General features: G+C 45.5%; 5 protein-coding genes and 2 pseudogenes across 17 annotated transcripts; 2 read left to right on the top strand and 5 right to left on the bottom strand.

Moving 5' to 3' along the window:
* Window positions 1-12,846: 12,846 nt before the first annotated feature.
* Window positions 12,847-14,108, bottom strand: LOC123803538 (calcium uniporter regulatory subunit MCUb, mitochondrial pseudogene; annotated as a pseudogene).
* A 17,100-nt stretch (window positions 14,109-31,208) lies between these two features.
* Window positions 31,209-74,406, bottom strand: IMPA2 (inositol monophosphatase 2). Of its 2 annotated transcripts, XM_045815107.2 has the most exons (8): window positions 74,087-74,404; window positions 57,836-57,969; window positions 51,084-51,188; window positions 48,791-48,836; window positions 46,698-46,806; window positions 33,763-33,871; window positions 32,891-33,042; window positions 31,209-31,758 (listed from the first exon to the last, which is right to left on the bottom strand). In XM_045815107.2, the coding sequence occupies exons 1-8, from the start codon at window positions 74,180-74,182 to the stop codon at window positions 31,643-31,645; spliced, it is 867 nt and encodes a 288-aa protein (XP_045671063.1). In that variant the 5' UTR covers window positions 74,183-74,404; the 3' UTR covers window positions 31,209-31,642. The 2 variants fall into 2 exon arrangements, with proteins under 2 accessions (XP_045671063.1, XP_045671064.1); XM_045815108.2 differs by lacking the exon at window positions 51,084-51,188 and having other exon boundaries at window positions 74,087-74,406.
* Window positions 74,407-131,136: 56,730 nt separating this feature from the next.
* MPPE1 (metallophosphoesterase 1) lies at window positions 131,137-154,950 on the top strand. Of its 11 annotated transcripts, none has more exons than XM_045815121.2 (13): window positions 131,142-131,271; window positions 132,360-132,441; window positions 138,327-138,424; window positions 138,553-138,626; window positions 142,323-142,706; window positions 145,591-145,699; window positions 149,419-149,522; window positions 150,191-150,265; window positions 151,880-151,988; window positions 152,101-152,208; window positions 152,296-152,418; window positions 153,227-153,367; window positions 154,301-154,950. In XM_045815121.2, exons 5-13 carry the CDS (start codon window positions 142,438-142,440, stop codon window positions 154,481-154,483), a joined length of 1,221 nt encoding a protein of 406 aa, XP_045671077.2. In that variant the 5' UTR covers window positions 131,142-131,271; window positions 132,360-132,441; window positions 138,327-138,424; window positions 138,553-138,626; window positions 142,323-142,437; the 3' UTR covers window positions 154,484-154,950. The 11 variants fall into 11 exon arrangements, with proteins under 11 accessions (XP_045671078.2, XP_087713613.1, XP_045671077.2 ...); XM_087857483.1 differs by lacking the exon at window positions 131,142-131,271 and adding an exon at window positions 131,537-131,641; XM_087857482.1 differs by lacking the exon at window positions 131,142-131,271 and adding an exon at window positions 131,555-131,679.
* Window positions 153,359-296,509, bottom strand: GNAL (G protein subunit alpha L). Of its 2 annotated transcripts, none has more exons than XM_087857481.1 (12): window positions 295,938-296,509; window positions 254,470-254,542; window positions 253,708-253,762; window positions 253,435-253,554; window positions 198,722-198,819; window positions 167,552-167,606; window positions 166,184-166,257; window positions 165,607-165,665; window positions 165,176-165,296; window positions 163,298-163,428; window positions 160,990-161,057; window positions 153,359-157,265 (listed from the first exon to the last, which is right to left on the bottom strand). In XM_087857481.1, the coding sequence occupies exons 1-12, from the start codon at window positions 296,308-296,310 to the stop codon at window positions 157,119-157,121; spliced, it is 1,374 nt and encodes a 457-aa protein (XP_087713607.1). In that variant the 5' UTR covers window positions 296,311-296,509; the 3' UTR covers window positions 153,359-157,118. The 2 variants fall into 2 exon arrangements, with proteins under 2 accessions (XP_087713607.1, XP_045671084.1); XM_045815128.2 differs by lacking the exon at window positions 295,938-296,509 and adding an exon at window positions 254,805-255,159.
* CHMP1B (charged multivesicular body protein 1B) lies at window positions 173,379-176,080 on the bottom strand. Its single transcript, XM_045815129.2, has one exon. It carries the CDS (start codon window positions 175,946-175,948, stop codon window positions 175,349-175,351), a length of 600 nt encoding a protein of 199 aa, XP_045671085.1. The 5' UTR covers window positions 175,949-176,080; the 3' UTR covers window positions 173,379-175,348.
* A 1,174-nt stretch (window positions 296,510-297,683) lies between the features above and the next one.
* Window positions 297,684-382,630, bottom strand: LOC148107471 (large ribosomal subunit protein eL8-like; annotated as a pseudogene).
* Window positions 382,631-395,088: 12,458 nt separating this feature from the next.
* Window positions 395,089-477,553, top strand: LOC148107470 (small G protein signaling modulator 1-like). Its single transcript, XM_087857174.1, is given in 16 exon segments — window positions 395,089-395,435; window positions 422,534-422,743; window positions 449,390-449,457; window positions 450,532-450,695; window positions 451,086-451,215; window positions 455,000-455,138; window positions 457,505-457,569; window positions 459,490-459,635; window positions 463,190-463,318; window positions 467,202-467,384; window positions 468,869-468,937; window positions 470,286-470,295; window positions 470,298-470,872; window positions 472,818-472,942; window positions 474,866-474,948; window positions 477,531-477,553. Coding segments are annotated over 16 exon segments (2,466 nt in total).
* The last annotated feature ends 62,014 nt before the right edge of the window (window positions 477,554-539,567 follow it).

Genomic DNA, 539,567 nt, shown 5'->3' with positions numbered 1-539,567 from the left:
CCTGCTCAGACAGAGATTTGAGAAGAACACTCTGGGGGTGGCTCAGAAGCCGGACTGGGCCGGGGGCCTGTAGGTGACCCATGTGACGGATGTCAAGGGCACTGACAGTGTGCGGGGAGGAGAACATTTCACAGGACCTAATGATGGACAAAAAGGAGAGCAGCTGGAGAGACTCTGATATTTTCGGGTCGGATAGCTGGAGAGGCAGCGATGTGCCTACTGAGAGGAGAGACACAGGAGGGGAAGCAAGGTTGTAGCTGAGATTGACATTAAGCCGAAACCCACTGGCCCGTGGGCTATACCCGGCAGAGATGCGGGGTGGGACCCTCGGCCCGTGGCCCACACTCAGATGGCCCTCAGGGTGAGGTCCCGGCTGGAAGCCAAGGCTGCCCAGCTATCCATCTGCTTCTAAGTAGGAACCTGTGCCTTACGAGCGGGGGGGGGGGGGGAGCGGGAGGGGGTCGTCCCAGGGGGCTGTGTGGAGAGGGAGAGGAGGGCAGGGGTGCGTGTTGCTCCTAGGCGTGTGGTGGCCAAGCCCAGGAGACAGTGGAGAAGAAAGTGGGTGAGAGACCACCCATGCCATCTGGGAGGAAAGTGCCTTTCTAGCACATTTCCAGCCTCAGGCTCTCATACAGATAAGCTCCTTTCTCAGGCAACATAATTTAATACATCTTAATTCAGCAACTACTATATTCCAGTGCAACTGAGAGATCAGAAATCCAATGTGCTGTGTGGACTTCAGCCACTGTTTGTCGACGGAGTCCCTACAGTCTGTGTGCAGCACCTTCTTGCCATCGTGCCTCAGGGCGGACTTCCAGAGCCTGACCTCCCTGGCTCCCTGCAGCTCCCTCTCGGGGTCTGTGCAGCCTGGTCTCCTTCTCCCACGTGGGCCTTCCCCCTTCCTCTCCAAGTCCTGGCTGAGCACCTGCTCTGGAGCCTGGCCTGACTTCGTTCCAGTGTGACCGTGGGTGCATCAGACCAGGGGAGAGTCAAGTCCCGTGAGGGAAGGGCTGCCCAGGCGCAGTGCCTGCCAGAGTGCTCCGTCAGTGCGGGTGACCAAGGCCACCGCAATGCAGGCGACAGCCAGCTGGACTTCCACTCCTGGCCAAGGGTCAGTACCGGATACAGAAGCTGCTTCTCACTTACCGGGACTACGTTATGGAGAACACGACGCTTAAAGCTCAGAGACACTTGAGCAAGCATCTAACCCGATTTCATGTGTTTTATAACACATGTTATCAAGTTGCCTTGCAACTTCCAGATTCTGTGCTTGTGGCAAGTTTTCGTTACATTGCTTTTCTTAGGGGCTCCACTTTCTTTATTTCTAGTAATCCCTGACCGTCTTTATTCCTTACCAACTCTCAAGGGGTTGCAGTGAGGGTTACATGAGGTAAGCTTTTGAAACACACTGTCAGCTGTCAAGCACGAGAAAAAGTTAGGTCTTATTATGGCACTGATAAAAAAAAAATTGAGTTTCGGAAAGGGGCTAACTCGAATTCTGTTGACCACATAACCAGGGCATCTTCTGCAGAACTGTCAGTAAGGTGAAGAATTTCTTTCAGTTTGCATCACTATTTCCCAGAGCCAAAGTGCCCGGTATTCCCTAGCTCCATATTGCTTTCCAGTAAAGCTTACCGTTAAAAAAAAAATCCCACGTATTTATTTATACTAAGGTATAATGATTGCTATCTCACTCAGCAAGCATTTCCTGAGTGTCGCACCAGTTATTCCGCACCCCACCCCCAATCCATTCTCTGCTCTCCTCTGCCCGGCCCTGGGCTCCAGGAGGCTGACCCACGGGGTTGCACTAGGGGTGCCTTGCCCTTTGGCTTCCAATGGGTTTCCTTAACAGGAGGCACTGGTGGCCTTTCTCTAAGAGTAAAAACAATTGTATTGCGGGGCGCCTGGGTGGCTCAGTCGTTTAGCGTCTGCCTTTGGCTCAGGACGTGATCCCGGCGTTCTGGGATCGAGCCCCGCATCAGGCTTCTCTGCTGGGAGCCTGCTTTTCCCTCTCCCACTCCCCCTGCTTGTGTTCCCTCTCTCGCTGGCTGTCTCTCTCTGTCAAATAAATAAATAAAATCTTAAAAAAAAAACACAATTGTATTGCAAACTAGCATGCATACGATAACGTGCACAGTTCTTTATTGTACGACTCATACAATTTGTATGTTTATGAGACAGTCAGATCGAGATAAAGAATATTTGCCACAGCCCAGTAGGCTTCCTCTTGCTCCTTCTTGGCAGTAGCCCCCCTGCCCCCTGCCCACAGTGGTCACGCTATTTTGGCTTCCATCTCTATCACCACAGGTGAGCTTTGCATGCTCTTCAACTTCAGATAAACTGAATCCTGCAGGACCTTCTCTTTTCTCTTGGCTTTATTTGCTCCACATTTGTCTGTGAAATTCATCCACATTGCAGCATAAATTAGTAGTTTGCTCGTTTTTAGTACAACCCAGTAGAATTCCATTGTGTTTTCCAGTGTCTCTCACGCGAACTGGGCTTGAGAGATGAGTCCGAGGCAGCCCTCCCTGTAGGAGCTCACCCCAAGTGAGGGTGCAGACATGTCCCCAGATACTTACAGCGCAGGGTGCCGCAGGAGGAAGGGGAACAGCATCCATTTTTCCCCTCTGGAAAAGCAGGGAAGGTTTCAGGGAGGAACTGAGTGTTGACAGGATGAAGGAGTTGTCTAGAAAAATGTGAACAGCCATCCAGGGGCAGAAGCAGTGTTTGTAAAGACCCAGAGGCATGAAGTGCCCGGCTCGCTCGACGTAGCCGGATGGAGGGCAGAGTAGTCAGAGGGACAGAGCGACGTGGGGAGGGGACACATTTGAAGAGAGGGAAGATTTTGCAAACCTCAGGAATATAGTTCTTTTTTTTTTTTATTTGTCAGAGAGAGAGAGAGGACAAGCAGGGGAAGTGGCAGGGGCAGAGGGAGAAGCAGGCTCCCTGCTGAGCAAGGAGCCCAGTGTGGGGCTTGATCCCAGAACCCTGGGATCATGACCTGAGCTGAATGCAGCTGTTTGACCGACTGAGCCACCCAGGTGCCCCTCAGGAATATAGTTCTGACGGAAAAACATGTCTCAGGAACAGGCTTGTCTAGGAGGTCCGGCCTGGCCATTTGCATTTCCACCGGAACAGGTGTGGGTCCCAGGGCCTCCGAAACCTAGTCACCTACACAGAGAACGATGCCTTGGCCATGAGCCAGGTAACAAAAATTCGAGGTGAATTTTCACAAAATTGGGGAGCATTGCTTGTGTTGGACTACGCTGTGTTTTTTCTCACGCTTTAACTGAGGAGACCAGGGATCACAATTAGGAAAGAGGAACTGGGGCATCAGAGTGTGTTTATAGGCAGGAGGGCAGGGCTATGGATGGGGCATCAGCCAATTCACACTTTAAAGTCCCCGGGGGCTGCCGAGGCCGTGGTCTGGCAGAGGTCTCCAGAGAGCCAGAGTACACCGTCTTCAGTATTCCAGAAGCTTCTGTTCCACATCCGGAGGAGCCGTAACCTGGGCAGAGTGTCAGGCCCACTGGGGGGTGTGTTCCAGCTCTGTCACGTGCTGGGAGTGAGAGCCTGGACGAGTCACCCCGCCGCCTGCGGCTTGGCCGTGGTAGCTCAGAACTGGCTGAGCGGAGGGTCAGCTCCCCGGGCTAGGCCGGAGGCAGATCCACAGGTCCGAGCAGGGTAAGCAAGCAACCCCGTGAGAGGCGGGGCAGGCAGGAAATTTCTGTGGCGTGAGCAGCCCTCCGTCTGGACAACTGTTTCTCCAACTAGATTAAAAGCAAAAGTGCCATTAGATTCTGGAATGGGCATTAAGGTTTTCACTATTTCTTGTGTAGCCTGCACAGAAGCCTCAGTGTTGAGTTACTGCCTGCCTATGTCACCGTGTCACCCCACCGCAGTGACTCTCAACCTTTTGGGGTTCCAGATCCCTTAAATCGCTGAGGAAGGCTCTAGACCTTTTCTCCAGAGAGTCTCCTGTGATCGACCCGCTTCGTGGGGTTCCATGTGCCACAGGCTGCGAGGCCGGCTCGGCTGGGAGGAAGGGCCCGTCCCTGTGGCCCCAGGCTGGCCCTTGGTGAGCAGGCTGGGCCTGGCTGGCAACGACCCGGGATCATGGGCCCCCGTCCCTGCCTGACACTCATGTAGGCTGTTCTCATTACTGGGGCTGGAGGTTTCTTTTCCTACCAAATATAGGAAAAAAAGGTGATGTTCTTTTCTGCTGACTTCAATTTGAATTTTTCTCTCCAAAGCAAGTGCCCACAGAAGCCTGTGGTTTGGGGCTAATTGCAGGGTGAACGGGCCTCACTTTTCCCAGCTGGGCAGAAGGGCAAAGCAGAGCTCCGCTTTTCACCACGAGTTGTGCCAACATCAGCAACAGCGTGTCTGTGGAAAGTAGCACCGGACTCCTCGCACAAATACCTTGTCACTATGAGCCATTTTTCATGAAAACATTACAGATGGGGCAACATCTCAGACCACCAGTGCTGGCCCGCTTCCTGCCCAGGTCCTCTGTCCCGTGGGAATCCTCCCAGGCCTTTTTCTAGGTGGTCATATACATACGAGGATTACTTTGTGTATTTCTTTACGTAACTGGTGTATTATACGTAACGCTGTGCAACGTGCTCTTTCATTCACCGATATGTAGTCCTGCAGTCTCAGTCCGCACTGCCCTCTTCAGCGCTTTGAGCCGCTGCATCTGTTCACCGCATGGAGATAATGTCTTCACAACATTTCCCCCCTTGCTCAGTTTTGAGCTGTTTCCAATTGCTCATGAGTAGACACAGTGCTGTACTAATCGTTCTCATCAATGCATCCTGTGTGGATGCCGTTTCTCTGGGTATAACACCAAGAGACGGAGTTGTTGGCTCTTAGGCTGTGCACATTTTTTTTTAAAGTGGGCTCCTTGCCCAAGCGCGGAGCCCGACATGGGGCTTGAACTCGCGAGCCTGAGATCCAGACCTGAGCTGAGATCAAGAGTCGGACACGTAATCGACTGGGCCACCCAGGTGCCCCATTTTTTTTTTAAGTAAGTTCCATGCCCAGTGTGGGCTTGAACTCATGATCCTGAGATCAAGAGTCCCACGTTCCACCAACTGAGCCAGCCGGGGGCCCCGGGGTATGCAAGTTTTAAAATGTGAGTAGAGGGGCGCCGGGATGGCTCAGTCGTTAAGCGTCTGCCTTCAGCTCAGGGCGTCATCCCAGCGTTATGGGATCAAGCCCCACGTCAGGCTCCTCCGCTGGGAGCCTGCTTCTTCCTCTCCCACTCCCCCTTCTGTGCTCCCTCTCTCGCTGGCTGTCTCTCTCTCTCTGTCAAATAAATAAATAAAATCTTTAAAAAAAATAATTTAATACCTGTCACTTACGCTTTCCTTCAAAACTTACTCAAAAACTTAGCTTTTTAAAGCATGTCAAAATGGTTTTCAAAAATGGAAAAAGAGTGACTTATGAGGAATATGCTTAAGAAAATGTCCAAACTCACTAATGATCAAAGGAATATGAATTTAAAAAATAACCAGAGGCCACCTTCTGCCTCCTGTCTTTTAGTAAAGATTTTTTAAAAACCAACACTGGTGAGAAAGCAGTAAGATAAGAATTTATACTCTGCTGGTCGGTGTATAAACTGTTCCACTTCTTTGGAAAGTAATTCAAGAGCATGGATCATGAATATGAAAAATGACCATTACCTTTGATCTGTTCATTCTTCTTCAGGGAATCCGTTCTGGCAAACCCTGGCAGCATTTAAGCGTGTTTCATCTTCCCCATCCGCCGCTGAGCTCCCTGCCTCTCCCACAGACTGGGTACCCCAGGGGGGATCCCGTCAAGGCTCAGAACACGTACACACCCCTCAGTTGCCCCGTTCCTCCCCCGCGGTGGGCCTGAGCCTCAGCCCCTGGTCTGGGCCCTCGGCAGCCGCCAGCTTCCACTCCACTCTGCAGGAAGGATCTCTCTGACTTTGCTGGCTGAGGAAACCAGCCTCTTGCCTGCACGGTTCAGTGTCCTGGGGCGGGGGGAGGGATGGAGCCAGACCTCGGAGCCTGGGAGGAGGCAGCTCCCACCTCCGTGCATGCGTGTCCAAGCCCCCAGGACTTGGGGTGCCCCCGCCAGCAAGAGTGCGCCCCGGCTGTGAGGGAGGCTTCAGCACGGCGATGGGATTAGTCATGTTCTCGGGACAGACTCTTCCTTTTTAGGGGAGGTGGGCCGAGTCCTGACTGCAACCCCAGGGCCAGAACCGCACGGCCCTGTGCGAAAACGGTGCGGTTTTGACACTTATAGCAGAGCGATAAATAAAGCATGTGTTTCAGGCTCTTTCACTTGACGAGTTCATCACCACGTTCATTAAATGAGGTGTCTGGATTCAATGGCCACGCACTCAGAAAGGGGGGAGCTTTCGTACGAAAGAAATGGTGATGGACAAAGTACTAACAGCTCTTAGATATAGAGAGCAAACTGGTGTTTGCCGAGGGCAGGTGGCTGGGTGGGGGTGGGGGGCTGAAGCAGGTGAAGGGGACTAAGATGCACTCACTTCCAATTAGAAAACCAATCATGGAGCTGAAAAGTACAGCCTGGGTGTTGAGTCAATAACACCGTAGTAACGGGATGCGGTGCCGGATGGTGACGGCACTTGGCGTGGTGGACGCTGCTCACAGAGCTGCCAGGTCGCTATGTTTTATATGACTAACATGACCTCGTACGGCAGCTACACTTCAACAACAACAACAACAACAACAACAACAACAACAACAATAATAAAGGAATTGTGCTAAAGCAGAATCTTCTGCATCTTCCCCACTCCATGAAAGCACAACACCTAGGATTGGCCTAGAGACAGGCAGTTCCTACCTTTCCACTTTGTAATGGAGCCAGTTTGTGATGGTGGACTCCCAGGGATCATGGCAATAGATGGTAACTGCTTAAGGGAGAGAAAAAACCCCTGGAATCCCCTAATAAAAGTCGTCTACAGACCGCATTCACAACTGATATACAACATACTTCTTCTTGTTGTTTTTTAATAGCTATACCCTAATTATTATTGTCTTCCTGAGCCCTTCCACTTCCATTTCTATTAAATTTGCAATTTCTGACAGTCATTCAGTATATGGATCTGTTGAGGTGGTCAATAAACATTGCCAAAAACAGAAAGGAAAGAAAAGAAGAGAAGAGAAAAAAGCTTGCCACCTTTCCCTCTCTGTGAATTTAAAACTCAATCATATCACGTTTCTCTCTATCTACCTACGCAAGTGGTAAGAAGATAAATAAGGCCTGTAAAAAGTTCTTAGGTGCTGCTGAGGTCTTAGGTGAATCCCTTAGAATGAGCTAGGAACGATTTGTAATTCCCAAACCATACCCGCACCAGTGACACACACACACTCACACACACTCACAGGCCTCGGTCAGAATCGTGGGGTTGAATTACGTGAAGCCTGTCTTTCCAAGTTGCTCAGAAAACTACTAATAGCATTTGCCTTAGTGAATGGCACTGGGGAGAAGAGAGACAGAGATGGAGAGGAAATTTAATTTTTATTCTATAATCTTCCATACTTTTTGAATTTTGTACCTTTCAACTTAGAACACATACATGTATTACCAATTTAAAATAGGAATCAATTAGTGTTATTTTTCTTATTGAGAGAGTGTGTGACAGTGGGGGAGGGGCGGGGGAGAGAGAGAATCTTAAGCAGGCTCCACGTCCAGGGCAAGGTCCGATGCAGGGCTCCATCTCACCACCCCAAGATCATGACCCGAGCCGAAATCAAGAGTTGGATGCTTAAACGTCTGAGCCACCCACTGGCAGTGTTATTTTTTTAAATTTAGCTCCACACGCTCTTTAGTTGTTTCTGAGTAAATATAAATACATAATTACGGAGAAATCCTAAAAAGAAAATAAGACCGACTGAATGGCAAGTCAATCCAATGGGCAAAAGGAAAATCTTTTTTTCAACCAATAGGGCCAGAACAGCTAGATATTTATATAGAAAAAATAAGGCTTGGCCCATATTTCACTCCATCTACAAATATTAATTCAAGATGGATCACAGGTCTCAATATAAGAGCCAGAACCATAAAGCTTCTAGAAGAAAACAATAGGAAACAATCTTTGTGACTTTAGGGTAGACAAAGATTTCTTGGACATGACAAAAAGCACTAATTACAAAACAAAAATGTGATAAATTGTATTTCATTAAATTTTAACATGTTCTGCTTATCAAACAATAATCTTCAGAAATTGAGTAATCAAGCTACAAACTGGGGGAAATATTTGGAAAAATATATCTGATTTTAGCCAGCATGTTTAGAGAACTACCAGGAAAGTGGAAAGACAGCCCACAGAATAGGAGAAAATATTTGTAAATCATATATCTGATAAGGGTCTAATATCCAGAATATATAAAGAATTTTAACAACTCAACAATAAAAATAACTCAATTAAAAAAAAACAGTCAAAGAATGTAAATATATCCCAGGACTCTGGGATCACGCCCTGAGCCGAAGGCAGACGCTTAACCGCTGTGCCACCCAGGCGCCCCAGAATACTACTCTTTGATAAAAAGAAACCAGGTATTGGTCTACACAGCAATGAGTGACTCTTGAAGACATGCTGAGTGAAAGGAGCCAGACGGGAAAGCGCGTCTTGCAGGATGCCAGCTGTGTGAAGCCAGAGCTCAGACGCAGTGATCTGAGCGGAGAGGAAGGAGAACACTGGCTGTCTTGGGTAGGGTTGGCCGCAGACTAGAAAGGGGCAGTGGCAACGCTGTAGAGTAACGGAGAAATCTGCATCTTGATGAGGGTGCTGGTTACATGGGTATAGACGTTTGTCGAAGCACGAACAGTGCACCTAAACGCTGTGCGTTTTATAGTATGTGATTCTAAGCTCCATTAAAAAATATGTATCGAGGGGCGCCTGGGTGGCACAGCGGTTAAGCGTCTGCCTCTGGCTCAGGGCGTGATCCCGGCGTTGTGGGATCGAGCCCCACATCAAGCTCCTCCGCTGGGAGCCTGCTTCTTCCTCTCCCACTCCCCCTGCTTGTGTTCCCTCTCTCGCTGGCTGTCTCTATCTCTGTCAAATAAATAAAATCTTAAAAAAAAAATACATATCGAGTGACAGAAGTCAGTGAGTGGTTGCCTGGGGGCGGGGGTGGGTGCTGACAGGAAGGAGGCACAAGTAACTTTCCGGGTGATGGAAATGTTTATATCTTGTTTGGAATAATCAAAACTCACCAAACTGAACTTATAAGAACAGTATAATTTACTGTATGTAAATGATACCTCAATACAAAATAATGTAAAAATATAAAATAAATAATTCTGCAAAAAAGAGAGAACAGTAGTAAGACCAATAGGCATCATATTTAAAAAAATAAATTCAATTAATTAACATATAGTGTATTATTAGCTTCAGAGGTAGAGGTCAGTGATTCATCAGTCTTATGTAACACCCAGGGCTCATTCCATCACGTGCCCTCTTTAATGCCCAGCACCCAGTTACCCCATCCCCCACCCCCGCCCCTCCAGCAACCCTTAGTTTGTTTCCTATGACTAAGAATCTCTTGTACCCCTGAAACAAATACATTATATGTTAATTTAAAAAAAGAATCTCTTATGGTTTGTCTCCCTCTCTGATTTTGTCTTGTTTTATAAAATATTTTTAATTGTGATAAAAAAACACGTAAGATTTACCATCATAACCGTTTTCTAAGAGCGCAGGTCGGTAAAGTATATCCACGCTGTTGTGCAACAGATCTCTAGAACATTTTCCTCTCGTAGTACTGAATCTCCACATCCATTCAATAGTAACCCCCCATGAGCGCCTCCCCAGCCCCTGGCAGCCACCATTCTACTTTCTGTCTCTTTAAATTTGACTACTCGAAGGCTCAGGTAAGTGAAAGCATACAGTGTTTGTCTTTTTCTATTTACTTTTAGCATAATATCCTCAAGTTTTATTCATGCTGCATATTGCAGAGTTTCCTTCCTTTTTAAGGCTGGATAATATTTCATTGTGTGAATATATCACATTTTGTACTTCTATTCATCTGCCAGGGGACATGGGTTATTTCCACCTCTTGGCGATTGTGAATAATGCTGCTGGGAACATGGGTGTAAAAATGTGGCATCAAGTTTTTTTTTTTAATTTTTTTTTTTTAAAGATTTTATTTATTTATTCGACAGAGATACAGAGATAGAGACAGCCAGCGAGAGCGGGAACACAAGCAGGGGGAGTGGGAGAGGAAGAAGCAGGCTCATAGTGGAGGAGCCTGATGTGGGGCTCGATCCCATAACTCCGGGATCACACCCTGAGCCGAAGGCAGACGCTTAACCGCTGTGCCACCCAGGCGCCCCTCAAGTTTTTTTTAAATGTAAAACCAGGGTAGCACAGACTATCTTATTTTTTTTTTTTTTTTTTTTTTTGGAGAGAGAGTGAGCATGAGCGTGGGGGCAGGGAGAGGCAGACTCCCCACTGAGCAGGGAGCCCAACTCAGGACTCAATCCCATAACCCTGGGGTCATGACTTGAGCTGAAGACAGATGCTTAACTGACTGAGCCACCCAGGCGCCTAGACTATCTTATTGTCACCTTTTACTTCCTTTTCATCATTGACCTTGCTGTTGATCAGAAATTCATCAGAGGCCTGTGCAGTAACAGAGTATGACACCCATACCAAGCGCTGGAATCCCGACATGACAGATCCTAAAACGTCTTTGGAGGCAACGTAGAAATACAGTTGGAGGTTATTCCAAGCCAAAAGACAGCAAAGGTCATCTGTTGTATGTGCCCAGGGACAAGATCCTCTGGACTGTAGGAGCAGTGGCTCTAACTTTCTTACACAACTCCTGGCCCCATTTGGCTCCTGGCTTGGCCCTCTACCCCAACTGGAGTTGCCCTGGAAAGCCTGCGGGGAACGACGAGGTGTGTATCTACTGCCAGCCACCAGGTGGCAGTAGACACACCACTCTCCCAGGCACTGCGGGACCTAGAGAGGCCATTGCCAGCATGACTGGCTTTTCCACCCACCTGCTGTCTTCTCTCTTGCCCCACACCAGTCCTCCTTCTCACACACTAGGCTTTGTATAAAGTTTCTCTAGCGAGAGCTGTCACTAGGCAAATTGGCGATAGCCCTGGGGAAGCCCGGAGGTTTATACACACATCTGTTGGTTTGCAAGCTTACATATTTTATCATGCTCTGGACAAGACAAGATTATGGTCAATGTTTCCAATCGCTTAGGGCTTCTCAGAATTTGGGGTAGCAATTATGTCATTTTTGCATGCCCTGCACACAGGCCCAACTCCTTCTTGTGTCCCTGAACACGACCTTACAAGTCCGCTGGAGAGCACAAAACCGGCTTCCGGTACACTTATAGGCCGGGAAGCTAGGGATTTGGCTCCCACTGGAAACACCATTTCCCCATATCCTTACCACCGGAATGGGACCTGCACGTCCCCTCCAGCCATGGCCCCCGATTGGCTGCATTCCGTCACAGAGCAGGGGTTAATCTCCTTCCTGCTGTCTCGGGAATAAGATACTACGCTCGGATAAATCTATACTTGTTATGTTCAAGCTTTGTAGAGCGGTGACCTTTGATAGAAACTGCTTCCCTACTTGGCTTTATAGTTTTCCCCGATTCTAAAACAAGCCATGTGTCTTGAATGTTGCACCTACTCATTCCTTCTAGGTATCAAGTGTATTTGAACTACACCATTACTAAAATGTATTTTGTAGCTTTCATTTCTGTAGGGGACTTGCTGCCATTTTATACGCCACTGCCACCCAGTTTAATTTAATCTGACGGGTGTTGACCAACAGCCTACTATGGGCTCCATCCTTCCACAAATAGGAACCTGCTCAGATAGCTTTGATGGTGTCCTGTTGTCTGTAAGACAAATTCACAGTCTTGAGCATGGCTCATCGGGCCCCGTGATCTTCTTCCAGTCCACGGTGCCTGGCATTGGGTAAGTAAGCCTTCACCGGACGCTCGCTACTGATTCTGATCGTTTCCCTGGCCTCCCCGCCTGCTGCCTCCTCTCCTGTCTCCTGCCCTCTGGTCACACTGGCCACTGGCTGAGGCTGAACTTACTACACACTGTCATGATGACTCAGCATCGTTGTTCACGTGATTTCTTCTGCTCAGACTGCTTCTCTTCATCCATCTAAATCCTAACTCATCCTTCAAGATTTAGCTCCGATGTAACCCCTCCCATAAAACCTTCAGGTGTCCTTCCCCTCTGACATAATACATTTCTCCTTTCCATCGTCCCCCAGCACCTTGTTCTTACATTTTTGACAGCATTGATCCTTTATAATCTTATATGTCTGTTTGCATACATCTTTACTTCCAATGGTAAACTTCTTGAGGACAGGAATCATGTTTCATTATGAGTAACTCCAGCACTTAGCTCAGAACTTCACTGTGGTAGATATAAAAATAATAACATTTTCTGTGAGTCCTCTGTCTGGCCAGGAATGGTGCTGAGAGCACTACAGATCTCATTTACTCCTCACCCTATAAGTAGGTGACATTATTACCCATTTTACAGATGATGAAACCGAGGCGCAGAAAGTACAAGAAGCCTAATAAGTAGCCTTGTTGGGATATGTTCAATAAATGACTATTAGTATGTTGAATGGAGTTGAATCAAGATTTTTCCTATTCTGGGAAGATGTCAAAAAAATAAAAGTCATGGTCCCTGTCTTCGAAACACTTAATATGCAACACTTTTTTTCCCCAAATATTTATTTATTTATTTGAGAGAGACAGACAAAGCACAAGCCGGGGGAGAGGCAGAGGGAGAGGGAGAAGCAGAAGCAGAGGGAGAAGCAGAAGCAGAGGGAGAAATAGCCTCCCTCCTGAGCCAGGAGCCCGTCATGGGGCTCAATGCCAGGACCCTGGGATCATGACCTGAGCCGAAGGCAGATGCTTAACCGACTGAGCCCCCCAGGCGCTCCTCAAGCATTTTTTTTTAATTATCAAAAGAAACACTCAAATTCAAAGGCACCGTGGGACTCAAAAACTCCAGTTTCTAAGTTGCTGAATCAGCAATACTGGAAAATGCAATGACACTTGAAAATAGAAGATTAACTCTTTTCATTGAGTTCCTTTCCTTGCATTCACAAACGGAGAGCGTGGCGCACCCGTTTGAGGGGTTCTGTAGCCCGAGCAGGATCTTTTAACTTGTACTGCACCGCATCGAAACGTCGTTGCTGTGACTTCTTGTGGAAACTGTCTACTCTTAACAGCTGGTACGCATGATCCTGCCGAGTGACCACGACGTTTGCAAACAAGACCATGGAACTTGCAAATGTGATGAGGTTTGTCACTGGTTCCAGCACATCCCAGGAGTATACCCAGCGGGTGAGCCAGGCCACTGCGCCCCCGAAGGGACAGCAGTGCTAACTCAGCCCGCGGAGTCGGCTGCTGGTTTGGGCTTCCGAGCGACCTTCAATCCCAGCTGTGATCTGTTGGAGAGGCTGTGGCTGTCCCTTCAGGTTTTCGCCAGTAAATGGTGCTCTCTCTTTTTCTGAAGCTTTTCTACTTGCAAAGCTGTAAACAATTCGTGAACCAAAGATTTCCCATTTTCCACCTCAGTAGCATGCTTTTCTACTTGCAAAGCTGTAAACCATTCGTGAACCAAAGATTTCCCATTTTCCACCTCAGTAGCATGCTCCCTATTCAGTTTTCTCTTTCTTGGGGCACCGTACCCCCTCAGCATTTTGTTAACGACAAGGTTGAAATCATTCATTAGCAACAGTTCCATTAGGGTCGAAGCTGGAATGTCACTGCCACCTGCAGTGAAGATGGCTGCAGTTCTGACACCTGTATCTTCGTTTCGTAGGTCCCGGAGGAAGGAACCGACCGTTGGTAACACTGATTTGACCACAAATTGACAGGTGGCTTTTCTGGATGGCAGAGTAAGTGTTAGCAAGGGAAGGCCGCGTCTCTAGTGAACGATCACTTCATCAGGGGGCGCCGCCGTACTCTAAAGACGAGATTCCCAGCTTCACACACAAAACCTGGGGCGTCCGCGATCGCAGCCGCGCAGGAGCTTGGCCGGCCCTGGGGTCCGGGGGTCGGCAGCAGCCGCGGGCGCCACGGCCAGGGGCCCCTCCGGAGCATCACGGGGCCGCAGCGCGGGCTCCCGCAGGCGTCAGCCGGCCCTGGTCAGCGCGGGGCGGCGGGTCCCGCACTCTCGGTGCGCGCTGCCCTCGCCGCGCCTCCTGCTGGCCCCCGCCCCACAACACCCTGTAGCTCACAGAACTCCGCACGTCCGTGTCCAAAAGCAGGGCTCCAATTCCATCCTAAACTTCACTTGAAGTCATTAAATGCCCTTTCCAAAGTTATTATCGTAGCCATGAAAAACAAAAACAACCTCCTGTCACCCACAAACTCTGGATGAACCCGTTCAATTCCCTCTTGTTCTCTTATTGGACTCAAATCGTAGCTTTACTTTGGCCACGACCAATGTTGACGTTTTTTGGTCAATGTTGACGTTTTTTGGTTATCCACACACTGCAGCATATTACATGGAATACCGGCATTTACTCTGTCACGATTCCTAAATCCGTGTGCACACAGTCACGAGTACGGAAGAGCACAGCAGCTAAGTTCTCCCTGCCGTCCGGGGACAGACATCTCAAATCACACCCTAAGGCTCTGGATCAACTCCGAGCCTAAATGGTTTTTGCTGGGCGCCAACGTCTGAGAGCACCTGCGGCCTCGGGCGCCGCGCAGTTCGCCACCGCCGACAGCAGGGGGCGGCCTCCGCCCAGCGCAGCGCGGCCCAGCGCCTCAGCCCCGGGCCCAGCGGCGCCGGGAATAACCCCTGGGGCCGGGGCCGCGGCCGGGGCGGGGGTGGGGGGTGCTGGGCCAGTTTCCCCAGAAGCTAAGCCCTTCTCTGGGGACTTTGGTCCAGAAGGTTCGGTCCGCAGAAGCCACCGCCCAGTGGCTTGTTCTGGCGAGGCTGCGCCTCCCAGGACCCTCGCAGCCCGGGCTCCGCGCAGAGAAGCGGAGCGCAGGTGGCAGGTGGGGCTTCCAGGGGATAGGTGTAGTCCGCCGTCCAAAAGCTTTGGTGCGACATGGTTTGCAGTGAGACCATAACGCGGGGACACCCCTTGGGCGTTGGAAGCTGTTGCGACATTCTTCCCAGCCTCAGGGGGCTACCTGCAGCTGGTTCTTAAGGACGACACACGCTGTCCAAATACCTCTTTCTCTAGCAGATCTGGGGAGTGGAAGGCTGGCCCTGAGCTAGGGGGGTGGGGGGTGGGGAGGTTAGGCGATGTGACACGAGGGAGTGGGAAAGCTCACCTGCCTCCCTCACCGGGGTGCCTTAGTGCCGGCAGCATTTCAATAAAACGAGGAGAGAATCAGAATCCCAAAAGATCTAAAGGCCATGCTGAGTAGATGGAATCCTCCAGGCGCAAAATAAAAAGCTCTCTCTATAAGTCTAAAAGCTACCCCTGCAGGGACGTGACCAGGGAGGCCTATCTTCATAGCAATGCATGTAATTAAGGATTTTGACTTAATTTTGGTTGCTGAAAACTGAAAAAGAAAACTGCGTACCTACTGTGTGTGTGATCTTAAGTCATTAATAACTTTTTTTTAAAAGATTTATTTATTTAGAGAGAGAGAGCGGGGGGGGGGGGAGGGGGCAGAGGAAGAGAGAATCCTGAGCAGACTTCCTGCTGAGCTCCGAGCCTGAGGTGGGGGGGCTCGATCTTAGGACCCTGAGATCACGACCTGAGCTGCAATCAAGAATTGGGTGCTCAACCAACTGAGCCACCCAGGTGCCCCTTAAGTCATTAATATCTTAGTGAGACTCACTCTTCTCCAAACCGGGGAGGCTGCAGAGCTGGCCCTCTGTGCCACGTGGGTCCCGCAGCATGAGAAGGGTGGGGAGCTGTCTCCCTGTCTAGGGCAGAGGCCTTGGGGGCCCCCTGCTGACCTTCCACTTGAGACTAGGAGAACCAAAGAAATCACAACATGGAAACATTTCTGGTAAGCAGCAGTTGGGAGACTGCAACCCAAAACAAGGATGAAAGGGCTTTTCATCATCCTGAGCCTTACTGAGATGGTTTTAATGAATCTGGTCCAGGTGCCAGATGTGCACAGAGCTTGGCCAACTTGGGGGGGGGGGTGAGAAGCAAGGCCGTCCCAGGGGATGGGGAGGGGACCGAGGGCATGCCTGTGCCGAGTCAGGCCATCTGGACCCAGGCAGGGGATAAGAGATCGCACAGCATTTCAGCATATCAGAATGGTCCTGAGCCATTCATGGCCCTGCACGGCTTCATCCTCCCCCAAGGCTGACGGGGGAACTAAATGACTGATACCGTTGCTTTCTCGAGGTGAACCTGTCAGGCATACCTGCAGCCTACTCTAAGGCTAGTGACTGGTGGGATCCGTAGAATGGAGGCCAGGTCACCCAGCCGTGCAGGAGGCCGGACCAGGTGATTCCTATGCTTCCCTGACCCCGCCTGCGAGACTCCCTTGTCAGGTTGAAGAAGCCTCTAGGAGACATTGTCCAAGTCCCCAAATACGTTATGCATGGATGTGTCAGACCATCCTACCGAACAGAGGAAACCCTGTTGCATGACTGATCAACAGTGAACTGCCTCATGGAATCACAGCTCACCTACCAACCGTCGGAGAGGGCTAGAGACAAAAGTACTGAGTGTTTTCAGCATGAAGTGCTGACTGCTTTGCTTAGTGCCCAAGGCCCTCTGAGGTGGCCGCAGTCTCTTTAGCATCACCTCCCTGTCCTCTCCTGGAGGACACCATGCCCCTCCCCAGCCATGCAGCACTCGGACCTTTCCTTCCATGACATCCTCGTGGTCAGCGCTCCCACTCCACGGGGAATGCCCTGCTCCTGGTCCTTGACCTAACCCGTGCTCAGCTCCTCAAACTCAGAGGTGTCATCACTTCCTCCAGGAAGCCTGGGCCGATGCTCACAGGTGCTCCTGGCGCCCCGTGCAAGCCCCTCCTGTCACCCTCTCCAGCGGGACTCCTCAGTGCCAGGCAGGGGCTCCAGGGTTACACAGGCATATGTTTGTTTTTTTTCCCCAATCAATACACAACTTGTATTGTATCTTTGAAAAACCACAAGTAAGTCTGAGGACTCCCCTGACATCTTGCTGTTTCTGCAGCTGGACAATTTCAATCTTATTCATCAGCCATCTCTTGAACTGTTTCTTTTTCAGAAACATAGAGACCATCCCAAAACTTTCTGGTACCCTTGTTTTGAACTGTTGTGGCTTGCTGAATCGAAACAGCTGAATTTGATACAAGTTCAGTGTCGTCTCAAGAATTAACTCATCTCTCTGGGCCTGAGATACTGAGCAGACAATGCCGGGTCTCAACCACACCCTGCAGATGTATTTTTCGCCCGAGAAATGGCAGATTTCAACATTATTCTCCTGAATAATGACGTTGATGGGAAAGTGAATAGACACAGACCTTATATTTTGCTGGAGGCCCGTGTAACGCTCTTGCCCCCCTTCTGCACTGGAGCACAGATGTGCGAACAGTAGCCAGCTCCTGTTTCCCCACCATTTGTCAACCACCAAGGAGATAGAGTTCTACACCGATGTGATCCAAGTCTCTCTGCAGGTTCCTCTGAGGCCCTTCATGACAACAGTGAGTCCCTGCAGAGTCATGTCGACATTTTTCTGCAAGGTCGGCTGTCTAATTGCTGAGAAGGGTCTTCATTCTTACAGTGGACGGAGCAGGGCCGTGTTGCAAATGGCAATATTTCTTTTTTTGATGGCCAAGTAATATTCCACTGTGTGTGTGTGTATACACCCACATCTTTTTTTTTTTTTAAGATTTTTTATTTATTTATTTGACAGAGATAGACAGCCAGCGAGAGAGGGAACACAAGCAGGGGGAGTGGGAGAGGAAGAAGCAGGCTCCCAGCAGAGGAGCCCGATGTGGGACTCAATCCCGGAACGCCGGGATCACGCCCTGAGCCAAAGGCAGACACCTAACGACTGCGCTACCCAGGCGCCCCACACCCACATCTTTATCCATTCATCTGTCAATGGACATCTGGGCTCTTTCTGTAGTCTATTGTGGATATCGCTCCTAGGGTATTATGCTAAGTGAAATAAATCAATCAGAGAAGGACAACTGTCATATGATCTTACTCATATGTGGGATTTAAGAAACAGCACAGAGGAACATAGAGGAAAGGAAGGAAAAATAAAACAAGATGAAATCAGAGAGGGAGAAAAACCATAAGAGACTCTTAATCATAGGAAACAAACTGAGAGTTGCTGGAGGGGAGGGAGGTGGGAGGATGGGATAATTGGATGATGGACATTGAGGAGGGCACGTGATGTAATGAGCCCTGGGTGTTATATAAGACTGATGAATCACTGACCTCTACCTCTGAAACCAATAAGACATTATATGTTGATTAATTGAATTTAATTTTTAAAAAATGAAAAAAAAAATTAGAAAAACAAATACCTGTTCTAAGGGTGCCTGGGTGGCTCAGTCAGTTAAGCCTCTGACTCTTGATTTCGGCTCAGGTCATGATCTTGGGCTCGTGGGATCGAGCCCCCCCTCCCCCATTGGGCTCAGCACTGCTGAGCATGGAGCCTGCTTGGGATTCTCTCTCTCCCCCTCTCCCTCTGCCCCTCCCTTGCTCGCTCTCCCTCTCAAAAAAAAAAAAAATCCGTTCTATTTATAGTTTGCCTCCATGGAAAAAAGCATGATGATTAAAGTGTGTTGCATATTTTAATGTGGTTACTACTGAGAAAACTAAGGGGAGGTATTTTCTGAGATTGCCCAAAGTCCTGAGTGCAGAATAATTATAGAACTGATTGTGAATGGCTTAACGAGTCAGGCAAAGCCTGTATAAGCTATGGTGTAATCTGACTAAATATTTCTAGCTTTCTCTGATACCTGAACCATTCCGAATATTTAATTGTAAAAAAAAATGTCACCTAGCATTTCACAGCTCTGGATACCTTCACATACTTACTGTCCAGGGAGATCTTCTCAAGAGCCCTGGGGGAGAGGTTGCAAAGCTTGCACGGTTCGCCAAAGACCAACAGAGGTCAAGGGACTTCAAGGTTACACAGCTACTTGAGTGTGAACTTGGGGCTAGAATCCATGTTTCCTGACTCCTGGTTTGGATAGTGACATTTAGCGATATGCTAAGACAAATGTTTCCCTTTTATTTCGGGCTCGATCATCAAAGAGTGGGTGAACGTTATTTTGCAAGGAAGTCAATGATATGGCAAGCAGTTTAGTTGACCCTTAAGATCATAAAAGTGGGCAGCCTGTTGGAGCTCGTTTGGCTTCTGGAAGGCTCATCTGGGTAGTGGCAGCCAGGTATCAGGCTCCACGGCTGGCTCTGCAGGGTATTAGGCACCTCCCTGTTCTCCAGGGGGTCTCTCTGCTTCCCCGGAAGAGGCAATGACAATGCTCATGCCAAAAGCTTCCCAAAGCCAGCTCCAGACTCCGTGCAGAACGCAGAACGCAGAAGCAAACACAGGTGGAGACACCCCGGGCACCTGCTGCCATTTACTTGGGCTGCCTGTGGGGTGCTCTCTCAAAGCCTTTTCTTGTGGGGAGTTATTTCCCTGAAGAAACCTCCCAGTAGACGCTTGGGAACTAAAAGGCATCATGTGAGTAATGATTGTTACACCTCGAAATGCATGTTGAAGAAGGTAAGGAATTTGTGTGTCTGCATTTGAACTCAGAACTGTTTGAGTATATCCTGAGCAAATAAAATCTTGCAAATCTAAGTCTAAGGAGATTAGCAACAATTTGGTGAAAGGTGAGCATATATTTTAAACTTTCATGCCTGGGGCGCCTGGGTGGCTCTGTCGGTTGGGCGTTTGCCTTCAGCTCAGGTCGTGATCCTGGGGTCTTGTGATGGAGCCCTGAGTCGGGCTCCCGGCTCAGGGAGGAGTCTGCTTCTCCCTCTCCCTCTGCGTCTCTCCCCTGCTAATGCTTTCTCTCTGTCGCTCCTGTCTCAAATGAATTAATAAAAAATCTTTTTTTTTTAAAGATTTTATTTATTTATTCAACAGAGATAGAGACAGCCAGCGAGAGAGGGAACACAAGCAGGGGGAGTGGGAGAGGAAGAAGCAGGCTCACAGCGGAGGAGCCTGATGTGGGGCTCGATCCTACAACGCCGGGATCATGCCCTGAGCCGAAGGCAGACGCTTAACCACTGTGCCACCCAGGCGCCCCAATAAAAAATCTTTTAAAAAATAAACTTTCATTCAAAAAAGCTATCCCGTTTATAAGAAAGTCCCATTCAACAAAGTAGTAAAATGGCAAATCACACTGTTTCAGAGATGAAAGAAAACCCAGCCTCCTCAAAGATGACTGTCACTGTGCTTCAGGGACTAGTCAGTAGCTTGGCGAGACCAGGGCACCCGGGCCCACGAGCACAGAGCACTCAGAGCAGTTCGGGGTTTTCTTGAGGGTGGTCAGACAGGGATTGGGCTCTGTATCCTCAAAGACACAACTATTACAAGATGTAATTAAGATACAGCGCTCACAAGAAGGTGAGCCTATGGAAATATACAAAACACCCAGAGTTACTTAAACACAAAATGTATTTGCTGTCCCAGCTGGATAATACTCACCTCTTCTCCATTCCTGCTGGGAACTTTGGTGGGGCGTGGTATTTACTTGTTCATTAGCTGAGGGAAGAGAATCTGGAAAAAGCCCTGGAGAACCGTAATGCACAAATATTAGGTATCAAGTGGGGCTCGGTTTCCTTCAGTGGTTTGCCCAGGGTCACATGGCTGATTGGTATAGAGCCAGGACTTGAACACAGAACCAGTTCTGATCCTTGTCCAGTGTGCTACCCACACTTCTTATGCTTTCCCCTTGAATTTTAAGCATTAGAAATTTATGCTCAATAACCCACGACAGTATTTTCGAAGTCACAAATGTAAGCCTAAAAGATACTAATTTATTTTTGGAATGACATTAACCTTACCATAATATTTTGGTATTGCTTTTAAGTTTCTCTTTTTTCCTTCCAGTACATGTGGGTTTTGAGGAAGCCTCCCCTTGACGTTCATTCTACTAGTATCTTCATGTCCTAAGTAGATTCCCTCGAGGCAGTATAAAAACGGCTAAAGGGGCGCCTGGGTGGCTCAGTCGTTAAGCAGCTGCCTTTGACCCAGGGCGTGATCCCAGGGTCCTGGGATCGAGCCCCGCATCAGGCTCCCTGCTCCGCTGGGAGCCTGTTCCTTCCTCTCCCACTTCCCCTGCTTGTGTTCCTTCTCTCACTGGCTGTGTCTCTCTCTGTCAAATAAATAAATAAAATTAAAAAAAAAATAAAAACGGCTAAAGGTTGTCCGTGTGTACATGTAAATTACCTACAGATTAGACAGCTGATACTTAGGAAATTTTTTTTTTTAATGAGCGCCGTCAGGGTACCAGATAATCTCTTCCAACACCGCATATACTGAGCCCAGGGGACTGAACGGCAGTGTGAACACCGGCAGCTGCTCTCGGCGCACCGCGGTTTCCAGGAAGCTTGGAGAACCCAGAGGGCAGCTGTGTTGTGCTTGCTCTTATTAACCACTGCCTCCACGTGTATTTAGTATGGACACGGTCACTGCAAGGATGGTGGGACAGCTGTACTTGGAGCATGCCCCTAACGTAATAATATCGCTTATTTTTACCCCTGGCATTTTCGTATAAAGCAATGATCTCACATCCACATCTGAAGCCTACTGAGCTGTTTGCCTTTCTCCAGGTTCCTCGTTAAGGCAATGGAAACACACCCAACTCTGACAGCCCCAAAGCTTTTGTCTTTGGTCCTTCACATCCGCATCATAAAGTGTCTGCTTAACGCTGCAGGAGAGAAGCCTGTTGCCATGACGACAGCAGGGGCCTGGTCACCGTAAGAGGTACATTTTAGGGAGGGGACTCACTAAAGCAATTTTAAAAAGTGACCCTAATCTTCTCCTATGGAAATTTTGGTAAGTTAGCTACACGACTTAGAAAATTAAATTTACAAAGGGTCTCATTTGCTTACATAACTGTTTTTAGTTAAGAATGTGAAGGCTCCCTTCTGGGCAGTTATCCTATCAGTCTGAGCTCTGAAGTCCCCCGGAGCCCTGCTCCCCTTAGCTGGAGTAGCTTGCTTCCACTGAGGTCACTAATCGCTTTGTTTTAAAATTTATTTGAGAGAGAGAGAGAGAGACTGTGCACCGAGGGAGAGGGAGAGAAGCAGCGTCCCTGCTGAGCACGGAGCCTGACACAGGGCTCCATCCCATGACCCTGAGATCATGACCTGAGCAGAAATCAAGAGTTGGTTCCTTAACCGACCGAGCCACCCAGGGGCCCCTATGTCGCTAATCTTTAAAACACGTTACAACTAATCTCATTCAGAAAACCTTGGTTGAGGGCTTACATATTTCAGTTGCTCCAAATTAACTTGAACACAGAGCATTTTAATGATATGAAAGATCTTGGCGTGGGGGGTGCCCTCTGGAGGAACGGCATGCCTCTCCTGGGGGTCAGCAAGAGGCTGGATGCTGGTCAGCAGGGCGTGTGGGACACTTGAGACTTCCAGGGGTGGCGGAAGCTTCAAGGAGCTAAGGCCCTTGACCCTGAAGTTGTATGGCTCTGCATGCCATGTGCCAACTTCCGGCACATTAGACTCCTTAGTCCCAAAGGAGACCCCAGTCCTCACCCATCTGAGCTCTTTAACTGTGTACATTTTGGGGGTCCACCTGGTCACCCCATTCAGATCAGAAAAGGAAACTCCTTTTTGAGAGCAAATTTACCAATTAATAACCCAAGGAGAAGTGGTGGTGAGGCATCTGGGTAACTGACTCCCAAAGGGACTAATCCTCTGGGGAAGTTCGCCGGGGGCTCTACTCTGCATTGAGTGGGGGGCCTGCATGCAGCTTACCTGTGAGAGGAGAGGCAGGTAGTGTGAGGGGGTTAGCAGTGAAGGGTCCACCAGTGTCCGGAGAGGAGACACCTAGGGGGTCAGCCTGGGGCTTGTGGAGGACTCCCCACGCGTACGGTCTAGTGAAATTGACAGGGGTCATTGTACAGGCCAACCTCTGAATTTTAGGAGCCAGAGACAGCAAATGCCACGGAGGCTCCTAAATACTCTTTGTTGGCATTTTTGGTGAATTCGGAACATGAGGGAAAAAGTTAAGGGCAGGTTGCAGTTTTCTCCATCTTAAGACTGACTGACTTCCTTAGTTCTTTTTTTTCCCCCAAGTAGGCTCCAGGCCCAGCATGGAGCCCAACCAGGAGTTTGAACTCAGGAGCCTGAGATCAAGACCTGAGTTGAGATCAAGAGTCCAGGCCCAGCATGGAGCCCAACCATGAGCTTGAACTCAGGAGCCTGAGATCAAGACCTGAGTTGAGATCAAGAGTCCAGGCCCAGCATGGAGCCCAACCATGAGCTTGAACTCAGGAGCCTGAGATCAAGACCTGAGTTGAGATCAAGAGTCCAGGCCCAGCATGGAGCCCAACCACGAGCTTGAACTCAGGAGCCTCAGATCAAGACCTGAGTTGAGATCAAGAGTCCAGGCCCAGCATGGAGCCCAACCATGAGCTTGAACTCAGGAGCCTCAGATCAAGACCTGAGTTGAGATCAAGAGTTGGACACTTAACTAACTGAACCAGCCAGTCACCCCTGACCTCCCCAATTCTTAAACTTCAGAAAGGATCCTTGGCTAGTCAGGGAACATCCTTTATGTAATTCCACCTCCTAGAGAGGGAAAAAATAAGGCCAGGAAAATACAATTTCTCTACATCGAATGGATCACAAGGTGAACCACCCCCCATGGCCCCAGGGCAAGGAGCAACCAGGCGCAGGCAGGGGCTGAGCCCAGTGAGCTCACGGCTTTCTCCTACGTCTGGAGGCTGCTGGTAAGATCTGAACTCTGCAGTTTTCACGTTTAAAAGAGCTCTCTGAATTTACTTGAGCATTTCTTTTTCCAGACTGGGTCTGGGATCAGTCAGAAGAAACCACACCAGGTCCAGGGCCAGACTGGGTCCAACTTAAGCCGGACTGGGCCAAATGAGGCCTCAGGGAATGGGGGGGGGGAATGGATTCCTCTGAGTCAAAAAATCTGGGACTCCTCCATCTGGGACCCTGGCTAACTATACATACCCAGCATCCTCTTGCACTATGGTGGTCATTATGGTGGATCCTCTTGCATGAAGTTGGGAACTTTTAACCTAGATGAGCTTATCCATTTATGAAGTGCTCGAGAGAGAAGAAAGTTCTGAATTTCTCCCAAAACAACTGACATACAGAAGCTTCTAAGAAACTGAGTGAATCAAAAAATGTTTCTTTAAAAGATTCTGTACAAAAGACAAATGAAAGCTTAAGCAACAATGGTGGTGAATCTAAAAAGAAACGTACACTGACCAGCTTGTCTGGGTGCTCCTTCCTGGTACCCTCCTCTCCCCAAATATTCTGAATCTAGGAGTCCCTTCACTCCATTGCCTTTTCATCTGAAGATGAGCTAGAGGTTAAACCAACGCCTTTTGAAGGGAGGTCCCCGCAGAGCCTGGAATACCAGATGTAACCACCTTTCTCCATGGTCAAAGGCTGAATGAAGATTCAAAGATTCTCCAAATACTAAAGGGAGTCCTCCAAAATTTTAAGAGGAATTTAGAATTTTTAAAAAAAGATTTTAAGTAATCTCTACACCCAAAATGGGGCTTGAACGCACTGCCCCGAGATTAAGAGTTGTATGCTCTACCATCTGAGCCAGCCAGGTACCCTGAGGAATCTGGGATTCTAACGGAGCTTATGATCTGGGGCTCTTCATTCTCAACTGCTTTATTCATCCAACATGAGGTCATGGGTGGCTGAAGCCCGATGGGAAGATCCCAGGAGAAATACTAAAGACCCATTTATTGGGGCGCCTGGGTGGCTCAGTCGTTAAGCGTCCGCCTTCGGCTCAGGGTGTGATCCCGGCGTTCTGGGATCCAGCCGCGCGTCGGGCTCCTCTGCTGTGAGCCTGCTTCTTCCTCTCCCACTCCCCCTGCTGTGTTCCCTCTCTCGCTGGCTGTCTCTCTGTCACATAAATAAATAAAATCTTTAAAAAAAAAAAAAAAAAAAAAAAAAAAAAAAAAGGATGAACCAGTCTCAGACCATGGACAAGATCGGAGACCTTGTGTGTGTGTGTGTGTGTGTGTGTGTGAAACGTCCTATGCTTTCTTCATTAAATGCAGGCACAGAAAATGCCCTGACTTCCTTATTTACTAGGGGGCTCCAGCCTAAAGTAGCCTAATAAAGAGACACAAAATGGGCTGGGGAGCAGCCCCTTTTACTGAAATAACAGCCCTAGCTGAGCATTTTGAAAAAAACCTTAGAGACAAGATAAAATTCAAAAAGCTAATAAACTTGTGGCCCTATATTTACAACAGCTCCAAGGGCTGGGGATCTCTACGTTTGTATTTCAAGCCAGAACTGAGGGGTCCTCCACTCAGGAATAGTGTCCCCAAATGTTGGCCTTCATTGTACACCACCAGGGCATTGGAAAAGGAAGGCCTGCTGTCGAACCCATCGTTTTGTGGACCTTTACCTATTAATTACACTATTTTTCCATCAGGGGAGGGCTCAAAAATTTAATTATCAAAATAATAATAAGCACTGATGGAATTCTAAGGGATTCTCCAGGAACTGCTCCCCACGATAGCTCTCAAAGAGCAAGGGGAAACGAAGATAAAAATCAGTGGAGAAGCCTATACAGTATTGGGGGGTCTGCACAAGCTTTATCAACAGTAAATCCCACTGTTATAAAATAGCAAATCGCTCAGAGTAAAGAAAATACTTCTGTAGTAAGGGTTTCTCACCAGATTCAGAGGGTACCTGGATTTAACGCAATCCAGATGGTATGAGGGCCATTTCCAGGAGGCCATACTTTCCTTTCGTGTGGCACTGCCCCAGTAAACCTGTTAGGAGAAGACTGGCTTTCTGCATTGAGGAGTCATATAAAAGCTAGGAGGAGAAATGACCTGAGCTGCTCTGCTTTCTCCAAGCAGGACTTGATGAAATTGAGACTGGGAAGTGTGAAAGGCCTGATCTCTCAGAAATGCCTGAATGCCTACGGGCTTCTTCCTCAACCGACAAAGGCAAAATTAAGAGTGCTGAACCCAGGGGCGCCTGGGTGGCACAGCGGTTGAGCGTCTGCCTTCGGCTCAGGGCGTGATCCTGGCGTTGTGGGATCGAGCCCCACATCAGGCTCCTCTGCTATGAGCCTGCTTCTTCCTCTCCCACTCCCCCTGCTTGTGTTCCCTCTCTCGCTGGCTGTCTCTATCTCTGTCAGGTAAATAAATAAAATCTTTAAAAAAAAAAAAAAAAAAAGAGTGCTGAACCCATGGGGTGCCTGGGTGGCACAGCGGTTAAGCGTCTGCCTTCGGCTCAGGGCGTGATCCCAGCGTTATGGGATCGAGCCCCACATCAGGCTTCCACTGGGAGCCTGCATCTTCCTCTCCCACTCCCTCTGCCTGTGTTCCCTCTCTCGCTGGCTGTCTCTATCTCTGTTGAATAAATAAATAAAATCTTAAAAAAAAAAAAAGAGTGCTGAACCCATAAAAATCCAAATAGATCATTCCAAACCCCTGCCTAAATTGTCTCAATATTCAATAAGACCAGAATCTACTATCTTACCAACTACTCAGAATCCCAAGCACTAGACCCTGTATGGCTCTAACATTACCCATTAAAAGACCCAATGGACAAGGTTGGAGGCGTGTCCAGGATCTGCGTGCAATCAAAATTGTGATACTAAGGTTCCCTGTCGTTCCAAATCTCAGCACCTTGTCATCTAACGTAAAGTGGATCACAGTGGTGGACCTTTGCTCTGCTTTCTTTGGTATCCCAGTTGGCAGCGAGAATCAATACTGATTCGTCTTCACTTGGAAAAATCAACAGTATACCTGGACTATAATGCCACGAGGGTTCACTGAAGCCCCATCCTGCTTTTCCTGGGTTTTACATCAAGACCTTACAGTTCCCTAAGAATGCTACACTCATCGGTATGTAGGTGTCTTATTGCACTGTTCCCTCCATGGCAAGACTCAGAAACAGATTCAGTCTAACTAGTACAGCAACGAGCTTGTAAAGGCCATAAGGCTTCCAAGGAAAAGCCCAATTCTCAAAAGAGAAGGTCTGTACCTAGGATGTGATTTGAACGCAGAAGGCATTTCTCTTTCCCCTGAAAGAACAAAGACCACCCACAACCTCCCCAGAACGACGACTAATAACAATGCCTGGACTTGCAGGCTATTGTAGGTCTTGGGTTCCACCCCTTCCTCTGATTGCATCTCCTCTGTTTGAGCTTACAAGGAACTCAATTCCAGAGCCCTTGTCCTGGGAAGCTAATCACGAACAAGCCTTTAGCCAACTACAATTAGCCCTGCAACAAACTCCGGCCCCGAGGCTCCCAAATTATACTAAACCTTTCGCCTTATTTGTCCGTGAGAGCAATAACCAGGCTCTAGGAACTCCAACCTCAGAGCTTGGAGGAAAACAGAGATCTGCTGCTGACCTCAGCCTAGACCCAGGAGCCAGAGCACATCCAAGCTGTGAGAAAGCAGCAGCCACAGCTCAACTGGGGGGAACCTCAGCGGAACTGGGATTAGGACATAACCTAACACTCCAAGTACCTCACGCTGGTCAGAGTCCATTACGCTGCGATCAGATTCAACATTTTCAGCAAGTAGATGAACTTCCTGTGAGAGCCTTCTCCTTTCACCTTCTAACCTCCGTCTTTCATGCTGCAACTCCCTCAGCCCTGCTGCCCTGGCCTGATGATGGAACGGATCCACGTAAATGGGTAGATGTGGTGTCACGGTTCTTGACCCTTCACACGACTTACAGGACAAATCATCAGAAAACCCAGATTTGATGCTCTTCTTCTGTGCTAAGAATGCAGAAGGGAAGTATCAAGCAGGAATGCTATAATAACCCGGTTTGAACTACCAGGAAGGGGAGTCTTCCTGTTTTAAGCCTGCAGCCAGTGGGTTACACGCCCTCACTTGTCAGCTATCCAAGATACCACTAGCACATATGCCTGCGGGGCGGTCTTTGACTTTGCTCCATTATGGAAACAGAGAGAGTTCCTCACTTCTGGAAAACTGGACTCGGAGGAAACGAACTGCTCTCTGCCATTCTATTGCCTGACTGAACTGGAATGATTAAAAACGAAGTTCATACTAGAAAACAGAACCCGAGTATCAGGGAAATGTTCTAGCAGACTTCCATGCTAAATCGGCCCACACTGAAACTGTTCTAACATACAACTTGAATGACCTCCTAAGATTGATTCTAACCAAATTATTTATGATAATCTATATAAAAGACAAAATCAGGCACCTGACCGAGAACAACAAATGTCGAGACCCGGCGTGCAAATGTGATATTAGATGAACATACACTGTGGGCGCGGATGGCCTCCTGGTTCTTCCCGAGTCCTTAAAATTGCCATTACTAGAAGTGCTACATTCTGCAACTCACGGCGTAGAAAAAAACGATCTAAATTAGGAAAAAGTATCGGTGGGCGACTGCTCCAAGGTCACAAAATTGGTTTATGACCAATGTCTGATTGATCAAACCCCTAACCCTGGGAAGACCATTAAGATATCCCATTAGATGGCACATTCCTACCACCTACGGGGCCATTTGAACACTTACAGATGGATTTCATTCAATTGCTCCCACAATGGATTATTAATATGTCCCTGTCATTGTTTGCATTTTCTCAGGACAGACTGACACCTTGCAGAAGGGCTGATGCCACAACCACGGCTAAGAAACTCTTAAAAACGTAATTTTCTTTATGGGGTATCCCCAGAGAGACCTCCACTGATGGGGAACTCATTTCACTGGGTAAATAATTAAACAAAGAGGGTGCTGCTGACGCGATGGCGTCACTACTGTCCTTACCATCCTCAGTCACCCAGTAAAGTCGAATGGACACATGGTAACTTAAAACTAAAGCTAGCTAAATGAACAGAATCAACCGACTGCCCTGGCCAAAAGTTCTACCATTGGCTTTGATGGCAACGAGATCAACACTTATGGGAAAGCATAAATTAACATCTCATGAAATAGTAATAGCAAGACCTATGCCTTTGATGATAGAACCACACGGATCTCCCGTACTCGTAAATTCTGGTATGACTCAGTATTGTAAAGCTTTAATGTATTATGCCAAAGTGTATTTCTACCAGGTAAAGGAAGCTTTTCAAGACCCTCCTGCAGATGGATGAACCTTCTGCAACTTAGAACCTGGACAGTGGGTCTTTTGGAAACGACACCTAAGAAAAAACACTGCCCTTGAACCTCATTAGAAGGGATCATACCAGGTTCCCCTCACTACCCAGATGGCAGCCAAACTTCAGGAACTTGAACCCTGGGTCCATAGCTCATAGTTGAAAGGGCTCCTCCAGACTCTCGGAACTATATACCAGCCAGAGATGTGAGGTTAAGGCTGACCACAGGGGTTCTTCCTCAGAAGCATACGACGCTTGGGGTGGACAGCTCTCCCAAGACTACGGATCCAGATCTTCACCTCCAGTATGAACCCTTCATCCCTTTCACCTATGTGCTATCTGCCTTTTCTATTCATGCATGGGAAGACAATCCTATAATTAGGATTTCACAAAAAATAGCTTCTGTAGGAAACTATGCTAACTGCTGGATTCGTCATGCTAAACCAAAATCAGGACTCGAAGGGAACCCTGAAGGCCACGGTGTGCCTAGATTCTTCTGCAGGTCCCTTTTATAAAGTTTTAACATACTCAATCTACATAGCCCTGTTTCTCGTCTCAATGTAACCCAATCCTGGAGTGGGAAACAAGATTCACTGCATGCATAGAGGAAAGGTGCCGCCGAGCAGCCAGCGTCGATCGGACCGTTTGCAGGCTTGCTGTTAGGCCCACACATTTGGGCGGTCTTTCAATATGTGATAACACACTATGTGAGTCTTGGATGAAGGATGCCGGCACCTCTATACCCAGCAATGGGTCTATGAATGCTAATACTCGAGGGAGCCCTCTATGTACCTTCTGGCTACACCTTTACATGCGGAGGTTGGGGCCATGGCCTCTCTGCTTGGGCAACTTGTTCTGACAGCTGGAGGGTGAAAGGACAGTGTGCCCTTGCTGTATTTACTGTTCCACTGTCCCTTCATAATACCTTGGAAACGCACCAGCATTCCCGTGAACTTACCAGAAAAGAAGTTTACTAGCAGATGTAAATGCGTGTCATTTGGAAGGTCCCTTGCTCCCTGGTTTGCGGTTATTACAAACAAACTGATTAGAAACTTACCCTGAACTCTGGCAACCACTGCTGCGTGTAAAAGCCAGGGCCCCGCCACAAAAGGCCCCAGGCTCTGTCGCCGTGGTGGTTTTGTGGTTCACGGGGGTGGGGCAGCAGGGCTAGGGGTATACTTCAGGGTCTTGGTATCAGCCTCCCAGATCATGGCCAGTCTGGCGTGCTGCATTCTCTCAAAGGTCTGGCACGCTTGCAGCCATCAGCACATTAGATGGTCGCACTGCGCTCGGAGAAACAGACACGAGCTGAACAATGGGAAAAACAGCGACAGCAATCCGTCCGTGGATCCGACCCCATAACCCAGGAGTTTCACAATGAGGCAAGAGCAACTTAACTCTCACGGTGGCTGACAGTGGTGCTAACGGCAAAGTTTTGGGCAATCTCTCACGTACAAGAGGATGACCTAAGGGGCGGATTGTTAGATTAATTAAAAAGGAGGCCATCAGACGGAGGTGGCTCTAATGTCACAGCACCTACGTAAGCAAACCTCTACGTAAGCCTACATGTAAATTCTCAAGGTCACAAGAATGACCTAAGGACAACCAATCCAGAGGGCCAAAGAGGCTTTAAACTAGAGCCAACCGGTAAGCTCCTTCCTTTGCTTTCTCCTTTTCCCCATAAAAGTTTTTCCCCAGCTCCCGTGGCCAGAGTGCTTCCGGCCCCTTCTGCTTTGGTGCTGCTGATTGGCGTTGATTTTTGCTCAAATGAATTCCTAAAGCTTTCATATGCCTCACTTCTATCTATTCACACACACATGATAATCACTGAAGGTAGCTTTCACAGTGCTTATCAAAGGCAGCAGACAGACAGCAAACGCTGCCAACTTTGGGCTTTAATATGCGAACTTTCCCAAAGAGCCTGGATCTCCAGCCGTGGGTTGTTCGGGGAAACAGGCGACACACTAACGAGGGACACAGATAAGCAGAGCGCCCTTATTTTGATTTATTGCGTTCTGAAGTACCATGGGGGAGGGCCTGAGAACAAGTCTGCTTCATCAGCAGTTCTAAAGCCTTATTACCTGAGATTTACATTCTGGAGGAAAAAAATTGAGACTGAATTTTTAATACGTACATCATCCGAGACTGGGGTTTGGGCCCTGACAGAACTTGTACTAGCCTGATAAAGGCTATGCCGGAGTAAAGAGACACCAGCTAAACAACGAATCCCGGTCGACGACGTGGATTTAACCAGAAAGCCACATACTTTAGCATAACACCTGCCTTTGGGGCTTGTCAGAGACACTGGCTGCGTGCAGGCCGCTCGAGCAGCGTCTTCCCTGGGGCTCGCCGCCAGCCCCAGCATTGCCGGGAAGGCCCAGTCCTCGGGTGGCATTTCTCCGCCCCTGTGCTCCCTTTCACTTCTCATCGTCCCGCCCGTAGTTAATTGTCTGTAAGGCCTGAGCTATGAGCGTCGCCATTTCTCGGGTGCCCGCAGCCACCACTCTGCAAGACATGAGGTCGAGAGGTCCACCTGAGGACAGAGAGAGAAGAGAGGGCGCCTGAGTCACTGGAGAAGGCAGAACAGTCCCGAATGAGGACTCGGCGCCAGGCTCGAGGCGGGACCAAATAGTGAGGTCGAGACATGAGCCTGGCCCGAGTGAGGGCGCAGCCCCTCAGCACCCACTCTGCTGTCCCAGCAAGAGAGCAGTCGAGGCTGCGCTGCGGGAGTGCAGGCTCAGGTCCAGCAACGGGACTGGGGTTCGCAGGATCAGTCAGACCAGGACAGGGGACAGTAGTTCTCAAACGTCTGCGGCATGGCTGGCACCAGGGACCCCAGGTGATGGAAGTCCCAGCCCGCAGGTCTGAAGTCTGAGCAGTGACCCGATGCAGGCTGGCAAACAAGTCGTGACTAAAAAGCTAGAGAACGGGATCTCAAGAGATCCACCCAGTCTTAGACCCCTTGTTCCTAAATGTCAGAGGAGGGGTCTGCCTGAAGCTTGGCATAGTTACGGGGGCAGAGATGCTACGGGATTTGCCCCCAAGGGGTCAGTCACTTGGACACAACGACCTTGAAGTTGAAGGACAGGTCACCTTTTGGGGTCCGTTCCCCTAAAACCTCACAGGGCGCTCACGCTGTACACCACGCTGACCCCGTGCTGAGTTACAGGGCGCGGGAGTGCTAGCCTCCTCTTCCTGGAATGGGGAGCGTGACGCTTTTTTGGCCCATCTCATCGGATTGCGTGGAGTCAGAACGTGTACGTTAGAAAACCGTCAAACGTACGCCAGTGTGCAGTAATGGTGCTGCTACTATGTGGCCATAGCCCGATCCTGGCGTCTCTTTTCCTGCCTCGAGGCACAGAGTAGGAAGTCAGGAAAGCTGAGAAGGCACGGGCCCCCTGTTCTTCCAATGTCCTCCCATGGTCTCTCACCAACAGACTCTGAGGAACTTGGGGGAGGGCAGCACTTGGTCTGGTAGTGGTACTTAGTCTAATCTGAGGGATGCTGGGTCTGGTGGCCTCACTTGGTTTAGTCTGGGGGACATCAGGTCTGCTGTATTACCAGGTCTAGACTGGGGGATGTTGGGTCTGGTGGCGTTACTGGGTCTAGTCTCTGCTGTCATTTCCCTGGGGATGGACAGCGGGCCGAGGGTCAGAGGGGCTCACCCGAAGTGTCCATCACAATGCCACCTGCTTCTCTAATGATGACTGTGGCAGCGGCCAGGTCCCAGCAGTGCAGGCCAAACTGGTAATAGGCGTCCGCAGCCCCCGAGGCCAGGTGGCAGAGCGCCAAGGTGGAGCTCCCAATCACTCGGACCCTGGAGGAGAGGGGAGAGGGCAAAGGCTCCTGTGAGCAGCACTGGGCGCAAGCCGGATTTCTCTTAAACTGCTGACGTCATCCAAAGTCACCCCTCTGCCGGGCATTCCCAGTCATTAAAAATGAGCCATGGGGCTTCTCTGATAAACTCCAGATTCAAGATCTGGGGTGCAGAGCAGCGCCATCCAAGAGAACTTTCTGTGAGGATAGAAACGATCTGCACTGTGGCCGATACTAGCCACCGGTGGCTGCTGGGCACTTGAAATGTGGCTAGTGCCACTGACGAACTCAAGTCTTAACGCTACTGAACTTGAAACTGAAATTGCCTCATGGCGCTAGCATAGACCGAGAGAGGGTGGAAACGGGAGCAGCTTCACACGACTTGGATTTATTTTTCCTAAATGTTTGCTGGAGTGGTGTGATTTATGAAGGGCTCTAAGCCCACACAGGATTCGCTGGTTGGGGGCCTTAAGATCTGTCACTTGGCTTCTGGAAGTGCTACTCGGGAAGGAACAAAGGTGCCCCAACAGCTGGCCGCACGAGGTAGCACCCCAGTCAATGTAGCATCATGTGGCTCTCCCGGCATCCGCATGGGGCGCGGGGGGGCCGCCTCCCCTCACCGGGGATCTCTTCCTCTTTACCTGGCGAGCTATGAGCAAGACTGTGCGTTTGGCACTTTCCTCTTTGGCCCCGGGGTGCTCCGGGAACTGCAAAGTCTTACCCGTGAGCTTTGGCGTGGAGTAACCTCTCCATGTTGCTCAGGAACAATTTCAGAGTGGCAGGGTCACGTTTGGGGCCGATTTCCGTTAGAACCAAGGCCTTGGAGATATCTGCAGCAGAAAGAATGCCTTGTGATCAGGAAAATCAAGTCTCGGTTCCAGCTGAATAGTCAGGGCTCCCTCTGAAGCAAACCTCAAGTATCTGCCTCTCCTTCCCGCTCAGAACAAGCACCATCTGTTGAGAGGTTGACGTTATGAAGTTTTCCGATAGCTGTGCTGAACCGTGAGGACACGGTGAAGAGAGGGCAACAGACCCCGCACCTGCCTACTCCATCCTCATTCCTTTAAGGCTGCTTTCTGTTTCAGATTTCAGAGGCAGCAGAGCCTCGGTTCTCTCTCTTTTCAGGGATAGTTAGCATAGAAGAACCTGGAAGAGTCAGGTGGCTAATGAAAATTACCATCACTCGGTCATAAATAAAAACTAAATGACCCCAAACTGGGACCACCCGATGTCTGAAAGACAAAAAAGAAAAAAGCCTCCTCAAATACATCTGTCTTTAAAAACCGTTCTGTAGGGGCGCCTGGCTGGCGCAGTCGGTTAAGCTTCCTACTCTTGGTTCCGACTCGGGTCTGATCTCGGTGTTGTGAGATTGAGCCCATGTCAGGCTCCATGCGCGTGCGGAGTCTGCTTGGGTTTCTCTCTCCCTCTCCCCCTCTCGCTCTCTCTCTAATAAATACATAAACCTTTAAAAAAACAAAAAAAGCTTTCTCTAACTGCTATGATCACAAAGACAGAAATAGCATCTCTGCGGAGAAAGCAACTTTTAAATAATGACTTGGCGGGGTGCCTGGGTGGCACAGCGGTTAAGCGTCTGCCTTCGGCTCAGGGCGTGATCCTGGCGTTCTGGGATCGAGCCCCGCATCAGGCTCCCCCGCTGGGAGCCTGCTTCTTCCTCTCCCACTCCCCCTGCTTGTGTTCCCTCTCTCGCTGGCTGTCTCTCTGTCAAATGAAGAAATAAAATCTTTAAAAAATAATAATAAATGAATGAATAAATAAATAAATAACGACTCGGGAAAGGGAGTTTCAGCAGGAACCCCACCGGGCATAAAGAAGGCCGACACCATGGCCGTCTCAGCGCAGAGCGGCGGTGAGCTCGGGCCCAGCACTCGGTCCCGAGACGGGAGCAGGAAGCTGGCCCGAGGGTGCCAGGGACGTGCCTGGGCTCCCTCCCTATGCCTGACTCATGGGCAGGCGATCACAGGCAGTTTGTCTTTGCTTTGCTAGATGCCCAAACACAACCACGTTTAGTCTGTCGGGCCTGGTCAGGCCTTCTGGCTGGGCACCATCGGCGGCCCCAGCGTATTCAGACAGCAGCGCAAGGCCACTCCACGACCTGAAGGAAAAACACACTCCACGAGTTACGCCCCTCAATGGGTCCAATCCTACATCGAGACCACACAAAGTCTCTCACTGAGGGACCGGATGACGGTGAGGGGGCCACCTCCTCTCAGACAGAATCTATATCCATTTTCCCCTTTTCTTAAATTGGAGGCTCTCCTTGTCTACTCTAAACCACTTTCTGAAAATCGCTTGGCCCCACACCAGTTACCCGCCTAGGAGACGAGGTCTGAGTCACTCTGTGCCGGGCACACCAGCACCCCAGGGGAGCTTCTGACGCCCCTCCCACGTGTCCGGTGTGCACGCGATGGGCTCTGCCCACGAGGGGCCGTGATCCCCGGGGACGGGTCACTGCCCGAGCTCCTGATTCTTTCTCGGGGCGGCAAACTGAGAAGGTATTTCCCCCAGGGGAGGGAAAGAAGACCTCCTTTGAAGAAAACGACATTGACAGAACCAGGGGCAGTAAATGCTTAATAACTAGTCACCGATGCGGGACGCCTGGGTGGCTCAGTCGGTTAAGCGTCTGCCTTTGGCTCAGGTTGTGATCCCAGGGTCCTGGGATCAAGCCCCGCATCGGGCTCCCTGCTCAGCAGGGGAGTCTGTTTCTACCTCTTCCTCTGCCTGCAGCTCCCCCTGCTTGTGTTCTCACTCTCTCTCTCTGTCAAATAAATAAATAAAACATTAAAAAAAATAAGTAGTCACTGATGCAATGAGCACTTTCCTTCAATCACCAGCATTAAAGAAACACTGGTAAGAGTCCTCTTAGTTGGGTTGATTTGCTAAATTAGTAGCATTTTTAAATTTATGAGCGGAATGTTGGAGTTGAGTAGAGTTTGGCTGGCTAGTGTAAGAATCTAATCACTAGGGATAATACTATTTTGATGGGGGGGTGAATTCTGGATGATAAATATTTTCATCAAAAACACTCTTGAAAGATAACATACTGAAATCTGGGGAGTGACTGTTAAATTAAGAAGGATGTGCTGTCCTAGAGGAGGCCGAGGAGGGAAAGAGAAGTGCGGGAGCAGGGCATGTTGCCTGATACAGCTTCTAATTTCCTTATCTAACTTCGAATCTTCCACACACACCCACATCAAAACACTGTATTTTTAAAAACAGTGCATTCTATTACTTGCTCCTTTGCTAACACAATGTATGAAGCACATCCTTCTCCACCATTCCGTACTTGAAAGGACTGCATGCTGTTCCACTCAGTGGAAGGACTGCCATTGGCGGAACCAAGCTCCACAGATAAACATTCTCAATTCCTGTGATCATAAACCATGCGACCTCGATCTCTTCTTCTCTATAGGTTTGTGCACCTGTGTTGATTGTGTTTTCAGGATAGAACGATAGAAGTGGGATTTCTGAGAGCATGCATATTTTAGATTTTGATAATTTTTCCCAAATTGCCCCCCCCCCAGCTTTATCAGTAGTACCACTGTCCCCTCCCCACTAAGGTATGATTCTGTACTATTTTCAAGACCCTAATAGTATCCCTCGCTCTGCGGTATATGCTTCAAGAGTGATTTTCCCAGGAAGCTAAGATCAAAAGAATAAGCCCTACATATAAGGGATTTCCTGGCTCCAGGATCGCAGTCACCCTGGGAGGATGTTAAGGAAGACACTGACGATTTCCTTCCAGGAACTAGAAAGCCGAACAATGAGTCAGGGCGCTGTACACCCGAAACTACAGAATGCTAAATGGCAATTATACCTCATCAAAAAAATGTGACTACTCGTTCAGGCCAAGGCCTAGCCCAATCTGCCCTTATCAGAGGGCTGGGCTAGCTGCAGGGTGAGTGGAGAGGAAAGTCCCTGGAAGGCCAGCCCAGACACGCAGATACCCCTACAGGCAGGGCTGGTGCAGGAAGAGCAGAGGGTTTCAGACTAAGTGCCACAAGGCTATTTCACAAAGGGAAACCAAGCAAAGTGTGGAAACAGTGGCTCACGTTTACCAAGCTCTTGGTCTCTCCAGACAGGCCAGTGCTAAGCACTTTCTACTTATGTCTCCATTTCCTCTATTCCATCTACGGTACACTTATGATCCCATTCCCCTTACATTTATGATACATTTACGATCCCATTCCTCTATTACATTTATGATATACTGATGGTTCCATTTCTCTTTTGCCTTCGCTATCGCACTGCCCTTGTTTCACAGACGGGGAAACCAAGCCTAGAGAAGTGACCTGCGTGAGGCCATGTGGTCCTTACGTGGTGAGGCCCAGACTTGAACTCAAGCTTGTCCAGTGACTATGGGAAAGAAAGCGTTTCTTCCCATAGTTTTTATTTTCTATTTTATTTTTAATATTTTATTTATTTATTCGACAGAGAGAGAGAGACAGCCAGCGAGGAAGGGAACACAAGCACGGGGAGTGGGAGAGGAAGAAGCAGGCTCATAGCGGAGGAGCCTGATGTGGGGCTCGATCCCATAACGCCGGGATCACACCCTGAGCCGAAGGCAGACGCTTAACCGCTGTGCCACCCAGGCGCCCCTCCCATAGTTTTTAAATTTGTGAAGAAATATCTCTGTATCCAGTCCTTTCCTCTTCTTCTAGCTGCAATGTATCCATTCTTTCTCACTCTGGCGAATTTTTTTTCCCAAATGAAATCAAGAACAAGGAAAAAGGAAGCCTGAGTGCTGCCACCTACAGGCAAAATGCTTTTTATGGTTTTATTTTACCGTAGATAAAACAATCTCTAACATCATCTTATGATTATTTCTAGCTACCCATAATCACTGATTTTTGCATTTTGTTATCCCTTATACTACATTTACCATAATATTTTAGCTCAATCAAATGTAAACATATATATGTATTTTTTAAAGATGTATTTATTGATTTGAGAGAGAGAGAGTGAGTGAGCAGAGGGAGGGACAGAGGGAGAGGGAAAGAATCCCAAGCAGAACCCCCCCGCCCCACCGCTGAGCGCGGATCTGAGGCTAGGCAACCCCAGGACCCTGAGACCACGACCCGAGCCGAAATCAAGAGTCAGACGCTCCACCCACTGACACACCCAGGTGCCCCCACAATGTATATATTTTCTAATTTAAAATATTCTGTGACTTCATGGGTGTGGGGGGGGATGGGGAGTTATTGCTTAATGGGTACAGACTTTCACTTGGGGAGATACAAATTTTGGAAACATGGTGGTGATGGTTGGAAAACACTGTAAATGTAATTAATGCCACTAAATTACATATTTTAAATGACATTTTGTGCTGTACATATTTCGCCACAATAAAAAAATCCAATAGATTTTGAAGTAGGGCATCTCTGTATACTTTCACAACAAACAGATTTTAGGAAGAAAAAAAAAATCATCCATTAATAGGACTTCTAACAATTTGAAAACCCTTGCTCTGGTTGAGCAAGGTTAAAATACCCCAAGTATCAAAGAGCAATGTCGTCTTAAGAGAAATGCACAACTTAAAGGTAAGAGAAGAAGTCATTTGTAGACACTGAAATATGTACTCAGGGAAAAGGAGCCGATCATGCTTTAACGTCTAGGAAACACCCCTCTGAACACAAACTGCTTTTGCTGAACACAGAGCCCCTGTGACAGCACTTACACCAGTGTGTATTTTTACACACCTGTCCTAATTCTTCCAGACTTCTTATAGACCATTAAGAGCTACCCACAGGAAAATAAAATTTAATTCTATTTAACTTAGAAACATAAGTACTAGGGAAAAAAACATAAGCATTAGATGGAAGGTTGGTGGTTTGGTGGGGGGCTGGGGAGAGACAGTGTGGGGAAAAGGGCTCAGTGGGCACAGGGTGAGAACCTGGAGCCAAGTGCATGTGCAGCATTGTGAATGCACTAATTACCACTGAACACCTCACTCTAAAACGCTTAATTTTGGGGGTGCCTGGGTGGCTCAGTCGGTTAAGCGTCTGACTCTTGATTTTGGCTCATGTCGTGATCTCCAGGTTGTGAGACTGGGCCCTGTGTCGGGCTCTGTGCTGGGAGTGGAGCCTGCTTTTAAGATTCTCTCTTTCCCTCTGTCCTCCCCTCCCCCCATGCACTCTTTCTCTCTAAAAATAAAATAAAATAAAATGGTTAATTTTACAGTATTTGACTTTCAGTTCAATATATTATTTTAAAATATTTAAAAACTTGTTCTTAATAAACAAGTAATTTGAGGGAAAAAAAGTATTGTCTAAAATTCAGGGAAAGAATTGGAAACCTCTGTAAGGGCCACATAGTTTTTAACTTATCCAAACCCCGTCTGATAAAAACAGAACTAGGAGGGGCGCCTGGGTGGCTCAGTCCTTAAGCGTCTGCCCTTGGCTCAGGTCATGATCCTGGGGTTCTGGGATCAAGCCCCGTGTCGCATCGGGCTCCCTGCTCAGCGGGAAGCCTGCTTCTCCCTCTCCCACTCCCCCTGCTTGTGCTCTCTCTCTCTCTCTGTCAAATAAATAAATAAAATCTTTAAAGAAACAAAACAAAACAAAAAAACCCGGAACAACTAGGAGAGCTACAAGACAAACTATATCCACAAGGTATATCCAAACCCCAAAATACAAGGGGATGGGGGAAACCTCCAACAGCTACAAGACCACATGGCATCAGGAGGAAGAGAGAAGCACCAGAAGAGGTGCAACAGCCACTCCCTGGAGACCGGCACGGGCCAATATGAGAAGCTCACCCAGAGAGGGGCCAAGCATGTAACAGTTCATGACTGTGGTACTGGGCGCATGGTCAAGGCTGAAAGGAAGGAGCCACCAGCCCTACCATCTCCTATAACTGACTTATAAGCACCTCTTAGGGGAAGGATCCAGCACTGAATAGAAACACATGGGAGTAAACTCCAAATTCACTAAACAAGAATAAAAGAGGCAAAGAAAAGAGATGATCCAGGTAACAGTTAAGAAGGGGAACAGATGGGGCGCCTGGGTGGCTCAGTCGTTAAGCGTCTGCCTTCGGCTCAGGGCGTGATCCCGGCATTCTGGGATCGAGCCCCACATCAGGCTCCTCCGCTATGAGCCTGCTGCTTCCTCTCCCACTCCCCCTGCTTGTGTTCCCTCTCTCGCTGGCTGTCTCTCTCTCTCCGTCAAATAAATAAATAAAATCTTAAAAAAAAAAAAAAGAAGGGGAACAGAGCCAAATATATATATATATATATAAAGCTAAGGCCAAGTTTGGGAACATTTAAGAAAAACAACAGACAAGGGCACTCTAGAACTAGAAAAAACTACAAAAAATGTCCTAAACTCGCCCCCCACCCCCACTATCCACAAGCCCCTCCCAATTTTACGAATACAGATTTCAAGTAGAAAGAAGAAATTAAAAAGAATGATGGGTGAGTCTCACACACACTTACATGTGGAAAAAAAAAAAAAAAAAGAACGAGAAGAACAACTCTCCAGTCAATCAAGGATTGAAAGAAAGATTTGTCCACAAAACAGAAGTAGTTTTATGTAAAAATAAATAAATGAAGAATACATTAAAAAAAAACAGCCTAACTAGAAAGTGGAGGGGCCAGAACTTAGGAAGAATTGGAAAAGAAACTATTTCAGAAAAGATTAAACGGAAGCAACAAAGAATAAACAGAATAGACCGTGCTTTGTAAGAAATGGAGGGGAAGGGGCACCTGGGTGGCTCAGTCAGTTAAGCATCTGCCTTCGGCTCAGGTCATGATCCCTGAGTCCTGGGATCGAGCCCCGTGTCAGGCTCCTTGCTCAGCAGGGACCCTGCTTCTCCCTCTGCCTCTGCCTGCTGCTCCCCCTGCTTTTGCTCGCTCTCTCGCTAGCTCTCTGTGTCAAACAAATAAATAAAATATTTTTTAAAAAAAGAAAAGAGAAATGGAGGGCAAAAAAAAAAAAAAAAAAAAAACCAAACTGGTGGAACTGGTGAAAAGGATTAAAGCAAAACTAGAATTGTGGAATTGTGGAATAGAAAAGACGAACAGAAAAGAGAAGCAGAGAAGCTCCAACATACTTACAACAGAACACCCAGAAGACAAAAACAACGCAAAAGAATCTGGAAATGAACAAATACTAAAAACTGTAATTCAAGAAAACTCTTCTGAAAGTAAAAAAAAAAAAAAAAAGAAAAAGAAAAAAGGGTCTTGAAATTGAATATTGAAACGGTGTACCATGGCATCTTAAAAAAAAAAAAAAGGTGAGCTATGATGTGCCTAGGAAACTAACTGAAAACAAATAACACTGAGATATACTCTATTAAAATTACTGTACTCTAAAGAAAAAAAAATCCTTTGGGCATTCAAGCAAAAAACTGGAGTCCCTTATACGGGCAAGAAAATGAAACTGTCTTCAGACTTTTCAACGACAATGTTATGCCAGAAGATGACGGAGACAATTTAAGACAGTCAACACAAGAAAATGTGAGCCATGTGTTTTATTACCAGAAGAATGGACTTCCAAGTATAAAGGCCACTGACAAACTGTTATGGACACAGGGAAAGATTGTGATTATTATTCCCAGGAGGTCTTCCTGAGAGACCAACTGAAGTTCCCGAGTGTGGCCCCTGAGCCTCTTTCAGGAATCTGTAAAGTTAAACTAAGCTATTATTTGCCTTTTTCACTGTATTAACATTTGCAGAGTAGATAAAGCAAGGCGGGGCACCACCTGTTCTGGTGGTCAATGCAGTCTTCTCTGCTACACTTACATTCTGCAGGAAAATGTCAGTTTCACTCCAGAATGATAAAATTCAAGCTTTCACGTGGAAATTAGAATTTGGGAAGACTTGTATCTACCGCCAAAAGCTTGACACCTTCCCAACACTTAAAGATTTCTCATAAGAGTGGTGATACTAATGAGTATGACTTTCTTAGTATTTTAAGATGCAATAGGTCAACATTTAAAAGAGCTTAAAAATGTCAGTGAACCCATATTTTCCAAATGACCAATACATGATGTTACAAAGTCATCCGTGAGCAAAAGATCCATTCAAAGTAGGAAACTGCCCAATAAATTTCACAGTCACAGAATACAAAATATTCATTGATATGTCATTAGGTTTCACACTGCAACTAACCTTTAAGAAACCAACAAAAGTCTATTAAAATATTCCTCACTTGTCCCTTATCCAACTACTTATCTGTGTAAGACCCGATCTTCTTCATATATCAAGATAATACATTACAACAGACTGAATATAGAAGCAGATATGAGAATCCAGTTGTCAATGTTCTATTAAGTCAGACATTATAAAGAGATTTGGAAAAATTTGGAGGTCTGCCTTCCACTCAGGTCGTGATCCGGGGTCCTGGGATCGAGTCTCGCACTGGGCTCCCTGCTCAGTGGGGAGCCTGCTTCTCCCTCCGCCTGCTCTACCCGTCATTCCCCCTGCTTGTGCCCCCCCAACAAATAAATAAATAAAATCTTTAAAGAAGTCTGAAATGCGTAAATACCTATAGATAACTTACATAAATGAAAGCTCTTTTGGGGTCTTCAATAATTTTTTCATTAGTAGAAAAGGGTTGGTTCTAAGATCCAAAAGCTTGAGAAATGCTGTACTAGTGAACAAGCTTGAGCCTCACACAACCAACATGACCGGAGATACATTAACATAAAGGGCTGGTGGGGGGTATTAAATCTAATTTATTTGTGGAACCAAGACTACACACTAACTGATAGTTCTAGGGTGAGAGCATCACACACGTGGCTGGTTGCCCTGCCAACCAACACACATGCAGCACAACCACCCAAAGGTGGGGAGGTAACGAGGAGAGGGTGTGACTCGTAGGATAAGCTAGCCAACTGCCTTGTCGTAACTGAGAGGAAACGGTTATTGCGCTTTAATCATATCCTGGAGTATATGAGGAGGGGAAGAAGAGGTTACAAGCTAATTTAAATGTTACTGATAATAGGGAACCACGAGACAATGACCCAAAAAAGAGAAGACTAGGGATTCAAGTATAGAAAAATTTTATATAAAGGAAATCATTGGAACAACAACTATATATATATATATATAAAGATTTTATGTATTTAGTTGACAGAGAGACAGCCAGTGAGACAGGGAACACAGCAGGGGGAGTGGGAGAGGAAGAAGCAGACTTCCAGCGGAGGAGCCTGATGTGGGGCTCGATCCCGGAACGCTGGGATCACGCCCTGAGCCGAAGGCAGATGCTTAACGACTGAGCCACCCAGGCGCCCCGGAACAAAAACATAAACCTTTCTAAATACTAAAATTACACCAAAACAGAAAATAAAAGCAAACAACAACAACAACAAAACCCAAAAAACCACGCAGCTGCTTATTTAAAAAAAACAAAGAAACATACACACACCTAAAATGAACAATGCAACAGTAACGACTTCTTAGATGGTATTCCCTGGGGAAGGAAGAGACTAGGGTAAAGCCCAAGGACAGAAGTTAAACCTCTTCCAATATACTGTTTTATAGATTTGACTTTGGAACAACGTACCTTTTTATATAATTACAAAATCAAATCAAATTTTAAAAACGAGTCCTCCTAAATTAAAAACAAAGTGAAACAACTGCATTTATGTGATTATCCTCAGTTGGTGGCAAAGGGAACAAAGAACGGCTTCAGAGATTCTCACAGCAATCTGACTGCAGACCCTGGTAGGACATTCGCTACGGATGAAAGAACCACAAAAGACAAGACAACACAAAACCTCCTTCCGACTGCTTTGGGCAATGGTTTGTTGTTAGTAGGCTAGAATCATTCAGTCATTCAATCATAACTGGTGTATGTTGTGAGATAAAGAGGAAAAGTTGACTGTGTGACATTACTGAATTTATCACTCCTGCTGTCACCGTGCACGTGGGTTCCAGCGCGGGGAGAGGAGACATAGGCAAATAGTTAGGGAGAGAGTCTCGTTGTCACAAATATGGATTGAAAACACCAGTATGACTTTTATATTTAAAGACAACTTCCCAGCTCTGTCCACTGAGAAGACCTAGCAACAAAGACTGACCCAAGAGCCACAAGGAGCCCTGAGAATTCAGGGTGGGGCCTTGAAGGGCTGTTTCCCACAGGACGAGACAACTGGAAATTTGAACACTGGTTATTTAATGACTTTCGGAGTAACTGATAATTTTTAGAGGGGTGGGTCATTGGTATTGTGACTATGCATTTCAAAGAATCATTTATATAGAGATACATACTGAAAAACTGACTAGAAAGTGATACTACGTGTGGGATTTGTATCAGGGACTTGCTGGGGACTGTGGGAACTGGGCGGCACTATGGATGAACCAGGGTTGGCCATGAGTGGACAAATGGGACACAGGGTGAGTCATGTGTGTTTACTGAACTTTGTCTACCTGATACGTATTTGAAATTCTGCATGGTGGGATGTGAAGAAAAAGGTTCTAATGCAATTCTGGCCTCAATCTAATCCTTCACCCCATCCAGTGTAGTTCTGCTTGCTTCTTACTTTGTGAATGGAAGCCTTCTGGCAAGATATAATAGGAGTAAGGAAAAGAGAGAGAAAGATCAGTGGTGGGTGTCCTGTTTTCTCCAGAAATGCATCCTAATCTTAACAATGGGCGTTAATGATCTTATGCAAAGACTGAAGTTTCTTCTTGGATAACGACTCTCACCTGTGGGACCTCACTGAGCACTTCCCCTTGCAGAACTGCATTCATTCCTCAGTTGCCGTCAGTCACGTCCCCCACCTACCACATGAGGACGAAGGTTCAGGAGGCTAAGTGACAGCTCACAGCACTGCGAGGAGGCAGAATCGGGACCGAAACCGGGTCTGCACGACACCTCACAACGGTGCTGCACGGTCTGCTCCGTTGTCTCCGCAGACACCTTGTCACCCCCCAAGGACTAAACAACCAGCCCTGAAAACAGCACATTAGACTCTTTGTAGTGAGAATTTTTGTAAAAATGAGCTCCAGAACATGGGTGGTTTTGAGAGAAGTGGGAACCCCGGCTGTGTCGCAGAAGGGGTTTATGACCAGAGGGCCTACGACGGGCCAGATGTAGAGGTCACCCAAAGGCCCTGCCCACGTGGGTCTGAGAGCCCTGCTGAGGACGTGAAGTTGTCACGCACGACTGAGCAACACAGGCAGCCGACCAGGAAGCCGAGTGTGTGTGAATGGAGCCGAGCGTCCTAATCAAATGTAATATAGAGCAAAGTTCACGTAAGCGTGTTTAATGACATGCTTCCTCCCTACTGATTTACACAATCTGGCCTGAGTGGTTACGTCTTGGCATGTGCACCCACAATTAACGTTACTTTGTGTACAGCCAAACGAAACATTTCTGGGAGAGGGAGGCATGGGGCAAGGCTGGAGGCTGTTCTGGAATCTCTCTGGGACTCAGCAGCATTAACCGGTTAGTGTGTCCTGCTGGTCCCACCTCTGTCTGAAGCCTCATGTGCTCTTCCCCTTCCCCTGGCCATGCTCGCGACTCTTAGGGGCCCCTGGAGGAGCCTCGTGGTTTCCCCACTGGGCCGGCTGGCTGGCTCCAGGCACACGGGGCTCCTGTCCCCCCACCCACCCAGGGCTCCTTGATCGGCCATGCTCTCACCACACTGCAGATCACGGCTGGAGAACTCGTTCTCCTCACGCACTGAGGGGCCGCTGGAGGGCAGTGACACACTTTACTCCTCTCATTGCCTCTGAGGCCATCTAGGCACACGGGTGTCATCCAGGGAGGAAGAACAAAGAAAGGGGGAGCACTGGGGCCCCCAGACTGAAGCCATGATGGGGGAGGATACCTCAAGATGTCCTGCTGCGGAAATGCGCAAGGGAGAAGTTCGCAGGAACGGGGCTTTCTACCTTTTCAGACCCAAACACGGACCTGAGGGAGCTCTCCAGGTCTCTCCTGATCTGGCTGCTTCAAAGCTGGGGCTCTTCTTTTACTTCTGCCCCCTACAGGACAGTACCTGTCCCACCGTGCGGAAAAATATCACTGACCTCATCAGCGTGAAAGAAAGGCCCAAAAGACCCTGAGAAACCTAAGCTGGTGTATTGTGAACGGTATGTAGTTATATGCAGCTTAACACAACCATTGTCCCTTTATAGAAGCTACCGGATGTCCCCGAGGCTCTGCTTCAGGAATAACGTGGACAGGGATACAGCTGTGGTGTGTGGACACGTCGCTTGTCTACACAACTCATTCCCGTGGCCACTCGTCCTCTCACGGAAACTGAAGCCGACAGCAGCCCGTCCACACCCAGGGGGCCACGGACGGCACCTGGGTGATGTCGCCCCGGTGACGTCGGGATGACTGATGTCTCCCTGGACGCTCTGAGGGCCAGAGCATGCTTCTGACTCTGCCCTTGTCCTGGGATTGCTAGAGACCAAACCATACTGATGACTGGTTCCTTTGAGCACGAAAGCTGAAAGATGTGAGTGTAAAGCAGAATGAGACTATTTAAAGCTCCTGGCCACATCCACAAAACCATGAGGACGCAGAACTGGCTCGCTTTCCGGGTCCTCAGGGACGCAATGTCCCTAAAGGAATTGAACCCTCGGCCGGAGACCTCCAGCACCGTCTCCCAGAAGGGTGATTTTGGCATTTTCCATTCACGCTTCTCACTCTGAAAAGAGCTGAGGCGAGCCGCGTGAAGCCCCACCTGTCTCCCCGGAGACCTGGAGTCTCTGGCCGTTGCAGAAGGCGCCCCGGCCCCTCCGGCCCGTGTACAGCCGCTCCTCCGTGCAGTGGTAAATCACTCCAAACTCAAGCTGCGGGGTGCAGGGGCAGGACAGAAAACAAACGTGCTTCACTCATTTGACACAGAAAATAACGTAGTAATTCGAAGGGGGAAGGGTTCTAGGTGTTAGGACCAATACGATGGAAACTACCTTTCGAAAGGGAATTGAAAAAAATTAGTGTCTCAGTTCAAAACTGGACATGAAAGCACACTGTCTTTTTGAAAATAACATACTTAAAAATGTATTAAAACGAATACAGCTTTATTAAAAATTAACCTCATAATCAAGCATTAGTAACTGAAAGTTATTGAAAAAGCTTAATTCTTCAGAAAGGCCTCTGTTTCGGGGGGTGGGGGCTGGGGGAGGCTACTTGTGACTAATGCACCCCCACAAGAAACCCTCAAAGTTGCTGACATGTGAAAAATTAAGAATACATCTGTAAAGCCGACGGAATCAGACTCAAGGACGGCCAAGGAGGAGAGGTGATTCACCAAGGAGGGGCGCAGCGCTGAGTGGGCAGGGCGCCAAACCGCAGCCACGCTGCATAAAGCAGGTGACAAACGCCTCAGACAGCAGCCTCCCAGTCGGAAACAGTCGAAAGAAGAGGCGAGCATGGAAAAAAACACTGCCTTACGCTCATGTGCTTTTTGTTTCTTTCCTGTACTGACTCGCCACTATTCAGGGTTAATAGGAGCAAGTGTGTGTGGTCTGGGGATTGGCCGTGTGTTTGTCTCCCTGGAAAATGAAGAGAGACCCAGGCCAAGTCTCTCGGGAGAGTCCCGCCTGGCCTGGGGTGAGCAGTGGAATGGACTCCCCGGCAATGCAGGAAAAGGGTTTATTTCTGGAGAGGACCATTCAGTCAGCTTTCCAGCAACATCTTACCCCCTTCCCACCACCCTAGCTTTAAGGGGGTTCCCAAATCAGGGTAGTCCTAGAAGCATGAAGGCCTCTAGACCCTGTGCCCCCGGGGTGGTCGGGGGGCCTGGAGGCCTTTGCTCGCGGGAGGGAAGGGTGAGGATGACTGGGAATCTCTCCTTGAGCACAGCCCTCCACTACACGCCCGACCCACCTGCACACCGTCACCCACACCAGGCCCATCGAAGCTGCAGGCCTCGCCACCGGAGACCTTGCCTGCACACAGCATTTTTGTCCTCCCCACCCAGCTACCGACATGTGGTCATGAGCGTCACCCTCTGAGCTTATTGCTCAGCCACCTACTTGGTCTCAGTGACACTGAACAGGGAAACACGTGAGCATGTAACTCCTTAACCAGATTTCGATATTAAAATTCTTATGTATCTTCACTTTAAGTACTTTTACGCAGGTATCAACTTCCCTCCGTCTCCATGCTAGGGAATCACTGCCAGTGTTGAGGACAAAGATGAGAAAACAGTGCCTAGTGGAGGGCTGCTTTTGGAAAATACTGAACCCCCAGTCCTACTTCAATGTAACTGTGGTGACCACACAGAAGTGAAGGCTTTCCTAGGCATTACTGCTTAAATTGATTAATGCCCTCGATGCAGGTCTCATGGTGTTGCTTAGCTCCAGGGGTGATGGGAACTCTGAAGCAGCCGTGTTCTCATGCTAACAGCCAGGGAAAGATGGAGAAGAACTAATGAAAGACAGGGATTAAAAATGTCCTCCAAAAATAGGAGTCTCTTCTGTGTGGGACTAGATCACACGCCCCAGGGGTCAGAGGGAGACTAACGTGGAGCATTTGCTCAGAACTTTCCCTTCCATGCTTCTCCAGCAGCATCACAGAAAGACTATGGTGGAAACAAGGGCCCGTCACCATGGGGGTGGGCTGCCCATGAGGCCCCAAACCCACACACCCAAAACCAGTTTTCCTTTACTTTCTCAGATCTGAAAAACACATGCTTGGATTTACTAGTCATGACTAAGACACATGACAAAGAAAAACAAGAGTACAGGGGTCAAATCCAAAAAGGACAATGAGAAGCCAGGCCCAAGGGGTTCAGGACCACGGGCCCAGGGGAACCCATCCACCACGTACCTCTTGGTCTACAGCAAATCCAATGCTCACCGCCACAGTGGGAAATCTGCAAAGGAAGACAGAATGGTTTATACTCTAAAACATAAATGGTCTCATGCAAACTCCTCGGAGCCTCTCTGTGGCTCTGCTATGCAGCATTGTCACTGGAGGCACAGAAGGACCTTTCTACAGTGTGGGTGGGTTTGTTTTTTTTAAAAAGTTATTTCCCACAATGTCACTAACTGCTTCCAAGACAAATAGGCTTAGCAGACAGACTACCTTGAGAGAAAGCAGTATTCCGAAAGTCATGTACGAGGGCTGTAATTCAGCAATGACCATCAACTACCCAGTGGAGAGGGATTTTAATCATCAGCTTTCTGGTTTTCAGAGACGTAAAGGGACAGCAGACACCTCCAAAAAGCTCACACCCATGTCCCCAGTGAGGTGAGGAGAGGCCCCCAGGAGGCAGCATCACAGCCTCCCCGCCGAGGCTGGGTCTGGGAGACAACAACCCTCACCCTCTGTCCTGAGTGAGCTCGCAAACGGCCAGCTGCAGGCCTGGGCCGGAGCGTCGCAGGCCGGCTGTGCCACTGCAGACTGCCTGTGGTTTTACTGTGTGATTTCGCTGTTACTGCTGTACCTCTTCAGAATGACCTCTCTCTACGTGAAGGTCAGCAGAGCTCACCAGCAAGCAGAAAGGAGCTGCGTACTACTAACCTACAGAAAACTATGAAGCCAGTCCCCCGTGGAGGTGAGCCTGGCCCGCGGCTGAGGCAGCCGCACGCTTATTGGGTGGTTGGCTCGCTGAGCAAACACACCACACGCCAGGTTCCACTCCAGGTACCTGGGAGAGCTCTCTCCCACCTGCTTCAGCCCTGACACTGCTGGACCCGAGAATGAACAGAACTTCCGAGCTGCAGTGGCCAAAGTCTTCTGATGTCTATAGGCCACAAAGAGCGCTACGCTGCGGCTCTTGAAGATGTCCTGGAACCTGAGGGCCACTGGGGCCCACAAGGCCCTCTGGTGGATGTGTGGGTCTCACCACGTGACGGGACTCAGCACCCCTCCACCGTCCCCCTTACCAGCACGCAGTAGTAACAAGCAAGACAGAAGAACGGGAGCTTTGCTGAGCTTTGCTCAGCGAAACACACCTACGAGGGGAGGCCTGAGGCTCCTCCTGAATTCCTGCCCAGGGTCGGGGTTGTCACGCCGTAGTTCAAATTAGTCTCTTGACGCTGCTGCGGTCACCAGATGGCACTATTCCATTGCCTCGAAAGGCACTGTGTGGGCATGACCAGCTAAATTCTCAAGGTAACTCATGTTAAGAAAAGGGTGATGACCAACATGACAGGCCAGGATTACTTTACACGCTGACACACAAACACGCTGCTTGAGGCAGAACACAGAAGAGAGCAAGCACCAGGAACGAAGCCCCCTAGTCTGCCTGTGCTCAGACTTTTTCACTTTATGTAAGGAAACAACGTTTCCTAGCCATCTGGGGAAGGGGCTCTCACCGTGGGGTCTGCACTGCTGGCGTTGCCTGAGTGCTGGTGAGAAATGCACATCCATGGGATGCCCGACCAGGAAGGGACCAGGGAAGGGACAGGAGCCTGTGCCAACCAGCTCTGCAGGAGGCCCCATGCGTGTTCATGTCAGAGAACCAGCCGTCTGTGGAAACCACACCACACGAGGTGCTCTCGTGTCCCTGGGCAGCTCCGACGCCCACCCCACCGGTCAGAGGACCCAGAGTAGAGGCCACGTCCCCATCACCCCCCTGAGCTGCAGCTCGCCTCCCTTCTCCCTCCCCAAGGGCCTCTCGGATCTCCCTAGAACCTCCTGGCTTTTGGCTGTTACTTGCTCAGTCCGATTTGCCAGCAGGTGCTCGTCCCGCCTCCCCCGGCGTGAGCTCTGCTCTCACCTCCACAGCAGCTCTGCGACACCAGCCCTCGGGTGCTGCGGCTCACTGTTGGGCTCTGCGGCCGCCAGGCCACTCGCGCTGCTCTCGTAACCCTGCTTGCTTCCCCAGGGGCCTCCATAAGCGGTCCTTCTTAATTCAACCCAACGTTTTAAAGATGACAAACACCACAGGTTTGAACAAATGAGTATTTCCTACATGCTGAGAGTAGCTCCCAAATGGAAAACCTCATTTAAAAAAAAAGATCGACACGTGACCACCTTTTCAATGAGACTGTCCACCTACTGGAGGTTTGTTCATAGACTCTTGCCTCGAAAAAGGCTGTTTTGGAAAAGACAAAGTCTGAGAGAAGAGGACGGGTTAAGGACGAGAACAGGGGTGGCCCAACCTGATGCTCACCTGTGCACAAAGTTGCAGGTGCCGTCAATGGGGTCGACGATCCACGTGGGGCTGGGGGTGAGCACGCACTTGGCCCCGGCGGCGGCTGACTCTTCCGCAATAAACCTGTGGTGGGCAGGAGCTCAGCCTGAGAAAACTCGCCAAGAACTCGAGACAAAGCGCTTCAGACTGCTTCTGGTCCCATCAAGGACAAAGCAGACACAGCAGAGATCTCATCATGGCTTCTCTGGGTCAAAGGGAGGCAGTGTCTGTAAAAGACCATCTGCTTTTCGATCTGGCTGCTAGCCTACTTACTCAGCGGGATTAGAAAACGTGAAGTCGACACCTCAACGTAGGGGGAAAGCATCGGGGCGTGTGAGCGGGCCAGGGGCACAGAGACGAGAATGAAGAACACTGGGAGACAGGCCTTTTAACGCAAAGCTCAACTCTGCTCTGACCTTAGTCTGGAGGACAGAAGGCTGAAGACAAATGACGGAGAAGAGCGTGGGGAACGCTGGCCGGGGAGCAGGGCGCAGGCCTCGGGCTTTAGCTCTCCCACCAATAGTGCTGTGGCTGGGGCGGACTGAAGGCTGGACCCAAGGAACCGAATGTCACCCACAGCTGACCCCTGCCAGGTCTGTCCCCAGCCTGGCCTCCTCTGAACTGAAGACGAGGTGACAGCTGTATCCGCCCACCATTTGGGCTCAACAGGAGCTGCCGTATCTCCTCAGAGGCCCTTTCCATCCTGGCATGTGGTCTAGGAGCCCCTCGGTGGGCCACACCGTCTTTTTCATGCTCTGGTGCCCCCCGGCCTGTAGGGACACGGCCAGCCCAGGACGCAGGCTGTGCACTGCCCTGCACCAGCGGGAGGGGCCCGTTCCTGCCCCCCGCTTCATAACTAGTCCTCTGTAGACAAGCCCTCTGGGAGCCATCCTCACTGGAGTGGGCTGTCTACTTCCCGTTAGGAAGCCAAACGAGAAACACACATCCTGATCTAAAGCGTTCACCACAGGGCCTGGCACACTGAGTGCTTGGTCCACGTCTCCAACTGTCACGTAACAAACCCGGGTCCAGCAAGAGTGGGGCCTCTGCCCCGTGTACCGCCTTGTCACCAGGGCCTGGCCCACAGCAGCTGCTGAGCAAACACGTGTTCTATGCGTGAATACAAGGCCTGGTGGAGAGCCTTCTAGCAGCTTCTCATGCTATGTCTGTGTCTATACTGGAGAAAAGGAGACCTGAAGACAATATGTTTTTACTAAGAAGGATAAATGAATGAAAAACAAGAAAAGTTTCCTGTCCTCCTGCTGGCATGTGGTGTGTTGTCTGCTGTGGTCATCAGGCAGCTGCTTAGCCCCTGAAGAGGCCAGGGCGGGCCCTTTCTGCTCAGCCTCGAAGCGCTCCCGGAAACCACTTTCTCCAGAGGAACTGTGTGTCCTAAGATGCGGCAACAGTGAACTTGCAGATGAGATGGATAAAAGGACTGAGCTGGAAACCTCCAACTGCTCTGCCCAACATGGTACCAACGAGCTATGTGTGGCTGTTTAAATTTAAATAATTTAAATTAAATGCAATTTCAAAAATCTAAGCAGTTCTTGACTCTCAGTCGCCGCATCTCAAGTGTCGTCCTCATCTGCAGCACTGAGAAAGAACCAGTGCCATGCATTCTGACGTCACTGTTCGTCACCCCAGCGCCGTCACATGCCCCACAACTCACCTGGGACCACCCCTTTCCACTTCACAGATTGTGAAAGTCACGCCCTCCATGCACACACACAGTCATCTAGCCCCACTGTCTGATAACGGATCTGCAGTCGGTCTGTGTGTGTGAGGAGCGAACATGTATCATTTCCCCTCCAGCTGTTGCCCCCCGGAGAAAGCCCCGCCTCTGAGCAGAGGCAGGGCGCTGGGGCTGGGCGACACTGAGTAAGGCGCCTGAGCACTCCATCCCCCAAAAACGGCTGCTGTGCAGAGAAAGCTTGGGTGAGCAGCCCGCGCCCAGCAGCTTGCTCTCCTGGGATGCATGGGACGCCGGTTCCTCGCTTTTGTTTGTTCCTGGTGCCCTCCTCCTGCTGGGGACTGCCTCCCTACCCTCGCTCCCCTCTGCGGGGTTTTGGGTCATTTGGGTCATGTGATCCAGGCAGGCAGGTGGAGATGGCAGACGTGGCGTGGTGAAAGACAGGAAGTTGGAGGAGCCAAGCCGGGCGGGGCCTGGCCAGGCAGTGACTCTGACCACAGCAGGGAGACAGATGATGGGCGCGCAGAATCACTGATGATTATGCGTGGCACAAGCTCGGCCAAGTTCTCTTAGCCAAAGACTTAAGGAATTACATCTCTTTTCAATGTCGTCTTCTATAGCTACGTGATTTTCCTCCCAGGCAATGGCTTGTGATTATGTTTCTAAAGAAAAGGGTCCTCACCCTAAAAACACACATATATAGCAATCGACTGCCAAATCTTAAATTGGGCACGAGGTCGAGAAATCAGTGAGAAGACTTATTAGTAGGTCAAGATAGAAATGGAAGTGACTCACAACCAAAGAGAAATTCTCAGGCACTGAGGACGCATGTGGAATTTTCTTCCTTTTTAAACCTCATTTAAGTGGGAAGCTGGTACCTACTAGAGTTGTGGGGTCTCCCGGGAAGGAAGAGGGGAGAGCATCTCTGCAGGGCTGGCAGCGAACACACGTGTCAGGGAGCACGGCCCGCGGTGCACCGATGGGGCTACCCAGGACACGCAGGGCCAGGAGGGCTGCTGGCTCACTAGCAGAGCAGATGGTACGGACATGGCCTACAGGGTCACCAAGCAGCATGTTTAAAGCAGCACCCACAATGCTCCTGTGGACACGGCTTTTGTTCTGCACAGCATTTCTGATAGGAAGCACTCAAAGGAACCACACCGAGCCCTGGACCTTCCCAGCAGTGGGAAGAGTTCTCATCTCTACTCTGCTGCCCAAGTCAACGAAGGGGGAAGGAGTGTCTGTCACCTTGCTATTTGCTTCGCACCTGTGGGGGACACTTTGAGGCCTTGGACTGTGTCCATCCTCTCTCCCTGGTATGTGAGGAGGGATGTAGTTTATTCACTGAAACCTGATGGTCTTCACATGGGAAGCGGAGAGAACATTCTTCAGCTCTTTGCAGAGGGAGTGGGGAAAATAACTTGGACAGATGGAGGTGCAAAACAACAGAGACCTTAATAAAAGCATTTGGACAGCTACATAAAATCCATAACATAAGTAGAAAAAACCAATCCGTGTGCCTAAATTTAGGGAGCTCAAGGGCCTTTTCATAAGCCTCTCTACCGTACAAGAGGAAAGCAGCAATTGGGGTAAGGTTCAAAGCTTGGTAACAAGTTAGAATGATATCCTGTTGCGTAATTTAACCATTTTTTTTCCTTATAGTCCTAACAAACCCTTATAATTTTGACGGCCAAGTGCATCTAGGCCTTTTTTCCCTGGCTAGTTTGTTTACCCTGTGACAAGGTCAGGGTCACCCTTCAGTTCACTAGGGAGCCAGTTAATGCTCCTAGGCCTGGCCAGCATCGCGGCAGGCTCTGCTGCCTGATGACATGAGTGCCCAGCGCAAAACACAGTGGGAAAGCGGTGGAAAGCAAGCGTTTAGCTGGTGGTGGCTAGGAACATATTTCTTCCAAGTCCAGGGCACACAGGGTACGCCGCAGGGCCTGGGAGTCACCACGATGGATGAGGCCACGTCCTGCCGAGGGGAGCCCAGACATGGACAGAGGAGGCAGCTGGGTGTCCTGAGCAGCCCCAGCTGCTCTCCTCCCCTTGCCTGCACTAACCCGGACAAAAGGGACACGGACAGGGTGTATATAAATATGGGTCAGTGATGCTACTGAGTATTTCCGAAGTTGCAGAACTTGGATCTGACTCAAAATCATCAACTAAAAACAGGTTTAGGTGCCCCAGAAAGGCAGGCGTGGATGGAGACTGAGCTAATGTGGTCAATGCCAAGACTGTGCTTTAACTGTCAACCTCCACCTGCTAGTTTGCTTTCTGTCATTACCACCATACGATGACCTTGGCTGGGTGCCTCGGTCCTAGATGAGGAGGCTGAGACACCGAGAACGCATGATTTTCCAAAGCCGCGGGCAGCAGCAAGTTTAAATCTTACAGTTCTTTGGTTCAGCATACTCCTGTCTTCCAGATCGGGGACCCAGACTTTGGATTTCACAAATGAATACAATAAAATAGTAAAACAGGGAGCCTATACCAGGTTGCTTCTTATTTTATTAAAAACAAAACAGTTGCAATCTTCAACAGTTTCAAACAGCTAAAAATGGGGACCAGCGTAAGTTCAGAATAACAGGGAGTCCTTCCTAAAAAAGGATGATAGGACAGTTTTGCTAATTTATTGTTTAAGGGATATATTTCAATACTCTGAATGAAGAAAAATTACAATACACTATTTTATTATGTGTATGCAATACTTTCTAATTGCAAATGTATCAATTTGTTTATGATCTAAAATACAATTAAATGCTCCCAAGTTCTTTTGAATCCTAGTCATTGGCAAAAACCAAAAAAACCCACTCCACACTTGGCACAGATATGCTGAGAAATGGTTTTATCTACCTGAGTTTTCTAGGCAAACCGAGCAGAATAGAAGCAGGACTTCCAGGCTTCCCCAAATCCTGGTGTTGCCCTCAGAACTGAGAAGCAAGTGGCAAAGAGCCAGGGGCGACCATAGGGCAGCCACATCTCATCCCTCCCAGCCTGGCCAGCACGAGCTGGAGGCGGCTTGAGAAGAGCTCGGATTCCTGGGTAGGTGTGTGCCTCGGCCTCTCCCAGGGCATCTTCAGGGACGGAGGCCTAGCATTAGCAGGCTGGAGAAGCCCAGGTGGGCCTGGCACACACCCTAGGTAGGGTCCACTGCTCTGGGTCAACGGTCTTCCAAAGGGGCTTCGGAGTTTGGCAATCCCCTGGAGACCCCGGGCTGCAGGGTGGAGTGGGGGTAGCGGGTGGCTGGTGGGGGGCGGGGGGGTGGGTACGATCACTCATATAACACACTGACTTTTATCCTAGAGTAGGCAGCAATGAATATTTAAATACACCTTGTAGGGGTGACTGGGTTAAGCATCTGACTTTGGCTCAGGTCACGATCCCAGGGTCGTGGGATCAAGTCCCATATCGGGGCTCCCTGCTCAGTGGGGAGTCTGCTTCTCCGTCTCCCTCTGCCTTTCCCCGCAGCTTGTGCTTTCTCTCTCTCAAATAAATAAATAAAATCTTTAAAAAAAAAATACACCTTGTACAAATGGAATCCATGGCCCATACTGACACAAGAGGCGACCCAAACCACTTAGCAACAGCTGCCAACACATGCAACACGTATGTCATTTCAGAACTGGGGTTCTCAGGAGTAATCTAACTGAAACGTGCAGAAGCCCGATAAATACGTCTGGTCTTGCAGTGACCTTCACTCTGCCACAGCCACCTGGGCCAATACCACGGAAACCTCAAGTACCAAAATAGTTCCTCAACCAGAAACAGCACGTTGGTTCCTGTGGCCTTTTTCCTCTCAAAGAGTAAAAGCAATCTATAGATTTCTTCAACATTACCATTTAACTTGAGTTTCAAGAAGTTAAAAAATCATAAACGTTTTTGAGCTTGTAAATATTGTAACAGATGTCAGGGATCCTGACTTCACACTGAACAAGGAAGAGGGAAATAACAGACGCTCACACACAAAGGTTGTCAACAAAACAAAACAAACACAACCCATTGGTGGAGAAAATTTCGAAGGGAGAGTTGGTGACCTTGAGATGACCCAACCAATTAGGAGGAAACAACAGGGGGAAAAGGAGGTATGTTTGAACGCTGGCTTGTCCCTTCTTTCATTTAATCATTCACAGGGGAAAACTCCATTGCGCCCACCCTGCACCAGACGGATGCTGAGGGAGGCCACCCTCCATGTCTCTGTTGTACAAGCCCATCAAACATGGAACCTTACCGCAATCATGATCCATACCCAGAAATCCAAGAGCACCTCTATTCCAGCCTCCTCTGTGAGGAGAGAGAACCCTCCTATCTGAGGCAGTGGTTTTCCAACTCTCTTCTGGAGAGCTCCAGGCATGAGGGAGGGCCAGAGGAGCCCACCACCTTGCCCAGAGCTCAAGGGGTGTCTTCCTCTGAGGTCTAGAGTTCCCTTGGAACTAGATGCAAAATGCTGCGTACACATTTGAATTTTCCTGAGGAAAAGTTTAATGGTTTGCATTGACTTCTCCACATAGTGACCCCAAAAGGGTTAAGAACTTCCGCTCTAGGGAAGAAGGTGGAGTCCTCATAAGCACCTTCTAGGGCAGAGAGCAGCCTTCCCTGTCGCATGTGCTGGCCTGACAGGGGAGAAAGCGCCCCTGAGTACCAGCAGGGGTGCACCAACAGGCGTGGACCTGGGGCCACATCCCTTCTGGAAAGTCTGCATGGGGCCACCACACAGACACAGGCAGGGAACATTACTTGCCCCCAAATCCCTCCAGAAATATGTCAAATGGCTTAGCAGAGGGGAGCAGAGCACTTCCCCTGAGCATGTTAGAGAAGTGGAGCCTTGTCAGTATTTGTAAGGTAACAGACTGCCATGAGCACTGTCAAGATGACAGTAAGAGGAATGAAAACATTATGTTTCCCATGCAATCAAAATACGGGAAGCAGACTGTGAGGCTCCCTGTTTCACATCTGCCCCCAGTGACCAGCGGCGTGGTGCCCCGAGTCAGACGCTGGCAGCACGTTACTGGGGTCCCTTCCGGAGGAACACACCTACCTGTGTGAAGGAAACCTTTTCTGCAGCTCAGAAATAATTAAACCTTCCACGAGGTGATCTGTTTCTGTCACGAGGTCAGCAGCTGATGTTTTTGTGGAGACGCGTTTTTCCTCAGAAAGGGCTTTTCTGATGATCTGAAATAAAAGTACAAAAAAGTACAGGACGTAGTTAAATGGATGAGCGCCCGGGTCCCCCCGGCAAATGCGCTCCCCCCCTCCCGCGTGCCAACTCCGAGGGCCACTGGCTGCTTCCATCACGGGCAGGCCGTGGGGGCTGAACCTCAGACCCACCTAGTGAGCCTGACTACCCACTGTTCTTTCACCAGAAAGATGGGCTCCCTTGTTGAAGCGCTCCTGTCCTACCCGTGGAACAATTCTGCTTTGAGGGAAAAGAAAAACAGTGGTTCCAAAGGGCATGGGGCTTCGCCCAACGTAAGATGATGTTAACTAACACACCGTTGCCCCCAGAGAGTCCCAAGAACTTGATTTCGTTGTAAAAATGTATTTTCCCTAATTCACGTTATGCAGCACATGGAGTGGATCCCATGCTCCTGAACCCAGATTATAGACGTTCCAACAGGGAGACCTGAGAGGTTAAGAGGTACTTCACCAACAGGAAGGCACGCTCTCCCTGCCACTCTGCTCAGGGCAACGCCACCGGCATGTGCCCACGGGCTGGCTTCGGTGCCAGGACCTCGCTGACCCGCAGCTCTGGGCTCACAGGCAGACTACCCGGTCCAAACCCGCTGCGGCCAAATACAGAGGTGAGGCATGGAGGGGGCCTCCCGGTGCCTCTTGCCCGGCCCAGTCTGGCTCCAGGACCCCCTGCAAGGCCCAAACAGGAAAGCATGTGGACTGGTTCAACAGTCACAGGACACTTTGGGAAGGACCAGGTCTACTCTGTGAAATAAAAAGCACTCCTTCTGGGGCGCCTGGGTGGCACAGCGGTTAAGCGTCTGCCTTCGGCTCAGGGCGTGATCCCGGCGTTCCGGGATCGAGCCCCACGTCAGGCTCCTCAGCTATGAGCCTGCTTCTTCCTCTCCCACTCCCCCTGCTTGTGTTCCCTCTCTCACTGGCTGTCTCTATGTCTGTCGAATAAATAAATAAAATCTTTAAAAAAAAAAAAAAAAAAAGCACTCCTTCTCCAGCCCGGGCCTTTCTTTTCCATTTCCGTCTGTTGTAAACTCGGTGTCTCCCTCAGCATGATGACCAAGTCGGGACACCTAAAAACGACTTCAGAACTTTCCTCCGAAACTGGCTACCACCCCAAGATCCTGCATTTCTCTCCGAAGCACCGTCAGTCACTCAGCTACCCAGACCCCACATCCTTTGCCCACCAGGAGACTTCTGCCTCCGCCTTCGGTTGTGTTTCCTGAGGACCTGCTTCGGGTCCGGCCTGCGCTGCGCCCCCGCGGCGAGGAGGACGGCAGGAGGTGACCCCCAAGTGTGCAGCGAGGAGGAGGACTGCCGGTGGAGTTTTAAAGAATAAGCAGGAGACCCCCAGACACTGAGCGATCCCCACTTTTTATGCTCCTCACATTACCACCCCCTCCTACTGCCAGCCCCAACCGTGCTGAGCCTGGCCAGGTTCCCTTCCGTTTTTCATCTCGGTCGCAAACCGATACGTATTACAGAAAAGTGTAATTCTGTAAATAACGCGAAAGACAAAGCATATAGCACTCGTGCATAAGCCATGAACATTTCTGTGCCAGGCCCCTGACTGTCTGCCACTTGGGGCCTTCCCGGCCCTTCTATTTGCAACGTCCTGCTCAGCAACGTCAGGTTGCAAAGTAAGCTCCCACCAAACAAATCTCCACAGGTTCCTTGTTATAAACTTGAAGCTCCCCAAGTGGAACTCATGTAGCCCCCTTGTCCTCCAGGGATCCCTGCATTTGGGCTTAGTCCAGCCCTCCTATTTATAGGTCGTTTGGCTGTGTGCTTGCGTCTCGTATGGCAATTCGGTGTCGTGCGTGGGGGGGGGGTGTGGTGGTGTATGTTTACACGCACACGTATGTGATGTCTGTGTGGCCTATGCCTGTGCACGTGATGTGTGTGTGGTCCCTGTGTGGGGTTTGAGGTGTGACATTTGCATTTCTGACAAGTTCTGTGGTGACACCGATGCTGGGGGCCGCGCTGGAGTAGGGGGCTGGCGTGTTCTGCCCCGGCGCCACACACGAGTCCCGGGGCCACCACCCTGAGGGGGCACGGGCTTCGTGTTGGATTTGCCCCTCTCCGTGTGTCGTGAGCATTCACACAGTTCAACGCTGGGCCTGCGACCATGCGCCCTGCAGTGTCTACGGTGAGACCAGAGCGATGTTACCACATACATCAGCTCCTCTCACGTTAATGCTTGGAACTGCCCGATGACTGCCATGGCTTGTAGGAAAAAGCCCCAGACCTACAAATCTCACCTCCCGCAGCCACCCCCATGCTCGCCATCCTTCCGCCACTCTGGTTTTCCAGCTGATCCTCACCAAATTTCTTTCTGTCCCAGGGACTTTATATTTTCTTGTCTATCCAGAACTTCGTGCCATCTGAAATTATCCAGTTTGTCCCTCTGTGGATGGTATGTCTCCCCAGGAAGACAGGAGCTGCTCACCTGGGTACCCTGCCACGCCCCTTGCCTCTAGACTCGTACCTGGCATAGAGAAGGTGCACAAAATTCTTTGAATCATGAAAAAAAAAAATCAGGCTGCTTGAAGAGATTCTGCACATTTTCTCCAACCGGACCATTACTGTTTGTATGAACAATGACGACCTTGGTCTCTGTGTTTTGTTTCACTATGGGTTTTGGTGACTCTGAGAGAAAGTTAAAATGTGCTTGGAGTCTCCTCTTCCAGCCTCCATCCACTGGCCCCAGCTCCTGGAGCCAGCCCAAATCTGCTTTATGACACCCGTGTCCACTTACCCCACAAGAGCCAGAAGGGCTTGCTAAACCCCTGATCTTAATCATGGGTCTCCCCAGCATAATGCACTTCGTGGCTCCTTAGCACTGGGAGGGTACAAAACCCCCGCAGGTGGCATAACCACAGCTTCTTGAGAGCTGATCTCTAGCACAGACCATGTGATCCCAAACAGCCAGTATTCTCTTCTTTCTTTCACGAACCAAAGCCCCAGGTTTAGCAAGGCTCAACAGTCCACATTGTGCTCCCTGCTTCTTGTGCAGGAGGCGTGGCCCTCTGTTCCGCCCAAGAGGAGGTGAATGGAAGGGATGTGCAACTTCTGAGTCACACCCTCAAAAGGCCGCTGTTTGCACACTACTCCCTCCTGTCCTTTTCCCCTTTGCCACCAGCCAGCGATGTGGCTGTGGTGAGAGGTCAGCTTTGGTCATGTGGGAAGACAGCACCTCCTTAAAGCAACAAGAGATAAGGAATGTGGGTCCCTGAGCGACTTGGAGAAGCAGAGGGGCGTCGGCCCTCTAAGCCTGCTGCTAGGGCACTTGTGCAAACCACACAGCCGGCCTCTCGGGATTCCACATCGGTCCAAGCCGGTGAGGGAGCCCCGTCTGCCCTGTCTCTGTATCCACCACCCATGGGCAGATTTTGTGCCCTGCTACACGGTCAGGTCTTGGGGGACATCTGAATGAAGATCTCCTGGCTGCCACGCGCTGAGCTCCTAGGTAACTTGAGCGGGAAGACTTTTCCAAGTGTTCTTGTGAAGCTGTCTCTGACGGCCCTGGTATCTATGCATTTGGTCTTCCAGATCCCAAATCCACCCGACTCTGGTGTGCTGAGGCCCTGCATGCTCAGGGACCTGTGTGGGCAGTTTGGGGAAGGGCTGATGTCATCGGGGCACACTTTCTGGAGGACCCAGGCCCCTCACTACAAATCACGCAAAGGAGAGAGATTTATGGATTCAAGAGGAGAGTATCAAATCATGTGCTTTTTCAAAATATTTCTTGTCTGTGTCTATTAGTGTTTATTACTCTTGTGCCATGGTCACTTCGATGTGGGCATGTGTCACAAGGAAAGCCACCGAGCTTGCATGCGCCCGTGTCCCAGCGCCAGGGCAGGCCACACCACCATCTGTGTTCACGGGCGACTTGCAGAGGGGTGCTGTGGCTGGCCCTCTCTCTCTCTCACCCGCTGCTGCTGCTTCAGGCCCTGGGTCCCATCCAGTGGCACACCTTAGCTCCTCCCTCTCATCCAGTGACACACCCAGATATGTAGGCCCCATTTCTGAATGATTTCCAAAACCAAACTGCTAACCTTTCTTCCATTGCCCGCCATCTCCTGCCTGTGCCGCTCGCTCAGCCTCCAAACCTCCTTCTGCCTGGCTCCTTCGAGGCGCTGTCCACGAGCACAGCAGCCTCCCCGGAAAGCAGGTCTATCTCCTGGCAACCCCTGTGGCTTGTTGGGCCTCCCAAGAGGATGGCAGGCTCATGTCCTGTGGGTTAGGACCTCTGTGGCCAGCCTGGGGGGCACTTGTCCCGCTTGCTATGCTCAGTCACTCTCTGCTGTTCTCCCTTCCACAACCTTGTCTTTGGACACGATGTTCCTTCCTCCTGCAATGCCGACCCCATTTGTCCTTGAGGACCCTGCTCTGGGCCCGGCTCCTCCAGGAAGCCGCCTGCGAAGCCCTCCGCCCACTCACCGTGGGTGAGGCCCTTCCTCTTGGCTTGTGGTTTCTGTAGCACCAGGCACATCTCGGTGGCCACGCACACACACACACATCACTGGAAGGCACTGCCCAGTCTCATGCACTAGATGCTTCTGGAGGGCTCTGCCGTCCTTGGTGGCAGCTCCAGGACCCAGCCCCCCTCACTAAGCAGGCCCTACCCTGCCCCCAGGCTCCAGGTCGCAGGCCCAGCAAGGCAACAGGCAGTGTAATGGGACTTTACAAACTCAGGCGGGATTTTCAAGTGCGTGGGGAAGCTGTATGGGAACTAGCCTCCTCTCAGTTGCCCAGCACTCGGAAACTCTAGTCCTTCTAGTTCTTTGGGGAGGAAACGCACATGAAAAATTCCCATGTGGAATGCAAGTCCTGCTTGGACCCATTTCACAGGATCGGTAGGGAGCACAGATGATCCCTCCCTCCCCAGTATGGAATCAACAGATCTGAATTCCACCTGGGAGACTGCGGGGGGCTGTGTGTGGGGGGGCGTGGAATCACCGAGCTTCCAGAGCCCTGGTTCCCTCATCTGTAGTAACAGTCGCACCTCAGGCATTGGGTGGTTGTAGGAATGAAACGAGGAATCCTCTGTAAAGGTCTTGGGACACAGAACGATAGACACAGAGACCTGTGCCACTCTGCTGTTTCTGAAAGCAAATACCTGACAGAACTTCATGATTTACGACAAAAAAACCAAAACCCATACACAATGTACAGATCTCAGACGGGATGACAAAATACTAGGTTAAGAAAAGTTGGATTCATATATGTTCTACACTGCAAGGGAGAGCGGTGAGAGAGTGCTGTATTTTTTCGAACAGCCTGGCCTCTCGATACAGGCCCATCCCCAGGGGGATGGCCCCCAGGGCTGCCAGGACAGTGCCCCGCCACAGCCCTTTACCACAGCTATTTTCGCTCTTAGAAATTGTAAACATTCTCATTCTGCCAGCAGTAAGTCAGTGTATGCTGGTTTTTAATTAATGTTTTTCAGCTACTCACTAATGAGGCACACACTCCACAGACCTCCTGGCCGGAGTCTTTCCCTCCGGATAGCATTCCGTTAACGTGTAACACAGAAAACACGGGCTTCTAGCCACGGACGCCTGAATTTCAAATCTAAAAGAAGGAATGCCATCTGCTTCAGTGTCAATGGCATCATTCAGGGTCCTGCCCCGAAGCCTCCTTCCTGTCTGTACACCATCTTGATTTCCTGTCCCCAAGCCTTCTGTACAGTTAGTCTCCAAGACCCCAGAGCAACCTGTGTGTGCCCCAGAGCCTGGGGAACAGCACATCTAGAGAGTTCTGCCAGAAGTGGGGCTTCCGAGAGGCAACAGGTCTTTCCTCTGTTGGGCTGAGAAAACATGGCTACTGGGGATGTGGTCCTGACGACACTGTCTGCACATCTCAGGTTCTAGACAGATTCGAGCACAAGTGAGTGTGATGTGATGGCTCGTTTTATGTGTCAACTTGACGGCCACGGTAGTCTGGGTTTTTGTTTTCAAGGGTGTTTTTGGATGAGATTAACACTTTAACCAGGAAAGCAGACTGCCCTCTGTAATGTAGGTGGGCCTCATTCAATTAGTGGAAGGCCTGAATAGAGGGAAAAGCTTGATGCTTCTGAGAGAGAACTCTCCAGCAGACTACCGTTCACTTCATCCGCAACATCGGCTCTTCCTGCCTATGGCTTTTGAGCAGGTCACTGGCTCCTCCTGGGTCTGTCTCCAGCCTGCCAGCCCACCAGAACTTGCTGGCCTCTGGTTGGCTCTGTTCCTCTGGAGACCCTAATACATGGCACAATCAGTAAAACCTACAGAGTGAATTCCACTTGGCTATCATGTAGCATAGGGGTCAGTAGTTAACATCTGCTAATACCTCACAAGTGAACCTTAATCACGGGAAAGAGAAGGTGCTGGTTAAAGCAGAAGTGGAGTGTGGACACCAGATTCTCCTGGGCTCACAGGCCAGCGAGTCTCAAAGCTCTCCAGGATAACTGCCTCCCTCTTTGGCTTCATGGCTAAGTTTCCTCCAACTTGCCATCTCTACTTTCTAAACTCCTGTCAGCCCCCCGCCAATTGTCTTCCTTGCACCCCAGCAAGCCTCCGAGCCAGCCCCGCCGGGCACCTGGCCGCCTCGCGTGCCACATCCTGGAGACACCCTCACCCATACCTCGTTGTGTCACCTGACCCTCTCCACCCCAGACCACTCCTTACAAGAGTCCAAGATCTCAGGCTGGGCCCTGCCAGCAGGGGCTGCTCCCAGGACCCCCCCTACTGCATCCCGGTGGCCAGGTCATCACCGTGCTGGCACTCACCCCTGCTGAGGGCTCACTCTGTCCCGGCGCCATTCCAAGCAATTCATGCAGACCGACCAGGAGACCCTCGCACTAACTCTGACACAGTAACAATTATCTTCTCATGTTCAAGATGAGGAAACTGAGGGGCGCCTGGGTGGCGCAGTCATTAAGCGTCTGCCTTCGGCTCAGGGCGTGATCCCAGCGTTCTGGGATCGAGCCCCACATCGGGCTCCTCTGCTAGGAGCCTGCTTCTTCCTCTCCCACTCCCCCTGCTTGTGTTCCCTCTCTCGCTGGCTGTCTCTCTCTGTCAAATAGATAAATAAATAAAATCTTTAAAAAAAAAAAAGATGAGGAAACTGAGGCACAAAGAAATGAGGAAAGTTGCCCATGGTCGCAGCTGTAAGTGCAGGAAGAGGGATTCCACAGCAGGCGTTCCCAATCTTCCATCGCTGACTAGAGCCAACCCCCCCAGGGATTCCCTAGTCCCTGTTCGGTGTGGAGTTCTCAAGGAATGGAATCGACCCAGCTGCTTGAGCCAGAAACCCACAGGCTCTCCACAACGAGGTCTCCATCACCTTACAATTCATGGCCAAGGCCACCGACCACACCATCATGGAGACTCACCTTGGTCAGTCTGAGCATGACACCCTTCTGCAACCCCACCCTCCACTGAGGGCCTTCTTTTGCCCCCCCCCCCACACCTTGCCTACCCACTGGCCTGACTCTCCTCTTCCATTTCAAGCTTTAGCCAAGGGGCCCTCCTTGCCATTCCTGAGTGTCGCCCTTGGCTTTCTCCCCTCGGGGTGTCCATCTTCTCTCTCTGCCCTGACCCCCTTACCTCCCCCTACCCTCTCCAAGCCTGACACCCAACTTCTCTAGTGAATCCTGCTTTTCCTTCTAAAGTCACAGTGCAGGTATGACTCCTTTCAGGAAGTTGTTCCATCTTCCAGGGCCTGGGAAGACCGCCACCACAGCCATCCTGCGTGCTACTGTGATCATCAGCTTAGGCCTCTGTCCCAGGAGGCCTACGGGTGGGGGTGGGGGCTGCAATGCCCACTTCATGCGGGGTGGACCACCCAGGTAGCCCAGGCACTGCCCTGGGCCCCTGGGGTTGGGAGCTGGACAGTGGACACAGAGACCCTGAAACTGGCGACACCGCCCCTCAGCTGAATTCTTCCCTCATCTCCCCTGGGAGAAAAATGTGAGCCCGCCAGCCTTCAGTTCCAGCCTAATGAGGCCGAGAAACAGGGAGGAGTCCTGATGGTTATACTTTAGAGAACTATGGTGTAATACCAAATTTAAAAACTGACATTGGTAAAATGGGTGCTGTAGCTGGACACCCTTTGACCGCGTGTGTTGATTCATGGAACCACACCCAATCGAGACACAGAGCCATTGCCTCAACACAAACATCTCCCTCCTGCTACCTGTTATAGTCATACTCCTCACCCTGCCCCCTTCCTCATGTGATCCCTACTCACTGGCAACCACTAATTTCTTTTCCATCTTTGTAATTTTGCTGTTTGGGGAATGTTACGTGAATGGAATCGTACATTAACGGACCTTTTGAAACTTGAGTTTTTTCACTCGGAGATCCATCCAAGTTGTTGGGTGCATCAATAGTTCATCCTTTTTTGTTCCTATGCAATATTCTATGACGTGGAAATATAACCACCAGGAGAAACTGAATGAAATCAGAAACTAGACCTCTCTGTGCTGTTTCTGCAATTACCTGTGAATTCATAATTATTTTACTCTTAAAAGTTTTCTTTAGAAGTTCCTTGGGGGGAAAAATAGTCCCTTTCTCCTCTCTTACCTCAGATTCTCAGGGCTGAGCTCCTCCCACAGGCCCCCCATGCCTAGGGCTGGGGCAGGGGGGTGAGCAGGGCTGGAACTCACCAGCATGGTTTCCATGCTCTGGCTAAGGGGTAAGATCTCAGCCTACTCTCCCTTCCCAAAGACTGTCATCTCCACTAACGAGTGCTCCATTTGGGTTAGCAAGTAAGATCTCAGGGCCACAGCGGCTGATCCACCTCTGCATGGGAGTGACACCAGCCTTTGCTTCCACCCCTTTAGGAAGATGGGGGATTTCAGGGGCTCCCCCCGCCAGCAGAGGCAAATGTCTCTGACACAAAGCAAAGGGCTCCTTCTCATCCCCCACCCCCGCTCCTGGTGGCAAAGTGGGCATAAGAAACAAGCCTCGGGGCGCCTGGGTGGCACAGCGGTTAAGCATCTGCCTGCGGCTCAGGGTGTGATCCCGGTGTTCTGGGATCGAGCCCCACATCAGGCTCCTCAGCTATGAGCCTGCTTCTTCCTCTCCCACTCCCCCTGCTTGTGTTCCCTCTCTAGCTGGCTGTCTCTATCTCTGTCAAATAAATAAATAAAATCTTTAAAAAAAAAAAAAAAAGAAAGAAACAAGCCTCTTTCCCTACACCAGCAGACAGGGAAAATGGCCAGCTGGCCTCAAACACAGGGTCAGGGAGGGTGGGCCCTGGACGCTTGGACCGCATGTGTCCCCAAAAACGGCAGCTGCTACTCTGCACCTGACAGTTGTGCCTTGGGAGTTCTGTCTTGGCTGATGTTTCCAACGTTGGTGGAAGTTTTACAATTCTAAGTGCAGGCTGACCCCACCCTGTGGAGCTAAGCAGAACCCAGAGGCCTGGACCTGGGGCACAAAATGCCTCCTGGGGCCAGGGGAGGTGAGGGATGGAAGGTGGGCAGTGGGGAAATCTCCACCCACTACCTCCCTTCCTCCAGTGGCCGGCACACTGAGCCCTGGCCAGAGAGAGGCAGAGAGTTTCTTCTGAAAAAAAAAAAAAAAAAATTAGTGACCCAAGACCTCCACATAGTGACATCTGGGAATCTTCCAGAAAGGATCCAGGAGCTTGACTTAGGATCACCCGAAGGTAGAGTCCGTGGGTGGTGGACAAACCTGCTCTCTCCTGGTCTAGGGATCTGGCCTCGAATCCCATCCCAGGCCAAGGGCTCCCCAACTGGTGTCTCCACCCTCAACCTCTCCCCTGAACCCCGGATGCAAACTCAACACCTCCACTTAGAAACCCACTGGCAATTCAAGCCTGACGTGCTCGAAACACACTTGACTTCCACCTCCAAACCTGTTCCTCTTGCCGTTTCCCCACCTTGGCAGACGGCAAATCCATTCAACCAGTTTTGCAGGCCTGAACCCTTGAAGGCATCCCTGCCCACCCCCCCCCCCCACTGCCTCCTCTCCAACAGCAAGCCTGGCAGCCTCAGCCTTGGAAATGCAGCTGTTCTATCGCCTTCTTTGCTACAGCCCAGACAATCCACCCTCATTTCTCATGTGCACTGTGTGAACAGCTTCCTATGAGATATCGCATTCTGGTCCCCCATGGAGCTGCAGGGCCCCACACGGCAGCCGGGGCGGACGCCCTACCGCCCTGCAGGGCCCCAGACAGGACTGCCCAGACTTCGTTATCACACTCAGAGTAAAGGTACGGTCCTTCCCAGAGTTACTCAATAAGTATTTGCTCAGTGGGTGAATACAATTCTAATCAGCATTTTAGTACCACTGTAAAAACAGGAGATAGCCAAGCCAAGCAACACATGAAAAGGCACTTAGGTTCATTAGTCACATGGGACATGCAAATTAAAACAATGAAATACCACCTCAAACCCATCAGAACGGCGACAATGGAAAAGACAGACAATACCACGTGCTATCCAAGATGTGGAGTGAAAGGAGCCCTAACCCGTGCTGGGAGGAGTGGGAATTAGTACAGCCACCATCTCATACCTGATGACACAGCAATAATTTCACTTATTATTGTTATTAATTTATTATTTATTTTAATCATTTATTATTACTATTATTATTAAATTATTATTAGTAGTATATTAAATATTAAAGTATTAAAATATCCCCAGCAGAAATGCACAGATAACCAAAAGACATGTGCAGGAATGTTCATAGCAACATTATCCATCATAACTCCAAGCTGGACATTATCCAAAGTTTCCTCAAGAGCTGAATAAACAGTCATTTATGCGCATAACAAAATACAGCGGTGGTTCTCAACGGGCCGTCTGCGGACCAGAAGCATCAGGATCAGCTGGGAATTTGGTAGAAATGCTAATTCTCCATCAGGCTCCTCACCTAGTGGATCAGAAACTCTGGAGATAGAACTGAGGCTACCTCAACAAGCCTTCCAGGTGCTTCTGATGCATGTGAACATGCGAGCACCGCTTCTGCACAGCCATGCACCTGATGAGTGTGACCACACTGAGATCTTTAAAAATTCTCTTGGGAAGTTGGAAGATGACTGCTGAAAGGTACTCAGAAAGCTAAGCAAATGAAAACAAAACAAAACTTTTTTTTTTTTTAAGGGAAATACAAGTTGCATAAGAAAGAAAATCTGTAATACAACTATCTACCCGGCTCGCCCAGGCATTACAGTTGTGGGTCATCAGAATGTGAGCCTGGGTAACGATGGAACCAATCAGGTAACGCAGCCACACACCGGAACAGACACGGTGTCTGAAACAGAGGACCCGAGGACGAGCGGTGGAAGCCTGTGACTTAGGAGACAGCTGTAACTCTCAGAAAACGGCAAACAGTGATGTCTGGGGAGCAGCACAAGGAGATGAGGGACAGGGCACTGCCGCTCCCATCACATTCCTCTCCTGAGTGTTCCACTGATCAAGTTCCCTGTACGAATACCTGATAAAAATTAAAATCCCAAATCAAAAACAACACTGCGTGGGCAAAGCCAGCCAGCCAAGGGAGTTATACTGCGTCAGGGCCCACCGATGGGTGCTCTCTTCCCTGGGGAGGCAGAGGTGGCCAGAGAGCATGCACACTCAGCAGTGTGGGGAAGCACACCAACCCTCCAGGCACAGAGCTGGGACGCGGCACAGGAAAGAGGAGGGAGGTCACATGGGAAGGTCCGTGAAGGAAAGGGCTGGGGAACCGAACCCTGGAGGGAAGGTACAGTTTTCAAGGAGCCTAAGAAAGGCAGAAAAAGGCAATGTGTGTTTTGAAAACGCCAAGTAGTTCAATCTGGCCAAAGGGCTGGTCCGTGCAGGGGCTACGGGGACAGCAGCCGACTTCCCAAGACTGGGCTTTGGGAAGCTGCACCCGCAGGGTACGTAAGACCAACTGGAGAGCCTAGAGGTCTGGAGTCCTGAGCCAGGGTGGATCTGGGCTTCTGCTTTCCTGTCTTGTCCTGAGATCTTGTTACCAGTAAACAGAGATGAATTTACTGTGAAGCTAATGCAGCTTGGGCTCCAAGGCTCTGGCCCTCCCTGAGGCTCTGCGAGGGTCCCTGGAACAGTGTTCACGTGGTCACACGTGATACGTGTGATACGCCTTTTTCAAGTGTGCAAAAGTCAGCTATTCTTTTTTTTTTTTTTTAAGATTTTATTTATTTATTCGACAGAGATGGAGACAGCCAGCGAGAGAGGGAACACAAGCAGGGGGAGTGGGAGAGGAAGAAGCAGGCTCGTAGCGGAGGAGCCTGATGTGGGGCTCGATCCCACAACGCCAGGATCACGCCCCGAGCCGAAGGCAGACGCTTAACCGCTGTGCCACCCAGGCGCCCCAAAAGTCAGCTATTCTAACTGCAGATGTAACCACTGTCTCTTTCCACTATGACCTCCATTATATTTTGTGTCAGGTGGCACCGCAGTGGGTCCTGGCATTTTTGGCTATAGGCAAGCTGAGTGGAAACGAAATTTACTTTGGGCTTGATGGGAGATGTCTGTGGGGTTTGCCGTCACACCTGTCTGTAAGTTATTATTAGCCATCCTATGTAGGAATAGCTTCCAGAAATGCTTCTACTGTCCACCACGCCGAGTGACTTGGCCTGGGGACATAAAGGGCGGGGCCAGAGGAGCATGTGTGCATGAGCTGTGGCAACTGGCACACGGGATCACGAAAGAAATAAGCAACCACATGGAACCAGAAGCCAGTCTGCAGAAAATTCTTCCATCTCTTACAACTAACATAGAAAAGAAAATTGACAGGATTCTCAAATTTGATGGCAATCCTAAAAATCTACATAACCCTATCCAATAGTAAGTGTGAAGCCTAAATACACTTTTCTAAACTATCAGTAGTCAATTTCAACTAGTCACGCTACAGGAAAGCCTGAACTTATGGTTCTATGGGCTCCATAGAAAACACCACAAAAATCCTTGTCATTCGAAGGCACAAAGAGCATGAAGCCAAAAATGTGAAAAAAAGGAGTACAGAAGATTGAGAAGCAGCTAAAGGATCACTTTTACGCATTTTATTTGTTAGCATCTTAAAATGTATACTGCTGCGATTTTTCTTATCCTAAATAATGTTTATACCTAATTTTGAATTTGTAATCTTGTATTTCTTTTTCTTGAAGAGGGCTCCGAAATTGTCTAAGCTTCTCGTGTTCAACAAAACCAGGATCTTACTCCTACCGGACAATGAAAAAAAGCAGTTTTCTAAGATACTTCTGTTCACACATCAAAGATGATAAACACCCATTTCAATGAACATTACTATTTGTATTTGTGGTGGTGATAGCGGTGGGGTTAAAGTCACTCCTTCCCCCAAAGCCCCACAGCTGGGGAGGGGCTGGTGCAGCGGCCCCAGCAGGGGTGGTGGTGGAGAGGCAAGGAAGAAGGGAGGAGGAGCCAGGGAGGCCACTGTGGAGAGGGCAGCACTTTGGGGCAGGTTGCTTCTGTCTGAGAGGAGACCTCTCAGGATGGGGTGACGGGGCGGTGGCAGCAAAGTGTATAGGGCTGCCCTGACCCAAACCTGTGTCTGAAAGATGAAGGGCATCGATAGTCCTCCCCGCCCCCGTCCCCCCAACTCTACCTTCAGCATATAGGACCCTCAGGACTCAGGAATTCAGCACACAGAACTGTCTCAGGAGCAGCTGAGAGGAACAAACTTAATAAAGTAGCAGAACTTTGGGTACTGGGGAGGGGGTGGGCATGTTGGGCCACAAGGCCACCGTATGCCAAATACTCCTTTAGCTAAAGAGGATTCAGAAAAGGATCACCACTAACTACCTTTTCATCCCTCTTTGGGCTATCCTCTGGGCTAAAAGTCAGATTTTCTCCAATCAGCACCTCATTCCTGCGAGAACATTATTAAGACAATCTGTCCCACTTTACACAGGTTGCAATGACCTTGGGTGGCTTCTGTTTGTTCCAGCCATAGACCATTCCAGCCACTCTCCCCTCCACTGCCCGGCAGGCAGGAAGCATCGCATAATGCCCAGGACTCTGGGCTCCCTGACCGGACTCCTAATAGCAGAATCTTTATTTTACCCCTCCCCCACTCTCAAAAAAAAGGGGTTTTTTTTGTTGTTGGCAAGTTGTGAAAACTTAAGATATTTCTTAATAAGACCCTTAGGATTGTGCCTGCCACACTGCAGTTCTATATAAGCATCTGCTCAAGGTAAATGTTTTTATTTATTTTTTTATAAAGATTTTATTTATTTATTCAACAGAGAGACAGACAGCCAGGGAGAGAGGGAACACAAGCAGGGGGAGTGGGAGAGGAAGAAGCAGGCTCCTAGCGGAGGAGCCTGATGTGGGGCTCGATCCCAGAGCACCAGGATCACGCCCTGAGCCGACCGCTGTGCCACCCAGGCGCCCCAAGATAAATGTTTTTAAAGACACTTCTGTATCTTTAAGGATTTAAATTTGAAAAACCATAGAAACCCGTAACAACTCACCAGGGTTTACAGTGTAGTGTCAGAATCCTAAGCTGTCTTCTCTTTAAAGCCTCAAGGAAGAAGAGTTTTATGGTGGAACCTAAAAGTTACTACATATCCTCACGATGCTCACTCTGGGAAGGAAGTGAGGGGCCTGAGAGGGAAGGAGGGGGAGAGCAAGTGCTCCCTGCACACACTGGATCTGCTTTCCAGGAAGAATGTTTGTCCTGCAGCTACAAACTTCAGCATTCTAGCACTTAAGTTTTGGGGTCCTCCTTTTCCTATAGGAAGGAAAGGCGACAGAGCCACAGGATGAAGTTTCACACCCCACCTTTCAAACCCTGCCTTCCTTATAGGCTGAATCTTGCATCCTTCAAACCACAGAGGAAGGGCCCTCCGACACATTGTCTACTCAAGTGTTGAAATTAACTTTTAAAGAATTAGAAGATTCACACCAAGATAAAGCACTGTCCACCGAGACCAGGACAAATTCAGGGTTGGTAACAGCCTGACTTTAACACCTAGGAAAAACCAGCAGAGCATTTTCACGTTGCTGGACCTGAAAAAGAAAATGCTGTTTGGATATAAAAAGTCAATCTGCTCACACTGCTACTTCTGTCCGTCTTCACCCCCAAATCACCAGAATGCAATCATGTACCTTAACAAGGCAGGAGTAAGCCATCTCCCCTCTCTAACCTGACCCTGACCGCCTTGGGATAACCACCACCACTCATTCACTGCACAAGGACTTCAAACCTACAATGTGTCAGGCATTGCTTGGGGGTACAGAGGAAAAGGTGGGGAACAAAACGAAAAAATCAAAGTGAGAAAAGAGGAGCTGCACTCCCTTTTCAAACTCGTCGCAGGTTCTCTTTACCTATGCTGCTTGATTTTCATCCTTCTTCTGGTCAGTGTAACAAGTTCCTCCAAACACTGAGCGGAACCACTTTCCAGCTGTGGGCCGGAGTACGTACAGATTCAGGATGCTTGAGGAAAGACCATCAAATGGCATGCCCGCCAGATCTCCTGCGGCAGGGGTTTAAACCTGGGGGCAACCACACCCACGTCCTGGCACAGGATCCATTCAAAGATCCTTAAAACCAAACAGCTGGCATTCAAGCCTGGGAGGGCTTTTTAAATCCCAGGAAGGATTTGCATAGCCAATATATTCTAACCTACTCTCTGCGACGCAAAGGTCAAGTCACCTACAGTTAGACATTCAACTGCCAAAGGAGAGCGGCCCGGTCGGGCATGCTTCATGGGTGGCTGCCACCGGAGAAAGAGGTGCTTACCTCTCCCGGCTCCTGGGATGGAGAAGGTAAAGGGACGGTCCGTGCAATAAACCAACACAAAGACTCCTTTCACCATATCACGCCCTAGCACCCTCGGTCCGCGGATACCAGACGCCCACCGCACGCGGTCTGGCCTCGCGGGACCCACTCCGCACCCGGGGGCCGCTCCCCCGGGTCAGCCAGGCCCACGGCCGCAAGCTGTGCCGGCCCGGCTGCCCCGAGCCCCGGAGGGTCCCCTTCCGTCCCACAGGACTTCTGCTCGGACTTTACGAAGTTTCGAGTGGGCACCCTGCGGCCAGAGCGCCGCCCGGCCCGGCCCGCTGGGGCTGTGCTCGCCAGGACCCTGCCGGGCGGGGGAAGAGGGCCGCGCTTCTCACCTGTCCCGCCCGCAGCGCCAACTGCACGGCCGCCTCGAAGCACTCTTCCCAGGGGCCCCCGGCGGGCGCCGCCTCGTCCTCGCCGCTCGGCTTCATCGTGGCCTCGCCGGGCCCCGCCACCTCTAGCCCTCCTCGCCGGGCCCCCACCGGCTCCCGCCGCCCCGAAGCCAGGCTCCGCACTGCTCCCTTCGCGTCCCCGCCACTCCACGCCTCGGCCTCCGCCCGCCCCACAGCTGTGCCCGCGGGAAGGGCAGGGAGCGGGCCGCGGCCGGGGGAGCCGCGCCGCGCGTCCCGCGTCCCGCCCCGGCCCTGCCCCGAGGTCCGCCCCGGCCCTGCCCCGAGCCCCGCCCCTCTTCCCCTCCCGGCCGCCCCTCCCAGCGTCGAGCCCCGCCCCCTTCCACCGCCCATCTGTTCCCCGCCACTCCCCGTGCCTACCCCAGCCCTTCCAGCTCTGAGCCCCACCCCTCCCAGCGAGCTTTCGGGCCCCACGGGGAGCTTAGCTCCTCCTCGCCTCGGGTCCCCCTCGCTCCTCCAGGCCCCGCCCTGAGACTGTCCCCTCCCCGCCAAACCCCTCCCCCCCAGCCCTCGGCCCCGCCCCGAACCCCACCCGCCAGCTCCTCGCGGAACCACCCCGGCCACCCACCCCCGCTCCCCCGCCCGCCGCGCTCTCCGTACCGCGAGAAGGGGTGGGTGCTGGGGACTGGGGGCCTGGCCCAGAAGCCCGGAACAGGACCGGAGCAAGGTCTCGGGGAGGGGGCCGCGCGCGCCTGTGGCCACGACTCTAGCCAGCCACCGGCTATGCAGTGGGCTCCCACGGGTCTGCGCCAGTTGGGGGCGCCTCTGACCCTCTTGCCGCGTCCAGGCGGTCCGCGCGCACGTGGCCCGAGGGGCGGTCAGGCCGAAGGAGCTTCCTTTAGCTGCTAACGGGTTGCTCTTCCTCAGCCGAAAGCCACAGGACGCCGGGGTTGTCAGCCTGCTCGGTCACCCGCGGGCGCCCGCCCTCACAAAGCGCCTGTGTTCCCGAATGTTTGGATGCAAACGAGAAGCCTTCACCCCAGCTAAAAACCACACACTACGATGACAGTGAGTTTTACAAACTGGCTGAACTCAGAACTCCGATGTGGAGCCCAAACTGTGACCAGCCTTTATTTGTAATGAGGAGTGACCTTTTCGACCTTGGATTCTTAAACGCTGCTGAACACCGGCACCACCTAAACATAAACGCAAGGCATTTCCCCGAGAAGGTGTCTCTAGCTTCCAAAAGTTTAATTTCTTAAGCTGCGCTGCCTACCCTTTTATAAAATATGCTGACCCATATAAGTTATTCTGGAGTCTCATTTCTCAGTCTGGGAGAACAAAGGGAATTTGTACAAGAACCTTGATGGGACATTTTTTACACACCCTAACGATGGGATTAAATGTTTTTAGATTTTGTGAGCACTTTATGTTTGAAACATCTTGTAGAGAAAATTTAGGTTTACGGTATTAGGGATGAAAATTACAAACAATGAGGAGGAATTAGGAAGCCAGAGCTGAGCAGGGCTTTAGTTTGCACTCTAGCCTTGCCCAAGAGCTCAGAAAACTAGGCCAAGAACGGCCCCAGCTCCCACAAAGGCCATCTGGGGGCAGCTAAAGTCATGCTCTGCTCCATCTTCTTTGTTCCCATTTTTCTTGGTTTTCAAGATATGGAACTAGAGTTCTGAAAAATACTTAAGACTGTGTTCTGAATGCTTCACTTTAAAACTAAATGCATTCAGTTGTTGATCTTCATGGCAGGTTTTCATTAGAGGTCCCTTCCAACACCAAGCAAAATTTGAAGTTAACAGAATTTCTCTTTGGTGCCTTTTAGTTCCCCTTTCTGAACACATCTCCCCACTACTCCCTGTCCTGGACCAATCTGGGAGCTCAATTTTATCTTTAGATAAGCTCTTATGGTTAGCCTACCTAAACATCTAGAGAACAAGACTTCATAACTTCAGTGCTTAACCCCCAGATATCTTAAGGTAGAATCGTGTGGTTTGGAGTATGAAGTTTGGAACCAGCCAGATTTTCCTAAGTTAAAATATTGGCTTCATTTCCTCCTTGCTGTGTGGATTTGAGCAAATTACAAACAGCCTTCCTTGCTTCAGTTTTAATTGTTCCTCGAAAAATGATTTGTTTGGTATTACATGGGCTAGCATCCATGTGTTAGGCACTTGTGTGTTTGCCGCTATTATTAAAGACTGTCTCACCGGTGATCAGCATACTGCTTGGCACATAATAGGAGTTTAGTAATTATCTGTTAATCATTGAATACTGGAATCAGTTTTGTCGAATAGACTATCCAAGTTTCTCATGCTTTACTGACCATTCTCTGTGGAAACAACGTAGTTCTTCACCATCATGACCTGTATGCTCGTCTGCTCGTTACCTCTTTCAGAGGCCTTGGGAAATCACATTTACTTTGTTAAGCCCCTAGAGTACAGCGTTCTGCCTTGAAAAACTACTTCTTAATTGTCCCTTCTACCCCCACCCTGAGGGGGCAGCGTCAGTGGACACTCTAGTCACAGGTGGAATGTAAGGTGACTGTGCAGGGACCAAAGAAGAGAGGGGAGGGAGGGAGACAGTGAGAGGGGAGAAGAGCAGATAGGACAGTCTGCCTCCTTTTTGCCTTGCCTTTAATATCCTTATTAATCTGGGAGTTCCCTCCTCTTGGGTCCTTTCTGGAACAAAACAAAGTCTACATAAAATGTCAACAAAGTTCTATTCTATCCACTTCTCTAGATTCCCAGAGTACTTTGAAATCTGATCTTATTCTCCAGGGCCAAGACTCACGATTGGGACATTGGATGAGCTTTTTTGTTTCATCTCCTCCGAATCCCTAGAAGTAGGCCCAGGATAACATTTGACCATTCTTAGCCTCGGGTGTGGAAAGTTGTGTTATGGGCTGAACTTTGTTGCCCCCAAAATTCATATGTTGAAGGCCTAACCCCCAGCACCTCAGAATGTGACTGTACTTGGAGACAGGGTGTTTAAATAGGTAATTATGTTAAAATGAGGTTGTTGGGGTGAGCCCTAATCCAATATGACTGGTATCTTTATAAGAAAAGGGAATTTGGGGGATGCCTGGGTGGCTCAGTTGGTTGAGCATGTGACTCTTGGTTTTGGCTCAGATCATGATCTTAGGGTCATGAGACGGGGGCCTGCGTTGGGCTCAGTGCTCAGCGGGGAGTCTACTTGAGATTCTCTACTTAGCCCCCACCACTCTTGTGCTCTCTCTCTAAAATAAATAATCTTGAAAGAAAGAAAGAAAGAAAGAAAGAAAGAAAGAAAGAAAGAAAGAAAGAAAGAAAGAAAGAAAAAGGAATTTGGGCACAGACACATAAAGAGGAGAAGGTCAGCTATAAGCCGAGAAGAGAAGCCTCATGGGAAACCAAACCTGTGGACACCTTGACCTTTGATTTCTTGCCTCCAGAACTGTGAAAAAATACATTTGTGTTTTTAAGCCACCAAGTCTGAGGCACTTTGTCATAGCAGCTTTAGCAAACTGATACCGCTGGGAGTCAAAGAGGCCGCCTGTGCCTCACCACGCTTAGGGTTATAAGCAGCTTTTCTCAGCCCAGAGGCCTTGTAGAGGGCCGTAGGGAACCTGGCTCTCCAGGATGGAACAACAGAGCCAACTCTTCTGCCCACGACCCAGCTCCCTGCCAAGCTGTGTGTGTGTGGGGGGGGGGGGGTCACTTATGCAATAATCGGAGTCAGCCAACACCCCAATTTCTCACTAAATTAAATCAGACAGGTGATTACCAGCAAATGCTCTGTATTTAAATATCGCCCAACATTCTGCGCATGGATTCGCAACAAAGAACAATTCTAGGAGTCCTTGCAAAGCTCTGTTCCAGAGGAACTGTCTATAAGGAACATTCTCCAAAGGTTATTTGTCCTCATTTACTTCCATGGTAAAACTGGAGATGCTTTTTCCTACTCTGGATAAACCTCCCAAGTCATTATTCCCATTGAGGAAGGGGTTAATGTGGTGGTCACTACCCCTCCCCTCCCACCGAGTGTGACCTTGCACCAGATAATCCCTGAGAATTCACCAGGTGTGCCGGCTTTCAGAATTTTGCCAAGCTTTTCCGGGACTCCTATTTCTCCTTTGCTATTTTCTCAACTCACTGCTGGCTTGGATTCTATGTCTATGGAACCCACCATCGTAGATCCTGGAGGCAGTGGAATTATACTTCAATAACTGATGCCACTTTCATTCTGTTAACCTAACCTGCAAGACCCCAGTCCTGTAAAATAAATTTTCAATATTTCCAATTCCATGCATCTGAAATTCTTCATGACGAGGTTCGTGAAATTAATGATACTAGCAGAGCAGATGGTATTTCACAATCCATAGACTTGGAAATACTATATGCAACTCTATTTCCCCGTAACTCTGAATTCTTTCTAGCTCTCCCCACCCCCCCCCCCCCCCGCAACGGCAGAAAACTTATTTCTAGGAAAACTCAGATGTGTCAGTGAGTTTTCAGACTTTTCAAGTTCAAAATTCGATTACTTCAGGTTTGGGCTGTCCACCTTTTCCCTAGGTGGGTCCATGCAAAGGGGTCTCAGCCTTGGGAGAAGACACTTGCCCCTTGAACCTTGCTCTGTCTTAGGCTCGTGGAATGCTGAGATGCGACCTGCCCCATCCAGGCCATTATGGTCACTCCTTCCTTTGACAGCCTTTTCCATCCTGATCTGTGGTACTGACAGATGGTACTAGTTTTTCTCTCAACCCCCAGGCCCTTGCCGGTCTCGGGCACCCCCTCTCTGGGGCACTGCGAATATGGAATCCTCCCCAGGGGAGGTTCCCAACCTGGGCTTTCCCGCTTGGACATTTTCTCCCTTGCTGGCTCACCCTCCCCCAAGCTGGTGTCCTGGGGAAGGAAATCAGGTCGTGCGTGCTTCCCAGGTCCTGCCAGGAAGGGGCCCAGGCTTCCTAAAGTTTTCCAGGAGAAGACCTCCTCTCCCGCTACGCCCAGCTCCGCCCTTCTGCAAGAGGGGGAAGAGGGGCTGGCCTTAAGCTTTCATTCTTCCCTCCCCCGCGCTTCTTCTCCGCCCCTCCCCCATCCCGATCTACTGGGGGGGGGGGCACAGCCTCTGCCTCATCATATCTTTTTAAAAATTTTTATTTGTTTTGTCAGCACTGACCAAATGGGCAAGCTTTGTTCTGAGTTCTCATGATAGTACCCCTCCTGCCCCCTTAGGGTAATTCACCCTCAGATCGCACTGCTTGAAGGGGGGAGGTTCTTGGGGTTGCGAATGAATGGAGCTGAGACCTTACTAACAAACTCCTCCATCTGCCTGTATTTTAAAACTGGATTGTTTTCAGGGAAATGTTTCTCTGCCTTTTTATTGAAAGCTTATGTTCCATTTGCAAAGCTTTTTTTTTTTAAACCTAAAAAGGCATTGTCACATTATCGTGGAGAAAGTTTGTTTGTTGGTACATACAAAATGGTACAGTTATTCATAACATCTGAGAGGAAGACACAGTGAGATACTGCTGCATTTAATCCAATTATCGAAGCACTTGACATTTTGAAGTGGATGGAACAATGACCAGCCCTGAGTCAAGGAAATTCATCTCAAAGCTTTATGTCTTCATGACACAGACGCTGGCTTTTGAAAGTGTTGATACTTGCACTTTCTTTTTCAGGTTGTTTTGATAACTGCAGAAAGGGGGAAGTACGTGCCGGTGCTCAATCCTGCCAGACCTTTCTTCACCTGACAGTTCTTCACTTTCCACAGATCCTTCTGCGCTTAAAATCCTCCCTTTTTAGTAATAATAGTCTGCATCAGCTCCCATTCTTAGAGTTAAACAAACAAACAGGCTTCCTGACCTAGCTTTGTTGCAGAAAGCCCTTTTCAAAGTTCACATGCCTTTGGAAGGCAGATTAATTTAATTTATTAAAATGGAGCTTCTGGCAATTATCAAAATCAGTCATGTTTTCATTAAGTCAATGAAATTATTTATTTAACTTTTAAAATCTGTTTTTATTTAACTTTTTTTAATTTAACTTTAAAAAATCTGTTCTGAACTTAAAGATAGCCAGTACTGTCTAGTATAGGTAAATATGTGTGTGTGCTTATGTGTTTGTGGGTACACACATGAAGACAGAGAGAGAGGGAGAGAGAGCTCACCACCATATATACCTTTGGGAAATATATAGGTGACAGAACAAAGCTAGCAAATATAGGATCTCACTAAGAACTTCCATTTCTGGGGCGCCTGGGTGGCGCAGTCCTTAAGCGTCTGCTTTCAGCTCAGGGCGTGATCCCGGCGTTCCGGGATCGAGCCCCGCATCAGGCTCTTCCGCTGGGAGCCTGCTTCTTCCTCTCCCACTCCCCCTGCTTGTGTTCCCTTTCTCGCTGGCTGTCTCTCTCTGTCAAATAAATAAAATAAAATCTTTAAAAAAAAAGAGAGAGAGAGAGAGAATTTCCATTTCTAAGGCAGCCACTGCTATTAAGCTAGCGTATTTTTCACCTTGAAGGAGGACTATGGGATCTAGATAAGACACATGCATTCTACTCGTCTGTCACTGCAAGGAAATATTTTGATCAGCATTAACACTTGAATCTCTTCTGCCAAAGAGGCAACCAATTTAAGGGGGAAACAAACCAAAGGTAAATTTCATATTTTTGTGTGGATTTATCCTCAAATATATATTACCTGTTTATTCATTCGTAATTCATTCATTCATTCAGCAGTCATTTCTTCATTGCATTTGGCCCTTGATGGTGAGGGAAACAAGAAGAGAGGGGGACGTAGGGCTCTATGTTATCAGTTATTCAAGTTGGTGGCCTTGTGCATGGAAGGCAGCCACCCCCGAGGGTCCTGAATTGAGTTGGAAATGTCTCTGCACAGGGGAAGATACCATGTAGGTTTCAAGAGACACGGGACGGCAGAACGGGTAGATGAGTGTAGCAGCAGAGCCTCCTCAGGTCATCTTTGGAAACTGGTTTGCAGAGTCAGACAAAATCCAGGGGGCCGATGCAGAAATCAATCAGCTGGCATTGTCATATCAGTGAGAGCTGTGGTCCCAGCAATAGGAAGAATGTGAAAATGATACAGAATTCTGTCAAGTTCAAAAGCAGACATCGTCTTCCTGTAATTGGGTTGAGGATTGTTCTTTCCGTGGATAAGCATCTGTTAGCTGTAGCAGGACATGGAATTAAGTGAAGAAATACTAAAGAGAAGCAAACTCATAATACCAGTATCTCCATAGTAAGGGATCGTCTGTGAATACATAGGTATTAAATGTATAATGTAATCTAATATGACTAAATGCACTTAATAAAACAATCATGTTATAATAAAAATCACTAAATTTGCTAATCAGAAAATGAATTAAGTTGAACTTGAAACTTAGTAATAAATATTAATTTTAGGACCAAAGCCGCAAATACCATCTTTGAGGCCACTAAACAACTGGCTGACTCATATGACTCTCCCTTCCAAGAATATTTCTCTTGGAGGTAATGGTGGTTGTGGGGGGACCATCACTGAGACCGGAGACAGAAAACGAAGTAAAACAAAGATATTCCTTTTATTCCCATATAAGAGAGATCTCTAGAAGTTGTTAAATTAACTTCTACAAAGTCAATCCTACTTTTCATGACTTAGGGAGAAAAAAATGTTCGTATTTATATCATGAGAATTGTTCTCATGTCAGCTGCATTCCAGAACTTAATTTGCCTTTTGTTTGCTATTTGCAACGCTTTCTAACATTTGTAACAAAGGTCACGCTTCAGCGTGACCAACGCTCAAGTTGCTAGGGTCCTAGGTCTCTTATTTCACATCAGTGGACTGTTGTATTGACTTGGTGTCCTATAAAACAGTTTTACTTAAGATGAAAGCATATTTCCCCAGGATTCCAAATAGTTTTGTGATTAAAGGTGAAGTGTTCTGGAAACAGTGCAGAAAGAGAAAGGGCGGGGAGGTGTCCCATCCACTTCTCCCTAAGTCTCAGAATCAAAAACAAGGAGACACATTCTGAGGCCATATTGTTAAAGTTAAGCCAGAGTCTGACTACCTAGGTATTGCATGATCCCACCCACAGTAAGGGCATCATTAGAGCAAACCTGGGGCCTCCTGTCTCAGGCCTAGCGCAGAGCACAGACGCCGGGGAATTTCTCAGGCCCCCAACATGGCCTTTCCCAAGCTACCCTCAGGAAGAATGTACTTGTTTGTGGTAGGCTCCAGATTCAAGCCGGGCCAAAGAGAGCACATTCCTTATTTTGCAATGTGAGCACACCGAAAATAAGTAACCTGAAAGGACTTTGAAATTTGCCCAGCACAGGATGAACAGAAATCTTAGGCATAAAGTCCAGCTGGGTCAAGGAGTTTCTATCTCTTTATGCTTGGCTTTACTGGACCGGCAACTCAAGCCGGCACCACTTGTCTGTGTCACAATGGCTTGAACATTTCTTTTCTTTCTTTTTTTTTTTTTTGAAGATTTTATTTATTTATTCAACAGAGAGAGAGAGACAGCCAGCGAGAGAGGGAACACAAGCAAGGGAAGTGTAAGAGGGAGAAGCAGGCTCCCAGCAGAGGAGCCCGATGCGGGGCTTGATCCCAGGACTCCGGGATCACGCCCTGAGCCAAAGGCACAGGCTCAACGACTACGACTGAGCCACCCAGGCGCCCCTGGCTTGAACATTTCTAAATATAATACCCACTCTCCCCACAGTGCAAAAAAAAAAAAAAAAAGCAAACATGAACAGATGATTGGCAACATTCATTTTCAACTGATTTACAAAATTAAAAGATTTGTGAAGATAGTACCAAAAACATAGATTCTAATTTGCTTAAAATGAATAAAAAAGATTTCAAATAAGAAATTTTAAAAATAATGCAGCATTATTCACAGTAGTAGGTGAACAACCTCAGTGCTCTTGACAGATGAATGGATAAAGAAAATGTGTATATATACGTACATATATATATGTATATATACGCATATGCACACACAATGGAATATTGTTCGGGTTTTAAAATGAAGGAAATCCCGTCATTTCTGATAACATGGATGAACCTGGAGGGTATTCTGCTAAGTGAAATAAGCCAGACAGAGAAAGCATGGTATCACTTCCATATGGAATCTAAAAAAGAAGTTGAACTCATAGAAACAGAGAATGAAAAACTGGTGCCAGGGACTGGGGGTTGGGGAAAATAGGGAGGGGTTGGGAAAAGGTTACAAACTTTCAGCCATAAGGTGAATAAGATCAGAGGATCTAATATATAACTTGGTGAATATAGCTGATGAGACCGTGTTGTAGAAATCAAGTTTGCTAAGGGGGCGCCTGGGTGGTTCAGTCAGTTAAGCATCTGACTCTTGATCTCAGCTCAGGTCTTGATTGCAGGGTCATGAGTTCAAGCCCTGCATGGGGCTCCGTGCTGGGCACGGAGCCTACTTAAGAAAGCAAACACAAACTGAAATGAAGTTCGTTAAGAGAATAGAACTTAAATGTTCTCACACACAAAAAAAGGGATATGTAAGAGGTGATGTATGTGTTAATTAACTCAACGGGGGGAACTGTTTCACACAAAATAACTCAGTGTATCAAATCATCACATTATATACACTATAAATATCCTATGATTTTGTCAATTGTACCTCAGTACAGCTGAAAAAAAAATAGTGGATGATACATTGTCCAGCAGTGATTTTTTTGCATGTGTAAAATAAATTATTGCTTTGGATTAACTAGTTTTTTTTTTTAAGATTTTATTTATTTATTTGACAGAGAGAGAGACAGCCAGCGAGAGAGGGAACACAAGCAGGGGGAGTGGGAGAGGAAGAAGCAGGCTTCCAGTGGAGGAGCCTGATGTGGGGCTCGATCCCAGAACGCCGGGATCACGCCCTGAGCCAACGGCAGACGCTTAACGACTGAGCCACCCAGGCGCCCCTGGATTAACTTAACCAAATCACTTTGGATCAAATGGTCTGCCACAGGAAATGCAGATGAAGGACGTATATAAGGCAAAAATAGAGTACAGGATTAGACTTTTCCAAAAGTATAATCTCAACCTTGTCCTAAGGCTAACAGGACATCTAGTGGGTTTGCTAGCTTCCAGGAGAGGAGGGGAAGAAAGGGAGGTGAATGGGGGGACAGCAGTGTCAACTCAGACTTGCTTATCCTTCCAGGTCCTCAAATCATGATCTGTGGGCTCTTTATGGCACCAGAGACCCTTTGAGTGATTCCTAACTCCTCCCAGTACAGGGAGCGTGTCCTCCTTGTCAGTTGTTCCAGGGTCTCTATGGAAAAGGCTGAGGCGGGGAGAGAAACATTTGCTCAGTACTCAGAACACAGCAGCAGCAAAAATGGTTCATAGCTTCCCCGCCTTCTAAGATCACTAAGAATGAAATGTCTTTAGAAGAAATGTGCTGTGGGGCGCCTGGGTGGTCCAGTCCGTTGAGCATCTGCCTTGGGCTCAGGTCATGATCCCAGGGTCCTGCCACCAAGCCCCATATTGGGCTCTCTGCTCAGCGGGGAGCCTGCTTCTCCCTCTGCCTGCCATACCCCCTGCATGTGTGCTCTCTCTTTCTCTTTCTCTCTGTGCTATATAAATAGATAAAATCTTTTAAAAAGATAAGAAAAGAAAAGAAATACTCTGGGGCGCCTGGGTGGCACAGCTGTTAAGCGTCTGCCTTCGGCTCAGGGCGTGATCCCGGCGTTATGGGATCGAGCCCCACATCGGGCTCCTCTGCGGAGCTTGCTTCTTCCTCTCCCACTCCCCCTGCTTGTGTTCCCTCTCTCACTGGCTGTCTCTATCTCTGTCAAATAAATAAATAAAATCTTAAAAAAGAAAAAAAAAGAAAAGAAATACCCTGTGACGCTTGGGAAGGGGAAGAGAGCGTAAGGACTCTTTCTAGAGATGTGATTTATCCGGCAAACAGCATTGTCCTCTCAGAGTGATTCAGGACGTTGAAGGAGAATTGCACAGGAATGTGAGAAATTATCCTGAAACTTCAAAGTATTTGGATGGGGCTTGGGTAACTTCTCTTTAGTACGTCTGTTCTGAGGTAGAGCAATTAGTGGTCTAAATGACGCATGTCCATGTGAAAGGTAGAGAAGAGGTGTGGACCAGGGCAGTCTGTGTCTGAGCTCTTTGCAGTCAGTCCTGTCCAAAGCTTAGGTCAACCCGGACAGCAAGCATGGTAGAAGGCTATTCTCTTTCTGGGCTTTGGGCCCATCCTCATTTCTCATGCACTCTCCTCCCATTGCTGATACCGTGCCACGCTTGATCACTGAGCCCCCCGATTCCCCTTTCCCTGTTAGACCCCTGCCCCCAACACACACCCATACTCAACATCTTCGCAGAAAGCTCTTCTTTCTTCTGGTCCTAAATGAAACCTGGCTGTCTCCAGCAATAAAACACCCCATCTGAAGCTCTTCCGCATCCCTAGGGCCTGGGGCATGTGAGGATGGAAGGGTGGGAGTGGGAAGGAGGTTAGCATTCCCCACCGCCTTCTCCAGCTCCCCAGTCTCCTGCCCATGCCATCTTTGCCTGGCTCTTAGTCACCTCTGCAGTCCATTCTCATATTCCACCCCCTGTCTGAACTGTCCATACTTCTTTCTTTCCTGCACCTATTCCCACTACCTTAACTGTCCCAATATCTCCAGGAGTGGAGCACTGGAAAGGATGTGACTTTGGACCAACCTGGGTTCAAATTCCAGGTATGCGACCGGCTAGGACATCCAGGCTTTACCTGATGGCCAGTCTTCGCTTGATCATCTATAAAGTGGGTGTCATACCAACTTCACAGGGCAGTCTTGAGAAGTAAATGAAGTAACGTCTAAAAGATCTGGCACATAGTAGGTGCTCCTTAAATGTGGGTTTCTTCTTTCCATTTCCTCAACTTCCGTGCTGCTCAGCAATGCTTTTCCTCTCCCCTTCGCTGACATTTCCAAACCTTCTCTGCTTGCCGTGCAAATGCCCTATTGCCTATTTCACTAGGAGGTAATTCACCCTGGTAACCCACAGCACACTTCCCCTGTACCTATTTTCTCCCGACTCAAAGGAAGAGGCGCTTCTTCTGTATTTCCTCCCCATTGTGCTCTGGACTGGCTCCCTCCACTCTCCCTCCGGACCTCACTTCACCAATTACCTCCTCTCTCTGATATGTTTACTCCCTACATTCATTTCCACTGACTGTTTCTTCCTTCTTGCCCAGCCCATAGACATCTGTCTGCCTCTCCTTAAATGTCTTCTGTTGAGCCCCGCATCCCTTCTAGTTGCCACTTTCCCATTGTGTCTGGATCTTCTTGGAAGAGTCTTCCCTCTCAGTGCCCAGCCAGCCGGTCCTCAGCCTGCCGCAGCGTGGCTCCAGCGACACCCTGCCTCATTCGCTCTCAGATGTCACCTGTGCCCTTCTGAGTCCTGCATGTAAGACACTTTTTCAGCTTTTCTCCTACTTCAGTTCTCAACAGCATTTCACTCTGGGGGCTACTTCTCCTTGGAACGCTCTTCTCTTTGCTTCCAGGACTTCAATATCTGCGGATACGTCTTTTGCACGACTCTGGCTACTCCTTTTACAGTCTCCTGTGGAAACTCTTGGTTCCTCTTGTCTAAGTCCACTGTCTCCACATTTACTGGGTGCCTACCAAGTGCCGGACGTGGTGGATGGATATGTTGCAGAGAGACTAAGACAATAATAAAAGAAGTGTTTGTTTAATTCAGAAGAGGTGCAAAGACCAGACCCACCATCAGGAGGGCCAGAGCGTGGCCACAGGAGGCTTCACAGAGAGGTGAGAGGAAGCCTAGGTGTCCAGAAATAGGAAGGAAAGGAAGGTTATTTCGGGTGGAGGAAACATTCCCAGGGCAATGCCAAAAGGTAGGCAGAAGTAGATTTACACAAGTAAAATTCTGAGCAACTCAAGTCTCAGAGGTATTATGTTTCTCTTTTTCAGTGTTCTCAACCAGTGTGATTTTGCCCTTCAGGGCACATTGGCGATGTCTAGAAACAAGCTTAGCTGTCACGATGTGGGGAGTGCTACCAGCATCTAGTGGCTAGAGGCCAAGGGTACTGCCCACAATGCACAGGATAGCCCACCTCCCCAACGAAGAATTTTCCAGCCCAAAATGTTAATAATGCTGAGGTTGAAACATCATGTTTTATTTTAAATATAGTCAAAAAGTCTGGCTCCTGGCCAAAGTTCTAAGTGTGATTTTTCAGACCAGACCATAGGCAATTACAAAGTTTTACCTGGCTGGTCTCACGAGGGGTGGGCTCTGCCCTACCCATGCTAGACTTGGTGCTCAGCCAGGGCACTGCAGTTTTCTGGAGAGCATGGAAAGATTCAGAGGTCGGCCCCACTGTGCCCTCCCACCCCCAGCTGTGCTCTGAGGCATATCTGCAAGCCTGGCCCAAGCACCTCCATTCCCAAGCCTCTTTTTGTGGGGGAGGTGCCTCAGATGAGGCCTTTCTCAGGACCTCTGCCAAGACCACCTGGTCTGGGGGGCCTTGAAGACACTTCTCTCCACTCTGACTCAGCGTTCAGTACTTTTCCACTCTTAGCCCTCCCCCCTTTACCTCCCCAGGCCCCCAGGTCCTGGCAGCTTAACTCTCTCCGGAGCACAGCTATAGACCTAGTCACGTTATGCAATTATTTGACTTGCTTTGTCTTTGAATCTAGTAGGCACTTCATGATTTTAGAACCGAATGAACGAAAGCATGTGTCAGTTTTCCAGATGGCAAACCCAAGAGAGATAATTCACAGCAGATGATAGAAAAAGGCCTCAAGGAATTCTGTGGACAGCTTGGCAAAGGAAAACTTAACTGGGGTCCATAGAAACTCCTTTACTTAGGTCTCAAAGAGTAACTGTGCAAGTGTGGAGTGAGTGCCTAGGGTTACTAGCCGTTGTAAGGATCGGCACATGGAAATGTTAGGATTTCCTGATATTTAGAGCCATGGAGGTTAGAATCCGATTGTACTCTGGCTGGGTAGGTCATCCCAGAGAATCTTGTTCCGTTTTGGGCATGTTCTAAAAGTTATTTGCTTACATTGGTGATTCAGGGCATTTCAATGTGCAGCCATGCGTGCACAGGACACAGAAACGTCACGAGGGCACGTACTGACAGCTCTCCTTTCCTCACAGGCACCTGTCTCCCATTTTCCTTCTCCAGTGGCCATTACTGTTTACACACTGTTCTTTTAGGAGGGTCAATGACAAACCCGAATATGTCCGAGGAAACAACTGGGTGAATTAAGGATGCTTATCCTGGAGGAGGAAAAACTTCTCAACATGATGGAGGATAAGGTGACATGAAGAATTCTCACGAAAAGAGATTGGAACAGAAGTGGATTTACTATGACTCTCATGGAACAGAAGATTCTGGGCCCCCCACTTGCACTGGCTTCTTTGAAGCCTTCAACGTAATACCGTGTTCATAATTGTTATTCTTTTTTTCTGAAAGAGAGCTCCCTCCAAACCCCGAATTGAATAAGATTAGCTCCACTAATTCTGGCTCCAGCCCTGAGCTAGAATTTGTCTCCATAATTCCTTGGGACAAAACTAGGATTAATAGTAGAAAGTTACAGTGAAGTAAACATTGCTCAAGATCTGGAAATTCTCCCAGTGAGAGCTATTAAAAATTGGGATGGGCTGCAGAAAACCAGAGAGTGCGTCATTGGGTGCTTTGGGTAGAGGCGCGTGAGGCAGGGGTGTTGTAAGCGGGGCTGACGATCTCTTCCAATTCTAGGAATCAAAGTCTCTGAGATAAGCTACAGAGCACTGGGAAAGCATTTGTTTGGCTATGTATTAATAGCAGTTACCCCAAGTCCAGACACGTTTGCTAGCTTCAAGTCACTGTATTATAATAAAGTAATAAAAATATTCAAAAGCATTCAGTATTTTAGGATAGACTTTCTCAAACATATTTATTTATTTATTTATTTATTTATTTATTTATTTATTTATTTATTTATTTATTTAGATTTTTAATTTATTTATGTGACAGAGAGACAGCCAGGGAGAGAGGGAACACAGCAAGGGAGTGGGAGAGGAAGAAGCAGGCTCCCAGCGGAGGAGCCCAACGTGGGGCTCGATCCCAGAATGCTGGGATCACGCCCTGAGCCGAAGGCAGACGCTTAATGACTGAGCTACCCAGGCGCCCCTCTCAAACATATTTAAACCAGCAGGAAGTTACTGAATTTAGTTTGCAGTAGACTCCTAATCTATTGCTCCTAGTCTCGTTCTCCTCTAGCCATGCTCTCAGATGCTGAGTACACATGGTCGTATTCTTTCTGAAAGCTCTCGGGTGCCGGAGAGCTTTCAGAAAGAATTAGCAAGCACCCCACTATCCCAGTAATGTTTGTTGCTGCTGGACATTCCAGTGAAGTGGCCACTGGTCCTTCAAGACACACCAGTAGACACTTCCTTACAATGAACCCCTGGTCATAATTTCACTAATAGTGACACCATTGTATGCTTTGGGTTACTAGTGCGTCCCGTTTTCATCAGGAAGAAGCTCGGCACTGCATTCAAGGCCAAACACATCTGGATCGATCCCATATTCCGGCCTTTAAAAGTCTGTTTTCTTGGACCACTCACACCCAGTATGATACTGATCGTGGTTCTCAGGACAACAGAAACAACTGTAGGCATTTCAATAGGGAGAACTGAATGTAAGAAATTGGCTAAGCAGGTAAGAAGGCAAAAACAGAAAATTGTTTAGTCAGCAGGGATAGTCGGGGCAGGAAGGAGCTCCCAACCTTAGGGCTGGCTGGGGAAACAAGGCAGAGGCTGGGATCGCCAGAGCCTGCCAGCTGGGAGGGGTGCCCTGGGGCTGGGAGCTGAGCCTCCTCAGAAGGTTGCTATGCAGGCAGGACAGAGGTTTGGAAGGGGGGCCTTGAGGCAAGGCTGCTGTTTGGTGGTGCTGTCACCTCTACCAGACACGGGCAGGCTGGTGTGGGAGTCTGGAAAAGAGCTGGGAGTTTGCCAGTGTGATGGTGACAAGAGCAGCAGGCAAGCAGGTGCCCATTCCCAGCTCAAGCCTCCCAGTCTCCTCTCAGCACTCCCACTGGTAGATCCTAACGGGAAGCCAGCTGGCAAAGGGAGACGTATTTGCAGAGCCTCAGGCTTGGCATCTAACCGCAGAGCAGAGAAGGGTGGTGCAGAGCCGGAAGGCAACGGCTTAATAACCAGCACAGTCTCCCCTTCCTGCAGGAGACACCCAGACCCCTCATGATCTGGCCTGCTGATCAGATTTGCCTTCTCTGTGTCTCCTTCCCACCTCGCCATTTCTTAGGGAGAACTGATGATGCCCACCTCCCTTATGCCCCACTGTACCTGCCCAGGTCATTAAGAAAGCACTGGGAACACTTCCCATGTATTGGTCAATATGTCCGTTTCTCCCTATTAAAATTCTTAAGCCCCTTGGTGGAAAAGGATGAGTTTTCATTATTGTGTCCAAAGCCAAGGCACATGGTAGGTAATTTAAAAACATTTGTTGAGTGGATGAATATGTCTTAGATGTTTGCCCAATCGTGGCACTGATATTCCAATGGAAGAGGTCATATAAAACATTGATATACAAATTAAAGTATTTATTTTATTATTATTATTTTAAAAGATATCATTTATTTATTCCAGACAGAGAGAGAGCACATGAGAAAGCATGAGAGAGAGAGAGCGAGCATGAGCTGGGGGTGGGGGGAGTGGGGCAGCGGGAGAAGCAGACTCCCCACTGAGCAGGGAGCCCAACGCTGGGCTCTATCCCAGGACTCTCGGATCTTAACTTGAGCCAAAGGCAGACACTAACTGACTGAGCCACTCAGGCGCCCCACATATTGAAAGTCTTTAAAGGAAAGTGAAGCATACTGGATTTTAAAAATTATTTTTTAGTTTTTCCTAGTTTGTAGAAAACTCTAACATAACTTCCGTTTTAATTAATATAAGTAATTAAATGTATTAGGTAGCTTTTCAAGAGTCTCTAAAACTCTAATATAACTTCCCTTTAGTAATCAAATGTGTTAGGAGCTTTTTAGGAAGTTTAAAATCCCCCATCTCTGTGTGAGATGGATAACACATGGAAAATACTTGTGGTCGGAGAGCAGAGATGTTTTCATATATGGAAGAGTTTTTTTTCTTTTCCCATTTTCTTTGCGAAAGATGGTTACAGAAACAGCTAAACAATACGGAATTTCCTCCCAGGAAAGCACACAGGCCCCGCAGAGGCCGCTTCCCAGTTCTGAAGAGGGCGTTCCCTCTGGCAGCTGTGCCCTGGAGAAGGGATCGGGTCAAATGATGTCTTTGGGCTCATGATGGGCCCAGTGACAACTTTGGAGGCTAAAATAATGCGGACAATAATAACTCGAAAGGCGCATTAATCAAGGGGTACAGACACTTTAAAGAGTATGAGGCTGGTATTTGTGCCCAGTAAGAGGAAAGGAGGGCCTGGCAGCTCAGGGCTCTGATGGAGCTCAGGGCGCAGAGTGGGGCCTTGCGCATGTGTGAGGAGGCCTGGGTGGGGGCGGTGCCCGGCGCACTCAGCCTATTCTTTGGGGCTGTAATTTCCAGGTGGGCCCTGGCCTGCCCCCAGTGACATTTACAACCACCCAAGAGTGATAGGGACAACCCCGTGAGATTTCCATTCAGCTAAGTGTATTTCATGTGACAAAATTGTCCTTGGCCGAAGTTCTGTCCTTTCTGCATTTTGGTGTTAAAATGTCATATCTGTAATAAAATGATTGTGATGTGAAATGGCAGGGTTTTGTTTTTGCTTTTCCTTCTCATTTGGCCACATAAATGATTGACAAATCTATGTAGGTCACCAAAAGAAAAAAAATTTTTTTGGAGACGTTGCTGGTGTGTGGAATCTAGAAGTCTGGGAACCATGATAAAAGGCATGTCCCGTGGGGCAACCCCCCTCCCCCATGAGTCCTTCCTTAACTAAGAGGGGAAGAACTGGGGAGAGGGGGTGTCAACAGAGAGTGGCTCTTCATCCTTGCTAATAAAGAACAGAAAAACAAGTCATTGGTGAGAATCCCTAGAACTTTTCAGGCTCAATGAGCTTCTCCAAGTACTAAACAGGGATCTCTCTCTCTCTCTTTCTCTCCCCCTCTCCCTCTCTTCCTTCTTCTCTGTCTCTGTCTTTCTCTGTCTTTCGAAAAATGCCCTTCCAGGAGGAAAAAAAAAAAAAAAGAAGAAGAAGCCCACTAGAAAACACAGTTGTTATATAAATATTCCAAAAATTGTATTAATCTGAAAAAAAAATCATCTGGTTTTTAGGAGAAAAAGAGTCTTGGCCTTTTCTGTGGCACGGGTAACTGCCTCTCTTTTACTTTCTTTTTTTTTTTGAAAGATTTTATTTATTCGACAGAGATAGAGACAGCCAGCGAGAGAGGGAACACAAGCAGGGGGAGTGGGAGAGGAAGAAGCAGGCTCATAGCGGAGGAGCCTGATGTGGGGCTCGATCCCAGAACGCTGGGTTCACGACCTGAACCAAAGGCAGATGCTTAACGACTGCGCTACCCAGGAACCCCTCTCTTTTACTTTCTAAACTGTGGTAGAGAGCTGTCAATTAAGTTGTTTGATGAGGTAACATTATTCTCCAAAAAGAAAAGAAGATTGTGGGCTTTTTAAATCAATACTTAATGAACTACAATTATAAAATTAAAAATGTTCCTCACCCTTTACCCTCGTTGATAAATCTTGCTCAACTATTCAACCACCTAATAATGTTAGAAAGTCAAAAGACAACTTTTCCTTGTCCTTCAACCAATGCTCAATTTGTGTATAAATTTGACAGAGAAATTCCCCTAAACAACAGTATTTCCAAACTTGACTAAATTATCTTAGATAGCTCAAGCTGTAATTATGAATATCATATCTAATTCTTTCAAATGTTTCAACTGGGAGTTTTTAGAATTCTCAGGGGCAAAATCGCCCTGCACACTTAAGTGTGCTTGTCCATCTAATAATCAGAACCCAACAAATCAGGCTCCCCAACCCTATCGAACATCCTAACAGCAGCCAAAGCAGATATAAGATAGTGTCATGATTCCAAAACTTACTACCCCAGCTATATAAACACAACGTACACAAGTCCCATATAATACGGGCTTGATTTCCTTCTTCATCCCAGAGTTAAAAATGTGTTCATTAGCCAAGGGATCAGATCCCACATCCCAGGCAAGAGAGCAGGTGTGGGGTCCCAGGACCTCGGCAGAGCCCCAGCGAGTCAGCGAGTGGTACCCTCACTCCCAAGGACCTCCTTGCCACCTGGTAGCTCACTGCTTTGCCTTTATGGATATTTTACTCTGATGTTTTTTCCCCTGATTACAGCTAACCCCTACGTGGTCCCCACCTCCTTCTCTCTGGTCCCCCATCCACCTCAGAGGAGCCCAGAGTCAGTCCTGCACCTGCAGATCAACTCTCCATGCCTGATTCACACTGCCTGACGTTAGTTGTCAAACAAAATACAACCCTGGTATATAATTGGGGTTTAGCAATACATATCGTTTTCCGAAACTTATTAGAAATTTACGTATAGTTTTCCTGAAGTACACCTCATACGTTTGCCTCTTTTGAGGTCATAATGGACTCATGGTTTTTTACAGAATGATGATTTTCTTTATAATGCTCAAATTGTCACAATGTAGCCCATGGGAGCCCCTTATGTAAACTGGCACCTTGGTAGTCTTGACGTACCGTGTATCTTTGACAGCGAGCAAGTTGTGTCAGGCTGGGTTTTATGTCCCCTCTCTCACAGCTCAGACTCTGCTGCTCTGAGTGAAAGCAGCTAAGGGGCCCTGGGGAAATGACATTGATTTAGGCCACTTTAGTAAATGTCATGAGTTCACATTTTGTATCTAATTTTACCTCCATCTTTACTGAGTTCACTTTTTATTTAAAGCAACCTGATGTAAAATAAGATTTTCAACGTTTTCTTCCATCAGCCACCCACTTCTCTCATCTGACATATCCGTATCCTCTTGTCAACTTTTTTTTTTTTTTTTTTTTTTAAGCAAGCTCCATGCTCAGTGTGGAGCCCAAAACAGGGCTTGAACTCATGACCCTGAGATCAAGACCCTGAGATCAAGACTCGAGCTGAGATCAAGGATCAAGAGTCTGATACTTAACCGACTAAGCCACCCAGGCACCCCTCCTCTTGCCAACTTTAACGCATCATACTATATGCTATTTTCCCCAACCATTTGATTAAATCACACCATCTAACCTTTCTGTTGCACAAGTGTGTCCCTATTTAGATCTTGGAACCCTCGCTTGGACTGCCTGCTCTTTTAAAATCCTTGTGCATCTCATTGGCCATTGTTCTGGATTCATTTGACAACTACCTTACTCCATCAGGAGCCAGAGCCTAGGGGGTTAGAGATAGAAAACTGAAATGTAAATATGCTTTCATATCTCTCATAATATCAAAATCAATAAGATGTTTGGGACTATCAGGCATTCATGTTAAACTGTTTAGAAATGAACTGCAAATATTTACATACCAAACCACTCTTCGATTTTTGACTGCATTTTTGTTACCTTACTGTCTGTGCCTGGGGATGGCAGAAACAGAGAAAAGAGAGGGGACAGGCCCTTTCAGTCACTTTTGGCTCAGTTCACTTACAAATATTAATTCCATAAGCATGTGAGTTCCTACTATGTGTCATGCCCTGTTCCAGGCCCTGGGATCCTTGCCCTTGTGGAGATTACATTCGAATGCCAGTAAATACTCTCTATTGAGCAAAGCATGTTTGCTTTCAAAACCTGGTTGAAGCATGCTATAATTCTCAAGGAGACTGGAGGAGCAGAAAAAGGCCTCCTTACTTCTGACATACATCTCTCTAACTGAAGTGCTATAGCCTGGAACACTTTTAACAGAGAACAATGCCTTCCAACTAAAAGGCAGGAATCTGGGACACAGTTACATTTGAGTCACTGAATTGCTATGAATGATTTTCCACTGAAATATAAATGTTAACATTCCAGCCTTTGCTGGCTTCCTAGAGAGATTAGGAAGTAGGAATGTACTGAGAATGTGCACCCAGGAAGACTCCAAGATTGAGAGAAGGAAGGCAACAGAGAGGAGGGGCTGAGGATGCCTGGAGCTGGTCTGTGTCCAAGCCCATCTAGATGGCTTCCCAAGCACACACAGCCCTGCAGGACGATGGTGGCTGTGCTCCGCTCTTTGCCTACAGGTTTTAATTTTTAAAAACTTTTTATTGAGTTACATATATATTCAGAAAAGTACATAGAACTTAACTGAATGTTTTCTTAAAAAGTTTTTCTCATTTTTTTTTAAAGATTTTTATTTATTTGACAGAGAGGCAGAGCAAGAGAGGGAACACAAGCAGGGGGAGTGAGAGAGGGAGAAGCAGGCTTCTGCTGAGCAGGGAGCCCAATGCTGGCTCCATCCCAGGACCTTGGAAAAATGACCTGAACGAAGGCAGCCGCTTAATGACTGAGCCACCCAGGCTCCCCAGTTTTTCTTGTTCTTAAACATAGAACTCACTGAATTTTCACCAACTGAACATACCTATGCAACTAGCCACAGTTAAAAAGCAAGGGTTTATTTTAATAGTATGAACAATGTTGCTTATGAATGAAATCCAAAGGTCAAAAAGGGTAGGCATGAAATGAGTCTCCCTCCTACCCCATTTTCCAGTCACCCAGTTTTCCTTCCTAGAGAAAAAACATTGTTAGTAGTTTAACCAATGTGTTTCATTTATCTTTAAAACATTTTAATTGTACACAGCAGAGTCTGAGCTGTGAGAGAGAGAACATAAAACCCAGCCTGACACAACTTGCTTGCTGTCAAAGATACAGGGTATGTAATTTAATGTATAGTTAACATACAGTATTATGGTAGTTGCAGGTGTACAATATAGCGATTCAACAATTCTGTGCATTACTCAGTGCTCATCATAAGTGTGCTCTTAATCCCCTCTACCGATTTCACCCATCCCCCCAACCACCTCCCCTCTGGCAATCATCAGTTTGTCCTCTAGTCTGTTTTTTAACTAACGAGTTTCTTTTTTAAAAAATATTTTATTTATTTATTTGAGAGAGAGGGAGTGAGCACGTGCGCATGAGTGGGGAGGGGCGGCATAGGGAGAGGGAGAAGCAGGCTCTGGGCTGAGCAAGGAGCCCCACTTGCCAGGACCCTGAGATCATGACGTGAGCCCAAGGCAGACGCTTAACAGATTGGGCCACCCAGGCGCCCTAACCAAGGAGTTTTAAATCAGACTTTCTGACATCTGTATGATGGCTGGGTGGGGGAGGGAGGGTAAAGTCCTGGAAAGTTCTTTATGTTAGCTAAATAAGGCCCCCCCGAAACCTCTGTCCCAGCCTCCGCTGGCTGGCCCAGGATGGCTCGGAACAGTAGCGAAGGAGAAGGGTCCAGGCCCCAGGTTCAAGCCAGCAGCCACCCCAAGGGCTCCCCCCAGTCCCGGCCCCCTCTTCCCCTGCGTGACAGGTTGGGGGGAAGGGGGGGCACAGAGGCCAGAGGGTGGGGTGGGGAATCTGAGAGAAGTCTTATGGGCCCTTGGCCAGCAACGAGGAAGCCTCCGGGCGGATTCGGCACAACGGTGGGCAGAGGGCCATTGTCTGTCCTGGGAAAGGGGACTGCAAGGAGGCCGATAGGACTGCCTCTCCCCGAGAGAACTTGGGAGGAAGGCAGAGCCCGCCACGCCCAGGAGGAAGAGAGCAGGGCCGGGTGGAGACCGCCCCTCCGGGGCTTTCTGGGGGGCGGATCCCCGGGGCCTGGGGACTGTCCTCCCTCGGGGTCTGGTGGCGGTCCTCTCGCTGGCCAGGCTGCAGTGCGGAGGCTGGCAGGACCCGGCTGCGGTGGCCGGCCCCACGGTACTTTGAGTTTGGGGATCTCCCGCAGGGATTTTAAAAATAGCCTGGCTGACGTGTGAAGAGCGACTTTCAATGGCAAGTGATGAGTGCCTGTTCAAGTGCAAGCTTGAGGACTGAGTGAAGAGGACAAACAGGGGCCGTGGCCGCCCGCAGGGATAAGCGTCAGTGCGGCAGCCTCAAGTGGGGCAAAGGTCGCGCGGGGGACCCACCGCCTGCCGCACTGGGCGCTGTGGTTCTTGGGAGCTCAGCCAAGGCATGTGCATGTTAATAGAGAAAACAGAGTTTTTCACAAAAGGATGTTTTCCCCTTGAGGAGGGTCCACTTTTACCTGGGTCATCTTTTGGCTTGCCTTTTTTAAAAAAAAAAAAAAGATTTTATTTATTTATTCAACATAGATAGAGACAGCCAGCGAGAGAGGGAACACAAGCAGGGGGAGTGGGAGAGGAAGAAGCAGGCTCATAGCAGAGGAGCCTGATGTGGGGCCCGATCCCAAAACGTCCAGGATCACGCCCTGAGCCGAAGGCAGGCGCTTAACCGCTGTGCCACCCAGGCGCCCCTGGCTTGCCCTTTCTTAATAAAGAAGCTGAAAACGACGATTTCTTTCATGTATTCATCTTAACCTGGTGCCAAATGAGGAGCTATTTTAACTCATCAGCACTTCAGTTATGTTTGAAGCTAGTTATTAATGCGATATCGGGTATGTATGGACGCGTGAGTTCAGTCCCGAGTTATGCCCTGTCGGGGTGTGAAGGAGCAACACTGGGTTTCAGTTCTCAGGTTTGTCATCTCGCTGGGAGGAGGAAACTAGCACCTTGGACGTAATACATGACACAGTAAGCCTGTGCAATTTGCATTAAATTGTGAAATCAGACAACGATTTTTCTAAGACTTTGGAGTAGAAGAGATCAATGAGGAGAAAGTAATCAGGGAAACATTCCAAGAAGGGGCCTATCTTCAAGTTTAGATGAGATTTCAGTAAGCACTCATTGGGTTACACTGAATTAAACCTCCTTGAATCTTTGTTGCCTTTTATAACCGGAAGGCGGGGTGTTCACGGAAGGCTCTGCCCACACTTCGATATATCCGTCGCCCAGGTGAACCGATAAGGTATCCCTAGCACCTCGGAAGCTCCCCTTGTGCCTAGTCCCCCCCCCTCCCCCTTCCCGGAGGTAACCACTGTCTCAGTATTATTAACACCACGTATCCATTTTGTTTGCTTTTGAACGTTAATACGTGCCTCTGCGCCAGCTCTCGAGCTGCCGCCTCTTGGTTCCAAACCCACCCTCCAAGTCGGCGGGAGAGACTCCCTCCACCCCGACCCCTAGGCTCCTTGAGCGACTAGACTGCGCGCGAGGCGGGAGGGAGAGAACCCGCGGGCCGCTGGGCCTAGAGGGGAGGGACTTGCTTCTTCCTGCTGGCTTCCTGTTGGCTCCCTTTCCTGCCAACGTTACCCTAGCAACCTGCTCCCGCCCCCGCACCCCCCGCCCCGGCCGGCAGCGGTAGCCGCTTCCTGCTGCAGTAATTTCGTCTGGTTTGTAAGTTTCGCAATACGTACAGAACCAGCCTGAGCGCACCCCCAGACGCCAGTCCCAGCACCAGAGGGCTGGGCCGGGGCCCTGCCTCCAAGTTACTGAATTTCAGGAATTCCAACTTTTTTTCTTTTTATTCCGCAGCCCGAGGGGGTTAGTAGCGACCTCCCTGAGACTCTTTTTGACTGTTAGTCGTCTAGTTAGTAGCTTTATGCCTAGTTAACAGTTCTTTGTAATACATTCTCTCTATTGGGATAAGCGGTGTGGTTTGTCTCTCCTTACTGGATGCTGGCTATCGAATCCATTCAGGGTTAATTCTTTTGTGTCTGGCTTCTTTCCCGCATCCTGTGAGGCTCCGCTGTCTTAGTCCACGCAGCTCTAGGCCATGAATTGTCGGGGCTGTTGAGCCCTCCGTCGTGCGGAGACGCCGCCATTTATTTACCCAAGTACGGTTGATGGATTTTCAGCTGGGCCATTGTGAATATTCTTGCACGTGAGTGTTGATGTCTAACGTGCGTGCCTTCCTGTACGTGCGTCCTAGAAGTGGACTTGCGTGATAGGTGTGTATCTGTTCATTCACACGGTTTTCCAGAATGGTTGTACCAGTTACACAGCCGCCAGCAGCGGCGCCATGAGAATTCCCTTTCTGCACATTGTAACAAGTTCTGGATATGTCAAACTTTAAAATTTTAGCTATTCTGGTGTATGCGTGGTGATATCCTCTTGGATACATCACCTACATAACAAAGTACCCCCAAATTTGGTGGCTTAAAAACTTCATTACCCCACGTGTCTGTGGGTCACTATTTCTTGAAGATCAATTTAGCAGGGCATTTCTGCTCAGGGTCTTTTCCTCAGAGTTTGGCTCCAGGCACCTGTTCCTCACCGTTTGGGTCTCCCTAGGGCTCTTCGAGCAGCCAGCAGCCTGACAAGGCAGCCAGTTGCCCACTCTGAGTGATTCATGAGAGGGGGAAGCCTCACACTTCCATCTGCTTTATTCTGTTGGAAACCAGTGTTTACTCCTAGAGTGCCCTCAAAGGAACTAGTCCCCATGTCTTGAAGGGAGAAGTAGCAAAGACTGTGTGGACTTACTTTATTTTATTTTAAAGATTTTATTTATTTATTTGAGAGAGAGCATAAGCAGGGGGAGTGGCAGGCAGAGGGAGAAGCAGGCTCCCCACTGAGCTAGGAGCCTGATGCAGGACTCTATCCCAGGACTCTATCCCAGGACCCTGAGCCCAAGACAATGCTTAACCCACTGAGGCATCACTGGACTTATTTTAAAACCCTCACACACACCATGGTTTTCATTTACAGCTGGTTACTAACACAACTGAGACTGTCCACTTGAGTATCCTCCTTGGTGAAGTGTCTATTCACATCTGTTGCTCATTTTTCTCTTTATTTTTTTTAATTGATTTGTAGGAGTTCTTTGTATATTCTGGACGCAAGCCCTTGTTAGAAGTCTGTGTTGCCGATATCCACTCAGTCATGGGAAATGTCTCTTTCGTGCCGTTCTGTGTTTTCGAGTTTCTTACGGTTCACATACATCACTTTTATATTTTAAAATATCTTTAAAAAGTAAAGTTCTAGTGGCAGATGGACAGGGAAGCAGACGGGCAGGGGGGTAGTTAAAACATCAGTGGGTATGAGGGAAGAAAGGCAGTAGGTGCTGGCAGGACAGCTATTCACTGGAAATTAGTCACTGACCTGAACATTCCAAACTCTTGTTTGACAGCAAATGTTTAAGAAGCTTTAAATAATAAAGTTCTGTTTTCTGTCCCAGATTTTGAAGATGATTCCAAGGATAACGTACTATGTTCCCTGCCTTCCCAAAGAGGGTTACCTTGTCCCCAGGGACGCAAGTGTTTTCAGTTCTATTGTTTGCTTGCTCACAAAAAAATGTGTTAGCCCCGAGCTCAAAGTGTGAGCAAGAACACTGTATTTATTTGTAAGAAACTAGCGAAGCAGCAGAAACATTGGCTGATCTCAACAATCTCTAATCAACGTCCTCTTTCCCAAGGTTTTCTTAGGAATTGATTTATCTTTAGTTTGTTATGGGAAAGCCTCCTCCATTATAAGCCCTTCACCAATTAATACAAATATTTTCAGATACTATAATTCTTGGTATTTTTTTGTCCTTTGGCTCTTAATGTAAAACTGTCTTGAAGGAATTCTTAACTTTTCGGAGCCCACACTGATATGAATGGAACAATATTATGTGTGAGATCATTGCGTGCTTTTAAGCAGTTCAACATGAGAAATAACGTTAAAAGCCTCCAGATTTTGTCTTCCCTACTTAATGTCTCCTGGAACCCTGCTGACTGATTTCTCTCCTAACCCAACTCCCCACCTGGTTAGGATCTACTGTTTGAATCATGTGGAGAAGAAACCTGTTTTGATACTAAATGGATCGCTCTGCGAGAAGTCTCAGCAGAGCAGAGGGCAGCTTGCGCCATCTGCTGGGCACATCAATAGTTCTTGTATTCTCAGCTGAGTCTAGTTAGTTTACAGCCTGACCACTTTTAGTATTTCTTTTTTTTTTTTTTAAAGATTTTATTTATTTATTCAACAGAGATAGAGATAGCCAGTGAGAGAGGGAACACAAGCAGGGGGAGTGGGAGAGGAAGAAGCAGGCTCCTAGCGGAGGAGCCTGACGTGGGGCTCGATCCCATAACGCTGGGATCACGCCCTGAGCCGAAGGCAGACGCTTAACCGCTGTGCCACCCAGGCGCCCCCACTTTTAGTATTTCTGACAATTATTTGCCTTGAGACCCTCTGTCTTTAAGATTATGTTTCAGAGAAAAGCAAAATATAACTTACCCTAAAGATAAAAAGAAATTTAAACCAAAATACGTAGAGTTATCCCAGCCATTATCTGCTCTTACCCCAAAGGACGTTTTTAAAGAGGGGCTAAGGTAATAGGTATAGCCAGAAAATAGCTAATTTCTTTAGGGAGATCACAGTGGTGTGTGTGTGTGTGTGTGTGTGTGCACGCACGCGTGTGCATTCCCACCAAACCGATGTCCCTCTATCTCTTTCTTCTTTCCTTCCTTTCCTTTTCATCTTTCTGCCTTTCTTTTATTTCTTTTCCTCTTTCCTTCCTTTGACCCTTCCACCCTTATTCATCTTCCTCTTCCCCCTCCTCCTCCTTTCTCTCCCTTTCCCTCACTCTCTCTCTTTCTCTCTCTCTCTCTAATGGACAGAAACAGTTTATTGAGAATCTGGTACGTACCCAGAACAAAAACTGCAAGTGAACTTGCTCCATGTATATTCTTCTGTTGGCAAACTTCCCAAGCTTCGAACTCCTGCAGAATTCTGTGATGTGCATCGAGGAAATGCACATGGAAATGAGCGGCCAAATACTCAGTGCTTGTGTGGTTGTCAGGTGCCACACTCGGAATGCCCTGTCACTAGCCACGCTGTTGGGGCCTCTGCTCCCTCAAGAGACAGAAGAAGTGCAATCAAAGACTTGGGGTTGGAGGTTCAAAATTTGGCCCTCATAACTTGTCAGCATCAGTTGCTTCTTTGATTACTGTCTACCCTGCCGAAATGCTGAGTCCCCGAACTCTCTACGGTCTGCTGGATTCCTAACCCCTCATCCCTGCCCTTTGCCCCACACCTGCACTCCTCTCTGACTCCCATCCCTGTCCTGGGAGCACCCCTACTCTGTGATGGTCTGGACTGCTGGCCTTCTTAGTCTGGTCTTCCCTGCTCCCACTCTTGGGCCCCAGCCAGACCCCTCCCAGCGATAGACTTCATTAGCTCTGTGCTTCTCAAGGAAGGACTTAACAATGAATTGATTCCCTGTGAATACCTGGTCCACTGCTTTCTTTGCTTGGTTACAACTGGTTGCTATTTCACGATCCGTCCGGTTGATCCAACTGTGAGTACCTTACATCCTTCTTTTCCTCTGGCTGTGATGGCTGTGTTTCCACATTGATGACACTAGTAGGCTTACTTGCAGAGATTTAAGAAAATTGCTTTGCTTTGTCTAGGGGCGCCTGGGTGGCGCAGTCGTTAAGCGCCTGCCTTCGGCTCAGGGCGTGATCCCGGTGTTCCGGGATCGAGTCCCACATCGGGCTCCTCCGCTGGGAGCCTGCTTCTTCCTCTCCCACTCCCCCTGCTGTGTACCCTCTCTCTCTGGCTGTCTCTCTGTCACATAAATAAAAATAAAATCTTTAAAAAAAAAAAAAGAAAATTGCTTTGTCTAATATGAATTAGAAACCCAGTGAATTAATTCCATAAGCTCTGGGTCTGCTACTTTATCAGATGGGTTAGAATGAGTCATTGGAAATGATGAGTCTTAGGGTCACAAGGACTTGTGACTTAGGACTTACTTGTACTTACTTTGTGCTTACAGAGCAGTCTAAAAGTTATATCACTTTTTCTTTTTATTGTTACTGAGTATAGGGGGAGTGCGATCATGTCTACTCTTCGACAGGTGTTGAGATAATTAATATTTGAACATCTCTATGTTAGAATAAAAAGCAGTCTCTTTGTCTTACGTTTCTTTTGTAAAGTTATGAAAATAATTTTAAATACCATCTTCTGAGACTATTATGTCTTCAGAGGAAATTGTTCAGATTTTCTCGAAGGTCTACACTTTATTCTTCCGTCCTATCTTTCAGAATGATACCTACCATTGTGTGAGCCAAGGGTTCTGGCAGGCAGTTCTGCTCATTTCTTTAGTGCAGGTATAGACAGCACCGGAGCCAACAACCATCACACTCAGTTTTAAACATTATAACTAATTACCATAACAAATTCCATAAGCTAAAGATTAAGAGTGTCACAATACAATGGAGTACTCTCTTATGGACCGGCGATGTCAATAGCCAAGAAAACAAAGAATCTTGGAGATTTCCAAATTATTTGAATTGATAATGAGATTTCATTGTTGACATATTCAATAATGTATATTGAAGCAAAGGCTGGGTAGCATTTTAGTGAAAAGATCAGAAGTCTCCGCCCTGCCCCCGACTAACTGGCAACCTTGGATAGGTGACTTAACCTTTCCGAGCTTTAGTTTCCACACCTGTAAAAAAAAAAAAAAAAAGACATGATAATAATAGGGTTCATCCCATGGGATTGTTGTTCTCATTTAATTCTTTCTTTTTTAAAAATTTTATTCACTTCTTTGAGAGAGAGATAGCAAGATAGCGAGAGAGAGCATGAGCAGGGGCAGGGACAGCGAGAGGCAAGCTCCTCGCCCAGCAGGAAGCCTGATGCAGGGCTCGATCCCGGGACCCTGGGATCATGACCCGAGCCAAAGGCAGACGCTGAACTGACTGAGCCACCCAGGTGCCCCTCATTTAATTCTTTTAAATGAATTACTAGTGTGTAGTATGGGGCAAGGTATGTAATAGGTGCTCAATAAATGTTAGCTAAAGAAGCGAATTAGTTCCAGGTTCCTTTTGGTAATACATACTGTGGTAACCAGCCTCCTGATTCATGCCCTTGTAGAATCTTCACACGCGTTGTACCAGAGGTCATCCGTGGACCGAGAGAACACAGCAGAAGTCAGTGCATGTCACTTCTGTGATCGGGCTATAAAAGGCTGGGGCTTCCTTCCACCATCTTGGGCTCTCCTCGCTCCAGGGGAGACATTCAGGTTGCTGACAGTTTGGCCACTTTGCAAGGACCTGGGGTATTTGGCCAACAGCGGCAGGAACTGGAAGTCCTGACAAACGTGTGTGAGCCTGGACGGGGATTCTCTAGCCCCAGATGGCGGCAGCCCCAGCAGGTAGCTTAACTGCAACCTCACGACAGACCCTGCACAAGATCTCCAGAGCCTAAAATAGGGGTGCCTCTCACAGTTGATGATGTCTTAGATTTCAAGAAATACTCTCGTCTCTCTACATCATATCATAGTTACATGATCAACCCCCCCCCCAGGAACCATACTTCTTAAACTGCCATGATCTTTATTTTTGGAATAAATGATGCTATCTGAAACAGAGGTGCACATTTGCCATCTAAGGATTCTAGCAATTACTGACCAACTGTGAAACGAACTTATCAATATGCAAATCTTACATTGAAGGCGCTGCTAGGGATGTTGGTGATGGTTAAGAGGAGCTGATGACTTAAGAGCTGTAAAGGTATGCTTGGCAGGCACCGAGAGGAAGGGTGTTGATTGTGAATCACTGGGTATATGGGGACTTTATTCTGTGGCTTATCAGTCTCGCCCACAAGTCACTGGTAGGTTGGTCATTGATATCATGGGATAGGGTGAAGCTAGGGAGAATGTCTCTCTCTCTGTGCTCCCTCCCCACATCCCACATCCACATTAGCCAGTGTTGGAAGTAGTATGAGGTGAGGGAGGGAGGGAGGAGGCGAGGAATATGAATGAGATGCTTCAGAATTTCTCCATGGTAACAAGAAGGTAGTTTGTCAGCAGAGGAAATTTGGGTCCCTAGAATTAGACTCTTACGTGTTTATTTAAAAGCACTGTAGATGAAGGGGCGCCTGGGTGGCACAGCGGTTAAGCGCCTGCCTTCGGCTCAGGGCGTGATCCCGGCGTTATGGGATCGAGCCCCACATCAGGCTCCTCCGCTGGGAGCCTGCTTCTTCCTCTCCCACTCCCCCTGCTTGTGTTCCCTCTCTCGTGGGCTGTCTCTATCCTGTCGAATAAATAAACAAAATCTTTAATAAAAAAAATAAATAAAAGCACTGTAGATGGTTAACATTCTCAGAATGCATTTACTAGGTCATCAGAGAACCGATGTATTCATTGCGGGACATGATCTAACAGAACTTTCGAGACCTCCCTATTTGTTACGTAATTATTATTTCTGCTTTGTCAATGCCCTGCAGACTCCTCCCCTTCTATTTTCTCTCCTTCACCCTAATACAGTCCTTGGGCTGTAGTCTTTTGGCTAACGCTCTGTCCATGCACCATAATGCTGGTGCATCGAGTTTCCTAAAGCACAGCAGTGCTCACAAACTGCTAGATGCTGTGGTCAGTGGAATAACAACCCCTCCCCCCCAAAGACGTTCACACTGTCATCCCTAGAACCTGTGAATATGTTACCTTCCGTGGCAACACAGAAATAAATTTGCTGCGCTAAGATCAGAAAGATATTTGGTCTTTGTGCCCAGTTCCTGAAACAGAGCTTCTAAAACTCTTAGAGTTTCTGGAATGATGAGGTGTTCCAATGAGCTGGCTCTTGCTATCCTAGATAACATCAGGGTAGGAGCCAGTTGCCAGAAATGTCAAGAGTTGATCAGAATCTTGGAATTTTCAGCTTCATTCCTTGTCTCCCCCCCCCCCCCAACCTCTGGGGAGGGAGGAAGAGCTGGAGATTGAATTCATCGCCAATGGCCGCAATCATGCTTACACCATGATACTTCCACAAAAACACCCGAATGATGGGATTTGGGGAGATTCTGAGTTGGAAAATACATCCATGTGCCGGGAGGGTGGCATATCTCAACTCCACAGGGACCAAGGCTCTTGCACGTGGGGCACTTCTGGTCCTTGTCCTGTGTACCTTTTCATCTGGCTATATTTGTATCCTTTCAAATAAATGCTAATCTCAAGAACAGCACTTTCCTGAGTTCTTTGAATCATTGTAGTAATTGCTGAATGTTGGTGGGGGTTGTGTGGGAACCTGTGACTTTGTAGCCAAGTAGAAGAGAAATGAAGCTATCCTGAGGACCCAATGCTTTCAACGGTATCTAAAATGGGGGTGGTCTTGTGGGACCAACCTTAAAACCTATGGCTTCTGACACTAACTATGGGTAGTTAGTGTCAGAATTGAATTGAGTTATAAGACACCCAGTTGGTATTGGAAAGTTGGAGAAGTGCTGTTGGGAAAGACACTACATGTTTGGTGTCAGGAGGAAGGAACCTTCTCAGTTGTTCATTAGTTGATCTCGAAAAAGGGCGATTATCCTCGATTATCCACATGGGCCCAATCTGATCACATACAATCCTTAAAAGTAGATGAGGGAGGTGGAAGCGGAAGTCAGAGTAGTGTCGTGGGAAAAGGACGTGATCCACCAAGCCTGTGATGTGCTTTCTGGAGAAAGTGCCTGTGTTCTACAAGCTTCCTTCAGGACCTGAGTTACCATGCTGTAGGCTGTGACTTCAAGGATAACGAATCACCAGTATGTATTAAAGAAGGCGTCTTTAAACAGAAACACACATCAACAAGTTTCTATATTGGTTTACCAGACACTGTGACCAGTGGCCTGCGGGAACCCGACTTAGCATTTCCCCGAGGAACAATGGCTCGTATTCACTAACTCAGTGAATTGTATTCAAAGAAAGAGAAATGATTGTATTTATTCATACGAGCTAATACATTTTTTAAAAAAGTAATCTGTACCCCCAATGCGGGGCTCAAACTCACAACCCTGAGATCCACGGTCATATGATTCTCTACCGACTGAGCCAGCCGGGTGCCCCAAGCTAACACATTATTGACTGATTGTGGGGGGAGGGGAACAGAGCAGATAATTTTTTTTTTGTAGTGAAGTTATGTGATGTATTTTGTAGTTTGCGGGGCACGTAGTGATTTTTACTTGTTATATGTAAATGTCTTCCAATGTCTGGCTCAACTAAGACTGGGAATGAAGTGTTCCCAAATATGTCACGGTTCCCTAAAAACTGTATAGTTTATATAAGCCGCGTTTGTGTGGGTAAAACTAGGACATGCCCATATTAGAAGATCAAGGGCTCACTCTTCTCATTGTGGGTGGGGAGAATTGTTCCTCTCATCTAGTTCAGTAACTGTCAGCTTTTTGATGATATAACTCTAAAGGAATTTTGAAAAACTGTGTACCCCCTCCCCCGCATTAAGTTGTTTCCAAACATTTTCTTCACAAGTTTAAATAGTTGCAAAGGATTTAATTGCTAGTCTAATGCGAATATCCACACATTTAAATGAAACTGTTACATCTGTCCTTTAAATGTATCCAAGGAAATATAAATGCCATAGTGATTTATATTCACCTCTATACATTTCAGAAAAATGAACAGGCGCTTTTTTAAGTCAGAAATCTTACATTTTCCTCTCATTTTGAGATCATAGTTCCATTACATACACTTACGCTTGAACGTCTGTGATTGATCTCCGCATGAAGATATGTATATACATGAAAATTAAATTTTTAGAAAGTCTCTTGTAACCACAAAGCTTTAGGTGTTTAATCATTCCCTTCCAGATTAATCCAGAGTGAGGTCGATGAGAAATATTTTTGCCCTTAAGGAGAATGCGTTCTTCTTGGGAAGGCAAGACTCACATGCAGGAAACACTAAGATGACTATAGAGCTGTGTTTACAGAGTTGGTGCATAGATTTTTTTTTAAAAGATTTTATTTATTTATTCGACAGAGATAGAGACAGCCAGCAAGAGAGGGAACACAAGCAGGGGGAGTGGGAGAGGAAGAAGCAGGCTCATAGCAGAGGAGCCTGACGTGGGGCTCGATCCCATAACGCCGGGATCACGCCCTGAGCCGAAGGAAGACGCTTAACCGCTGTGCCACCCAGGCGCCCCGGTGCATAGATTTTTAGAAAAAGGGTGGCCTCCAAGAGCTGGAGTATCTGGACCACCAAGCTGGAGTTGCACAGGTAGAGACAGGGCGTCTTCAAATCTGTATCAGGATAAGTTGCTAATGATTTTTGGGTTTTTTGTTTTGTTTTGTTTTTTTGTTTTTTTTGCATGAAAATATCCAAGTTCAGTTACCTGTGGCCCAGTTAAGTTCTGTTTAAGGCATTGTGCTAAGTGCTGGGATACAGCAGTGACTGAAGGATTTAACATACTACTATGGACCGTTCTTTTTCCTGGTGGTGATATTGGGGACCAGAATATATCCAGAAAGAGATCATCATAAAAGGCAGAGAAAAATGACAGGAGTAGCAAACAGAATAAGAAGCTAAAATTAAAAAATGAAAAGGTAGGGGCGCCTGGGTGGCACAGCGGTTAAGCGCCTGCCTTCGGCTCAGGGCGTGATCCCGGCGTTCTGGGATCGAGCCCCACATCAGGCTCCTCTGCTATGAGCCTGCTTCTTCCTCTTCCACTCCCCCTGCTTGTGTTCCCTCTCTCGCTGGCTGTCTCTCTCTCTGTCAAATAAATAAATACAATCTTTAAAAAAATAAAAATAAAAAAAAATAAAAAATAAATAAAAAATAAAAAATGAAAAGGTAATTACAATACTGGAATTAGTAATAACTTTTTCTTCTGATATATTTACTGTAGTTGAAATGCATTTTTTTTTCTTCTCAAAATGGCGGGGTCTACATCTGAACAGTAACTGGACTATGACGTGGCCTATAAATTAATTAAATCATTTTAATTACTCTGGATTGCCACAGGGATTGGCAATGATTAACAGTTTCAAAGACTAGTTTATGTGTCATATTGAAATTTTAGGTCTCTTTTTTTTAATAAGATTTTATTTATTTGAGAGAGAGACAGAGTGAGAGAGAGAGAGAGAGAGTGAACACGAGTAGGGGGAGGGGCAGAGGGAGAAGCAGACTCCTTGCTGAGCAGAGAGCCTGATCCGGGGCTTGAACCTGGGGCTCCAGGATCATGACCTGAGCTGAAGGCAGATGCTTAAAACCGGCTGAGCCACCCAGGCACCTCTTGAGATCTCTTTCATTTAAAAAACAGGATTTAAATGGAAAAGCCCAGGGGAGAAATTGTATGTAAAGACATCTACAAACCAGAGGAACTAAGAGCAAATACTTGAAAAGGGGATTATCAAGGAGCTACAAAGGGCTTAGTGGGTCACATGGTACATCCTCTTATTTATTTTATTTTCCTCCCTTATTTTGTTTTATTATTTTATTCTATTTTTCAAAGATTTTATTTCTTTATTTTAGAGAGATCGGGAGAGTGCAAGCAGGGGGAGGAGCAGAGGGAGAAGGAGAGAATCTCAAGCAGACGTCCGGTGGAGTGAGGAGCCCGAAGCCAGGCTTGATCTCGTGACCCTGAGATCATGACCCGGGCAAAACCAAGAGTCTCGCACTTAACCAACTGAGCCACTCAGGCGCCCCATGCGCCCTCCCCCACCCCCATTTTAAAGAAGAAGAAACTGAGGCTCTGAGTGAGGTGAGTGAATTGGGACTCCCCCTCAGGGTTTCTACTCCTTAGAGCACTCTGTAAGTCTCATACCGCGGATCTAGTATGGGTCAGTTTTGACTCTTTTATTTTTACAAGTTTAGTTTTTTTTTTTTTTTAAGATTTTATTTATTTATCTGACAGATAGAGACAGCCAGCGAGAGAGGGAACACAAGCAGGGGGAGTGGGAGAGGAAGAAGCAGGCTCATAGCGGAGGAGCCTGATGTGGAGCTCGATCCCACAACGCCGGGATCACGCCCTGAGCCGAAGGCAGACGCTTAACCGCTGTGCCACCCAGGCGCCCCTACAAGTTTAGTTTTGACGAGGAAGTAATTTTTTAGACTCTGTACTGACAAATTTAGACCAACTTGTCAGGGGTGATCTTCATGGGGTTTTCATTTTAGGGCGAACATTGAAGAGAAGAGGAAGAACGTGAATTCCAAGAGGAAAAGGAGAACATCTCTGCATAACACTTGTCAAGCTGGTGGGTCCCAGAGCACAAGAGGTTCTTATTAACGAAGGCCACTGGTTTAGTCTAAGCCTTTGAAATCCTTCCAATGAGGTGGATATATGGGAGTGATTAAGACAACAGTGATTCTTGGACCCAGGATACCGAGCGAATATAACTTTGGGTTTCACGATTTCATAGACATTTTCCTAGAGCCCTCGGAGAAGTCCTGACCGCAGGTCTATGGCTGGGATATTGATGCAGGTATAGAAAATCCTAGTTTAAAAAAAGAAATTTAAGGAGCATCTGGCTGGTTCAGTTGGTAGAACATGAGACTCTCGATCTCAAGGTCATGAGTTTAAGCCCCACACTGGGCACGGAGCCCATTTTAAAAATAAATAAATAAATGGAGGTGTGACATCATTACTGTAAGTGGCAATCCTTTACCAATTGCCGTAAAAAGATAACGTATTTAATAAATACAGAAATCTTCTTCAAAAAAAGAAAAGAAAAGAAATAAAAGAAATTTAAGTCATGTCAGAGCTCCTGGCAGAAAAAAGTATGTATTTGTAATGTATTCAAATTCACAGGATTACTAAGACGGCAATCAAAAATAGTCATAAAATGTTCAAACGTAAGTGAAAACAAACAAAGTAAGGATCATGTTTCTACATTGTGGGGTTGGGCAAAATGTGTGGGACTTTATTCTCTTGTGAGGATGTTAAGCACTTGTATCTCTAATACACATATTGCGCTCTATTTTGCTTAAATTCCCAACCTCAGAACGGAATGTTGGGATGTGTTAGAGTATAGAGTAAGGGCTGATGGCTGTTTTGAAGGATATGCCCATTGGTGTGTGTGTGTGTGCATGTGTGTGTCTGTTGAACGTGGGCATTGGAGAGATGCTTGTGCTTAGGATTTGCTAGAAGCTGAGTGGGGTGATGGGTGTGGAGAAGCCAGGGCCACAGTCATGGTCACCTACAGTTTGCCTGCTCCACACCCGCCTCGACCCCTCACCCCACCGCAGAATTCTGCTCTCCGGCTCTGGATAGTAGAGGCACACACAGACGAGATAGGCCCCCATGCCACTGTTTGCACAGTGTGGGACACCCACCCCCGTTCATGCTCATCTGAGCACTTACTATGTACTATTCTATATATATATATATATATATATATATATATATATATATATTTATATATTTTAAAGATTTTATTTATTCATTTGACAGAGAGAAAGACAGCCAGCAAGAGAGGGAACACAAGCAGGGGGAGTGGGAGAGGAAGAAGCAGTCTCCTAGTGGAGGAGCCTGATGCGGGGCTCGATCCCAGAACGCCAGGATCACGCCCTGAGCCGAAGGCAGATGCTTAATGACTGAGCCACCCAGGCACCCCTACTCTGTACTATTCTAACATTCCATATCTAGTAAAGTGCATAATCCTCACAGCAATATTGTGAAATACTTATTATCATTCCCACTTTACAGATGCAGAGCGAGGGATTAAGGAACTTGTCCAAGACCACACAGTTAATGAGTGGTAGACTTGCAGTTTAGACCCAGGAAGTTAGTCCCACAGCTGGAATGCCGAACTACCACGCCAAACAGAAAGCTACCCGGAGTCGTCGCCATACACCCACTTATATCCAGTTCCAGGTTGTCACATGGCACCTGTTCCAGGCCATTTCAAGAACTTTGTAAGCTCCAGGTTCGTTCCGATTTAAAAGTCCCATTGCACATTATATTAAACATTAAAATGCACCCACATCCATATTAAAAACTATATATGTATTTGTATTTTTGCTGCGAAGCATTTGAAAGGATTTCAAAAAGTCATTTTGGTCTTGAAATTATTGAATTTTGCACAATATTCAGTTTATGTTTGACTGATTTCTTGACAATCATCGGGCAAACTCAGGAGTTTGATCAAAGTGCAAAAAAATGTTTTCAAATGTAATAACATTTTTATGAGTACTCACTTTTACAATGAAGAAATTTGATACATTTTATAGTGCTAATGAAACATATTAACTTCAATTTCACGGTTTTCCTCTCTGTGTTTTGGAATTTTGGAAAAATTATTGTGAAATAAAACACGGGCACAGAAAACCACACAGACCAAATGTATGGATTAAGGAATTATTATAAGGCCAACACTCCTGAAACCACCACTCACGTCAAGAAGCACAACTTTGCCAGGCACCCCAGAGCACCCCTACCTGTGTGCCTATCCCAATCACATCACCCCCCAAGTAACCATTATCCTGCCTTTCATAATAACCACTTCCCTACGTTTCTTTGTAGTTGTTTTTACCCAACTAGACGATATAGTTTGGTCTTGTCCATTTTTTATATGTCTTTTGAATTTCTTTTAATTTATTTATTTTTCGTTTTTATTTAAATTCCAATTAGTTAACATGCACGGTTAATATTAGTTTCAGGTGTGCAGCATGGTCATTCAACACTTCTGCACAACCCCCGGTGCTCATCACAGTTTCCTTTAATTTAAAAGCTCCACTTTCCATCCTCTTTTTGCGGTACAAGCTGTCTGCTGGAGGCCTGTAGAGTTTGTCCTGCAGAATTTCCCGCAGTCTGGTTTTGCTGACAGCATACACCACAGTTTAACGCGGTCCACTCTCCTCCGTACGTCATGCAAAGTTTCACCTTGATCGGAAACTTGGCTTCTTCCCTTTGGCAAGACTGTAGGAGATGGTCTGTTCTTTCCACAGGCAGAAGGGACCTCAGGCCTGGTGTGGAATGCTAGGGGTCACTGCTGCTCGGTGCCTAGGCCATTAATACAACAGGAGTTACAAAACAGAGGCAGTCAAATTGTATCTTTTTCATCTACTGACTCTGAATGCTTCCCTAAAGCATTTCATCATCAACTCTTTACTAACCCAGTATACGGTTCATATAGGCGCCGGATACATTTTAATTCTTTTTTTTTTCCTTTTTTTTCTTTGTTAACTATTCATGGTACAGTTCAAAAGTCAATGTTTTTAAAAAGTATTAATGTGAACACACGCACAGGCACATGTGTGCACACGTGACAAACACCTCACGACCTACTAGAGATATTCCGATTGAGTGTTCCGGGGCTTTTAATCTAACCCCTTTAATGTTACATATATATCCAGCGGTGTGTTGGCAAATCCTTGATGGCTTAATATCCAAGGCCCTGATGTGTAGTTCTTGCGAATTTAGAAGAGGAAGAAAACTTTACTGGGGCACGTGAATTAAAGTCACAAAAGATGGATTAACAAGAGAAAAGGTTTATTTTGCATGTGTACAGAGACTTCTCAGAAAAGAAATGAAACCTTAGAGAAGCAGTTGGCCTGAGGGCTTATATGCCATTTTAAAAAGGATGATAAATTGTGGAGAAGAAACAGGCAGAGGAGAAGGGGGATTTAGCAGATTGTGGGAAGGTGAGTAGGAAATGTACGGTACACAGGGCTTGTTTAGGGGTTGGTTGTTACGCAGTCTCAAGTCATCCCACGTGATGAGATTGTCTCTGTATTCTCTTCTTCTGGGTACAGGAGAGGGGGACACCTTTGCAGGTGGAAATTTCCTTTACAAAGGGAAGGCCACCTAAGTAAGGCTTGCATAGAGTGTGAGCAATCAGGCATTTAATGATGGCCATTTCTAAGGAAACAACATAAAACCAAAAGGTAATGGTTCGAGTAGACCGTATACCAGTTCAGAGGGCTGTCAGTGAAGAAGGTTTCTTTCTTTTTTTTTTTTTTTAAAGACTTTTAATGTATTTATTTGACAGAGAGAGAGACAGCCAGTGAGAGAGGGAACACAAGCAGGGGGAGTGGGAGAGGAAGAAGCAGGCTCCCAGCAGAGAAGCCTGATGTGGGGCTTGATCCCAGGACCCTGGGATCAGGCCCTGAGCCGAAGACAGACGCTTAATGACCCAGGCACCCCATGGAGGTTTCTAAATGTTGGGCTTGAAGCATCTTTTGCTGGTGGAGTGAGGACTGCAGTGGCAGTCGGATGACTTTCCTGCCCCTTGGCATAAGGATGTCTTGATCTGAAGTCAAAAAGAAATAATACACACAGGAGGAGCTTTCTACCCCCACCCATTTACCTAAAATAGCGGCATATTTCGGGGTGACATACGCTGATCCCCTTCCGAAGCTTCACAGGAAGTTTCACACATTAAAGCTGAGTTGATAGTTGTGGAGAGTGGTTTAGGTCATCGAGGCAAAGATCTGCACAAGCAGAATATACAGTGAAACAAGAGTCAGGAGAAAAGAACAAATCTAAGCATATTGCCCACGTCTCAATAAGTCAGTCTGTCAGTCCAGTTAAACAGCTGTGTCTCGTTTCAGGAGGTGGTGGTGTGGGTGGGAGTGGGGCTAAGTTAGGCTTGTAGAGAGTGTGAGCAATCAGGTATTTAACGATGGTTATTTCAGTGGAAACAAAAGAAAAACAAGAGGGGCGCTTGCGTGGCTCAGCTCATGATCCTAGGGTCCCTGGGATCGAATCTCACATCAGGCTCCCTGCTCAGGGGAGAGTCTGCTTCTCCCTCTGCTCCTTCCTCCCCTGCTCGTGCTCTCTCTCTCTTGAAAAAGTAAAGAAATAAAATCTTTAGGGATGCCTGGGTGGCTCAGTCGTTAAGCGTCTGCCTTCGGCTCAGGGCGTGATCCTGGCGTTATGGGATCGAGCCCCACATCAGGCTTCTCCACTAGGAGCCTGCTTCTTCCTCTCCCACTGCCCTGCTTGTGTTCCCTCTCTCGCTGGCTGTCTCTCTCTGTCAAATAAATAAAACCTTTAAAAAAAAAGAAATAAAATCTTTAAAGAAAAAAAGAAAAACAAGAAGTAATGATTAAAGCAGATACACACACACACACTTCCTGAGTTCAGAGGGCTCTCAGTGGAGAAGGTCTCCAGATGTGGGGCTTGAATCACCTTTCACTGGGGGAGGAAGGCCGGCAGGGGAGGCTGACTTTCCTGGTTTGCAGTTTGAATGTCTGTGGTGATGGTGCAGACGTCAGCGTCAGAGCACCTCTCTGCCACGGAGCGTGGATGCATTCAGCGTCGCCGGCAGGGCTTCTCTAGATGGTCCCAGGTAGGATCTGGGTAGTCAGGTGTGACTTCTCGCAGGCACCAAGTCAGGAGGATGAGAGGAAACATGGAAATGCTAACTACTGAGAGAATGAGTAAAATGGCCACATCCAGTTCACAAAGGAATGAAAATAGCTTACAGACAATGAACACTCACAAGGGTAGGTTCTAGTTTTCCATTGAAACATAAGCTTTCTCAGGACAATCACCCCCATTTCTAGTAAAGATAATCAAAGCAATGGGACGCCTGGGTGGCGCAGTCGTTAAGCGTCTGCCTTCGGCTCAGGGCGTGATCCCGGCGTTATGGGATCGAGCCCCACATCGGGCTTCTCCACTAGGAGCCTGCTTCCTCCTCTCCCACTCCCCCTGCTTGTGTTCCCTCTCTCGCTGGCTGTCTCTCTCTGTCAAATAAATAAATAAAATCTTTTAAAAAAGTAAAGATAATCAAAGCAAGACTACTTTGGTTGCAAGATAAGTCTAGTCTCATTAAATGTAGCTTGATTATTCGTAGAAGTGCAGCAAGGGAAACAAAAGCAAAAATGAACTTTTGGGACTTCAGATAAAATCTTCTGCACTGCAAAGGAAACCGTCAACAAAACAAAGAGGCAACCCATGGAATGGGAGAAGATATTTGTAAATGACACTACAGATAAAAGGCTGGTATCCAAGATCTATAAAGAACTTCTCAAACTCAATACCCAAGAAACAAATAATCAAAAAATGGGCAGAAGATATGAACAGACACTCTCCAATGCAGGCATACAAATGGCTAACAGACACATGAAAAAATGTTCACCATCATTAGCCATCAGGGAAATTCAAATCAAAACCACATTTAGATACTCCCTTATGCCAGTTAGAATGGCAAAAATTGACAAAACAGGAAACAACAAATGTTGGAGAGGATGTGGAGAAAGGGGATCCCTCTTACACTGTTGGTGGGAATGCAGGTTGGTACAGCCACTTTGGAAAACAACGTGGAGGTTCCTCAAAAAGTTAAAAATAGAGCTACTCTATGATCCAGCAGTTACACTACTGGAGACAGACGTAGTGAAGAGAAGAGCCATATGCACCCCAATGTTCATAGCTGCATTGTCCACAATAGTTAAACTGTGGAAGGAGCCGAGGTGCCCTTCAACAGACGAATGGATAGAGAAGATGTGGTCCATATATACGATGGAATATTACTTAGCCATCAGAAAGAACGATTACCCAACATTTGCAGCAACATGGACAGGACTGGAGGAGATTATGCTAAGTGAAATAAGTCAAGCAGAGAAAGACAATTATCATATGGTTTCACTCATTTATGGAACATAAGGAAGAGCAAGGAGATCATTAGGAGAAAGAAGGGAAGAATGAAGGGGGGGGGAGATAAACAGAAGGGGGAATGAACCACAAGAGACTATGGACTCCAGGAAACAAACTGAGGGTTTTAGAGGGGAGGGGGTGGGGGGATGGGCCAGCCCAGTGAAGGGTATTAAGGAGGGCACTATTGCATGGAACAAACAATGAATCATGGAACACTACATCAAAAACTAATGATGTACTATATGGTGACTAACATAACATAATAAAAAAAAAAAAAAGAAGTGCAGCAAGAATAGTAATTGACTTCAGATCTTTTGAAGTTTGTTTGGCTGGGACTTTTTTTTTTAAAGATTTTATCTATCTATCTATCTACCTACCTATCTATCTATTTAGAGAGCCACATCCAGCTGGGGGAGGGGTAGAGGGAGAGGAAGAGAGAGAGAGAGAATCTCAAGCTGACTCCATGCTCAGCGTGGTTTGATCTCGTGACCCTGAGATCATGACCTGAGCTGGAATCACGAGTTGAATGATCCAACCAACTGAGTCACCCAAGTGTCCCTGTGGGAACTTTATTATTTTTTTTTAAGATTTATTTATTTATTTATTTATTTATTTATTTATTTGATGCAGAGAGAGAGAGCACAAGCAGGGGGAGCAGCAGGGAGAGGGAGAAGCAGGCTCCTTGCTGAGCAAGGAGCCCGATGCGGGACTTGATCCCAGTACCCTGAGATTATGACCTGAGCTGAAGGTAGACGCTTAACTGAGCCACCCAGGTGCCCATTGCTGGAACTTTTATAAGGAATCTCAGATTAGACTTTTAAAAGGACCTGGAGGCCAAGAGGCCAAGTCAAGAACTCTCAAACAGACTTTCCTGGCAATATCTATAGATTTGGGTGAATCCCTTTTCTTGAGGTCCCCCCAAATCCTGAGTTTCCCGGGTCTGCCAGGAAGTGACCTTCCTTACTCACCCATAAGACTAGGAACTCTATAAACCAGGTTGTAGGCCGGTTTTTCCAAGGATCTTTATAAACATTGGTTCCATAAAGTCAACCTTTGGTCCTTAAGACTGTCTGGAATATCTGATTCTATGCACACCATTCTCAAATATGACATTCCAGTCAAAGCCTTTGTAATATAACCAGTCTTTCCAGTTGTGTCCTGTTTGGAGACAGATTTAATGAACTTCTGCGAATAACTATATTGCCATAAAATCATAAAATTCCATAAGACTTTCTGAATTCTGGAGGTGTCAGGTATGGAGAAAAATAAATGTTTTGTTTCTGTTTAAAAAAGCGTAATCTACCAAATTGCTATAAGTTATATAGATAGCTTAAGAGAAGAAGTTTCCTTGAATCTGGAAAATAAAACATTAAAGAACCAGTAACATCCTGAGCAAAGCCATGAAAGAAATCGTAATATTTTTTTTAAGTTCATTCAGTTCCATGTAATTAATTCTTATTTTGCTGCATCTTGGGTTAATAATTTCATGAGCTTATCAGCTTCTCTGCTAAAGTTTTGGAAATCCTTTTTCATTTTTTAAGATGAAGTGCCCCAACCTGAGTAAAGGAAGAATCCCAGTTTCTCCTTCCCTCCCTCCCTCTCTCTCTCCCGCACTCCAACCCTGCTGTGTGGCCCCAGGCATACTGTGTACTTTCCATGACTTATGAGTAATAAACCTTGTTTTCTCAAAGTTCTCTAACGGTTGTTGCTAAGGGGAGTCTTGGACTCATGGTAACGAGCACAAGAACTGGTCCAGCCACAACACTGGCTCTGAAAGGGGCTAGGTCTGTGGGGGCTGCCACAAGCGGGAGTGCGGTGGGGTGGGGCCCAGGTGAGTGCGCACAAGAGTGGGTGCTCAACTGACTGCACCATCCAGGTGCCCCACCATTTCATAATTTTTAGAGGCATATGTTTCTTTATAGTGCAAATTTCAGTGAGGCAAAAGAACACGTTTATTAACAGACCCAAATATTTTTAGTTTCTCTGTAAGAATAAGAAGCCAAAAGTGGATAAAATTAACCTTGTGTCTAGTAATTAATATTTCAATATTTTATCTTATTTAGAAATGATTACAAATATCTATCATTTAACTTAACCTAGTATAACTTTAAGGTTTTAAGTTACCAAAAAGAGTTTGGAAGTTATTATTATTATTTTTAAATATTTTATTTATTTGAGAGAGAGAGTGAGCACAAGCGCACATGCAAGTGCACGTGGGGGGGGGGCAGAGGGAGAGGGAGAAGCAGACTCCCCGCCTGTGAACAGCGATCCCAACAGGGCTCCATCCCAGGACCCTGGGATCACGACCTGAGCGGAAGGCAGATGCTTAACCAACTAAGCCACCCACGCACCTCATGGAAGTTATTTTTAAGCAGGTGTTTTATAAAGCAGAATTTTGTTGAAAAGTTCATTCAGAAACTTTAATACCGCTTACGTTTATTTAATTCATATGTTCCTCACAATTATGTTTAGATGGCTCATGAAAATTTTATGAGACATTGGGAAGCTAGTCATCATCTTAAGTTATTTTGTTGTTGTTGACAAATTTTGTCACATATGCATGTTAGGCAAGTAGAAAAAAATCACAGAAGTAAAGAACCTAAAACGTAAACATGGGGCTCTTTGTTTTTTTTTAATTGCTGTGTTTAACATATATCAGACAATTAATTTTGTTAGACTTTTTGTTCTCAGAATAAATTAGAATTTTATAATCTTGTTAAAAGACAAAGTGAAGCATATTAAAAATTTTGAGAGTTCATTTCATATGGAAGCAGCCTGTGTCCATCAATAGGTGAATGGACAAAGTAGATGAGGTATCTATTTATGGCGGAATATTATTCAGCCATGAAAAGGAATGAGCTCTTGCCATTTGTAACAACATGGATAGACCCAGAAGATACTATGCTAAGTGAAATAAGTCAGAAAGAGAAAGACAAATACTATATGATTTCACCCGTATGTGGGATCTAAAAAAACAAAACAGGGGCGCCTGGGTGGCACAGCGGTTAAGTGTCTGCCTTCGGCTCAGGGCGTGATCCCAGCGTTGTGGGATCGAGCCCCACATCAGGTTCCTCCGCTATGAGCCTGCGTCTTTCTCTCCCACTCCCCCTGCTTATGTTCCCTCTCTCGCTGGCTGTCTCTCTCTCTGTCGAATAAATAAAATATTTGAAAAAAAAATAGTTCATCCCTTTAAAAAAAAAAATAAAAAAAACAAAACAAAAAAGGCAGAAACAGACCCATTAATACAAAGAACAAACTGATGGTTGCCAGAGGGAAGGGGGTGATGGATGGGCAGCGGGGGCGGAGGGGAGTGGGAGGTACTGTCTTCTAATTATGGAATAAGTCACAGGAATAAAAGGTACAGCATGGGGAATATAGCCAATGGTATTGTCATAGTGTTGTAGGGTGACAGATGGTGAGGGTAGCACAATGTACACGGTTGTCGAATCACTATGTCACACACCTGAAACTAATGCAATGTGTGCGAACCATATATACTTCAATAAAAAAAGAAAAGAGTTTGAGCGAAAGTCTACTCAGATTGGGCAGCGCCAAACCGGAAGTGGCTGGAAGCCCTCCACGGCCGGGAGCCTGGGGAAAGACTCAGAGAAGCTGTGGAAGCCAAGTGAGAAAATTACTGTCCACAGCTTAGAGGCCAGTTGGCTGTTCGTGTTTGGTTGTCCTTAGGTTTCAATTTCACAACCTTGAGGTATTTATAGGCTTTGGTTTTGTTTTGCTTGGTACGCTGCCAATGGCGTTAGAGCCACTTCAGTGTGATGGCCTCCCTGGTTAATTTCAACAATCTCGGGGCGCCTGGGTGGCACGGCGGTTAAGCGTCTGCCTTCGGCTCAGGGCGTGATCCTGGCGTTATGGGATCGAGCCCCACGTCAGGCTCCTCCGCTAGGAGCCTGCTTCTTCCTCTCCCACTCCCCCTGCTTGTGTTCCCTCTCTCGCTGGCTGTCTCTATCTCTGTCGAACAAATAAATAAAATCTTAAAAAAAAAATTTCAACAATCTTAAATATCTTATAGAAGTAACATAAGCTTTTTTGAGTAGTAAACCCGGGTAGAATAAAAATGGCATGTCTGCATTATCCTAGATGCTGACAACTTTGAAGCTATGTCTGTTTTTATTAAATCATCAATATTAAACTAGCCTTATTTACCAAAGATTATTCCAGCTCATGTGAACTTGAAAGCTACTTGGATTAGTTCCTATTTTTCTGAAAGTTTTAGGAATATCTATCTTATATTTGTGCTTATGTTTTTTTAGGCGATTAAAATAGATCTCTTTTTTTTAAAGGGGCAAAGTTCATTGTATTTTATTTTTAAAAAAGATTTTATTTATTTATTTGACAGAGAGAGAGACAGCGAGAGAGGGAACACAAGCAGGGGGAGTGGGAGAGGGAGAAGCAGGCTCCCCACTGAGCAGGGAGCCTGATGATGCCGCTGGATCCCAGGACCCTGGGATCATGACCTGAGCCGAAGGCAGATGCTTAATGACTGAACCATTCAGGAGCCCCATGGGGCAGATTTTAAAGATTTTATTTTATTTTAGAGCTAGAGATAGAGGCGGGGGTGGAGTGGGGAGGAGCAGAGGAAGAGGGACAAGTAGACTCCGTGCTGAGAGCCCTGCCCGACCTGGGGCTGGATCCTACGATCCTGAGATCATGACCTCAGCCAAAATCGAGAGTCCGATGCTTAACCAATGGAACCACCCAGGCGCTCCAAAATAGATCTTTTATATGGAACTTTATGGATGAATTCTGGCAATACCATCTGGAGGAATGAAACACCACATACATGTATCCTACAAACACAGACATAACATGCGGGCAGGCGCAAAGAAGAATCTTAAAAGTTTCACCCTAGAATTTTAGCCACGAGCCAGGCAAACCCCACAAGTTTATATAAAATAGTTGGATTCAAACTGTGTTCCCGGCAGATGGAACAAGTTTAGGTAACCTGCTCAATTTTACCAATATTTGTGCAGAAGACTTTTAACGTTTGCCCTGACATGTAATGTTATAGGGGTGTGGATTGAATTTTGGGCCAGAGACCTTTTGGAAACACCAGCAGGTGTTTGGAGCGTTTTGCATTTCAAAGAGAGGCCTCTCAGATTCTCCAAGGCACAGTTTCTATTATTATTTAAAATTTCTTTTTTTCCCCCTTAAGTGCGGAACAGTCCCAATTTCCAAGCTCCTGACCTTTTACAGTGTCTTGCAAGTCTTGTCAGGAGAACAAGGGGGATGTGGGAACTCCTAAGAAGGATGGGTGGGCTTTGAGTTACTTTCAGGGCCTCGGTGTCTGTCTTTGTAAAGATTCAGTTGTTTTTACTTTTAACCCCAAAGAATTCGGTCACCTCCGTGATAATATCAAGGGGCTGACGTGCCCGTCCAACTACATTGTCTTGAATTTGTTTATTTCAGGAAGATTAACAACTAAGATGAAAATCTAAGGATTCCTAAATTCTGGATTTAGGAATGTGCCTTTGGGATGTTTTTATAAGTCATTCCACAAAGGCTTGAGTTTGCTTTCTTTCCCTCTGAGTACATAGTTCCATTTTTGCCCTGTTATTTACAGGTGAGGGACCTTCAAAATAGCTCCTCTCAGGCCCTAAATACTGGCTTCCAACTGGCCAACTCATGACCATAGAGCTCTTTTTAAAAAATCCTCTCAAGGGGCACCTGGGTGGCTCAGTCAGTTAAGCGTCTGCCTTCTGCTCAGGTCATGATCCCAGGGTCCTGGGATGGAGCCCGGGGTCCAGCTCCCTGCTCGGTGGGGAGTCTGCTTTTCCCTCTGCTTCTGCCCCTCCACCCCATGCGCACGCTCCCTCTCTCTCTGTCTGAAATATATAAATAAAATCTTAAAAAAAAATCCTTTTGAATGTATTATTATCAGGTTTGGCAAAGACAAACAGTGAATTTTCCTGGCAGCGTGGAACCTCCCACTTTTCATTACAAAGGTGACTCAAAACCAAAATCAATAAGTCTTTTTATAGCTTCACCAGGAATGCAAGAGGCATTGCCAAACAGGGTGCAGAAGATGCGGCCAACGTCCTCCAGAGCCACTCCCGAGGACAGAGAAAGAAAGACTTAAGTGAACTTCCCGAGGGCCGGCAGTAGTCAATAGGATGTCAGCATCAGGGGGGTCAGCCATAATTTCTCGGGGCTCCCCAACCTGAAAGTTGGCTGCCTGCACATGCAGATCTGACATCCTCATAAAACGGGACAAAGGGAAAGCAATAAATAAATAAAATCTTAAAAAAAAAAAAAAGACTTGTCTCCTTAGTTCTCTTCCCAGTACAGGAGAGAAGGACATCTTTAAACAAATGGAAATTTCTGTTACAAATGGAAGTGAAAGGTATTTTCTGCTTTTAGTCAGATGAGGGGTGGTGGTGCTGAGAGCTCTTGCCGTGTTTGTTGTTTCTCAGTGCCTTCAAATCAAAATAATCATTATGTCAAAGTGGCATATTCTGGTCCCCTTTGCAAGTTTCCACCGTGAAGAGGTTTGGGACAGGTCCCCCCAAAACGTACCCCTTTGGCAAGTAGACTATCTTTTATTTATTTATTTATTTATTTATTTATTTATTTATTTATTTATTTATTTATTTATTCGATAGAGATAGAGACAGCCAGCGAGAGAGGGAACACAAGCAGGGGGAGTGGGAGAGGAAGAAGCAGGCTCCCAGCAGAGCAGGGAGCCCGATGCGGGGCTCGATCCCAGGACCTGGCATCACGCACTGAGCCAAAGGCAGACGCTTAACGACTGAGCCTCGCAGGCGCCCCGCAAGTAGCCTATCTTGAGCTAAAGGGAATGGGGACCCTGTAGGCCCAAGAGAAACTTTTGCCCCTCCCTTAACTACATAGAAGAATCTCAGTTGGGGGTCTTTCCGAGAATAAGAATTATTGCCAGAAGTAGATTTTATCTGAGTGACCCACCCGGATGGCGGGGCGAACATCGAATTACTGCACATTTGCTCTTCTTATTGCCCTGGGAGTTGCATTCCTTCTCTCTGAAGTCCCAGACCCCATGACCACCTTCTTAGCTTGGTGATATGATAAATAGACCTCCTTTTGCCTGACTGTCTTTGGAAGTTCCGGGTCTGGGTGGATTCCCCTGTGTACGATTCCCTTGATTTTGATTCCCTTCTGTTGACCTGTCACATGTCAATTTGATTCTTAGTCCAGCTAGAGAGACCTTGAAGGGGGTAGGATGTTCTTGCTCCCTGACAATAGTGTATACACCCCCAGCACGGCTGATTTCAAGCGATGTGTCCAGTGTGACGTCACTGCTTGTGGATTTGGGAAGAGGTGCACCCAACCGGCTTCAGCACACCACTGTCTGTGTCTCCTTTCTTCCACACCAAGAGTCCTGCTGTCAGGGGCACAGGGACTGAGCGATTAGAATACCCTATAGTTATTAAGTTGCTTTAGCCCCTGTTATACCCGCAGAAGTGTTAGAATAACCCTACAAATTATGTTGCTACCGATATGCTTACTGAAAACAGCAATTTGTTTTTGCATTGTGCTCTCCATCTTCCCCCGTTAAAAGCAAGAAAAGTTGTACTCTGTTTTGTCAGGACATACCACACTCTCTCTTTTAATGGGAATTTGGTCTGAGTTCAAAAGAAACTGTATCTCCCATGTTCACCACTGGTCTTTACATCAATGTCTCTTCGTAGCCATTTTGACTGTCTGAAGCTTGTTTTCTGGAAGAAAACGTGGGAACTCAATTCGCTGAATTCCTGCATGTTGATAACAGTTGTCTATGACCCATACACTTGAAATTCACTTTTGCTGCATATAGAATCCTTCGGTCACATTTTCTTTCCTCATGAAATCTTAACGTATGTATACTCTGCTTTCTTCGGGCATAAAGCATACTGTCAAAGTCTGATGATAATCTCGCTAGGGAGCAAGAATTCCTGTCCCCTTCAAGGTCTTCCAGCTGAACTAAGAACCAAATTGACATGAGACAGATTAACAGGATGGGTTTTAGAACTGTTCTTATTACTTTTCATCTCCAGGGACTCCTATTAGCTGTACAATATTCTTGCCTATCTTCCATTTTGTCATATACTTTTTTTTTTTAAGATTATTTATTTATTTATTTCAGACAGAGAGAGAGAGAGAGAGAGAGAGCTCACACATGAGCAGGGGTGGGGGGGGCAGAGGGAGAAACAGGCTCCCCACTGAGCAGGGACCCCGATGTGGGGCTCGATCCCAGGACTCTGGGATCATGACCTGAGCTGAAGGCAGATGCTTAACCAACTGAACCACCCAGGTGCCCCCATATTTGTCACATACTTTTAAACTCATTTTCTCTTTCTTCAGGTCTCATTGATTTTAAGGTGCTGTTAGTTGTTTGTTTCTTTTCATAGTCATTTCAATTTGTTTCTATTTCTTAAATTTTCTTCTCTTATTTCTAATTTTTTCTTGAGTTGTCACTTCATTTCTGAGTTTCCCTAATTCTGATTTTATCTTCCTTCATTCTCTTCATGTCTTTGCTTGTTTTGAAATAATGGGCTCCTGCTTGGGTCTGCTTGGTGGGCGTGACTTTGTGGCATAATATTCCTACATGCTTTCATTGCCTGTAGGAATGTTACTCTACTTTTTCTATTTTTTTCCGACAATAACTTTGATAGTTTTCAAACACAAGGCAGACGCTCCACCGCTGTGGAGCGCCCCAACTCAGTTAATTTTTGTCATTTAACAGTATGAAATTTTTTTTTTTCTAAGTAGGCTCTGTGCCCAATGCAGGGCCTGAACTCATGACCCTGAGATCAAGAGTTGCATGCTCCACAGACTGAGCCAGCCAGATACCCTGAAATTTGTTTGCTCTTACCTATTAATCTGTTTTTATCAATCTAATTAGACCTATTAAAGAACCTACAATAGAGGAAGGGAAAATGTCTCCATCTCCTCAATAGAGGGGACGTTTACCTTAAGAAAAAAAATTGCAGGGGCACCTGGGTGCCTCAGCCGTTAAGCGTCTGCCTTCAGCTCAGGTCATGATCCCAGGGTCCTGGGATCCAGCCTGGCATCCAGCTCCCTGGTCAGTGGGGAGTCTGCTTCTCCCTCTCCCTCTGCCTCTACCCCTGCTCATGCTCTCTCTCTCTCTCTGTGTATCTGTCTCAAATGAATAAATAAAATCTTAAAAAAAAAAAAGAATAAATTGCAATGGTCAAAGAACAAAATCTAAGTTGCAAACGCAAAACTGAGGTAGGAAATGGCTCTTTTATGTTCTTTTACCATCTTAAGAAAGAACTCAATGTGTCAAATCAAAATTTATAAACCAGATAAATTGAGAATAGCAATTTACATTCAAACAAAGCTCTCATTTATAAAATTGTTAGTGAGCTCTCGTTCTGCTGTTGTATTTGATTTTTTTTTTCTGTTTGCATAATTATATCCCCCATTCTCCCCTCACCCCCAGCTTAGTCTTGTTGGATTTTCTGGTGATCGTCTATAGAGTTCAGTACCATGTACAGCTGAGTCAGGAGTCGGCTCTATCAGAGACCCTGGGACCCTCTGGACTTTGGCTTTTCTCCTGAAATGAGGGTGGAATGCTACGTGCGGTAGATGGAACACTGTGTTGGTCCCTAACATGTCTCCCAGTGTATACACCCTGTTGAATGCTCCCTTTGAGTGAAGGTGGGACCTATGAATATGATGGGCTATGAGTCTGGTGAGTGGGGGATGGTATATGCAAAAGCGAAGGGATATTGTAAAGGCATTGGAGGTCTCGAACAAGTTGACTTTAAGTTAATCAAAAGAGAGATTATTTTAGGTGGGCCTGATTTATCACAGGAATCCTTTAAGGTCTAGAGAAGAAACAGAAGAAGTCAGGTAGAGTTGAACCAACAGTGGCAAATGTTCTCCTGTTGGCCTTGAAGAGTCAACTGCCACGTGGAGAGGGCCACATGGCAGGGCACAAGCCGGAGGCCGTGGGAGCTGAGGACTTAGTCCTACAACCACACGGAGCTGAATTCTGCCAACAACCATGAGCTGGAAGAGGACTCGGAGTAGAATGTTGTAAATTACGAAGTTTGTGGCAATTTGTTACCCAGTAAAGAAAGCTAATACACTGTCTTCACGAAAGTCCTTCTCTTGAATGTTAGGATTCCTACTCTTTCTTTCCCCAGCTTCGCCTCCATCTCACAGCGCAATCCCTAGAATGATCTTTGAAAACTTAGTACCTAGGGCCAAAGTCTCAGTGCGTATCTGTTGCATGAATGAATGAAGTAAAAAACGCAAACATCCGGGATCTCTGGAGTACTCTGCTTCGCGTGTTCCACTTTTCTTGGTGTGTTCATGAACAGAATGCAGGGAAATATTTTTCTATAGGGCAATTATGGTTAAAATGCAAATGATTGCCCAACTTTGTCTCTGAGGCCATCTGGTCCTGGACTTTTGTCTGTTGAGAGTTTTTGATTACTGATTCAATTTAATTGTTGGTAATTATCTGTTCAAAATTTCTATTTCTTCCTGATTCAGTTTTGGGAGGTTATATGTTTCTGGGAATTTATCCATTTCTTCTACGTTGTCCAGTTTGTTGGCCTATAGATTATCATAATATTCTCTTATAATCGGGGCACCTGGCTGGCTCAGTGGGTTAAACATCCCCTCCGTGGGCTCCCTGCTCAGTGGGGAGCCTGCTTCTCCCTCTGCCCCTCCCCCTGCTTGTGTACTTGCATGCTCTCTCTCTCTCTCTCTCTCTCATGCTTTCTCTCAGTCTCAAATAAATAAATAAAATCTTTAAAAATTTCTCTTATAATCCTTTGTATTTCTGGAGTGTTGGTTGCTATTTCTCCTCTTTCATTCCTAATTCTGTTTATTTGAGTCTTTTTTTTTTTTTTTTGGATGAATCTGGCTAAAGGTTTATCAGTTTTGTTAATGTTTTCAAAGAACCAGCTCCTGGTTTCATCGATCTGTTCTATTGTTTTTTTTTTTAGTTTCTATTCATTTATTTCTGCTCTAACTTTTATTATTTCCTTCCTTCTACTGGTTTTGTTTTTGTTTTCCTTCTTTTTCTAGCCCTGCCAGGTGTAGGGTTAGGCTGTTTCTTTGAGATTTTTCTTGCTTCTGGAGGTAGGTCTGTATTGCTATAAATTTCCCTCTTAACAGTTTTTGCTGTACCCCAAAGATTTTGGACTGTTGTATTTTCATTATCATTGGTTTCCATATTTTGTTTGATTTCTTCTTTGATTTCCTGGTCGACCCACTCATTGTTTAGGAGCATGTTATTTAACCTCCATGTATTTGTGGGCTTTCCACACTTTTTTTTTGTGGTTGATTTCCAGTTTCATAGCATTGTGTTTGGGAAAGATGCAAGGTGTGACTTTAATCTTTTTGAATTTGTTAAGGCTTGTTTTGCGGCTTAATATATGATCTGTTCTGGAGAATATTTCATGTGCACTTGAAAAGAATGTGTATTCTGCTGTTTTTCTTTTCTTTTCTTTTTTGAAGATTTTATTTATTTATTTGAGAGAGAGTGAGCATGAGTGGGGGGAGAGGGAGAGGGAGAAGCAGACTCCCCACTGAGCAGGGACCCCCCCCAATGCGGGGCTTGATTCCAGGACTTCGGGACCATGACCCGACCTGAAGGCAGGCGCTTGACCAACTGAGCCACCCAGGTGCCCCTATCCTGCTGTTTTAGGATGGGCTATTCTGAATATATCTGTTAGAGCCATACGGTTTCCTTCTTGATTTTGTGTTTGGATAATCTATCCACTGATGTACATGGGGTGTTAAAGTCCCCTACTATTATCGTATTACTATCAATTACTTCCTTTATGTTTGTTTCTAGCTGCTTTAAGTATTGGGTGCAGAAATATGCACAGTTGGGGCACCTGGGTGGCACAGCAGTTAAGCGTCTGCCTTTGGCTCAGGGCGTGATCCCGGCGTTATGGGATCGAGCCCCACATCAGGCTCCTCCTCTATGAGCCTGCTTCTTCCTCTCCCACTCCCCCTGCTTGTGTTCCCTCTCTCGCTAGCTGTCTCCCTCTGTCGAATAAATAAATAAAATCTTAAAAAAAAGAAGAAATATGCACAGTTATTATATCTTCTTGTTGGATTGTTCCCTTTATACAGTGTCTTTGTCTCTTAGTACAGTCTTTGTTTTAAAGTCTATTTTGTCCCATATAAGTATTGCTACCCCGGCTTTCTTATCACTTCCATTTGTATGATAAATGTTTTCCCATCCCTTCACTTATTAATTAAACTCTTAATGATACTTTTTAAAAGGACATTATATCATATAGTTCTTTTTCCAATTAAAACGCATCATAATAATTTTGTTAGGTCAGATTCTGTTATGCTTCAGGTATAAATGAAGTACTTCTAAAATGTATTTCTTGGGTCTGTGTTTTGTGGACTTAACAAACATTACAAAAACTTTGAGAGAAATACAATGGAGAGAAATACAATGAATGCTTATATTGGTTTTCTATTGCTTTTGCGACAAATCGCCATCGATTGAGTGACTTAAGACAACACAAATATGCTATTTTTCTGTAGGTCAGTAGTCCAACTTAAGTCTCACTGGGCTAAAATCAAGGTGGTTCTATGAAAGAATCCATTTCCTTGTCTTCTAGGGGCCACCTGCCCCCATTCCTTGGGTTGTGCCCCCTTCCTCCATCTTCAACATCATTAACAGCGGGTGGCGTCCTTGTCACGCTGCATCTCTCTGACCCTCTGCTCTGGACTGAATGTCCGTGTCCCTTCAAAATTCATATGTTGAAATTCTAATGACTGATGTGATGGTATTTGGAGGTGAGGCTTTTAGGAGGTATCGGGTCATGAGGGTGGAGCCCTCATGAATGGGATCGATGTTCTTATGAAAGAGACTTCTTGGGGCTCCCTCACCCCTTCAACTGTGTGAGGACACCGTGAGAAGATGCTGGTCTTGAACTGGGAAGGTGGCTCTCACGCGCTCTCAGCAACCATGTGGTACCTTGATCTTCTACTTCCGGACTCTGCAAGTTTGAGGAATACATTTGTGCTGTTTATAAGCCACCCAGCGGGTTGTGTTTTGTTACAGCGGCCTGGCTGGACTGACCCACTCCTTCTGTGTTATCTCTGCCTCACTCTTATGCAGTGGGGAGAGGTTCTCCACATGGAAGGACCCAGTTATTAGATTGGATTTAATGAGATAACCCAGGAGAAACTCCTCTACTTCAAAGTCCTTCACCTTAATCACACCTGCAAAGTCCCATTTGCCAGGTAAGGTAACATATTCACAGGTCCAGAGGTTGGGATGCAGACGTCTTGTGCGGGAGGGCATTGTTTCTTCCACCCACTATGCCACGCACCTATCTCCTTGCTTCAGCGTTATCAACATTTTGCCAATATCGTTTTTTCTCCTACTTCCCTGTTTTTTAATTTCCTGGAATATTAAAGCAAATTCCAAAAACCATATAATTTGGCTGTAAATTAGTTTCTCTAATCTTAAAAAATTAACCACAATAGCATTATCATAGCAAAATCACCAATAATTGTTTAATGGCATCTGACATTCACTCCATGTCCAAGTTTCCCAATCTTTAAACATATTTTTTTAAAAGCTAGTGTGTCCTAATTATTGCAAATAATTGTGCAAACAAGGCCCACAAACTTGGATTTGGCTAATGTGTCTCTCAGCCTGTTTTATAACAAATATCCCTCTCCTCTTCTTCTTCTTCTTCTTCTTTTTTTTTTTTGATCCCATTTATTTGTTAAATTAAGAAGTTAGGTCATTTGGTCTGTAGAACTTCCATATTCTGGATCCAGCTGGTTGCTTCCTGGTGATGTAATTTAACCTGTTCATTGATTCCTATATTTCCTTAAGCTTGGAGTTAGTCACAGGCTTTACAGGATTCATATTTTTTCTTTTGCTTCTCCAGTCAGCGAGAATACTTCAGACAATGCTGCGTACTTCCTATTGCATCGTACAGGTGTGCACAGGTTATCCCTGTTTTCGTGATGGTGAAATTGTTCATCTGGACATATTTGAAAATATTACAATATTCTTAGTTAATAGTAATGCTACCATTTACTGCTTGCTTACTAGATACCAGGCATTATGCTAGTTGCTTTCTATATGATTTCTATTATGCCTCTGTATATTAACTATACTCACAGATTTGCAAAAATATGCTAGAATTGGTTGGTTGGAAGACCCCGTGTGTTATTGCTTCGATTTTCAGTTTACTTCTTGTAACATGGGGTAGTGGTTCTTGCTCTTGATTTACAGGCTTATTTTGAGGATTGTTTGGAAATAATGGACATGAAAGCTCTTTGAAAGGTAGAACATGCCATGCTGTACTGTTATAAGTAACATGAGTTAAAAAAAAAAAAGGAAAAGAAAAAGAAAGCCCTCAATAAATAGTGGCTCTGATGGTCTCATTTATTCATCACACACTCCTTGAAGGCACGTGGTCACGCCCTGAAGACCAGGGGGAGGGAGACCCAACGTGGGACCCGGGGCGCGGTCCGGCGAGGGAGGAAGCGAGCAACCACAGCGCCACCCCTCGGCGCCGCGCGGAGGTCCCGCCACTCGGCTTCCCGCCACCTTCGGCTCCCCGCCGCCCCGCCCCCAGGGCCTGGGACGCGGAGCCCGGGAGCACCGAGGCCCGCGGAGCCCGCTTCGACTCGCGGCCGCGCAGACGGCAAGCGAGCTCCGGGCCGCCCTGACCACGCGGGGCGCCTGGGTCGCCGCCCCGATCCGCACCGGCGGGCGCGCCCTCCTCCCCTGCCAGCACTCCGGGCGCCAACGGCTTCGCGGCTGCTGCGCGCCCCTCGCCTTCTCGGACGTTGCTCTGGGCGTTCCAGGGAGCCGCGGCACTAAGGACTCGAGCGGAGAATCAAGTCTAGAAGACATTAAGGATGGCACGAAGGACCGATTCGTTGAGGAAGATGCGGCCAAATGTAGGGTTTTGCTTCTTTGCACCCACCGTTTGCGGTAGCCGGCGGAGCCCATTGGGGTTCCGGGCCTGGGCCCGGTGGGGGCGGGCCCGGGGGGCGGGCCCGGGGGGCGGGCCCGGGGCGGGGCGGGCCTCTTCGCGGCGACTCAGTGTTCCCTGCCCGCTGGAGGCCGCGGCGCGCGGTGCCGGGGGGGGGGGGGGGGGGGGGTGACGGGGACCCGCTGGGCCACGTGCGCGGAAGCAGGAAGTTGCGGGGCTGCTCGGCGGGTCGGAGGACAGGTGAAGTGATGGGGGCCCGGCTCGCTCGAGAGGCTTTGCTTTCCGATCTGTCTCGCCGCGTGCTTGGCCGCCCAGGGCAAGCAGGATTCTCCCAAGTATTCTTATAACCATGCTGTAATATTGAGGCTTCCAGGTTAATTGCTACTTCTTGTTACTGCGAACTGGAACCTCCTTGCCTTTTTAGGATTGAGAGCTGATGGAAAAACATAACATTTATTTGCTGGAGAATCACGATTACCTAAACCCCGGGGTATTAAATCCTAGGCGCCTCTCACTTTCTAGTTTGCTGATGTAGATTGACCAAAAAAATCTTATTTAAGGTGGAACGTTTAACATTCGAATAGCCATTGATGACACTGTGGTAATTTATTTAAGATAATGGACAAGTAAGAGAAAAAACTCTATGTTAGTGCGTAGTAAACATTTTTTAGTGCTGTTTTTGGGTGGAGGGTATTTAGATATTTAATGATGGCTCTGAAGTTAAAACTCAGTCAATGGATAAAATATTTTGTTCCCGGTTATGGATTGCAGCGGCTATTTTTATGTGTTAGGCAATACAGAACAATGTGGCATGCATATATTATATGTTAACATTTTATGCCGTAACTTAAAAGAGCTATTTTTGAACAATAACATGTCATTTTTCTTTAGCTGGTTCTTTGTTTTTGTTTTTTTTTTTTTCTTTAAACGCTGATGAGGTTCCTTCTCTGTGTGCCGCAGGTAGCAGGGACTAATGCATTATCCACTTTAATAAATAGTTAACCGAAGGAAAGATGCTTCAGCAAAAACACACACATTTTGCTTTATTTCAAGGAAAGGCGCTCTGATTTGGGGGAACACAAGCCAACTTCGAGCCTTCCTACCAGTCTCCCCTACCAGTTGTATTGTTTAAAAGGTGAGAAAGTGACTCAGGGATATTCCCCTAAACCCAGGTTCCCAAGACTTCTTTTTATATGTAAAAGTAGTATGTTTAGATCCCGAAGGAAGCCCTTGCTATAGGACATGGTGAGCCTGCAGAGGACTGTGTGTTTGTGCGCTTCTTCCTTTTTTAAAGAAAATTGTGGCAAAACGTGCGTAACGTAAAAATTTAACATTTTAGCCATTTTAAGGTTATAATTCGGCGACATTAAGTACCTTCACATTATTCTTCAACCATCACCACTATCCATTTACAGAACTTTTTCTTTTTCCGCAATTGAAACCCCATATCTGTTACATAATGACTGCCCATCCCCCCCACCCCGGCCCCTGGCAACCACCGTTTTACTTTCTGTCACCATGAATGTGACCACTCTTGATCCCGCATGTAAGTGGTAGCATACAGTATGTGTCTTTCTGTGTCTGGCTTATTTCACTTAGCACAATGTCCTCAAGGTTCATCTATGCTCCATCATGTATCATGATAGCATTACTTTAAATTAAAAAATATTTAATTGTGGTAAAATATACAAAAATTTACCATCTTGCTAATTATTACTATTTTTTAGAGCAGTTTTATTTTATTTTAGTTTATTTTTTTAAAGATTTTATTTATTTATTTGACACAGAGAGAGAGACAGCCAGCGAGAGAGGGAACACAAGCAGGGGGAGTAGGAGAGGAAGAAGCAGGCTCCCAGCAGAGGAGCCTGATGTGGGGCTCGATCCCAGAACCCCAGGATCATGCCCTGAGCCGAAGGCAGACGCTTAACGACTGAGCCACCCAGGCGCCCCTTTAGAGCAGTTTTAGGTTCACAGCAAAATTGAGTAGAAAGTAGAGGGTTCATATGATCCCTGCCCCCACATAGCACCCCGTCCCCATTATCAGCATCCCCCACCAGAGCCACACATTTGTTAAAATTGATGAACCTACAATGACCACGTCAGAATCACCCAAAGACCATAGTTCACATTCGGTTGGCTCCCGGTGGTGTACATTCTATGGGTTTTAACAACGTATGACATACATTCACCATGATAGTATCATACCGAGTACTTCCACTGCCCTAAGTGGTTCCTGTGCTCCACCTGCTCATCCCTCCCCCTCCCCCTTACCCACCCCCAACCACTGATCTTTTACTCTGTCCACAGTTTGGTCTTTTCCAGAATGTCATATAGGAATCCTATAGTATGTGGCCTTTTCAGACTGGCTTCTTTCACTTAGTGATACCCATTTAAGGTTGCTCCATGTCTTTCCACAGCTTGAGCTCCTTTCTTTTTGGCACGGAACCATATTCCCTTGTCTGAACGTACCATGGTTTATTTATCCATTCCCCTGTTGAAGGACATCTGGGTTGCGTCCAGGTTTTGGCAGTTAGGAAACAAGCCGCTGTAAATGTTTGTGTCAGGTTTTTGTGCGGACGTAAGTTTTAAACTCACCGGGGCAGAACACCCAGCAGCGCAACTGCTGGATCATAGGATAAGAGGATGTTGAGTTTGGAAGCAACCTCCGAACTGTCTCCCTGGTGCCTGCAGCAGTTTGCATTCCCACCAGTCATGAAAGCGAGTTCCTGTGGTTCCGCATCGTCACCAGCATCTGGTGTTGCCAGGGTTCTGGAGTTTGGTGATGCTGATAGGTGTCTGTCTTGGCTGTCTTTGGTGTGTCTAGTAGGTGCGTATCTTGTTCTTGTTTTAATTTGCATTTCTGCGATGACCTACAATGTGGAGCTTTTCATGTACCTAGTTGCCAACATACTTTTTTGGTGAGGTGTCTTTTAGGGTTCTTTGGCCCATTTTTAATTTATTTTTAATCATTATTAATTTTCCCCCCTGCTATATTGAGCTACAATTGACAGGTAAAATTATACATATTTAAAACGTACAATGTGATTTGATGTACGTGTCCACTGTGAAGTGGTTATCACAATCCACACAACAGTTGATTAACACATCTGTCAACTCACGTGGTGACTTTTGTTCAGTGTGTATGTGGTGAAAATGCTTAGGTGTCTGACTTTTGCCCACTTTTTAATTGGGTTGTTTGTTTTCTTATTGAGTGTTAGGAGTTCTTTGTAGATGTGTGATAACAATCTTTTATTTGAAGTGTCTTTTGCAGATATTTTCTTCCAGTCTGAGGCTTGTCTTCTTATTCTTTCGAATCTCTCTATACACTATTTTTGGGTGTATAGCTCAGTCTGGTTAAGTAGGTTCACATCGTGGTCCCGCCAGTCTTGAGTGCTTTTCCATCTGGCAAAATTGGAACTATACCCATGAAACAACATCTCCCCGTTTTCCCTTTTCCCAGCCCCTGGCAACCGCCATCTACTTTCTGTCTTTATGAATTTGACTATTTTAGGGACCTCCTAAAAATGGTATCATACAGTATTTGTCTTTTGACTGGCTCATTTCCCTTACTGTCTCATGTCCTCAAGATTTATCCATGTTGTAGCCTGTGTCAACATTGCTTTCCTTTTTAAGGGCTGAGTAATATTCCATTTATCTACATATAAGTATAGCACATATTGCTTGTCTGTTCGTTTATCCACAGGCATTGGAGTCGATCCCACCTTTTGACTCTTGTGAATAATCCTGCTGTGAACGTGGGTGTACACAGATCTGAGTCCCTGCTTTCAGTTCTTTTGAGTATATACCTAGAAATGAAGTGGGTGGATCCTATAGTAGTTCTTTTTTTTTTTTTTTTTAAAGATTTTATTTATTTATTTGACAGAGATAGAGACAGCCAGCGAGAGAGGGAACACAAGCAGGGGGAGTGGGAGAGGAAGAAGCAGGCTCCTAGCCGAGGAGCCTGATGTGGGGCTCGATCCCATAACGCCAGGATCACGCCCTGAGCCGAAGGCAGGCGCTTAACCACTGTGCCACCCAGGCACCCCCCTATAGTAGTTTTATTTGTAATTTTTTGAGGAACCACCACCCCGTTTTCTGCAGGGGCGGCACCGTTTTCTGTTCCTACTAACAGTACACAAGGGTTCCGATTTATCCACGTCCTCGTCAATGCTTGCTCTTTTATTTATTTATTTATTTTTGAACACACTTCTTTTTTTTTTTTTTTTTAAGATTTTATTTATTTATTTGACAGAGAGACAGCCAGCGAGAGAGGGAACACAAGCAGGGGGAATGAGAGAGGAAGAAGCAGGCTCCCAGTGGAGGAGCCTGATGCGGGGCTTGATCCTAGAACGCCGGGATCACGCCCTGAGCCAAAGGCAGTCGCTTAACGACTGCGCCACCCAGGCGCCCTGCTATTTTATTTTTTGTCTTGTTTTTTGTAATAACCGTCCTCTCTCTCCCTCCCCCTTTTCTGTTTCTCTGAGTGACTTGCCTGAGATCACGTCCTAGGAAAGAACAGAACTGGGGTATAGACTTCCCCAGCTGCCCGGATCGTGCCAGCCCCTGGGGTTTCGGAGAGAACCCAGGAGCTACCAAGCATTTTCATGTACCTCCCTTTTAGAAAGAAAGCTGTTTTCTCCAAAAAGGCTCAGGGAAGATTGTCATTACTTCCCTCTCATCAGAGAGCCATGCAAGGTTTTCCTTTGTAAGAGTTCCACACTGGGGCTGGTGAGAAAATGGGTTCTGTGCATCTCTTTGCCCGTCTTTAAATTCCTGCCTGGCCCTCTGACCAAGGGGAACAGGACTTCTTCTCGATCTGTTCCTCCTGTTCCTATGGCTGGAGACTGTGAAGCATTTAAAGACCAAAAGAGTGATAATGTATGTTTGTATTTCTAAAATGTTTGGGACAGTAAGATACAATGTAGGCCATTCACTCCACAGATGCGTATTGAGCACCTACTGTTTACAGGCCCCATCCTGGGCTCCAGCGGAGGGGGGATGTGAGGATGGACCAGGCAAGGTCCCTGACTTAGGGAGCTTACAGACTAGTGCCTAAAAAATACATTTTATATCGTGACCAGGACACACACATCCATGTACAGAAACGTGGAGACAAGAGTTTCCTGAAATCACCTTTATGATGCCTTGCCTTTACTATGTACACTACCGGCTGATGTTTTCGATTCTGTTTTATTCTATCTTATTTTTTAAACCCATTTCATAAACCAGGGATGGGTTTCTTTTAGCTTTTTGAAAAATTCCGGGGTAGCAAATGTGACTGATGTCATCATGTGTGGTGTCAGGGGTAAGTTGTGTGTGGGTGGTAGAAATCAAAATCGTGCAGATTTAGTTCTCACCAGGGCCTCCTGGGACCTTTAATATCAAACCTGGCTCTGTTATAGACCAGTCAGGAAGGGTCCTGAGAGGTGTCGTGTGTCTGCCTTTTTTTTGTTTTTAAAGATTTTATTTATTTATTTGACAGAGAGAGAGAGACAGCCAGTGAGAGAGGGAACACAAGCAGGGGGAGTGGGAGAGGAAGAAGCAGGCTCACAGCAGAAGAGCCTGATGTGGGGCTCGATCCCATAACGCCGGGATCACGCCCTGAGCCGAAGGCAGACGCTTAACCGCTGTGCCACCCAGGTGCCCCGTGTGTCTGCCTCTCGATCCCAACCAGACTGAACAGTGTTGGGAGGCCCGGATAGTTTTCCTGCTGGGATATCCTTTGATGAGCTTAATAAAGTCGGCAGGTTCTCCTTGGGCGGGGTGGTGAAAACAATAACTTTTAGTAATTTTTAGTAATTTTGCTTTTTGAACCCAAATCTGCTAATGCAAAGGGAAGTGTCTAATATGGACACAGTTGTTCATCACTTAACCACAAGAAGGCAACACACAGAGAATAGTGCCCTTATTGAAACCACTCAGGGCCTAGTTTTACATCTAGTGACATAAGATGGATAAGCACATTTTTTCCCCATGTATTTATCGGGTAGGCAGGAAGAGCTGGCTGCATTTGGGCCTGGGTATAGCCCGCCACAGTGCTTTGATGAAGGACTCGACCCTCCTTTGATCTTAGGAAGAACGCAGTTTCTCTTCTTGAGCCTGTAAGAGCCTAGACGTGGAAGATAAGAGTAGCACTTAGTTATTCAGACTGAGCGGCTGTGGAGATTTTAAGTCATTGACTTACTTACTATGGTGGAGATAAAAGTTTAGGTTTATGGGGGCGCCTGGGTGGCGCAGTCGTTAAGCGTCTGCCTTCAGCTCAGGGCGTGATCCCGGCATTCTGGGATCGAGTCCCACATCGGGCTCCTCCGCTAGGAGCCTGCTTCTTCCTCTCCCACTCCCCTGCTGTGTTCCCTCTCTCGCTGGCTGTCTCTATCTCTGTCGAATAAATAAATAAAATCTTAAAAAAAAAAAGTTTAGGTTTATGTTTAGTGAGGAAAGGGCATAGGGACTTTGGATGTCAAGTATTAGAAAGTCCAACTCAGTAAATGAGTAGAGAACGATGGCCACAGCTTCTAGACTCTCCAGCTTCTGGCCTTTCTTCTCTGTTGGGCTTCATTCTCCTTACTCTGATTATGGCTGTTTGAATTGAGTTCCATTGCTTCGGAATTCACCAGATTGGAAGGCCTGCTCTCTTATCTAAGCCTGACGCACCTGCCTCATGGGAAGATTTACTGTTTAAGAAATTTGTGAACATCCTTCCTGTCAATCTGCTGACATCAGTGGAGGCAGTACTGTGCGCCCCATTATGAGGCTCAGAAAGGGTAGGAGGCCAGCCCAAGGTCACAAAGCAGAGCTGTAGGCTGGGCTTTTTGCAGTTCAGGGGATCTGTTTTCTGCTGGTGGGGATTTGTAACCTAGGATAAAATACTGGAAGAGGAACAAGTGGCTGGTTCCCTATAGAGCCCTTAGGTTTTCCTCTTTCCTGCCAAGAAAGGTAGCTTCCATTGTGGCCTGTGTGCCCTTGTGCTGGAAACGTCCGTCGCTCCCATTCCCAGTGGTCAGCATGTTCTTTTCACAGGTCAGCTGCATCAGAAAATGAGGGAGCTGTGCGGTCCCTGAGGTTGGCTAGAGCACAAGGACAGGGTCACTTTAAACCCATCTGGAAGCAGCCGTCAGGTAGGAGTGGAGTTTCATTACCTAACGTGTGCCTGGCACGGTGGCCTTGCTGTGCCATTTCCAGGGGAGACAGTGGATCCCGTGCCCCACCCCCCTCAGCCCTAAAAATTACTCTGGCTTCATTTCAGGAGGTGAAAGGGGATGTACTTTGGCTGTCACATTGAAGACACCATGGGGGAGCACTAATTTGAGGAGTAGTGCGGTGAGTTTGGTTAGAGAAAGAAAAGTAGATTTCCAAGATTCGAGCAAATGGAATTTTGTTTAAGGGTCTGGTGTCAGAAGTTGCCGGATAATGGTTTTCACTCTGATGAGGAGCTCTGTTTCTTAAAAAGGGTCACCTTATACTGGAGGGCTAACAGCATGGTGGTAGGGTTTTCACAAGAAAATATATAACAGTACCAGCTAGTTTGCTCGCTCTCTTTCCCTTTCCTTTCTTCTCTCTCTGTCCCTCCTTCCATCCTTCCCTCCCTCCCCCTTCCCTCCCTCCCTCCCTGCTCTCCCCCTCCTTTCATCCTACCTTCCTTCTTCCTTCGCTTCCTTTCTTCTAAGTCCTCTGGCTGAAGGGCTCTGTGTAGGGTATTTTTTATGTCTTTATGGAAAAAAGGGCACAGATGCTTGAGGGAAGGGCAGGGACGCCCCCAGCCTTTTGTCTGCCTCCTGGCGCTCCTTACCTAAGATGTCAGCCCGGAGGCAGAGGCCAGGTGGGCCTGCACAGGGTCAGGCGTCTGTGGGAGCTGGGCCGGCTGGGTCAGCCAGAGCTCGGGCCCTCTATGAGTGCAAACCCCTGGCTTGTCTCTGTGTGCTGTCCTGCTCCCACGGGTCCACGGAAGCTGAGGGACTGCAGCTCTGCGTCCCCTCAACCCCTGACCCCCACTGTGTGCTACGTTTGGACGGCAGCCTTGTTCCAGGCCGCTCATCCCCCCCCCCCCCCCCCGTCGTGTTCCAGATCTTCGGATACCGAAACCAGCTTCTTGGATTAAAGGAAGTGGGTGTTGAGGAGCAATTATGAGGAGTTTGGAGCCTCAAAAGAGCAAAGGTCTGCATGTTAGGAGAACTGTAGGGCCAGCCCCAGAAGGCTGGGCTCTTTCCTCTGGGCTCACCCTTTCACGTCTGAGGAAACATGGTTTTTGGGAAGTTTCAGCAGCTGTGGTTAGGATTTCAGAAGACTGTGGGGCCCTTTGAAAGAAAGTGAGATAGTAACACCAAATGGTTGTTTCTGATGCATTTGACTGAATCACACCAAAGGAAATGAGATGGTGTTAAGAAATCTGTTCATGACTCCTTCGAGGCTCTCTCTTTCTCTCCTTCACGAGCATCACCCAAGCAGAGGATCCATGTCCTTCGTCTCCCCGGTGGATGGCTGCTAGGGGCCTTTGTACCGCCTTCCGGAGTTTGATTGCTGCTAGAGGGACGGCAGCAAGAGATGCGTTACTTTCTCCCCGTGGGCATCAGATTAAGCGCTGGCCTCACGGGGTGCCGTCATGTCCCAGGGACTCTGGTCGCTGAGTGGCCTGCGGCCGCCCTGGTTTGCACCAGCGCCCCGTTTTCATGATCCCTAATTCCACTTTCCCCTCTCAAAGATGTTTCGGTGGGAAGATGAAGTATCCGGTGATTCTAGTTATGTGGCACGCGTGGTTCTTCCTTCAAGAAACCGAGGTGGCCAGGAGGCTCGAAGGACGAGGACAGGGTGTGGCGCGTGGTCCCTGGTGGTGGAAGCGCGTGATAAAGATAGTGTGGATGTTCCGAGTAGAATTCCAGGAAGAGCACTTGATCCCGGGTTACACCCGCGGCTGCCTTTGACCTCCCTGGCTGAAAGGACACGTTCACAGTCTGGCATTCGTGTGCGTTCCCTCTTCCATCAAGTACTTACTGTAAATATCGCCACTGAGAGCAGGCGGAGGAAGGCTGAACCCTTGGGCCCACAGCCGTTCCTGCCCCTCCGATCCTATGATCCTATCCTTTCTCCTTTTCCGAAAAGCCTCAGGCGGGGGTGAGCCCTGGGTCCTCCAGCCAGCGGCTGTCGGTGCTGCATTTGGAGAGTGGGAAGGCCATCTGTCCTTTATCGCTTTCAGTTCTGAGGTTCTGTTTTAAACTTTTTTTTTTTAAAGATTTTATTTATTTATTCGACAGAGATAGAGACAGCCAGTGAGAGAGGGAACACAAGCAGGGGGAGTGGGAGAGGAAGAAGCAGGCTTGTAGGGGAAGAGCCTGATGTGGGGCTCGATCCCAGAACGCCGGGATCACGCCCTGAGCCAAAGGCAGACACTTAACCGCCCCCTGTTTTAAACTTTTGATAATGGCTCAAAATACACATTTGCTCCCGTTTGTTTTTCTTTAAGTAAGATTTAAAAAATTTATCTTAAGGGTTGGTGGTTATATGGAAGGAACACCACTGTGCCGGAAGCTAGGGACTCTTGTAGGGACCCAGGCTTGTGTGCAGATGTGGACAGCTCTGGAAACTGAGTTTTGCAGAGATTATTTTAGACCCTACGGGAGTGAGAGTGTTCCTGACTCCTTGCCTGTCAACCATATGAGGGTTCCTGGATTTATCTTAGAGAAGCACCCCCCCACCCCCCCAGAAAGGGATTGTCTATATTTACTGGCTCAGTGAGGATCTGTGGTCACTGGCCCTCCAAGCCTCTCCTGCGAGACTTTGGGAGCTTCTCCCATGTGAGTTCTCTGCAGCCATCAGGTCACTTTAAAATCCTAGTCTGGAGCCTGAGGTGAAGAACTCATGTCACTTCTTTTTTTTTTTTAGATTTTATTTATTTATTTGAGAGAGAGCACACAAGCGGGGGGAAGGGACAGAGGGAGAGAGAGAAGCAGGCTCCCCACTGAACAGGGAGCCCAATGTGGGGCTCGATCCCAGGACCCTGGGATCATGACCTGAGCTGAAGGCAGATGCTTCACTGACTGAGCCCTGCATGTCACTTTTTAACGCCCACTTCAGGTCACCCGCGTACCATCCTTTCCCTTCAGATGCGTCAAAAGTGGATGCTTTCTTTGTTTTTAAATAGGATACAGACTTCATTTATGATTCAGAAGAATCCATAAACATTGTCCCATAGAGAAACCACTGCACACAGATGTCTTCTCACAGAAGGCCATCCAGAATTGTAGGGCTCATTTGCAGGTGAAAACCCATGTTCGGGAAAACGTATCACCTAGATGCCATGCTGACAGATGGGTGGCTCTGGGAGACCCTGGCCTCTGAGCCCAGAGTGGGATGTATTGCTCGCATCCCTGAAGCACATTGTCCGTGAATATTCGCTTCTTTTGTGGAGAAGTAATGTGGAAAAGGGATGGATTCAGAAGCAACATGGTACAGGGGGCTTCTGGCCTGTTGATTTGTAAGGTGCGGGACGGGTGGGAGTCAAGTTTCGGGAGTCATGTTACACTTAGTGATATTTGTTGACTGTTCCATTATGTCTCCTACTTTGACATCCTCTGGATAGATTCGTATTTAATGCCTTCCAAAGGGGTAGTAAAACTTTATCGTGTTAGTGGGAAGATCATTTTTATAACATAATCCAACATACTATCCTTGTACAAGTCCTGGATACTTCATTTATTTGGGAATATAGGTGGGATTCTATAACTCATTAGTTCTTAATAGAAGGAGTGTTCATGGCATGATTAAGAAACGTAATCCGGGGGCGCCTGGGTAGCGCGGTGGTTAAGCATCTGCCTTCGGCTCAGGGCGTGATCCCGGCGTTCCGGGTTCGAGCCCCACGTCAGGCTCCTCCTCTGTGAGCCTGCTTCTTCCTCTCCCACTCCCCCTGCTTGTGTTCCCTCTCTCGCTGGCTGTCTCTCTCTGTCAAATAAATAAATAAAATCTTAAAAAGAAAAAAAAAAAAAAAAAAGAAATGTAATCCGATCCTTTCTCTTTTCCCTGTAGGTACATGGCTAAGCCCTGGACCCCTGCTGCACCTTACCCAGGATTCCACAGTTCTCTTGTGGTCAATTCTTGATGGATTTCACTCCTGGATGCTGGCGATTCCGGGGCAGAAGACATGGCTCTGATCAGGCTGGGGTTTGGAAGGCAGCATCTTTGTCTGTTAAAGAGAAGGAGTTTCCTGATATTGAAACTCACAGCTGTTGTCTTTGCCGCGCTCCTGTTTTGTGAATTTTTCATCTATTACTTAGTGATCTTTCGGTGTGATTGGCCTGAGGTGAAAACTCCAGCCGACCGCAGTGGACAAAAGACTCTGAAAGCCATGTTTTTGGCTGATACCCACTTGCTTGGGGAAGTACGAGGCCATTGGCTAGACAAATTACGAAGGTATTAGCTACAATCAGGAATCTTTCTGAAATTCTACAGGCAAAAAGGTGGATCCCTCTCCCTATAGGTCAGGGTAGTCATTAGTTATTTTCCTCTCAAAGAGAGACATATGGGGTATTTGACTTTTCCTTGAACATACTGTTTGCCGAGCATCTGTTATAAATTTATAAAGACCCAGGATTTGGGAGGCAGGTCTGGGTTTGAGTCTTGTGACTTTGGACAAGTTCCTAGGGCGCCTCCCAGCCTGTGTCTGCCTCCCTGTTTGTAACTGGTTCATACCAGAGACTTCACAGGCTGTGTGAGGAAAATGCCCACAGCAAGGGCTGGCACATGGGTGTCGCTGGCCAAGGTAGATTGCCCTTCTCCCCTGGGCAGCAGAGGAAACAGACCTGGGTTGGTGGTCCCCTCTCGCAGTCGCTGGTGTGTCGTTTTGAGCCGACTTGGCTTTTGCCTGCTCTGGGCAGCCGGAGCAGAGCAGATTTGTGGCTGTCACCCTGGGGAGCGGATCAGGTCCTGTCTCTCCAACGTAGACCGGCCCAGCACAGTCTACCTGCTTTCCCATCAGAAGGCTTATTTATTTATTTATTTATTTATAAAGATTTTACTTATTTATTTGACAGAGAGAGACAGCCAGCGAGAGAGGGAACACAGGCAGGGGGAGTGGGAGAGGAAGAAGCAGGCTCATAGCGGAAGAGCCTGATGTGGGGCTCGATCCCATAATGTCAGGATCACGCCCTGAGCCGAAGGCAGACGCTTAACTACTGAACTACCCAGGCGCCTCCAGAAGGGTTTTTTAAAAAATTAATTGTGGGAAAGTATACATAACATAAAAGTTACCATCGTAAACAGTTCTAAGTGTATATTTCAGTGGCATCACGTGCATTCACACTGTTGGGCAGCCGTAGCCACGAGCCATCTCTAGAACGTTTTCTTCTTCCCAAACTTGGTCCTCATTAAATACCGACTCCACATTCCCCGTTCTCCCAGCCCCTGCACCCACCGTGCTACTTTCCTTCTCTCTGGACTTGGCTTCCGTCAGTCCCTCGTATAAACGGAGTCATACAGTATTTGTCCTTTCGAGTCTGGCTTCTTTCACTGAGCAGTATGTCCTCCAGGTCCCTCCGTGTGGGGGCAAGTGTCAGGATTTCCTTCCTTTTTTAGGCGGAGTGATATCGCGTTGTATATTTAGACCACGTTTTGTTTCTCCGTTCATCTTTTGATAGATACGTCCACCTTTTGGCTGTTGTGAATAATGGCCACCAGAGGGTGACTGATGGGGCTTTCAGCCCCTGGTGACCCCCCCACCCTGACCCCTTTTCCTCACCATGGCTGCCTTTGTGCCTCCCTAAACGGGTCTTTATCCTTGTGAGCAGGAGTATTCCTGGAGTACTCTGGGTACAGATGAACCTTATCTTGAGTGGGAGGGTGAGAGGTGTAATGTCCCCAGGGGTGAGGGAAGAAGGCAAGACAGAAGAAGCAAAGATGGAGGGGCTGCCGTCCTTCTGTACTCGGAGTTTTAAACCAAATGAGGCATGAGATAGAGAAGGGCCCGGGTGAGACTTCCTTTGGCCTCATTTGGGCCTTACCGGTTGAGCTTTCTTCCCTGCCCTCTTGCTGCTGCTGTTTCTAGATGCTTTCTTCTCCAGAGTGAATAACATTCAATCAAGAAAAACAGAACTTAATTCTGGAAGGTATCTGGAGTCAAGTGGGAGCCGTGCAGCAGTTTACGTGCGGCCCGGACAGTCTTCTCTGACCTCAAATTACCTTCTCCGATTTATATGCCCTGGGATGCCACAGTTTCCTTTGGTAGGGGAGCAACAGCCAGGGACGGGGGAAGAATTGGGATCCTTAGGAAAATGACACACGTCAGAGTTGGTCAGGGAGAGGGGAGGGTGGTTCAAGAACGCACTGATGTTTGAACACCTACTGTGTGTCAGTGCTGTGCTAGACACGTTACAAGTCCTATCATTTAATCCCCTAACTGCCCTCTGAGAGTAGTTTCATTACTCCCATTTACCAACGAAGAATAGGAATCAGAGAGAGTAGGCGACGTTCTCAAGGCCGGACAAGGGGTTATGGGTGGAGCTGGGGTTTTAAGCAGTTGCCTGTCAGGTTCTAGATTCCAGGCGCTTTTTTTTTTTTTTTTTTTAAGATTTTATGTATCTATTTGAGAGAGAGAGAGAGAGTGATCATGAACTGGGGGAGGACGAGGCAGAGAGAGAGAGAAGCAGACTCCCCACTGAACAGGGAGCTGGACATGGGGCTCGATCCCAGGACCTCGGGGTCATGACCTGAGCAGAAGGCAGACGCTTAACCTACTGAGCCCCCCAGGCTCTTTTCATTCGCTTGTCTTACCTATGGGATGATTACTTGGATGTCTGAAGTCTATCGGATTTATAGTTTTGGTATTAGCTAGTCTGATTATCCCATTATCTTCCCCTGATTCTGAAGGCAGGCAGGAAGTTGAGGTTCTTCAAAAAGAAGTGAAACTTAAGGCAGATACTGTTATCTCCTTGGTGCAGTGCAGAATCAGGCTACACTAGGTATCTCTGGAAGCTACGTTGAGCTCTCCCTGACCTTTGGGGCTTGTCATGACTGAGGGATGGCTTCCGGGGTAGAGTGTAGGATCTGATCTGTGGGTCCCATACAGGGGAAGTCAGCCTTTAAGATGTGTGGATGGGGCAGCCCGACTCTCCCTCGGGGCCATTGTTCCTCACATTTAATCAGATATTGACTCTGACCCTTGCAAGCATGGCTGGGAATGCAGGGGTGGGGCCGTGGAAGGAGAATGGGACCGTTCAGTTCACTTTTTAAATGGCCCATAAGACAGATCTAGGCTCCAGTAAGAGAGACTGATGCAGTGCTTTTTCCTGTTGACCTCAAGGGAGTGGCAAATGGAGAGAGCCTTCCAGACGGCTCTGCGGTTGTTGCAGCCAGAAGTCGTCTTCATTCTAGGGGACATCTTTGACGAAGGGAAGTGGAGCTCCTCCCAGGTAGGACCCTGTGATCCGGGCACCCTAATCCCGCTTTGAGGGTCCAGGACAGGGAGCCCAGAAAATCCATGAAACAGTATCTGTGGGGGTTGGAAGTTTTGCTTACACCAGCATTCAAAGTGTATAATCCACCTTGAAGGTTATTAGGATCTGTATCTCATGCCAGTCTTGAGTTAGGCAAACTAGTCTTAGACAGTTGACCCTCGCACGATGCCGGGTTATGGGCACTGACCTTGTGTGGTCAAAAATCTGTGTAGAACTTTTGATTCTCCCAAAACTTAACTACCGTAGCCCACTATGGACTGGAACTGGTAACACAGTCAATTAACACGCACTTTGTATGTTATGTGTATTCTAGTCTGTATTCTTAGAATGAAGTCAGCTAGAGAAAAGAAAACGTTGCTAAGAAAATCATAAGGAAGAGGGGGCGCCTGGGTAGCGCAGTCGTTAAAAGCGTCTGCCTTCGGCTCAGGGCGTGATCCCGGCGTTCCGGGTTCGAGTCCCACATCGGGCTCCTCTGCTGGGAGCCTGCTTCTTCCTCTCCCACTCCCCCTGCTTGTGTTCCCTCTCTCGCTGGCTGTCTCTCTCTCTGTCAAATAAATAAATAAACTCTTTAAAAAAAAAAAAAAAAAGAAAATCATAAGGAAGAGAAAATACCTCTACAGTACTGTACCGTCTTTATTAAAAAGTGCATGTATTAGCTGACACATGCAGTTCAAACTCTTGTTCAACTGTCAGCTGTGTTTGTTTATGTAAGAAATAGGTAGGTCCGTCAGAACTCACTTTGTTGAATGTACATTCCCACGAGCCTCTTGGGAAAGGGAAAAAGAGGCAAAGTGCATGCAATTTCACTTGTCACCAAAGTTACAGACTACATTTGGAAATGTAATTGGACTTCACACTTGGTTATTTAACCGTGAAATTATGAGAATTGTGCTACAAAAGTTACTTGCTACTCTCCTGTTCTCTTTAAAAATTTTAAAAATTTATTAGAGAGAGAATGAGTTGAGGGAGGAACAGAGGGACAGGGAGAGAGAAACTTAAGCAGACTCCGTGCTGAGTGCAGAGCCCAACGTGGGGCTCGATCTCACAACCCTGAGGTCGTGACCTGAGCTGGACTCAAGATTTGGATGCTTAACCGACTGTGCCACCCAGGCACCCCTCCTCTTAGCAGAAGGAGCCACGGGGGCCTGATATGAGGTTCCTGTGCCTTCAGGGGCTTGTGTCTGGGTGTTGAGGTGACATAAGCCTTACCAAAAAAGCATAACCAAAGAGAAAGGCTGTTGTTAGCTGTCAAAATATTGTACTTATTATATTCCTGGAATTAATGGAAAAAAGAAAAAAGCTCTTTTGCTGCTTAGTTAAAAATGTTTGGTCATGAATGGTTTTAGGAGGGATTTTGGGGGGTGGGATATTTTTTTAAAAATTTTTATTTAAATTCAATTTAATTAACATAGAGTGTATTATTAGTTTCAGAGGTACAATTTAGTGCTTCATCAGTTGCTTATAACACCCAGTGCTCGTTACATCAAGTGCCCTCCTTAATGCCCATCACCCAGTTACCCCATCCCCCCACCCGCCTCCCCTCCAGCAGCCCTAGAGTTAAGAGTCTCTTATGGTTGTTTCCTTATTTTCTGTTTTCATCTTACTTAATTTTTCCTTCCCTTTGTTACAAACCTCTGTTTTATTTCTTAAATTCCACATATGAGCGAAATCATGTGGTATTTTTCTTTCTCTGACTTACTTCACTTAGCATAACACTCTCTAGTTCATCCACATTGTTGCAAATGGCAAGAGTTCATTCTTTTTGATGACTGAGTAGTATTCCATTGTGTGTGACACACACACCCACACCCACACCCACATCTTTATCCATTTGCCTGTTGTTGAACATCTGAGCTCTTTCCATAGTTCGGCTGGTGTGGACATTGCTGCTATAAGCAGTAGGATGCAGGTGCCCCTTCAAATCACTGTATTTGTATCCTTTGGATAAATACCTAGTAGTGCAATTGCTGGATTGTGGGGTAGCTCTATTTTTAACTGAACCCCCATACTGTTTTCTAGAGTGGCTGTACCAGTTTGCAGTGGGGTAGGATATTTTTTTAAAAAGCCATTGGCATTTCCCAGGATAATCCAAAAGCTTTATGAAGAAAGTCTAGGTCCAGATTTGGTTAGAAACCCACTGTTTGGGGTGCCTGGGTGGCTCAGTAGGTTAAGTATCTGCCTTCGACTCGGGTCATGATCCCAGGGTCCTGGGTTCGAGCCCCGCATTGGGCTCTCTGCTCAGCAGGGAGCCTGCTTCTCCCTCTCCCTCTGCTGCTGCTCTGCCCTACTTCTGATCTCTCTCTGTCAAATAAATAAATAAAATCTTAAAAAAAAAGCAACCCACTGTTTATAGAGTCTCATAATTAAATATGAGATAATGGAAATACTATACGTAACAAGCAAATAGTTATAAAATGAGGTTGGATGTATATGTCGCTTTTGCAAATTAAGGATAGCATTTTATGTTTTTATGTTTTTCTTCTATTTTTTAAAAAAAGATTTTATTTATTTATTTGAGAGAGAGAGAGAGCAGAAGGGGGGGCAGAGGGAGAAGGAGAAGCAGATTCCCCACTGAGCAGGGAGCCAGACACAGGGCTCCATCCCAGGACCTGAGATCCTGACCTGAGCCAAAGGCAGATACTTAACCAACTGAGCCACCCAGGCGCCCCTGTTTTTGTTTTTCTAATTTTATGTTATTCTGATTTTATCTTATCTTAACTTTAAATATTATTCGTTAACGTGAGGTCTTTATAAATGTATTGGAGGACCTTCTCTCTGGTATATTTCTCTAGATTGGGCCTTACTTAAAACTTTTAGGATAAAGTTGATTACTATCCAACTAAGTATTATCTTCCCTGTGTTTGTCCGACTGATGTTTTTAGGCTTAATAAGAAGAGCCAGAATGATACAAACATAATTCTCCAGCTTTAATAGTTAAAGTAAATGTCGGAATAATGTTGAAATATTGGTTGGATTTTGTCTTTCTCTCCCCCACATCGTATCTGTCCTCATTCCCACAGTGGTAGCCACAGGGGTGCTAAGATGACGGATGCGCTCAGCTTTGTCTGGGTTGAGACACACGAATGTACTTGACATTTCCTAAGAGCCTGTTCTTATAATGGGTCCAGATCTGGAATGATGATCAACCTGGGGTCCATGCCTGAGTCGGCCTCAGGGGTCTTTTTAGGGGATCCTAAAATAATGGGTATATAATCGCTATCTAATGTTTTAATATGGGGGCGTACTATTTAATTAAAAGCTGGCATCAAATTAAATAATTAAAATATTAAGTCTTGGAAAAAGCAGGATGACACAGAATTAGAAATTCTCAGTTTTGGGGCGCGTGGGTGGCACAGCGGTTAAGCGTCTGCCTTCGGCTCAGGGCGTGATCCCAGGGTCCTGGGATCAAGCCCCGCATCAGGCTCCTCCGCTGGGAGCCTGCTTCTTCCTCTCCCGCTCCCCCTGCTTGGGTTCCCTCTCTCGCTGGCTGTCTCTCTGTCAAATAAATAAATAAAATCTTTAAAAAAAAAAAATTCTCAGTTCTGTGTTAACTCTGAGCATCTGGTTTGGACAGGGGAGTTAACTTCGCATCATCAGAATAGGAAGCGTGTTGTTTTAGCCACAGGGAAGAGAGGGTTCTCTGGGTCTCAGCAGTGACCCATTTTTCCCCGTAGGCCTGGGCGGATGACGTGGAGCGGTTTCAGAAAATATTCAGACACCCACGTGACGTGCAGCTGAAGGTGGTTGCTGGCAACCATGACATTGGCTTCCACTATCAGTAAGTAGTTCAGCGAAGCATCGTACCCTGAGAACTTCGTTACCTAGAACTTTAAACCTGCCACCATTCAGCTGAGAGCCTTATTTGTGCTGGGGTGGGGCGGGGGAGGCATTTGTTGCCCTTGAAGGACGGAAGCCCTGGAGCGTAGACTCCACTAGGGCAAAGATTTTTGTCTTGGCACATTTTACACCCTTAATGAATCTCTGTTGAGTAAATTCGTACGTGCCCTTGGGTGACTCTAACTTGAAACTTAATGACCAGTTATTTTCTTTGGGACTCAGAGAACAAGACCATTTAGCCTTTTGTAAGTAGGATTTACGCAGGGCTTCTGATGTGTCAGCCTGTAACGCTGCTATAAACATCGGGGCTAAGCACTTCACTTCCATGTATCAACTCATTTCATCTTTACAGTGGTCCTGTTATTTTTAACCATTGTGCCAGTGAGGAAACTGAGGCTCTGGGGACTAAGTCACTTGCCCCCCCGTCCTTGCAGTCACTGGGTGGTGGAGCTGAGACCTGCCCCCGACGGCCCGGGGCAGCTGGCGCTGTCCTCTCACAAAGCTAGTCCCGCACTCAGATCCCGCGCTGTTGCCTGTGTCTATGCTAACTCTTAAGGGGTCCTTAAATAGCTTTCTCTGAAAAGTGTTTCTTTTTACAATTGAGTACAGGATGAACGCATACAAAATAAAACGATTCGAGAAAGTTTTCAGCCCCGAAAGGCTGTTTTCTTGGAAAGGAATTAAGTGAGTATTATTTGTAAATTCTTATAAGCCCCTTCCATCCTTGGAACTTCATTTTCTAAGGGAGCTGCTGTCCTGGGTCAGAGCTGGGCTCCGTGTGGCCTGCTGTACCGTTTCTGATGAAGGCACCGCAGGCCGCATCCCTCCCTGACGGTCACGGTCAGGGTCACCAGCCTGGTGTTCCTTAACAAGCTGCAGGTGGACCGGCCCGTTGATGACTTTCCCTGGCCACTGAGGGCATTCCCCTCCTGCCCGCAGTGTCTCTGGGGGATAGAAAGTTCATCAACCCACTCTGTAAAGGAGCATATTTTTATTCGTTCAAAATGTACTTTTTTCCCTTCATGAAGGATGCTCCTGTGGGTATGCTGTCCCAGGGTTTGGGGACAAAATTCACTGTCCTTTAGCTGTGCACCCCCCCCCCCCCATCAGCCTTGATCTGTAGACCAAAGCCTCCCAACCCTTTTGTCTGACCGTGAGCACCAGCTCCCCGTCCATGTGGCCATTTTCGTGTTGTCTCCGGACCTTGTCGGGTCCGGGTGTGTGTTTGCGGTGCAGTGGACAAGACCGTGCGTGTTCTGGTTGCGGACCTAGTGCAGAGAGAAAAGGTGGGAGAGGAAGGCTTTTCCTCTTTAGATCATGGCCCCCGTGGGTGTCCAGCACGCGTGGCTTTGGCCATGGCAGCTCACTGGGTCCATCACAGAGGATCTGGGACACTCCCAGAGACCAGGTCAGGGGTTCTCCACCAATGCTCACTCCTTCCCTCCCTTTGCCCATAGGACTGAGCCTCTAGTAGCTTCCTGTCCTGAGTCCTGTGAAGACTTGACGTAGTTCTGGTTCTTTTCCATAGGCGTAGAGTTTAAGAAACTTTTACACACTCATCGTATTTCAGATCGTTTGGTTAGTGAGCTCCTTATTGCTAAGATTCTTTAAATTTCAGGCAGTGTTTACTGACAGGTACCTTCTTCATGCCCGGTTGGTATGTGTGTAGGAAATAAAAGCATATTTAGTGGTAGTCTATACAAATCTAATTAAGGTGAAGGGTTTGTAGACGGCAGCCGTGATGACTTTATCATCATCCTGGTTTGTACCAGTGAGCTCTGAGCAGCAGCACCCGCCCCCCCCCCCCCCCCCCCCGTCTGCTGCGTGTACAGATGTTAGCGAATGTTGCCCGCAGCTCACTGTATGTCATGGTAACAGTATCTCACAGTTACCGAGGATTCTAGTGACAGGCGTGATTGCCATACTGCATCTGGTCCCTGCGAGTCAGTGGCGTGGGGGTACTGCTGTCTCCCCATCTTTATAGATGGGGCACAGGGTGAGAGGCTGAGCTCAGTGGTAGTCTGACCTCAGAGCTCCTGTAATCTGGGCTTTCTCACAAATCGAAGGTTAACACTCCTTTGACCGTGTCTTAGGCTCCACTCCCAGTATAACGCTATCGAGCTTTCTTAATATCGACTCGTACCTGGAACAGGTGAGTCGCGTTGAGGCTTAAAGCTGTTCGGGGGTACGTTTCTTCACACTTGGGCGCCCAGCCTTTGCGTCGTGGGAGCAGTGTTGCCAGGGTCCGGGCCACGGAGCCCAGGGGCCCTGACTCTCCGCCCGCTCCCTCTGCCTCAGCTTTGTGATGGTCAACAGCGTCGCCCTGGAAGGGGATGGCTGCCACATCTGCTCTGAAGCGGAAGCCGAGCTCATCGAAATTTCTCGCAAACTGAACTGCTCCCGCGAGGTAGGAGAGCCGCTGAAGGCTCAGGAGCTTCTGTTCTGGCATCTTCTGGGGAGGGGGCGGGGCGGTCGCTGCACTTTGTGTTTTTACCCTCTCTTCCTTTCCTGCCCCTTAGGGAAAGCTGGCTTTGCCGGGTGATCTGCTTTCTCCCCAGCAGGGACGGCGCTCGGGCCCGTGCCCAGACCCGCAGCTGCTGCCAGCGTCGGCCCCGGTGCTCCTGCAGGTGAGGGGGGGCCGTGCAGCGCCAGCTCCATGGGCCTCAATGGCCAGGGCCTCCTGCTTACGAGGGAACCTCTCGAATTCCCGGCAGCACTTCCCACTCTACCGGAGAAGCGATGCCAACTGTTCCGGGGAGGACGCCGCGCCTCTGGAAGAGCGGGGCATCCCCTTTAAGGAGAGATACGATGTGCTTTCCCAGGAGGCCTCACAGCAGGTTCGCGGGGAGTGGGTTGCCCACCCACCGACAGACAGACAGATGGCCGGCACAGTTCCCGGCCTGGGGGCGGAGGGCAGGGGTTTGGCAACATCTCAGCTTTTCGTGTCATCCTTTTGTTCCTCCCCCCGCCCCCCGAATTCTCTCTTTTTTTTTTTAAGATTTATTTATTTGAGAGAGAGAAAGCGAGAGACAGAGCACAAGCAGGGGGAGGGACGTAGGGAGCAGACTCCCCACTGAGCAGGGAGCCCAGTGCGGGGCTCTATCCCAGGACCCTGGGATCATGACCTGAGCCAAAGGCAGACACCTAACTGACTGAGCCACCCACGTGACCCATGTTTCCTAATATCAGGTTCATAATATCTTCCAACTATTATTTATTCAGAGTTTTTTTCATCAACTTAAATGTATTTGAAAATGTGAATGGAACTTATAAGAGTTAATTTTGGGGGACTTAATTAAGATGTTACTTATATATGTTTATAAATATATTTACATTATACAAACGCATATTTGTATAATGTACGATATACTATGTAATAAAATATAAATATATTTATAAATAAATTTATAAAAATATTTGTAAAAATATAAATATGAGATAAGAAGGATAGATTCTCCCTCAAAGCCTGAGCTTACTTTTGATAGGCTCTAAACCAACCAAAGGATTTTAAGGAAAAAATAAAAGCCCCCAACCAAGTAGGGGTTTTATATTTAGCTTCATGATATAAGGGGTGGCCTGGCCCTGGGCCCCGAGGGGGCTCTGTCCACGCACTGACCGCCGGTTGCTGTCCCCCGGGCGTGGTAGCTGCTTTGGTGGCTCCGGCCACGCCTCATCCTGAGCGGCCACACGCACAGCGCCTGCGAGGTGCTCCACGGGGCGGGAGTCCCTGAGATCAGCGTGCCGTCTTTCAGTTGGAGGAACAGAAACAACCCCAGCTTCATCATGGTAATGTGAACGTTTATTTTCATCTGAACGCTCTCATAGAAGTATTGAAATCAACACAGTAATCAACTATTTAATTGCTGCAATCTGTAAAAACATACAAACTCTGTAAATACAAACGTACCCTGCTCCCCACGCACACTTGGTTTGATCCACTGACCCCTGTCTGCACGCCTCTCTGGGGACAGGAGCATGGCACTGCCCTGGAGGGGGTGGGGGTGGGGCATCCTGCAGAGTGTGTCATCTCCATGGGCCACACCGTTCTCAGGTAGTAGGCTGCGCATTTTTAATGTTCTAAGGAAACAGGATCCTGTCTTCATTGGCTGTGTGCCCTCATCTTGTGGCATGGCAGGAGAAGGCTACAGGTCTTGCAAGTTGACTCAACATGTTGTTTCAGTTAGCAGCCACTTTTACTTCATGAAAAGATGGGGAAGCCCTCATATTTTCAAATTCAAAGTAAATGAGACCATTCCTCAGTGTCGTTCCACATCGCAAAAATGTCTACAAAAAAAGCCCACCGAGGTGCCCCGGGTAACCGGTTGCTTATTTTAGCATGAAGTGGCATGAGAAATGGCCTTGTAGTCCTAGTTTCTCAATGACCACTGATGTAATCTCTATGCCTCTTGCGTCTCTGTCGTGTATGCCCACTGCAGTTTAGGGGGACCTGCTGTGCCAGGGGCTAGTTTCAATGAAGAGCTCAGCTCCACTCAGCACGCTAGGAGCCTTCCCTTCATGTCTCCAACCAGTGCTTGTGGTTGGTGGGTGGTGGCTTGTGGAGGCTGAAGGCTGTGCCCCTTCGTCTCGGGAGGAGAGCCACTTCCTGGCCTGACTTGAGTCAACCAAGATGGCTGCCTTTCCTCTGTTGCGTCTAAGTCTGTTGGGTGGCGCTGTGGGAGGGCTCTCCCTGCAGCATTAACATTCTCGTTTCCTTTCTAGGGCAGTATGACACCCACAGAGTACGCCCTTGCCAAGTGCCACCTCCCCTACGAGGACACTGTTCTGGCCACGTACTGTGTAGCAGCTGGGCTCCTGGTGGTCCTCATATTAGTTCACTCTGAGCTTCTCCCCTCACCTTTTCTTTTTGGCTGGAACCTGCTCAGAAAATTTAAGACAACGTGAAGAGCAGGAGACTTTTGTTTCTCGTAATAAATAACAAAGCCAAAGAAACTGGACCTCGGGCAGGGCTCACATGAGATGAGATCAAAGGAGGCTGTCTTGACACACATCACAGAAACTGTAAATCACGGATGCGAATTCCTGCAGAATAAATAGTTGATTGTACTGTTCTCATGCTATAAAAATGGAACATGTCCTCTGCAACAGGTCTGTTTTCTCATTTTATCAAATATATGTATAATCAAAGATCGTGTCTGTACAATATGTAAAAGCTATTAAAGTCATCACTTGCATGCACTAGACTGTCCTACCTTCCCCAAGCTGGAGCTGGCGGCCCGGGAACACACTCGGGAGTGCGTGTGAACAAACGCTGGGTTGCTTCTGTCCCCCTACGAAGTGGTCCTCACAGTCTTATCTATTATAAAGCTGAACACTTAAAATAATAAAAGCACAGATGCCACAAGCAGGAATATATTGTTTTCGCAGACTTTTGTACTTTCTGTGCTAATAATGGAATCAGATTTGTAGAGAAGTGTAATTTTCTCTCCAGCAGACCAGGCTGTTAAATCTGAATGTAATGCCTGTCCATGAGCCAAAGAAACTTGAGAAAAGGACTGGGAAAGGGGCTTTTGGTATTTAGAAATGAATATGTTTCGATAATTTTCAGCCAGATAAGATGTGTTCTTTCTGTGTGCCTTTTCCGAGCCTGGCTCTGTCTCTCTAGGCAGCTCCGTTGCAGGGGAACTGCTGCGTGAGAATGTAGGCACACGGCTTCGCTGTTGGTGCACACGTGGGGGTGCGGCTCTGTGGTTCTTCCCATTGTACGTCGAGAGCACAACGGAAAGAAAAGAACCTCCACTCTGTGTGTCTCATTTCACATCGGAGTTTTACGCAACAGGGATGAGAGGGGCAGGAATTCAGTGATGCGGACATAAATTACGTGTTCACTACACTGATCGTCTGGAAGGTTGTCGTCCTTTCTTTCCTGGAACAGTCGCATTTAAATCTGGATGCATTTATAAAGGACTGTACAATGCTGCCTTCTAGAATAGACTTTAAAATATTAAAGACTAAAAGGAAAGGAAGTGACGTCAGCTAGGCTGTCACTTCTGGGCTTGTATGGTTGAAATATATCTTTGGACATCTTTGCAGATTCTCTTAGACCTAAGAAAACTACCCTCCAAGCTGTGGCTGTGGATAGACTATGAAGCGTCACCGCTACGGTGATTCTCCCTTTCTAGATACTGTCCTGTGCTGTAACTTGTGAGGCTGCGTTTGCAAATCTTTCCCGTGTGAGCAACAGCCATAGACTTTGACTTTGTATTTCAAATAAAGGTGGTAATATTTCCGCTTCAAGAGGCAAATGGAGATGCTATCCTTTGATTCTCTCAGGCCAGATCAAACACTGACACCCCTCTCTCTCCTCCTTGCTGTTTGCTTACGGCAGAAACTGTGGTCAAGTGAGTGGTTCAAAAGCTTTGACCAAGGGAATGCCTGGCCTCGTTCTACTCAAGAGAGCTTGTACAAGTCTTTAAATTGCAAAATAATCAAAAGACAGATTGGAGGAAAAAGTCCTTGGTTTCTGAAGGAAGCTTGTGATGGGACAAAATTGTAAGATGTGAATGATTAATATGTATGATTGATATATGTGTATATATATATTTAATCAAGGACATTTTTAAAAGTACTAACCTGATAAAATACCCTAAATTCTACAGATACCATTCTCTTTTTTAGAGCAAGCAGCAGGTAATGTGACATTTAGCTGTTCAACACGATAAAAACACGTTTCTTTTACAGATAGAGCCATAATCAAGGCACAAAGATCTACAAGGATTTTTTTAAGTAGTTATATAAAATAATGTTACATCTGGTGGTCTGTACAGTTACAATAAACCAGCCATAAAACAACAGCAACCACAAGATACGGAAAGACTCTTGTCCAAGCATAGTCAGTCTAGAGAATCATTTTGAGACGGGACGCACTGCAGCTGTGCGTGTGATAGGTTTTCCGCCTAAATGTAAAAGGCTCAAAGTAGGTCTAATTTAATGCCTGAGGTTGGCAGCGACTCCAACACGACTGAGAAAAGGGTTTCTCTCCACTCTGTGACTTGAGGTCCGTCCTAGCTCTTGGGCCAACGAGGCTCGGAAGGGGCGGCCACGTGTCCGCCTGACCGCATCGTACCCCTGCCTCTACAATTGTGCTTGATACTTCGGAAAAAAGTGCCATTCCTCCCCCATTTATCAAGCTCCTGCTGAATCCATGAAGCACTGAGTGGATGATGAAGAGGGCCCCCCCCGGAAAGATTTCGCTGCAGCATCACCCACCTGAGAGTGGTGGTCCGCGGTGACACAAATGGGTGCAGGTGGGGGCACCGGGGAAGGTTGTGCTCAGTGAAGACAAAAGCTACAAACCAAACCTGAGGGGAACAGAGGTAGCCAGAGGCTTGGTGGTCACACACGAGCCAACACAGAACGGGACAGGTGGCAGCCGGATGAGACTGGGAACTCCCCACTTTCGACCATGGGTTGGGGTTGACAGTCCTGGAATAAACGCTCCCCCTGGCAGGGTGGCCAAGGGAGGAGGGGCAGGCGGAGAGAAGGTGTGAGAAGGCGTGCCCACCCCCCCAGGGCTGCCTCACAAGAGTTCGTACTGTTTGAGGTGCATTCTCTGGATGATGTCGCGGCAGTCGTTGAACACCCTGCGGATGTTCTCGGTGTCCACGGCACAGGTGAAGTGTGGGTAGCAGTAATGCTTGCCGTCCCCTGTCGCAGTGCTGATCCTCTGCGAAAAAAGAAAAAAAAAAAGCTGTCTGGGTGGCGGGGCCCTGGCCGCCATGCCCAGCGGTATGTGGGAACACTGCTGCCAACCCATTAATTCTTGGAGAAAGACTTAGGCAACAGGTTGACCAAAGACAAGAGGATCTCGGGTTGTGGTTGGTTTGACACAGGAACACTCAGCTGTAAGGACTGCTTAAATACTGCACACCGCTGGAAACTCGAACCTTCTGCCCGTAGAAGCTTAGGGTTCAGTTGAGATAGAATATACATCTAAAAGACAGCCACTGAGAGAAATGAGGGTAGAATTTTCCAGAAATGCATGTCAGTCCTCAACCAGGGCTATGAAATGGAACTTCCTGCGAAATGGAAGTGTTCTGTATTTGCCCTGCCAGTACGGGAGCCACTAGTACTAGCTGATGCAACAGAGAAGGATTTTTAATTTAATTTGATTAAGTTTAAATATCCACACATGGCTAGCGGTTCCGTGTGGATCGCACATCAGTCATGCTGCCTCCTCCTCCACCTAGAACTTGAGTGTTTCCTGGGGGCGTCCCCTGGTGAGCAGTGGGAGGCTCGTGGCTTTTCTCCCAGAGGAGAAGCGGCATGACTGGTCATGATTCACAAGGACATCATGGAGTGACATGCCCATGTGCATTGGGAAGCTAAGTGGGGCCACATGGAGAGAGGCTGTCACGGGCTGAATTGTGTTCTCCCCACACCAATTCGTATGTTGAAGTCCTAACCCCCAGCATCTCTGGGTGTGACTATTTGGAGACAGGCTCTCTTTTTCAAGAAGTAATTTTGGCTAAAATGTGGTCATGTGGGCGGGCACTAATCCAGTAAGACAGGTGTCCTCAAAAGAAGAGAGATTGGGACGCACACTACAGAGGAAAGGCCATGTGGAGACCCCATGAGAAGGTGAACATCTACAAGCCAAGGGGGAGAGGAGGCCTCAGGAGAAGCCAACGCTGTTCACAGCTTGATCGCAACTTCTAGCATCCAGAAGTGTCAGAAAATAAATGTTGGGTAAGCCCCCAGTCTGCGGTGCTTTCTTAGGGCCGCCTCAGCTGGTGAATGCAGAGGTCACATGGAGCTTTCTTTGTAGGTGCCCAACGGGATCCCTGGATGTCCTCCTCGTCTCCCCTCCCACCCCTTTTCCTGCAAAGCATCTTGGGAATCGGCTGTCGGAGAGAAACCGAGACCCCTGCCAGGCTGTCTGAAGATGTTACTCGGGTTATGAAAGTCCTCCCGGGAGGACAGACTTATTTTGAGCAATCGTCGGGCTTCTCTTGAGCAATTACAGTTTTTACAAGACTGATGGACCCGAAATGTGTGGAGTAGGCATCTCTGGAGGCCTACAGCCCTGGGGGGGGGGGAACTGGCACCGGTGGGAGTGGGGGGGGAGCACGCAGTGGGTGAGGGAGAAACAGGCCTCCCTCCGCACCGCTTGGAGAGTGTGTCTCTGCCTGGAGCCCACGGACGTAACCAGAGCCATTACAGAGGTGGCCGCACTTTGCGTATCTCTAAACACACTAAACGTTTTCTAACGTTTCTAAACATTCTCATTTTGAATGACCGAAACACGCTCGCCGGGGAAAGCTGGGCCATTCCACACTCTGCTTGACTGGCCCACCTGAGCCTCGTCTCCGAGGCTCGCTCTCAGGAGATGAGATTCAGGGTAACAGAAAATGAAGGGGAGCTCATAAAATACCAGGATGAGAAGCCCAGTTCAAACACACAGGCATCTACCGGATGCCAGAGCATCAAGACACAGGGTGCCGACCTCACGCTCTGCCTTTGAAACCTTCTGCTCTCAAAGGTCTGGCGACGCCTGCCCTGGAGGCCCCTCCAGCCCAGGTCTGGGTGTGGATTCCAGTCTGAGGGCGACCAGAGGGACACTGGGGGCTGACCACCTGGCCCGCCCTCCCTCCTGGCTCCTGGCTCCCTCCGTTCTGAGCTCCTCCTGCTCTGGGGGTGTTTTGGGCCTCGCCGTTGTGGCAGGAAGTGACCCCGACTGGGACAAACCTGGTGGCCAGTGCCGTCCTCACGTGAGGACTGGTAAGGAGAACGCTCGCAGTGCCTGGCCCTTTCTCACTGAGGGGCTCTTCTCCTTAGCCTTCCCCCTTCTCTGCCCAAGCCCACCTTTCTCTCCTCAAGGCCAGGTCCCCCCACGTCCCTCTCCCTCTCTCGTCTCAGGGGCTTTTATTGCCAAAGTTATTGTTTTGCCCACATTTGCTCCTGTCCTGTTTCGATACCGATCAATAACCATGTCTGCAGCCTGCCCTGCTGTCTTCTAACCTAGGTCAAAACTCCTCAGAGGACTCACTGACCCAGGCAGATTCCACCATAAAAAATGGAAGTCAGTAACCCCTAGGCTTTTATTTCCCTGACTTGCAAACTGCATACAAGCCAGGTTGCGTCCATTGTTAGAGCAGAAAAGGTTTCTGCCCAAGATCCAAATGGTGGGGGCATGGCCGTTCATGCTGGGAGGGGGTAGCTCCGTTTCTCATCTTTAAATGCATAATGTGCACGCTTAGTTAACTTTCAGTTCTCATTAGAATAGCATTTTATGGAACGCTTTTTATGTGTTTTTCTATTTTATGGTCTTGCAAGACGCTCCTCAAAACAGGAGGCCGCGATACGCGACGTACTAACCTACCTGGCTGAAGAGATTCACCATGCACACCAGCACGGCAAAGGTTCTGGACAGTCTGGCAGCAGAGAAACCTGTCTCACTCGATTGACACAACACTTCCCGGACTTGGTCACTGCAGGGCCCTTCCCCGTGCTACCTGCTCAACTCCGGGGAAACACTGTGCAGCAGAACTCACTTTGGGGACTTGTTTTTTTTTTTTTTTTCTCCTTTTTACTTTCTCACTCGGTATAGGATTCAGGAGGCAACCAACAGGGGTTGTGGTGGGAAGAGGGCAGAGGAAAAGTTCCCCTGAGGAGTCAGGCTGGCACCTGATCCCCACGGAAACGCCAGGCACGCTGTGGACCATGCCCGCTGCAGACTGGGCTGCCTCGCACCTCTCCAGAGGCACACGGTCCACGTGTCCCCTGCTGTCCTTGGTGCTGTGGCTTCTACTAGTTTCAGTCTAGTAAAAACTCAGAGGCAGCTCCACGCTGCACGTTATTCAAGAGACTACGGACAGATGGATGGATGGATGGATGGATGGATGGATGGATGGATGGATGGACGGACGGACGGATGGACGGACGGATAAATAAAGCAAATGTGGAAAAATTTTACCAGTTGGTCAGTTGGGGTGAAGAGTATGTGGGCGTAAATTGTGTAAGATCTTTTACTTTTTATGGAAGTTTGAAATCATCTCAAAATAAAAAGTAAAAAAAGAGAAAGATCTGAATTTGTCTGAATTAGCCTCTGGGTGAATGAAGGGGGAGGTCTGTTAAAGGTCTCTTTCCTTTTGGAAAATACAACAGGTGAACACAGTCTCTCTCGTCTCAGTGCCACTCCCTGGGGCCTTGGGCACAGCGGGAAAAGTGCTGTGCTCCCTGTTCTTGCTTGCAAGCTGCGTGACCTGAGGTGAGAAGTCCAAACTCTCTGAAACTCAGTGTAGCTCAGCAGTGAGAGGAAGCAACGCCTTCGTCATCTCTCATAATTTGGGGGGAGAGTCAATGAGATCACGAAAGGGTGAGTAATATGTAAATTGCAAAGAACAATGCAACACTAAGTTGTTAGGAAAACAAAGACTCAAACTGCTTACCAAAAACAGGTCTCGGATAAAGAACTTAGCCCGTGTCACTTTGGGATCTTCTCCTGCATCTGGTGTTGCTGTAAAAATGACAAGTGGAAGTTAGTTTAAATAGTTTGAAACAAAGATACAACTCCATGGAAAATAGAGGAGGATTACAAAGTTGGGCTACCGCACACCCACGGTGCTGAAAGACGCTTGCAGCAAGGCAGAAAGCGAAAACGTAACTTTATTTCTCTCCTTCACCTCTGAAGAAAGTTTTGCTTTTGTTTTTGGTGGTGGGGGAAGACTCCCACTCAGATAAAATGAAAGCATGCCATGGAACACTGACCAACCCCACAGCTGCCTTCCCCTTCCGAGCTCGGGCGAGAGAGAACATTCCAGAGGCTGTGGTTTTAGCAGTGGTTGTGCTCGTCTGGTCTGCATTCTCTCTCCTTAGCCTTGTTCTAGGGAAGACCTCCCCTTCACTGTTTGACCTCCGACTCAGGCATTTGGAGCCTTACATGAAATCAACTGTAGTGACCTGATTCTCCCACGCAGAATGTAAGTTCATGGGATCATTCAATATTTTCTGTGGCCCCTGAAATCTACTTTCTTAAAATCTAGGCTTCACTGCATGCTCTCATTACTCTCTTTCTTCTCTGTTGCAACTACTAGGATTATATCATTACTCACACAGAGCAGGCGATGGGGAGCGCTACAGGGGCTGAATCAGGTATGACCTGCAGACCTGCCATGCTTGGCCCAGGCAGGTGCCTGGGTGGCCTCAGTGCAGAGGGGAGGGAGGAGGAGGCAGGGAGGGGAGCACGGGATCCACGGAGGGTTGTGGTGGGGAACCCAGCTTGTACTATTTCCTGACAGGCCAGGTTTGGCTCCAGCATGTGGTGAGATTAAGCCCGTGTTGTTAGGGATCATTAGTAGGGCTGGGGTTGTGTTTCAGAAAGATTTTGGCAGAAATTCAGAGAATTTTCTGGAAAGTTGAGGAGCAGAGTAGGGAGCCTGGGCAGGACGCTGTCTTGACCAGATCCAGAGCTGAGAAGAGGCGAGCGAGGGCCAGGACCAAGACAGAGAGGAGGGAAAGAAGGAAGAGCACGTCACAGTGGACGCCTGAGTGTTGACTGTCTAGGGCACAGGGCGCTGGGGCCTGGCTCCCAGGAGAAGAAAGAAGGCCTGGCTCGCTGGAGGCCACAGTCGAGGAATGAGACGGCAATGCCAGCCGACCTCTGCGGGCTTCTCTTAGGCCGTGGGCTGGCCAACAGACCGGCCGAGGTTAGCGTGAGGATCACCGTGAATTTTCTTTACTTCCTACCTGAGTTTTCCTGAGTTTCTAGGAAAGTTCCTTTCGTTCTGCTTTATCCAATCGGAGGTTCAGATTTTAAGAAGTGGTATCATTTCACCACAAATAAGTCCCTACTCCCAGGTGGTCCAGCGTGCGCTGAGAACCGAGGAGCAGCAGTGGGAAACGGGGTCTGCCCAGGGTGGGGCCTTTCGGGATTTAGCACTGAGAGCCCTCCCTCCCCTAGTCCCTGAACCCCACAGGTGGCTGGCCACTCTGGTGGTGGCCAGAGCCATTGCTGGGGACATGAGAAGTGGACATGGTGGCTGAAAGCGTGGGCTTGGGCATGAAGGTTCAGAGGCTGCCTGTCCTGGGGGGCTCTACCTGAGTGACCTTGAACAAGAAACTGCCTCTCTCAAGGTCACTTTCCACAGGAAAACAGGCAAATAACAGAAAGGGTTATTTCTAGGGTTACAGTGGGGGGGTTACAGTGGGTGTAAAGGGCTGCTACAGTTCCCAGCTCACAACAGACCCAACCAAAGCACCAAGAGACAGAACTGAATTCAGCCAATGACATACTCCCACCCAAAAGTGCCCTGTCTCCTCTTGCTCAGTTTGAATGGGAAGTCAAACCTTGACATTTTTACACATGGAATCTGAAATAGCACATTTTAATATGCTAGTACTTTAAGGTGGGGCAGTAGTCCAGAGGATTGATTCAAATTAGTTGAATTCCCTAAAATCATCAGAACTGTTTGAACTATAGTAACAGGTCTATTAAAAAAAAAAACACACGGGGCGCCTGGGTGGCACAGCGGTTAAGTGTCTGCCTTCGGCTCAGGGCGTGATCCCGGTGTTATGGGATCGAGCCCCACATCAGGCTTCTCTGCTATGAGCCTGCTTCTTCCTCTCCCACTCCCCCTGCTTGTGTTCCCTCTCTCGCTGGCTGTCTCTATCTCTGTCAAATAAATAAATAAAATCTTAAAAAAAAAACCAAACACAATCATTTTCCTTAGTCAGGAAAAACTAGTTTTGAAATCTCACCATCTTCAGGAACAGTATAATTTGCATACTCTGGGAAATAATCTTCAATTTTTGATTTCCCCGCCAAGACTTTTTCTGCCAGCATATCCTGTTTGTTCAAGAACAAGATGATAGAAATGGTCCGCAACCACCTGAAAAGAGAAACGTGCAAAGTTCACGTCCGCTAGTACGGGAAAGTACCCGTAGCATAGGAGTTACTTGCTGAAAAGAACAACGTTGCCATCTTCCTGAAATGTACAGGATTTAGAATTCTTTGATATACCAATCTCGTGGACCCCTACTCCAGCTGCAAGCAAGACATTCTTATAATAAGTAAACCTTATAATAAATATACCTAGTTGATTCAGCAGTTCAGTATTTTCTAATTCATCTTTACTGGGAATGTAATTTACTGGCACCAAAGCTAAGGTTTATTTATGCAATAAACACACCTGGATTTTTGTGATGCAGTTTACTAATAGAGGGTGGGAAAACGAGACGTTAGAGTGTTAATAACAACAACAAAATACATGAGCCATTAGCCAATCACACAGAATGTGATTTGTAGCTGTACTGGTCCTTCCGGCGCTGAGTCTGAGCAGACCGAGGTTCTCCAGGGGTGGAGTAGGATGGTAGACTTCGGTCAAGATCACGGCATTGGACAAGCTCAGGGGAGGGGCTCAGGTACAGTGACGGTGAAGGATGGGAAGGTTCTCTCTCTGTTTTATTCAACAGACACTGAGAACGGGCTGAGATGAATTCAGTAGGCGCATCAGCAAAGCCTCTGTAAATTCTCTTATTTCAAAGGAATCAAGCTGATGATTGCTGCAGAGGAATCTTACTATGAAGTAGAAACATAGTCCATGCTTCCTCCGAATGGAAATAGCTTTACTGTTCCTTGTCATAAAATAGAGAGTCCTGGTAAAAATGAATTTTTAATTATAGAAAAACTAGTATGTAGGAAAAAATCGAATGTAATTACACCCAGAGGCATAACTAGATAACTAGAACTGTTATCTTTTTACTTCCAGGTTTTTTCCTATCCTCAGACATATTTATAAAAAGATCATGGTGTTTCTAAATCTGCTTTTCCATTTAACAATATTGTGGTCATTTTCTCATGTGACTGTGTGTGTGTTTACATATATATATATGATATATATATATATAATATGTGTAAATATTATATATAACATATATATATATATTTTAACGATGTCAAAGTATTCCTCTGTATATCCAGTATTTCCTGATTCTTTCCCTTTCTCATTGTCTTAATAATACACCACTGAGAACAGTTGTTGCACACTTTTGATAGAGAAATACTTCTCTGATAAACCCAATGTTTTGCAAGTTCAGCTTAATGTTTCCTGTCCTCCTTGGTGATATTTCTTCTTAAATCGTTCAAAAGATACTTTGATTTTTAACTATATACGTGTGTATTGTGTGTGTGTGTGTGTGTGTGTGCATTTACTGGGTAATCCTTTCTAAAATAATCACCCTTTGCAATAGTAGCAATTTCAAACTCGATTATGCTGTGCTTTTGACCTGTAAGGGATCTTCTCGAGCTCATCTAGTTATCTGTGGATGGTACTTTCTACATTTCAAAAACCAAACAAAACCAGTTTGAACCCCTGATATAACCTTGAGCTTCGAAAACAGGTATTTAAACTTTCTGGACAAAGCCCTATCAGAGCGTCATCAAAGAATACTCCCCATATCAGGTGTGTCTAGACATGAGCTGGACCAAAAGAGATCCTGCTAAGGGTTCTGGATTTATCAGGACAGAAAGAACGAATATACCCGGAGAAGAAAAATGAAAGTGAGCTGAGTGGTACTTTTAATGAAAGAAAATTTGCAATTTTCGGAGGTGCAACGAATTTCTTATTTTTTTATCACCTGTTGTTCCAGATGCTTTCGAAGAGGTCCAGGGACTCTCGGAGCCTGTTGGTGTTGTTATCTTCCCGAATCACCATGTTGTAGCTGCTGCAGGCTGCCACGTAAATGATAGCCGTGACGTCTTCGTGGGAGAAGAGAGAGAAGGGGAAGCGCCTCCGTTAGACAGAGAGCCACTGTGTGGTCATGCTAAAGCCCGCTTCCACCTGCTACTCATTCCACCCCCTGATTATGAGAATGACTGAAGGAAGCGCTGTGTGCTTCAGCAATGTCCCCATAGGAGCCAATGCTAAATGTAAAGTCGGACGCTTCGGTTCTGGCTGAGATTCACATTTAAGGCGGGGAAGAGAGAATCGGGTTCAGAGCTGCTTAAGCGCAGTAGCAGGAATGGGTCTGAGAACTCATCTCTATTGTTGAGAAAGCAGAGCAATCACCGTTAAAGCACTGGATCCATTTTCTTCTCTCGTCCCTCTGGCCGCCGACGTCAAACATGCTGTGGGGGAACATCGGGACACAGTCATTTGAGGCGAGACCCCCTCTGTGTCTCTCCTCTGCCATGGCCCCTGGCCGGTGGCACCGCTCCCTGTGTGGCCTCGGCAGATGGCTCCCCCCGCTCTGAGGTTCTGCATCACTGCCGGGCCCGGGAGTCCTCACCCCGTTGTTTCTTGGGGTCACAGCCCTCACCCTGTAGTCACCAGGCCGGGCTTCATGGGGCATTCCCCCCCCCTCCTGAGTGGCCGCTCTGGACCTACCCAAACACCACTGCACAGTTGTCACCTCAGGTGGCCCTGGCTCCCACCGTCCTCCTGGCCCTAAATTTACTGCATGCCCTTTAGGGCCACAGTGTGTGTATGGACTTATCCAGAAGGGCAGTGAGGCACATTTGGGATGACTGAAGGCCCAGGGCCCACGGGAGGAAGGCCAGACTCCCTGACCCTGTTAGGGCCCCAGCAGGCGGCCAGGGGGGTGTCCGGCCCCCCATCTCCGGCAGGCCTGCTCTCAACGACTTACTGAAAGTTTACTTTGTCCACTTGGAATCGGGTCTCGAAAATCCCTGATGTCAGGACTCTGCATCTGAGAAGGTCCTGAGAACAAGAAGACAAACCAAGTGGCATCGTTGTTCTCCTTCAGAAGGAAAGCGCTGAACGCCACCGCAGTAACCAGGTTTTTCAAATAACCATTTCTTCCAATTGGGAGAGAGACAATACTACTTAAAAAGTCAGACAGGTGTCTGCCTTCGGCTCAGGGCGTGATCCCGGCGTTATGGGATCGAGCCCCACATCAGGCTCTTCCGCTATGAGCCTGCTTCTTCCTCTCCCACTCCCCCTGCTTGGGTTCCCTCTCTCGCTGGCTGTCTCTATCTCTGTCAAATAAATAAATAAAATCTTAAAAAAAAAAAAAAAGTCAGACAGATACTCTGCCCCCCCCCCACACCCCACACCCCCCAAAGCAGAAAGTTACAATTAATGTACTGGTTTGGTCTTAGAGACATAATAGCTGTGCTTTTATCTTCTTTAGGAATTTTTTTCTTTTTTTAATCACTTCTGCACTTGTCCCAGGGCATACTGTCATAGGCGCAGCTGACAGGAGGCTCGATTGCTCTGTCGGATTATTTTGAGTTCTTGGGGTCAGCCTCACAGAGATGCGGATTTGGGGAGAGAGGAGCTCAGGCTTCCAGGGGAGGCAGAGAAGAGAGAGCCACCAGGAAGAGCCCACAGCCAAGGCCCTCCAGGGGACACAGACAAGGGCGGGGGGGGGGGGGGAGTCTCAGAGAGGCAGTTTGAATGGAGCGCCCCAGCTTCCTTGGAGTTCACTAGCTCTAGAGGGGTCTGGGGGCTCCTAAGCTGAGCAATTCAGGGGGATCCGAGTCTCTGTAGATGCCTGATGGCCAAAGGTTCCAGGGGCCACAGAAGGTCCCTCCCTCCTACTTACAAATGGGCAGCGGGGCACTTTCATCCAGCGCGACCCAAAGACCACACTCTGAGTCACACCTGGAGAGCACGCCTGTGGTATGTGCCCCAGGCCAGGGCCCGGAGTGGAATGGGAAGAGTGGCTGAAGTTGGAGAAGCAAAGGTTGAGCTTTTTGTGGACAGCTCCAAGAGGAATGGGAATTGCGTGTTCCATTTCCACAGATTAAATTATTTCCGTATTGGCAGTTTAGAAATCTAGTACATTTTAGAGAGCTAAGTCAGGGGCCAGATCACAGGGCACAGTAAATACACCCTGTGCACATGCAGGGACAGTGCGCACAACTGCAGGAAGTAGCTGTTTTATAGATTTTGCCCCTTAATCCATTTACAAAGCATCAGTGAGTAATACTGACAATTCCTCTCATCTCACCGAGTTCAAGCAGGTGGCTGCGGGCTCTGCCTCACATACCTGGTCTGTGGGTGTGTAGTCCACCAAACTGACGCTGTCGATTCTCTCCAGGAAGCTGAAAAGAAAGCCAGCACATGCTCAGAAGTGTTCTCGGTAGCTTTCTCCTGGGCGGTGGGCCCCGGGGATGGGACAGTCACAGGAGCACAGGAGGGCAGGGGCAGGTGGGGGAGCTGGGGTGCGTTCTGCCCTTCTTCCCCGAGTATGTGTCCGCCTAGACAGCATACCATTCCCGACTGAGGGGCTGAGGCTGCGTTTCCTGTTCCTTTTTTTACCTCTGCCTTCCCTCTTCCCTCTTGACCACAGTTGGGGGTGAGGGGGTGCTCAGATATTGGGAAGGGGCACGGGGCTTCCTTCAAGGCTAAGCTAGTAGCAGAAGGCCATGTTGCAGTGTAAACACAACGTGGGCGATCAGAGATGTTCCTTTAGTGCGGGGAGTTCCTAATAAGATCTGAAAGTTATGCGTGAGTGTGCGCGTGTCAGCAGGCTTCATCTGGTGAGCGCACCTGGAGAACACACGCGGCGGGGGGAGGGACGAGCGTGGAGAGAAAGGAAGTCACATTGTATCTGCACGTGGAGGAAGACGCGGATGCACTTGCTGTCCTTCTCACAGAGAGGCCGCCCTGGCCATCTCAGCTGAAATTGCCATGCCAACCACGCTTTATTTTTCTACGTGGCACTTGCCACGGCCTGACATGATTCACATTCACTTGCTTACGTTTATTATCTATTTCTTCCTCCAAAATGCAAGACCCACGGGGCAAGTCTGTGTCTTGTTGGCCCAGGTGTCCCCAGCACCTAGCGCAGGCCTGGTCCCTGAATCCTTGTTCGACGAATGAATGTCTGCTCCCCCCCCGCCTCCCGCAGCTGGAAGAGGTCAGTGAGCAGGTGGTGGAGAGGCCCAGGCCATAGTGGACACTGTGGAGATTTCCAAGACACAGGAGGACATGGGGACTGGTGAGCTGGTGAGCAAGGACTACCTCTGGAGACAGAGGGGGCAGCAACGGCTTCAAAGCGAAGGAGAACGTATAGGAGAGGGAGGGCTTTGAGTGGCCCCTGGTCTCCTGGCTGTGGGTGAGGTTCCAGCCCTGGGGAGAGTGAATGTGCCTCAGACTAAAGGGACACGGCCAACTTCCTTGCCTGCCCTGCTCTGCATGGTTTGGGTTCCTTTGCTGAAGTAAAGTGATGATGGGCCTTCCTCTAATGCGCTAATGCTTGTGGGCGTCTGCACAGTGCCAGACAGGTGTCACCTCCCATCTCCACATGCTCCCTCCACCAGCCTGCATGGCAGGCCCATGAGATGCTTCCAGCATGGGCAAGAGGGAGGCCAAAGACACATTAAGATCACTTAATTCCCTTGGCCATTGTATCTCCTTCCTCCTGAAGAGCTAAAGATTGCCCCCAGTGGTCCAGGATGGTGGCCCGGTGCTGGGGTGACATTTTGACGGCCCTTCATCCATGCACCCTTGTGCACAAGGCCCAGCAGCTCCACAGCCAAGGCCTCCCTTAGAGCTGCAACAGAGGCGCCCCCTGGTGCCGCTAAGCCTCGAGCAGAATACAGGAAGGGGCAAGAGTGGGTCCGCTGACGGTAGGGATTTCCTGTCAGAGACAGGAAGTGGCAGGAGGACCACATCAGGAATGAGGTCATTTCAGCCATGGTGGTGGTGGGTGAGTCTGTGACGGCACCGCCTGCCGTGGGAGTTGTCAGAGAGTCATCTGCCCCTGGAGAAGGACTGCCGAACCATGGCCTGGTGGGTGGCAAGGCTGCAGAGAAGCCAAACGGACCGTGATCTGCCTGGGGCCTCTCTGGAGTGGGTCCCGCGAGCCACGGTAGGTGCTCCTGTGTGCCCACCAGAAGGTGGGTGAATTGGCTGGGGGCAGAGCTAGTTCCCGAGGGGGAGGAGTTTGGACAGAGTGCAGACAACCCTGCAAGTGCCACAGGAGGGGCCCCCCTGGGAGCTGGGGAACCGTGGGAGGCCCCAGGGAGGGGCCTGGCTTGCCTGAGGCCTGTAGTTTGGCTCAGTCCTTGCTGGCCTTGAATTTGGCGGAGTGGAGAGCGCCTCCGAAGTACTCAGTGAGTTCCCGCCCATCTAGCAGGAAAGGGGCAGAAAGACTCTGTGACGGAGTGAGAGAGTTTGCAGCTCTGGAAAAGGGGGCTCTGGTCCATAGCCCAGACAACCAGGTGGGCCCGGTGGGGAGACGAGCTGCTTCCCTGACACTGCGTAGGATACCCTAATTTGATTCAGAGATGGTCTGTCCTCTTGGCAGGAGACATAAAATACTGAACGTGTGATACAGAAACCAATCATCTCCAAATAAAGGGGCTAGAAAATTAAACTAAATATGGAGCCTTTGGCTATAGTTAGAGTTTAGGAAGCAACCAATTTCAAACAGGATGCAAACAGGGTGGAGGTAGGTGGGTGAATTGATTCAGATGGTAATAACTAGTATACGTAGAAACAATGAAATGTGGTTAAAAAATACATCAAAAGTTCTTGATAATGTGATTAAAGACTGCCTTCCAAAGGAAGCGGTGGGAGTACCTTACGGAACGTTATTAAAAATAAGCGGTTCAGAGATGCGAATGACAAAGGCAAAGATGTCAAGTTTGTTCCCATCCCTAATCTCCAGGATGGATATTCAAAGTTCCTTCCGGCTCTGATACTTAATGATCTAAGTAAGACCCCAGAGGCATCACTGAACATTTCCACGAGTCCCTTCTGCATCGTTACTGATGCTGAATTGTATCGTGAGTTCATGCATTTCAAATGTGTGCCGTGAAAATAAGATGTGAAAATTCCCCCCTCAATGTGAATGTGTCCCCCAGTTCTTTGAAAGACTCTCTAAGGCATAAAGGAATGAAAGAGAAATCTATAGCAGTCGATTTCTGCCAGGCTCTTGCCTTAGTCTTTGGTTCAATCAGTGTATTTTCCAGCATGTTTTAGAAGTACTTCAAATTGGAGCTCCTAAGATAGTTTCTAGAGAGAGATGAGTTTTAAAAGGGTCTTCTAAATCATATACAGAATTTTGTATGACTACATTTTAAAGGGTTAGTAAAATTGTCTTCTTAAATATGCCACGGCCTCTTTAATGGAAAAATTAACCAGATTTAAGAGTCAAACTTGGAGACAGTTCACTCACACTAGATACAGAGTCGCAAGACAATACCGAACTATAATTATAAAAAGTCACCATAATGATATGGACTCTGTAAAAAAGTAGTTAAAAAGCAATTTACTTTGATTTTCCCCATTACTTCCTGCTACAGCTGAGGATATTCATGTTTGCAGAAACATTTTTATTCTTGTCATTTAGATCCCCCTTCTGCTTGATACTGGCACAAAACAGCCGTTCATCTGCTGTCAGCTACCCCACTAAAATGACTCAAACGTCACAGAGTTCTTATGACCATGGCGTAGATCCTGAGAGGGGACAAGGGATCATGAAAAGATGAAAACCATTCTGTTAAATACCTTTAAACAATGAGATCTGAGAAAAAGCACCAACTAAATGTAATTAAAAAGTATCCGTAATTATTTTGTTTGTGAAAATGTAGCAAGTTGGAACTCTGTCAAAGGTTAGCAAGAAACTCCTCTCCTGTGTTACTGAAATTTACTTCCGGATGCTCATATAATGATCTAAAACTACTGTGGAGGAGAAAAATATTACTGATACGGTGACAAAGGACCAGGCAGTTCTGACGTGCGGCGGGTTAAGATCCAGGCTACTTAGAAGAGGGTCCTCGGACCAGCAGCAGTAGCAGCACCTGCAGACCTTGGGAATGAGGATTTGCAGCTGAGCTGTACCCGCAGGTGGTTCGGAACCGCAGTATCCCCAGCGACTCAGTGACCCTTGTGCACGTCAAAGATCGCAGAACACCCTTCCTCTCGGTTTTTCCTGCCACCTTGCTCTAGGCTGTATCTCGCTTCACCGGGATGATATAGTTTGATGACTCACGCTCCTCCTCCCTTCCGCAGGGTAAAGTTCACATTTTCAACCTGGCTTCCAAGCCCTTCCCTATCTGTCCAATCTCTTCACTCTTTTTGATGTCTTGACGTTGAACAAACCCTTCCACTCCTTTCAAATCCCCGTATGGCTTTGGACCTCTCCGACCTTTGTGTAATTCCCACCTCTTTTTCTTTGAAGCCCCAGATTCAACCCTACCTCTTGCTAAGAAACCAGTTCTAACCACTACTGACCTGATTCCATTCTCTATTTAATGTTCACGATCTGATTAGCACGGGCTACTGCCTTATACTGACTTACTCCCTTCTTAAAAAAGTCCAGGTATAAAACACGTCATGTGTGCCAAGGGCGCTAATCTTAAATGTTCATCTCAATGACTTTCTAACATTTGTGTATGCTCATGTCCATTTTTCTCTTTACGCGTATGGTTTATCTACCTAACTGTACTGAGGACTGTTTAAGGCAGAAGTGTGTCTTTTTTTCTTTTTCTCTAGAAAGAAGCCCCAGATAGCCGACATCTGATATACTTTAGTCTGAATCTTTTACTGTATTCAGTCATTCTGAATAAAAACTGCTGAGCTGTTTGTCCTGCTACATTCAAGAGGGAGGGAGGATGCATAAACCCCAGAGAAGAAGCGGATGTTTCAATTAGGGGAAATGCTCTGAAGGAAAAGGACATGGTGCTTCCGAGGAGACACAACAGGGCTCTGGCCGAGTGCCCACTGCACCCCCTTTACCCACTGTGCACGTTGTCATTAGAGAGCTCTAGGCATGATCACGGTGAGAGCCCTAAGGGAGCTATGCATTCACGCCAGGGACACAACCAGGAGCGAACTGAGCTGGGGACCACACCAGGCCCAGTGACTGTGACAAAGGCAGACACTGGCTTACCATCTAGTTGTAGAAAAACAACCCTAGCTAAACCAGGCGGGTATTTTACTAATGCGTCAGTTGATTTAAAAAAAAAAATTACAAGTGGCTATTCATCAGTTTATTCAATGTCCACTGGCTTGTAGCTTTTTTGCCGATAGTACTGAAGGCCTTGAGCTTTGGATTTTGGCGATAGAAAAGCCTCCTAGAGAATGGCACGTGTATTACAAAGGAAGCATCTAGAACACAAGGTCCCTCACTTCTGCTTTATGATGTGAAATTTTGTTTGGCTAGCTTGAGACTATGTTCAGTTAATAAGGTTATCAAACTGGTGCTTATTTTAGGTGGCTCTTTGCCAAATCCAGGACACAGGGTAGGCACATGGTGGACAGGACTCAGCATGCCTCCATCTGAAGGGCACACGTATGCATTAACGCTTCTAGAAGAAACAGCTTTAGTCAGACTTTTCCAGTTGCACACCTATTATCTGAACTGAAATTACTAGTTCATAAAATAAAAGTATATTCCAAATCCATGTTAAAACTGTGCATGTGAAGGCAGAAAATAAAAAAGGAGAAATAAGAGAAAAAATTGTACTAGTAGCTGTATGGAAGATCAACTGTAACCTTGGTATGTTTGAGCCTTTTGCAAATAATATCTATCATTAGCCCAGGTTAGTTTCAAGATGAGGAAGAATCTTGTTACCATGAAGAAACTATTATAGTAAAGAAGTAATAGCTACGGTTTCGAGAAATATACATGGAAATTCCACAAATACAAGGAAGAATCTTGTTACCATGAAGAAACAATTATAGTAAAGAAGTAATAGCTAGGGTTTCGAGAAATATACATGGAAATTCCATGTTAACAAAACAGAAATTAATGTGGTAAGGGGGATCCTGGAAAAATACCAGGCTTTCTGAACCAAATCTGCCTCTGAATACTTATTTTTAAATAGTTTTTTAAACAGGATGCGCTCTCACATGCAGTAACATGCAGTTTAAAATGATTTATTTGACAAACTTCTGTGGCTTACATTTCAGCATTTCATCAACTGCAAAAGTGAGGAAATAATTCATGGGCCTGGTATGCTTTTGAAAATATTTATGGTTCATAAAAATGTACATTTGTATAGTTTGAAATGAACATATTCTAAGAAAGTTCAAGCATATACAAGCATTGTTTAATCTCACAAAATATATTAATTTTGTTGGGCATATCTGCACTATAAAAGGGTCTTTAATTTACCAAAGGATTTGACACTAGCTATATTTTAAGTTGTAATTATTTTTTCCAGTCTAAAGAGGGGTTACAACTCATGCTATACTCACATAGCTTTTTCTGTGCAACCATGGGGATGAGAAGAGACACCAAAAGGGGAGAGTTCTAGAAAGAAGATATAGGGCAGGCAATCGACAGGTGTCCCTTATGGAAGACTTTGGAACAACATCCAGTCAGCTCTAAAGACACTTAAATACGAGGGTCAGTCCTCATCTGCATATACCTGTTTTTTTTTTTTTTTTGAACACACTCATTCATACTGGAAAACGTAATAGTGGCTATCTGGTCATGAATCTTTCAAAGGGCTTGAAAAAGTCCCTGTAAGTATCTTCTGAAACACTGGCATTCTTTTATGGGGAAATCTACCAGTGAAGGAAAAGGGGGAATTTCAAACGTCCTTAAGTATTTGACTTAGATTAATATACTTGCCAAGGAATAAGCAAGTTGCTGTTCTCCATGTTTGGAGTCTGTGAGAAAGTGGTGGCTACAGGCTTTACTTTGCAGCCAGAGAATACACACTGCTGTTCCAGAACGACGAAAGGCAGCACAGATGGAGGGTCAAGCCTGCTGTCCCATTCTCCATCTTTCCCTCTTCCCAGACTTCCAGCTGGCTGCACGTATATTTAAGTTATTTGCATGGCTAAAAAACCATCCAACTTATATTTCTAAGGTTTTTCTCAACAAGTTGTTGCTTTAAAAGAAAATAATAAATGCAAGTAATGAGAACTTAAAAAGTGGTCCTAATTTTATATCTATTTTTGGTTATTAACAATTAAAGAAAACCAAACACACCACCCCAGGGTTTTCTCAAACCAATCAACAGTTCTTTGGCAATGTTAGAAGAATACGACTGCCATGCTAATTAACATACTTTATGACAAGTCTAATTAAAGTGTTGAAATAGGAAAAAAACTAGAAATGTGTCCAAGATGTTCATTTGAAACTGTCATGTTCAACCGTGTCTTTTGAAAAAGTCTTTCGTACATGAAAATATAAATGAGCAGTTTTTCCTCATAATAAATGAAATTATGTGGCATTTTTTTCCAGTTATAAAAGGATAACGACCACATAAAAATTTGTGGAACATAAACAGTAAGAGAGTATTATGCAGAAGGCCCTACCATGATTTTAGTATAAGTTACGAGAACAGATAATATAACAGTAGTCTGGATGTGATGGCAAAGAAAAAAAAAATACAGAGAAATAGCACTGTCCCTAAAGTTGAATGAGGTGTTGATAGCCCTGTAATCAGTCTAAGTAATCATTCTCCTCTCTTTCATTTTTATGCACCACCTGTCAATTCTAGATATTACCAATTACACTAAATTTAAAAAAAGTTCCATTTTGATAAATTCAGGCAGAAAACTGAATACACGGAACAAGAGTTTTGACCAAATTTTTGAAAAAGATTCATACACACCAAATTAACTAGTTCTGTTAAGAGGCAGCTATAAAAATACACATCACAAGCTATACGGAACTTTAAAATCCAGTTAAGATGGAGGAAGCCTGGAATTTCTTAGTGTATCTGAAGAGCACTGTAAACCCAAAGGTAGAAGCATCTTAAGTAAAGAGCATTTCAGCATTCTGGCATGTTCAGTTTCTACTGTTTAATATCTCACTAATATACAGAGCATTTCAGAAGGTGGCTACGGCCAGGAAACCTCAGAATGGGTTCTGTCGTCACACCTGATCCCGCAGGCGGGCCAGTCTCTGGGATAGTTCATCTTGCTCGGCGGAAGCCACGCTAGTGCCCACGGAGCCGGTCTGCCCCTGCGGCAGCTCCATGTTGAGGTCTAGGCCAGCCTCGTCTGCCATTTCCTGGAGCAGCATATCCACTTGGTTCTGGGGAGTGGTCAGCGTAGTCGTGCTGCTCATGGTGTCTTCCATTTGCTGCGTCTGGACGTCCAGCGTCTCAAACTGGTGCTCGAATTTGTCCATCAAAGCTGAGATCTTCTCCAGATTCATAGTCTTCAACGTCGCATCCATCGACTTAACCACACCGGCCATCGACTTGGTCACCTTGCCCATCGTCACCGCCGTCTGGACTCTGGCAGCCACCGCATCGACCCGCGCACTCATTCTCAAGAAATTCACCGCCTGGTTCTTCTGGCGAATGGCGTTTTCGGCGTGTATCCTCGCCACTTCCATGTTGCCCTTCTGAATGGCCTTTTTAATCTTGGCCTTTTCGGCCTTTTCCTCCTTGTCGCATTTTTTGGCACTCCTGCTGAGTTCTTTGGCGGCGAACTTTAGGTTGAACAGGTGTTTCTCCATGTTGGACATTGCCGGATGGCTCCTTCGGGTCGGTGGCCAGGGCCAAAACGAGCTCCGAACAGGGAGAAAGAGACAGGTCCGCTCCCGGCCGCCGCTCCTTTGTTTTGGTCCCACTTCCTGTTTCTACGGCGCGCGGCGCAGAGGTGACGTCAGAGCCCGGCGCCGGGGCGGGGTCTATAGGGGGCGGGGCCTGTAGGAGGCGGGGCGGGATGGGGGGGGCCTGCGGGACCCGGAGGGCCAGGAGGCGCCCCCGGAGGCGGGGCTCGGGCCGGACCACGCAGACGCGGCCGGGTTGCGCCGGGCGCTGCGGGTGTAGGTTACGGCGCTTGCTCTTCACGCCCAGTTTTAAAAGCATTTAAGTATTAGTAAATTCACGAAGACTGGTGTCCACGCACGCTTGGGAATATATCTATTGAGGTAGACAGGCTATGTCTAGAGCTACACGTAAAAACAATCTCTGAACTCCAAATTGGCAGGCCTTAAGGCATCTGGTAAAACGGCTGAAAACCGGCAAACCGTCAACTAGGTTTGCAGACTAATGCTTGCTTTATTTGCATGGGTAACTGCCACCTTCTCAGGGGAACCTGAAACCGTGGATCATTAATGCATTGACAAAACAAAACAGAAGTTGCATCATTGAGTTGCTTGGAGTATTCTGATACCCTTTTACTGCAATGGGTGAAAACACCTTCCCTACCGTGGACCACCGTTTTCATTCTGTAGCTTTAAGTTCAGCTTATAGATGTGTTGCCAGCAACTATCATCCAAAAATCCTGTGGTTTAGTAATAAAAGGACCCATCTTTTGCTGACACAATTCTATCTATTTGATGCTTTATAAATATCCAAGGAACTTCACTCACATTTAAGTTTGACAGGCTACGTTGTCATTTTAAATCATGCAGGCAGAGAATGGTGAGGTTTTGGGACCCACACCCACTGACATACATCAGAACTGTCACTATGTATCATACTCTTTAAAAACTCAGGCTTTCTAATGGCAGCAATGTGTGCTGTAGTTTTTTTGTTTTAGAAAGATTCCTCAGGTACAGGCAATAACAAAATATAAGAAGGCCCAACCTGCCCTAATGAGCTAGGTGGAAGATGAATACTGAGAGCTAATTCTGTTTAGAGAGAATTTTAATCAGGTGTCGTACCGTCCCTTTCCTGTGGTAACTTGCCAACAGTCTTGAACCACAAAGTAAAGGAGTGCTGGTGTCACATGCATCTTCCAAAAACACAGTACTGATTATATCACTCATTTGCTCCAAAACCTGGGCATAAACGCTGAACTTCTCTAGGAGACATATGGGTCCCCACCTTTTTTCCTTTCCTTTTTCCCCTATGTGCCAGTCAAACCAGACCGAAGCATGGAGTCTAGGATCATTTGCGTCGTTTGATCAGTGTGGAGAATGAGGTTCACTCGAAGCTCCTCCCTCTGCGTATACTGCCCCTGCTGCCTGGGCTTACACCCCGTGCATCTCTGCCTGCTGGGATCCTGCCCTTTCTCAAAAGCCACCTTCTCCATGAAACCTCCAGGGCCCCCTCCTCTGTGCTGTCCCTGTACTCTGTATCTCCGCCCTAGCACATAGGACATAACTTCTGATTTGGGGTCTCTGGGTTCAGGGCACCTACTATATTCTGAACCACATGGAAGCAGAGAACAACCTTATTCCTTTCCCTCCAAGGAACCCAGCCGTCTCTCTGCACATAGCAGGCACAGAGTTCAAAAAGCCTTGCTGAATTGAATTGTGGTTGAGAGAAGCCAGAACATTATCTTAGCAGCATATCCAAGATTACTTTTTTTTCCTCAAGTAGTAGAACTCTTTCTTTACATAAGACACTTCTAGAAACAATATGAAAAGCAAATAAAAGGGAATAAATCAGTTTGCAGTGGGGATAGAGGGCCTACATCTCCTTCTCTGCTTGCCCTCCACCCCAACAACCCACCCTCCCTTTCCTTTTTGGGTTCCTTGCAGCTAGCAAAGCGGTTCCTTGACATGTTCCATAGTTTGCCTAACGACAAATACTAACTAGGCGAGAGGTTCTGGAATTTAATTACGAGAAACTCTGATAGATGAGGAGGAGGATGATAATGAACACTGATTAAGTACTAATATGCCAGGCATTGTTCTAGACACTTTATATGAATAAGCTTATCTCATCCTCATGAACCCTATGGGGTGGATACTACTAACACTTCCGATTTACTGGTCGGAAAACTGAAGCACAGACAGCTAAGCAACTGGCCTGAGACCACACATCTGCTAAGCGTTAGAAATAAGATTCTATGGGGGCGCCTGGGTGGCGCAGTCGTTAAGTGTCTGCCTCCGGCTCAGGGCGTGATCCCAGCGTTCTGGGATCCAGCCCCACATCAGGCTCCTCCGCTATGAGCCTGCTTCTTCCTCTCCCACTCCCCCTGCTTGTGTTCCCTCTCTCGCTGGCTGTCTCTCTGTCAAGTTAATAAATAAAATCTTAAAAAAAAAAAAAAGAAATAAGATTCTACGGATACAGTGAGACCAGTAATAAAATAAGGCGGAGTCCAATCAGTTAACAAGAATAAAAGAGTAATCATCTTTGGCGTAAAAGAAGATGGTGACTAAGCTGTTCTTTTGAGAAGATTGAGGAATTGCACCGACTGCGAGGTTAATGCGACCTAAGTAAGGTGATAAAAGCAATTAACATGCCCTGACGCTACAGTCATTGATGGATGGCAAGTCTCCTCTCTGGGCTGGGGTGGACTTCCAGAAGCCATATTTTCAGGTATCAGGACAGCCTGGAACACGGAAGAGGCCAGCCTCACCTTTGGCCAGTGCTCCTCCCCCTCCTCCCCCTGAGCTCAGGGGTAGCAGCCCCCAGGCCCCGTCCCCTTCTCTCCCCTATCAATACCCCAGCCATCCCCATTGTGTTCAGTATGACCTATAGCTAACACTCTCACTTCTACACTTCTAGAGCAAAGTTTCCTTCCATGTATCCCCAACTGTCTCCCGACACTGGAGAATTTGGGGTGCCAGACTGTTTGGCAACTCCTTCAACTGACTGAACTCTCAGTCCTAACCTCTAAAACCTGCTCATTCTACTTCTTAAATGGCACCTCTGTTCATCCAGTTATTCCAGCCACATTCTTAGGAATAATCCTGGACAACTCCCTACTATGTTCTGTTGCTGAGTTTTTCCATTCTTGACATTCCATCAAGGGTGAAAACCTTCAGAGTCTGTTTTTGACTAGCATACTTTCTTTTTCGTGTATGTAGCAAAGGGGAGATTATTTTGAGTTTATGAAAGACTATCAAAGGAAACTTTGGTCCTAAGGCAATTCTGACTGCACGTGAGAATCTTCTGGACTCGATTCATGGTGCAAAGAAAGAATACAGACCTTCCTTGATTTACAAATATGCTACATCTCAATAAACCCAGTGTAAGTTGAAAATATCCTAATTTGAAAATGCATTTAATACACCTAACCTATCGAACATCATAGCTGAGCCTCGGCAACCTTCAACATGCTCAGAAGACTTCCATTCGTCTCTAGTTGGGCCAAATTATCTAACACAAAGCCTATTTTATGATTAAGCATTGACTGTCTCATGTAATTGACCGAGTACTGTACTGAAAGTGACAAACACAATGGCTTATGGGCACAGAATGGTTGTAAGTGTACTATCCTTGTGAGCACATGGCTGTCTGGGAGCTGTGTCACTGCTGCTGCCCAGCCTTTCTGGACAGGAGCTTACTGCACACCGCTAACCAAGGGTAAGATCCAAATTCCAAATTCCAAGTACGGTTTCTACTGATGTGTATTGTTCCCACACCGTTGTAAAGTCGAAAAGTTGTAGTTGAAGTATTGTAAGTCCGGGACCCTCTCTATACAGTTTACAACCCTGGGACTAGTCAGACCTTCTGCGGTAATAACACCACCTTATAACACCCACAGCCAAAGTAGAAACTTTCTTCTTAGGGACTGTAAGAAAATTTTGATTAGAGTACAGACATTCCTAGAAAGCTGTGAGTCAAACCAGTTAATTATTTTTATCATAAAATGAGGAAGAAAGATATGTTTTAATTTGGCTCCTGTAGCCTATTGTTTTTCTTTCTTCCTTTGAACCAATACAAAAGTTTTAACTTGAGATATTTAAGAAGGACATACAGCTTGATTTCACTGGAAAAGAGTCATTTGCTAAATCTAAAGACATTCCAAAATAAAAGAAGGAACTAAATACACATGAAAAATAGTTTTATTGTGTGTGTTTAATGATTACTGGCTTCTCACAGGTCGTTTTCCAGTAGTTTTGAAATGTTATGCCTCGAACTCTCTTTTAGAACTCCTCACTCACCACAATTTGTATCTATGTATATATTTGTGATTTGCTCAGTAGCAGCCTGTCCTTTTAGATCTTTCCATGGTGACATTTTGGTTCTTGACCTCATACCTGGTACTGATCGACCTCTGGGACACACAGATGCTTAGTAAATTTCTGTTGAAAGTATGAATGCCTCCAAAGAAAAGAGCACTGGATATATACCCACTTGGTGACCATTTCAAGTACCACATTACATACTTATATGTTACTGTATATCTTACATATGTAATTGTTTCTATTCCTTTTTAATTTCGGAACACAACTATTATTTAGACCTCCAAGAGTCCTCAAACCTTGGGATATTGCAAACTCATTGTACCCCACATTATGTTAACGTGATGTCAAGGTTTGAAAGATGAGAACAAGAAAGAGTTAGAAACAGAAGAGTTGCACTTGAGTGGGCTTCCACATTACTGTGCGTGCAGACTGGTGATATCTGGGTTATTGGTTCTCATGGTGGCGTAGGGAGTCAACACTCTTACGAGTATCTGAATTCCCTATGTCCTAATGGTCTAATTTGGCATCTACGACTGTATTGACAGAGGGATTCTCCTGTTCCTTCTCTACACTGAGTAACTTACCAATTTGATGACAGGCTAGAGATTAACTCTAGATACTCCTGGCCTTTAAGAATGGTCCAGGATTACTTTTGTTGCTGAGTAACGCATTGATTACCTCGTTCGAGATGTTCACAGAACTGGGGGGCTCCATATGCCTTCCCAGTCCTCCTTGTAACAAAGAAAGATCCAGATTTAGGACAAATCGATGGCACGTATTCTTTTTTTTTAAAAAAGTAGTCTCTAAATATTACTTTTCCTGCTTGGGTTTTGTTAAAGCATAACTTTAGACTCTCTTTAGTTCTGTCTTATTTTAAGATGATTTTGGACTTTCCAAGTAAAAGGAGCAATATGAAAGCAGAGGGAGTGGTGGGTGGTGTGGTCCGGACTGGGCATGGGGCACCAGTCTCTTCTTTCCTGTCCTGGGCAAAGCTGTGTGATTACTTGTGTGACCCAGACCGGGCAAGCTCTCCTCATTGGGCATCATTTCCTCATTTATAAAACTAGAAAGGCATCATATAAAACTATGATCTAACAGTGGGTAATAATGCCTTCATCAGCCCTTGGCACTTTCAGGAAGGACCGTTCAAAACCACTAAAATTAAAAAAAAAAATCCCTCAAAATAATTCAGGCAAAGTCTCAAAAGAGTGTGTTTTGGCAAATATGTGAAGCGACAACGACTCTCACACACTATCAGTGGGCGTGGCAGTAGATACAATCTCCTTGGGAAAAAATTAGCATTCTCTAATAAAGTGAGAATATGCATCCCCTCTGAGCACGCATTCGCGTCTCTTATTCACCCTAGAGAAACTCGCGCATGTATACCCAGTTACAAAAAAAATGTTCAGAGCATCATTATTCGTCATAGCCCAAATCTGGAAACAACCCGACTGTCCATGAAGAGAACAGAAAAATACATTGTGGTGTCTTTTTATAATTGAGTATTATGTAGTAATGAAAACAAATAGCTATAACCATACTCAACACATGAATAAATCTTAAAAACTTAATTTGAGCAAAAAAAAAACCCTAGACCAAAATGGTATACACTGCATAATTTCGTCAAAAAATAATCTCTGAAACAATCTGTACAGATGTATTGTAAAATTTACTAAGAGAAAATGTGTATTATCTAAATTGCCCTTGTCCCAGCAATTTGTGATGGACATTTGCAGATCTTGCAGGAACATGTGGAGTAGATTAAGCAAAAAAGAGAAGGCAGACTGTGTCTATTTCTGTGTGACTCCTTCATTTACAGAACGGTCTGTAGAACCCCCTTTGATGGGGTTCCTGCCTCAGAGGGAGAGAATAGTATGAGTAGAAACTACACTACAGAAGGAAAACAAAGACCTGAAATATTTTTTGTCTGTGAAATGGGCTATGTATTCCTCTTTCCAGTCACTGTTCCCATTTTTCACCAGAAAATTTTTTTTAAAGATTTTATTTATTTATTCGACAGAGATAGAGACAACCAGCGAGAGAGGGAACACAAGCAGGGGGAGTGGGAGAGGAAGAAGCAGGCTCCTAGCCGAGGAGCCTGATGTGGGGCTCGATCCCAGAACGCAGGGATCACGCCCTGAGCCGAAGGCAGACGCTTAACCGCTGTGCCACCCAGGCGCCCCTCACCAGAAATTTTTATTATGCTACTTTTTTTTTTCTTTTTAAGAAAAGCTATTTCCCTGCATAGAAACACATCGCAATATCTCCTGCTGCCTGACTGTCCAATGGGACACTGGCGGGGCATCCTGCAGACAGTTCTGGATAGAGAGCGATTTCACAACTACGATCTGGGGCAAATGAGTAGGACTGCACACCGGCTTGTCCAGGCTACTCTGGGAACCGGGAAGCTGGCTGTTCTCACATCACTTTTTAAAAAACTTGAACATTAAGCTTACAATCCGCGAGTTAAAAAAATTGTTAATGTGCACATTAGGCAGTAAATTTCGCTGCATATGAAAACCTTCTCTTGTCCTCCTCTCAGTGCACCTTGTGTATGTCATGAAATCAGATCGTCAGAAGCCGGGAGCATCCCCAGAGCTAGTCTGGATAGAGTGTTGGGACGGGGCGGTGGTGGGGGTCTTACCACGGCTCCCGGGAACAAGTGCGTGCTGCTAGTGTACTCATATCCCTAATGCTGCCGCATCCGTCCTGCCACGAGACACAGCTTGGAAGTCACATCATCTCACAGTTGAATTAAGCTTCAGTCAAGCGATTTAGCATATTCATGGCCACAGAACAGAGTACTTGTTCTAACAACTGCCTATTCTGAGAACCATTTGAAGTCCTTTCAATTCTGGTTTAGCCCCTACTATATCCAAAAAGGAAGGAGTCACTGGCCGTTAGTGCCTGTGCAAGGCTAAGCCTGGTAATCCCCTTTGGTCAAGGAAGAACTGCAATTAAACTTTGGAGCCCAAACATTAAGATTTGTTCATTTAAGCTGGTATCTTTAGTTAAAAGCAACGCCGTATTAGAAACCAAATACAACTTAATTCAGTGAGTCCTACTAGAATTTATTTATTTATTTATAGATTTATTTAAAGATTTAATTCATTTTAGGGGCGCCTGGGTGGCACAGCGGTTAAGCGTCTGCCTTCGGCTCAGGGCGTGATCCCGGCGTTCTGGGATCGAGCCCCACATCGGGCTCCTCCGCTGGGAGCCTGCTTCTTCCTCTCCCACTCCCCCTGCTTGTGTTCCCTCTCTCGCTGGCTGTCTCTATCTCTGTCGAATAAATAAATAAAATAAAAAAAAAAGATTTAATTCATTTTAGAGAGAGAGCGTTCATGAGCGGGAGGGGCACAGGGAGAGGGTGAGAGAATCCCAAGCCGACTCTGAGTGTGGAGCCTGATGTGGGGCTCCATCCCAGGACCCTGAGATCATGACCTGAGCTGAAACCAAGAGTCGGACACTTAACTGAGTGCCCCACCCAGGCACCCCCAAATAATTTATTTTTAACACTTCTATTTAGAATGTAAGAAGTCTTATAACAGAGCAGAATATCTCTTGTCACTTCTGTATTTCTATAATGCACTATGACAGGATTCAGTTTTCTCTGAGATGGTGAACACTGGTGGCTTAAAGGAGGCCAAAGATCAATATTTTAAAAGAGAGTGTTAACTTCATGGGCCGCCTGGGTGGCTCAGTCAGTTGGGTATCTGCCTTCAGCTCAGGTCATGATCCCAGGGTCCTGGGATCAAGCCCCACATTAGGCTCCCTGCTCAGTGGGGCATCTGCTTCTCCCTCTCCCTCTAATGCTTCCCCTGCTTGTGTGCTCTCTCTCTCTCTCTCACATTCTCTGTCTCTCTCTCTCTCAAATAAATAAATAAAATCTTAAAAGAAAAAATAGAAACCTTACCTCTCTTTAAAAAAATAAAAAATAAATAAAGTGTTAACTTCAAAATGGTTTCGAACTTAGTCATCAGGTGCAAGAGACCTCAACTAAAACGTAATGGATATGCATTCTTGTTCTATTATCTTTGATGGCGTTGGGCTAGAATCTTCCAGCGTGTGCCTGTATCCCACAGCTATTTACTGAGTTCACAGTTCAGGGACGATAAGTAAGTCATCTGCAAACATGATGCACGTATAATGTTCCATGAAGCAGGGGTATTTATTTCCCCCAGCGTTTCTTCTCCTGGAAAGTTCTGCACACCTGTGGCATCGAGGTGCTGGCTGAGGTTTCCTGATAAATTCAAAAGGTGGTGGTTTCTTTTCTAGGAGCCACCAGGCTGCCTCCGGACATGATTAACCATGTCCTAAATATAGTATGTCCCAGCCAAGATTGGCAGCTGGAAAACAATACTTAATAGTGAATCTTAACATACTGCAGGAAAAGGAAATTTTTTTTTGAGTAGTATAGGGGTTAAAGGAGAACTCAAAGCTAAATTAATTTCACCTTACATTACAGTGTGAAACTCTGCTAATTCTTCAATGTCACTTTACAAGAACTAGGACAAGGAAACAACCACAAGTTGCAGTCAGCGTGGTTCCTGCTGCCTGGAAGCATCCTGGTGTTTCCTTTCTGCCAGTGGCCCACTACCTGCCTTAGGTCCTTACAAGGAAGCCAACCTTTAGAATCTAATTGTGGAAGCATATGGTTGACCAAGGGTGGAGAAAGAAGCTGTAGGAAGAATCTTCTGAGGAGGGGTGCCCCCTGGGCTCTCTATTTTCAGAGACCACGTATGGGAACACGGACCTTCCAATCTACACCCACCTCATGCTTGAGTTTCTTATCTTAAAAGAGATCTGGGATGTCATTAACCACGTTCAGTGGAGGGTAATAACAATTTTTCTTTTTTGCAAAAATGACCTATTAAGTTCCATGGATGTTAGAAGAAGATATATTTAGTCACTGCAGGTATCTTGGCAGAGCACGGCAAAGTGATTTCTTTCTTAGAAGTTACCACTTGTCTCAGGCAGCTGGTATGAAGACTCTTTCTTTCCTTCCTCACAGAAATAATGTAGCATTCACCTTAATGCAAAATGTTAATTCCAGAGTCACAGTAATAGAAAACAGATTCAGAAACAGAGGCATACCACGCACTGCACTGTTGTCATATGAATCAAAGTGCTAGTGAGCAAATGGAAATTCTATTTGTGTTTAGATCTCCTTCGTCTAAAAATAATAATAGAATAAACTTGTATTTGAAAGATGGCTTTTCACTGATATCACAGATTCTAATTATTATGTGATCAATGTGGTCTGGTGTAAGAAAGAGGTGTAATTCTAACCACGGACAGTAGTAGTAATTCTAACTACTATTCCAAGGGAGGCTTTTTCTTTCTCCCTGTTTTTTTGATGTGTTATCCAAGGGCAGCTTCCTTACTTGCTAAATTCAATGTAAAGGCTTTAATTAAATTTCTTGATATCGCGAACACATTCTCGTTTACTGGGAGGAGGGGAGCAGTTGTACAATGTACCGCTACGGTATACGGTTTTCTCTGAGATGCTGGACACGTCTGCCCTAAAGGAGGCCATGTAGCAGCAACCATCCGTATTTCATTGCTTTTAGTGGCTGAATAATATTCCATTGTATGGGCACACCACATTTTGTTTCTCCATTCATCATTTTTCTTGTTTCCACTTTCTGGCTATTTTGAATACTACTACTATGAACAGACATCGTGCCTTGATCTGAGCTTTCCAGTGAAATTGATTCTGTATACATGAGAATGGTGACTGTGAATGGTAGAGAACACAGAGAAAGAAAAGTTATAAAAGTCCATTATTTAACCACTATTTCTGACCACCTACTACGAGGCAGGCATGGTTACCACGTACAGTGGAAAGCAACAATTCCATGTGAGCAGTCAATAATGGCACGTGAGGGGCGCCTGGGTGGCACAGCGGTTAAGCGTCTGCCTTCGGCTCAGGGCGTGATCCCGGCGTTCTGGGATCCAGCCCCACATCAGGCTCCTCCACTATGAGCCTGCTTCTTCCTCTCCCACTCCCCCTGCTTGTGTTCCTTCTCTCACTGGCTGTCTCTATCTCTGTCAAATAAATAAATAAAATCTTTAAAAAAAAATAATGGCACGTGAACCATCCATAAGAAAGAGTTTTAAAAACTCGATTAGATTTATTATTCATTCAACGCATATTTAATGAGTCGTTATGGTGTCAGCCTCTGCACGGAGAGGAGTAACTCAAAATGCCATGGAAACAACCTCTGATAAAATTACCTGCTAACTGCCGCGGCAAAAATTCTTTTTTAGAGATATTAAAGACATATTTTCAGCATCTCTGAGAATCATATTTTCAATCAGTGTTTTGCCTTTGCATTTCTGTTCTTCTCTTTCCTCTCTTAAACTGATTTAAGAAGGAAGCATGTGCCAAATGTGAAGCGTTGGAAGTCTTATACTGAATGCTTCCCACAGCATAACTACTGGCGCCACACTCCGTTCGCGTGCGCAGACGAACCAGAATGCACTGTATGGGGCCAGGAACATGAGCTTCAATCAAGCAATCGTTCACCACGTTTTAATGGAGGCTCTCCCCCGCCTTGGAATTAAATAGAAAAGGTCCTGAAATTAGGAAATCCCAAGGATCGGCAGTCTCCAAATTAATTTTACTGGGGTGTCCAAGTTCAGATCTAACAAGCTAGTTGCAACAGGGGATCTCAAGTTAAAGTGCATTTGAAGTGCACGACTCAGCAGTGTTTTGCTTGTTCACAGTGGCGCAGCCATCTCTATGATCACTTTCAGGATGTTTTCATCGCTCTGAAAGGAAACCTGATACCCATCAGGCAGTCACTCCTCAACCGCCCCCCTCACCCTCCATCAGCCCTATGCAACCCTAATCTACTTTCTGGCTCTATATGTCTGGCCGGGGCATTTCATAGCAACGGAATCATACAACACGTGGCCTGCTGTGTCTGCCTTCTTTCACTGAGCATAATGTTTCCAAGGTTCTTCCCTGTTTGGGTTTCATCCCTTTTCGTAGCTAGATAACAATTCAGCGTATAGGCAGACCACACTTCGCATATCCATTCATCAACTGATGGGCATTTGGGTTGTCGGCTCTTATGAATAATGCTGTGAATGTTCATCTTGAAGTTTTTGTATGGATGTATTTTTTTTTAAGATTGTATTTATTTATTTGACAGAGAGACAGCCAGCGAGAGAGGGAACACAAGCAGGGGGAGTGGGAGAGGAAGAAGCAGGCGCCCAGCGGAGGAGCCTGATGTGGGGCTCGATCCCAGAACGCCGGGATCACGCCCTGAGCCGAAGGCAGACGCTTAACGACTGCACTACCCAGGCGCCCCTGGATGTATGTTTTCAATTCTCTTGAATATGTATCTGGGAGTGCAATTGCTGGGTCACGTGGGAGCACCGTGATTAACTCTTTGTGGCTCTGCCAGACTGTCTTCTGAAGCAGCTGTACCATTTCATATTCCCACCAGCAATAGCTGAGGGTTCCAATCTCTCCACATTCTTGCCCACATTTGTTTTTGGTTGACTTTGCAATTATAGCCATCCTAGTCGCTGTGAAGTGGTATCTCATTATGGTTTTGATGTGCATTTCCCAATGGCTAATGCTGTTGAACATCTTCTCATGAGCTTACTGGTCATTTACATATCTTATTGGGGAAATGTCTATTCTGATCCTTTGCTTGTTCTAAAATTGACGAAAGCATGAATATTAAAATTATTTAACCTTTTATTACTGAGCTGTAGGAGTTATTTATATATTCTGGATACAAGTCCCTTAAAAGATACACGATGTATACATATATTCCCCCTTCTCTGAGTTGTCTTTTCACTTCCTTGAACCATGAGGACCTCTATAAAAAAACCTGGCTTTCATCTGCAAACTATGCTCATGATATGAATTGGATGGAAATGGAAGGTAGATGAGAGTGGCTTCAGAAGCTGAGGAAATGGGTGCCCTTGTGAAAATCCACTTATTTATGAGCTTAGGGCCAGGGCTTATCATCTTTACAATCTAGCATCTCGTGGCACCTGACACACATTTGAAGCTCACTTAATGTTGAGGTTTTAACCTAACATAGTCTCTCACACCTTTAGGCTTAAGGTTTGAAATCCCGGGGGTGCCTGGGTGGCTCAGTTGTTAAGCATCTGCCTTCGGCTCAGGGCGTGGTCCCGGCGTTATGGGATCGAGCCCCACATCAGGCTCCTCCGCTATGAGCCTGCTTCTTCCTCTCCCACTCCCCCTGCTTGTGTTCCCTCTTTCGCTGGCTGTCTCTCTCTGTCAAATAAATAAAATATTAAAAAAAAGAAGATTTGAAATCCTGGATAAATCAAGTCATATTATGGCGTGATGTAGTCCTGTGTAATCTTAGGCCATTCTGTTTCCTCCTCTTTGGGTTGGTGTGAGGATGAATTTGTTACCTTGTGCAATGTGCATAGAACAGTGCCCGCCTGGTGAATTTCTGCAACTCTGAGCTAGTTATCTTGCAGCTACACTTGGAAGCTTAGAAATCCGGGACACACCTGTAAGTCTCTCTGAACCCGTACACTTTGTTCTTACTCGTATTTAGTGGTTTTCAATCTGAGGTCCTTGGGGTCCTTGGAAGTGTTTCAAAGAATTCAGCAAACACTCAGAGAATTGTAATAAAAACGCTCCTACAGGGAAATGTCTTATGTGGCATATTATAATGTGTGGAGTACCACTGATGTGTTAACTTGTGCTGCTATGTAATTTATTTTTCTGTAGACTTCTGATCTCATCTGTACATACGTCTATCCCTCCCCTACATTTTATTATGACACATTTCAAACATACAACTTGAAATAATTTTATAGTGGATGCTTGCACACCTGCCATCTAGGTCTTGCCGTACACGATTTTACCATACTTAAAAAAAATCACATATCTGTCTGTCTACCTTACTTTTGATGCATTTCAAAGAAATTGCAGACACCAATTCGCTTCTTCCTCAATACTTCAGCACACAGATCTTTGTCTAGACATCAGTATTTGTTCACGGTTTTTTTCCGTTGGGTTAAAATTGAGGTCCAAAGAAGCACAGCTCTTGAGTGTACCTTTGCTGAGTTTTGACACACGTGAACACTTGGGCACTCCAGCTCCTAGCAAGCTGTTATGCACGTATTTTCCACGTCTTGCAGCCGTGCTGCTGTTTGGCAGGAAGGCTGTAGGAGTGCACTGGCCATCGTCCAGACGGCGCGGCCCCTGACCCGCAGTATAGCCACGAAGGTAAGTTCCCACAGGACTTGGACTCTGTGGCGGCCTGCGGCATCACGGCCCGCCCCGTGCTGAGCCCAGGCTCTTGTCACAGCAACTGTCACGTCACCGCAGGTGAAAATGTGGCATGGAATAGCATTCCGTCTTAAAGACTATCTTTGTGCATTTAAAAGTTAAAAGACCAAAACATTTACGTGTCTATCAGACTTGGCTTTTATGTTTAGAAATGTGAGGAGGCTGCTGGGAACTCAGCTTGGAAGAGAATGTCTTACTCTTCTCCTTTCACATTTGGCATCATTTAACTTAAAATGTTTCTTGTGATTACAATGCAAATTAAAAAAACCAAACAACCCCGTTTTTGCTACTATTGGCCGTTACTCACCTACCTAACCCAGAGTGTTCCCAAACACCCTTTCCCCGGCAGGAAGACACTGGACCTTGAGCTCTAGTGAAAGACCCAGCTGTCATCTATGAGCTCTGGGTTTCAATTCCGTTTTTGTCCAAATGGCCACATAGATCTTATATGAAGTAAATGTGACCCATGTGAACATCTAAAATAAATTTCTGTCTAATAAGATACCACTTTGGTTTGATATATTTATTCCAATAAAATATGACTTTGGTTTGGTGTTTGATGCAAATTGCATTTGGTCCTGCTGCTATAACTTTGGAAACTGGACTTAGTCTTTATTCAAACAATTTTTAAAAATTTTATGTATTTAAAAAAAAGATTTTATTTATTTATTTATTTGAGAGAGAGAGAGAGCACGAGCAAGGGGGAAGGGTAGAGGGAGAAGCAGACTCCCCACCGAGCAGGGAGCCTGATGCAGGGCTTGATCCCTGGACCCTGGGACGTGACCTGAGCCGAAGGCAGACACTTAACTGTCTCGTCTGGACCACCCAGATGCCCACTGGCCTTCGTCTTTAAATTGGGCCCTGTGGAGTGTTCCTTGTCACCAACTGAGCCACCGAAAGGAGCATGGGAGAGGCTAAGGGTGACGCGCTGGGCTCCTCACTGCTGCTGTCCCCTCCTCACTCCTGGCACCCTGCACAGGACACTGTTTGACAAGGGTTCTATTTCTAAGAAACAATTGGCAAAATACAGCTCTAAGGCGGCAACAACATTATTATTATTTACTCTATATAGTTCAAGGGCTTGATGTTCACAGCCCTCGAAATGAATCTAACAATATCTAGGGGATGGGAAACACCAGAAACTAGTGTGAGTTGCTGGAAGGGACAGGACTTGTAGCCCCATGTCAGCATCCTCTCTTTATAGGAAGCCCGATTCAATGAGGCGACGTGTGGGAACCCACCAGGATTCTCCACCCAAGGGAGTCGTTTTCTGAAAGATTTAAAAAATTTGTTTACACAGGTGAAAAATGGGAAAAAAAAATACCTATTGGTCTCTGATCCTGATTCCTGGCACAGAGCTTCTGAAACCCTTGTAAATTCCTTTTTTTTTTTAAGATTTTATTTATTTATTTCACAGAGAGAGAGAGAGCAAGCAGGCAGAGCAAGAGCAGCAGGCAAAGGGAGAGGGAGAAACAGGGTCCCCGCGGAGCAGGGAGCCCGACTTGGGGCTTAGTCCCTGGACCCTGAGATCATGACCCAAGCCGAAGGCAGACGCTTAATGACTGAGCCACCCAGGCGCCCCCCCCCACCCCGCTTTGTAAATTCCTAAGTGGGAAGAGCACTAGAGGCATCTTCTCTTCTGATATTTCGTCTTTGACCCCCGTTCCTGACACTAGCTCCTAAATCCCTTGTACCTTCCTGTGTGACAGGAGTATCTTTTGTTTTAATGAGGTGACTCCGGGTGGGCTCCTGGATGGGGCCGGTCACAGCAAGGACCAAGCCATCATTAGAAGCTTGGAACTTTCGGCTCCCCACTATCCCGCCCTCCAGGAAGGGGAGAGGGCCGGAGTTAAGGATAGATCGGGCCTACATGACGGAGCCTCCATAAGGACGGGGTTTGGAGAGCTTCCAGGTTGGTGACTGCGGGCAAGCACCGGGAGGATGACACACCCCAGCTCCACGGGGACAGACGCTCCGGGGCTCCAGACCCTCCCTGACCTCACCCTGCACACTCTTCACGAGCCTTCTCATCTGTATCCTATACTGTCGCCTTGAATAGACCAGCAAATGTAAACTCAGTGTCCCTGAGTTCTGTGAGTTGTAGGGCAGAAGCTGTAGACAGCCTATCGCTTGAGACTAGGGGCAAGCTCGTGGGACCGAGCCCTTGACCTGTGGCAGGTGGGCAGCCTCAGAACCGAGCTGAATGGAGGACACCCAGCTGGTGTCGTGGTGAACTGCCTGGTGTGGGAAAACACCTCCCACATCCGCTGTCAGACGTGTTGTGAGTGTGGTCAGGGGGAAGCACGAAGGAGACACAGGCAGAGGGGGTAGGCTACCTGCTTACACGGAGGCATGTGTGTCACACAAGCCCCCTTCAAAATTCCTTCCCAGGGCAAGGGTTCCAAACGAGCATGGGAAAAATGGATAGAAGCAGGAGCTGACCGACTTATTCTGAGATATCTGGTCTACCTACTTTGCCCTGCCACTAAATTTATTCTTCATACCTCAAAAAAAAAAAAAAGTGGACTATACAGCCTATAAACAGCAGCATTTCCAATTCTGCAGATCAAGAAAATAACTCCGACAACAGATCTGGCTCAAGAGGAAGGTCAAAGTGAGAGTTAGGAGAATGTTTACGTGCCCCAGGCGGTCGAGTGTATGTTTAATGAGTTGAATAGTATATAGTAACATACACATTTTAAATTATAGTTTCTCTTATTTTAAAATGACCTGGAAAAAAAAATCAACTTTGAATTTGAAACTTCATTTTTGCTAGTCATTTCCTGATTGTCCCGAAAGCTTAGATTCTGGGACTTGGGAGCCATGGGAACCAAACGGCTGGAGAGTAAATGCGGGAAACGTGCTCATCAAAACTCCTGACAGATGGCCAAAGGCAGACAGGGACGCAGAAGAAAATCATTGTGCCTTTCTCAGGACTCTTCTTTCTGGAATATTCTCTCTCTTTGAGAGTATTCTGAAACCAATTAGTCAAACAGGTGCACCCCTAGGAGCGCTTATCATGTAAACAATTGGTACGAAGCCCAAGAATCGACACTGTGAGCTGTGGAGTTTCAAGTTACATTAAGCAAAGGCTGATTTTATAAACCTGTTCTGAAGATTCAATTTTCTCTGATTTTCTTTCTCCCAAAATAGCTGTTTCCATGGCTACATAATCACTTATTATTAGGACTTAGAGGAAATGCATTTTGGGGGATAATGTGGTAGAGATTGTCTTTTAATTTTCACAGTGGGAACCGGGCACTTCTGGATAAAATATAATCTCTGGTGATTTGCACAGCTGGCTCGGTGCTTCAAAGACACTCATTTGCCCCCAAAGTACAATACTTGATCCTCAGTTATAATGACTGTTCCCGTACTCCTCTAGTCAAGGCTGACGGCCCCGCCTTACCACACCCTCTGCTCAAGGATGTGGGGGTGGCCACTGACTGGACCTGTGGGCCCCAGGGACAGCAGGTGAGGCCACGGCCAGAGGCAGGCCGCCTGGCCTTTAGCAAAACTGATCTCTCTGTTTGCTCTGGGATCTGGCCTGCAGATTACAGCATGCACCTGCCGTCAGGATCCAGGGATAAGAAGAGACAGGGAAAGCAAAGTTGAAATGGCCAGACGGCAGGAACAGAAGAGCTGGTCCCCACAGTGCCTTTGACTCAACAGTGGTTTCCCAGAGACACTCAGAAAAAATTCCCCTTTTCTTGAAATAGCCTGCGCGAGTTTCCACTCCTTGCATGCCAAATAGCATAATAAAGATCACCATAGCTTTTTTCATTTGTATACCATAGGCGCTTTATAATTCACGGGCTCCCGTTTGCTTGTATGTGTTTGCAGAATTGGAGAGGCATGCATTTGTGACTGATGGGGGCCTTAGAAAAAGCAGGCCTTGTAAACGCAGGTAAAGGCTTTCCTCTGTCGTTGACAAGAGGACCCCCGGCTCAGCGAGGACACTGTCCCCCCCGCAGCCAATCTTGACCCATCGTTTTTCCTGCCCTGAATCCCTCCCTCCTCCGTAATCTTCCTTTTTTTTTTTTAGATTGAAATATAATTCACATCACATATGTTTTACATAACATAAAATTCACCAGTTTGAATTACACACTCCAGTGGTTTTTAGTATAGTCACAAGGTTGTACAACTATCAATGCCATCCTATTCAGAATATTCCCATTGTCCCCGAAAGAAATCCTATACCCATTAGCAGTCACTCTCCATTTCCCCCGCCCCCAGGCCCCTGGCTGTCAGTAATCTATCTTCTGTTTCTGCGGATTTGCCTAACCCAGACGTTTCATAGAAACTGAATCATATAACATGTGGCCTTTTGTGTCTGGATTCTTTCACTTAATATAATGTTTTCAAGGTTCATTTATGTGGTAGCGTGAATCAATGCTTCATTCCTTTTTATTCCAAATAATACCACATTGTGTGAAGGCTCCTGTTTTGCGTGTCCATTCATCATTCAATGGACATTTTGGTGGTTTGCACTCTTTGGCTCTTGTGAATAATGCTGCCACGGACATCTGTGTATGAGTTTTTGTGTGGATGTAGGTTTTTCCCCTATATTTTATTTATTTATTTGACAGAGAGAGAGAGAGAGCGAGAGCACAAGCATGGGGAGCGGCAGAGGCAGAGGGAGAAGCAGGCTCCCCGCTGAGCAGGGAGCCCCACGCGGGGGCCTGATTCCCAGATCCTGAGACCATGACCTGAGCCGAAGGCAGAGGCTTAACTGCCTGAGCCACCCCGGCGCCCCTGGGTGTGTGTTTTTAATTCTCTTGAGTAAATATCCAGGAGTGGAACTGCCGGGAACGTCTGTGCAAAAGCTTTTAAGGAACGGCCAGACGTTCCCAGGCTCTTCGTCGGCCCCCCTGCCTTAACAGAATTTCAGCATCACTGAGAAGCTCCTCTTCCCCAAGATATTCTCCTGGTTTCTTCCATGGAAGAAATTACTTTAATGGAGCTTAGAATTAGTCCCTTCGTAATAAGCGTTACGGTTCAAAACGCAGTCCTGTTGAGCAACGGAACATAGTGACTTACATTCACGCCAAGATGTAAGTCAGATCTTTTCTCAGAGCAATTTTGATGAGAGGAAGAAAGAAAACATGTCAGAACACGGGGGATCTGCAAGGGGGAAGAAGGAGGCCACAGAGCCTGAATCTGGGGTAGGCTGTGAATTTTGAAAGGGTCAGGCCAGCTTTTCCTATCAGTACCACAGTGAATACGGGGTCCTATTTTGCTAATTCTTTTATTTCAAATAACACCTACTGAACACTGACTTCACGAGAGAACATTCACCTGGACGTTTAAGGAGGAATAAGACACATTCCCTGAGGAATTAAAAATCGAGTGGGTTGGGGGGCGCCTGGGTGGCACAGTGGTTGGGCTTCTGCCTTCGGCTCAGGGCGTGATCCCGGCGTTGTGGGATCGAGCCCCACATAGGGCTCCTCCGCTATGAGCCTGCTTCTTCCTCTCCCACTCCTCCTGCTTGTGTTCCCTCTCTCGCTGGCTGTCTCTATCTCCGTCAAATAAATAAATAAAATCTTAAAAAATAAATAAATAAATAAAAATCGAGCGGGTTGGACAAGATGGCCTGAGTATTGTGGTCTCAGGGTTTTCCTCGGAGGTCACGTCCCTTCACTGGTTTAATGCTGACATGTCCTATCTTTTATTGGAGGGATGCTGATGACTGGTGGAGGCAGCTTGTGGTTCTTTAACATCTAATTTGGCAACATAAAATTTGGTAGCCCTATGTTGGTCTAACAAATGTGACTGCAATATTGTTTTTTAAATCCCTCACCCCACCTCAAAATCTGAGTTCAGAGATAAAAACAATAGTTATTAAGAGACAAAGGTTATTGATCCAACTCGATTCCCACGTGTATTAAAGTGGATAAAGAGGGGCGCCTGGGTGGCACAGCGGTTAAGCGTCTGCCTTCGGCTCAGGGAGTGATCCTGGCGTTATGGGATCGAGCCCCACATCAGTCTCCTCCGCTATGAGCCTGCTTCTTCCTCTCCCACTCCCCCTGCTTGTGTTCCCTCTCTCGCTGGCTGTCTCTATCTCTGTCAAGTAAATAAGTAAAATCTTAAAAAAAAAAATAAAGTGGATAAAGAAAGCAATGTGGCAGCAGTCAGGATTAAATTAGATCGCGAGGTCTAGGTGGGGAATTGCTTTAGGCCCAGAATTAGGAAAGCCCAGCTGCTTTCGTGCCTTGTTCTTGAGAGTCTGGGAGGGAGTCCTGACCTCAGTGCGAGGCAGTGTGTGCCCCCTGCCCTTGGTAATCTAGAAGGACGGACCCCAAGGAGTGCCAGACCTTGGCTCTGCGCCACCGATTGCTGAGAAGCTATGGTTGTGTGCGCAGTGGTTGACCTCTCTGGTCCTCAGATTCCAACTGGTGACAGCAAGAGCTGATCTAGGGCTCACGGGCACTACGTTGAGGACTTTGGAGATAGACGTATTTAATTCTACGAGAGCCGTGGGAGAATTGTCCCCATGAGTTGGCCCAGACTCTCACACGACTGTCGGTAGCAGAGCTGAGATCTGAATCCTAACTGCCTGTTGTCAAGGCTCATACCTCTTCTTCCTTTTAAAAAAATTATATTTGCATAGTCTATGTTAAATTAAGCCATTCATTCTATCGCTGGAGCGGTGTGAGAATAAATTGTTTCTTTTTTTTTTTTAAGAAAGAGAAATTCCTAATTTGATACTGCACTGTGGTGCTCAAGAAATACTGGAAAAGGACAATAAAGCACATATTCCCATCAACGTAAAATGCCAGTGTGAGTGGATTTAATATTATTATGAGCTGTGCTTGAAATTCCCATTGCTAGCATTAACTTAGGATATCCTTCCCGTCTCTACGACACTGCTGTGGCTTTTAAACAACTGAGATAACATGCTGGAGAAAGACCTAGTGAGAGTCCGAAGGAAAGATAAGGGCCCTCCAGGAGCTGATGGGCCTCCTGAGACCCTCCCAGGGGGCGTCTGAGCTCCACTGGGAAGCTTGCCCCCCTCCACACCCAAATCTAAACCAGCCTGGCTCTCGTGGAAGCAAATGTACACACCAAATGACACGAGAGTAAGCACAGCAGTGTATCCACAAACATCAACTAAAGGGCATGCCAATTTAAAAAGGGGATGTTGATTTAAGGTAAGCCTTGAAGGAACGATTAAACATGGCAGGAGTTGAGAAATTTTAAATAGGTTTCTAGTGCACACAAATTTTTCATCAGTAAATAGCTTCTTCTGCCTATGCCGTGGAGGGCCATTAATGCATTTGGGGCTCACTTCAGTGTGCGTACAGCAGGGGGGTGCTGTGTATGGCCGTTTCACTACCCCTGCCACACTAAGACCGCTTGCTAGACACACCTGCCGCTCACCGAATGCTTGCGGCCCAAATGCTCATGGACGGGTGGGGCGGCGGGGGGGGTGGGTAAGCCAGTTCCTGGTCATCATAAGAACAAGGTTAAGTGAATCTTCTTAACATCATCAATCCTCCCCCATCTCAACCCTGAGATCCTCCCCCTTCCTCTCCGCCTACTCAGACGTGGTTTTAGGCTCCTCCACCTGAAACCAACCTCTGGGGTTTGAACGTCCTTGTCCAGGGCCCTGTCAGAGCTCTGTATATTCTGGCAGTCTCCAGTCTGAGCTCCAGGGTCCTACAACCAGCCGTCTGCTTCATCTCTCCCCTTGGGAATCCCCTCAGATATCCCCACCCTAACTTCTCCAAATCAGAGCTTGGAATTGTCCTGTCCCCCCATACACAAATCTCCCAGGTTCCTCCCTCTCAATAAATGGCACTGTGACCTTCCCTGCTGTCCTCCTTGATCCCCACTTTCCTCGGCCCCCGGCATTCTGATTCACCACCTCCTTCTGTCCCTTTGGGTCCCAGGGCTCACGTCCATGGCTGCCACCGAGCCATCCCACTCGGGTCCTTGTTCCCTTCTTCTAATTCTCCACACAGCAGCCAGAGTGACCCCTAATATCCAATGGAGCGGATGGCCACTCACTGCATTTAGAAGAAATCCAAGGTCCTTGGCAGGACTTTTGGTACCCGGGAGGTCTCTGGCCTCACTGACCTCTCTCATGTGTTTCTGGCCACTCTTCCCTTACCCATTGTCCCCAGACTGGCTTCTTGTCACTGCCTAGGACACGGCCAGCACCCGGTCCTCGGGCCCTTGTCATTGGCTTCTCTGGAGGTGATGGTGCCTGAGTCCCTCTGGATGAGGAGGGGCGGGGGCGGCCGCGCAGCTACCCTCTCCTTGAAATCGGTATTCACAGCGTAGCTCCGCCAGTGGGTTCCAACCACTGTGAATTCCCAGATTGCATGCTTACGGAATCCTTTCCACGGGTATGAATTGTTGGAGTTTACAGACTTAAAATGTTAAAGTGCTCATTTCTTGCTGTCCTCAGAGTTATATAAAACAACGTCAGCAGTGTTTGTTATCAAAATAGCAAACATATCTAGAAGTTCTTGATTAACATTCTTCTTGGGCCCACTATTGTCTAATGGCTATAGAAGGAATCTAAAATAGCAAAAGAAGATGGGAACATGAGCATTTCAGGGAAAAACAATGAGCCAGTCGAGGCACCAGAGAACTTTCCTTATTTCATATGTCTCCTCGTTACGTTTTTTCATCAAGGCTTTACTTATTCTAATTACCGTATATTTTCAATGTTCTAGTCTACTTCTAACATGTATAGGATGACCCCTTCTTACTTTAAGTAAGAGCTTGGGCTCGGTTACAGATGTGGATATTATTTTAAAATTTAATCTGGGGGCCCTGTTCCAAGTGAAAATAAAATAACAAATACCTAAGTACGTTCTAATTTATAGCTATGCCTGTAATTTTATAGAAAGCAAAAAGATGAACAGAACTGAAAACAAGGGTCTGAGCAAAATGAATACACCTGTTTCTGGTTCTTCCTTGAAACACTGATTCCCAATGGCGTTTCAGTTTTCCATCTACCGAACCTGTGCCCTTTTCAAAGCTGACTCCTGTAGGAAGATGCTAATGCTTTGTTCCTTGCACTCAAGAGAGTTCAGGGACCCTGGGGGGGGGGCAGCATAACCAAGGGTGTAAGGGTAGCTTCAGAGAGGCCAGGCTGTGCCCAGAAGCTTACTTACTATTGTGCGCAGTCAATCAGCTGGTACTCGTTGGACCTCTCAAAGCACGCCTTCACGCCTTCGTCATCCCAGAGTTTCTTCACGTGATCGAAGAATTCCTAACATTCGAGAAAGTTCGAAATAAGAAAGCACAGGTGTTAGAATCTTTAAAAAAGTTAAAAGGAAAAAGAAACAGCCAAAAAGATTTTCGCAGGTAGCACACGAATTGTCTTCCTTGTAGGACCCGACTTCACACACCGTAAAACGCACAGGACATGAGATCAGCAAGAGGAGAATGGATGCACCTGTGTTACTGTCGCTCGAGTCAACTTGTCAAACATGCCTGTCCTTCCAGAAAGTTCCCCCAAATGAAAATTACGTGTCAAAAGTAATTTTGTGGCATTCATCAACAATATCTACAACAGCTCTTTTAACAATAATTTTAAAGTTCTTCATTCTCAGTCACCTGCCTAGTGGTACTGTCAGTTCAGCAGTGAAAAGCATGCCTATTGCAACGGTACGTTCTGTTTTTGCTGTTGTCTTTTAACATTCCCGCAAGCCGTGATTATGAACAGCCATGACGGAGCAGACGGGTTCAATTCGGCCCAGAAGCCTTAGGTACATCAGAAGGAAACCTCGAAAATGTCACTCTTTGGGGATTCTAATTCACTGTTTTTTGGTATTTTTAAAACTACGGGTTACATGTGAACTGTGATTTTTGGTTCCCTCAAGCCCATGTGGGCGCAGAGCTCAATTTCATCCATCACAGCGAGGAGCGCCCTTCCAACCAAGAACTCTCCTTCTCTTAAAGTAAGAGGTGGCTTTGTGATCTCCTATTTCCAAAATTACCCAAATTGAATTAACATCACTATGGAAGCAAATGACAACACATCAGCTGCTAAATATAAAAGAAGTTACGTAAATTTTCACAAACCCGTTCATTAGAATATTTATATCCCTTCCCACGTCCGTCACCTGCCCTCACGGCAGCCTCGGGAAGCACCCATTCCCATCTCTGATCTGCACCGAAGGGCCTGGGGCTTCCGACGCCTCGTGTCCATCGGTTTTTTCGGAGAAAAAAAAATAAAGGGCTGGTTCCTTTCTTGAAGATTCAGAATTCCATACAAGGGTGGACCTGAGGACTGGGTGGGGGGCCCTCTTCGAAAAAAGAAAAATAAAACCACGAGTACACAATTAGGTACAAAGCCTTAGAAGGGGCAGGAGCGGTGAGGGGCCACGGGGTCTGACATCCCAGTATCAGGGACAGTCTTTAAAGGTCTGCCGCATCTCTTCACCTATCGTCTGACCGGCCGCTCACTGTCATCAACAAACCCAAACCACCCACAACTGACAACGAAGGGGAACTCTCCCCATGAAGGAGGGAGCTGAACCTCCCAGCTTTTGTCTCCCTCAATTTATGGCTCCTTCTGGAATCTTCCACTGCTGCTCTCGTCACTCCAGGGAGGGAGTTTTTATAGGCTTCCTTACAAATTTGTTTTTCTTCTAAGAGCCATATGAACACACACACACACACACACACACACACACACACACACACACCCCAGATGAGAAATATTCTATTTTCTATTGTCAGGATGTTCTTGAGAGACAGTGATAACCTCTGTGTCATGGTGATATTTGGAATCGAGCCCCATCTCTCTCCCCTCCTGCAAACCCCAGTATACTAGTTTCTTGAATCAAGTTCCTTACTGTCTTGATCAGGTGTCAGGAACATTTTTTTCTTCAGCGGTCTGAGCTGAAGCCTCTGACACAGCATTCTGGAGGAGTGCTTGAATCAAGAACCCAAATGCACGGTTTCTGGGGTCCGTGTGGACAGCGGTAGTGAAACAGCAGTCGTGGGCACTGTGGTTTTAAAGCAGATGCTTGGACAACCCCGGAGGAACGCAAACGCAACAACGATCTCTGCTTCGCCTTTGTGGTTGGTGAACAGAGACACCGGCCTAGAGTTTAGCCAGGTCTCTAGGATTCTCCATGTTTACTTTTCGAGGGGTTCTAAAAACCTCGTGGAAAATTGCAGAGCTACTACTGCCGTTGCTTCAGGCTTTGATTAGGGAAAAATGTCAAACCTACAAAAATAGAGAGAATTCCCCAGGCCACTCATGACTCAGCCTCTGTGTTTACCAACACATGGCCAATTCTCTCTCTCACTTTTTAAAATAACTCATGCCTTTTCCCACATGGACTATTTTGAAGCGAATCTCTTATGTCCTATCATTTTATTTCAACATTATTTCTAAAAGATAAAGGCTTTTAAAAATCACAGCCACGATACCACTATCTCAACTCAAAATATAACAACAGATAGAGAAATGATTCTGTAAAACCATTAAATATTCAGTCAGCCAATGCAGCCTCTCTAGCAGCCAGGCTAGAGTTCTCATGCATTTGCGAAACCAACTGGGAAATAAATATGAGGAGTAACTTCGGTATGCCTCCATTAGCAACTGAGATGAATATTATTAAATAAAACTAATTTCAGGGTTGTGTGTGTGCCTGAAAAAAAAAAAGATGATTCACAGAGAAATGTAACCTGCTTTTGAAACTGAGAATATGTAGAAATCGAGAGCATAAAAAGAAAATTACTGACATTTCTTAGTTTTTTCTGTATTACTGAATGAGAATTGCCTTGCGATCTTCATGTATTTAGCAGATGAAATATGCAAACGTTTGTTATTTTTATTTTTTTATTTTTTTTAAAGATTTTATTTATTTATTTGACAGAGATAGAGACAGCCAGCGAGAGAGGGAACACAAGCAGGGGGAGTGGGAGAGGAAGAAGCAGGCGCCCAGCGGAGGAGCCTGATGTGGGGCTCGATCCCAGAACGCCGGGATCACGCCCTGAGCCGAAGGCAGACGCTTAACGACTGCGCCACCCAGGCGCCCCTGTTATTTTTTTTTTTAAAGATTTTTATTTATTTTTATTTGAGACAGAGATAGCTAGAGGGAGAGTATGAGCAGGGGGCGAGAGAGAAGCAGGCTACCCGCTGAGTAGGGAGCCTGATGTGGGGCTTGATCCCAGGACCCTGGGATCATGACCTGAGCCAAAGGCAGGTGCTTAACCGACTGAGCCACCCAGGTGCCCCAAACGTTTGTTATTTTTATTTAAAGGGCTTTGACATAGCATAACTTATAAGCTTACCAAGTCACTGCGTGGTACAGCTGAAACTAATTTCACAGTGTGTCTCAGCTCTACTCAAATTTAAAAAAAAATGAAAAAACCAAGGGAGTTTGCGTTGTGTTACAGAAAGTAAAAATGATAAAGATACCAAAATTAAACTTACTTTTACAAAGGCAGGGCTTTAACATTTTCATAGCGTCATCCTGATTTTTCAATCAAAATTTAAATTAAAAAAAATGCAAATATCTAACTCCTCCGTTTCGTGTTACAGCATTTTCCTGGTACTGCGGTCTACGTCTCCCTTTTCCACATGAAGTACAAAGCTAACCTAAGATTTTCAGAGGAGTCACAAGTGTTTTCTTTTCCTTTTAAATTCTTCACAACCGCTCTCAAATGGAAATCATACGACAAGAGGAAATATTAAGAATACAAATTCTTGCATGATATCCCTGCTGATACAACTTTTCGGTTACACTAACACCCGAGATCTATTTTTCATTTTTGAAATAAGAACCCAAAGTGTATTTCTTGTCTCTGGAAGGGAGTGTTGTGCGGTGGTTTGGAGCCGACGCTCTGGCCACGCACGCAGGTCTTGGGAAGAACTGCTTTCACATGCGGTGAGGGTGGAAATTGTCACTAGGTTGAGGGTAAAAACATTCTTCCTCATGCTCAACACCTGATATTCCTTCTAAGGTGACTTATGGAAAATATCTCGAATTTTAGTATCAGGAATACTTTTTTTTTTTTTCATTTCTGAAGAAAGCACTTTTTTTTTTTAAAGATTTTATTTATTCATTTGACAGAGATAGAGACAGCCAGCGAGAGAGGGAACACAAGCAGGGGGAGTGGGAGAGGAAGAAGCAGGCTCATAGCGGAGGAGCCTGATGTGGGGCTCGATCCCATAACGCCGGGATCACGCCCTGAGCCGAAGGCAGACGCTTAACGACTGAGCCACCCAGGCGCCCCAAGAAAGCGCTTTTTATATTTTTTTATTATTTTTTAATCTTCAGAGACCTGTGTTTTTGTTTTTATTTACGTCACTGAATTGACCGCAGGAAAGCCTAGAGGTCCCGTTTTGGGGTCAGTCCTCGTGTGTGTGTAGGGCTTGGCTTTACCCCCTGGATGCTAACTTCACTTCTGCTTCCACGTAACGTGCCTCCTGTTCTTAATTCCATTCTCCTGCATTTTCAGTTATTTTATGACCTTGTATTATAACTTTGTGACCAGCACTAAATCCTTTCTGGAACAAGCTGAAGCATAAATAAACGTTTGACCGAACTTTTTATGGGAACGTAGTGGATAACATCCGCCACCACAATCAAATGGACCTTGGAAACAGGCAGTTTCAGGTCAGAACCCACTTATTTACATGGAATTTTCTAAAGCTCAATTTTAGGTCTGATTCATCTAAAATACGCGCACTCAAGTTTATCCCTCGGATAACAGAATGATCAAACAGGTTTTCGTCATCTGTGTTTTCAAATGTCTGCTGAATATCCAGTCTCTGTGTGGGATCTGTCATGCCTGCTGACACTGTGGTTTTGTTAGTCACAATCTCTGTCCATCCTCAAATCTAATTTAATACAGTATGTCTCAAATTCTATTTAGAAACAACTTCCGGAAACTATGTTTAAAAAAAAAACCCAAAGATTAAGATCCTTAGCAGTCTCCTCGCCCATGTCTTTCCTCTGACAACCCTAGGCAACAATCTTCACAGTAACCACATATAAAAAGAGGTCATGCCTAACACTTACTGAGCGCCTCGTGTGTTCCAGACAATGTGCTAAGTGCCATATATACAAGGTCTCATCTGAGACAACCCTGCCTTGTAGGCGATTCAATTCCCATTTGACTGATGGCAAAAGACGTATGATTAAGGATACTTTATACTTACTCAAGCTCTCTTGGAAGGAAGTGGCCAAACCTAGCTTCAAAAGCATGCTCTGAGGCCAGCTACCTTCCTCCTCTCTGCTGAATGGCTGCTCTCTGAGCCTGGAGACCAGGGAGGACAAAGGCAAGTTTGCAATATACCCCACACTCGTCTATTTTTTTCCCTTTAGGACAGCCTACTTTAACTATTCTTAGAATCATTTTTAACATCTTTTGAGGTATGCTATATATACCATAGGATTCACCCTTTTATTTATACAGTCATGCCACCACCGACACAAGCAAGTTTCAGAACACCTCCATCATCTCCTTACCCTTCTTTGCAGCCAAGCCCGGCCCCCATCCCTGGTCTCAGACGCAGTGAATCGAACATCTGTCCCCACAGTTTTGCCTTTTCCAAGAAATTTCATATAAATGAAATCACCTCGTCTTTTGTGTCTGTCTTCTTTGACTTAGCATGGAATTTTTGAGATTCACCCATTTTGCTATGTACATTAATGCAGTTTGCTGAGTTCTACTCTGTTGTATGACTGTACCATGTTTTGAGCTATTTCCAGTTCTTGACTGCCATGAAGAGGGCTGTTTGGAATATCTGTGTACCACACTGGGCTGATTCCACCCAGGAGAGGAATTGCTGGATTATATGGTAGGTGTTTAACTTTAAAAAAACCTGTTGCACTCTTTTCCAAAGTGGCTATTACATTATACATTGTCAAGAGATCAGTGTCTCGGGGTCCCAGTTACACCACATCCTCTTTAATACCTCGCTTTGTCAGTCTTTTTATGTGAATTACTCTGGTGGGTATGTATGTAGTGGCATCTAATTGGGGTTTCAGTTTGCATTTCCCTAATGACCAATGAGTTTGAACACCTTTTCATGTGATCGTTGGCTACTTGCATATCTTCTTTTTAAGTGTCTGCTCAAATATTTTGCCCATTTTTTAAAAATTGGGTTGTACGTCTTCTTACTGTTGAGCTTTACCTCTTTCACAAGAATAAGACGTTTGAAAAAAATTGTCTGGATGTAAGTCCTTTGTCAGCTACAGGTTTTGCAAATATTTCCTCGCAAACTGCAGCTTGCATTTTAATTTTCTTGAGCATCTTTCGATGAGCAAAGTTTAAAATTTTTTTTATTTTTTAATTTTTTTAAATTTATTTGACAGAGACAGCCAGCGAGAGAGGGAATACAAGCAGGCGGAGTGGGAGAGGAAGGAGCAGGCTCATAGCGGAGGAGCCTGATGTGGGGCTTGATCCCATAACGCCGGGATCACGCCCTGAGCCGAAGGCAGACACTTAACGACTGCGCCACCCAGGTGCCCCCAAAGTTTTAAATTTTGCTGATGTCCAATTAATCAATTTTATCCTTTTAACATTTATGCTTTTTTTTGTGTTCTAAGAAATCTTTGCCTAACCCAAAGTTAAAAAAAATATTTCCCCCAAGTTTTCTTCTGAAAGTTTTACATTTATAGCTCTTACCTTTAGGTCTATGATTCCTTTGAGTTCATGTTTGAGTATGGTATGAGGACAAGGTCCAGTTTCACTTTTTTCCGTACAGGTAACCAGCTTCCCCAATGTATTTATTGCAAAGACTACCCTTCCCCACTGAATTACCTTGGTACCTTTGTTGAAATGGACCCTCTACATGTGGGTCTATTTCTGGACACTGAGTTCTGTTTCACCGACATGTCTCTTCTTATGCCAACAACACACTGTCTTGATTTCTGTGGCCTCGTCTTAAGTCTTAAAATTCGTAGTGTTAAGTCTTCCACTTCGCTCCTCCTTTTCCACATCATTTTGGCCATACTAGGTCTTTTGAATTTCCACATACATTTTAGAACTAGCTTGTCCATTCGTATGAGAAAGCCTGTTGATTTGAGATTGCATTGACTCTATAGTTCACTGAAGGGAGAAGTGCCACCTTAACAATAATGAGGGTTCTAAGCCATGAACGTGATGTATTTATTTATTTATGTCTTATTTAAATCCTTTCAATAATACTTTGTAGTTTCCTGTGTATAGATCTTTCATATCATTTGTTAAATTTTTTCCTCTGTAGACTTCTTGGATGTTATTTTAAGTGTACAGGTTTTTAAAGTTTCACTTTTGGATTTTTGTCCTTGCTAGTACATAGAAATACGATTGGTGTCTGTATTTGAGCTTGCACCTGCAACCTTGTTAATTTCAACTGTTAGTTCCAGAAGCTTTAAAGTGCAGCTGTGGACAGAAACAGTCACCTGCATAGCTCTGGCCTCTCCCTCTCTCTCTCCCCAGAGCATGACCCATAAGGCCTGGGGCAGAATCAGAATTCTCTGTGGTTCCAAGTATAGGGCTCTGAGCCAAAGGGACTTCACTTTCATGGCTTTTGCTGCTTTTAAACACTTCCCCCCCCCAAAAAAAAAGCTATACTAAGATTTGTCTAGAGAGTCTATCTTTTATTTCCAAGTTTTAATGTCACAAATCAACTGTGGTAAGTATAAAGTTTTAGTTACTCAGATCCATGAACCATAACAGAGAATTGAATAAATCAACCTTATAGTGACGAGAACATAATTTTCCTCAAGTATTTTTCTTCCACAAACTTAATTTTTTAGCTTTTGATTTCCCCTTCACAATACTCCCACTCTTATGCCTAAAAATCTCTCTGTAAAATCTTCATCCTCTGAGAAAATTGTGCACTGGGAGAATGCCTAAGAGACTCGCTAGAGAAACTTATTTGTGTGGGAACAGAAATAAAATAATTAGGTATTTTCATTAGGGATAAGACACTCAAAGAATCACGACTTTAGTCCTTGGTTCCAGACAATTCTCTATCAAATTTTCTGACAAAAGTTCTCCTTAGAACATCAGGCCTGCATTACGTAACACTTCAAGGTATTATTCTTGGTCTTTTTAGTCACTCCGAATCCTTTCTGTGCTGAGAGGCAAAATGAAGTGAGGAACCCTCCTTTTGGGGAAGAAAGTTAGATTTGAAGGAAATGTCTTTAAAAGTGTGTTTGCTGGGGCGCCTGGGTGGCACAGCGGTGAAGCGTCTGCCTTCGGCTCAGGGCGTGATCCTGGCGTTATGGGATCGAGCCCCACATCAGGCTCCTCCGCTATGAGCCTGCTTCTTCCTCTCCCACTCCCCCTGCTTGTGTTCCCTCTCTCGCTGGCTGTCTCTATCTCTGTCAAATAAATAAATAAAATCTTAAAAAAAAAGTGTGTTTGCTATATTCCGACTGGCAACAATTATAGAATTAGATACACATTTCTTTGGGAAGATTTCAGTGTAAAACATACTAAAGATTTCTAAGGAGGGATCAGAAAATGTTTATGGTTTGAGCATGGATTTTTGTATTTGGGTGCGTGGGTTCAAATCCTAGTGACTGAGACTCAGTTTCCTCCTCTGCTTCACAGGGATAAAACAGTTCTCCCGGGCAGAGGTTGGCCGGGACAGATCCATATCTGGTGAACAGGTGGAGGCAGGTGGCCGAGGGGGTACACGTGTGAGGGGTGAGGATGGGAAGGAGACGAAGAAAGGATGGCCACAATGACAAGACAAGAAGTGGGATGGAGTGACGTGAGGGGGGATATTCTGACTCAGGACAGTCAAGAAGTCAAGACTGTGACACCAACACTGAAGGGCTGACACGTGGTGAGGGTCAGGGAGAGTCCTCCAGCTTTGGACACAGGATGGTACCCAGACCTTGGTGCTGTAATTTTGGTAAGAATGTGGCAAGACCTGCCAGATTCCAACAGCCAAGAGGGAAACGCATGGTGAGGACACAGAAGTCATGGTAGGCTGGAGAACTGAGTTCTAGAAACATCTACAGAACACCTGGTGCTGGGTGTGGGAAAGAGAGGGCACCTGATTTCAGAAAGTCAGCAGAGGGATGAGCTCCAATCACCAGCATGAGGCAGGTTACGTGTGGCTGTGCAGGGAACCAACAACGTGGGCAGTGCTTAACTTCCAGCTGAGTGCTTCTGATTCCTGGATTTACCCTTGGCTTTCAGACCCCCAGGAAAGGCCCCCCGCGAGTGTGACTTGTCCAGATTCATGCACTTGACAGCCAGGGAGGGAGTGAAGCTGGCTGAATAGAACTGTGTCTGATTACTAGAAGGAAGGGAAGAAAAGGGCACAGAATACTTCCAGAAGAACGTGTGCTACAACTTGGAAAATCCGCCTTAACGGCTGGGTGCCGTGAACTGAGGCTCTGCACAGGGAGAGGGGGCCAGGGACCTCATGAAACGTGGGACCCCGCCGCTCTGCGGCACCAAACCAGCGAGAGCCTTCTCTGGGAGGCAACAAAGAGCCTCCACAAATTTCGACACCTCGCACTACATCGGAGGCATTAGGTGATCGAAATCTCTAGGTAGAGATAAGATGGTATTTCAAAGGCAACTGCTCGCTGAGCCCCTTTGCAAGGAGGCAGCGGCTACAACACAGATCACAGCCAACCGACATAAGAGGGAAAGAAAACCATCCCAAATGCCAAACACCTTGCAATTCTATCCTCTCACGCTGGTGCAAGAGAGGCTTGCAGATTTCTTCCAGGTCGGGGACTCTCTGATTTCACGGTTTATATTTTCCCTCTTCCTTTTTATTTTGTAGGCAACCGTTTTATTGAGATGTAATTCATATACCGTACAATTCACCCATTTAAAAGTCGTACAATTCAACGGTTCTTCAGTATATCTGCCGAGGGGGCAACCATCTCCACAACTGCTTCTGGAACATGACCTCTCCAAGGAAGCCCCATATTGTCAGCAGTCACTCCCGGCGTTCCCTCCCCTCAGCCTCTGGCAACCACCAATCTACTTTCTGTCTCCTTGGATTCGCCTGTTCTGGACATTTCACGCACGTGGAATTGTGTAAGATGTGACCTTTTGCGTCTGGCGTTTTCACTCGGCAGCCTGTTTTCAGGTTCATTCATGTTATAGCATGAATCGTACTTTGCTCCTTTTTATGGCTAAATAATACTCCATCGTGTGACGGACCACATTCTGTGTATCCGTTCACCATCTGATGGACGTTTGGGTTGTTCGCACTCCGGCTCTTGTGGCTCATGCTGCCACGAACATCCCTGCACGAGCGTGTCTCTTGGGCACCTACGTAGGAAGGAGGCTCCTTTCTCTCCCGGAAATGTGGGAGACCATCTACAAGAGTTACTAGTTGGATTTCTGATTCCATGTTTGTTTAGTTCATCTCAGCGTTTGATAACCCGACCAAACGCTCAGTCATGTGTTCTCACCGAGGCAGACAGCGTGGCAGAGACCACAAAATGGCCAATCCCGTCCAGCTTTTGAATGTAGTTCAGGTTTAAATGTGAACACGGACAGACCGGCCATTCTTGAATTCCTGACCATTGCAAAACCATAAGGGAGCCTCAATGATGACCTGAGGGCCCAGCTCCTCCCGCAGGGACCGGACACCACCCGGCGGCCAGTGGCCAGCAGTCCCCTCCTGAGCTCAGATGGGGCCCTGTCGTGTGGAAAGAGGAGGCCCAGGGAAGAGGCAGAACCAGTTCTTCTCCTTTGGAGCTTGCAGTGACCAAGTGAGTGTCTGGAAGGAGAGATGTCTGGGGCGGAGACGGTGATTATTCCTTCCAAACCCGCCACCCGTGGACTCACTCAAAACAATACGTGTCGTTCCTTCCTTGGCTCACTGATGCTACTGAGGGCTTGGGATGGGTAAGACTTGTGAGGGGCAAGAAAAACAAAGTTAAAGAAAAGAAAAACAAAGGGCCTGGCGGGCAAGAAAGGGGGATTTCTTGTGCGGGTGACGATTAGGTGTTGAGTTCGGTGGTCGGTCCTCAGTCTGGTTCCCTGATCTGTCATAAGCAGCTCGAGCACAGCCGACCACTGCCTCTGTACTCCAGGCTTCCAAGACGTCTCCCTCTCTCCTGACTTTCCTCCTGTCCCATGGGCGCTCTTGCTTGATGCTCTTTGCTTGGTCCTTCTCCCTCCTCAGCCTCCTAACACTGGACGGACTCATGGATCCTCCTGGGTCGTCTTCTCTGTCTAAGCTCACTGACTTGGCGACCTCCTCCATCTTGTGGTTTCAATGCTGTGAATGTCCGAGTGACTCTCACATTAGCGTCTCCAGCTTGGACCTCGCCTCTGAATTCTGCACTCGCACACCCACTGCCCGCCTGACATCAACGCTTGAATTCTAACAGGCAACTGCAACTCAGGCAGTCCAGAACAGGAGGCCTCAGTTTCCCCCTAAAGCGCTCTCTGCTTGAAGTCTTCCCCCGTTGATGGCAATGCCACAATTCACTTGCTCGGTCCAAAACCCCTGGGGTCACCTTTGACGCCTCTTTTTCGCACCTGACATGGGATACTTAAGGAAATCCCCTTAGCTGTACTTCCAGAATACACCCAGATTCTGATCACGTCTTAGACCTGCACCACTGCATTCCTGGTGGAAGGTGTCATCCAGGACGGGGAGGTATTGCCACAGAATCCCACCTGGCCTGTTTCCACCCTTTCTTGCCACAGTCTGTTCAACTCTGGAGCCATGGATTCTTTGAGACCATAAGTCAGATCACATTACCATTGGGTTCAAAACAACCCCATGCTAACAACCCAGGGTCCAGAGATGGACGAATGGATGAACAAAATGTGGTAGAGACATACAGTGGAACGATTCAGTCTTAAAAAGGAAGGAGATTCTGGAATATGTTACAACGGGGATGAACTCTGGGGAAATTACGCTCAGTGAAACAAGCCAGCCACGAAAGGATGAACACTGTGATTCCACTTGCATGAAGCAGCTGGAGTAGTCAAATTCATAGAGAAGAGAGTAGAATAATGGTTGCCAGTGCGTGGGGTGAGGGGAATGAGGAGTTAGTGTTTAATGGGGACAGAGTTTCAGTTTGGGAAGATGAGAAAGTTCTGGTATGGATGGCGGTGATGGTCGTACAACAATGTGGATGTACTTAAAACAACAGAACTCATACACTTAAAAATGGTTAAGATGGTAAATTTTATGTTTTGTATATTTCACCACAAAAAGAGTCTATTAAGAAAACCAAACCAAACCCATTCAATGCTTCCCATCCGAGAGCAAAATGTGAAGTCCCCACATTACCTGACTCCCCCTTCCCCATTCCCTTTCTGACCTCACCTCCCTGACCTCTTGCCTGGCTCACTCTTCTCCTGACACACAGGGCTGGCTCTTCCTGGGAGAGGCCCAGTACTCCGCCACTCCCCGGGCACTGTGCATGCTTTTCTCACTGACTGGACTCCCTTTAGGCCTCTGCTCAAATGCCACACTGTCCTAACAACCCTATGTATTGTTCTCCTTTCTCCTCCCCCCAGCCATCAACATACTGTGAGCTTACCTGCTTCGTGGCTGTGATCTTGTCTGCCCCACTAGAATGTCGGCCCCATGAATGTAAGCTCTTCTGTCTCCTGCTGTATCCACAGCACCTAGAACCTTGCCTGCCAGATACACAGTCGATGGCTATTTTTGGAATCTGTGACTGGGTGGGAGGTCATTGGGGGTTTGGATCAGGAGAACCCCAGAGCTCTGCTTTACAAATGTGACTGCAGGGGTGACAGGAATGTGTATCGCAGTGATAAGCACGGTATACAGCAAGGCTGGAATGAACTTGCCAAGGGAGAGGGGGAGCGAGAAAGCAGGGAAGGATGACTAGGACGGGACCTCAGAAATCCCCTAGATTTGGAGGATTAGAGGGTTGGAGGAAGAGGAGAGCCAGGGGAATGAAAACCAAGACATATTCAGGGGCAGGGCCGCTAGCAAAGGTGGAATTCAACCGGATTACCAAGGTAAAAGTGAAAAACCACGCGTAACAAGGTGGTCGACAGATGGCTTCCTTCGAATCAGTTGAGTCATTCCAATAAGAGCTGAAGACAGTTTCCAAGGAAAGCCGCAAACAGAATGGTTCTAGTTCTGACTCTCTCAATGCATCTTTAAGGGCCAAATGATAAAATGAGTGAGCAGCAATAGGAATTTAGATGGGAGTCCAGCAGAAGGATGGTGTTTATTTTATCAGTTTTTTCCCACCTTGACTCTAAGTATCAAGAGAATGATATTTTCTAGGCAAATGGAATATCAAGAGGGAATACACTGAGGCATCTGTCAGATTACAGGAAGAAGAAATATTTTTCATTGCATTTTTATCCTAAATCCACCTTTCCTCCTACCACAAGAAAAATGTCCTTCAACTTTCAAGGAAACAGGTAACCAAGTTCATATTTGAAAAAGCTTTGAAAAAATAAGCACGATATATGATGGTTAAGTATCACACTGATCATTGTTCTAAGGACCAGCCTGGGATGACTTCCCTGACAGTATCTCCCTATTCCCCACCCCCAGAGCACTGTCCTCGGAAGAACCTGGTACTTAAAGATGGTGGAGGAGAGCAGTCCCAGAGTCTCTCCTTGGATGTCTAGTGAATGTCTTAAACTCAACAGGGGCAGAGTTGAACTCCTGATACCCCCAAACCTGCCCCCACTATAGCTTTCATATGTAAGCGGATGGCAACTTTGTCTTTCCAGTTGCTCAGACCAAGCGTGAGGACATCCCGATGCTTCTCTTTCCCTCCCCGACCACCTGTAATCCATCAGCGTGGCTCTACTTTCAAACCGCCTCTGGGGCTGAATAGCTCACCACCTGCAGGGATCTAACCGCCTCTACCTCTCACTTAGATTGCGGCAAGAGTCCCCTGTCAGGTCTCCCTGCTTCCACCACAGTGTCTTCTGAAACTGGGGTCAGGAAGACACTTTTACACTGACAGTCAGCTCAAGTCACTCAAGTCAGGCCCTACTTGCTCAGAGTCCCCACAGTAACTCTAAGACCCTGTTTCTTTGGCACCCCTCTCCCCATGTGTCTCTCTGGTATCATGCCATCACCAGTCTCCTCCTGCTTACTGTCCAGCCACACTGGCCTCCCGCTCTTCCCTGCACCCCAGGGGTCTCCCACCACGGGGCAGGGCCTTAGCACCGCTGCTGCTCTGGCTGGGTTGTCCTTTCCTGATCCTGCTTTGCTTGCTGCCTTGCCTCCCGCAGGTCTGTCCTTAACCCGCTTCTCAATGCAACCCTTGCTGACCATCCTTTTTAAAACCACACTGCCCTCGCTCCTCCGCTCCCATGCCCCTTAGCTTGCCCCAATGGTTCTTGTCTCTGTAGTGCTTAGCACCTCCTAAAATACTCTTTCATAAATTTATTCCTTGCATTCCCTGCTAGACTGTAAGCCCCACAAGGGCAAGCATCTTTATAGTCGTTCCTTGATGTCTATCAAGCACGTAAGACAATCTTGACGGACACTAAGAGCTCAATAAGTATTTGTTTCATGAGCAAGTGGAAGAATACACTTTTCTGGGAAGTCCTCTTCTCTCATTCTGTTTTCTGCTTGCTTTATTGTCAATGTTCACCCCCATACCAAAAGTTTATGCTAATTAAGAAAGCTGAAAATTCATATACATTATTTCTTAGTAACTTTGAATTGATGGGAACCCGGTTTGTGTCTATAAGTGGGTTTTATAATTTTTTTTTAATTTTAGATTTTATTTATTTATTTGAGAGAGAGAGAGAGCGAGAGCGAGCACGAGCAGGGGGAACAGCAGAGGGAGAGGGAGAAGCAGACTCCCCGCTGAGCAGGCAGCCTGATGTGGGGCTTGATCCCAGGACCCTGGGATCATGACCTGAGCTGAAGGCAGAAGCTTAACTGACTGAGCCACTCAGGTGCCCCTATAATTTGATATTTAAAGGCATGTTTGTCCTGGTTCTCCCTCACAAATAATTTAAAAAGTAACCTTTCTGGAACCCAAGAATATTATCACCTTCAGAAAGTTCTTTTTTTTTTTTTTTAAAGATTCTATTTATTTATTTGAGAGAGAGAACAGAGTGAGAGAGAGAGAAAGCATGAGCTGGGAGGAGAGGCAGGGGGAGAGGGTGAAGCAGATTCTCTGCTGAGGAGGAAGCCTGATGCGGGGCTCGATCCCATGACCTGGGATCATGACCTGAGCCAAAGGCAGACGCTTAACCCACTGAGTCACCCAGATGCCCCCATCCTCTGAAAGTTCTAAAGAATTCATGTAGTTGATAGTGCAGTGACCACCACATGTGAAAGAACTTCCTTTTCTCTGACAGACAGAGCTGAGCCTTCCACACGGGAGCCCCGCCTCACCACAACACACCCAGCAAGTCCAAGGTTTCCCAGCCCTTTCCTGGAGCTGTGACGTCAAGGTGGTCATCAGTGCCGTTTGCTGTTGGCCCTGAGGGTTTTAGCCAGTGGGCCGCTGTGTAATTTGGCAAGGTCAAGTTCCCACAGAGGCCTGTGGCTTCAGGGACATTCTACTAACGCAGTTGCCTCTCTCCTTCCATTGGCTTCTGCCAGGATTTATACTTCTCCTCTTACCCAATGCTATTTCAACATGGCAGTAAACTGCCCCCGCCACTTACACACCTCCCCAGAATGTCCAGCAAGAACCCTTTATTCCATACTTGTAAAATTCCTAATTACGACCAGCAATGCTCGCGGATAACAAAGAACTAATGTATACAGTTATTCCCTCCATTTATACTTCCATACAGCTGGTCACACAACCCTCACATAATTCTTAAATGCTGGGCCTCACTACAAGGGTTGGTAGGACACTTGCTGTTTGTCATTTTGTCCCTACATCCTTCCATCCATCCATCCATCCATCCATCCATCCATCCATCCACCCACCCATCTACCTATCATCTATTTTGTATATTTGTGTTTGAAATAAATATATGGAGATAAGGGTATATACAAATATATAGTTGTTGCCATTAAAAAAAAAGATTTAATGAATTAGTTTATTTAGAAAGTGTGAATGGGGGGAAGGGCAGAGGGAGAGGGAAAGAGACACCAAGCAGACTCCCCACTGAACACAGAGCCCAATGTGGGGCTCGATCTCATGACCTTGAGATCATGACCTCAGTCAAAATCAAAGAGTCAGACACTTAACACACTGAGCCACCCAGGCGCCCCTACAGTGGTCATTTTTAAGGCTGTTGGGCCACAGGGGAAAAATCAGAACGTGGGATAAGAGATTCAACTTACAAAATAAAACAACAATAATAATAATGCAGTAATGGCACATTGGTTTCATGGCCTGTGAACAGTAGAGAGAGACGGGAGGAAAGGAAAGGAAGGAGACAGAGGAGACGGACACGTATCAGGGACAGAAAGACAGCATGGAATGAAGAGGAAGGGAAGATGGGGAGGATGAGAGGCAAAAAGAAAGACTCAGGGGCACAGAAAGACAGGGATTCACACACGCCTGGAAGCAAGGAGACAGTGGGAGGTTTTGTAAATCACGTCATTTTCAGACGTTGCTGTTAAAACTTTAAGCCAGTGCTTTAAAAAAGCCACAAGCAAAAGTAGTACTAAGGGTGGGTCGATCATTAACAAACAGAAGGCTGCGGCTGGCACGGGCTGGATGGTGACCGGTTCTATCACTGTATTTCTGTATAAAAGTAGTGAAACATCCCCACTGTAGAAACAGGTAGAACATTTGTGTTTAAGACAGGGCAATTAAAAGATGTCACAAGACATTTAAAAATGATGCTGTAACACTTGTCCTAGGAAGACAACGGTCCTCACAGTAAAGCGCTCACAGCGCTCCCGGGCCGGAGAGACAACTCTCCCACGAGCACAGTCTCAGAGGTAACGGTTGCCTCGTGCCTGGGGAAACAGGTGCTTAGGGCTCATTAGTTTGAGGTGTAACCTCTAAAGATGTTGTTAGAAAGGGTCTACTCATTTCAAATATGTTGAGCTATGGAAGTGCTTTGAGCTAATGATTTGGCACCCGCATCTGAGGCTGCATGTCCCATTTTTTAAATAATATAAACACTGTTAATTTCATGAAGACGTTCAACCACAAATATATCAACGTTATATCGAAAGATATAATTCTGAATGTGACAAACGTCAGCAAATCATTGTATGTATGCACGTTGTAAATGCAAACAAAATCCATACATCCTTGAGGAAGTGAACCAGTGCTTGACTTTTGTCGTAAAGATGACAGAAGACTGGGGAAGACTTAAACACTAATGGCTTTTTTTTTTAAGATTTTATTTATTTATTCAACAGAGAGAGAGACAGCCCGCAAGAGAGGGAACACAAGCAGGGGGAGTGGGAGAGGAAGAAGCAGGCTCTCAGCGGAGGAGCCCAATGCGGGGTTCGATCCCAGGGACCCGGGATCATGCCCTGAGCCGAAGGCAGACGCTTAACGACTGAGCCACCCAGGTGCCCCTAAACACTAATGGCTTTAAAGGCACAAAGAATAAAGAGAGTTAGCTACACAGAGGAAGGTCCTGTTGAGGTCCAATCCATCCGATTCTGTGCTTTGCCATCATGAAACTGAACTTCCCTATAGTTGTGGAATGAGAAGCCTCCTGTCATCAACCCCAAAGGTTCCACAGTATCTCTTGGGGTACGAAACACTAACCCAAGGGCAGGAGTATCACACGCGTGTTGTACATGGCTGCCGCCAAAGACTGTACCTGTTCATTATATATCTGTTGTGGGAAAATATTTGCTGGAGTACGTTTCTTGTAGAAAATTGCATTTATTCATGGAGGTTATAATGTGTATACCAGCAGTGTGTGATTAGTTCGCTAACTCTTCTCTCTCCAACTTCACATACTGACATTAGTTCATGGCTGGTCCAGAACCACTGGGACCTTTCTGTTTTGCTTTTCTCTCTGTGGGTGGGTTTTTTTGCAAAAAATACATAGCAGATTCTGACCGATTCATTTCTAAACTCAACTGGAAGCCTATTTCTTTGATAACACTGTCCCCAAAGAGTTATCAAAAAGGAATACTAAATACGCAGGTAATTCAAGGGGTGGAACTTTGTATACCATAAGCCAAACATTTTTTAAAGAAGATTTTATTTTTATCTATTTTGAGAGACAGAGAGCACAAGCAGGCGGAGAGGCAAAGAGAGAAGTGGGATCCCTGCAGAGCAGGGAGCCCGATGCGGGGCTCGATCCCAGGACCCTGGGATCATGACCTGAGCCGAAGGCAGATGCTAACTGACTGAGCCACCCAGGTGCCCCAAAACAATTTTTTTTTCTGACTGCAAAGAAGTTAAAATTAAATTAGTCCCCTAAAGTAGTAAATATTAACAATATAAATCAAAAGCATTAAAGATGTTGTATCTTTAAACAGTTCTATAAGGAATTTATCTTAAATTAAAAAAAAATCAAGAGTTGTAAACAGTGACAAGCAGTATTTTACATATATAATGAATTACATATATTGTATAATAGCAAAAAATTAGATGTCTATAATAGGGAGTTTGTTAAATGAGTAATGGGATACTTATATGACCAATATTCTGTAGTCATTAAAAATCAGGTTGTAAAGTCATATTTATTAAATGAAAAATATTTCTAATACGTTTAAAAAGTAGATTTTAAATTGGTAGCAGGCTAAGATCCCAATTTCATAAAAAATGGGTGTGCTTGTCCATAAGATACTGGCAGGATGTCACCAAAGGTTTATAATGTTTATCTCTGGGGAATGGGGCTATGGAAGGATTTCATTTTCCTTCATGGTACTTTCCTGTATTAAAAATAAAAAAAAAATCCTACAATAGGTTATGTACCCTCCCCACAATAGTCAGCACATTGCTGGTGTTGGGGTCCTTTCACTGGCTTTCTGCTTAATTATGTTCGTCTCTGAATATACGGCACATCTGCACAGAAGTAATGGGATAGGATGGAACGATCGTTTTCCTCTAATGTAATAACAATCTCTTGGTGGGGGAATGTTCTGGAGTCTTGCAGCAGACTGCAGCTTTGATAAACCTCATCGCTGGCCCCTCCACTCCTGCCTGAATGAAATGCTACAGTCCTTCGTCACCTGGAGCTGATGAAATGCAGAATGTTTTGCCCCTACCCTATGGGGAACCCTTTCTCCGTAGAGAAGTCTGTTCTCCTTGCTGGAGTCTGAGGAGCTCCAAAGAACCCGGGTGAAATCTAGACCTTCAGCGCAGGGCTGGTCTTCTCTGCCAAGCGACCAGAGTGTGTAGGAGACCCAAGACCTGGCCGGGTCTGACAGCGTCCTGCCGCTGACAGAGCCAGACAGCCCAGACATGCAGACAGAGCCCCAAACAACACCACACTCAAGTTTCAAGGAAATATCGGTCTGAAAAATGTCTCAGTTCAACCTTTCCCATAATGGGATTTATATGATTTTAGGTATAAAGCCTGTTGTTTGTATCTGCCCTTTTGGCACTATCCTTAAATCTGTAGTTTAGCGTAAATGATACTTGAATAAACTTCAATATTCTAAATTATTTTAATCTATCTTTCATGAAACAGAAATTTAAGAAAGTGAATTTTTCCTGATGATGGACACAAACATCGTTAGGTGCCTGTTTATGCACATCTTGAGATTTAAAAAAAAATTGAATTGAAATTTGCGTAATATAAAATTGACCCTTTTAAAGTGTGCAATTCAATGGTATTCGTAGATTCACAATGCTGTATACCCACCATCTCTGTTTAAATAGGTTCTAGAACTTTCATCGGTTCAAAAAAAAATCCGTGCCCATCCAGCCATCTCCATCCTTTCCCACCCCCCCTCACCCCCCAGTACCAGGCAACCACTGGTCTGCTTTCTCTCTCTATGGATTTGCCTATTCTGGACATTTCACGGAACTGGAATCATACAACGTGTGGCCTTCGTGTCAAGCTTCTCTCATTCAGCATGACATTCCCCAGGCGTGTCCGTGCTGTAGTGTGAATCAGCTCTTCACTCCTTCGTGGCTGAGTAATAGTCCATTGTACGTACAGACCACGTTTTGTTTATCTCTGCCTCTGCTGATGGACATTCAGTTTGGCTATTGTGAAGAGCGCCGCTATCAACATTAGCTCATGGATATCTATCTGTTCGAGTCCCTGCTCTTGATTCTTTGGGACCACCGGGTCATGGTAGCTCCGTTTAACCTTTCGAGAAATCGCCAAACTCTTTTCCACAGTGTTTTCCACTCTCTTCCTCTCCCACCAGCAGCACAGGAGTGTTCCCATTTCTCTGCATGCTCACCAATACTTGTTATTATCAGTGTTGTTTTTCATTATTTTATTTTATTTTATTTGGTGGGGGATCAGGGAGATGGAGAGAGAGAATTTGCCCAGCTCGGAGCCTGATGCGGGGCTTGGTCTCACAACCCTGAGGTCATGACCTGAGACAAACTCAAGAGTTGGACGCTTAACTGAGTCACCCAGGGGCCCCTCTGTTGTTTTTTTAATGATAACATTCCTAGTAGGTGTGAAGCGGTATCTCATTGTGGTTTTGATGTGCGTTTCTCTAACAGCCAACAATGCTGAGCAACCTGTCATTTGCTTATTGGTCATTTGTGTATTTTCTCTGAAGAAATGTCTATTCAAGTCTTTTCCTCATCTTTTTTGTTACTGAGTTGTGAGCATTCTTTATATGTTCTGGATACTAGACCTTTATCAGATATATCGATTTGCAAATATTTCTCCCGTGCTGTGGGTTGTTTTTTCACTTTGTTGATAATGTCCTTGGATGCACAAAAATTTTAAGTTTTGATGAAGTCCAATTTATGTACTTATTTATTTTGTTGCTTTGGCGTTTGGTGTCATAGCTTGCCAAACCCAAGGTCATGAAGATTTATCCCTGTATTTTCTTCTAAGTCTCTTTATAGTTTTAGCTCTTATGTTTAGGTCACTGATCCATTTTGAGTTAACTTTTGTGTGTGGTGTGAGGTTACATATATTGTTTAAAGATGGTTCAACCTAGATTATTTCTCAAACCCACATGAATATTTGTCAGGAAGTGACATATTTCAATACTATAATAAGTCCGTACTACGTAAATATACCTAATTTTACGAAGGAATTTTGCAGTGTCCTCTTTCCCACAAACGGACTCACACACAGTGTGAGAAGAGTCTCACACAGAATTGTCATCATCATGTCACTGAGATGGCAGTTTGTCAAAGACATTTTGGAACAAGGATTACCTTCTCCCTCAAAACTTGTCTTCACTGCCCAAGTATTCCCTAAGTGCCAGCAATCAACCAGTCATTCAACAAATACTTTCTGGATTCTGACTGCGTGCTAGGTACCGTGTTAGGGGTTGGGGAGACCACGGTGATTGAGAAAGAGTCTGACATTTGCGATCATGCGCCCAGCACAAGGTGAGATGCCGGGGAGATGGACCACAAGTATAAGCCACCACTCTCGTCTCAAGAAGTTAACTCTAGTAGGGAGACCATGCTCAGATGTAGCAAATAATTAGAGAATAATAAAGGGCAGCAAAGTCCTGAATATAATACAATGACTAAGTTATGGTGCCCACTGGGGTAGCCACAGGAAGTGAAAGCTGCAGGAATTTGGAAAAGGGAAAGATCAGATGGGAAAGGTCTCCAAAGAAGGTAGGCTTAAACTCCAAACCATCAGCAGGACGTGAACAACCAAAGTGGTCATAGTCAGGAGCCTCTGAACAGACTGGCTGAACTTGTAGGGTGGGAGAAATCGATAGTGGGGAGCTCCGAGGGTGAGGCTGGTGGGGCCAGCGTGGAGGCCGTACAGAGATGGACACACAGAGGAAAAGTCCTTTGTATCACCCTCTTTTGGGTCCTGGTCACTAAACCCAATGGAGCAGAAAGCTCCATACATACGTGTTGCCAGCGGGGCTCAGCGGTCCGGTGACTGCACCCAGAAGCTAAAGTTTTCCCCGGTAACAATGTTGTACCCACATATAACCCGTGCACAGCAGGCTGATTTGTGTGTGTGTGTGTGTGTGTGTGTGTGTGTGTGTGTGTGTGTGGCTACCGTATGGGCACAGTATCTTACTTAGAGAGTGTGGAGTTGGTTATAGGTTTGGGTTTTTTTTTTTTTTTTCATTTTTAAAACTTTTGAAATGTTTTACCAAGAAAAACACCCAGGAGAGGAGCCACCTCATTTATTTCGCACAAACAAGCATGATCTCTTGGTAATCACCCTTCTGTTTAGAAGGCAAGTAAGAGTCCCCAATGGCTTCTCTGATCACCTCTCAAGCCTGGGTGTCTCTGTCGCGCAACAAGGGGAGCTGTGGCTACAGAAAACACCTCGCTGTTTCTGCTACGGCAGCTGGCAACACAGAGACAAATGGACAGGGAATTTAAAAATAACTGTGGCCAGGAGATCTCTTTAGAGCGCCAGCACCACTTTCTTGGAAACCTTTGTTAGGACGCTGGCAATGGCTCACGGACCCATGCAGGCTTCCCAGCACAGGGCTTTCCTTCACAGCCACCAAAGGGACAGCTCCGTGAGAGACCACCTTCCTCCCCAGAGCAGGGTATCTCGCTCTGTACACTCTGAGTCGTAGTTTTATTTCTTCTATTAAGTATTGAAATAGGTTTTTTTTTTGGAAATAATTTGGATAGAAAAATCAACAGGCTGCAAACCACAGAATGTTACGTTATGTTAAATGCCAAAGGGGTCTCAGACACAAAAATCAAACATGTTTACAGACTCATTTCCACCCCCAGGGCCACCCTGAGTACCACCCTAACGTTAAGAGTTAAAGTAACTGTTACAAACCCTTGGTGCATCTGCATGAATGATGAGGTCCCTCTCCAGTGTGAGTGCCACACTCTCATAAACAACACCCCCCGAGGGACGCAGTGATGTCAGAGTGTTGGAAGCTGGGGAGTCGTGATGCACTAACGAACGCCCTGGAGGATTCCCCTGTCCCAGTAATGGTGCCCTGAGGTCCCAGGGCGACAGTCACACCCTTACACACCCACCCACCCAAGACCCAGGGTGACTGATATTCAAACTAGAAAAAACCGTTCTTCCACTTCAATTTTTTACTTTGAATACTTATGGCCTCTCATAACTTTAAAATAAAAGCACCATTCCTGGGCCACTGCAGAGCCCTAGAAAACTGAAGCCTTGAACATGGTTTTCTAGAATTCTCTTATTTTCAATACCTTTCCTTCTCACTTATTTGACATATAATTGACATATAACTTTATATTAGTTTCAGGTGTACAAATACTGTTTCGATTTTTTATACATAGCAAACGAACCTTTCCTTCTTCGACTGCTGCTATATATCGCAAGTCATAGGATTCATGACGTACCTCAAACAAAATATTTACTTTGAGACTTTCACTCTGAAATGCAGCAGGGTCACCGAGTCACAGGCTACCTCTTGTTACACTGGCATTGATAACAGGGCCTTTTACAGCTCCCGGGGCTGAACTTTTCATTTCTCAGCTCAAATCAGATGAGCATTATTTGTATAAATAGCATGTGAGGCTCGGTGTCAGTGTAAGGTTGTTTCCAAATTATGATAGTAAATGCTAAGATAAAAGTGGAGATAAAATATAAGTGGGATGAAGGAGATACACAGAGTACTTGAGTGAAGAATGCACTTTGTTTATGTTTGTAAACCAGAAGAGCATAATGTGTAACCTGACCCACGGAGAATCTGACTGTCTATACAGTCTTGCCACCAATATGCTTCACAGGGGCTGTGACCTCGCACTCCCCGAACGTGGAGTCCCCCAAGTGAGCTATGGGCGGTGAGAAAATGCTGAACATGGGTCAGCCAACCGTCTGGAAGCAAGGCCAGCATGGTGGGAATACACCACTCAGACTCTCTAAACCTAGAGACCCTTGCGGGGGCCAGAATTTCCACCACCACTTTAAGCTTCTTGAATCACTCACAGCTTCCCAGGCTTAAATGCGCGGTGCAAGAACAGGACTGTTTGGGGCCATTTGGGGCCATTCTGTCACGGACTCCATAGTGTTGCCTGGAGCTAGCCTTGACTAACTTCTAGGCATTCCAAAGCAGTACCTGAGTCCTTACAACTGCAGCTGGGAGCTCCCCCTCAAGCCCTGCCCCAGGAGCCCCTCTGTGTCCACCGGGCCCAGCTGGGGTGAACCGGCAGGCTCCAGAAGGCCCAGCTTCTGCTGACCGGACTGGACCCAGCCGGGGTGGGGGTGGGGGCAGCTGCCTGAACTGACACAGGCCTGGTGGAGGGACTGTGGCTTTAAGTCCTCTTTCAAACCGATCCTTCACATTAATCATCTACATTCTGTTTTTAGGCAAAGATACGGTTGATGACTTTCAACGAATTGAGATTTATTCTGAATGGCAAATATAAGAAGGGCCATAGGGAAGTGCAGTTATTACTATGACCATGACCAGTCCCTGCAGAGAAAGCTTTTAAGTCATGCAGTCCGCACTGGTGACCACTTATCATATAACTGGAAGGTTCCTGCACGTCCACGGAACATTCTCGAGCACAGCCTCGCTTGACTAAGCCCTGAGAGCCACACACTGTTCTGCCATCCCTGCCACCCGAGCGTGCGGCAGAAATCATTGGTGAGCTTGTAAAATAGACTCCTCAAGCCTTCCCCCAAGAATTCCTGAATCAAAATCTCGGAGGGCAGTCTTAGGAATCTTGTTTTAAAAGCTTCCCAGGTAATTCTGAAGTGCAGCCTGATTTGGGAATAATGCACTGACCTCGTGGCTGAGGAGAAATTCTAGGGCTCCCTAAGATCTCAAAGGCCTGATTATGGGAATCCTTGATCAAGGATTCATTTAATGGGGACAGAAACAAATAAAGAAGGGAAATTTGCAGAAGGAAGTGGGAAACTGGCAGCGTCAGAAACCAGGCACTGAAATCCACTCTGGGCCGTTCTTTATTATCAAGTCAGTCTAGTGCAGGTTGCCCGTGATCTGCTAAATACACGTGAACACTTCACGAGAGAAGTAAAATTCACCAAGGCGGATAGACCTCAAGTACAGGAAATCACCCAACCAGGATGAACGTTTATCAGTTAAATGATGGCTGTCAAATGATGCCAAAGTCTGAAATGTTCTATATCCGTATCTTATGTCAATGTTGCAAAAAGTCGCTAATGATAAAATTAGACGACGCCGTAAATGTTGAGAACAGCTTCAGCCCATCTTCCTGAATATCATATCGTTGCTTCCAGGCACGAGAGCGGTTGCCGAAAAAGCGATGTGTTATTAGCAGAGACTTTAGTTCTAAGATCTATACATCTTACACGTAGGAATGCGCTCTTTTCAAGTTTGTACAGAATGGCCTTTTGCCACTGTCAGATTCTTATTTTCCTTTACATTGGGTCATGGGAAGTAGAGACACTTCTAAACCAGGACCTAGTTAAATGCTATGATCTCTTGGTCTTTCGCTTCTCATGAACGTCGGTCTTATCTTCCTTACTGGATCATAAGCCCAAGAACAGAGATTATTTTAAAAAAATCTTTTCCGTGCCCCTCTAAGCCCCTAACTCAGTTTCTCGAACACTGCTCTAAGTGAACATATGCTGCATTCTTCCATTGGCTTGGAATGCAGAAAAGGGAGCTGAATTAACAGAGAAATTAAGAAATGATGTTCTTAAAATATAAAAAGATTTAAATGGAAATTTGTGAAAATCTATCCACCACACTTCCTTAGTCACATGGAAAGAATCATTACCAAACACTATTTCTTATTCCGATCTGACTTGACCCCCGCCCAATGGGTTTCTTTTCAGTGGAAGTTCTAAGCCTCAAAGTGATAGGAAGAATAAAGTGAGTTTCTATTCCCTTTGCATATTCTTCTCTATACTTCAGTCGTCTGGGTGCTTGGAGTAAACTGCCCTGTGGGGACATAATCCCACCATCACCGGTACCCCCGTCCGCGGCGAGCATGTACTCTGTGTTAGAACGCGCCCTGTATTTTAGGACTCCGAATTACAAGCTGGAATGAGCACACGCAAGGCAGAGGGGATAAACTTCCCCTTCTGATTTCTGAGAGCCAGAATTCTTCACCCTGTTTCTAAGAACATCCTTCACAGGTAAGGAATAACAAAGGAGGGGCAGAATCCACTTTTCTTCTCTCTCCTTTTTAGAACAGGGAACAAATCATTTTCTTTCACTTTAATAATTCTCTCCCTTGAGAAAGGAATTCAAACGTCTTTCACTTGCCAGGGGAGTGGGAGGAGGGTGGGTGGAAATCTTTAAAGACCTTCAATAACAGCTTGACACAGCGCTGAGCTGGCGCTGTAACCCGTTCAGAGCCGAGGCCACGTTTGGGATTTCGCTGGAGGAGGGGAACGAACCCGGGGCTCTGATCAGAATGACCCCTGCTGACCTCCCATACACCAGCTTGGACCCAATTTAGGAAAGGCACATTGCGAAAAAACAGAATGAAAACAATGCCGTTCGCTTTTTAAATTCGCCGGCACTGACTTCTTTCACCTAAGCGAATTAATAGTATGCTAGAGAGAGAAACAAGAAAACCCTTAGAAAGGCTGGATGGGGTGCTTTCTGGGACAACGCTCTTGCGGGGGCACAGGGCCTGCACAGGGTGTGTCCTCGCTGGCAGGCACGGTGCCCGAGCTGGATGGGGACACCAGTACTGGCAATGCCAGACGCTGCCCGGGTATCCGGTTCCCGCGAGTCGTTAGCCCTTTGTGATGTCTATTTTCCATTTGTTCTACTTGTTGGGAGGCCCTCATGCTTCCTGTGGGGCACCCCCACCTCCATCTGCTGTGTGGGTACGCACCCCTCCATTTCCAGAGGCTCTCTAAGGGCTGGGAGCACAGCAATGGGCAGAATCCAGGGGCACTTGCCTAAGCTTTGCGTCGGCTGTCACCCTTCAGCTTTCTAGACTTCATTTCCAAATTCCACCGGGGCAAGTCTTAGAAAAACTGTCTAGCAGACTTCACTGGCGTGAAGCAGGGCAAGAAATTCCAAATGGCTGATAGAGACGGGCCCTGAGTGTGGGGCTTGACAAAGAGTATGAATCACAGTAATTCTAGACTTTGGAGGAACTAAAACTGCTACAATATCTGGAACTTTCTCTCCTCAAACATTATTGTGCTAATTGTCTTCTGGTTCTCAGTTTTAAATAGTAGTGACTGAGTAATGCCTCTTGTTTATTCCCCTTTTCTAAACCTGACTTCTTTGTACACTGTGAATCATATTATTTCCTCCCACTTTCCTGACTGTCTCATGTACGGGACACCCAGGCCCGCGCAGCTTCCTCAGAATTCAACAGAACACGCACGGCAAGTTCCTTTAAGGCTCAGAAATCAGGTACCGGCTTTTTTCCCTCTCCCAATTCCGCTGAGGCTGAAAAAGACTTTTTCCCCCCTCATGTATCCCGTTCAGATTTATAATATAGTCCTCTTAAACACACACAGACCAGAACCCAATTTCTTGGCTCCGAAGTAAAATGCTAATCGGTATGTTTTCAGTGAATTACTAAATGCCCTAAAAAATGCATGCGTAGAAGAAAATGAAAAGAACAAAATTACACAATCTGTCTCTGCTCTAGCAACGCATAATCGTGTGGCTTTTTTTGAGCAAAAGCATCAAGAAGAATACGTTCAAAAACACAGCGTCGGGGGGCACCCGGGTGGCACAGCGGTTAAGCGTCTGCCTTCGGCTCAGGGCGTGATCCCGGCGTTCTGGGATCGAGCCCCACATCAGGCTCCTCCGCTATAAGCCTGCTTCTTCCTCTCCCACTCCCCCTGCTTGTGTTCCCTCTCTCGCTGGCTGTCTCTATCCTGTCGAATAAATAAATAAAATCTTAAAAAAAAAAAACAAAACCACAGCGTCAGGCTGACCGCAGCTTTCGATAACTAAGGTGGGGCGAGGTAAGGTCTCACAGTGACACCTGCTATATTCACAGAGCACATGGCTGTTGGCAATGCTGGAAAAGGGCCCTGTGGCTGGCTTCGGTCCCAATACCAGGCCGGGAGAATGGCATAAGAGACTTAGAAGCAGTCAGCTGGACAAGGGGTCAGGCCCATTTGGCTGGACACCTCACCCACTGACTTGAAGGAAGAAAAGTGCTGCCGAAAAGGTTCTACAAGAGTAAGAGGTTCTTTCCAGCATCTGGAGGCAGAGATGCGCGTGCCCGGCCCCTTGAGGAGGAAGCAGGGCTCCCAGGCCCAGGTAGACTGGGCCCACTCCTAAGTGAACACCATCCGACGTGGGCCACCCTTCATGACACCCTCCACCGCTGAGGGTGCAGTGGGGCTCAGAGAGGCACAATGAATGGCTACACATGGTGCTTCTCATCGGGCCCTGTGTCGGTCAGTAACTCTAATGCTGAGGCTTGTTAAAAAGAAACCGTTATTCTCTTTGCCCACATCCTCTGGCTCAGCCCTTCCCGTCTGATACGGCAGCCACTAAGCACCAGGTGGCTTTTGAGCACCTGACATGGGGCTTGCTCAAATGGAGGTGCGCTGCACGCGTAAAATATACACTGGATTTTGACAACGGATTACAAAAAAAGATTATAAAATATCTCATTAATAATTTCTAGAAATTCCACGTTGAAGTAATATTTTGGATATATGGTGTAAGTAAAATATATGATTACCTTTTACTTGTTTCTTTTTACATTTTAAAAACGTGGCTACTAAAAAATGTAAAATTATGTAGTTCGCATTTGTGGCTCACATGATATTTCTATTTTCTGTATTTGGGCAGTGCTGGTCTAGAGAACGCATTCATTAAAAAAGGGGTGGCCACAATTACATGCATCGATGCAGTCACTCTGAGTTCAGTGGATTATCTTGGCTTTGTGCACACGTAACATTAGAGTTTGATTTAAAAATTTTTCTTCTGGATGGCTAATATGGAGTACTTACAATGTGTAAACACTGAGCGTAATCTTTCAAGTATATTAACTCATTTAAACCTCACTGCAACTCTGTGAGGTAGGGACCGTTATCATGCCCATTTTTAAGGGGAACAGACTGAGGCATTCCAAAGAGCAGAGCTGAACTCTGAACTCAGACGGCCTGGCTCCAGGGAGCAGCCTTCTCACCACACCCATTTCTGTTGAATGTTGAAAGTTTAAATTACTTCTATATTTTAAATTTATTTTTATTTATTTGTTTTTGCAAGAGAGAGAGCGCGCACATGAGGGGGAGGAGTGGGGAGGGAGAGGCAGAGGGAACAGCAGACTCTTTGCTAAGCAGGGAGCCCAATGCAGGACTTGATCCCAGGACCCTGGGATCATGACCTGAGCTGAAGGCAGACGCTTAACTGACTGAGACACCCAGGTGCCCTTAAATTACGTAAAAAATAACCTGGATTATAGTCAGCATAAAAAAGAAATGGGAGAGGCATCCATCTCTGGAACTGGAGTCTGATTAAGTGCAAGAATGACTGCTAGAAAGTGATATGAAATTTACAGAATGATAGTTACTTTTACAAACATCGATTGACTTTCTGCTACATCTTCTGTGTAATCAGAGTCTGTTCTTATGAAAGTAATACCCTCAGTAACTGTGCCAATGAATCTTAAAGCATTGTCATCTATCACAATAAATATAAATTTCAGAAGTCCTGAGATTTATGATTCTCTTTATTTTGCAGTATGCTCACATAGCCCCTTCAATATCATCTATGTAAAATTTTCTTTTAAGAGAGGACACGACACAAAGAAGAATATATGTCATTAAATTTAAAAAAACCCGAATTTCTTTTTAATGTGGACTGCAGGTGAACAGCTACTGGCTAATGACACAAGGTCATTGTTGGTCCTCACATGGTCTTCTTTTGTTTTATCTTATTATGTATTTGTTCAATGATACAATGAACACTGCAAGCCCCCTCCCATTCCGCACACCAGACACGATCAGTAACTGACATTTACCTGGGTGTTCTTCCATGTGCCCTTTCTCTGCTTCCTCTCCACTACCTGGAAGAGTGTGATGACCATTCCTCTTTGAAAAAATTTTATCACAAATATATGTATACTGAAACAATATGCTATTTAGTTTTGCTTGTTTCTGAACTTTACAGAATGGTATTGTATTATATATAACCTTCACCACTGTAGTTTTTCATTCAACATTAAGATACTGAGATCCATCCCCATCTGTTATGGTGTGGGTGTAACTCGTTCACTTTCACTGCCGTAGACTTCATTGTGTGGCCATTCCACATATTATGCATCCATTGTCCTGTTACTGGGCATTTGGGCTATTTCCAGTCTTTTGTTCTTAAAAACAGTACCTCTATGAATATTCTGGAATATGTTTCCTGTTACATATTCCTAATGATAATGCTTATATATTAAAACAAATCTAATTTTGGGGTGCCTGGGTGGCTCGGTTGGTTAAGGTCTGCCTTCAGTTCAGGTCATGATCTCAGGGTCCTGGGACTGAGCCCCACACTGGGCTCCCTGCTGAGTGAGGAGTCTGCTTCTCCCTCTCTCTCTGCCCCTCCCCACTGCTCGAGTGCTCACTCTCTCTCTCTCTCAAATAAATAAATAAATAAATAAATAAAATATTTTAAAAAATAAATAAATCTAATTTTGAAATCCATTGTAATCCCTGCCCTTCTGGCAGTAGCATTTCCTAGGTTTTCCTTAAAAAATGGCAGAATAGGGGCGCCTGGGTGGCACAGCATTTGGGCGTCTGCCTTCGGCTCAGGGCATGATGCCAGCATTGTGGGATCGAGCCCCACATCAGGCTCCTCCACTGTGAGCCTGCTTCTTCCTCTCCCACTCCCCCTGCTTGTGTTCCTTCTCTCACTGGCTGTCTCTATCTCTGTCAAATAAATAAATAAAATCTTTAAAAAAAATGGCAGAATAAACAAAGACCCAGTAGCTAGATGATTCTAATTTGTGCAATTCATAATTTCCTATCTATGTTACTTACCAAATACAGCATTTCAGTCCTTTTCATTACAAACATAACACATATAAACCATACTATATGTGTTATATTTACAATATAACACAAACAAATCATAAATTATACATAAATCGCAAAGTAGTTTACCATCCTCACAAGAGACAAGATTTATCTTCAAAGAACTCAGTAATTTGTTCATTATGTAAAAGATGTTTTTTTAAAGAATTATGCAATTAGCCAAGGAAATGTTTACAACCACTCTTTTCTTTTTTCGACGCAATCTGATATGTAGTTTTCACAAAATGCTGTATTTTCTCCATTCTTGATGTTCTACTGTTTTGGCGATAGACTTTTGAGGGTATGGGGGTGTCTGGGAGGAGAATGCTATCACATTGAGCGTGCATATCTATTATAAGATACATGGCAACCTCAGAAATTCTACATTTTTAAGAGGTGTACAGTAGGTGCTCTCAATCGCAGGTTGGGCTCTCGGGCTTGGGTGACATAAAGGAAACTTGAGTTGTTCACAGCTGTAGTTCAATGGTTAGGTGTTTCTAAGTCCAGTTTTTTATGTATAAATTGGGGAATGCCTTATTGATAGGGACTGCAGATATGGCAAGGAAAAATAAAACCTATTTTCCTTACACTGAAGGTCTACATTTGAGAGCTTGTTTTCAGGTTCTAGCAGAGGAGTGCAGCTACTCATATACCCTTGACCAAAGAATGGTCCTCCTCTATTGGGGAAGGTCATCCTCTTCGATCAGGAGGGATGCACATGGAGCGGTGAGGGAGGAAAGGGCTACCACCTCGCCAGCCCGACCAGCTGAAATCAACCCTGGCAATGAACAGGGTGACGGGTGTCACATCCAAACTGCCTTCCCATCCCAAAGTCTTAATTTGAAACAGCCCTAAAAATCATTCATAAGTTTCAGTCATTCACTGGTTGATATTTAAAATTTAACTTCTAGAATTTCAATCCTGTAGCCACAGGCTCTGAGTTGGTTAAAATGTGAAGACACCTGGTAGGGGTAACGGGTTGGTAGTCTGTTATCAGTCATTCACACCTTGTGAGACTTAGGTCTTCCGGGTTGGGCATGGAGTTGTCAGGAACGTATATGTCAAAGTCTTTGTGTCTCCTGCTAATTTTTATTATCATTCAAGTCCCTTTCTGGTTCTACTATTTGAACTTGGCCAATAGTAATGACAGTAATAATTTACACTTATGGTGTTTTTTAAACTAACCAAGCTTTTTCATGCATGGGATCTAATTCACTCCCCAATGCAACTCCACGAATTAGGTATTATTCTCCCCATTGTACAGATGGGAAAATTCAAAGGCAAGTGGCAAGAGGTTGTGTCTGGCCAAGAACTGACTTGAATCTTTTTAATCTTGGGCTCATTCTACTGTATCACACTTCGCTGGGGCTGATAGGAATATTTCTTTCTTTTTTTAGATTTTTTATTATGTTATGTTAGTCACCATACAGTACATCATTAGTTTTTGATGTAGTGTTCCATGATTCATTGTTTGCGTACCACACCCAGTGCTCCATGCAATACGTGCCCTCCTTAATACCCATCACCAGCCTATCCCAATCCCCCACCCCCTCCCCTCTGAAACCCTCAGTTTGTTTCCTAGAGTCCACAGTCTCTCGTGGTTCATTCCCTCTTCTGTTTACCTCCCCCTTCATTCTTCCCTTCCTTCTCCTACCGATCTCCCTGCTATTTCTTATGTTCCATAAGTGAGTGAAACCATATAATTGTCTTTCTCTGCTTGACTTATTTCACTCAGCATAATCTCCTCCAGTCCCATCCATGTTGCTGCAAACGTTGGGTAATCGTTCTTTCTGATGGCTGAGTAATATTCCATTGTAGATATGGACCACATCTTCTTTATCCAGTCATCTGTTGAAGGGCATCTCGGCTCCTTCCACAATTTAGCTATTGTGGACAATGTTGCTATGAACATTGGGGTACATATGACCCTTCTCCTCACTACGTCTGTATCTTTGGGGTAAATACCTAGTAGTGCAATTGCTGGATCATAGGGTAGCTCTATTTTTAACTTTTTGAGGGACCTTCACACTGATTTCCAGAGTGGCTGTACCAGCTTGCATTCCCACCAACAGTGTAAGAGGGATCCCTTTCTCCACGTCCTCTCCAACAACTGTTGTTTCCTGCCTTGTCAATTTTTGCCATTCTAACTGGCGTAAGGTGGCATCTCAACGTGGTTTTGATTTGAATTGATTGGAATATTTCTGAAAAACTGTCTGGATAAAGGACCCATCTTCCGTATAGTTAAAATATTTTTACTTTAAGGAGATAGTTTCCCGCAACATAACTGTATTTTTTTTTGAAGACCTTAAAATACTTAAAGATCCAGAGTTAGTGCGTCTTAAATTTGACAGAAATGTATCTTTTTTTAGGTATAAGGGGCATACTATGAAATTTTAGATATGCACTCTGAAGGAAGGCCTTACGTATTAGGATTCAAATAGATAAAAGCAGTGCGCCAGGCTAACCCCCTGGACAAGAGAGCAGGGATGTGACTAAGCACAAATCTCTCAACTTCAGGGATTGGTTTCAAGTCCCTACAGAATAACTTTACGTAACAGCACATGCGAAGCAGTTTAAAAACTTAAAAATAGAAACTTATCACAGAGATATTTTTATGCTACAACGGAGAAATGTAACACAAACCACCTGAGACCATAAGAAAGAAGAGGACTATACAGCCAAACACTGCAAAAAGGCACTAAGTGAGCCAACGAGGTCCATGTTCTAATGGAGCATGTACTCCCACAGCAATATTGAAGACCTCTCTTAACTGGCACGGTAAGCTGCAGAATTCTCCTAGTGAGTGGAAAAAGAATCTCTGGTTGATCCTTTCCCCCTTGATTTCTGTTTACGATGGCACGATTAAATTTTTCCAGGAGGATGCAGGGAAGTGAATAACACTGTGATAGTATGCGAGTGAAAACGGTTGCCTTTCAAGCAAAAGTTTGGTTGGTGAACCATCCTTCAGGGCAGTTTCCAGGCTCTTCCAGTTTCCAGGTTACCCTAGACTTCACCGAGGTGCTGCTCAAGAAATTCTACTTGAAGGAATGAACGATCCAGTCATTCCCATACTCCCATTTTCATCTACTTGCATTTTTTGCTCCAAACAAAACCTGAGTGGCTATTAGATTTGATTATTTACGGACTGGCTGGAGGTAGGTCACAGTGAACTGAAAGAATGCCCTATTATTCCAGGTAATTTCCCCTTTTCAGGCTGTTACAGGAAGTTAAGCCCCTGCTACACAAGGTCCCATCAGCACGTCCCTTTCTGTAAGAGAGTTTACCCACTAATCTCAAGGCATTTCATCAAATGACTTATTCCAACCAGCATCCACCAATCAAGCTCACCAATATCTGTCAAGGGCAGTAATGAGTCATAATATGGATACCACATACTTGCAAACCTATGGGAAGGGACCTAGTAATGGAAATGTTGGGTGTAATGACCAACTGCTAGGCAGGTCTAGATTTGGGAAACAAGAAAGTTGCTTCCATCCTAACCATTGCTTGTAGTCTCTTGCCCTACATTTGGCAATACCATGAAACCCATTCTCCGACCCACAGTGTGTTTGTCTCCACTCCACCAATGCCATGGTTACTGGGCTAGGAAGAGCAGGTCCCTCCATGACATCTACACCCTGTTTCTAGTCCTTTCAATAGTCATAGTCAATGTATCTCTTGATCCATGATGGGAACTGATAAAAATAGGTTCTTGAGAAAAGGGATTTTTATTTTCTATATGAATTTTCATCCATGTATCCCTTGCATTGTTTAAATGGGACCTTTGTCATAATTCTACTGGCTCTCTGAGCTGAACCAACCTTTCAGGGATCACCTTGCTCAGCATCCATTTTTACAGATGATGCAACAAACCCCCCAGATATTGAATGATGTTTCCCAAGGTTTCATTTCTTGTACTGACTGAGGGGAGGAGAAGCTAAGATTCTTCCTACAGAGGTTCTCTGTCACATCATCCTGCCTCTGCGGATGTGACTCCAGGCTCTGAAGACCTGCATAATGATCTAGGGGATGCTCGCTTGGTCTGCGGTTAGCAGCAGTTTTGAAGAAAGAACCGAAAATAAGAGAACTAAATGGGACTTAATTTGGACACAAAAGGAACCTTGTCTAGAGAACCACAGAGGGTTCAGATAGTCTGGAGAATTTAACTTCTTTGATATTGAACTACATTCATCTGTTCCAAGTATGGGTCAAAAAAACCACAAACAAACCACTTTTCAACTCCAATGGCAGGTAGTCGGACAGCTGTTCTCCCCCTGCCTCAACAGTCACTGTGTATGTCATGGGCGGTTGTGAGAGCTCCTTCACGAACAGGAGGGGACTCCTCATCTACAAGATGGGACGCCACGAATGCCCGCTGCTGGGGCGTTGTGAGGAATGTGCGAGCACCTAGGTCTGCAGCCCTTAGAGAGCAGTCAGTGCTGTGTGAGTGTCTGCTCTCCTGGGCAGGCTGAAATCCTCCGCATCCTTCCCCACACAGGTGGGCGCCCATCTAGCTTACCTACTGGGTTTTGATTAAACAACTTGCAAAGTAGAGCACGAAGAAAGGCATTCAGTTAAAAAATTTCCAAGTGCTGATTATATTACAGGCAGAACGATATGTTATTCTCTTATCTTGTCCTTCTTATTAAGATTTGAGGACACTGGGTGGCACAGCAGTTAGGCGTCTGCCTTCAGCTCAGGGCGTGATCCCGGCGATCTGGGCTCGAGCCCCACATCAGGCTCTTCTGCTGTGAGCCTGCTTCTTCCTCTCCCACTCCCCCTGCTTGTGTTCCCTCTCTCGCTGGCTGTCTCTATCTCTGTCAAATAAATAAAATCTTAAAAAAAAAAAAAAGATTTGAGGACACTTTCCGTGAGCATACTCTTTGCATTCCAACTGTAGCATTCACACGAACATATTGCTTGGACTAGTATGTCTCTGTCTACGTTCCTTCACTCTTATGACAAACAGTCTGCTGTATTCTGAACGCATGGGACTGTGAAACCAAATAGTATCAGTCTGAATACCTATTGCCCAGGGCTTCACACACACAGAAGGTGCATGAACAGAGCTCCTGAAGCAGGTCAGCTGGAGCAACGGGGAATTTGACGTGATTTCAAGCTGTATGGTTCATTGCACATTAAAGTGAGAAATTCTCACTGATTCTGTGTCATCTGACACAGGAATAGGAAGAATCCTGATCCCAGCAGGAAGGGCTGTCACTTCTAGTCGGGCTGTGAACGTGGGGCAAATCCCACCTTCTCCCTGGGAGTCTTGCCCCTCATCTGTGACGTCACTCCAGCATTCTCTGAACTTCCCCGTGCATGTCATAAACTGAGTTTTTACAAGAGGACCAAAGGAAAGAAGCGTGTAAAAAATGGATTTGGCTTTCTGATTCCTAATGTCGAGGGAAAGCAAAATGGCTTTTCATTTTGATACAGTCTTTAGGCTTTCGTGATTTATTTATTTTTGAGGTTTCATTCCTGGGATGCCCCCCTGTTATGCACAAATACTAGTAGCATAACAGGTAAAGAAACTTGACAAATGGCAAAGGAAACCTACGGCACACGATCCAGTAGCAAATCTTAGTGATGAACAGAAAGTATATTTTCAAAAAAATTGAGAGTTTTCAACAAAGCCAAAGGATGAAAGAAGATTGTAGTATTTCTAAGTTTTAAATCTTATTATAGGCGTTATCTCTCATTATTATGCACATCAGAAAGTGTTGCCCTTATAAGATTTGAACGCTCTCTTCATTCACATGCTCTTTACATAAAAAAACTTCTCAAGAGTATGGAATTCTTTCTTTCTAATGAGCTAATTGAAATAGTGTTGTTATCTATAATAACAGTTTGTATAACCAAAACAAGAGTGGCTACAGAAACCAAGAGAGCAACATGGGTAGCTGAAATTTAAGAACAAGAAAAGTGGCTTTGGAGTCAAGCACCAGCAAAAATGCGAATCCTGCACAACTGTACTGAAAAACGTTCCAGATCCTACTGAAAAAGGAGCAATTCTAGAAACTGAAGCTGTTTATTTTTAGGCATCACTGGACCATAACAATGGATGGATAGATTCTAAGTCACTTCCATCCAGACTCTTCTCTCTAGGCATTAACTATTACAGTTAAACCCTAGATAAACCAACAGTTAACAAGATTCTAGAAAGCCTATCAATCCAAATCAAAGATGTCTAGATAGTTATGGGTTTAACTTTTTCAGCAAAACTTTTTTCCCCCGTATCAAGGACTTGTGATTGGAAACCTTTCTGAAGCAGTCCATACCTCCTTGCCTTCTTGAAAATCTGGTATTTCACTTCTTGCTTCTTAAAGATCCAGGCTATAAATCACAAGCATCGATTCCTGTATTTGTGATGTAGACAAGTGACCCAAGGAAATCTGTCCCCACACAGAACTGCCTCAGAGGATTTGCTTTTTGAGTTCTTATGCATGTGTTCTACTCATTTCTGTCCTTTCCCTTGTTGTTCATAGGACTTTTGTCTGCCCCTTCCTACTTTTCAATTTGATACAGGCGTACTTGTTTCAAGCGTAGATAGACCCTTGGACATTATGGCTTAGAGTGTGGGCTCCAGCAGCAAGGACCCGCTCTCCCAGCAGAGCTCTGTGACGTGGGGCTAGTGCGTCCACCTGAACTCTTCATGCACGGCACGGGATTTGCACTGGTGGTTACTTCATAGGGTGTGTGTGCGCATGCGTGTGCGCGTGCGTGGGCGCAATGAGACAACCCATGTAAGACCTTAGAATGGTACGTGCTGGGGAGCTCAGAATCCAATGATACCCAAACAAGGCTTAAAGATCTTCTCATAAATGAGAGCTCACGTGAGGGTAGATAAGCCGTGGGGACTTGGAACAAAACCAGCCTGGCCACCCTCTCCACCCTCGCCCGCAGGGAGTGTCAGCCGCTGGTTATTCATCCCTCCCTCCGAGTTGGGAAATGATGTAGAGCAATTCCTTCAAGGCATTAGGTTTGTCTTCAGTGATCAGGAATCGGAAAGAAATCACAGTGGAGGGCAGGTTCAGCGGGAACTCTCTGCCTCCACACTGGGCTCTCCCGAGAGACGGCAGCCAGGCCCCTGCTGTGGGAAGAGCTGTCGTCTCTCAGATGAGGACCTGAGAGATGGCCCCAGCCCGGTGGACCCCATGAACCCGCAGGCAGACGATCACGCAGTCAGATACAGGACCTCAGAGACGGATTCTTTCCTATCTGAGACGCACAAATGAATCAGCAATTCCCACTGACCTGACCTCTGGAAACAAATATCAAAATGATGCTGGTGAGTGACCTGCTCAAGTGCCACCCTGCTGCTAGAATCAGGCTGACTCAGCGTGTGGCATGCACCACCGGTCCCTGAGCCCCTCAAGTGCCACCCTGCTGCTGGAATCAGGCTGACTCAGCGTGTGGCATGGACCACCGGTCCCTGAGCCCAGGAGGGTGACATAACAACGTTCTGGAGTCCGAGCATTCAGCCTCCAGTCCTGAACCACGTGCTCGCCAGCCCCACGACCCTGGGCACACCAACTGCTTCTATGTGCTTGTGTTCCCTCCTGTGCAAAAGGAGGGCAGCAGTGCCCACCCCAGAGCACCGCTAGGAATACCCCGCCTGGGGCAGCACTCGCCATGAAGAGCTGTGTGAGCGGCACTCACTGTTTTTAGTGCTATCAACTCAGTTTACCAACCTCACCAAAAAACAAAAACAAAAAATACCCCCCCCAAACCCCCAAACAAAGCCCAGAAGAAAACCGAGAGGTTAAAAAATGTTTGTGATAAGGTTTCATGCATTTTAAAATTCCAATCTGGTTTTTCTTTATATTTTTATCGAAACTATAACATTTACTCCACGTGAAAACATTTTCTACGGAATATAGTCTCTTTAGCTCTTCCCATGCAACCCCAAGCCTTGAAAAGCTGCAGAAGAAAGAGAGAGTCCCCTGCAAACACGACAGCCTGACCGTGTACCCCGAGCCAGGCTTGCTCTGGGGCCAGTCCCAGAAGTGCCAGCTGGCGTGCACAGTGCGGGCGACCCATGTCAGTGGCGGCTCCCATCTCCCTGCTCCCGAGGGCCTTGCTGGTCTTAGGAATTCAGCAAGGATCTTAAGCACTGCACTGCCTCTCGGAGGGGGTGGGGCTCATCCCTCCCCCCGTGAGCAATAGTGCTCTGCCTGTTTCTAGTGCACATGTATCTGGCAGCAAAATCCCTAAGGAAAGTTCTCAAAGCTCCAGCGCTTGGCAACACCTGAAAAGGCAGCATATATACATTTATAAATGTCGCAAGAAAGGAAATTCGATAGTAGCTAACAGTTACTGGATATTTACAGAGTGCCAGGAACGGTGCCAAGCACCGAGATGCATTAGTGCATTTAATTTCCATCACAAGGTAAGCATTATTATTATTATTATCATCCCCATTTTATAGATGATAAAACTGAGCACAGAGTTGTCAATTCAATCACCCAAGGTTATAGAGCAGATGGCAGAAATAAGACGAGAATCTCCATGTTAAGGAACCTTTCCTCTAGCCACCAAAATGACTCAGATACAATTGTTTGAATGTAACCATGTATATAAAGCTATTATTTTTAACTACTGGCACTATTTTGCTTCCTTTCTTTTCAAACAAGAGTCTGAGAAAAGGATACCAAACTAAGAGAACTAGTTCAGAGACTGGTTACACTGAGCATCTCCCTGTTTATCTTCCACCTCCAACATACACTGAGACTCGTTCGGGGTAACCACACATCAAATCCTTTACACAGATGGCTTGAAGTTCTTGTTACGACTGGAAACAAGCAACCGCGTCATGTCCTTGGCCACCAAGAATGTGTAACTTCGACCAAACCAGCACTGAAGCAGCTCGAATTAAATGGATCAGGGCGTGGGACATGGGACGTGCAGGCAAGGGGATGCCGAGGGGCCGGGGAGGGTTTACCACCTCTCACCTCACAGTGGGGAAAGCTCCCACAGGAGATGGCTCCTTGGAAGGCTTCTGCCCAAACGTATGAAGAGACTCAGGATGCAAGGGGAAGCACCTTAGAGGACAGAGGGTGATGAGAACGGGGGACCACGTAGATGGTACTGACCAGAGTGAAGCAGAAAGGCAGGGGAGAGGGAGACTTCTGGAACAAGAAGGGAAGAGCCTCGCCCTGCTGCAGCCTGGCCAGCGATGGTGGCCCTCATCAATGATCTGATGTGCAAATGCAAGGCCATCTCCTGGGAGCAGGGGATGGAAGGGACTGAAGGCTAGTAGGTGGCACCCAATCCATAGGTTAAACCACATGGAACTGCATATTGTAGGTCAAAATGGCCATATATGGGCAGTTTCTCTTTTTATAATCTGTACGTTTATACTTTTTAATCCCCTTCCCTTATTTCGCCCCTCCCCCTAGCTCCCTCCTCTCTCCTCTGGCAACCACCAGATTGTTCTTTGTATCTATAACTCTATTGTTTTGTTTGTTTGTTTTGTTTTGTCGATTCCACATATAAGTGAAATCATATGATATTTATCTTTCCCTATCTGATTTATTTCAGTTAGCACGGAACACTCAAGGTCCATCCATGTTTGTCACAAATGGCAAGATCTCATTCTTTTTCATGGCTGAGTAATATTCCATTGTATATCCATTCATCTATTGATGGATGCTTAAGTTGCTCCCATATCTTCACCATTGTAAATAAGGCCGCAGTAACCATAGTGATGCATATATTTTTTTTGAATTAGTGCTTTTGTTTTCTTTGGAAAAAGAGCCAGAAGTGGAACAGCTAAATCAATATGGTAGTTCTACTTTTAACTTTTTGAGGAACCTCCACACTGTTTTCCACAGTGGCTGCACTGATTTGCATTCCCACCAATAGTGTGTGAGAGTTCCCTAATATACATCCTCGCCAACATTTGTTATTTCTTGTTTTTTTGATAATAGCCATTCTGACAGGTGTGAGGTGTTATGTCCTTGGGGTTTTGATTTGTATTTCTCTGATGATGAGTGGTGTTTAGCATCTTTTCATGTGTCCTTGGCCATCTGCATGTCTTTGGAGAAAAGTCTATTCAAATCCTCTTTCCATTCTTTTTGGGTTGAGTTGTGTGAATTCTTTGTATATTTGGGATATTAACCCCTTATCGGTTGTATCAGCTGCAAATATCTTCTTCCCTGCAGCCAGCTGCCTTTTCATTTTGTTGCAGTGTTTTGTTTTGTTGATGGTTTCCTTTGCTAAGGAAAAACTTTTTAGGGTGATGTAGTCCCACTGGCAATTTCTTATTATTCGGTCTAATAGAGAATAAAAGTCTTCTATATAAAGGCAGAACTTGCATTTAATGAAAATGATGAGAAGAGAACTGAACGAGAAATTAGGAGACTCTGTGTTCTAGTCCTGACTTGACCTCTGGGTCAACACATCTGGATGACCCTACACAGGTCTCTTAAAGTTCTGCTGGCACATCTCGCTCATCTATAAAGTCCACACTTACGTCCAGATTGGACACACTTAAGTTCACTTCCAACTAAAGTGCTACGAATCAAGGAGAAGCCACTGAAAGAGTGTAGAGAAGGAGGCGCCGTCAAAATGAGGTGAAGAATCAACTGCATATGAGCCGGGATCAACCCGGGTAAGAGTAGTGCTGAGTACAGAGCAAGGACTGGAAGTAGAACCCTGCGAAGATTTAGTCTCCCAAACTTCTAGGTCATGAGAACCACGGGAGAAGCATGAGTAGAAATTTGGCTTAAAGACAAAAGTAGTTTCAATTTTATCCTCAATGAAATCAGCTTGGACCATTTAAAGCAATCCTTTAACTGAAGCTCATACATTTTCTAAATTTTTTATAGTTCTTTTCTATTACCTGTACAGCGGCTTTTATTTATTTCTCCCATAGCATTCATATCATAACATTTTACACTGGAGTGAAGTATAAGAGTCTCCAGTTCAATTATCTATCTAAAAATTAGCTACAAGAGAGCCATGACTCTAAGAATGTCTCGCTATGATATTTCTGCCGGGCCAGACTCTCTTTCGGAATTCCAGTCGTGAGAAGGACCCCTCTGATGTATCACACTCTGGACGTGGTGCTGCTCTGGCTGCCCTGCCCTCCATCCTCGGTCTACCTGCCAAACTCATTCATTCTTCAAAGTCTGGTCCCAGCCTCACCTTCCCTGGGACAGTGCCACCAACTGCTCCCTCACAGGCTAATCCCACCTCTTTCTGCATGGACAGCACATCTCGCTGTGTCCTCATTATTTACTTAAACCCTGTGCACCCTGTGACACCCTCTGGGCACACAAAAATTCACCCCGGTATTTCCAATGCTTAACACAGCTCCTGACTCGTATCAGGTAATCATTCTTGAAGAACCGAATTGAACTGATTGCCTATTCAGATAAAACTGTTAATGGTTAATTTGTAAAATAATGTCTTCTAGTAAATTAGAGCAATTCCCGTGATGATATGATACACTAATGAATGATTACTTTTTAACAGTAAAAATAGGAACCGCTGATGATAATCTTTATTGACTTAATTCTTTCAGGTAAATGTGGTTGCTAGTTGGTGTCATTTTCGTTTCTTGGGTAGGTGATTACACAGTTTAACAAAAACAAATAAAAATACAATTTTTATTTAAATTTAAGAACTGTTTTAAAAAAACCTAAGGAAATGTAAAACTTAGTACTTTGAAATGTTATGTTATCATTTAAAATGCAAAGCAATAGGACATTTAGATAATGTCAAGATTTAGGAGATCGGGTAAGAAGAGGAAGCTTGAGAAACAGGGGTTAGGGCTCCTCCAACAATTTCTCAAATCAATCATACCTTCACCAAAGGTATTCTTTAGAGTAGTGAATGGCTCCGTAAAACTGCTAACATTATTTTTGATAAAAATGAAAATCCAAGTAGCAATTCTTGTTTTTCTACAAATACTCATTTGACTGAGATTGCATAGATGGTTCTAGAACCCAATCGAGAAACCGGGGTGGTAAAATTCATTTTAGAAACCGAACATCACTCTCTTTTCTGATGGATGGATAGAAGGAGGGGAAGAAAAATAAAGACAAAATGCCTGTTTTCCTTTTCCAGAGATAATCGTAAAAGTAGTTTTTGCTGTGATAACATCTTTCATTCCTTTTAGGTATTTTTGAAGGACACTCATTGAACTAAGTGTAATATGTTTAAAACAATGTTCATAACTTACACAATACTTTGCACAGGATTCAGCCTCCGTGTGTGTGTGTGTGTGTGTGTGTGTGTGTGTGTGTGTGTGTGTGTGTGTTAGACGTGCATGTGGATAAATATGTAGGATAAACAAGATTTTGGTAAAGTTCATGTCACCTCAGTGTGGGATGAGCAAGTTTAAATGGAAACGAGTGAACCAACCAGTATATTTATTTATCTTTTCCTTTCCTGTATTTACGTGCTTCATAGAATGAAGAAAATACAACGAGCCTGAACACGGTTTTTACTACTAACGCTTCTTTAAACACTAAATAATTATGGGCTTGTGTAATTTATCGACTGCCACAACTGTGACTTCACCATTTAAGCTAAAGGATGACAGTCTCTGTTTTTCTGAACACCATGGAACTGAGTCAGTACAGTCCCAAAGGACAGTGAAGCCGCTACCCTGGCAAATGGATCTAGATTTTGCGACAGGGATGTGTTTCCTGACCAGATGAGTGCACGTGTGAATCCATGGACGGCCACCATCTCCTCCTGTCTGCGCTCTCCTGTTCAGTTCCCTAGCAGCCACGTTCCAAATCCACAGTGTGTCGTGGTTTTTAACAAAATGAATAAAAAGTGTTCCAGCTGCGATGGAGATCCTCACCCTCCATCTCCTTTCAACACCCAGCTTGACTCGAGCTAAGCTGGTTCTTCCCACCATGGTCCTTAGCTCTTACTGCTTTGCTGATGAAAACACAGCACTCCCAGACGCCCCGCCACATCAGGGTGACCTCGAAGCCTTCGGTCTGAGCCCTGTCATCCTTAGGACTCTTCTCCGAGTGGCTACACCATCTCTAGTCTATCCCATGGGAGGCAGCATGACAGTACCCGACACTGGGTTGTTCATTCATTCTATCATTCCATAGCCCACGCTGTAGATTGCTGTGTGTACATCTTGTTTCTTCACTAAGACATCGGGTTCCTGAGGCTAGAAGTCTTGGTGTAGCTTTGTGTAACTCACAGTCCTAAGGACAGTGCCGAGCACACGGAAATTACCTTTTGGTGACTTTAGCACACATTTCTGAGCATAATTCTGTGGCAAATGCCATGGGAAGCAAGGAAGAGATGGCTCCTAGCCCCAGTAAAGGCATGCTTATTGGCAAAACACAACGTGACCATGACCTGAGCTTTAAATTAAAAGGACAGGTAAACCTTTAAAATCATGACACACAATCTGCTTTCTGAGCGAGTTTAAGCCTTGTTAACTGGAGGAATTTAAAGGGAGGAAATAACTCCTTTCTTTAGTTATTTTAACTACTTGGCATTAGTGGAGTACTTATTAAGAGCTCAAAACAGACCTTTGGCAAATCGGTATTTAGATAAGGACACATAGCACCCACACTGTGTTTTGGGAATCTTGGTTGTTTAGGTAGAGGAAGAAGAAAACAGCAGGTAGGTTTTGTGGGTGGTGAAGCAAGGACTTTTGGGAAAGAGGGACAACGTACAACGTATAGGTGGAGGTAAGCATGTCACATGGGAGGAAACCAGGGGTTTTTCCTTGTGCGGAAATTTCAAAGGCTGGGAAGTGTGGGAGGGACAGAATGTCCTAAAGCCAAGAAGGAATACTACAGGATGGGTACAGAATGAATGGGAAACTCATGTGAGAAAGCGTATGCGGTCTGACCCTAAATGGTCAGAGAAAGAGCCCCAAAGGGCCACCAACTGCTCTGACAGGTTATTAGTCATACAGACCCTGAAGGTCAAGTGCCCTCCAGGGATTCTGCTGTGGTTAACTGTATACTGTAAGGTTCCCCACAGAGGCATGAAGCCTGTGGCTTCTACCCTTAAAACATGGATATTTAATGGATGCCTAATACAATCTTTCTATATTTTCATAATCAAGTACTCTGGCATTTTGCCTAACCTCCAAGACAGTTTCCTTACAATTTAATGTTAAATCTTTAACATTAAATTTTATTTCAAAAACATTTACTTGGCAATTCAGGCTAGACATTTTCTCCATACTAATAACATGAACTTCAATAGTGTTTTATAACTGACTACTCAGTATAAGATAAAAATACATTGACAGGATGGCTCTCTGAGGGCCCTAAGTCAATTTTATGCCACACTGGTTGCCTCTGGGTGTGAGGCAGAAGTAAGAGAGAGACTTTTCATCTTTTATATCTTTTGGCTTTTGTGCCATATACAAATACTTCCTATTCAAAAAAACCCCACAAATACAACTTAAAAATGAAACTGCTTTGTGTAGTGAACATGTTATGCATAAAGTCAATTTAATTTAATCCCAATGCTATAATAAAGGCAGAATAAAAAAATGTACAGGATTATTTTAAGAGGTGAGGAAGAAATCCCACACATTCTGATGTTCTCATGCAAAACTAAAAAAAATTAAAAAGTCAGTGTTTTAAAGCAATCTTTTCAGGAGTAAATTCATTTTTCTGCCTCTTAAAACCTCAGCGTACCTTTCTCACAAATCACATGTGTCAGCTCCTTCAAGGCTTCATGTAACAAAAGAATAGCCTACTTGTCCGCTCCTTCCACCATTTTCTGAGACCGAGCCACAAAGTTCAAGACGTTTTCTCTCACGGTTACATAAAACTAGTAATGATAAGGACAACATGCTTTAATGCTGAGGTATTTTTAATGTCATATTCTTCTGAAAAGAACAAGTGTCCTTTGAAGTGAACTTCTGCTGTGGTAAGGCAAGGGACAAACTCCCAATATATCAAAATTTGAGGTGAGCCTTGACAACAAAAATCTCACACTTTCAAAGAATTTGAAGTGTCAACGACATTTTACTCAAGGAATTAAATACGGTGTCTCACTTTGTAACCTTTAATATGTATCAAGAATTAAAAAAAAAAAAACCCACGTTGCCTTTCTTTGCGGACCTTAACATGTATCTTCTCTAAGGAAAAACACTTCAGGGAAGAGTTGCCTTGTGGCTCCAGCCCGGATTTCTTGGTGCGTTGGTAGAGACCAGAGGTCGCTCCACACGCTTTTGTTATTAAGAGCACAGAACGATGCACTTTTTATTATCAGCCTCATGATATACATTGTATTTGGTTTTCTTTTTTTTTTTTTAAGATTTTATTTATTAGATAGAGATAGAGAGCTAGTGAGAGAGGGAACACAAGCAGGGGGAGTGGGAGAGGAAAAAGCAGGCTCATAGCAGAGGAGCCTGACGTGGGGCTCGATCCCATAACGCCGGGATCACACCCTGAGCCGAAGGCAGACGCTTAACCGCTGTGCCACCCAGGCGCCCCTGTATTTGGTTTTCATCGTAGTATTTAGAAATAGCCAAAAAAGTTGCTAACCGCTTAGCCCCTTCAATATGTATTGCACATAAAATTTATTAGCCTGCTAAAATTAGAGGGCGTGAACATTTTGATAAGAACAGGATATCTAGGGGCGCCTGGGTGGCACAGCAGTTAAGCGTCTGCCTTCGGCTCAGGGCGTGATCCCGGCGTTATGGGATCGAGCCCCACATCAGGCTCCTCCGCTAGGAGCCTGCTTCTTCCTCTCCCACTCCCCCTGCTTGTGTTCCCTCTCTCGCTGGCTGTCTCTCTCTCTGTCAAATAAATAAAATAAAATAAAATAAAATGAATACATAAAAAAAAAGAACAGGATATCTATAGATAGAGATTCTATAGAATCCCCCAAAAAACATTCTTAGAACATACTTAGGAATTACAAAGGGGAAAAGGGCAGCAGACCCCACCTTCACTAAGATTCATTGTTAATGTCCGCGATGCACTGGCAAGGACAAAAGGTCACTCCTGTGCTTCTGCTACCAAAGCCCTAACTGCATCTGGTCACCACACATCCGATGAGCCGGAGTGACGGCACTCCACAAAATTAATGTCTGGTCAATGTCATGACAGAAAGGAGGGCGGAGGAACGGCTATCCATACAGGAGAAATGGAAATTAAATGTGGTGCTTGATCCTGGACTGGATTACTGACCAGAGTTAACACTATTATTAGTATTGCTATAATTTCACTGTTTTATTGCTGGGACGACCGGTGAAATTTGAATAACGTTTGCAGGTTACAAAACAAGCGTGTATCAAGGTTAAATCTCTTAATTTTGATCACTGTACTGTGACTATAAAAATGCATGTCCTTGTTCATAGAAAATCCACAGTGGAGGGGCGCCTGGGTGGCGCAGTCGTTAAGCGTCTGCCTTCGGCTCAGGGCGTGATCCCAGCGTTGTGGGATCGAGCCCCACATCAGGCTTCTCCACTGGGAGCCTGCTTCTTCCTCTCCCACTCCCCTGCTGTGTTCCCTCTTTCGCTGGCTGTCTCTCTCTCTGTCAACTAAATAAATAAAATCTTTAAAAAAAGAAAGAAAGAAAGGAAAAAGAAAATCCACAGTGGAGTATTTAGAGGTGAGGGAGCACACCGTCTGCAATCAGCTCTGAAACGGTTCACGACAACGTGTGTTAGTGTAGACAGAATGTGGAAGCGAATACGGCCAACTGCCTATTGATGAATCTGTCCGATGAGTGTCTGGGAGTTCTTTGGACTACTTTTGCATTTTGGGGGTAAGTTTAAAATGGATTCAAAATAAAAAGCTATTGTTTGTTAGGAAGACCCTTATGATGATGTTTCAAAGGAAAAAAATGGAATTAAAAAAAAAGTCCTCACTGAAGCTCTAGCGTAGCTGACGGATCTGACGGGAACATTTTATTAAAATAATAGCAATTCCTTTCATTAGTATTCCAGATGTGCAGAATGAAGTAGGGGGGTTCCATCCCTCCTTGCATTTTGACATAAGCAGTGGAAGGCTTGGAAGCAGGTTTCTGACAGAGGAAATGCCCTTTGCCCAAAGACAGATGAGCCCTCAGAGTGCCATGCCACGGGCAGACATGCAGGACTGGCCTCTTAATGAATTCGGGAGTGGTCTTTCCAAAGGCAACTTGGATTTTGTCACTCCCTGACGAGAATCACTGGATGATTCTCGTAGCCTTGAGGAGGAGGCCCAAATCTTCTGGCCTCCGCTCAGCATGAAGCTGGCCATGTGGGGCCCCCCATTTACTTGCAATAGCTCCCCATAAACACCTCTATTGTAGCGTTTCACAATACCATCGACTTTGTTTGTAAGTCTGTATTGCCTCTCAATGGTAAGCTCTTTGAGGATCTTGGTATCCACAGACACTTAAGTGTGTTGACTAAATATTGAAGAAGCAAGCAGAGCTAAGGTAACTGCCTGCTCATCCATCCCTCCCCCTCAGCAGCACCTTCCCACTCAGTGTTGGCAGAAGACGTCTTGGGGGTCATCAGTGCTATCCCACTGAAGACTGCTGCTTAGACTACTCTGTTACGAAAGCCTCTCACTGGAAAGAAGTAGCCAGGGAAGCCATGTTCCATCTGCCAACTAACAAGGGTGCTCCATGCACAGCAGGAAATCATCAAACTTCCTGCCTCCCTGGAAAGTTCTTTCCCTCTGTTGCTGCCGTTTCCCAAGCTGGAGCCCTCAGACGAGGTGATCTCTAAGGCCTCACCAACAGCCTATTTTCCACACCACTGTTTTTAAAATATGACTTTGACAATGCCCTATAGGATCAATTGGCGGCCTGGCTCCAAGACACAGCCACTCACTACTTTCAGAACACTTCAGAAAAGGAAAAAAAACAAAAACAAAACCCCAGCTGTGCAAATTAAAAAAAGAATGGTTGTTGTTTATTTAAAAAAATAAATTTTCTAGGATTTTTTTTAAACTAGAGAATATACCCTAGGGCATTTAAAATATTTTATTCAGAAAAAGTCAAATACTGGTAACTTTCCTGAGGAGACACCTGTTCTTGAAATGTGATGTATTTCAGTATTAAATCCCCTTGTGGAGGGAGGGGGTGTTTCAGGATATAGCTCATCTTTCTATTATTAGAAAGCCTGTGTTGGGGTGAGTACTGCGTTACCAGAATGATCCAGAAGCTTGCTGGAACTTGTGGCAAAACTGAGCAGAGACCGTAGCCCTGGAGAGAAAGGTGAAAATTCTGACAGAGATTTGGCAAATGTAGGCCAGTTCCAGGCGGCCTCAGAGAACCCATCGCTAGGCAAGGCACAGAACAGAAGGGGAGGACAAAGACGGGCAGAGCTGGTGGGAAAGGAGGAAGACCGATGTCACTTCAAGAAAATCTGACTGGAAGTAGGTGAAGGAGGAGGAAGAGGGCTGAGATCCAGGGTGGGGGGAAGGTTTTGGGCGACAGAGGCCAGGTGGCAGACTGCCTGGGAGACCTCCCACCCTGACGTCGGGGTTGTGAGGAGGCAGGCAGGCCAGCGTTCCTGAGCAGTCAGAACCAGTCCACAGCTTGATGGGCTTTGGGGGATGATCTCGAATCATCTATCAATCTATCAATCTCTAACCACACTTCCTTCCAGGTATGCTGTGAGGTGTTGGGGCCATCAGCTCTTGACGTGGATGGAGGACACAGTTTATAGGGGCTGGCTCAAGGCAGGGCTGCGGGGTGGGGCTGGCTGGTGGGGGAATAGCTAGAGGGTTCTGTTGTCTCCCCATGGACCCAGAGAGGAGTGGGTGGTGTGCAGGCAGCTGGGTGTTCATCTGAGGCCACCAGGGCTCGGGACGACGGATGGTGATGAAGAGTGCCCGCCAGGCACGCCGGCACCCAGTCAACACGAGAGCCCTGCCCTTCTACCCAGCAGCACTGCTGATCCTGCAGGGGCACCTCCCATGCACCATCACCGCTTCAAGCCTCCTACCAACCTCACGTAGTAGGTATTGTGATCACCTGCCTCCATTTTACAGTGAGAAAAGGCAGACAGCAGTGAGGTGATTGGCTCAAGGTCACACAGTGGCAGGAAGGTCAGAATCTGAGCCCGGGTGGTCTGGCTCCAGTATATTCCCTTGAGACAGGGACACTGTGCAGTCCACAGACTCAGAGGTCCCGGGCAGGTGCGTCTGCAGCACTCCCTGCCCAAGGTGGACGTTCTTTCTAGGTCCTGCCTTGGCCCTTGAAAGCACAGCGGCCGCCGGAGGCCTGTGAGGCTGGTCTCCCCTCGGGTTCTGGTTAGGGGAGTTGGCTCCCCCTCGGGATGGTTGAGGACCGTGCCAGGGGCAGCTGAGATGGGAGAAGAGTGCGCTCAGAGCACAGCCCCAAGGCGTCTCCGTGTCGTCATTCCTGTCTATTAATGACATCTGAAATGATCCAAGATGACTTTTCTCTCGGATGCTGTCTATACAAATCTCTAAGAGTTTCAGATTACTGTGGGACACACAGTAGTAGTTCCCCCATTTTACACTTCGTAATGTTTCCTTTCTCTTTTAAAAGGCACACGAAACCTCACTCCCTCAAAAGACAAAGAACAAAGAAATGATGTACCGTATGATGACTAACATAACATAAAAAAAAAAAAGACAAAGAACAGGGTGGATGGTTGGGAAGTGGATTTAAATGCCATCTTGAGTGAAAGCGCTGGGTTACTGCAGGGAGGGGAACCTTCCTTTCGCTAACTAACGAAGTGTGATGTCCCACTGGGCCAGTCCCCTGACTTGGTACACCCACAGCTCCCTAGTGACGCGGACAGAGGGTTCTGTTATATTCTAACAGGCACTCAGGAATTGCTTTCAGGGTACCCAGCTGTGGGATGTGAGTTGCGGGGGGACAGGACAGCGGGACAGCCCAGGGAGAAGAAGCCTGTTCCCTGGGAGCTAACACAACTGGCCTGTCATTTTCCGACAGTGCTGGGGAGCCCAGAGGGCTCCAATGAGGTTTGGGGGCAAATGCCGGGGACCCAGGTGGAGACGGCAGCTTGGGCTCCGGAGGGAAAACTTGCTCCTGCCTGATACAGATTGCAGGCTTCAAAGACTTTTTTGGATGGTGTCGGTGGGGCGCGGAGATGAGAGAGCTCAGTTGGTTAAAAAACACTAGACCATTAACCTGGATGATGTGAGTTCTAGAATTCTGTGTGCCTTCCCCAGAGGACACGGGACAAGCACACGGATGGGAGCAGCGGAGAGCGCCTCAGCATTGGACCGTTGGGTTCCTAGCCCTTCCGTGGGTGTGCACACCCTCCTAAGAGCCGCTCGGGGAAGCCCTGCCCCCACTGCTGTTCTCACTGAGTGGCAGGCCACTCGCGCCGGGTCATGTCTTTAGAGAGTGGCGGATCTAAGACCCACAGTGGCAGCCAGGCTCCCAGGGCCTTGCCCCTGTGCATTGCGGGGAGTCAGCCTATTCCTTAATCAAAAGCCCCGTGTACTTTGACCTGGGAGGAGGGGACAGTGTCATTCTCGCTCTCTGGGTTTACGCTGACTGGCAGTTCTGATAAAACGTCAATGTAGGAAATGCCAGGTGGTAATGAGAGAGCACGGATCAACACGTCAGACGGCCATCACGTTTCTCAGGAGGCCTTATTTATCATCTTCCCCTTAAAATCACCTGGCAAACTACGGTGTTAAAGAGCTAATAAAATACCCACATTTTAAGAAGGAAAAAACCACACAAATGAATTGATACTTCCGTTGAATTAATTGATCTTGCTTTGGTGCTAAGGGTTTTTTGGGAGGTGGAGGGGGATCTGCCCTGATCAACACCTGAGACTGTTTTCTATCACCTCATGTGCAGACAAGCTGGATGCAAAGGCATGGTGCCAACTAGCAGAGGGGTTCTGGGATGGACCGCAGTCCACGGAAAGACAAGTTTCGGATATACACATGAGAAAAGAACTAGGCACCTATCAATGACTTATACCACCCCACACCAAGCTGCCCCATTATCTCACATCTGAATCACTACAATTGATTCCCAGACCATTGCCCCACCACAACCTTGCCTGCCTATGACCCATTCTTCACCTGCAGCCAGAGTGATCTTGATAAAACACAACCAGATCATGGAATTGCACTGCTTAGAGCTCTCCAAAGGCCTCCAAAGATCAATACAGACCTGGCCTACGAGGCCAACGAGGTCTAACCCTGAATGCTTTCTCTAACCCCCATAGCAACTGTTAGCTGGTTGGGTACTATTCACTTATCTACATCGGCTTCTCTGTTAAAACTTAGGTTTTCTATAATCCAATTGAAATTCAAATGGAGGGGCGCATGGGTGGCTCAGTTGGTTAAGCAGTTAAGCCTCTGACTTCCGGTTCAGGTCATGATCTTGGGGTCCTAGGATTGAGCCCCTTGGTGGATTCCTTGCTCAGTGGGGAGCCTGCTTGCTTCTCCTTCTCCCTCTGCTCCTCCCCACCTCTCTCTCTCTCAAATAAGTAAATAAAATCTTAAAAAAAATTCAAATGGAAGGAAATATGAACAGCAAAAAACAAAAAACAAACAAACAAAAAAAAAACCAACCAAAAACCAAAAGGTAAACTTAAGTGTGACATTTTTAGAGAGATAAGACATCTCAAGATAAGGTTAGACTTTACATTATAATGGGCTGTCTCATGTAATTTTAAATATATATTCTTCTAATTTTTCCTTCTTAAAGAACTCTGAAATTAATTTTTTATTATAAAATTATTTTATAGCTACAAGAATATGAACTTAAGACCCTTAAGGTATTGGATTGTGACACCATAAGACTTTCTCAAGGATTCAATCTCAAAAAGTCCTAGATTTAGTAAATTTGTGTTATGTTTACTATTCAGATACTTGATTTAGCTCTATTTTTATGACTTTTATAATAATAAGCTTTTTCTTTAAATAAATGTCAATTTTTTCCGAAAGTACCAAGTGTTATTAGTATGTAAGTGAGAGATTTGTCTTAGTATCTTTTTCAGTGAGGGTCATCAAAATGTAAATCCGAGAACTATTCAATTTACGAATATTTCAGCGCATGATGGAATAAATGTTACCGAAAATTGTGTGCACATTAAAATAAAAATAGCATTTTCAGAAAGAAAGTTCTATATTTAGGTATTGATTTCCTTATTTATAAAAGTGTAGACTCCATTATAAACATAATCACACTGGACACAGCACAGGCACATAAGACAGCAGAATGCTAGGCATAAAATCTACCAAAAAGAAAAAAAAGGGTTATCTCTGAAATAACTGAGTTTGTGTCTGCTGGGTCCCAATTCTCTTTTATTTTATTGATAATGAATTAAGGTTTCTGATATTTTTAAGTAGCCTTAATACAGCTACGTAAAAATACGTGTGTTCAAAGGAAATGGTTTCTCAATTTTTATTTTTTTTATTTATTTTTTTTATTAAAAATATTCATGGTTTAGCTCAAAAAACAGTTTCACAAGTTACAGGCTTTAGATCCCTCAGAATCCACTTGGGAATGACTGATCGTTTCTGAACTTGGGGTTGAGTATGGAATCCCTCATCGCGTGTGAGTTTATCATACAAAGAGAGAAGATATGTGACGAACACCTCTCAATTCTAATTTCTCATTAGATGGTAAGAATAATTTTCCCCCCTAAATCAGAACCATATATGAGATGTTTTAGGATTACTTTCGGGCAATATGACAGGACAAATTTGAGAATCTAAGTACGTGTCTCTACGTGTGTAAATCTAAAGCTGAATGGGAATGCCACCTCTGATCTGAGCTAGGACCTTGAAGGTTGGGGTGACTTCTTCAATGCATACGATGTCACACAGTCCTGGGGGACACCCTATACTGGAGCTGGCTGAATCACTGCTTTAATCCTACCCTCCACGCCTCCACCTTGTCATCTCCTCTACCCCCTGCAAGCCATCCAGTTACAGACACAGTTCAGTAAGGAAGCCTGCCTGCTGCACCAGACACCCCAGCCCCCTTTTCTAGCCAGTTTGCCACCTCTGGCTCCTTCCTTTGAGAAAGTCCAGAGCTCTCACTGGCTACACTGGAATGCTTATCAGATGCAAAAATCACACGACAAGTTGCAAATAAAAGTTTTCAAAAAGGGTCATTCTTATCTGCCATCCTGCTACAAAGCCCCCACGACAAGGGTGCTCTGCCGTCGAGTCGGGGTGGGGGCGAGCAGGTGCACACTGCCCAGACTTCGGGCAGAGCAGGGCAGGGCCTGTCTATTTTATACCCCGCTTTCTGCATCACCTTCCTTTCAAAGAGAGGACTGTGAGAAAGAAAAATGTCTCAAGAGCACTGCGCCAGGCAATGAAACCTTTCAAATTCTGTTACTGTTGGGTACACACACACACACACACACACACACACGCTCTTTTGGCACAACTGTAAGAAAAATGACTTTCTGAGAAATCTAACACATATATTTTCCTTTGACGCATGCTTAATCGAATGACCACATAACAATATTTTAAAGATACCTATATAGCCCAAACAAGAGAAAATTACTATTCATTTTACCGTCTCACATAAGCAATACCGTTATCCAAGGAATTAGGAAAGCAGCCATAAATACTGCAGATGTGAAGCAAACCACGTTTCTTCCTATCATAGAATAAATATTCAGAAGTGATCTATGTTATTTACAACGTGCATTCTCTTCTCACTTGAGCCATGGGATGTGCATCTTAAGAGTGAACTGAATTCTGTTCTACTATTCCCACGGAAGCAGTTACTTGCCATAAATATTTCTCTCTGCTCGTGTCATTTCTATTCTGTTATCTGCTTAATTGTTAATTTAGGAATACATGTAGGAAAAAGTACTATCAATATTTCTTAAAGGTAGGCTATCTTTCTGATTACCAACCTCACCAATACATTCATAAAAGCATTTCTTAGCCATCCTATTGTCTTCAGCATTTTTAAACCAATGTTAATATTTTGGTATGAAGGAAAGCATTTCTCTTAGGCAGGGAGCTAGATTCTGAAGTCAAAGATAAAATAATAATTAACATTGCTTCTCAAGCAATCTCATTAAAAATGGTTCTCTCTTCCGCCATTTAAAATATTTCAAGAAGGATTTACTTACCTGGGAATATTCAAAGTCGGTGATAGGAGCTATACTCTTGATATAGTCTGATCGAAATTGGTTTTCTGGGTTGGCCAGTGGAACTGGAGGTATGATAGTACTCATCGCTGAAACAATTGTCTAAAATGGAATGAAGAAAAAATATGTGGATAAATACAACATTTAGGCTCCTCATAGGACAACTAGATATATATACTTTCTGTCTATACAGTTTTAGAGAGCAGAGTATTTAACCTTTCTACTAACCCAACATTTAAAAAAAAAAATCCTTACCACAATAGCATCTTTAACATTTTTCCTGATGTCCAGAATTTTCTGTTTCTTTTCCCTATATTAAAAGAGAATTATTATTAATTTAATTTACCTTTAGCACTGACTTGAATCAGTTGAGTGGGATTTTAAACTTCCAGCGGCAGCATGGGGCTAGACTGGTTTTCCTAGAGGTCAACACCAACCCCCAAGACAACAGCTGTGAAGTTTTTAACTGGGAGAGGAAAACGTACCTTTTTTCCCTAATCTGTATATGAAGCAAACTTGAATGCACACATTACAATGTGTGGTTTTAAACAACTACACAAGTTACACAAAGCATGGCAAGGTTGTTATGAATAATATTGCATATAAAAACTATACAGCTAAACTTGTAATTATATTTTATTTGAATTATCCATACGTTGATAGTTCTGAATTGAAATAGAGGCAGACCAAGGATATAGAGAAAAGTATATACTGACATATTGGTTAAGTCTGCTAAGTGCAGTACGGATAACACAGACCCATACCGCAAGAATACCTAATAAATCATATTTTGTTAAGGAAGTTATGCTATCTTTTCATCTGGACGCTACCAAAAGAAGGATTTGCCTAAATATACCAGATTCAACAACAGGCTTCTACCCCCCGCCCCAAAGGTCTACTCAATGATCAGATTAACTCTTCAGAGAAAGCACGTTTGGAAATGCTGAAGAGACGTGAAATGCAGTTTGGGAGCTTGCATGCAGTTTGGAAGCAAAAGCGAAATTGATCACTCCTTACTCAGGATTAAATCCATTGACATGCAGGATCCTCATTTGTTTGACAATAGTACTCTTCCCAGACTCGCCAGCCCCTGCAAACACAGAAAAAGAACGCTGTACTCCGTGGCCCAATACCGTTGCCATCTCTCCTGCCAACCCAGACAGTAATTACTCTACTCCAGCGTGGGCATTTTCCAGTACACGCCAGCTGGCGACTGGAGGAGCGGGTCCCGGTGGCTGGCGGCGGTGAGGGCGGCCCCCGCCCGGTCCTGCCCGCCCGGCCCCCGCGCTCGCCGCGCTCCGGGCTGTGCGCTCCGCTCCGGCCGGGAGCCGCCGCGCGCCCTCCGGCCTTACCCAGTAGCAGCAGGCGGTGAGTCGCTTTGTAAGCCAGACGCTCCTTCTGCAACTGCTTCTCGATCTTCTTGTTGGCCTCGCGTCGTTCTTTTTCATCGACGCCCTGGTCTTCTGCCGTCTTGCTGTTGCCCAAACACCCCATGCCTGCCCGCTTGGATGGACTTCAGGCAGAGTTAGGTATTTGCACAAAAAGCAATAGAGAGTTGTAGATGTGTGTGGATCCTGGACGGCTTCTTTTCCTTGCCGCTGAAAGAGATGCTCTGGTCTCTCGGTGTTTGCCGATCAGAACAGGCGTTCCTTCTCCCTCCCTCTGCCCACCGCAAACTCCCAACTAAAAAGGATGCGAGAAAGTCGCGCGGAGCCAAAGAAATGCTTTTTAAAAATACAGGTTTAGAATTTTCTGCTGGACAAACCGCACAGAATGAAGGGAGACGGGGGCCGAGAGCACCGGGCTCTGCTGGAGCCAGCCAGGGTGGCGCTGCGCCCGGAGCTCGCCCCTGGTCGCCGCGCCCGCACCGCCCGCGCCACACTTGGACCCACTCAGCCCCGCCCCCGCCTGCGCGGCCTGGGAAGCGCCCTGCGGGAGCGCGAGGATGTCCGGGCCCTGCCGGCTGCTGGCCGACAGCGGCGTGGCGGGACGGAGCGCGCCGCCCGGTCCCCTCAAGGCGACCGTGGGCACCTGCCGGCCCGCTCGCGCCCCGCGCTGCCTCCGCCGTCGGACGCGCGCCCCCTCCCGGTTCCTAGCGACCCCCGGGCCTCCGCGCGGCCGGGAAGGGAGCTGGCCTGCTCGCGGGGATCTCGCTGGGCCACTAGCGCTGTCAGTGCTGGAGGGGTCGGGAGCTGACCTCTACGAGCCCGGCCGCGTGCCTCTCTCGCACCCCGAGCCCGGGAGACTGGGTCTGGGCGTGCGCTCCCCGCCGATGCCTCGGACGCCTCCCTGCTCCCAGGCAGGCGAGGACTCGCGCAGGATCATGCATATTCTATCAGGGAGGAGGATCTGTAAGAGGCTCACCAGTCACACCGCCTTTGTTCCGTTCATTTTCTAGACTATTCCAGCGCACCCACGCCGCCGCCTCCCTTAGCCTCTTGTCTTTATCTCCAGCCCCCGTTTCTCCTTCGCAGTTCTCTGAACAGCTCTACTACTTTCCTAGGAGACACTATGGCCTCGAACTTTGTCATTGTAGCCGTGGAACCGAAGAGGATAGAGACCCGTCTGCGTTCTCATTCACGGTGCTGAGTGCGAGTTCCCTCGTTACTGCTACCACCAGCCCACAGAGACAGTCGGTCTGCAGCAGCTTTGCACTCGCATTCTAGGACTTGCAGGAAGGACGGCGTAAGAGGCGACCCGGCTGAGAAGCCCCGGACTGAGATCACTTCCCCGTGCGGTGCTGTTATGGCACGGTGATGGTCTCCAGGCTCTGGGGGCCCGCCGCCTTGCGCACTGATTCTTTTAGGTGGCCTTGTTCATTTGTCTTCAAGTGCCCCAGTTTCCTCTAAACCCACATTTCTCTCGCATTCAGCAAGGCCTGATCTTCTTTGTAGAGATCAAACAGCACCTGGCGGGGCTCCCCGCGCTCTGCTGCCCCATTACCTCTGTAGGTCGCACGCACCCCGGGGGCACAGCAGGCCCCACTTGTCAGTGTATCTCATTCAAACCCAACAGCACCTCCTAACATCTCAGACTCCTTGTTAGTGCCACCATTTTTTTCTCCTGCCCCCCCCTCCCGCCCCCAGCAGCCTAGAGTTAAAAAGGGAATCTGATTCTGACCTGTCCTTCCTCACCTCCTCTTCACACCTCAGCTCCCGGCAGCCTGGCTTTGGCCCACCTCCCTGCACTGAGAATATTCTCATTAGGGTCATCAGTGGCCTCCCAGGCACTAAACTTCATCCATGAACTTTGGTCTTTACTTTCTTTGACCTCTCCGTGGAGCTGGCACTGGCCCTCCTTGGCGACTGTCTTGTTCTTTGGCTTGCATTGCATGGTGGTTTTCATGGCCTGCTCACCCTCTGGCTGGTAGAGGTGCCCAGGACCCCACCCACCCTTTCTCCCCTCGCACACATTCCTGGTAGGGCTGACTGTATCCTCCATAGTCTGTGCACGCAGCTCTGACTACGGCCACATCCCATCTCCAGCCCCGCTCACCCTCTTGTCCCCTGCCACTCCCAAGCATATCTTCACTTCCATCTCCCTGAAGTAGATCCTCCGTTCTACCTGCCAAGGGCTGAGCTCATCCCCTACGCTTACCCCCACACCTCCAGCCCTTTCCTTTCTCTTCTCTCTCTGTGATAAGGGTCCCCAATTTTCCAAACCAGAACATGGGACTCATTCCTGACTCCGTCTCCTTCCTGCAAACCCAAACACTTACTGTGTCCCATGGAGTCTGTTTCCGAGCTACCAAATATCTCTTTCACGCTGTCTTCCACTACCATGGTCTTAGATCACTAATCTAATGTGGATTTCGGCAATGACCTTCTGCTCACTTAATCTAGAACCCCATGTCGCCACAGGGACAATACACATTTGCCGTGTCTGTCCCCACCACCTACAAGGCCTCCACCACGCTCCTTCAAGACCGGGTTGGTGTAAACTCTGTGGCCTCAGGTCTCAAGTGGCTCCCCTTCCCAGCCCTGCCCTGCCCCTCCTTCCAGCCGCGTGGACTTCACGAACGCCCTGGCTCTTCCGCTGGGTTCACATGCTGCTTCTGTCCGGAATACCTGGGATATCTTCTTCACTTGGCCATCTCCTAATTATCCTTCTAGCCTCACTACCCCCTCCACATTCAGTGTTAGGCCCCCTTCCCCATGCTCTATTGTCTCACCAGCTCCTTGCACCGTACCGGTGTATTTACAGCTTTTTCCAAAGTCGGCTAGACCTTGGCCTCCATGAGAGCCGAGCCTGAGTCTGTCTTTTACACCCACTGCACCTGCGTCTAGTCCAGTGCCTGGCTGGGAGGAGCTGCCCCATGGATCTTTGTTGAATGGGTCACTGAATTCCTGAAAGCCAAAAGATAACCCCTGCTCAAAAGATGGGGTCTCATGAAAGGAGTTTTGTCATCAGATTTTAAGTTCAGGAAGCACTTGCCCAATTTGGTGCTGCACTGAAAATATCAATACTTTCTAAAAAACAAGAGCAGTCAATTATTCTTCTTGACATAGGCAGAAGCAAACATACAGTGCCATACTATACTCGGAGCTAGGTTCAAGGTTCTAGTTTTGTGGAAGGGGACTATTTATCACTGTTGCCAGGCCTTACACTTTGACCTCACACAAATGTTCACACATGGTAATATCAACCTGGCATGTACTGTGGGTAATGGGGGCAGTCAGGAGGCAAGAAAAGATATATAAAAATTGCATAGTATAGTGGGATGTTCATAAGGATTTGTCAGTTTTCTTAATGCCAAGATTTTTTTCCCCAAAGATTTTATTTATTTGAGAGAGTGAGAGAGAGACAGAGACAGAGATAGTGAGAGACAGCAACCGGTGGGGAGGAGAGGGAGAAGCAGGCTCCCCACGGAGCAGGGAGTCCGATGTGGGACTCAATCCCAGGGTCCTGGGATCATGACCTGAGCCAAAGGCAGATGCTTAACCAATGGAACCAGCTACCCAGGTGTCCCTAAGGCCAAGATTTTTATAAACAGTTGGAAGAAAAAGTTTCAAAACAAATCCCATGAAAACTTATAAAGGGAGAATAAAGTTAGAACCCCAAGGCTACACTTTTAAGGAAGCCCGATAATTCAGTTACCCTAAAAATACAGCAGAAAGTTCCCACTTGTTCAGATCTAGGAATTAGGGGTGTCAAAAAACAAGACAATTGTTAATTATTATCAAGTTGCTTATGCTAAGCCCCCCACCACCAAACTGAGAATCAATTACAGTTTTGACTTTCCTAGAAATGAAATCTTAAACCTGTCAGTCTGGCATCACCTGACGAGCACAAGTTAGGTGATCTGCTTCATACACCCCTGTCATCCCCTAAGGAAAAGTAACCTTGCAATAACTAATCCGCTTTTGAACCTAGTATAATTTCCTTGTTTCTGCTCCCTGCTGGTTATGAAAATCTTTCATTCTGTGCAGCTCCTTGGAGCTCCTTTCTTTTAGTTAGATGGGCTGCTGCCTGACTCGAATCACGTTTTGTTCAAATAAACTCCTAACTATTTTAATATGCCTGAGTTTACCATGAAATGGGGTTAAAGATAAGTTTTTGTATTTGGAATGCTAATAAGATTTAGATGATCATATATAATGAATAACACACCCAAGAAGTTAATGTATCAACGCAGTAATAATATATTCAGTGTAAAATAGCTTCTCCTAGTTGTTCATTGATTGCTGGCCCTGTGCTAGTCCTTCCCATGGGATAATTTCTGTAGCATTTGCAATAACCCTAAAAGGAACTATTTTTTTTAAATTTTATTTATTCATTCGACAGAGGTAGAGACAGCCAGCGAGAGAGGGAACACAAGCAGGGGGAGTGGGAGAGGAAGAAGCAGGCTCATAGCGGAAGAGCCCGATGTGGGGCTCGATCCCATAACGCCGGGATCACGCCCTGAGCCAAGGCAAACGCTTAACCGCTGTTCCACCCAGGCGCCCCAGCCTAAAAGGAACTATTGTCGACATTTACTTTGCAGTAGCTTTGAGGGCTGAGTAAGGGATGTATCTGGGCTATAAACCCTTGTATCCTGGCTGTAATAGCCGCAATAAAGGACCTACAGTGTGTTCCGCGACACGCTGCCAAACATTCTAAAACAGAAAAGTAACGTCCGTATACAGTGATGCAACATTTTTTATGAGAAATGCAAAGCCAGTTTTACCCAGTCTGTTATCAGGTAGGAAATCAAGACACCTTCTCCAGCCGCCCCCCCCCGCCCCGCCCCCCTTTAATCCGATCATCTGGCTTTTTCGTAGTCTGGTCTGGGAAATTAATCCTCATTCGTGTTTGAAACCATGGGATCAGAATCCCAGATCCCAGCTGGCTCACCTGCAGTGGCGGGAGCGGAGCTTTTGGGGCGCACCAAGAACAGCCTGGAGCCGCAGGCAGTGCAGGGCTCTGTTGCCAGGCAACGGCTGTGCGGCAGCATCGCCCTCACCCAGCGGCGCACACCCACCTGCGGAGAGCAAGGGCCGCCCTGCAGCTAGCTGCCTGCCCGCACGGGGGGCGGCGGCCGGCCAGGGGTGCGCCTGTGCCTGCCCAAGAGGGGAGGGGAGGCCATTGAGGAGAATGGGGAAGGCACAGAGTTTGGGGCAAAAGGACAAAGGTCACACGAAGTGGTGTCTTCCTCAGTCTGGTCGATATTGAAGACAAGGGTGTCTCAAGCGGTAGTGCATTTGGAAGTGTGATTATTTAAATTTCGTTTACAGTTAGTTTTGTGAATTTTCAATCATGATTTTAAGATTTGATTTTGTTTCAGACCCTCTGATTGAAGTTGGCACATGTTGGGGAAAAAACTACACCTGTTCTCTGGGGAGTTGGACTCAAGTCGGCGACAGCCATACGAACAGCATTTGTTTCTCCCTACAAGGAGGCTCCCTGTAGAAGTTCAATTAACAGTGAAGATGAAACATTCAAGGAACCTGTTTCGGTGTATGACAGGCCTCAATCATTATTTAAGAAAGGTATTAACTGGTTTTGTGGTGGCATTTTATACTTTCGAGGTGACTAAAGGTTAAAACGGCACTAAGATTTTCAGAACAGATATATCCAAAGTTTTAGAAGAAAAGGAACAAAATAGTCCAGGAAAGGTAACTAGGTCCTAATTCAATGCGAGAACTACGGGCTGCAGCCAGTTTTGCAAACCTGAAGCTTCCAGAACGGCCATTGGCCCCCCGGGAGGGCGTTCACGCAGCCCTCGTGCTGCTCCGCGCCGCGTTAGACGACTTGTTATGGGTCTCTCCCTTTTCTTTCTTAGTGACTTGGTGGAAACAACCTGTGCAAGATATTTTCCCTTCTTGGCAGTGGAACTCACTCCATGACCCAGTTACCATACACTTTAAAAATACTGGGGTAAAACGTCTTACATTTTTTATAGAAAATCCGGGGAACTTAATCCATTTACCCTCTCTGTACATAATACTCTGCAATCAAATACTTTAGAATTCATTGAAATGATTTGTCTTTTCTCCCCCTTACTCCTACAGCCGGGGTAATATTAAGTAGCTTTTGGAAGGGCCATCCATGAAAGGTAGTGATGCAGTCTTTATTTATTTTTTTAAGGTTTCATTTATTCATTTGAGAGAGAGAGACAGCCAGCGAGAGAGGGAACACAAGCAGGCGGAGTGGAAGAGGAAGAAGCAGTCTCCCAGCGGAGGAGCCCGATGCGGGGCTCGATCCCAGAACACTGGGATCACGCCCTGAGCCAAAGGCAGACGCTTAACGACTGAGCCATCCAGGCGCCCCAAGTGATACAGTCTTTTTAACTGACAACTTGAAAAACCAAAGCAGCAGATCAATAGGAAAGGGATGTTAACCATCTTTGACTCTGCCCAGTGTCCAGAAACCCAGGACTGAAATATCCTTATTGGAATCCACAACTCAGTGCCACAGACAGGAGTTTCATTATAGTAGAAAAACACCAGTTGAGAGACTACCGAATAAGCTAAAAGGAAACAACAAAAATCCCAATAAGCAGAATGGGAAATCTGCAAACAGAATGAAACGATTATGGTTTTGCAGTTCAAAACAGCAGTGAAAGCCACCAAATGGGGTTCAGGTTACGAGACAGAGGCATCAGAAGGGCAGTCTGTGGACTGTGAGTGTACTGTGAGGGAAACCACACATCCGAGTGGAAGCCAATACACGTTTTCCAAACAAATCCAGGAAGGGGCTCAAGGACTGGAGGAGAAGAGAAAAGTAGCCTTCAAACCATGAAGACTAGCACCCCTAGCTATTTAATCCCTATCTTCAACCTCAAATAGCCTAACAAAATAGGGGACTATATCTGATTTTCAGACACCCGTTGTTTAATTCAGAGATTCGAATACTGATGTAACGTTGCAAAGATTGTCTAAACAGTTTCAAAGATATTTCTTTCTTTACTAAGTAACAAACATCAGATATAAAATGTAGAGCTTGCACACAAATCCACCATATGTGAATAAAGTTTAAGTGTTTTTTCTTTCTTTTTGAAAAAGTTTTTATTTTAATTCCAGTAGTTAACATACAGTGTTATACTAGTTTCAGGTAGACAATATAGCGATTCAACACTTTCATATATCCCCTGGTGCTCATCATGACAGGTGTGCTCCTTAGTCCCTGGAACCTGTTTCACCCATCCCCCAACACCCGCCCCCCAACATCAGTTTGTTCTCTATAGTTAGGAGTCTGTTTTCCGAATAAAGCTTAAACCATAAGGGATCTTTTGTGATAAAAAATAATTTTAGCACTTAGTTCTAGATGGCATGAGTTTTCTATTCCTCGGATAACTATATTCCCCAATATAATTTTTAAAAAGATTTATTTATTTATTTGACTGAGAGAGAGAGAGAGAACGAGAGCACAAGCAGGGGGAGCAGCAGGCAGAGGGAGAGGGAGGAGGAGGCTCCCCGAGGAGCAGGGAACCCGGCGCGGGGCTTGATCCCAGGACATCAGGATCATGACCTGACCCAAAGGCAGATGCCCAACCGACTGAGCCACCCAGGTGGCCCATATACATATATATATATATAATTTTTTTTTTTTTAGGATTCAATCTCATGCAATCTCCAGGGTTATAAGAATGTGTCCAATGATTAAAAGTTCTCTTCAAACCTGTTTTTTATCTGATTTGGAACAAAAAGAGACAAATGATTCGACGTGCATTTTAAATGCTTACTGACATTCTCTCGGTGTCAGTGAGGCGCCCTCGTGCGAAGTCAGGTCTTCAGGAGGCATGGTGACGTGAATCCTAGTTTTAACACACCGATTCGGGTTGGACTGCCTACTTACCTCACAACTGTTCTCATACTTTAAGCAAATCCAGCAACAATATTCTGTAAAGCAAGATAACTAAGAGAATCCAATTTTGTGTCTACACAACATAGATTCAGGGCATTGAACTCGTCTTTATTTCTCCCTATAGGCCATCATCTGGAGAGATGTACCACCGAAAGGGTAAGAAGACTCTGAGGGCAATTTTTTACCTTCTTTTTTTTTTTTTAAGATTTTATTTATTTATTCGACAGAGATAGAGACAGCCAGTGAGAGAGGGAACACAAGCAGGGGGAGTGGGAGAGGAAGAAGCAGGGTCATAGCGGAAGAGCCTGATGTGGGGCTCGATCCCATAACGCCGGGATCACGCCCTGAGCCGAAGGCAGACGCTTAACCGCTGTGCCACCCAGGCGCCCCAATTTTTTACCTTCTTGAGCAGTTGGGGAAATAAGACTAGCATACTTTTGTCATTCAGAGGGCAATGTGTGACCATATGCAGGAACCCAGAGCTGAAAGGTGTGGTAGGGCCCTGGGGGGATGGGAGGGTCCACGGGATTGGCAAAAGTTTCACCAAGGAGGAGGGACCCCAGGAGTGTCTTGAAAAAGGGGATTGGACGGGGTAGGGAGAAGGAGCGCACTTCAGGCAAGGAAGATCTGCGAAAGGAGAGGAAGTAGGTCACATACAGGAGGCAGAGGGACACCCAGCACACGCTGTGTCTCTGAGGGGCGCTGAACCCAGTGAGCCACAGGAAAATATAGATTCTTGGTGTGGCAATTTTTCTTAAGGTAAAAGCTCTCCCACGGTTTGTGTGCTTAGTGGTTAAGAGCATGGGTTGCTGAGCAAGAATGGCTGGCCTCAAATGCCTCTTCTGCTGAGTGATTCTGTTTCTTTCTCTAAATGGGAGAGGACAATGGCATTCACCTCATGGAGCTATGGCGAGAATGATAGGAATCAATTCATCTTATCACAGTGCCTGGCAAATAGCAAGCTCCCAATAAATATAGCAATTATTATCATTAAACTCTAACACATAATCCATTTAACTTCTCTGCATGAAGCAGTGTGTTGTCCTCGAGGAGCTCCTACTAGAAACAACTAGGCAGGCACGCGAGCAGTGACGTATGGTACAGTCAACACGGATTTGTTGAGGGACTACCTATACTCAGCTGAGCAAAGTACTGGCAACTAGGGGGAACATGAAGGCAATGAGACATGTTGGAAATGGAAAAAAAAAAAGCACAGGTGATGGATGAATGGATAAACAAAATGTGGTCTACGTGTATGATAAAATAGTATTCTGCTTTAAAAAGGAAGGACATTTGGGGTGCCGGGTGACTCAGTCGGTTAGGCGTCTGACTCTTGATTTTGGCTCGGGTCATGATCTCAGGGTCATGAGATCGAGCCCCACATGGGGCTCTGTTCTGATCAAGGAGTCCGCTTGAGGATTCTCCCCCTCTCCCTCTCCCTCTGCACCTCTCCCCCACCCCTGCTTGCATGTACTCTCTCTCTTTAAAAAAATAAATAAATAAATAAAAAGCAAGGACATTCTAAAATAAACATGGATAAACTTTGAGGACATTATGCTAAGTGAAAAAAGCCAGTCACAAAAGGACATTTACTGTATGACCCCACTTCTGTGAGGGACCTCGGGCAGTCAGATTCCTAGAGAGGGAAAGTAGAATGGTGGTGGCCTGGGGCTGGGGAAGGGAGAATGGGGAGTTAGTGTTGAATGGGCACAGACTTTCTGTTTGGGAAGTTGAAAAAGTTCTGCAGGTGGGTGGAGGCAGTGGCCGCACGAAATGGGAATGCCCTTGAAGTTACAGAACTGTACCCTTAAAAATGGTGAATATGGTAAGTTTTATGTTATGTGTATTTTGCCACAAGAAAAACAAGAAAAAATTCACATGTAGAATCTTCATCATGACAATTGTGGGAGTGAGAGATCTTTCTTTATTGTGATTTCAGGATATTTGTTTTGACTTTTCGGATTATAGTTAAGGGACTTCAAGCCCTTTAGAAATATTTGCTGCAATTATAGTTTCTTACCAGCAGGTGGCAATGTAGAGCTGGAAGGATGTTTAATAGTGGTGCATTTATGTTCATTCGTTCACCGTTAAGTATTCTTTTGAAAGCCTACGCACACAAAGCCTTGAGATTTTAAGGATTAATTAGACATTATCTGCCATCTCAAGCAGTTTACTAGTCTAGTAGAGAGGGACAGACATGGAACCAAGTAAATGCGGTAAAGTTCTCTGAATTCTGTAGAGATTACTGCGGGAACCCATAGGGTGTGCGTGGTCAATTATAAAAGGGAAGAAAAAATATCATTTCCTTTCCTGGAGAAATGCATGCTTAACTTGGCTAGTCACCTTTCATCTTAATTTTAAAAACACGCTGGAAGGTGCTTTATGTCTAGCATCTCATCTGATCTTCACAGCAACCTATAGGATCACATTATTAGCCACCTTTTGCAGATAAGGCTGTTGGCCTGAAGGCCCCCCAGGGTCCTGAAAGGGGTGGAGCACCCGTCTGATCGCAAAGCCTGCGCCTTTTCCAGAAGGAACTCTCCAGCCTTTACAGATTGAAAAAAATCACACCATTCTTCTTCCACTAATTCCAAAAGGAAAAAATCAAACAAGCCCACTTCCTTTCTAGCTCACTTAGGCAGATTAATCTGCATATAATGACTGATGAATTAATTAACTCTTTGCCCAGTTGCCTTAGCAACTGGTTTCTTTTAGAATTTGGCTTGGTTACAGAGTTTAAAGCAACAGCATTCCTTTGACAACAGTCAAATTGTATATGAAATTAAATGGAACATAGACACATTTTACCACAGGTGGGAACTATGTAGCTTTCTCAGAAAAGTTGGAATGGCTCTTCCTACAGCTTGCAGGGCTGCTGGCAAAGAACAAGGGAGATAGAACCTAATATTTGTCTATCTTTGCCATTATGTAATTTTTTTACATCTGTCATTAAGTAGGAACGTTTCAACAGATTTAAACTATAAATAAATGAAAGACTGACATTCAAAAGGGGAGTCTTTGCAGATAAATCTCAATCTGATTTAGATGTATTATAGGATTGAACAATTACAGAAATATGTTAATGTTGTTATTGACAGCCAGGATTTTCAGAGAGGAAGAATGATGTACAAATACAGAATGAGGGAAGGCAAGGGAGAGCCTGTGAGGATGACCTGGATTGTAGTGGCCGTTGTGAAATCGTGCTTTCCAAAATATATATGTATATGTTGATGGTATGGGCATGTATGTGTGTACATTTGTATGCTGTGTACACATATATGTATATATACTTGACCTTGAACAATGCAAGGTTAGGGTGTCGACCCCCTGCACAGTCGAAAATCTGCGTTTAACTTTTAACTCTTCAAAAACTTAACTATAGGGGCTCCTGGGTGTCTTAGTTGGTTAAGCGTCTGCCTCCGGCTCAGGTCATGATCTCAGGGTCCTGGGATTGAGCTTCGTATCGGGCTCCCTTCTCAGCGGACAGTCTGCTTCTCCCTCTCCCTCTGGCCCCTCAAATAAATAAATAAAATCTTAAACAAACAAACAAACAGAAAAACCCAAAACTTAACTGCTAGTGGCCTACCGTTGACCAGAAGGCTTATGTTAACATAAACAATTGATTAGATATGTATTTTTGCATGTTATATGTATTCTATACTGTATTCTTATAATAAAGAAGCTAGAGAAAAGAAAATGTTATTAAGAAAATCATAAGGAAGAGAAAATATATTTATAGTATTGTACTGTATTGAAAAAACCCCCCGCATATAGATGGATTTGTGCAGTATGAATTTGAGTTGTTCAAGGGTCAAGGGTACATGCCTACATTTCTTCATTTGGTCTGTTGGAAAGGCCAAGAAGTTAAGTCACTCCAACAGCAGTGAGCCACCTCTTGCCCGGGTCTGACTCTTAGTCTTACTTATCACCACAAGGAACCAGGGCTCCTCGAAGAAATGGGTGATATCAGCCTGGGGGCCAGGGTAGATGCAAGGTAAACCTGGAACATGGTCATGCCAGAAAGTAAGAAAGTGCTTTAAAACTGTTGGTGGAATGTCACTGGGACACAAGAGCCAGACCGAAGGGGCTCTCATTTAGTCAAATCTGGGATGATATGAGCACCCAAATATTTAGGTACAGAAATGAATTCTAAACCACTGAAAAATATAGGAATATTATGTGTCCAATAACAAAGAGATAAGTAAATAAATGGGGGAGAAGGGAGGGATCTTGCTAGCTAGCTGCTAGAGAATGTGAACGTAATCCTGGAACGGGAGAATCAGCATTTGCAAACAGCATAGCGAAGTTTGGGTCAGGCAAGATCCAGACACAGAGGCTCCATCTAGGGGAACTTTTTTTTTTTTTTAAGATTTTATTTATTTATCTGACAGAGAGAGAGAGTATGACAGAGAGAGAGAGAGAGCATGAGAGAGAGCAGAAGTGGAGGGGAGGAGCAGAGGGAGAGGGACAAGCAGACTCCCCGCTGAGCAAGGAGCCCAATGCTGGGCTTGATCCCAGGACCCATGAGATCACTACCTGAGCCGAAACCAAGAGTTGGATGGTTAACTGACTGAGCCCTGCAGGCGTCCTCTCTGAATAAAAGGGGAAGGCGCCCCCTTCCACATAAAAAGTTAAGTAAAACAACACCACAGGGATTCTATGCTCCACGAAAGGCTCAAAAGCACATTAAGAACCAAGTGTCCCTAGGACATCTAGTTCTGCAGAGTTCTCTCCAGGCTGTGTGACCTTGTTCAGTCAACAACCTACACAACTGCGATATTTCTGTTCATGTCCTTTAGTGGTACATCGAGTGCCTGGAGTACAGTAATAACATGGTGTTATTGTTGGACAGCTAAGAGCATCTGACCATCCTCGGCCTCTGTGATTATTACAGCTCTTTTAGCTTTGCAGTTGAGTCCCTGAAAATCGCTTGTTGTCCTGCTGCCATCAAGCAGGTCCTCAGCTGCTCCACATGGGACTCACACCACACAATTCCCCGTTTGCCCTGGAAGGAGCTGCTTCTCATTCCCTACAGGGTCACGGGTCTGAGGGGAAAGCACTCTGAGGCTCGGAGGCAGAGAGGCTGGAGACATCATCCAACTGGGCTCTGCCCACAGAGGTCAGACCTTCCAGACATCATCCTGCCCCTCTGGGAGACTGGAATCTGGCCCCCAGAGAGGCATAACTGCCCACGGCAGACATGACAATACAAGTTATGGGCAGTGAAGCCACGGAGGCCAACAGTCAGGGGCACCTTGGTCTGGACGGTGCTCAGGCAGGACCCAAAGCCGCTCAGGAGGAGGCCCCTGGGGGAACAGAGAGACTACCAGTAGCCAAGGTTTGTGGGGGGAGAGGCTGTGTTCAGGCTGAGGACCTGTGACCAGGAAGTGTGCAGCCAAGTAGCTGGAAGAGACAACGGTGGCAGGCTGGGTCTGTGGGAAGTTTCAAATATTCAAATAAGAAACTTAAGTCAGGCCTGTTTCCCTTCCGTGCTGAGGCAGCCCCCAAGCTCACTACCTTATGTGCAGCAGAAAGGATCCTGTGCTGGGTGTTCTCCTGGTGCTGCAGACCCATGTGTCCAGGAGGCTGGCCTCTGCAGACCGCCTCGTCTGGGCTCCCTGCTCCCAGCTCCCGAGGGTGCAGAGGGGACAGACAGAAGGGCGGGGCTAGAGGACCCTGCCAGCCTGTGGTCTGGCTGTGGCTTTTGCCTTCCCCGAAAGCCACGGTTCCTGGCCCAAGGCCCTGAGCTTGGCTCCAACAACTGCTGTGGCCTCTGCCCCTCAGGCCTGGGCTGGTGATGGCCCCCTGCTGTTGCCAGCCCTTGGATGCCACGCCATCCCTTCTTGGTTTCCCGAACCCTCTGCAAACTTTGATAAATAACATCTTCATCAAGCACCCTTAAAGAACTTGGTTTGAATAGGGTATTTGTCTTCTGCCAGGATCCTGACCTGAACGGGGTCCTTCCTCTGAATTGACGTGTCCCTGTGCCAGGCCCATTGTTTGGGAAACAGAGCCACCTTGATTTGAGACTCCACTGCTATGTTGGGCAGGTGTCCCCATGCAGTGATCTGACGTGGGCCATGCTTTCAGAAGGAAGAAACCCCCCACACTGGAAAGGTGAGGGAAGGGACAGGTGGGGGGTTCAATCTACACGGAACTGGAGGCCCAGCCAGGGTGGCGAAGACAATACACATTACGAGGAAGAGTGAAAGGGAGAAACATTCAGAAAAACGTGCAAGAACCTGGGGGGTCGAGGAGAGGGAGAGAGAAAAAGCGCTCAAGATCCTTAGAATGGACTAGAAGACAGTATATACAATGTGAAGCATTTGCAGTCGTCAGTGCAAAGCAGCAAGCTATTCTTCTACGGAAAGGATTAAGATAATGGACAAGCTAATTTCGTAGTCACTACATCAATATTTGGCTACATGTATGTTTTTCAATTTTTAAATTTGAACTTACAAAACGTTGTAAGAATAGCATAAAATTTTTCTGCATACCCTTCACCCAGAGCCTTTCTTGTTATCATGTTGCTGCATGGGCTTAATCATACACTCTATGTTCTCATACTTTATAGGCACACTTTTTCCAGAACTATCTGAGAGTAGGAGGCAGACATTATGTCCTTGTCAGTGCGTATTTCCTACGAACAAGATTCTCTCATTGAACTACAAACATCATTACGGTCCCATTAGCTAAGCTGCAGTCCACATTCAAAGTCTACCAGTAGAAAGGATGATGTCCCTTAGAGCCATCCCCCATCCCTCTTTCAGGAGCTGACCCGCCATCACACAGCATGTGGTTGTCATGTTTATCTTTTTCAGTACATCTGGGAAACATCCACCCCGCAGTTCATGCGGGAAAACTATGAAGGATGCTTTTCATGTGCTGAAGGAGGACGTGACCTCCAGCAGCTTCTAAACAGCACGGCAAAATCTGCTCTCCGACCCGGGCCTGTCCCCCAGGGCCTTTTGCAAATAGGGGTTGCAGAATCCTGGCATGAATCTTTTAGGACAAATGCTGTACAAAGGTGTTGTCAAGGGTGCCTGGTGCTTTTTCCAATCCTCATTCAGGAGACTGCCTTTACTCTTACTTACCTTTCAAATTAGTTAAAAATAAAACGAATGCCTCCACATTAGAATTGAAACAGCACACAAGTATCTTTAATAAAAGCAATCTCAGCCCACCCGTGGGAAGAAAATGTAAGGGTTCTGGAGGCACACTGCTGGCCCAGTGCAAGGAGAAGTTTGCGCTTTTGCTCTGTCCTTCCACATTCTCTTTTTACAATTAACTTGTATTCTTTTTTTTGAAAGATTTTATTTATTTATTTTTGCAAGAGAGAGAGAATGAGAGAGAGAGCACAAGCAGGGGGAGCGGCAGCCCGAGGGAGAAGCCGGCACCCTGCTGAGCAGGGACCTGATGTGGGACTCGATCCCAGGACTCTGGGATCATGACCTGAGCTGAAGACTGCCGCTTAACCTACTGAGCCATCCAGGCGCCCTAATTTGTATTCTTTTAAAGCGACCAATGGACGACTGAAATTACTGGAATTATCCGTCGCTTGTAACCACCTCTTCAGTTAGTCTGCCTCCCTTACCAGCACCAGCCGCTAATACTCTCAGTGTCTGCCGACGGTCTCACTGGCCCAGCGCTTTCCTCTCCCTTTGTCTGGAAAGGTTTCCAACAGGATCTTTGTGCATCTATGCAAATCCTCTCCCAACGCTAGGCCCCTGCCAGTGTCTCCTGGCCGAAGGGGACCTTGGTCTTGCGGTGACTCATCTCATGGAAATGCCAGTGGGGTTTTATTTTTTTAATTTTTTTAAATGTTTTTTTATTATATTATGTTAGTCACCATACAGTACATCCCTGGTTTCTGATGTAAAGTTTGATGATTCATTAGTTGTATATAACACCCAGTGCACCATGCAATACGTGCCCTCCTTACTACCCATCACCAGTCTATCCCATTCCCCCACCCCCTCCCCTCTGAAGCCCTCAGTTTGTTCCCCAGAGTCCATAGTCTCTCATGCTTCATTCCCCCTTCTGATTACCCCCCCTTTCTTTATCCCTTTCTTCCCCTACCGATCTTCCTACTTCTTATGTTCCATAGATGAGAGAAATAATATGATAATTGTCTTTCTCTGCTTGACTTATTTCACTTAGCATTATCTCCTCCAGTGCCGTCCATGTTGCAGCAAATGTTGAGAACTCGTTCTTTCTGATAGCTGAGTAATATTCCATTGTATATATGGACCACAACTTGCTAATCCAATCATTTGTTGAAGGGCATCTCGGTTCCTTCCACGATTTAGCTATTGTGGACAATGCTGCTATGAACATTGGGGTGCATATGGCCCTTCTCTTCACTACGTCTGTATCTTTAGGGTAAATACCCAGTAGTGCAATTTCTGGGTCATAGGGTAGCTCAATTTTTAACTTTTTAAGGGACCTCCACACTGTTTTCCAGAGTGGCTGCACCAACCTGCATTCCCACCAACAATGTAGGAGGGATCCCCTTTCTCCACATCCTCTCCAGCAATTGTTGTTTCTTGCCTTGTTAATTTTTTGCCATTCTAACTGGCGGAAGGTGGTATCTTAGTGTGGTTTTGATTTGAATTTCCCTGATGGCTAATGATTTTGAACATTTTTTCATGTGTCTGTTGTCCATTTGTATGTCATCATTGGAAAAGTGTCTGTTCATATCTTCTGCCCATTTTATGATTTATTTGTTTCTCACATATTGAGTTTGAGAAGTTCTTTGTAGATCTTGGATACCAGTCTTTTATCTGTAGCATCATTTGCAAATATATTCTCCCATTCCATGGGCTGCCTCTTAGTTTTTTTGATTGTTTCCTTGGCTGTGCAGAAGCTTTTTATCTTGATGAAGTCCCACATGTTCATTTTATCTTTTGTTTCTCTTGCCTTTGGAGATGTGTCATGAAAAAGGTTGCTTTGGCCGATGTCGTAGAGGTTGCTGCCTATGTTCTCCTCTAGGATTTTGATGGATTCTTGTCTCACATCGAGGTCTTTCATCCATTTGGAGTTTATCTTTGTGTATGGTGTGAGATAGTGGTCAAGTTTCATTCTTTTGCATGTAGCTGTCCAATCTTCCCAGCACCATTTATTGAAGAGACTGTCTTTTTCCCACCGGATGTTTTTTCCTGCTTTGTCAAAGATTAGTTGCCCAAAGAGCCAAGGGTCCATGTGGGGTTTTAACTCCCTCCCTCATTGCTGTGGTTCGATGAATGCCTGGTTTCTCTACTAGAAGCAGCCCCTCCAAGGGCTGTTTCCTACGGTGCTTGTCAGATCCGTGATGTGACAAGCTGAGTGAGTGAATGAAAGAGAGACTCCAGGGGAGACTCCACTTAGGGATGGGTGTTGTCCCCCTGGGAACCCAAAGCCACCCCAAAGCCATGGGGGGGTTAGGATCCTCGGCTAGCCCATGAGATCCCCATGGTCCCCACAATGCCCGTGAGGATCCCTGCCCAACTGTGTCTAGTTTCGTTCTGTGTGTGCTTGTTGGCACTAAATGGACAGAAAGCTCCTGACACTCAGCTCTCAGTTTTATTCATGTTTCACAATCATTTCCGTTTACCATATCCTAAATGATGAAAATCTGAAGCAGTATATTTAGGGACCTAGATTTCCCATAAACACTATTAGCATCTTTTTAAAGTCTATAATCCATAAAGGAAAAGAGTTTACGACTGCATACGAATGTTCCTGGCATCGTAGAATTCCTCCCCCCAATTAAGAATAATAGGAGATATCTCAATCTTCATCGAATATATTTCTGAAACATTACTTTGCATTCCTGTTTAACCAAATAAAGTGTTTTATTTTATTTTTTTTAAAGATTTTATTTATTTATTCGACAGAGAGAGAGACAGCCAGTGAGAGAGGGAACACAAGCAGGGGGAGTGGGAGAGGAAGAAGCAGGCTCATAGCGGAGGAGCCTGATGTGGGGCTTGATCCCAGAACGCCGGGATCACGCCCTGAGCTGAAGGCAGACGCTTAACCGCTGTGCCACCCAGGCGCCCCCTAAATAAAGTGTTTTAAAGTAACTTACCTTTCCTTGATTTTACAAGATCTTCTAGAAACCAAAAGGAACGATCAAAATTCTATGCTCTCTACTGTTGTTTTCTTTCATATGATAATGAAATGGTTGCATGCAGGAGACTTTTTAATTTTTAAAAATTTTTTTTGAATTTCTTTTTTTTTTTTAAGATCTTATTTATTTATTTGAGAGAGAGAGTGAGAGAGAGAGAGCATGCAAGGGGGGTGAGGGGCACAGGGAAGAGCAGACTCCCACTGAACAGGGAGCCTACTTCGGGGCTCAATCCTAGGCCCCTGGGATCATGACCTGAGCTGAAGGCAGATGCTTAACTGACTGAGCCACTCAGGCGCCCACAGGAGACTTTCCCTAAAAAAGGTTTTACTGTGGACATTTTCAAACATATGCACAAGTAGACAGAAGAGTATAATGAGTCCTTCGTAAAATAATCGACAATATTGCTTCATGTCATAAAACGTGCAGTCATGGTCAGTGTGGGAGAAGGTTCTTGACACTGGGTCTCCAGTTTCAGAGTTCCCATGCTCTAGTTCCAAGATCCTGATGGATAGCCATCCTCTCACCAAGCCCCAGCTGTGAACGATTGCTGCAGGATTAGTGGTGAAGTATCGCGAGATGAAAAACGTGATTTTCCTGGCTGCTGATGTTATTTGATCGGGTATATTGGACCAGAAATTAAAAACACATCCTATACTTACAGATACACACCCCCAACTCCAGGCACAATTCCTACACTCGAGTAGGAAAGTGACAAGAGTCTTTACTGATCCCATGTTGATTGTATGCTAGGAATGTGGTCATTTCTTTGTCATCCCCCCCTTTTCCTTTAACAGCTGAATTTAGAAAAGTACATGTTACAGTATCTATAAAAAGTATGTAAAGAAAAGTTTGATTCCTTTGAATCTAATGGATCATGTTTTTATTACACATGCAAATAATCAAGTCATTGCCTGTTCCCCAGAGCTGGCTGGAGCCTGAGAGCCATTTGTTTAGGCCCCATCACCATGCTTTCAGCCCTCAGAGCTCAGTGATGACGGTTTCAACCTAATGCAGTCTGTGTGATTTGATCCTTTTGCATAAAGAAAAGTTACTGCTCTTGCTTACTTTCTCAACTCCGCTAAGAAGGAACCCTTGAGCCTCTGGAAAGACAGTTGCATTTGTCCAAGAACATGAGACCACCCCCGCCCCCCCTCAACGTTTAATCTTTCCTGGTGAGTTGGGAGCATGAAAGTCCTGAAAAGTCTTGCAGTGCAAACCTCCCACAGCGTGGCACAGATGAGTCAAGGAGAAATAAGTACCACTTCTTCACTGCGAATTCTCTGCCAGCTCCTTACCTTCTCACCTGCCTGATACTTGGATTTTGTTTGTGTGGACCGTATCACTGATCTCCCCAAGTATTTATTGAGTGCTGATGACATGCCAGGTGTCTCAAGGAGTGAGGGACTCACACACTGGCGAGCTGTGGGTTCTGTTAAGGGTTCTATTCTTTATCCCAAGGACAGCGGAAGTCACTGAGCTGTCAGAGCAGGGCGGCAACAGGCTAAGTTTGATCTCAAAAGAATTAAAATATGTGGAGAACGGATTACAGGGAGGACAAAACCAGAATCAGGTGGCAGTTAGCAGGTAGTGTGCTTTCTCCGGGACAGAGGTGACGGGAGCAGTTTTGCAGAACCGACGGGTGTGTGACTTGACCAGGACTGTGCAGAATGACATGTGCACACAAGTCTTGGGGCTTGGATTTCTTTAGCACAGAAAAGATATTCCCAGAAGAGAAGAAAGAGAACATACAGATGAGGGGATGGGACTTGCTGCTGGTTTCACTTCAATTCCAGAATGCTGGTGGGTGTCCAGGTTAGCACCACCTGGGCCTCATGCTAGTTTTCCAATTAACAGAACACCAACTTGGGTGGCAGGCAACCAGGTAATCAGTATTGATTCCGAGGGTCCCTGGTACACAGGTTGCAGATTTCAAGAAACCTGTACCCGGAGTTCTCGGTGCTTTTCTGTTCGACAGCACCACCTGGCGGCTGGGTCTAGGAATAACCCAACCGTGAGCACAGAACTTCAGCGCCTGTCTCACTTTTCAAGTGCCTGCCGGACTGCCAGGCACTACCTACTTTTCCTTCTCAGCAGGACGGTGCATAGTTTCGTCTCTCTTTCCTCCCATGTTTGCTATTTCTCAGGTGTCAGTTAATCAAAGCTCAGAAAACGGCTATTTCAAAAATACAGAGTCTCCGTTATTCATTCCTTCTTCCCCTTCTCTCTTCCTAATATTGTTTTTTCCCCTCTTCCCAAATGTCCCCGTACTTCTGCTTACGTTATTGCTGTTAGCTGTTAAATTATTGTGTCCGTTATCAGTTATTGGGTTCTGCTGACTTAACACTGACATTGATAAAAAACAGCGATCCAAAGTGTATTGACATCTTAATTTGTTTTGAAAATTCCATATATTCCCCCTAAACTTGAAAACATTGGTAAAGGTTCATATTTAGAAACTTGAAATTAAGACTCTTGATATTGCTAATGTACAATGCAATTGAAATTTTAACAATAGAGGCTAAAATTGACATTATTCACTATTGAGCAGATATCCCGTGGGCCAGCACATAAAGAGCAGCGTTGTGGGGCACCTGGGTGGCTAGGTCGGTCGAGCAGTGGAGTCTTGGTTTCAGCTCAGGTCATGATCTCAGAATCGTGGGATCAAGCCCCCCTACCAGCTGCATGCTCAGTGCGGACTCTGCTTAAGATTCTCTCCCTCTGCCCCTTCACCCCCTCTAAGATAAATACATAAATCTTAAAAAAAAAAAAGTGCAGGGTTGCATGTGGTTAACCACATCAAAAGGCTCTGATGTGCAGAATATTTAAGGAATGACTATAATGCAACAATCGGAAGACAAATAACCTAATTAAAAATGAACAAAGGATTTGAATTTAGACATTTCTCTAAAGAAGAAACAAACTATTGCTGTGCCTGGGTGGCTCAGTCGGTTGAGTGTCAGACTCTTGATTTTGGCTCCTGTCATGATCTCAGGGTCGTGAGATAGAGCCCAGCAGCAGGCTCCACACTTAGCCTGGAATCTGTTTGTTCCTCTCCCTCTGCTCCTCCCCCTGCGCACACGCGCTCTCTCTAATAAATTAATAAAATCTTTTAAAAAAAGACACAAGTTGTCAATCAGCACATGAAGAGAGGTTCAACACTGTTAGTCGTTAGGAAAACAATAATCGAAAGCACAGAGAAAACAATTTCACACCCACTAGGATGGCAAAATCCGAAAGACAGACAATAATAAGTTTTGGTGAGATGTGGAAAAACTGGAGCCTGTACCTATTGCTCGTGGAAATGTAAAACGATTCAGCTGCCTTGGAAACTGTTTTACACTTTGTCAAAAAGTTAGATTTCCCATACGACCCAGCAACTCTGCTCCTAGATATCTACCTAAGAGAAATGAAAACATATGTGTAGACCGTAACTTGTACATGCCAGCATTCTTCATAAGGGCTAACAAGGGAAATAACCCAGATGCCCGTCACCTGAATGAATGAACAAATAATGCGGCACATCGGTGCAGTGGACCATTATCAGGCCATGAAAAGAAATAACGTGTGCATGTTACACATGGAGGAGATCATGCTAAGCAGAAGAAGCTAACAGCAGAGAACACGTATTGTATAATTACATATATGACATGCCCAGAATAGACCATTCCATAAAGACAGAAAATAGACAAGAGTTTGCCAGGGGCTGGGAGGGGGTGGAAAATAGGTAGGGGATTTCTTTCGGGGGGAGGGTGAACGTGTTTTGGAACTAGACAATGGTGATGACTCCACAACCTTGTGAATAAACAAAAAGCCACCGACTTGTACAATTTTAAAAACAATGAATTTCATGGTATGGGAATTATATTTCAATTAAGAAAGAAAAAGAAAATTATATTTCAAGTAAGAAAAAAAAGATGACAGTCTTTCTGGATTGAAAAGAAAATGCATAGTGGGATGTCCATGTTCTCATTTCTGTTTTGTCAACGGTTATTTCTGATTTATTTTGTGCCAGATTCTTCCAGATTGTATAGAGGCCACAGAAATGAACCAGAATGGACATGGCTCCCATAGACTATAGAATCTGATAACAGATTTAAGCTATGTTTAGAAATATCTATAATATAAGGTAAAGGGTGTTATAAGGGAAGTACATATAACATGAACAGAGACTTCCAACAGAAGGGATCAGGTGGGTTTCAAAGAGGAGGTAACACTTGAGATGGCCTTTAAAATATGGGGAGGATCTAGGTAATATAGGGTGCAGGAAAGGAATTCCAGGGGCAAAGGACAGGGTAAAGCTGAGGAACCAGCAAGCAGAGGGCACGAAGAGGTCCAGTCTGGTGGGTTCACACTGCAGATGAAAGGGGGAAGTGGTTCATGAGAAATGGGGGAGTTTGCACCTTTAGGCTCCCTACTATAAAATAAATAAGTCTTGGGGATGTAATACATAGCATGGTGACCCCAGTTAATAATACCGCATTGTATATTTGGAAGTTGCTAAGAGAGTAGATCTTAAAAGTTCTCATCACAAGAAAAACAATTTTTTGGTAACTACGTGTGGTGACAAATGTTAACTAAATTCGTTGCGGTGATCATTTGGCAATATATACAAATGTTGAATCATCATGTACACCTGAAACTAATCTGTTACAGGTCAATTATGCCTCAAAAAATATTAAAACAATGTAACCTTACAATAAAGTTTGCCATCTTCACTCCGCACTCGTGATCTAACAGCATCATGGCCCATACCAACCACCTGCTGGGGTGCAACAGGAAAGGATGGGTGCCCACCAGCATTTACTCGTGGTGCTGAGGGTCCTCCTTGCTTGTTACCACTCTGGTCTTCTTCTGACATTCATTTATTTATTAAAGCAGTCATCATGAAAGACACTGGAGACCAAGTAGGAGACAGGAAGGATGAGGTCCCTGGTCCTAGGAGCTTTTTGCTGTCAGACACTAAGCAAACGCATGAATGAAAATATAATTGTGAAATGTGGTCAGTTATGTGAAGAAAAGAGACAGTTACCCTGGGGAAGAATAAAATGGGCAGCCAGGAAGGCCCCTCTGAAGAGGAGGTGATCACTGGGCTCAGATGTGAAGGATAAGATGGAGTTCATACAGGTGAATTGAAAAAAAAAAAAAAAGACCAGTTTTCCAGGGGTGGAAACTGCAAGCGTGAAGAGGTACCAAAAAGAGGGACAAAGGGACCGAGAGAGTCAGCTGTAAAGTATTCCTGAAATGGCAGGTACTGGTGGTATTTCTCACACACACACACACACACACACACACACACACACACACACACACACAAGGCAGGGGTGGGGAGTGATAAGCAATGTAGTTGGGTCATGAAAAAAATGTCCCATGTCTGTGTGTTAGATGATGCGACGGCCAACGATCTATGAACTTCTTCGATCCCACAAACATCACATTCTGAATGTCATTCCCATGGTTTTAGAAAAATGGCTTACATATCTTGTCTGCTTCCAAATACAAGTACAGAGACCAAATACCAAATACCAAATATGATACCAGAGGTATTTCCCTCCCAATGGTTCTGACGTTTCTCAGTGAGACTTTATATGCTGAATGGTCCACACACACCAATGTGTTTAAACTCTCAGAACTTTAATGATGCTTATGATTTCTCCCCAGAGAGGAAGCAGTCCTTCATCAGTAGGCTCCCAAGGAAACAATTTGCCTTCAAAATGCATAAGTGTTTTTAGCTCGTGATATTGATTGGTATTATAAAACTCACTGTCTAAGACAGGAATCTAGGAACGTTTTTCTTTCCTTACAGTGATGTAGCAAATATCTATGTTTCTGTTCATTTCATCACCGTAAGGAAATAAAAAATATAAAGAAATCGATAGGTCTTTTATCAAAGATTAATGGTGAAACTAAAGTCAGAAATAATTTTAGAAAATATTAAGTGAATTTATCTTAAAAAGCAACTTGGTACGGTGACAGATGGTAACTAGCCTTAGTGTGGTGGTCATTTTATAATGCATATAATGTTGAATCCCTGTCGTACACCTGTGACTAGTAGAGTACTGTATGTTAACTAGAATTCAGTTTTTTTTTTTTAAAGCAATCCTGAGGTTTGGGACAAGAATGACACTTAGAAACAATTCTAAACTCTCATTTGAGCTGTTCAGCCCAGACTCGTGGGGCTTCTTTTCCCTGGGTTCTTGAGACTCTGTGATGGCGAGGTCACTGGTAGTGTAGCTGAAATAGCAGCCGGAACATGGTAGAATCGAGACCTGGAAGGGACGGAGCGTGGATGACACTGGCTGCCGGGACACATGCTACTCCCTGCCTCTAACTTATATGAGCTCGAGTTGGAATTCTATCACTTATGATAGAAAGAGTCTGGCTTAAAACAAACCATGTGCAATTTCTCTACACAACTGGCCCAGTGAATGGCTTCTTATCAGGCTTTCTGCCTTTGAGTTTCAGGTTTATAACTTCAATTTGCTGTCCTGGTGTAGAGAGAAGACAGAGGGGAACAGAACATAAAAGGAGTAAAGTGGTAGGGGGTCCAATAAGAAAGTAGTTCACGGTCCCAGGAAGCCCGCCATTACGTAGGAGTCCAGTAAGTGTCCAAAGAGGCAGTTAGTTTGGACACAAAACTCCTCTTCCAATCCCGACCACGCGACAGAGAGTAGTGACATCACCCTTGCCCCCCCCCCCATACCAAAGACCCACTTCGGAGTTTGGTGTTGAATCTTTGGGATCATTAGAACACATTCCAACAAATGGTAATTATCTTCTTTCTGTATTAAACATGTTAAATTTAGGTCTGATGTAGCAAGCCTAATTTATTGTCTCATTATATAATTAGAATCATCCTTGTTGAATTGTAACATATCTATGCTTTTAAAAAATCCTTTTTAAAATTGCAAACATTTATTAACCTTTTACTATGTACGTGCCAGGCAGTACTTTTAAGGGCTTCATAAAAAAAAAAAAAAAAGATTTACAGTGAAATACATAGATCTAAAGTGTATAGTTTGATAAGTTTTTGGCTATCTTGAATAAAGTTGATATAAACATTCTGTACAAATCTTTACGTAAACACATGCTTCATTTTTCTTGGGTAAATTCCTAGGAACGGTATTATTGAGTCTTAGGATAGGTATATGTTTAACTTCTCAAAAAATTACCGACTAATTCTTTGAAGTAATTGTACAATTTTACTTGTACTGCCAACGAAGAGTGAGATTTTCGGTTCTAGATCAGGGCTCAGTAAACTTCAGTTTGCCACCTGTTTGTCTGTAATCCATGAGCTAAGAAGCGTTTAAATGGTTGTGAAACAAAATCAAAAGAAAAATAATATTTCATGACACTTAAAAACTCTATGAAATTCAAATTAAGTGTTTATAAACAAAGCTTTATTGGAACACAATCACATTCACGTGTTTCTGTGTGGTCCGTGGCTCCTTTCTTGGTACCATGTAGGCTGAGTAACTGCCACAGAGATCCTATGGCCTGCAAAACAGTCTATTTACCACCTACCCTTTAGAGAGAAAATTTGCGGAACCCTGTTCTGCATCCTGGTCAACATTTGGTATTTGCTAGATTTTAAGCCATTCTAGTGGGTGTGAATTGCTCCCTGTGATCTCAATTTGCGTTTCCTTGATGACCAGTGATGTTGGCAGCTTACTGGCTCTTCATAGCTCCTCTTTTGTGAAATGTCTGCTTCTAGTCTTTTGCCCATTTTAATTGGCCATCTTTTTATGTCAGTCTGTAGGATTCCTTTTTATGTTCTGGAAATAAGCACTTTGCACCTGTGCTCTGAGGACATTTCCTTCCAGCACTCAGCCTCCGCCCTGCACAGGGGTCTCTTCGAGGCTGGCCACAGTGCATGCATTTTCCAGGAATTCCCATGAGGTCTGCTGGCCTCCGCCTTCTGCACAGCTTGCTTCTGGTCTGCCTGCAGCCTGCTCTCCAAACCCCAGCACCTTAGCAATTCCAGACCACACTCAGCTCCCTTGCCCCACCGCACCACCAAGCTCCACCTCCCTGCATACGGTGGAAGAAATCCTGCCGGGTACCATGATCCTATTTTACAGATAAGAAATTAACTCGATTTTCTTTGCTTAAAGGGAATAAGAACGCTTCCTGGCTATTCTTGTCTAAGCCCTGGTTGTTCTGAAGGCACGTTGCCTTTACATCCTTCAGTAGGCAAATGGGTAAACAATACGTCCAAACAATGGCACGGTCTTCAGTGATAAAAAGCAATGAGCTATCAAGCCATGAAAGGGCACGGAGGAACCTTAAATGAACGTCGCTAAGTGAAAGACGCCCATCTGAAAAGAGTGCCTACTGTAGGATTCTGACTATGTGACATTCTGGAAAAGGCAAACCTCTGCTGTATTAGTCCGCTAGGGCTGCTGTAAGAAATGACCACTGGTGGAAGGTTCTCTTTCAGAAAAATTTCAATCTCAGCTCGCAAATTCACAAGAAAACTTGACCACTGCTAAGCCACCTACCTGCCGTGCGTGATTTCTCAGTGGTTCGGTTCTCCTCGGGCTCTAAGAATAAGCCTAACATGCAAAGTAGTACTATTTGTACTGGGAGGCTCCTACAGGCTCCCAGAGGCCTTGGATTCTGGCCTCCACACGCATCCAAGCACCTGAGGCCCTTTCTTCTTAATAGTGGCCCTGGTGTCTCAGCTTAAACTGTGAGGAGACTTTTATCCAGCAATCACACAATTCAGATACAACAGCCTGGCGTATTTGGTTACAGAGCTCTGTGTCGAGAGTTAGAAGTACATAGTATACACAGGAGACACTCAATAAATTGTAGCCTCCCCCCTCCCCCAGCGATAACGCTCCTCCTGGAGTCCTCCCCTTCTCTCCCACCCGCATCCAATTCATCAGCAAACTGTTCATCTGGCTTCAAAATCTAGCTAGAAACTGACCACTTCTGCTCACTCCATTGCTACCACCCTGTCCCAAGCTTCCACTGGCTATTTGATTTATTACGAATAGCCAGAGAAAAACCCAGGGTCTTTTTTGTGCCTTATATGTTCCTAAGTGGTTGGCCAACAGCCAGGCTTATTCCTTGAACGCACTAGGTTCGTGCAAACCTCAGGGCCTTTGCACTTGCCTCTCCCTATCCTGAGATGCTGTTCTCCATGTAGTTACCTGGTCCCGTCTTTTATCCCCTTCAGGCCTTGGTACAAATATCCATCTTCTCAACGCAAGCTTCCTGACCAAGTTATTTAAAATTGCAACCCCAAGCCCATTCAGCAGTCCCTGTGCTCATTAGTTGTCCATTAGCTGGAAGCAATGACAGAGTGCAGCAGAGGCGCCTCATAGGCGGGTCTCCGGACAGAGAAGTGGTTATGGAAACGGGGGGTGGAACTAAAATCCTAGCATCAACTTCCTTTTGTGGTTCTGTTTAGCTGCTGGCACTGGAGGTGCCCTTAGAAAATCCCATGATTCTGAGCTGTTTCTTTAGATCAAACTTGGGCTTTGTCCCCTGTAAGGTGTAGATATTCTGGGGAAAGGGAACACATCAGACCCTGCCCTTACAGTGTGAACTGAGGGAGATGGGAAGGTGGGGGCAGGAAAGTGAGGTCACCACACTCTGCTCTGTGTCCTGGTGCGTCACCTCAATTTTCATAAGGATCCTTCTGGAATGTATTCTCATCTTCATGTTATACTGAAGGAAAGGGAGCTCAGAAATGCTAAGTAACCTTCCAGGGGAGAGAGGGCCAGAATTCCGGACAGGTCCGGGCCCTGGGGGGCCAGCGGGGGGGCTCCCTGCTAGCTCACACAGCTGCTTTCTCTATGGGTACAAGCAGAAGACAAAATAAGAAAGGACAATGGCTCCTCCATATGTAAAGATCAAACTCTGACCCACAGCCTGCAGCACCCAGCCCAGGAGGCCAACCCGCGCTCTGTAGTAACCAGCCCAGGAAGTGAAACCGTTATCCCAATCCTACCTGCCCAGGAAGGCAAACAATAACCCTGTAACAACTGGCCCCAAATGGCCAGGACCTGATTAATAACTGACTGCTTCCTTAATTCTGCCCCCCCCTCCCAATTCAGGACCAACTGGAGGAAGACAAGTATGTAGTCTTAACCAATCAGGATGCCCTATTTCTAGTGAGCCCGCCTACAGCTTGCCCTCACTCCCAGCCTCTGTTTCTCTTTTTCCACGAAAAAGCCTCCTAGTTCCGCTGCCTGCCTTTGAGCCCGTCAGGACAAGTTCCGGTGTCTGACCGTGCTGCTGTCACAAGCCCTGAGCGAACAGCCCCTGCTCGCTCTGCTTTGGGTGCTCTTCATTTATTCGCAGTGCGCTCGCAGAAGCCGCTGAGTGCTGGTGCGCACGGCTTGTGGATGCTTTGGGTTGATGGAATCATTCCTGGTTAGTGCGAAGGACCACCACAGACCAGCGTCTCACAGCGTTTTGCAAGAAGCGGTGTTCTGTCAGGGTTCCACGGTGCCCACGGCTGGGAACTTCAGAGAGGATGCTCCCAGCACCCTGGGATGGGGGTCCTTCGCTCTCCTCTCTGTCGCCCCTGCCCGGGGAGGGGGCGCAGGGAACAGACTACTCAGTGGACAACACAGGGAGTGGGGTCTCTAAGAGGCGGCTAGTTCAGACTAGTGTGGAAGAGTCTGTTCACCCCGCAGCTGCGCTCCTTTGGAGCCTGACCCGGTGCTGTTGCGTCCTCCCTTCCCTTAAGAGGGAGCACTGGGGAGCAGAGCCCACGCTGGCTGCGGAGGGCCCAAGGAGGGAGACCAGACATTTCCAGTCAGACTGGAAACTCTCCAGAAAAAATGACAAATGTTCTGGTACCATCCTTTCGCCCCCATTGAATGACAAGTCTCTCATAATAAAATGTTGCTTTTGGTAATGGACGTAATCTTTACCTCATTTTATTAAGTGATAGGAGTGACTGAAATGCCCCACTTAAGAGCAAGGTGCTGGGGCGCCTGGGTGGCACAGCGGTTAAGCGTCTGCCTTCGGCTCAGGGCGTGATCCCAGCGTGATGGGATCGAGCCCCACATCAGGCTCCTCCGCTATGAGCCTGCTTCTTCCTCTCCCACTCCCCCTGCTTGTGTTCCCTCTCTGGCTGGCTGTCTCTATCTCTCAAATAAATAAATAAAATCTTAAAAAAAAAAAAGAGCAAGGTGCTGTAAGGAGAAACTGAAAGAAAAGACTGATATCAAGAAAGAGGAGGAGAGGGGCGCCTGGGTGGCGCAGTCATTAAGAGTCTGCCTTCGGCTCAGGGTGTGATCCCGGCGTTATGGGATCGAGCCCCACATCAGGCTCCTCCGCTGGGAGCCTGCTTCTTCCTCTCCCACTCCCCCTGCTTGTGTTCCCTCTCTCGCTGGCTGTCTCTCTGTCACATAAATAAATAAAATCTTAAAAAAAAAAAAAGCAAGAGGAGGAGAGACAGAAACACGGGAGTGGAGCCCAAAGACCCCACCGCAGGCCACCTGGCAGGTTCTCGGGCTGGGGGAGGGCACAAGTAAGCGGGCTAGACAGCTGGGGCCGGCCCTCAGCATCTTGGGCTAGCCAGAGCAGGGGCACATTCACGTGGCGGAACCTGTCCTCGCCAGTCGATCACTGGCCGTCCCTGGCCCATTCCTCACTGCTCCCACCCTCTGTCCTAAGTCCCTGGGCCCAAAGTAGGTCCTGGGCTCCTACTGAGGGTCAGGGCACAGAGGGCCATGCCGAGAGTTCCTGTGGAAAGCCAGTGTCTTCCACCATGCTGTCTGACGAGTTCTCTTTAGCACATTGAACTTCTTTGTACAGAGAAAACCTATATATAGTAAAAAAAAAAAAAAAAAGAGTAGCTCCCGATATACTGTGTGCTCCAGGCTGTGACCCACGGTGGGACCAATTGCAATCCACGGTGTTCAGGCTCTTTTGAAGAACGGCTATGCTGCTTTTCCCTTTTTTTCCATTTTGGCTTGAGTAACAGGACTTTGAAAACCCACCATCTATTTTCCTAAGTGAACCTTCAGCTACACTTGATTTAAATCAGGGACTACTTGCGCTTAGGAATTTTAGGTCCCAGGAGAGGCTGAGGCAGAAACAAAAGGCCTTCCTTGGGCCGCAGCAGTGTCTGAGGAAGCATGCCTCTCCGGGTCACTTGGGAGGCTGGCTGACACCAGATCACCCCTCTCCCTCCATCCACAGGTGACCACAGAACTCCGGCGTCTGTACCCGAGCGAGACCATTGGCCCTGACCCCCTGCGTCCTCTTACGAGCTGATCATTGCACCCAAACCCAAATGGCAGAGGTTGCTTCTGAGAAAATGCCATAGATCAGAAGAGGGCAGTGGATCTGAATATTAAATAAACATTGGCCATTAGGCACAGCAGAGTGCGTCAGACCTCCTGCCTCTCTGCCTGCTTCTTGGTTCCACGCGGCACTGAGAAACAGTTATGTTCAGCACGCTACAACATTAAAACATCATTCTACGATAAAGTGCCTGTTAAAAGAACTTCAGAGATAAAGAATTATGTAACTGTCCCTTATTGGTCCAGAAAGGAAAGTGATTCAGTAGCTGGCCCACCCCACCCCCACCCCACGGCGTCTGATTGGCTTCCTTTAGCACTTTGAACTTCTTTGTACGACAAAAACCTATAATAACCAAAGAACGAGGACACTCCCTCATGTTCCAAGAAGGTCACATAAGTCGATTACATCGTATCTGAACTGGACTTCGAAATCTGCGGTGGAAGCAGAGTTTTAATGCAACCATGGAAAATGTGCTGTTTTTGGCTTTTCATTTGTTCTGAGAGGAACCTTAATGTTCTGTATTCCAACAAACCACTCAAAATGGAAAAAAAAAAACACAAAAAAACCCCCAACCCCTTAACTTTATAAACAGAAATATATTCAACAGGGGCGCCTGGGTGGCACAGCGGTTAAGCGTCTGCCTTCGGCTCAGGGCGTGATCCCAGCGTGATGGGATCGAGCCCCACATCAGGCTCTTCCGCTATGAGCCTGCTTCTTCCTCTCCCACTCCCCCTGCTTGTGTTCCCTCTCTCGCTGGCTGTCTCTATCTCTGTTGAATAAATAAAAAAATCTTAAAAAAAAAAAAAAAGAAATATATTCAACAAGTGTATTTTCACTCCTTGATGAGAAAGTGGTCTGGAAGTGGGACTTGGGGACCTCCCCCTGGCAGCTCCGTTGTGCCGCCTTGTCCCTCCATCCTCAGTGCCCCCTGGTTCCGGGCTGTGCTGTGTCGTATGGGTGCTTAATGTCCTTGTCTCCTGCATGAGGCCATGAGCTCCTGAGGACAATTTCGTGTGCTGACCCCCAGAAGAACATGGCATGGCACAGGGGCCATTAACTGCGATAGATTTAGTGAGCGAAGAGCCCACAGTACAGCACTGACATCTTCTGGAACATACTACTTGCTCCGCCGTCAAACAGCAGATCTATATGCAGCCTACACTCCTCTGGGACAAGCCAGCTTTTGTCTTGTCCTAGGTTTCCTTCTCGGGGAGCTGTGGGCTTACAGTTTGTCTACACTGGCCTCTGAGGCTGACCAGCCCTTGCGGGCTCAGGTAGGGTGAGGCCCGAGCACTGCTGGGGATCAGCAACCCCCTTCTCATTCTGTCTTGCTCCATCCTATGGGCCCTAATCCGCTCTCTGTGTCTTGCTCTGCTCATCCAGAATGGTGATCTGTGCTGCAGGGCCGCCGATTTCGGTAGCTGGCCTACCTCTGATTAATTGTCTTTCCCCTAAAGAAGAAATACAATGTGGGGCTAAGTTCATCTGATGATTCTGACTCAACCTGAGGCCTCTTACCGAGAAGCCACTCATGGGGAAGGAAGAATCAGAAATTCAGGGCTTGGCCTCCCAGCTGGAACGTGCACGGAGTTGCAAAATTGTACTCTCTCGATGCTCCTAGAAGCTCCGGCAAAACACAGTCGCTTCTCTGCAGTTAAGTTAAAGGCTCCACACTGTGGCTTGGCATTTATTCTTACAACCATGCTCTTTCAAACTATTAAACAACAGTTCATCAGAATTATACCATCAAAAATTCCTCGCCCATACTGGGCAGGGAAGAGTTGCTGATGCCTGGACCCTGGGTAAGCTTTTCCTCTCACCCCGACCTGTTTTAAAACCACTCTGATGAAAACTTAAAATAAAATCTGATGCTGTCCTTACGACACTAGTAAATAAACAGAGTGCCCATTGCTTTAATGTGGACAGGTTTTGAGCGTCACATGACAGCTCCTGCATTTGACGATGAATATAATCCATAAAAAAACGAGATAAACTTTTGTTTTCTTCATGTCTCTTCACAGTCAGTCTCCCCTGATGGCGTAATTCATAAAAGGCAGCTTCTAGTATTGATTTCCGAGGCACTCTGATGGCCGGAGGTAAAAGGAGCACTGTCCTTCCCATTCCACACGGCTGTATCCTGCCACTCAAACTTCCTTCATGCTCTCAAACCGTCAGTGCTATTTGGTCAACACCCCAGGTCTCTGTGACATCCTGGGAGCTGTGTGTACTTCTGGGTTCTTTCTGTAGCTCTCTGATGAATAGGAAAATCAGGCTGCCAGGCGCGAGCTCCCGGCAGGTTTCGGCAGGTTTCAGGATGCTTCTGCTGGGGTGTGCATGCAGGATGGAGAGAAGCATTACGCACTTACGTGCAAACTCCAACATTGCCCTAAGCCACTGAGTTCCTACCTTCCTTGTGCTCGCCTGTGAATAACACACCCGAAGGAAGGAGGGTACCTATCATATTGTTAGCCTTCTACGTAACCCTAATGATGGTATTATTAACCCGTGCTGTGTCCATTCACCACACAGCACGTGCACGCTCACACTGCTGTTTCTTTTGTGGCCTTCTGTCCTTTTCCTTTGACCACGCTGTGGATTTCTCCTGGGCTGAGACTGTGTTCTCTACCCCTTGGAATCTCCGTATTACCCAGAGAAGCCCCTGCCACATAGTAGGCTCTCAAAGAAATGTTGATGGTTGCTGAGCAGTAGAAACGATGAAATGAATAAAGCAACATTTTCCCTTGTAACTCAAGGTATGGATAGAATCTCTCCTTGTTTTCCTCTTACGCCAAATATCCTTCTCCTGAGTTTTTCCTGGAAGACTCTTAGGTCATGTTTCACTTCCTGGGAGAGAAAACTCGCTTCTCAGCTGCAGAAAAAATACGCTTAGTGAATGCCAATCCAAGGCATAGGGATGCAGGCCTTCCCTAGGTCTCTTCCGTTAGGGTTAAAGAGGAGTTGACCCGGTGGGATGTTTTCACACGTCTGTGTCCTCTATCAGCCAGCAGCTGTACCCGTAGCCTACACTGGCCTTCTGACGGCTTGCATCTTCTCTGCCCTGAACACGGCAAGTGAAGCGTTGATGGGGGGTCAGGGGGAGCAGATAACATCCTGTTTCTCTTCAGTGGCATCAAGTATGGCCCCTTTTGACAGGAGCAGCGTAACGATGCTGTGACTGCTTCTGACCAAGACGCAGAGATCAGGCAGCCTTACAGAGCAGATGGAAGGGCAGCCTGGAGGGACAGGGCACGGCGTGCGGCTCCCCAGCACTGGGGAGGGGCTGAATTGCGGTGTGAGTGTAAAATCCTTCTTGGGAGGGAAAAATTTACCCCTGGTGCTGCAGATGGAAATGTCTTCAAGTGGTGCTTCTTTATTCATAAACCACAGCTTTCAATAACAGGACACGATCTTTCCTACTTTGGTCAACTTTTTGGACTTTTTAAGAGAAGGGTCTGATGCTCATGGCCCTGAGCTCTTCCTCTTGGGATCCTAATTCAAGGATAAGAATCTTTCTATTTCTCTACTAAGGGAATTAAAAAAAAAGTACTTTTTTATTTTTTAATTTTTATTTATTTCTTTTAAAAGATTTTATTTATTTATTTGTCAGAGAGAGAGAGAGAGAGCACAAGCAGAGGGAGCAGGAGAGGAAGAAACAGGTTATCTGCTGAGCAGGGAGCCCGATGCAGGATTCGATCTCAGGACCCTGGGATCATGACCTGAGCTGAAGGCAAATGCTTAACCAGCTAAGCCCCCCAGGCCTCCCAAGATCTAATTTTTTAGAGCAGTTTTCGAATCACAGCAGAGGTGGCTGGGGAGTACAGAGATTTCCCATGTACCCCCTGCCTTCCTGCAGCCTACCCCTCTACCAACATCCCGCACTCCGTATCAACAGAGCTATACATTTGTTACAGTGGATGACCCATCAATGATGCATCTTTAGGGGCGCCTGGGTGGCGCAGTCGTTAAGAGTCTGCCTTTGGCTCAGGGCGTGATCCCGGCGTTATGGGATCGAGCCCCACGTCAGGCTCCTCCGCTGGGAGCCTGCTTCTTCCTCTCCCACTCCCCCTGCCTGTGCTCCCTCTCTTGCTGGCTGTCTCTCTATGTCAAATTAATAAATAAAAGCTTAAAAAAAATGATGCATCTTTATCCCCCGATGTCCGTAGTTTATCTTAGGGCTTTCCCTTGGTGATGTGTAGTCCATGGGTTTGGACAAATGGATAAGGGTGTGTACCCACCATTACAGTATCATACAGATAGTTTAACTGCCTTAACATTCCTCTGTGCTCTGCCTGTTCATACTTAGCGAGGGAATTTTTAAACTCTAGGGGGCAGTTTTCACCAGATCCCTAAACACAATTAGCGTCACTTCTTCAGCTGACGGTCTGATTCTCCTCTCTTTTTCAGTTAAAGAGTTTGTTTTGGTTTGAAACCAACTAGACAAAATAACTAAGTATTAATACATTTAGACATGAAGTACATTATTCTGGGTGCTGTGGGGGTAAGGAACAATCATTCAGGGTTGTTCATTTATTCTGGTTGCCTTATTTATGTCCCGGGGTTTTGACAGTCTCCTGGTTATCTTTCAAGATCATGAGCGGATTTTAGGTCTTAGTAGTTTGGTCTTACTTTTGAAAATGCTTATGCTTGGAAACTTTTCATAGGCTTAATTAGCTAGAGAATTCACTAGATCTCTTGGTTTCAACTCAACTGAACAATCTGCTTGGTGCTGAAGAATTTCAGGCTAAACTGCAAATGTGTCTGACAGTGTCAAGAGGACAGTGACGGGTGGTAGAGGGAGGGAGGCTGGCCCACATACCTGAATGCCAGACGGCAGACTCGTGGCCAACGCCAAGCCAGCCAGGGCTCACTCAGGAACCCTTGTGAGTGGAAAGATCTGATAATTCTTCTCCTGTCCTCTCTCTCTTCACCTGCAGGTGGCAACCACCTGTAAACTTTCTGTGGTTTCATCTGGATCCTTCCGAACTGTTTCCTTAAGGCCAGCTTTGAAAGCTGTGGTCACCACTCTTGTGCACACAGCCTCCCCCCGCCCGCCCCCCGCCGAATGGGCTCTGGGACGGCTTCACCATTCCCACGTCCAGAGGTCTTCAGCCTCCTGTACCACCTTTGCATAAAGGGCAAACCTAGTGGATTTCTTTTCAGTCTTTATTCTTGAACTTCCAGCTGAAACTCCTGGCTACTCCCTTCTTCCCGAACCTCAGTCTTTCTTGGCTTCTCCCAGCGGTCTTTGTTATTCTTTATACCTTTCCTTCTGCAGCACTCTTCTGAAAGATGGGAGCTCTGTGTTCTGTCTTGGGCTCTCTTCTCTTACTGTGCACATTGTCCCGGGGTGGCCTGTGCCTGCCCCCCGGGCCCGTCGCCAGTGGGTTACTCCTTAATGTCTGTCTCCAGCTCAGGAGGCCCCATGGGGTCCAGACCCTCCGTGAATGCCCGTCTTCTTCCCCGACAATGCCCACTGGCTTCTCATGGGGGCTCACCTTCAACACATCCAAAGTGGAGCTCATTGTTCTCCTTCCTCTCCACCTGCCCCTTCCTCTTAAATCCTTTATGGTGGGGCATGTCATTGCCATTTTGCCTAAGAGAGAAAACTAAGAGTTCAGAGACTCCTCTCCACTTCTACTTTCCGTCATCTCCTCAGTCACCAGATTCAGTGGGTTCCATTTTGCCTCCGTCCCAATCCTTTCTGGCCCTTCTTCTTTGTCGTTACTATGTCAGCTTGTGTTCACCTCTCCACATCTCTTGACTGGATCATTGCAATGGTCTCCAGCTGGCTCTTTGCCAGTTTGGTGCAGTGAAGCCAGACCGCCTGGGTTTGAGTCCTGGCTCCATCCCAGAGTAACTGGGTGAGCCTGGAATGGGGTTAACTGTTTTAGGTTGTGTGATCTCATGTGACCATTTAGTTTATAATTTAGAGTGTGGGTATCACAGAGAGAAGTGGTTGAGCTCCATATAGAATTCAGAGACTGTGCCAACTTATGGAGCGTTCACCGTGTGCTAAGCTCTACGCCAAGCACGTTTATGTACAACTTTCTCAGTTAATTTCACTGAATCCTCTCAGTTACCGTGTGGCATCAGGATTATTATTGATATGGAAACCGAAGTCCTAAGCTAAGGTCACAAAGCTGGAAAATGGGCACGCTGCAATTTCAGACAAAGTCTGTCTGACACCAATGCCTTGCTCTTAACCACCCTGCATCTCTTTGTGGATCATAAGTATATCCTCAAGTTTTGACAGTATTCATAAAAATAGTTATAGATTCCACTGACACCCTTAACCACAGTAGAGGACATTCACTTTGAGTCCTTTTCAGGGCCAGTACTAATAATCTGTTTTAACAGGAATGGGCTTGCAAGTTGTTATGGACTGAACTGTGTCCCCTCAAAAGCGAATATTGAAGCCATGATCCCCAGTGTGACTATTGGAGATAGGTAATTAAGGTTAAATAAGGCCATAAAGGAGGAGCCCTAATCCAATAGGGTTTGTGACCTGGTAAGGAGAGGAAGGGAGACTGTGCCCTGTTCTGCTGTGAGAGGACCCACAAGAAGCTGGCCACTGTAAGCCAGGAAGAGAGCCTTCAACTGACACCGAACCCTCCTGGACCTCGATCCTGGCCTTTCCAGCCTCTGTAAAGTGTGAGGAGATCAATTTCTGTGGCTCGAGCCACCCCGTCTGTGGTATTATCACAGCCAAAGCTGACTAAGACCCAAGTCAAAGAGAGCAGCTTTGAAGGAGTGCTCTGACCTTCCGGTGCTGGGACACCGGTCAAAGAACAGCTTGAATTCTGGGGATGGAATCTGGCTTCACATAAACAATGGCCGCATCGAGCCTACACTATTGTAGTGAATAGATTGTACAATAAAATGATACAGAAGTTGTGCCTAAAATGCCACAATGGCACAGGATCCCCTTCCAAGGCGGTAAGGAAGTGTGACGCTTTTGTGTCTTCAGGAAAGTGAAGGCATAGCCAGAGTAGCTGGGATTTCCACGGACTTTAAAAGCCCCGGTGCTATAGGGGGCTGGGGCAAAAGGAGAGCAGCGACCGGATGAGGATGTGGCACAGGTGTCCACGCAGCTTGAGTGCACCGCACAACCCAAAAGCTGCTGTCTTGGCCACTGTACGCGTTATCGCAGATGAAGAAAAAAACAACGGTGACATTTATTTGAAAAACAAGTGATCAACACCCCACAGCGGAGAATATTCCATGCTTTTGTCACCGCACCAAGCACTTCCTCTTGCCGCAGCTACAGACACAGACGGAGGGCGTTCTGGTTTATACTAATAGCCAAATGCAGAGGAAAAGCAGCACATGTCCCAAAGCGACTGCTCTTGAGGGATGTTTTCCTGGCAGGGAAATAGCAATCACACAAAAATGTGACAGGAGGTAGTTGAATAAAGAACATGAAGAACTGGTGGCCTGTGGATGCATCGGGCACATAGAGTGTTTTATTAATTTGAGCCGACGCTTAAAAATAAGTAGTATCCGATGAAAATGGGCATTTCCATCTTTTTCTGGAAATTCAGAAGACCTGGCAACACTGGGCTTGCATTCTCACAGAGCAACAATGCGTTGAAGCTAGGACTGTCCCTTTTAGACGGGGCACGTTTTCTTTCTCTGAAACCTCCTTCTGAATTGTGTCCCCCCACCCCCATTCATAAGTTGAAGCCCCTAACCCCCAAAGTGACTGTACTTGGAGACGGGTCCTCTAAGGGGCTATCAAGGTTAAATGAGATCCTAAGTGTGGGTTCCTAGTCTGATTTTTCCCTCTTCCCTTGTGCACAGGCATACAAAGGAAAGGCTGTGTGAGGACACGGCAAGAACGTGGCCATCGGCAAGCCAGGAAAAGAGGTCTAAGGGAAACCAGTTCTGCTGGACCTCAAACTTGGACTTCCAGCCTCCGGAACCATAGGGAAAAAATGGCTGTTGTTTCCACCGTTCAGTCTGTGGCACCTTGTGATAGCAGTTCAAGCCTACTAATATACAGCTCACGCTCTGGAGAAGAGAGTTCTCTGAGAATTCCTCCCTGTGGCCCACTCTACACGCCTATCATCTGACCACCTCTCGAGACCATTCCCTCCCCATTCCTACTATACTGCTCTAGCTCTGACTCCAGGATCCCTTCAGGTGGCCTTTTAACTGGAACTTCCATCTTGTCTGCACCCCACCTCTGTTTCCCCTTAAAATCTAGCCACCCCATGCCTGAAAGAATGCTCCATCTAAGAGTTAAAACAGAACCACATCAGTCTTGCTGTTAAGCCCTCATGGTCACAGTGGCTCCCAGACTCCTGTGTTCCTAGCACCACGTGGGGTACTAAGTCCTGTGCAGGAAACAAAGCTCAGGTCATCGGGATGGACCCATGTGGGTGTTGGCATGCATCAAAGCACCCATGAAGCGTGTGGGCTATAACAAAGTGCCAAACAAGAGGTGCAAAGAGAATTCAATATGGGCATGAGGGAGTTACACATTTATTCCCATTGGAGGACTCTGGGCGTGTCTCCTGGAGGAGAAGTCATCATGGAAGATGGGACAGCCTCCGACTAGCGAGCATGGAGTAAGGAAGGGCCCTAAAGTGCATGCGTCCTTTCTGAGCCTGTGAGTTCTCCAATGCACATTCCAGAATAAGTGAATGGGGTCAGTGAGCAAGATGAATGCCTACTTAACTTAACGGCAGCAGAAGCAAACATTTGAGGACATAAATGGTCAGTAAATCGTACTTTTGATTCAAAGATTTCCAGCTAAATCCACTCTCAATCTTAACAAAACCAAGAACCTTTCTCAGTTTAATTAAAATCTATACAAAATCCAATAAACAATGTCATCCTGGGGCGCCTGGGTGGCACAGTCGTTGGGCGTCTGCCTTCGGCTCAGGGCGTGATCCCCGCGTTATGGGATCGAGCCCCACATCAGGCTCCTCCGCTATGACCCTGCTTCTTTCTCTCCCACTCCCCCTGCTTGTGTTCCCTCTCTCGCTGGCTGTCTCTATCTCTTCAAATAAATAAAAATAAAATCTTAAAAAAAAAAAACAACAATGTCATCCTGACACAACAGTATGTGTTTTCCTGTTGACATTATCAGATGGAAGATACAATATACTTTAAGTCATTCAACATATGTACCAGAAGTTGGCTCTTTGGAGCCCACCATTGCCTTCTGTAGATATTCTCTCCCAGTTCCTTTTCATAGAATCATTAACTTATTAATTTTTACATATATGAAGCATGTTCTGCCTCACATATCCTTTTATTTAAAAAAATTTCTGTTCAACTGCACAATCACATGAAAACAACATTACATCGCCCCAACTCTAGACCTTATTTATTTTATTCTTCTTTCATTTCTTGAGACCACAATCCTCTCCTTTTTGAGTTATTTTAATATGAGGCACTTAAACTTTTTGGCTTGAGTAATTTCAAATTAGTTTCTTTCCAGAAAAATAAGTGGGTAGGAGCCTACTTTGAGCACTTGCATTTCTGAAGATCTTAGAAACAAGTAATGGTTTAATGAGGTATGAAATTCTAAGATTACATCTCGGTATTCTCAGACCTCTGGAAACATTGTTCCGTCATAGCGTAGAAGTTAGTACTGTAGATGAAAACTGTTTCTGATCTGGTCCTCTTCCCTTTTCAGGTAAAATGCTTGCTTATTTATTTATTTTTCTTCTCTCCCCCCCACCCCCCACCTCCCCGCCCTCGGCAAATTTTCCTTTACCTTAGAATTCAGCAGCTAGGTTTGTGTTGTTTTAATTATTCATTCTTGCACTAAGTGAGCTCTTTCAGACTAAAAACTTATTTGGTTCTCTAAATGTTAAATAAAAGCCCCTTCATTTATAACCAGGGATCTTACTCAAGTCATGGAATGGGTTCCTTTCCTATGCATAGCAGAATACAGAGGTAAACAGTTATTTTTTCCTTATATCTCACAAAATTGGGGTCAAAGCCCACATGTTAAATTTTCGTTGTTGTTTTTTGCCTTAACATTTAAAAGGCAACAAGCAGCCTCAGAAATTCATGATTTTTTTTTTTTTTATTCTACAGTAGAGTGCATAGAAAATGCTTTCTGGTGTTAACTTGGAGAAGCACTGCTATGCTTGCTACAGCTAAAGCTCTGAGAAAACCCTAGCAAACCGTGTAGTAGTTTGTTCCCTTGAAAACGCTGCTGATTCGGTGCCCACTTTCTTGCAGGCCGTCAGCACCATGCGCAGCTCCTGGGGAGCCTGCCGCGCTATTCTGCTTCTGGTTCTGAAAGAGAAGCATATGTTCTGGGAGCACTGGGGTTGAAATTACTCAATGAAATAAAAGTGCCATATCTTCAGCTGTTGAAGTTACTTCTCCAAAGGGAACGAGCCACACCTACCGACAACTCTGCCCTAATTCTGTGATTGGAATGAAAGCTTTGCGGTCACGCTAAAAGGTCTTACAGTCTCCTGCCATTTGCGTTCTTAAAACAAAGTGCAGAATGACTGCACCGTTGCAGGAAATGAGATGCTCGCGTTAGCCATCCCTGCGGATTACAGACTGGGGAAGTAAATCAATTGAGGGGGGCGGGGTGGAAATTCCCAGAGAAGCTCATTAATTAGTAATAAATGGGCAATTGGCCAAAATCACGAGGTGTGGAAAGCAGCAAAATCACCCGGCAACGTGTTCTCGGCCGAATTACGAAAGTAAATATTGTCGGTGTAAAAATCAATGTAGCGACGATTTTAGCCTGCCCCAGCTCCCCGCACACTTCTGCGACCGTAGCCCACCCGGCGCGGAACGAGAGGGGCCCTGCGCCCGGGGCGGGGCGCGCGCCGACGACACCTACCCAGCAGCAGGAGCCGGTGCGTCTGCTGCAGGTCGCGCTTCTGCTCGCGGAGCATGCGGTCGATGCTCCTGCTGACCTTCCTCGCCTCCCGCTCTGCCTCGCGCTCCTCAGCCCGCGGCTGCTCAGGACGCCGCCGCCACTCCTTCTTCGGGGCGGCTTTGGGCCGCGCGCACGCCAGACTGCCGCCGGCGCCCGGAGGGAGGGGGGCCGGGGCCGCGCCGCCCCCCACCGCCGCCCGGGGCAGGGCGGGGGTCGGGGCCGGGACCGGGGCCGGGCCGGGCCGCGCGTCCTCTGCAGGCGCTTCCGAGGAGGCGCGGGGGACGTCCTCCGGATCCCCGAAGAGCAACGGCCGCAGACTGTAGCACAGACCCATGTGGACGCGGGGGTGCGGGGTGCGGGGGGCTCAGGCCGGGGCCCCGGCGGAGGGGCGGGAGGGGGCTGCACCCGGACCCGGCGCGACGCTGCCGTGCGGGCTGGGGGTGTGGCCGGCCCGGGCCGGGGGCCACGGCCCCTCACTGTCCCAGAGGGCCATTTTGCATTTTCCGCTGGGTGCAGGGGGTGGCGGCCGCCTGGACTGGAGATCACCTGATAACGCGGCGAGCGGGCCGAGCCTACAGGCCTCCGCGAGCCCGGCCCCCGTTACCGTAAATACCGCCTCCCGGGCCGTCCCTCGTTACCGTAAAAACCGCCGCCAGAACCGGCCCCCTTTTACCGTAAATACCGCCGCTAGGGCCGGCCCTCGTTACCGTAAATACTGAAGCTTTGGTGCTTCCGTTGTTGTACATACCACCGCCGGGTCCACTCTGGTTACGGTAAATACAGCCGCCTGCCCCGGCCCCCGAGACGGTAGGCACCGCCTCGCGTTCTGGTCTTCGGTACCGTAAATACGGTTGCCCGAGCCTAGCGTGCAGCTGCGGACAGTGCCGCAGTGGCGGTGGTGGTGCTGTCACCACCCGGAGCTGCCATTGCAGCACTTAAAAAACCACCGAAGCTTCGATCTGGGACAGTGGTAAATAAGACCGGGAAGAGATGGGGATGCTAGCTTTCAGATCTTGAACTGCCGGATGTATTACCTGGCAGAGATCACCGCACCTTGCCTCTCCTTTTTCACTTACATCGTACACACAAGCAGACATGTCTGCACGCTTTTGATCCTTACCTTAATTCTGTTATGCCTTTGATCTCGACAAAATCTCCAGGTCAGGAGGTCCATGACATCATTTTTAACAATTACACTTATTAAAACATTGAAAAGGAGAACATGTAATTGTCATACACTATTTTTGTTAAAGCGAATATATGTAATTGCACTTTCTATCCTATTTTTTAATCCACAGTACAGGGGAGAGAGAAGCGAGAGGCATATTCAGACCGGGTGCCGTTTCTCCAGGCCTCTTACGGATACAGCCCCACCAGACATCCCCATTGTCTATTATTTCCCACTTAATATCCATCATCCTATCGAACAACTGTTGAAAATTTCGATAACTTTTAAGAACTCTGCTATAACACGTGTTCTTTAATTTCTACCAAATGACATGAAATACTATAACTGGTAAATATATCTAATGTAAATTCCATTAATAGCAGCAGATTGGTCTCTTTAATACAACGCCCCACTCACAAAGATACATTGCACCAATTGGCACTCGGTGTAAATATTACATTTGATTTTTTATTATTTTTTTATATTTTGAAAGAGAACTTTTTATTACTTTTATGTACAGAAAATTCAACAGTATCCACTCATTCCAGTTTGGTGCCCAGTTCTTTAGCCTTTGTCTTTTCCAGCTTGGCGATGTGAGCCACTGACTTTGGACCCAGGACGTGGCCTCCCCAGTGACGGTGGATCTCCTCGTATCTGCTATTGTAATTGGTCCTGATGGCTTCCACCAGCTTAGCCAGAGCTCGTCTTCCTGGGTGAAGGCCACATTGGTACAGATCTTCCTGTGGACCAGACACCCCAGCCTGGCCTTCCCCTTGATAATGCAGTAGGGAAACCCCATCCTATAACACAGAACAGGCGGGAAGACAGCCAGCTCAATGGGACCCACATCGTGTGCAATCGCTACCAGCTGAGCCTTCTTGTTTCCCACTGAGGTGGTGACAGTATTAACCCCAGCTCAAAGGACAGGCGGCGTCTTAGTGCGCACATCCCCTTTGCCGGCAGCTTTCTTCATGGCCCAGGCCAACAATCTCTGCTTCTTCTCTTGCTCTGTCTCTGGTCTATATCTGTGGGCCAGCTTAAGCAGTTGCTGTTTGGCGGTCCCAGGCCTGGGCGAACTGGTTAATCACAGGAGGCACTTTTAGCCGTTTATAGAGAATAGCCCTTTGCCCCTGCAGCCGGATGTAACGGGGCCATTCCACAAAGCGAGTGAGGTTCCTTTTGGGCTGGGTGTCCCGTCCATTGCCAAAATTCTTGGGCCTTTTTCAAACAGGGGATTGACCACGTTCTTGGCCTCCTGTTTCTTCACAACAGCAGGAGACGGGGCCCCCTTCTTCGCCTTAGCGTTCTCTCCGATGGCTGGAGGAGAGAGCTACATTTTGATGACATTTTAAAAGAAGGAAATTAGAGATCTAGATTCACATTTATTTTAGGGCCCTGTTAATAACAAATGTATATACCATGTAATGTTTTGGACCTAATATTATCCCCCAAATCTGCCAAAATTAGCTGCACTTTTAGGTTTTTGAAGAGTAGAAGGACTATAGAAAATCTAACTTGAGAAAACAGAAACCGCTATTATGGGCATGATTTTCACTATTCATTCACCTGCCCATCCACCGTTTCCCATTCATTTATTTAGTATTTATCAAGCGCCAACAATATCCTAGGCATTCTGGCTGGTATCAGGTGAAGCAAAAGACACTGATCTTTGTGGTGTTTATACACTAATGGGGTAGAAATACGTTCAATCATATACACACAAGTTAATAAACTTATTATATATTTCAAATAATACAAATGCTGTGAAGAGAAGGAAGAGGGTTCTCCAAGAAGTAATAAGGGAAGGCCCAATTTAAATTTGGAAGGGAGGCAAAGAAAAGGAAAACACGGATTCAAAGGGATACATGCATCCCTATGGTTATAGCAGTATTATTTACAACAGACAAGATATGGAAGCAACCCAAGTGTCCATCGATAGAAATGGATAAAGAAGCTGTTTTATATATATATATATATATATATATAATTAATAATACATATTATATATTGTATATATTATATAATTTTATATGTAATATATGTGTAATAATATACATAATATATGTTGCATATAAAATTATATTTATATTGCATATATATTATAGTATTATATATACATATACACAATGAAATATTAGCCATAAAAAAGAATGAGATCTTGCCATTTGCAGCAAGGATGGACCTAGAGGTTATTATGCCAAGTGAAATAAACCAGAAAAAGACAAATACCATACGATTTCACTCATATGTGGAATTTAAGAAACAAATGAACAAAGAAGAGAGACAAGCAAAACCCCGACTCTTAAACACAGAGAACAAACTGGTGGTTGCCAGAGGAGAGGTGGCTGGGGGAGGGGATGGGCGAAATAGGCGATGGAAATTCAAGAGGACACTTATCATGATGAGCAATGAGTCCTGTACAGAATTGTTAAGTCATTATATTGTACACCTGAAACTAATATGACACTGTATGTTAATTCTACTTCAGTAAAAAACTGGTAGGGGAAGAAGTTTGTGTGTGGTACAGGGAAGGCCTTTCAGAGGAAGAGATATTTGACCCGAGAAGAAGATATATACCAGTTCCTTTCCTGGTGTAACTTATTAAACTGTATCAACTAGTATCACAAGAGATGGATAACATTTTATATATTAAAGCCAGTGGAAAACACAAACAAACATAGTATAGATTTTATTTTTATTTTAGAGAGAGAGTGAACGAGCATGAGCGGAGGGAGGAGTATAAGGGGAGGGAGAGGGAGGGAGGGAGAAAGAATCTTTCAAGAAGATTCCACATTGAGTGCGGAGCCTGACTTGGGGCTCGATCTCACAACCCTGAGATTATGACTTGAGCTGAAACCAAGAGTTGGACGCTTAACTGACTGAGCCACCCAGGTGTCCCTAGTATAGATTTTTAAAGTACATAAAGTAATTTGTATCTAGATTGGAATTCATTCACATTTAAGGACTTACTTAAGAGATAGAAGACAATGTTTTCTATTTGTACCCAATATCATAAACTGAAAATAAGTCTTAAAATCCTGTTAAAACAAAGAATACTAGGAAAGAATTGTTGGGGGCCCATTTTGCCCACATTTCAATTACTTTCAACACTTTTAATTACATACCAAATATACAAAATTGGATTATGTGTTCTCTGCATAGGATAAATTAGAATAAAATATTTAATATTTATATATCACCTTCATTAAATTTAATGTTTTCTCTTTAATCTGAGGTTGATTTTTTTTAGGAGGCATTCTTTATTTCCTTATTTGTTGAAAATTAATTTGAATTTTAAATTATAACTTTAAATTCATGTTCAGAAATTTGATGAACCATTTACAGAATTTGTTTTTGGAAAACTTGAGCCACAGACAATTAAAAAGTACTATAGTGATTATCAGAGAGGATAATGGAACTGAGGTAAGAATAGAAAAAGCTGTAGTATGGATTATAAGAATGGATATTCGTTTTTTTGTTTTGTTTTGTTTTGTTTTTCCGAGGTTGATTTTTAATTCTTGAATAATTGGGCCATACAAGCAAGCAATTTCTAATGTCGAAGAACGATTATGAAGCTGAAAATAGAAATTATGAGGGGACTCTAAAGTAAATGTAAAATTATAGCATGTAAGGTGTCATTTTATATTTAATCTTAACTGATGTCAATAGGATTATTTCAGTCGAAATTCATTTTCCTTTGAACCCCCTAAGAGCAATCAGAATTAGATATAGTGAAAGGATTCCGTCTAAGGTCTTTGTATGGAAATCAAGTTCAGGTGACGAAAGTGGCATTTTATCATTACTCATTTTTGCACCTTTTCACACTGTTTACTTGGACACTTGAGTAAAATTATAGAAATGAGTTAAGACCAATTTGGCTTCTTTCTCCCCAGTTGGAGCTATATTCGAATAGTATGATGTGTAGTTATGGAGGATTGATTAAACAATGATACATTCTCAAGAAGGCAATAATAATGTATCCATTAAAAATGAAAGAGGGCTAATTTCCTATAATGCAGGAATTCTCAGCCTTGGCACTATTGACTTTTGTGGCCAGATAATTTGTTGTGGCGGGGAGCCGCCCTGTGTATTGCAGGGCGTTTAGCAACATCCTTGGCCTCAACCCAGTAGACGCCAGTAGCACTCTTCCTCAATCATGACAATAACAAAATGTCTCCAGGTATGCCAAATATGGCCTCGGGCAAAGTTACCCCTAGTTCAAAACCATGGTTGCAATAGATTGGCAGAGTAGCTCAGTTGGACTGATCAATTAAGAAATATATTTATAGCTCCCATTTTAATGTACTAGAGAGTAACCATAGCAAGTCTACCCTTGAAAGATAAGTACAATGGGTAAGATTTGTGATTTTAAGGCTTTTTGCTTAAGGACACTCCCCGGTTCACCATTAGTGGGCAGCAGAAAGCCACAATATTACTGACAAGATTGGCTACGTGATTTGTGGGGCCCAGGGCGAAATAAGAATCCAATGTCTCTTGTTGAAAATTTAAGAATTTCGAGACAGTGATAACAGAGTAGTAAATCAGGCATGAAGTCCTGTATGACTTTGCAGATAACATGCCCAGGAAGCTGGGCCGACTTATTGGCTTAAGATATCAGAGAATAGAATCTGGAGGTGGGGAAACAGCCAGAAAATTAGCAGTGAAATCCTAGAAGGAAGGGAACGTTAGAAATGTGAGCCCCACAAATCTGTGTATAAAAACCATTCAAATCTTTGGCTGACTACTCACAACAATGCAGGAGGAGGCCCTGGGAGCCTGACAAAACACCTGAAAAACGTAAAGGGACAGAGCAAAGATTTCATGCTCTTCTTTCTTCAGGACAGACAGATTTTGAGTCCAGCCCTGTTAACTGGCTTATAGAACAAAACAGAGAAAAACAAAAATCACTCATTAAAGAGACAGAACAGAAAACGAAGTCTCTACAAGATAACATTTATGCTTCCCAGCGTCCAATAAATGGCATTAGACAAACACAAAGACAGAAGAATGTGACTCATAGTTAAGGAAAGGAAAAAAGCAATAAATTGAAGCCTAGATGAACCAGATGGAACAACTAACAGACAAGGACTTTAACGTAGTGATCACAAACATATTCAAAGAGTTAACAGAAGACATACACATAAGGAATGAACCCATGGATAATCTAAAGAGAGAAATCGAAACTGTAAAAGAGGAGCAATGGAAATACTAAAAGTCCGAAGTACAAGAACTGAAATTAAAAAACAAACATCACTGGATGTGCTTACCAGCAAGGTGAAGATAGAAAAAGAACAAATTGACGAAATTAAAAATAGATCAAGAGAAATGATCCAATGTGAAGAACAGAGAGGAAAAAAATAAGAAGAAAAATGAACAGCTTCTCTGAGGCCTGTTGATCAATATTATGTGGTCTAAACAAAGTGCAATTAGAGTCCTAGAAATAGATGAGAAAGAAATCGGGATAGAAGCAATATTTGAAGAAGTAGTGGCCCCAAACTTCTGATATGTGATGAGACGTTGACTTACAAATCCAAGAAACCCAGTGAACCACGGGCAGGATTAATGAAAAGAAGAGCACATGTAAGTGTGTATGATAAAAGCACTGAACTTCGAATATGAAGAGAGAAGTGTCGAAGCAGCCAAAGAAAACAGAGGCTTGATGTATAGGAAGGAGCATATGAAAAATGCTGGCTTTTCATCGGGAACAGCAGATGCCAGAAGGCATCTGCATAGTTGGAAGTGCTGAAATACAGAAAAATATTACCAACCTAGAATTTTATATCTTGCCAAGCTATACTTCAAGAATAAAAGTGAAAAAAAAAAGTAAGATTAAAGAAAATATGAGACAACAGGCATCAGCTGACCTGTTCTATGAAAAATGCTAAATGGAAGTCTTTGGGCTAAAAGGATAGGACACCAGATGGCAACTCAGATCCAGAGGAAAAATAAAGGTGAGCACAAATGGTAAATATGTGGGTAAGTCTGAAGACTATATGTATTCTTTTTTTTTAAGATTTCTTTTAAAAACATATGCCTATTTAGGGAAAAATATTAATATAGTGTATTGTGGGTTTGTAGTGTATACAGATGAAATCTATGGAAATGTTACAAAGGGTGGGGCAGGCAAAGGGACAATACTCTCACAAAGTTCCAATGTTTTATGGAAAGTAGTATAATATTAACCATAAGTAGATCGTGAGAAGTTACCAATAGAATTTTCTACAGTGATGAAAATGTTCTACATCTTCATTGTTCTCTAAAATAGCCACTACTTACATATACTTATGGCACATTTGGAATGTGGGTATTGTCACTGGAGAACTAAACTTTAATTTTAATCGCTTAAAAAAACCCAGACTCTTAAATACAGAGAACTGGTGGTTGCCAGAGGGGAAGTGGGTGAGGAGATGGGCAAACTAGGTGAAGGAGATTAAGAGGTACAAACTTCCGATTATAAAATGAATAAGTCGTGGGAATGAAAGGTACAGCATGGGGAATATAGTCAGTGATATTGTAAGAGCATCGTATGGTGACAGATGTTGGCTGCACTTACTGCGGTGAGCACTGAGTAGTATACAGAATTGTCGAATCACTGTATCATACACCTGAAACTAATGTAACATTGTATTCAGTACTTCAATAATTTATAAAAATTAATGTAATTGGCCACATGTGGCTAGGGGCTACCATGTTGCACAATGTAGTCCTCGTGAAACCACTAAAAAAGAGTGAAAAGTAGGATACCTAAAAAGCTAGTTGGGGAAAAAACTGAAATACCAAAATGTATTCAAGTAAGCCCGAAGAAAGAAGAAACAGGAAACAGAGGGAAACAAACAAATGAACCAAGTAGAAAACAAATAGGAAAATGGCCAACTTAAATCCAACTATTTTAATAATTAAATGTAAGAGGACTAACCCTTTTTTTTATAATAATATTTTTTTATTATATTATGTTGGTCACCACACAGTACATCCCTGGTTTTTGATGTAAAGTTCCATGATTCATTGGTTGTGTATAACACCCAGTGCGCCATGCAATACGTGCCCTCCTTACTACCCATCACCAGCCTATCCCATTCCCCCACCCCCTCCCCTCTAAAGCCCTCAGTTTGTTTCTCAGAGTCCATAGTCTCTCATGCTTCATTCCCCCTTCTGATTACCCCCCTTTCTTTATCCCTTTCTTCTCCTACCGATCTTCCTACTTCTTATGTTCCATAGATGAGAGAAACCATATGATAATTGTCTTTCTCTGCTTGACTTATTTCACTTAGCATTGTCTCCTCCAGTGCCGTCTATGTTGCAGCCAATGTTGAGAAATTGTATACAATGGAATATTACTCAGCTATCATAGAGGACTAAACCTTTTAATTAAAAGACAGAGAATGTCAGAGTGGATAAAAAAGAAAAGACCTAACTTTCTGCTGTTTATAAGGAACATACTTTAAATACAGACACAGATGGGCTGATAGTAAAAAGAGGGAAAAAGGTGTATGATGGTGTATTGGTTTCCTAGTACTGCAGCAACAGATAACCACAAACTGAGAAGTTTAAAACAACAGATACTCATTCCTTCACAGTCCCGAAGGCCAGCAGTCAAAATGAAGGTGTTGGCAGGGCCAGGTTCTCTGCAAGCTGTAGGGGAAAATCCTTCCTGGTCTCCTCCAGCTTCTGGTGGCTCCTGGTGCCTATTGACTGTGACGGCCTCACTGCCGTCTCTGTGCTCGTGTTCCTTTGCCTTCTTCCTTGTGTCTCTGTGTGTCCTTTTCTGTCTCTTATAAACACAGTCTCATTGGATTTAGCGCCCACCCTAATCTAATAGGACTCATCTTTACCCTTATCTTAATTATAATCTGCAAAGATTTTATTTCCAAATAAGGCCACATTTTGGGTTTTTTTTTTGGGGGTGGACAAATTTTTGAGAGATACTGTTTCATTCACTACATATGGAAATATTAATCCTGAGAAACCTGGAATGGCTACATTAATATCAGGCAACATAGAATTCACTATAAGGAGATTTACTGAAAACAAAGAGCCCTACTTCATTGTGATGAAAGGGTCAATACATCAGGAAGACATAACAAATATAAACACTATAGCCAACAATTGCAAAATGCTCCTCCCAAGTTCAAGTGAAATGTTCACCCACATAGACCAGAACTGGGCTAAAAAAACATATCAGCAAATTGTAAAACACTAAAAGTCTTCTAGAGCATGCTTTCTGACCACGATGGAATTAAGTCAGCAGGACAGTAAGGTATCTAGAAAATCCCCACGTATCTGGAGATTAAACAATCAACTTCTAAATGATCCATGGTTCTTAGAAATTTTAATAAAATTAATAGATTCCTAGCAAGAAGTAGAGAAAACGCAAATTCTCAATACCAGGTATAAAAGAGGGAACGCTGTTACAGCAACTACAGAAGTCAAAATGACAAATAGGAGTATTATTGACAAACTTTATGCATTTGATGATTTAGGTGGAATGGACAAATTCTTTTTAAAATACAATTTAATGAAACTAACACAAGAAGAAACAAAAAAAATCTGAATAGTGGTGTACCTAGCAAATAAATGGAAATTGTTACTGAACATGTCCCCACAAAGAAAACTCCAGGTATTACTTTACTGGTGAATTCTAGAAAACATTTAAGGAAGATAATAATACCAATATTAAGTAAACTCAGAATAAAGAGGAAGAAAGAAAATTTTAAAACTCTGTGTCTTGTTTGAAGCCAGCGCAATCTCAATACAAAGACTTGACTGATACAACATAGAACCGGGACATTTCAGGCCAGTATTGCTCATGAATGTTGTTGCGAAAAAGCTTTAAAAATATTAGCCAGCAATGTATAAAAATACGTCACAATCAAGTGGGATTGATCCCCATGATGCAAGGTTGATTTAACATATTCTCTGGATTTCCAAATGACATAACCGTTAATATACAAAATACTAGGGATACCTGGGTGGCTCAGTCCATTAAGTGTCTGCCTTCAGCTCAGGTCATGATCCCAGGACCGGTCCTGGGATCAAGTCCCGCATCAGGGTCCTTGCTCAGTGGAAAGCCTGCTTCTCCTTCTTCCTGAAAATACTAAGGAATAATCTTTAAAGCATTCTAGAATTAATGGGTGAGTTGAGCCAGGTCTCAGGATACCAGGTCAGTATACAAAAATAAATTATATTACTATATATTAACAAAATACCACCACCACCACAATTGGAACATGAAATTTAAGAATTCCGTCTACAGTTGAACCCCAAACTACAGAATAGGAATAAATTTGATAATATGTGAAAAACCTCTACACAGAGCTACAAAACATTGCTGAGAGAAATTAAAGACCTAAATAAATGGAGAGGTATAACACGAAAGACCCAGTATTGTTCTTTCTCCCAAATTAATTTATAGGTTCAACGCAATATCAATTACAATCCAGAAGCCATTTTCATAGGTGTTGATAAGCTGATTATAAAACTGTTATGGAGATGCAAATGACCAGAATATCCACAGGAACCTTGGTAAAGAGGACCGGAGCTGGAGGATTCACACTATTTTTACTCGCTGTAAAAGGACAGTAATCGAGATACTGTGGGACACAAAGACAGGCAAATATGTCAATGAAATAGAATGCTCAGAGCACTGATGGTGCACTGGGTGTTATACACACGTAATGAATCATGGAACTTTACATCAAAAAGTAAGGATGTACTGTATAGTGACTAACATAATAAAAAAATATTATTAAAAAAAAAAGAATGCTCAGAGCAAAAGTAGACCCAGGCTAACATGGTCTATTGGGTTTCAACAAAAGTGCCAATGTAATTTAGTAAGAGAAAGGTTTTTCAACAAATTGTGATGGAACAACCAGATGTCCACCTTAGAACAAAATGGGCCTGTCCCCTACCTCACAACATACACACAAAAGAAATGGGGATCGAACATAGTCTTAACTATGAAATCTAAAACTATAAAGCTTTCAGAAGAAGACATAAGTGGATAACTTTGTGACATGGGGATAGACAGATTTCATGTGTCGGATGCAGAAGAATTAACCATAAAAGAAAAATTGGACTTCATAAAATTAACTGTTTAGCTAAGAGATGCCATTAACATGAGTAGACTGAAAGTATTTGCAATACATGTATTGACAATGAGCTCCCACAAACCAACAAAAATAAGACAACCCAAAAATGTGAAATACTTCAATGCTCTATGAAGGAAGATACGATTGGCCAACAAGCAAATCAAAAAGTGATGAACATCTTTAGTCATCAGCAAAATGCAAATTTAGATTACATCAACTAAAATGGCTAAAATTGAGAAGACACTCAAAACCAAGTGTTGGTGAAGATGTGGAGAAGCCAGAACACTAATGTTTTTCTAGTGGGAAAGTACAATGGACCCATCACTTTAGAAAAACAGTTTTGCAGCTTTACTTTATAAACTTACACATTTATCCTTTAAGCAAGTAATTCCACTCCTAGGTATTTATCCAAAATTAGTTTAAATATGTGACCACAGAAAGACCTATAGAAAGAAAACCTAGCAGGCTTATCGACAAAAGCCCCAAACTGGAAACAACACAAATATCCATCTTCAGGACAATGACTAAACAAATTATGGTATATTCATACAATGGAATATTACTCCTGAATAGAAAGAAACTACTAATGAATTTTACAACATGGATTAATCTCATTGGCATTTGGCTGAGTGAAAAAAGCCAACACAAAAGACTACATACTCTGCTTACTTGAAGTTCTGGGACATAACTAATTCAAGTTGAAAAAAATTGTAACAGTGGTTCTCTTGTGGAGAACATTGAATGAATTTTCAGGGAGATAAAGAAGGTTCAATAGGATAGGGATGTGGGTTATCCATTTTTCAAAATCGTACGACTAAGATGTGGGAGTACATTATATGTTATATTACTTATTCATTATATGTTATATATTACTTAAAAAAACCTGAAATCTGGTGCAGTGTGGGAAGAGGGTTGAGTTCCCGATGACATAAGAATGGCAGAATGTTTATAATTGTTCAAGCTGGGTGATTAATACATTTCAGTTCATTATACCCTTCTGTTTATTTTGTATGTATTTGAAATTTCTATGATAAAATGTTTTTAAAAACCATGAACTAGGGGCGCCTGGGTGGCACAGCGGTTGAGCGTCTGCCTTCGGCCTAGGGCGTGATCCCGGTGTTGTGGGATCGGGCCCCACATCAGGCTCCTCCGCTATGAGCCTGCTTCTTCCTCTCCCACTCCCCCTGCTTGTGTTCCCTCTCTCTCTGGCTGTCTCTATCTCTGTCAAATAAATAAATAAAATCTTTAAAAAAAAAAAACAAAAAAAAACCATGAACTAATAAAAATTAAATATATCATGCAACATTATGATAATGAAAAAGGTCGACAAATTTAAGGACATACAAAATATTCATAAATGAAAAAAGGAACTTCTACAACAGCACATTTTGAAAAGAAACATCTCAATGCATAGAAAGTCACTGAAAAACTGCATTCTAAAGTGTAAGCAATGTTGACTCTTAGTTGAATTACAAGTAATTTTTCTTGTTCATGCTTTTTCCCATTTTTCCCCCCAATGAACACGTATAGCTTCATCATTCTATTGACATCTTTCTTGCAATTTGTGCAGGTAGTTGTTATCTAGTTCAATCCAAACTTGGTCTGGGCATTTGGTTATTTTGTATCTCCGTCAGTGCAGAAAAGGACCCTAAGACCCAGGAGGGATGTATTTGCTTCTCCTAACCAGATTCCAGGTAGCTGAGAAATTCAGAGTACAGGTAGACCTCGCAGATACTGCAGGTCGTTTCTAGACCACCACAGCAAAGCGAATACAGCAAAAATTTGAGTTAAAGAAATGTTTTGGTTTCCAGTGCATGTAAAAGTTATGTTTACACTATATTGTAGTCAGTCAGTGTGCACCAGCATTATGTCTAAAAGAATAATGTATATACCTTAATTTAAAAAATTATTTCTAAAAAACGTTAACCATCACCTGAGCTTTTAGTGAGTGGTAATCACTGCTCACAGATCACCATAACAAATATAACAATAATGGAAAAGTCTGAAATATTGAGAGAATTACCAAAATATGACACAGAGACATGAAGTCAGCAAACGCTGTTGGAAAAACAGTGCTGATAGACTTGCTCAACACAGGGTTGCCACAAACCTTCAATTTGTAAAAAAAACCCAAAAAAATAAAAAAAAAACCCCAATATCTGCAAAGCACAATTAAATGAAGGACAATAAAACAAGGTATGTCTATAGTGGGCTAATACACCCATGGGGTGCGCACAGTGGTTTGCTGGAATTCCAGTAGCAAATAAAAAGACATCTTGAAAAACTTGCATTTTCTTTTTTTTTTTTTAAAGATTTTATTTATTCATTTGAGAGAGAGAGACAGCCAGCAAGAGAGTGAACACAAGCAGGGGGAGTGGGAGAGGAAGAAGCAGGCTCCCAGCAGAGGGGCCTGATGTGGGGCTCGATCCCAGAACGCTGGGATAACGCCCTGAGCTGAAGGCAGACTCTTAACGACTGTGCCACCCAGGCACCCGAAAAACTTGCAGTTTCTATCTAGATTCTTTTCGTATCTGTTCTGTGTGTTTCATCACAATCATGATATAGTAGTATGCCTGGGGATATGCACATGTTGTTTTGAGCTGAAATGTTTATTCACTGACCAGGCGAACAAAACTATTGGAAGACACTGATTTAGAGTATAATTGGACAGCTACTCCACTTGGGTATCTCTGCGGAAGGCATGCTGGGAGGCCTGGGTGGGAACTTCCTGGACTGTTGGAATGGGTTTCTGGTGGGGAACTGGAATGGCATGTCATTCTCATTGCCGGTCTCGGAGCAGAGACTAGCTTGCTGCTCACAGCCACAGTCAAATTGATGTCATCAGGATGGTCCCCAACGTGATGGAGGTAAAACAGAAATCAGGGCAGATTTACCCTCAACTCACCTAAATCCACATGTCCGATAGCATGTATCTTTTTTGTTGTCGTTTCATTTTTATTTAAATTCTAGTTAGTTAACATATAGTGTAATGTTGATTTCAGGAGTAGAATTTATTGATTCATCACTTACATATAATACCCAGTGTTCATCACCATAAATGCCCTCCTTAATGCCCATCACCCATTTAGTCCATCCCTCACCTACCTCCCCTCCAGCATCCTCAGTTTGTTCTCTACAGTGAAGAGTCTTTTATGGTATGGTATGCCTCCCTCTTTTTCCTTCCCCTTCCCCTATGTTCATCTGTTTTGTTTCTTAGATTCCACGTATAAGCACCCCAGTGTTTATAGCAGCATTATCAACAATAGCAAAAGTATGGAAAGAGCCCAAGGGTGCCTTGGTGACGCATTCAGTTAAGCATCTGACTCTTGGTTTCAGCTCAGGTTGTGATCTTGGGGTCATGAGATCGAGCCCCATGTCATACTCTGCTCAGTGTAAAGTCTGCTTGATATTCTCTCTCTCTCTCCCTCTAAGCCTCCTGCTTATGCTCTCTCTCTCTAAACTAAATAAGTAACTCTTTAAATAAATATGGAAAGAGTCCAAGTGCCCATTGATTGGTTGGATACAGAAAATGTGGTGCATACACACACACACACACACACACACACACACACACACACACACACACAATGTAGTATTACTCAGCCATAAGAATGAAGTCTTGCCATTTACAATGATGTGGTTGGAGCTAGAGTGTATTAGGCTAAGCAAAATAGCTTGTATCTTACAAGCACTTTTGATGCCCCCTTAAAAAACCTGCATGTAGCCAATTTAATTTCGCATTATAAAGCCAGTAATATTTCCTACACCAAATAGCTTTTTGTTCTAAAGTAATACCCGGGATGGTCCAACAATCTCTGCAGTTGGGGAATGAATGGATAAAGTGAAGCACAAAGAAGTGAAATCACGAACATCAAGGACACCCGCGGAAATGGACTTCTAGATATTCTTCGCGGTCAGACTCCGCCGAGAAAGCAACACTTAGAAAACTGAGAATGACCAAACTCTAGAGCTCCAAGAAGGAGGAAATCAGGAAATAAAGGGAGAACACAGTTACCGTACTTTAACGATCGATGGAATATTATAATGATACAATCCAAGATTAGATGTTTTCCTGCAATTTCGTCTGCCTATTCCAAAGACATCAGGTGGAATTGCGCATGAAGACGCTGCTCAAAAATGAGGTATTAGATGATTACCAGTCTTCATCTGCAACCACATCAACATGAAGCTGTGAATATCCTGGGTATGATGAAAATAATCCTTTAACAACGAAACACACAGGGAGCATCCTGACAGCCTAATGAAACCTGGAATGCCACACAACTTTCAAACCTCTTAGCTTTCACAAACCGGGCTAGTCATCTTGCCTCTCAGACTCTGTTTCTATTGTCAGCCAGCAAGGTAACAGGACCCAGTTAACCACGGGCTCATCACCCACGGCGTGAACGTGTTGGATATTCTGCTTCTGTGTATGTGTGGTGGAAAGGTGTGTGTGTAAGTGTCTGGTTGCTTCCTGCATTTGAGCCCCGCCTGGCACATAGCGAGCACTCAGGAAGCATCTGTTGCTTATCAGCCACAGTGCCATCTGTGTGTGACACATCGTCTCTCAGAAACTTCTCTTTTTGTTTAGTTGTATTTTTATCAAAGTCATACACACATACTTTAGAGGCAAATTGTTCTCTCATTTACGAAAACGGCTTTCCTTTGCCAATCTTCCCACCCATTTCTGGCTCTCAGGAGCCAGCCAATTTCAACTTTCTTAGCTCTTTTTTTTTTAATGTTTATCTTACTCATTAATTTACATGTTTCCACTGCTACTGCTTGATTGTTCAATTTCAGGCACAATCTATGGGCTTCCCATTAGGGACGCTGGGACTTCAGCTCTCATTAACAACCCCTGCTTGCTCCTTCTTCCTCTCACGTTGACTCTTTTTTTTTTAAAAAAATTGAGGTGTAATTGACATGTGACATTCATTATGTGTAAAACATAAGGATTTGAAATTTGTATGCATTATGGAATCATCACCACAATAAGTCTGGTTAATACCTGTCACCATACACAGTTACAAAATTTTTCCTAGTAATGAGAACTTTTAAGATTTATTCTCTTAGCAACTTTCAAATATGCAATACAGTATTATTAATGACAGTCATCACGCTGTACATTACATCTCCAGGACTTCTGTACCTTTTGACCCTTCACGCGTTTTGCCCACCCCTCAAATCCCACCTCTGGCAACCACCAATCTGTTCCCTGTATCTATGAATTGCATTTCTTTTTTTTTTTAGATTCCACGTGTAAGTGAGGTCATACAATAGGTTTCTCTGTCTGACTTCTTTTATTTAGCGTAAGGCCTTCAAGATCCACCCATATCGTTGCAAATCGTAGGATTTCCTTTTATTTTATGGTGGAATTATATTCCATTTTATATATGTTTTCTTGATCCACTCATCCATCCATGGACACTTGGGCTGCTTCCATGTCTTGGCTATTGTCAATAATGCTGCAACAAACATGGGGGTGCAAATATATTTTCACCACTCTTCACGGCCTCTCAAAAATCCCATAGTGTTTTGTTTTATTTTATTTTTTAAAAGATTTTATTTATTTATTTGAGAGAGAGAGAGAGTGAGAGAGAGAGCACAAGAGTAGGGAGCCCGATGCAGGTTTTGATCTAGGGACTCCAGGATCATGACCTGAGCTGAAGGCAGACACCTATCTAATCGACTGAGCCACGCAAATGCCCCGGTAAATTCTCTTTACAGTTGGGCCGCTTAGCTGTATTAGAATCCCTTTTCTGGGGCGCCTGGGTGGCACAGTGGTTAAGCGTCTGCCTTCGGCTCAGGGCGTGATCCCGGTGTTCTGGGATCAAGCCCCACATCGGGCTCCTCTGCTGTGAGCCTGCTTCTTCCTCTCCCACTCCCCCTGCTTGTGTTCCCTCTCTCGCTGGCTGTCTCTATCTCTGTCAAATAAATAAACAAAATCTTTAACAACAAAAAAAAAGAATCCCTTTTCTATTTCGTCTACTCTGGTTTTCTACATCCTCACCACTAATTCAAATCTATATTCCAACCTCCTCTTCCTACCATTGTAGGAATCACCTCTCAACACATTCACACTTGAGCATTATCAGTTCCACTGTCTGCTTTCATCTGGATTGGTTGCTCTCTCTCTCAGCTTGGTACGTGGATATTGCTGGCGCTCTCCCCCTTCACTAGGATATTCCTCATCCTAGGTATTATTTTCACCTCTTTTCTTTTGGTCTTCCCCTCCCCCCCATTTTATTACATTGTGTTTAAAAATAAAAATTAGGCTGTTATTAACATTTCATTATTTAGACAAAATACGTTATTTTTCTTAATCGTTCGCATTTTTTCCATAAGAAATGCTAGAAGCAGTATTACTGGCTGAAATGAATTAACTTATAACTTTTCTTGTAAAGACTATTTTTTAGAGCAGTTTTGGGTGCAAAGCAAAATTGAGCAGAAAGTACAGTGATTTCTCATACATTCCCTGCTGCCAGGCATGCGTAGCCTCCCCCATTACTGATATCTTTTTTAAAAATTTTTTTATTTTTATTTTTATTTATTTATTTATTTATTTATTATATTTTATTTTATTTTTTGATGTAAAGTTCGATGATTCATTAGTTTATTTATTTTTTATTCTATTTTATTTTATTTTTTGATGTAAAGTTCGATGATTCATTAGTTTATTTATTTTTTTATTCTATTTTATTTTATTTTATTTTTTGATGTAAAGTTCGATGATAGTTGCATATAACACCCATTACTGATATCTTAACTAGATTGATGTGTTTGTTACAACTGGCACACCTACTTTGATGCATTACTATCACCTAATTTCATAGTTTATGAATTATGGCTCATTTTCGTGGTGCGCTTTCTGTGGACTTTGACAGATATAGAACACATGTATCCACCCTTAAATACCATACAGAATAGTTTCACTGTCGTAAACATTCTCTGTGCTTTGCCCATTCATTTCTTCTTTCCCTGAATTGCTGGCAACCACTCTCCTTTTGTTGACCGTTGTTTTGCCTCTATCGAAATGTCCTATGGATGGAATCATACAGCGTGTAGTCTTTTCAGATTGTCTTCTTCACTTAGCAGTACACATTTAAGTTTCCTCCATGTCTTTTCATGACTTGATAGCAATTTTTTTTTTTTAGCACTGAATAATATTCCATGGTCTGGATGTACCACAGTTTATCTGTTCACCTACTTGTTTCCAAATTTTGGCCATTATGAATAAAACTGCCATAAACATCTGTGTGCAGGTTTTTGTGTGGATATCAGTTTTCAACTTCTTTGGGTAAAAATACCAAGGAGCATGATAGCTGAATTATATGTTATCACCTCACTTGTATGTAAGATTCTCTACTTTCTGGCTGCTATGAATTTCTCTTTCTTGCTTTACTCCCTCTGTTTTATAGAAAACATCTGCTAAAAGCTTTTTTAGAAAGGTACATTGTAGGGGCGCCTGGGTGGCACAGCGGTTAAGCGTCTGCCTTTGGCTCAGGGCGTGATCCCGGCGTTATGGGATCGAGCCCCACATCAGGCTCCTCCACTATAAGCCTGCTTCTTCCTCTCTCACTCCCCCTGCTTGTGTTCCCTCTCTCGCTGGCTGTCTCTATCTCTGTCGAATAAATAAAAAATAAAATCTTTAAAAAAAAAAAAAAAAGAAAGGTACGTTGTAAGTAAACTTGCAGAGAACTTGCATATCTAAAGATGCCTCCCTCAACATGCTTACTTGCTAGTTTGGCTGGATATGGAATTCTGTATTCAAAATATTTTTCTCTTACAATATTTAAGGGGTGCAGTTGATTTTTAGTTTCCAGGGTTGCTTTCAAAAATTTCATTGCTTGAATCATGGAACATTACATCAGAAACTAAGGATATACTGTATGGTGACTAACATAACATAATAAAAAATTATTATAAAAAAATGTCATTGCTGCTCTGATTCTTAATCCTTCATATGGAACCTGTTTTTAGTTTTCCCCTTGGAAGTTTACGGGCTTTTTTCTTGTTTTCAGGGTTCTGAAATTTCACAGTGTTAGTCGTCATGCTCTGGGTCTAATTGTATCTATGTGCTAAGTTGTTGTTGTTCTTTTCTTTCATTTTTTTAAGGTATTACCTATTAGATTCTTTCAATGCAGACACTTGATGTTTCAATCTTGAGAAAATTTATTTCTTGATTTTTTATTCCTTTCTTTTGTCTGGTCTTTCTAAGAAATCTAGCTGGTGATGGGTATTAAGGAGGGCATATATTGCATGGAGCACTGGGTGTTATACGCAAACAATGAATCATGCAACACTACATCAAAAACTAAGGATGTATTGTATGGTGACTAACATAACATAATAACAACTTATTATTATTTTTTTAAAAATTTTTAAAAAGATTTCATTTATTTATTTGACAGAGAGAGAGACAGCCAGCGAGAGAGGGAAGACAAGCAGGGGGAGTGGGAGAGGAAGAAGCAGGCTCCCAGAGGAGCAGGGAGCCCAATGCGGGGCTCGATCCCAAGACCCTGGGATCACGCCCTGAGCTGAAGGCAGAAGCTTAACGACTGAGCCACCCAGGCACCCCAACATAATAACAAATTATTATTAAAAAAAAAAAGAAGTCTAGATACATTCAGGTACTAGACTTCATGATTTTATTTTTCTTCTCTTATTTTTCCAGTTGTCTTTTGTTTTACTCTTTGCGTGATTTTTCTTTTTTTTTTTTTTTTAAGATTTTATTTATTTGACAGAGAGAGAGACAGCCAGCGAGAGAGGGAACACAAGCAGGGGGAGTGGGAGAGGAAGAAGCAGGCTCATAGCAGAAGAGCCTGATGTGGGGCTCGATCCCATAACGCCGGGATCCCGCCCCGAGCCGAAGGCAGACGCTTAACCGCTGTGCCACCCAGGTGCCCCTGCGTGATTTTTCTTAACTTTATATCCCAAGCATTCACTGCTTAAAAAAAACCCCACAATACGTATTTTTTTAAAGATTTTATTTATTTGACAGAGAGAGAGACAGCCAGCAAGAGAGGGAACGCAGGCAGGGGGAGTGGGAGAGGAAGAAGCAGGCTCCCAGCGGAAGAGCCTAATGCGGGGCTCGATCCCAGAGCTCTGGGATCATACCCTGAGCCAAAGGCAGATGCTTAACAACTGAGCCACCCAGGTGTCCCACAATATGTATTTTGAGATATAACTCACAGCCATACAATTTACCCTTTTAAATTATACAATTCAGGGTTTTTTTTCCTTAGTATATTCACAAAATTGTAAAACCATCACCTCTTTCTAATTCCCAAACATTTTCATCACCCCCAAAAGAAGCCCTGTATCCATTAAAAGTCAGCTCCTCTCTCCTCCCAGCTTCTGGCAATAATTACTAATCTTTTTGTCTTTCTGGACTTGCCTATTTTAGACATTTGATATGAATAGAATCATATAATACATGGCCTTTTATGTCAGTTTCTTTTACTTAGCATAACGTTTTCGAGGTCCATCCATGTATCAGTACTTCATTCCTTCTGTTGTCTACTGTATTTTATTTATCCATTCATCAGTTATGGACACTTGGATTATTTTCCCTTTTTGGCTATTGTGAATAACACTGCCGTGAATATTCTGTACACATTTGTGCAGACACATGTTTTCATTTCTCTTGGGAATTGCTGGATCATATGGTGACTCTATGTTTAACTATTTGAGGAACTGCAGTGGCTGCACCATTTTGCATTCTTTTTTTTTTTTTAAGATTTTATTTATTTATTTGACAGAGATAGAGACAGCCAGCGAGAGAGGGAACACAAGCAGGAGGAGTGGAAGAGGAAGAAGCAGGCTCCAAGCGGAGGAGCCTGATGTGGGGCTCGACCCCAAAGCACGGGAATCACGCCCTGAGCTGAAGGCAGAAGCCTAACAACTGCGCCACCCAGGTGCCCCACCATTTTGCATTCTTATCAGCAATATATGAAAGTCCCAATTTCTCCACATTCGCACCCACACTTGTTATTTTGTCTTTTTGATTATAACCATCCTAGTGTGTGTGTAATGGTATCTCATTGTGGTTTTGATTTGCATTTCCCTAATGACTGATGATATTGAGTCAAATTAATGATGTTTATTGATCTTTAAAATAAGATTATTTATTTGAGAGAGAGAGAGCACGAGCTGGGGGAGGGGCAGAGGGAGAGGGAGAAACAGATTCCCGGCTGAGCAGGGAACGCAATGCGGGGCTCAACCCCAGGCCCCTGGGATCGTGACCTGAGCTGAAGGCAGACACTTAACTGACTGAGGCACCCAAGCGCCCTTGATGTTGATAGATTTTTAAAGTCTGCTGTCAAACTCTTAATTTCCTACAGCTTTTTTCTTTGGTTGTCCTTTAGATAGGTATATAAAATATGAAACCATCCCACCTCTGTTTATTGGAGACCTATCTTTCCTTGCCTCTGTGAGCATACTAATGAGTATATTTTGTATTTTCTTATTCTTGCATTTATTTTTTCTAAGTTTCTTTTTATATGTTTGTTTTAGTGTCTTTCATTCTATTACATTTTCCTTCAAATTGTCCAGTCATCCTTTGAACTTAAAAGTGTATTGGAAGCTCTGTGCACATGGGCATTACTGCTCAACTGCGTGGTCTTTCCTGTAGGGTGATGTGGCTGGAATATTTCATGGCAGGGGAGGGGGATTCTTAATTAAGTATCTTTAGGTCTTTCCTTCTATATGATTAGATTCTCTGGAAGTTTCCTTCATGTTTTTGCCCAGAGAGTCTAAGCTTGAGCTTGGCCCCTAGCATTGTGACCGCTGAGTGGGGAATCTCATCATTCAGTGTGTCATCTTTCAATTAATCTTCCTATTTTCAGTTCCATAATCCCTCCTTCAGCTGTGCCCAGTTCAGACATCCTGACTTATCCTCTGCAAAGAGCAAGGTTTGGGGCCTCTGCCGGGACTGGTGAGGGGCAGTAGTTCAGCTATAGAGTGGGGGAGGGGATGTAGGGGCTTAACTGCTTTAAAAAAATTTTTTTAGCACTAAGGTTACCTTCATTTCTAGATTTATGTTCACGTCTGTTATGTTCCTGAGTCTTTGGCATTTGGGAGTCTAATGGCGTAAGTCAGGTGTTTTTCTGATTTGCCCACTGTTGCCTTACGATGCAGCTTTCTCTGAGTTGTTACATCAACTACAATTGAGCTGTCTGTTCTGGCTTCCAAAATTTTTCTTCACTCCTACTATCTTTTTCTTTTTAGTTTTATTTTAGTCTAGTGGGGTTTAGGGAGGCAGCAGAAGTTAAGCACTCTCGGTCAGTTTCGAAATATAGATAAGAATGAACAAGTATCAAATTCTCTGTGTACCTTGGGATCATAAAAGACATAGAATGCTTTGATATTAAATGAAGCCTTCCTGTGGCTCTATTTTTTAAAAAAAGACTTTCTCGTCTGGCGATATCGGTCGGATCCGGCCTGCTCTTTTTGGACACCAAAACTCATGATGTGGAGAACTCAGTCAAGGATAGCTCTTGTCTTGACCCCAAAATCATGGCTACAAGGACAGTTTGGTTCATCCAGAAATAGTACAATAATTTGTGTGTAAATGGTATTCAGATTTATGAAACAGTGATCTCAGGCCCTCCTAAAGCTATATATTCTTTGGATTAACACAGATGCAGTGTCTTCAATAAACATCTGTTGACTGCTCTGTGTGAGGTCTTGAATTAGGCGCCAGTGGTGGTGGGGAAGTAGGGAAGGGAGAAATACTTTTCTACTGTGAAGATAGTCCTTAATAGTCCTTCTTTGTGTAAGGATGATTAAGTCTGAGATCTTGCTTCATCTCACCAAGAAACTAGAAGAAAATCACTGAAGCCTTGTCTTCTCATGGCAAAGATGGAAACCAATGTTCATTTATACCTCTGTTCTCTGTCTTCCTCTTGGGAGGGGTCTCTGCTTCTATTGAAGGCTGTCCCTCTGCATCTGCTGGGGGATCATCCCTTCTCACTACCTCTAGCATTTGTTTTCCCCAATTACCACTTCTCTTTCCTGCACCACACATTTCTTACTTTCTAGTCAATCATTCCCAGTAGGAATTAGTGTCCCATTCATTCTTTGACCCCACTCTTTTAGGCACCTGTGCCCACGGTCCCCTGGAACCAGCTCTGGTCAAAGTCAGCAGGGACCTGCTTGCTGCCATAGCCATCCGGCACTTCTGTGTCGACATCGAGCTCAGCTACTTTTGATACAGCTCTTGGAATTGGTCTCTCTCATCTTTTGTGACCACTCTCTCTTGGTTGTTCTTCTCTGGCTGCTCCATTTCACTCTCCTTTGTTATCCCCACTTCTTTTACTTAGTTTCTAAGTGGTGTGAGTGCTCAGACTCAGCCCTTTCTCTCTTCCGAGGTCATGGTTAAAATCCGGCCCATGGTTTGAACCCTTCCTCCGTGTTGGTGACCCCAGTTTTCTACCTCTTCCCGAGTTCCAGGTTCCAATACTTATAAACTAATTGAAAATTCCGTTTGCATGTCTAATGGCCATCTCATTTTAACATGTGCAAAATGGAACTCATCCTCTTTCCACCACATGGATTCCTTTTTTTGTCTTCCCCAGCTCAGATAAGTGGACCACAGACCATCCATTGCTCAAGGCAGAAACTTAGGAGGCCTCCCCTGTTCCTCAGCTTCATGCTCACATAAGTCTGTGATCAAGTCCTGTCACTTCTACCTTCATATGTACCTCAAATATTCTGTCTCCACTGACTGCCCCCGGGGTCAAATGATTGCCTTCTTTTAGTTGGTTTTCTGCAGGAGCCTAATCTAGGTGATTTCCTGGCTTCCACCACAAAGTGGCTGCAGTAAACTTTTATTTTTTATTTTTATTTTTTTTATTTTTATTTTTTTAAAGATTTTATTTATTTATTCGACAGAGATAGAGACAGCCAGTGAGAGAGGGAACACAAGCAGGGGGAGTGGGAGAGGAAGAAGCAGGCTCATAGCAGAAGAGCCTGATGTGGGGCTCGATCCCACAACGCTGGGTTCACGCCCTGAGCCGAAGGCAGACGCCCAACCGCTGTGCCACCCAGGCGCCCCATGCAGTAAACTTTTAACAACATAAATCCAGTTAGGTCATTCTGTTTCTTAAAAGCCTTCAGGGATTTACCTTTGCATTGGGAATAAGTCCCACCTCCTTGCTCTGACTTACGTGCTCTGAACGACCTGTTTTTTTTATAATCAATTTCTTAATAATATTTATTTTGTTATATTAGTCACCATACAGTACATCTCTAGTTCTTGATGCAATGTTCCATGATTCATTACTTGCATATAATACCCAGTGCACCATGCAATATGTGCCCTCCTTAAATACCGATAGGCCAGTGATGGGTATTATGCATGATCTGGTTTCTACCTACTTCTCTGAGTCTTCTATTACTTCCCCATAACATGGACCACTGTCTCTGGCTTTCTGTTACTCAAACACCAAGTTCATTCCTGCCCCAGGGCCTTTGCAACTGCCCTTTCCTCTGCCTAGACAGCATTCCCAGGCAGCTAGAAACTAACATGACTGAATGGCTAAGAATAAGGAACAGGAATTGAATGGAGGCTCTGTGGGAGAAGGAAGCCAATTTTTCAAATTCCCTGTATCCCCTGTGTCTAGCTCAGTGAATGAATGAGCTAAAGTTGTTTTAAACACAGTGTCCAAAAGAAAGAAGAGATGGGGCAAAGCACTGAAAAGCATTTGGAAAGAAAGTGGGGTACCCTTCCTCCCACCCCATCTCACTTCCCATCCCCAGGGTAGATTCTCCATGTGTGGGGAAGGAGACACAGAAGAGTAAGGAGCAGTGTCCTGCTTCCTGGCTGCAACTCTGGGACTTCAGCAAAACCCAGAGGGAGATAATTATGAGGTCATGCTGCGGTTTGAAAACAGGGCCACAGACAGCCTTGTATGTCAGGAAAGTTGCAGAGTCAGCAGACCTGAGGAACGAGGAAGCCATGCATGAGAAAAGTCTCTGAGGGGACTTGGGAGTAGATAGTCACCACCCCTGAAGTCACAGCATCACATTTGTTCCCAGTAACATGGACAAAACCCCAAGAGTGGGGGTTAGGGATTGGAAGGTGGCATAAGGCTGGCTTTCCTGGGTTATGAGAGCACTGTGCTACCTCTTTCCAGCCCCCATTCAGTGACATCATGTTGGGAGTTTGAGATTGGTTATGGTGGGAGTATTTATATCATGGAAAATAGCAAATGCTGGAAATCAGGACTTTTTCTTTCCCAGGAACATCCTGGTTTACCAGTATACCACGGGGAACAAACCAGTAATTGACTCAGGAATTCACTCAATCTGGGTGAAATGAGGTCTCCAAATAGAAATTTGGTTGGATTATAGGAAAATTCCTATTATTCTCTGCATGCATGAGATAGCAATTTATTTTTCATTTTTTCATGCTGAGAATTGTCTTAGGTGGGGTCCCCAGGAGCAGACCCTGAGGGAGAGATTTGGATGCAAGTGATTTGTTAAGGCAGTTCTCCTATGAGAAGCGAGTTAGAGAGTAGGGGAAGTAAGGCAGGAAGGAGCCAAGCCAGGTGGGATTTTAGGTGACGTTCCGGCTTTGGCCTGATCCCAAGGGAAGCCCTGGAGCCTACGCTATACTTGAGTTTTGATCCTGCCTCGAGGCATGGGGGGCTCTCCTGCACCTTGGTGATCAGCCACTGACCACAGGCTGCTCAAGGGACCACAAACTCCCAGTTACTTCCAGCAATCAGCACATCTAGTTGAAGCCATTCCAGTACCCCAAAGTCATCTTCTGAAGAAGGTCGCAGAAGTAGAAGCTGGGGACAGGTTTGTGTCCTGAGGACACATAGCAGTGAGCACCTCCTCCAGGTAGCAGCCAGAAGATGCGACTGATTTATTCATACTCCTTGGTTCTTGGCCCATTATCATCACCAGTCTGTGCAAGGTCCCTATCTCATTTTATTTTTCCTGCTTTATTCCCAATCCCCACTTAATGTGACCCCATAGGTACCCACATTCATGTGTTGGGTGAAGATTGATACCAATTACAACACATGGACATATAGGCATGTTTGAAGATTACAGGTTTACCCAAAGCACCTGTGTGTGTATGCTGGGGGGTGGGGGAAGTTATAGTAGTTCAAGTAGGTTTTGGTTTTAGGAAGAGACCACGCAGGGCCAGAGAGGAGAAGGACCAAGGCAGAGACCTACTCCCTAGGGATATAGGAAATATGTTCTCCTTCAAAGGTTGGCCCGGGTGACTCCAGGAGGAGCCTGGGCAGTCTGCATCATGGTGGGTCTGCAGGGTATGGCATACTTTGGCAGAATTCTGGCAGCTGTCAAGAGCAGGGTACCCAGCTGATGTGGGTATGGGAGAGGAAAATTCATGGCAGTGCTCTCTGTGGAAGCCAGGATGGCTCTGATTCGTTAGAGTTGCTCTTCATAGTGGCGACACCCTTAGCTTACAGCAGCCAACTGTATGGAAGCAGGGTTGGAAAGTCATTGGGAAGGTTCCCAGTCCTGGGCCCCATAGAACTACTGCCTGAGTGACTACACAGTCCTAGGAATGAAATCAAACTCCCAGAAGGAAATCAGGAAGAACTGGGCCCCAGGAACCAAACAGATATCCAGCTCACTCTTAGCAGAGTGGTCCCAGGATGACTGGTGGCAAAGAACACTCAAGAGCGAGAGGGGGAGCCGCATGTGGGAGCTTAATTCTATTCCTTAAAAGATAGTTTATCGTGTTAGCAAGAAAACTCAATTCAAAACCTGCTTAGTGGTAGCTCTGGTCTACCATCCACCTCTGATGGGTGGGCTTGGTTTCCTGTTTGCCTTGCTCATGGGCCATGGTGCCCCTTCCAGCTGGGGTGCTCGGACTGGCACATCCCTATTGCGTGACTCCTTCCCTCTCCAATGCCTAATTGTGTTGGATGGAGCCTTAAATTTGGATGAACCAATGACAAAGTCGAGAACTAGTATCAAGCAAGTTAGTCATTTTCTGTTTTGATATGTAAGGTGCTGAGTCAGGGCAGCCAAGAGGACCCGTAATTGGAGAAGTCAGCCTGCAGAGAAGTCAGCCTGCAAAGAACATAACAGATGTTCAGGGAGGACCACAGGTAAGACAAGAGAATGTTGAGGGCTTCTCAGAGGTTGTTCCCAGGACGGTCGGAGGCCCAGCTGTGATTTTGGCTTGGGGTCTAGCAGACAGACCATCAGCAATGAAAGCCCTCATTCTTGCCTCTCCCATTTTCTCTATTTGGGGACTTCCTCCCCGTTCTTTCGAACAGCCTCCCTAGACCTTTCTACGTTGGGCCTGGTGCTCTACTTCTGTATTCCCAAAAAACAGTCTGTCTTTTCCACCAGACTCAGAACTCCTTAAAGGGGCCTAAATTCATCTTTTTAAGCCCAACTGTGTATTTTTGAGGTTGGCAATATGAAGAGCTCAAACAGAGTTTTAAAACAGAGTTCTCAGAATAAGTGGCCCCAGGGATGTGCCAGGGTGAGGACAAAACATATCCATCATTTTTGACAATGAGCAGCTCACTGTCTTTGACTGAAGACAGTGTTGGCCACGTGGTAAGGGAAGCCAGAATGCAGTGATTAAAGAGTGGTCAGGAGGGCAAGGGAAGGGGGAACAAACTGAGCAAAACTTTCAAGAAATTTGGTTGTGTGGGGAAGGTCATACCTGGGTGAGGGTGGAGGATAAATGGCACGGAGATGGGCCAGAGGTGAGCCTGGCTGGGGAGAACGTGGGCCTCCAGGGCAGAGCTCAGTTGCCCAGCAGCCCCAGTTCTGACTGTGCAAGATTTGAAGTGATAGATTTCTGGACACGGGGTCCAGATGTCACAACCTTGGCATTGAGGCAGAAGGGAATGGCAGACCCAGGACTGGACTTCAGACAAATCTTATGGGTGGTCAACCTAACCAAAACAACACTCCACAGTTTTTTTTAAGAAATAGTTTCTGTGTGATCCTGTGACTTTGACAAAGTATTTAAGTGTGTCTTCCAAAGGCTTGAGGCTCTGAGGGAGACCGTCACCAATGCTTAGCACTGTTGGGAATCTCTCAGAAAGGGAGTTAGCTCTGGGGGGAGAGAGAGCTGGCTAAGAAGCCAAGCAAAGCCGGTGGAGGAGGTGAGCAGCTGGTCCTGTGTGGGGGGCAGGGACCGGGAGGCAATTCCGTTAGTGGCAGTTGCTTGGAATCGGTTGATGGGCGGGGCAGCAGTTGGAACCCCAAAGGCAGTTGGAAGAGTTGGGTTCCACAGCAGTCTGTGCCTCATAGGTGCTGTGGGCCACCGGCCGGGCACGAAGTCAGAGGGACTGTCACCCACACAGCGGAGTGCTGACTTCCCGCTCTGCGCTTTACAGTCTTTGGGCCACAATTTGGGGTTGCAAGGGCCTGAGAAGGAGCAGAACTTGGTGGGGGGGGGGGCAGAGTGCTCCTGCCGCAGTCGCAGGCTTGGGAGGAAGTTTGTCCTAGTGGGGCAGCGAGCAGGGCAAGGGTGGGGCGAAGGCCTGGGAAGACAAGTTTCCCCTTTTCTTCCCCCTCTATGGTCAGGCTGGCCCTCTGTGCCTAGAGCACCACCGGCCAGTGGAGCGAATGGGCAGACAAGCCAGTTCTAGAGAGATCCTTGGCTCGGGCAGCAGCATCTGTTGGGTGTGTTGGACTATAGCATTGGTCTCTATTCCCTAGGAGGCTGGCCGAAAGGGCAAAGAATGAAAGGGGTTGGGATTCAGACCCACTGTTCCCCAATTCCCACATCACTGTGTTCTCGGCATTTCTCAACGAGGGCATAGCTACTGCCTTCCGTGGTTGTTTTCCTGACTCCAATCTACTCTCCACAAAGCAATTTTAAAACTTAAAAAAAAAAAAAAACCAACAAAATTTAAACTTAAAAAACAAGAAGCAGTCCTGGCATTCCTTAATATCAAATCTCTGGAATGCTCTCTTAGGCTTATGGGGCCCTGTCCCCAGCTGCGGTATGTTGCCCTGTGGTCTGGGGCTGTCATCCGCTGATGGAGCCACCCCCTTGCTCCTGCCTCAGACCTCACCGTCTGCTGCCTCATCCTGGAAACTTTCCTACCTTTGTCTGGGGTCCTCCCCTTTATCTGGGTACCGCAAAACCACCGCTTCCTTACAGGTTTTCCTCCCTGGCGGGCAGTGCCCACCTGGGAGGCTCTGTCCCTGTATCCTGTTCATTCACTCACAGGCCCTCTCACACAGGGCTGAACGGATGTGCTCAGCATTGGTCTCGCCAGAGGCGGTGGCCGTCACGGCAGTTTCTCACCCAGCACCCAGCACCCAGCACGTAGAATGCAGGGTGACTCTCTGATGAGTGAGCACATGGACTGTCTGGTTTCACTCCGCCAGGAGGAGGGGCTCCACTGCTGTGTTAGTCTGTCTTTACACGTTTTGGTAGCTTTGATTTTTACAGTCTGAATCTGCAACCTCTCCCATCAGGCTTTCAAGGGTCTGGGTGTTTCTTCCCACTCTGGCCCAGGTGGGTGGCATCTTCCCCATCCTCTGAACAAGCTAGCTTTTCTGGATCATGTCTTCTGGCTGTGCCTTTTCCATATCGCACCCCCCCCCCCCACTTCTCTTAACAAGCCTGTTGCTTCCAAAATTTTCTCTCTGATATTTTCTTCTCTGAATTATTTTCAGGATTCGTTTCGAGACCATTCACTTTTGTCAGTCCATCATGTATCATGTGTTGATAACTGTTTCTTTGTGTGCCTTGCTTGTCTGTCTCCCGCAAGTACTTTGTTTTTAAAAGGCAATGACTATAAATTTGTACTTTTCACAGTGCCTTGAAAGCACATATGTGCTTTCTACTAGAATGTAAGAGCGTGTGGTTTCATGAAAGCAGTGATTTTTAACATCGTTTTGACCACTCTTGCATCTTTGGGGTCTTGAGTCATGCCTGGGGCACTAATAAATATTAGTTGAATGAGTTAAAGTGTGGTGGGGAGAATATCCTTATTCCATAAAATGTTCATATTTTGTAATAATAAAAAAATCAACATGGAAGTAACACTCCATACTTGAGTTATTTTGAATGTTATTTCAATGTGTTGGCTAATTTCTGCTGTGTTGAATCCAACCAAATAATCTCACAGGGTTAATTTGCCACTTCCCATCAAAGAGGGCAATGAAAAGTTAGCATTTTGATTATAGAAATTTGCTTTACGGTCTAACATTTTAGGGACACAACGCTTGTGCTTGATAGTATATAGTGAACAGAATTTGGAAGAGCGAGAGGGAGTGGGATCCATGAGGAAGGAAGTGCTCTGGTCTGTAAGTCAGGACACATGTCCCAGACTGAATTTCATGATTGACCAGCTGTATGACTTTGGACCAAGAACTTAACTTCTCTGGGGGTGCCTGGGTGGTGCAGTCGTTAAGCGTCTGCCTTCAGCTCAGGGCGTGATCCCGGCGTTCTGGGATCGAGCCCCACATCAGGCTCCTCCGCTGGGAGCCTGCTTCTTCCTCTCCCACTCCCCCTGCTTGTGTTCCCTCTCTTGCTGGCTGTCTCTCTCTCTGTCAAATAAGATCTTTAAAAAAAAAAAACTTCTCTGGCACTCGCTTGTCTCATAAAGATGAGGGGGTTACATTAGGTTCTGTCTCATTTTAATACGGGGGGATTTATTTCTGGATCATATAAGCTGCTTCTGAAGGTCACCCTGATGCAGTAGAAAAAGTTCTGGACAGAGATCCAGGACCCCTGAGGCCCTGGGGTGACAATATGACATACCAGGACCTTAAGTAAGAGTAACCTCAGGTACTTAGAGGTACATCATGCAGATAAGACATGAAGTTAGCCCTTGCTCACCTTAAAATTGAGTTTCTGTGCCTATAAAGTCAATGAGCAGGGAACTTCGGCCTTGAGATCTAAATAGGGGGTAGCAAAAATGTGGCCTCCAAAGATTTCAAGGAGATAATCCATGTACAGAAAGGCATAGGGTTAATTTAAGCAATCTACAAAAGAAGGGCCGCAGAAAATATGAAGAATATGGTATTTTACATTTAATTCTTTATGCTGTGACAGGCTACATCCCATTTTCACCATTAAGTATATGGTATTGGAGTAGTTACTTGCCCAGTTCACTCAGACACGATACCCTGGACCTCATTTTCTGTAGAATTAAGGGAGTTGGAATTAAGGGAGTCCTTGGGCTCCCTTTCAACTCTACTGATCTATGATTTAATTTTGCATCCCTGAAATCATAGGTAGCAGATACATTTCGACCCGATCCTCCCCTCTGTGGTGTGGGGACTTGATACTCTCTGTTGGTGGGTCTGCAGAGCATGAAAGGCCACGACCACTACAAAGCTACGGGTTGCATGAACGCTGCTGGGTAGAGGAGCTCTGTCACCTCTCAGCTTGGGGCTTCCTTTATCAGTGACAGTTCAGAGAGAGATCTTTGTACATCCAGTGTACCCGTCTTGTTACTGGGAGGACACACTGGCAGATGTGATGCCCAAGAGGTTCCCAAGCTTGCTCGGCCCACAAATTCCCCTTTCACTCCCCCTGAAAGTGTCCTCATATAATATCTGTCATTTCCACTGAAGGACTGACTCCAGGTTCTGCCCCTGTTCCTTCCCTCCTCTGGTGAGATTAAAGAATGCCACAACAGTGTGAGCTTTTTCTTTTTCTTTGCACAGCCAAGATTGAGGCATGATTTTCGTAACCATGCTCACCTAAATTACTATTAGCAATTCTATTAATAGTAGCGATTAAGGCCATTTATAATAACCATAACATGGGGGTGAGGGGGTGGGGGGCGCTCATCCACTCCAGGGCTGGAGTGAGGGGGGAGGGCTCAGCTGCTTCCAAAGGCACAAGGACTATAATTGGGAAAAGGGCGGGTTCCCAAATAGGGGTTGGGCAAAGTGGTTACGTCCTTAGTTATGGAATGAGTGGAGCTGTTGCCTCTTCCCAAGCCCCCCGCCCTTCTGAGGAATGGGGGATGCTCTTGGAGAGGCTACATTGCTGTAGGTTGTAGCTGCTCTGATGTTTACTGAGGCAGCGGTGCTCGGTGCTCGAGGTTTCAGGCAGGGATGCTTAACATCCCGTGGGCCCTTATGGATTTTCCCATGAGTTCCTCCAGGGGCTGGCTTTGTTTTCGCAGCTCCCAAAGTGTTTTCCAAGATGCAAAAAACCATGTGACAGAACACTGTTTGCAACTGGGGTCACTGTATTTTCTTGTGAATGTTCAAAAACAGATTTGGTGCCATTTTGTGTCCCAAAGACTGCCCAGTGAAGTCAGAGACCCAGGGTTTAAATCTCTGGCTTTTGACCCCCTCACTCATTGCCGGGGTCTCCCCGAAGTGAGTATACCACTTCTAAAGAGAGACGTGCATTCCAGAAACCTCAGTCAACTTCTTCACTTTGAGTGACTATTTTAAAAAGTTGTTTTCTAGAAGCAAAAAATTAACAGTTCATCTTGGTAAGGAACTCTAAAGGATCCCACAGCACCAGTCTGACACGAGGTGGGCTGGTGGTTGGATAAGTCAGAGGTTGTGACTCTGTGAGCTTCCCTGGGATGGGGGCAGTTCTGGGACACAGACTCCTGGGGCCTGTGCTAGTAAGAGCAGAGTCAATATTCCTTGAACTGAACTGAAAAGGACAGTTTTAAAAAATCTTATCTTTCATCCTTCATCTTACAATTATATTAGAGGAGTTTTGTGGTCAAAGTACCTATATTTTGGGAGCTGTAATTTAGAAATAGAGCATATCTACCCTTTTGCCCACCTTGCTCCCCATCCTTCTAAAACACAAAGGGAGAAATTCTTAACTTTCTAAGGGAAACATTACTTAAAACATTAGTCTGAATGATAATCAGATCCATAGCCAATCTCAGGAAAATCCTTTAATGTTTCCTAACAGACAGAATATATCCCTGTTTCAAGTGCATATTTCTGTGCAAATGAACTCCCGTAATGCCTGCTGTAGGAAAGTCACTCTCCCCCTTGGGGTGGAGAAGTGTGTAAGCTGGTACCTCGTTCGTCCACCCCGACCAGCAGAGATGATTTGGTTGGTTCACACAGTATTTCCAAGAAAGTTTGAATTGGTTAAAGACATTTCAACATTGGGGCATTCCACACAAAAACTGGTGTTTCCGGCTTCCCTAGAAAAATCCAGAAGACGGGGCAGCCTTGGGCACGTACGTGCACAGGGCAGAAAGGGGCCTTTGCGGGGTGATGGATGCCATGGGGCGCTGCCGATGGGGGTAGGTTGGACTCCTCCACGCCTCCCAGCTGGCCCTGCAGTTACTTGAACCTGTGACTCTTGCGGCTAGGGTCTTCACAGGAAGAAGGGGGGGGGGTAAACCCAGGGCAAGTCATTAAAGGTTTTCAATGAACTTTTTGGTGGAGAGTTGAAGCAAGAAGCAATAATGAACTATGACAGGGCAGGAAACCTAAACTTTGTACCCTTGGCTTTTCTTTGTTGAGTTTCCACATTTACTCGTGTTATTAAAGTCCTTTAGGAGATCTCAGCCTTTGCAGATAGGCTGAGGGTGAAAAAAAAAAAAAAAAGTGTGTCCTGAGCCGGAGAGAAGGAAAGCTGTCTTTCATTGTGGACATCCAGGCCTGGCATGCTGGCTCAGGGAGGAGCCAAGAGCCAGAGAGGCAGTGCCACGCACGGCCTCCTTGCTCCCTGCCGCCCGGAGACGGGAGGCTGCTCTTCACTTATTTTTTAGGGTCAGTTTTGCTTTATTCTCATTTGTCAGAGAGAAAAGCTGGTTGGTGGAGACGGGGTCAGAGAGGAGGATAAAAGAAAACCCTACGGAGGAAAGGAAAGCTCATATGCGCAGAGACAAAAAGTTCCCTTTTTCTTATTCTTAGGAAGATTTTGAGTGTTTTCTCTGGGCGGGGGGGTGATGCTGGATTGGAAGCACCAAGAGGGTTATTCATAACTTTTTAGGAGAGACGGGATTCACAATATGGCTTGGGAATTCACTTCTCACTTATTCGGGGCGTAACAGTTCAATTTTGCTCTTCAGGATGAAGCTTGAAATAATTTTATAGGTCGTGATTTGGCTGAGGCCCACGTGGGCATTTAGTGGGTGCTCCTGTATCCTCCCTCAGCGCTTGCGTCAGTTAATGGGTTACTAGTGCCCGTCCCAGGCACACGCCACCCGTGTGCTGGCTCGGTCCTCTCACTCAGGCACAGTTCCCGTCAGGGAAGCCCAAGGCCTCACCCTCTGTCACCTCCACCCTGCACCCACCCTCAGGTCAGACCTGGTATGTTCTTGCTTCTGAAGAACAAACATCTATTGAGCTCTGCAAGGACAAACAATCTGGCCCTTCCTGAGGTTCTGAGGAGGTAGGAAGGGACTCCACCCTTTTCTCTGTCTTGCACTTTCTTGAATCCCTGTCACACCTCTTTCTTCTAGGTCTTCTTCTCTCCGAATGTTTTCTCCAAAGTCCCTTCAAGCCTACTCCCTTTTCTTTCCTGTCTGACTTCGGAAAATCCCCTTAGCTTGCCTTCTTGTCAGGAGAAACAATAGAAAAATTTAGTAAACCCGACTGCCTGTTCTCTTCAGCAGACCCCTTGGGTTTGGAATTGGAAGGGCTTAGTTCCTCCTAGTGAGGAGAAGCAACAGTTAGTTATTACTTGTTAAGTGATTATCTGACTGCTAGCTTTCGAGTGTCCTCCTCTAGGCATGGACCCCAATGGGGAGACTTGTTTTTTGAGCAAAAATAAAGCCCAAACCCCGTATTTCTGTGTATAACCAGAAGTAAAAATAGAATAATAATAAAAAAGTAAAGCCTTATTTTTAATGTAAGACCACAACTGCCTTGTGTGGAGGGGACCCTGGTGCGTCTTGCATGGACGGTGGGGTTTGCGCGTGCGGCCCTGGGCTGAGGGAATGGGAAGGCTGGAAAGCTCTGCTTTAGGGGTGGGAAGGGGAGACTCTGGAGCCCATCAGGCTGGATACCGAGGGGATGGGAAGGGACCTAGAACAAAGGTCATACCTATTGTGGACTCTCAGATTTCCTGTCAGGATTGGGACAGACACTCGTATTCCATGTTCGCAGCTGAATAATTTGTAGAATCCATATTGCTCACCAATGCTTTTGTGCAAGTTGGTTCTTTTGGGGAAACTTGGAGAAAATGTGAAGTTTCATGACTTGTGTTGGTGGGGTGTGGGAGGCGTGGGGCCGACCCTGGAGTGTGGGGACCACAGGGGACGGAGAGCTTGAGCACCCATGAAGTAGGGACTTGTCTGGGGTCTCCACAGTGGTTAGGAGGCTTAGGTTTCCCATGGCTGCTTTGAGGGGGTGGCAGGAGTTGGGGTGGGGTTCCAGGTCCTTCTGTGGGGTCCAGGCCTTAGAGAGGGCTCTGCAGACATAAGAAATCACCTTAGTGCTTCTCACAGTTGCTCTAGATTTTCAGGGTGTGAAAGAATAAGGATGTCTGGGCTGTTGTCAGGGAGGCAGTTGGGGAAGGGGGTTGAAGGGAGTCCAGTGTCCACGCCGCCACCAACGTCTTGGTGTCTGAAACACTTTGGCAACCCTAGCATTTTCTAGAGGCTTCTTTTCCCCCTAGCTTAGAAGTTTCATTTAGTTTCAGTCTCACCAACTGCAATTCTGCCTGCCTTTCCCTTTTCGGAGGGTGGTTAAAATGTGTTTTAGCTGCCCAGCAGGCCCGGGCCCGGTTCTGCCCCCCCCCCCCCCCGGGGGCCCTGCTGCCTGGGCCTCGTCCAGTGCCTGCAAACCAGAAGTAAGGACGGGGTTTCTCTACCCCACAGGGTTGCTGTGAACAGCAAAGGAGACAGTAAGCACAAGGTGCTGCTTTAAAAAGAGTCCCAAGGGGCTATGCAAAGGGCACCAGCTGTGTCTGGGACCCAGGTGAAGAGAGTAGTGTGACACTGAGGTGGTTTAGGGCGCGATGCACTTCCTACTTTGTGAGTCTCGAGCTCAGAGCTCTTGGACGGTACTCTGGCTCACGGCGACGCCTCCCGCCTCGCGGAGAGCCCCGCTGATTCCACCCTGTCGCAGTCGGCCCTCTCCCGTCGGGGCTGGCCAGAAGCATATGTGAACACTCACACCTCACCCCTTACACCCAGGCGGATAGCATTTCGGTGGAAACCTGGCGGTGAACTCCAGGTAGTGCATTCACCTCTCCGGTTCTCCCCCACCCCCGCCCCCACCCTGAACAGGGCCCCAGAGCTGAGTGCCTTTGCACTTGCCCTCCTCACCTTTTGGAAGGCTGTTCCTCTTCTTCCCAAAGGAGCAATCTCTCCCGTGTGCTACCACCTCTAACAAAAAGTGAAAATAATTATTCTGCCTGTATATTTAGCTCCTGTATGCAAAATTGACTCGGGATCATAAAAAGCTGCCTTTCTCTGCCGAGGCCTGTAATAAACACGTGTTGTACATTTCAGAAATCAGACGGGCCTGCGCTTTACTTCTGACACTTTTGGCTCTGCTCCCTTGGGCAGGAATCTCGGCCCCCTCACCAGTTTCTTTCACCTCCACGCAGTCCCTCCCCTGGACGTGGCATGAGTCTTTGTGGCAGTATATATGCCGATTCCTATTCAGTCAGCTTTGTGCCTGGAAGGTCAGAGGACGCCCTTCTCCTACACCAAATCCCAAGTCCCCACCTGGGCTTAAGGGCTCTGCGTGGTCTGCTTTGTGCCTGACTTTTTGAGCTCAATTCGGACTCTTCTTCTCCTGGGTTACCTGCTCCTTTGGCCTTCGTCCTGTATGTGGGGCATGTCAACCTGTGCCTCCTTGTCCCTCTGCTTGGGAAGGCTCTTCCTTTGGACCATTTCCCTTGTGGTTACGAGATGCATCAACTCACACATCACACCTCAGAGAAGAGATGGTATCCAGCCCCCCGCCCCCCAGTCTTTGAGAGTGGTGCAGACACTGTCCACCACACCACCCATCATGAGCTCCGCTTTGACTCCTCTTACTTACTTGTCTGCTTTTTGCCCTGTCTCCCCCATTGGGTGGGAAGCTCAGTGAGGTCTAGTTTAGTTCACGCCAGTGGTGCCTGGCACATGGCCACTCAGTAAACTCTAGTGGACAAATGTCTTGTTTCTCCAACTAGATTGTAAGCTCTTGAGCAGTGGGACAGCTTGTCCTTCCTTTGACTCCTTCTCCATAGTGCCTGGCACATAGGAAGTGCCCGGTGAGCGCTGCTTCATAGCTTGTTGAATGTGGTTGACTGTCATTTAGGGGACAGCGACTGAAGAGGAAGGCATCTAGAGTCACAAGTTTCCAAGTGCCGCTGTAAATGTGCTCTCACATGCTATGTAAACATGGGGAGCCCGTGACATGGGACAAGCTTTGATCTGGATTCTAGTTCCACTGCTACCACTAACCAGTGGGCATCCTTGGGCAAGTTTTTTTACGTATTCTTCAAGGGAGCAAGTCCCCTAGACCCCCTCAGCTCTCACCCCTGTGAGTATGGGAGTAAAGTGAGGGGCCACCTAAGGCTTCCTCTCAGCTCTAAATTCTGACCGCCATCCTTTGAGGCCAGGACCATCCCCAGCATCAGGTGGTTTCCGCTTGGTTTTTTGAACATTTACTAATATCCATAGCTTAATCCTATGCAATAAGAGGCGTCGTTCTTTCCAGGACAGAGAACAGGTGCAAAGGTCAGCGGCATAGAGATGTCACTGAGAAGTTGGGTCGGAGGTGTAGGCAAGAGGAGGGCCCCGTAGCTGGAGAACGGAGGTGGAAGGCTGGGTCCTGCCCTGCGGTTTCTTGCGGGTTGCTCCCGTGAATGCTTGAAACGCGAAATGCGCGTGGTTCATTTGTGAGAACTGGCCTTGAAAAGCAATCTGGTGACGGAGGTGAGGAGGGCAATGAGTGGGCAAAAGTTGAATTTTGCAATCAAGTTAAATTCCAGGCCTCGTCGTGTACAGCTTCAACACACCCTCCACAGAGGGAAAGGAAAAGCTGATTCGCGAAATTGTTCCAGTGAGCGCTTGGGCTGATGCCCGCCGCCCCCGCCTCCCCTCGCTGCGCACGAATTGTGGGGGCTTTCTAGATGGCTTTAGGACATATCCCTTGTGAATGGCAAATGTGTATATGAATAAAAAATGAGTCGGGCACATGCCCAAAGCTCGTGGGGGGACGGCGGTGCCTGTGCACCTTCCTCAGCTGCTCGCACTGGCGCCTCTGCTGGGTCCCACCTACACATTTCTCTTCCCTGGGCTCCGGGGCTAATCTGAGCCGGGGCCCCGCCGGGGACCGTGGTCGCAGGCCACAGTGGGGGGCTCTGAAAGGGTTCTTGTGAGCCTTCTATCCAGGGTGCTGGGTGCCCCGTGTGCCCACCGAAGGCACCGCGGAGCGCATTGGCCTCCCCCTTTCTTTTTCCCTGTCAAGTCACTGCAGCTCTTTTGAGTGCTGTGCGCCTCGCCTTCCCCACGGAGCACCCCAGGCCCCCCCACTGGCACTGGAGCTTGTGTGCCGAGGGTCCCGACCCCCGGCCTAACTTCTTGGTCCCCTTGGCAGGAATGTGCTGGCCCTTCTTCCGGCTGTGGTCAGAGTCCGGTCACGCCTAGATGGTTTCTGTGAATCCTGGGCGGCCGCCTACACCGCCTCCCAAAGCCGGGTTCCTCCCCCGACCGCTGCAGCCGACGACTTCCACGTTCACAAGCCCCGAGTGGCCAGAACGGCTGCGCCTCTTTTTGTAGACTTACCGGGGGGATGCGTGTGCTCGCCTGGGCCGGCAGCTTTGGTCGCTGCCAGGGCGCCATCAGGACTGGCTTCCTTTCCCTTCCTCGACACGTTCAAGGTGCTGAAGCCACGTGGCATTTTTGCTGGCGTCCACACTGTGCTTAGTGAAGCGTCCCTGAGAAGGGAAGTTACCTCCCGTTTGAAAACCATCCCAAACTATAGCTTGAGAGTATGGGAGGTTGATATGAACTTTATCTAAGAATGTTCGGAGCTTTTAAACAAATTAACTTAAAAATAAAATTGACTTTCTTTAGAATTGTTAAGTTGAGAAAAAAGTTTAAGCGTGTTACTACGTGTCAGCCAATGAGATCTTCAAGATCAAATTTTTTAGATGGATTGTGCCTGCTCATTATGCCAGGTATGAATGTTTGGGGAGTTATCTGTGTTTCTCATCATTTTTAAGCCTTGATCTTTTGGCCATTATACCTTTATTTGGGCACATGACGAGCCAGAACTTTTGTGGAAAAGAGCTCTCTGGAGAAGGTTTCTGAACCAAAGAGCCGTTTACCCACGTGTCAATTGCTTTCTCTATTCACAATAGTACTTGAGATTGGTTACCTTTCCCCCAAGAGGGCGCCTGGGAGCCTCAGGCAGAAAGGTGGTTAGAAGTCTGCTGAGGTGGGTCTGGTCCGGACGCACCTTCATGGTGTTCTGTTTGACAGTGTATAGCCTCTATGCCCACACTTCTGATGACAGGGAACTCATGACCTCTGAAGAGGGACAAGCACGTACTTGGTGCTGGCAGGTGTTTTCCTGAGCCCAAGTGCGTCTTCTCATACTTACTCTCTCCCACTCTCCAGATTTACTTCTTCCCTTTGGGGCCCCGTGGAAGTCAGTCCTGGTTTTTAGCCTGGGTTCTCTAGAAATCAAGGCTGGAGGCAGAAGGAAGAGGGAGCAGGGATAAAAAGGAGGGCGGCAGGGGAGTCCATAGCAGGGAACTTGCCGCTGTTAATCACGACTGATGCCCCAGTCCACGGGACCGTGCCTCTGAGGGGCCGCCCCAGCCAAACCCTGAGATGTCCCCTCGGCAGTGAGAAAGGGGAAGAATCCAGGTATTGGGTCTGGTCTCACGCTGGGGGTCCAGCTCCCTTACACGCCAGGCTCCACCCACTCATGTGACCTCCCCAGGGTTGGGGACAAGAGGCACGTGGGCAGCACCACTCTTAAAGTTCAAACCAGGACCCCTTTGAGAGTGAAAGGGACACGTGAATTATGTCTAAACAACAGGCGTAAACTGGGGCTGGTCTGGGCAAACTGGGATGCATGACCATCATCCTCAGAGCCCATGAAGAGCAGGATCCGGGACTCATGAGGCCTCGAGGCTCTGCAAAGGTGCCTAAGGGGCTCTGCTACAACTCTCATCCACATGGCAGTCTGAGTTGAGGGTTCATTCATTCCACAAATATTTATTGAGTGTCTGCTAATACCAGCACTGCCCTGGGCCCTAGGGAGGCAGCGGCAGTGTGCAAAGCCAGGCACAGGTTTCTGCTTTCTGGGAGTCTATAGTTTAGGAGAGCAGATATCCACTTAACAATAACTAAACAACTCTTTAATTACCAGTGTGGTGCTGTGGAGAAATGCTGTAAATACACAGAAGGGTATAACCTCTTCTGGGGCAGGTGGCAATCAGCAAAATGTCCCCGTGGGAGTAAAGTGAAAGGTGAGATTCTAAAGTGTGAGTGGAATTAGCCAGGCTGGGCTGGGCAGAGGAGGAAAGCCTGAGGGAGGGAGAAGGGGAGAGGCAGGGGAGGAGAGAAGATTGTCTCAGTCAGGGGGGATCTCATGGCAGAAGATTCCCGGCCGGGAGGACTTTGGTGCCCAAGATGGTATGAAATGCCCCCATGGGTCTGGGACCCAGGATCCAGGGGGAAGACTGGGTGGTGGTGAGACCACATGGGAGGGCCATGTTGCTCCAGCCTGACACCAGGCTAAGGATCACATCTTCAGTGATTTAAGTTGAAGCTGTGTCCTCACTACCAAGTGCGGTGTGGCAGCATGTGCAAAGGGGAAAATCTTTAACATGCTTTTGGGAGTGTCCTACAGTGAAAGTTACAGGTGCTTTGGGTAGGACGGAGGGAGTGGAGATGGAGAAAAGTAGATGGGTTGGGGATATACTTAGGAGACAGGATAGGCAGAGCTCAACAACCCATTGGGTGCAAGTGGGGAGGTACAGGGAAGCAGGGAAGGGTCAAGGATGAGCTCTGGTTTTAGCACGAAGAGCTTCAGCATGGAGGTGCCCTTTCACGAGGGGAGAGGGATGGAGAGGGAGGGAGGAGCTGTTTGTGTGGGAGGAAGAGACCCAGCCATTCCTTTTGGATTTGTAGAGGCTGGGGGCAAGTGAGACCTCCCCATGGAGATGGGAAGTAGGTAGCTGGGGTGGAGGTCTGCCACCTGGAGCAGATATTTGGCCTGGAGTTAGGGACTGGGGCTTTATGAATCTGTGAAGCCACGGGAGAGGTTAGACCTGCGAGGGAGAACTAGAAAGGAGTGTCCAGGATGGAGTCTTGGTTTAACTCTACTGTTTAAAGATCTGGAGGCGAAGAGAGAGCTCTCAAAGCAAATTTAGAAAAAGGGGCCAATCAGAAGGTGAACAGAGAGAGCGGTCACTTGGGAAGCTGAGGGAAGAGTGTTTCAAGAAGGAACAAAATAGTTAACTGCGCTCAAGGCTTCTGAAAGGTCCAAAAGATTTAAACCAAGAGGCTGCAGGTTTATCAACGTGCAAAGCCATTGCTGACCGGAAGGAAAAAAGAGAGTTTTAGCAGAGGGCAGTTCGATCGGAGGGGCTTGAGGAGTACGGGAGCCAAAGAAAAGCAAACAGTGGAGTGTGGATGAATTGGAGCGAGGCTGGGACAAGAAGAGATGAGGCGCGTTTGGTGGGGGCCACCGGGGAGGGCTCACTTCGGGAAGGTGAGAGAAGGTCCAAAGGCTGCTGGCAAGGAAGCTTGTAAGGAGAGGCTGAGGTTATATGGGAAAGAGGGGAAAGTGAAGTCAAGTGCCTGAGAGGACGGGGCAGGGAGGGGACTATGAAGCAGCCAGAGATGTGAAGGCCGAGTGAATGCGAAAGGGCTGCCCATAGGTTCAGATAAGATGGTGGCAGGATAGGACAGAATTCCTGGCTGTAGGCTTCGTATTTTCTTTGAAACTTTGAGAGAAGTTCACCTGCTACATGGTAGCAAGAAAAGCTGGAGGTTGGAGGGAACAGTTGAAGTATTAAGTTCCATGATGCGAAGACGAACCAGACGGGTCCACCGGCTTCTCGATACCGGCTGGCCGGGACGCTGGCCGGCCGAACTGGCCGCACAGGTGGTGGCCACTTTCTTGAGAGTTTGAGGCACGATGTTCCTGCCTTCTCATTAAAAGGCGTTCTGGACTCAGTCTATTAATGAGCATCTGAGATGCTGTTCTCACTTTTTTAGCTTCTCCATTCATTTCACAAACTACTATTCTCTGCTACCTGTCTCAAGATCTGAAATTTGGCTTAAAAAAAAATCACTTTCTGGGAATGGCTTTGACATCATAGCTGAAGCGACAAAGCCTTTAGAACAGAGTACATTTTGTTCTTGCTTTTGCAGTTGTTCATTGGGATGGGGGTCATTTCATCAGGACAGGAAGGCCCCAAATGCACACAGATCAGAGGTGGCAACGGTCCTCATCTCTCGTCTGTGCTCCTTTGTTGTAGAAACGATGGTCCTGTTCAAGGGCCACATCTGGAGGCTTGAGTTTGCTAAATGTGCTCTACACCTGGACAAGTCACAGAGACTTTTTTTCCCTCCAAATTTTTATTTAAATCAGTTAACACACAGTGTAATATTGGTTTTAGGTGTAAAATTTAGGGATTCAACATTCCATACGTCACCCGGTGCCGCTCATAGCAAGGGCACTCCTTAATCGCCGTCACCTGTTTCACCCACCCCCTCTCACCCGCCTCCCCTCCAGTAACCATCAGTTTGGTCTCTATAGTCAGGAGTCAGTTTCTTGGTTTGTCTCTCTCTTCCCCCCTCCCCCACCATGTTCATTTGTTTCTTCGATTCGAAGGTCAGGTGGCAAATACATATACACTGGAATATTACTCAGCCATAAATATGAAGCCTTGCCACTCACAGACAATTTTTATGAGAAGCTGTTTAAGGGACACTATCCCTCCTGGGAATGCCAGAGATCCAGGGGATTTAAAAGTCTGGAATAAAATCTGTTGCAAACCACTATATTGGTGAGTGGCCTAATTCTAAGTTCTGTTCGGCTAAGATGCCCCAATAATGGGCCTATGCCCCTTGTGGGAGAGAGCAGTGTTGATCTGAAAGCTGTGGTTTAGTGCTATGGGACTTCCGGTGAATTCCTTTAGGAGGAGTATAAACTTTGTGCCCTGGAGTTAAGATTATGGTGTAGAAGAATAACAGGCCTTCATAAACGTGAACACTGCTGCATGCCCTCTCTTGACTTCTGACTCATAACCTGGCCAGGCTAACCTCTGATTCCTGGCAGGAACCTTCCACTCTAGCTATGCAGATTAGATGAGGTTGAATCCGCTCGAACTGCCCGCAGAGCACTCGGGGCTCTGTACCTTCTTTCACCTCGGCACCCTCAGTTCCTTGAAGACCAGGACGATGCCTCCTACGTGTTTGTATTCCTAGAGTTTCGCACTCCTCCTTTCTTGATGTACTTACCTTCTCGAGTTTTCAGAAGAGTTGCTCGGTTGTAACGACTAGACTTTGAAGTTGCTAATTTCTAAAGCTGGGCCTTTTCCCTTTTGTTGTGATATCAGCAAATTCTATTTTCTCTCTGCTTTTAGTAGACAAATAGCAGCATTCTCATGATGCTCCCATTGTCTGGACCCAGCTCTCCCATTCTCCTCCTCTCCCCTCCTATACCTCTCTACTGCTGAATTAATAAGAGATGAGCCAAGAAGTGTGAGCCGCTTGTGTGGTTAAAGGTGACTGATGCCACGTGAATTTCAGCCCTAAAATAACAGGCACAGGCAATGTAATGCATGGTGGTGTAGACTGCCCTCTGCTGGTATCATTCAGAACTGCAGAAAGCCTTGTTCTAACCCACTCTGTGTCACATTAACGGAAGAAGAAACAGCTTTTCACAAGTCAAGAAGCTTAGCCCCTTGGAAATCCGAAGACATGGAATGTTAATGTCCCTTGGATCCCCTCGGATCCCCTCTCCAGAGCCATACACTTGATTTTAGTAAATCACTTAGCATCACTGGGAGAGGTTGTATTGCTTTAGAAACCGAATGGTCTTTCTACTTTACAATTTTACCAAGTCCTGGCACTGGGTAAAGCCGTCCTTTGAAAAGTCACACTTACCCTAGAAGCCAAAGCGGTGGCTGTGTGCACTGAGGGAGACAGGGGTGGCCCGTGCTGGAGAAAGGGTGCTGGGCTAAGCTGGGGAAGGACAGCCTTGGATTCCTGGCTCCTTCCCCAACCTGAGTTTTAACTTGTGAAAAATAGGGTGGTTTGACTAGATGATTTCTAAGGACCCTTCCAGCTTTGTGTCTACTGTAGACAGCACCATCCCGGCCCTCCAGGAGCGTATAATCCAGGTAGCATGTTTCCCGGAGCCCCCAGGGGTCACTGTGGTAAAGCACGTGCGTGGCCTGCAGTGGCTGGTTGCATGAAGTGATCTGACATGACAGATGGCTGGCCATCTCTGTGACTGGACCTGAGTGTTGGCACGTGCGCGCGCGCACACACACACACAAAATCACACTCATGCTTCCCTCCGGCTTGCTGCCCCTATCGAGTCATGTTTGCTGAGGTCATGTGGGCATCCAACACTCCATGGCAATTCCTGTGTACGTTCCCACATGGCTTTCGCTTCCATTGAGCACAAAAGCTCTTTCAAAGCTTCCCTCCCCCAGTCCTTTGGTCCTGCCACCTGTCACCAAACTCCTAGTGGGTGATTTTGCCTCCCTCCCGCTTCACAGAGGAAGACAGAAGCTATTGGTAAAGAGCTCCCCTGCCCTGCCAGCCTCTCTCTCACGGCTGGCCGACTCCTGTCAGTATTTAACTCACTCATGCTGCCCCGTCCAAAAAACCAAAACACAAAACACAAAGCCAGCCTCTCCGAGGATGCCACATCCCCATCCTGTATCTTCTGTCTCCTCCCTTTCACAGCCAAATTTCTTGAAAGCAGTGTCTACATTCACTCTCTCCCTCTCCTTCCCCCCACTCATCCCTTGCGCCACTCCGTTGGGCTTCCTTGCTCCTCTCCACTCCCCTGAAACTCTCACCACTGACCTCCATGTTGCTAAAGGCAGTGGACACTTGGGCATTTCCTGTCTTCTCATGCCTAGGTGGTTCCCCTCTCCCTCTGTGAGCCTCTCTCTTCCCATGACTACTGTTACCCTAGATGCTTCTGGTTTCTCTCCTCCCTCTTTGGCTGCTTATTTCCAATGTGTGGGGTCCTGCCACCCTTGTTTTTCCTTTTGGGTTCTGTCCTAGATACTTTTCTGTTTTGCTCCACACACTCTCTTGTCAAAAGGAGAAGGAAACAGAGTGGTGGGGGTGGGATCAAGAACAGAGAGGGAGGTGTCTTAGATAGGTTGGTTATAAAAAGCAAAAGGGGAGGGAACTTGGTCCTGTTTTCAGTTCAGAACTGTTGGTGGGGCAGTGGTGGTGGTGATCAGGTTGGATGGAACAGTGTAGGAAAAGAGAACAGCACCAGGTGGCAGGCCTGAGCCCCATCAGCCCCTGTGGGACATTGGGGGCTGGGGCCCGGACATGCGTGCACATCCTCAGGGGCCAGCAGGCCGAACCCTCTAGATGGCTGCCAAGGTGGGGGTGGTGATGGGACCCCGTAGATGAACGTGGCTAGGGTGAGCTGCCTGGAGAAGGAATGGGGTGGAGACTGTATTGTAATTGTGACAAGGGGACCCCAAGGGGCCCATAGCACCAGCAAGGGCTGAGCTGGGGTGTATCAGCCAGAGCAGGTCGACAGGCCCTTTGGGAAAAATGCCAAAGGAGAAGCCTCATTTTCCAGCTGGATACAAGGGGCAGGACCAGACCACCTCGCTAAGTGAAACCAGCTTATGCATTCCTAGTGCCCAGTCCAAGGTGGAGGTCAGCAGAAGGCAAGGCCTCCATGCCCTCTAGGGGTGCTTGCATGTTTTCGTGGCATGGTCATTGGTTTCCCCCAGAATGAGTGATCCAGGAGAGCTCAAGGGAAATCCCAAATGTCTTTGATGGCCTAGTCTTGGAAGGAATACGCTGTGATTTCTGTTGGTTACACACACAGGCCCTGCTCGCTGTGAAATAGGAATACACCAGGGCACCAGCACCCCTAAGCCCTGACGACCTCGTGGATAGGGGCATGGGAGTGAGAGAACATAGGACATCTTATCCACCCCCAGAAGTCATCCAAAAGAACTCCTTTAATTATTTGGGCAGAGACTGTAGCAACATAAACTGTCAAGTTGAAAGTTTACTGGTCCTTATTCTTAAGGAGGTGTGGGATCATGAGAATATCCAAGTAGTTAACAGAGGATAAAGAACCCATGTTTTCTTTGCACACTTGGGTATGAAGTGAGAAATTTATAAATTTTACAAGAAATTTGAAGGGGCCTTAAAATGCTTGAAAATATACTAGGAAGATCGGTAGGGGAAGAAAGGGATAAAGAAAGGGGGGGTAATCAGAAGGGGGAATGAAGCATGAGAGACTATGGACTCTGAGAAACAAACTGAGGGCTTCAGAGGGGAGGCGGGTGGGGGAATGGGATAGGCTGGTGATGGGTAGTAAGGAGGGCACGTATTGCATGGTGCACTGGGTGTTATACGCAACCAATGAATCATCGAAGTTTACATCAAAAACCAGGGATGTACTGTATGATGACTAACATAATAAAAAAAACATTAAAAAAATAAAGGTTTATAATTTTTTCCACAGGGAAAAAAAAATACACTCGTAATAATGATAAACATAGTCTATGGGTCAACACAAAAACCCCTGTAAGACAATGTAATGTTAAGTGAGCAAAGAATACACCTTGTGTGTTTGCTTTTAACCACTGAAAACTATATGCAGTTGGGTAGAAACTAGGAAAAAAGCACAGGGAGCTGAAACTATCTCTTTGACAGGCACCTGGATAGATTTTTACAAAGTTTGTATTAATAAAATGAAAGTATTATAAATTCATTTTATTAATTATGGTTTGTTTTAAAGTGATGAGTAAAAATCATATTTTTGCTTTGTTTTCTGGTGGGGCAGCCCACTGCACACTTCTTTTTTCTTTCACTGGAATGAGTGTTTCCATTTGAAAACCACCCAGAATATAATTTTCACTGGCCATTGCTTTAAAAATCTTTCTTAAAAAACATACAACTGACATACCATTTCCTTCTGCTCTGAAACATTGTAGAAGTTTTAGGGTGCACCACAGACTACAGAATAGAAAGTATAGGATGATCTCATTTGTGCACAATAGTCAGATGTTTCCACCCCACCTGCCCCCTCTGTGTTACTGATTCCTGACTATGGTCTACGCTTCCCTTGAGTTTCAGTAAATTTATTTCTTTTGTGAAATATATTTACTATGAAATGTATTATTTATCTATTGCTGCATAAAAAATTACCCCAATGCTCAGTGGCTTTAAACAGTGGGCATGTATGTATTGTCTGACATTGATTTGGGGGGGTCAGGGATTTGGGAGTGGCTTAGCTTGAAATTGCTCACGAGGTTGTATTCAAGGCCTGGTCTAGCCCTGTAGTTGTCAGAAAGCTTGTGCAGGGGGTGGAGGACCCAGCTTCTGCCCACTGCTAAATCTACAGCTTCTCCCACATTTTAGATTTTGGTTATAGTAGCATCCCATTACCAAGTTCCCAAGTCTATTAGTTATCTCTGGCTGCATGACTGCATAACAAGTTACCCCAAAACTTAGATGCTTGAAACAACAATTTCAAGGTCTCTTTTGAATGGCCAGTAAGTGAGGGCTGACTGTTGCTTGCTGTGTGGACCTTCTTCAAAGTACAGCTGCCTGTATTTTTCCATGGCATGGTCATTGGCTTTCGGCTGAGTGAGTGATCCAGGAGAGCTCAAAGGAAGTCCCAAACGTCTTTGATGACCTAGTCTTGGAAGTCATATGCTGTGATTTCTATTGGTTACACACACAGGCCCTGCTCGCTGTGAAATAGAAGTACACTAGGGCATAAATACCAGGAGGTGAGGAGCATTGGGGGCCATCTTGGAGACTGGCCACCATAGTTCACCCTCTGGCCTCCAATGACTCATGTCCTTCCCACATCCAAAATATACTCATCTCTTCTCAAGGTCCCTTGTTAAGGGTTTCATCCCATTAAAGTATCTCCTCAAAAAAAAAGAAAGAAAGAAAGAAAGAAAGAAAACCAAACCTAGGATCTCATTATTTACATTAGGGCCAACTGTGGGGCTACTCAGGCCCAGTTGCTCACAGTCTGAAGATCTGTGAGTTAAAGAGACAAGTTATTTGCCTCTCACACACCCAATATTCAATGGTGGGGCAGCGGGCACGGGATAACTGTTATAGACATTCCTGCCAAAAAGCAGGGAGAAGGGGGCCACATAGGAGTCACTGGTCCATAGCAATTCTGAAATCCATTGGGATACATTTAAAAAATCACTTTAAAAGGACTCAGTCCTACTGCTGCCTTGGAATGAGTCTCTTTGCCTTTTGGCTTTGCCATCTGGCTCTTATTTCTACCCTAATCATCTTTCCTTTCCCATGAGAGGCAGCCTATGCTTGCAACCAAGTAGTTTCCCAGTCTTCCTGTCTGTAGATGTTTGAGGTCCAAAGTCTACTTTTCATTTTGAACTGTCTCTGCCCTTTCAGTCCAAGCTGGTGGTGTTTCTGCCACAGCGATTCTCTTATTAAAGTTTTTGTGGGTCTCCTGCCATAGTGTGTTTTATTCCTTGGACGAAAGCCACACCCACAAATCTCTTCCAGATAAGACTTTATCTCTACCTTAGGCTGCTACTGACTGAGAAATCGAAAGGCAATGCCTTCAAAGTCCTTAGAAGTCCCAGACAGTATGGGGCTGAACAGTTCTTTGAGGTCATAACAAAGGATTTTTCAGTTCCACTCTCAGCTTCACCTTTAGACCACGTTTTCTTGAGAGGGCCCTGGATTTGTTCTTTGCCCAGAAGCCATTTCTTAATTTTAGCATCCTTTCCATTTGGGGAGACTGGGGGTTTTCAAATGCAACCATTCCTGGATCCTTCCTGTGTAATTGTCCCTCCTCTGGCTTATCTCTGCCCTGTTGCATTTTGGTCTGAGCAGTAAGACAAACACCAGCACACCTTCAGAATTCAGTTCCGTCACCAGCTCGGGAGGTACATTATATGCTCCACGTTCTGTAGATGACAGTGTTGATCATCAACTTTCTGCCACTACACAACCTCTTGTTTCCAATAATAGTCTCCTCTGCTTCCTTGAAGCCCTCACAGGCAGCCTCCTCAAATGCCACCAGCTTTTGCTAACAGTTTGTTCCAAGTCCTCTAGGCTCTCGTTAGCCCTCTTCAAAGTACCCTCCCCCCGCTGCTGCCCGCTGCCAAGCACACAGCTTCTCCCACCTTGTAGGTTTGTGTTTTAGTAGCACTTTACTTCCATGGTCCCCGATTTATTAGTTACCCACTGCTGCATAACAAACCACCCCAATACTTAGATGTTTAAGGCAATAATGACCATTGATTATCTCTACCCATTTTCTGTGGGTTGGGAACTAGGGGACGACTCAGCTGGTGGTCCTGCTTCAGGGTGTCTCATCTCCTGGAGTAGCAGTTCAAATGTCAGCTGGAGCTGCGGTCATTTGAAGGCTTTCCCAGGACCAGCAGATCCAGTTGCAAGATGTCTCACTCACCTGGCTGGCCAGTTGTTGCTGGCTGTACACAGGAGGCCTCAATTCCTTACTGCGTGGATCCCGGGCTATTTGAGATTCCTCACAACATGACCGCTGGCTTCTCTCAGAATGGGTGAGAATTTACTTTTTGTGACCAAAACTTGGAAACCACACACTGTCATTTCTGTAGTGACAGCCAGGTGTTCTTACTGTGGGAGGGGACATGCAGGGGGGCACTGATGCCAGATAGCAAGACCAGGATGGGGGCGCTGAGGAGGGATCTTGGACACGGGCTGCCACTTGAACTATGTGAACAAAACAATGTAGACACACACATACATTTATTGAGGTGGAGAAAAAAAACACCCCCAAGGAAAGAGTACACATGTGTGTGCACACACACGTACATGTGCACACACACACACCCACACACAAATGTGTCTAGAATAAAAGAATAATAAAATGAGAAATAGGTACTCTCAGACAAGTACAAGAAATAAAACATTATCAATAACTTTAACTTTCAAGCCTTTGTTCCCCACATCTCATTCCTTTCCCAAAATGGGAAGGTATTGAACATTGTGGTTACATGACCTCTGCTTTCTTCATAGATTTTTGGAGGGGTAATGTTCTAAATATTTAACAACCAGTATGATGTGGGCCTGATGACTGGGATGAGGCCCTAAGTGTTCAGCACAGCTGTGCCAGTGCATACTGGCTAATACCAAGCTTGGTGGTGGTATCTCTAACCAACAGGTTTCATTGAGAATGTTTTTAGAGTTTGCTTTTTTCATTTACTGTTTTATTTCTGGGATTCATTCATGTGGAAACATGCAGCTATAGTTCACTGCTGTGTAGTGTTCCACCGTGTGACCATCCCTTACTTTGTTTAGTCTCTCTCCGAATGATGGCCATTAGGTTCTTTCCAGTTTTGTTTTCTTTCCTCCTATTAAGACAATGCTGGTATGAGATTATCTATACATTTCTTCCAATATACTTGTGTAAGAATTGCTCTAGGTATATAGCTAGCAGTGCAGTTCCTGGATCTCGGAATATATATGTGTTCAACTTTAGAAGGTAATGTCAAACCGTTTTTCCAAATGGATGTAGGAATTTGTATCCTGATTACCATTTAAAGAGTTTTCTTTGCTTGACACTTTGGAATCGTTAATTTTATTATTATTACTTTTTTGTCTGATGGATGTTAAATGGTAAGTTAGGTTTCCTTTAGTTTCTGTTTCTTGATTAGTAATGAAGATGATGATCTTTTCGTATTCTGGGTTTTTAATCATTCCTGTTTCTCCTTTTTTGGATGTCAGTTCCTGCCTTTTGTCTACTTTTCTACTGGGTTATTTCTGTTTCCCACTCTCCCCCCCCCCACAAGTCCCACACTTTATATGTTTTATTGAATCAGATAATTGATATTCAAATTCAGTGACTTAGTCATGTCATTAAAGACATCAAGGGCTGTTCTGGCCTGTCCTGCCTGCCTTCTGGGCCTCCCTTAGGGTGAGTGGTTGCAGCAATCCTGAGCCTCACGTTCTCTGCACTGCACCTCCAGAGGCAGCAGAATATAATTGACCATGGACATGTCAGAGAGCTCAGGGATTGAGGCCAGGGATTATCCCCTGTCTGGTCAAAGATGTGTTTCCTATACTTAACATTCCTGGTACTTTGTGGGCTCCCACAAAGTATGTGTTGCAGGAATGAGCAGAAATTGCTTCCTTCCTAGGAGATCCTGCCAATCCTCTCCACCTGCCTCACTGACCACAGGTGCGTCCTGTGCAGCTTCCTGAGCAGTCTCGAGCCAGGAAACACCTTGCATGGACAGGTGCGGGCTTGATGAGTTGGGCGGATATAATTTCGCCTTAGAGCTATTGGGATTTTCAGTCTCCAGATTCCACAAAAGAAGGAGACGGGTCACTGTGGAATCTGTTCCAGGGAAAGGGCCATAATATCCTCTGGGAGCGGTCTTGCATTCCATTTACAACAGGAAATACGATGAGAACTTCTCCAAGGGGACCTCACCTACCCCATCTTCTTCTCTTTGTACTGATGGGTCTACAGCTCTCTCACTGTTGGTAGGAGCCAATGCTGATGCTGGGTGCGGTCAATGGCAGCAGAGCAGAAGGAGGATGGAGTGGTGGGAGGTTTTGCTTGATACCCTATACAGCTCTCTGGACTGATCAGTGTTTTCAGCAGAATGTTTTCCTGCTCTATCTAGTAGTTTCCATTTTTCAGCTCTTTTCTCTTTGTGAGGATCCACTTCCTTTCCAATTGTGGAAGTCAAATATCTTTTCACCAGATCCACAGTTTGCCTCAATCTATCTCCAGTACTTCCCTTCACACTAGAGAGGATTGCAAGCTCTAAGTGTTGTGAGTAGCAAGTCCTCCCCACACACAAGATGAGTCTCAGGGCCAAGACAATGGAAGTTCCTGTCTTACACAAAGAGATCCTTCAAGTGTGCCTGTTTGGATAGTCTCTGTTTTTGGCTTTTGTCACTTCTGAAGATGGATAAAAATTTCATTGAAAAACATGGAGAAGGAATTGGAAAAAGGAACATTTTCCCTGAAGGAAACACACATTTCTTCTGAATGTGACCTGACATGATCAAGGAAATAGTTTATGGTGATGGCACACCTACTTAGAGATGACCTATAGTCTTTTATGCTCATTTTCCAGAGTTTTACTGAGATGCAATTATATAAAATAAATGGCATCTACCTTAAGTGTATAGTTTTATGAGTTTTAACATATGGATATACCCATGATACCATCACCACAATCAGAATAAGGAACATATTTGTCACCACCAAAAGTTTCTTCATATCTCTTTGTAATCCATTCTCAGGTAACCAGTGAACTGGTTTCTGTCACTATAGATTACTTTGCATTGTCCAGAATTTTATATAAATGGAATTGTACAGTAGGACTTTATTTTTGTCTTCCTTCTTTCACTCAGCATAATTATTTTGAGATTCATCCACCATTGCATGTATCAATAGTTTTATTTTTTATCACTGAGTAGTAATCCTTCTCATGAATATACCATAATTTATTGATTCACCTGGTAATGGACATTTCGTTATTTTCCAGACTTTGGCAATTGCAAAGAAAGCTGCCATAGTTTTACTGTATGGTGACTAACATAATATAATAAAAAATATTATTATTAAAAAAAAGAAGGCTGCCATAAATATTCATGTCCTACTCTTTATTTGGATACACACTTTGATTTTTCTTGGTTAAATACTTAGGAGTGGAATAGCTGGGTCATAGGGTAGATGTTATGTTTAACCTTTTAAGAAACTGCCCAACTGTTTTCCAAACTGGTTGTACTATTTTGCACTCCCACAAGCAGTGGAAGAGTGTTGCAACTGATCCAAATTCTTGGCATCATTTAATGTCTTCCGTCTTCTTAATTTTAACCATGCTAGTAGGTACGTCATGGTATCTCGTTGGAGTTTTAGTTTCTATTTCCTTAATGACTAATAATGTTGAGAGTTTTCCCATGTGCTGTTATGTTATTCATATATTTTCTTTGGGAAAGTGTCTGTTGAAATATTTTGGCAGTTTAAAAATTAAGCTATTTGTCTTTGAGCTGTAAGTGTTTTTTATATGTTCTAGATACAAGTCCTTTGTTGCATTTATATTTTGGAAATACTTTCTCCCAGTCCTTGGTTTGTCTTTTCATTTTCTTAACATTGTATTTTGAAGGTCAAAAGGTTGGAATTCTGATGAAGTCCATTTTATAAATTTTCCTGTGTTACAGTTTCTGCTTATGATGCTCTGTTTAAGAAATATATGTTAAGGGGCGCCTGGGTGGCACAGCGGTTAAGCGTCTGCCTTCAGCTCAGGGCGTGATCCCAGTGTTCTGGGATCAAGTCCCACATCAGGCTCCTCTGTTATGAGCCTGCTTCTTCCTCTCCCACTCCCCCTGCTTGTGTTCCCTCTCTCGCTGGCTGTCTCTATCTCTGTCGAATAAATAAATAAAATCTTTAAAAAAAAAAAAAGAAATATATGTTAAGCACAGTTTACTAGGTATTTCTTTTCTGTTTTCTCCTGAAAGTTCTACTTTTATAGTTAGGTCTTTGATCGATTTTGAGGTTAAATTTTGTGTATGGTGTTAAGGGTCAAGATTTATTTATTTATTTATTTATTTATTTATTTTATATTTTAATAATATTTTTTATTATGTTAGTCACCATACAGTACATCCTTGGTTTTTGATGTAAAGTTCGATGATTCATTAGTTGTGTATAACACCCAGTGCACCATGCAATACGTGCCCTCCTTACTACCCATCACCGGCCTATCCCATTCCCCCACCCCCTCCCCTCTGAAGCCCTTAGTTTGTTACTCATTTTATTTATTTTTGTACATGACTTTCCTATCAGTTCAGCATTTTTTAGAAAGATTGTTGTTTCTCCCATTGCCATGTCCCACAGTTCTGTTTCTGGAGTCTCCGTTATGTTTGATTGATCTATGTGTTTATCTTCATGCCAATAGTACTCTATCTTTTCACGGATTTCTGCCCTTTATTATTTTTCTCTTGATCGTTCGGATTTAATTTGCTCTTATTTCTTCTGATGGATGCTTAGCCCATTGACTTGATATCTTTATTTTTTTCCCCTAATAGGGGTGTTTAGTGCTGTTCATTTCCCACTGAGCACTGCTTTAGCTGAATTACAAAATTTTTCATATGTTGCATTTTTATTTTCATGCAGCTCAGAGTACTTTTAAAATTTCCTTTTGATTTCTTCTTTAGTCCAAGGGTTATAAAGAGTGTGTTTATTTTTTTTAAATATTTGGGGATTTTCCACATACCTTTCTGTTACAGATTTTCAGTTAATTTCACTGTGGTTAGAAAACATTCTTTGCTTGATTTGATTTCTTCAAAATTGACACTTATTGTATGGCCCAAAATATGATTTTTCTTGGTAAATGTTCCCTACACTCTTGAAAAAAAGATATTTCTTTTTCTATAGTCTCCATTATGTTTAATTGATCTTTATGTTTATCTTCATGCTATTACTATGCTGTCTTTTCATTGATTTCCACTCTTGTCTCTATTATTGATTTTCTTACTATGTTTGGATCTAATTTGCTCTTGATTCTTCTGATTTAGTTTGCTCTTATTTCTACAGTTGTTTGATGGATTGTTCTACAAATGTCAATTAGTTCAAGTTGTTTGAGAGTGTTCAGTCTTTATGTACTTATTTTCTTCCTACTTGTCCTTTTCAGTTATTGAGAATAGAATGGTAAGTCTCCAACTGTAATAGTGGATTTGTCTATTTCTCTTTTTCAAGGCTCCATGTATTTGGAAACTTATTGCATTTAGAATTATTCCATCCTTCTGATGAACTGATACATTTATCGTTATGAAACATCGCTCTTTCTCCTTGGTAATAGTCTCTGATATAAAATCTACTTGTCTGATAGTAATAAAGCCTTTACAGCTTTCTTTTCATTAACATAAGCAGAGTAGTACATATTTTTTATCCTTTTACTTTTAACTTATTTATATTTTATATTTAAATCGAGTTTCTTGTAGATAGCACATAGTTAGATCATGCTTCCCTCCCCCATTTTGACAATATGTGAATTTAATTGGGGTGTTGAGACCTTCTGCATTTAATGTGATGAAAGACTTAATTGAGTTGAAATCTTTTGTTTTTTTTTCTGTTTGTCCCATCTATTCATCATCTCCTTTCTTCTCATTTCTTGTCTTCTTTTGGTTTACCTGAGTAATTTTTTTTGTGATTCTGTTTTATTTCCAATATTGTCTTATTAATAATACCCTGTATAGTGTTTGCTTAGGGTTTAATGTGTACATCTTTAACACAGTCTCCCTTCAAATAATATAAAAATAATTATTATGTATGGAATGTTTGAGTCTCGCCCCAGATTCATATGTTGAAGCCCTAATACCCAGAGTAATGGGAAGTAACCAGGGTTAGATGATGATCTTAGTGCCCTTATAAGAAGAGGCACCAGGACCTCTCTACATGCACACACATGTACACGCACCAAGGAAAGGCCATGTGAGCACATAGTGAGAAGGCGGCCATCTGTAAGCCAGAAAGAGTCCTCACCAGAACTCAACCACTCTGGCACCCTGATCTCAGACTTCCAGTCTCCAAGACTGTGAGAAAATAAATCCTGTTTTGTTTAAGCCACCCAGTATGCAATATTTTCTTAGGGTAGCTCAAGCAGATTAAGGCAATGATCTTACAATTGTATATCTTCATTTCCCTCTCCTAGTCTTTGTACTAGTGTATATAATTTTACTTCCAGATATGTTATAAGCTCCACAATGCATTATGTTTTCCTTGAAGCATTCAATTATTTAAGGAAATTTAAAAACCTAAAACGACATCCTATTTGCTCACGTTTTTGTAGTGTAGTGTGGTTTTCATTCTCTGTGTAGATTCAGGTTTCCATCTGGTATCATTTCCCTCCTGCCTGAGGGGAAGTGATATTGTTGTTTTCCTATAATGTTGTTCTGGTGATGGTGAATTCTTTTAGTTTTTATATGTATGAAAAAATATTAAATTTTCTTTGGTTTTGAAAGGCTTTTTCCTTAGAGTGGAATTCTAGGTGAATAATTTTGTCCCTATCATGTTTTAAGGATGTTGCTCTATTACATTCTGGCTTACATATTTTCTGCTGAGAAGTCTTCTGTCATTCAAATTTTTATTCCCCTATACAGTTTTTGGTCTGGCTGGTTTTAATATTTTCTCTTTACTATTGATTTTAAACAATTTGATTTTGATGTGTTATGGTGCATGGGGAAGTCAGGGTTTATTGAGCTTATTGGAACTGTGGGCTAGTGAAAATTTATAGCCATTAGTTCCTAACATACTGTTTTCTGTCCTCAATAATTTCTGTTCTTTTTTGGGGACCACAATTATGTTCCTTAAAGTTGATCTATAGATAACTGTTACTCTGTTTAATTGTTTAAAGTCTTTTTTCTTTCTGTTTTCCATTTTGGATAGTTTCTAATTGTTGGCATATTCAAATTCACTAACCTTATTTTCTGTAGTGCTTTATCTTCTGTTATTCCCAGGCTGTGTATACTTTTTGTTGAAAATTTTATTGAGCTAATTGTTGATTCATATGCAGTTGTATATTTGCCTATTTTTCACCAAAGTTTGCACTTTGCAGAATTATAGTACAATATCACAACCAGGATATTGACATAGATACAATCTACCAGTATCATTTAGATATCCCCAGTCTTACTGATATGTGTGTGTGTATCAATGTGTAATGTCTTTCAATAAAGCTTTAAAATCTTCCCCATAAAGTGATTGCATATTTTTATTAGATTTATTTGTAATTACCTTATACTTTTGGTTGCTAATATAAAATTAGGTTTTCTAATTGTTTCTTTCACAAAGTAATTTTTAATTGAGTTTTAATCTGCTCACTTGCAGATAAAAATCTATTCTAATAATTGCTTTGTAGACTTTTTGATATTATATGCAGACAATCGTCTCAGTGAGAAATGATTTTGTTCCTACATTTCTAGTTCTTTCATTTTAGATTTATTTACGTCATTTTAATTTATTTTCCTGGTTTTATTATTTTGGCTATGACTTCCAGTAAATGGATGTGGTGATAGCAGGCATCCTTGTGTTATTTCTAATCTTTGAAAACAACTTTATTGAGGCATATTTTACATACCATAATATTGCCCAATTGTCAATTTGATGATTTCCATACATTTACAGGGTTGTGCTGATTTGCAATTAATCCCCACTTCCACCCTCTGTCTTAGGCAACCACTGATCTATTTTGTCTTATAAATATAGAGATGCTCAAAATCAATGGTTATAAGAGAAATTCAGATTAAGGGGAAATCACAATTTAACCATTAGATTGGCAAAAGCTAGAGAACTGCAAATGCTAAGAATTGGTGGGGATATGTGGACAGAGGAGTCCTTGCAGGCTGCTGGATGGACTGTTGATTGATGTAGTCATTTTAGAAAGCAATCTGCTAGTACATCGTCAAGTACTCACATACTCTATGACTCAGTTCAACTGCTTCTGGTATTCATCCCAGGGTAATTTCTGCACAGATCTATAAGAGGTCATCCTTTGGAATGTTTATTGCAGCATTTTTATGGGAGCGGGGAGTTAAAAGCTACTTCAGTGTCTGTGCTAACAAAGTGGATAGGTAATGTGTGGTGTCTGCATTAGACACAACAAACGAGAGGTACATGTTATATGTGTGTATCTTAAAATGTTATAGCTTAGTGGAAAAAGTAGGAAAAAATGAGATGCAATGCAAAAATGCAATATAATACCTTTTATGTAAATAAAGATATATGTTCTCAAGTTAAAAAAACATTAAAATACAAACAAAAATAATAATATGCTATTAATGAAGGAGTATAGCTGACTCACCCTGCTGAAGTACTTGAGATATGAAACAAAGCCCAGAAATCTAGCTTGTTAGCAAGCTTTGTAGGGATAACTGGGTAACTGACTCTGGTGGGCCAGGAGGGTGCAATCCAGAGAGTCTGAAGTGACCTGCCCTCAGAAGGTTTCACCACAATTCTCTATGTCCTGGTCATGTGATCTGAAAACTTTTATCCTCCTGTCTTCATTTGTTCCTAATGCTTTTTTAAAAATAGTTTCTGCTTGTAGACTGTCTTCTCTGTCTTCCTTCTTTTATTTAGGTGAGAAAATTCTGTTTGACTTAACTGATGTGGTGTCTGCTACTGTACTTTCTGACAATCTAATCCTGTTATTCACAATTGTCGGAGTAATGATTGCGAGCACTGTAGAGTCCCATTTCTTGGTTTACTTTTTCATTTTTCTGATGCATATCCTGTAGTAGTCCTCTCAAAGAAGGGTACATGGAAAGTAAATTGAGACTTTACATAGTTGAATTCATTTATATTCTGGTGTAGTTTATAATTCTAAGACAGAAGTCACTTTCCAACAGAATTTTGAAAGCACCACTGAGTTCTAGTAGCCAGTGTTGTTTTTGAGAAGGTTGGGTACCATTATGGTTCCCGTGTGTGTGTGTGTGTGTGTGTGTGTGTGTGTGTGTGTGTGTTTTAATCCTTATTCTGAAATCATTTTAGACTGACATAAAATTTGAAAAGGTAGTACAGTTTCGGTATATCCTCTACCCAGTTTTCCTCATTGTTAACATCTTACATTACTGTGATACATTTCCCAAAAGGAAGAAGCTGATATTAATACTATTACCTCCAGGCTTTATCCAGATTTCACCAGTTTTCTATTAATGTCCTTTTTATGTTCCAGGATCCAATCCATGGTAGCACATTGCATTTTAGTTGTCAGATATCTCCAGTCTCCTTTGGACTTTGGCAGTTTCTCATGACATTGGCAGTCTTGAGGAGTACTAGCCAGGCATCCTGTAGATGATTTCCCAGTCTAGGTCTTTCTCACAATTAAAATGTGGTTGTGGATTTTTGGAAAGAATACGATAGAGGTGAAGTGCTTTTTTTTGGTTACATCATATCAGAGGTACATGCTATTTATGTCTGCCTGCACTAAGTATGTTAACCCTGACTTGGTTAAGGATTTATTTACCAAGTTTTTCTTGTCTGTCAGATGATGGACATTTGGGTTGTTTCTGGTTTTGGCTATTGTGAATAATGCTGCTATTTGTATACAAGCTTTCATGTGGAGAATGTTTTTTTTTATTTCTCTTGGGTCTATACCTAAGAATGGTATTGCTGGGTCATACGGTAACTCTATCATTTTGAGGAATTGCCAAACTGTTTTCTGCAGCACTCGTACCACTTTACATTCCCACCCTTCAATGTATGAGGATTCCAATTTCTCCACTTTCTTGATAACACTTGTGTTTCCCTCTATTATTTTGATCATAGCCATCTGAGCGGGTGTGACAATGGAATCATTTTGTGGTTTTATTTCCCTGATTGCTAATGATGTTGAGCATCGTTTCATGTGCTTATTGACCATTTGCTTTATTTGACCATATCCTCTTTGGGGAATGAAATGCCTATTCAGATCCTTTACCCATTTTTAAACTGGGTTAATTATCTTTTTACTATCAAGTTGTATAAATTCTTTATGTATTCAGGATACAAGTACCTTATTTGACATAAAATTTCTCCCTTACTTTCTGGGTTATCTTTTTACTTTCTTGAGGGTGTCCTTTTATGCACAATGGTTTTTAATTTTGATGAAAACCAATTTATCTTTTTTGTCACTTGTGCTTTGGATATTGTATCCAATAAGGCTTTGCCTAACCCAAGTTCACAAAGATTTACTCCTATGTTTTCTTTAAAGAGTTTAATACTTTTGACTGTTACATTTAGGTGGATTTTTTTTTGTTATGTCCATTTTATGTTAGTTTTCTGTGTATTATGTGAAGCAGGGGTTCAAATAAATTTTTTTAGTGTGTATGTATGTAATTGTCTCAGTACATTTTGTTGAAAAGTTTATTTCTTTTTCATTGGATTTTCTGGATGTCTTTGTCAAAAATCAATTGATTATAAATATAAGACCTTATTTCTGGATTCTGGATTCCATTCCATTGATTTATATGCTTATCCTTATGCCATTACCACACTGTCTTGATTCTTGTGGCTCTGTAATAAGTGTTGAACTCAGAAAGTGTGAATTTTTCAATTTTGTCCTTAATTTTCAAGATTGTTTTTTCTGTGTTGGGTCCTTTGAAGTTCCATGCAGATTTTAGAATCAGGTTGTCCAGAAAGTCTGTTGGGATTTTGATGGGGATTACACTGAATCCATAAATAAACTTAGGAAAGATTGCTTTCCAAATAATATTCAGTCTTGCATTCCATTAGTTTATATTGGATGTCTTTCCAATTATTTTGATCTTTTATTTATTCAACAATGCTTTATATTTTTCAGTGTACTTATACTTCTTTTGTCAAATTTCACTGTATTCTTTTCGAAGTATTTTATTTTGTTGCAAACGTCATTGTTAAAGTCATTTTCTTGCCTTGTCTAGCTAGAACTTCAAGTACAATATTCAGTAGAAGTGGTCGGAATGGGCTTCTTAGTCTTGTTTCTGATTTTAGGAGGAAGGCCCCCAGTCTTTCACCACTGAGTATGACATTAGTTGTGAATTTTTAGTTAATGCCTTCATTAGGTTGAAGAAATTCCTTTTTAGTCCTAGTTTGTTGAGTGTCCTAATCATGAAAGGGTGTTTGGATTTTTTCAAATGGTTTTTCTGTATCTAATGACGTGATCAGGAGTCTTTTCTTTATATTAATATGGTGTATTACATTGATTTTTGTGTGTTGAACCAACTTTACATTCCTGGGATAAATACCACTTGTTCATGGTGTATAATCCTTTCTATAAGTTACTGGATTTGGTTTGATAATATTTAGCTGAGGATTTTTATATCTGTATTCATAAGGAACATTGGTCTGTAGTTTTCTTCTTTTTTCTCTTTTTAAAAAATGATTTATTGCTGGTGATGGGTATTAAGGAGGGCACATATTGCATGGAGCACTGGGTGTTATATGCAAACAATGAATTATGGAACATTACATCAAAAATTAAGGATGTACTGTATGGTGTCTAACATAGCATAATAAAAAATTTTTTAAAAGAGAAAAAAGATTTATTTATTTATTTTAGAGAGGGGGAGGGGCAGATGGAGAAAGATAGAGACCCCCAAGCAGACTCCATGCTGAGCACAAAGCCCGACATGGGGCTTGATCCCATGAGCCTGAGATCATGACCTGAGCTGAAACCAAGAGTTGGTTGCCTAACCAACTGCACCATCCAGGCATCCCTGTAGTTTTTCCTTATGATGCTTTTATCAGGTCTTTCAGGATGATACTGGCATTATCTAGGTTATGCAATTTGTTGGCATTCCCTTATAAACCTCTTCATTCCTGTAAGGACTATAGTAATGTCTCCTCTTCTGTTGCTGAGTTTAGTAATTTGAGGGTTTTTGTTGTTGTTGTCATTCATTCTGCTAAAGATTTGTTAAATGTTTATCATTTCAAAAAAGTACTTTAGGTTCCATTGATTTTTCTCTATTGTTTTCTATTTTCTGTTTCGTTTATTTCTCTTTTAATCATTATTATTTTTTTTCCTTCTCCTTACTTGGGTTTAGTTTGGGTTTTAGTTTCTTTTTCTACTTTCTTAAGGTGACAGGTCAAGTTATTGATTTGGGTCCTTCTTTTTTATATAGGCATTTACAACTATACATTTTCCTCTGAGCTCTAATTTTATTGTATCCCACAAGTTTTGGTATGTTGTGTTTTCCTTTCATTCATATCAAACATTTTCTAATTTCTTCGGTAATTTTTTGACTCATTGGTTAGAATGTTTAATTCCCACATATCTGTAAAGTCTCCAATTTCCTCTTATCATTGATTTATTATTTCATTATCATCAGAGAATATACTTTGTGTGATTTTGATTTTAAAAAAAAATTGGAGATTTGTTTTGTGGATAACCTGGCATATAGTTTATTCTTCAGAATGTTCCATGGGAACTTGAGAAGAATGTGTATTTTGCTCTTGATGGGTGGAGTGTTTTGTAGAGGTCTGTTAAATCTGATTGGTTTGTTGTGTTGTTCATGTCTTCTATTTCTTTACTAACCTTCTGCCTAGTTGTTCTACCCATTACTGAAAGTGGAATATGGAAGTCTCCAACTATTATGTTGAATTGCCATTTCTCCCTCTATCCTTTCAGTTTTGCCAAAATATGTATTTTGGGCTCAGCTGTTAGCTGTATATATGTTTATAATAGTCATATCTTCCTAGTGGAATTGACCCTTGTATCATAAAATATCTTTCTGGTAATATTTTTTTACTTAATTTTTTCCTTGATATTAATTTAGCCACTCCAGTTCTCTTTTGGTTGACATTTGCATGGTATATCTTTACCCATTCTTTTATTTTCCCCCATGCCTTTGGATTTAAAGTGAATCTCTTATAGACAGCATATAGTTGGATCATTAAAAAAAAAAACCATTCTATCAATCTCTGCCTTTTAATTGGAGAGTTTAATACATTTATACTTAATGTAATAAGTATTAAAATAGGATTTATGTGACCATTTTGCTATTTATTTTCTTTTTTTTCTAAAGATTTTATTTATTTATTCGACAGAGATAGAGACAGCCAGCGAGAGAGGGAACACAAGCAGAGGGAGTGGGAGAGGAAGAAGCAGGCTCCCAGTGGAGGAGCCCGATGTGGGACTCAATCCCAGAACACCGGGATCACGCCCTGAGCTGAAGGCAGACACTTAACCGCTGCGCTACCCAGGTGCCCCTGCTATTTATTTTCTATATGTCTTTTTTGTTCGTTAGTTCTTCCATTATTGCCTTCTTTTGTATCAAATAGAAATTTCCTAGTATATCTTTTAAATTCATTTTTAATTTCTTTAAAAATATTTTTTAAAATATCTTATTGATTGCCCTGGGAGTTACTGTTAGTGTCTTAATTTATAACAATACAATTTAGATTAATACCAACTGAATTTCAATAGTATGCAAAAACTACTCTTATATAGCTGTTTCTCCCTCCTTTATACTATTATTGTCACAAATTACATTTTTAAACATTGTGTGCTCATTAACATAAATTTTAATTACTTATTTTTGCAGTTGTCTTTTTAAAATCAAATAGGAAAAGGAGCTGCATATAATAGCTACATTTATACTATTCTAAAATGTTATATTTACCTTTAGTGGTGCAGTTTCTTTGTGATTTTGTATTACTGTCCAATGACTTTTTTTTTTTTTTGCAACCTGAAATATTTTCTTTAGTATTGTTGGACAGCTTTGCTAGTAATGAATAACTCTCCCAGTTTTTTTTCTTTTGTTTATAGAAGAATGTTTTAATTTCTTTTTCACTTTTGAATGAGAGCTTTGCTGGATATAGAATTCTTAGTTGGCAGTTTTTTCTCATTGCTTAGAGAATTTCATGTTAATTGATTTCTAATTTGCTTCCATGGTAGTTGGATAATGCATTTTGTGACTTGTGTACTTTTTTTTTTTTAAAGATTTTATTTATTTATTTGACAGAGATAGAGACAGCCAGCGAGAGAGGGAAAACAAGCAGGGGGAGTGGGAGAGGAAGAAGCAGGCTCATAGCGGAGGAGCCTGATGTGGGGCTCGATCCCATATCGCCGGGATCACGCCCTGAGCCAAAGGCAGACGCTTAACCGCTGTGCCACACAGGCGCCCCATGACTTGTGTACTTTTAAATTTATGTAGACTTGTTTCATAGTCTTGAATATGGTCCATCTTAGTATATGCTCTGTATGCATTTGAATGAAAAATTTATTCTACTCTTGTTGGGTGGATATCTATAAATGTTAATTAACTCAAGTTGGTAGGTAGGGTTATGCAACTTTTCTATATCCCCACTTACTTTTTGTCCCCTTGTTTTTGTCAATTACTGAGGATTGTTGAAATCTCTGACTATAATGGTGGATTTATATGTTTCACCTTATTTTTAACAAGTTTTGCTGCTGTGTTTTGAACCTCTGTTATTAGGTACATAAACCTTTGATATTTGTACATCTTCTTAGTGAACTGATTCATTATTATGAAAATATCCTCTTTATCCTGGCTAATAGTCTTTGCTCTAAAATATGTCTTGTCTGAAATTAATATAGCTACTCCACCTTTCTTATGATCTGTGGGAGCATTACATCTCATTTTTCGTCCTTTCATTTTGATTTAATTGTCTGCATATTTAAAGTGTTTTTTTGGTAAGCTGCATGCACTTGTGTCTTGCTATGTTTAAATCCCATTTGACATCCTCTGCCTTTTCTTATATTTCAGTGTACTTTATATATTAATATGTGAATATTATTATGATTGAATATAAATCTATCATTTTGCTATTTGCATCATCTTGGTATTTGTGTCATCTACTTCTTTTATTTTATTTTATTTTTTTGTTGTTATTGTTTTTATTTTTTATTTTTTTTAATGATTTTTTTATTATATTATGTTAGTCACCATACAGTACATCCCCGGTTTCCGATGTAAGGCTCGATGATTCATTAGTTGTGTATAACACCCAGTGCACCATGCAATACATGCCCTCCTTACTACCCATCACCAGCCTATCCCATTCCCCCACCCCTCTCCCCTCTGAGGCCCTCAGTTTGTTTCTCATAGTCCATAGTCTCTCATGTTTCATTCCCCCTTCTGATTACCCCCCCTTTCTTTTTTTTTTTTTAAGATTTTATTTATTTATTTGACAGAGACAGCCAGTGAGAGAGGGAACACAAGCAGGGGGAGTGGGAGAGGAAGAAGCAGGCTCCCAGCGGAGGAGCCCGATGTGGGACTCAATCCCGGAACGCCAGGATCACGCCCTGAGCCGAAGGCAGACGCTTTAACGACTGCGCTACCCAGGCGCCCCTACCCCCCCTTTCTTTATCCCTTTCTTCCCCTACCGATCATCCTAGTTCTTATGTTCCATAGATGAGAGAAATCATATGATAGTTGTCTTTCTCTGCTTGACTTATTTCACTTAGCATTATCTCCTCCAGTGCCATCCTTGTTGTAGCAAATGTTGAGAACTCGTTCTTTCTGATAGCTGAGTAATATTCCATTGTATATATGGACCACAACTTCTTTTTTTTTTTTTTTTAAGATTTTATTTATTTATTCGGCAGAGATAGAGACAGCCAGCGAGAGAGGGAACACAAGCAGGGGGAGTGGGAGAGGAAGAAGCAGGCTCCTAGCGGAGGAGCCTGATGTGGGGCTCGATCCCATAACGCCGGGATCACGCCCTGAGCCGAAGGCAGACGCTTAACCGCTGTGCCACCCAGGCGCCCCTGGACCACAACTTCTTAATCCAGTCATCTGTTGAAGGGCGTCTCGGCTCCTTCCACGATTTAGCTATTGTGGACAATGCTGCTATGAACATTGGGGTGCATATGGCCCTTCTGTTCACTACATCTGTATCTTTGGGGTAAACACCCAGTAGTGCAATTGCTGGATCATAGGGTAGCTCAATTTTTAACTTTTTAAGGGACCTCCACACTGTTTTCCAGAGTGGCTGTACCAACTTGCATTCCCACCAACAATGTAGGAGGGATCCCCTTTCTCCACATCCTCTCCAACAATTGTTGTTTCTTGCCTTGTCAAATTTTGCCATTCTAACTGGCGTAAGGTGGTATCTCAGTGTGGTTTTGATTTGAATTTCTCTGATGGCTAATGATTTTGAACATTTTTTCATGTGTCTGTTAGCCACTTGTATGTCTTCATTAGAAAAGTGTCTGTTCATATCTTTTGCCGATTTTATGATTTGTTTGTTTATCATGTATTGAGTTTGAGAAGTTCTTTGTAGATCTTGGATACCAGTCTTTTATCTGTAATGTCATTTGCAAATATCTTCTCCCATTCCGTGGGCTGCCTCTTAGTTTTTTTTGACTGTTTCCTTGGCTGTGCAGAAGCTTTTTATCTTGATGAAGTCCCATAAGTTCATTTTTTCTTTTGTTTCTCTTGAATTGGAGATGTGTCATGAAAAAGGTTGCTGTGGCCAATGTCGTAGAAGTTGCTGCTTATGTTCTCCTCTAGGATTCTGATGGATTCCTGTCTTACACCAAGGTCTTTCATCCAGTTGGAGTTTATCGTTGTGTATGGTGTGAGAGAGTGGTCAAGTTTCATTCTTTTGCATGTAGCTATCCAATTTTCCCAGCACCATTTATTGAAGAGACTGTCTTTTTTCCACTGGATGTTTTTTCCTGCTTTGTCAAAGATTAGTTGCCCAAAGAGCCGAGGGTCCATTTCTGGGTTCTCTATTCTGTTCCATTGGTCTATGTGTCGGTTTTTGTGCCAGTACCATGCTGTCTTGGTGATCACAGCTTTGTAGTATAGCTTGAAATGTGGCAACATGATGCCCCCAGCTTTGTTTTTCCTTTTCAACAATTCCTTGGCGATTTGGGGCCTTTTCTGTTTCTGCACAAATTTAAGGGCTGTTTGTTCCTGTTCTTTGAAAAATGTCATTGGTATTTTGATCAGGATGGCATTGAAAGTGTAGGTTGCTCTGGATAGCATAGACATTTTAACTATGTTAATTCTTCCGATCCATGAGCATGAAATCTTTTTGTGTCTTCCTCAATGTCTTTCAAGAGTGATTTGTAGTTTCTAGAATATACATCCTTTACTTCTCTGGTTAAGTTAATTCCAAGATAACGTATGATTTTTGGTGCTATTGTAAATGGAATGGATTCCCTAATTTCTCTTTCTTCAATCTCATTGTTCATGTATAGAAATACAACTGATTTCTGAGCATTGATTTTGTACCCCGCCACATTACTGAATTGCTCTATAACTTCTAGTAGGGATGTACTGTATGGTGACTAACAATGCAATAAAAAATATTTAAAAAAAGAATAGAGTTATGAAAGAAGGAAGAAAGACTGACAGAGTCACTCACGTAGAGTGGAAAAGACATGGAGGAGGTAGGGTTTATGCACGTCTCCTGTTTCAGTTCCATATAATCGAAGATCCAGTGGTCGATGAATGAGAACACATTTCAAATGTGAAAGATTACTCCAGGAGGAGTAAGCATTGCTAAGACAGTCCTGCAAAATGCAGTTGAAATAGGGTTGATGCACATCTTCTGTTTTGGTTCTGGGAGCTGTACGAACTTTGGACTTTTGTCAGTGTTGCAAATGATCACTGACCTCTGGGCCACCTCCAGGACCACATCCTCCTGCTTTGGTCTGAAATAGACATCAGGGAACACCTGGTAGCCAAACCGCCAACCATGTATTAGTTTAAGGTCTGCTAGCAGCAATCCTAATTCTTTCACAGCTTGTGTGACCTGGTGGTTTTGGCCTCTTTGAGCCTGCACTCCCTGCTGGCAGTGCGGAGCACACTTTCAGTTTGGGGGTGACTCTGTGTCTCCCAGAGTGCCATCCCTAAGACCCCCAACTCAATGCTGTACTTGTTTTACAGATGGTTCTTCTTGGCTCACATTCCTTGGCCTCGTGGGTAGGATGCAACACGTCTGACCTCTGCGTCTTCACAGCAGATTCCAGTGCGATACGTACAAGAGTGGTACACCCTGTCATCTCCCCGGTGGTTCTGCATCACAGTGGTTAAGTTGTCTTGGTTCTGAACCTCCCAAATAAGTTCACGCTGACTTGTCCTCAGGGCCACTACCGAAGCTGTATATAGATCCCCAGTGCCATGCTGGCTCACTTTCTCAGAGCAGCTTTGGAGAACCTGGGTCATCTGTCTTGTTATGCAGCTGTGGGAAACAGCGGGGGGAGTTGTATGAGTTCATGAGAGGCGCGTGGTTTTCCGCAGCTCTTACAAGAGGTCTACAGGTTAGTGTTGGGTGTGTCTTCTGAGGTCTTGAGGTGATTTCCCTGCAGGACCCATGTGTGTCCTGAAGAATGTGAAGCTCCCCACAGACCCCCTGGGGCAGAGTGAAGGCTACATTCTGAGGGTCAGACAGCCCCTCCCCTGACTGTCCTCCTCTGGGACTGCTGAGTCCCCGTCCTGCTTGCCTGTCCCATTCCCAGCCTCTCTGAGAGCCCTCAGCATGCCCTTCTCTGTGGAGGAGCCTTTGCACTCGTGAGTGTTGCAGGTGGCATGGCAGAGACTATGTGTTCCTGTGGAGACAGGAGGGGAAGTGACTTTGCACAGTCCACACTGTGGGTGGGGCATGAGCGAGTTGGGAGCAGAATTGATAGAACCTCAAACTCACATGAAGAAATGGGGCCATGAGGTGACCCCCTACCTCCTACAAGGCTTTTTGGAGGTTCAGGGGACCCAAGGAGTTGGGCAGCTCCCAACTGACTGGCAATCATCCATATCTCAGCTTGATACCTGGACCTACTAGTGTCCACAGGGGTCCTCCCCTGGGCGAGGGGAGCTATGTTGCTTGCACGAGACCAGGGGACTGTCCTTTCGCTCCTTTCTCAGCTCCCTGAGGGGAGAGATAAGGCCACTCCATCAATATCTCATGCCTACTAGCGATGTTCTGGACGAAGCTCTCTGCTGACTTCTGCAGGTTGGGAGGGCAGGACTGGGTCCTGCAAAGTGAGGGGTCAACAGCTCCTGGGGCCCTTTTCCAGAAGAGCCCAGTGCACTCACCTTCTGGGGTCCAGTCCCTAGAGGTACCCACTGCCCTCCGTCCCAGTTCAGCAGCTGCTGGAGGACACAGCCCGACCACCACGGGGAGTTGTACGGCTCAGGCGGAGGTTCCTCGTGGGATGTGCTCAGGGCACCCAAGTGCCTGCAGGGACTAGTCTGACCTTCCTCTCGTCTCCTGTTTGTGCTCAGGCACCGGGGCAGCACCCCAGGTTTTGTGTGCCTTCCTGAGGTGCTAACAAGTAAGTCAGGGAAGCGACGGAGAACATATGTGCAAGTTTGCCTTCCCCCTTTCCTGCCCAAATCATCACTTTCCTAAGTCCTTCTCTTCTGAAGGACAGACTGCTTCTCTTGTTTTAGCTCTCAAGTCTCTGGAAGGAGAGATTCTCGAGAGCTGAAAGGAAGAAAAGAATCAGGCATGTCCACAGACTCCCAGACTCCCTCCCTTCCTGAGGCCCCTCAGCAGGGTGGGCTCTGCCCTGCTGCTGTCAGGGCTGCTCCCCAGGCTCAGTGGTGAGGGGTCAGGCTGATGCGAAGAAAGGGGTGGGGACGGCTGCAGAGTGATTTCATGAACAATGCAGACGCAAAGCCTCAGTGCCTGCAGGAGACCAGGTCCACCAGGGTGGGCCCTCGTGAAACCAGGGAACAAGGAAGAGCTAGGAAGAGGTGCTTATGGACAGACAGCAGTGAGAGGAAGTGCAAGAGATGGAGGAGGAATTGAATTATAGGCACAATGTTGTTCCTTCCCTGGGAATCCTCTTCATCCTTGAAGTTATCTGTCAGTGCACAGTGGATCGAGGATGCTGTGTGTCCTTGGGAGAGGACAGAGGACAGGAGGTGAGAACCTCTGGCTCCTGCTCTTAGCATGATGGGCTCTGGCCTCAGTTTGATGGGTCCTCAGCTCTGAGTCCTCCCTGGCCTTGGTCCCTTTATCTCCATAGGGTGGAAGTGGGTCTCTGGTCTCTCACTTGCTTTTCCCACCTCGGCTTCTCTCCTTGACCAGGAATGAAGTCTGTTTCATCCTGTCCCCCCGTAAGCCATCACTGTCCCCATGACTGTCTATGCAGGACTTTGCCTTCCTCCCGCCTTGCTCCTCTCCTCCCTGCTCCCCTTCCTCCTCCTCTCCTCATGATGCCCCATTCCCTTCCCCCTGCCAAGCTCTACCAATCATATTGTTCTCAAATAGGGGACAACCAAGGAAGGAGAGGAGATATGCTGGCTCCCACAGAATCAATTCCCTGATCCCTCTGTGTCGGGAGCAGCTGTCCTGGGTCTGGGATTGCTGGGGAACTCGAGGGAGAGAGTGCCAACCGCCTCCACATATCCAGTGTCTCAGTGACTGAGATGACCTTCCCAGGGAAATGCTTCAGGCTGAAACAATGTCACCTGTTTGCACAAGTGGTACAGAGGTTGAATGCAAAGGAGAGCACAGTAACTTGTCCATTTCCCCTGAATGTTTGAGTGCCGCACTGGAAAATGGCTACAGTGTGTCCACTGAAACACATGGTGCCTGCCGGTGCTCCGCTGAGCCTTACAGGGCAAGGACCTCGGCAGGGCGGGCAGAGCCCTGGGCAGGCCTGAGGAAAGTTCCCAGGGTGGGCATCACTGGAGAGTGGGGAGCATGGCCAGTGCTGTGAGCCCGGACTGGCGGTTGTGAGATGAGTAGTGACTCCCTGGCCCTGCTGCCAAGAGGCTCTGTCCTATGCCTAGACGACCCCTGGTGACAGGTCAGTGGGGCTGTGACAGCAAGTGTGTGGAACAGGCCCAGCGGCACGTTCGCACAGGACTCTAGAACCCCGGCCCGCCCCAGAGGGTCTCCGGGGTGGTAGCTGCACAGGGGCCTCTCTCCCCTGGAAGCACATTCAGGGGTCAGACTCGGGTGGGGTGTGAAGGCTGCCATAAGCTAAGGGACATGGGAGCCTATGTAGTGATGCCGGAGGAAATATTCTTTAGCCCCCCCAGCTCTGGGAGTCCTCTTGAAGGTGCAGCAAACAGGACAGAACCACAAAGGTTTGGTCCAAGTCCTGGCAGTTATGAGGGAGAGGGTTTACTCTCTTCCACCTCCTGGCTCACAGCAGAACTTAGCGTCCAGGTTCTCGTGTGTGGGAGAGGGTTGTTGTGGCCCACAAGTCATGCCATTGTAGGTCAATGGCAAGAACGACATAGAATGTCTCGTGCACAATTCCCGAGAGGCACTGACCAGAGAAACCAGGCTTCGACATCTGGCAGAGGCAGAGGGAGGAAGTGCAGGTGTTATGGGAAAGATCATGAAAATAGCAAACCAAGGAGTGCTGATGACAGAGCAGAGCACACCAAAGACCCATGGACACAATTTCTGCTCTTTTCAGTTAGAAAATATGAAATGAACAAATCATACCTGTCTCCAATGTTTCCCTTTTCCTTTCTGATTTCTTACCCACCTTCTTCATTCTCCCGAGTGGCAGGTGCAACCCCATGTTCCCAGAGCCCTCTCCCCCACTGTTCTCTACGTCAGTGCTGTTCCCTACCTGAAAAGTCTTCCTCTTCCTCACTGCTGGAGTCGTGTACACTTTCCACTTCCAAATCTGTAGGAACAGAAACAGGAGAAATCCTGTTATTAGAAAGAAAGGCTCACCCGTTCATCCCACTTTAGCTGAGAGGTCTACGGGTCATGCAGCACTACCTGACCTTTCTCGTACATTGTCAGATGTTCACGGGGCTGCTGGAGACAGAGCCCTTCAACGAGACTAGGATCCCAGTTGCAAACCTTCTGGTGAGACCAAGATGCTGTAGGAATATCCTCAGAGTGTCAGGTCTACACGCCCCTTCTAGCTCTCCCCTCCAAATGTCAGAATCTGAAATTCCAACAGCTATGGGCTGCTTGGCATGTGGCTGGTGTGAGGGAGCAATTGGAGGTTTTATTTTATGATTTGAGTGTAGTTCATTGAGTTAATGAATAATTGTGTGAAATGGATTGCAGACAGACTCCTTCAGGGATAGCACAGCACTAGAATCCAACGATGAGCTAGATAAAACCCCCGCTCCCCTGCTTGCTTCTCTCCTATGAATTGCTGGCCTGATTCGACCACTTACATGGAGGTAGTTCCTGGGCTAACCCACACCTGCCAGGCACTACTGGAGGCCTGTCGACACTAAGAGACCAAGGGGAACACCCAGTTCCTGGAATAAATGCATGGATTCAATGCAGCAGCTACCAAGATGACAATGTCATGGTATAAAAATAGAAAAACTGCTAAAATATCTATGGCACCGCCAAGGAACACAGACAGCCAAAACATTCCTGAGAATGAAGAACAAGGTGGTGGCTCCAAAGACGCCGACTCTAAAAGACAGTGGACAGCGTCACTATGCAGACAGGATGGTGCCATCACAAGAATAGGCAGGGACACGTTGGAGCAAAATAGAGAGCCCCCAAACAAAAGCACTCATTCGTGGCATAAGGAACCTTGACAAGACTACACGTTAGGAAAAGCATACTCTCTGAAACATCTAATGAGAAGGAGAATGAGAAGCCAACCTACATGTTGGAGAAAATATTTGTAATTCTTTTATCAGAAAAGGATGCTCATTTAAAAAATGGGAAAAAAATAAGAATGGCATTTAACCCAATTAGGGAATAGGGAAGAGACTTAAATAGACTTTGCTGCAAAGGAAACAAATGAGTGGTCAACAGACATATAAAAAGATATTCAACATAACGCATCACGAAGGCAGTGGAAATCGAAAGGACGATATCCGTTCATCTGTTAGGGTAGCGGGGATCCAAACCAGAAATTCAACCCCGGAACGGATGTTGGAAGGATGCAGAGAACGAGAGCCTTTGTATGCTACTAGTGGAATGCAGAATGGTGCAACTATCCTGGAAAAGTGTGTCGAGGGTCCTCCAACTGTTGTTGCAAAAGGAACTCACATAGATCCAGCACCGACAGGGTTCGGCGGGTGGGAGAGAGGGGAAGGGGCACACAGGTAGGTGGAGAGGATGATGGGAAGCTGCTCTGTCCAGGTGCTGAAGAAGATGTCTGCACAGGGGCACCCCAGCAAGGTGGCCACATGCTTTCTCGTCCCCCACGAAGGAGCTCCTATTAGGCTAAGTGTGGCCATGTGGGCGCAGGTAAGACTGCTGCTCCTGAACTTGAATCTTTGCAGTCAAGCTCCAGCAATGAGAAACTATGATGTGCAGATGGAGGATTTCTAGGACAACCTTCTTTCGATGGGACGGTTTTTGGAGCCAATGAATGACATTTTAAAACCAAGCAGTCTGTTTGTCCTTGTTTCTTTGAGGAAAATAGGTGTATGATAATCACATTCTATTAAAATACATGTTTCTCACAAGATTTAGGCACCAAAGGAAAACGGAAACCCAAATTTGGCTCTGTGTACATTCATAGTGACTGAAAATAATTTGTTTACCTGCAAAATCCTTCAGAATAAAACAAGCCCCTCTTTCACGGGCACATGGACAGGGAAGCAAGTGGTGATGCTCCCATCGCACTGTCAAGGTTTGAGGTTCTCTTTCCCCGCCTTCCAATGCACAAAGCGCCCTTCCTTCCTCCTTGGAAGAGGCCCAGGTACCCACAATGACGCTCAGTCCCTGAGGCAGACCTCATCTCTCCTTTCCTATTACACTTGCTTTGCCCACCTCAGAGAGCCACGCCTAGGATCAGTGGTGGGCGTGTGATTTTCCACGTGAGAATGACAGTTTTATTCTTAGACCCAGTACCTGAAGGTAAATGGTCGATCTCAATGGAGAAAGACAGAGGGAACTGGCCCCAACTAGTCCTGGCAGCTGGTCCTTTCTCAGGTTCCTCCCAGAACTGAGTGTGGCACGAGGCGGCCACAGAAGCCACGTGCAGAAGGAAGGAGTCTGTCCCAGCACGGAGTGCTTCGGATTGAGGCTTGGGAGGGCCTCATTGCGGGGCCTCTGATGAAGAGAGTTGTGTGTGAGTGAAGGGGCAAGAGCGGCGTACCGTGCCACGAGACCTACCACGAGGGAAGAGTCATAGCGTCACTGACTCAGTAACAGGGATTATGAAACGCGAATTTGTGTCTTCTGTGCACAATTATCCTCTTCCTAGGGAGTGATGAGATTTGCTTTCCAGGTTCCCTGATGTGTATTTGCAAGTAATGAACACATATTTAAACTGTACCTGTTGAAGAGATTTCATATGCATAGACGTACATGATGTGATGGTGATGGGGAATGTCACTGAGAAGGTTGACAACATGAGGGGCAATGTTTAAGGGAACATGAACCTACAGGAACACACCCTTCACCAAACTAACACACACACAAATCCTAAGGATCACAGCACATGCACTCAAACGCAGACGCACTTCCTGCCCCGCACACAAACCCACACCACCTACGGACAGCACACTAGCTTCCAGGGACAGTGCCATTGGGCCACAGGTCTACACTCGGAAAACCCCTTTCTATTTCAACTTCCCCTATGCTCACGCCAGCAGGACCTGGCATCAGGGTGGCTCTCAATATTGACCCTGCAACAAAGCCCCACCTTTCCCATTTTCTAGATGGTTGCAAACAAGTGAGTGACTCTAGAATAGAGGATACGTACCACCCTCATTTTTCATCAGGACCACCTGCAATTTCAGAGAAGAAAACGTTATGAGGATCAGATCATGCTTGTCCTGTTTGCACAGCACTTTTGTTATCTTGGTGATGGGAGAAAACCGGATGGGAAAGGGTGATAGAGCCCAGCGAACCCCAAAACATGAACAGAACAAAGTCAGCCATGGACGAAGGTGTCAAATCTTCATGCAGGATGCATGTCCCGGGTCCATTTGACAAAATCACTGGCAAGGAGGAATAGCTGCTACCTGGGAAAAAGCTCCCTACCCTGCAGACTCTTGCTGATCCTGCTGTTTTTTACATGTCTTTGGAATCAGGTAACAGTTGGTACCTGATTCATCTCAGTGAACATTCTCCCCACCTCAGTGAACATTCTCCCCACCAAGGAAAGTGTAGATAGCAAGCGGGATGTTCATGCTGAGATTTGTGTGTCTGACTTCGATTGCTAGAGGAAAAAAGAATGTTGTAGCTCACACGAAGAAGGGCCTGCTTACCTCGTTGGTGGAACACTGGGCGTCTTTCCCCCTGCTGTCCTTGGAAAGGTCATCCATGAGGCCATCTGGGGAATCTAGGTAGATATGCACAGAGACTGTCAGGACACTGTTGGGGCTGCTCAGGAATTGCTTGGGGAGTTTTCTTTGGTGTGGACATGCACATGAGTGTACAGAGATGGCTGGTTAGTCCGTATGGCCTGATCTGCTGCTGGATCAGGAAAGGTCAGGGAGAGGAGCAGGAAAGTAAAGAGAAACATGGCCTCTGAATCTGAGCTACAGGGAACTGAATCAGGGTGAAATCGTCAATTTGAAAAGGGGGCAATCAGTAATATGCATGCTACGCTTTCCTGACAGTCCTATGAACCCCACTGACTCTTTGAAGTTTAGCAAAACTGCAAATGTGTGGTGCACATTTTCAAGGCAGTTTCTTTGCAGGATAAATATACCCTGCTCCTACCTATATCTCATCTCTTCTAGAAGGTTGTAATTTATTAAAAGAACCCTGTGTTGCAGGGCTGCATCCAACCCTAGGAAAACTACCCTACAATTTTATATTTTTTCCCTAATCATTTATCATAAGGAAAATCAAAGATCCAACATTTCAACATACATTCCTGCATTTCAACGTAGCCACCATAGACAAGGTGCTGTTTCATTCCAGTCTTCCTTTTCTGTGCAATGTGTGTGTGTGTCCTTTGAGTCAGTGGGACCCATTCTCCCCGGAGCCCACCAGCAAGTGGCAAGTTTGTTACAGAGGGGAGGCCTGGCGAGAGCAGAGACACGGTGTAACCTGGCCGTGCAGGGGATTTGCAGCAAGTTGGGTCGGGCACCAAGCTAATGATGAAGCTTCACTGAGAGTTCCCATTTGCCACTGACCCTTCCGTTTAAGCGCTTTCAAGATGTAAGCGTTTTTGAAGGCTAATGATGATTTTCTGATAGGCTAAAATATCTTCCCGAATCTTCTCTGCTTTGACCATGTATGAGAAATGTCCCCTACTACGACAGATGTTGGCCCCTTCATTTCTGCCCCATCCCCATCTGAGGAAAGGGAATCCTAAGCAAACCTCCAGGTGTAGCTGTGGTCAGGGAGGCATGTGGTGTCCTAGGCAGTGTGCACAGTGGGGATGAGGTTTACCTTAGGAAATCTGACGCTTGCGTCAGTGAGAAATGTCTTCTGATGAAACACACACACTCAACACTCCCACTGGCACAATCCTGTCGCATCGACTCACACAGAAACAACCCCCAACCCTCATACACACCAGCCACACCCCCTAAAGGACCTACTTGTGTCCGGGGACTGTACAACAGGGTCCTAGGTTTTTACAGGGCAATCCGTTTTTCTCACTCAGTCCCCGCCTCCATTCCCAGTGGGATCCCAGAATCAGGGAAGCTCTCCGGAAAAAAGAAGAGAAAGCCCTGCCTGATTCATCAACCAGATGTGTCCTCACAAAAAGACGGATCTTAGAAGATGTACCTTGACACTGTCTGGTTGCCTCCTCCTGCAGTTAGAAAAAAGGAAACACCATGAGGATCACACCCTCGTCTGCACACCATTTGCACACATCTTTTGTTCTCTGGGTGACGTAAGCAAGCTGGATGGGATACAGCGTTGAATGTCAGGTCTCACGGGTCCATTCTGGCCAGCAAACACAAAGTCATTTTCCAGATCAGGAAATGATCTGGAAAATGCTCGCAACCATGCATCGTGTAACTAATTGGTGGTGACGTTTTTAACGCCCCTCTAAATACAGTGTCCATGAGTGATAGAGACTCGCTACGACCTCTCAGCACCAAGGAAGTTGTATATGCCCTCTGGGACGTACGTGCTCGCATGTTCATGGAAACAGAAGCAGAACGATGGTCGTATCTGAGGCACAAGACGTGAGTTTACCTGAGGGAGAGTTGGAGCTTCTTCCTCGGCCTTTGAACCGGGTAGCTCTTCCACCAGGTCCTCTTCCACCAGGTCCTCGGGGGGAGCTGGGAGGATACAGAGCCGCTGTTAGGACCGGTGTCGGCTGTTCAGGGACTGCACGGGGAGTCTGGGTGGATGAGGACAGGAGGCGAGTGCGTGTGTGTGGTTGGTGAACATGTAGGGACTGCACGGCTGCTGGGCACCCTCCTTGGTGGACAGAGGAAGGGACGGGAGAGGAGCAGGAAGGAAATGAGTAAAGGGATTTTGGTGTTTCTAGCGAGGCGGGCCTGATCAACACGAAATAGTCCATCAAATACGGGTAAACCCTACAGTGCCTTCTGCGTGAGGACTGAGTCCCAGAACCTCTCTCGACTGAAGTGCCACTAAGCTGTCACTCTCTTCTTCTTTGGAAATCAGTTCTTGCCCCAGGATCTGCCTATGCTGCTCCTGTATTCATCATGTCCTTGTAAGATTTTGCCCTGGATGAAAAGCAGCCTTTATTGCGGGGCAGCATTTGGTCCTAGGGAAGGTACCTCAGTAGTTTCCTTCACTCATCATTTGTCCTAAGGAAACTCCGATGTGTAGCATTGGAAAATATGGACACCCTACGTTGTAAAACATAGCCAAGTCAATGAGTTTGATGTATTCCTTCTACTTTCCTTGGGCTGTACCATGTGGGTGTGTCTATCAAGACAGTGGTGGTCCCAACCGGCCCAGGCCATCGGACAAATGGGAAGTTCCTTACACAGAGGAGGCCTGGAATGAGCACTGGCACTCTAACCCTGCTGTGCAGGAGATGTGGAAAAGCGGTATTGGGCACAAAGCGTACAACCAAGTTTGACCTTGAGTTCCTATTTGCCCATGGCCCTTGGGTGTGTGCATACAGACCTGCCACCCTGCTAAGGCTTCTGGAAATCTGATGAAGCACACTAAATTACCTCCCTGGTTCTTATCTGCCAGTGGTCCTGTATACGCAATAACCCCAGCATGACGGATGTTGCCCTGTGCTGTCCCTCCATGGGGCCTCCCATTTGCAGCATCTATGGGCTTGACCAGGATGATGTGGCCTTTCTATGTCTGCTCCACACCAGTGGCCAGGCCACAGCCAGTGCTTTGTGCCCCTAGAGTTTCCCTGCTTTATGTGACCATGGAGGCCACTGTGTCATGTTGGGCAGTGTAGGGGGCCTTTGTAGAATCTAGGACGTGAGCTAAGTAAGCAATGCTGGCGCTCCTTTGCTGGCCAGCTCCCTTGCAAGCTCCTGACCCCGTGGCTGAAAGATAAGTGCAGGTCAATAGTCCCAAGCAACGTGCCGACCGACACCTGGGTTCACACCTTGGCTCTTCACGTAGGGAGTCAAGGGTTTTGATCATTCATCTCTGTGCCAACCCCGTCTCAGGAAAGGAAATGGAAACATCCTCCATGTATAGCTGTGGTGGTGGTGGGGGGGATGAGTATGTAAAGTGTGCCATGGTGATGGGAGTGTTTCAGAAGGGTGACACTTTTATTGCGATGGAAGTGTGAGAAGTACGTCCTGAAAAATGCACACACTCACGTTCACAATCCTAACACACAGACTCACACACACAGGCCCTTCACCCCACGTGCACACAAGTCACACCTTCTGCACGCCATAGTTCCGCCAGGCCCTGTAACACACGGTCACAGTGCCTTACTGGACAATCTCTCTCAATTTACCCCCACCTCATTCGCAGGAGGAACCCATAATCAGGGGGCAAACTTCTTTTAACCCTAGATTTCATCACCAAGTATGATACTCTTAAATACGTACACTGTTCGTTTCTCCCAGCATCTACCTGTGATTGGAGAAAATAAAACACAATGAGGATCACACCATCCTGTCCACTGTTTGCACAGCTCTTCTGTTTGGTGAGGACTTCAGGAAATTGGTGGGGTACAGCGGTTGAGTCAATGTCCCCCCACCCACGTTAAAGAGGACACATTTAGTGATGCTTGAGCTTTGCACGGCAGATCTCTGAGATCCACTGTGATCAACAGATAGAACATTCTTTTTCCAGGAGAAACATGTTCTGCTGAAGAAGGTGTTCGATCCCATACAGTTTGTCACTGAGGCTGTCCTGTTTCGTCGCCCTTTTTTGTGTCCCCTGTCAGTGGGTAACAGACTTCCGCTCGGCATTCCTCCAACAAAGGAGACTGCCTATCTCATGTCTGAGGTATCGTGCCAGATTTCCATCCTGCAGTGATTGAAGAAGAAGGAAGGAACATCGCTATCTCAGAGGAAGAGAGGCGCACTTACCTGAGGGACAGATGGGGCCCCCTCCTCTGTCCCGTCCGTGGGCAGACCCTCGGCCTGGCCCTCCATAGGATCTAGGAGAACACAGAGTAGCTGTCAGGATATTGGTTGTGCTACTCAGGAATGACTCAGGGAATTTTGCTTGATGTGGACATGGGGCCACAGGGGATGTATGTGATCGGTGAACGAGGAAGGCCTGACCTGCTGCCGGGCCAACCTCCTTGGTGTACAAAGAAATACAGAGGCAAGGAGCAGGAAGGGAAAGAGAAAGGGGGCCTTTGCTTTCAAGCCAAGGGGATCCCATCAGCGGGAAATCATCCATCTCAAACAGGGAAACACTCAAGGCACACTGTGTTTCATGACGCAGTCCCCTGAGCCCTCCCGCCCACTGTGAAGGCCAGCCACACTCCCACGTCTTCACCTCTCACGGGACCAGTTAGCTTTCATCCCTGCGAATCTGCTGCGACTGTATCTGTCCTCTATTGCCTTGGGGGACTCGGTGTTTATGTGATGGACTCTACGTGGTGTTTACGCTTTCAGTAATTACTAGGTGTGTGCTCAGTGACACCATTTGCATTCATAACGCTTTGTAGTCGACACTACCATCTGCATCCCAAACATTTGCATCCTGTCTTGAGGGACCTCTGTACGCATGCACCAATGACTGCACTTCCCCCTTCCTCCCTCCATCGTACTCTCTACTTTCTGGGTCTATCGATTTCCCTACTCTAGTTTCCTCAAAGGTGGGACCGTGTAATATACGTCTTTCTGTGTGTGCCTTGCTTCCAATAGCATATTAGTTTCTCATGGTGCATCCATTTCATAGCATATTGAAAACTTTAGTTTCTTCTTAGGGCTGAAGAGCACTCCATGATGTGTATGTATCCCATTGAATGTGTGCTTTCCCCACAGGACGGATTTTTTTTTTAATGATTTTTTATTATATTATGTTAGTCACCATACAGTACATCCCCAGTTTCCGATGTAAGGCTCGATGATTCATTAGTTGTGTATAACACCCAGTGCACCATGCAATACGTGCCCTCCTTACTACCCATCACCGGTCTATCCCATTCCCCCACCCCCTTCCCCTCTGAAGCCCTCAGTTTGTTTCTCATAGTCCATAGTCTCTCATGTTTCATTCCCCCTTCTGATTACCCCCCCCTTTCTTTATCCCTTTCTTCTCCTACCGATCGTTCTAGTTTTTATGTTCCATAGATGAGAGAAATCATGATAGTTGTCTTTCTCTGCTTGACTTATTTCACTTAGCATTATCTCCTCCAGTGCTGTCCATGTTGTAGCAAATGTTGAGAACTCGTTCTTTCTGATAGCTGAGTAATATTCCATTGTACATATGGACCACAACTTCTTAATCCAGTCATCTGTTGAAGGGCATCTCGGCTCCTTCCACGATTTAGCTATTGTGGACATTGCTGCTATGAACATTGGGGTGCATATGGCCCTTCTCTTTACTACGTCTGTATCTTTGGGGTAGATACCCAGTAGTGCAATGGCTGGATCATAGGGTAGCTCAATGTTTAACTTTTTAAGGGACCTCCACACTGTTTTCCAGAGTGGCTGTACCAACTTGCATTCCCACCAACAATGTAGGAGGGATCCCCTTTCTCCACATCCTCTCCAACAATTGTTGTTTCTTGCCTTGTCTATTTTTGCCATTCTAACTGGCGTAAGGTGGTATCTCAGTGTGGTTTTGATTTGAATTTCCTTGATGGCTAATGATTTTGAACATTTTTTCATGTGTCTGTTAGCCATTTGTATGTCTTCATTGGAAAAGTGTCTGTTCATATCTTCTGCCCATTTTTTGATTTGTTTATTTGTTTCTCGTGTACTGAGTTTGAGAAGTTCTTTGTAGATCTTGGGTACCAGTCTTTTATCTGTAGCATCATTTGCAAGTATATTCTCCCATTCCGTGGGCTGCCTCTTAGTTTTTCTGACTGTTTCCTTGGCTGTGCAGAAGCTTTTTATCTTGATGAAGTCCCATAAATTCATTTTATCTTTTGTTTCTCTTGCCTTTGGGGATGTATCATGAAAAAGGTTGCTTTGGCCGATGTCGTAGAGGTTGCTGCCTATGTTCCCCTCTAGAATTTTGATGGATTCCTGTCTCACATCGAGGTCTTTCATCCATTTGGAGTTTATTTTTGTGTATGGTGTGAGAGAGTGGTCAAGTTTCATTCTTTTGCATGTAGCTGTCCAATTTTCCCAGCACCATTTATTGAAGAGACTGTCTTTCTCCCACCGGATGTTTTTTCCTGCTTTATCAAATATTAGTTGCCCAAAGAGCCGAGGGTCCATTTCTGGGCTCTCTATTCTGTTCCATTGGTCTATGTGTCTGTTTTTGTGCCAGTACCATGCTGTCTTTGTGATCACAGCTTTGTAGTACAGCTCGAAATCTGGCATTGTGATGCCCCCAGCTTTGTTTTTCCTTTTCAACAGTTCCTTGGAGATTCGGGGCCTTTTCTGTTTCCATACAAATTTAAGGACTATTTGTTCCAGTTCTTTGAAAAATGTCCTTGGTATTTTGATCGGGATAGCATTGAAAGTGTAGATTGCTCTGGGTAGCATGGACATTTTAACTATGCTAATTCTTCCGATCCATGAGCATGGAATATCTTTCCATCTTTTTATGTCTTCCTCAATGTCTTTCAAGAGTGATTTATAGTTTCTAGAATATAAATCCTTTACGTCTCTGGTTAAGTTAATTCCAAGGTAACGTATGATTTTTGGTGCTATTGTAAATGGAATGGATTCCCTAATTTCTCTTTCTTTGGTCTCGTTATTCGTGTATAGAAATGCAACTGATTTCTGAGCATTGATTTTGTATCCCGCCACATTACTGAATTGCTCTATAACTTCTAATAGTTTGGGAGTGGATTCTTTTGGGTTTTCCATATAGAGTATCATGTCATCTGCAAAGAGAGACATTTTGACTTCTTCTTTGCTGATTTGGATACCTTTGATCCCTTTTTGTCGTCTGATTGCTGTTGCAAGGACTTCTAGTACTATGTTGAATAATAGTGGCGAAAGGGCATCCTTGTCGTGTTCCTGATCTTAAGGGAAAGGCTCCAGCTTTTCCCCATTGAGAATAATATTTGCAGTAGGCTTTTCATAGATGGCTTTTATAAGATTGAGAAATGTACCCTCTATTCCTACACTCTGAAGGGTTTTAATCAGGAAAGGATGCTGTATTTTGTCAAATGCTTTTTCGGCATCAATTGAGAGGATCATATGGTTCCTGAGTCTTTTCTTGTTGATATGATGTATCACGCTGATTGATTTGCGAATATTGAACCACGCTTGCATCCCAGGTATGAATCCCACTTGATCGTGATGGATAATCCTTTTAATGTACTGTTGGATTCTATTAGCAAGTATCTTGTTGAGGATTTTGGCGTTGATATTCATTAGGGAAATCGGTCTGTAATTCTCCTTTTTGAGGGGGTCTTGCCTGGTTTGGGGATCAAGGTAATATTGGCCTCATAGAATGAGTTTGGTAGCTTTCCTTCTGTTTCTATTTTTTGAAATAGCTTTAGGAGAATAGGTATTATTTCTTCTTTGAATGTGTGGTAGAATTCCCCAGGAATACCGTCCAGGCCTGGAGTTTTGTTATTTGGAAGGTTGTTTATCACTGACTCAATTTCTTCATAATTAATTGGCCTGTTTAAGGAATCAATTTCTTCCGGTTTCAATCTTGGTAGTTTATAGGTTTCCAGGAAGGATTCCATCTTTTCCAGATTGCTTAGTTTATTGGCATATAGCTGTTGATAAAAATTTCTAATAGTTCTTCCAATTTCAATGGTGTTGGTCGTGACCTCTCCTTTTTCATTCATAATTTTAATAATTTAGGTCCTTTCTCTTTTCTTTTGGATAAGTCTTGCCAGTGGTCTGTCAATTTTATTGATTCTCTCAAGGAACCAGCTTCTAGTCCTGTTGATCTGCTCTACTGTACTTCTGGTTTCTGATTGATTGATTTCTGCTCTAATTTTGGTCAACTGCTTCCTTGTGAGTGGATTAGGCCTGTCCCTCTGTTGCTGTTCCAGCTTCTTGAGGTGAGAATATAAAAACTGCATTTTAGATTTTTCTATTCTTTTGAGTGAGGCTTGGATGGCTATGTATTTCCCTCTTAGGACTGCCTTTGCAGTATCCCATAGGTTTTGGACCATTGTGTTTTCATTCTCATTGGTCTCCATAAATCGTTTAAGTTGATTTTTGATTTCCTGGTTTACCGAGTCATTCCTGAGCAGGATGGTTCTTAGTCTCCAAGTGTTTGAGCTTCTTTCAAATTTTTCCTTGTGGTTGAGTTCCAATTTCAGAGCGTTGTGGTCTGAGAATATGCAGGGGATAATTTCAATCTTTTGGTATCGGTTGAGACCTGTTTTGTGTCCCAGAACATGGTCTATTCTTGAGAATGTTCCATGGGCATTAGAATAGAATGAGTATGCTTTGGTTCTGGGATGTAGTGTTCTATATATATCTATAAGGTCCAACTCGACGAGTATGGCATTCAAAGCCTTTGATTCTTTGCTTAGTTTTTGCCAGGGTGTTCTATTTCTGATAGTGGAGTGTTGAGGTCCCCTACTATTAATGTATTTTTATGTATATGTCTCTTTATTCTGGTTAAGAGTTGGCTTGTGTATCTTGCTGCTCCCCTGTTGGGGGCATATATATTTATTATTGTCATATCCACTTGTTGAATACTTCCTTTAAGAATAATATAGTGCCCTTCTGCATCTCTAACTATAGTCTCTAGTTTAAAATCCAATCTATCTGATATGAGAATTGCTACCCCAGCTTTCTTTTGAGGTCCATTTGCGTGAAAGATGTTACTCCATCCCCTTACTCTCAGTCTGAATGCATCTTTGGGTTCGAAATGAGTCTCTTGTAGACAGCAAATGGATGGGTCATTTCTTTTTATCCAATCTGCAACCCTGTGGCGTTTAAGGGAGAATTTAAGCCATTCACATTGAGACTGAGTACTGAGAGATATGATTTTAATGATGCCATGTTGCCAGTAAAGTCTTTGTTTGTATTGGTTGTAACTTTATTTTCTGTATCATTCTTGGGGCCTTTTTACCTTTATAGAACCCCCCTTAATATCTCCTGTAGGGCTGGTTTTATGGTTACGAAATTGGCTAGTGACTGTCGATTCTGAAATGTCTTTATTTGTCCATCAATTCTGAATGACAGCCTTGCTGGATAAAGGATCCTTGGCTGCATGTTTTTCTCTGAAAGAGTTTTAAAAATACCCCCTCCCCATGCTTTCTCTCATTCCAGGTCTGTGTAGACAGGTCTGACGTAATTCTGATGCCTTTGCCTTGGTACGTGAGAAATTTCTTTGCCCTGGCCGCTTTCAATACTGTATCCTTGGATCTAACATTTGCGAAATGCACTATGACGTGACGTGGCGTAGGTTTGTCGTGGTTGAGCTTGGGAGGGGTCCTCTCTGCCTCTTGGACACGAATGTTTGTTTCCCTCGCTAGATTAGGGAAGTTTTCAGCTACAATTTGTTCAAATATCTCTTCTAGACCTCTGTTTTTCTCCACCCCCTCGGGGATGCCGATGATTCTAACATTGGATTGTTTCATTGAGTCAGTAATCTCCCGTAACCTACATTCGTGGGCGTGGATTTTTTTAAGACCAGCTTCTATTTTCATTTTTTCCTCTATTAACTCATCATCCAATTCACTAACACGTTCCTCTGTTTCGGTGACCCTGGCCATCAGAGCCTCTAGTTTTGCCTGCATTTGGCTCATAGAATTTTTAATTTCTGTCAGATTCGCTCTCATTTCTGTTCTTAGGGATTCTATATTCTCAGTAACCTTTTCGTTAATACTTATTTCAATTCTACTCATCATTTTGACCATTGTTACTCTGAATTCCATTTCTGATAATTTGGTTACATCCATATCCATTATTTCTGTGGCAGAGGCCACAGACTCACTGTCTTTTCTTTGCTGGGGGGGGGGCTTCTCCTTCTTGTCATTCTGATGAGGAGAGGTTGCGGGGTTGTCCAGAGCCCAAATTATTGACTGGGTCCCAGGCCGTGCCCCTTGTTTTATAGGGATCTTGGGGATGTGGGCTTCTTCTTTAAAGATTTTATTTATTTATCTGAGAGAGACAGACAGTCAGCAAGAACGGGAACAGAAGCAGGGGAGTGGGAGAGGAAGAAGCAGGCTCCCAGCAGAGGAGCCCGATGAGGGACTCCTTTCCGGAATGCCGGGATCACGCGCTAAGCCGAAGACAGGCGCTCAATGACTGCGCCACCCAGGTGCCCCGGGTTGTGGGCTTCTTGATTTTTCAGCCTGCCTTCTGTGTTCTGGGGGAGGGGCCTGCCGCGCCGATACTCAGGCAACCCTGTTTGGGTAGAGTCACCATGTCCCCTGCGAGGGGGGATGGGGATGGGCACTCTCTGAGCCGGTATTTCCAGGCTTTTGTTCTATGGCGGCTTTCCCTGGCGGTTTGCTGTGCCTCTTCTGAGAGTCAGAGCAGCAGCGGCCGAATTTCAGCCTCTGTCACAGAACAGAGGGATTGCGGCCCGTTCTCTACTAATGTTCTGGCCACTTTAACTCCGTTACTGTTGGTGCTGCTTAACCCTGCAGCGACCCGGGATGTGCGCCCCACACCCGGCGTCCCAGCCCTCACTTCCAGGGCTGGCGCGTCTCTGTCCTTTGTGTTTCTAACGCTGCCAGCCGCCCCGCGCGCTCCGGAAGCTCCCGGTGTCAGTCTGGATCCCGTGAGCGCACCGGGATTCCGGTGTTCCGCGAAATGCCTGGTGGCGTGCGCTCCCGGCTCACGGTCTCAGTCTGCTGTTTCGCGGGTGGGGTGCCATCCGTGAGTCCGCCCGCTCCCCCGTGCAGGTGGCTACTGCTTCCCGCTGCCCAAACTCGGCGGCTCCCTCCCCCTTCCATTTATCTTCCGATATCTGTGCGCGGTTTCACGGCTCCCCGCTTCGTACCTCAATACTCATCACTGGAGATGTTCATTTGTAGAGATCCAGATGTATCTTCCTGTGTCTCAGGCTGATTCCGTGGTTGTTTAGGCTGGTCTGGTACCTATCCAGCTCGACTCAGGGGACCGGCTGGAAAAGGGGTCCCCTACTCCTCTGCCATCTTACCTCTCTCCTAATCTCCCAGTTCTAGATATGGTCTCTGCTTACTAAAAATCTGAAACCCGTGGTTCGTGGAGAGATGTATATTGACCTGTGTTCCAAAAATAGCTAAGATCCATACATTCAGCTAGTAGATACTTTCTTCCTATGACACACGGATCCACTTTCAGGGAGAAATGCATCTTGACTTTGACACTTAATGGCGATGGACTTAATAAATTTAAATGCATACATATGAAATCATAGAAAAATCTGTCTCAGCATTTTTCTCTTCTTCTGTAATGTCTATGTCACTAAATGAAAGAATGATTCTGAAATCAACTTAATGAGTAAATTGCCACAGTACCGTCCTCGGTGTCCCTGATCAGGTACACACGGTGATCCAGGCAGAAACGGACTCTCTTCTGTGTTGGCCTGGCAGGGGCCGGCATGACTGTGAGGGGCTCCTCAAATTTAGGTTCCCCCTCCACACAAATTCCTGGGAAATGCATAGAAAGAGAGAGCAGTGTTGGCATCTTGTTGTCAGAAGACCATAGGAAAACAAGTCATAATTTACTCCCAGTTCAACCTTCGGCTCCCCCTACTCACCAGCTGCCTAGCAGACAGTCCTCCCTCAAAGTGGGACCTAGGACGATGTTGCAGTGTGGTGTGCACTGAAATCCCCCAACTGACAGGTTTTCTGGGCAACCACTGTTGTTTAGCAGAGATATTAGAGAAATGCAGCTACGCACAGAGACCACACCTGATGGCCTGGATTCACATTCCATTTAGCAGCCACACATACCTGAGAGAGTTCTTGAGAGCCCTCTGTGACTTAGTTTCCTGGTCTGAAATGTGGACATAGTCATACCTCCTATTCATTAGCGTGCTGTGAGGATGGGAAATGTGATTGACCTCAAATAAAGCCTCGGACGTAGTAAAGGACTGATCCTTCACCATTGCTCTGTAGGTGTTCAGGTTCTGAATGCCTCCAGAATGAGCTAGACACCCGGTAGTGGGTGAATCCAGACATGGGACTGGGATGACTGCACTGCATGGGGGGAAGGAAGCTCACTCTTTATCCTTCACATGGGAACGATGCCTTAGAGCTCACAGAGTATATGTGTCATCTACTCCTGTCATCCCCACAGCAGCACTGTTGGGAGGGGAAACAGGGGCTGTGACCCATAATTTACAGTGGAGGGCGTTGAAATATAGGGAGTTGGAAGTGAGTGTCCAGAGGGGCCACGCTGGTGAGTGACGGATCCGGCAGATGAATGTAGTTGGTTCCCTGAGGGGAAGAGATCCTGAGCAACTGACACCAGCCCAGGGCCCCTGAGAAAACTTCCTGAACCTCTAAACCAATAGCTGCCCTCAATTTCCCAAATCCACTTATGCCAGTGTTTCTTTGGGAGAGAGTGGGCGCCTGCAGGAGGTGTCTGTGCCACGAGAACAATCTCAATCCTAACCCACCTCTCTGTTTGGGTCCCTGACATCAACTAATGATGCAGGTCCGTCCAAATTGAGCCCCAGTGAAGGACCAGGGAAGCGCAGCTCGGGCCACCTTCCCCCAGCTCTTTGCAATATCAGCTCAGTCAGCCAGGGCCTTCCTGAAGGCCAGTTGACCACCCACTGTGACTGGTGGACTGCTGGCTCCCAAGCTGATTCAAAATCCAGGCCATTACAAACCAACTGTCACGCTATGACCCTGCCAAGAATTCGCTTGCCTTCAACTGACCAATCCCGAGAAGCAGTTCATGGGAATTAGCATGACAGTGGCCATCTGGGCTGGGGATGGTTGCTTTCAGGAACGAAGTCTGTGATGCTGACCGTCCCTACTGTTAATCTCCGGAATGGTCTGAGGGGCCTGGACTAAAGTGAGGCTCCAATGTTTGGAGTGAACTAACTAACTAACTAACTAACTTCCTTAATGGCGATGGACTTAATAAATTTATTTTTTTATTTTTTTATTTTTTTAAAAAGATTTTATTTATTTATCTGACAGAGAGATAGAGACAGCCAGCGAGAGAGGGAGCACAAGCAGGGGGAGTGGGAGAGGAAGAAGCAGGCTCATAGCAGAGGAGCCCGATGTGGGGCTCGATCCCATAACGCCGGGATCACGCCCTGAGCCGAAGGCAGACGCTTAACCACTGTGCCACCCAGGCGCCCCGGACTTAATAAATTTAAATGCATACATATGAAATCATAGAAAAATCTGTCTCAGCGTTTTTCTCTTCTTCTGTAATGTCTATGTCACTGAATGAAAGAATGATTCTGAAATCAACTTAATGAGTAAATTGCCACAGTACCATCCTTGGTGTCCCCGATCGGGTACACGCGGTGATCCAGGCAGAAACAGACTCTCTTCTGTGTCAGCCTGGGAGGGGCCGGCATGACTCTGAGGGGCTCCTCAAATTCAGCCTCCTCCTCCACACAAATTCCTGGGAAATGCATAGAAAGAGAGAGCAGTGTTGGCATCTTGTTGTCAGATGCTTGCTTGCTTCCTTCCTTCCTTCCTCCCTCCCTCTTCCTTCCTTCCTCCTTCCTTCCTTCCTTCCTTCCCTCCCACCCACCTTCCTTCCTTCCTCCCTCCCTCCCACCCACCCTCCTTCCTTCCTTCTTTCCTTCCTTCCCTCCCTCCTTCCTTCCTTCCTTCCTTCCTTCCTTCCTTCCTTCCTTCCCCAATTCCACTCTCTATTCTCAGGTCTCTTCATCCTCTCTAGACACTGTAGGGTTAGGGGACAGTCTCCTGTCTCCTCTTAGGGAGTTCCCTCCATACATACACAGAGCCTTGAGAACCCACCCCAGGACTATCTCTGAAGATCTTCAGACAGTCCATTCCTCAGCTGTGAAATGTTCATCCCACCTACTCGATGGCATGGTCCCTTCTCATGCACTCGCAGGCATCATCCAGACAGATGGGGAAGCCCTCCACATCAACCCATGAAAATACCACAAGATATTCCAGTCTCTCTCCTTCTATAAAGCTCTGGATTTAGACTGTTCGCACTTGCTTTCAGATTTTGTCATCTACACTGAGAAGAGTTGACCTGGAATTCCTTTCTCTATCATGGGTTGCTGGGATGGCATCAAGATCCTCCCAATCCACCGACAGCAGTGTGCTGTATTCCCTGCGTGTGTTCTCTGGATGAGTGTGGACAAAATTGACATTCAGAAACAGTCCAGTTTTCTGAATTTAGAATTTCTGAATTTAAGGAAGCCAGCTTCATTGAAAAATCAAAATTAACTAATACGGAAAACCTAGAATTTTCATCTAAAACTGTGGACAAATTGGAGTGTGGAAATGAAAACAGAAATTTAAAAAAAGAAACAAATTTCTCTAAAAGTGAGGCAGCCAACGTGAGAGAAGAGAATTCAGAAAATCAGTACGAACATACCTTTAGAACAACAGTTCAGATTTCCCATCGTGGGAAGCTTCACACCTGCTAGCCAAAGTGCACAGGCTCGGCTCACAGAGTGACAGTTGAAATGGAAAGAGAGGTGTGCATCATAATCAGGTTGCCATGGCGATGGCTCATGCTAGAACTTTCAGAGCCCAAGGCAGCTCTGCACACTGTCGGTTGATGGAGGGAAGTGGGTCAGGGTTCGGTAGATGGGTGATGGGTATGAAAGAGGACACTTGTTGATATCAGCACTAAATGTTGTATGTAAGTGATGAATGACCAAATTCTACTCCAGAAACCAATACTGTACTGTATGTTAACTTAAAAAAAAAATAAAAGGATACCCCTGTCAGGGACACATAGGTGACTTAAATTTTCATTTTACATCTGCTATACTATAAAACTTTTATTAGTAAAACACTGTTTAAAAAAGTCTGAATTCGGTCAGTTTCGGTAGGAGAAGGAAGGGAAGAATGAAGGGGGAATGAACCATGAGAGACTATGGACTCTGGGAAACAAACTGAGGGCTTCAGAGGGGAGGGGGGGGGGGTCGGGGACTACGATAGGCAGGTGATGGGTAATAAGGAGGGCACGTATTGCATGGTGCACTGGGTGTTATATGCAAGTAATGAATCATGGAACATTACATCAAAAACTATGGATGAGAAGGGGAGGAGTTAAGATGGCGGAGGAGTAGGGGACCCCTTTTTCAGCTGGTCCCCTGAGTCGAGCTGGATAGGTACCAGACCATCCTGAAAATCCACGGAATCAGCCTGAGACACAGGAAGATACATCTGGATCTCTACAAATGAACATCTCCAGCACTGAGTATTGAGGTACGAAGCAGGGAGCCATGAATCCGAGCACAGATATTGGAAGATAAACGGAAGGGGGAAGAGCCGCCACGCTTGGGCACTGGGAAGCGGTAGCCACCTGCACTGCAACTGGGCAGACTAGAGAGCAGACTGAGACTGTGAGCCTGGGAATGCGTGTGCAGCCAGACTGAAAACCGGAGCTCCGGAGCGCATGCGAACCCTACTGAAACAGGGAGCTCAGGAGTGCGCGGGGGCGCCAGACGGCTGGCGGTGTTAGAAAGACAAAGGACAGAGACGTGCCAGCCCTGGAAGTGAGGGCTGGGATGCCGGCTGTGGGGCACACAACCCAGGACGCTGCAGGGTTTTTAACAGCACCAACAGAAACAGAGGTAAAGTGGCCAGAAGAGCACTGTGGAGAGGGACTGTGATCTCTCTGTTCTGAGACAGAGGCAAGGATTCGGCCACTGCTGCTCTGACTCTCAGAAGAGGCACAGAAAACCGCCAGGGAAAGCCGCCAGAGAACAAAAGCCTGGAAATACCAGCTCACATTGTGCCCATCCCCATCCCCCCTCACAGGGGACAGGGAGTCTCTACCCAAACAGGGTTGCCTGAGTATCAGCGTGGCAGGCCCCTCCCCAAGAAGGCAGGCTGAAAAATCAAGAAGCCCACATCCCTAAGGTCCCTATAAAACAAGAGCACACTGCCTGAGTCCTGGTCAATAATTTGGGCTCTGGGCAACCCTGCAACCTCCCCTCATGAGCATGACGAGTAGGAAATCCCCCCCGGCAAAGAAAAGATAATGAGTCTGTGCCCTCTGCCACAGAACTGATGGATATGGATATAACCAAATTATCAGAAATGGAGTTCAGAGTAACAGTGGTCAAGATGATGTGTAGGCTTGAAAAAAATATTAACGAAAATATTAACGAGAATGTAGAATCTCTAAGGGCGGAAATGAGAGTGAATCTGGCAGAAATTAAAAATGCTATGAATCATATGCAGTCAAAACCAGATGCTCTGGCAGCCAGGGTAAATGAGGCAGAAGAACGAATTAGTGAATTGGAGGATGGGATGGTAGAAGAGAAAGTTAAAACGAAACTTGGCTCAAAAAAATCCATGTCAAGAATCAAGGTTACGGGAGATTACTGACTCAATGAAACGTTCCAATGTCAGAATCATCAGCATCTCCAAGGGGGTGGAGAAAGAGAGAGGTCTAGAAGAGATATTTGAACAAATTGTAGCTGAGAACATCCCTAATCTGGCAAAGGAAACAAGCATTCGTGTCCAAGAGGCAGAGAGGACCCCTCCCAAGGTAAGTGACCACAGACCTATACCATGTCATGTCATAGTGCAATATGCAAATATTAGATCCAAGGATACGGTATTGAAAGCGGCCAGGGCAAAGAAATTTCTCACATACAAAGGCAAAAGTATCAGGATTACGTCAGACCTGTCTACACAGACCTGGAATGAGAGAAAGGGTTGGGGGGGCATTTTTAAAGCTCTTTCAGAGAAAAACATGCAGCCAAGGATCCTTTATCCAGTAAGGCTGTCATTCAGAATTGATGGACAGATAAGGACCTTCCAGAATCGCCAGACACTGACCAATTTCGTAACCACGAAACTAGCCCTACAGGAGATATTAAGGGGGGTTCTATAAAAGTAAAAAGGCCCCAAGAGTGATACAGAACAGAACGTTACAATCTATAGAAACAAAGACTTTACAGGCAACATGACATCATTAAAATAATATCTCTCAATAATTACTCCCAATGTGAATGGCCTAAATGCTCCCATAAAATGCCACAGGGTTGCGGATTGGATAAAAAGACATGACCCATCCATTTGCTGTCTCAAGAGACTCATTTTGAACCTAGAGATACATCCAAACTGAAAGTAAAGGGATGGAAAACCATTTTTCATGCCAATGGGCCTCAAAAGAAAGCTGGGGTAGCAATTCTCATTTCAGACAGACTGGATTTTAAACTGAAGACTGCAGTTAGAGATACAGAAGGACACTATATTATTCTTAAAGGATGTATCCAACACGTGGATATGACAATTATAAATATCTACGCCCCCAACAGGGGAGCAGCTAGATACACAAGCCAACTCTTAATCAGAATAAAGAGACATATAGATAAAAATACGTTAATAGTAGAGGACCTTAACACTCCACTATCAGCAACAGGTAGATCACCTAAGCAGAAAATCAACAAGGAAACAAGAGCTTTGAATGACATACTAGACCAGATGGACCTCATAGATATATACAGAACACTACACCCCAGAACAACAGAATACTCATTCTTTTCGAATGCACGTGGAACGTTCTCCAGAATAGACCATATACTGGGTCACAAAACAGGTCTCAACCGATACCAAAAGTCTGACACTATTCCCTGCATATTCTGAGACCACAATGCTTTGAAACTGGAACTCAATCACAAGGAAAAAGTTGGAAGAAACTCGAATACTTGGAAACTAAGAACCATCCTGCTCAAGAATGATTCAATAAACCAGGAAATCAAAAATCAATTTAAACAATGTATGGAGACCAATGAGAATGAAAACACAACGGTCCAAAACCTATGGGACACTGCAAAGGCAGTCCTGAGGGGAAAATACATAGCCATCCACGCCTCACTCAAAAGAATAGAAAAATCCAAAATGCAGTTTTTATATTCTCACCTCAAGAAGCTGGAACAGCAACAGAAGAACAGGCCTAACCCTCGCACAAGAAAGCAGCTGGTCAAGATTAGAGCAGAGATCAATGAATCAGAAACCAGGAGCCCAGTAGAGCAGATCAATAGAACTAGAAGCTGGTTCTTTGAAAGAATAAATAAGATCGATAAGCCACTGGCAAGACTTATCCAAAAGAATAGAGAAAGGACCCAAATTAATAAAATTATGAATGAAAAGGGAGAGGCCACAACCAACACCAATGAAATAGGAAGGATCATTAGAAACTTTTATCAACAGCTTTATGCCAATAAATTAAACAACCTGGCAGAAATGGATGCCTTCCTGGAAACCTATAAACTACCAAGACTGAAACTGGAAGAAATTGATTTCTTAAACAGAAGACCAATTAATTACAAAGAGATTGAAGCAGTGATCAAAAACCTCCCGAAAAACAAGACTCCAGGGCCTGATGGATTCCCCAGGGAATTCTACCAAACATTCAAAGAAGAAATAATACCTATTCTCCTGAAGCTGTTTCAAAAAATAGAAAGAGAAGGAAAACTATCAAACTCATTCTATGAGGCCAATATTACCTTGATCCCCAAACCAGGCAAAGACCCCATCAAAAAGGAGAATTACAGACTGATATTCCTGATTAATATGGACGCCAAAATACTCAACAAGATCCTAGCCAATAGGATCCAACAGTACATTAAAAGTTTTATCCATCATGACCAAGTGGGATTCATCCCTGGGATGCAAGGGTGGTTCAACATTCGCAAATCTATCAGTGTGATAGATTATATCAACAAGAAAGGAGTCAAGAACCATATGATCCTCTCAATAGATGCAGAAAAAGCATTTGACAAAATACAGCATCCTTTCCTGATTAAAACAATTCAGAGTGTAGGGATAGAGGGCACACTCCTCAATTTCATAAAAACCATCTACAAAAAGCCTACAGCAAATATCATTCTCAATGGGGAAAAGCTGGAAGCCTTTCCCTTAAGATCAGGAACACGACAAGGATGCCCACTCTCGCCACTATTATTCAACATAGTACTAGAAGTCCTTGCAACAGCCATCAGACGACAAAAAGGGATAAAAGGTATCCAAATCAGCAAAGAAGAAGTCAAACTGTCTCTCTTCACAGATGACATGATACTCTATATATGGAAAACCCAAAAGAATTCACCCCCAAACTACTAGAAGTTATAGAGCAATTCAGTAATGTGGTGGGATACAAAATCAATGTTCAGAAACCGGTTGCATTTCTATACACGAACAGTGAGACTGAAGAAAGAGAAATTAGGGAATCCATTCCATTTACAATAGCACCAAAAATCATACGTTATCTCGGAATTAACTTAACCAGAGAAGTAAAGGATGTATATTCTAGAAACTACAAATCACTCTTGAAAGACATTGAAGAAGACACAAAAAGATGGAAAAATCATGCTCATGGATCGGAAGAACTAACATAGTTAAAATGTCTATGCTATCCAGAGCCATCTACACTTTCAATGCCATCCTGATCAAAATACCAATGACTTTTTTCAAAGAACTGGAACAAATAGTCCTCAAATTTGTGCGGAACCAGAAAAGGCCCCGAGTTGCCAAGGAATTGTTGAAAAGGAAAAATAAAGCTGGGGGCATCACGTTGCCAGATTTCAAGCTATACTACGAAGCTGTGATCACCAAGACAGCATGGTACTGGCACAAAAACAGACACATAGACCAATGGAACAGAATAGAGAACCCAGAAACAGACCCTCGGCTCTTTGGGCAACTAATGTCTGACAAAGCAGGAAAAAAACATCCAGTGGAAAAAAGACAGTCTCTTCAATAAATGGTGCTGGGAAAATTGGACAGCTACATGCAAAAGAATGAAAATTGACCACTCTCTCACACCATATACAATGATAAACGCCAAATGGATGAAAGACCTTGATGTGAGACAGGAATCCATCAAAATCCTAGAGGAGAACATAGGCAGCAACCTCTACGACATTGGCCACAGCAACTTTTTTCATGACACATCTCCAAAGGCAAGAGATACAAAAGAAAAAATGAAATTGTGGGACTTCATGAAAATAAAAAGCTTCTGCACAGCCAAGGAAACAGTCAAAAAAAACTAAGAGGCAGCCCACGGAATGGGAGAAGATATTTGCAAATGACATTACAGGTAAAAGACTGGTATCCAAGATCTACAAAGAACTTCTCAAACTCAATACACGAGAAACAAATAAATCAAAAAATGGGCAGAAGACATGAACAGACACTTTTCCAATGAAGACACACAAATGGCTAACAGACACATGAAAAAATGTTCAAAATCATTAGCCATCAGGGAAATTCAAATCAAAACCACACTGAGATACCACCTTACACCAGTGAGAATGGCAAAAATTGACAAGGCAGGAAACAACAAATGTTGGAGAGGATGTGGAGAAAGGGGATCCCTTTTACACTATTGGTGGGAATGCAAATTGGTACAGCCACTCTGGAAAACAGTGTGGAGGTCCCTTAAAAAGTTAAAAATTGAGCTACCCTATGATCCAGCAATTGCACTACTGGGTATTTACCCCAAAGATACAGAGGTAGTGAAGAGAAGGGCCATATGCACCCCAATGCTCATAGCAGCATTGTCCACAATAGCTAAATCGTGGAAGAAGCCGAGATGCCCTTCAACAGATGACTGGATTAAGAAGATGTGGTCCATATATACAATGGAATATTACTCAGCTATCAAAAAGAACGATTTCTCAACATTTGCTGCAACATGGATGGGACTGGAGGAGATAATGCTATGCGAAATAAGTCAAGCAGAGAAAGACAATTATCATATGGTTTCACTCATTTATGGAACATAATAAGTAGGAAGATCGGTAGGAGAAGAATAGGCAGAAGAAAGGGGGGGGGTAAACAGAAGGGGGATTGAACCAGGAGAGACTATGGACTCTGGGAAACAAACTGAGGGCTTTAGAGGGGAGGGGGTGGGGGAATGGGATAGGCTGGTGATGGGTATTAAGGAGGCCACATATTGCATGGTGCACTGGGTGTTATACGCAAGTAATGAATCCTGGAACTTTACGTCAAAAACTAGGGATGTACTGTATGGTGACTAATATAATAAAAAAAAATATTATTATAAAAGAATAAAGTATATTAGAAGGTATGGTCCTATCCAGATCAATTATGTACCTCTCCCATTTGTTCAGTCTTCTTTTACATCCTTTGGTGACATTTTAAATTTTCTCCATGAAAATCTTGATTATTTCTTGTTTAGTTACTTCTAGATATTTTAGTCTTTGTTGTCACTGTGATTTATTTCTTTCTGTTTTGTTTTTTATTTTATTTTTTAGAAGATTTTATTTATTTATTTGATAAAGAGAGACAGAGATAAAAAAGAGCGAGAGAGAGCACGAATGGATGGGAGAGGGAGAGGCAGGCTCCCCACTGAGCAGGGAGCCGGACACAGGGCTGGATCCCAGGACCCCGGGATCAAAACCTGAGATGATGGCAGATGCTTAACCAACTGAGCCACCCAGGTGCCCCTAGTCTGTTTTTTAAATGGCTAATGACAGTGGATAAGAATGTTCCTGTGTTTTTCTTTGTTGATTATCAGATTATTCTCTGCAATTTTTAAAGTACAAATTCTCTGCCTTTGTAATAGAATCAACCTGTTCGTTGTTCTTGCTCTTGTTGTTGTTGTTGTTACTGTTTGCTTTGGCCAGAACCTGAATCACAACATTGAATAAAATGAGCGATAATGAGAAAAAAAACCAACAACTATGGATGTACTGTATGGTGACTAACATGACATAATAAAAAATTATTATTAAAGAAAAAGACAGATGGGGCGCCTGGGTGGCACAGCAGTTAAGCATCTGCCTTCGGCTCAGGGCGTGATCCCGGGGTTCTGGGATCGAGCCCCACATCAGGCTCCTCCGCTGGGAGCCTGCTTCTTCCTCTCCCACTCCCCCTGCTTGTGTTCCCTCTCTCGCTGGCTGTCTATCTCTGTCAAATAAATAAATAAAATCTTTAAAAATAAATAAAAAATAAATAAATAATTTTTAAAAAGACAGAAATAACAAACCTTACCTAGGATGTGAAGGAAAGGGATCCCTGGCGCACTGTTGCTGGGTACCTAAGTAGGTGCACACGCTGTGGAAAACAGTATGCAGGCTCCGCAAACAAAAGAAAAATTAAAAAGAGAACTACCCCACCATACAGTAACTTCTCTTCTTAGCTTTTAGCCAAAGAAAATGAAAATACCTATTTGAAATATATTTAGACCTGCGTTTTCATTGCAACAGTATTGTTTAGTAATATAACATATAAAGCATAATATTTAAATAAACAACATATACAACATCTATAATGCAAAGTATAATACAAGACTGTATATACATAACGTAACATAGAGGAGCCAAGAGAGAAGGATAACCTACAAGTCCACGTCCGTGGAGAAATGGTTCCATAACGAAGATTTGTTGTGCCCTTGCCACCGCAAGTGCCCTCCCCGACTCCACTGCCCTGGCTGCTCTTGACACCCGGACACTCACCGACCTCTCCCTCCCCCCCATCCTCACCACCAATGCTGCCCACCATGCCAACCCACTTGATGTCACTGGTGCATGGAAGGGCCTGCGCTGCTGCCTCCACGGCCCTTGAGGTCACTGATGCACCACCACCGCCAGAAACGCCAGGGACCTCACTGCCAGCGTCCTGGCTGCTAGAAATGCCAGGGACCTCATCACCAGAGCTGTGGCTGCCACCGCCGCAGAACTCCCTGCCCACACCACCACTCCCATAGACAGGATGCCACTCCCGCCCTTACCGCTGAGGTTGCCCCGGAACACACCATTTTCGCCCATGCCAGGGCTGCCATTGAGGCTGCATCCATCCACTCCACTGCCCTGGCAGAACTAACAACCCTGACCTCTGATGTCGTCCACACGGCCTACGCCACCCACAACATTGCCGCCCCTGATGTCACTGACACACCGCTGCCAGCAATGCCAGGGACCTCACCACCATCGCCACCACGCCGCCCTTGCCACCGCAGAACTCACCGCCCTCGCCACGCTGCGTTCCCCAACCTCACCACCCTTTCCAACGCAGCCCATCTCCCTGCCACCCGAGCCGCAGCCCTTGCTGCTGTGGCCACCGCTGAACATTCCACCCATGCCCTCTTCCATCTTCGCCTACGACCATACCACTGCTGCCCTCGCCACCCGGTGACAACTCATATCCCTCGCCCTCACCGCCGCCTGGGACTCAGAGCCCTAACCAAGCACGCCATCCTCTTCCCCGCCAGGAAACCCACGACTTCACGGCCCTTGACCTCACTGCGTACCTACAATGCACGCGCCGCTGCCACCGGGGCCCCTGACCTCACTGACGCGCCGCCACCGCCGGCAACACCACGGACATCCACACCCGCGACACCATCACCACCCTCACTGCCACTCGCATCGCAGCCCATGCCGCCTGGGAACTCACCATCGCCCTTGCTGCCACTGCCTCCACCGCCGCCGCCTCCAGCGCTGAAGCCGAATCTGTTGACGCCGCCCTGGCCTCCAGTGATGCTGCCTTCAATGCCAGAGTCCGGGCACCACTGACGTCAGAGGGAGGCGCCGCCGACGCTGGGGCTGCCTCCAGCACCGAGGCGTCCTCAGTCAACGCCCCTCCAGGAACACCGCCACTGGCGCCGCCTCCAGCACGGCCTGCACGGCCTCCAACGCCTCCAGCAACGCCGCTGCTCCCGCTGACTCCCTTGAGGCCGAGGACGCCTTCAGCGCCACCGCTGCTGACTTCATCAACGCTGCTGAAGCCTCCAGCGCCGCCATCTGCATCCACGCCGGAGTCCCTGCCGCACTAAAGTGAGGAGGGCCGTCCAGCGCGCGGGGCTTCCACGGGTGCCCTTCGGCCTCCTGCGCACCGGGCCCCGCCTCCAGAAGGAGCGCGGTCCCAGAAGCCTTTGGCAGGGGCGCCGCATGCATGACTGCTCCTGCCGCCTCCAGTGAGGCGGGCGCTGCCTGCAAGAAAGGCACTGCTGCGGACACCACCTCCAGCAAGGGGACTGCTGCCGCCGTCTCTGGCAGGGGTGCCGCTTCCGTGGACGCCCGCCGCCTCCTCCAGCTTGAGGCCCCGGGAGCGGCGGGCGCCGCCTGCGTCGTCTCTTGCAGGCCTGCAGTGCGCCGGTCGCGCTGGTGGTGCCTCCAGCAGGGCGCCGCGTCTGTGCACGTCCCTGCTTCCTTCACTGCTGCCGGTACCGCCTCCAGCAAGTCATCGCCGCCTCCTCGAAGGGCGCTGCTTCTGTGTGGGCTTCGGCCACCTCCAGCTCGGTGGGTGCCGCCTCCTGGAAGGGCACCGATGCCGGCGCCTCCGGTTGAGGCGCGGCTTCCGTGAACCCCGTGCGGCCTTCACCGCGCCTGGTGCTGCCTCCAACAAGGGCGCCACCGCCAGTGCTTCCCGCAGGGGCGCCGCTTCCCGTGGTCGCCCTTGCGGCCTCCAGCGCAGCGGGCCCCGCTTTCAAGGGTCACCCTTGCGGCCTCCAGCCTGGCGGGCGTTGCTTTTGTTGGAAGGTTGGATAGGCAAGTATTAACGAACATATTTTTTCAGACACTCCTCTTTACAAATTCTTTCTCCCCTTTCACATTCAGAGAAATTGGAGTGACGACAGAAGGAAACAAAACATTATGCAGTGTATAGAATAAATGATGGGTGGATGGATGAATGGATGATTTAATCTGGTTGTTTAAAATTATACACAAGTATTATGAATTCTTTCTTAAATGACTCAATTCTGTATATCTCCATTCAAAATACATAATATATAAAGACATATTTTCCATAATTTATTTATAACTATATATATGTAGATATATTTCATTCATATTAATGGCTTTCCATTATATACCATGTCAAATTTGAAGAGAAATTAAAATAAGATGGTTTTAACTCCTTATATAAATTATAAAGAAAATAATGATAATTTATATTAATATAAAAAAGCAGAACTGTATCTTGGAATTTAAAAATATCTTAAATATACATATTTGTAGTTTATGATTATTTACATTTTTTAAGCTATTGAGGGTGAATGGTTTAAGCAATAACCTTATTATATATTTTACCAGAATGTCACAGTATTGGATTAGACCGAGCACATTTCCTCTGAAATACAATAAATACTGAACAGTACTTTGCAAAATGAATAAATGGGCAAGTGCATGCTAACTCTACCTTTAGACAGTATTTTAGGCTAGTCCTCCAAGATAAATTAGATGAACTGCTTACAAGTGTATCATCAAGTAATCATATAAATGGGCTAGTGATTCATGCCTTTTAAACTGCATGGATAACTGCTAATTGAATCAGATATCAAACATGCAGTGAATGTTATGATAGATGAGCTAACCAGTTTGACATACAAACAATTAAACCAACAGCCACGTCATAACTATGTAATTATCTGTGTTCATAGCTATGTATTTATATGGTTTACAAAATGTTCACATCTATTATACCACTCTTTACAATTAGGAACCCAAAGTTAAGCAATTACGACTTGGGCTATTTCAGATACATAAGAATTAGCAGAATCAGAATTAGGAATTTAGGTTTGTGTCTTTAAATCTAATGCCCTTTTTACTACACGATAAATGATTAAATATAGTTATAGACATAGATAATAAAACCACACACGCATAAATATACAAACAGATATATATCAATATACTTACAGACACTATGATGATACTAAATTTGCCATATTTAAAATCATAATAATAAAAATTTTAAGTAAGTGTCAACACTACTATTTTCTACATTTTGCTTTTTACCTACGAAGTAATCTGGGTGGTCTGCTCTGAGAAATTTCCTAAGTTTTGGGTTGTCGGAATATAGTGCTAACAGCAAAGAGGAAACGACAAGTACAAGGAAAGTTAGAAAAAAAGTCATACTCTGCTTACAATGAAGGAAAATAGAAGAAACTGTGACAGCTGATCTCACACATTTTAAGAACATTCATGTGAAGAAAAGGAATTTGTTCTGTTACGGGATTGTGGCATCGAAATAAACAGACTTCGTGGAATACCATCGTTTTTGCCCGAGGAAAGGTTCATCTAGAGTTTCCGACATGGACGTGCTCCGGCCATGTAAGCAGATGCTGACGCCCTAAGGAAAGTTGAGTCTTCATTCCTGCACTCACGCTTGATGCACGTGCCGGCGCTGTACTTCGTTCTCTGTAGAGATTTGGACCAAGTGGGAAGATTTGATTTCTCAGATGAATTAATTTCCTAGGACAGCCTGTTCCCTGAAAATCTGAGAAGTCGTGTTGCAGACAGTGAGTTCGGAATGCGGAAGACTTGTCAGGGGTTACAGCTGTGAACGTTAAAGGGAGGAAACGTGATTCAGTTGGGGGAGTTACTAGACCAGGATGCTGCTCCGGCAGTGTCTACCAGCTCAGTGAGAAGCCCTGGAGCAAAGACTGCCCTTTTTAGAAGTATCTCATGTTGGACAAAAATGACTATGTCCCTGAATGACTTTCTCACGCCTTCTCCGGAAGTGGCACCGTCACCTTCTTTAGCTCTTCTGCTGGATCTGTCCTGAAAAAAGCATGATGTTGGCTAGAGAGCTGAAGCAAACCCTGAAGGAGCTAGCAGTGAGCTGGCAGCGATCAGCTAGCCATTTTCTTCTGAGTTGGACGGATTTCCTCTCTTGAAGGGGTCCTGAGAGCATATCTGTATCCCTGCCACACCCTACCCTAACCTGCTTCTATGAAAACCTACTTTGCAGAAACTAGCAGTTACACAGGATAAAAAACTTGGAGTCATTACTCTCTCTTCTCTTTAATAACCCCTGTGTGATCTATCAGTCTTGTTGCTTCTCCTTTCAGACACTGTCCACGTCCCTGACTCCATACCTGCTGCCCCAGTTCAACCCATCATAATCTTTTTTCTTGGATTACTGTGATAGTTTCCTCACTAGTCTTACTGATTTTAAGCTTGCCTCTGTAGTCTATTCTCTGCACAGTATATTATATCTCCTTTGTGTTCTCAAATCTTGCTGTCCATATCCTTGGGTCCTATCATATCTTTCATTTACTCAGACTCTCCAGTGATTACCCTTCTTACTCTTGAGAAGAAAACCACATTATCTAGTCCTCTCATTGTTATTATTAATCTTTATTCTGACCTCTAATTCTCTACTTACTCTGTTCCAACCTTAGTATTCCTTAAATATGCTAGGCACCTTTTAGCCTCAGGGCCTTGAACTTGCTATTCCCACTCCTTTCATACATATTCAGGTCTTTGATAAAGTGTCATCTTTTCAGAAAGACTTTCCCTGACAACTCTATTAAAAGTGCAATTCAAACCATAACTCCAGGTTGAAAGATGGCACTGCCATTTCTCCATCTATTATTTTTTTTCATAACACTTAACAACAAGTGTCAATTACTGTATCTCCAGGACCTAGACAGATTTTGGCATTTGTTATGTTTTCGAATGAGTATTTGTCGAATGTGCGAACTCTCAAAAACTATCATTTTCCTACCTTCACTCCGTGATGGTAATAGGAACTGTGTATTTGCACATTTTGTGTGGTTATCAGTGAGAGACTCGGTTGGGCCTGATCCAAAAATAACCAGAAGATTATTAGGAACAAGACAACAACATAAAAAGAGATCCATGATGGGGCGCCTGGGTAGCTCAGTCAGTTGAACCTCTGACTCTCAATTTCAGCTCAGGTCATGATCTCAGGGTTGTAAGATGGAGCCCGACATCAGGCTCTGCCCTGGGTGTGGAGCCTACTTGGAATTCTTTCTCTCCCGGTCCCCCTGCTCTTCCCCCTTTCCCCCTCGCTCACACAGGCACTCACTCTCTCTCTCTCTCTCTCAAACATAAATAAGCAAGTAAATAACAAAAGAGATCCATGACATAAGAAATGTAATGCCAAGTAACGTTAAATGCTTACTCTGTGACTGGCACATGCAAATTATGAATAATTAATTATTTAATTTGTCCTTAAATAGGTATTAATATCATCTGGTCTACTGATAGAAACAGGTTTAGAGAAGTAAAGTACTTAACCAAGTCTCTGTTTATATGGAGAAGTAAAGATTATCTTCCCCATCCCTTTATCATTTCTACTGCATTCTGAGAATTAAGTACAATAACCATTTGTCAGGAATCATGCAATAACTTCCTAAATTTCACCAAAAAAATTCTGCATTTCCTAGTCTTTTATGGACCTCCCTCAAATGCACATTATTTTTTTTATCCCAACCTTGATTTAAATATATAACTCAGTCTTTAGCATAGATTTGTAACTCTGTAAACTCAGATTTTTCACAAAGTAGCATTTACTCATTCATTGACAGTTCTGCCTATCCATCCACAATTGATTCAGTCACGCATCCGTTCACTTATTAGATTTTTCTTTAACTGTGCAATCTCCTGATGGTTTATTTGAAGATCACAAAGACAAAGTTTATACCTTCATGGGAATTAAATATATATAAGCATTTTGTATAAGCTAAGTGACACCGGTATTAAAAATAAGATTTTCTGTCAGTGGGTGCAGACATCATGAGGCTCTAATTTAGTTTAGAGATTAAAGCATTCACATAAACCCCACATACACCAAGATGAAATAACAACATCTTAAGAATGTGGTCTTGATGGAGCCAAGGGAAGAATAGCTCAGGACTGTTCCAACCCAAAGGAATTGCCAAAGTCAAAAAATGGGGGCATATGTGAAGAAATGAATTATGCTTAGCTGAGCTTTCTAAGCTAAGTGTATCTTATCTTGAGAGAAATTGGAATCCGTGAAAGTATTTTATTTATTTATTTATTTTTAAAAGATTTTATTTATTTATTTGACACGGAGACAGCCAGTGAGAGAGAGACAAGCAGGGGGAGTGGGAGAGGAAGAAGCAGGCTCCCAGCAGAGGAGCCTGATGTGGGGCTCGATCCCATAACGCCAGGATCACGCCCTGAGCCGAAGGCAGACGCTTAACCGCTGTGCCACCCAGGCGCCCCCCGTGAAAGTATTTTAACTGAAAGACTGAAGTTGCCAGAACTGTATAATTGAGGAATTACTCTTACAATAATAGGGAAAAAGGATTGAAAGCGAGCATCTGCTGATACCTGGTTTCCCATGCCCTAATAGTTGAATGAAACTATTTTCACTAAATTTAACAATGACTACCTGTTGCTAAATATTGTTTATATATGTCTTATACCTTCATCTTGTTTGACGTCCCATTATCACTTAGTACTTACATAGTAATAGAAAGTAAGCAGCAGGACAGAAAGGTTAAAAACTCAGATGAGATACAGAATGAAAAATAGAAAAGACCCTAAATGGGGCATACTGGGATAGACTCAGAACCCAATTAGCAAGACTTATCTTTAATGCAAGTAGGAATGTGAGTGTCATGGGGGAAAACAGCTTGAAAAATGTAGACTTGATTTGAATTTGGTCATTTTGGAGAATGGCATTGGAAGTTGATTACTGAACCATATGTAGATAAACCTAATGGGATTACTGGGCCATAAATTATACGGACACAAATCTTGGCTTTCATGCCTTTGTCTCCTATAGATCTCAGCTAACAGGTGCAAGAACCAAGTCCTGACCCTTGGAGTCCATACCCTATTCTGGTTTTGACAGGCGCAAAGGAGGGAAGAAAAGGTAAGAGTTTGGGATGCGGGCAGCAGGGTGACTGAATTTGGGCCCCGACTTCTAGTAAAGTGAAGAGAGGTTAATTAGAGTTAAATGAATAATTATTAAATAAGTGTTGTTCTGAGTTGCCATGTACAATGAAGTAAAGGTGATATTTCGTCAATTATGTAAGTTTCAAATTTTTCTCTGAAAGCAAGGTTACTTAAATAAATTGCTGGACTTGTCCGGACCAAACATGTGCTTAACCCATGTTATTCCAGAATTTTTCAGGCCTCATAAGCTGCATTTAAGTTGTTTTTGTTGAGCTACCAGAATGTTAAAAAAAAAAAAAGTGTTCCAATATCTCTAGTTTTAGAGCTTCACCGCAACTATTGGTTTATAAGAACCTTTTTAATCTATAAATGAAAATTGCTTAACCTTTAATGGCATTTGAATATAAATCAAAAGAAAACAAGCATATATGTACAACATGAGATATAAAGGCAAACTATAAAGATAAGGTATTTTCAATAATTAAAAATCATTATTCGTAGAGCTTATATTCTTGTGAGATTTTCAGATCCACATAAAGTATCTTTAAGCATGTCATTTTTTTTTAAAGATTTTATTTATTTATTCGACAGAGATAGAGACAGCCAGCGAGAGAGGGAACACAAGCAGGGGGAGTGGGAGAGGAAGAAGCAGGCTCCCAGCGGAGGAGCCTGATGTGGGGCTCGATCCCAGAACGCCGGGATCATGCCCTGAGCCGAAGGCAGACGCTTAACCGCTGTGTCACCCAGGCGCCCCTAAGCATGTCATTTTTAAAGAATTTTGGTATAAACTAAGAAATAATGCAAATGTAGCTAAGCTGTTCCTTAAGCAAATATAACCAATTCTTAGAGTGTGCTCTCAAAGATTTTAAGGTCTTTTAATGACAAAGAAGTGAGAAATTCAAATATCATAACTGCTTCGTTGTAAGTTTGCCTCCATGTTATAAATTTGTCTTCTCCACCCACTCCAAACTTCACACCTCATTTCACACAACCCTATATACTTGGAAGAGCATTCTGATTAATGTTTACTCTTTTCCCTCTGTCTGAAATCATTTTTTTTTCTCTTTCTTAAGCCCATCTGTTTTGTGGCAAACCCACCTGCTTCAATTGCTCCTTTGTCTTTTTCATTTTTCTTAGCACCGTCTATGGTTGCTGATAAAACCTCTCTTCGTGAGAATTGCGAACTCATTGAGTTAGAATTTGAATGTGCTTGACCTGTTTTCTTTCCTACACATTTCTGTATGAAAGCTAGGTACTGGGGCACCTGGGTAGCGCAGTGGTTAAGCATCTGCCTTCGGCTCAGGGCGTGATCCCAGCGTTCTGGGTTCAAGCCCCACATCAGGCTCCTCCACCAGGAGCCTGCTTCTTCCTCTCCCACTCCCCCTGCTTGTGTTCCCTCTCTCTCTGGCTGTCTCTCTCTGTCAAATAAATAAATAAAATCTTAAAAAAAAAAAAGGAAGCCAGGTACTCATAAATAATATTAGGAGTAATAATATAATTAAAAATACTAAACAAAAGATTTATCCTCTCAAATCAGTAAAGATGCATAAAATTCTGAGATGTACATTTCTGATTTATAGTTAAGTGCTGAAAAATATTTGAAGACATAGCACTGAAATATATTAAGTACTGCTTTTATATAGCTCACTAAAGGATAGGATAAAATTTCCACTTTCCTATAACAACAACTTTAAAAGTATTTGAGAGTATAATTTCAAAAATCATATTTACGGTGTATGTTGCTGACATATATTTTATGCTATAAATGCCAGAGTATTGAATTACAGTATTTCCACCTTGTTTAATGCATGCTTTTTCTGTTAAAATTATGAAACATTGATCATTTTGAAGACTGTCCTTTTTTTTCTCTCAACATCATAGATAGGTTTGTTTTTTCTAAGATTTTATTTATTAGAGAGAGAAAGAGAGAGAGCGCAGGGGGAGGGGCAGAGGGGAAAGGAGAGGGAGAGAATCTCAAGCAAACTCTGTGCTGAGATCATGACCTGAGCCAAAACCAAGAGTCAGATACTTAACTGACTGAGCCACCCAGGCGCCCCTCTCAACATCATTTATACATTATTTTTTCCATAAAAAGCCAAAACAAAAAAAGGTTTGACGAGTACAGCTTCAACTTTTCAAAGACTAAGTCAGAATGTTTTTATTCGGAAGTACAGCTGGATTCATATATGACATAAATTTGCATAATAACTAAGCAAAGGCAAAACAGGGTTTATAAACCACTTTTTTGTTTGTTAAATAAATAAATAAATAAATAAATAAATAAATAAAAATTTCCCTCAACATCATTTATAAAAATTTTAATAAAATTTTTAAAAAGTAGTTCTACCTCAGGGGCGCCTGGGTGGCACAGCGGTTAAGCGTCTGCCTTCAGCTCAGGGCGTGATCCCGGCGTTATGGGATCGAGCCCCACATCAGGCTCCTCCACCATGAGCCTGCTTCTTCCTCTCCCACTCCCCCTGCTTGTGTTCCCTCTCTTGCTGGCTGTCTCTATCTCTGTCGAATAAATAAATAAAATCTTTTAAAAAAAAAAAGTAGTTCTACCTTCCTGAACACATAAACACACCACACCCACATTCTATTGAATACCAAAAAGAACGGTGTCCTAGGTTTTATTTTTAAGATATTAGTAAAATTACCAGGGCCATTGATTGTTGAGACCTACCACTTTAGAAGACTGACGGTTCTCAATAATGACTTTGTGATTGATTATAGGGTTGCAGTTCCATTTAAGAGTGATTGTCATACTGTCTTGTCAGTTTGTGTTTCTTATATAGTAGAAGTCTCGTGGATCCTCTGCAATTTCTGTCTCTTAACCGTCTGGAGAAATATGGTTTTGGTTTTGTTTTGTTATTCCCATACAACTGTGTTCTCAGCGTGACCAGATAGAAAACACGTATTAATGCACAAGAAACATCACATATAGGGCGCCTGGGTGGCACAGCGGTTAAGCGTCTGCTTCGGCTCAGGGCGTGATCCCAGCCATCTGGGATCGAGCCCCACATCAGGCTCTTCTGCTATGAGCCTGTTTCTTTCTCTTCCACTCCCCCTGCTGTGTTCCCTCTCTCGCTGGCTGTCTCTCTCTCTGTCGAATAAATAAAAAAAAAAAAAGAAAGAAAGAAACATCACATATAGATAACTTCACATCTTTTTCATAGCAGCCTGTCAAAAGGGAGACTTGATGACAAGATCCATTCCACACAGATGTTATTTTTTCTATCCCCTGTGTTCAAATGGACTTTCGGGCTTCTATGACGGCGTTTATTCTATTTGTGTATTAGGGCTCTATGTGCATTGATCCCCATTTTAAAGTATATTTAAAGAACTTGCAGGTAAGGGATAATTTTATTTTTCATCTTTGCATATGCTGTAATACCGAACAAAAACTTTTTGCGCATCAATGCATATTTATTGAAGTAACTACTTAAGAATACATTAAGCATTCAGTTTTTTTTTAAACCTACCATGTGGATTTAAGAATTTAATTGTATTATATTTTATATTAAAGTGTTTTTTTCATATAGCAGTTGTAATAGTATGTATGGAACCTGTTGTTGTAACTCATTGCCTGGGTTCAAATGTTAGAATTCTTCAGTATAAGTGTGTTCTTTGAAGACAGGAAACTACTATTCACCTAGAATGTGAACAACAGGAAAATTGCAATGGCCATGTATTTTACTTAAGGTTCTGTGAGCCATTTGAAGTAGAAGCATACCAATAGAATGAATAGACCTGTAGTGAACACAGCCAAGAATCAAAGAAAAACAGGGGCGCCGGGGTGGCGCAGTCCGATTAAGTGATCGACTCTTAATTTCAGCTCAGGCTTTGATCTCTGGGTCCTGAACTCAAGCCCTGCGTTGTGCTCCGCACTGGGCCCGGAGCCTACTTAAAAACAAAACGAAACATAAATATGAAACTAAAAATACCAAAGGACATAGGACCACAGAATTAGAGGAGCAAATTTACATAAGATTATGCATATAGTTCTCACTTAATAAATTGTCAACATCACAAACAGAATTCACTGGGAAAATGTAAATGACCAAAACTGAGCCAAGAAATAGACAACCTCAGGCGGCCAAACAGCAGAGAAGACATCGAAAATGTCGTCAAAATACTACGTCTAAGAAACGTGGCAGGCCTAGCCATAAAGGCGAATGCTTTTTGTATATTCCAAGAAGAGATCCGTTGAGGATGTAATATAAACTCTTCCATAGGAAAAGATGGCATGCTTGCTGGCTTATCGTATGAAACAACATAACCCTGGCAGAAAAACCTGTTAAAATGTGGGAGGAAAAAAAATATACATTGATATTTGTGCAAATATAATACAAATACAGCTATAAATAGAGATTCGGAATGAAATATTAGTGCATCTCTTCAAGGATTCAGTATGGATAAGCCATCGTGGGTGGATAGACAAAAGGCATTTGGTTAAAATTAGCATTCGCTCGCAATCCAAACTCTTAGTAAACTAAGAATAAGACATTCATCCTCAACTTGATGAGGAGCGTGTCCTGGAAACTGGCACACGGCATCACACTTCAGCGCTGTCACGTATTCCCATTCGCCAGAAATAAGAAGTGAGGTCCGGTAACACCGTGGTTAGAGCAGTATTCAGGGTTGCTCTATCCAATGCAAGGAAATGCGAGACATGCATTTGAGACCAAATTGTTATTGTGTGCTGATTATATAACTGGCTAACAGAATCAACAACGAATACTTTCAAACAATCAGAATTTTATCATATATTTATTTTTTTTAAGAAAATACATTTTTATTAGATTCTTTTTCTTATAAGTTTTCTTTTTTTTGGTGTATTTTTTTATAATAATATTTTTTATTATATTGTGTTAGTCACCATACAGTACATCCCTGGTTTTTGATGTAAAGTTCCATGATTCATTAGTTGCGTATAACACCCAGTGCACCATGCAATACGTGCCCTCCTTACTACCCACCACCAGTCTATCCCATTCCCCCACCTCCCTCCCCTCTGAAGCCCTCAGTTTGTTTCCCAGAGTCCATAGTCTCTCATGTTTCACTCCTCCTTCTGATTACTCCCACTTTCTTTATCCCTTTCTTCTCCTACCGATCTTCCTACTTCTTATGTTCCATAGATGAGAGAAACCATATGATAATTGTCTTTCTCTGCTTGACTTATTTCACTTAGCATTATCTCCTCCAGTGCCATCCATGTTGCAGCAAATGTTGAGAACTCGTTCTTTCTGATAGCTGAGTAATATTCCATTGTATATATGGACCACATCTTCTTTTTTTTTTTTTAAGATTTTATTTATTTATTTGACAGAGATAGAGACTGCCAGCGAGAGAGGGAACACAAGCAGGGGGAGTGGGAGAGGAAGAAGCAGGCTCATATCAGAAGCCTGATGTGGGGCTCGATCTCATAATGCCAGGATCACGCCCTGAGCCAAAGGCAGACGCTTAACTGCTGTGCCACCCAGGCGCCCCATGGACCACATCTTCTTAATCCAGTCATCTGTTGAAGGGCATCTCGGCTCCTTCCACGATTTAGCTATTGTGGACACTGCTGCTATGAACATTGGGGTGCATATGGCTCTTCTCTTCACTACGTCTGTATCTTTGGGGTAGATACCCAGTAGTGCAATGGCTGGATCATAGGGTAGCTCAATTTTTAACTTTTTAAGGGACCTCCACACTGTTTTCCAGAGTGGCTGTACCAACTTGCATTCCCACCAACAATGTAGGAGGGATCCCCTTTCTCCACATCCTCTCCAACGATTGTTGTTTCCTGCCTTGTCTATTTTTGCCATTCTAACTGGCGTAAGGTGGTATCTTAGTGTGGTTTTGATTTGAATTTACCTGGTGGCTAATGATTTTGAACATTTTTTCATGTGTCTGTTAGCCATTTGTATGTCTTCATTGGAAAAGTGTCTGTTCATATCTTCTGCCCATTTTATGATTTATTTATTTGTTTCTTGTGTATTGAGTTTGAGAAGTTCTTTGTAGATCTTGGATACCAGTTTTTTATCTGTAGTGTCATTTGCAAATATATTCTCCCTCTTTTCCCTTGTTTTGATGTACATGTATGGGGACTCCATAGGCAAAACAAAACAAAACAAAACAAAAAACCCAAAACAAAACCCACTGAGGCTCTTTCACCAAATTTACTACCATATGGTATGTGTGATATTTCAGTTTCTGCAAAGTTGGGTTAAACTTGACCCATCTTCAAACACAGAAGAGAATTTAGCTTCAAAATTATTTCACCTGTCACGGAGAAGTTTAAACAGGTCACGCCGGTTGCTATTATTTTGTCAGTAGCGTGCTCTCTTGGGTAGAATGGGCCTTTCAGTGGGTTGTAGGATGTCATTCTGAATTCTGCAAGTCTGGTGGCTGCTGCTCCCCTAAGAGGCATTAGCGGGACCCTCAGAGTTCACCTCCCAAGCTGACAGCCGTGCCCCTGTTGTCGATCTCTGCTAACACCACCCTTTTTGCTCAGACCACAGAACTATGGCAGCAAACAAGACTTTGGGGTGTGGTTGCACAAATACATTTTGCACTGAGCCTGTGTTTGCCTACAGTTGGCTCTGAGGGAGCCTCTTACCCTTAGGGACTGAGTTAACTCTTAGAGAATCTCTAAACCCTGTGATGCGAAGGAGCCCTGAGCCATGTTACAGTTCAAGCCTGAGGCACCAAAGAAGGTCCAACCTGTAGCTTCTAGGCCAGCCTAGAGAATGACCTGAACTTAGTTGCAATGACAACAGCATAGGAAATAAAATTCATGAAGGTATTTGTGAGAGCAACACAAATTGAATTGGAAAATATAATTATAGGGGCGCCTGGGTGGCTCAGTCAGTTAAGCGTCCCACTCTTGGTATTGGCTCAGATCATGATCTTGTGGGATCGGGCCCTGAGTTGGGCTCACGCTCAGTGGGGAGTCTGCTTGAGATTCTTTCCCTCTATGCCCCCCCGCCCTGCGTGCTCACTCTATTGCTCGCTCGCTCCTTCTCTCTCTCTCTAAAATAAATAAATAAATCTTTTAAAATTTTTAAAAAATTTAAAAATTAAAAAGAAGAAAAAAAACACATGTAATTGTAATCATTGCTGAATTAACCATGAGCATATCCACCAAGCAACTGAGGGATGATTTCAGAACCATTGGTAGTTTTCCTGCTATGCTCAGTCTTTTCTTCAAACACTCCTTCTAATAAACATATCCTATGGTATCCTAGAAAAAGGGGCTTGAAACTTTCTTGGGATGAACGATGTTCACACATGTGAAATATTTGTTTCAATGCCCATAATAGAACAATACAGTTAAGTTTGGGGAATGAATTAGAAAGAGGGCAAAACTTCAAAATAAATTTTAAAATTTCATGAAATCAGCCCATGGCAATTTGTGTCTGCGTTTTAAAATAGAGATAATTTACTGTGCTACTGAAAATAGCCTATGAAATTATAAGGGGATAACAAAAATTAAAAGATCAAGGGGGAAATGTTGCTATTCCTGGAGAAGAAAGCTGAAAAGGAATGCTGTTTAAAAAAAAAAAAAAAAAAATTGTCAGGGGCAAGGTCATGCTCGATAGCTATGGTACTAGCGCCACCCACTGTTCTAAGTATAAATTGCAGCTATGCCAGAGCCTATTCGTTCTGAATTTTCAGAATTCTTTTAAAACCTGCCCTTTCATGGCAGAAACAGGTGTGTTTTTGTTTTTGTTGTTTTGTATAATAATTTTTTATTATATTATGTTAGTCACCATACAGTACATCCCTAGTTTTCGATGTAAAGTTCCATGATTCATTACTTGCGTATAACACCCAGTGCACCATGCAATACGTGCCCTCCGTAATACCCATCACCGGCCTATCCCAATCCCTCACCCCCCTCCCCTCTGAAGCCCTCAGCTTGCTTCCCAGAGTCCATAGTCTCTCATGGTTCATTCCCCGTTCTGTTTACCCCCCCTTTCTTCTTCCCTTTCTTCTCTTACCGATCTTCCTACTTCTGTTCCATAAATGAGTGAAACCATATGAATATTGTCTTTCTCTGCTTGACTTATTTCGCTTAGCATTAGAAACTGGTGTTTTGTGTTGCTTTCACTATTTCCACTTACCTAAATCTTATTAAGGATTACTGTGCTAAGAGCTTTACATAGATCTTTGTACTTACTTGTCATAACCTTATCAGGCTGGTAGTATTTTTATCCCCATTGGATAGATGAACAGAACAGAACTTAAGAGTCCCTAAATAACTTAGCCAAGGTCCCATAGGTGGTGACGGACAGAGCCAGGGGTAGAACTTTCTGATCAGCAATCAACCTCAAGGCTGCTGTTCTGCCTTTGTCTGCTTTATGGCTATGTCTTGGTATCTCTCCTGTAGGAGATCTTCCAGAATGTATGTTTCCATCACTTCAGCCTTCGCTTATCATCTTTAGAAGAACTCACACAGAGGAACGAATTATTATAAAACACTATTAGGGCAAAAAAGAGCATCTGCAGGATATTTTGGGTGGTCCTTCCTATTTTAATTAAAAAAAAAACGGGTATCGAGTTTCAGGCCTTTATGTGCCTTTGTACTAATTTGTGTGTCTGACAGTGATAACTTGTATTTGGATATTTTCAGATTACCGTAAGTGAGAGATAGGAAGATGGGTCAGATTTTCCCTGAAAGGCACCCCCTCTAAGACTAAGGATTCCACCACCAATGTATTTCTATCAGGGGGACAAGAATGGCTTATTGGTGCTTACTTTGTATAGAAGGCTTGTTATCAAACCTTCACTGGCTGTCATATGGAGATGCTAAAAACTCTTAGTACTATCTTCCAATGAATCCCCGGGTTGTGCTAAATGTAATGGTATTTTGTGTCCAAGGTTTGAAAACACAAAACGGAGAGAGGAGGAAGCAAATGGAAAAGTATAGACTGGATGAAGTCCAGGAGGGCAGAGGGCAAAAGTAGAGGGAGACACGGACAGGGTCGCAAATCCAACTGGAGGAGAGAAGCAAAATCAGGGAAGTGTACCCAGGAGCCAGGTCCTAGGAAAAGCAGAAGTTGGAGATCCAGTGTCAGCACGCAGCCACGAGCTGCACAAACGCCGAGTGATGTGGAGTTGAGACCAGTTGGAAGCCCACAGTGGGGACTCCATGACAGTGTGTTGGTTGTTAGGAGGACAGCTTTCAAATCAAGAGAGTCAACACCAGATGCTATTAGAGTCCCTTCAATTCAACGGCATAAATATTTATCCAGTGCCTTTGGAATGAAAAGCACTGTGGTAGTTGTGCGCTGTCAGTAGTCAAAAAATCTGCCTCAACAGACCTCTTCCCCTGTTCTCTCTGCAGATTAGCACAGGTAGTATTTAACGCCATCTAGCGGTAAAGACCGGTAAAGCTCAATGGCTGAGTTCCAATCTGATTAAGCATGGTGAGCCCGAAAGCTACAGTTTAGTTACCTAGTTACAGCCTAGATTGGCATCTCCAAGCTGTGTAATGATTCCCGAGCCAGCATCCTACTTCTAGCCTGGAGAACCCTACTTCTTACGTGTGTGTATTAGTTGTAATTTTTTTTCTCTTTTTAAAAATTGTGGTTAAAAAACACATAACATTAAGTTTATTATCTGAATCATTTTTAAGTGTACAGCTCAGTTGCCTGAAGTATATTTACATTGTTGTGCAACAGATCTCTAGAACTTCCTCATCTTACAGAACTGAAACTCTGTACCCATTAAAACAAATTCCTCCTCCCTCCTCTCTCCAGCGCTTGGTCACCACCTTCCTATTTATTGATTACTTTAGAGACGTCATATGAGTTGAATCACACAGTATTTTTCCTTTTGTAACTGGCTTAGCATAATGTTCTCAAGGTTCCTCCAAGTCTTAGCATGTGACAGAATTTTTTTTCTTTTTTTTTTTAAGGCTGCATAATATGTGCTTGTATATACCACATTTTCTTTATCCGTTCATCCATTGATCACATCTCTTGGCTGTTGTGAATGCTGCAATGGGCCTGGTGCTTATTTTTTAAAAACCCAAACTACCCCACCTAGAGGTTTAGCAGTCTACGGAGTGTTGATGGAAACAGAGGCAGAAAGGTGATGGGTTGCAGGCTAAGTGTCTCAGGAAGCAGAGCATGTAGCAGAATTGTTGGCTGCCATGCCTCACCGCCTGTACCTTTCACTTAGAAGAAAGTGTAACTGTTGGTATGACCCCTTGGGTTTACAGAAAGACAAACTTGCAACAAAGGGCTGGAACTTCTCTTCAGTGACTCATGCCGGTCACATAGCTCAGATCTCTAGTGTCCTTGTATGTCCCCCAGAGATTTCATGGGAGTCATCCTCATCTGCTTCCGACATGGACACATGTGTGCTTTGTCCAATTCCACAAAGGAAGGCATGCTAGAGGGGAAGAAAGAACACGGATTCTGAACTCTGGCCTCTGAGGATACTCGTTTTAGTCCATTGTTTTTAAACTTGGGAAAATCATTTAAATTCTTCGAATTTCAGCCTTCTCATTTATCAAATGAGGATGATAATGCAGACTACAAATTTTTGGTGAGGATTTAATGAGAGTAATTGTCAATTCTAAAAAAAAAGCCCAAGGAGGGTGAGCTAATTTAGGGGTTATCAACAGCTGCTACCACCACTGGGTCCAAGGGACAGAGGGAAATGATATAGATTATATCATTGTTCCCATTTATTCACTACGCTCCCAGGTTTGTATGTCTTACCTCATGGATATGTGACTTGCTTGGCTAAGAAAGTGTGAGCAGAAGTGATAGACACTTACAAACAGCTGGCATCACAGTCTTTCTGACAGCTGGGCAGCTTGATAAGTAGGCAGCACTGGGCTTGGAGTCAGGACATCTGTATTAAATTCCTGGCTCGGCCACTTACCACCTAATAGATCTTGGGTCAATCACTGGGCTTCACCTGAAGGCAATTTCTTCACTGGGGAAGTGGGCTCTGTGATGGTTTTATACTGATCTGTCAGTGTCCTTTTATCCTGCTACCATATACCTTGGCTCAACCATACAACAACGGTCCCTTAAAGGAGGAATTCTTGTCCCTAGATTGAGTACTTTATTTTCCCTGTTCTTTGACTAAACATTGTCTTTGTCCTGGTACTTATGCACCAAGCAGGGTTTTTTTGTTTGTTTGTTTGTTTTCTGCTAAGAATGACTATTTCTTCTATCAACCAAAGCACTGCAAAGTCGACTCATTCCAATTTTTAATAGAACGATTCCATTGGCTGGGAAAAAGAGTGTCAGTTTCAGGAATGATTTGGCAGGTGCAGGAAAAACCTCAGCACTCTAGGGCCTCAGACAGATGCAGATCCTTTCAAGTGGCGCTGAGTGTTGTGATAAAGCAGTTTTCAAAAAGGAGCTGTAATGCAATCTTTTAGTCCCCCACCTCCCCCCAACTACACTTCCAAACTCCCAATTGGGCTTGTCACCTGCCCTGCCACCACCTTCTTTTCCTCCTTTTCATTGGAAGAAAGATTGTATTTCACTTGAGTTACTCCAACCAGATTTCCTGGACTGGCTACCAAGGACATCTCTGGTGGTTTTAAATCCTGCACACAGTTGTGATAAAAGTGAAGGGATAAGGGTGAAGAGTGCCATTTTAGGTGATCACCAGTAAGTCTGAGAGTTGTGGTGCTCTCCAAATCACTATATCAACATTCATTAACGATGTGCTTACAAGTCATCCTGCTAGGTACTTCTGAAGTGTAAAGTCCCAGCACTGGGGAAAACAGTCACCCCAAAGAATGGTAGAGAGAAGATGGGATGAAGGAAGGGAGGTCTCTTGCCTACCTGGCTGAGACAGAGCTATGCCCATCTTTCCTAGGCACTGTCCTGGGATCTCTTACCAATCCTACCTGACGGCCACACTGATTTCTCAATAAAAGGCCACGAGTGGGGCCATCACCCTCTCACAGGGCCTAGATTGCTCAGAGATATCCATATGCACAGGTGTCAGCTTGATCCCTAGGCCAACCTCCCTGGGCAGCACCACGGTGGGTGGGATGGCAGAAAGTTCTTCAGGTTGAAAGTCTTTCAAAACAGATTATCATGTCTGATAATCCCGTGTTTGGGTTTCCATGACAATGGATCTTCCTGCAGTTTTTCCAGCCTGGTTAAAACTTTTAAAATGAATACATGCAAAATCAAAATATGGCCTTGCCTGCCTTCACCAAGAAAGAGGGTGGGATTTCATCCCACTTCCCACCTTTCCTCCACCAACAGGCTTACATCTGTTTGTTTCTATTTCTTTAAATTTTTTTTTAAAGTAGTAAAAGTAATACACACGGAGTGTGTTCGTTTCCTGTTACTATTGTGCAAATGACCACGAACTGAGTGGCTTGAGACAACACAAACTTACTATCTTCGGGTTCTGCAGGTCAGAAGTGCAAAATGAATCTCAGGGGCTAAAATCTAGGTGTCAGCAAACCTGTATTCCTTTTGGAGACTGTAAGGGAGAATCCTTTTTGCTATGTTTTCCAGCTTCTAGAAGGCTCCTCGGCTCCTGGCTGCTTCCTCCTCAAGATCTGTCGCTTAATCACATCTGCGAAGTCCCTTGTGCCATGTACATACAGTACCATAGTCCCAGGTTCCAAGGATGAGGAAATAGACATCCTTGGGGATCACGTTGTGTCTACCACACTTATTAAAAAGATAATAAGTAGTATAGAGAACATAAAATAAAAAGTCAAATCGTGCCCCAAGTAATTTTTAATTGCGTCTGTGTACATCCCTGAAACTGTACCTCTTGGAGGAAAAAATTCCAAGCATCAAGGCCAATGGAATCCCCCCACTCACCCCAGCAACTACTCAAAATTGGCTCACGTTTTAATTTGCCTCATAGAGACCTGTGACCTCCTTGGATAGAGGCCCTTCTGGCAAATTACAGGAGAAATCAAAACACAACTCCCAGGGCTAGAGCCCTCTGGGCACTTGAAGTGTGGGCCATGCCCAGTTAACAACGACAGACATTAGCAGTCAGGCCATTTCTAACTGGAGTTTGTCTCCACAAAGAACATAAGCGAATTTACTTCTCCTAAAAGACTTTTTGCCTCTGTGGTATGAATGGTTCTGAGAAACGAACCCTGAGGCCTAATTTTATGGGAGGGAAGGGCTTGTTTAAATAAGAACATTCTGCCACAGTAACATGACTAAGAAACTATGTAAGTAGAAAGCCCTGGGGCGCCCTCCCCCGATGCAGCAGAGCCCGGTGATCTGGGCAAAGTGTGTAGACAGATCTTGTTATCTTGAAAGTGAGCTCGGGAATATTGCCCAAATAGGAGGCGAAACCATCTTGGGCTGAAGCCATACCCTGAGATTGCAGAGTATTACTTTAGAATGTTGACTGCATTTTAACGTGAAAAGTTTGTTAAGCTATCATTAATGGGCTTGGCAATCACAGATTTGCTTGATTCAAAGAATGGCTTTCGAACGATCCCAATTTAAAATCTTGTAATCCCAATGAACAATCCCTAAAACGTGGAGTTACTCGTACTGTGGCACGAACAATCCGAGGCTGAATGTAGGTTCTCTCAAGAGAATAAAAAGGCTGACGTTCAAAAAACATGAATTCTGAAACCAAGGACAGTTACAGACAGCAAACAGCGGTCTCAATTTTAGTGAGCTAATGAATGTGAAAGCATTTCAGAATATTACTTATCTGTGTGTCCAAACGAGATGAGAACAGGGTATTGAAGAGATATCTGCACTCCCATGTTCACTGCAGCATTATTCACAATGGTCGAGATATGGAAATATCCTATCAACGGATGAATGGGAAAAGGAAATGTGGTGTATTTATGCACAGTGTGATATTATTCAGCGTGGAAATAGAAGGAAATCCTCCCATTTGCAAGAACATGGATGGATCTTGAGGGTATTAGGCTGAGTGAAATAAATCAGACAGAAAAAGACCAATACTGTACGATCTTATGTATATGTGGAATCTAAAAAAAAAAGTCGAACTTATAGAAATAGAGAGGAAATTGGTGGTTACCAGGGCCTGGGGGGAGGGGGAAAAGTTGGTCAAAGGGCACAGACTTCCAGTTATAAAGTAGATAGGTTCTGGAAATCCAATGTACAGCATGGTGATTATAGCTAACAATACTGTATTATGGGGTGCCTGCGTGGCACAGCGGTTAAGCATCTGCCTTCGGCTCAGGGCGTGTTCCCGGCGTTATGGGATCGAGCCCCACATCAGGCTCCTCCGCTAGGAGCCTGCTTCTTCCTCTCCCACTCCCCCTGCTTGTGTTCCCTCTCTCGCTGGCTGGCTCTATCTCTGTCAAATAAATAAATAAAATCTTAAAAAAAAAACAATACTGTATTATGTCCTTGAAACTTCCTAAGAGTAAATCTTAAATGTTTTTACCACACACACAAAGTGGTAGAAGTGACAGAAGGGGACCTTACTGTGGTCCTTATCTCACAATATAGAAGTGTATCAAAATCTTTAAAAAAAAAAAAAAAGGGGGGCGCCTGGGTGGCACAGCGGTTAAGCGTCTGCCTTCGGCTCAGGGCGTGATCCCGGCGATCTAGGATCGAGCCCCACATCAGGCTCCTCCGCTGTGAGCCTGCTTCTTCCTCTCCCACTCCCCCTGCTTGTGTTCCCTCTCTCGCTGACTGTCTCTATCTCTGTCGAATAAATAAATAAATAATCTTTAAAAAAAAAAAAAGAAGTGTATCAAGTCATCCCATCGCACACCTTAACCACATGCAATTCGATATGTCATTATATTTCAGCAAAACTGAAAAAAAAAAAAAAAGAACTCCTATCGGTCTCTGGTTCTACACTTTCAACACCCTCCTTTCCCTGCCAAGTCTCCCTTCTAGTATTTCTGGAAAAGCCCAGAGGGTGTAACTCAGAATTCACACCCATCTGCCCACGTTGCTTTCTTTTCTTCTGCTCTGACCTTTGCCAGGTGATATCATCAGTAGCTACCTGGCCGTGCAAACGTTTTCACAGAGGTTGTCACATCTCCTTCTGGCACCGTGATCTGAGATACTCAGGAGAATGCCCCCTCCACTCATTTCCCCCTCAGCTTTACTGAGATATAATTAACATATAACATTGTGTAAGTTTAAGGTGTATAACATGTTGATTTGATACCTTCATATATTGCAAAATAATTACCCCCGCGGCTATGGCTAACACCTTGATCACATCACGTAATTACCATATGCTTTCCTGTATAGTTCAGGTGAGAACATTTCAGATCTACTCTCTTAGCAGCTTTTAAGTATATAATACAGTATCATTAGCTATAATCACCGTACTGTACATTAGATCCTCAGAACTCATTCATCTTTGACCTGGAAGTTTGTGCCCTTTGACCAGCATCCCCTCACTTCTCTCAACCCCCAGACCTGGCAACCACCATTATACTCTCTATGAATTTGGCTTTTTTTAGACTTCACCGTTAAGTGAGATCATACAGTATTTATCTTTCTCTGTTTGACTTATTTCACTTAGCATACTGCCCTCGAGGTCCATCCATGTGCTATCACACATGCCTGTCTTTCTCATGACTGAACAGTAATCTGTTGTATGTACACACCACATCTTCTTTATCCATTCATCTTTGGATGGACACTTAGCTGTTTCCATATCTTGGCTGTTGTGAACAATGGTGTGATAAATGTTCCTCCCCCGTCCACCTGTAGATGTCTACTTGTTCAGCGGGTAGCAAAGCAGTTGCTTGTATGCTGTCTTACAGAGGTTTAGTTATGTTTATTTATAGTTCCTGTCATCCAGAATAGAGTTCAGAGGGCTAGGCCAGGAGACAATTCCCCCAAACATACTGTTTTCAGAAGTGCCCCAACCTCTAAGGTAACTTGTATTACTTGGAGTCCTTCTCTTCACTCAAACTCATACAGCGGACTTCTGGTGGAAAGTTCCTACACTGATGTCTCCCTTGTCACCCTGACCCTTCTCCTGGTGGCACCCTCAGCCTTTCCGCTCACTTCAAAATGTGGTAGTAATGGTTTTGAGCAGGAATTGGCCAACTATGGCCCCCGGGCCAACAACAACACACAACCTGTTTTTGTACAAGCTTCAAGTTAAGAATGTTTTCTACATTTTTAAAGGATTGAAAAAGTAAAAAACAAAGATTATTTCATGACACATGAAAATCATATGAGATTCAAATTTCACGTCTACAAATAAAGTTTTATTGGAAAACGGCCCCATTCATTTGTTCACGTATTGTCTATGGGTATTTTCCTGTTCTAATTACAGAGTGGAGTGGTTGCAACAGAGACCAGATGGCCTGAAAATCTAAAATATATATATGGGCCCCTTATAGCAACGGTTCACTGACTCCTGGTTCAGAGCATGGACCCTGGAGCCAGTCTGCTCAGGGTTTGAATTTCGTTCTGACACTAACTTATGATGTGGGCAATATCTTAGCATGTTCTGGGCCATGCTTTCCACATTTGTAAGGGGGGAGGATGAAAATAGTTTGATTTATCTCATTAGCTTGTGTGAGGATTAAACAAGTTGATTTAGAATAGTGCCAGGCACAGGCCGTGAATATTAATTATTATTGTTACACTACAGCTGGTAACCATGGAAAATCTATCTGGTGTTAAATAAAAATTCTAGATCGAATGTGTGTTTCTTAACTGACCATGAAGTAATAGGAAGACAAATCTGCTGACTATGACAGTCACTTAAACAATATAGTCACAGTGTCACTGTTACCAAGCGGCTGCAGAATGAAACTTCACTCTTGTCCCAAATAAAGGTCAAATTTAGGCATTTAATTTCCTGGTTTCCTACAGCATCCAGGAATCTCAGCAACCAAGTGGTTTTCTTTTGTTTATTTTATTTTGAAGAAGGTTGAATAAAACTTTCCATTTTTTAATGGTCCTCTATAGTAATTTTTCCATGTAAAATATAATTTTATATAGTTGTATTATGGCATATACAATTTAATTATTTTTTACTTAAGCTTACATTATAATTTTTTCACATTGCTTCTTAGTTCCCACCATCTCTTGTTTTAAAGAGTTTAAGGAAGACAGATTTTCAAGTTCATATAGGAACTTTTCAAGATACATCTATAAGCAAAGTTTTGAAAACTCAGGTGGTTTTCATTGCTTCTCACCTACGTATTGATCCAATTTTCATCAGACTGATGACTTTGAATTGCTCATGTCATTGGTTTCTCCCAAAGGTGATCTTGGAGCATATTTCGATATTTGCAGCAACGAGCATTCGTTTTAGAGGGGTTTTTTTTTTTTTTTAGATTTTATTTATTTATTCGACAGAGATAGAGACAGCCAGCGAGAGAGGGAACACAAGCAGGGGGAGTGGGAGAGGAAGAAGCAGACTCCTAGCGGAGGAGCCTGATGTGGGGCTCGATCCCACAACGCCGGGATCACGCCCTGAGCCGAAGGCAGATGCTTAACCGCTGTGCCACCCAGGCGTCCCAGCAACGAGCATTCTAGAAACAAACTAAAGGCTTTTTGCTGTATTCATGAAGAGGGTTCCCAAGCATAAATCTTGCAGCGATGGGGATGAGGATATGACTGGCATTAGAACACCGACCATCATTTCTCACTCAGCAGAGAAACAGGACCTACAAAGCCACATGGCAGAGGCAAGAACAGACCCAAAGATGCTTACCAGACAAATCATTTGGGGGGCAAAGAGTAGATAGTGAGTTTGTAGGGTACAATTTTTAAAAAAAATGCTCCTAGGGGTGTGGAGGTCAGTTCCTTCGTCCCATTTGGCTCACAGGTCCCAAATAACCATGCATCGCCCTGCACCTGACCTACATACAACCACCTTGTCCTAAAGCATTTGCCCTTGAAAGACCTTAAAGTGGTGGTTAGAGCCAATTACGTTTTTCCTCTATTTTGGGGGGGGTGCATTCTAGCAGCTACATTCACTCATATGTAGGCTCAAAGAATGAGCCTCTTCTACCTAGAAAAAAAAAGAGACGCTTTTTAAGCAGAATCCATAACTTCCCTCAGAGAAGCAATCAAGTCAGCGCAAAATAAACCTGGTAATCAATGGAGGAAGTGAAGCTCTTGCCAGTTACCCTCACATGCATCTATTCTCTTAGGCATTGTAAGGGATAGCCACAATTTTCATGTCAAACTAGCCTCCAAATTCATGTATCCTCATTTCTTTCTCCAAGGCACCTTCAAGCAGAGTGTGCTGGTGCATAAATATGTTTGTATTTGTGTAGATTTTGGAGTCTGAATATCTCTGGTTGTGAGGTATGCTTACTGTTTCTTCTGAAAAGATATCAGAGGAAAGAGCAAGTGGTATTTCTGGGAATCCTGCTCTTATTCCACCCACCCATCTAGTTGACTCCCTAATTCTCAGCCTCATTTTAATAAAAGACATTGAGTAGCTCTGCGTTTATGATTTAAATGGACTTTCAAATTGGGATTTAACCATCTGATATAACAAAGTGGGCGGACTTCAGTCTTCAGAGGGAAAAGAATAAACATACCGAAAGCTGTAATTAAAATTTTGCCTTTGCCTCCAACCCTCTTCATGCAACTATTGTCAAACTTGAAATATCCAGTGCCCAAATTCCAACCTCAGGTTTTACAAAAAGTGGTAGGGGGTGGCAGCTGAAAACATTCCAGAAAAGGCAGCTGAAATGATTTTGGTAGAAATCCAGATCCGCCGGATGAGCATGAACACGCTGACGTGTATTAAATTCAGAATGTACCGGAGGTTAGAGACCATTGGTCAATTTCCTTGAACAGAGGGGGTTAAAATAACTTTGTGAAGCCCGCATTCTAGAACGCAAATGCTTCAGCTCCTAACGGTCCACGTGGAGGCATCACCGAGGAAGGTATGACCAAGTAGGCCCTAAAGAAATAAGAAAGAAAAACTTCAATACAGAACAATTGGGTATATTTACCAGTTACTCAAGCCCCCAACCTTAGAGTCATCCTTGACCCATCTTGTCTCTCACACCCAGGGATGAGATCCAAGGTCTCTGGGGCCTGAAGCATATATAGTAAAGATCTTAAGAAAAGACACACACACACACACACACACACACACACACACACACACACGCGGGTTTTTTTTTTCTTTGCAAACTTTCCAGAAACATAAGCTAATGAAAGTGTCCAGAAGCCTCACAGTAAATTCCCCTCTGTGCACACTGCGCTCCTGTTGGTTCTGCCTTCAGTATATGTAAGAATCCAGCCTCTTTTCCATCTCTCCCCTACCATCCTGGACCCAACTACTTTCATTTCTTGCTTGAACTACTGAAATATTACTATGTCTTCCCTTGGGCCTTTGTAGTCTGTTCGTCCCACAGGCAAGCAAATTAGATTGTGTCCTCGGTTGGCTTAAAACCCTCCAACTTCGTCTTCTGTTGTACTCTGTAAGTCCTTACAGTGCCTTTCAGGGTGCCACTCTATCTGGCCACCCTGTGCCTCTTGGACCAAGTTTGCTCCTCACTCACCTCTTACCGACCAGGATTCCTTGCAGTTTTGGGAACCTGCTAAACATGCCTCCAGGCTTCTGCATTTGTCATTCCTGTTATCCAGAATACTTTCCCCTGGAATCCGTACTTCTGTCTGGTCTTACACTTCAATGTCACCTTCGCAGACCACCCAGTATAAAACAGCAGCAGCCTGTCCCCCCAGACATCCTCTCTTCCCTGCTTTGCATTTGTCTCTACATGCTCAGTGTCATGTGGCATATCTTTGTTTGTTTTACTCTCCTCTTCCAGACTGCAGGCTCTATGACGGTAGGGATTTTACTGTATTCACTGCTGCGATCCATTCTTACAACAGTGCCTAACGTTTGTGGAAAGAAGAGATTATCTAGCCTGGGTCATTAGGTTAATCATGATGTCATTGGCAGGGAAAGAAAAAATATATTCAGGGAGATGGTGGAATGCCTTCATGCCTTCTGGATGTTAAGTCTAAAGTGACAGATTCTTAAATTATCACTATATGCTGTAAATAAATACCTATTTTTGATGGAGAAGAAAGTGAGTGCTAGGAGTAACCCGCCTAGAACAGGACCTTTTTTTTTTTTTACATTTTTTATTTTATTTTTTAAAATATTTTTTTATTATGTTAGTCACCATACAGTACATCCCTGGTTTTTGATGTAACGTTCGATGATTCATTAGTTGCGTATAACACCCAGTGCACCATGCAATACATGCCCTCCTTACTACCCATAACCAGCCTATCCCATTCTCCCACCCCCCTCCCCTCTGAAGCCCGCAGTTTGTTTCTCAGAAGTTGTGGTCCATACACACGTAGTAAAAGGGAGTGAAACTTGACTGGAGAATTCGTGCATTGTAACTTTAGTAACTTTTGTAAAACCAGATATGAAATTTAAAAAAAAAAAAGCATGAGAGACTATGGACTCTGAGAAACCTTTTTTTTTTTAATTTCATATCTGGTTTTACAAAAGTTACTAAAGTTACAGTGCACGAATTCTCCAATCAAGTTTCACTCCCTTTTACTACGTGTTTATCTTTCATGTTCCAAATAGGCAAGGAAAATTTCACAGACTGCAAGGACAAAACAATTTCTTTCAAGAGGTATTTTCTCAAACCGTGAACACAAATCGGCTGGTCATTTACTCTGAGATTTTACTTCTGTGGGTCAGGTAGCAAAACGTCCCTCCCCTTCACTCCTCAACTGGGGGTCTCTAATCCCATCTTCATTTCCCAGGTCTCTCCAGGAAGAAGTGAGTTCCAGGAGGGGTTTCAGAGGGCTCCAACAAGAGCCTTCTGCAGTTCAAAGGAGCAGTCCCTGGATTTGGCTGTTGGTCAAAGGATGCAATCAGTGAAGGAGAGAAGACTGGACGTGCCCTGTCCCCGTCTCCGCCTCCGCGGGGATGCTCTTTAGGCTGCTGGTCTCTTGGAAAAGGGGGGTCTTGGGGCGAACTTTCCCCTGGAGCATAAGGGTGTGCATTTCTCCAGCTGGGGAGGAGTCCCGGTGTTTGGGGGGTACAGGATGTCCAAGTTAAGGCTCTCTAAAGAATTTTTCCCAACGGATCTCCCCCAGGAAACTGACACTTCTGAGGAGCTTTTCTCCCTCGCATCAGGTCTCTATTTACCCGAAGAGTAAATGAGCCTGTTTTGAAAGCTATAAAAGGTGGCGCGGGGGGATCACGTCTGCCCTGGAGTCCGGCTTCCGGCTCTCTCAGTGTCAGTTAAAGCTCCAGGGGGTGAACGCAGTTGTCAACTGCTCATTCATTCAACAAATATTTATTGAGCGCCCGCTGAGTGCCAGGCACTGGGGGTGCCCGGGCCCCAGTAGCAACTTAAGAATTTATACTCGTTCCCCCAGAGGCGCGGCGCACAGTGGGAGCGACCCCGCACTCCTCGCCCACCCGCAGCTCCCCTGGGTGTGTCCCGCGCCTCCAGCGCTGCCCTCCCGACGCCCCCCGGGATCCAACCTCGAGGGTTTAACCCGGGGGAGGAAGGCGGGGGGGGGGGGGCGGCGCCAAACACTCAAAGGAAAAAAACCTGAGCCCAGTCGGCCCTGGGAAACCGCTCCCGGGAAGCACGCGAGGCGAACCCAGGAGAGCGCAGCGCCCCGGGGCGGGCGGGAGAGGCCGGCGCCCGCGGGTCGGGGCGGGGAGGCGGCCCCGGCGGGAGGAGGGCGCGGCCCGCGGCAGGGGCTGGGGCCGCGCCGCAGGGAGGGGCGCGCGACGGCGGGGCTGCCCGGCCCAGCAGGTGACCGCGGGCCGGGGCGGAGCAGGAGCAAATCCGCGCGCGCGGCGCGGCGGGGAGACGGCTCGCGGGGTCGGCGAAGTTTGCCGGAACACGGCGGAGGAGCCCGAGCCGTGCAGGAGCGCGGCACGGCGGCTGCCGGGGACGCAGGAGCTGTAGCCGCCGCAGCCGCCGCTGCGGGGCGACGTCGCCGCCATGGCCAGCTGGATCCCGACCAAGAGGCAGAAGTACGGGGTTGGTGAGTGCTCGCCCCACCCCGCCCGCGCCCTGCTGCCGCGAAGTTCGCGGGAGCGGCCCTGCCTTGCGCAAAGTTGGGTGGCGGACGCCGGGCCGCTGGGTACCCGCGCTGCCCGGCACCGGTTTCGGCTCCCGCTGCCCTCGCGGGCTCAAGCAGAGCTCAACTCCCGCAGCGGCAGTTCCCGGTTGGGGACGTCCCTCCGGGTTTGGGGAATCCGAGTGCACTCGGGCTCCGGGACTGGTAATTGGGCTCCAGAACCCAGAGCTCCAGCGCTTTGCATGGTGGGAACGTCAAAAGATGAGCGCTCGCTTGCTATTCATTCATTTGGGGCACCGGGCCTGGGTGCTCGCCTTTCTCCTCCCCATCCTTGGGGTTTCATTGAGTAGTTGTAATCGGCCGCCGTCGGCGGATTGCGGGTTGCCGCTCGCGGACCCGGGGCTTTCTGCCTTCCCTCTTCCTGGGTTCTCTCTGATGTCCCAAAGTGAGGGTTTGGCGGGAGAAAGCCGCCCGCCCCCCTTTCCTCCCAGGGACTGGGACCCTGCTAACAGTTATAAACTGAATGGGAAACTGAAGTCGTGGGGTGGAGGTGATGGAAGAGACATGAAGTGTGTGACCAGGCAACGGGGGTGGTTGCGCTGGGGGCTGATTGTGCAAACACCCTCGTCGCTAACGGAGCGTGTATGAGACGGTGTAAGACTGCCTTCCGAGCCCCGAGTTTCGTCGTGGGATAACATGAGGATTTTTTTTTTAAAGATTTTATTTATTTATTTGACAGAGATAGAGACAGCCACCGAGAGAGGGAACACAAGCAGGGGGAGTGGGAGAGGAAGAAGCAGGCTCCTAGCGGAGGAGCCTGATGTGGGGCTCGATCCCATAACACCGGGATCACGCCCTGAGCCGAAGGCAGACGCTTAACCGCTGTGCCACCCAGGCGCCCCAACATGAGGATATTTTGTTAAGAAAACTGTGACAGGTCCTGGCCAGGCCCTTGGCATTCCTAGCAGCCCTCCTGGAAGAACCCCCACCACCCGCGGAGGGATTGTTGTTGTGTTGTTTTGCATCGGAAACACTGGATGTGCCTGGTTTTGACCCGGGTGAAAAACCATGGCCCTTGCACCTTTTAACCAGGAGCGAGGTTGCAGAGGTCTCCTGGAAAGACTGCCTTAAGTCCGGCGATTACAAGGGCAAGTAGACTTCCTGGCGGTTCCCTAGAATAAACAACAGTTGTGTGTGTTGAGAATTTTATCACTTCCTCTCAGGTTCATTCACTGGGCCCATTTGTAATTTAATCTTTTACTTTCGTCCCTTTCCTGCCCCCATTTTCCCTCCGAGCTTCAGTTAGGAGTGGTCCCTGAACCTCTTCCGTGCTTCTGCGTTTTCTGTCAGTGGAGTTCTTTCAGAGATACTCTTAACATCCTCTGGGTGCTTTTTACCTCTGTAACCGCGAGTCAGTTAAACCAACAACCAGACCCTTTTACATTTACTATAGTATTCTTGATTGTGACCCTTTATGTATGTATGTATCTGTGTATATAATAATATATATTGTATATACATAATTCCTTGTTTTCCCTCTGCTCCAAAAAGCTTGTTTCCTCTTAAATTTTATTTAGAATCCTTGCACTCTCCTGTGGCTACAACTCAGAAATGAGTAGGCGTTTCATCTGCCTCAGACTACCTGGTCCTGGGGCTTCAGGCAGGTGCCAGCACTAGCCAGTAGTTATGGAAGTGAAATGGTCTAAGATAGAGGGAATCCATTTCTTTATTTTTGAGCATTTCAGAGTACTACTAAATTAAAGCATATTTAGCAATGCCTAATCATTAATTACTACTTACAAAGTTTAATTTTATCAGTTTTAATTTTAACAGGATCCAAAACTATTATGACTTTTGTGTAGTTAATGCAAGCATACCCCCAATATGGTTTTAATTGCCATAGTCATAGGAGCAAGTATGACATGTTTTCTTTTTAATATACTTTTTTTTTTTCTATTCTGGGGTCAGGTTCCCCCGTTATTTATCATCAGTCGAGAAAGGTATTTGAATTACATTTCCAGGGCATAGGTGGTAGCAAAATGGCCCCAGGATGTAATTTGGCACACTTATTTTACTAGACACAATAGATTCTGATTAATCTTGGCTTGACAAAAGGACCCACTGTTAGGACAGATTAGCTGAGGAGATAAATCACCATTGTTTTTTTTTTTTTTTAAGATTTTATTTATTTATTCGACAGAGATAGAGACAGCCAGTGAGAGAGGGAACACAAGCAGGGGGAGTGGGAGAGGAAGAAGCAGGCTCATAGCAGAGGAGCCTGATGTGGGGCTCGATCCCAGAACGCCGGGATCACGCCCTGAGCCGAAGGCAGACGCTTAACCGCTGTGCCACCCAGGCGCCCCAACCATTGTTTATCCCTAAAACTCACTGTTGTTCCTAACACCTCCCTGCTTGGAAGCCTTCATTGGCCTACAGGGTAAAGTCTAAATTGAGCCCAATTTTCAAGGTTAAGATAATCTGGTTCAACCTATCTCCACCAACCTTATCTCTCCTGGCTTCTTTCTTGAACTCACCAGTGCCGACACTGCCCTTCCTTGCTCTTGCGCCATGTGCAATGGCGAGTCTCTCCTTTGAGACTTTGCTCTCTTGTGCCTGTCCCCTGTCCAGAGTGCCCTCCCACTTCTCCATCCCCCCAATCCGGCCTTTTCCTCAGGGCTCAAATCCATTGCCATTACTTCCCCAGATTTGGTATGAACCAGACCTTCCCAAACCTTTACGCCTGTCCTCACAGTCACTACATTGTGCCATCCTTTGTTACTTACCCTTTTATCCTTGGGTTCACTGAATCAGGTTATGGTTCTGTATTCCTGTCACAGTACTAGGCATAGAGCGTGTCTTCAGTAACCGCTTGTCCTTGGTGTTGAGGTGACATTCTAAAGCCCTAACCTAATTTCTGTGATGATTTAATGCAGTTCCTCTCCCACCCCCCCAACCCTCCATTCACCACCATTTGAGTTTTATTTTGTTTAGTTAAGTGCAGAAAGTGAGAGCCTTCACTCTGTCTTCATGTTTGCAAGTAAAAAGAGACAGACAGAGAGAGAGAGAGAGAGAGAGAGAGATGTGCTGTTGAGAAAATAAGGAAGCATAGAGTAGAAAGACTCACTTAAACAGAATTAGGAAAATTGGCTTGTTGGACTTTTGGGAGGATAGTAATCACTTACGAGTGTCTGTTGGTCAGATTGCGTTTCTGGGTGAAGGAAGCCATATGGTAGCCATTTTGAAGCATTTCAATGACTCACAGCTACTCTGTGTGAGGGTAGGGCTTTGATCTCAATTTGAATTTTGCTAAGTGAAGCTAGCAGTCTCTACTCATATTATCTTGGTGCCACTATTGGTTGCTCCTGACGTAGCCCAGATTTTTCTATGGGGACTGAGATGCAATCTGTCTGGGCTTTCTTGGTTATTAAACATAGCTGTGTTGGCTCAATCTCTAGCATTTAGAAGGGCCTAAATGACCCATGTGTGTTTTCTGTGTTATCAAGGGAGAGAAGCAGTAGATTTGCTTCTTTAAAGTTCTAGTCCATTCATATCCCAGTGTGAAGTGCTCCCTGCCAAGTGCTTAGAATAAAGTGCTCTTCCTATAGCCATGGAAAATTCCCTTTCCTCCTTCCTTTTTCTTTTTCTTTCTTTCTTTCTTTCTTTCTTTCTTTCTTTCTTTCTTTCTTTCTTTTCTTTCTTTCTTTCTTTCTTTCTTTCTTTCTTTCTTTCTTCTTTACTTTCTCTCTTTCTCTCACTCTTTCTTTCTTTCTTGATTTTTTTCTGTTTGAGGATATGAGGGTACAATCACTTTTATTTAGATTTAAAGCAAATGTTAGTGGTATATATCCAGGTTACTCTTCTGATGATTGGAAACATTTATGTTTAAGTCTGCACCCAAACAAGCTATTTATATCAATAACAGCCCCAGACTATGTTGATGGTTGATTTTTTTTTTTTTGCAAAATAGTTCATTATTGCTTATTTGTGATCTCTACTGTTATAATGTGATAAAAGATAGTGTGGGAGAATCTTTGCTTTCTGTTTGATTCTGCTAGGCCCCATTAATCTGAATGCATTTAGCTTGGTAGAGTAGATTCTCGAATGCTGGTGTAAAAATTGAAAGCAGACCCTTGTAGCTCTTTGTTAATGCATTCAGGTGTGCTGTGGGTTCCCGTCCAGCTCTTGGGGGGAGGATCTCAGAATAATCTCTAGTATTACTAGTCCAGTTTCCCTTTAAAGAGAAGAACTTAGTGTCTAAAGAGGTAAAGTGAATTGCTTAACACAAGGTAATCTTTTGACTACATGAACTCCCTTGGTCATCTGGTTAAGCCAGTGGATCCCTTCCTTAGAATAATGATTTTAAATACACAAAGTCAACTCTGAAGGATTGAAAATGAAACCCAGTTGTATTGAAATACAGCTGTCAAGATATTTTTCAAAATTTGTGATATTGTAATATACGTGCTTATCTGTGCACTAGATACCAAGATCTCCTGGCAGGTCTAATAACTACCGTACTTTTGAATTAGTGATGAGCATGTATGATTTTCTTAAGATATCTGCAGTAACTGTGAAATGATATGAAAATACCTATGATTTCAGTTTGGTACAAGTGGGGGGTCTATTGCCTGTTGTCATAATTAAGGTACATGCTGAGGGTTAGAAAATAGAGATGTATTTTTTTCCCTTTTCAAGTCCATGGATCTCTGAATTTGAGCACAGACTAAAAATCCTTGGCTGAAGATCACACGGCAGATTAATTACTGAACCAGAGTAAGCAGCAGTAGTAAGTAACCCTTGTTGATCAGCTGTCTACAGAGGCAGGGTGCTGCTAGATATTGTACAGCTGATGAAGAAGTCTTTGCCCTAATGTGTTCTTGTTCTAATAACATCGAGGCTAAGAACAAAGGGCAGAGAGAAGTAATATTTATTATGAATTTACTTTGTTTTACAAAACCCTTTAATTCAGTATGTTCCAGGTACATGTGGGGGTTGTGGAGACATTTTCAGTGAGCCCATGAGATTGAAAACTTTTTTGGCTATGATGCTAAGATGTTATCGGCCTGTTTCACTCTACCCTCTCTTGAGTATATGGTTTCCCAGAGCCTGCATGAAGTGTGATATCACAGCAGATTGAACGCCGAAGTCGATGGGAGAACCCAGTTGCCTTTCATGAAGGTAGACATTAAAGAGATTTACGAAGATGCAAAGCAGTGCCTCTCCTAAGTGGTTTTGTTTGGAGAAGTGTTTTTTTTTTTAATGATTTTTTATTAGATTATGTTAGTCACCATACAGTACATCCCCGGTTTCCGATGTAAGGCTCGATGATTCATTAGTTGTGTATAACACCCAGTGCTCCATGCAATACGTGCCCTCCTTACTACCCATCACCGGTCTATCCCATTCCCCCACCCCCCTCCCCTCTGAGGTCCTCAGTTTGTTTCTCATAGTCCATAGTCTCTCATGCTTCATTCCCCCTTGTGATTACCCCCCCTTTCTTTATCCCTTTCTTCCCCTACCGATCATCCTAGTTCTTATGTTCCATAGATGAGAGAAATCATATGATAGTTGTCTTTCTCTGCTTGACTTATTTCACTTAGCATTATTGGAGAAGTGTTTTTATTTGGAAAAATACATATTCACAAAAAACATGCATTGGGTTTATTATGATTATTTTATTATTTATTTAAATTTTTAAAAACTTTTATTATTTGAGAAAGAGTGTGCAAGAAGGGGGAGGAGCAGAGGGAGAAGAACGAGCAGACTCCACCCTGAGCATGGAGCCCAAGGTGGGGCCTGATCACAGGACCCGGAGATCATACCCTGAGCTGAAATCAAGAGTCGGTCACTCAACCAACTGAGCCACCCAGGTGCCCCATGATTATTTTATTTTTAAGATTTTATTTATTTATTTGAGAGAAAGAGAGCACAAGTGGAGGAGGAGGGGGGGAGGGGGGAGGGGGAGGCAGAAGCAGACTCCCTGCTGAGCAGGGAGCCCCCTACGAGGCTCCATCCCAGGACGCCAAGATCTTGACCTGAGCCAAAGTCAGCTGCTTAACTGACTGAGCCACCCAGGCGCCCCTATTATGATTATTTTAAATTAGTTAAGTAAAAAAGTATAAAATGTCTCAGTTTTACTTTCTAATATGGTAAATAGTGACAGATGGAACCCAGATAAACAAAATCTCTTTGAGAGTCTCGTAACTTTTAAGAGTATAAAGGGGTTCCAAGACCAAAAAGTTTCAGCTTTGCTTCTCTACCTGCTATTTCATTAAATTGAGATAATGCTGTAGTTCTCATCTATCGTCCCCTTTCCCAGATAAGACAACTGAGGCTCACAGAGGGTACGTTTTTCATCTATGGCTGTATAATCTTACTCTCAAGCCAAAACTCTACTCCATATGTTTCCCCAGACTTTAGTTGTTCGTTGTCACCTTGATCTCTGCCGTGTCCAGGTGACCTTGTGAAGCAGCTTCATGCCTGATTCCAACCCGTTTGCCTGGTCTGTTTCCTAGTTCATCTTCTATGTTGCGACCTTTTTTTTTTTTTGTCTTTACTGAAAACAATTATTGCAAAAGAAAATCCTACATTCCTACCACTAAAGGAGAACCAGTATCACATGTCATAGGAAAGAGCAACTATAAAAATAACACCAACAAAAATAAAACAGCAGTGTACTGGAGTCTGGCTAGAATCTGGTACCTGTCAAGCCATTTCTCTATTAAAGAGCAAGGATGATGCCCAACTCCAGCGTTCTCTCTGTTGTAATGTAGATCCCTGTGATTGGTGGAAGTTAATATTCTGTAAAGTAGCTGGGAACACTGACTTAGGGAATACTGAGCCATCGCTCCTAGGCGAAATTCAAGGTCAGGTTGCTGTGAGCCTCTGGTCACATTTTCATCAACTGGTCAGTACATAACCTTATTTTATGTGTCTTCCGTGTAAGGTTTAAAGACTTTATTTATTTATTTATTTATTTATTTATTTATTTATAAAGATTTTATTTATTTATTTATTTATTTATTTATTTATTTATTTATTTATTTGACGGAGAGAGAGACAGCCAGCAAGAGAGAGGGAACACAGGCAGGGGGAGTGGGAGAGGAAGCAGCAGGCTCCCAGTGGAGGAGCCTGATGTGGGGCTCGATCCCAGGGCTCTGGGGTCACGCCCTGAGCCGAAGGCAGATGCTTAACCACTGAGCCACCCAGACACCTCTTTGGCAGTCCTTCGACATTGGTTTATAGGTAGCATCCAGCATACCTCAGGAATCATGGGCTTTTATTTTTAAGTTTAAAAATGTTATATGCAAGTAATGAATCATGGAACTTTACATCAAAAACTAGGGATGTATTGTATGGTGACTAACATAATAAAAAATATTATTTTTTAAAAAAAGTAAGAGGTTAAAAAAAATGTGCTTTGGACATCAGGCGAAGAAATGACTTTGAGGCAGAGATTTGGGTAAGCAAGGGAAAGCAGAGGATGGTTGTGTTAATTTTATTTTTGCAAGTGATGTCCAGGCCGTGTGCTCCGGCAGTCGGGACTCAAACGATTGTCTGAATTACTGGCAGCCAGTTCCCAAGCAAGAGACGAAAGTGGTCTTTGTCTTTCCCAAAGCTCTGTGCCATCGCAAAGCTGCTGTTGTTCCAGTGGCTTTATAGTCATGGATCCACGTTTCCAGATTGTGCCATTTTCTCCTACTTTCCCATACCCCATTAAACTCGGGGACTGCCCATGTCAGATACAGTAGTTGGACCCCTTGGAAGCCCTCTCTCTCTAAGAATCCTAGGCATCCATTCTTTATCTTGTCAAATAACTTGAGGAAAAGAGATCGGAGCAGAGATTCATTCCCTCTTGAAGATAGCTCTTGGCTGACTCAGCCAAGGTGCGTAAGAATGCATCCTGCTGACCGGTTTGTTACATGTGTACCTGGGACAGGATGTGCCGTACTTTGTCTGTACTTTCTCTGAGCCTGGAGTGATAGGGCTCTCCCTCCCCAGACTTTCCTGCTGGAGACTGGTTATAAGTCATAAATCTGAGTTACAGAATCTGACAGCTTTGCCTTTTTGTGTGTAGAATCAAAATATTAAGGGCTAGAGTCTATACGTATCCCTTCATAGCTAACATCCTTGTATATTGGAAAAATATGCCCCAGAGGCATAAAGTGATTAACCAGAGTCATGGGTCTACTAGCAGATTTGTTTCAGCCTATTGTCTTCTGGCTGCTTCCTCTCTCTTTATAACCAGACAGAGCAAGTTTCTTTATACGCCTACTTAGGGGTCTGACAAGTAATTGAACCCCACGCAGTCCTAACGGGAAAATGTCTGTCTTCCCTGGGTTTTTTCTAGGTGGAGGTTTGTTATAAAGAAGATCCAGCTATCAAATCATCTTCTCCCCCCCCCTTATTGAAATATCATTGACATATAACATGATGGCAAGTTCACTTGTACAGTGTCAAGTGTCTAGAATGTGAAATGATCACCACGTTAAGTCTAGTTAACATCCATAAGCACACATCGTTATAAAGTTTTCCTGGTGATGGAGACCTTTTTTTTTTTTTTTTAAGATTTATTTATTTATTTTAGAGAGAAATAGCATGAGTAGGAGGGGCAGAGGGAAAGGCAGAGGGAGAGAGAGAGTCTCAAGCCGACTCCACACTAAGCATGGAGCCCGATGTGGCTCGATCCCGTGATCCTGAGATCACAGCCTGAGCTGAAACCAAGAGTTGCACGGGTAACCAACTGCGGCACCCAAGCGCCCCGTGATGAGGACTTTTAAAGGCTAATTTCAACTTTCAAATAGACAGTACAGTATTATTAACTGTAGTCATTAGGCTGTACACTACATCCCCAGGACTTACTTATTTTAGAATTGGACTTTTAAAGGCTAATTTCAACTTTCAAATAGACAGTACAGTATTATTAACTGTAGTCACTAGGCTGTACATTACATCCCCAGGACTTACTTATTTTAGAATTGGAAATTTGTACCTTTCGATTGCCACCCATCCCCCACCTCTGGCAGCCACCAATCTGTTCTATCTATGAGTTCCATTTTTGGGGTTTTTTTTTTTTTTTGCTTACAATCCACATGTAAGTGATATCAGACAATATTTGTCTTTCTCTCTCTGTCTTCTTTCACTTAGCATAATCCTGCAAATGGCAGGATTTTCTTCTTTTTTATGGGTGAATAATATTCCGGTGTGTCTGTATCACATTTTCTTTATCCATTCATCCATCAGTGGACGCTTAGCTTGTTTCCAAATCTTGGCTATTTTAAATAATGATGCATGAAACATGGAGGTGCAGCTATCTTTTCAAGTTAGTGTTCCTTTGAATAAATACCCAGAAGGGGGATTGATGGATTAGATGGTAGTTCTATTTTTAATTTTTGAGGAAACTCCATACTGTTTTCCATACTAGCTGCACTAATTTACATTCCCATCAACTGACACAAGACTTTCCTTTGCTCCATATCCTCACTAATACTTGCTTCTTGTCTTTTTAATAATAACGTTCTAAAAGATTTGCGGTGATATCTCATTGTGGTTTTGATTTGTGTTTCCCTGATGATTCGTGACATTGGACATCTTTTCATGTGTCTCTGGGGCATGTGTCTTTGGAAAAATGTCTGTTCATATCTTCTTCCCATTTCTAATTTGGATTTTTTTTTTTGCTACTGAGTTTATGATTTCTTTCTATATTGGATAACTCCTTATCAGATAGGTGATTTGCAGATATTTTCTTTCATTTGGTAGGCTGCCTTTCCATTTTGTTGACGGTTTTCTTTGCTGTTCACCTTCCCCTTTTTAAGAGTTCTGGGAAGGAAGGATGTTTTGAAGGTTTGAGCCTGCAAAGTAGAAGTCACGCTGTGGGTTCCATGGTGGTCATGTTTCAGGCCTGCTATGGGCCCAGTGGTCTTTGGTCCATGGTATTGACATAATGTCAGTCGCCCAGCACCATGGTATTGAAATAATGTCAGTCGCAAAATTAATAAGTAGTGTGACAGTCTTACAACTTTACAGGCATGTTTGAGAATGAATGTTACTATGGTTTACCGAGTGTTGATGGGTGAAGGAGAGGTCATGTATCGATCATAAAGGATTATAATATTGACCTGGAAGTGAGAGAACGTTGGTCTTTTTTTAGACCTGTATTTTGAGCAAAATAGTGATGCTTTATTCAGAACACTTAAGCTAGGAGAAGTCTGAGCAAGGCTCCCTGCTGTCGTGGGGGATGCCAGTCCTCCTGCACTGTTCTGATGGGAAGGGGCAGTGGGCAGTTCGATACTGGGAGGGTATGCTCCCTCATCTCAGGCCGAGAGCTACTGTGGACTTCGTATTGGAACACACTCCTCCTAGAACAGGGCTGGCGTCCGTCTACCTGGTTTCTGAGCTCTCCAGCCAGGCTTTGAGCTCCCTTATGAACAGAAGCAAATAAACAGAGAAGGCTTGCCCCCCACATCATGACAGCGTGATTCATTTTAGTTTTTCCATCTCACAGGATTGTGAGGCATAGTTTCTATGAACTTCCATGCTTGTATATCTTTTCTCAATCAGTGGGTACTCGAAGCATAGTTACACATTTATTGTCTTTGAAAAAGGAATCCAAAGGCTCAGAAAATGTTGGGAACTTTGGTATAAGCGTAATTCTAATGTGCCGTGTCTTATAAGAATACTGTATGTGCCGTATCATTGTGGTCTGAAAGATCCAATTAAAATTGGTATAACCTTGGGGCGCCTGGGTGGCACAGTGGTTGGGCGTCTGCCTTCGGCTCAGGGCGTGATCCCGGCGTTACGGGATCGAGCCCCACATCAGGCTCCTCCACTGGGAGCCTGCTTCTTCCTCTCCCACTCCCCCTGCTTGTGTTCCCTCTCTCACTGGCAGTCTCTATCTCTGTCAAATAAATAAATAAAATCTTAAAAAAAAATCTTAAAAAAAAAAATAAAATAAAATAAAATTGGTATAACCTCTATCAAATATTGATTTAAAATGCATATACCTTTTGACTTACCAATTCCACTTCTGTGAGTTTATCCTGAAGATACAGTAACACATGTGGGGAATGATATATGGACAAGTGTATTCATTAGAGCATTTTCATAAAAAAATGTGAAAATGTATGTGAGTCAGTGGGGGATGGGTTTAGTAATTTATGGCACATGCATGTAAATATCAGGCTCAGACAGACAAAGTGTCTGCTAAAGATGATACTGATGATACTGGCATTTGGTGGTTTAAGGATGATCTCTTCAAAAAATGGTGCCGGGTCAATTGGTTGTGTATATTGAAAAAATGTGCTGGACCCTTGCCTCATGCCAAAAGAATTGATCACTGGACCCCTACTTCATGCCATAAAAAATGATTCCAAAGGTCTGAAAGGTGGAGACTTTCAAAAGAGAGCACAATAGGGGTGTCTGGGTGGCTTAGTCAAGCATCTGACTCTTGATTTTGGCTCAGGTCATGATCTCAGGGTTGTGAGATTGAGCCCTGTGCCCGGCTCTGTGCTAAGCGGGGACCCTGCTTGAGATTCTTTCTCTCCCTCTGCCCCTCCCCCGCTTTCTCTCTTTCTCTAAGAATAAATAAATACATCTTTAAAAAAAAAAAGCAGAGAGCATAAGAGAACATCTTGACCTTGGAATAGGCAGAGATTCTAAAAAGGGACACAAAATACACTAACTTAGGAAAAAAAATTATACCAAGTCTATTAAAATTAAGAACTTCTGTTCACAGAAAGACACCCTTGAGAGATTAAAATGGCAACCCACAGAAGGAAGAAGACATTCCCAGTACACGTGTCTGACCAACGGATCATATTGCCAACATGTAAAGAACTAGAAATCAGTAAGAGAAAAGAATAACCCAATAGAAAAATGGGCAAAAGACTTGAATAGATTATCATAAAAGATGATAATCCAAATGTCCAGTAAACCTTTGGAAGGTGGCTGCTTTCCATTTGTCATCGTGGAGTTGTAAACACAATGGCAGCCCCACCAGAAGAGCTAAACAGAACAAACAAAACCATGGAGGGCACCTGGCTGGCTCAGTCAGTTCAGCATCTGCCTGCGGCTCAGCTCATGATCCCAGGGTCCTGAATCGAGTGCTGCGTCGGGCTTCTTGCTCAGCAGGGAGTCTACTTCTCCCTCTCCCTCTACCCTTCCCTCCTGCTGGTGCTCTCTCTCTCTCTCTCTCTGACGAATAAATAACTAAAATCTCTAAACAAAACCAAACCATGGAATCATTCCGGCTATTGGTGAGGACATATGGCTGTAGGAAGTCTCACGTGTCGTGGAAGCGTACATCGATCGGTACAACCATTTTGGAAAGCAGTTCAGTAGTTCCTAGGAAAGTTAGGCGTGGACCTCCTCTGTGCCTCAGCAGTTTCACTGTTAGGGGAATGACAAGTTTGTGCAGAATGTTCAAGTACACTAAATAAAATAGCCCCAAATTGGGAACTACACACATACCCGTTGGCAGTTGAACATATGTATCAATGATGGTGTCTCAACTCAATGAAATACCATAGGGCAGTGAGAATGAAGGATTTACATGTCCTCACAAAAATACAGTTTAATCCGACAAAAGGCTATGGGAAAGAAGGTGAACAGAAAAGGGTACCCATTGTATTATTGAATTTCTATAAATACGAATACAGGAGAAACTAATTGGTTTTTAGAAGTCAGGGTAGCGGTTACTCTAGGTGTGTGCAGGGTGAAAGGTGTGCTGGCAGTGAGGATGAGCAGAGCATTTAGGCTGTTGGTAATGTCCTTTCTTGATCAGGGTGCCGCATAGCTAGGTGATTCAGTTTATGAAAACCTAGTGCACTGTGCATGTGTGGCACGTGCATTTCCTGTATGTATATTACACCAAAAGAAGAATTTTGGAAAGGAAAAGAGTGAGGCAGCTATTTCCAAGATATATCTGAATGCAAGGGCAAGATGCAAAAAGTACCTATAGTACTAATTCTGTTAAATGAATATTTGTGCCTTACCCACTGTGTCCAGCACTGTTCAAGGCACTGAATGCAGTAGGCAGAGAAAGGTATGTGTTTGCGTGCGCTTGTAAATGCCAGACCATTTCTGAAACTGTACGTAAGAAATTGTCCCATCAGTCGTTTCTTGGAAGGGGATGGTGGATTGGGTGTCAGAAGTAGAGAGCTTTTATTGAGTACTTTTGCGTCTTTTAAAGTTTGTCTGATGTGGATTCGTTACCAATTTGAACAAATAAATAAATTGGACTTAAGGATCCTATGATTATTCATGTAATGTGTGACCTAAAGGCAGTAGCTGTTGTCACCTCTGTGTTAGGGGTCTAGCAAATGAAACAGAGTATTTTGGTGGTTTGCCCCAAATCACACAGGATGTCTTGTCTGGGTTCAGCAGTTAGGTCTTCGACCCCATCTCTCAAACTTACACTGACTCTTGCATATTCTAGCAGAAATCTAACCTTATGTGTCCCTGTGTACTTGAGGACAGTCTGTAATTTTGTATACTTTGCTTTCTATGGTTGGGTGAATTACTTATGACACACTCTGTCTCTGTTCACAATCAAAAACCAATTCCAAGATTGTTCTTCACTTAAGGGCAAAATGGAATCTTCATGTTTACACCAGTCTCATCTCTTTATAACCCTAAAACTAAAAACTCGCAGAATCACATCTCACTAATTCTAACCTATCGGCTGTCCTAAGGCCCTAGATGACTATTTTATGGCTGATAAACCATTAGTCTCTGGCTTTGACCCCTCTATCTGTTCAGAGACAGTAGGTGTGAGGTCATGGTCTTTTTTTGTTAAGGTAATGGACAGTCCCGTGGAATACATAAGACTTGGTGTCGTTGGGGCGCCTGGGTGGCACAGCGGTTAAGCGTCTGCCTTCGGCTTAGGGCGTGATCCCGGCGTTATGGGATCGAGCCCCACATCAGGCTCCTCCGGTGGGAGCCTGCTTCTTCCTCTCCCACTCCCCCTGCTTGTGTTCCCTCTCTCGCTGGCTGTCTCTATTTCTGTCGAATAAATAAATAAAATCTTTAAAAAAATCTAAAAAAAAAAAAAAAAAGACTTGGTCTCACATTACATAAAATATTTGGCTAACAAAACAGAACAGTTACATACGATTATTTCTTAGTCTAACAGCTTCACTAATAGGGTATGCCTTTCAAAAAAATAAGTCCTGTTCTGCATGAGTGAAGAAGAACAAGGTACAGATGTTGATTTACTCAGTGCCACATGGTAAGCTGACATGGTAACTACTTCCAGTCCTGCAGACTGTGGTTAGTGCCAGTGGCCAAACCACGCTTAAAATCAGAATTGTCAAGGCAGACGCAAGAGTGAAGTTTTGGAGGGTAGCTTCTTGTGGCTTGGAACTTTGAAGTTCAGGTCTACTAACTTTTGTTACTCTTGGCCTTTATGAAGTCATACAAGGCTCTAAGCCAAGTGAGAAGTTGGGAATATGATTAGCACACTTCCTGGTACCGCGGGCAGTATGGCGATCATTACCTGAAATTTTGCTAGGCCGGAGCCTGCCTGAGAGTACGCTGGGCTGGCAATCAGGTGCCCTTGTTTGCAGAGCAGGGTAGATTATTAAGTAGTTAATGTTGGTTAGCTCTGAACCCATCTTCAAAGGTCCAGACTAAACTCTAGTATCAAAGTGTCAAAGTTCTTATGGCTGGAAATGGCCTGGTCTTGCAAAAATTGTCATAGAAAATATGTGAATTCCCAGGGGTCTCTGGGTGAGGGGACTTCTATTCTCTGTTTCTGTGCTCTTGAAGTAGCACTCGCTCACTGGCTCAGATCAGTCTGGGATCTGAAGAGGTAAAAATAAATAATAAACTCACACATAACTGACTGACTAACATGGGTGTTTTGAGTCAGGCCAACTGGAATTTTTTTTTTTTTTAAGATTTTATTTATTCGACAGAGAGAGAGACAGCCAGTGAGAGAGGGAACACAAGCAGGGGGAGTGGGAGAGGAAGAAGCAGGCTCCTAGCGGAGGAGCCTGATGTGGGGCTCGATCCCATAACGCCGGGATCACGCCCTGAGCCGAAGGCAGACGCTTAACCGCTGTGCCACCCAGGCGCCCCAGGCCAACTGGAATTTGAATCCCTACTCACTCTGACGAACTTACTGCTCTGAGGAAGTACACGTTCTCCGAGTACCTGCTACTTTCCAGTGGCTCATGCGCTGTGAGGATTATGTAAGATACAGAATGTGTGGAAAATACATAGAGAGAGTAGGCACTTCATAAAGGCTGGCTTCCTTCCCTCTGGCTTGATAGAATGCCACACAGTCCATCCTCTCCAGCCTCGTCTCCGGTCATGGACACACAGCCATTTGTGACCAGTAGCCCGCCATTTCTGGCCCTATCACACAGACTATCATAGAATCTGAAAACAGGAGTCCCCTGAGGACAGAATCCTGAATGACTATCTTGTGGGCCTGTGAGCCTCTCCTAAAGAAGACCGATGCCTGCTTGAGTCAAAGAGTTGACTGTGTATAGAATACTGCAGAGTATTTCAGAAGAACCGTAGACACCTTGGGAGAGGCCAGTACCCAGTTCACGTTGGGTGACGTGAGGATTGCAGCTCCAGCTTTTTTTCCATTTGCGCGATAGCTTCAGGGAGGTCTTTTTGGAAGCTCACAGATTCAGAAATGGTTTGACTCTGGAAGAATTCCTTTCATGTTTGAGTTCCGATCTAAGCCAAGAGCCTTGGAAATTTTGAATCCACCTCTTTGGTATAGTTGCTATAGAAAATATAATGATCACTATGGTAAACATATCATATATTAAAATATATAGCATATTGGGGCGCCTGGGTGGCTCAGTCATTAAGCGTCTGCCTTTGGCTCAGGGCGTGATCCTGGTGTTATGGGATCGAGCCCCGCATCAGGCTCCTCCGCTGGGAGCCTGCTTCTTCCTCTCCCAGTCCCCCTGCTTGTGTTCCCTCTCTCGCTGGCTGTCTCTCTCTGTCAAATAAATAAATAAAATCTTAAAAATATATATATAACATATTAAAAGAATGTATAAATTATCATAGTTTTGTTTTAAGAATTATTTAGTGAACTATCCAACCCTTAGCTATTTGGGAATTTTTCCATTAAAAGAACCATTTCACGTTTCACAGGTCAAAGCTACCATTTAGAGAAACATGCATTTAGCTTACAGCAAAATTCTGAAGCTCTCCTGGTGAGAAGTACTTAGATATAGACCGCAATGAAAAGAAAACTACACTCATTTTCCTTAGCCCGTAACGTGAGAGTTCAGAAGGAAAGAAGCACTTCTCACTAAGAATAAACTGTGAAATGCGTGGGAAGTTGTTGGAGGCTGTGCCAGGGGGTTTGTAAGAGGAAGTACACAGAAGTTCGCAACTATTAGTGGTTAATTCGAAGGTACTTAAATCCGCAGTGACTAAATGGCATTAATGTTACATCAACAAATTGACCTGCAAAGGTAACCATCCTCAATGTCCCTGTGATCGTGAATGATTTGTACTTAAAAGTAAGTATATGAAAGTCCTCATTATAGTTGTCATTGCTCCAGAAATAAGTTAAAAGAAGCCTTGCTTATCTTTTCCCTGCTAAGACTACTGTAACGTTCGCCAGGTCATCTCTTCAAAAGACAGCTGGCCTGATTGTTAGAGTGTTCGATTAAGAAAACTAGATACTAAGGCAACATAAGGGTTCCAGCTTGCTCAAACTCTCGGTCAAGCCTAGAAACCTAATAACTGTGGATTATATTGACCATATTTGAATCAGTTATTGAAGCTGAAAAAATCGATCAACTTCTATTTCTGGAATTCAAAACAATACTCCTAAGACTAGAAGCAATCCTTCGTAGCCACAGATTATCAATGAAGATATTTGGAATTTCCATGTTTTTGTTTAAAAATGGTCACATGTATACAGGTCCTTAGGGTTGACCCTAATGCTTTACAGCATTTCAGTTGCAGTCATCCAAGTAGAAGTGTGTGAAGAAAAATACCCCACCGTTAAGCTTACTGATACATGAAAATGTTATCTGCAAAATAAACCACAGGTGAAATGCTGTAAATATGTGTTGGAGCTCTTCAGTGAAGGAAGTGGGTTACGTTTTAAAGTTGAATGAAATAATCATAACTCATCAGTAAAATGTGTGACCCTTGATAAAATGTGTCACTTTTAGTCTAATTCAGTGTGGTGATTTCTAAGGTATTTTTGCTCATTCCTCAGTATGAAAATCCGCATCGTTGAGTTACTCATTGGGGCTCATACGTCACTTTTTCAGAACCTTATCCAAAATGTCAGTTGAATCCTCGACGTCAGTATATTCTTGAAAACCTGGCAAGTTTTACTTTTTTCTACTTTCTTTAAATTGTCATTAATGTAGTTTAATACACTTTATTAGTAAATCCAAAGAAGAAATCAAGAATAGATGTAGAAAAGAAAAGTTTTTGGTTCTTTGTGTATTTAGGAGTCTAGTTTAGTATTTGAGTGATTTATTCAATAATAATTGTTGAATGCCACTTAAAACAAAATGAAAATCATCATCTTTTACCTATAAAAAAATCCCTTACATAGATGAATTCACAAATGGAAATTGGTGGTATGCTTTCTTAAGACGAAATTGTTGGGATTTAAAATATGATATTTTTATATGATTTGATATCTCTCAAATCTGAGAAATAAAAATCCATTCTGCAGATAGTTTTAAATTTGCATTTTCAAGTTAATATTTTCAGTGGTATGTTAGACCTACCACGCGAGCAGATTTGTCCTGAGAGTATTTCCATATCTCTGCCGTGAAGTGCATCCTTAGTCTGGAACTGAATGAAGCAAAGTTGCTCACATTACCTCGAGATACAGACTCAGGGACTGCTCTCTGTTACGGGGTATTAAATGGCTCTCTCTGGTAAGCAGTGTACAGAATAATCCTGTGCAGTCTGAAAAATCCCTAGAGATGTTTACATTTAAATTGCCTGTTTTCCACTGAAAAGCAAAATAATTCCAGTGGAGAAATATTACCATTTATGTTCAGGAAAAAAGGATGGGCAGACCCGTAGCTGCAGAACTTCAGTACCAACTAAATATTTAGTAAATAAAGCAAAAGAAGAGCTGAAAATGAGTTTGAAATCCATATGTAATGTGCAGTAGGCTTACATGATATTAATTGATGGCATAAATATATACAATGTTAAACTTACTAAAAATTCACTGTGAGGGGCGCCTGGGTGGCACAGCGGTTAAGTGTCTGCCTTCGGCTCAGGGCGTGATCCCGGCGTTGTGGGATCGAGCCCCACGTCAGGCTCCTCCGCTATGAGCCTGCTTCTTCCTCTCCCACTCCCCCTGCTTGTGTTCCCTCTCTCACTGGCTGTCTCTATCTCTGTCAAATAAATAAATAAATAAATAAATAAATAAATAAATAAATAAATGAAGTCTTAAAAAAAAAATTCACTGTGAGACTAGAGCAATGCTCTTAACTTCCCAGTCGTTGCTGGCAGTTTTGAACGAAAGGAAGTTTTGGTTTGGGTTTACGCCCCTTATCATCATTTAACAATAATGTCGTCTTCATCATTATTAACATACTCGTTCTCATCCTTATTTTCATTGTTAAACAAAACGTGTCACAAAGCATTGTTTTCATAACCATATGTATATTAACTCTGGTTTCACAAACGAGAAATTGGATTCTTATAGAAGAGTTTTAAATACCTTGCCTGAGGTCATGAAGTTATTTTAAACGACAGTTGGGATTTGAACCTGTGTCATCTGGTCCCATAGGTCACTTCTCACATTGCAAAAATCGTATCATAACTTTAAACATAATTTGGGAAAGAACATGTTTTCTAGGTTTCTCATATATGGGGGAGCGATTAGAAAGTGACTCAGAATACTAAATTTTCACGTAACTGGGTTACGTTGCAGATGCTATTTTAGAAGCAAAGGTTCAAAGACAAAGGTGCCTTTAAACATGGAGACACAATTAATTAGATTTTGATTGTTTGAGTGAGGTGGTACCACGGTGAAAATAGTGTTGTTACTATTAACTATTCCCCAGTGAACCACTCCCTGTATTTATGTCTTGTGCGGTCCCCTCATACATTGACTCTACGCCTGACCTTGTGACTTTCTTTAGACAATTTAACGATTGTAAGCACCACACAAATAGAAATTTTATAAACACTTGCAAATTGTGCTGTTCTCTTGTATTATAGTTACAGTGTAAAGAAGTCCAAGCTGTCTATAGGCAGGCAGCGCGTGTAGACAGAGAGAAGTGTACAGGATTTATCTGGACTTTCTAGCCTAGCCAAACCACCATCTGAAAGCAACCTAGTAAGCTCAGTCATCTCCATATAAGCGGAATGGCCAAGATGGACTCATTCAACCCACAAAATCAGGAGAAATAATAAATCGTTGCTGTTATAAGCCATTAATTATTGGAGCAGTTTGTTACACAGCAATAGTCAATCAAAATGCAGAGAGTCTTATTAAATAACTTTGTCAAGAATCTTATTTCAGTGGAAAAGAATAATTTATATGAATGAACTGGAATCTCATCCACATATTTAGTAGGGTCTATGAATATCTTATACACATATTTAATAAGATCTGTAGCATGAATAAATATCCCATACACATATTTAGCAGGGTCTGGGACAAAATGTATAATCAAGGAATTTTGTAATTATAAGCTATTTTATTGATAGAAATGTCATTTATTGGATTCTTACTGCCACATTTTTGATGCTACAGTCAGGGAAATGATGGTTTCATTTCAAATACCTTTCATATGTATATAGTATATATGTGTATACAAACATATGTATGTATATGCACATAATATACATACATACATATGTATATACATGCATGTATATATATTATTGCCTAGAATATATGTAAAATGTGGTTTTAATCAGTTTAAGTAATAATGAATTAATATAATTAATATAAAGAAATTTATTTTTTTAAATTTTTATTCCAAATTGATGTCTGTGTTTTAATTGATTAGTTCAACTCATTTGTATTGATTATGTTGAAACTAAAATTTAATCTTGTTTTTTATTTTCAAATTACTTTTAATTTTTTCTTTTTTGCTATCCATTTTTTTATTTTATTTTTTTTATTATGTTAGTCACCATACAGTACATCCCTAGTTTTCGATGTAAAGTTCCATGATTCATTACTTGCGAACAACACCCAGTGCACCATGCAATATGTGCCCTCCTTACTACCCATCACCAGTCTATCCCATTCCCGGACCCCCCTCCCCTCTGAAGTCCTCAGTTTGCTTCCCAGAGTCCATAGTCTCTCATGGTTCATTCCCCCTTCTGTTTACCCCCCCTTTCTTCTTCCCCTTCTTTTCCTACCAATCTTCCTATTTCTTATGTTCCATAAATGAGTGAAACCATATGATAATTGTCTTTCTCTGCTTGACTTATTTCGCTTAGCATTATCGCCTCCAGTCCAATCCATATTGTAGCAAATGTTGAGAAATCGTTCTTTTTAATGGCTGAGTAATATTCCATTGTATATATGGACCACATCTTCTTAATCCAGTCATCTGTTGAAGGGCATCTTGGCTCCTTCCACGATTTAGCTATTGTGGACAATGCTGCTATGAACATTGGGGTGCTTAATGGCCCTTCTCTTCACTACGTCTGTATCTTTGGGGTAAATACCCAGTAGTGCAATGGCTGGGTCATAGGGTAGCTCAATTTTTAACTTTTTAAGGGACCTCCACACTGTTTTCCAGAGTGGCTGTACCAACTTGCATTCCCACCAACAACGTAGGAGGGATCCCCTTTCTCCACATCCTCTCCAACGATTGTTGTTTCCTGCCTTGTCAATTTTTGCCATTCCAACTGGCGGAAGGTGCTATCTCAGTGTGGTTTTGATTTGAATTTCTCTGATGGCTAATGATTTTGAACATTTTTTCATGTGTCTGTTAGCCATTTGTATGTCTTCATTGGAAAAGTGTCTGTTCATATCTTCTGCCCATTTTTTGATTTGTTTATTTGTTTCTCGTGTATTGAGTTTGAGCAGTTCTTTGTAGATCTTGGGTACCAGTCTTTTATCTGTAGTGTCATTTGCAAATATCTTCTCCCATTCCGTGGGCTGCCTCTTAGTTTTTTTGACTGTTTCCTTGGCTGTGCAGAAGCTTTTTATCTTGATGAAGCCCCACAAGTTCATTTTTTCTTTTGTTTCTCTTGCCTTTGGAGATGTATCATGAAAAATGTTGCTGTGGCCGATGTCCTACAGGTTGCTGCCTATGTTCTCCTCTAGGATTTTGATGGAATCCTGTCTCACATCGAGGTCTTTCATCCATTTGGAGTTTATCTTTTTGTATGGTGTGAGAGAGTGGTCAAGTTTCATTCTTTTGCCTGTAGCTGTCCAATTTTCCCAGCACCATTTATTGAAGAGACTGTCTTTTTTCCACTGGATGTTTTTTCCTGCTTTGTCAAAGATTAGTTGCCCAAAGAGCCGAGGGTCCATTTCTGGGTTCTCTATCCTGTTCCATTGGTCTGTGTGTCTGTTTTTGTGCCAGTACCATATTGTCTCTGTGATCACAGCTTTGTAGTACAGCTCGAAATCTGGCCTTGTGATTCCCCCAGCTTTGTTTTTCCTTTTCAACAGTTCCTTGGCGATTCTGGGCCTTTTCTGGTTCCACACAAATTTAAGGGCTGTTTGTTCCAGTTCTTTGTAAAATGTCATTGGTATTTTGATCAGGATGGCATTGAAAGTGTAGATTGTTCTGGGTAGCATAGACATTTTGACTATGTTAATTCTTCCGATCCACGAGCATGGAATGTTTTTCCATCTTTTTGTGTCTTCTTCAATGTCTTTCAAGAGTGATTTGTAGTTTCTAGAATACAGATCCTTTACTTCTCTGGTTAAGTTAATTCCGAGATAATGTATGGTTTTTGGTGCTATCGTAAGTGGAATGGATTCCCTGATTTCTCTTTCTTCAGTCTCATTGTTCGTGTATAGAAATGCAACTGGTTTCTGAGCATTGATTTTGTATCCCACCACATTACTGAATTGCTCTATAACTTCTAGTAGTTTGGGGGTGAATTCTTTGGGTTTTCCATATATAGAGTATCATGTCATCTGCGAAGAGAGACAGTTTGACTTCTTCTTTGCCGATTTGGATATCTTTGATCCCTTTTTGTTGTCTGATTGCTGTTGCAAGGACTTCTAGTACTATGTTGAATAATAGTAGCGAGAGTGGGCATCCTTGTCGTGTTCCTGATCTTAAGGGAAAGGCTTCCAGCTTTTCCCCATTGCGAATGATATTTGCTGTAGGCTTTTCATAGATGGTTTTTATGAAATTGAGGAATGTACCCTCTATCTCTACACTCTGAAGTGTTTTAATCAGGAAACGATGCTGTATTTTGTCAAATGCTTTTTCTGCATCTATTGAGAGGATTGTATGGTTCTTGACTCTTGTTGATATGATCTGTTACACTGATCGATTTGCGAATGTTGAACCACCCTTGCATCCCAGGGATGAATCCCACTTGGTCATGATGGATAATCCTTTTAATGTACTGTTGGATCCTATTAGCTAGGATCTTGTTGAGAATTTTGGCATCCATATTCATCAGGGAAATCGGTCTGTAATTCTCCTTTTTGAGGGGGTCTTTGCCTGGTTTGGGGATCAGGCAAAGTAATACTGGCCTCATAGAATGAGTTTGCTAGTTTTCCTTCTGTATCTAGTTTTTTGAAACAGCTTCAGGAGAATAGGTATTATTTCTTCTTTGAATGTTTGGTAGAATTGCCTGGGGAATCCATCAGGCCCTGGAGTCTTGTTTTTCGGGAGATTTTTGATCACTGCTTCAATCTCTTATAATTAATTGGTCTGTTTAAAAAATCAATTTCTTCCAGTTTCAGTTTTGGTAGTTTATAGGTTTCCAGGAAGGCATCCATTTCTGCCAGGTTGTTTAATTTATTGGCATAAAGCTGTTGATAAAAGTTTCTAATGATCCTTCCTATTTCATTGGTGTTAGTTGTGACCTCTCCCTTTTCATTCATAATTTTATTAATTTGGGTCCTTTCTCTATTCTTTTGAATAAGTCTTGCCAGTGGCTTATTGATCTTATTTATTCTTTCAAAGAACCAGCTTCTAATTCTGTTGATCTGAACTACTGTGCTCTTTGTTTCTAATTCATTGATCTCTGCTCTAATCTTGAACTGCTTTCTCGTGCATGGGTTAGGCCTGTTCTTCTGTTCCTGTTCCAGCTTCTTGAGGTCAGAATATAAAAACTGCATTTTAGATTTTTCTATTCTTTTGAGTGAGGCCGGGATGGCTATGTATTTCCCCCTTAAGGCTGCCTTTGCAGTGTCCCGTAGGTTTTGGACCATTGTGTTTTCATTTTTGTTATTCTCCATAAATTGTTTAAATTGATTTTTGATTTCCTGGTTTATCGAATCATTCTTGAGCAGGATGGTTCTTAGTTTCCAAGTATTTGAGTTTCTTCCAAATTTTTCCTTTTGATTGAGTTCCAATTTCAAAGCATGTGGTCTGAGAATATGCAGGGAATAATTTCAGTCTTTTGGTATCGGTTGAGACCTGTTTTGTGACCCAGTATATGGTCTATTCTGGAGAAAGTTCCATGTGCATTCGAAAAGAATGAGTATTCTTTTGTTCTGGGGTGTAGTGTTCTATATATATATATATATATCTATGAGGTCCATCTGGTCTAGTATCTCATTCAAAGCCTTGTTTCTTTGTTGATTTTCTGCTTAGGTGATCTGTCTGTGAGCAGAGTGTTGAGGTCCCCTACTATTAACATATTTTTATCTATATGTCTCTTTATTCTGGTTAAGAGTTGGCTTGTGTATCTTGCTGCTCCCCTGTTGGGGGTATAGACATTTATAATTGTCATATCCACTTGTTGGATACATCCTTTAAGAATAATATAGTGTCCTACTGTGTCTCTAACTACAGTCTTTAGTAAAATCCAATCTGTCTGATCTGAGAATTGCTACCCCAGCTTTCTTTTGAGGTCCACTGGCATGAAAAATGGTTTTCCATCCCTTCACTTTCAGTCTGGATGTATCTTTAGGTTCAAAATGAGTCTCTTGTAGACAGCAAATGGATGGGTCATGTCTTTTTATCCAATCTGCAACCCTGTGGCATTTATGGGAGCATTTAGGCCATTCACATTGAGAATGATTACTGAGAAATATGATTTTAATGAGGTCATGTTGCCTGTAAAGTCTTTGTTTCTATAGATTGTAGCTTTCTGTTCTGTATCACTCTTGGGCCTTTTTACTTTTATAGAACCCCCCCTTAATATCTCCTGTAGGGCTGGTTTCGTGGTTATGAAATTGGTCAGTGTCTGGCGATTCTGGAAGGTCCTTATCTGTCCATCAATTCTGAATGACAGCCTTGCTGGATAAAGGATCCTTGGCTGCATGTTTTTCTCTGAAAGAGCTTTAAAAATGCCCCCCCCAACCCTTTCTCTCATTCCAGGTCTGTGTAGACAAGTCTGACGTAATCCTGATATTTTTGCCTTTGTATGTGAGAAATTTCTTTGCCCTGGCCGCTTTCAATACTGCATCCTTCAATCTAATAGTTACGAAATGCACTATGACATGACGGGCGTGGCGTAGGTTTGTCGTGGTTGAATTTGGGACGGGTCCTCTCTGCCTCTTGAACACGAATGCTTGAATCCTTTGCTAGATTAGGGAAGTTTTCAGCTACAATTTGTTCAAATATCTCTTCTAGACCTCTCTCTTTTTCCACCCCTTCGGGGATGCTGATGATTCTGACATTGGAACGTTTCATTGAGTCAGTAATCTCCCGTAACCTACATTCTTGAGATTGGATTTTTTTGAGCCAAGTTTCATTTTAACTTTCCCTTCTACCATCCCATCCTCCATTTCACTAATTCCTTCTTCTGCCTCATTCACCCTAGCCGTCAGAGCCTCTAGTTTAGACTGCATTTGATTCATAGCATTTTTAATTTCTGCCAGATTCGCTCTCATTTCCGCCCTTAGAGATTCTATATTCTCGTTAATATTTTCTTCAAGTCTACACATCATCTTGACCATTGTTACTCTGAACTCCATTTCTCACAATTTGGTTATATCCATAAATATCAGTTTTGTGGCAGAGGCCACAGACTCATGGTCTTTTCTTTGCTGGGGGGTATTTCTCCTTCTCGTCATTCTGATGAGGAGAGGTAGCCGGGATGCCCAGAGCCCAAATTATTGACCAGGACACAGGCAGCGTGCTTTTGTTTTATAGGGACCTTAGGAATGTGGGCTTCTTGATTTTTCAGCCTGCCTTCTGGGGGAGGGGCCTGCCGCACTGATACTCAGGCACCCCTGTTTGGGTAGAGTTGCCCCGTCCCCTGCGAGGGGGGATGGGGATGGGCACAATGTGAGCTGGTAATTCCGGGCTTTTGTTCTCTGGCAGCTTTCCCTGATGGTTTTCTGTGCCTCTTCTGAGAGTCAGAGCAGCAGTGGCTGAATCCTAGCCTCTGTCTCAGAACAGAGAGATCACAGTCCGCTCTCCACTGAACTCTCCTGGCCACTTTACCTCTGTTTCTGTTGGTGCTGCTAAAAACCCTGAAGTGTCCCGGGTTGTGCGCCCCACAGCCACTCTCCCAGTCCTCGCTTCCAGGGCTGGCAAGTCCCTATCCTTTGTGCTTCGAACACCGCCAGCCGCCCCGGTTCCCGCGTGCACTCCCGAGCTCTCGGTTTCAGTGTGGTCCGGGGTGCTCCGGAGCACCGGTTTTCAGTCTGGTCGCGCACAGCGCACTCCCAAACTGTTGGTTTCAGCCTAGTTTGAGTGTGCACTCCAGAGCTCTGGTTTTCAGTTTGGACGCGCGCACACTCCCGAGCTCCCGGTATCAGTCCGGTTCCAGTGAGCACTCCGGGGCGTTGGTTTTCACTCTGGTCGGGCGCGTTCCCAGGCTTACGGTCTCAGTCTGCTCTCTCTCTTGCGGGTGCCAGTCCGGGAGCCCGCCCGCTCCCCCGTGCAGGTGGCTCCTGCTTCCCGGTCGGTGCCCGAGCACGGTGGCTCCCTCCCCCTTCTGTTTATCTTCCAATATCTGTGCGGGGATTCACGGCTCCCCCACTTTGTACCTCAATGCTCAGTGCTAGAGATGTTCATTTGTAGAGATCCAGATGTATCTTCCTGCGTCTCAGGCTGATTCCGTGGGTGTTTAGGCTGGTCTGGTACCTATCCAGCTCGACTCAGGGGACCGGCTGAAAAAGGGGACCCCCTACTCCTCTGCCATCTTAACTCTCTCTCCGAGCCTCATTGTTTCTGCTTGGGTTGCAGGGCCATCCCTAAACCAGTCACTTGGCTGGAACAGTGGAAAATGCTGACCGGCCAGGCTGGGGTCAGATGGCCATTCCTGGAATCCTGGCATAGAGGGTGGGTGGACTCCGCCTCAGCCACATGGACTGGGGTTAAGAGAGGAGTGGTCCTTAGAAAACTGGGGTGCTGGGACCAAAGAAGGGGAGATGGATTCTGGGAAGCCTGGAATACAGATGTTGGAGACAGGTGGGTCCTAGTGAGAAGGGTGCAGGAGCCCATGGGTGTGGTTTCATGGCCTCCTGGGCCCTTTGCCACGAATCGGTGAGCAGGCATCCTGCGGACCTAACCATCCCTCCCCTTCCAGCGTCTACTGGGACTATGCCATGACCATCTGCCTGGAGGAGATTGTGTACCTGCACTGCCATCAGCAAGGTAGGGACCATGGGGGAGCACGGGGCTGGGGTGTTCCTCCTGGCTCCCCTGCCTGGCCCCACCTCCTTAGTACCTGTGCAGCCTCAAACAAGTGACCTCTCGCTGAGCCTCAGTTTCCCCATCTGTAAAACGGAATCACAACAGCACCTACTCCTGGCGTTGTTGTGAACATCCTGTGACATATGATAAGGGCTCAGCACCAAACCCATGGTATTAGCTGCTCACGCCTATTGCGCGCTTACGATGTGCCAAGCAGGGCTCTAAACAGCTTGGCACGAGGTCACACACCCCGGGAACTCCTGAGTTTGGACTCAAAATCAGGTCTTTATCATTCCAAAGCCTGTGCTCTCAAGATCTGGGATTAATAACTAGAGTTCTCCTTTAAGGCTCAGAGAAGGCACATTCAGAACAAGCAAAAGGCCATCCTGCTGTAGAAAGCAAGTGATCCATGCCCCACCAAGGCACAAAACATGAAGCTTAGTTAGTGAGACAGATCTGGGTTCAGATCCAGGCCCTACTGTGCAGCCCTGGGCAAATTACATCGCCTCTCTGAGCCTTGGTTTCATCACTTGTAAAACACACAATAAGAGATATACCTCATAGGTCTATTTTGAGTATTCCAGTAAGACACTGCCTTTAACATGCTGTGCTATATACAGTAAGCGCTCAATACGTGCTAGCAAGTCAACTACTGCCCTGAGAAGGGATAGGTCTGCAAGCCTCCATGAAGAAATAGGTCAGGCTGATTCGTAGAGGGTGATTGAGGGTGTAGAGGGACATCACATGTTTAGGGGCATCATTTCCTTTGGGGGGTGACTTCATCGGGGCCAAACATAGTCTTCTGGATCATGTCCTCTACTTCCTGGTCAGTGACCGTGGCAGGTGGGGTGGAAGAGGCTTGGCGGGGGCTAAAAACTGGCCCTGACCTTCTGCCCAGGCCTTTCTCAGAGCCTTGGAGCAGGTCTGTGGGTCTGGTTTGACATGCCTGGGGGGATGTGTATGCCGGGAGGGCCCCATACCCATGCCTCATACTGACTTCCCGCTGGATCTCCTCTGGCTGGGTCGTGGTGGCAGTGGACAGCGGCGGGACAGTGGTGCTGGTCAGCCAGGACGGGATCCAGAGGCCGCCTTTCTGCTTCCCCAAGGGAGGGCACCTCCTGCAGTTCCTCTCGTGCCTGGAAAATGGGCTGCTCCCTCATGGGCAGCTGGACCCTCCACTCTGGTCTCAGCGGGGAAAGGTGAGTGATCACAGGGGACCCAGGGAGGCTGGGGTGGGGGTCAGCTACGGGGAGTGGTCATTCTTTATTTTTTGAAAGAGAGGTGCATGCGTGTGTGTGCAAGCAGGGTGGGGGAGGGGTGGGGGAGAGGGAGAATCCCAAGTAGGCTCCGCACCCAACCCAAGACTTGGGGCCGGATCTCACGACCCTGAGATCATGACTTGAGCCGAAATCAAGAGTCAGATGCTTAACCGACTGAGCCACCCAGGCACCCGGAGGAGTGGTCATTCTTGCCCATGGATCCTTAAGTGGCTTTGTGGGCACATACACACCCCACTGAAACCCTCAGGCTGTGCAGATTGTGGGGACAGGTGTATCCCAAGGACTGTGCAATAGGACACCTTCTTTCAGGGCAAAGTATTTCCCAAACTGCGCAAGCGAAGCCCTCAGGGTTCCGAGTCCACGTCTTCAGACAAGGAAGACGACGAGGCCACAGATTACGTGTTCAGGACCATCTGCCCCGGCATGCGGTCTGAATTCGGTAAGCTGCCCCGTCTCTGGGCCCCCTGGATCCAGATGTTAGCTGATCATGAAAATGATTCCAGGTGTTTGGAACTAGAGGACAAGTGGTTTTTTTCCCAGGGGCCTGAGCCTCACAGAGCTAACACAAGCAGTCATGTATGGTTTTCAGAATCTTTGAGAACAAGGACGTCCTTTCTGAAGAAGTGCCTACATCAGAAATGGGCAGACTCCTTCCTGTGGTCCAAATTCGGCCCCCTGCCTACTTTTGTAAATAAAGTTTTATTGGAACACAGTCCCGCCCATTCATATCCATATTGTGTGTGGCTGCTCTCACACCGCAGCAGCGGAGTGGGAGTGTTGTGACAGAGACCGTATGGTCCACAAAGCCAAAAATAGTTACTATCTGGCCCTTTATAGAAAAAGTTTGCAGATGCCTGCCTCAAGTAATAAGAGAGAAGAGTTTGGCCCTGTGGGAGGGATGAGGGGCCATAAATGGTTCTAAACCCCCTCTCAGTGTCTTCCTGCCTCTGTCTCCACCACCCGGTCTGTGTGCACAGAGGAGGCAAAGACAAGTTCTGAACCGTGCAGACAGGCTCAGAGTCAGAGGAGGGCATTTTCAGACTCCTGTGTTGCTGAGACTGTCTGTACCATCTGGCGTGGTAGGCGTGAGCCACGTGTGGCTCCCGAGCACTTGAAATGCAACGAGTTCGAAGAGAGATGTGCCTTAAGTGTAAAAGACACCCTGCATTCTGGAGACTTTGGAGCAACAATAGGAAAGAATGTAAAATATCTCATCAGCAATGTTATATTGACTCTATGTTAAAATGGTAACATTAGGGATACACTAGGTCAAACAGAATATACTGTTGAAATTGATTTCATCTGTTTCTTTCCCCCCTTTTAGTGTGGCTACTAGAAACTTCTAAAATAAGCTGGTGGCTCAGGGAAGATTCCTATTGAACAGAGCTGGCCTAGGGCGGGGTTGACACATTGGATGAATAATTGTGTGTTTGGGAGGGGGGGTCTTGTCCATTATAGGATGGCAAGCAGCATCCCTGGTCTCTACCCACTGGATAGATGCCAATAGCATCTAGCAAATTCTCAGGTTGCGACAACAAAAAATGTCGCCAGACATCGCCAAATGTCCTTGAGGGGCCAGAATTGCCCCAGTTGAGAACTGCTGGTCTGGACAGAGGATGGATGAGGTTGAGGGGGGATATCGGTCAGGAGAGTGTGAATAGGGTCTTGGGGTCTGATGCCCTGGGTCAGAATCCCAGCTGCACTATTTGTTCACTGGGTGGTCTTGGGCATGATGCTTCCATCTGTGCCTCAGTTCCCAAATCTGTAAAAGGGGATAATAATAATAATAATATTTGCTCTCAGTAAGTGATAGCTGTCGTTAGCAGAAAGAGAAAGGGGACCTCGGTCGGAAAGAGCTGTTATGCCAGTTACCACCTGCTGGGGCCGTGGATGGTTCAGTAGTGTTGCCATTCTGAGCCTCAGTTTCCACTCTGCAGAATGGGAGGAGAGATGCGTCTCCCACAGGGGCATTAAGGCTGATAAAGCAATCCCTGCACAGCAGCCGGCACACAGTAGGGCATTTTATAAACATCAGCGTTCTTTCTTCCTCAAAGCCAACACAATACATGGGAGCTGTGCAGAGCCGGGCAGGGGGGAGATCAAGCCCCGAGGAGTGGGTTCTTTGGCTGTTTCAGGGTTCTGCCCACCTCAGACATTTCATTTCACTAGTGCTTTTTGTTTTGTGTCTCAAGTTGCTCCTGACCCCCTGGGCAGCCCTGCCCCCGGCTCCGCGAGCCCCGCCAGGACGGTGGTTCCTACCAGCCGGTCCGTGCTGGTGGTGGCCAGGGGCGGTCAGTGGGTGCGAGCCAGATGGGACACCACCTTCCCCGTGTCGGGCCGGAAGCAGCAGCCCCCCAGTAATGTCTGGGCTCCTCCCATGCCTGGGGCTGGGTGCTGGCCACCTCTGCCATGCTGTCTTTTGAGTCTTGGTCCCCAGGACGAGGGAAGCCGGAGACAAATGGATGCCCTCACGCTGTCCAGCCTCCACGTGGCAGAATGCAGCTTGGAGTGTTGTGGGGTCCATAGGGAAGGGGTCCACTGGTGATGCTGGTGGAGTGTGAGATGCTGGGGCCGGGGCCAAGGCATACTGGCCACAGCTTGCTGAAGCTGATCAATGCTTCCCTCAGACTGGCGGAGAACTGGGGATGCTTTTCTAGAACATTTTACAGGGGCTCACTGGTCTTTCTTGGCCAGCTCATCAGTGAGTCAGCTTGGGGAGGAGCTTTCTGCACTAACAGTGGCTAGGGCTGGGCCCTGTCAGCTACTGAGCTCTGATGACAAGTGGCCCTGGGTCCATAACTTCCCAGCCTCGCAGCCCAAGGGAAGAGGCCAGGGATTACCAGTCATCCTTGAGGGGGCAGGGCCTGTGGGACAGATGTGCACCCTTCTCAATCTCCTAGGTCAGGACTTGGCAAACCAGGGCCCAGGGGCCGGAGCCAACCTCATTCAGTGCGACCCATGAGCTAAGAATGGTTTTTACATTTTTTTAATGATTGAAAAAAATCAAAAGAAGAGTAATATTTGTGACCTGTAAAAATACGAAACTCAGATTTCAGTGTCCATAAATAAAGTGTTATTGGAACATAGCCACGCTCACGTGTTTGCAGCTTGTGGATGGCTGTGTTTGCATGATGATGACAAAGTTGAGTGGCTATGATCGCGGCCAAATGGTTCACGAACCCTAAAAATGTTTACTGCCTGGCCCTTGACGGAAAATGTTTCCCGAGCCCTGTCCTAGAGAAAATAAAATGTTTGCACCTGTCTGGAACTGCCAGGAGGCCAGGAAGTTAGTGATAGAAATTGTAATGTGTGAGTCACCGTTGTGTCTGTCATGCGGCTCTGCAGACGGGGCGGTTTCCATGGAGCTGGCAGGGAAGGCGGTGAGGGACACTCCAAGTGCTGCATCCTGGGACCATGTGATCACAAGTCACCAGTGTCCGTGTTAGGATATCAGTCATGCTCTCTTGGTTCTCGAACGTGGCTGCTGTTATCAAAATTTTTTTGGATATACGGATTTAAGGGCTGTATCTCCAGGAGGTTTAAATTCAGTAGGTCAGGGGTAGGATACAGGCATGGCTTTTTAAGAAGCCCCCCGCCACGTGATTCTGGGTGGGGGTAACCCACCTGTTTGAGACCTGTTGATGGAAGAGCCCTATGGCTCAGGATGATGGACAGTGCAGGTGGCCTCATCAGCAGGAGCTCCATTGGGTCCCTCGTCCTTGGCACCCTGCCTCATCTGTTGAGTTAGGCTCCCTTCTGTCTCCCCGGTAGACTCTGTCTTCCAGAGAGTCTGTCTCTGGCGACTCGGGACTATGAGCCGTCCCCAGAAGCCCCCAGCAGGCTCCTCTTCCTTCTTGTCAGCCTCCTGTGAGGACGCTTGAATGACAACATGGTGAGGCTCGGCCTCCTGCTCTGGGACTGGGTCTGTCCCTCTTGTCTGTCTCTCTTCCCCCCATGCCCCACTTCTTCCTCTCTCTTCAGCTCTCATCAGCTCTGCCTGTCTGCTGAGGGCCCCAAATCTTGGTGGTGGTTTTCCCTGGATCAGGTGGGCTCACAGGTCTGGGTCAGATAATGATTGGGGTCGCTGTCTCTGACTGTCACATTCAGGGTCTTTCCCTGTCCCTGTGCTGGCCTAGGGGCAAGCTGGTTGCTTTGGGATGAGCTTTCTGTGACCCACATAGGCTTAACCGGGGCTCTTGCTCCGACCCTCCTGTCCACCACAGTCCCCCAGGACCTGATGGATGTCTCCGTGAGCAACCTACCGCCCCTTTGGCAACCCAGCCCCCAGAAATCCTCCTGCTCACCCTGTTCACAGAGTGGCCTGGCCGATGGTGGCTCGTCCAATGGCTGCAACCATGAGAGGTATGAGGGGCTTAATCTGTGGGTGGAGGGTGTGGAAGGATTTGCCAAAGATTTGTAGATACCCATGTCTTGCCCAGCACTGAATTCAGAGGAGGAACATAAGCTATGAGATCATCGAGGTCTGGGTTAAATCCTAGCCTCATGAAGTCCTAGCTTCCTTACACGTATCAGTCAGGATAACCAAGGTTATGTTGCAGTAACAAACAGTCCTGGAATCTCAATGGCTTAGTACAACAGAGGTTGATTTATCATGCGTACTGTGTGTCTCTCGTGGGTCAGCTGGGGGCTCTGCTTGCACCACATTAAAGGGCCTGGCTGATGGAACGACACCTTCTGGAATATTCCCAGTCGCAGTGACAGAGGGAAAGGTAGGTCTGGGGCTCCTGAAGGACAATGAAATGCTCCACCCTGAGAGCAGCACATACTCTTTCTGCTCACGCCTCATTGACCTCATCCACAACATTCCAGGAAGCGCAGCCCTATCATGCTCTTGGAAGGCGGAAACTAGCAATACTACTCACTGCAAACCACATGTGCCTCCATTTGCTTCTCCACCGAATGGGGATACGAATGCTTGCTTTGCATAGCTATTGTAAGGACAAATCAGATACTGGTCTAATGTGGCCAGCACGTGGTACCCAGCCCCTGGAAATGTTCAATTAAGTGACGCTTCTTATTTTATTGGATAAAGTTAGACCCCCCCAGATCATCTATCTCCTGGCCGACAGATCTCATGTGTCTTCAGGGCTGCTCAGTGCAATAATGAGACTGGTCTTGTTTCCCACCAAACCCACCTGGCCTGGCTGGGGAGAGTGGAACCCCTTTTTCCATGCCAGGCCCCTGGCCCCATGGGTGGTCCTGTCTTCAGCCATAGGAGCTTAAGGGGTGGGAGCTGGCATCACACTCTTGCAGTCGTCCAGGGCCTGCTTTCGGCACGTGGTCCACAGACCTGCAGCAGCATCCTGGGGCAGATCTCAGTCCATCTTGCCAGACCTACTGAAGCAGAATCTGCATTTCACTGGATCCTAAGATCGTGTGTGCACGTTTCAGTTTGAGAAGCTTTCCTGTAATCAGAGAGTCTCCCACGTTTGTGTGCATCAGAATCACCAGCGGGAGGTGATACTGGTTCCCAGACAACTTCCTTAGGGGCCCCGATTGAGTCGGTCTGTGCGGGGCCCAGGAATCCGCATATTGGAGAAATCCCAAGTGATTCTTGGGCTGTGGTCCAGGGGCCATTGAAAAATGCTGTTGTAACCTAGTGTCCCCTCTCGTGGCATCTGCTTCCACACCTGGAGTGACGGGGAGTTCATCACCTTTCACAAGCCAAGTCCCCTGTGGGACAGCTGTCCGTGTGGTGCTCTTCTTAGGTAAACTGAGCAAGCCTGAGCCCCACCAACTTGAGGCCATGACGAGGGTGATTTTCATGTTTAATGCCTCCATGTGTGTAACTGGAACACCTTAGCCATGCCCCTGTTCCTGTCTTGTTGAGTTTTCCTGAGTGTCCCCAGGATGTCCTGAGAAAAAAAGATGCAGATATTCCTCCACTCTGTTCTCTGTGAGAATGCAGTCCCATCAGCAGTCCTTGATTTCGCCAACAGTGCTAGGGCCTTACTCCCCTCTCCTCTTTCAGCCAAAACAGCCCCCCCCCCAAATTCCCATGCAAGGAGAAGCTCTGAGGCGTCACCTCCTTTGCAACAGCCAGACTCTGAGTCCCAGTTCGGCTCAGTTTGGTTTAGCTGGGTCACTTCAGAAGTCAGAACTCTTTCTACAAGTGACAGAAACCCACTGCAGACTGGTTCAAATACAGAAGAAAATCTCAGCAGAACTGAGGAGTCTAGAGGTGCAGTGACTTCAGGCATGGTTGGTTCCAGACGCTCAGAACACAAATGTCTCTGTTTCTTCACCTCTTGTCTCTGGCTGCCTCCGTGATGGTTTCATTCTCAGGCAGGCCCTTCCTATGCAGCGGCAGAAATGGATCCCAGCAGCCACTGCCCTACATCCCTCTGGCTTAGGAACTCGAGCAGAGAAAAGAGTGTGTATCTCCCCGTAGTTCCAACGAAAGTCCCAGGGCTCATTCTCATTGGCTCAGGTCGGATCACATGACCACGTCTTACCCAATGCCTGTGCCTCCAGCCTGAATCCTGCACGGGGTCGAATCAGCCCCATGCAAACCACAGAGAGTTGGGGAGAAAGTGACCCCAGAGCTGATAGGTGAAGTGGACGAATGGGTAGAAACAGTAGTCCCCCCAGAGTCCCCTTGGCTGGTTGGTTTTAATCTGCCCCCTCCGGGTAATGGGCTCCACTCCTCCAGGAAACGTGGGCTCTGTGTGGTCTTTTCTAAGTGTCCCCTCTTCCTCCACCTGCAGGGCACCGCTGAAGCTCCTCTGTGACAACATGAAGTACCAGATCCTTTCCAGAGCCTTCTATGGATGTGCGTACTGGCCTTTTTTGCCACTGTGGTCTACGGGCACGTTGATCGAATGCCTGTTGTATGGCATCAGTATTGGGGGAAGGAGCCCGGCTCTGGCACGTGAACCTCGGCTCCCCTAGTTCCCGGATGTGTCTAGTTTTAGTGAAGTTAGGCAGACTTCTCGGAGCCTGAACTCCCTCCACCAGGGACTGGGCATAAGTTTTATCTCTAGTTCTTAGAGAGGGCAGCCAACGATGGGGCTCCTCGTGGCAGGGGTTTGGTTGGTCACCATCGCATCCCCAGTGCCTGCCTTAGAGGGTTTGTTCTCAGAATTAAAAGAGAAGCCTGTATAAAACCCCTAGCACCCAGCATTCCATGTCATGGGTGCTCAGCGAAAGTCCGTTCCCCTCACCTGTGGGCAGAAGCAGAAGAGTAAGGAGAAGTTAAAAATTAAAGCTTAAATACAGGTATTCTGATTATTTCCAGTTAGCATATGAGGAAGCTAAGGCACAAGGAGGCAGAGTGACTTGTCCAAGGTCACACCGCTAATGCAGGACAGAGCTGGGACTCAAACCTAGGCCTGTCTGACCTCAAAGGCTGTTTTGTTTGTTTTCCTTCACTCGCTGTGTTGATTCTTAGCACGTTTTATTTTCCCAGCCTCCCAGCCTAGATGAGGGAGATAAATCGTGTGTATTATCAGGGATTCTAGAAAAGTGTTAATATATCCTGCGTAGGCCTGGGGAATAGCAGGGCCAGCCGTGTGCCCGAGTGCCTGGAGGGGCAGGGAGAGCATGAGCTCCCAAGAGCAAGGATTTTTGCCTGTTCTGTTATCACCCATCCCCAGTGCCTAATGCAGGGCCTGGCGTGGAGCAGGCCCTGGACGAGTATTTATGGGACCCAAATGGAAGAGCTTCCTGGAGGAAGGGTTGGGGGTCAAGAGGGATCTCAAACAATGTTATCGCATTCAGTGGCTTGTCCCTGGTGGTGGTTAAGAGCCCAGGTTCTGGTGCTGTGCAGCTTGTGATCAAATCCCAACTCTGCACTTCCTAGCAGTGTGACCTGGGCAGGAGACAGAAGCAGTCTGTGCCTCGGTTTCCCCGTCTATAATGTGGAGAAGATAGGAGTACCTGTTTCATATGGTTGTATGAGAATTTAGTGAGTTAAGTATGTGAGGTACGGGCAGCTCCCTGGCACGTAGTGCGTGCTTGTGTAAGTGTTAGTCACTCCCTCCTCCTCCCCCTCCTTTCCCCTCCCCCTCCTCCTCCTCATTGCTGGTAGGGGCCTGTCCTCAGGCCCCAGAAGGGTCCTCTCTGGGCCTTGGTAAGGGAGAGTCAGAGGGCGGGGGCACAGGCAGAGCAAACACACTCTGGCATTTGCTGATTGCCTCTTGTGTACCAGGCACTGTGCCCTCCAGGTGCCCAGGGCAGAGCAAGTAAGGGGCAGCAGGTTAGTGGGAAACCCTTTAAGAGTGCAGAGCCATCTCTGAAAGCAAACTAGGTACATCTCCCAGGGCCTTCTTTATCCAGCTGCACTTTGCACAAGGTTCGTCCACCTCTGCCATTCTCCTCCCTTGGGACAGATTGGAGGCACCCAGAGGCACAGCGAGCCTGTGGGGTCACTTACCACCTCCTTCCTGCCGCCCCTTCCCGGCCTCTGCCCATGGATTAAATACCTTGGCTTCTGGCAGAAATAATGTCACCCTGGCCCAGGCTAAGAAAGGTGATCGGACGTCTCCAGGCTCACCCAACTATTAAGCAGTCAGGCCAGCAAGGGATTTTGCCCCTCAGAGCCCCTTCCTCGCCTGGAAGAAAGGGATGGTGGGACTTTCTAGGTCATGAGGGTTCACTGGGATTGCGGGCGGGGCAGTGCTTTGAGATCCATGAGACAAGGCAAGGTGGGTTGGGTGGTGGATGATGGCCCTTTCCCTCCCTCCCTCTCCAGGGCTTGCCTACTGCAGACACCTGTCCACCGTGAGGACCCACCTGTCAGCCCTGGTCAATCACATGATCGTGTCTCCAGACTCGCCCTGTGATGCTGGGCACGGGCTGACGGCCAGGATCTGGGAGCAGTACCTTCAGGACAGCACAGTAAGGCTTGGCCTGGCTCGGTCTGCAGTGGGGCAGACAGAGCCTGTGGGGGGACCGTCTGGTTATCTGAGCAGTAGACCCACCTGCTTGTGAGGACTTGAGGCTGTTATGACACCTTTGGGTTCTGCATACCCAACGCAAAGGCCCTTCCCTTCTTGAGAGTTCCAAGACCCACAGCCCACTTCTGCCTGTAAGGGTGAGGATCAAGGAGGATGGAAAGTACATATTCTCATCTAGAAGGAGTAAGAATGAATCCATCACCAAGCATTTATTAAGCACCAGCTGTATGCTCAGTGGTGCAAGAAGTGCTTTAAGTCCCCAGCAGGAAGGAACTTACAGCACAGTTGAACTACTTAGAGTGACGGAGGTAGTGAAGTCAGAGGAGGCAGCTGGGTGGAGGAAAGCCCGCCACGTGCCCCTCTGCCTCAGGGCCAGAGAATCCTCCCATTAGATATTTCACCCGGAGACAGATTTCTAAGATTTTCTTATCAGAAGGCAAATGTCCCCACAAGGAAGGTGTTTACGGTGGAAAAAAGCTTCACGGTCGGAGAGTTTGGGAAACAAGATGAGTCAACTTTTCTGTACCCTGCAGCACTTCCTAGAACCTTGGCTAGGCTGATACACTTGCCGGTCTCAAGAAACGGGGGTGGGTGGGATGGGGGGGGAGCATATGGAACAATCCCTCAAATGTGTGGGGCCACAGGGACCTTTGTTGGAAAAGTGCCTCCATGGCTGGTGTGGAAGGCAGAATCGATTTCGATAGACACTAGTCTCACTGCCGCCAGCAGCAGGCTTTCAGAAGAGAGACCTGATTTCTCCACGCGGGACGAACGCGGTGGCTCAGTCCGCCGGGTGCCTTCCCACCCGGGCCCTGGGGAGGGCCTGGCTTCGCCACGCTGGGGAAAGGTGCTATCCTGTGTATTGATTTGGGAATGCTGGGGGACTCTGGGAGAAACAAACTGGTTCCCAAACCTGGACAAACAGAAGGGTTATTTGACATTTTTTTTTGGCCAAAATTAGCTGTTTTTCTGAACAACAGGAGGAATGCCTGCTTACTGGGACAACTCAAACAAGGAAGAATGCAGGTGTATAAAACGAAAATTGTTTAGTTACCTTCTTTCTGCCACAATGCGTTCGTTCTGATCGCCTGAGTTAATGAATAGTGTCAGTTATGTAGAGACCCTAATGTATATTTCTGGTGCTTATACATTCATAGATATGTCTACATAGATATGTCTGTAATTCTTATTTTTTTAAAATGAGGTGATGTTATATTTGTATTTTAAGCAACAATTTCAGTTTATATCAAAGACGTCTTTCAGGGGCGCCTGGGTGGCACAGCGGTTAAGCGTCTGCCTTCGGCTCAGGGCGTGATCCCGGTGTTCTGGGATCGAGCCCCACATCGGCTCCTCCGCTATGAGCCTGCTTCTTCCTCTCCCACTTCCCCTGCTTGTGTTCCCTCTCTCGCTGGCTGTCTCTCTCTCTCTGTCGAATAAACAAAATCTTTAAAAAAAAAAAAAAAGACGTCTTTCAGATCTGTAGGTGAAGTCCTAAATGCTAGCACCTTAACACCTCACAGATGAGTAGCCCATAATTTATTCAAATCTTCCCCTAATGATAGACAACGGGGCTCTTTCTCTTTTTAAAAACTATTTCAAACAGTGCTCCAGTCAACATCTTCATAAGCACATACCATTCTGCCTAGTGCTTTTATTTCAGGGGTAGATTCCTAGAAATTGATTGATACGCATTTAAAATTTAAATAGATATGCCAGCTTACTTTCTCAAAAAAGTCACAGTGTTCATAATCCCCGGGGGCCTGGGAGAGTGCACATTTCCTGAGGAATTCGAAAGATATAGACTTCTGGGCTCCACTCCAGTGTTACTGATTTAGCATCTCTGGGAGTGGAGCCCAAGAATTTATATTTTTTGGAAGTTCCCCAAACGCTTCAGTGATCCCCCCAGTTTGGAAGGTACTAGTCTAAGTACAAGTTGGTTGATCAAATAAATTAGTCAAAAATGAAAAATTTTCGTCTAACACTTTTGCAGTCCTTTCACAAATGGGCCGTATTTTTACCCTTCTTGGTTGCATTGTTGTATTAGGGTGGACTGAGCAGCAGTATAACAAATGTCCCCACTTTTTCAGTTGCTTGACATCATGGGGTATGTTTCTTGCTCCGTGAGGAGTCCTAGGTGGGCATTCCTGGCGAGTGGGCATTTGTCCTCCCTCCAGAGGTTCAGGGGCCTTTCATTCTCATGGCCCCACCATCCTCCAGGGTTAATGGGGGGATGCAGAGTCTGAAGGGAGTACACTTGCTCCTTTAAAGCCCTGGCCTGGAAATGGCTTATAGCACATCCTGCCAGATCCCATTGGCCAGCGCCTCATCACGTGGCCACACCTAACTGCAAGGGAGGCTGGGAAATGGAGTCCAGCTGTGGGCTCCAGGACCCAAGCAGGTGGCTTTTTAATGAAGCGTTTACAGCCTCGGACACAAATAGTTCTCGGATTTTAAGCAGCTTTGACAAGGCTGTCTGCAGAATACAAGTTAAAATTTCCAACAAAGACAAAAGAATGGCTGGTTTTGCCATTGTGGTTGGGTACATCTAAGACGTGCATTAAGATGTAAAATCAGTGGGATGCCTGGCTGGCTCAGTCAGTAGAGCATGTGACTCTTGATCTCAGGGTTGTGAGTTTGAGCCCCATGCTGGGCATTGAGCTTACTTTTAAAAAATGTCACATATGCTTGTAATTTTGGAATGTAAAGAGATAGGAGGAAACAGAACCCTACTACCCTTCAGAGTAGCTTTCTAGTAGTCATTGGTACTTTCCATACACACACACACACACACACACACACACACACACACACAAACATGAACAGATTGGGCCTGCTGGGTGCCCAGCATGACTAATTATAACTGCAAAGTCTTTGCCTGAAAGTGAATTTTTGAAAAGAGAGTAAATCTATTGGACAATACAGCAAACAGTTGTTAAAGTCGTCTTAGTGTGCACAGGAGTCATAGTGCATGAAGAACCAGCTGGAAATGTTCATTTGGGATTGATTTGCTTTTAAGCAATTTTCTTTGAGCTGAATCAAGGTTAATAACTTTGAACTCATGCTGCCATATCGACACAATGCACAACATCGACTAAAAATTCAGTAGAAATGTTCGTTCATTCTATACTGACCTTTTGGGATTTTTTGCAAAAAAATGGGTTCACACTAGATATGTTCCGCCTCTTGGGATTTTTTTCCACCTAATAATACACTTTGAACATCTTTTTGTGTAAGTTCTCACGGATGCGCGTCCTGCCCTTTCTCCTCCTGCCCTTTCGATGTGGTGTTCCCATGTAGGGATCCGTTGTTCCTCCGTCAGCGGGCAGTTGGGGGTTTTCCCATATGATGCCAGGATGGCTGTCCCGGTACACACAGCTTTGCTTATTCACAGCATGATCTCTAAAGGCCAGGTCTGAGAAGTAGGGCTGCCAGGTCACGGAGCCCTCCTTCTGGTTTTCTGTTGACCAACCCTTTACTTCCTGCCACCTACCACAGAGCTACGAGGAACGGGAGCTGCTACATCTCATCTCCTATGGCGGCATCCAGCCAGAGATCCGCAAGGCTGTGTGGCCCTTCCTCCTGGGCCACTACCAGTTCGGGATGACAGAGGCAGAAAGGAAGGAGGTTGGTTGCCCCTGATGGGCAGTGGGGTCTTTGGCAGCAAAAGGTGGGGCTGGGGGTGCTCTGGTTTCATGCTGGACCAAGATGGGGCAGGGGAACGTGGGGGAGCCAGGAAACCCCAGGGCGGGGCTGTCCGGTAGAAATACAATGCAAGCCACAGATGCCATTGCTTAAAATTTTATTTTGGGAGATAATTATAGATTCACATAGTTACAAGAAATAATGCAGAAGGGTCTCGCATATCCTTTATCCAATTTCTCCCAATGGTAGCATCTTACAAAACTATAATACAGTATCACAACCAGGGCATTGACGTGTGTGTGTGTGTGTGTGTGTGTGTGTGTGTGTGTGTGTGTGTACCACCCCAGTCAACATACTGAACACTTCCGGTGCTACCAGGGTCCTCGTGTTACCCTTTTTGAGCCCCACCTCCCGGCCTAACATTTGGCAACCACCAGTCTGTTCCTCCTTCCTGCAACTTTGTCATTTGGACGATGTTGTAGAAATGGGATCATGTCGTATCTAACCTTTTGGGATTGACCTTTTCACTCAGCATAATCCCCTGGCAGTCTGTCCTTTCTATGGCCAAGAGTTCCATGGTGTCCCATGGCCTGGGTGAATCACAGTTTGACTATCCATCTGTCGGCGGATAGGTGGGTTTTGTCCTGGTTTGGGCTATTACAAAGAAAGCTGCAGTGAACATTCGTGTTTTCGTGGGAGTGTAAGTCATCATTAAACGCTCAAGGGTACAATGCTGGGACGCACACTATGCATGCTTAGTTTTGGGAGAAACTGTCCAGCTTCTGCAGCGGCTGAGCTGTGTTCTCTTCCCACCCGCAATATCCAAGTGAGCCACACCTGCACCCTCCCTGGAGTTTTGGTCTCGTTGCTGTTTTTTACGTTAGTCACTCAGACAGGTGTCAAGGAGGTTTCATTGTGGTTTTAATTTGCATTTCCCAAATGGCCAGTGACAGTGAACATCTTTGCACACGCTTACTTGGCATCTGGGTATCTTTGGTGAGGTGTCTGCTCACGTCGTTTGTCCATTCTCTAGCTGAATTGTTCGGGTTTTTACTGTTGCATTCGGGAGTTCTTAATACACTCCAGATATTCCTTCTCTGTTGGATAAATGGTTTGCAAGTATTTTCTCCCAGTCTGTGTCTTGTCTTTTCATCCTCTTAATGGGGCTTTTGCAGAACAAATGTCTAAATTTTTTATGAGGTTTAGTTTACCAATTTTTCCTCATGTACATTGAGCTTTTGGTGTCGAGTCTAAGAACGTTTTGCTTAGTTAGCCCTAGATTCCGAAGATTTTCTCTTATGTTTCTTTTCTCAAAGTTTTATAGTTGCACGTGTTACACTTATGTCTGTGATCCATTTTGAGTTCCTTTGTGTATACAGGGAGTGGTTGAGGTCGGGGTTCATTGTTTGCCTTTGACGTCCAGCGGCTTCAGCCCCATTCGACAAAATGGCCATCCTTCTTGCACTGAACTGCTTTTGTGTCCCTGTCAGCAATCAGTTGGGCCCGTTAGTGTGGATTCCCGTTCCGTTGCATTGGTCTAATGCTACCCTGCTGTGAGTCGTCTCCAGCCGATAGCACACCGGGGCACCTACGTTGATCCTGAGTGTTCGGTTAATGCTTTAGTAGTCCTGTTTCAGAAAGTAGAAAGGAACAGATGCCCATAAATATTTTTACAAATGATAAGTTCACAAGAAGTTGCAAAAACTGTGACAAAGAGGTCCTGCCGTACCCAATGGAAGCATCGCCTAGAACAGTAGCTCATTATCAAAACCGGTACGTTAGCGTGGGCACCATAGAGCTCCCTTGACTACAGGCCTCACTAGGACTTCACCAGCTTCTGCAGTATCTCGTGTGTGTGCACACGCGTGTGTGTGCGTGTGTGTGTGTGTGTGTATGGGTAGGTCTGTATCATTTTATCAAGGTGAAAGTAATTTTAATAATACATTTTATTTAACCCAACATACCCAGTATATTACCATTTCAGCCTGTAGTCAATATAAAAATTATCGAGAGATTCTGCATTCTTTTATTCATACTAAGTTCTTAAAACCTGGTGGTATTAACATTCCATATCCGAGTACCACCTGTGCTATTATACATTTGTCAGTAAGTTGACTCACTATGTATATAGCTTATTTAAAAAGATATTTGGTATCCCTGCCATCAATGGAAAACTGACATGACTTGCGTAATAGAAGGAAACCATAAAAACAAATAGGATATGACAAAAGGACATAATTCAGTTCCACGCAGATGCCGTAGCCTGCCTGAGGCCAGCTCTCTCTTTGTCAGGAGGGGGTTTCTGAAGTGTGATAGGAGGTGTTCAAGACACTGTAGCACCAGACTGACCTTCCCCGTAATCTGAAAAGTTAAAGGGGAGCTGAAAATAGAAATCACACCGTGATTCTGTATGATAAGACCCCATGCCAGTGAACTGTCTGAAATCGTCTCGGAAATAGCGGGAGGCCCCTGCCACACCTCACCCCCTTGCCTGCTGGGCTCCCGGTGAACAGGAACAGCGTTCTGGTGTGCCAGGCCCTGTGCTTGGGACCGGGGACCCAGCGGTGTGTTAGACGAGGTCCTTGCCAGGTTAGTGGGGGTCGTGCAGAGTCCGATGGAGGCAAACCCAGGGTTGTAAGAGCGCATAGGAGGCACCTCTACCAGGCAGAAGGCTTACCTGCTCTCTTTCCAGGCCATGGGGGTGAGGCAGGGCCTCTAGGAACAGGGGCCAGCCAGAGCTAAGCCCAAGGGGAGACTCGTGCATAATGCAGTGTGTGTGTGTATCTGTGTGGGGAGGGGCGGGAAGGGCATGGTGGACATGGTGGCTGGCACATAAAGGACAGGAGGGTGGGGGTGACAGTGAGAGGTGGGGCTGGGGAGGAAAAAAGAGGAGGCTGCTGAGGGGTAAACTCATAGGAGGGGCCAGGCTGGGACAAGCAGGCACCGGGAAGGAGGCTGCTGGGGTCGTCCTGGTGCAGGGTCATGGAAACCTAGCCTAGAAAGGCAGTGGGAATGGGGAGGTATGCTGGGATGAATCTTCTGGAAGTCCGTGGGAGGGAGGACAGGCCTTGGGCAGGGTGGACCCTGAGTCTCTCTCTGGAAGCCCTGAATAGCTAAAGGATTCCCCACCCCTCCCAACCTGGACACGGAGCAAGCTCCCTGCCTTCTGTCTTCATGCCTGTCCACACCCTTACTTAGATCAGCCTGTCTGTCCCGACTTGTGCCCAGAGGCCGGGCTGATTCAGAGCCTCGGTTACCCAGGCCGTGTATCAGGAACAAGGCCAGCTACCCTCCCATCCGCTGACATGCCACAAGGGAAATGCTTGAAATCTGTAGTCCTCCTGTAAGTAAAGGGAGGGGTCAGTTTTGTTCATCTTTGTATCCTCGGCACCTGGCCCTGCACAGGGCACGTGGGAGGCCCTCAGTAAATGTGGGGGGGGGGGGAGGGTGGACGGGTGGTGGAGTGGGTACCTGGCACATTGTAGGTGCCTCCCGAATTAGGGGTGAATGAGTGAATGAGGAAGGAGAGAAGGTAATAAGAAAGGAAAGAAACAGTCCTCTCACTTCAGTACGCCCTGGGCTTAGTATGCTCCCTGGCTCCACGGATATTTGAATGTGTGAATGAATGAATGAATGAATGAATGAATGAATAGGAGGGAGGAAGGGAACATTGAAAGAAAGATGCAGCCTCGCGCACGTTTGTGTACCCTCAGGGCCCAGCCGGTGCCCTGCACATAGTGGGTGTCCGTTGGATGTCCATGACATCTGGGGTGTCTCTGGGGCTCAGGCTCCCAGGTCGGAGCTGGCGTCCTCGTCTGGCTTGGGCTGGCTCTCCCCAGGGCTGACCTTGTCTCTGCCCCGGCAGGTGGACGAGCAGATTCACGCGTGCTATGCGCAGACCATGGCCGAATGGCTGGGCTGTGAGGCGATCGTGCGGCAGAGGGAGCGGGAGTCCCACGCGGCTGCCTTGGCCAAATGCTCGTCAGGGGCCAGCCTGGACGGCCACCTGCACCAGATGAGGCACAGGGACGCTACCATCAGCAACGAGGTGATGGGCGGCACCCATCTGGGAGCACGGGGGTGGGGGAGGGGCGGTAAAGGCAGGGATCTGCTCCGCGTAGCTCTTGTAGGGACGGTGACGGCTGTCTGGAGCTGTCACCCCTAGCATGTGGGTGGGAGGTGACCTTGGAGTTCGAGAGACCTGCATTGGAATCCAGCCTCACCATTTTCTGGCTGCGGGGCCTCCAGCAAGCACCTTTACTTCCGGGCCTCAATTTCCACATCTGTTAAAGGGAACACCCACTGGCATAGGGGAAGTTTGTGTGCAGCTCACGTGAGATCGTGCATACAAAGCGCCTGGCACAGCGCTCGACTTTCACATATTCGGCACATGCGCGCTGAGCACCGCGTTCTGGAATGTCGGGAACGCTCCCGTGGCCACATCACACCTCTCCGCCCTCACCGAAGCGCCGGCTTGGCAGCCCAAAGAAGGAGCTGAGAACAAGGTTAATTCTCTTCCCCAGCGAGGCACACTCATCGGGTTGCCAGCAGTCACGCTGCACAGCATAGCAAGCGACCACCAAAAGTCAGTGACTTCTGACAATGAGCCCTGAATGTGTCCTCGTGGGTCTGGCTCAGCGGAGCACTTCTTTTTTTTTTTTTTTTTTTAAAGATTTTATTTATTTATTTAACAGAGATAGAGACAGCCAGCAAGAGAGGGAACACAGCAGGGGGAGTGGGAGAGGAAGAAGCAGGCTCATAGTGGAGGAGCCTGATGTGGGGCTCGATCCCATAACGCCGGGATCACGCCCTGAGCCGAAGGCAGACGCTTAACCGCTGTGCCACCCAGGCGCCCCAGCGGAGCACTTCTGAGTGGGGCTGGCAGGGCTCACTCTTGCCCGCTGTCAGCGCCTGGTCCGCTAAAAGGTTTCTTGATCTTCGCTGGGCTCTCTGCCATGTCTGGGGTGACCGGGATGTGCCCCACATGTCCCATCGTCCAGCAGGCAGAGCTGGGCATGTTCTCATAGTGAACGCAGATCATAGACAAAGTGGAGATACACGAGGGCTGGTTAAACGTCTGCCCTGGCAAGGTTGCTCACATCCCCGGGCTGCCGCAGGTCCCAGGGCCAAGCCTCGCAGCCGAGTAGGCAGGAATGAGAAGTTCTAAGGGCAAAAGCATGTAGACAAAGGAATAAAAAAATCAGGCCATTAGTGCCAACCAGTCACTGGGAGTTGAACTTAAATAGTAGGCGGAAGTCTCAAGTACAGGGCAATTAAAGGTAGGGTTTTGCGGTTGCAGGAGTGGGAACTGGGGTCCCCTGGCTGCTGTGTGGCCCTGAGGCTCCAGGGAGCAGAGGGATACCCCCCCCCCACTCTCATTGTACAGATAGGAGGCTGAGGCCCTGAAGGGACCTGCCCAAGTCAGGAATAGAGATGAGGCCGCACTTACAGAATCCCTGCCTGAGCTGAGAGCAGGGCCCCAAAGCCGGGATACAGCCTCACCCCTGCTCTCTCGGCCCCTTTTTCTATCAGTCCTCCCAGAGCTGCAGTTCAGGCCGCCAGCATGTCCGCCTGCAGAGTGACTCCAGCAGCAGCACACAGGTGACCTTCCAGAGGCCCCGCCCCTTCCCCATCCTCCCCTTCCCCCACCCACCCTCTCCCTCCAACCTGGAGTAAAGGGATGGGAGGTCCATCATCTATAGGTCACCTAGGGTTTATTTGTTTTAGCTTTTCATGCTAGCATTAAAAATGGAGTTTTTAGGCACACAAGTAATATATGAATCTCTTCTCCCTGTAAAAAATTAAAGTATTGCAGAAAAAGCTAAATTTGGCTTTGATCATTCCTAATACCCACTTGCCCTCCCTAGAAATAGCATCATTTTGCTGTGTGTGCTGTCAGACCCTACTGATTGCCTGTACGTACACAGAAATATGTACACGGTATATAGAGGACATATTGCAATGTTTGGTAATTTTTGAAAATTTCTACATAAATGCCATCATGTGTGTTGGTCCACAGCTTTCCATTTTATTCAGTGAAATGTTAACTCGTCTCATGTGATATTAAATAAAAAAGCAAAGCCCCCAAAATAGGTGTACTATGTCACCTCTTGCATAACAAGAGGGAATATTAATATTAATATACCTATTTTCAAAAACAATGGATGAATAAGCCAGAAATGAATCAGAATGGTCGCCTGCAGGAGTCAAGGGAGGGCTCAGGAAAAGAAGCTACATTTCCCTGAATAGCCCTTGTTTCCTAGTTCCAACTTTGGAGTTAGGGACATTTTTTTTTTTGCATAATTTAAAACAGTTGAATCTAGAAGAAATTTTGAAAAACCAAAAACGTGATTTTAACAGCAAATCAGATTGGTGACATAAACACACAGAGAAGAAATACTTCGTGTTCCCTTGGAACATGGTCTTACATCCTTGATAGGATCTGACCTCAGGACACAAAGAACCACAGAACAATCTTTGAGATGTATCCTGGAGGCTTTTCCATGGTAGTTCATACATTATCAAAGTACTTTTGAAAATTAATCCGTAACAGCCAAGCACGTGGATATACTATGCTGTTTCTAGCCTGTTCCTTCTGTTTTTAACCAATTTTTTGCTTTAAAAACTATGTGCCTATCATTTTGTGTGATGAAAGTTACGCTCCTTGCCACTTGAATTCCCTAGTACTCTCTCCTCAGGCAATTTCAGTGCTTCCTTATTTCTGGATTATTCTATGCATTTCCATGCAATAGGTCACTTTTTTTATTTTTCACAGCGGGAGCTTGTATCATACCTGGTTCCACCCCATCCTTTTCCCCAACTGTATAGTATTCCACGTGCATGTTCCATATTTGAACCAGTCCCCTGCTGATGGATATTTAGGCGGCTGCTGGAACCAGGCCACAGGGGACATTCTCTGTCTGTCTGTTTTTGTGCACCTCGTCTTCAGGTGTTTGAGTCTGTGACAAAGTGGAGCAAGTCGAGGCAGAAGGCAGGTTGGAGGAGAAACAGCCCAAGATCCCCAATGGGAACCTGGTGAATGGCACCTGTTTCCCAGACTCTGGCCATCCCTCCTCCCACAACGTCTCCTCGGGCCTCTCGGAGCACTCGGAGCCCAGCCTGAGCACAGAAGACAGTGTCATGGACACCCAACAGAATGCCCCCCTGGCACTTCGGCCTGGGGACAGCAGCGTGGAGAACGGGCAGAGCAGTGAGGCCACCACCTCCTGGGATGAGGCCCCCCATGAGGAGCTGGCCATGCAGGACAGCCTGGAGAGCGACCTCCTCGCCAACAAGAGCATGGACGAGTTCATGTCCTTCACCGGCAGCATGGACGTGGCCCTGCCCGTGGAGGGGGCTGCCATGGAGGGCTGGGGGGGCGGTGAGGTGGAGAAGCACAGCCAGGTGGACAGTGAGGACAAGCTCTCAGAAGAACCCGAGATGGAAAGTCTCTTCCCCGCCCTGGCTTCTCTGGCCGTGGCCGTTTCTGCCAACAACGAGGCATCACCCGTGTCCTCCAGCGGCGTCACTTACTCTGTAAGTCACCAGGATTCTCCTCCACTCCGTGTTCTCACCTAACAGCTGCGGGAGGGTGGGCGTGTCCCACAAGCCTCAGTTTCCCAGCACGACCTCTGCTCTGTTACATTTTCCCAGGCACAGAGGCTGCACTGGAAAAGCCCCTTTGGGAGGGAGGACAATATCATACCAGGCTCTGCTGTTCAAACCACCCCAGGTTCAATCCCAGCTGAGGCACGCCACTTCATGTCTCTGAGCCTCAGTTTCCCTATCAGTCGAGTACCTTCTCTCTTGAGCTGTTCTCAGAATTAGTGAGTCCGGTCCTCCATGCCTGACATGCGGTGACCTCTCAGTCAATAGCAGCCTTGAGGATGAGTATCTTGGCGTACGATCAGGTCCAACGTCCTTTAAATCCTCAAGTTTGCTTTCTTGCCAGAAGGTCCAAGCCAAAGGATGTCAACTGAACGGGAGGTTTTCGGAGCCAGGAGTTGTGTTTCCATTTTCCTTTGAAGAACTTGTTATTTCTATCTAAGATACACATGCCCATAGTTTGTAGAGTCAAACAGACAAGGCTGAATAGGAAATCAGAAGTGCCCCCCACCTGCCCCCGTGGAGCCCTCCCCAGAGGTCATAGTGGTTACTTACTCTGCCCAAGTTATCTGGTGTTTACCCCTGTGTCCGTAAATAACATACTTGTATTGCTACTTCTTGATCTTTTTTTTCCCCTTTTTTTCTGCAATTCCAGACATTCCACACCCACACCCTCGCCCCATAAGTGACACCTTCCCATCCCCATCCATCCACTACAGTTACAATGATTTCAGTTAAATGGCTCTTGTTCACACTCGTATAACAACAGAATGTATACACCACGTAGGAAGCACTATTTCTTTTTCTTTCCTACAAAAACAATTTTGTTTTCCCCGGATGCATTTTGATTTCCTTATCTCTGTTGTCTTTTCCTACGTTTGCTACGTATGGGTCATCACTCCATGCCCCCAGCCTCCGCACTCTGCCAGTTTTCTAAATCTCTCCTGGAACACTGCGGACACATGAGGTTTTCTGTTCATTTGTATGTCTCGCGAAGTCTCTCCAGTGGCCTTCCCCGGTCCACTGCTCCCAATGGATAGCTGTCATCTTAGATTTTTCTCCACCTGTACATGGAGATTACTTTTGCTTTTGAATTATGCACCTGTGTATGTTGTAAATCTGATTCAAAGCTGTTAATTATCCAGAGAGATCTATTTTACAGTTCATCTGACACCTTGATTCAAAACAGGCAGCTGTCCTTGAGAACCCAAATGTTAGTTTTTCTTCCGGGGTTCCCTTACCAGGGATGGGGCTTTTGAGGGGGTCCCACCTTCATGCAGGAAAGTCTCTTATTAGATTCCTTACCTTAGGGGAGAAAGACCCCAAAACCATTCAACCCAAGCTTATGTTTTGCCAATTTGGAAGCTTCCTTCAAGGCAGAAGCCAGATTTGGTATTTTCTTGCCTTTCTGGGTTAAATTTTGGCCTTGGAATGTTCCGTATTTTTCTTGCCATATCATTGGACCTTTTCATCAGGTGGGGTCAAGGCAGTAAGTCCAGCATATGGTGGGAACCAGACTCCCGCTCGCTTCCTCCCTTCTTCCTGTCCGGTGTTCAGTGGGGGAGGGTCGCTGCCCCTCCAGCTGGTTATAACCCTCGTCCACTCAACGGGGACCATTCGTCTGTGCACCTTAGAGAATTGTTCTGTTTTATAGAAGGGAGAAAAGCTAAAAGAACTTCCATCCCACAAAGTGAAAAGAGGCTTTCGGGGGAAACAACAGAAACGAAATCGAACACCCACCTGGGCCAGGGAGAGGACATGCTTTTCAGTGGCAGCAGGAGAGGGCGAGGAGGGAGGAGGGAGAACCCTTGGAATCCCACCTCTGGGAGGAGTTGGGGTGTAACTGTTCCTTCCTCCCCGTCCCCTGGGTCTGCAGCCGGAGCTCCTGGACCTGTACACGGTGAACCTGCACCGCATCGAGAAGGACGTGCAGAGGTGTGACCGCAACTAGTGGTACTTCACGCCCGCCAACCTGGAGAAGCTGTGCAACATCATGTGCAGGTGGGGGGATGGGGAGGTCTGCGGGGGGGGGGGCGGGAGGGGTGGCAGAGACGGGGCTCACAGGGAGCCCAGCCGGACGGCAGCCTCTGCCCCTGGCACCTTGCCCACCTGGCGTTTACACCAGCCCACGCTGACAATAAGATAACAATCCGAGCAATGATCACAACAGGGAGCATTTATTAAGCACTTACTGTATACAGGCACTCTCCTGAGCCCTTCACTAAACACTGTTTCATCTCGTCCTCACAGCAAGCCCGTGGGGTGAAGTGTTACCCCCGTCCACAGGGGAGGAGATGGAGGTTGAAGGCCAGCGCTTTGCTCCCGTCCCCCAGCGGGCAGTTGGCTGAGCAGGAGCTCGTACTCACGTCTCTCGGGCTCCAGAGTCTTGTGCTTTGTTTCCTTAAGCCAAGACCTGGAGCCTCTCATTACTTTTCACTACATACTGAATATTTTCTTTCTTAAAATAAGAAGGTAACTCAGGCTTATTAAAAACCTCAATCACCCAGCGAAACCACAAGTTCCTAAGGTCTAAAGAGAAGCTGCTTCCCTCTCCAGTCATAATGCCCCCTCGCCTAGAAGAAACTACTGCTAACAATTGAGTAAACATCCTCCCAAGCCATGTGTATATTTATGTGTAAATAACATAATATAGTGTGTATTATATAATATCACATGAGTACATATGTGTTTTAATGTTTTTTTATTTTATCTATATGGGATTAATACTCTGTCTTCTACGAATTGCTTTATACACTTAATCATGCATCGTGGGCATCTCTCCAGGCTGCTCTAACTCAGGGTTAGGGCTATACTAGTGTAGCCCACAGGCCAAATCCGGCCCACCACTCGTTTTTGTAAATAAAGCTTTATTAGAACCCAGCCATGCCCATTCGTTCGCATAGTCTCTATGATTGCTTCTGCAGAGTTGAGTAGTTGAGACAGAGAACGCACGGCGTGCAAAGCTGAAAATAATTATTATCCGGACCTCTCAGGAAAGGTGTGCCAATCCCTGCTCTAACTCATTTTTATTAATAAGTACTATCCCTTAACTATTCTATTTTACAGTCTCCTAAGCAATCATTGCCTCTCAAAATTGAGTTGAGGAGATACAAATATAATGAACTTTAATATAGTATGTTACATTAAAATGAAAAGGTGCTGGGGAAGAAGGAAGGATAAACCAACCTTTTCTGGGTTATGGCCTTGGAAGAAATCATGGAAGGCCTCACAGAGGAGGTGACATTCAAGATGGCCTTTGACAAAATTAGGAGAGACTCAAGAAACCACTTGGCATATATGTACTCTGTGGTGAGGCCACCTGGGTTCAGATCCTGCCTCTGCCATTTATTATTAGGTGTATGACTCTATGCATGTCACTTGTGTCTCTGGCCTCAGTCTCCTCATCTGTAAAACGGGATGTGATAATACCTTTCTCATATGATTATTTTGAGAATTTCATGGTGTAATACATTTTTAGTGGCTGAGTATACAGTAAATGCTCAGTAGATATTAGTTATTATTAAGGGGGCAGATGGGAACTCCAGGCACAGAACTGCTAGGGCAAAGCACAGGGGCATGAATGTGTGCCTGAGAGGAGGAAGTACCAGGAGGTGGTGGGGCTGTGATGGGGAGGAGACAGTGAATGCCGTGTACCCCCAGCGAAGGGGTTTGCATGTTGTCTTGTCATAGTGGGGGGCCTGTGAACATGTGGTGCTTTGAGTTGGGCTTTAGGAAGGCCATCGTGGTGCCTGAGAATAGGATATTTGAAGCGTGTCAGATGGGGGAAGGGAACGAAGGTGGGAGCTGAAGGAATGAGTGGTCCAGGTGAGGGGTGGGGAACTGCGTCAGGGAGGAGGGAGAGGACGAGCGGGTTGGAGAGACAGGTCGTGAGTGCCATCCTTGGGCCCCTTGTCTCTCTTGAAGCTACATCTGGCAGCACATTGAGATCGGCTATGTCCAGGGCATACGTGACCTCCTGGCTCCACTGTTGGTCATCCTGGATGACGGTGAGTATGTCCTCCCCACTCAGGGCCAGGGGTGCAATTTTCTCCCTACTGCAGAGGAGGGGATGTGAACCTCATTTTGTGACTCCATGGAATGGGTCAGTGCAGGTGCTCAGAGGACCTGTTGGTGACCACACCAAGGTCCTAGTAAAATAAAAAGTTCGTTCCACATTAGCCAACACTTATCGCCAGGTGCCCAACACCCCGCCAGGCCTTCGCTAGCCACTGATTGTACAAACGTGAATGGGAACAAAGAAAAACCCAGGCCCAGATGTCTTCACTGATGAATTAATACCAGTTCTTCACAAACTCTTCCAAAAGGTAGAATAGGAGGGAATACGTTCCGACTCACTCTATAAGACCATTCCTTATATGAGGACCCATTGGTACCTTGATACCTATACCAGACAAAGATGTCACAAGAAAAGAAAACTACAGACTGATGTCCTCTATGAATATAAAGACAAAAATCCTTAGCAAAACACTTGCAAACTGAATCCAGCAAGATATAGTAGGACTATAGACCATGGCCAAATGGGATTTATCCCAGAAACGCAGGCTGGTTCAACGAATGAAAATGAATCCATGTAATTCACTATACTAATAGAATTAAGGACAAAAATGACATGGTCATCTTAATTGACGAGGAAATGGCATTTGACCAAATCCGACACCCTTTCATGTTAAAAACACTCTACAAACTAGAAATAGAAGGAAACTTTCTAAACACGATAAAAGGCACCTAAGAAAAACCTACGGCTATTTCATACTCAATGGTGAATGACTGAATGCTTTCCTCCTAAGATTAGGAAAAAGATAAGGATGTCCACTTTTGCTACAGAAGATTCTAGCCAGGACAATTAGGGAAGCAAAAGAAATAAAAGGTAGCATACTGGAAAGGAAGTAAAACTATCTATTTGCAGATGATGTGATTTTTGCATATAGTAATCCCAAGAAATAAGAAAAAAAGTATTGGAGGGGTGCCTGGGTGGCTTAGTAGGTTAAACATCTGACTCTTGATTTCGACTCTGGTCGTGATCTCCAGGTTGTGAGATCGAGCCCTGTGTCAGGCTCCACACTGGGCATGGAGTCTGCTTAAAATTCTCTCTTCCTCTCCTGCTTCCCTCCCCCCCCCAAAAAAAAAATATTGGCGCTAATAAAAAAGTTCAGCAAGGTTGGAAGATACAAGATATATATACAAAAGTCAGTGGTACTTCTATACACGTGCGTTGAACAATCCGAAAGCGAAATTAGGAAGGCAATTCCAATTGTAATAGCATCTTAGAAGATATTTATGAATAAACTTAACAGAAGAAGTGAAAGACTCGCAGGTTCAATTCCAGACTGCTGTGATACAGCGAATATTGCAATAAAGCGAGTCAAATGAATTGTTTGATTTCCCAGCGCATATACAAGTTGTGTTTACACCACACTGTAGTCTCTTAAGTGTGCAGTGGCATTATGTCTAGAAAAATAATGTACTTACCTTATTTTAAAAATACTTTATTGCTAAAAGAAAAAAAAAATACTAACCATCATCTGCGCTCCCGGCGAGTCATAATCACTGATTACAGATCACTGTAACAAACATGATAATAATGAAAACATTTGAAACAGTGCAGGTATTACCCAAATGTGACACAGAGACACAAAGTGAGCAAATGCCGTTGGAAAAATGGTGCTGATAGACTTGCTCGATGCTACAAACCTTTAATTTGTAAAAAAAAAAAAAAAAAAAAAAAAAGGCAGTATCAGAGAAGTGCAATAAAACAAGTATGCCTATATACCAAACCTGTAAAACACTGTTAACAAAATTAAAGATCTAGGGACCCCTGGGTGGCTCGGTCAGGTGAGCGTCTGCCTTCGGCTCAAGTCATGATCTCAGGGTCCTAGGATTGAGCCCCATGTCGGGCTCCCTGCTCATTGGGGAGCCTGCTTCTCCCTCTCCCTCTACTCCTCCTCCCTGCTCACGTACTCTGTCTCTCTCAAATAAACAAAAGCTTTAAAAAAATTAAAAGATCTAAGTAAATGGAAAGACATGTCATGTTTGTGAATTAGAAGACTTGGTAGTGTTAAGACGGCAGTACTCTCCAAATTGACTAGAGTCAGTGTGATCCCTATCGATATCCCAGCTGCATTTTTTGTACAAATGGACAAGCTGACTCTAATGCGGATAGCATTTCGGTGGAAACCTGGCGGTGAACTCCAGGTAGTGCATTCACCTCTCCGGTTCTCCCCCACCCCCGCCCCCACCCTGAACAGGGCCCCAGAGCTGAGTGCCTTTGCACTTGCCCTCCTCACCTTTTGGAAGGCTGTTCCTCTTCTTCCCAAAGGAGCAATCTCTCCCGTGTGCTACCACCTCTAACAAAAAGTGAAAATAATTATTCTGCCTGTATATTTAGCTCCTGTATGCAAAATTGACTCGGGATCATAAAAAGCTGCCTTTCTCTGCCGAGGCCTGTAATAAACACGTGTTGTACATTTCAGAAATCAGACGGGCCTGCGCTTTACTTCTGACACTTTTGGCTCTGCTCCCTTGGGCAGGAATCTCGGCCCCCTCACCAGTTTCTTTCACCTCCACGCAGTCCCTCCCCTGGACGTGGCATGAGTCTTTGTGGCAGTACATATGCCGATTCCTATTCAGTCAGCTTTGTGCCTGGAAGGTCAGAGGACGCCCTTCTCCTACACCAAATCCCAATTCCCCACCTGCGCTTAAGGGCTCTGCGTGGTCTGCTTTGTGCCTGACTTTTTGAGCTCAATTCGGACTCTTCTTCTCCTGGGTTACCTGCTCCTTTGGCCTTCGTCCTGTATGTGGGGCATGTCAACCTGTGCCTCCTTGTCCCTCTGCTTGGGAAGGCTCTTCCTTTGGACCATTTCCCTTGTGGTTACGAGATGCATCAACTCACACATCACACCTCAGAGAAGAGATGGTATCCAGCCCCCCGCCCCCCAGTCTTTGAGAGTGGTGCAGACACTGTCCACCACACCACCCTTCATGAGCTCCGCTTTGACTCCTCTTACTTACTTGTCTGCTTTTTGCCCTGTCTCCCCCATTGGGTGGGAAGCTCAGTGAGGTCTAGTTTAGTTCACGCCAGTGGTGCCTGGCACATGGCCACTCAGTAAACTCTAGTGGACAAATGTCTTGTTTCTCCAACTAGATTGTAAGCTCTTGAGCAGTGGGACAGCTTGTCCTTCCTTTGACTCCTTCTCCATAGTGCCTGGCACATAGGAAGTGCCCGGTGAGCGCCGCTTCATAGCTTGTTGAATGTGGTTGACTGTCATTTAGGGGACAGCGACTGAAGAGGAAGGCATCTAGAGTCACAAGTTTCCAAGTGCCGCTGTAAATGTGCTCTCACATGCTATGTAAACATGGGGAGCCCGTGACATGGGACAAGCTTTGATCTGGATTCTAGTTCCACTGCTACCACTAACCAGCGGGCATCCTTGGGCAAGTTTTTTTACGTATTCTTCAAGGGAGCAAGTCCCCTAGACCCCCTCAGCTCTCACCCCTGTGAGTATGGGAGTAAAGTGAGGGGCCACCTAAGGCTTCCTCTCAGCTCTAAATTCTGACCGCCATCCTTTGAGGCCAGGACCATCCCCAGCATCAGGTGGTTTCCGCTTGGTTTTTTGAACATTTACTAATATCCATAGCTTAATCCTATGCAATAAGAGGCGTCGTTCTTTCCAGGACAGAGAACAGGTGCAAAGGTCAGCGGCATAGAGATGTCACTGAGAAGTTGGGTCGGAGGTGTAGGCAAGAGGAGGGCCCCGTAGCTGGAGAACGGAGGTGGAAGGCTGGGTCCTGCCCTGCGGTTTCTTGCGGGTTGCTCCCGTGAATGCTTGAAACGCGAAATGCGCGTGGTTCATTTGTGAGAACTGGCCTTGAAAAGCAATCTGGTGACGGAGGTGAGGAGGGCAATGAGTGGGCAAAAGTTGAATTTTGCAATCAAGTTAAATTCCAGGCCTCGTCGTGTACAGCTTCAACACACCCTCCACAGAGGGAAAGGAAAAGCTGATTCGCGAAATTGTTCCAGTGAGCGCTTGGGCTGATGCCCGCCGCCCCCGCCTCCCCTCGCTGCGCACGAATTGTGGGGGCTTTCTAGATGGCTTTAGGACATATCCCTTGTGAATGGCAAATGTGTATATGAATAAAAAATGAGTCGGGCACATGCCCAAAGCTCGTGGGGGGACGGCGGTGCCTGTGCACCTTCCTCAGCTGCTCGCACTGGCGCCTCTGCTGGGTCCCACCTACACATTTCTCTTCCCTGGGCTCCGGGGCTAATCTGAGCCGGGGCCCCGCCGGGGACCGTGGTCGCAGGCCACAGTGGGGGGCTCTGAAAGGGTTCTTGTGAGCCTTCTATCCAGGGTGCTGGGTGCCCCGTGTGCCCACCGAAGGCACCGCGGAGCGCATTGGCCTCCCCCTTTCTTTTTCCCTGTCAAGTCACTGCAGCTCTTTTGAGTGCTGTGCGCCTCGCCTTCCCCACGGAGCACCCCAGGCCCCCCCACTGGCACTGGAGCTTGTGTGCCGAGGGTCCCGACCCCCGGCCTAACTTCTTGGTCCCCTTGGCAGGAATGTGCTGGCCCTTCTTCCGGCTGTGGTCAGAGTCCGGTCACGCCTAGATGGTTTCTGTGAATCCTGGGCGGCCGCCTACACCGCCTCCCAAAGCCGGGTTCCTCCCCCGACCGCTGCAGCCGACGACTTCCACGTTCACAAGCCCCGAGTGGCCAGAACGGCTGCGCCTCTTTTTGTAGACTTACCGGGGGGATGCGTGTGCTCGCCTGGGCCGGCAGCTTTGGTCGCTGCCAGGGCGCCATCAGGACTGGCTTCCTTTCCCTTCCTCGACACGTTCAAGGTGCTGAAGCCACGTGGCATTTTTGCTGGCGTCCACACTGTGCTTAGTGAAGCGTCCCTGAGAAGGGAAGTTACCTCCCGTTTGAAAACCATCCCAAACTATAGCTTGAGAGTATGGGAGGTTGATATGAACTTTATCTAAGAATGTTCGGAGCTTTTAAACAAATTAACTTAAAAATAAAATTGACTTTCTTTAGAATTGTTAAGTTGAGAAAAAAGTTTAAGCGTGTTACTACGTGTCAGCCAATGAGATCTTCAAGATCAAATTTTTTAGATGGATTGTGCCTGCTCATTATGCCAGGTATGAATGTTTGGGGAGTTATCTGTGTTTCTCATCATTTTTAAGCCTTGATCTTTTGGCCATTATACCTTTATTTGGGCACATGACGAGCCAGAACTTTTGTGGAAAAGAGCTCTCTGGAGAAGGTTTCTGAACCAAAGAGCCGTTTACCCACGTGTCAATTGCTTTCTCTATTCACAATAGTACTTGAGATTGGTTACCTTTCCCCCAAGAGGGCGCCTGGGAGCCTCAGGCAGAAAGGTGGTTAGAAGTCTGCTGAGGTGGGTCTGGTCCGGACGCACCTTCATGGTGTTCTGTTTGACAGTGTATAGCCTCTATGCCCACACTTCTGATGACAGGGAACTCATGACCTCTGAAGAGGGACAAGCACGTACTTGGTGCTGGCAGGTGTTTTCCTGAGCCCAAGTGCGTCTTCTCATACTTACTCTCTCCCACTCTCCAGATTTACTTCTTCCCTTTGGGGCCCCGTGGAAGTCAGTCCTGGTTTTTAGCCTGGGTTCTCTAGAAATCAAGGCTGGAGGCAGAAGGAAGAGGGAGCAGGGATAAAAAGGAGGGTGGCAGGGGAGTCCATAGCAGGGAACTTGCCGCTGTTAATCACGACTGATGCCCCAGTCCATGGGACCGTGCCTCTGAGGGGCCGCCCCAGCCAAACCCTGAGATGTCCCCTCGGCAGTGAGAAAGGGGAAGAATCCAGGTATTGGGTCTGGTCTCACGCTGGGGGTCCAGCTCCCTTACACGCCAGGCTCCACCCACTCATGTGACCTCCCCAGGGTTGGGGACAAGAGGCACGTGGGCAGCACCACTCTTAAAGTTCAAACCAGGACCCCTTTGAGAGTGAAAGGGACACGTGAATTATGTCTAAACAACAGGCGTAAACTGGGGCTGGTCTGGGCAAACTGGGATGCATGACCATCATCCTCAGAGCCCATGAAGAGCAGGATCCGGGACTCATGAGGCCTCGAGGCTCTGCAAAGGTGCCTAAGGGGCTCTGCTACAACTCTCATCCACATGGCAGTCTGAGTTGAGGGTTCATTCATTCCACAAATATTTATTGAGTGTCTGCTAATACCAGCACTGCCCTGGGCCCTAGGGAGGCAGCGGCAGTGTGCAAAGCCAGGCACAGGTTTCTGCTTTCTGGGAGTCTATAGTTTAGGAGAGCAGATATCCACTTAACAATAACTAAACAACTCTTTAATTACCAGTGTGGTGCTGTGGAGAAATGCTGTAAATACACAGAAGGGTATAACCTCTTCTGGGGCAGGTGGCAATCAGCAAAATGTCCCCGTGGGAGTAAAGTGAAAGGTGAGATTCTAAAGTGTGAGTGGAATTAGCCAGGCTGGGCTGGGCAGAGGAGGAAAGCCTGAGGGAGGGAGAAGGGGAGAGGCAGAGGAGGAGAGAAGATTGTCTCAGTCAGGGGGGATCTCATGGCAGAAGATTCCCGGCCGGGAGGACTTTGGTGCCCAAGATGGTATGAAATGCCCCCATGGGTCTGGGACCCAGGATCCAGGGGGAAGACTGGGTGGTGGTGAGACCACATGGGAGGGCCATGTTGCTCCAGCCTGACACCAGGCTAAGGATCACATCTTCAGTGATTTAAGTTGAAGCTGTGTCCTCACTACCAAGTGCGGTGTGGCAGCATGTGCAAAGGGGAAAATCTTTAACATGCTTTTGGGAGTGTCCTACAGTGAAAGTTACAGGTGCTTTGGGTAGGACGGAGGGAGTGGAGATGGAGAAAAGTAGATGGGTTGGGGATATACTTAGGAGACAGGATAGGCAGAGCTCAACAACCCATTGGGTGCAAGTGGGGAGGTACAGGGAAGCAGGGAAGGGTCAAGGATGAGCTCTGGTTTTAGCACGAAGAGCTTCAGCATGGAGGTGCCCTTTCACGAGGGGAGAGGGATGGAGAGGGAGGGAGGAGCTGTTTGTGTGGGAGGAAGAGACCCAGCCATTCCTTTTGGATTTGTAGAGGCTGGGGGCAAGTGAGACCTCCCCATGGAGATGGGAAGTAGGTAGCTGGGGTGGAGGTCTGCCACCTGGAGCAGATATTTGGCCTGGAGTTAGGGACTGGGGCTTTATGAATCTGTGAAGCCACGGGAGAGGTTAGACCTGCGAGGGAGAACTAGAAAGGAGTGTCCAGGATGGAGTCTTGGTTTAACTCTACTGTTTAAAGATCTGGAGGCGAAGAGAGAGCTCTCAAAGCAAATTTAGAAAAAGGGGCCAATCAGAAGGTGAACAGAGAGAGCGGTCACTTGGGAAGCTGAGGGAAGAGTGTTTCAAGAAGGAACAAAATAGTTAACTGCGCTCAAGGCTTCTGAAAGGTCCAAAAGATTTAAACCAAGAGGCTGCAGGTTTATCAACGTGCAAAGCCATTGCTGACCGGAAGGAAAAAAGAGAGTTTTAGCAGAGGGCAGTTCGATCGGAGGGGCTTGAGGAGTACGGGAGCCAAAGAAAAGCAAACAGTGGAGTGTGGATGAATTGGAGCGAGGCTGGGACAAGAAGAGATGAGGCGCGTTTGGTGGGGGCCACCGGGGAGGGCTCACTTCGGGAAGGTGAGAGAAGGTCCAAAGGCTGCTGGCAAGGAAGCTTGTAAGGAGAGGCTGAGGTTATATGGGAAAGAGGGGAAAGTGAAGTCAAGTGCCTGAGAGGACGGGGCAGGGAGGGGACTATGAAGCAGCCAGAGATGTGAAGGCCGAGTGAATGCGAAAGGGCTGCCCATAGGTTCAGATAAGATGGTGGCAGGATAGGACAGAATTCCTGGCTGTAGGCTTCGTATTTTCTTTGAAACTTTGAGAGAAGTTCACCTGCTACATGGTAGCAAGAAAAGCTGGAGGTTGGAGGGAACAGTTGAAGTATTAAGTTCCATGATGCGAAGACGAACCAGACGGGTCCACCGGCTTCTCGATACCGGCTGGCCGGGACGCTGGCCGGCCGAACTGGCCGCACAGGTGGTGGCCACTTTCTTGAGAGTTTGAGGCACGATGTTCCTGCCTTCTCATTAAAAGGCGTTCTGGACTCAGTCTATTAATGAGCATCTGAGATGCTGTTCTCACTTTTTTAGCTCCTCCATTCATTTCACAAACTACTATTCTCTGCTACCTGTCTCAAGATCTGAAATTTGGCTTAAAAAAAAATCACTTTCTGGGAATGGCTTTGACATCATAGCTGAAGCGACAAAGCCTTTAGAACAGAGTACATTTTGTTCTTGCTTTTGCAGTTGTTCATTGGGATGGGGGTCATTTCATCAGGACAGGAAGGCCCCAAATGCACACAGATCAGAGGTGGCAACGGTCCTCATCTCTCGTCTGTGCTCCTTTGTTGTAGAAACGATGGTCCTGTTCGAGGGCCACATCTGGAGGCTTGAGTTTGCTAAATGTGCTCTACACCTGGACAAGTCACAGAGACTTTTTTTCCCTCCAAATTTTTATTTAAATCAGTTAACACACAGTGTAATATTGGTTTTAGGTGTAAAATTTAGGGATTCAACATTCCATACGTCACCCGGTGCTGCTCATAGCAAGGGCACTCCTTAATCGCCGTCACCTGTTTCACCCACCCCCTCTCACCCGCCTCCCCTCCAGTAACCATCAGTTTGGTCTCTATAGTCAGGAGTCAGTTTCTTGGTTTGTCTCTCTCTTCCCCCCTCCCCCACCATGTTCATTTGTTTCTTCGATTCGAAGGTCAGGTGGCAAATACATATACACTGGAATATTACTCAGCCATAAATATGAAGCCTTGCCACTCACAGACAATTTTTATGAGAAGCTGTTTAAGGGACACTATCCCTCCTGGGAATGCCAGAGATCCAGGGGATTTAAAAGTCTGGAATAAAATCTGTTGCAAACCACTATATTGGTGAGTGGCCTAATTCTAAGTTCTGTTCGGCTAAGATGCCCCAATAATGGGCCTATGCCCCTTGTGGGAGAGAGCAGTGTTGATCTGAAAGCTGTGGTTTAGTGCTATGGGACTTCCGGTGAATTCCTTTAGGAGGAGTATAAACTTTGTGCCCTGGAGTTAAGATTATGGTGTAGAAGAATAACAGGCCTTCATAAACGTGAACACTGCTGCATGCCCTCTCTTGACTTCTGACTCATAACCTGGCCAGGCTAACCTCTGATTCCTGGCAGGAACCTTCCACTCTAGCTATGCAGATTAGATGAGGTTGAATCCGCTCGAACTGCCCGCAGAGCACTCGGGGCTCTGTACCTTCTTTCACCTCGGCACCCTCAGTTCCTTGAAGACCAGGACGATGCCTCCTACGTGTTTGTATTCCTAGAGTTTCGCACTCCTCCTTTCTTGATGTACTTACCTTCTCGAGTTTTCAGAAGAGTTGCTCGGTTGTAACGACTAGACTTTGAAGTTGCTAATTTCTAAAGCTGGGCCTTTTCCCTTTTGTTGTGATATCAGCAAATTCTATTTTCTCTCTGCTTTTAGTAGACAAATAGCAGCATTCTCATGATGCTCCCATTGTCTGGACCCAGCTCTCCCATTCTCCTCCTCTCCCCTCCTATACCTCTCTACTGCTGAATTAATAAGAGATGAGCCAAGAAGTGTGAGCCGCTTGTGTGGTTAAAGGTGACTGATGCCACGTGAATTTCAGCCCTAAAATAACAGGCACAGGCAATGTAATGCATGGTGGTGTAGACTGCCCTCTGCTGGTATCATTCAGAACTGCAGAAAGCCTTGTTCTAACCCACTCTGTGTCACATTAACGGAAGAAGAAACAGCTTTTCACAAGTCAAGAAGCTTAGCCCCTTGGAAATCCGAAGACATGGAATGTTAATGTCCCTTGGATCCCCTCGGATCCCCTCTCCAGAGCCATACACTTGATTTTAGTAAATCACTTAGCATCACTGGGAGAGGTTGTATTGCTTTAGAAACCGAATGGTCTTTCTACTTTACAATTTTACCAAGTCCTGGCACTGGGTAAAGCCGTCCTTTGAAAAGTCACACTTACCCTAGAAGCCAAAGCGGTGGCTGTGTGCACTGAGGGAGACAGGGGTGGCCCGTGCTGGAGAAAGGGTGCTGGGCTAAGCTGGGGAAGGACAGCCTTGGATTCCTGGCTCCTTCCCCAACCTGAGTTTTAACTTGTGAAAAATAGGGTGGTTTGACTAGATGATTTCTAAGGACCCTTCCAGCTTTGTGTCTACTGTAGACAGCACCATCCCGGCCCTCCAGGAGCGTATAATCCAGGTAGCATGTTTCCCGGAGCCCCCAGGGGTCACTGTGGTAAAGCACGTGCGTGGCCTGCAGTGGCTGGTTGCATGAAGTGATCTGACATGACAGATGGCTGGCCATCTCTGTGACTGGACCTGAGTGTTGGCACGTGCGCGCGCGCACACACACACACAAAATCACACTCATGCTTCCCTCCGGCTTGCTGCCCCTATCGAGTCATGTTTGCTGAGGTCATGTGGGCATCCAACACTCCATGGCAATTCCTGTGTACGTTCCCACATGGCTTTCGCTTCCATTGAGCACAAAAGCTCTTTCAAAGCTTCCCTCCCCCAGTCCTTTGGTCCTGCCACCTGTCACCAAACTCCTAGTGGGTGATTTTGCCTCCCTCCCGCTTCACAGAGGAAGACAGAAGCTATTGGTAAAGAGCTCCCCTGCCCTGCCAGCCTCTCTCTCACGGCTGGCCGACTCCTGTCAGTATTTAACTCACTCATGCTGCCCCGTCCAAAAAACCAAAACACAAAACACAAAGCCAGCCTCTCCGAGGATGCCACATCCCCATCCTGTATCTTCTGTCTCCTCCCTTTCACAGCCAAATTTCTTGAAAGCAGTGTCTACATTCACTCTCTCCCTCTCCTTCCCCCCACTCATCCCTTGCGCCACTCCGTTGGGCTTCCTTGCTCCTCTCCACTCCCCTGAAACTCTCACCACTGACCTCCATGTTGCTAAAGGCAGTGGACACTTGGGCATTTCCTGTCTTCTCATGCCTAGGTGGTTCCCCTCTCCCTCTGTGAGCCTCTCTCTTCCCATGACTACTGTTACCCTAGATGCTTCTGGTTTCTCTCCTCCCTCTTTGGCTGCTTATTTCCAATGTGTGGGGTCCTGCCACCCTTGTTTTTCCTTTTGGGTTCTGTCCTAGATACTTTTCTGTTTTGCTCCACACACTCTCTTGTCAAAAGGAGAAGGAAACAGAGTGGTGGGGGTGGGATCAAGAACAGAGAGGGAGGTGTCTTGGATAGGTTGGTTATAAAAAGCAAAAGGGGAGGGAACTTGGTCCTGTTTCCAGTTCAGAACTGTTGGTGGGGCAGTGGTGGTGGTGATCAGGTTGGATGGAACAGTGTAGGAAAAGAGAACAGCACCAGGTGGCAGGCCTGAGCCCCATCAGCCCCTGTGGGACATTGGGGGCTGGGGCCCGGACATGCGTGCACATCCTCAGGGGCCAGCAGGCCGAACCCTCTAGATGGCTGCCAAGGTGGGGGTGGTGATGGGACCCCGTAGATGAACGTGGCTAGGGTGAGCTGCCTGGAGAAGGAATGGGGTGGAGACTGTATTGTAATTGTGACAAGGGGACCCCAAGGGGCCCATAGCACCAGCAAGGGCTGAGCTGGGGTGTATCAGCCAGAGCAGGTCGACAGGCCCTTTGGGAAAAATGCCAAAGGAGAAGCCTCATTTTCCAGCTGGATACAAGGGGCAGGACCAGACCACCTCGCTAAGTGAAACCAGCTTATGCATTCCTAGTGCCCAGTCCAAGGTGGAGGTCAGCAGAAGGCAAGGCCTCCATGCCCTCTAGGGGTGCTTGCATGTTTTCATGGCATGGTCATTGGTTTCCCCCAGAATGAGTGATCCAGGAGAGCTCAAGGGAAATCCCAAATGTCTTTGATGGCCTAGTCTTGGAAGGAATACGCTGTGATTTCTGTTGGTTACACACACAGGCCCTGCTCGCTGTGAAATAGGAATACACCAGGGCACCAGCACCTCTAAGCCCTGACGACCTCGTGGATAGGGGCATGGGAGTGAGAGAACATAGGACATCTTATCCACCCCCAGAAGTCATCCAAAAGAACTCCTTTAATTATTTGGGCAGAGACTGTAGCAACATAAACTGTCAAGTTGAAAGTTTACTGGTCCTTATTCTTAAGGAGGTGTGGGATCATGAGAATATCCAAGTAGTTAACAGAGGATAAAGAACCCATGTTTTCTTTGCACACTTGGGTATGAAGTGAGAAATTTATAAATTTTACAAGAAATTTGAAGGGGCCTTAAAATGCTTGAAAATATACTAGGAAGATCGGTAGGGGAAGAAAGGGATAAAGAAAGGGGGGGTAATCAGAAGGGGGAATGAAGCATGAGAGACTATGGACTCTGAGAAACAAACTGAGGGCTTCAGAGGGGAGGCGGGTGGGGGAATGGGATAGGCTGGTGATGGGTAGTAAGGAGGGCACGTATTGCATGGTGCACTGGGTGTTATACGCAACCAATGAATCATCGAACTTTACATCAAAAACCAGGGATGTACTGTATGATGACTAACATAATAAAAAAAAACATTAAAAAAATAAAGGTTTATAATTTTTTCCACAGGGAAAAAAGAATACACTCGTAATAATGATAAACATAGTCTATGGGTCAACACAAAAACCCCTGTAAGACAATGTAATGTTAAGTGAGCAAAGAATACACCTTGTGTGTTTGCTTTTAACCACTGAAAACTATATGCAGTTGGGTAGAAACTAGGAAAAAAGCACAGGGAGCTGAAACTATCTCTTTGACAGGCACCTGGATAGATTTTTACAAAGTTTGTATTAATAAAATGAAAGTATTATAAATTCATTTTATTAATTATGGTTTGTTTTAAAGTGATGAGTAAAAATCATATTTTTGCTTTGTTTTCTGGTGGGGCAGCCCACTGCACACTTCTTTTTTCTTTCACTGGAATGAGTGTTTCCATTTGAAAACCACCCAGAATATAATTTTCACTGGCCATTGCTTTAAAAATCTTTCTTAAAAAACATACAACTGACATACCATTTCCTTCTGCTCTGAAACATTGTAGAAGTTTTAGGGTGCACCACAGACTACAGAATAGAAAGTATAGGATGATCTCATTTGTGCACAATAGTCAGATGTTTCCACCCCACCTGCCCCCTCTGTGTTACTGATTCCTGACTATGGTCTACGCTTCCCTTGAGTTTCAGTAAATTTATTTCTTTTGTGAAATATATTTACTATGAAATGTATTATTTATCTATTGCTGCATAAAAAATTACCCCAATGCTCAGTGGCTTTAAACAGTGGGCATGTATGTATTGTCTGACATTGATTGGGGGGGGGGGTCAGGGATTTGGGAGTGGCTTAGCTTGAAATTGCTCACGAGGTTGTATTCAAGGCCTGGTCTAGCCCTGTAGTTGTCAGAAAGCTTGTGCAGGGGGTGGAGGACCCAGCTTCTGCCCACTGCTAAATCTACAGCTTCTCCCACATTTTAGATTTTGGTTATAGTAGCATCCCATTACCAAGTTCCCAAGTCTATTAGTTATCTCTGGCTGCATGACTGCATAACAAGTTACCCCAAAACTTAGATGCTTGAAACAACAATTTCAAGGTCTCTTTTGAATGGCCAGTAAGTGAGGGCTGACTGTTGCTTGCTGTGTGGACCTTCTTCAAAGTACAGCTGCCTGTATTTTTCCATGGCATGGTCATTGGCTTTCGGCTGAGTGAGTGATCCAGGAGAGCTCAAAGGAAGTCCCAAACGTCTTTGATGACCTAGTCTTGGAAGTCATATGCTGTGATTTCTATTGGTTACACACACAGGCCCTGCTCGCTGTGAAATAGAAGTACACTAGGGCATAAATACCAGGAGGTGAGGAGCATTGGGGGCCATCTTGGAGACTGGCCACCATAGTTCACCCTCTGGCCTCCAATGACTCATGTCCTTCCCACATGCAAAATATACTCATCTCTTCTCAAGGTCCCTTGTTAAGGGTTTCATCCCATTAAAGTATCTCCTCAAAAAAAAAGAAAGAAAGAAAGAAAGAAAGAAAGAAAGAAAACCAAACCTAGGATCTCATTATTTACATTAGGGCCAACTGTGGGGCTACTCAGGCCCAGTTGCTCACAGTCTGAAGATCTGTGAGTTAAAGAGACAAGTTATTTGCCTCTCACACACCCAATATTCAATGGTGGGGCAGCGGGCACGGGATAACTGTTATAGACATTCCTGCCAAAAAGCAGGGAGAAGGGGGCCACATAGGAGTCACTGGTCCATAGCAATTCTGAAATCCATTGGGATACATTTAAAAAATCACTTTAAAAGGACTCAGTCCTACTGCTGCCTTGGAATGAGTCTCTTTGCCTTTTGGCTTTGCCATCTGGCTCTTATTTCTACCCTAATCATCTTTCCTTTCCCATGAGAGGCAGCCTATGCTTGCAACCAAGTAGTTTCCCAGTCTTCCTGTCTGTAGATGTTTGAGGTCCAAAGTCTACTTTTCATTTTGAACTGTCTCTGCCCTTTCAGTCCAAGCTGGTGGTGTTTCTGCCACAGCGATTCTCTTATTAAAGTTTTTGTGGGTCTCCTGCCATAGTGTGTTTTATTCCTTGGACGAAAGCCACACCCACAAATCTCTTCCAGATAAGACTTTATCTCTACCTTAGGCTGCTACTGACTGAGAAATCGAAAGGCAATGCCTTCAAAGTCCTTAGAAGTCCCAGACAGTATGGGGCTGAACAGTTCTTTGAGGTCATAACAAAGGATTTTTCAGTTCCACTCTCAGCTTCACCTTTAGACCACGTTTTCTTGAGAGGGCCCTGGATTTGTTCTTTGCCCAGAAGCCATTTCTTAATTTTAGCATCCTTTCCATTTGGGGAGACTGGGGGTTTTCAAATGCAACCATTCCTGGATCCTTCCTGTGTAATTGTCCCTCCTCTGGCTTATCTCTGCCCTGTTGCATTTTGGTCTGAGCAGTAAGACAAACACCAGCACACCTTCAGAATTCAGTTCCGTCACCAGCTCGGGAGGTACATTATATGCTCCACGTTCTGTAGATGACAGTGTTGATCATCAACTTTCTGCCACTACACAACCTCTTGTTTCCAATAATAGTCTCCTCTGCTTCCTTGAAGCCCTCACAGGCAGCCTCCTCAAATGCCACCAGCTTTTGCTAACAGTTTGTTCCAAGTCCTCTAGGCTCTCGTTAGCCCTCTTCAAAGTACCCTCCCCCCGCTGCTGCCCGCTGCCAAGCACACAGCTTCTCCCACCTTGTAGGTTTGTGTTTTAGTAGCACTTTACTTCCATGGTCCCCGATTTATTAGTTACCCACTGCTGCATAACAAACCACCCCAATACTTAGATGTTTAAGGCAATAATGACCATTGATTATCTCTACCCATTTTCTGTGGGTTGGGAACTAGGGGACGACTCAGCTGGTGGTCCTGCTTCAGGGTGTCTCATCTCCTGGAGTAGCAGTTCAAATGTCAGCTGGAGCTGCGGTCATTTGAAGGCTTTCCCAGGACCAGCAGATCCAGTTGCAAGATGTCTCACTCACCTGGCTGGCCAGTTATTGCTGGCTGTACACAGGAGGCCTCAATTCCTTACTGCGTGGATCCCGGGCTATTTGAGATTCCTCACAACATGACCGCTGGCTTCTCTCAGAATGGGTGAGAATTTACTTTTTGTGACCAAAACTTGGAAACCACACACTGTCATTTCTGTAGTGACAGCCAGGTGTTCTTACTGTGGGAGGGGACATGCAGGGGGGCACTGATGCCAGATAACAAGACCAGGATGGGGGCGCTGAGGAGGGATCTTGGACACGGGCTGCCACTTGAACTATGTGAACAAAACAATGTAGACACACACATACATTTATTGAGGTGGAGAAAAAAAACACCCCCAAGGAAAGAGTACACATGTGTGTGCACACACACGTACATGTGCACACACACACACCCACACACAAATGTGTCTAGAATAAAAGAATAATAAAATGAGAAATAGGTACTCTCAGACAAGTACAAGAAATAAAACATTATCAATAACTTTAACTTTCAAGCCTTTGTTCCCCACATCTCATTCCTTTCCCAAAATGGGAAGGTATTGAACATTGTGGTTACATGACCTCTGCTTTCTTCATAGATTTTTGGAGGGGTAATGTTCTAAATATTTAACAACCAGTATGATGTGGGCCTGATGACTGGGATGAGGCCCTAAGTGTTCAGCACAGCTGTGCCAGTGCATACTGGCTAATACCAAGCTTGGTGGTGGTATCTCTAACCAACAGGTTTCATTGAGAATGTTTTTAGAGTTTGCTTTTTTCATTTACTGTTTTATTTCTGGGATTCATTCATGTGGAAACATGCAGCTATAGTTCACTGCTGTGTAGTGTTCCACCGTGTGACCATCCCTTACTTTGTTTAGTCTCTCTCCGAATGATGGCCATTAGGTTCTTTCCAGTTTTGTTTTCTTTCCTCCTATTAAGACAATGCTGGTATGAGATTATCTATACATTTCTTCCAATATACTTGTGTAAGAATTGCTCTAGGTATATAGCTAGCAGTGCAGTTCCTGGATCTCGGAATATATATGTGTTCAACTTTAGAAGGTAATGTCAAACTGTTTTTCCAAATGGATGTAGGAATTTGTATCCTGATTACCATTTAAAGAGTTTTCTTTGCTTGACACTTTGGAATCGTTAATTTTATTATTATTACTTTTTTGTCTGATGGATGTTAAATGGTAAGTTAGGTTTCCTTTAGTTTCTGTTTCTTGATTAGTAATGAAGATGATGATCTTTTCGTATTCTGGGTTTTTAATCATTCCTGTTTCTCCTTTTTTGGATGTCAGTTCCTGCCTTTTGTCTACTTTTCTACTGGGTTATTTCTGTTTCCCACTCTCCCCCCCCCACAAGTCCCACACTTTATATGTTTTATTGAATCAGATAATTGATATTCAAATTCAGTGACTTAGTCATGTCATTAAAGACATCAAGGGCTGTTCTGGCCTGTCCTGCCTGCCTTCTGGGCCTCCCTTAGGGTGAGTGGTTGCAGCAATCCTGAGCCTCACGTTCTCTGCACTGCACCTCCAGAGGCAGCAGAATATAATTGACCATGGACATGTCAGAGAGCTCAGGGATTGAGGCCAGGGATTATCCCCTGTCTGGTCAAAGATGTGTTTCCTATACTTAACATTCCTGGTACTTTGTGGGCTCCCACAAAGTATGTGTTGCAGGAATGAGCAGAAATTGCTTCCTTCCTAGGAGATCCTGCCAATCCTCTCCACCTGCCTCACTGACCACAGGTGGGTCCTGTGCAGCTTCCTGAGCAGTCTCGAGCCAGGAAACACCTTGCATGGACAGGTGCGGGCTTGATGAGTTGGGCGGATATAATTTCGCCTTAGAGCTATTGGGATTTTCAGTCTCCAGATTCCACAAAAGAAGGAGACGGGTCACTGTGGAATCTGTTCCAGGGAAAGGGCCATAATATCCTCTGGGAGCGGTCTTGCATTCCATTTACAACAGGAAATACGATGAGAACTTCTCCAAGGGGACCTCACCTACCCCATCTTCTTCTCTTTGTACTGATGGGTCTACAGCTCTCTCACTGTTGGTAGGAGCCAATGCTGATGCTGGGTGCGGTCAATGGCAGCAGAGCAGAAGGAGGATGGAGTGGTGGGAGGTTTTGCTTGATACCCTATACAGCTCTCTGGACTGATCAGTGTTTTCAGCAGAATGTTTTCCTGCTCTATCTAGTAGTTTCCATTTTTCAGCTCTTTTCTCTTTGTGAGGATCCACTTCCTTTCCAATTGTGGAAGTCAAATATCTTTTCACCAGATCCACAGTTTGCCTCAATCTATCTCCAGTACTTCCCTTCACACTAGAGAGGATTGCAAGCTCTAAGTGTCGTGAGTAGCAAGTCCTCCCCACACACAAGATGAGTCTCAGGGCCAAGACAATGGAAGTTCCTGTCTTACACAAAGAGATCCTTCAAGTGTGCCTGTTTGGATAGTCTCTGTTTTTGGCTTTTGTCACTTCTGAAGATGGATAAAAATTTCATTGAAAAACATGGAGAAGGAATTGGAAAAAGGAACATTTTCCCTGAAGGAAACACACATTTCTTCTGAATGTGACCTGACATGATCAAGGAAATAGTTTATGGTGATGGCACACCTACTTAGAGATGACCTATAGTCTTTTATGCTCATTTTCCAGAGTTTTACTGAGATGCAATTATATAAAATAAATGGCATCTACCTTAAGTGTATAGTTTTATGAGTTTTAACATATGGATATACCCATGATACCATCACCACAATCAGAATAAGGAACATATTTGTCACCACCAAAAGTTTCTTCATATCTCTTTGTAATCCATTCTCAGGTAACCAGTGAACTGGTTTCTGTCACTATAGATTACTTTGCATTGTCCAGAATTTTATATAAATGGAATTGTACAGTAGGACTTTATTTTTGTCTTCCTTCTTTCACTCAGCATAATTATTTTGAGATTCATCCACCATTGCATGTATCAATAGTTTTATTTTTTATCACTGAGTAGTAATCCTTCTCATGAATATACCATAATTTATTGATTCACCTGGTAATGGACATTTCGTTATTTTCCAGACTTTGGCAATTGCAAAGAAAGCTGCCATAGTTTTACTGTATGGTGACTAACATAATATAATAAAAAATATTATTATTAAAAAAAAGAAGGCTGCCATAAATATTCATGTCCTACTCTTTATTTGGATACACACTTTGATTTTTCTTGGTTAAATACTTAGGAGTGGAATAGCTGGGTCATAGGGTAGATGTTATGTTTAACCTTTTAAGAAACTGCCCAACTGTTTTCCAAACTGGTTGTGCTATTTTGCACTCCCACAAGCAGTGGAAGAGTGTTGCAACTGATCCAAATTCTTGGCATCATTTAATGTCTTCCGTCTTCTTAATTTTAACCATGCTAGTAGGTACGTCATGGTATCTCGTTGGAGTTTTAGTTTCTATTTCCTTAATGACTAATAATGTTGAGAGTTTTCCCATGTGCTGTTATGTTATTCATATATTTTCTTTGGGAAAGTGTCTGTTGAAATATTTTGGCAGTTTAAAAATTAAGCTATTTGTCTTTGAGCTGTAAGTGTTTTTTATATGTTCTAGATACAAGTCCTTTGTTGCATTTATATTTTGGAAATACTTTCTCCCAGTCCTTGGTTTGTCTTTTCATTTTCTTAACATTGTATTTTGAAGGTCAAAAGGTTGGAATTCTGATGAAGTCCATTTTATAAATTTTCCTGTGTTACAGTTTCTGCTTATGATGCTCTGTTTAAGAAATATATGTTAAGGGGCGCCTGGGTGGCACAGCGGTTAAGCGTCTGCCTTCAGCTCAGGGCGTGATCCCAGTGTTCTGGGATCAAGTCCCACATCAGGCTCCTCTGTTATGAGCCTGCTTCTTCCTCTCCCACTCCCCCTGCTTGTGTTCCCTCTCTCGCTGGCTGTCTCTATCTCTGTCGAATAAATAAATAAAATCTTTAAAAAAAAAAAAAGAAATATATGTTAAGCACAGTTTACTAGGTATTTCTTTTCTGTTTTCTCCTGAAAGTTCTACTTTTATAGTTAGGTCTTTGATCGATTTTGAGGTTAAATTTTGTGTATGGTGTTAAGGGTCAAGATTTATTTATTTATTTATTTATTTTATATTTTAATAATATTTTTTATTATGTTAGTCACCATACAGTACATCCTTGGTTTTTGATGTAAAGTTCGATGATTCATTAGTTGTGTATAACACCCAGTGCACCATGCAATACGTGCCCTCCTTACTACCCATCACCGGCCTATCCCATTCCCCCACCCCCTCCCCTCTGAAGCCCTTAGTTTGTTACTCATTTTATTTATTTTTGTACATGACTTTCCTATCAGTTCAGCATTTTTTAGAAAGATTGTTGTTTCTCCCATTGCCATGTCCCACAGTTCTGTTTCTGGAGTCTCCGTTATGTTTGATTGATCTATGTGTTTATCTTCATGCCAATAGTACTCTATCTTTTCACGGATTTCTGCCCTTTATTATTTTTCTCTTGATCGTTCGGATTTAATTTGCTCTTATTTCTTCTGATGGATGCTTAGCCCATTGACTTGATATCTTTATTTTTTTCCCCTAATAGGGGTGTTTAGTGCTGTTCATTTCCCACTGAGCACTGCTTTAGCTGAATTACAAAATTTTTCATATGTTGCATTTTTATTTTCATGCAGCTCAGAGTACTTTTAAAATTTCCTTTTGATTTCTTCTTTAGTCCAAGGGTTATAAAGAGTGTGTTTATTTTTTTTAAATATTTGGGGATTTTCCACATACCTTTCTGTTACAGATTTTCAGTTAATTTCACTGTGGTTAGAAAACATTCTTTGCTTGATTTGATTTCTTCAAAATTGACACTTATTGTATGGCCCAAAATATGATTTTTCTTGGTAAATGTTCCCTACACTCTTGAAAAAAAGATATTTCTTTTTCTATAGTCTCCATTATGTTTAATTGATCTTTATGTTTATCTTCATGCTATTACTATGCTGTCTTTTCATTGATTTCCACTCTTGTCTTTATTATTGATTTTCTTACTATGTTTGGATCTAATTTGCTCTTGATTCTTCTGATTTAGTTTGCTCTTATTTCTACAGTTGTTTGATGGATTGTTCTACAAATGTCAATTAGTTCAAGTTGTTTGAGAGTGTTCAGTCTTTATGTACTTATTTTCTTCCTACTTGTCCTTTTCAGTTATTGAGAATAGAATGGTAAGTCTCCAACTGTAATAGTGGATTTGTCTATTTCTCTTTTTCAAGGCTCCATGTATTTGGAAACTTATTGCATTTAGAATTATTCCATCCTTCTGATGAACTGATACATTTATCGTTATGAAACATCGCTCTTTCTCCTTGGTAATAGTCTCTGATATAAAATCTACTTGTCTGATAGTAATAAAGCCTTTACAGCTTTCTTTTCATTAACATAAGCAGAGTAGTACATATTTTTTATCCTTTTACTTTTAACTTATTTATATTTTATATTTAAATCGAGTTTCTTGTAGATAGCACATAGTTAGATCATGCTTCCCTCCCCCATTTTGACAATATGTGAATTTAATTGGGGTGTTGAGACCTTCTGCATTTAATGTGATGAAAGACTTAATTGAGTTGAAATCTTTTGTTTTTTTTTTTCTGTTTGTCCCATCTATTCATCATCTCCTTTCTTCTCATTTCTTGTCTTCTTTTGGTTTACCTGAGTAATTTTTTTTGTGATTCTGTTTTATTTCCAATATTGTCTTATTAATAATACCCTGTATAGTGTTTGCTTAGGGTTTAATGTGTACATCTTTAACACAGTCTCCCTTCAAATAATATAAAAATAATTATTATGTATGGAATGTTTGAGTCTCGCCCCAGATTCATATGTTGAAGCCCTAATACCCAGAGTAATGGGAAGTAACCAGGGTTAGATGATGATCTTAGTGCCCTTATAAGAAGAGGCACCAGGACCTCTCTACATGCACACACATGTACACGCACCAAGGAAAGGCCATGTGAGCACATAGTGAGAAGGCGGCCATCTGTAAGCCAGAAAGAGTCCTCACCAGAACTCAACCACTCTGGCACCCTGATCTCAGACTTCCAGTCTCCAAGACTGTGAGAAAATAAATCCTGTTTTGTTTAAGCCACCCAGTATGCAATATTTTCTTAGGGTAGCTCAAGCAGATTAAGGCAATGATCTTACAATTGTATATCTTCATTTCCCTCTCCTAGTCTTTGTACTAGTGTATATAATTTTACTTCCAGATATGTTATAAGCTCCACAATGCATTATGTTTTCCTTGAAGCATTCAATTATTTAAGGAAATTTAAAAACCTAAAATGACATCCTATTTGCTCACGTTTTTGTAGTGTAGTGTGGTCTTCATTCTCTGTGTAGATTCAGGTTTCCATCTGGTATCATTTCCCTCCTGCCTGAGGGGAAGTGATATTGTTGTTTTCCTATAATGTTGTTCTGGTGATGGTGAATTCTTTTAGTTTTTATATGTATGAAAAAATATTAAATTTTCTTTGGTTTTGAAAGGCTTTTTCCTTAGAGTGGAATTCTAGGTGAATAATTTTGTCCCTATCATGTTTTAAGGATGTTGCTCTATTACATTCTGGCTTACATATTTTCTGCTGAGAAGTCTTCTGTCATTCAAATTTTTATTCCCCTATACAGTTTTTGGTCTGGCTGGTTTTAATATTTTCTCTTTACTATTGATTTTAAACAATTTGATTTTGATGTGTTATGGTGCATGGGGAAGTCAGGGTTTATTGAGCTTATTGGAACTGTGGGCTAGTGAAAATTTATAGCCATTAGTTCCTAACATACTGTTTTCTGTCCTCAATAATTTCTGTTCTTTTTTGGGGACCACAATTATGTTCCTTAAAGTTGATCTATAGATAACTGTTACTCTGTTTAATTGTTTAAAGTCTTTTTTCTTTCTGTTTTCCATTTTGGATAGTTTCTAATTGTTGGCATATTCAAATTCACTAACCTTATTTTCTGTAGTGCTTTATCTTCTGTTATTCCCAGGCTGTGTATACTTTTTGTTGAAAATTTTATTGAGCTAATTGTTGATTCATATGCAGTTGTATATTTGCCTATTTTTCACCAAAGTTTGCACTTTGCAGAATTATAGTACAATATCACAACCAGGATATTGACATAGATACAATCTACCAGTATCATTTAGATATCCCCAGTCTTACTGATATGTGTGTGTGTATCAATGTGTAATGTCTTTCAATAAAGCTTTAAAATCTTCCCCATAAAGTGATTGCATATTTTTATTAGATTTGTAATTACCTTATACTTTTGGTTGCTAATATAAAATTAGGTTTTCTAATTGTTTCTTTCACAAAGTAATTTTTAATTGAGTTTTAATCTGCTCACTTGCAGATAAAAATCTATTCTAATAATTGCTTTGTAGACTTTTTGATATTATATGCAGACAATCGTCTCAGTGAGAAATGATTTTGTTCCTACATTTCTAGTTCTTTCATTTTAGATTTATTTACGTCATTTTAATTTATTTTCCTGGTTTTATTATTTTGGCTATGACTTCCAGTAAATGGATGTGGTGATAGCAGGCATCCTTGTGTTATTTCTAATCTTTGAAAACAACTTTATTGAGGCATATTTTACATACCATAATATTGCCCAATTGTCAATTTGATGATTTCCATACATTTACAGGGTTGTGCTGATTTGCAATTAATCCCCACTTCCACCCTCTGTCTTAGGCAACCACTGATCTATTTTGTCTTATAAATATAGAGATGCTCAAAATCAATGGTTATAAGAGAAATTCAGATTAAGGGGAAATCACAATTTAACCATTAGATTGGCAAAAGCTAGAGAACTGCAAATGCTAAGAATTGGTGGGGATATGTGGACAGAGGAGTCCTTGCAGGCTGCTGGATGGACTGTTGATTGATGTAGTCATTTTAGAAAGCAATCTGCTAGTACATCGTCAAGTACTCACATACTCTATGACTCAGTTCAACTGCTTCTGGTATTCATCCCAGGGTAATTTCTGCACAGATCTATAAGAGGTCATCCTTTGGAATGTTTATTGCAGCATTTTTATGGGAGCGGGGAGTTAAAAGCTACTTCAGTGTCTGTGCTAACAAAGTGGATAGGTAATGTGTGGTGTCTGCATTAGACACAACAAACGAGAGGTACATGTTATATGTGTGTATCTTAAAATGTTATAGCTTAGTGGAAAAAGTAGGAAAAAATGAGATGCAATGCAAAAATGCAATATAATACCTTTTATGTAAATAAAGATATATGTTCTCAAGTTAAAAAAACATTAAAATACAAACAAAAATAATAATATGCTATTAATGAAGGAGTATAGCTGACTCACCCTGCTGAAGTACTTGAGATATGAAACAAAGCCCAGAAATCTAGCTTGTTAGCAAGCTTTGTAGGGATAACTGGGTAACTGACTCTGGTGGGCCAGGAGGGTGCAATCCAGAGAGTCTGAAGTGACCTGCCCTCAGAAGGTTTCACCACAATTCTCTATGTCCTGGTCATGTGATCTGAAAACTTTTATCCTCCTGTCTTCATTTGTTCCTAATGCTTTTTTAAAAATAGTTTCTGCTTGTAGACTGTCTTCTCTGTCTTCCTTCTTTTATTTAGGTGAGAAAATTCTGTTTGACTTAACTGATGTGGTGTCTGCTACTGTACTTTCTGACAATCTAATCCTGTTATTCACAATTGTCGGAGTAATGATTGCGAGCACTGTAGAGTCCCATTTCTTGGTTTACTTTTTCATTTTTCTGATGCATATCCTGTAGTAGTCCTCTCAAAGAAGGGTACATGGAAAGTAAATTGAGACTTTACATAGTTGAATTCATTTATATTCTGGTGTAGTTTATAATTCTAAGACAGAAGTCACTTTCCAACAGAATTTTGAAAGCACCACTGAGTTCTAGTAGCCAGTGTTGTTTTTGAGAAGGTTGGGTACCATTATGGTTCCCATGTGTGTGTGTGTGTGTGTGTGTGTGTTTTAATCCTTATTCTGAAATCATTTTAGACTGACATAAAATTTGAAAAGGTAGTACAGTTTCGGTATATCCTCTACCCAGTTTTCCTCATTGTTAACATCTTACATTACTGTGATACATTTCCCAAAAGGAAGAAGCTGATATTAATACTATTACCTCCAGGCTTTATCCAGATTTCACCAGTTTTCTATTAATGTCCTTTTTATGTTCCAGGATCCAATCCATGGTAGCACATTGCATTTTAGTTGTCAGATATCTCCAGTCTCCTTTGGACTTTGGCAGTTTCTCATGACATTGGCAGTCTTGAGGAGTACTAGCCAGGCATCCTGTAGATGATTTCCCAGTCTAGGTCTTTCTCACAATTAAAATGTGGTTGTGGATTTTTGGAAAGAATACGATAGAGGTGAAGTGCTTTTTTTTGGTTACATCATATCAGAGGTACATGCTATTTATGTCTGCCTGCACTAAGTATGTTAACCCTGACTTGGTTAAGGATTTATTTACCAAGTTTTTCTTGTCTGTCAGATGATGGACATTTGGGTTGTTTCTGGTTTTGGCTATTGTGAATAATGCTGCTATTTGTATACAAGCTTTCATGTGGAGAATGTTTTTTTTATTTCTCTTGGGTCTATACCTAAGAATGGTATTGCTGGGTCATACGGTAACTCTATCATTTTGAGGAATTGCCAAACTGTTTTCTGCAGCACTCGTACCACTTTACATTCCCACCCTTCAATGTATGAGGATTCCAATTTCTCCACTTTCTTGATAACACTTGTGTTTCCCTCTATTATTTTGATCATAGCCATCTGAGCGGGTGTGACAATGGAATCATTTTGTGGTTTTATTTCCCTGATTGCTAATGATGTTGAGCATCGTTTCATGTGCTTATTGACCATTTGCTTTATTTGACCATATCCTCTTTGGGGAATGAAATGCCTATTCAGATCCTTTACCCATTTTTAAACTGGGTTAATTATCTTTTTACTATCAAGTTGTATAAATTCTTTATGTATTCAGGATACAAGTACCTTATTTGACATAAAATTTCTCCCTTACTTTCTGGGTTATCTTTTTACTTTCTTGAGGGTGTCCTTTTATGCACAATGGTTTTTAATTTTGATGAAAACCAATTTATCTTTTTTGTCACTTGTGCTTTGGATATTGTATCCAATAAGGCTTTGCCTAACCCAAGTTCACAAAGATTTACTCCTATGTTTTCTTTAAAGAGTTTAATACTTTTGACTGTTACATTTAGGTGGATTTTTTTTGTTATGTCCATTTTATGTTAGTTTTCTGTGTATTATGTGAAGCAGGGGTTCAAATAATTTTTTTTAGTGTGTATGTATGTAATTGTCTCAGTACATTTTGTTGAAAAGTTTATTTCTTTTTCATTGGATTTTCTGGATGTCTTTGTCAAAAATCAATTGATTATAAATATAAGACCTTATTTCTGGATTCTGGATTCCATTCCATTGATTTATATGCTTATCCTTATGCCATTACCACACTGTCTTGATTCTTGTGGCTCTGTAATAAGTGTTGAACTCAGAAAGTGTGAATTTTTCAATTTTGTCCTTAATTTTCAAGATTGTTTTTTCTGTGTTGGGTCCTTTGAAGTTCCATGCAGATTTTAGAATCAGGTTGTCCAGAAAGTCTGTTGGGATTTTGATGGGGATTACACTGAATCCATAAATAAACTTAGGAAAGATTGCTTTCCAAATAATATTCAGTCTTGCATTCCATTAGTTTATATTGGATGTCTTTCCAATTATTTTGATCTTTTATTTATTCAACAATGCTTTATATTTTTCAGTGTACTTATACTTCTTTTGTCAAATTTCACTGTATTCTTTTCGAAGTATTTTATTTTGTTGCAAACGTCATTGTTAAAGTCATTTTCTTGCCTTGTCTAGCTAGAACTTCAAGTACAATATTCAGTAGAAGTGGTCGGAATGGGCTTCTTAGTCTTGTTTCTGATTTTAGGAGGAAGGCCCCCAGTCTTTCACCACTGAGTATGACATTAGTTGTGAATTTTTAGTTAATGCCTTCATTAGGTTGAAGAAATTCCTTTTTAGTCCTAGTTTGTTGAGTGTCCTAATCATGAAAGGGTGTTTGGATTTTTTCAAATGGTTTTTCTGTATCTAATGACGTGATCAGGAGTCTTTTCTTTATATTAATATGGTGTATTACATTGATTTTTGTGTGTTGAACCAACTTTACATTCCTGGGATAAATACCACTTGTTCATGGTGTATAATCCTTTCTATAAGTTACTGGATTTGGTTTGATAATATTTAGCTGAGGATTTTTATATCTGTATTCATAAGGAACATTGGTCTGTAGTTTTCTTCTTTTTTCTCTTTTTAAAAAATGATTTATTGCTGGTGATGGGTATTAAGGAGGGCACATATTGCATGGAGCACTGGGTGTTATATGCAAACAATGAATTATGGAACATTACATCAAAAATTAAGGATGTACTGTATGGTGTCTAACATAGCATAATAAAAAATTTTTTAAAAGAGAAAAAAGATTTATTTATTTATTTTAGAGAGGGGGAGGGGCAGATGGAGAAAGATAGAGACCCCCAAGCAGACTCCATGCTGAGCACAAAGCCCGACATGGGGCTTGATCCCATGAGCCTGAGATCATGACCTGAGCTGAAACCAAGAGTTGGTTGCCTAACCAACTGCACCATCCAGGCATCCCTGTAGTTTTTCCTTATGATGCTTTTATCAGGTCTTTCAGGATGATACTGGCATTATCTAGGTTATGCAATTTGTTGGCATTCCCTTATAAACCTCTTCATTCCTGTAAGGACTATAGTAATGTCTCCTCTTCTGTTGCTGAGTTTAGTAATTTGAGGGTTTTTGTTGTTGTTGTTGTCATTCATTCTGCTAAAGATTTGTTAAATGTTTATCATTTCAAAAAAGTACTTTAGGTTCCATTGATTTTTCTCTATTGTTTTCTATTTTCTGTTTCGTTTATTTCTCTTTTAATCATTATTATTTTTTTTCCTTCTCCTTACTTGGGTTTAGTTTGGGTTTTAGTTTCTTTTTCTACTTTCTTAAGGTGACAGGTCAAGTTATTGATTTGGGTCCTTCTTTTTTATATAGGCATTTACAACTATACATTTTCCTCTGAGCTCTAATTTTATTGTATCCCACAAGTTTTGGTATGTTGTGTTTTCCTTTCATTCATATCAAACATTTTCTAATTTCTTCGGTAATTTTTTGACTCATTGGTTAGAATGTTTAATTCCCACATATCTGTAAAGTCTCCAATTTCCTCTTATCATTGATTTATTATTTCATTATCATCAGAGAATATACTTTGTGTGATTTTGATTTTAAAAAAAAATTGGAGATTTGTTTTGTGGATAACCTGGCATATAGTTTATTCTTCAGAATGTTCCATGGGAACTTGAGAAGAATGTGTATTTTGCTCTTGATGGGTGGAGTGTTTTGTAGAGGTCTGTTAAATCTGATTGGTTTGTTGTGTTGTTCATGTCTTCTATTTCTTTACTAACCTTCTGCCTAGTTGTTCTACCCATTACTGAAAGTGGAATATGGAAGTCTCCAACTATTATGTTGAATTGCCATTTCTCCCTCTATCCTTTCAGTTTTGCCAAAATATGTATTTTGGGCTCAGCTGTTAGCTGTATATATGTTTATAATAGTCATATCTTCCTAGTGGAATTGACCCTTGTATCATAAAATATCTTTCTGGTAATATTTTTTTACTTAATTTTTTCCTTGATATTAATTTAGCCACTCCAGTTCTCTTTTGGTTGACATTTGCATGGTATATCTTTACCCATTCTTTTATTTTCCCCCATGCCTTTGGATTTAAAGTGAATCTCTTATAGACAGCATATAGTTGGATCATTAAAAAAAAAAACCATTCTATCAATCTCTGCCTTTTAATTGGAGAGTTTAATACATTTATACTTAATGTAATAAGTATTAAAATAGGATTTATGTGACCATTTTGCTATTTATTTTCTTTTTTTTCTAAAGATTTTATTTATTTATTCGACAGAGATAGAGACAGCCAGCGAGAGAGGGAACACAAGCAGAGGGAGTGGGAGAGGAAGAAGCAGGCTCCCAGTGGAGGAGCCCGATGTGGGACTCAATCCCAGAACACCGGGATCACGCCCTGAGCTGAAGGCAGACACTTAACCGCTGCGCTACCCAGGTGCCCCTGCTATTTATTTTCTATATGTCTTTTTTGTTCGTTAGTTCTTCCATTATTGCCTTCTTTTGTATCAAATAGAAATTTCCTAGTATATCTTTTAAATTCATTTTTAATTTCTTTAAAAATATTTTTTAAAATATCTTATTGATTGCCCTGGGAGTTACTGTTAGTGTCTTAATTTATAACAATACAATTTAGATTAATACCAACTGAATTTCAATAGTATGCAAAAACTACTCTTATATAGCTGTTTCTCCCTCCTTTATACTATTATTGTCACAAATTACATTTTTAAACATTGTGTGCTCATTAACATAAATTTTAATTACTTATTTTTGCAGTTGTCTTTTTAAAATCAAATAGGAAAAGGAGCTGCATATAATAGCTACATTTATACTATTCTAAAATGTTATATTTACCTTTAGTGGTGCAGTTTCTTTGTGATTTTGTATTACTGTCCAATGACTTTTTTTTTTTTTGCAACCTGAAATATTTTCTTTAGTATTGTTGGACAGCTTTGCTAGTAATGAATAACTCTCCCAGTTTTTTTTCTTTTGTTTATAGAAGAATGTTTTAATTTCTTTTTCACTTTTGAATGAGAGCTTTGCTGGATATAGAATTCTTAGTTGGCAGTTTTTTCTCATTGCTTAGAGATCTTCATGTTAATTGATTTCTAATTTGCTTCCATGGTAGTTGGATAATGCATTTTGTATGACTTGTGTACTTTTTTTTTTTTAAAGATTTTATTTATTTATTTGACAGAGATAGAGACAGCCAGCGAGAGAGGGAAAACAAGCAGGGGGAGTGGGAGAGGAAGAAGCAGGCTCATAGCGGAGGAGCCTGATGTGGGGCTCGATCCCATATCGCCGGGATCACGCCCTGAGCCAAAGGCAGACGCTTAACCGCTGTGCCACACAGGCGCCCCATGACTTGTGTACTTTTAAATTTATGTAGACTTGTTTCATAGTCTTGAATATGGTCCATCTTAGTATATGCTCTGTATGCATTTGAATGAAAAATTTATTCTACTCTTGTTGGGTGGATATCTATAAATGTTAATTAACTCAAGTTGGTAGGTAGGGTTATGCAACTTTTCTATATCCCCACTTACTTTTTGTCCCCTTGTTTTTGTCAATTACTGAGGATTGTTGAAATCTCTGACTATAATGGTGGATTTATATGTTTCACCTTATTTTTAACAAGTTTTGCTGCTGTGTTTTGAACCTCTGTTATTAGGTACATAAACCTTTGATATTTGTACATCTTCTTAGTGAACTGATTCATTATTATGAAAATATCCTCTTTATCCTGGCTAATAGTCTTTGCTCTAAAATATGTCTTGTCTGAAATTAATATAGCTACTCCACCTTTCTTATGATCTGTGGGAGCATTACATCTCATTTTTCGTCCTTTCATTTTGATTTAATTGTCTGTATATTGAAAGTGTTTTTTTGGTAAGCTGCATGCACTTGTGTCTTGCTATGTTTAAATCCCATTTGACATCCTCTGCCTTTTCTTATATTTCAGTGTACTTTATATATTAATATGTGAATATTATTATGATTGAATATAAATCTATCATTTTGCTATTTGCATCATCTTGGTATTTGTGTCATCTACTTCTTTTATTTTATTTTATTTTTTTGTTGTTATTGTTTTTATTTTTTTTTTTTTTTAATGATTTTTTTATTATATTATGTTAGTCACCATACAGTACATCCCCGGTTTCCGATGTAAGGCTCGATGATTCATTAGTTGTGTATAACACCCAGTGCACCATGCAATACATGCCCTCCTTACTACCCATCACCAGCCTATCCCATTCCCCCACCCCTCTCCCCTCTGAGGCCCTCAGTTTGTTTCTCATAGTCCATAGTCTCTCATGTTTCATTCCCCCTTCTGATTACCCCCCCTTTCTTTTTTTTTTTTTAAGATTTTATTTATTTATTTGACAGAGACAGCCAGTGAGAGAGGGAACACAAGCAGGGGGAGTGGGAGAGGAAGAAGCAGGCTCCCAGCGGAGGAGCCCGATGTGGGACTCAATCCCGGAACGCCAGGATCACGCCCTGAGCCGAAGGCAGACGCTTTAACGACTGCGCTACCCAGGCGCCCCTACCCCCCCTTTCTTTATCCCTTTCTTCCCCTACCGATCATCCTAGTTCTTATGTTCCATAGATGAGAGAAATCATATGATAGTTGTCTTTCTCTGCTTGACTTATTTCACTTAGCATTATCTCCTCCAGTGCCATCCTTGTTGTAGCAAATGTTGAGAACTCGTTCTTTCTGATAGCTGAGTAATATTCCATTGTATATATGGACCACAACTTCTTTTTTTTTTTTTTAAGATTTTATTTATTTATTCGGCAGAGATAGAGACAGCCAGCGAGAGAGGGAACACAAGCAGGGGGAGTGGGAGAGGAAGAAGCAGGCTCCTAGCGGAGGAGCCTGATGTGGGGCTCGATCCCATAACGCCGGGATCACGCCCTGAGCCGAAGGCAGACGCTTAACCGCTGTGCCACCCAGGCGCCCCTGGACCACAACTTCTTAATCCAGTCATCTGTTGAAGGGCGTCTCGGCTCCTTCCACGATTTAGCTATTGTGGACAATGCTGCTATGAACATTGGGGTGCATATGGCCCTTCTGTTCACTACATCTGTATCTTTGGGGTAAACACCCAGTAGTGCAATGGCTGGATCATAGGGTAGCTCAATTTTTAACTTTTTAAGGGACCTCCACACTGTTTTCCAGAGTGGCTGTACCAACTTGCATTCCCACCAACAATGTAGGAGGGATCCCCTTTCTCCACATCCTCTCCAACAATTGTTGTTTCTTGCCTTGTCAAATTTTGCCATTCTAACTGGCGTAAGGTGGTATCTCAGTGTGGTTTTGATTTGAATTTCTCTGATGGCTAATGATTTTGAACATTTTTTCATGTGTCTGTTAGCCACTTGTATGTCTTCATTAGAAAAGTGTCTGTTCATATCTTTTGCCGATTTTATGATTTGTTTGTTTATCATGTATTGAGTTTGAGAAGTTCTTTGTAGATCTTGGATACCAGTCTTTTATCTGTAATGTCATTTGCAAATATCTTCTCCCATTCCGTGGGCTGCCTCTTAGTTTTTTTTGACTGTTTCCTTGGCTGTGCAGAAGCTTTTTATCTTGATGAAGTCCCATAAGTTCATTTTTTCTTTTGTTTCTCTTGAATTGGAGATGTGTCATGAAAAAGGTTGCTGTGGCCAATGTCGTAGAAGTTGCTGCTTATGTTCTCCTCTAGGATTCTGATGGATTCCTGTCTTACACCAAGGTCTTTCATCCAGTTGGAGTTTATCGTTGTGTATGGTGTGAGAGAGTGGTCAAGTTTCATTCTTTTGCATGTAGCTATCCAATTTTCCCAGCACCATTTATTGAAGAGACTGTCTTTTTTCCACTGGATGTTTTTTCCTGCTTTGTCAAAGATTAGTTGCCCAAAGAGCCGAGGGTCCATTTCTGGGTTCTCTATTCTGTTCCATTGGTCTATGTGTCGGTTTTTGTGCCAGTACCATGCTGTCTTGGTGATCACAGCTTTGTAGTATAGCTTGAAATGTGGCAACATGATGCCCCCAGCTTTGTTTTTCCTTTTCAACAATTCCTTGGCGATTTGGGGCCTTTTCTGTTTCTGCACAAATTTAAGGGCTGTTTGTTCCTGTTCTTTGAAAAATGTCATTGGTATTTTGATCAGGATGGCATTGAAAGTGTAGGTTGCTCTGGATAGCATAGACATTTTAACTATGTTAATTCTTCCGATCCATGAGCATGAAATATTTTTCCATCTTTTTGTGTCTTCCTCAATGTCTTTCAAGAGTGATTTGTAGTTTCTAGAATATACATCCTTTACTTCTCTGGTTAAGTTAATTCCAAGATAACGTATGATTTTTGGTGCTATTGTAAATGGAATGGATTCCCTAATTTCTCTTTCTTCAATCTCATTGTTCATGTATAGAAATACAACTGATTTCTGAGCATTGATTTTGTACCCCGCCACATTACTGAATTGCTCTATAACTTCTAGTAGGGATGTACTGTATGGTGACTAACAATGCAATAAAAAATATTTAAAAAAAGAATAGAGTTATGAAAGAAGGAAGGAAGACTGACAGAGTCACTCACGTAGAGTGGAAAAGACATGGAGGAGGTAGGGTTTATGCACGTCTCCTGTTTCAGTTCCATATAATCGAAGATCCAGTGGTCGATGAATGAGAACACATTTCAAATGTGAAAGATTACTCCAGGAGGAGTAAGCATTGCTAAGACAGTCCTGCAAAATGCAGTTGAAATAGGGTTGATGCACATCTTCTGTTTTGGTTCTGGGAGCTGTACGAACTTTGGACTTTTGTCAGTGTTGCAAATGATCACTGACCTCTGGGCCACCTCCAGGACCACATCCTCCTGCTTTGGTCTGAAATAGACATCAGGGAACACCTGGTAGCCAAACCGCCAACCATGTATTAGTTTAAGGTCTGCTAGCAGCAATCCTAATTCTTTCACAGCTTGTGTGACCTGGTGGTTTTGGCCTCTTTGAGCCTGCACTCCCTGCTGGCAGTGCGGAGCACACTTTCAGTTTGGGGGTGACTCTGTGTCTCCCAGAGTGCCATCCCTAAGACCCCCAACTCAATGCTGTACTTGTTTTACAGATGGTTCTTCTTGGCTCACATTCCTTGGCCTCATGGGTAGGATGCAACACGTCTGACCTCTGCGTCTTCACAGCAGATTCCAGTGCGATACGTACAAGAGTGGTACACCCTGTCATCTCCCCGGTGGTTCTGCATCACAGTGGTTAAGTTGTCTTGGTTCTGAACCTCCCAAATAAGTTCATGCTGACTTGTCCTCAGGGCCACTACCGAAGCTGTATATAGATCCCCAGTGCCATGCTGGCTCACTTTCTCAGAGCAGCTTTGGAGAACCTGGGTCATCTGTCTTGTTATGCAGCTGTGGGAAACAGCGGGGGGAGTTGTATGAGTTCATGAGAGGCGCGTGGTTTTCCGCAGCTCTTACAAGAGGTCTACAGGTTAGTGTTGGGTGTGTCTTCTGAGGTCTTGAGGTGATTTCCCTGCAGGACCCATGTGTGTCCTGAAGAATGTGAAGCTCCCCACAGACCCCCTGGGGCAGAGTGAAGGCTACATTCTGAGGGTCAGACAGCCCCTCCCCTGACTGTCCTCCTCTGGGACTGCTGAGTCCCCGTCCTGCTTGCCTGTCCCATTCCCAGCCTCTCTGAGAGCCCTCAGCATGCCCTTCTCTGTGGAGGAGACTTTGCACTCGTGAGTGTTGCAGGTGGCATGGCAGAGACTATGTGTTCCTGTGGAGACAGGAGGGGAAGTGACTTTGCACAGTCCACACTGTGGGTGGGGCATGAGCGAGTTGGGAGCAGAATTGATAGAACCTCAAACTCACATGAAGAAATGGGGCCATGAGGTGACCCCCTACCTCCTACAAGGCTTTTTGGAGGTTCAGGGGACCCAAGGAGTTGGGCAGCTCCCAACTGACTGGCAATCATCCATATCTCAGCTTGATACCTGGACCTACTAGTGTCCACAGGGGTCCTCCCCTGGGCGAGGGGAGCTATGTTGCTTGCACGAGACCAGGGGACTGTCCTGTTCGCTCCTTTCTCAGCTCCCTGAGGGGAGAGATAAGGCCACTCCATCAATATCTCATGCCTACTAGCGATGTTCTGGACGAAGCTCTCTGCTGACTTCTGCAGGTTGGGAGGGCAGGACTGGGTCCTGCAAAGTGAGGGGTCAACAGCTCCTGGGGCCCTTTTCCAGAAGAGCCCAGTGCACTCACTTTCTGGGGTCCAGTCCCTAGAGGTACCCACTGCCCTCCGTCCCAGTTCAGCAGCTGCTGGAGGACACAGCCCGACCACCACGGGGAGTTGTACGGCTCAGGCGGAGGTTCCTCGTGGGATGTGCTCGGGGCACCCAAGTGCCTGCAGGGACTAGTCTGACCTTCCTCTCGTCTCCTGTTTGTGCTCAGGCACCGGGGCAGCACCCCAGGTTTTGTGTGCCTTCCTGAGGTGCTAACAAGTAAGTCAGGGAAGCGACGGAGAACATATGTGCAAGTTTGCCTTCCCCCTTTCCTGCCCAAATCATCACTTTCCTAAGTCCTTCTCTTCTGAAGGACAGACTGCTTCTCTTGTTTTAGCTCTCAAGTCTCTGGAAGGAGAGATTCTCGAGAGCTGAAAGGAAGAAAAGAATCAGGCATGTCCACAGACTCCCAGACTCCCTCCCTTCCTGAGGCCCCTCAGCAGGGTGGGCTCTGCCCTGCTGCTGTCAGGGCTGCTCCCCAGGCTCAGTGGTGAGGGGTCAGGCTGATGCGAAGAAAGGGGTGGGGACGGCTGCAGAGTGATTTCATGAACAATGCAGACGCAAAGCCTCAGTGCCTGCAGGAGACCAGGTCCACCAGGGTGGGCCCTCGTGAAACCAGGGAACAAGGAAGAGCTAGGAAGAGGTGCTTATGGACAGACAGCAGTGAGAGGAAGTGCAAGAGATGGAGGAGGAATTGAATTATAGGCACAATGTTGTTCCTTCCCTGGGAATCCTCTTCATCCTTGAAGTTATCTGTCAGTGCACAGTGGATCGAGGATGCTGTGTGTCCTTGGGAGAGGACAGAGGACAGGAGGTGAGAACCTCTGGCTCCTGCTCTTAGCATGATGGGCTCTGGCCTCAGTTTGATGGGTCCTCAGCTCTGAGTCCTCCCTGGCCTTGGTCCCTTTATCTCCATAGGGTGGAAGTGGGTCTCTGGTCTCTCACTTGCTTTTCCCACCTCGGCTTCTCTCCTTGACCAGGAATGAAGTCTGTTTCATCCTGTCCCCCCGTAAGCCATCACTGTCCCCATGACTGTCTATGCAGGACTTTGCCTTCCTCCCGCCTTGCTCCTCTCCTCCCTGCTCCCCTTCCTCCTCCTCTCCTCATGATGCCCCATTCCCTTCCCCCTGCCAAGCTCTACCAATCATATTGTTCTCAAATAGGGGACAACCAAGGAAGGAGAGGAGATATGCTGGCTCCCACAGAATCAATTCCCTGATCCCTCTGTGTCGGGAGCAGCTGTCCTGGGTCTGGGATTGCTGGGGAACTCGAGGGAGAGAGTGCCAACCGCCTCCACATATCCAGTGTCTCAGTGACTGAGATGACCTTCCCAGGGAAATGCTTCAGGCTGAAACAATGTCACCTGTTTGCACAAGTGGTACAGAGGTTGAATGCAAAGGAGAGCACAGTAACTTGTCCATTTCCCCTGAATGTTTGAGTGCCGCACTGGAAAATGGCTACAGTGTGTCCACTGAAACACATGGTGCCTGCCGGTGCTCCGCTGAGCCTTACAGGGCAAGGACCTCGGCAGGGCAGGCAGAGCCCTGGGCAGGCCTGAGGAAAGTTCCCAGGGTGGGCATCACTGGAGAGTGGGGAGCATGGCCAGTGCTGTGAGCCCGGACTGGCGGTTGTGAGATGAGTAGTGACTCCCTGGCCCTGCTGCCAAGAGGCTCTGTCCTATGCCTAGACGACCCCTGGTGACAGGTCAGTGGGGCTGTGACAGCAAGTGTGTGGAACAGGCCCAGCGGCACGTTCGCACAGGACTCTAGAACCCCGGCCCGCCCCAGAGGGTCTCCGGGGTGGTAGCTGCACAGGGGCCTCTCTCCCCTGGAAGCACATTCAGGGGTCAGACTCGGGTGGGGTGTGAAGGCTGCCATAAGCTAAGGGACATGGGAGCCTATGTAGTGATGCCGGAGGAAATATTCTTTAGCCCCCCCCAGCTCTGGGAGTCCTCTTGAAGGTGCAGCAAACAGGACAGAACCACAAAGGTTTGGTCCAAGTCCTGGCAGTTATGAGGGAGAGGGTTTACTCTCTTCCACCTCCTGGCTCACAGCAGAACTTAGCGTCCAGGTTCTCGTGTGTGGGAGAGGGTTGTTGTGGCCCACAAGTCATGCCATTGTAGGTCAATGGCAAGAACGACATAGAATGTCTCGTGCACAATTCCCGAGAGGCACTGACCAGAGAAACCAGGCTTCGACATCTGGCAGAGGCAGAGGGAGGAAGTGCAGGTGTTATGGGAAAGATCATGAAAATAGCAAACCAAGGAGTGCTGATGACAGAGCAGAGCACACCAAAGACCCATGGACACAATTTCTGCTCTTTTCAGTTAGAAAATATGAAATGAACAAATCATACCTGTCTCCAATGTTTCCCTTTTCCTTTCTGATTTCTTACCCACCTTCTTCATTCTCCCGAGTGGCAGGTGCAACCCCATGTTCCCAGAGCCCTCTCCCCCACTGTTCTCTATGTCAGTGCTGTTCCCTACCTGAAAAGTCTTCCTCTTCCTCACTGCTGGAGTCGTGTACACTTTCCACTTCCAAATCTGTAGGAACAGAAACAGGAGAAATCCTGTTATTAGAAAGAAAGGCTCACCCGTTCATCCCACTTTAGCTGAGAGGTCTACGGGTCATGCAGCACTACCTGACCTTTCTCGTACATTGTCAGATGTTCACGGGGCTGCTGGAGACAGAGCCCTTCAACGAGACTAGGATCCCAGTTGCAAACCTTCTGGTGAGACCAAGATGCTGTAGGAATATCCTCAGAGTGTCAGGTCTACACGCCCCTTCTAGCTCTCCCCTCCAAATGTCAGAATCTGAAATTCCAACAGCTATGGGCTGCTTGGCATGTGGCTGGTGTGAGGGAGCAATTGGAGGTTTTATTTTATGATTTGAGTGTAGTTCATTGAGTTAATGAATAATTGTGTGAAATGGATTGCAGACAGACTCCTTCAGGGATAGCACAGCACTAGAATCCAACGATGAGCTAGATAAAACCCCCGCTCCCCTGCTTGCTTCTCTCCTATGAATTGCTGGCCTGATTCGACCACTTACATGGAGGTAGTTCCTGGGCTAACCCACACCTGCCAGGCACTACTGGAGGCCTGTCGACACTAAGAGACCAAGGGGAACACCCAGTTCCTGGAATAAATGCATGGATTCAATGCAGCAGCTACCAAGATGACAATGTCATGGTATAAAAATAGAAAAACTGCTAAAATATCTATGGCACCGCCAAGGAACACAGACAGCCAAAACATTCCTGAGAATGAAGAACAAGGTGGTGGCTCCAAAGACGCCGACTCTAAAAGACAGTGGACAGCGTCACTATGCAGACAGGATGGTGCCATCACAAGAATAGGCAGGGACACGTTGGAGCAAAATAGAGAGCCCCCAAACAAAAGCACTCATTCGTGGCATAAGGAACCTTGACAAGACTACACGTTAGGAAAAGCATACTCTCTGAAACATCTAATGAGAAGGAGAATGAGAAGCCAACCTACATGTTGGAGAAAATATTTGTAATTCTTTTATCAGAAAAGGATGCTCATTTAAAAAATGGGAAAAAAATAAGAATGGCATTTAACCCAATTAGGGAATAGGGAAGAGACTTAAATAGACTTTGCTGCAAAGGAAACAAATGAGTGGTCAACAGACATATAAAAAGATATTCAACATAACGCATCACGAAGGCAGTGGAAATCGAAAGGACGATATCCGTTCATCTGTTAGGGTAGCGGGGATCCAAACCAGAAATTCAACCCCGGAACGGATGTTGGAAGGATGCAGAGAACGAGAGCCTTTGTATGCTACTAGTGGAATGCAGAATGGTGCAACTATCCTGGAAAAGTGTGTCGAGGGTCCTCCAACTGTTGTTGCAAAAGGAACTCACATAGATCCAGCACCGACAGGGTTCGGCGGGTGGGAGAGAGGGGAAGGGGCACACAGGTAGGTGGAGAGGATGATGGGAAGCTGCTCTGTCCAGGTGCTGAAGAAGATGTCTGCACAGGGGCACCCCAGCAAGGTGGCCACATGCTTTCTCGTCCCCCACGAAGGAGCTCCTATTAGGCTAAGTGTGGCCATGTGGGCGCAGGTAAGACTGCTGCTCCTGAACTTGAATCTTTGCAGTCAAGCTCCAGCAATGAGAAACTATGATGTGCAGATGGAGGATTTCTAGGACAACCTTCTTTCGATGGGACGGTTTTTGGAGCCAATGAATGACATTTTAAAACCAAGCAGTCTGTTTGTCCTTGTTTCTTTGAGGAAAATAGGTGTATGATAATCACATTCTATTAAAATACATGTTTCTCACAAGATTTAGGCACCAAAGGAAAACGGAAACCCAAATTTGGCTCTGTGTACATTCATAGTGACTGAAAATAATTTGTTTACCTGCAAAATCCTTCAGAATAAAACAAGCCCCTCTTTCACGGGCACATGGACAGGGAAGCAAGTGGTGATGCTCCCATCGCACTGTCAAGGTTTGAGGTTCTCTTTCCCCGCCTTCCAATGCACAAAGCGCCCTTCCTTCCTCCTTGGAAGAGGCCCAGGTACCCACAATGACGCTCAGTCCCTGAGGCAGACCTCATCTCTCCTTTCCTATTACACTTGCTTTGCCCACCTCAGAGAGCCACGCCTAGGATCAGTGGTGGGCGTGTGATTTTCCACGTGAGAATGACAGTTTTATTCTTAGACCCAGTACCTGAAGGTAAATGGTCGATCTCAATGGAGAAAGACAGAGGGAACTGGCCCCAACTAGTCCTGGCAGCTGGTCCTTTCTCAGGTTCCTCCCAGAACTGAGTGTGGCACGAGGCGGCCACAGAAGCCACGTGCAGAAGGAAGGAGTCTGTCCCAGCACGGAGTGCTTCGGATTGAGGCTTGGGAGGGCCTCATTGCGGGGCCTCTGATGAAGAGAGTTGTGTGTGAGTGAAGGGGCAAGAGCGGCGTACCGTGCCACGAGACCTACCACGAGGGAAGAGTCATAGCGTCACTGACTCAGTAACAGGGATTATGAAATGCGAATTTGTGTCTTCTGTGCACAATTATCCTCTTCCTAGGGAGTGATGAGATTTGCTTTCCAGGTTCCCTGATGTGTATTTGCAAGTAATGAACACATATTTAAACTGTACCTGTTGAAGAGATTTCATATGCATAGACGTACATGATGTGATGGTGATGGGGAATGTCACTGAGAAGGTTGACAACATGAGGGGCAATGTTTAAGGGAACATGAACCTACAGGAACACACCCTTCACCAAACTAACACACACACAAATCCTAAGGATCACAGCACATGCACTCAAACGCAGACGCACTTCCTGCCCCGCACACAAACCCACACCACCTACGGACAGCACACTAGCTTCCAGGGACAGTGCCATTGGGCCACAGGTCTACACTCGGAAAACCCCTTTCTATTTCAACTTCCCCTATGCTCACGCCAGCAGGACCTGGCATCAGGGTGGCTCTCAATATTGACCCTGCAACAAAGCCCCACCTTTCCCATTTTCTAGATGGTTGCAAACAAGTGAGTGACTCTAGAATAGAGGATACGTACCACCCTCATTTTTCATCAGGACCACCTGCAATTTCAGAGAAGAAAATGTTATGAGGATCAGATCATGCTTGTCCTGTTTGCACAGCACTTTTGTTATCTTGGTGATGGGAGAAAACCGGATGGGAAAGGGTGATAGAGCCCAGCGAACCCCAAAACATGAACAGAACAAAGTCAGCCATGGACGAAGGTGTCAAATCTTCATGCAGGATGCATGTCCCGGGTCCATTTGACAAAATCACTGGCAAGGAGGAATAGCTGCTACCTGGGAAAAAGCTCCCTACCCTGCAGACTCTTGCTGATCCTGCTGTTTTTTACATGTCTTTGGAATCAGGTAACAGTTGGTACCTGATTCATCTCAGTGAACATTCTCCCCACCTCAGTGAACATTCTCCCCACCAAGGAAAGTGTAGATAGCAAGCGGGATGTTCATGCTGAGATTTGTGTGTCTGACTTCGATTGCTAGAGGAAAAAAGAATGTTGTAGCTCACACGAAGAAGGGCCTGCTTACCTCGTTGGTGGAACACTGGGCGTCTTTCCCCCTGCTGTCCTTGGAAAGGTCATCCATGAGGCCATCTGGGGAATCTAGGTAGATATGCACAGAGACTGTCAGGACACTGTTGGGGCTGCTCAGGAATTGCTTGGGGAGTTTTCTTTGGTGTGGACATGCACATGAGTGTACAGAGATGGCTGGTTAGTCCGTATGGCCTGATCTGCTGCTGGATCAGGAAAGGTCAGGGAGAGGAGCAGGAAAGTAAAGAGAAACATGGCCTCTGAATCTGAGCTACAGGGAACTGAATCAGGGTGAAATCGTCAATTTGAAAAGGGGGCAATCAGTAATATGCATGCTACGCTTTCCTGACAGTCCTATGAACCCCACTGACTCTTTGAAGTTTAGCAAAACTGCAAATGTGTGGTGCACATTTTCAAGGCAGTTTCTTTGCAGGATAAATATACCCTGCTCCTACCTATATCTCATCTCTTCTAGAAGGTTGTAATTTATTAAAAGAACCCTGTGTTGCAGGGCTGCATCCAACCCTAGGAAAACTACCCTACAATTTTATATTTTTTCCCTAATCATTTATCATAAGGAAAATCAAAGATCCAACATTTCAACATACATTCCTGCATTTCAACGTAGCCACCATAGACAAGGTGCTGTTTCATTCCAGTCTTCCTTTTCTGTGCAATGTGTGTGTGTGTCCTTTGAGTCAGTGGGACCCATTCTCCCCGGAGCCCACCAGCAAGTGGCAAGTTTGTTACAGAGGGGAGGCCTGGCGAGAGCAGAGACACGGTGTAACCTGGCCGTGCAGGGGATTTGCAGCAAGTTGGGTCGGGCACCAAGCTAATGATGAAGCTTCACTGAGAGTTCCCATTTGCCACTGACCCTTCCGTTTAAGCGCTTTCAAGATGTAAGCGTTTTTGAAGGCTAATGATGATTTTCTGATAGGCTAAAATATCTTCCTGAATCTTCTCTGCTTTGACCATGTATGAGAAATGTCCCCTACTACGACAGATGTTGGCCCCTTCATTTCTGCCCCATCCCCATCTGAGGAAAGGGAATCCTAAGCAAACCTCCAGGTGTAGCTGTGGTCAGGGAGGCATGTGGTGTCCTAGGCAGTGTGCACAGTGGGGATGAGGTTTACCTTAGGAAATCTGACGCTTGCGTCAGTGAGAAATGTCTTCTGATGAAACACACACACTCAACACTCCCACTGGCACAATCCTGTCGCATCGACTCACACAGAAACAACCCCCAACCCTCATACACACCAGCCACACCCCCTAAAGGACCTACTTGTGTCCGGGGACTGTACAACAGGGTCCTAGGTTTTTACAGGGCAATCCGTTTTTCTCACTCAGTCCCCGCCTCCATTCCCAGTGGGATCCCAGAATCAGGGAAGCTCTCCGGAAAAAAAAAGAGAAAGCCCTGCCTGATTCATCAACCAGATGTGTCCTCATGAAAAGACGGATCTTAGAAGATGTACCTTGACACTGTCTGGTTGCCTCCTCCTGCAGTTAGAAAAAAGGAAACACCATGAGGATCACACCCTCGTCTGCACACCATTTGCACACATCTTTTGTTCTCTGGGTGACGTAAGCAAGCTGGATGGGATACAGTCACTGAGTGCATGATCACAAAAATGATAACTTCACCTGCCAAAAAGGCTCCAGCGTTGAATGTCAGGTCTCACGGGTCCATTCTGGCCAGCAAACACAAAGTCATTTTCCAGATCAGGAAATGATCTGGAAAATGCTCGCAACCATGCATCGTGTAACTAATTGGTGGTGACGTTTTTAACGCCCCTCTAAATACAGTGTCCATGAGTGATAGAGACTCGCTACGACCTCTCAGCACCAAGGAAGTTGTATATGCCCTCTGGGACGTACGTGCTCGCATGTTCATGGAAACAGAAGCAGAACGATGGTCGTATCTGAGGCACAAGACGTGAGTTTACCTGAGGGAGAGTTGGAGCTTCTTCCTCGGCCTTTGAACCGGGTAGCTCTTCCACCAGGTCCTCTTCCACCAGGTCCTCGGGGGGAGCTGGGAGGATACAGAGCCGCTGTTAGGACCGGTGTCGGCTGTTCAGGGACTGCACGGGGAGTCTGGGTGGATGAGGACAGGAGGCGAGTGCGTGTGTGTGGTTGGTGAACATGTAGGGACTGCACGGCTGCTGGGCACCCTCCTTGGTGGACAGAGGAAGGGACGGGAGAGGAGCAGGAAGGAAATGAGTAAAGGGATTTTGGTGTTTCTAGCGAGGCGGGCCTGATCAACACGAAATAGTCCATCAAATACGGGTAAACCCTACAGTGCCTTCTGCGTGAGGACCGAGTCCCAGAACCTCTCTCGACTGAAGTGCCACTAAGCTGTCACTCTCTTCTTCTTTGGAAATCAGTTCTTGCCCCAGGATCTGCCTATGCTGCTCCTGTATTCATCATGTCCTTGTAAGATTTTGCCCTGGATGAAAAGCAGCCTTTATTGCGGGGCAGCATTTGGTCCTAGGGAAGGTACCTCAGTAGTTTCCTTCACTCATCATTTGTCCTAAGGAAACTCCGATGTGTAGCATTGGAAAATATGGACACCCTACGTTGTAAAACATAGCCAAGTCAATGAGTTTGATGTATTCCTTCTACTTTCCTTGGGCTGTACCATGTGGGTGTGTCTATCAAGACAGTGGTGGTCCCAACCGGCCCAGGCCATCGGACAAATGGGAAGTTCCTTACACAGAGGAGGCCTGGAATGAGCACTGGCACTCTAACCCTGCTGTGCAGGAGATGTGGAAAAGCGGTATTGGGCACAAAGCGTACAACCAAGTTTGACCTTGAGTTCCTATTTGCCCATGGCCCTTGGGTGTGTGCATACAGACCTGCCACCCTGCTAAGGCTTCTGGAAATCTGATGAAGCACACTAAATGACCTCCCTGGTTCTTATCTGCCAGTGGTCCTGTATACGCAATAACCCCAGCATGACGGATGTTGCCCTGTGCTGTCCCTCCATGGGGCCTCCCATTTGCAGCATCTATGGGCTTGACCAGGATGATGTGGCCTTTCTATGTCTGCTCCACACCAGTGGCCAGGCCACAGCCAGTGCTTTGTGCCCCTAGAGTTTCCCTGCTTTATGTGACCATGGAGGCCACTGTGTCATGTTGGGCAGTGTAGGGGGCCTTTGTAGAATCTAGGACGTGAGCTAAGTAAGCAATGCTGGCGCTCCTTTGCTGGCCAGCTCCCTTGCAAGCTCCTGACCCCGTGGCTGAAAGATAAGTGCAGGTCAATAGTCCCAAGCAACGTGCCGACCGACACCTGGGTTCACACCTTGGCTCTTCACGTAGGGAGTCAAGGGTTTTGATCATTCATCTCTGTGCCAACCCCGTCTCAGGAAAGGAAATGGAAACATCCTCCATGTATAGCTGTGGTGGTGGGGGGGGGGATGAGTATGTAAAGTGTGCCATGGTGATGGGAGTGTTTCAGAAGGGTGACACTTTTATTGCGATGGAAGTGTGAGAAGTACGTCCTGAAAAATGCACACACTCACGTTCACAATCCTAACACACAGACTCACACACACAGGCCCTTCACCCCACGTGCACACAAGTCACACCTTCTGCACGCCATAGTTCCGCCAGGCCCTGTAACACACGGTCACAGTGCCTTACTGGACAATCTCTCTCAATTTACCCCCACCTCATTCGCAGGAGGAACCCATAATCAGGGGGCAAACTTCTTTTAACCCTAGATTTCATCACCAAGTATGATACTCTTAAATACGTACACTGTTCGTTTCTCCCAGCATCTACCTGTGATTGGAGAAAATAAAACACAATGAGGATCACACCATCCTGTCCACTGTTTGCACAGCTCTTCTGTTTGGTGAGGACTTCAGGAAATTGGTGGGGTACAGCGGTTGAGTCAATGTCCCCCCACCCACGTTAAAGAGGACACATTTAGTGATGCTTGAGCTTTGCACGGCAGATCTCTGAGATCCACTGTGATCAACAGATAGAACATTCTTTTTCCAGGAGAAACATGTTCTGCTGAAGAAGGTGTTCGATCCCATACAGTTTGTCACTGAGGCTGTCCTGTTTCGTCGCCCTTTTTTGTGTCCCCTGTCAGTGGGTAACAGACTTCCGCTCGGCATTCCTCCAACAAAGGAGACTGCCTATCTCATGTCTGAGGTATCGTGCCAGATTTCCATCCTGCAGTGATTGAAGAAGAAGGAAGGAACATCGCTATCTCAGAGGAAGAGAGGCGCACTTACCTGAGGGACAGATGGGGCCCCCTCCTCTGTCCCGTCCGTGGGCAGACCCTCGGCCTGGCCCTCCATAGGATCTAGGAGAACACAGAGTAGCTGTCAGGATATTGGTTGTGCTACTCAGGAATGACTCAGGGAATTTTGCTTGATGTGGACATGGGGCCACAGGGGATGTATGTGATCGGTGAACGAGGAAGGCCTGACCTGCTGCCGGGCCAACCTCCTTGGTGTACAAAGAAATACAGAGGCAAGGAGCAGGAAGGGAAAGAGAAAGGGGGCCTTTGCTTTCAAGCCAAGGGGATCCCATCAGCGGGAAATCATCCATCTCAAACAGGGAAACACTCAAGGCACACTGTGTTTCATGACGCAGTCCCCTGAGCCCTCCCGCCCACTGTGAAGGCCAGCCACACTCCCACATCTTCACCTCTCACGGGACCAGTTAGCTTTCATCCCTGCGAATCTGCTGCGACTGTATCTGTCCTCTATTGCCTCGGGGGACTCGGTGTTTATGTGATGGACTCTACGTGGTGTTTACGCTTTCAGTAATTACTAGGTGTGTGCTCAGTGACACCATTTGCATTCATAACGCTTTGTAGTCGACACTACCATCTGCATCCCAAACATTTGCATCCTGTCTTGAGGGACCTCTGTACGCATGCACCAATGACTGCACTTCCCCCTTCCTCCCTCCATCGTACTCTCTACTTTCTGGGTCTATCGATTTCCCTACTCTAGTTTCCTCAAAGGTGGGACCGTGTAATATACGTCTTTCTGTGTGTGCCTTGCTTCCAATAGCATATTAGTTTCTCATGGTGCATCCATTTCATAGCATATTGAAAACTTTAGTTTCTTCTTAGGGCTGAAGAGCACTCCATGATGTGTATGTATCCCATTGAATGTGTGCTTTCCCCACAGGACGGATTTTTTTTTTAATGATTTTTTATTATATTATGTTAGTCACCATACAGTACATCCCCAGTTTCCGATGTAAGGCTCGATGATTCATTAGTTGTGTATAACACCCAGTGCACCATGCAATACGTGCCCTCCTTACTACCCATCACCGGTCTATCCCATTCCCCCACCCCCTTCCCCTCTGAAGCCCTCAGTTTGTTTCTCATAGTCCATAGTCTCTCATGTTTCATTCCCCCTTCTGATTACCCCCCCCTTTCTTTATCCCTTTCTTCTCCTACCGATCGTTCTAGTTTTTATGTTCCATAGATGAGAGAAATCATGATAGTTGTCTTTCTCTGCTTGACTTATTTCACTTAGCATTATCTCCTCCAGTGCTGTCCATGTTGTAGCAAATGTTGAGAACTCGTTCTTTCTGATAGCTGAGTAATATTCCATTGTACATATGGACCACAACTTCTTAATCCAGTCATCTGTTGAAGGGCATCTCGGCTCCTTCCACGATTTAGCTATTGTGGACATTGCTGCTATGAACATTGGGGTGCATATGGCCCTTCTCTTTACTACGTCTGTATCTTTGGGGTAGATACCCAGTAGTGCAATGGCTGGATCATAGGGTAGCTCAATGTTTAACTTTTTAAGGGACCTCCACACTGTTTTCCAGAGTGGCTGTACCAACTTGCATTCCCACCAACAATGTAGGAGGGATCCCCTTTCTCCACATCCTCTCCAACAATTGTTGTTTCTTGCCTTGTCTATTTTTGCCATTCTAACTGGCGTAAGGTGGTATCTCAGTGTGGTTTTGATTTGAATTTCCTTGATGGCTAATGATTTTGAACATTTTTTCATGTGTCTGTTAGCCATTTGTATGTCTTCATTGGAAAAGTGTCTGTTCATATCTTCTGCCCATTTTTTGATTTGTTTATTTGTTTCTCGTGTACTGAGTTTGAGAAGTTCTTTGTAGATCTTGGGTACCAGTCTTTTATCTGTAGCATCATTTGCAAGTATATTCTCCCATTCCGTGGGCTGCCTCTTAGTTTTTCTGACTGTTTCCTTGGCTGTGCAGAAGCTTTTTATCTTGATGAAGTCCCATAAATTCATTTTATCTTTTGTTTCTCTTGCCTTTGGGGATGTATCATGAAAAAGGTTGCTTTGGCCGATGTCGTAGAGGTTGCTGCCTATGTTCCCCTCTAGAATTTTGATGGATTCCTGTCTCACATCGAGGTCTTTCATCCATTTGGAGTTTATTTTTGTGTATGGTGTGAGAGAGTGGTCAAGTTTCATTCTTTTGCATGTAGCTGTCCAATTTTCCCAGCACCATTTATTGAAGAGACTGTCTTTCTCCCACCGGATGCTTTTTCCTGCTTTATCAAATATTAGTTGCCCAAAGAGCCGAGGGTCCATTTCTGGGCTCTCTATTCTGTTCCATTGGTCTATGTGTCTGTTTTTGTGCCAGTACCATGCTGTCTTTGTGATCACAGCTTTGTAGTACAGCTCGAAATCTGGCATTGTGATGCCCCCAGCTTTGTTTTTCCTTTTCAACAGTTCCTTGGAGATTCGGGGCCTTTTCTGTTTCCATACAAATTTAAGGACTATTTGTTCCAGTTCTTTGAAAAATGTCCTTGGTATTTTGATCGGGATAGCATTGAAAGTGTAGATTGCTCTGGGTAGCATGGACATTTTAACTATGCTAATTCTTCCGATCCATGAGCATGGAATATCTTTCCATCTTTTTATGTCTTCCTCAATGTCTTTCAAGAGTGATTTATAGTTTCTAGAATATAAATCCTTTACGTCTCTGGTTAAGTTAATTCCAAGGTAACGTATGATTTTTGGTGCTATTGTAAATGGAATGGATTCCCTAATTTCTCTTTCTTTGGTCTCGTTATTCGTGTATAGAAATGCAACTGATTTCTGAGCATTGATTTTGTATCCCGCCACATTACTGAATTGCTCTATAACTTCTAATAGTTTGGGAGTGGATTCTTTTGGGTTTTCCATATAGAGTATCATGTCATCTGCAAAGAGAGACATTTTGACTTCTTCTTTGCTGATTTGGATACCTTTGATCCCTTTTTGTCGTCTGATTGCTGTTGCAAGGACTTCTAGTACTATGTTGAATAATAGTGGCGAAAGGGCATCCTTGTCGTGTTCCTGATCTTAAGGGAAAGGCTCCAGCTTTTCCCCATTGAGAATAATATTTGCAGTAGGCTTTTCATAGATGGCTTTTATAAGATTGAGAAATGTACCCTCTATTCCTACACTCTGAAGGGTTTTAATCAGGAAAGGATGCTGTATTTTGTCAAATGCTTTTTCGGCATCAATTGAGAGGATCATATGGTTCCTGAGTCTTTTCTTGTTGATATGATGTATCACGCTGATTGATTTGCGAATATTGAACCACGCTTGCATCCCAGGTATGAATCCCACTTGATCGTGATGGATAATCCTTTTAATGTACTGTTGGATTCTATTAGCAAGTATCTTGTTGAGGATTTTGGCGTTGATATTCATTAGGGAAATCGGTCTGTAATTCTCCTTTTTGAGGGGGTCTTGCCTGGTTTGGGGATCAAGGTAATATTGGCCTCATAGAATGAGTTTGGTAGCTTTCCTTCTGTTTCTATTTTTTGAAATAGCTTTAGGAGAATAGGTATTATTTCTTCTTTGAATGTGTGGTAGAATTCCCCAGGAATACCGTCCAGGCCTGGAGTTTTGTTATTTGGAAGGTTGTTTATCACTGACTCAATTTCTTCATAATTAATTGGCCTGTTTAAGGAATCAATTTCTTCCGGTTTCAATCTTGGTAGTTTATAGGTTTCCAGGAAGGATTCCATCTTTTCCAGATTGCTTAGTTTATTGGCATATAGCTGTTGATAAAAATTTCTAATAGTTCTTCCAATTTCAATGGTGTTGGTCGTGACCTCTCCTTTTTCATTCATAATTTTAATAATTTAGGTCCTTTCTCTTTTCTTTTGGATAAGTCTTGCCAGTGGTCTGTCAATTTTATTGATTCTCTCAAGGAACCAGCTTCTAGGCCTGTTGATCTGCTCTACTGTACTTCTGGTTTCTGATTGATTGATTTCTGCTCTAATTTTGGTCAACTGCTTCCTTGTGAGTGGATTAGGCCTGTCCCTCTGTTGCTGTTCCAGCTTCTTGAGGTGAGAATATAAAAACTGCATTTTAGATTTTTCTATTCTTTTGAGTGAGGCTTGGATGGCTATGTATTTCCCCCTTAGGACTGCCTTTGCAGTATCCCATAGGTTTTGGACCATTGTGTTTTCATTCTCGTTGGTCTCCATAAATCGTTTAAGTTGATTTTTGATTTCCTGGTTTACCGAGTCATTCCTGAGCAGGATGGTTCTTAGTCTCCAAGTGTTTGAGCTTCTTTCAAATTTTTCCTTGTGGTTGAGTTCCAATTTCAGAGCGTTGTGGTCTGAGAATGTGCAGGGGATAATTTCAATCTTTTGGTATCGGTTGAGACCTGTTTTGTGTCCCAGAACATGGTCTATTCTTGAGAATGTTCCATGGGCATTAGAATAGAATGAGTATGCTTTGGTTCTGGGATGTAGTGTTCTATATATATCTATAAGGTCCAACTCGACGAGTATGGCATTCAAAGCCTTTGATTCTTTGCTTAGTTTTTGCCAGGGTGTTCTATTTCTGATAGTGGAGTGTTGAGGTCCCCTACTATTAATGTATTTTTATGTATATGTCTCTTTATTCTGGTTAAGAGTTGGCTTGTGTATCTTGCTGCTCCCCTGTTGGGGGCATATATATTTATTATTGTCATATCCACTTGTTGAATACTTCCTTTAAGAATAATATAGTGCCCTTCTGCATCTCTAACTATAGTCTCTAGTTTAAAATCCAATCTATCTGATATGAGAATTGCTACCCCAGCTTTCTTTTGAGGTCCATTTGCGTGAAAGATGTTACTCCATCCCCTTACTCTCAGTCTGAATGCATCTTTGGGTTCGAAATGAGTCTCTTGTAGACAGCAAATGGATGGGTCATTTCTTTTTATCCAATCTGCAACCCTGTGGCGTTTAAGGGAGAATTTAAGCCATTCACATTGAGACTGAGTACTGAGAGATATGATTTTAATGATGCCATGTTGCCAGTAAAGTCTTTGTTTGTATTGGTTGTAACTTTATTTTCTGTATCATTCTTGGGGCCTTTTTACCTTTATAGAACCCCCCTTAATATCTCCTGTAGGGCTGGTTTCATGGTTACAAAATTGGCTAGTGACTGTCGATTCTGAAATGTCTTTATTTGTCCATCAATTCTGAATGACAGCCTTGCTGGATAAAGGATCCTTGGCTGCATGTTTTTCTCTGAAAGAGTTTTAAAAATACCCCCTCCCCATGCTTTCTCTCATTCCAGGTCTGTGTAGACAGGTCTGACGTAATTCTGATGCCTTTGCCTTGGTACGTGAGAAATTTCTTTGCCCTGGCCGCTTTCAATACTGTATCCTTGGATCTAACATTTGCGAAATGCACTATGACGTGACGTGGCGTAGGTTTGTCGTGGTTGAGCTTGGGAGGGGTCCTCTCTGCCTCTTGGACACGAATGTTTGTTTCCCTCGCTAGATTAGGGAAGTTTTCAGCTACAATTTGTTCAAATATCTCTTCTAGACCTCTGTTTTTCTCCACCCCCTCGGGGATGCCGATGATTCTAACATTGGATTGTTTCATTGAGTCAGTAATCTCCCGTAACCTACATTCGTGGGCGTGGATTTTTTTAAGACCAGCTTCTATTTTCATTTTTTCCTCTATTAACTCATCATCCAATTCACTAACACGTTCCTCTGTTTCGGTGACCCTGGCCATCAGAGCCTCTAGTTTTGCCTGCATTTGGCTCATAGAATTTTTAATTTCTGTCAGATTCGCTCTCATTTCTGTTCTTAGGGATTCTATATTCTCAGTAACCTTTTCGTTAATACTTATTTCAATTCTACTCATCATTTTGACCATTGTTACTCTGAATTCCATTTCTGATAATTTGGTTACATCCATATCCATTATTTCTGTGGCAGAGGCCACAGACTCACTGTCTTTTCTTTGCTGGGGGGGGGGGGGCTTCTCCTTCTTGTCATTCTGATGAGGAGAGGTTGCGGGGTTGTCCAGAGCCCAAATTATTGACTGGGTCCCAGGCCGTGCCCCTTGTTTTATAGGGATCTTGGGGATGTGGGCTTCTTCTTTAAAGATTTTATTTATTTATCTGAGAGAGACAGACAGTCAGCAAGAACGGGAACAGAAGCAGGGGAGTGGGAGAGGAAGAAGCAGGCTCCCAGCAGAGGAGCCCGATGAGGGACTCCTTTCCGGAATGCCGGGATCACGCGCTAAGCCGAAGACAGGCGCTCAATGACTGCGCCACCCAGGTGCCCCGGGTTGTGGGCTTCTTGATTTTTCAGCCTGCCTTCTGTGTTCTGGGGGAGGGGCCTGCCGCGCCGATACTCAGGCAACCCTGTTTGGGTAGAGTCACCATGTCCCCTGCGAGGGGGGATGGGGATGGGCACTCTCTGAGCCGGTATTTCCAGGCTTTTGTTCTATGGCGGCTTTCCCTGGCGGTTTGCTGTGCCTCTTCTGAGAGTCAGAGCAGCAGCGGCCGAATTTCAGCCTCTGTCACAGAACAGAGGGATTGCGGCCCGTTCTCTACTAATGTTCTGGCCACTTTAACTCCATTACTGTTGGTGCTGCTTAACCCTGCAGCGACCCGGGATGTGCGCCCCACACCCGGCGTCCCAGCCCTCACTTCCAGGGCTGGCGCGTCTCTGTCCTTTGTGTTTCTAACGCCGCCAGCCGCCCCGCGCGCTCCGGAAGCTCCCGGTGTCAGTCTGGATCCCGTGAGCGCACCGGGATTCCGGTGTTCCGCGAAATGCCTGGTGGCGTGCGCTCCCGGCTCACGGTCTCAGTCTGCTGTTTCGCGGGTGGGGTGCCATCCGTGAGTCCGCCCGCTCCCCCGTGCAGGTGGCTACTGCTTCCCGCTGCCCAAACTCGGCGGCTCCCTCCCCCTTCCATTTATCTTCCGATATCTGTGCGCGGTTTCACGGCTCCCCGCTTCGTACCTCAATACTCATCACTGGAGATGTTCATTTGTAGAGATCCAGATGTATCTTCCTGTGTCTCAGGCTGATTCCGTGGTTGTTTAGGCTGGTCTGGTACCTATCCAGCTCGACTCAGGGGACCGGCTGGAAAAGGGGTCCCCTACTCCTCTGCCATCTTACCTCTCTCCTAATCTCCCAGTTCTAGATATGGTCTCTGCTTACTAAAAATCTGAAACCCGTGGTTCGTGGAGAGATGTATATTGACCTGTGTTCCAAAAATAGCTAAGATCCATACATTCAGCTAGTAGATACTTTCTTCCTATGACACACGGATCCACTTTCAGGGAGAAATGCATCTTGACTTTGACACTTAATGGCGATGGACTTAATAAATTTAAATGCATACATATGAAATCATAGAAAAATCTGTCTCAGCATTTTTCTCTTCTTCTGTAATGTCTATGTCACTAAATGAAAGAATGATTCTGAAATCAACTTAATGAGTAAATTGCCACAGTACCGTCCTCGGTGTCCCTGATCAGGTACACACGGTGATCCAGGCAGAAACGGACTCTCTTCTGTGTTGGCCTGGCAGGGGCCGGCATGACTGTGAGGGGCTCCTCAAATTTAGGTTCCCCCTCCACACAAATTCCTGGGAAATGCATAGAAAGAGAGAGCAGTGTTGGCATCTTGTTGTCAGAAGACCATAGGAAAACAAGTCATAATTTACTCCCAGTTCAACCTTCGGCTCCCCCTACTCACCAGCTGCCTAGCAGACAGTCCTCCCTCAAAGTGGGACCTAGGACGATGTTGCAGTGTGGTGTGCACTGAAATCCCCCAACTGACAGGTTTTCTGGGCAACCACTGTTGTTTAGCAGAGATATTAGAGAAATGCAGCTACGCACAGAGACCACACCTGATGGCCTGGATTCACATTCCATTTAGCAGCCACACATACCTGAGAGAGTTCTTGAGAGCCCTCTGTGACTTAGTTTCCTGGTCTGAAATGTGGACATAGTCATACCTCCTATTCATTAGCATGCTGTGAGGATGGGAAATGTGATTGACCTCAAATAAAGCCTCGGACGTAGTAAAGGACTGATCCTTCACCATTGCTCTGTAGGTGTTCAGGTTCTGAATGCCTCCAGAATGAGCTAGACACCCGGTAGTGGGTGAATCCAGACATGGGACTGGGATGACTGCACTGCATGGGGGGAAGGAAGCTCACTCTTTATCCTTCACATGGGAACGATGCCTTAGAGCTCACAGAGTATATGTGTCATCTACTCCTGTCATCCCCACAGCAGCACTGTTGGGAGGGGAAACAGGGGCTGTGACCCATAATTTACAGTGGAGGGCGTTGAAATATAGGGAGTTGGAAGTGAGTGTCCAGAGGGGCCACGCTGGTGAGTGACGGATCCGGCAGATGAATGTAGTTGGTTCCCTGAGGGGAAGAGATCCTGAGCAACTGACACCAGCCCAGGGCCCCTGAGAAAACTTCCTGAACCTCTAAACCAATAGCTGCCCTCAATTTCCCAAATCCACTTATGCCAGTGTTTCTTTGGGAGAGAGTGGGCGCCTGCAGGAGGTGTCTGTGCCACGAGAACAATCTCAATCCTAACCCACCTCTCTGTTTGGGTCCCTGACATCAACTAATGATGCAGGTCCGTCCAAATTGAGCCCCAGTGAAGGACCAGGGAAGCGCAGCTCGGGCCACCTTCCCCCAGCTCTTTGCAATATCAGCTCAGTCAGCCAGGGCCTTCCTGAAGGCCAGTTGACCACCCACTGTGACTGGTGGACTGCTGGCTCCCAAGCTGATTCAAAATCCAGGCCATTACAAACCAACTGTCACGCTATGACCCTGCCAAGAATTCGCTTGCCTTCAACTGACCAATCCCGAGAAGCAGTTCATGGGAATTAGCATGACAGTGGCCATCTGGGCTGGGGATGGTTGCTTTCAGGAACGAAGTCTGTGATGCTGACCGTCCCTACTGTTGATCTCCGGAATGGTCTGAGGGGCCTGGACTAAAGTGAGGCTCCAATGTTTGGAGTGAACTAACTAACTAACTAACTAACTAACTTCCTTAATGGCGATGGACTTAATAAATTTATTTTTTTATTTTTTTATTTTTTTAAAAAGATTTTATTTATTTATCTGACAGAGAGATAGAGACAGCCAGCGAGAGAGGGAGCACAAGCAGGGGGAGTGGGAGAGGAAGAAGCAGGCTCATAACAGAGGAGCCCGATGTGGGGCTCGATCCCATAACGCCGGGATCACGCCCTGAGCCGAAGGCAGACGCTTAACCACTGTGCCACCCAGGCGCCCCGGACTTAATAAATTTAAATGCATACATATGAAATCATAGCAAAATCTGTCTCAGCGTTTTTCTCTTCTTCTGTAATGTCTATGTCACTGAATGAAAGAATGATTCTGAAATCAACTTAATGAGTAAATTGCCACAGTACCATCCTTGGTGTCCCCGATCGGGTACACGCGGTGATCCAGGCAGAAACAGACTCTCTTCTGTGTCAGCCTGGGAGGGGCCGGCATGACTCTGAGGGGCTCCTCAAATTCAGCCTCCTCCTCCACACAAATTCCTGGGAAATGCATAGAAAGAGAGAGCAGTGTTGGCATCTTGTTGTCAGATGCTTGCTTGCTTGCTTCCTTCCTTCCTCCCTCCCTCTTCCTTCCTTCCTCCTTCCTTCCTTCCTTCCTTCCCTCCCTCCCACCCACCTTCCTTCCTCCCTCCCTCCCACCCACCCTCCTTCCTTCCTTCTTTCCTTCCTTCCCTCCCTCCCTCCCTCCTTCCTTCCTTCCTTCCTTCCTTCCTTCCTTCCTTCCCCAATTCCACTCTCTATTCTCAGGTCTCTTCATCCTCTCTAGACACTGTAGGGTTAGGGGACAGTCTCCTGTCTCCTCTTAGGGAGTTCCCTCCATACATACACAGAGCCTTGAGAACCCACCCCAGGACTATCTCTGAAGATCTTCAGACAGTCCATTCCTCAGCTGTGAAATGTTCATCCCACCTACTCGATGGCATGGTCCCTTCTCATGCACTCGCAGGCATCATCCAGACAGACGGGGAAGCCCTCCACATCAACCCATGAAAATACCACAAGATATTCCAGTCTCTCTCCTTCTATAAAGCTCTGGATTTAGACTGTTCGCACTTGCTTTCAGATTTTGTCATCTACACTGAGAAGAGTTGACCTGGAATTCCTTTCTCTATCATGGGTTGCTGGGATGGCATCAAGATCCTCCCAATCCACCGACAGCAGTGTGCTGTATTCCCTGCGTGTGTTCTCTGGATGAGTGTGGACAAAATTGACATTCAGAAACAGTCCAGTTTTCTGAATTTAGAATTTCTGAATTTAAGGAAGCCAGCTTCATTGAAAAATCAAAATTAACTAATACGGAAAACCTAGAATTTTCATCTAAAACTGTGGACAAATTGGAGTGTGGAAATGAAAACAGAAATTTAAAAAAAGAAACAAATTTCTCTAAAAGTGAGGCAGCCAACGTGAGAGAAGAGAATTCAGAAAATCAGTACGAACATACCTTTAGAACAACAGTTCAGATTTCCCATCGTGGGAAGCTTCACACCTGCTAGCCAAAGTGCACGGGCTCGGCTCACAGAGTGACAGTTGAAATGGAAAGAGAGGTGTGCATCATAATCAGGTTGCCATGGCGATGGCTCATGCTAGAACTTTCAGAGCCCAAGGCAGCTCTGCACACTGTCGGTTGATGGAGGGAAGTGGGTCAGGGTTCGGTAGGTGGGTGATGGGTATGAAAGAGGACACTTGTTGATATCAGCACTAAATGTTGTATGTAAGTGATGAATGACCAAATTCTACTCCAGAAACCAATACTGTACTGTATGTTAACTTAAAAAAAAATAAAAGGATACCCCTGTCAGGGACACATAGGTGACTTAAATTTTCATTTTACATCTGCTATACTATAAAACTTTTATTAGTAAAACACTGTTTAAAAAAGTCTGAATTCGGTCAGTTTCGGTAGGAGAAGGAAGGGAAGAATGAAGGGGGAATGAACCATGAGAGACTACGGACTCTGGGAAACAAACTGAGGGCTTCAGAGGGGAGGGGGGGGGGGTCGGGGACTACGATAGGCAGGTGATGGGTAATAAGGAGGGCACGTATTGCATGGTGCACTGGGTGTTATATGCAAGTAATGAATCATGGAACATTACATCAAAAACTATGGATGAGAAGGGGAGGAGTTAAGATGGCGGAGGAGTAGGGGACCCCTTTTTCAGCTGGTCCCCTGAGTCGAGCTGGATAGGTACCAGACCATCCTGAAAATCCACGGAATCAGCCTGAGACACAGGAAGATACATCTGGATCTCTACAAATGAACATCTCCAGCACTGAGTATTGAGGTACGAAGCAGGGAGCCATGAATCCGAGCACAGATATTGGAAGATAAACGGAAGGGGGAAGAGCCGCCACGCTTGGGCACTGGGAAGCGGTAGCCACCTGCACTGCAACTGGGCAGACTAGAGAGCAGACTGAGACTGTGAGCCTGGGAATGCGTGTGCAGCCAGACTGAAAACCGGAGCTCCGGAGCGCATGCGAACCCTACTGAAACAGGGAGCTCAGGAGTGCGCGGGGGCGCCAGACGGCTGGCGGTGTTAGAAAGACAAAGGACAGAGACGTGCCAGCCCTGGAAGTGAGGGCTGGGATGCCGGCTGTGGGGCACACAACCCAGGACGCTGCAGGGTTTTTAACAGCACCAACAGAAACAGAGGTAAAGTGGCCAGAAGAGCACTGTGGAGAGGGACTGTGATCTCTCTGTTCTGAGACAGAGGCAAGGATTCGGCCACTGCTGCTCTGACTCTCAGAAGAGGCACAGAAAACCGCCAGGGAAAGCCGCCAGAGAACAAAAGCCTGGAAATACCAGCTCACATTGTGCCCATCCCCATCCCCCCTCACAGGGGACAGGGAGTCTCTACCCAAACAGGGTTGCCTGAGTATCAGCGTGGCAGGCCCCTCCCCAAGAAGGCAGGCTGAAAAATCAAGAAGCCCACATCCCTAAGGTCCCTATAAAACAAGAGCACACTGCCTGAGTCCTGGTCAATAATTTGGGCTCTGGGCAACCCTGCAACCTCCCCTCATGAGCATGACGAGTAGGAAATCCCCCCCGGCAAAGAAAAGATAATGAGTCTGTGCCCTCTGCCACAGAACTGATGGATATGGATATAACCAAATTATCAGAAATGGAGTTCAGAGTAACAGTGGTCAAGATGATGTGTAGGCTTGAAAAAAATATTAACGAAAATATTAACGAGAATGTAGAATCTCTAAGGGCGGAAATGAGAGTGAATCTGGCAGAAATTAAAAATGCTATGAATCATATGCAGTCAAAACCAGATGCTCTGGCAGCCAGGGTAAATGAGGCAGAAGAACGAATTAGTGAATTGGAGGATGGGATGGTAGAAGAGAAAGTTAAAACGAAACTTGGCTCAAAAAAATCCATGTCAAGAATCAAGGTTACGGGAGATTACTGACTCAATGAAACGTTCCAATGTCAGAATCATCAGCATCTCCAAGGGGGTGGAGAAAGAGAGAGGTCTAGAAGAGATATTTGAACAAATTGTAGCTGAGAACATCCCTAATCTGGCAAAGGAAACAAGCATTCATGTCCAAGAGGCAGAGAGGACCCCTCCCAAGGTAAGTGACCACAGACCTATACCATGTCATGTCATAGTGCAATATGCAAATATTAGATCCAAGGATACGGTATTGAAAGCGGCCAGGGCAAAGAAATTTCTCACATACAAAGGCAAAAGTATCAGGATTACGTCAGACCTGTCTACACAGACCTGGAATGAGAGAAAGGGTTGGGGGGGCATTTTTAAAGCTCTTTCAGAGAAAAACATGCAGCCAAGGATCCTTTATCCAGTAAGGCTGTCATTCAGAATTGATGGACAGATAAGGACCTTCCAGAATCGCCAGACACTGACCAATTTCGTAACCACGAAACCAGCCCTACAGGAGATATTAAGGGGGGTTCTATAAAAGTAAAAAGGCCCCAAGAGTGATACAGAACAGAACGTTACAATCTATAGAAACAAAGACTTTACAGGCAACATGACATCATTAAAATAATATCTCTCAATAATTACTCCCAATGTGAATGGCCTAAATGCTCCCATAAAATGCCACAGGGTTGCGGATTGGATAAAAAGACATGACCCATCCATTTGCTGTCTCAAGAGACTCATTTTGAACCTAGAGATACATCCAAACTGAAAGTAAAGGGATGGAAAACCATTTTTCATGCCAATGGGCCTCAAAAGAAAGCTGGGGTAGCAATTCTCATTTCAGACAGACTGGATTTTAAACTGAAGACTGCAGTTAGAGATACAGAAGGACACTATATTATTCTTAAAGGATGTATCCAACACGTGGATATGACAATTATAAATATCTACGCCCCCAACAGGGGAGCAGCTAGATACACAAGCCAACTCTTAATCAGAATAAAGAGACATATAGATAAAAATACGTTAATAGTAGAGGACCTTAACACTCCACTATCAGCAACAGGTAGATCACCTAAGCAGAAAATCAACAAGGAAACAAGAGCTTTGAATGACATACTAGACCAGATGGACCTCATAGATATATACAGAACACTACACCCCAGAACAACAGAATACTCATTCTTTTCGAATGCACGTGGAACGTTCTCCAGAATAGACCATATACTGGGTCACAAAACAGGTCTCAACCGATACCAAAAGTCTGACACTATTCCCTGCATATTCTGAGACCACAATGCTTTGAAACTGGAACTCAATCACAAGGAAAAAGTTGGAAGAAACTCGAATACTTGGAAACTAAGAACCATCCTGCTCAAGAATGATTCAATAAACCAGGAAATCAAAAATCAATTTAAACAATGTATGGAGACCAATGAGAATGAAAACACAACGGTCCAAAACCTATGGGACACTGCAAAGGCAGTCCTGAGGGGAAAATACATAGCCATCCACGCCTCACTCAAAAGAATAGAAAAATCCAAAATGCAGTTTTTATATTCTCACCTCAAGAAGCTGGAACAGCAACAGAAGAACAGGCCTAACCCTCGCACAAGAAAGCAGCTGGTCAAGATTAGAGCAGAGATCAATGAATCAGAAACCAGGAGCCCAGTAGAGCAGATCAATAGAACTAGAAGCTGGTTCTTTGAAAGAATAAATAAGATCGATAAGCCACTGGCAAGACTTATCCAAAAGAATAGAGAAAGGACCCAAATTAATAAAATTATGAATGAAAAGGGAGAGGCCACAACCAACACCAATGAAATAGGAAGGATCATTAGAAACTTTTATCAACAGCTTTATGCCAATAAATTAAACAACCTGGCAGAAATGGATGCCTTCCTGGAAACCTATAAACTACCAAGACTGAAACTGGAAGAAATTGATTTCTTAAACAGAAGACCAATTAATTACAAAGAGATTGAAGCAGTGATCAAAAACCTCCCGAAAAACAAGACTCCAGGGCCTGATGGATTCCCCAGGGAATTCTACCAAACATTCAAAGAAGAAATAATACCTATTCTCCTGAAGCTGTTTCAAAAAATAGAAAGAGAAGGAAAACTATCAAACTCATTCTATGAGGCCAATATTACCTTGATCCCCAAACCAGGCAAAGACCCCATCAAAAAGGAGAATTACAGACTGATATTCCTGATTAATATGGACGCCAAAATACTCAACACGATCCTAGCCAATAGGATCCAACAGTACATTAAAAGTTTTATCCATCATGACCAAGTGGGATTCATCCCTGGGATGCAAGGGTGGTTCAACATTCGCAAATCTATCAGTGTGATAGATTATATCAACAAGAAAGGAGTCAAGAACCATATGATCCTCTCAATAGATGCAGAAAAAGCATTTGACAAAATACAGCATCCTTTCCTGATTAAAACAATTCAGAGTGTAGGGATAGAGGGCACACTCCTCAATTTCATAAAAACCATCTACAAAAAGCCTACAGCAAATATCATTCTCAATGGGGAAAAGCTGGAAGCCTTTCCCTTAAGATCAGGAACACGACAAGGATGCCCACTCTCGCCACTATTATTCAACATAGTACTAGAAGTCCTTGCAACAGCCATCAGACGACAAAAAGGGATAAAAGGTATCCAAATCAGCAAAGAAGAAGTCAAACTGTCTCTCTTCACAGATGACATGATACTCTATATATGGAAAACCCAAAAGAATTCACCCCCAAACTACTAGAAGTTATAGAGCAATTCAGTAATGTGGTGGGATACAAAATCAATGTTCAGAAACCGGTTGCATTTCTATACACGAACAGTGAGACTGAAGAAAGAGAAATTAGGGAATCCATTCCATTTACAATAGCACCAAAAATCATACGTTATCTCGGAATTAACTTAACCAGAGAAGTAAAGGATGTATATTCTAGAAACTACAAATCACTCTTGAAAGACATTGAAGAAGACACAAAAAGATGGAAAAATATTCCATGCTCATGGATCGGAAGAACTAACATAGTTAAAATGTCTATGCTATCCAGAGCCATCTACACTTTCAATGCCATCCTGATCAAAATACCAATGACTTTTTTCAAAGAACTGGAACAAATAGTCCTCAAATTTGTGCGGAACCAGAAAAGGCCCCGAGTTGCCAAGGAATTGTTGAAAAGGAAAAATAAAGCTGGGGGCATCACGTTGCCAGATTTCAAGCTATACTACAAAGCTGTGATCACCAAGACAGCATGGTACTGGCACAAAAACAGACACATAGACCAATGGAACAGAATAGAGAACCCAGAAACAGACCCTCAGCTCTTTGGGCAACTAATGTCTGACAAAGCAGGAAAAAAACATCCAGTGGAAAAAAGACAGTCTCTTCAATAAATGGTGCTGGGAAAATTGGACAGCTACATGCAAAAGAATGAAAATTGACCACTCTCTCACACCATATACAATGATAAACGCCAAATGGATGAAAGACCTTGATGTGAGACAGGAATCCATCAAAATCCTAGAGGAGAACATAGGCAGCAACCTCTACGACATTGGCCACAGCAACTTTTTTCATGACACATCTCCAAAGGCAAGAGATACAAAAGAAAAAATGAAATTGTGGGACTTCATGAAAATAAAAAGCTTCTGCACAACCAAGGAAACAGTCAAAAAAAACTAAGAGGCAGCCCACGGAATGGGAGAAGATATTTGCAAATGACATTACAGGTAAAAGACTGGTATCCAAGATCTACAAAGAACTTCTCAAACTCAATACACGAGAAACAAATAAATCAAAAATTGGGCAGAAGACATGAACAGACACTTTTCCAATGAAGACACACAAATGGCTAACAGACACATGAAAAAATGTTCAAAATCATTAGCCATCAGGGAAATTCAAATCAAAACCACACTGAGATACCACCTTACACCAGTGAGAATGGCAAAAATTGACAAGGCAGGAAACAACGAATGTTGGAGAGGATGTGGAGAAAGGGGATCCCTTTTACACTATTGGTGGGAATGCAAATTGGTACAGCCACTCTGGAAAACAGTGTGGAGGTCCCTTAAAAAGTTAAAAATTGAGCTACCCTATGATCCAGCAATTGCACTACTGGGTATTTACCCCAAAGATACAGAGGTAGTGAAGAGAAGGGCCATATGCACCCCAATGCTCATAGCAGCATTGTCCACAATAGCTAAATCGTGGAAGAAGCCGAGATGCCCTTCAACAGATGACTGGATTAAGAAGATGTGGTCCATATATACAATGGAATATTACTCAGCTATCAAAAAGAACGATTTCTCAACATTTGCTGCAACATGGATGGGACTGGAGGAGATAATGCTATGCGAAATAAGTCAAGCAGAGAAAGACAATTATCATATGGTTTCACTCATTTATGGAACATAATAAGTAGGAAGATCGGTAGGAGAAGAATAGGCAGAAGAAGGGGGGGGGGGTAAACAGAAGGGGGATTGAACCAGGAGAGACTATGGACTCTGGGAAACAAACTGAGGGCTTTAGAGGGGAGGGGGTGGGGGAATGGGATAGGCTGGTGATGGGTATTAAGGAGGCCACATATTGCATGGTGCACTGGGTGTTATACGCAAGTAATGAATCCTGGAACTTTACGTCAAAAACTAGGGATGTACTGTATGGTGACTAATATAATAAAAAAAAATATTATTATAAAAGAATAAAGTATATTAGAAGGTATGGTCCTATCCAGATCAATTATGTACCTCTCCCATTTGTTCAGTCTTCTTTTACATCCTTTGGTGACATTTTAAATTTTCTCCATGAAAATCTTGATTATTTCTTGTTTAGTTACTTCTAGATATTTTAGTCTTTGTTGTCACTGTGATTTATTTCTTTCTGTTTTGTTTTTTATTTTATTTTTTAGAAGATTTTATTTATTTATTTGATAAAGAGAGACAGAGATAAAAAAGAGCGAGAGAGAGCACGAATGGATGGGAGAGGGAGAGGCAGGCTCCCCACTGAGCAGGGAGCCGGACACAGGGCTGGATCCCAGGACCCCGGGATCAAAACCTGAGATGATGGCAGATGCTTAACCAACTGAGCCACCCAGGTGCCCCTAGTCTGTTTTTTAAATGGCTAATGACAGTGGATAAGAATGTTCCTGTGTTTTTCTTTGTTGATTATCAGATTATTCTCTGCAATTTTTAAAGTACAAATTCTCTGCCTTTGTAATAGAATCAACCTGTTCGTTGTTCTTGCTCTTGTTGTTGTTGTTGTTACTGTTTGCTTTGGCCAGAACCTGAATCACAACATTGAATAAAATGAGCGATAATGAGAAAAAAAACCAACAACTATGGATGTACTGTATGGTGACTAACATGACATAATAAAAAATTATTATTAAAGAAAAAGACAGATGGGGCGCCTGGGTGGCACAGCAGTTAAGCATCTGCCTTCGGCTCAGGGCGTGATCCCGGGGTTCTGGGATCGAGCCCCACATCAGGCTCCTCCGCTGGGAGCCTGCTTCTTCCTCTCCCACTCCCCCTGCTTGTGTTCCCTCTCTCGCTGGCTGTCTATCTCTGTCAAATAAATAAATAAAATCTTTAAAAATAAATAAAAAATAAATAAATAATTTTTAAAAAGACAGAAATAACAAACCTTACCTAGGATGTGAAGGAAAGGGATCCCTGGCGCACTGTTGCTGGGTACCTAAGTAGGTGCACACGCTGTGGAAAACAGTATGCAGGCTCCGCAAACAAAAGAAAAATTAAAAAGAGAACTACCCCACCATACAGTAACTTCTCTTCTTAGCTTTTAGCCAAAGAAAATGAAAATACCTATTTGAAATATATTTAGACCTGCGTTTTCATTGCAACAGTATTGTTTAGTAATATAACATATAAAGCATAATATTTAAATAAACAACATATACAACATCTATAATGCAAAGTATAATACAAGACTGTATATACATAACGTAACATAGAGGAGCCAAGAGAGAAGGATAACCTACAAGTCCACGTCCGTGGAGAAATGGTTCCATAACGAAGATTTGTTGTGCCCTTGCCACCGCAAGTGCCCTCCCCGACTCCACTGCCCTGGCTGCTCTTGACACCCGGACACTCACCGACCTCTCCCTCCCCCCCATCCTCACCACCAATGCTGCCCACCATGCCAACCCACTTGATGTCACTGGTGCATGGAAGGGCCTGCGCTGCTGCCTCCACGGCCCTTGAGGTCACTGATGCACCACCACCGCCAGAAACGCCAGGGACCTCACTGCCAGCGTCCTGGCTGCTAGAAATGCCAGGGACCTCATCACCAGAGCTGTGGCTGCCACCGCCGCAGAACTCCCTGCCCACACCACCACTCCCATAGACAGGATGCCACTCCCGCCCTTACCGCTGAGGTTGCCCCGGAACACACCATTTTCGCCCATGCCAGGGCTGCCATTGAGGCTGCATCCATCCACTCCACTGCCCTGGCAGAACTAACAACCCTGACCTCTGATGTCGTCCACACGGCCTACGCCACCCACAACATTGCCGCCCCTGATGTCACTGACACACCGCTGCCAGCAATGCCAGGGACCTCACCACCATCGCCACCACGCCGCCCTTGCCACCGCAGAACTCACCGCCCTCGCCACGCTGCGTTCCCCAACCTCACCACCCTTTCCAACGCAGCCCATCTCCCTGCCACCCGAGCCGCAGCCCTTGCTGCTGTGGCCACCGCTGAACATTCCACCCATGCCCTCTTCCATCTTCGCCTACGACCATACCACTGCTGCCCTCGCCACCCGGTGACAACTCATATCCCTCGCCCTCACCGCCGCCTGGGACTCAGAGCCCTAACCAAGCACGCCATCCTCTTCCCCGCCAGGAAACCCACGACTTCACGGCCCTTGACCTCACTGCGTACCTACAATGCACGCGCCGCTGCCACCGGGGCCCCTGACCTCACTGACGCGCCGCCACCGCCGGCAACACCACGGACATCCACACCCGCGACACCATCACCACCCTCACTGCCACTCGCATCGCAGCCCATGCCGCCTGGGAACTCACCATCGCCCTTGCTGCCACTGCCTCCACCGCCGCCGCCTCCAGCGCTGAAGCCGAATCTGTTGACGCCGCCCTGGCCTCCAGT

This window comes from Ursus americanus, chromosome 30 (assembly GCF_024610735.1).
Source record: "Ursus americanus isolate L20-20 chromosome 30, mUrsAme1.1.p, whole genome shotgun sequence".
Lineage (NCBI taxonomy): Eukaryota > Metazoa > Chordata > Mammalia > Carnivora > Ursidae > Ursus > Ursus americanus.
The sequence above is the reverse complement of the archived record's forward strand: the minus strand, read 5'-3'. Positions and strand labels throughout refer to the sequence as shown.

Excerpts from the sequence above, each read along its gene's own strand:
- IMPA2 (XM_045815107.2), bottom strand. The coding sequence starts at position 74,182 with ATGAAGCCGAGCGGCGAGGACGAGGCGGCGCCCGCCGGGGGCCCCTGG. Across the intron at positions 48,837-51,083 it reads ACCTGCAACTTTGTGCACAG|ATTTCCCACTGTGGCGGTGA; the intron begins GTGAGCATCAGG and ends CTTCCTTTGCAG. Across the intron at positions 46,807-48,790 it reads GATTTGCTGTAGACCAAGAG|CTTGAGTTTGGAGTGATTTA; the intron begins GTACGTGGTGGA and ends TGCACCCCGCAG.
- MPPE1 (XM_045815122.2), top strand. The coding sequence starts at position 142,438 with ATGGCTCTGATCAGGCTGGGGTTTGGAAGGCAGCATCTTTGTCTGTTA. Across the intron at positions 149,523-150,190 it reads GACATTGGCTTCCACTATCA|GATGAACGCATACAAAATAA; the intron begins GTAAGTAGTTCA and ends AATTGAGTACAG. Across the intron at positions 151,989-152,100 it reads AACTGAACTGCTCCCGCGAG|GGAAAGCTGGCTTTGCCGGG; the intron begins GTAGGAGAGCCG and ends CCTGCCCCTTAG.
- CHMP1B (XM_045815129.2), bottom strand. The coding sequence starts at position 175,948 with ATGTCCAACATGGAGAAACACCTGTTCAACCTAAAGTTCGCCGCCAAA.
- GNAL (XM_087857481.1), bottom strand. The coding sequence starts at position 296,310 with ATGGGTCTGTGCTACAGTCTGCGGCCGTTGCTCTTCGGGGATCCGGAG. Across the intron at positions 163,429-165,175 it reads GAAAGCATCTGGAACAACAG|GTGGTTGCGGACCATTTCTA; the intron begins GTGATAAAAAAA and ends TTCTCTTTTCAG. Across the intron at positions 161,058-163,297 it reads TTATACTGTTCCTGAAGATG|CAACACCAGATGCAGGAGAA; the intron begins GTGAGATTTCAA and ends TCATTTTTACAG.